This window comes from Pelobates fuscus, chromosome 1, assembly GCF_036172605.1.
Source record: "Pelobates fuscus isolate aPelFus1 chromosome 1, aPelFus1.pri, whole genome shotgun sequence".
In the NCBI taxonomy this organism is placed as follows: domain Eukaryota; kingdom Metazoa; phylum Chordata; class Amphibia; order Anura; family Pelobatidae; genus Pelobates; species Pelobates fuscus.
In genome coordinates this window covers 300,397,882-300,932,217 of record NC_086317.1, presented here as the reverse complement: position 1 = coordinate 300,932,217, position 534,336 = coordinate 300,397,882, and the positions used below count along the sequence as shown (strand labels likewise).

Genomic DNA, 534,336 nt, shown 5'->3' with positions numbered 1-534,336 from the left:
GGGCAAATGGGAATATGGTTGCGAAATCTGGATAGCCCACGTGACCGTGACGTTGAACGTCACGTCACGTGGGCGGGGGAGAGGGGGAGGACTCCGTCTCCATAGTTACATCCCCTCACTAGCAAGCCATGTGACTGAGGTGTCACTGGGTAGGCGGAGTTATTAGAGAACTCCGAAAATCTGCCATAGCGAGGGGATTTAGAAGACTGATCAGCCCTATAATAAAGTCTTAAGGGTGATCTGATCCTGACCCAGGATTGTCTAGTAATTTCCGGATAATGTGGCAACTCCATGTACAGTGGTAATGAACACACACACACATGGGGCCCACTAGGGAAATAAAAGTAATAAATTTACATTTATATTTGGGATTGGTCACACTCAAATTCAGAATGTGCCTCTTCCACATTATCTAACCATAACAGGTCAATGTAGAGCCCTCTTATATGTTATATAACAAGGGCAAATATAGATACCTCCAGACAATCAGGTGACTTAAGGATAACCAATATAGCATCACTGAAGTGTATAGGGAGATATACATGGTAGATGTATATAGATAAGCACCAAACCAACCAAAAAGTAAATCATAGCTTTAAGAATAAATATTGAATAAAAGTAATAATCATAACAAACAAAACCCTTGTAACGTTACTAAAAAGAGTATGTTCATTGAATGAAGGGGGTATATGAAAATCCCTCATTTAAACCTTGTGGGGATAGGGTTTGGAGTTTAAAAATCCAAAAAGCCTCCCTCTGACGAAGTTTAATATCCCACCCTCCTTTTCGTGGAGGTTGGGGGATATGTTCTAATCCAAGGAACCGTATTCCTGCTGAAGAGTGATTATGGCAGAGATGTAGATGTCTTGATATAGGTGTTTCAAGACGTCTCCTCACTGAGTTCACATGTTCCCTAATTCTGAGCTTGAATGGGCGAAAAGTTTTCCCCACATACATAAGACCGCACGAACAGGTAAGCAAATAGATCACCCCTGTGGTTCGGCAATTGATGAAAGAGCACAAATTAAATGTCCTGATGCTAAGAGCTGGTGCGCAGATGCAGAGTCAGTTTTCAGTAATGATCTCAATATACAGAATTCATTACCTCCTAATATCCATTCTCATTTTAATAAACTTAACAAACTGTTCAGACAACAAATCAGAATGAGTTGGGAGATATCTACACTACAGAAATATCTTTCCAAAAAAATCATACCTAGAGGTTTACGGGTACAGGTACCCCCGGCCAGACAAATGGCTCTGGATGAGTTTTATAAGGAGTGGGAGGAGGCAGCGACTAACTGTTCAAACACCTTTATGAACATAATTTGCAAATATGAATCTATGAGTCTTGAGAATGTACAACAAGAACTAGATAAACAAATAGATGAAGTCCAACAGGTGAAAGCTGACCCACAATTTGAACCATTGGAAGTCAAGTTACAAACTAATCTTGATAAATTCTCACATCAAATCAAGGTTAGAAAGCATCAGAAATATCTTCGTGATGTTTCAGATTTTGAGAGGGGTAGGGTGTATCATCCCTTCAAGAGAAGGAGCAAGGTGGATTCTGACTATGCAAGCACATCAGAATATGAATCCACTGACACAGAACCTGATAGACCCTCTACCTCTCATACACTGACACAGGCTAATCCACCAAAAAGCATCCTAAAGAAAGGGGTGGATTTTTTAGGCCTACGTCAGGCAGAGCTGTCTCAGGGTCCCCGTACAAGGAACAGAGGTCGAGGTCAGAGATACCGAAGATAGTATCTAAACCATCCTTACAGATCATTAACCTGTCCAAATTTACTCTTTCAAATGCCCAAATGAACGTATTATCAAAGGGTTTGTCTTATGTCCCCACACCGACTTTTAATAAAGTTATATGGACAAAGGATGTCCATTTATTCGTGCGGAAGTTAGCTTTGCATAAATATCATGAGCAACGCAAAGAAACCAAAGCACAGAGTCTGGGACTACTCCCCAAGGACCTAGATTGCCTCCAAATATTGGTTGAACTACTGGAATCCAGTGACTGATCGGTTAGGAACCTTGTTCCCCAAACTAATCTGAGATCCAAAAGTAGGTTCACCCCTCCGTTCAAAGATTATAGGAATTTGGAGGTTTTCCTGGACATGGTTTGTAGGGAAATTGTCTCTTTACCAAACGACGATTTCCAAGTACGTTCTGGGGGTAACCTCCCGAAACATGAGAGGTTGGCCATTAGTCAGCTCCAGGCCAATAAGGATTTGATCATTAAGCCATCAGATAAGGGGGGAAATGTGGTGGCCATGGACAGGGATAACTACATAAGGATGGCTGAACGCCTGTTACTCGATGAGAATACGTATCGTGTGATCAAAAAGGACCCAACTCCGGTCTTTTTGATTGAATTACGTACCTTACTGACTGAAGCTGTTGAAATGGAACTCATCTCGAAAGATGAGTTTGAGTTTATGTACCCTAAAGAGCCCGTCTTGTCAACTTTCTACTGCTTACCGAAAGTACACAAATCCATGTCAGACTTGACAGGTAGACCAATCGTATCTGGTTGCGGTAATCTTACCCAGAATGTAAGCGTATTCCTTGACAAGATCTTATCCCCTATGGTACAAGATTTACCCTCACACCTTCGGGATACCAAACAACTACTTGGGTTTCTTACTCAGACTGAGATTCCTCCTCATGCCAAACTATGTAGCCTTGACGTCGAGGCTCTGTATAGTTCAATTCCCCATGAACTTGGAATTGAACATTGCAGACTGTTTCTCTCACTCAATCCGAAATTACCTGAGATGTATATTGAATTCATATCTAACCTGTTGAAATTTGTGTTAACACACACAGACAAGGGGCACGGCCATGGGCACACCTTGTGCACCATCTTATGCAAACGTACATCTGGGCCGGTGGGAGCGAACAATCAGAGAAGACCCCAACCTCAAACAGTATATGGACCACGTCCTGTACTGGAAGAGGTACATTGACGACATTTTTGTCGTCTGGTTGGGGTCCTCTGAGCTTTTCACTGATTTTGTGGCTACCCTTAATGACAATTGCTATAACCTGCGCTTTACCAGCAAGATGGGGGGCTCGAAACTATGCTTTTTGGATGTTTCCCTTGAAATAGGGGAAGCAAACAAAATAAACACTACCCTTTTCAAGAAAAAAACAGCTACAAACAGCCTCTTGGATTGGTCAAGTCATCACCCTACCCCATTAAAAGCTGGGATCCCTATAGGACAGTACCTCAGGTTACGACGGAATTGTTCATCTCTAGATGACTTTAAATCTAAAGCACGGACCTTGAGATTATCCTTTAGGGAAAAAGGGTACCCCAACAGGGTGCTTAAGAGAGCGTATGTGAGGGCTCTCTCAACCGAACGACAAACTCTCATTGATGACAACCCCACTAAACAGGAGGGTCACTTGATAAGATGCATCGGAACTTTCGATGCCGGTTGGGCCCAAATGATGGGTATTTTTAAGAAATATTGGCCCATCATATCCTCGGACAAACACCTTAAAGATGTAGTGACAGCCTACCCCTCTATTACGGCACGTAGAGGTAGGAACCTAAGGGACCTACTTGTCCCTAGCCACTTGTCATCATTATCAACCCCAGGATCCCTTAAGAATTATCTACCCACTGGCACATACCGATGTGGTCACTGTCGTGCATGCCCATATATTCAGAAGAGCTCTAAAGTCTGTAACAACAGCTCTAACTCTGAGACATTTAATTTGCGCTCTTTCATCAATTGCCGAACCACAGGGGTGATCTATTTGCTTACCTGTTCGTGCGGTCTTATGTATGTGGGGAAAACTTTTCGCCCATTCAAGCTCAGAATTAGGGAACATGTGAACTCAGTGAGGAGACGTCTTGAAACACCTATATCAAGACATCTACATCTCTGCCATAATCACTCTTCAGCAGGAATACGGTTCCTTGGATTAGAACATATCCCCCAACCTCCACGAAAAGGAGGGTGGGATATTAAACTTCGTCAGAGGGAGGCTTTTTGGATTTTTAAGCTCCAAACCCTATCCCCACAAGGTTTAAATGAGGGATTTTCATATACCCCCTTCATTCAATGAACATACTCTTTTTAGTAACGTTACAAGGGTTTTGTTTGTTATGATTATTACTTTTATTCAATATTTATTCTTAAAGCTATGATTTACTTTTTGGTTGGTTTGGTGCTTATTTAGGGATCTCATCTACCATGTATATCTCCCTATACACTTCAGTGATGCTATATTGGTTATCCTTAAGTCACCTGATTGTCTGGAGGTATCTATATTTGCCCTTGTTATATAACATATAAGAGGGCTCTACATTGACCTGTTATGGTTAGATAATGTGGAAGAGGCACATTCTGAATTTGAGTGTGACCAATCCCAAATATAAATGTAAATTTATTACTTTTATTTCCCTAGTGGGCCCCATGTGTGTGTGTGTTCATTACCACTGTACATGGAGTTGCCACATTATCCGGAAATTACTAGACAATCCTGGGTCAGGATCCGATCACCCTTAAGACTTTATTATAGGGCTGATCAGTCTTCTAAATCCCCTCGCTATGGCAGATTTTCGGAGTTCTCTAATAACTCCGCCTACCCAGTGACACCTCAGTCACATGGCTTGCTAGTGAGGGGATGTAACTATGGAGACGGAGTCCTCCCCCTCTCCCCCGCCCACGTGACGTGACGTTCAACGTCACGGTCATGTGGGCTATCCAGATTTCGCAACCATATTCCCATTTGCCCACATGACGGAACGCGATGACGTCATCGTCACGTGGGAAACACGGAAGTAAGCTGTGCTGCGACGGACTCATTGGTCTAGGCCGGCAGGAGGAGTTTCGTCCGGACTAATGAACTGTGAGTCTGTATGATGGGGATCAGCTGCTAACGATGACCAATTAAGAATTAGGCCTTTTAAGGAAGTGGGAGAGACCGGTAGATTTCATAGCTGCCCCTGACAACGGCGTCTAGATACGCTGAAACGCGCGTTGGGCTTTGATCTTTTTTTATTTTAACTATGCACTTGGGGTGTGAGGGTTAGCACTTTTCTTTAACTTTGTTTAGTCACTCCACAGGACTATCGTCTTAGTAGGCATGAGCTCTATGCTATGCTGAGGTAATAGGGACAGTATTCAGGCAGCACTTAACTGGCAATTGATTAAGAGAAGCTACAGATGAACTTTAGCTGTGTAGCACAGACAGGAGTGATTTAATACCTGCTGGTTACTTATGATCAGTTTTTGCTAGGACTCTTGTTTAGAGTAAGCTACGGATTATCCCTGATTGTCACATTTACCTTTTTTTGCATAGAATATTTCTTTTTACCTACGACTATTAGTACTTAGTGGACTGGAGACTAAGGTTTTTAAGCTTTATTCAATAAATTACAATATTTTAATCATATAGACATATCTTAAGGGTTGTACATCTTTTTCCTGGCACACTACCGATTCGGGTATCTGTGCTGGTGAATTAGAATCTTTCTTTCTTCTGTTTAACAATTTTCAATGTGGGTTACCCCCTGTTATGTACAACCTGGTGGCTCCCTTTGATTTCAGGGTTCTGGGAGGGAAACCCGCCTATTCACCCCACTTTTCCGTTTGGGTTGAGGAAGGGGGTTCTCCCAACTGAACCTGGAATCTACCTTTAGATAGGAACTATGCCAGTAGTGTTAAAAAATATATATAAATACTTTATTTACATAAAAATATATAACATTATAAAACACTTTACTAGGCATTAAAAAAGTCCAATTCCATGAAGACAAGTGATCTCCAAGTTCCCAGGACGCGTTTCGCTCTGTCAGCTTCCTCAACTGGATATGTAAAAATGGAAAAGTCTTAGGATAGAGATTGATCCTACTATTTATCTTTTTAGGATGTTATTGACAATGGTTATAAGAAATTAGTCCCTTACTGTGTGAATGGGGTAATGTGAATGTATAATATACATTTGACTCTAGTCTCTAACATTTCAGTGACATTAACTCATAGGCTGTAGGGGTTCATGGAGCTAGTTTGCTCTCCTTGATTGTTCATGATGTGAAGCAATGAATAATCCTGATATTAAGGATGTGTGTATCCAGGAAATAATTTTCTTAAATGGAAGTGAAGCTAATATAATAGTAGCTTTGGCAAAAGGGCAGTGAGTACTCACTTTGTGTGCTTATGGAATCATTTTGACTCTGTGAGGTTTAATAATGCTCCTTGATATGCACAATACCATTTTTGTGATAACATTTATGTGGTCCTGTGAGACCTGTTGAAGACCTGTTGAAGTTCTTCTTATTTCTTTTTTCTCATTGGACGTAATATTATTGCTCTTATTCTTTGTCTATGCTCTTTTTCTTAAAATGTAATTAACAACTTGATTTACATTAGAATGTATACAAAAAATGTAGAAAAAAAGGAATATTTACAAAGAAAGAGATTTGATTATAAATTAAAGTGAAAGGGGAGAGTGAGTAAGCAATTGACAACACAGTCACCTGTGATTATCTGGCTGCGATGGAGGACCATGGCCGGTGTTGACACACTGCTGACGCAGTCAGAGGGGAGAAACAACAACCAGAATTAAGGGGTACAAAAATGGAAAGAATGAGAAGTACAGAGACTAGCTAAAAAATCAATAAGGGGGGTGGAAAACATTAGTTAGGACTACAAAAACTGCATTTGTTTTCTTTTGAAAAAATGTGTCTCAGAAGGTATATGATAACGCTATACAAATATATACAGGGTCAGTACAAACTGCTATGTGCTATACTGTTCATTAACAGGAATATACAACAGACAAGAGGTCACCTATTCAGACTAGACATAAGGTTTGCTTACAGCAGAATAAATGGTTCCTTACAGCAGGGGCGGACTGAGAACCCTCAGGGCCCCCGGGCAAAATAAATCAAGGGCCCCTTACAGGCCCCACCCATACTCCGCAGCAAGCGCCACCCATGTCCCGCCTCCAGCCACACCCTACACAATCTTTAGACACAAGGAACAAAAGTGCAATAATCCCTTCAAGGCCCCAGTAGAGACTACAATGGGCCATGGAGGGGGGTCTTTCTAGCAGAGGCTATCTCAGTGTCCTTTAGAGAGTGTGTTAGAAAGAATCCCCTCCAGGCCCTATTGGAGACTACAATAAAGTCTAATAGGCTTGGAAGGGGGTCTTTCTAACAGAGGCCATCTCAGTGTCCCTGCTGGAAACAGTCGCCTCCAGGCCCCAGTAGAGACTACAATTGAGGGCTAATGGGCCATGGAGGGGGGGAGCATTCTAGCAGAGGCTCAGTGTCCTTTAGAGAGTGTGTTAGAAAGAATTTCCTCCAGGTCCCATTAGAGACTACAATGGAGTCTAATGGGGCCTGGAGGGGGGTCTCTCCAACACTCTGGTTCCTATTCACAATATAGCAACACAACATAGCTGATACCTAGGCCAAGTTGGCTCCTCTTACCTTAATTACTGTTGCTGACTGGCAGTCTGTGGGCTTGCTGGAAGGCTGTGGGCTTACTGGCTGCGGCTGGCAGGCTGTGGGCTTGCTGGCAGGCTGTGGGCTTGCTGGCTACTGCCGGCAGGCTGTGGGCTTGCTGGCTGCGGCTGGCAGGCTGTGGCTTGCTGGCTGTGGCTTGCTGGCTGGCAGGCTGTGGCTTGCTGGCTGCGGTTGGCAGGCTGTGGGTTTGCTGGCTTTAAGCCTAACTGGTGGCCTGTAGGCTGGCTGGCTGTCTACTGGCCAGCCTGTGGGCTGGCTGGCCTGTGGGTTGGCTGGCTTGCTGGCTACTGGGGCACTCGTAGATTATTTAAAGAAATAATCCATGCAAAATAACCACTACTACTCTGTGTAGTCGTTATGGTGCCAGGAGGGCCGGGCCCCCCTCCCAGAGTAAGTAGTCAAACCGTTTAAGAACAGTTTGACAACTTACCTGGGGTCTGCTGGGATATGAGGCTGTAGTAGGGTATAGGAACAGTGGTGCAATGTGTAAGGGGTGCAGTGTGTGTGAAAGGTTCAGTGTGTGTGAGGGGGTGTAGTGTGTGAATGTGTAGGGTGTGTGGGGCAATGTGTGTACGAGGGGGCTGTGTATGTGTGTGGCAATGTTAGTATGGGGGGCTGTGTGTGTATGGGTGGGCAGTGTATGTGTGTGTGTGTGTGAGGCAATGTGTGTAAATGTGTATGGTGTGTGTGGGGGCAGTGTGTGTGTGTATGGGGGGCAGTGTGTGAATGTGTATGGTGTGTGGGGGCAGTGTGTTTATGGGGCTAAAGTTCACTCTCACCACTGCGACCACCAGGAATACCTGGTGGTCACAGTGTTGAGAGTGAACTCTAGCCCGTAGCTCCAGGGCTAGAGTTTACTCTCGCAAGAGCCGTAACGTTGCCGTGGTAACCGCGGCAACGATCTGTGCTCGCGCAAGAAGGACCCAGAGGAGCTGCAGGCTGAGCTCCTGGGTCCTCTCTTCCTCCCTCCCCTGCCGGCTGCCCGCACGGTGCCTGCGGACAGGGGAGGGGGCAATTGCCCTCCTCTTACTCCCCCCTCGCCCTCTTCTTACCCCCCTCCCCCTCTTCTTACCCCCTTCTTACTCCCACTCTCTTCTTACCCCCTTCTTACTCCCACTCTCCTTACTCTCCCCCTCTTCTTACCCCCCTCCCCCCTCTTCTTACTCCCCCTTCCTCTTTTTACTCCCCCCTCCCCTCTTCTTACCCCCTTTACTCCCCCCCTCTCTTCTTACTCTCCCCTCTTCTTACCCCCCTCCCCCCTCTTCTTACTCTCCCCTCCCCCTCTTCTTACCCCCTCTCTCTTCTTACCCCCTCTCTCTTCTTACCCCCTCCCTCTTCTTACCCCCCTCCCTCTTCTTACCCCCCTCCCTCTTCTTACCCCCCTCCCTCTTCTTACCCCCCTCCCTTCTTACCCCCTCCCTCTTCTTACCCCCCTCCCTTCTTACCCCCCTCCCTCTCTCTTTTTACCCCCCTCCCTCTCTTTTTACCCCCCTCCCTCTCTTTTAACCCCCCCTCTCTCTTTTAACCTCCCCTCCCTCTCTCTTTTAACAACCTCCCTCTCTCTTTTAACCCCCCCTCCCTCTTTTAACCCCCCCTCCCTCTTTTAACCCCCCTCCCTCTCTATTTTAACCCCCCTCCCTCTTTTAACCCCCCTCCCTCTCTCTTTTAACCCATCTCTTTTAACACCGCCCCCTCTCTCTTTTAACCCCCCTCCCTCTCTCTTTTAACCCCCCCTCTCTCTTTTAACCCCCCCTCTCCCTCTCTCTTTTAACTACCCCCCCCCCCTCCCTCCCTCTCTCTTTTTACCCCCTCCCCGTAGCGTGGCCGAGCTGCTCTGCGTCCGCGGTGCCGGCCGGAGTGATAGGAAGGTGCACACACACTGAGTGTGCACCTTCCTGTCAGTCCGGCCGGGTACAGGAAACAGAAACTCCTGTTCCGCGCGGAACAGGAGTTTCTGTTTCCTGTACCCGGCCGGACTGACAGGAAGGTGCACACTCAGTGTGTGTGCACCTTCCTATCACTCCGGCCGGCACCGCGGACGCAGAGCAGCTCGGCCACGCTACGGGGAGGGGAGGTGAGAAGCTGCAGCCGCCTGAGCGCTCTTAAGAGAGCGCTCAGGCGGCTGCAGCATTTAAAGGGGCGGCCGGGCCCCCTGAGGGCGGGCCCCCCTCCCGGCCGGGCCCTCGGACCATGTCCGAAGTGCCCGACCGGTCAGTCCGCCCCTGCCTTACAGTAAGAGCAATAAAGATGTGGAATTTTTCACCTAAAGAGGTTGTCATCAGATTCTACAGATATTTTGTGAAACGCATGGATTTAAAAAATATTTTTTGGCAAAAACAGAATATTTAGGATATAATTAATATCGATGTGACAGGTCATTGATCCAATGAGAAATCTGATTATTATAAAGTCAAAAATAGTGTTTTTCCCTGTAGCACAGGTGGGAATCATTACAATTGGTTTTTTTGCCTTCTTTTGGATTAGCACCATAAATAAATGGATTGTAAAGTTTGAACTTGTTATTATGTGACTATGTAAGAGACTACTTGGCATGCTCCAATCTACCTGGATCATTGGATGCCAGTATCAGTATCTCTAGGTTCTTCAACACCTACCCTGTCCTGCCTAACAGTGGTAGTAATGTTGGAGATACATGGTGATGATTCTACAGAGCCAGTAATGGTGATGATTCTACAGTAGCAGTAATAATAGCTCCAGCTGCCTGCCCTACTATTTTCTGCCTTTCTTCCCTCAATAAAACTGCCTTGTGGTGTGAAGGTTCATGTCAAATTTAGTGACATCACCCCAAACCTTCCTCCTATGTACTTCCTTCCTACACACAGTTTGCATTTTGCAAAGTGACGAATGCTTTCAAAGTGGTCCTAAACTTTGCTTCCACGTGACACATTGGCCTCTCCCGTTCGACCTGCTGTTGTTGATACTGTGGGTGGATAAGCTGAGAACTAGAAGCGTAAGCACTTAAAGCTGGCACAGCCCTAACCTTTTAAACTAGTATTAGCTAAAACACTTAAGCTGCTGCTGCTACTAGTACTATTGGTGGTGATGCTAATACACTTGTGGTGGTAACTGGTAGTGGGAAAGTTCGACTTGACTCCACAGAAAAAGGTGGTTCAGTACAGGCTATAATGTGGTACTAAAGGACAATGTGGAGACTGGAGAGCCAGGGGAAGAGTTCTTGCTAGCTGGCATGCATTGACTCTCCTCTGCTATTGCCTCCTCATCTGACTCATAGTTAAGCTCTTCGTGTGCCAGATAAAATGCAATTCCTGCATTGCTGGGAGTGAAATTGATATTACCTCCAGCAAGAACAGACAATGATGACACTTCTGAAGCACTTGCCTGCTCTACCTCAGTAGTGTCTGGCACAGACAATGTAAAAACTACTCTGGAAGACTCTTCAGTTCTACCTCGTCTCTCTTTGTTCCTTTCTAGAGTGCCTATAAGAACTAGGAGGAGATAGCATTAGCTATGGCAACAACTCCTGTGATTTCGCCAATAATACCTTCCTAGTACTGCTAGGAAACATAGGGATCGTGGTAGAATTACAGAAAAGTACCAATGCCGGTGATAGTTGCAGCATTGGTAGTACAAACTCCCAGGTAAAAAACCTTGCTGGTATACTAGTTTGTGCAAAACTTTCACAGTTTGGCACCTTCCATTCTCCTTTCATCACAGGGAAACTAATTGAGGGTGTTAGAAGTGGAAGTTGGAGGCAGAACTCACTTCCTCTTACTCACTGGGCGACTAGTCTTTGTAGTAACCTCGTGCTACTCTTGGAACCCTTTCTTTCAACACCGGAATGTGAGGATCCACTTCAAAGTTGAATTTTTTTAAAGGAATTTAAAGGAGCTGTGAAAGTGTAAAAAACTAAAGTATTAGTATATTTGGACTTGTTTGTGTTGTCATTTGGTGTTGACTTTTAATTTTGTGTTTGTGGTTTGAATTTATCTGTATTTCTTGGAGCTATTACATGGAACTATGTCTGCTAGAATAATTCTCTTGCAAACAAAGCTCAAAATAAAACAAAAACAAAATCAGAGCTTTATTCTCTGCACCGCCTTCTGAGACAGTACAAAACTGTGCAGCGCAGTCTGACAAGTGCACCCTGCACATACACAAGCAGAGACTTAGGCTACCCACAAAGAATTTGAATTACTAATAAACAAAATGGGTAATACTATTTCAAATTGACCCACTCCTAGCATAAAACTAAAGCAGTGTGAGAGTGTGCGTCTTTTAATTGTGGCTCTTTAAGAGAGATCAAGAGACAGATTTGTGAAATAGAAGTTACTCTGGGAGGCCATGAGCTTTTCTGAAGTTTTAAGGGACTTGTTAAATGATTGAAGACTATGGGAGAATTTGATGGTGGTAGGCAGGCTGTTCCAAAGAAACAGAGTGGCCCCAAGAAGTCCTGCAAGCGCAGGTTAGCAGTAAGGGTGCAAGCAGCCGACAGAACAAGAGCAGAGAGACCGGGAAGAGGCATACCTAGGAATTAGTGAAATAAAAAAATGTACTAGGAGCTATCCTGGAGCTGTTACATTCACACAGTCAGATTCTGAGCAAACTAATATGAAATCATGTGTAATAAAAACAATCAATCAATTTAGTTGCTGTTCTGTGAAAAATGAATTATAAATAAATTGATTCTACTAATCAAGCTCACAACTACAGTTTTTCACTGTTGATTGTGAGGGAAAACATAAATCACTTAGAAACATAGAATGTGACAGCAGATAAGAACCATTTGGCCCATCAAGTCTGCCTCATTTTTGTAAATACTTTCATTAGTCCCTGGTCGTATCCTTTAGCTAAGACTTTTGGAGACAATTACCGTATATACTCTAGTATAAGCCGAGTTTTTCGGCACATTTTTTTGTGCTGAAAAAGCCCCCCTCGGCTTATACTCGAGTCAAGGTCTGTATTATGGCAACTTACATTGCCATAATACAGACCAGGACCCCCGGGCTCATTTCAAGCCCGGCGGTCCTGTTGGGGGCCGGGAGCAAGCTGTTACTTACCTGTGCAGCAGCTCCGTTCAGCTTCGTTCACCTCCATTCCATTCAGCTCCCTGTGTAAATCTCGTGAAACCTGCGGCCGTCAGAGCATTGCCACGGGTAACCGTGGCAACACTCCGCACGGCACGCAGACCGCAGAGGTGAACGGAGGTGAACGGAGCTGCTGCAAAGGTAAGTAACAGCTTGCTCCCGGTCCCCCTCCTGCACAGCCCATGCCACTAGACCACCAGGGATTGAGATAGCCCCCCTCCCTGGCCAGGCAACAAGCAGGGAGGGGGGACGAAAAAAAAGAAACAAATAAATATTAAAATAATAAAAATAATAAAATAAAATATTAACAATATTGAAATACCGTGTATACTCGAGTATAAGCCGAGTTTTTCAGCACACTTTTTGTGCTGAAAAACCCCATCTCGACTTATACTCGAGTCAGTGTCTGTATTATGGCAATTTACATTGCCATAATACAGACTGGGGGCTGGCAGGGAGCACTTACCTCTCCTGCAGCTCCTGTCAGCTCCCTTCTCCTCCGCACCGGTCCGTGCAGCACCTCTGTCAGCTCCCAGTGTAAGTCTCGCGAGAGCCGCGGGGTCATAGTGCGGCTCTCGCGAGACTTACAGTGTGAGCTGACAGAAGAGCTGCACGGACCGGCGCGGAGGAGAAGGGAGCTGACAGGATGTGAGAATAGAGGAACCTTTGAAATGTGTCAGTGAAAAAGACAGAAAAATGAGAAAGAGAGAAGGAAGAAAGTAGAAAGGAGGTAGCCAATAAGAAAAATCATCCTAAATGGGGGTAAACCCTATAATTAACAACAAACAAAAGGAAAAGCAGGAGGATTACTCTGGTGACTAAGATTTTATAGTAGGACTAAAATCCTCATAGGACTAGATCGCTAGTACTGTGTCTAACTAACAACGCTTGCTAGAGCAGTGAACAGACTGAGGCTGTAAAATCAATGGGTCACTCCGTGTGTTCTAAGATGATACTGTTGCTAAATACTTTACATTTAAATAATAATTAATGAAATAAATAATAATAGAACAAAAAAAATGATTCAAATAATAATTAATAAAATAACAATAATCAAAATGCCCACTCCCCACCAACACATACACAAACACACACTGCATCACACACACTCACACTTCATTCATATACACACACTGCATTCATATACACACACTGCACTCATACACACTCACTGCACTCATACACACACACTGCACTCACACTGCACTCATACACACACACACTGCACTCATACACACACGCACTGCACTCATACACACACACTGCATTCATACACACACTGCACTCATACGCACACACTGCATTCATACACACACACTGCATTTATTATATGCACACACTGTAAATAAATATTCAATTAATATAATTTTTTTAGGATCTAATTTTATTTAGAAATTTACCTGTAGCTGCTGCATTTCCCACCCTAGTCTTATACTCGAGTCAATAAGTTTTCCCAGTTTTTTGGGGTAAAATTAGGGGCACACGGCTTATATTCGGGTCGGTTTATACTCTTATTAAAATAAAAATGCGCTCCCCCCACCCAGTTTACACACACTACACAAACACACACACTCTGCATCATATACACTCACACTGCATTCACACAAACACACACTCTGCATCATATACACACTGCATTATATACACACACACTGCATTCATACAAACACACACTCTGCATTATATACACACACTCTGCATTATATACACACACACACTGCATTACACACACACACACACACACACTGCATTCATGCACACACACATTGCATTCAAGGCCGGATTAACATAGGGGCTGATGGAGCTGCAGCTCCAGGCCCAGGCCCATGGAATAGGCCCATTTAAAAAAAATATATATATATATATATATTAATTTTTTTTGTGTTTTTTTTACACACTACTCTTAGGTTTGCCACCTGACTGGTATTTTACTGGCACAGCCGGTATTTGAGGCTGCCTGGCCGTGCTGGTATTGCAGTAATACCGGCAATACAAATGTAGGTATTTTTCTCAGAATAAATGGAGATTACACTGCAATACCAGCACCAGCCAGTAGGGAGTGTGTTTGGAGAGAGGCAAGGATAGGAAGTTACAGCATATCCCTGCCTCTCTCTACTACTTACTGATCCGTGGGGGAGCAGTGTAGCGGAGTGCAATATTATAATCCACGATCTCCGCTGGTATTAAGGGTAAATCCACAGTCAGCGCTGAAAAGTAAGGCAATATCCCAAATCCTCCCAATAACCGGACGAAACACAGTCTGGGAGTCAACTAGCAGCTTTATTCAGAACTTCCAGTATTTATGCAAGTCCCCATGCAAGGGGTTTCCTTACTGACAAAGTAGGGGTGATACAGTAAGGGACTACATGGGGGACTTAACATTTGGTACATTTCTCCCATCAGGCACCGCTGCACAAGAGGGATACTCCCACTGAAATATACTGTTAAGTGGATTATCCCCTCGTGCAGAAGAACCGCATTTCACATTTAAATCTATAACTTTAATAATATTCGTCTGATTTGCACAAACAGGCGTTCGGTAGATAGCTGGGGTCGGAGGGTACATTTCGTGTGAATACCGCTCAGATCCCAGCTAAACTAACCGAACGCCGCATGAAATACATTCATCTACTTAGTTTGTTTCAAAAATACCGAATACCAATGGGGAAACATAATAGGGGAATACCGGAGCTCCCGAACGGCCTGGAAGTGCAGCGGTGTTCGTGTCATCGAGCAGCCGTTTTTAGTTCCACGCGCTCGACGACAAAACACCGCTGGGGAACAAAGAATCCAAGATGGCCAACCGCCGCGTGGTCGGTAGCCGAACGACGGCCACCTAGGAATACACTTAATTACCGATTGCAACATTGTTGCAATCGGTTAACGAGCGCCACACGTCTCTTAATGTGTGGTCTATCAGGGGGGCCCATATTTGTTTCACGAACGGCCCAGATAGTCGCTGTTCGTGAAACAAAGTGACTGAATGCTAGCGGCTTACGACTGCTTGCATACGAATTACAATGGACACATAATACACAGCAGAATACATATATTACACAGCATACAATACAGACAACCTTTATGGCAAGTAAAATCCAGTGTTCCAGAAGTGGCTAGGTTTGCCACAAGCAGCAACACAGCACATAGTCCAGACAGCAGCTCTACAGCTCAGGTAAGTGAGGGACGGGGGGAAAGGCAGCAGGGACACATGGGGACACTGAGGCACTAGGGGACACATGTGGACACTTTGACACTAGGGGACATATGGGGACACTGAGACACTAGGGGACACAGACACTAGGGGACACATGGGGACACAGACACTAGGACACATGGGGACACAGACACTGGGAGACCTGGAAACACTGAGACACTTGGGGACACTGGAAAACATGGGGACACTGAGTCACTAGGGGACACTGAGACACTAGGGGACACTGGGAAACATGGGGATGCTGAGACACATGGGGACATTGGGAGACACTGAGACATTGGGACACGGAGACACTATGTCCCCATTTCTCTCAGTGTCCCCATGTCCCCCATCCAGTGTCGCTAGTGTCTCAGTGTCCCCAAGTCTCCCAGTGTCTGTGTCCCATGTCTCTCAGTGTGCCTAGTGTCCCCATGTGTCCCAGTGTCCCTATATGTCCTAGTGTCCCCATGTCTATATCCACAACTGTCCCCAAGTCTCCCAGTGTCTGTGTCCCATAGGCTTGGTAGCCCAGCGGTATTTGGTCGTCAAGGGCCTGGAACTAAAATCGGCTACTCGACGGCACAAATACCGCTGGACTTCCAAGCCTTTTGGGAGCCCCGGTCCTTCGGTAATGTGTTTCCCTAAGGTCAATCGGTAGTTTGAATATAACTTAGAAATAATGTGTGTTTCGTGCGGCGTTCGGTTATTTAAGCTGGGATCTGAGCGGTACTTTCACGAAATGTGCGCTCAGACCCCAGCTATCTACCGAACGTCCATTCGTTTAAATCTAACGAATATTATAACAGTTATGTGTTTTCATGTAGAATATTGGTTCTGCTGTACGGAGGGATAATCCACTTAACTGTATATTCTAGTGGGAGTATCCCTCCCGTACAGCAGTGCATGATGGGGGAAAGGTCCAGGTTGTTCAGTTCCCCATGTAGTCCCCTACTGTACAACCCCTGTAATGTCAGTAGGGAAACCACTTGCATGGGGAATCCCATAAATACTGTGACCTGTGATTAAAAGCTCAGTTGACTCCCAGCCTATGTGTCGTCTAGTTCTTGGGAGGGAAGGATTCTTATAACGCTACCTGGATTATTTCATGCTGTATCTGCCTACTTGGATTATTACCTGCTTTTCCTGTCTACCAGTGGAGACCCTGTGGATTATACTACCTTTCCGCTACACTGCTCCTCTCCAATAGTCCTTGTATTACACACAGTATATCTGTATTACACACTGTATCTCTGTATTACACACTGTATCCCTGTATTACACACTGTATCCCTGTATTACACTCAGTATCTCTGTATTACACACATTATCTCTAAATTACACACAGTATCCCTGTATTACACTCAGGATCTCTGTATTACACACAGTATCTCTATATCACACTCAGTATCCCTGTATTACACACAGTATCCCGGTATTACACTCAGTATCTCTATATTACACACAGTATCCCTGTATTACACTCAGTATCTCTATATTACACACAGTATCCCTGTATTACACTCAGTATCTCTATATTAGACACAGTATCCCTGTATTACACTCAGTATCTCTGTATTACACACTGTATCCCTGTATTACACACTGTATCCCTGTATTACACACAGTATCTCTGTATTACACACAGTATCTCTATATTACACACAGTATCCTTGTATTACACACAGTATCCCTGTATTACACTCAGTAACTCTGTATTACACACTGTATCCTTGTATTACACACTGTATCCCTGTATTACACTCAGTATCTCTGTATTACACACAGTATCTCTATATTACACACAGTATCCCTGTATTACACACAGTATCCCTGTATTGCACTCAGTATCTCTGTATTACACACAGTATCTCTATATTACACACAGTATCCCTGTATTACACTCAGTATCTCTGTATTACACACAGTATCTCTATATTACACTCAGCAGGGGCGGGCTGGGCTGGGGGGCAGGGAGGCAATTGCCCCCCAGGCCGCCCGAAATTCTTTTAGGACCGGCAGCGGCGGGCCGGCCCTTTAAATGCTGCAGCCGCCGAGCGCTCTGTAAAGAGCGCTCAGACGGCTGCAGCAGCTTTTCCCTCCCTCCCCTCCCCTGTAGCGTGGCCGAGCTGGTCTCCGGTCCGCGGTCCCGGCCGGAGTGATGGGAAGGTGCACACTGTTCCGCGCGGAGTTCCTGTTTCCTGTAACCGGCCGGACTGACAGGAAGGTGCACACTCAGTGTGCACCTTCCCATCACTCCGGCCCCGCACTGCGGACCGGAAAGCAGCTCGGCCACGCTACAGGGGAGGGGGTAAGAAGAAGGGAGGGGGTGGAGTAAGAAGAGGGGAGGGGGGGAGTAAGAAGAGGGGAGGGGGGGAGTAAGAAGAGGGGAGGGGGGGAATATGAGAGGGGAGGGGGGAATAAGAAGAGGGGAGGGGGAATAAGAAGAGGGGAGGGGGGAATAAGAAGAGGGGAGGGGGGAATAAGAAGAGGGAGGGAATAAGAAGAGGGGAGGGGGGATAAGAAGAGGGGAGGGGGGAATAAGAAGAGGGGGGAGTAAGAAGAGGGGGGGGGGGAGTAAGAAGAGGGGAGGTGGAGTAAGAAGAGGGGGGAGTAAGAAGAGGGGAGGGGGGAGTAAGAAGAAGAGAGGGAGGGGGAGTAAGAAGAGGGATAGGGGGAATAAGTAGAGGGAGAGGGGGAATAAGTAGAGGGGGAGGGGGGAGTAAGAAGAGGGGGCAGTAAGAAGGAGGGGAGATAAGAAAAAGGGGGGAAGAAGAGGGGGAGGTGGAGTAAGAAGAGGGAGAGGGGGAATAAGAAGAGGGGGAGGGAGGAGTAAGAGGGGGGTAAGAAGAAGAAGGGGAAGTAAGAAGAAGAGGGGGGAGTAAGAAGAAGAGGGGGAAGGGGAGTAAGAAGAGGGGGGAGTAAGAAGGAGGGGAGATAAGAAAAATAGGGGGTAAGAAGAAGGGGGGTAAGAAAAAGAGTGGGGAGTAAGAAGAGGGGGGAGTAAGAAGAAGGGGGGGTAAGAATAAGGGGGGATGTAAGAAGAAGAAGAAGAGGGGGTAAGAAGAAGAAGGGGGAGTAAGAAGAAGTATGAGGTATATCCCTGTATTACACACTGTATCCCTGTATTACACACAGTATCTCTGTATTACACACAGTATCTCTATATTACACACAGTATCCCTGTATTACACACAGTATCCCTGTATTACACTCAGTATCTCTGTATTACACACTGTATCCTTGTATTACACACTGTATCCCTGTATTACACTCAGTATCTCTGTATTACACACAGTATCTCTATATTACACACAGTATCCCTGTATTACACACAGTATCCCTGTATTACACTCAGTGTCTCTATATTACACACAGTATCCCTGTATTACACTCAGTCTCCCTGTATTACACACAGTATCCCTGTATTACACTCAGTATCTCTGTATTACACACTGTATCCCTGTATTACACACAGTATCCCTGTATTACACTCAGTATCTCTGTATTACACACAGTATCTCTATATTACACACAGTATCCCTGTATTACATTCAGTATCTCTGTATTACACACAGTGTATATATTACACTCAGGTTACTGGCTATGGGAGGATAATGTATAATAAACACAGGTTACTGGCTATGGGGGATAATGTATAATAAACACAGGTTACTGGCTATGGGGGATAATGTATAATAAACACAGGTTGCTGGCTATGTGGGGATAATGTATAAACACAGGTTACTGGCTATGGGGGATAATGTATAATAAACACAGGTTACTGGCTATGGAGGATAATGTATAATAAACACAAACACAAAAAAAATTTAAAAAAAATAATAATACAAAAAAAAAGAATGCAGCTTCATAATTAATCTAAATTGTATGCTGTCTAGGAGGTGGGAGGGTCTGGGAGGGAGGGTCTGCTGCTGATTGGCTGGAATGTGTCTGCTGACTGTGAGGTACAGGGTCAAAGTTTACTCAATGATGACGAATAGGGGGCGGACCGAACATCACATATGTTCGCCATCCGTGGCGAACGCGAACAAGCTATGTTCGCCAGGAACTATTCGCCAGCGAACCGTTCGGGACATCACTATTCTAAACATATTTATTGTAGTTTAAAGACACATTACTGGGAGTATTATTGCTGTGGAGCTCTGTTATCCCTGTATTAGACATTACTGGGAGTATTATTGCTGTGGAGTTCAGTTATACACGTAGACATATTACTTGGAGTATTATTGCTGTGGAGCTCTGTTATACACTCAGACACACCAACAATGTGGAGCTCCTAGAAAAGAGGGACATTAGGAGAGAAACTGGGAATGAGGGATTTGGAATTTTGCATTCTGACTACAATCCACATATCCCCACAGGTAATAAAATAACAGCTTGGAGTGGTAGAGGTATGTGTTTTGTAATTCCCTGCCCAAAAAAGGAGTTTTGGGAAAAACAGGTGCTGCCAAAAAAGGGGGCTCCAGAGACTGCAGCCAAAGGCATGGACCTCGGTGAGCGTGGTAAGGATGGTGCTGTGGTTCTTGTACTATTGTCGAGAGAGAGATTGTTAGAGAGAGATTAGCATAAGGCATGTATTTTTTTATAGCTGCATCCTATGAGTTTCCCTCCAGCACCATCTCCATCAGATACATGACGCTTGGGAGGTATGACTGTTTTAGTGTTTTTGGTCGATAAGATTCCGTAATTAGGCCCATCATATTTGTCAGCACCAGGCCCAGTGTACTCTTAATCCGGCCCTGACTGCATTATATACACACACTGCATTCATTATACACACACACACACACACACACACTGCATTCATACAAACACACTCTGCATTATACACACACACTGCATTCATACAAACACACACTCTGCATTATATACACACACACTGCATTCATTATATACACACATTCTGCATTCATTATATGCACACACTACACACAAACACACACACACTGCTTTCATTATATACACACACTACACAAACACACACTCTGCATTAATTATATACACACACTGTAAATAAATATTCAATCAATGTAATTTTATTGGGATCTAATTTTATTTAGACATTTACCAGTAGCTGCTGCATTTCCCACCCTAGGCTAATACTCAAGTCAATACGTTTTCCCAGTTTTTTGTGGTAAAATTAGGGGCCTCGGCTTATATTCGGGTCGGCTTATATTCCAGTATATACGGTACTACACTGGCTGTACTGTTCACAAACTAAAATCACTTTTTCTGACTGTCTGTGGGTACTGCAGAATGCAAACTAGAGCAGAACTAAAGTGTTTTACCCATAGTGGAATTTCTAAAGTATATAATCCAATTAATTTAAAAATAATTAATTAAAATCTGTTTAAATGTTTTGGAATATTACTAGCACTAATTTAAGTTTACACTGCAGTACACAGCCACACAATCACGTTTTTTGCACAAAACTACAGAAAATTGCAAACAGTTAAGGACTAAATATTTACAGTAGTACAGGCCCAGTGTAATGGTCCCTTTAAATAGTTTACGTCACTTTCCAATCTATCACTTTAAGAATCTAATTGAGACCTTTTTCTTGGATATTTCTATGGACTAATTTACTGTTGCTGAACCGGACTGGATTTGACCCTTCTCCTGGATATTCCTATGGACTGTTGTCAAACCGGATTGGACTTTAACAAACCTTCTGGATTTTCCCTATAATATTCAAAGTAACCAGATTATCACCTAAACATCGCTCTCAACAGTGCCGGTGCTAGGATTTTTGACTACACAGGCGAAGATGCATTTTGACGCACCCCCCCCCCAAAAAAAAATAAACAATGCATCTTCACCTCTGTGTCTCGTAGCCCCCTTTTGAATTTCTTACCCCCATTAGTGTTGCATATCCACTCTCTTGAATGTCTTACCCCTTTGGCCCCTTTGTGCCTTTCACCCCCCTTTAGTGTGTCTCCTACAACCCCTCTTATGTATTTCTTACTTCCCCGCCAGCCCCTTTCTGTCTCTTTCTTCCCCCCAGCGCCTATCTATCTCTTTTTCTCCCACATAGACACAGGCAAAAATACATACATGCACAAATACACAAACATACAGACACACAACCATACAAGCACACAGACATAATTATTCAGGCACACAGTCACAAAGATATACAGACACATACAGTCATAAAAGGCACACAATCAAACAAACACAGTCATACAATCTACACATACAGGTACATTGTCGTACAAACACAGACATACATTCATACACAGGCACAAAGAAATACAGACACATACATAAAGAAACATAGAGATAGGCATATAGAGACATACATACACAATGATACAGAGACATACATACACAGACAGTTATAAAGAGACATACAGACAAGGCATACAGAGACATACATACACAGACAAACAAAGAACCCTGCACACTGATACCGTGTAAATGCTACGGCCATCCACGGTGGTGGATGCTCCGTGTCAGGCGGACGTTGCTGGATCCACCAGTAAAGTCTTCAAAAGGAATAAACGCAGGCAACACTCCAATAGTAAGGATGGCATATTTACTGGTAGGTGAACCACCCCATAGAAAGTGTGACGTTTCAGCTCATGCAATAAGGCTCTGCTCAGCCAAAACGTTGCACTTTCTATGGGGTGGTTCACCTATCAATAAATATACCATCCTTACTATTGGAGTGTTGCCTGCGTTTATTCCTTTTGAATACATACACAGACAGCCATACAGAGACATACAGACTGTATGTCTCTGTATGACGGTCTGTGTATGTACACAGGATGGCTAAAAGATAGATCCCCATCTGTCGTGCAACTTCAACAATGCTTTGAAAGCTGGGGCTCTACCGATTCCCCATGCTTGCAGGATTGTATTTAGCACGGAGCAGTATTTGTGTGTTTGACTGTAAGCATGTGTTTGTATGGAGTATGTTTGTATGATTGTAGGGGTGTGTTTGTATGTTGTGTTTGCGTTTGAATGTAAGCATGCATTTATGTGTAGTGTTGGTTTTTGAACGCAGGTGTGTTTATATATAATTTCGGTGTCTGATACAGAGGTGTGTTAGTATGTAGTGTTGACATTTGAATGCAGGGGTGTGTTTGTATGTTGTGTTGACGTTTGCATGCAGGTGTTTATTTGTGTGTAGTGTTGGTGTTTGAATGCTGAGATATATGCACATATACACATACACTGCCACACACGCACACACTGTGATACACATACACAAAGATACACACACTGACACATTCAGATACACATATACACAAACTGATGCACATTCAGATAGACAGACGCACAGATACACACACATACACACAAACACACACACACACACACACACTGACAGACAGACATATACACAGAGACACACTGACAGACAGACATATACACAGAGACACACTGACAGACAGACATATACACAGAGACACACTGACAGACAGACATATACACACTGACACACTGACAGACAGACATATACACACTGACACACAGACATACATATACACACAGACATACATATACACACACACAGACATATACACACACACAGACAGACATATACACACATATACACACAGACATATACACACATATACACACACTGACACACAGACAGACATATACACACACTGACACACAGACAGACATATACACACACTGACACACAGACAGACATATATACACACACTGACACACAGACAGACATATACACACACTGACACACAGACAGACATATACACACACTGACACACAGACAGACATATACACACACTGACACACAGACAGACATATACACACACTGACACACAGACAGACATATACACACACTGACACACAGACAGACATATACACACACTGACACACATATACACACACTGACATACATATACACACACTGACATACATATACACACACTGACAGACAGATATACATATACACAGACACACACTGACAGACAGGTTCAGGAGGGTGGCTTACCTGGGATCCAAAGTGCTGCCTGAGGTAGTTGGGAGTTGGAGGAGCTGGTCCTGCCCAGCCCCCCTCCTCTCTGCCTTCTCTTGCTCTTGCTGCTCGAGTCTTCTTGGGAGGACTTCCTCCCATGCTGGCGAGAAGGTGGCCGGCGGCAGCTCCGCCCCTGCTGGGCGCCAGCCGCGCTGTGTGCTACAGAGGGAGCAGGGATATGACGTGTCATATCCCCGCCCCCTCCACACAGTCCGCGGCACTGCATTTGGCGCTCGGCCACGCTACAAGAAGTGACCGGCAGGAGAGGGGAGCTGTGCGCTTCCCTCCTGCCGGTCACCCGGACTTTTGCGCCCCCGGGCCGGTGCACCCTAAGGCGGCCGCCTGTGCCGCCTTATGGACGCACCGGCCCTGGCTCTCAATACTGGTGATTATCCTTTATTCTCCCACACCTACCTCTCATACTGGTCAGTAGTCTGTATTTTTAATTTGTTTCAAATATTACACCTGGACTGGGGGAAAAAAATCGACATGGTAATTTTGAATCACAGCAGTGGCATCATCACTGTCAAACTGAGCAGGTTGATTCAATGCTCTTCCAGGGCATACCATTCGCAGAGCCCTGCATTTGTTTTGCGCAATGCAAGCAAATTTAATGTCATGCTTGTGCTGTATTTGCTTGTCACTCCATAAGTCGGATAACAGAGGACAAAAAAAACAGGAAAGCATGTTGTACATGTGTTTTGAGGCTGCTAGTGAGATTTTGTGTGTAGAGTGAGCTGCTTGTGGTATGGTGGTTTGTGCAAATAGGATGATTTCAGTTGTGTGGTGTTTGTGTGTGTGTGTGTGTGTGTGGTGCAATATGTGTGGCTAGGGAGAGAGTGTGTGTATAGGCAGCATATTTTATATAGGGGATGTAACAAGTGTGTGCATAGGGGCTGTAGTGTATGTGTGAATAGATTATGTAGTGTGTCTAGGGAGTGCGTGTGTTTGTATACTGGGAAACTAGTGTGTGAATAGGGGATCCAGAATGTGTATGTGGTATAGTGTGTGTGTGTGTGTGTGTGTGTGTAGAGGATTCAGAGTATGTGTAGGGGATCTTGTGTGTGTGTGTGTGTAAGGGATCGCGAGTCTGTTTAAGGTATGCAGTGTGTGTATCTGGAATATAGTGTATGTAAGTGGTGCACTGTGTGAGAGGGGTGCAATGTATGTGTGAGGTGTGTGAGTGGTACAGTGTGGATAAGGAGTGCAATGTGTGTGAGTGGTGCAATGTAATGTATGTGCACTGGTTAATGGTGTAACGTATGTGCGAGGAGTGCACGGTTTGTGTGAGGGTTGCAATGTGTATGTGAAGAGTGTTGGGTGATGTAGACTTATATTGTGTGTAGGATGGGCAGATGTGGGAGAGGTAGATAGACGTGTGTGTGTGTGTGTGTGTATGTATATATATGTATATATAAGAAAATCAAAAACCCCGGCAGGGTCGAAACGTCGGTCGATTTTTGTATACACCTAATGGATTAATAAAGCACCATTTTTTCACTTATATGAAGACCTGTGAATGCATCCAGTTTTTTTTATTTTCTTATACATTTGACGACAGGGATACAGCATCCAGGCAAGATACCTTTATTTCTATTGTAAGGAGAGTGCCAAGCTTTCACTTTTTCACGTTTTCATTATATGTATATATATATATATATATATATATCCAACCTAATGCTGATGAGTTGCATTAACAACGAAACAGCTGTCCATGAGTGGTTCACTGGTTTTGCATCTTTTCCTAAATTGTGTTCCAAGCAGTTGTATACTGTACTCTTTTTGCTATTCTTGCTTAGCTTTCTTGGGTTTTTGGTTTTCTATTCTATGTCTGGTTTTCTTTATGCTGGGATTTCTGGGTTCATTCCTATAGTTCGTCCCTGGATTTCCCAGTCTCCAGGTTTCCTTTAAATGTTTGTTTTATGTTGCCACACCCGTTTGTTTTCCATCATTCCTTTCTGTTTCAGTGTTCCTGCAGGCAGCTGCTCAAAGCTTCTGCCCTTTCTTGCAGGTAAGATGTTTTAGTATACATTAGGCAGTGTAGGACCTGCCAGATATGGGGTACATTGGCGTTGTTGGCAGGCTTATGCAATGTATGATCATATAGTGTGACTAAATCCCCATGATTTTCATATGTAGTACTTAGTTATTTCTCCTCTTGTTTTGCCTATGTTATCTTGTCTTGTTTTAGTTTGTATACCCAGCCCATGTACAGTCCTGTCCAGTCATGCCCATGTTATGTTCATGTTTTCTTCATGTCTTGTGTATATGTTCTGGGTTTAGCTTACTATCTTTCTCTGGTTCTGGGTTCTATTAGTTCTGTCTTGTTTTCATGTTTGGTGTCTATATCTAGTCTTGCCTTGTTTCTAGTACTGGATACAATCTTGCTGCAGAGCCTCCCTATTCAGCTCCTGGGAGGTCTGCTTAATTTCCAAGCTCCTAGTTCCTGGTATTCGCTGAAGCTGATTCCGGGTCTTGGTATGTGGCTGCACAAACGCTTGTGCTCAACACCAGGGGGCGTGCGGTTACCCTGCACCGGACCCTGCTAATCCACCTCCATGCTGAAGACTCCCACTTAACATCAGGCATAAAGGGTCCCGGTCCTTGCTCCGCCGCCTGGACACTGTGTCTGGGTTCCGGGCACCGGACTACCACCCTGACACCACCACAGCCTTATTAACCATGTCTTGTAATCCAGAGTTAAAAATGTCTAGTCCCACACCTGATAAGTGAACTAAATACTTTTTAAACAAGCCTTCACAACCCCCTTTCTAATTCTTTATGTCTAAAAGAAAAATCACCCAATAACTACAAAAATTTTTAACCAGTCCTATTGAACTTTCTACTAGTCCTCTCCAATGCCTTAAGACCTGAACCCTCTAGCCCATAGTAATCTAGGTATAACCTCAGACCAAATTAACAAAACCTAAGGGAACCAGGTTTTAATTGAAACAAACAATCTTTTTAACAAAAATAAAAAACACAGATTTCACATAACCTAAATCATTACCCCCAATGTGAATTATAATCACATCTGGCTCTGCAATGTTTAATAGCATCCAATAATTGTTCACATCTCAAACCTCGAACTCCCCACCTACAAATCAAAACTTTTGAACAATCAAAATTCAGATTCTCTCCATGTGATCTCACCGCTGCTCTTTTCTGAGCCCAGCTTATCAAAGAATGTCCAGTAATCCAGACCACTTTTGACTTGACATCTGGAAATGAGAAAAAACATTAAAATCTCCATTTCAAAATTATAAAAACTGTGGTCTAATATAACTCTTGAATCTACCCGACTCCCATCTTCCAATTTTTTAAAATGATGTTCTCATCTAAACCTTTTTTAGCAGCTTCTGTAGCTGCACCTATTCTAAAGGAATATGAAGATAACTTAAATGGACTCTCCGGTGCCAGGAAAACAAACCGCAGGTCCACTCTCCCTCCCACCTCCCATCCCAAGTTGCTGAAGGGTCCGCCCACGCTCCTCCCCCGCCATCATTTGGTGGGGGAGACCTATTGAGCATGCGTGGCCGCCAGCACGCGCATTAGACCTCCCCATAGGAAAGCATTGAAAAATGCTTTCAATGCTTTCCTATGGGGATTTTAGCGACAATGGGCAGAAGTGGTCTGGGTGCCTCGAGTGTCCCTTTAAGATGTCTCAACCTTAGTTCCTTCATGCATAAACTGAAATTTTGTTAAAGGGATGCCAGATCTGTGTAAAAGAAAAGGAGCATTTACATTGGGTCTGATTTGTAAAAATCTTTTGATTGACCTCACTGGGCAGCATTCAGAACCCACTACCTTCTCAATGACATATATTTTTCTTTACCTTCTGTATCCGTTTTTGATCTAGAAATAAAATTTATTATCTTATTCACCTCAACGGTCAAATTTCCAATTTGCAACCCTGTAGGGTTATTCTTACTTTGTGACTCAGACATAAGGCAGCAAAGAAAGCTACGCTGAATACTGCTTTAAATAGAATAACTTCGTAGTCTGAGAGACATACCTTTGGAAGTACCTGAAACATTTTAAACAAAAGATCAAAATAAATTGGTCTACTTCGATCTGTAGTTCTCTTCCTCGTATCATATCCTTTCAGAATTTGATTAAAAATGAAATCCTTTGTAATGACAGGTCTGCCCAGTGATTTCAAGAAAAAAGAAATAGCATGAAAATATCTCTTACATAAATAACATTCCCCGAGAGACCATTATGAATAAGCTTTGCTAAGAAGTCTAGCGCTTCCTCTCTACTCAATAATTATTTTATTAGCCAGATCCTTTCTGCAAATATTTATTGTAGTCACTATAGTAAATAACTCCAAAAGAACAGTTTTTTGTCAAACCAATCTCCTGCCAATGAGTAGGCCAGGATTCAGCACCACATTTGTTTCCCCACACTATACCAAATCCTGCTGAACCGGCTACATCTGTAAGTTTACTCAAATCATCATTAGACCTGAAATCTTCCTGCCACAATGTTCTGCCATTGAAACCTTTCAAAAAAGATTTCTATACCCAAAGATCATCTTTCATCTTGTCTTTCATCTTGTTCACATGAATATGGCAATGTGGATTTTTTTTTCCTGAGAGCGCTAATGCTAGGTTACTACTAAACACTCTTCCCATAGGGATAACTCTTGTACTGAATGCCAATAAACCATCCAAGGATTGCAACATTTTAACTGTAACCTTTCTTGCTGACATAACTTTATCTAAAAATGTTAAACAACTTTGTAACCTTCTCTGAAAGTAAACAGAACTCCACTTGTACTGTATCAACCACGATACCAAGAAACTGCACCTCAGTTGTTGGACCCATTGTTTTTTCATCTGCAAGTGGAACCCTAAAATAGCTTGAAAAACCGATAAAGCAGTCTCTTGCAATCCTGTGTGTCCCTTGGGCCTATAAACAAAAATCATCTAAATAATGAATAACTGAATCAATGCCCGATACCTTTCTCAATGCCCAAAAAATAAGAAAAAGTTTCAAAATAAAAACATGAAGGAGAACAATCCATTGGTAAACATTTATCAAAATAAAATTTTCCATCAAATTGAAAATCTAATCAATTAAAAGATAATAGGTTCATTGTCAGTAGTCTGAATGCAGCTTCCACATCTTTTGCTAGCAGGGCACCTTTGCCACAAACGCTTACCCAGTTAATGGCGTCATCAAAAGAAGCATAACTCACAACAAAATTATCTTTATTGGTGTCGTCATTTAAAGAACAACCCAACGGACAGGACAAGTGGTGAATTAGGCGATATTTCCCTTTTTCTTTTTTAGGAACTAGACCCAATGGTGACCATCTAAATTTAGAGAAAGGGGAGGGGGGTCTGAATCAAATAGGCCTAAAATCCTACCCAGTTCTAGCTCTTTGTTAATCTTTTCCAAAGCAACTACAGGGCGATCTGTAACGTTTTTTTTAAATTCTCCACCCATTAAAAAGCAGGAGAATTTTTAACTGAAATCATGAAACCCTCACGAAAACCTACTTCAATGATTCTGGCCTTCTGCTTGTCTGGGTAAGCTTCTAGAAATGGAAGCGTTTTCCCATTTCACTGGGGTCAAAGCTTTTGTAAATTGACTCTCTAACTGGGATATGAGAATTGGACACTTTTCAGAAACAGCGAAGAAGTGGATGGGCCCCGCTGCAGTGGATGCATTTATGCCTATATTTAGTTATTTGCCATATGCATTGGGCCTCATTGAATGCCCAGCAGATGCCTCTTTTTTTGTTGAGTATTGGTATTAAATCTGTTAAAGGAAAAGGGGACCTTTGTGGCATCATAAGGCTCACCCACAAGCCTACGTCTTTTATAATCCATGACAAATTAGGCTGGACTGCCAATTTCTGACTAAACATCTCGTCATAGGTATACCATGCAGAGCCACCAACATTTTTGTATGCCCCCAGAACTGTGTCAACATATTTAAATAATTCACTGCATTTTTCTGGGTGTTTTTCAGCATAAACTGCAGAAAATATAATAAAGGATTGTAGCAAATTATTAAATGTTTTAGAAACCTGTCTCTTTTTTTCTTCATTTTCTTTTGAATCTTTCACGGTTGGTATTAGAGAAAATAAATCAATGTAATTTCCTTTCCAAATTTTTTTCTTTCACTGCCTTAGTCAGATGAGAGCCCAAAGGGGAGCTTTCACATGCCAAGGCTTCTTTCCTACAAACTTGACTAACACCTTGTTCTATATTAGTCTCCTCTGCTACCTCCCGTGGGATTCTGTTGGTATCAACCCCCCAAGCCTGAGCTAGATTTGCTCAGGGCTTAACTACATCAGCTAAATTAAAAAATAATTTCACCAAGTTTTTGTAGATTAAACTCGCCCTCCCGGAGGGTTACCTGCTCTACCTCTCTGCTCTTTCTGCGGCCGGGCTGCCTATGGGAGAAGCCTGCTCGGACTAGCTGAAGTACTTGGAGCCTCTTCCTCAGCCTCCTCTCTGTCTGCGTTTTTCTCTCCTTCTCACAGGGGAAGGGGGAAAAACCCTCCTGGGATTCTTTTGATGCTTGTCTTCATAGTGAGCATTCTTTTTGTTTTTGGCGATGAATTCTCCTCTGTCCTCCTGACTGGCCACTGTAGCAAGGAACTTCAGGTGAGAAATATCCTCTTCTTCATCAATTCGCTCTTCAAGATCTACAGACGGCCCAGGGTTCTCGGACAAAATTTCAAGCATCCTGGAAATACGCTTCTCACCACCAGGAATCAAAATTTTGCTTTTAGGCACTGTACCAGCTCTTCAAAAGCCCCAGACATGTTAATTAAAGCTAAAAACACCAACTAACAATTTGATGTGGAGCTGGCTCCTTTAACCCCTTAAGGACTTAGCCAGTTGTACACGTTGTGATCAAAACAAAACATAAACAAAAACCTGAATTTGCACAATGTCTGTTCAACCATAATTCAGCTTTTTCATATTAAGTGCACCCACACATATTATATATCATTTTGTTCAGGAGAAACAGGGCTTTAATTTCACTATTCATGTATGAAACATAATTCATTATGAATAAAATCTAAAGAAAGTGTGAGAAATTAAGATTTGTTTAGAAATGTTTAGTTCTGCATTGCATTTTAACTGCGAATGTCATAATACTTTTACTGCAATAAAATGCACATATTTGTATTCAGCAAAGTCACACGAGTTCAACAGTACTCCACATGTACAGGTTTTATGGTGTTTTGGAAAGTTACAGGGTCAAATATAGCGTGTTTCACTTTTCAGTTTATACACATTGAAATTTGCCAGACCGGTTATGTTGCTTTTGAGACTGTATCGTAGCCCTGGAATGAGAATAACCCCCATGATGGCATACCATTTGCAAAAGTAGAAAAACCCAGGGTATTCAATATGGGGCATGTCCAGTCTTTTTTAGTAGCAACTTAGTCACAAACACTGGCCAAAATTAGCGTTCATAATTGTTTTTTGAATTTTTCACACACAAATATAAATGCTAACTTTGGCCAGTGTTTGTGACTAAGTGGCTACTAAAAAAAGACTGAACATACTCCATTTGCAAAACCTTGGGTTGTCTTCTTTTGCAAATGATATGCCATCATGGGGCTAATTCTCATTCTCAAAGACAACATAACCAATCTGGCAAATTTCAATGTGAAAAAACAGAAAAGCAAGCCTTTATATTGGACCCTGTAACTTTTAACACTATAAAACCTGTACGTGGATGGTTCTGTTTTACTTGGGAGACTTTGTTGAACTTAAATATTAGTGTTTCAAAAGCGTAAAATGTATCACAATGATTACGTATATTGTCAGTGAAAGTGCAGTTTGTGTAAAAAAAAAAAAAAATTAGAAAAACTTCACTTTCACTGACAATATCATTGTTTTGATACTTTTTTACTGTTTTGAAACACTAATATTTGCATTCAGCGAAGTCTCCCGAGTAAAACAGTAACCCCAGTAAATTTTATTTTCTGGATTTTCTGCCTAGAGTCTACATGTATATGTATGTCATTATGTGTATGGGTATATATATGCTGTATATGTTCATTCTAACTGTATTTTGATATGAATAAATATCATATTAAAATACAGTTAAAAATTATATATAATTTCAATCTATTTTTTATTTATTTTTAATTAATTATTTATTCTCTCTCTCGTTAATATATGTGTAATTTTCTTCTAAGTGTATTTTTATATTAATATATGTATATATTTTTAAAAAATACACTTGGTATTATATATATATATATATATATATATATATATATATATATATATATACATAATTTTTTTATATATATATTTTTTTCAATTTTACAGCAGCAGAGAGACTGCCTGACAGCCCAGGCAGTCCCCCTGCAGGCAGATACAGACACCTTTCAAAGCGATCACATGACCCACAGGGGCCTTATTTGCTGAGGGGAGAATGTCTGGGCTGTCAGGCAGTCCCCCCAGACCGGGAGCAACACTGAATGACGGTGATCAGGAAAGTAATAAGGACGGCAGGGACATTCTATGCTGCCCGCCGGCGTTTAGAACCACCCTAAAATGACGGCATAGAACATCCGCTGTCCCTAAGGCGTTAAGTTATTCTGTCAAAGTGAGCTGAGCTGAGAATTGCCTCAGCTTTTTAAATCTTAACTGTCGTGTGCTATCCTAGAATGCTGCCCTCCAATCACAGCCCTGCACTACTAACACTGACTACTTTCCCGCTAAAACTAACTGAAAACTAAGCCCCTCCCTCCACAGTTACATGTCAGTGTGGGCCATTAGCCCCACCCATCAGTCTGTCTGTCTGCCCGGAGCTCCCTCCCCGCTGCGCTCAGCACACACAGAGCCAGCTCTGTGCTTCCTTATAAGGAGATCCCGTCAGGACGCAGGAAGTGCTTGTTGTCACCCAGAATAACTTCCCCAGTCCTGGTCTCCACTCCCTCGTGCTGTGCAGATAGCTGTCCCCGGGGGGATCGCCCGTACACCGTGACCGGAGCCAGCAGCGGGCGCCATGCAGGTGAGAGCGAGGCCGGACTGTTATTGTCATCCGGTGTCTGACAGCACAGCGCGCCCTCCGCCATGGGAACCGTGATTGCGGCTGCCTGGATAGAGCATATCGCACGGGGGAGGGGGGGTTCTGGGAGAACTGACATTGTGTTATTCTTTTATATAATGGGGGTCCTGTCACTGTACTGAAGACTTGGAAGTTAAAACCGTTCGGTAATGGTTAGGGATGGGGAATTCCTATTGCCCCAGGACAGGCAATTCTGGGTGCTGGGCAGGAAAATTTTCAATTTATTTTCCTATTATTTTCCCTAACACATGGACGGGCCAGGGAGTGTTCGGTTTGAACCTCCATTGGATGCAAGTACATTAATCGCATCCTAACTGTCCTGCACTTACTAATGAGTATCGGGCCTCTAGGAAGCAATTACTGTGCTTTGCACCCGAAAGAGCTGAAAAACACAGGCTGTTCGGGCTGCTCTACCTTCGACCCAGGCTGTCATACTGTCAGCTTGTGGGTGGGGGGTGGCATCGGGGTCAGCATCAGAATTTCAATCTACTTAATGCTGAGATGCCCTCCCCACATACAGACACCAGACAAACTACACACTGCAACTATACTATGAGTAAGGACAGAGGGATAGACATTCAACTTGTGGCCCCCATTATTTTTATTTAAAATTATTTTGTGGGCCTGAACAAGTAGTTTTTCGGGTGATTGGGTTACCACTCTAGTCTCGTGGACAAGTAGATTTCTACTACTCTGATGATTTAACTCCTAAAGGTAAACTTGCGCCAAGGACCTCCATGTACTATAACAAATTAAAGGTAATCGATAGTGTTACCCATACAAAGTTGTATTCCTAACTCCATAGTGCCCCCTGGGCCCAGCCCCTCCCTCGTGGCCGTTATGGCACTTAACTGGATAAAAACTCTTAAATTACTTACCTAATTCCAGCTTTGACATCACCCGATGCGGGTACCTAATGCGCATTCACAGCATGAGGATGTCCAGCATCGTTTAAGTTACTCAGACTCCGCTAGAATCCAGGAAGTGCTTCTCGTGGCTGTCTAGTAGACAACCACTAGACAGTATTAGTACTGCAATATAAACATTGCAGTTTATGAGATACTGCAATGTTTTACATTGCAGGACTAAAGGGGACTAAAGGGGACAGGGGCACGGCATCTAGACCACTTCAATGAGCTGAGAAGCTCTGGGTACCTATAGTGTTCCTTTAATTCTGATTAAGTTGCTATGGTGCCCGGAGTGTTACATTAATCAGTAGCCAAATATTCCTGGATTTACCTTATTTTTTATTTATTTTTACCAATATTGGCAATGGGTTATGTACAGTAAGACAGATGTAAATATTAAAAAGCACTAATGGTGTCATGCCTATTCGAACATTTGTATATTACTACAGTACCTTTTTGTTTATTATGTTATTATTTATATAGTGCCAACAAATTCTGCAGCGCTTTACAATGGGTGGACGAACAGACATGTAGTTGTAATCAGACAAGTTGGACACACAGGAACAGAGGGGTTGAGGGTCCTGCTCAATGAGCTTGCATGCTAGAGGGAGTGGGGTAAAATTACACAAAAGGTAAGGATAGTATTAGACTAATGACAGTTGCAAGAGAGAAAACAATCCGGAGCTATTAACAGTTTAATTGATACGCTTCTATGAAGAAGTGGGTTGAACCTGTTTAAATTTGTTCAGCATTAGCACAGCACAATGTTTAGCATACACTGATTTCTCCTGGTGTATCATGTGCCAATTAATTTTGCTTTAAAGCAGACCATTACCATGCATCTTATGGCTACACCAGTGCTGTTTCCAGCTGTTGTTGTATTGTATTTTAGCTTGCTTAGCACCACAAAGGTTGCCTAAAACAGCTGCATCTCTAAAGTGACCTAGCTCTAGATTGTAAGCAATAAGGTCCCACTCTGTTCTCGTGACTGTTGTAAACGTGCACATTGTCTCACATAATGGAACCTTTTAATGCTGTGATCCAATAAAGGACCACCATAGGCACCCAGACCACTTCAGCTCAGTTTAACCCTGCAGCAGTAAACATAGCAGTTTCAGAGAAACAGCCATGTTTACACTAGGGTTAATCCAGCCTCTAGTGGCTGTCTCATTGACAGCCGCTAGAGGAGCTTCTGCGCTTCTCACTGTAAAAATCAGTGAGAAGACGTTGACCTCCATAGGAAAGCATGTCCTATGCATGCGCATTCGGCAGAAGATGTCGGAAGAGGGAGGAGAGTTCCCAGCGCCGAGGGAGCCCGGCGCTGGCGAAAGGTAAGCATTTAACCCCTTCCTCCTCCTTCAGCCCGGCGAGAGTGGGACCCTGAGGGTGGGGTGGAACTAAAGACCCTATAGAGCCAGGAAAGTGAGTTTGTTTTCCTGGCACTATAGTGGTCCTTTAAGAGTATTTTTGTATTTCTGTCTGCCTGTATTTGGTTTTTAATTGAAGTGTCTTAATATCCCCATTTCTTGCATAGGATCCAAATGCCGACACAGAGTGGAATGATATTTTACGTAAACATGGCATTGTTCCTCCAAAAGAGACCCCAAAGGACGAGGAGGCAGAAGAAGATGATGTCCTTCAGCAACAGTCAGTAGGTGAGTGACAGACAAATGCAGGCTAGTTATGCTGTGCATTAGAGAAAATGAACTGTAAACATTATGTCTTTTGCAGGTTGCACAGTATGGGGGGGGGGGAGAAGGGAAGGGGGGGGGGGAAATATAAATATATGCAATAAGACTAATAAAAACAGATCTACCTAAACATAATAAAATAATGACCCATAGTCTAATAGCAAGTAAAATAATACAAAATAAACAGGGAATTTCCTGTTAGTAAAAGTATCTGCTCACATAAATAATAGACTCACACAAAAAAGAAAGTGGGAGAGAGATAAAAGGCAATGTAAAACATTTATGATAAAAAACAAGCTGTTTGTAAGCATAAAAACTTTTTAAAATTTTTGCTGTCATACTTTTATGCTGATTTAATTTAGTATAAAAGTGTAATGAAAATGCAGTACCCACAATGATGGATGCAATTCTTAAGACAAGAGGGAGCAGGGGAATATTTGATGGTAATCGACATAAAACCTTAGAGTACATGCACAGACTGCTAAGATGTGATGCAATTTCCATGGTAATTGGCATGATAAATTGAATAACCATTCTAAAAGTGAAGCAGGTTGACACAGCAATGCTTTAAAGGTATGTAGTGAGGTGAAAAGTATTTCACAGTATCAAATGCTTTTCAAGCATTATAGTCTGACAACATTGCATGCCCGGTACTGAAGGCAAATCAAACACGTTTGACGTGAACTAGCTACCAGAATGATATTCTTAAAGGTAAGAATATATTCCAACTGAGAATCACTTAAAATGGCAGCACTCCCAGAGGAGGTGAACAGAACGCCTCAGTATTTATTTATTTATTACTGGTATTTATAAAGCACCAACAAATTCCACAGTGCTGTACAATTAGAGGAGAACGTACAATATACACAGACAAATACAAGACGTAGAGAGAGGCCTGCCCATAATCGGATATCTAGCCATTGGAGCTCTTTTATACAAAGTGCTTAGCTAGATAGCCCATGAGCTTACAATCTAAAGGATACAATGGGGATGTGAGACAAGAGGTAGCAGGGGAAAAATAAAGTATGTCATTACGTTCTTTAAAAAAGCAAACTAGGTTGTGGAAGATAAAGTCAGTTTGCTTTTTATTGCCATTTGTTTGATATTTTTGCTTTTGTTATTAATCCCTACCTTGGAATTTTTTCTAAAATTCAAATACAGTTGCATTACAATTATAATTCAAGTGTTGCTTTAAATAAGGAGGCCACGAAGTCATATGAGTGACCTTAAAACTACCTTTATAAAGCTATGTTTCATATGTAAATTTGTCTTGTAGGCACATGTCATGAATAGAACTCCTGCTAAAAAAAAAACAAAAGTGAAGTGAAGTGAAAAGAAAGAAAAAATGGGGTGGGGTGGGGGGGGGGAGGGTCTATTGTATTATGTATTAAATATTAAGTCTCTGCACCGAGATACTCTGTTATTTAAATTATTTACATTTCTTTCCACCACTTTTAACTCCTCACTGAAAGGGGCTTGATAAGGGGGCTGTTTGAAGATACATCCGCCATTTGTCGGCTACTTTAGGGCTTAATTTCCCTATTTTTTTTTGGTTCCGCATGATAAGTTCATAATCTACTGTAGTAGACATTAATTTCTTGATTTCTTGTAAAGATGGCAAATTTGAAGATTTCCAGTTTCTGGCTATTAGTACTGCTGTTGATAGGAGTAGAAAAATTATTTTCCATGAATCTTTATCTATGGTTTCTGATAAAACTTTAAAGGACAACTCTAGGCACCCAGACCACTTCAGCTTAATGAAGTGGTCTGGGTGCCAGGTCCAGCTAGGGTTAACCCATTTTTTTTATAAACATAGCAGTTTCAGAGAAACTGCTATGTTTATTAATGGGTTAAGCCTTCCCCCTAATCCTCTAGTGGCTGTCTCATTGACAGCCGCTAGAGGCGCTTGCGTGAAAATCACAGTGAGAGCAAGCAAGCGTCCATAGGAAAGCATTGTAAATGCTTTCCTATGCGACCGGCTGAATGCGCGCGCAGCTCTTGCCGCGCGTGCGCATTAAGCCGACGGGGCGGAGAGGAGGCGGAGAGGAGGAGGAGAGCTCCCCGCCCAGCGCTGGAAAAAGGTAAGTTTTACCCCTTTTCCCCTTTCCAGAGCCGGGCGGGAGGGGGACCCTGAGGGTGGGGGCACCCTCAGGGCACTCTAGTGCCAGGAAAACTAGTATGTTTTCCTGGCACTAGAGTGGTCCTTTAAGAAGTATCATCTTAGGGGTATGTTCAATCTTGTGAGATGTAATTTCTTGAACCAGTGATACTATATCTTTCCAAAGAGTATTTACCTTCTCACATGACCACCACATATGCATCATAGTACCTTTATGCGAATGGCACCTCCAACCAACATCTTCTGTTTCCGGATAAATTGATCTAAGACCAGTTGGTACCGTATACCATCTATATAGAATCTTTCGAGATGTTTAAAAGTGGGATGCACATGTTGAAAGTCCTTCATGTGCTGTGAACATTTTTCTCCATTCCTCTTGTGTTGTTTCTTGAATATCAGTTTGCCATTCTGTCATAAATTTCCATTTCGTTATTTCTTGTGAGTTGTTGAAGCTATCATAGCAAATCGATAATGTTCTTTTTGGTGAGGATAAAGCTGCACATAGTTGTTCAAATTTTGTAATAGAGGATCGTAAAGTTTGTTGAATTGTGCATATGTTATTGTTGATCATAAGTGCTTTTATTTGAAGGTATGCAAAAATAAAATGTGAAGGAAGTTGAGCATAGGGATATGTGTTGTTGCAATTATATAAGATTTTAAGAGGAGCCGCTAATGACCAAGGGTATGATGAACATAATTTTCCTCTGTTGATATCCCATATATTAAGTAAGAGCTTCGTAGTAGATAGAATATCCGGGGGTGTCTTTTGTATTTGTTGAGGCAACCAGATCAAAGAAGGTAACTCAAGAGGTCCGCTATAGCTATTTTCTATAGCAACCCATTGGGGGGTATAGTTACTTAAAAGTGCGCTAACTAAATTTGTTAGAATTTCCGAGTAATAATATAATTTCAAGTTTGGGAAGCCCATGCCGCCACGTTTCACTTGTCTTAGAATTAATCCTTTTGGGACTCGAGAGTATTTCCCGCCCCAGCTAAAGCGTATAAGTATCGCCTGCAGGGTTGAAATATACCCTTGCGGAACTTTGATTTGTAATAATCTGAATAGATATAAAATTTTTGGTACTATGGTCATTTTAATTGCCACTATTTACATATGTGACCAAGATGTAATTTGAGCTTTTTGAATACAGATAATATTAGTGTCATATAGTAACTCACCAAAACTAATACATTATAAAATAACAAGTTAAAATCCCACGTATAACATAGGTTGATTGTTTTAATCTTAACATGGGTAATATGGGGAGGTGATTTGTATTCTATATGTCATGTATAGTGAGTGAAGGTAAACCTTATCCCCCTTCCTTTTTCTTTTTTTCTGTATCCTTTATATGTCAAAAATGAATAAAAACATTAAAACTGGAAAATAAAGCTATGTTTCCATCTTTTGCTCCAGTTAAGACATATGAAACGCTGGAAGACAATGAAGATGATTTTAATGAGGAAGATGAGCATGCCATAGAACTATACAGGTCTGTAACTTTTCATTGGAAGTGTATGGAAGTGTAGGTTTGTATTCCTAATGCTATAGGGTCCAGTTTGTGAGAAAATGTAGTAAAATAAAGGTTTAACTTAACTTTTCTCCAGCGCCGAGATTCCCTCTGTGCCACTGACACTCTGCCTCCTGCAACATCATCGTGGAGGCATTGCATCCCAGGCGTCATCTTATCCATTGTACCACATACAGGAGCATCAGGGACGTGATGCAAATATGTGGCGTCTGCGCATCCAATCAAATGCTTCTCATAGGAAAACATTGAATTCAATGCTTTCCTATGAGCTGCATTTGGTCACGTTTCAACACAAATGTAATGTTTTACATTGTAGGGTTAACAGGACGGGAACACTTCATTGAGGTGAAATAATCTTGGTAACTTTAGTAGTCATTTTAAATGTATTGTGGTGGCAGACAATTGCTGGGTATGTGCTTGATTTTATGTTTGTACTATACAATTTTCAGTATTATGCTTTTAGTCCTCTCTGAATGCAAACCAACAGTTTGTTTATAAAAATAATGGCTTTCAACTCTTTTTTTCAGACTGCAACGAATAGCTCAGTGGCAAGCAACTCAAGTGAAAAATAAATATGGCGAGGTGGGAGAAATATCAGGACAGGATTACGTCAGAGAAGTGACAGAAGCAGGCAAAGGCATTTGGGTAATTTTGCATCTTTATAAGCCAGGGTAAGCTATATTGTTCAGAGCAATTAGTTTTCAAAAGTCTTCTTGAATATTTCAATCTAACTATTAGTGAGATCCTAATCTACGCAGATTTCCTTCAATTAAGAACATTAGAAATCAGGTAGTTATCATTTGTACAGCAAGTTAAACACCAGTGTATTTCATGACCAAGTGCTATGCAATAGGGGTATATCCGTTAAACAATGTGAAAGATTCTGTCATAAGTTAATGCCAATGAATCCATGCAAGTGAGAGGCAAAGACAAGTATCTGTCCCATTCTAAAACCAGTGATAATGTGCCAGTAATTCATCCATTTCGGGGTTAATCCATAAGAGCGATAGTTAAGGCCATTGATGTGGTAACCAGTAAATCCTTCAGAATTAAGGGAGCATCTGATTTGGCACTGACCAAAGTATCCAATGATCTACTCGCTGCAAAATCTCATGGTCACTACTCTATCCTAATTCTCCTTGACCTGTCTGCGGCTTTTGACACTGTTGATCATCAACAGCTTCTTCTCATCCTCCGCATTTGGTCACGTTTCAACACAAGACAAGATATGGCTCTCTCCTGGTGCTCCTCCTACCTCTCCCAGCGCTCTTTCAGTGTTTCTTTCTCTGGCCCTGCTTCTTCTCCCCAACTCCTCTCTGTTGGTGTCCCCCAAGGTTCAGTCCCTGGTCCCCTACTGTTCTCCACTTATACTGCTTCCCTTTGTAAACTCATTAGCTCCTGTGGCTTCCAATATCATTTTTATGCAGATGACACGCAAATCTACCTGTCCTCTCCTGATCTCTTCCCGTCCCTCTTGACTAGTGTCTCTGACTGCCTCTCTGCTATTTCTAACTGGATGGCTGCCTACTCCCTTAAACTAAACTTGACCAAAACTGAAATTCTGGTCTTTCCTCCCTCAAGTGTTGTTACTCCTGTGTCTGTCTCCCTCCAAGTCAACGGTACTACCATCAGCTAATCCATGCAGGCTCGCTGCCTATGTGTTCTCTTTGACACCGACCTATCCTTCAAGCCTCATGTTCAGTCTGTCGACAAATCCTGTCGTTTCCACCTCAAAAACATTGCGCGCATCCGACCCTACTTAACGCCAGATGCGACTAGGTGCTGGTCCATTCCACTGTCCTTTCTCACCTTGACTACTGTAATCCGCTTCTCAGTGGTCTTACGTGCTCCCAACGTACGCTGTTACAGTCCATAATGAATACGGCGGCGAGGCTCATCTTCCTGTCCGCCTGCACCTCCCACGCCTCACCCTTCTGTCAGTCCCTACATTGGCTTCCAGTAAGATATAGGGCTCAATTTAAAATTCTGGTTCTAGCTTTCAAATCTCTACATAATGCTGCTCCCACCTATCTATCCTCCCTAATACACAAGTATGTCCCGTCTAGGCCCTTATGCTCTGCTGAAGACTTACGTCTATATTCTGTCTGTACTCCCACCTCTGATGCTCGCCTTCAAGACTTCTCGAGGGCTGCACCGTTCCCGTGGAACTCACTTCCCTCCTCCATTACTTCCCAGTCTCCATTCCGTCAAAAAATCATTTAAACCCAATTCTTCATAAAAGGGTATCAATTAAACTGTTAATAGCTCCCGACTGATTCCTCTATTGCAACTGTCATTAGTCAAATACTATCCTTACCTTTTGTGTCATTTTACCCCACTCCCTCTAGCATGTAAGCTCATTGAGCAGGGCCCTCAACCCCTCTGTTCCTGTTTGTCCAACTTATCTGGTTACAACTACATGTCTGTTCGTCCGCCCGTTGTAAACCGCTGCGGAATTTGTTGGCATAATAATAATAATAATAAACGAGCCTAGCAAAAAAACAATATTAATCCAAGAGTGCAAGGGTTATCCATAGTACTTAATCCATGATATTAATCAGGATCAGAAATGGAGTAATCTTGATATTTTGTAGCGCAACTTGGGTCAAGTAACAAATCTGCTTTTGATACCTATAATAAATTTGAGCTCTTGCAAAATATTTTGAGACCTAAATACACAAGGAGGTGTTCCTGTGAAGGTTTTATGCAAAATTGTCACCTTTTGGAGTGTTTCCATGTTTTATTATTGTCCGTTTCAACAAAATGGGCTTTTAACCCCTTAAGGACCAAACTTCTGGAATAAAAGGGAATCATGACATGTCACACACGTCATGTGTCCTTAAGGGGTTAATGGTGCAGCGGACCAGATTTGCAAATCCGCTATTTGGTTGTTGCCACACACTTTTATGGAATCAGAAATCTAAGCCTCTCTAAGCTTTATATAGATGAAAGATGATCCAAGTGGTGGTGAAGAAATAGAACAACACACCCTTCAGTCATCTTGTGACTTCCTGGTATTAATACTGCTTGTATCTGCATGAAGAAAAAAAAAGTTATGTCACTGTAACTTTCTTTTTCAAATAAGTTTTGCATGAATTATTGACTCTTTTCCTTCTGTGGAGATATTGGCTTTTCAGTATTTTCTAGTTGATGTTGGAGAAGCAAAGGTTATTTACTTACAAAAAATATATATATTTTAGATTGAGCTGGCTTCCTTCTAAGATGCATTCAAAAGCCATATTGTTATTACCATTAATAATATAAAAAATAAATAAATAAATACATTGAGTAAGCATATTTTTATATAAGTAGAAATAGGATGGTGGTGGCTCTGATTCAGAGGTCATAACATTGACCGGTGAATAAGTGCCAGAAGCCCAAAAATTACTCTCCCAAAATAGGGAACCCTCAAATATAGTATAAAGAAAAAAGAAGTAATAGGGCTAGAGAGAGTCCGTATTGGAGAGTAATACAAAAGAAGAATGGGATCTTCTTTTGGGGGGAAACAAATGGGAATAGGACAGGTAGACAGAGAGGTGGTAGTGTACCAGCCAGAAAGATATATATAGAAAATCAGATGCTTTCTAAAGATAAAGGAGCTATCTGACGATTATCCTAACTGGAGGTAAAGGCTCCCCTCAAACAAATCTCATAGAGAGGGATTCTATATAGTAGAGATAACTTATGAAGCCAATATGCAGAGGTAAAGAAAAAACATCTATAGGGAGACACTAAAGAGTCCCAGACCTTAAGCCTTAACAGGAACCCCTGTAGAGAGTAAACTGTCCCTAAGTACCTCGGCACAGTGAAAAACCCACTAGTGCCTACTATAACCAAGGTCCCTACCTGTCCTAATAACTTAAAACTAAATTAAGAAATTCAATCCATAAGTGCTACCAAAAAAGTGCAAAATAAATAAATAAATAGGACTAGCTCAACGCGCGTTTCAGCACGCCGTCGTCAGGAGCAATGAACTATTAGAGTTCCCTGTAGCGGTTTAAATACCTTTAGGTGTAATCAATGGTAACTGTTGCCGGCTGTGTAGACCACGTGGTCTGCCGTGCATGCTCGTTCCTCGTTGGTCTAACACTTCTCCAGCTCCGCCTCTTGCCGGCCGCGTCATCTGACGCGGTCCCGGCACAAGCAGGGAGGCGTGGTGCTGGAGTTAATTGGTGCCCACGTGAGGTCTGGCCTGTCCGATGTCTCTCAAACACACCCCCTTGCCGGCCGCGTCATATGACGCGGTCCTGACGTGGGTGGTGAGGTGTACTAAGGGCAGTGCCCTTAGATGATTTTAAAATCAAAGCATGGGAACTTAGGCGCGCCTTTAAGGACAAGGGCTACCCCAACAGAGTTTTACGGAGAGCCTATACCAGAGCAATTAGTACTGATTCTCTTTTGACTGATGCGAGTCTCTTTTGACTGATGATAAGACAAAAATTGATTTGTTGTATTGCCACATATGATGCAGGCTGGGACTTTATGATGGGTACCTTGAAGCGATACTGGCCAATTCTGACATCTGACCCACAAGTCAAACAGGTAGTTACCACGTTTCCCTCTGTGACGGCACAGAAAGGAAAAAACTTACGCGACACCTTGGTACAGAGCCACCTAGCCGCCCTAAAAAGAGGAGGTAAAAATGACCTACCGAAGGGAAAATATAGGTGTGGACACTGCAGCGCGTGTGAATTAATTGATCAAAAATCTAAGGAATTCACGGATAGTAATAACAGCGAAATTTTTCCGGTACGCTCATTCTTTAACTGCAGGACAGAGGGTGTCATCTATTTACTCACGTGCTCATGCGGCACAAAATATGTGGGGAAAACCTTTAGACCCTTTAAATTAAGGATTAGAGAACACGTCAATTCAGTCAGAAGACCCCTGGAAACCCCAATTTCACGTAATCTGAAAACTCATCATCAGAACTCTGCCAACAAATTAAAATTCATGGGGATAGAATATCCCACAAACTCAACGGAAGGGGGATTGGGATAAAAAATTAAGACAACGTGAATCCTATTGGATCTACAAACTCAAAACCCTCTCTCCCGCAGGCTTAAACGAGGGTTTCTCCTTCTCAGCCTTTCTTTAATTTGCCCTATTCATCTCTATCCTCCTCTCATTCTGGATGTAAATAATCTATATGGACATCCCTACCAGTCCTTTGATGTGGACACAATATATCACACTGTAAATAAATACACCACAATTTTTGTAAATATTCTCTTTATGTCACTTTGTTTCCTTATGTATGATTATGCCTTTAAATAATAGATCATATGGAATCTGACACATAACACTATTCACTGTTCCAGGTTTTTTATATATGGACTGTAAGATACATATTAATTAAGCCTTTTAGGTGTTTAAACTGATGGATGTATTATGCATCATAACAACTGTTAGTCATGCCCTAAAGTTTGATTTAAGCACTTAACTTATTGGTCATATTGCACAGCTATATATCGTCACCTTCTGACGATTACATTACATGTATGTGGGAAAATTCTGCCCATAGTATCCTTATGGGCTAATTTTTTCCAATTTGTCCGCATGTGGGCACTGCCCTTAGTACGCCTCACCGCCCACGTCAGGACCGCGTCATATGACGCGGCCGGTAAGGGGGCGTGTTTGAGAGACGTTGGACAGGCCAGACCTCACGTGGGCACCAATTAACTCCAGCACCATGCCTCCCTGCTTGTGCCGGCACCGCGTCAGATGTCGCGGCCGGCAAGAGGTGTAGCTGGAGAAGTGTTAGACCAACGAGGAACGAGCATGCACGGCAGACCACGTGGTCTACACAGCCGGCAACAGTTACCATTGATTACACCTAAAGGTATTTAAACCGCTACAGGGAACTCTAATAGTTCATTGCTCCTGACGACGGCGTGCTGAAACGCCGAGACGCGCGTCGAGCTAGTCCTATTTATTTATTTATTTTGCACTTTTTTGGTAGCACTTATAGATTGAATTTCTTAATTTAGTTTTAAGTTATTAGGACAGGTAGGGACCTTGGTTATAGTAGGCACTAGTGTTTTTTTCACTGTGCCGAGGTACTTAGGGACAGTTTACTCTCGACAGGGGTTCCTGTTAAGGCTTAAGGTCTGGGACTCTTTAGTGTCTCCTTATAGATGTTTTTTCTTTACCTCTGCATATTGGCTTCATAAGTTATCTCTACTATATAGAATCCCTCTCTATGAGATTTGTTTGAGGGGGGCCTTTACCTCCAGTTAGGATAATCGTCAGATAGCTCCTTTATCTTTAGTAAGCATCTGATTTTCTATATATATCTTTCTGGCTGGTACACTACCACCTCTCTGTCTACTCTCCTATTTCCATTTGTTTCCCCTTAGGATTATTAAAGGTAGGGACCTCCCCATTTTTCTTTCATATTTTTATATATTTTTCCCTTTTTAATTTTTTTTATTGTATTTGTTTTTCTTAAATTGTATGCCATTTATGAGATCTTTAAGCTTATGTTTTGAAGAAACATTCTAACAACATTGTGCCTGTTAGAAGACAAATCTGGTCATTTAGAATATTTCAAGTATTCAACTTCACTTAGGTTAAAATGTTTGAATTGTTTATTTATTACTGCAATTGTAAAAGTGTAGACTGTTTGTTTGTTTGATATTATAGATTCTTTCTGTACTAATTGCATCTCTCTGCTTCTCCTCTTGGCTTCTAGAATCCCAATATGTACTCTGCTCAATCAGCACCTAGCGGTACTCGCTAGAAAGTTTAAAGATGTGAAATTCCTAAAAGCCATTTCTACAACTTGTATTCCCAACTATCCTGACGAGAATCTGCCCACCATATTTGTATACCTTGATGGAAACATTCAAACTCAGTTCATCGGGCCACTTATGTTTGGTGGCATGAATCTTACCAAAGATGGTAAGGGAAAATATGCTAGTGTTTTAAGAAAGCAAATGTAAACAGAGGCCATTAAATAGTATCAACCTTCAGGAAATGTGTGTGTGTGTGTGTGTGTATATATATATATAAATATTTGATTTTCTCACCCCTCCTGGGTGGTATGTTTATTCTTCATTCTCGGGTCCTATACCTGCTAGACTCTCTGGAGTAGGAGAGGTCCACCCACTGGAAGATGGATCCTGGGCTTGGGTCCAGGGTGGCTGGAGGACAGACCCCCAGCCAAGCTACGGTGGGTAAGAGGCTACGGAGCTTATGGTGTCCGGTGCTGTGCATATAGTACTCCAGGCTACTAGGAAGCAGCAATTGGTGGAGGCATCCAGTCGAGGTGCCAGGCGGTCCTTCACACTGGGGCTGACCAACCTTTAATGTGTGCTGCTCTCTGTTGGATATCTTCAACTGTGATGGTGACTGGTTCCTGTTCTGGCAGCATGCAGTGGTCTGCTTTTAGGTCCAGTAGCAACTGGGCCTCGGTGGTATGAGATGCTTCTTTCTCCTAGATATTCTTCTGGTACTGTTCAGTCTCAGTTTTGGGTAGGTCTTGCGAGGAGATGTGGTGGTTACCCTGTAGCTGTGCATACACCTTGGATGGTTCTTTGTTAAAGAGGCCATTGATTCTCTTAGTCTCTGCTTCTCTGGTGTATCTGCTTAGTCTGGTTGCCAGTTCTGTCAGTCTTTGCTTAGCTGTTTCTGGTGCCTCTGGTATGGGCAGATCCTTGTTGTTCTGCAGCAGCTCAACTTAACAGAGGTGGAAAGATCTTTGATCTTTCCAACTCTGTTGAGTTGATCCAGCTTACTAACTTTCTTCCGTGTTGTCTTTATCTTGGCTTCCAGTCGTAGTCTCCATTGTGGGCATTGCTTCTCTTTGAGCCTGCTCTTGTAGTCAAGTACCTGGAGGACCACTAATTCTGTGGCATATATGAGCCTGTTGGTCTCTGTGATGGTGCAGGTTGGGATTGTGGACAATGCTTCATTAACTGAAGCCAGCATGCTGTCTGGTGGTAGCCTTCCAGTGATCTTCGGTAGTCTTGTCCGCTGGTCAATGACTGCTTGTTTTTCTAGGATCATTTCCCTTTTATCTGTTATGCCATCTTGGGGTATGAATTCAGGTTGACAATTCTCTGGTGCAGGTAAGAATGTGGGTATAGGAATTTCTTCCTCCTCATGGTTCATGATTGATTTCTTCTGTAGTTTATTTATTTCCAGTTGTGACACTAGATTTCTCTTGAAGATGTTCAAACGTTGTGTAACCAGATGTTTTGGTGTTAGGGTAGATGATGGTCTCTTGTTCATCTATAGCTCCCACATATGTTTCATGTAGCCTCTCTTGTTGGGTCTGCTGTTGTAGTAGCATTCAAGCAGGTCTAGGTTCTCGTTCAGTGTCCAGGAATGATTTGTTCCAGTAGCCCACTTGTCAGATTGCCCTGGTTCCCTAGCATCTGACGCGGACCTTGTTAATCCAGGTGACATCCAAGCCGGCATGACTCTATTGGTTCGTGTTGCTCTCATATGATTGAGATGGGATATAATATATACAGGCATACCCCACTTTTAAAGTGAAGCAATACCTTTTTTTTCACTTCCCAATGTATGTACTGCATTGCAATAGTCACTTACAGGCATAACGGATATAAATAATGCATTGATAGTGTTAGAATGCCAGGTTTTAAAGCATGGTTTATGAAGAACAATTGTTGAAGGGCATTTGTCTCCAATAGGTCAGATCTCTCATGAAAGCCATTGTGGAGAAGACATGTGAGGCATTGCAAGTCTTCTGGCATTTGAGGAGGGTTAAAAATGTTTGCGTGTGGAGATGTAATGATTTTGGCACTATGTAAGCTTTTTTTAGTGGTTATATCCATAGATTTAAAATTTGTAACAGTAATATAATACACTCACACTGTATAGAGTTTTATTTCAATAAAACATCAATTTGGTGTATTTTAAAATGCTTGAATTTGCATGGTTTCTCTTAAATCCGATCTATTAAGGCAAGTAATCTTAACATCTACCCCAACCCTTTTTTTTAATGCTTTCGTACACTTGAAATTGTTATTTTGTTTTTTTCTTAACTGGGCAAATCTTTTGCAGAGTTAAATGAGCAAGGGAAAAAGAAATGTACTTGTGACTTTAAAATATATTCAGGGAGTCACCCCTGTGTGTTGGTAGAGGCCTGCTCTGAAACTGCAGAGCTGCTCCGGGCGAGAATAGAACCTTCCATTTCCTGTTCCCTTGCTGACAGAAGAGGCGCAGGAATGTCCGTACTCGCAAATCTACTTTAAGTGAGGGTACGCAAAGCAGGGTATGCCTGTATATATATTTATTTTTCTCTGAGAACCAGCATAATTGCGAGAATGAATTTTAGTAGGTGATTTAAAATGTGAGGTCATTTCTAAAATGAATGTCAATATTACCCGTAATTGAGAAATCTGTTCAGATGTTTGGCTGCTTCACCACACTTACTGTTCTTCGTCTGTGTTTACATGCACACTAACTGTTTCTCTCAAACTATTCTTTACAGAATTAGAGTGGAAACTTGCTGAGTCTGGTGCGGTAAAAACAGATCTTGAGGAAAATCCACAAAAGCAGATTCAGGACCAGCTTATGACTTCCATTCATACTTGAATGCCCACCAGAAAAGACAGTGATTCCGACGACGATTGATTTATTTTGTGTAGTTTTCCATCCAGTGTAACTCTTACAAGAGATGGATTATTTGGTTAGGATTCATATTTTATAAAATATGTATAATTTATTTTTACTTTGGATTCGTCATGTAAGATTTTCTTACTGTAACACATATTGTTTTGTCTCATGTTAAAGCCTTCAAAACTTGCATGTATCTAGCAGCCTGACTAATGTAGGTAAAAGTCAATAAAAGACTGTTAGAACATGTCGTATTTGGAGATTTATGCACTGGATAATGTCAAACGGAGTGTTTAGATCCTGTAGATTTTGGTTGCCCCACTAATGTTAAGGCTTTGAGTTCTGCTGCCCCTCCCACTGGTTATTAATAAATAGTAAGACCAGGAACTTAATAATTAAATTAGCATTTTTAAATAGAAGATTTACTATAATTCTATTTTTTTAAATGAAAGGACATTTACATTTTATATTTAAAGCGGTACTGTTATTGCCGAATACAGTTTTTTAATTTTTTAATTTTTATTTTTTTGTCAATCTTTCTTTTATTAAGACACGTGTGAAGGGTACAGAATAAAGAAAGGGAAATGCAAGAATTTTCAGAGTAGGATTAATAAAGCGATAACACCGTTAGCTACATTTCCATATTATCAATGCCTTATTTTTTGTGTTATTTTGTAAGTCGCTTAACGTAAACTTGTCTTTACTGAAAATAAAGCAAGAATGAATAATATATCAGCAGGTATTCATATATTTGCGGTAGCTTTTTTTTTTTTTAATTCTTTATTTTTGAGTGCATATAGGTTAACATTTACACATGTGTGTGCCATGCCCCAACAGCAGGCACCCACTATATAGCAGTGAACATCATTGCCGTGTGGCATAGCAGAGAAATACAATGCACAATTTTTTTTTTTTTGTAAATGACTCATGAAAAAAAACCTCGCACAATTAATAAAGATGCAGAACAAAGTTAAGTATAAGCGTATATAAAGTGGTAATTCGAATTGTTATAATTGCAACATAAATTCGCCAGCAGTTATATAGTGAAGGCAGCGTCTAAAAATGCAACGTTTAAAGCTTTAACTAGACATTCATACACATGGGTTGAGCTGTGCTGTAAACGCCTCACGTAGTAGTGTACTGCAGTTCCCTCCTGTGGTTTATGGTTGAATGGAGTGAGTAGGCGGCCAACTCAATTTTCGTCTTTCCAACGTAAATGCATGGTTCAATGCCACGTAACGGCCTAAATAATGCACTAGGGCAGGTGGGGGGGTCTAATATTTAGTGCTTAATAAGTATAATTAAATGCAGTTTTGCAAAGGGCAGGTAATGTGGACTGGTTAATTGTGCCCCTTGCATTCGGTTTTAATAAAAGGTTAGGGCAATTGTCGCCGCCATCTAGCTGCCAAGAACGACATTGGGCCAGAAAGTGGGCTCAAAGTACACCGAGCAGTGTAACGCATCACTCATTATCGCAACAATTAAGAGCATTGTAGGCCAATATAGAGAGTGCAGGGAGAATCCAGCCCCATCAGAGAAGCTGCAGGAGGCTTAGCTTATCTTGAACAATAAAAAATACCAATACAATATATATACATGTACATAAACCCTTACTCTATAAGTAAGAGTGCAGCTTAAAACATTCGCATAGAGCTCCCACTGGCCCAGACTAATTAAAAAAAAAAAAAAAAAAACAGTAGAGCCCAGAAGCGATAGCCCCTTATGATATGAAGCAGTAGTAAGTGCCTCGTGAGATGAGATGTAGAAGGAGACGTTGGGAATATTCTGAGCTGTTAAGAAGCCACGAGATGTAGGCCTGAGAACTGGGTGTGAGTCTTATGGGGTGGTTAGGAGGACCACCGGGATCTGGAGGGTATGTTAGAGGGAGCATTAGGGTGTTTACGGTGAAGGCATGGGAGACCTTATTGGGTGTGGTTGCTTGCCGACCCGAAGTTATTCTACGAGGAAACCCTAGTCGATTGATGTGTCGTTAATTACTGGTGTATGCATGAGTCTTATTCTAGTTCCCTCCTTTTTCACTGGAATTAAGATTTAGCAAAAAATAACGTTATGGGGAAAAGTTACCATTACTATTGGCCTAGGAGTGCATACAAGTGATAAATACCAAATCGAACAATAAAAAACGTAGAATATTGCATTAGTGTTAGCAAAGATTAACGTTATGAGGAAAAGTTACCATTACTATCGGCCTAGAAGTGCATAAAAGTGATAAATACCAAATCGAACAATAAAAAACATAAAATATTGCATTAGTATATATTGCATTTGCCATTTAGGTGGACGCCAGATCAGAAAGGGTAATCTAAGGTCCACTCAGGCGACAAGCGCCTAGGCGGTATGCCACATTATACCTGTGAAGGTAAGATCGAAGGCGTCTAACGGCTTGAAAAACCAAAAATTGAAAAACTATAAAAAAAACTATAACTGTGGTTTCTAGTCCACTGCGCCTAAAAGCAGAGGTTAGTAGGTTACAGTCCTCTTATGGGTGTCCGTACGGGTTTAGGTGCCATGTTCCGGTGTGATCATCTTCCTGCCCGGGGTGTTCGAGTGAAGTTCAGGTGGTATTCGCCACGCTGGGTGCCAGCTGCTGTCCCCGGGGTATGAATGGTTTTGCGGTCGCCGGGTTCCAGCCGTGGGAGGTTCGCCCTGCCACGTCCTGTCCGATGGCAGCTAGTGAGTCCTGGGGTAAGCCAAGTTCAGTTAGTAGCCCGGCTGCTTCGTGGATATCGTGAATGTCCCGTGTTCTGTTGTCTTTTAGGATTTGGAGCTTGTGCGCCATCTGCCAGCGGTACTGTATCTTGTGTTGTCTAAGTAGGGCGGTAAGAGGTGCCAGCGTTCGTCTCCATGCCAGGGTATAGCCGGACAGATCCGAATAGAAAGTGAGGTGCGTACCTTCAAAATCATATGGCGTGTGATCTCTGGCTGCGGTCAGTATCGCGGCCCTGTCTTTTCCGTTCATCAAGCGAACCACCAGGTCCCTGGGGGTTTCCTTTGGGGCTTTGGGTGACTTGGGGATGCGGAAGGAGTCTTCCAGGCCCACCGCCTTTCCTTGTCTTGGGGGCAGGAGTCCCGTGAATAGTCGCCGCAAGAAGTGAGACATCTCCTCAGCGGGTACGTCCTCCGGAATGCCCCTTATTTTCACATTCAATCTGCGCCTCGTATCTTCCATTACAGCAAAGCGCTGGTCATAGATTTTATGCTGATGCTGTAAGCGGGCAATTTCACCTTGTAGTGAGGTGATTTGCGTGGCATGTTCCCTGGTGGTGCCCTCCAGGTTGCCCAGCCTACCCGACAAGCCTCGTATGTCTTCGCGGATCTTTGTCGTGTCCGCCAGTATAGTGTTCTGGAGGGTCGTTAAGAGTGTCGTGAGGACCTCGGTAGTGACCGGCGAGGTGTCGGGCCCCTTAGGGATCGGTTTAGCTGGTTTTGCCGCTTGTGTTACTTCTTCTTCATCCTCCTGGTAGAAGTCGTCAGATAGGTCCGAGTAGTTCTCAGGGAAGGCGGCCATCTTGGGCCCTACCACGCGGCCGGCCTGGCGTAGAAGGTCGCCGATATTCTGGCTCTGACAAGGCTTGTCTGACCTCAGTTTTTTGGTTTTCCGTCCCATTTGTGTGGTAAGGTGCCTGGAGGTTCCCTTGAGGCAGACGATAAGGGAATTTGTATCCTAAAAAGGGCGATATTTGCTTCGATGTTGAGGAGCTCATGTAAAACGTGTCTGCTCGGCTTGGTAGCTTGGCTCCGCCTGCGGTAGCTTTTAACATTAATACATATGCACATGTATATCTGCTTGCATTTATATTTTAATCGCTGTATCTAGTTAGCTCAGCATGTGTGCATTTTGGCAAGTCGGTACTATTAGTGTGGATTCACTCGGATGCATTGCTTGTTCAGTTTAAGTAGTCTAAAAGGTAATGCAAGTCTATATACGGTATCAGGCCTGCGTCTGGCATGTGAGTTGTAAGTCGGGTTGTGGTTCCAGTGTTAGATCATAGGTATAGCTATAGACTGGCTGGTCACGTTGTTTTCACTGTGTCGCTGCTGCTTGTCCATCGTTGTCAATTGCTCGTTGTGGCTCGGTTATGTGAGTACTGGGTGCTCGTGTGTGAGTTAGGCGGCGCAGCGCCATAGTGGTCATAGGGGCATGTGACGAAATGCCTTTTGTCACTGGGTTTATTGGCGACAAGCTGCCCTTTACCCCTCGCTGTTGGAGGAGCCTGATTGCCAGCCTCTTACCTGTTGACTATGGTCCCTGAGAGATTTGGCCCTTCAGGTGCAACATTTGGGCATATTGGATTTGTATGGTGCTGCTGCTGGCCCTTTAAAAACCATCCGTGGACATATTATGACTTTTAGGAACAATGTCCCTTTAAGACTGTGTAGCAGATTGCATTCAGGCTGTCTTCAATATTATGTATGCTATTATGTGTTCGGTAAATTGTAAATGTGTAGGTTCTATGTGATAAATGTAACAGTATGTATTTTTATGTCGTTTATTGTCCTTTGTCTGCCATGTGGCTAATGGAGTTTTGACTCTGTCCTTGGAGATAATTGGATTACTTCCCAATTATCTCCAGGATAGAGACTCTGTGGAACTTGTTTTGGGCAGAAAAGCCATGCTTCATTTGGTCACAAAGGACTTTCCCTTAACTTTTGAACCACTGGTCTGATTCGTGCCATTTTTTAATATGTTGTTCCCCTGAATGGATTGATTGTGAATATGTAATTTTTGTGGAGATTGGATGTATGGCTACTAAGATTAGTTTGGCATGATCTTCCTGAAGTAAACCCATGTTGTCTATGATCTTGAAATCCATGTGTTTTTAGATGTTCAACAATCCTACCCTTTAACATGGTTTCCATCACTTTCCCCACTACTGAAGTAAGGCTTACTGGCCTATAGTTGCCCGACTCCTCCCTATTGCCTTTCTTGTGAATGGGCACAACATTCGCTAACTTCCAATCTTCTGGGACTACTCCTGTTATCAATGATTGGTTAAATAAATCTGTTAATGGTTTTGCTAGTACACCACTAAGCTCTTTTAATAGCTTTGGGTGTATTCCATCAGGTCCCATTGACTTATTTGTCTTTACTTTTGACAGTTGAAATAGAGCCTCTTCCTCTGTAAACTCACGTGTAATAAATGACTCATTTATCCTTTTTCTTAACTGTGGTCCCTTTCCTTCATTTTCATCTGTAAATACCGAACAAAAATATTCACTGAGGCAGTCAGCTAGACCTTTATCCTCATCTACATACCTTCCTTCTTTTGTTTTTAATCTAACTAATCCTTGTTTTACTTTTCTTTTCTCATTTATGTATCTAAAAAAAGTTTTGTCCCCCTTTTTTACTGACTGTGCTATTTTCTCTTCTGTGTGTGATTTGGAAGCTCTTATAACTTGCTTAGCCTCTTTCTGCCTAATCTTATACGTCATAAGACGTAAATGCTAACTTTTTGTTTTTTACTATTTTGGCCACATCTGCGGAGTACCACAGTGGTTTCTTGAATTTTTTGCTTTTACTGACAAGCCTAATGCAATTTTCTGTTGCCTTCAGTAGTGCAACTTTTAAATAATCCCATTTCTTTTGGACTCCATTTAAATTGCTCCAGTCTGATAATGACTCCTTTACACATATTCTAATTTTAGAAAAGTCTCTTTTTCTAAAGTCTAAAACTTTTGTTTTTGTGTGGTGTGACTCAGTCACTGTTCTTATATTAAACCACACTGACTGATGATCACTGGATCCTAAACTTTCCCCTACAGTGATATCTGATACCAAATCTCCATTTGTTAACACTAAATCTAGTATGGCCTCTTTACGAGTTGGCTCCTCAACGACTTGTTTTAGAGACAATCCCAGTAGGGAGTTTAGAATATGTGTGCTCCTGACACAAGTAGCTATTTTTGTTTTCCAATTCACATCCGGAAGATTAAAGTCACCCATGATGATAACTTCCCCCTTCATTGTCATTTTAGCTATTTCTTCAACTAGTAGATAATCTAACTCTTCAATTTGTCCTGGGGGCCTTTAAATCACACCTACACGAGTTACTGTGTGATTACCAAATTCTAACGTAACCCAAACGGACTCTATGTTCGCCTCACTAACCTTTATTAGGCTAGATTTTATGCTATCCTTTACATACAGGGCCACCCCTCCCCCTTTCTTGCATTCCCTGTCTTTTCTATATAAAGAGTACCCTGGTATTGCTATGTCCCAGTCATTTTTCTCATTATACCATGTCTCAGTAACAGCGACTAAATCTACACTATCAGTTGCCATTATTGCCACAAGTTCATGGATCTTATTCCCTAAACTGCGAGCATTTGTAGACATGACTCTAAGCTTATCGTTTTTTAACACACTTGCTACAGGCACCTTCTGTCCTTGTTTTGGGGGACAATTGGATTGATGTTTTATCACCCTTTTGCCCCCCCCTCCTTCACCACCATCGAAGACTGGAAGCGGAAAAACAACCTCAAAATTCGAGGCATCTCTGAAGAGGTCCCAACCGCGGAGATCCCGCATTTCCTACTAGGCAACATACTCACCCCAAGACAAGGTAAAATGGTGGGAATCAATGGGTTCTCCCGAGTGCCAAAGTCCCCCAGAGCATCAGACAACGTACCTAGAGACTATGATCCCCTTCTCCCTGAGACAGAAGGCTAAAAGAGGATACACAACGGCCACCACATGAGGAGATTGCCAAGATGGACATTCAACACTTTACACAGCCTTACTCCACCACCCTGGGTGGTAAAGTTAACAAAGTTTATGTTTCCCCCGCTTACCCAGACAAGCTCAGCACACGACACACGAGAGCTCACTAACAACCTTGACCGACAGCCTGCATCGAGCAGGCCAGATCCCCCCCACGCACACGCCCTTTGGAACCATTACCCACGAACACTCATACCTCACTAGCACTGAGGGCGCCATTAAGATGAGTACCACGCCACCACAGAGCGCACTGCAGCCGCAACCTATATTTAAACCGCGACAGATTAACCGTACGCAAGACAGTAGGGTCTAAAGCACATTACACTGCCAGTACTCAACAGTACCCGGAGTCGGATACCCAGGCGAGATCCCATCACCACACATAGCTAGCTCTGCACGACATCTCACCTTAACGATTGCAACTAAAACCTAAAAATGTGCTGTTTCTATATATGCCATGTTTTGCTTCTTATTGAATGTTCATATTGTGATTGGTACAGCTATCGTGGTGCACCAATCGTTTATGTTATCACCAGCACAATAAAATAAAGAATAAAAAAAAAGGTATGCACAAACACCGTGATAGATCAAAGATGTTGTCACTATACTCCCTGGCTTGAAGGTGCGCCCAAAAGCCAGTGTTTAAGATTAAAAAGAAACTGCTCCAAACTAAAAGATTTTGATGAACAAACCACAATTATATATATTTTTTTTTGGAAGAAAACTATTCAGAAGATAAATTAGACTTAAATTAGACTTAATAATTACGAATGTTAATTTGAACGAAAGAGAGAGCCTTCTCAAATACAGAGATAAAAACATTTAAAAAAAGGTCACTCCGTCCATTCAATTATATTTGATTTTAATAATAAAGATTATAGAAAATGAAAAAAACATTAGCATATCCTACAACAAGACGATGTTTTAAATAAGATCATTCCTGTAAGACCAAATATTATTTTTAGAGATGCCCCTAATTTTAAATACCTTCTCAAAATTGTTTTTACCAGAAACAAATCAGCCAAATCTTCTACTTTATCTAACACACAAGGTTTTTTTTATTTTATATATCTTTATTTTTCCATCTTGACAAGGGTAGTTTCATAACATTGGCAACATGGCTTGTGCAAAAGCCTATTAATTTGCAACATATTTGAACACTGTTATATATAGATAGATAACATTAGTAGTAGGCTTGTCTAGCTACTCGTCAAGGTTTTTTCCCATTTATTTGACTTAACAAAAGATATAATAACATATTATACGCTAAACTATAATATGCAATCCGTCCTGTGTGTTTGTCTCATCGACAACATTTCACCATTGGTACAGTGCAGTAGGGGTGCCTAATGTAGCAAGGTTTTTCCCGTTGTTTCCCCCTTTAATAGGACGGGCTCTGTTTCCAACAGGACGGTGCACTTTTGGTGGTTATTGTTTATCACACTGTACATTAGCGGGTGGTGTCCTACATTATTTAGTTAATTTGAAGCTAAAGTTATGGTATGGTAAAGGTTTTGGTCGGGAGGGAACTCTGTCGCTCGTCCCTTATGCAATGTACTCGACACGGCCCGGGGTCGTCTAATTCACTGTTTATGTAAGGTTCGGTTCGGTTCTCAGGCTCCCTCCCGGAGGATTGAATCGAGAAAAAAAAAAATAGAACATAGAGCAGGCGAAAGTGTAGAGAGTTAGCTGGAAAAGAATGGGGAGGAAGGGGGGGGGAGAGGGGAGGGGTTGTACGTCAGTCCCGTGCAGTATGGCATTGTGTTCCCTAGTATATGTCCTAGTCCTCTGGGGGGTCCTCACGTAGCTCCTACCCCTATTTCACGGGGGTCGGGTGGAAGCCATTCGTCGGAGAGGTCACTGTTCTGCCAGGGGTCCCACAGTTTGTGAAAGTTGGTCATGGTCCCTCTTAGTCGGGCGGTCAAGTTGTCCATTAAATATACCTCTTTTATGTTGGATATGACCCTCCGAATTGGTGGCATTTGTATTTGTAGCCAAGTCTGCGCTATCGCTCTCCTGGCAGCTAGAGTGATCTTATGGATCAGTTTCTGTTCCCTCCTTGTCCAGTCATCTAAAGATCTGCTAAGCAGGTATGTCCAGGGGTTCAAGTTGGGCGCTCTATGGAAAATTCTTTTAACCAGGTTGTATATCTTTGTCCAATAGGATTGTGCTTGGGGGCATTCCCACCACATATGAATGTATGTGCCCCTCCAACAGGTATCAGTAGGTGTTTGTTTCATGCAATGCAGTTTGGCCGGTGTGGTGTACCATCTAAACATCGTTTTATATGCCTGTTCTTGAAGGGATACGCAAATGGACACTGAATTGTTAGCTTCCCAGATTTCTCTCCACTCTACTCCCTCTAGTACCTCCCGTAGATCTCTTTCCCATGCGTCTGTATGCTAGGGATCCCCATTCCTCAGTTTCTGAACTTAAGTGTGTGTATAGGCTGGTGATTAGGCCTCGTTGTGCTGTTTCTTTAATACACATCCTCTCAAAGAAGATCTGTGGTTTCCTAGCGGCCTGTTGCACTAATGGTTGCTGTACATAGTCTCTAATTTGCATATACCTGAAGAAATCGGCTGGGTTAAGATGCGCTAATTGTTTTAGTTGATCAAACGTGACCAACTGATCTTTGTCAAACATTTGACATATCCGTTGTAGTCCCACCCTTTCTATGTTCGTGAAATCCCTCGCTGACATACCCGGGGGAAATGCTCTGTTTCTCAAGAAGGGGGTCAGTGGGGATGGGGAGGAGGCCAATTTGTATTTAAGTGCAGAGGCATCCCATACTCTCAGTATAGCTGGGCAAGTCATTCTTAAGATAGGTCTATCTTCCCTGGGGACCCACATGTGTTGTGGGTCCGCTCTGGTTAGGAGGGACTCCAGGTCTACCCATCTCCTAACTTCCAGTGGTGCGTGCCACATAGCCAACTGCGCTAGTTGCGCCGCTAGATAATAATAATATAAATTTAGCAGACCCAGTCCTCCCCTTTGCTTATGCCTGTATAGGATATTTCTGGATATTCTATAGCGACAATTCTGCCATATGAAGTTTCCTATGGCTTTTTGTAAGTGGGCTAGGTCAGATTTTAGGATTTTTATTGGTAGTGCTTGGAAGAGGACAAGGTTTTTTTTAAATGTAGAAAATGTGTTGTGTGTAAAATTACACAGGGGTCAGTTCCTAATAAGACCACACAATTTATGTCAAACATTACAAATAAAACTTATATAATAAAATATTTCATTACCTGCAACACAAAGGATGTAATCTACATATTGGAATGCCCTTGTGGCCTCCAATACGAAGGTATGACATCTAGAAATCTCAAAACCAGAATTTCAGAACACTGTCGTAATATTAAAAATAGATATGAGACCCATACGGTTTCTAAACAGTTTTTAACACATTACCAAAAAAAAAAAACCCTGTGGTTTAAAATTTACGGGTACAAAAATATGTGTAAATAATAATTTTGGGGAGAACTGAGATGAAATGGGTTTTTAATTTAAAAACTTTAGTACCAGAGGGTCTTAATGCAGATTTCGACCTTTTACATTTTTTATAATAAATTCTTATGTGCAAACCACCATATATTATATATATTAGTTTCTTCATACACTTACGATTTATTTATGAGTGTTCTTAAAGGACCACTCTAGTGCCAGGAAAGCATACTCGTTTTCCTGGCACTAGAGTGCCCTGAGGGTGCCCCCACCCTCAGGGACCCACTCCCGCCCGGCTCTGGAAAGGGGAAAGGGGTAAAAACTTACCTTTTTCCAGCGCTGGGCGGGGAGCTCTCCTCCTCCTCTCCGCCTCCGTTCCTCCCCGTCGGCTGAATGCGCACGCGCGGCAAGAGCTGCGCGCGCATTCAGCTGGCCACATAGGAAAGCATTCATAATGCTTTCCTATGGACGCTTGCGTGCTCTCACTGTGATTTTCACAGTGAGAATCACGCAAGCGCCTCTAGCAGCTGTCGGTGAGACAGCCACTAGAGAATTAGGGGGAAGGCTTAACTAATTGATAAACATAGCAGTTAGGTCCCCCCCCCTTAATAGTATTTAGGGCCCCCACCCACCGCTGAGGGGTGGGGGCCAGGGGGGAGGACACTAGGCCCCCACCCTTATTACAATTTAGGGCCCCCACCCGCCGCTCAGGGGGCCCTACATTGAAATAAGAGGGGGGACCTAGTGTCCTCCCCCTGGCCCCCACCCCTCAGCGGTGGGAGGGGGCCCTTAATACTAATAAGGGGGGACCTAAGGTTCTATCCCCTGGCCCCCACCCCTGAGCGGTTCCCCCCCCTTATTTTACTGTAGGGCCCCCACCCACCACTCAGGGGTGGGGGCCAGGGGGGAGTACATTGGGTCCCCCCCTTATTATAATTTAGGGTCCCCACCCGCCGCTCAGGGGTGGGGGCCAGAGGGGAGGACATTAGATCCCCCCCTTATTCTGATTTAGGGCCCCCACCCACCGCTCAGGGGTGGGGGCTAGGGAGGAGGACAATAGGTCCCCCCCATCATTTTACGTTAGGGCCCCCACCCGCCGCTCAGGGGTGGGGGCCGTGGGGTGCTATTTTTTTTTTTAAAACAGTGAGCAGTCACAGGCTGCTCACTGTTTACTAGACATGCCCCTACTCGCGGTATAGCGAGTACGGGCAACATTTACTAATACTAAGTAATTTTTAAATTGGTCTTTCAGCCTTTTGGTAGATAACGCCCTAATACCGTGGGAATTAGGGAGTTATCTACCAAGCGGCTGCAAGAGAAGTCCCAAGGTGCCGAAGTCCCGAAATGCCGAAGTTCTGAAATTCCGAAGTGTCGAAGTTCCGAAGTGACGAAGTCGCCAAATTTCCGAAGTGTTGAAGTGCCGAAGTGCCGAAGTGCCGAAGTTCCGATGTCTTGAAGTGCCAAATTGCCGAAGTCCCGAAATGCGAAAATCCCGAATTTCAGAATGCCGAACCGAACCGAAAATGTTCCCCATGCACATGCCTAGTTCATTGAACATTATCAAATGGTGTCTGTGTCAGGGTACCTGAGGTCTCTACCTCCGAGAGAGGTAGAGACTTAGACGTTTATCCGTCCGGACGCCATGTTTCTCCTGTTCCTCGCGGTCGACCCGCCGGCCGCGAGGGAGTTACTTCCTTATGTAGCATGGTGCCCGGAGACCGACGTCATGACGCCAATCCGGAACGACCTGTCACTCAATCCGTTGGAGACCAATCAGGACTCGTCGGAGGCGTGTCTATCCTCTCTAGCCAGGGTATTTAAACATACTTCGCCCTGTTGCTCATTGCCCTGTCGTGGTTCTAGCTTGCTAGTCACTCAGTGCTCTTGTTTTCTAGTTATCCCTTTTGGTTTTGACCCGGCTTGTTTGCTCTACTCTGCTTATCTCTGTCTCCCTTGATTCGGCTTGTCTCTCGCTTACCTGTCTTCTGTTACCCTCGACCTCGGCTTGTCTTTGACCATTCTCTACGGTACTACTTACGTTAGTCCGGCCATTCTAAGGTCCGGTATACGTATCTGGCTACTGTTTGTACTCTGCGTGTTGGATCCCTGTCCCGATCCTGACATTACGACAGGGCCAATGGATCCTGCAAGTACAAACAGTCAGCTGGCTTCTCATGATCCTAGGTTTGAAGCCATGGATCACAGAATGGATCAGATGGCGCTAGCGCTTCAGGCGTTATTATCTCGTGCCAATAACCCACCAGAGGAGATACGTACTACTCCCATCTCTCCTGTAAGTTCAGGTCTAGAGGTAGCCACAGTAGGTGCTTCTTCTCGCATTACCCCACCAGTACGTTATGGTGGGGCTCCTGAGAAATGTCGTGTTTTTTTAAACCAAATTAGTATCCACTTTGAATTGCAACCTCGCTCCTATCCTACAGATAGGACAAAGGTAGGATTTATTATCACTTTACTCATTGAGAAGGCTCTGAGATGGGCCAACCCACTATGGGAGAACGATAACCCGTTAGTATATAACTATAACGCATTTGTAGCTGCTTTTAGAAGAACGTTTGACCCTCCAGGTAGAAAGGTTAATGCAGCCAGATCACTGTTGCGCCTGAGACAGGAGAACCGAACACTGGTGGATTATGCACTAGAGTTCAGGTCTCTGGCGTCAGAAGTCAAGTGGAATGGGCAGGCGTATATGGATGTATTTTTGAATGGGTTATCTGAGGTAATCCTTGACGAGGTTGCTACTAGAGAACTTCCTGAAGAGTTAGAGGATTTAATTTCCTTCATCTCTCGTATAGATGAACGTTTAAGAGAGAGACAGAACACTCGAGAGAGGAACCGGAGATCTTCCTTTAGGTTAGCCTACGCATTTCCAAGCCCTGACTCCACGGTCTCCCTGCTTCCTGAACCTATGCAGATAGGCTATACCCGCCTCTCTGAGGAGGAGAAACAGCACAGGAGAAGGGAGGGGTTATGTATGTATTGTGGAGCCAGAGGTCATTTACTCTTGAACTGTTCCAACCGCCCGGGAAACGCTCGCACCTAAGTTTCTCTAGAGGACAGGCCTTGGGTGTTTCTATTTTGTCCTCTACTCCTAATTATAAAGATCACAGGCTTCTGCTACCAGTTTCCTTAACGTGGGAGAGGGAAGTAGTAAAGGCTATGGCGTTGATAGATTCCGGAGCTGCTGAGAATTTTTTTTTACACAATTTCCCATCCCAGTTAAGGGAGACACCCTTGGCCGTTGAGGCCATAGATGGTAGACCACTACTGGATCCTGTTATCTTTCGAGAGACCATACCCATTAACTTAAATGTTGGTATCCTACATGTGGAGAATTTATCTCTTATGCTCATTTCATCCCCTTCTGTTCCCATAGTTCTGGGGTATCCATGGTTGAAGAAACATAACCCTATTATCGACTGGGAATTAGGGGAGATACTCTCGTGGGGTCAGAGCTGCCAGGAGAGGTGTTTACGCAAGGTTTCTCCATTGGCTAATATTAACACATCTGGTAGTCCTACTCAGTCCACAGAGAGACAGATACCGTTCCTGTACCAAGACTTAAAGGCAGTATTCGACAAGAAGAATGCCGATTCTTTACCTCCACACAGGTCATTTGATTGTAAGATTAAGCTTCTACCTGGGACTATGCCCCCGAGGGGCAATGTATATCCTTTATCTGTTCAGGAGAACTCTGTTCTAGAGGAATATATTCGTGAGAATTTAGAGAAAGGATTCATTAGGAGGTCTTCTTCTCCTGCCGGGGCTGGGTTCTTTTTTGTTAAGAAAAAGGATGGCACACTGAGACCTTGTATTGATTACCGAGGTTTGAATAAAATAACTATTCGAAATGCCTATCCTATTCCATTGATTACCGAGTTGTTTGATCGTCTTAAGGGCTCCAAGATCTTCACCAAGTTAGATCTCAGAGGGGCATATAATTTGGTGAGAATCCAGCATGGTCACGAGTGGATGACGGCGTTCAATACCCGGTATGGACACTATGAATACACAGTCATGCCGTTTGGACTTTGCAATGCTCCTGCAGTATTTCAAGATTTGATTAATGAGGTACTTAGGGAGTTTCAACATGATTGTGTTATTGTCTACCTGGACGACATACTGATACACTCTAAGGAGATTGAGACTCACCATAGACAAGTCAGAAGGGTATTACACAAACTCCTGCAACATGGCCTATACTGTAAATTGGAGAAATGCAGCTTTGACCAGTCTCAGATAGACTTCCTTGGTTACGTGATTTCTGGGGAAGGTTTTAAGATGGACCCTGACAAACTCCAATCTATTTTAGATTGGCCTTTACCCAAAGGACTCAAGGCTATTCAGAGGTTTATTGGTTTTTCCAACTACTATAGGCGCTTCATTAAGGGATACTCTTCTATCATTGCGCCTATTACCAATATGACCAAACAAGGGGCTGATACTAAGACCTGGTCTACGGAGGCTCTTGTTGCTTTCAAGACTCTCAAGCAACGGTTTGCTTCTGCCCCCATTCTAGTCCACCCTGATACAACTCTGCCGTTCTTACTCGAGGTCGATGCTTCTGAGACGGGAGTTGGGGCTGTTCTGTCTCTAAGGTTAGGGGTGGACAAACCGTTACACCCTTGTGGGTTCTTCTCTAAGAAATTATCTGGGCCAGAAAGCAGATATGACATCGGTGACAGGGAACTGTTAGCGGTCATTAAGGCTTTAAAGGAATGGAGACATTGACTAGAAGGGACATTACACCCTGTTACTATCTTAACAGATCATAAGAACTTGTCTTATATTGGGGAGGCTAAGCGCTTATCCGCCAGGCAGGCTCGTTGGTCCTTGTTCCTCACTCACTTTAATTATGTACTTACTTATAGACCTGGTTCTAAGAACTCTAAAGCCGATGCTTTGTCTCGTCAATATGAACCGGTCACTACTACTGAGCCAGTTCTTTCCTCCATAGTTCCTAAGGGTAATATCATCGCTAACACGAATATCAGGATTCCCTCTCCGTTGCTTGCAGAGATCATGAAATTTCAGCATCTTGCGCCCAAACAGGCTCCTGGGGATCGACACTTCGTTCCTTCTACTCTCCAACTAGAAGTGTTACGTTGTTTCCACAACAGCAAGGTGGCTGGACATCCTGGCATTCGCAAGACGTATGCTCTGATCTCTAAAGATTTCTGGTGGTCTGAGTTACGTAAGGATATTAAAGATTTCATCGGGGCATGTGAGGTTTGTACCAAGACCAAGCAACCCCATTCGCTTCCATGCGGATTTCTGCACCCTTTAGAGGTTCCTGAAAAGCCATGGTCCTGTTTGGCCATGGACTTCATTGTTGATTTGCCTATATCTAAAAAGCAGACTGTTATCCTCACTGTGGTGGACAGATTTACTAAGATGGCTCACTTCGTTCCCTTACCTAAACTCCCATCTTCGCCCAAATTAGCGGAGATATTCGCTAGGGAGATTTTCCGGTTGCATGGGATACCTTCCCAAATTGTATCTGACAGAGGTTCCCAATTTGTTTCCCGTTTCTGGAAATCCTTCTGCTCTCAACTAGGCATCAAATTGAATTTCTCTTCTGCCTACCATCCTCAGTCTAATGGAGCACCAACCAAAAGATTGAACAATATCTACGTTGTTTCGTTTCTGAACACCAGGACGATTGGGTCGGTTTGATTCCTTGGGCGGAGTTTGCACACAACAATCTCGTCTGCGATTCTACTCATTCAAGCCCCTTCTTCATGAATTATGGCTTTCATCCGTCTATTCTTCCTTCGGCTTCTCCTTCCCAGGGGGTGCCGTCGGTTGATGTTCATGTGGCCAATTTGAGGAAGTTGTGGGACCAAACTCGACAAATCCTTATGCACAACTCTATGCTGGTTAAGAAACACGCTGATAAACGTAGAAGGGCGGCTCCGGTCTTTGTTCCAGGTGATAGGGTATGGCTGAGCACAAGGAACATCCGTTTAAAAGTGCCCTCCATGAAGTTCGCTCCTCGTTATATTGGCCCTTACAGGGAACTGACTCGGATCAATCCAGTTGCGTACCGTCTAGCGCTTCCTGCTACCTTACGCATCCCTAACTCGTTTCATGTTTCATTGCTGAAACCACTTATATGCAACAGATTTTCCTCCACAATAGCCCCTCCTCGCTCTGTTCAGGTGGAGGGTCAGGAGGAGTATGAGGTTAACTCTATTATTGATTCTCGAATCTCACGGGGGAGGGTTCAATATCTGGTCGATTGGAAGGGTTATGGTCCTGAAGAGAGGAGTTGGGTACCTCAAGAGGATGTTCATGCTCCTCGTCTCCGCAGGGCTTATCACTCCCGCTTTCCATCTCGTCCCGGTTCCTTCCGCCCGGTGGGCGTATCTGAGAGGGGGGTACTGTCAGGGTACCTGAGGTCTCTACCTCCGAGAGAGGTAGAGACTTAGACGTTTATCCGTCCGGACGCCATGTTTCTCCTGTTCCTCGCGGTCGACCCGTTAACATAGACGCCGGCCGCGAGGGAGTTACTTCCTTATGTAGCATGGTGCCCGGAGACCGACGTCATGACGCCAATCCGGAACGACCTGTCACTCAATCCGTTGGAGACCAATCAGGACTCGTCGGAGGCGTGTCTATCCTCTCTAGCCAGGGTATTTAAACATACTTTGCCCTGTTGCTCATTGCCCTGTCGTGGTTCTAGCTTGCTAGTCACTCAGTGCTCTTGTTTTCTAGTTATCCCTTTTGGTTTTGACCCGGCTTGTTTGCTCTACTCTGCTTATCTCTGTCTCCCTTGATTCGGCTTGTCTCTTGCTTACCTGTCTTCTGTTACCCTCGACCTCGGCTTTCTACGGTACTACTTACGTTAGTCCGGCCATTCTAAGGTCCGGTATACGTATCTGGCTACTGTTTGTACTCTGCGTGTTGGATCCCTGTCCCGATCCTGACAGTCTGATGCTTTATTTCTATATCTGATTTACTGTGGCTATGACAGATTTAGTTTTGCTGCACCAGGATTAAGACCAGCGATTTCTGATATTAGATTCTCCTCTTGCATGTTTAGTTGTATAGGCCGCTTTTAAACCTTCGAAGAGCTTTGGTTAGCCAGTGAGCTAAGCCCTATTCTGACAGCTCCCAAGGAGAAAGTAATCAGTGCACAGAGAACTTCACGCAAGATGCCAAGGATCTCCTAGCACCATGAGGACTACAGCATGCAGTAGTTATAGTGCTTGGAGTGTGGTGGAATCTCGGTAAAAATAAATTTAGTAGGCCGAGATTACCACGTGGCATGTGTACGTGCATATGCTGACGTATCGATCAGTTCGTTGCACGAGGCAAGATACGATCAGTAGTGTACGGAGCATGTGCAAGAATACAGGATGTAGTATTCCCCTCCTCCATTGTGCTGGACAGGCCATGCGGTCAAGCAGGAAGTTAATTCTTATTTGTATTGATTGGTCAAGAGAATGTGCGGGTGGAGCTTAATATGGGAGGAGTTATGTGCCTATATAAGGAGCCTGCACTATTGTCCGGGGCTCAGAACTTGCTGTATTTTGGTGACATTAGTCCCTCTGAGTCCCGATCGGTGAACCGAATCAAGAATCTCTTCCTTCCTGAAGAAACCTGTGTCCATCTCTCTGTGCTCGGCTTCCGTCAGTTTCTCCGGTATCATTTGGTGCATTGGCCGGGAAGCTCATCGTTTAACGGTAGCTGAGAGGCAGAGGCGTGAGACCGTCTATCTTTGCCCACGTTCTCTACGGCTGCACCCCTGAACTTCTGCGTGGACCTCCCTTCATCTCGGCGCCACTGGTCTGTTGTCCAGGAGATCATCGGCCTCTATGTAAGAAGTGCTGGGGTGTCCCCGTCGATGAGTGTGAACTCAGGTTCAGGAACGAGGAGATAAGACGACCGCTGTTTTAGACGGCGGACCCACTAGGGGTATACCGATTGTGCGGTAGGCCCATAAGGGGTTTAAATCTGTGTATGGAATCTGCCCCCTCTGTCGGAGGGAAGGAGCGAAGGCGCACCGCTCAATCGAACGCTCTTTAGTAAGACCGTTTGATTTGGTTTGGAGTCAGGCGGGGTTCTGGTGTAAATAGCCCTAGCCGGACACCGGTGTCTTGTCTAGACTAGCGTTCTAGGGTGTACAATTCGTTCGCTAGGTCGGAGGGACCGGGAGACTAAGCAGACTCTGATGTACATTATCGTTTGCTAGATCTCAACCTATCTTGGCTAAGTGGGAAGGCGTGTAAATTTGGAACCCACTAGACTATTGATAGAGTAGAAAGACTAAACGGGTTCTGTTGTAAATTCCGCCCTCTAGTTCGCTATATGTGGTGCTTGGGCAGTGTGGCTAACCAAAACGGATGTAGATAGTTTTAGGTAGTCCATCAAGGTACTGGCCAATAGTTTAGTTGGGATTGTATATGTGTTAAAGATTGTTAGTAAAGTGTATATCTTGTTAGATAGCGCGAGCTCAGCCGTCTAGCGAGAGTGTTAATAGTGTGTTGCTGTATTATAGTGCACGGTACCATAACCCTGTATATTTACTGACACTGTATATAAGTACTAATCATTGTCGTTTATTGCATGTTTAACACCATAACCACTAATAATTGTATTGTGACCTTAAATTGTGCTTTGACCTATGCTAACCGTACTGTAACTACTATTTGTAAAAGACGATGTTACTGGGGTGTGTTATAGACGGGTAATTCATATATAGAGAATTATAGCGTGGGTGACTGTATAGTTTCGCCAAAGGGCATAATATTGATTATTTAGTGACTGGTGTAGCAGCTGTGTGTGTACGGGAATTCCCTGAGTGTTTATTGTGTTATTGTGTACGTTTCACTTGGTAACTGTACCACGTGGTGCTGTTGCCGGAAGAAACGGGTGTGACTGTTGAATAGAACGTGTGCATAGTATTCGTTGTCAACGACGCTCCATTGATAAGTATGGGCGCGTCGGAGTCGACGATTTTGGATCCCTTAGGTTGTATGGTAAAGAATTTTAAAAAGGGATTTACAACATGTGATTTTGGGGTTAAAATGTCCCCTGTACGTTTGGTCACTTTGTGCACTAGGGAGTGGCCTACTTTGGTTGCGGCATGACCGCCACGTGGCAGTTTGGATCCAACTCTGGTACAGCGTGTACACGTGGCTGTATCAGGCAGGCCTGAACTTTACGGACAGTTTCCATATATTGATTGTTGGAGACAGGCCGTAAACGACTCGCCAAGATGGATTCGGATATGCCACGAGGAGCAATGTCGCCTCATGGTGGCCAGGACTTGTTTGTCCTCTAGGACTATGGTTAGGCCAATTTTGGACACGCCCCCTGAGTCCGAGATCCCTTTGCCGCCCCCTTACTTCCCTGTAGAAGGAAGTGATACGAGTACAGGAAGTTCTACACCCCTTCCCCCATTGCCCCCATCTGCTTCCGCTTCCTCCTCCAGTGCAGAATCCACCCCCCGCCGTACTAAACCTCCCCTTCCGGAACCAACCCCCGTTAGATCCGATTATCCTGATTTGGCGCCACTTCAAACTTCCGGTCAAGCTTCTTCTAGCTCGGCTCGGAATATTCTATTCACCGACCTTCCCCAAAATCAAGCTTCTACATCCTCATGTCTTACTACCCCCGACCGGAACCTCTAACCGACGCCCCTCCACGTAGCCCTATACTAACCCGACAACTGACCGGTACCCAACGACCCAAACATTACCAGATGCCTCTTCGTCTGAATCCTGGGTGAGCCTATCTCGATGCCGCAGGTCAAATGGTATATGCTGACCCAGTCTTCGTATATGTCCCGTTCACGACTACCGATCTCTTGAATTGGAAAACCCACAATTCCTCGTACACTGAGAAACCACAAGCTATGACCGATCTGTTCACCTCGATAGTTCAGACACATAATCCGACATGGGCTGATTGCCAGCAGTTATTAATGACATTGTTCAATAATGAGGAAAGGACTAGGATTAACCAAGCGGCCATTAAAGCGCTAGAGGATGAAAGCCATTAATATGTCGAAGACAGTTGAGGTGATTCAGAAAAGTGATGAAGCGGCCAGTGTCTTTTATGACCGATTATTGGAGGCATACCGCTTGTATACCCCCTTTAATCCGGAAGACGCTGATAATTCCCGAATGGTAAACTCCGCCTTTGTCAGCCAAGCTTACGGAGATATTAAGCGCAAGCTACAAAAGTTAGAAGGGTTTGCAGGTATGTCCATCACCCAACTAATGGAGGTAGCAAATAAGGTGTACATGAATAGGGAGTCAGAAAGTAAGAAAGAGGAAGAGCGCAAGATGCGTAAAAAGGCTGATATGCTAGCGGTAGCGATCGCAGGCGTAGATAGACGGGGCCCAGATAGAGGCGATAGTAGGTGGAATAGGGAGCCCTTGAGTAGGAATCAGTGCGCGTATTGCAGAGAAGAAGGGCATTGGAGAAGCGAGTGTCCGCAAAGAGAGCAGTACGAGAGAGACCCACCCCGGGCAGGTTATGGAAACTTTAGAGGCAGAGCGAGAGGTAGAGGAGGCCCCGGAGGGAGTAATGGTAATAGAGGGAGTAATGGTAACAGAGGAAGTGTAAGAGAAGACAGGTATTATCCAGCAGCGCAAAGGTCCCGCGATAGAGAAGGTAGGGACTTCGTAGGATTGGCTGACACGGTCATGGAGGACTATTGATACCGACCGGGCTCCATCCCCCTTGGTCGAGCGGAGCCTATGGTCGATGTATCAATAGGGGGAAAAAGGAGTGCGTTCATGATCGACACTGGTGCTGAACATTCGGTGGTGACTAACCTAGTTGCTCCTCCATCTGGAAGAACTATTACCGTAATAGGAGCAACTGGAAGAAGTGCTGCAAAACCGGTTCTTAAAAGTCGACTCTGTACATTGGGAGGCCACGTAGTAAAACATCAATTCCTTTACATGCCTGAATGTCCAGTCCAATTGCTGGGACGTGATATGCTTTCCAAATTACAAGCGCAGATTACGTTCCTACCAAACGGAACAACATCCTTAAAGTTTAATGGACCTTCAGGTATTATGACATTATCCGTACCAAAGGAAGAAGAGTGGCGACTTTATACAGCGTTGACTAGCCAAAACCCTAGGAGTGATGAATCCTTATTCAACATACCAGGAGTTTGGGCAGAGAACAACCCACCAGGACTGGCCCGCAATATTCCACCTATTAAAATCGAACTAAAACTTGGGGTTTATCCAGTGAGCCTAAGACAATATCACATCCCGCAGAAGGCTAAGAAGAACATCCAATCTTATCTGGATAAGTTCATACGGTATGGTATCCTAAAATTCTGTACTTCCCCCTGGAACACCCCATTGCTGCCTGTTCAAAAGCCCGGTACAGATGAGTATCGACCTGTGCAGGACTTGAGAGCAGTCAATGATGCGGTTGTTAGTATACATCCAGTTGTACCCAATCCGTATAACCTGCTTGCTTTAATTCCGGGCGGGGCTACTTATTTTACAGTCTTAGACCTCAAAGATGCCTTCTTTTTCCTCCGAATTGCCGCAGAAAGCAAATGTATCTTCGCTTTCCAATGGGAAAACGCTGTAACGGGCTCAAAACGCCAAATGACCTGGACAAGACTGCCCCAAGGGTTTAAAAATTCACCTACCCTATTTGGTTCAGCTCTAAGTCAAGATCTACTGGATTTCGAGTCCATCCCAGGAGAGTGTGTATTGTTACAATATGTAGATGACTTGTTGATAGCAGCAGTTACAAAGGAAATATGTCAGCAAGCAACACACGATCTACTCCACATTCTCTGGAAGGCAGGATACAAGGTGTCTAGAAAGAAGGCTCAGTTGTGTTTGCCAACTGTCAAATATCTGGGATTCCATATCTCTGAAGGTCAAAGAATTATGGGGCCAGAGAGAAAAGAAGCTGTGTGCCAAATGCCGATACCCAAGAATAGAAGACAAGTGCGAGAATTCTTGGGGGCAGCAGGCTTCTGTAGGATATGGATTCCCAGTTACGCGATACTGGCAAAAACTCTGTATGCAGCTATCAAAGGTACAGAGCACGACCCCTTCTTATGGACTCAAGAACAACAAACGGCATTTGAAGATGTAAAGAAGGCTTTGATGAGTGCCCCAGCATTAGGTCTACCTGATCACACACGACCATTCTACCTGTATGTACACGAGCAAAGAAGAATGGCTGTGGGAGTATTGACACAGTACTTGGGATCATGGCAAAGACCTGTTGCCTACATGTCTAAGCAATTGGATGCAGTGGCCAGCGGACTTCCACCTTGTCTAAGAGCCGTAGCTGCAGCCGCCCTGCTAGTAGCTGAAGCCGATAAACTCACTCTGGGTCAAGAACTTTATGTACGAGTCCCACATGCAGTACAGACGTTGTTGGATTACAAAGGAAATCATTGGTTTAGTAACAGCCGTATGACCAAGTATCAAGCAATGTTGTGTGAAAACCCAAGAGTGCATTTAGAGACTGTTAATACCTTAAATCCAGCTACCCTTTTGCCACAACCTACTGAAAGTCAACATGATTGTTTGGAAGTGATGGATGAAGTATTTTCAAGTAGACCAGATCTTCGTGATTTTCCCATCCAGAACCCCGATGTTCAATATTACACAGACAGCAGTAGTTATGTGAAAGAAGGGATCCGCTATGCAGGATATGCAGTAACAACGATAGACAAGGTGATAGAAGCTCGGCCACTGGCAAAAGGAACATCAGCACAAAAAGCAGAATTGATAGCACTGACACGAGCGTTACAATTAGCTGAAAGTTTAAGAGTGAACATCTACACGGACTCCAAGTATGCGTTTTTAACCACTCATGCCCACGGAGCTTTGTATAAAGAAAGAGGACTATTGAATTCAGAGGGAAAAGAAATCAAGTACGCAGCTGAAATCCTACAACTATTGGAAGCAGTGTGGGAACCGAAAGAAGTCGGTATCATACATTGTCGAGCGCATCTGAGAGGAGATGGTGATGTAACTAAAGGAAATCGGATGGCAGATAATGCAGCTAAGCGTGCCGCTGAATCAGAAAGACAGGAATATGTGGAGCATATAGCTACTCTTGTACCAACTCCACTGTCTCAATGGACTCCAGTTTATACAGCTCAAGAAGAGGAGTGGTTAAAGACTGAACCTGGAAAGTATTTGGAGAACAAATGGTATCAGTTAGAAGATGGGAGAATAGTCATTCCAGCATCACTAGCGGTAGAAATTGTCCAAAACTATCACAACGGGACACATTCTGGGAGAGATAGTACAGAAGAATCTCTCAGAAAACATCTCTACATACCAAGATTGTCTAACTTGACTCAGGCCATTGTGCGGAGATGTGTAACGTGTGCTAAAAATAATGCAAAGCAAGGATCAGTAAAGCCACCAGGAGTCCAGTTTATGGGGGGACTCCCCATGTCCGATTTACAAATTGACTATACAGTAATGCCTAAATCTGGTGGACATCGCTACCTACTGGTAGTTGTGTGCACCTATTCAGGCTGGGTAGAAGCATGTCCTACTCGTACAGAGAAAGCAGGAGAAGTTGTGAGATTCCTGCTACGAGAAATAATACCTCGATATGGACTACCCTGCTCTATAGGATCGGACAATGGTCCAGCTTTTGTTCATCAGTGCCTACAACAACTGACTCATATGCTTGGTATAAAGTGGAGGCTTCATACGGCATATAGACCCCAGAGTTCTGGTAAGGTAGAGAGAATGAATAGAACTATTAAGAACCAGTTGGCAAAAATGTGTCAGGAAACCCAACTTAAGTGGAACGTTCTCTTGCCCATAGCTCTATTGCGAATCCGCAGTACACCTACCAGAAGGATGGGCCTCTCTCCTTTTGAAATCATGTATGGGCGACCACCTCCCGTACTTGGTAACTTAAGGGGGGATTTGAGTCAGTTGGGAGAAGGAATTACCCGGCAGCAGGTTGTAGAGTTGGGTAAGACTATGGAGGAGGTACAGAAATGGGTACAAGATAGATTACCTGTGAATATTTATCCCCCAGTTCATAGTTACCACCCAGGAGACCAAGTGTGGATTAAAGAGTGGAATAATGTACCGTTAGGGCCCAAGTGGAGAGGTCCTTATGTTGTTCTTTTGTCTACCCCTACAGCGATAAAAGTGGCCGAAGTGACTCCGTGGATACATCACTCCAGGGTTAAACCAGCAGCAGTCGATTCTTGGCAAGCTACAGCAGATCCAGAGAATCCCTGCAAGATCCGGTTAAAGCGCACGACTCAGTCGGAGTGACGAGGAACCTTGTGGATTACAAATTTTATTGTTTCAGGGATTGGTAAGTGAGTGAGAAGGCCATAATAAAGCCTGTCCGCTCACCGACGTGTAGTGTATAAGTCAGGAAAAGTCTCGAAGGTACCCCTGTGAAGACGAGCAGAACTCCATTCCCTGCAGCCCTTCCACCTGGAAGCTGAGGTGCCATCGCACGGACGAAGACTGAGGATGACGACGAAAGATGTGTTTCTGATAATGTTTTTATATGTGTATTTTTATATTCAGGAAGGTAGAGGTACCGACACTCCTAGCTGTGAGGTATGCATTAAGACTACAAGAACAGGTAACCATATTTCCCAGACCCTAATTTGGCATTCGCAATACGAGTGTAAAGGAGATGTATCAAGATGTAGATACTTAAATATAGAATATAGTGTGTGCCATTTAGGAGTAGGAGAACCTAAGTGCTTCAGTCCAGAGTACAATTTGGTTGACTCTCAGGAATGGAGATCCTCAGGGGACCCTAATTAACAAAACGGTATTAGAATCCGTATATTCTTCAGGTGTTCTGCTATTTGATGCGTGTAAGGCGATATCAAGTGGTAGAAAGCCATGGAATGTATGTGGGGTTCTTAGATTGGAGAGAACGTATGGGTCTAACGATAAATATATTTGTCCCAGTAGTAAAAATAAGTATGTGAGTCCTAGATGCCCAAATAGAGATTATAACTTTTGCCCATATTGGTCTTGTGTGGGGTGGGCAACTTGGGGACAGACAGCAGACAAGGACATGGTTGTGACTAAGTTGCCTACCAATCCATACTGTAAGTCTATGGAATGCAATCCAGTCCATATACTTATAAATAACCCCGACAAGTTCTTAGATAAATATGATAATTTATTTGGGTTTCAAATATATGGGATGGGTTTAGACCCTGGGACAGTATTGTTTATAGGGATAGAAACTGATACGGTTACCTCCCAAACTCATCAGGTATACCATTCCTTCTATGAAGAAATGAGTATAGATAATAAGATCCCCCATAATGCTAAAAACCTGTTCATTGATTTAGCTGAAAGTATTGCCGGTAGTCTTAATGTTACCAACTGCTATGTGTGTGGAGGTACTAACATGGGAGACCAATGGCCTTGGGAAGCAAAGGAGGTAATGTCCGGTTCTGAGGCAGTTGACCAATTAATATCTTCACAAGCCGATTATCATATGAGTGTTAGAGGTAAATCTGAGTGGAGATTAAAGACCTCCATCATAGGTTATGTTTGCATAGCGAGGAAAGGAATGATGTATAATACTTCTGTAGGAGAATTAACTTGTCTAGGTTAAAAAGCTTATGATGATGATACAAAGAATACAACTTGGTGGTCGGCTTCAAATGTCTCAGAACCATCTAACCCGTTTGCAAGATACGCCAATTTAAAGGATGTGTGGTTTGATCTATCCATCACATCTAGTTGGAGAGCCCCATCAAATTTGTACTGGATCTGTGGTAAGAAAGCCTATTCGGAGTTGCCACAGGACTGGGAAGGGGCATGTGTGTTGGGTATGCTCAAACCATCCTTCTTCTTGTTACCTATCGAAACAGGTGAGACTTTAGGTGTTAAAGTGTATGATGTGAATCATAGGAAGAAAAGGGGACCCATAGAGATAGGCGCCTGGGAAGATGATGAATGGCCTCCCCAGCGTATTATAGATTATTATGGGCCAGCCACGTGGGCAGAGGATGGTACCTTTGGTTATAGAACCCCAATTTATATGCTCAACCGCATTATAAGGTTACAGGCGGTGGTTGAGATTATTACTAATGAGACCTCACAAGCGCTCAATCTTCTAGCGAAGCATAATACCAGGATGAGGACAGCAGTATACCAAAATAGATTAGCCTTGGATTACCTATTGGCAGTAGAGGGAGGTGTATGTAGGAAGTTTAACCTGAGCAATTGCTGTCTTCAAATAGACGACGAAGGGCAAGCAATAGCTGAGCTTACTAGCCATATGGTTAAACTAGCACATGTGCCTACTCAGGTATGGAAAGGGTATAATCCAAGTAGTTGGTTTGGTAGCTGGTATGAGCAGTTTGGAGGGCTTAAGGCATTGGTAGGTGGAGTCCTACTGATTTTAATGTTGTGTCTACTCCTGCCATGTCTTATACCCTTAGTAGTTAGGTCTGTGCAAAGCCTGATAGAAAATATAGCAGAGAGGAAGGCTGCTGCACAGATAATGGCAATTTATAAATATAAGGCTCTAGATCAGGGAGAACCAATGCAGGAAGATGAGTGTTGAAAGATTCACATCATAGACAAGTCTGGTCTGGTTCATGGTAACTTGGGGTGTATGCAAACTAAGGTTAAGTGATGCCTCAAGTAATTGTGAAATATCAAGAGGCATCAAAGGGGGGAATGTGGTGGAATCTCGGTAAAAATAAATTTAGTAGGCCGAGATTACCACGTGGCATGTGTACGTGCATATGCTGACGTATCGATCAGTTGGTTGCACGAGGCAAGATACGATCAGTAGTGTACGGAGCATGTGCAAGAATACAGGATGTAGTATTCCCCTCCTCCATTGTGCTGGACAGGCCATGCGGTCAAGCAGGAAGTTAATTCTTATTTGTATTGATTGGTTAAGAGAATGTGCGGGTGGAGCTTAATATGGGAGGAGTTATGTGCCTATATAAGGAGCCTGCACTATTGTCCGGGGCTCAGAACTTGCTGTATTTTGGTGACATTAGTCCCTCTGAGTCCCGATCGGTGAACCGAATAAAGAATCTCTTCCTTCCTGAAGAAACCTGTGTCCATCTCTCTGTGCTTGGCTTCCGTCAGTTTCTCCGGTATCAGGAGTGTTCCTTTAATATCATGTCCTGACTTCATAATTCAGAGCCAGCGACCAAATATGTACAAAGTTGTCTGTGCAGTTGACCAGTGGGTAGGGGTGCAATGGGAGTGTGTTATAGTAAGTTTGAGTGTAAAGACAGTGAGGTGTTTGTGTATGATCAGAGAATTATGTATGTGATGAGGTCTGTCTTTATATCTTAACCTGTCTTTTTACTGATAGACCTATGCCAGTATAACAATAATTAGTGTTTGGCTGCAAGCAAATTGTTATGCTTTGAGATCACTCTTAAATATTGATGTTGATGTATTTCTGAGCATACTTTTCTAAAATATGCTGCATAATTCCATTAGCTGACATAGTCATACTACTTCACTCCCACGCATCTACTTTGTAATATTCTCAGAGGAGCCTTGATTTCTCTAATTATTGTGAGTTTATCATCAAACATCACAGACTTCCTGGAAGCTTTAAATATAGTGTATGTCTGTTTTATTGCAGGTAAAAAAAAAACAACTTTACAGTTTTACATTTTTTTCCGAAGCAATATCCATCTGTAGTTGAAATAGATGCTATTCCCTAGATGCCTAAAATTGACTTCTCTGCTGACACTCATGATGCATTTATTTTCTCACCAATCAACTACTGGTTGGAAAGTGGCAGCTGGTGAGGTTTTAAGATGGTGTGGTGCCAGACCCCTCCCCTGGAATTTGACTCTGACCCTTAATTCTGTTGCCATCATCTTCTGGTCTGTGTCATCTGTAACCTCATGGACTCAACCTCTCACAGTGGTCTCCATAGAATAAATAGATACCCTTACAATATTGAGTAATACTTTCCTATGGGCGGTTTAAATGCACTTGCTCTTGTCGCGCATGCACATTGGGAGCTGACGTCGATAGAGGGAGGAGAGTTCCGTAGTGCTGGAGAAAAGTGAGTGGTTGAAGGGGTTTTAACCAGTGCATCTGTGTGTCAAGGTGTGTGCATCAGTAAGTCAGTGTGTGTATCTAACATCCACATTTTACAAAGAGAAGGGGTGGCTCAAGATAGCTCTTGTGGGGCTTAAGAGGAAGTCAAGTAGCATGTCCCCCGGGAGTGGCTCTCCTTTAAAAAGTGTGTTGAAAAGCTTGGAAAGGTGTGGGATCAACCTGCTTAAAAATTTCTTATAGTAGAGTCCCAAAACTCCATCTGGGTCCAGCCATTTATTAGGTTTTAAGGATTTGAAAGTTGATGCAACTTCTTCTGGTGTAATTGGGGCTGCCAGTGTTTCTGCCACTTCCAAAGACAAGGATGGCAGGGAGATGCAGTTTAAATAGCTATCTCTGATACAGAGCATCAATTCAGAATTTTGATGTAACTGAGGATTCTGATCATATAGTGTTGGGAAGTGTTCTTGGAAGTTCCTGTTAGCCATTTGGAGCTCTGATTTGTATCATTTTGTTTGTTGGAGATTCTCTGTTTTAATCTACAGATCAAGAGTGTCTTTTTGTAAAATAACTGTCTAGTCGATTGCAGTGGTTTTCCAGAATCTTTGTCCATAAAGGTTGTAAGAGCTCTTTGATGAGTTGTGATTTGAGCAGTCAGGTCAGGGGAGGGGTTTTGTTTATGCCTTATTTCCGAGGATCGCAACTTAGTCAGTATATCTTCTAATTTTGCTAGGCATTTCCTCTAAATACAGTTTTATGAGCTGTCCAGAACACGCTTTTTGAGGACACTGAATCTTTGTTAAGGGTGAAGTACTCTGTGAGTTCTTCTTGTATTGCTTCCCTAGTCTGTGGGTTATGTAGGTAATTCGGGTTTAGGTGCCACATCCAAGATCTTGTAGTGTGTGGTATAGTGATGGTGATGGTAACTTCTGCATGGTAAGACCATGTTATTGATCCTATAGATGTAGATATTACCTGAGACAGGAGAGACAGCGAAATAAGAAAAAGTTCTATCCTTGAGCGGGATTGATGTGGATTAGAATAGAAAGGGTAGTCCAGCGTTGTGGGGTGTTGCCGGTATGCATCAATAAGTGGGTCATAGTATGGCATCTGTCTACTGACAACACAACATTGTAGTCTTCTCCTACTACAAAGTGATGTGATGTAAAAAGTACTAAATGTGCCTGTAATGCTTGCCAACAATAAGTGTTTGGAACATTAGGGGCATAAACTTAAGTGAAGGTGTATGTATGGGGACCAACATGGCCTGTAATAGTGATATATCTGACTTGTGGGTCTATTGTAGTCTGCATTTTGTCAGTGGGCATGATTTGTGCAACATTATTGTAGCGCCATTGTGTTTAACTGTAGGTGAAATGGCTAAATAGCACTTCTGAAAGTGTTGGCTCAGGAGAGGGAAGGGTCTAGACTGGGCATAGTGGGTCTCCTACAGCAGGAGGACATCAGCCTTAGATCTGTTTGCCAAGCGCAAACATTAATGATGTTTAGAAGGGTTATTAAGGCCATTGCAGTTGATGGATATACATGCCAGTGTAGGAGGCATTATTGCAAGACAGTCTGAGTGGAGTAGGAGAGTGCCAGTAAAATAGTAGCAATACATTGTGTTTCTTAAATTAGTTATAAAAGTGCCAGTTTCATATAGAAATCAGTACTTTTATAAACTGCAATTAAGAGATGTTCCTGACACAAAAAGCACTTCAGCAAGCAGAAGTGCTTTATGAAGCCCACAGAGAAAGCACAGCTTAAGGAATATGGCCCTGACAGGGCTAGGAGGCGGGCTAGGGGTGGGAGCAATAGTGGGATTGGTGGGCTAGTGTTTGGGGATTGGCCGATATAAATGGTCGGCCATCTTAGATCCCTCATTCTAATTCCTTACCTTGCAGCATTGGTTCCTCCCTTCTTGTAGCCTTTTTTCCCCGTTTGGTCACAGCGGCAGGGTGGGGTAAGGAACATTAAGGGACAAATGTGCCTTAGTTAATATAGGAGTAGTTAGTTGATTGGTTAAAAGGGTACACTGTTTGTACAAGTTTTGGTAGGTTTAAAGTCCGTTGGTGGCTAAGAACCTCGGTGGTGTAGGGGTATCTGGGTATACCCCTACCAGGTGAAAATGGATTAATGTTGCCACTTTACATGTTATATTTATGTGGTTTTTATATATTGTGAATTATGCTATGTTGTGGGTCATTGCCTTAATTTAAATATGGGAGAGCTGATATAATATTAGGGGTGTGGCAGGTAATGACTTTTATATCATTGTATATCATAAGTTATTATCTTTATTATTATTAAAGTTGTTGGCATGTTTGACCCATACCTAAGAGTGTCGGTGTCTTATTGGGTGGGTTTGGGTTCAGGTTCATGGAACCCTCCCCTGCCCTGGCGACAATGCACCTGTCATGTTTATGGCGCTTAAAGTATTTATGTTGAATACAGTAAATAAAATTTAGTCATCAATCGATAAGGGAATTGATAATATGTGCCACCATAGATAATATTGTTTGATATATCCTATAAAACATAAGTGACTTATTGATGAGACTTTCTGAGATTCTGAAAGCAAGAATGCAAGGGCATGCTCTCATATTTCAGTACAGTAAATCTAGTCTGCTTGTTCTCCGTATTCCATTCTAAAGCAAGCTTTTGCTAGGTTTAAATGACTGAGAACTCAAATTCCATTGATTGACATTATCAGTATGAAGAGATCTAGAATTAATCGCAATCATTTGTATTGACTCAACAATTTAATTCACCAAAGTTCTATTTTGATTCTGTGTTCAAAAAACTGTTTAAACCGATGGTTACTCGTACCATTTATCTGAGCATATTCTAGGTTGCAAATTTTGTCTACAACAAAACAGCCTTTGGACAACATTGTTTTTTTTTAAAATGAATACAGTGCTCGGTCTATTTATCACATATCATTGAATCCATTCATGTTTACTCAACCCTTCAATAACTGTTGCTACATTACAAGATAGTTCCTGGAACATTTAGTGGACTGATGAAAACAGCCCAAATGTTGCCTTTTGTTGAGTTTTTTCCATTGAGCAAATAAAATACAGGAAAATCTATGTTTACTAAAAGAAGGCTACTAAGCATAAATATCAAAGATAGCACTTCATGTCTTTGTGTATTTTGCGCTTTCATTAATACGAATCAGTTTTTCCATTCCGGGGGTTTATTAACCAAAATGTGAGTTAAATATTAGGTTGAGGTTTATACCTATGCTAGCAGTTCTCATTTGAACTACCTTGAAGTCTGACAGTGTGTGTGTATTGGAAGGCAGTGTGTGTGTGTATTCGGGTGCAGTGTGTGTGTATTAGGGGGCAGTGTGGGTATGAGGGGGGCAGAGTGTGTGTATTGGGGCAGTGTGTTTGTGTATGTATTGGGGGCAGTGCTGTGTGTGTATTGGGTGGCAGTGGTGTGAGAGTATTGGGGGGCAGTGTTGTGTGTGTATTAGGTAACAGTGTGTGTATTGGGGAGCAGTGTGTGTGTGTGTGTGTGTTCGGGCAGTGTGTGTGTGTGTATTGGAGGCAGTGTGTGTGTGCAGGGCCGATGCAAAGATTTTAAGCTTCACAGGAGAAGATGCATTTTTCCGCTCTGACTCCTCCTCCCACGCAAAACAAAAGTGCATCTTCACCTGTGTGTGTCTTGTAACCCCCGCTTTTTTAATTTCTTACTTTCTTACCCTCTTTTTTTTTTTTTGCAGTGCAGAGATATAACACAAACAGGCGAGAAGTGCCCCAAAGTCAGTCCTTTTTCCCACGCGTAACATGCGGGGCACAAGATTAACATGCAATTTTATGTTTTAATCAGGCTTAAGCATTCGGGTACCAGAGTCGATTGAAGATATGTTTTAAGAGTATAAGCTGTTTTAACATTATAGCTTCAACTGTACGTTTACAATTATGCTATATACATGCTTGGTCAGAGCTTGAGTTAGTTTCTCATGCTTAATACAGGTATATATTGTTAGTCAGGTAGACAGGCTATTGCAGTTGATTTGCATATCTGTAGCATGTCGGTGGGGCGCTTATGCGTCCCTCCACAGTTGTCCTACTTTGTATTACCACGTTTGTAAAAACAGCGGACTGTTCAGGTGTGTAACCTTAACTAATGAGTTATATGCTGCTTAATTGCCTATGTGGGTTCCTGAACTGTCTGTAGTGCGAGACATGCTAGGCTTACAGGTATTACATGACATTACTAACAGGTGTACTTAAAATGAGTATGATTTTTAGCATAGCGTTTTAGCAGGAAAATATACTGGGGTGTGAGTTTGTTCAGTTAAGTGTGCCATTTACAACTAGTTCAGGGAGACAATGCTGGATAGTAACATAGGACAAAGTCCTCTGTGGCTGCATGGTCTTAATGGTATGGCCACAGTTCGAGTCGCAGTGCAGCAGTGGAAGTCATCCGACTCCTGTAGTCGGTAATGGTACGGCACATACTGGAGAGTCTCCCGAGGTTCCTTCTCCCGCTGGCTGTGGTTGGGCTCTGCGCCGGTTTAGGCCGCCGGTCAACGGCCCCACTGCATCGTGGTCAGTGTCCCGGTTGGTTTTGTGGGTTGCGCTGTGCTGGTTGACGGTTGCCATTGTATGCTTGGGCGGTCTGGTCAGTGTATGCTTTGTCCCAGGTTGCATCTGTGCCGCCATCGCGGTAAGGCCCTGACGGTCCCGATTGAATGGGATTTTTGTCACTTCAGCTGTCAGCAATGTAGGGGTTATCGTCCCCAGCGAGGACCGGGATGTCCCCCACCGGTCCAGAGGGGGGAGGCGGGGGTAGCAGGGCTGCAGTGTGCTCTCGCTTATGGGTGCGACCAGTGTTGGGAGATCGGCCGCCTCCCCCGGACCTTTTGTGCTTTAGTGTATTTTATTCCCTCTTTAGTGTGTCTTGCAACCCCCTTTGTATGTCTCTTACTTACACCCAGCCCCTTCCTGTGTCTCTTACCCTCAGCCCCTTTCTTTGTCTCTTTCTCCACCACAGTCCCTCTGTGTGGCTCTTTCTCCTCTTAGTCCGTTTTGTGTGTCCCTCCCCTCCAGATCCCTTTGTGTGTCTTTCCTCCCAAGCCATGAAGACATAGATATGCAGGCAAAAAAACATACACACGGGGGGCAAAGCCAACTGAGCAACAGAGCAGACACATCTACTCAGGCTCTGTGGCGAGTTGGCTAAAATAAGCAATTCTGGTGGTAAAAAGGCGACAAACTTGAGCACACAGCCCCTCCTCAGTGGCAAGAGAGCAGCAGGAAAAGGTAAGGGCACGATAAGGGCCCAACGAGACATGATATTGGGGAACTCCTGCGGGGGTCCCAAAGGTCCACATAGGACAAGATGGCACTGAAAGGGGATGTGTCCTCCAACTCCTCGGAGGATACCCCCTTTGACCCAGGGGCAGCAACATCATTTGGTCCACTGTTGAGACCCCCTGGCAAGCAACCCAACGCTTGCGACCCGATTTCCGCACTCCAGCTATAATCTATGTTTGCAGAACAGAGAGCTAATATCGCAGCAGACATGGCCTACTTCAAGACCACAATTGGAAGTGCAACCTCTTGGATTACCCTTTTGGAGGCTATCTCGAGTACCCAAGATTCCAGGATAACCTGCATGGAACACAAAATCGCAGACATGCAAAAACAACAAACAGCCTTCACTAATAAAGTTGAGGCTATGGAAGACCAAAAGAGGTGATACAACCTGAAAATCCGTGGTATCCCAGACAAAGTGGGCCTGCCTGACTTGCCCCATTATATTCGAAGGCTGTTCAGGACAATGTTGCCGCCAAAACAGGCAAAGGCGGTGTAGATGGATGACCTGTTCTGCCTGCCAAAGCCCACTACAGCACCAGTGGCTGTTCACACAGATTTAATAATCCGCTTCCAGACCCTGCAGGATAAAGCTACTTGATAAAAAAATTCACTTGCATTTTAAGGGCTCATCTCTAACGCTGCTTCCGGATCTCACCCGCAGCACTATCACATAGCGCAGATCATTACAGCTGCTGTTGCAACTCCTCCGCTCTGAGGGGATCCAGTACTGTTGGGGATTGGGAATACATCAGCTGCTTCAATTCACCCATTTGGACAACTCTTACAGAGCACGGAACTATGCCAAACTGAAAACCCATCTGAGCAAATTTGGCCTCAATGGGTCCTGGAAGCCAACTGGCTCGGGACTGGCACAACTGGACCCCCCGACAATAGAGGAATTTTCCCCTCGTACAACTCAGCATCCAACGATTCCGAGGGAGGTGACCAGAAAGGCTCTGCTTCAGAAAGCAACCATTACTTTCCTCACCAGGACCACCAGAATGCTCCCAGCTCTACCAACGAGACCATTCCAGATATGATATGACTTTTTACATTTTGTGTTGCATATACACCTTCTTTTCTTTTTTATCTTTTCTTTTTTTTATTCCCTTTTTTTATATATATTTTGTTCTTTACCCTTTATGTTAGGACAGCCATTGTAATTGTGCTAGAGCTCCACTGCTTACTCATGGGGTAATCTACACCTCTCTTTTAGCCCTAAGGCTGTCAAGGAGCCAAACAGGCTTTCACATTTACTATACCCACTCCCTCTCCCCCCCTCCTATCCCTGGACACCCGATAGCACAGCATATGAACACCTCTAAATATGTTGGGATGGAGGTAACACTCTACATGAGCATATTACACTTCTGGCCTAATACTACAACCCCTCATTCATAGTCAGTTCTTCACCTTATACAGCCAAAGCTTTAGACACTTATTTTCCTAGTTTTTTACCCTATGTTTTATAGCCATATATACTGACGACAGGCCTAGCCTACTCTACTATACAGGATGCAGTTTCCTCGCGAGATGGGAATCACTAGGCCATACTGCATTCCGTATAATCTTTGCATATAAGGCAGAGAGGATCTCTACAACAAAAAGGTTTGTAGTTCTGTTGTTTGTTATACCTTGATTTTTATGCCCAATATCAATGCCATTTGTTCAAGAATACGTATGTTTTATTCAAAAATACAAATTAGTGCTGTTCTTAAAAAAAACAAAAACATACAAACAAACAAACAGCACTGCATGTGTCAAGATGCTGGCTTTGACTGAAAGGGGTATGAGTACCTAAACTTTGTTAAATTAATAATTCTGTTTTCTCTCTTGTTTTAATTGAGAAAGAACAGCTAAATGATTATGCAACAAAATCATAGCATAATATTAAGAGCTCCTCATTAAATATATTTAATAAGAGATAAAAAAAATACATACACACTTACACAATCATAGAGGCACCCAGCATTGTTTATCAGGCACACAATCATACAAACACAGACATCATACAGAGACATACAGACACAGAGACAAGCAGGCAGATACATACAGACATACAGATACAGTCACATAGAGACATACAGACACAGTTACATGGAGATATACAGGCAGAGACATACACACATACAGAGACATACACACAAACAGAGATATATATGCATACAGAGACATGCAGGCATACTGTCATACAGACATATGCATACATACAGGCATACAGAGAGGGAGGGGAAAGTAACACTAAGGGGCAGGGAAGGGAGGGAAGAGTAACATTAAAGGACAGGAAAGGGAGGGGAAAAGAGCACTAAGGGACATGGAGGGGAGAGGAACACTAAGGGACAGGTAGGAGGACCACTAATGGACAGGAAGGGGAGGGGAGGGGAGAGGACCATTAAGGAACGGGGAGGGGAGAGGACCACTAATGGACACGGAGGGGAGGAGAGAGGAACACAAAGGGGCATGGAAGGGAGAGTAGCCCACAAGGGGACCTAAAAGGGAAGAAATACACACTGAGGGATATGAGGGGGGAGAAAGACACACAGATCGGCCTGGGGGTTAGAAAGATGCACAGAGGGGCTGGGGAGGAAAGCGACACACAGAAGGGCCTGGGGTAGGAAATACAAAGGGGCTGGGGCTGAAAGAGACACAGAGGGGCTGGAGAAGAGAAGAAAGAGACACACAGGGGCTGGGGGGAGATAGACAGACTGGTGGTGGAATAGAAACACACAAAGGAGCTGGTAACAGTAAAGGACAACAAGGGGCTGGGAGAGAAGGAGACACAAAGGGGCTGGGGGGAGTAAGACACACAACGGGGGGTTGTAAGAGGACACACAATGGGGAATAATAGGGGATAAGATACACTAAAGGGGGTAAGACTGTAACAAATGCTGGTATTTCATATAACCATTCATTTGTCTCCTCCCGAACTGCTAGGTACTTAGTGATAGCCCGCAGTTCGGAGCGTTGATTTGTACGTTCCCGAGAATCACAGTGAAGAATAAACATAAATCCAGCGGTTCGTCAATCACATACCCAAACATGAGCCGAGACTAGATGAAGGGTACAACAGGAATGATTTATTCTGGCCAAATGGCCGGCTTTTATGCAATTCAGGAATACAGTATACAAGCCCACAAAAACTCCCACAACATGCACACAAATTTCTGAGTCACGACTCGGCATAAAATACAAAATATCAAAAATACATGAAAATACACATAAAACATATAGGAACCTCCATAAATATTTCATTCCCGGATAACTTGGATCTGAGTGCCCAAGTGGTCCAAATAGTGCTCAGATCTCACGAATACAGCTGAATCACCACCGAGGTAAAGTTTTGATCATTAGGCTCCTGTCCAACTCAGTTCCATAGTTTTAGTGGTAGAGGTCGGTCAATTTCGGGAGTTCCAAACCGAGTAAAAACCATGTTTCCCTGGCTCATAGGTAGCGTTTGTTCGTCTTGTTCGTACAAACAATCCTACTGAACAGCGCTCTCCTGGCTTGTCTTTGAAAAGAAGCAGGTGTTCGTGAAGTTGACTGGTGTTCGCTGGGTCGAGTGCCCGAGTTGGAGTTCCAGACACTCGACGATCAAGTCCCACTGCCTCTTTTCGTGCAACAAGATGGCCACCGTTTTCTCCAGCATGTGGTGTTCGGTTATACAAACGGCGCCACACAGGGACAGCACTTAAAGGATCACTATAGAACACAAACATGTATTCTTGACCCTATAGTGTTAAAACCACCATCTAGCCCCCCTGGGCCCCTCATGCCTCCATAAATATAGTAAAAATCTTACTGTATTCAGCCTTAAGCTGTAAATCTGCATGCTGTTAGACTCAGAAAAACAAGCAGTCTGCTGACATGTGGTAGCCTGATCCAATCACAGTGCTTCCCCATAGGAATTGGCTGAGACTGACAAAGAGGCAGATCAGGGGCAGAGCCAGCATGATTCAAACACAGCCCTGGACAATCAGCATCTCCTCATAGAGATGAATTGAATCAAAGAATCTCTATACGGAAAGTTCAGTGTCTGCATGCAGAGGGAGGAGATACTGAATCACAGGAAGCTGTGCACAGTGCTGCCCTGTGCTCTGCTGAAGTCCCTCTGGTTCACTCTGAGTGACTGCAACTGGAGGTGTTCCTAGCTTTCAATGTAAACAATGTATTTTCTCAGAAAATACAGTGTTTACATGAGAAAGGCAGCAGGGAGCTATAGTTCTCACCTGAACAACCTCATTAAGCTGAAGTTGTTCTGGTGACTAAAGTGTCCCTTTAAGTCTGGGGTTTTCTTTGAACTTAATGAGCCAGGCGGTGGTCGCAGAAAAGTAACTTTTGGGGAACAAAATATAAAAAAGTGGATAAGAAACAAAAGAAGGGTTAAGAGGCACACAGGTGAAGATGCTTGGAGAGGAGGTGGTGGGCACCAAAATCATCTTCGTCTGTGTACCCAAAAATCCTTGCACCGGCCTTGGGAGGATCCATAGACACAGCCAATTGTCACTTCTGATGGCTGTCGAGAGTGACTCTGCCTTGAGTCTAAGAAAGTGGTCCCTACTTTGTCTCAGTATATCTCTTGAATGGGTTGGAATTTCAGTGCATATAGGAGCTGTACAGCACATGTGTATAGGTGCAGTGATGTATGCATAGGTGGTGTAATGTGTACAGGGGGAATATGTATTTATAGGGGATATAAATTAGTGTGTTTGCATGCAGGAGGTGTAATGTGTGTGTTTAAAGGGGCATAACGCATGAAAGTGCAGGGAGTGTAATGTATGTTTAGGGGATATAGAGTGTGTATGTGAGTACCGGGGGTATAGTGTGTATATAAGGGGTATAGAGAGTGTGTGAAGTGTGTTTGTGTGTAAGTGCAGGAGGTGTAGTGTGGATATAGGGCTATAGAGTTTGTGCTGTGTGTTAATGCAGGGGCTGTAGTGTGTATATAGGGTTATAGAGTGTGTTTGTGTGTTAGTTCAGGGGATGCTGTGTGTGTAGTGTGTTCGTGCAGTTGAACAGCATGTTTGTGTGAGTGCAGGGGGTACAGTGTGTGTAGTGTGTGTGCTAGTGCAGGGGGTGCAGTGTGTGCAGTATGTTTGTGTGTTAGTGCAGGGGGTGCGGTGTGTGTAGTGTGTTAGTGCAGTGTGTGTAGTGTGTTTGCATGTTAGTGCAGGGGCTGCAGTGTGTTTGTTAGTGCAGGGGGTGCAGTGTGTTTGTTAGTGCAGGGGGTGCATTGTGTTTGTGTAGTGTGTAGTGTGTTTGTGTGTTAGTGCAGGGGGTGCAGTGTGTGTGTGTAGTGTGTTTGTAGTGTGTGTATGTGAGGGGGGTGTATATAGTGGATGATATGGCCATACATTATTAATTTAAGAATTAAACAAAAAAAGTTTAAAAAAAATAATGCCATTTACTCCTAACTTTTAACTTGGCAGGGGAGAGAGGAAGCATTCACATACCTGGTGGTCCAGTGAGGGGGGCACGCCACGCACCGATCCCAGGTGGTCCAGCGGCAGGTAATTCAGTCTGTACCCCACAGGGTACAGACCATGTTTCTCTCCCTCTCGCGAGCGCTGTTTTTTACCATGGCAACTCTCTGATAATCTCGGAGCTCGCAAGAGGAAGAGAAGGAAGCTGCTCGGCGTTCTTCCCTCTGGCCCATGATGGTAGACAGGACTCCACCTTGGGGCCGGTGCTGCCCTGCATGGGCCGGCAGGAGAGATCTCTTGATCTTTCCTGCCGGCCTCGGCCCATGGCCATCGCGGCCCACCGGGCATTTTCCCGGTTTGCCCGATGGCCAGTCCGGGCCTGCCTGACAGATGCCTGAATGATATTGATGCCAGTACAAAACCACAGTAGACTTGGGCAGGATAGGAAATTTTGGTTTGTCCGATTACATTCGGACGAAAATATATGTTAGCTTGTTCAAATCTGGTTTAGACTTTAGACACCCTTTATTTTTGAGCAAATGAAATTCTGTGATTTGCGAATGCCTCTTGCGACTGTACTTAGGAAGTTACGAGCTATCTATGCAGCTCAGAACTCTTTATATGAACAGCTGAAAGATCAAAGTTAGGCAAAGTCAAGTTTAGTATTTATGACTATTTACAAATTAAACTCTAATGTCGTGGATGTTATTGTTCTGTACAACCAGGGCCGGCGCTACCATAAGGCGGCCCAGGCGGCCGCCTTAGGGCGCACCGGCCCTGGGGGTGCAAAATCAGGCTGACCGGAAGGAGGGAAGCGCACTGCGCTCCCCTCCAACCGACGACCTATAGTAGTGTGGCCGAGCGCCCGGTTCTGCGGGCGCGAGGGAGCACTCTCCCATGTGTGCTCCCTCTTCAGCTCCCTTGCGCGCCGCATACTGATACTGGAGCCGGAAGATGACGTCATCTTCCGGCGCCGGCATCCCTACGCGGTGCGCGAGGGAGCTGAAGAGGAAGCACACATGGGAGAGTGCTCCCTCGCGCCCGCCCGGGAGACAGACAGCCAGACACCAAGGGAGCCAGCCAGCCAGGGAGCCAAGGAGCCCAGCAGCACCACTGGACCCCAGGGAATCCCTTCAGCACTCCAAAAAGGTAAGGAGGCTGGGGGATTAAATAAAAAAAAAAAAAAAACATGTGTTAGTGTGAGTGTGTGTGTGTGTCTGCTAGTGTGTGTGTGTGTGTGTGTGTGTGTCTGCTAGTGAGTGTCAGTGTGTGTGTCTGCTAGTGAGTGTCAGTGAGTGTGTCTGCTAGTGAGTGTCAGTGTGTGTGTCTGCTAGTGAGTGTCAGTGTGTGTGTCTGCTAGTGAGTGTCAGTGTGTGTGTCTGCTAGTGAGTGTCAGTGAGTGTGTCTGCTAGTGAGTGTCAGTGTGTGTGTCTGCTAGTGAGTGTCAGTGTGTGAGTCTGCTAGTGAGTGTTAGTGTGTGTGTGTCTGCTAGTGAGTGTCAGTGAGTGTGTCTGCTAGTGAGTGTCAGTGTGTGTGTCTGCTAGTGTCAGTGTGTGTGTCTGCTAGTGAGTGTCAATGAGTGTCTGCTAGTGAGTGTCAGTGTGTGTGTCTGCTAGTGAGTGTCAGTGTGTGTGTCTGCTAGTGAGTGTCAGTGTGTGTGTCTGCTAGTGAGTGTCAGTGAGTGTGTCTGCTAGTGAGTGTCAGTGTGTGTGTCTGCTAGTGAGTGTCAGTGTGTGTGTCTGCTAGTGTCAGTGAGTGTGTCTGCTAGTGTCAGTGAGTGTGTCTGCTAGTGTCAGTGAGTGTGTCTGCTAGTGAGTGTCAGTGTGTGTGTCTGCTAGTGAGTGTCAGTGTGTGTGTCTGCTAGTGAGTGTCAGTGTGTGTGTCTGCTAGTGAGTGTCAGTGTGTGTGTCTGCTAGTGAGTGTCAGTGAGTGTGTCTGCTAGTGAGTGTCAGTAAGACATCCACTAGAGGCTGGATTAACCCTCGGTGAAACATAGCAGTTTCTCTGAAACTGCTATGTTTTCAGCTGCAGGGTTAAAACTAGAGGGACCTGACACCAAGACCACTTCATTGAGCTGATGTGATCTGGGTGTCTGTAGTGGTCCTTTAATTGTGTGTGCATCTGCATGCACTGGCGTACATACCGCGGTCGCAGGGGTCACATCCCTGCACCCCTGCGACCAGGTGCCCGTCGCCATGAGTTGCGGCACCGGCCCGCGCAGAGTAAGCGCGAGGGGGGGGAGGGGCACGGATCAATTTGCGCACTGGGGCCCCATGGGTCATGTGTACGCCACTGCACCTACCCTGGTGTCTGCCGCAGGCTGTGTGGAGGGGGCGAGGATATGAATGACATCATATCCCTGCTCCCTGTGTACCACACAGCGCGGCTGGTGCCCTGTGATGGGGCTAGGCTGCAGGACAGGACTCCAAGGAGCCAGACAGCATGCATCCAGGGGACAAGATTGAACTGATGTAAGTATGTAATTGTGTATGTCTCTGTATGTATGTATGTATGTATGTATGTAGGTCTCTGTATGTCTTTGTATGTATGTTTCTGTATGCCTGTATGTGTCTGTATGTTTCTGTATGCCTGTATGTCTCTGTATGTACAAATGTATGTGTCCGTATGCCTGTATGTCTCTGTATGTACAAATGTATGTGTCTGTATGCCTGTATGTCTTTGTACGTATGTGTCTGTATGCCTGTATGTCTTTGTACGTATGTGTCTGTATGCCTGTATGTCTCTGTATACCTGTATATATGTATGTGTCTGTATGACGGTATGTCTCTGTATGCGTGTATGTCTTTGTATGCCTGTATGTGTCTGTATGCCTGGATGTCTCTGTATGTATGTTTCTGTATGTCTATGTATGTATGTATGTATGTATGTGTCTGTATGACGGTATGCCTCTGTATGTATGTCTATATGCCTGCATGTATGTCTCTGTCTGTGTCTGTATGTCTCTGTATGATTATTTCTGTGTTTGTATGAACCTTATTTTAAACGAGGGTGGGGGGCACCAAAATGCATCTTCGCCTGTGTAACTAAAAATCCTAGCACTGGTCCTGTGTACAACCCTCTAACTCTAATGTAGTGGATATTATTGTTCTGTGCAACCCTCTTATCTTAATAAACACTAATTTATAACAAAAGTAGAAGTGGTGGGGAGCTTATTAAAATCATCATATGTTTGAGTGCCCGTAAGATGCGCATACAGCTGTGCAATATGGCATGAACGACCAGAGAACATTGAAAAGTAGTATCTATACAATAACGCTAAATATGTACCTATTAGTGCAATTAGGAAATCTATGGGAATTTGAATATGAAAACCCGGAATGTTTCAGGATACCATATTGGTGTAACATAATAATTGGGAAAAGATAATATCTATAAGATCATGTAAATATTCATGTAATATCAAAACAAAAGAATTAAGAATGTGAAATTGAGGCTCTTCTGTGAGGTTGGTAGTGTGGTAACCGACATGACCATATAGCATATTGTGTCAGAGGAAAAAGAAAAAGAGAAGGAAAAAAAGAAGGGGATAATTGAGGTTATTTTCCCCTCTATGGTGTCATAATTTTTTGGCAAACCTGGTCAGACTGATGTGCAATATGGGATGTCCATAACCCTGCAGTAGCCCATACTTGGTAGCATGGGGACCCTCTGGGCGCCATGCCCCCCTTTGCACCCCCTAGTAAATGCCACTTGCTGAGGGAGCAGTAGGTCAGGCAGGAAGGTTTGCTATCAGTGAGCAATGATTTTAGAAAGGATCTTTAAATCTTTGTTCAATAACTTTATGGAGCAATAGGATTAAACCAATTCTGTGTGTATACCCTGTCATTTGGGAGAAGGACAATGTGTGCTTGTGATAATTACCCCAAGGATGCCTGATCCAGATAAATGGTGTTGAAAAGGGATTTTAAGGTAGGGAGGAGGTGTGTATTGAGCATTTTATAATATTCCAAGCTGAGGCCATCTGACCTGATGATGATATAGCACAACTTATTTCCAGTGCTGTGATTGGGGCATTAAAGCGGCACTATCATGGCCGAATCCAGGTTTTTTTTTTTAAACCCCCCTCCCGACTCCACTTCATCTAATTGTCCCCCTAGTCACATCCAAATGCCCCTAAGCCCCCATCTTACCTATTTTTTAATCTTTATTTTGTGTCCGGGCCTTGGTCCTGGGTGCCACCATCTTTGTGTGGGTAGATGAAGTCCCTGTGGGAAATGTCATCTGCCCACACTAGAAACCGCTGTGAAATTCCAGCACATGCCCAGTTAAACACTTGGGCATTCACTACGGGAATGTCGTCTATTCATTCATTCCTCAGAAAGACAAAGGAATGAATAGAAATGTCAGATAAACAAACACTGAATATCAGTGTTTGTTTGCTCGTTTAGTTTATTACAAGGAGGGAGCTACCGGCACACAGCTCCGCCCTTGTAAAATGTAAAAATAGAAGTGGCATGGAGCAGTGCTCCCCGTCACTTCCTAAGCCCCCCATGTCATCCCTCACTCCATGAGGGTCAATATGACCCCCCTATTAGCATAAGGGAGATTGAAATCTATCAAATGCCCCTACTTGTCTACTAAACAGTGAGCAGTCTGTGGCTGCTCACTGTTGTAAAAATAACCCCCCCCCCCCTTCCAACAAATGGCCCCATGGTGGGGCATCTATTAATTAGCAGTGGGGAGTGTGGGGCCTGGGGGGAGGACAAAAGGTCCCCCCTATTGTAATTTAGGGCCTCCACCCGACGCTCATGGGTTGGGGCCAGGGGGGAGGACAATAGATCCCCCCCATTTTAATTTAGCACCCCCAGCCACCGCTCATGGGTGGGGGTTGGGGGGAGGACAATAGGTCCCCCCTATTTATATTTAGGGCCACCACCCGCCGCTCATTGCTGGGGGCCGTGGGGGAGGACAATAGCTTGTCGATAGGCCCCATTGTCATTTAGGCCCCCCTTCAGTTTACTTAGTATTAGTAAATTTGGCTTTAAGACCAATTTAGGTCTTTCAGACTTTTGGTAGATAGCTCCCCAATACCGTGGGAATTAGGGAGCTATCTATTCGAAGCACGAATAGGATCGGAGTTTCATTAATTTGAATGAAATTCCGATCCGAACAAAGTCACGAATTGCGTCCTAACACTAATGGAGAAACTGTTCTCATTCTGTTAGGATGAAATTCGGTAGTTTCGCCGGCGTTCTGTCTAAGTGACAGGACTTTCGGCAATACTGACAGGAAGCATCGCGAGATCACAGAGCAAGGGTTAGAATTGAGGGAAAATTGCTTTGGAAATGGAGCACACTTTGTTCTTCCGCTGGTCAAAGCTGGTCAAGCGTCGGAAACCTCCATAAGAAAAATAGTCCCTACTTTTGTCTTAAGATTTAAAGCAAACTAGAGCAGACAGGGAGAAAAGAAGAACAGATCCTGACAGAGGGAGAGAAGATGAATTGATTGGGGAAAGGTAAGTTCAGCCGCTTTAAGGACATCTCTTTGATGATTTGTTAAATGGGGCAAGCTTGCTTCCCTTAGCATCTGCACTTTTCCCAGTGGGCCATCTAAATCCCTACCATATAGATCTGTGTAGTATTTGTAAAAAAATGGTGTGGATGTCATGAGTGTTTGTTAAGAGGTGGCCAAATGTATTAAATGAACCATATTTTTGTTATTGGTGGACATAAGATTTGGGGGAAGCTAATGCCATCGGTAGCTAACTTGTTTTATTACCCCATCTATAGAAATTATTTTTTGAGTATTCAATATTAGACTTTGCTTTTTATCGGAAGAGTGTGTCGAGAAGCCTTTCCCCCCTCGCCCCAGGTATTGGGTTTTTGTTTCTGGGAATGACGAGTCATGGTAGGCAGCATGGGCTGCATTGAGCATCTCATATTTAAAGTTGCAATCCAGTTTGATCTTAGCCAAATAGGAAATGATATGCCCCCTTATTACTGTCTTGGAGGATATCCATAAAAGAATTGGATAATCAATATGTTGAATATTATCATCTCAATATTTTGCCCATGTTACCTCATTTAAGCATTGCCTTGAATGAGTCTTTGGCACAAAGGTAAGCACAAAATCTCCAGTGAAAGTTATATTTTGAAATCTGCACATTAATCCACTGTTAGTGTGTCAGGATCGGGACAGGGATCCAACACGCAGAGTACAAACAGTAGCCAGATACGTATACCGGACCTTAGAATGGCCGGACTAACGTAAGTAGTACAGTAAAGAATGGTCAAAGACAAGCCGAGGTCGAGGGTAACAGAAGACAGGTAAGCGAGAGACAAGCCGAATCAAGGGTAACAGAGATAAGCAGAGTAAGGTAAACAAGCCGGGTCAAAACCAAAAGGGATAATAGAATACACAAGCACTGAGTGACTAGAACAAGCTAGAACCACGACAGGGCAATGAGCTAATGAAAGAAGCTCTGTTAAATACCCTGTTCAGAGCAGTAACCACGCCTCCAAGGTTCCTGATTGGTCCTGCAGCAATTGAGTGACAGGTAGTTCCGGAGGAGTGTCCTGATGACAACTTCCTGCCTAGATGCTGTAAAAGGCAGTCACTCCCTCGCGGCCGGCCTTGCATGACCGGATAGACCGTGGGGAAGGGAGCCATCAGGCCGTCTGGATGGAGGAACAGCTAAGTCTCTACCTCTTTCGGAGGTAGAGACCACAGGTACCCTGACAGTACCCCCCCTCTCAGATACGCCCACTGGGCGGAATACACCAGGGCGAGAAGGGCATCGAGAGTGAAACGCCCTGCGGAGACGGGGAGCATGCACCTCCTCCTGAGGTACCCAACTTCTCTCCTCAGGACCATAACCCTTCCAATCGACCAGATATTGCAGTTTCCCCCGGGAGATTCGAGAATCAACGATGGAATTGACCTCATACTCCTCCTGACCCTCCACCTGAACTGAGCGGGGAGGGGCGATCGTGGAGGAGAACCTGTTACATATTAATGGTTTTAGCAAGGAAACATGAAATGAATTAGGAATGCGTAAGGCATTAGGCAACGCTAAACGATACGCAACTGGGTTAATTTGAGACAGTACCCTGTAAGGTCCAATATATCGAGGAGCAAACTTCATGGACGGCACTTTTAACCGAATGTTTCTAGTACTTAACCATACTCTATCGCCTGGAACAAACACCGGTGCTGCCCTTCTACGTTTGTCAGCGTGTTTTTTAACCAGCGTAGAATTGTGCAGAAGGATTTGTCGAGTTTGATCCCACAACTCTCTTAAATTGGCAACATGAACATCCACCGACGGTATCCCTTGAGAAGAAGACTCCGAAGGAAGGATGGAAGGATGAAAGCCATAATTCAAGAAAAAAGGGCTAGAATGCGTAGAATCACAAATGAGATTGTTATGTGCAAACTCCGCCCAAGGAATCAAACCGACCCAATCGTCCTGGTGTTCTGAAACGAAACAACGTAAATATTGTTCAACTTTTTGGTTAGTGCGTTCAGCAGCTCCATTGGACTGAGGATGATAGGCAGAGGAGAAATTCAATTTGATGCCTAGTTGGGAGCAGAATGATCTCCAAAAACGGGAAACAAATTGGGAGCCTCTGTCAGAGACAATCTGGGAAGGTATCCCATGCAAACGGAAAATCTCCCTGGCGAATATCTCCGCTAATTCGGGCGAAGATGGGAGTTTAGGTAAGGGAATGAAGTGAGCCATTTTAGTAAATCTGTCTACCACAGTGAGGATGACAGTCTGCTTTTTAGAGATAGGCAAATCAACAATGAAGTCCATTGCCAGGCAGGACCAAGGCTTTTCAGGAACCTCTAAAGGGTGTAGAAATCCGCATGGAAGCGAATGGGGTAGCTTGGTCTTGGTACAAACTTCACATGCCCCGATGAATTCTTTAATATCCTTGCATAAGTCAGGCCACCAAAAATCTTTAGAGACCAGCGCATAAGTCTTGCGGATGCCAGGATGCCCAGCCACCTTACTGTTATGGAGACAGCGTAGCACCTCCAGTTGGAGAGCGGCAGGAACGAAGTGTCGATCCCCAGGGGTCTGTTTAGGTGCCAAATGCTGAAACTTCATGATCTCAGAAAGCAATGGAGAGTGAATCCTGAGATTCGTGTTCGCGATGATATTCCCCTTAGGAACTATGGAGGACAGAAGTGGTTCAGTTATAGTGGATGGTTCATATTGACGAGACAATGCATCGGCTTTAGAGTTCTTAGAACCAGGTCTATACGTAAGTACATAATTAAAGTGAGTGAGGAACAAGGCCCAGCGAGCCTGCCTGGCGGACAAGCGCTTCGCCTCCCCAATATAAGACAAGTTCTTATGATCCGTTAGAATAGTAACAGGGTGTAGTGTCCCTTCCAGTAAATGTCTCCACTCCTTTAAAGCCTTAATGACCGCTAACAATTCCCTCTCCCCGATGTCATATCTGCTCTCAGGCCCAGAAATTTTTTTCGAGAAGAAACCACAAGGGTGTAACGGTTTATCCACCCCTAACCTTTGAGACAGAACAGCCCCAACTCCTGTCTCAGAAGCATCGACCTCGAGCAAGAAAGGCAGAGTCGTATCAGGATGAACTAGAATGGGAGCTGAGGCAAAAAGTTCCTTGAGAGTCTTAAAAGCACCAAGAGCTTCCTCAGACCAGAACTTAGTATCAGCCCCTTGTTTGGTCATATTGGTAATAGGCGCAATGATAGAGGAGTAACCCTTAATGAAGCGCCTATAGTAGTTGGAAAACCCAATAAACCTTTGGATAGCCTTGAGTCCTTTGGGCAAAGGCCAGTCTAAAATAGATTGGAGTTTACCAGGATCCATTTTAAAACCTTCCCCAGAAATCACGTACCCCAGGAAGTCTACCTGAGCCTGATCAAAACTGCACTTCTCCAATTTGCAGTATAGACCATGTTGCAGAAGTTTGTGTAACACCTTTCTGACCTGTCTATGGTGAGTCTCAATCTCCTTAGAGTGTATTAGTATGTCGTCCAGGTAAACAATAACACAATCATGCTGAAACTCCCTAAGTACCTCATTAATCAAATCTTGAAATACTGCAGGAGCATTGCATAGTCCAAATGGCATAACAGTGTATTCGTAATGGCCATACCGGGTATTGAATGCCGTCATCCACTCGTGACCTTGCTGGATTCTCACCAAATTGTAAGCCCCTCTGAGATCTAACTTGGTGAAGATTTTGGAGCCCTTAAGACGATCAAATAACTCGGTAATCAGTGGGATAGGATAGGCATTTCTGACCGTTATTTTATTCAAGCCTCGGTAATCGATACAAGGTCTCAGCGTGCCATCCTTTTTCTTAATGAAAAAGAACCCAGCCCCGGCCGGAGAAGAAGACCTCCTAATGAATCCCTTTTCTAAATTCTCCCGAATATACTCCTCTAGAACCAAGTTTTCCTGAACAGACAAGGGATATACATGACCCCTCGGAGGCATAGTCCCGGGTAGAAGCTTAATTTTACAATCAAATGACCTGTGGGGCGGTAAAGAATCTGCATTCTTCTTGTCAAATACTGCCTTTAAGTCCAGGTAAAGGTCTGGTATCTGTCCTTCTGTGGACTGAGTAGGATTCTCCGGTATGTTAATGTTAGCTAATGGAGAAACCTTGCCTAAACACCTCTCCTGGCAGCCCTGGCCCCACGAGAGTATCTCCCCTAACTCCCAATCGATAATAGGGTTATGTTTCTTCAACCATGGGTACCCCAAAACTATGGGAACGGAAGGGGACGAAATCAGCAAAAGAGATAAATTCTCCACGTGTAGGATACCAACATTTAAATTAATGGGTACGGTCTCACGAAAGATAACAGGATCTAGTAGTGGTCTACCATCTATGGCCTCAACGGCCAAGGGTTTCTCCCTTAGCTGGGATGGGAAATTGTTTTTAATAGCAAAGGCTTGGTCTATAAAATTCTCAGCAGCACCGGAATCTATCAAAGCCATAGCCCTGACTACTTCCTTCTCCCAAGTTAAGGAAACTGGTAGCAGAAGCCTGTGATCTTTATAATTAGGAGTAGAGGACAAAATAGAAACACCCAAGGCCTGTCCTCTAGAGAGACTTAGGTGCGAGCGTTTCCCGGACGGTTAGAACGAGAGTAAATGCCCTTTGGCTCCACAATACATACACAGACCCTCTCTTCTCCTGTACTGTCTTTCCTCCTCAGAGAGGCGGGTATACCCTATCTGCATAGGTTCAGGAAACAAAGATACTGTGGAGTCAGGACTTGGAAAAGCGGGGGCTAACCTAAAAGAAGGTCTCCGATTCCTCTCTCGAGTGTTCTGTCTCTCTCTTAAACGTTCATCTATCCGAGAGATGAACGAAATTAAGTCCTCTAAATTCTCAGGGAGTTCTCTAGTAGCAACCTCATCAAGGATTACATCAGATAGGCCATTCAAAAATACATCCATATATGCCTGCTCATTCCACTTGACTTCTGACGCCAGAGACCTGAACTCTAGTGCATAATCCACAAGTGTTCGGTTCTCCTGTCTCAGGCGCAACAGTGATCTGGCTGCATTCACCTTTCTACCTGGAGGGTCAAATGTTCTTCTAAAAGCAGCTACAAATGCATTATAGTTATACACCAATGGGTTTTCGTTTTCCCATAATGGGTTGGCCCATCTCAGAGCCCTCTCAATAAGTAGGGTGATAATAAATCCTACCTTAGCCCTATCTGTAGGATAGAAGCGAGGTTGCAATTCAAAGTGGATACTAATTTGATTTAAAAAACCACGACACTTCTCAGGAGCCCCGCCATAGCGTACTGGGGGGGGTAATGCGAGAAGAAGCACCCACTGTGGCTACCTCTAGACCTGAACCGACAGGAGAAATAGGGGTATTATGTATCTCCTCTGGTGGGTTATTGGCACGAGATAAAAGTGCCTGTAGCGCAAGCGCCATCTGATCCATTCTATGATCCATGGCTTCAAACCTAGGATCAGGAGAAGCAAGCTGACTGTTTGTACTTGCAGGATCCATTGGCCCTGTCGTAATGTCAGGATCGGGACAGGGATCCAACACGCAGAGTACAAACAGTAGCCAGATACGTATACCGGACCTTAGAATGGCCGGACTAACGTAAGTAGTACAGTAAAGAATGGTCAAAGACAAGCCGAGGTCGAGGGTAACAGAAGACAGGTAAGCGAGAGACAAGCCGAATCAAGGGTAACAGAGATAAGCAGAGTAGGGTAAACAAGCCAGGTCAAAACCAAAATGGATAATAGAATACACAAGCACTGAGTGACTAGAACAAGCTAGAACCACGACAGGGCAATGAGCTAATGAAAGAAGCTCTGTTAAATACCCTGTTCAGAGCAGTAACCACGCCTCCGAGGCTTCCTGATTGGTCCTGCAGCAATTGAGTGACAGGTCGTTCCGGAGGAGTGTCCTGATGACAACTTCCTGCCTAGATGCTGTAAAAGGCAGTCACTCCCTCGCGGCCGGCCTTGCATGACCGGATAGACCGTGGGGAAGGGAGCCATCAGGCCGTCTGGATGGAGGAACAGCTAAGTCTCTACCTCTTTCGGAGGTAGAGACCACAGGTACCCTGACATAGTGTCACCTCAACTTTGACACTAAGAGTCTGCTCCTCATGGGAAGAAAAGTAATCCAAATAATGAAACCAGCGAGCTGCATACCTCTGTGTTTCTGCCTGCGTCCTGGAAGATATGCTTTCAAATTGCCTAATTTCCTTTACAATTAGCAGCCTTAGTCAAGCGTATTCATACTGAATGATGATGTTACTTAATTGGCAAAGCAATATGATATAAAGGTAGTGCAACTGGCATAAAAAGGGGCACATCCTCCATCCTCCAACTTTCTGCAAACTACTCTATAGACCTTTTTCAAGAATGTCCGAACTCCCGGGCATTCCCACTAAATGTACAGCAAGCTCCCCATGCAATGAGAACGCCAACATACATTTGGACACATGCGGCAATATGGCATGTAGAAATTGGGGTGTCTGATACCATCGTGTGAACAACTACTATTATACCTCCTGAAGATTAGTTGAAGCCATGCATTTAAATGTGAGAAGAATTATATTATCTCAGTCCTCCTCATCTATTTGGATTCCTAGCTCCTCCTTTTTTTTGCGGGCACATGGGGCAAAAGAGAATACCTATCTCCATCTACACTAAGTAGGGACCAAAGTGGTATGACTGCAGTGTAGTATGTAGTTAACAATATAGACAAAGTGCTCTGTGTGTTATAAGGCGCTTAATAAAAATACAACCTTATAACACACAGAGCCCTTTGTCTATATTGTGTAGCAGCTCAACACTCGTGTGAATACCCCCAAAATACACATCAATGATAGAACCAAGAAAGTGCAACAGGTGGAGAATACCACCAAAAGTAACTTAGTGGAGCGCTAGATATAAATACACTTACCCCTCAAAAATTGGGGGATGTAGTTAAGCCCAGTCTGCCATGTCAAATGCTATCACTACAACTAAGTCTAGGATAGCCTTATGCCTATCCCACACATGCTTAAACTCCCTCACTGTGTTAACCTCTACTGATACCGGAGAAACTGACGGAAGCGAAGCACAGAGAGATGGACACAGGTTTCTTCAGGAAGGAAGAGATTCTTTATTGGATCACCGATCGGGACTCAGAGGGACTAACGTCACCAAAATACAGCAAGTTCTGAGCCCCGGACAATAGTGCAGGCTCCTTATATAGGCACATAACTCCTCCCATATTAAGCTCCACCCGCACATTCTCTTGACCAATCAATACAAATAAGAATTAACTTCCTGCTTGACCGCATGGCCTGTCCAGCACAATGGAGGAGGGGAATACTACATCCTGTATTCTTGCACATGCTCCGTACACTACTGATCGTATCTTGCCTCGTGCAACCAACTGATCGATACGTCAGCATATGCACGTACACATGCCACGTGGTAATCTCGGCCTACTAAATTTATTTTTACCGAGATTCCACCACATTCCCCCCTTTGATGCCTCTTGATATTTCACAATTACTTGAGGCATCACTTAACCTTAGTTTGCATACACCGCAAGTTACCTTGAACCAGACCAGACTTATCTTATGATGTGAATCTTCAACACTCATCTTCCTGCATTGGTTCTCCCTGATCTAGAGCCTCATATTTATAAATTGCCATTATCTGTGCAGCAGCCTTCCTCTCTGCTATATTTTCTATCAGGCTTTGCACAGACCTAACTACTAAGGGTATAAGACATGGCAGGAGTAGACACAACATTAAAATCAGTAGGACTCCACCTACCACTGCCTTAAGCCCTCCAAACCACTCATACCAACTACCAAACCAACTACTCGGATTATACCCTTTCCATACCTGAGTAGGCACATGCGCTAGTTTAACCATATGGCTAGTAAGCTCAGCTATTGCTTGCCCTTCGTCATCTATTTGAAGACAGCAATTGCTCAGGTTAAACTTCCCACATACACCTCCCTCTACTGCCAAAAGGTAATCCAAGGCTAATCTATTTTGGTATACTGCTGTCCTCATCCTGGTATTATGCTTCGCTAGAAGATTGAGCGCTTGTGATGTCTCGTTAGTAATAATCTCAACCACCGCCTGTAATCTTATAATACGGTTGAGCATATAAATAGGGGTTCTATAACCAAAGGTACCATCTTCTGCCCACGTGGCTGGCCCATAATAATCTATAATACGCTGGGGAGGCCATTCATTATCTTCCCAGGCGCCTATCTCTATGGGTCCCCTTTTCTTCCTATGATTCACATCATACACTTTAACACCTAAAGTCTCACCTGTTTCAATAGGTAACAAGAAGAAGGATGGTTTGAGCATACCCAACACACATGCCCCTTCCCAGTCCTGTGGCAACTCCGAATAGGCTTTCTTACCACAGATCCAGTACAAATTTGCTGGGGCTTTCCAGGTAGATGTGATGGATAGATCAAACCACACATCCTTTAAGTTGGCGTATCTAGCAAACGGGTTAGATGGTTCTGAGACATTTGAAGCCGACCACCAAGTTGTATTCTTTGTATCATCATCATAAGCTTTTTGCCCTAGACAAGTTAATTCTCCTACAGAAGTATTATACATCATTCCTTTCCTTGCTATGCAAACATAACCTATGATGGAGGTCTTTAATCTCCACTCAGATTTACCTCTAACACTCATATGATAATCGGCTTGTGTAGATATTAATTGGTCAACTGCCTCAGAACCGGACATTACCTCCTTTGCTTCCCAAGGCCATTGGTCTCCCATGTTAGTACCTCCACACACATAGCAGTTGGTAACATTAAGACTACCGGCAATACTTTCAGCTAAATCAATGAACAGGTTTTTAGCATTATGGGGGATCTTATTATCTATACTCATCTCTTCATAAAAGGAATGGTATACTTGATGAGTTTGGGAGGATACCGTATCAGTCTCTATCCCTATAAACAATACTGTCCCAGGATCTAAACCCGTCCCATATATTTGAAACCCAAATAAATTACCATACTTGTCTAAGAACTTGTCGGGGTTATTTATAAGTATATGGACTGGATTGCATTCCATAGACTTACAATATGGTCTGGTAGGCAACTTAGTCACTATCATGTCCTTGTCTACTGTCTGTCCCCAAGTTGCCCACCCCACACAAGACCAATATGGACAAAAGTTATAATCTCTATTTGGGCATCTAGGACTCACATATTTATTTTTACTACTGGGACAAATATATTTATCGTTAGACCCATACGTCCTCTCCCATCTAAGATCCCCACATATATTCCACGGCTTTCTACCACTTGATATCGCCTTACACGCATCAAATAGCAGAACACCCGAAGAATGTACGGATTCTAATACTGTCTTGTTAATTAGGGTCCCCTGAGGATCTCCATTCCTGAGAGTCAACCAAATTGTACGAGGTTGATACTCCGGACTGAAGCACTTAGGTTCTCCTACTCCTAAATGGCACACACTATATTCTATATTTAGGTATCTACATCTTGATACATCTCCTTTACACTCGTATTGTGAATGCCAAATTAGGGTTTGGGAAATATGGTTACCTGTTCTTGTAGTCTTAATGCATACCTCACAGCTAGGAGTGTCGGTACCTCTACCTTCCTGAATATAAAAGTACACATAAATAAACATTATCAAGAACACATCTTTCGCCGTCATCCTCAGTCTTCGTCCGTGCGAAGGCACCTCAGCTTCCAGGATGTAAGGGCTGCAGGGAATGGAGTTCTGCTCGTCTTCACAGGAGTCCCTTCGAGACTTTCCCTGGCTTATATACTATACGTCGGTGGGCGGACAGGCTTTATTATGGCCTTCTCACTCACGTACCAAGTCTCTGAAACAATAAAATTTTGTAATCCACAAAGTTCCTCGTCACTCCGACTGAGTCGTGCGTTTTAACCGGATCTTGCAAGGATTCTCTGGATCTGCTGTAACTTGCCAAGAATCGACTGCTGCTGGTTTAACCCTGGAGTGATGTATCCACGGAGTCACTTCGGCTACTTTTATCGCGTATGAACTTATCCAGATAAGATTGGATGTTCTTCTTAGCCTTCTGCGGGATGTGATATTGTCTTAGGCTCACTGGATAAACCCCAAGTTTTAGTTCAATTTTAATAGGTGGAATATTGCGGGCCAGTCCTGGTGGGTTGTTCTCTGCCCAAACTCCTGGTATGTTGAATAAGGACTCATCACTCCTAGGGTTTTGGCTAGTCAACGCTGTATAAAGTCGCCACTCTTCTTCCTTTGGTACGGATAATGTCATAATACCTGAAGGTCCATTAAACTTTAAGGATGTTGTTCCATTTGGTAGGAACGTAATCTGTGCTTGTAATTTAGATAGCATATCACGTCCCAGCAATTGGACTGGACATTCAGGCATATAAAGGAATTGATGTTTTACTACGTGGCCTCCCAATGTACAGAGTCGACTTTTAAGAACCGTTTTTTCAGCACTTCTTCCAGTTGCTCCTATCACAGTAATAGTCCTTCCAGATGGAGGAGCAACTAGATTAGTCACCACTGAATGTTCAGCACCAGTGTCGATCATGAACGCACTCCTTTTTCCCCCTATTGATACATCGACCATAGGCTCCGCTCGACCAAGGGGGATGGAGCCCGGTCGGTATCAATAGTCCTCCATGACCGTGTCAGCCAATCCTACAAAGTCCCTACCTTCTCTATCGCGGGACCTTTGCGCTGCTGGAAAATACCTATCTTCCCTCTGTTCCCATTGCTCCCTCTATTACCATTACTCCCTCCGGGGCCTCCTCTACCTCTCGCTCTGCCTCTAAAGTTTCCATAACCTGTCCTAGGTCTGTCTCTCTCATACTGTTCTCTTCGCGGACACTCATTTCTCCAATGCCCTTCTTCTCTACAGTATGCGCACTGATTTCTACTTAGAGGTTCCTCATTCCACTTACTATTGCCTCTATCTGGGCCCCGTCTATCTACGCCTGCGATCGCTACCGCTAATATATCTGCCTTTCTACGCATCTTGCGCTCTTCCTCTTTCTTATTTTCTGTTTCCCTGTTCATGTATACTTTATTCGCTACCTCCATTAGTTGGGTAATAGACATACCTGCAAACCCTTCTAACTTCTGTAGCTTGCGCTTAATATCTCCGTAAGCTTGGCTGACAAAGGCGGAGTTCACCATTCGGGAATTATCTGCGTCTTCCGGATTAAAGGGGGTATACAAGCGGTATGCCTCCAATAATCGGTCATAAAAGACACTGGGCGCTTCATCACTTTTCTGAATCACCTCAACTGTCTTCGACATATTAATGGCTTTCTTTCCTCCAGCTTTCATGCCAGCAATTATAGCGTCTCTATAGGCTCTGAGTTGAACCATATCAGCACCATTTACATTCCAGTCGGGATCGGTGTTAGGATAATGTGTTGCGGCCCATGCTGATGGATTGGCTTGATTCAAAGCACGGGCTTTATCCTCTAGCGCTTTAATGGCCGCTTGATTAATTCTTGTCCTTTCCTCATTATTGAACAAAGTCATTAATAACTGCTGGCAATCAGCCCATGTCGGGTTATGTGTCTGAACTATTGAGGTGAACAGATCGGTCATAGCTTGTGGTTTCTCAGTATACGAGGAATTGTGGGTCTTCCAATTCAAGAGATCGGTAGTCGTGAACGGGACATATACGAAGACTGGGTCAGCATGTGCCATTTGACCTGCGGCATCGATATAGGCTGACCCCGGATTCAGACGAAGAGGCATCTGATAATGTTTTAATTGTTGGGTACCAGTCAGTTGTCGGGTTAGTATGGGGCTACGTGGAGGGGCGTCAGTTAGAGGTTCCGGTCGGGGGGTAATAAAACATGAGGATGTGGGAGCTTGGTTTTGGGAAAAAGTAGTAAATAAAACACTTCGAGCCGAGCTAGAAGAAGCTTGACCGGAAGTCTGAAGTGGCACCAAATCAGGATATTCAGATCTAATGGGGGTTGGCTCTGGTTCCGGAAGGGGAGATTTAGTACGAGAGGGGGTGGATTCTGTACTGGAGGAGGAAGCGGAAGTGGATGAGGGCAATGAGGGAAGGGGTGCAGGACTTCCTGCATTCGCATCACTTCCTCTTAAAGGAAAGTAAGGGGGCGGCAAAGGGATCTCGGACTCAGGGGGCGTGTCCAAAATGGGCCTAACACCAGTCCTAGTGGACAAACAAGTCCTAGCCACCATGAGGCGACATTGCTCCTCGTGGCATGTCTGAATCCATTTTGGCGAGTCATTTACGGCCTGTCTCCAACAATCAATATAAGGAAACTGCCCGTAAAGTTCAGGCCTACCTGATACAGCCACGTGTAAGCGCTGTACCAGAGTTGGATCCAAACTGCCACGGGGCGGCCATGCCGCAACCAAAGTAGGCCACTCCCTAGTACACAAAGTGACCAAACGTACAGGAGACATTTTAACCCCAAAATCACATGTTTTGAATCCCTTTTTAAAATTCTTCACCATACAACCTAAGGGATTCGGAATCGTTGACTGCGACGCGCCCATACTTATCAATGGAACGTCGTTGACAACGAATACTATGCACGCGTACTATTCAACAGTCACACCCGTTTCCTCTGGCAACAGCACCACGTGGTACAGTTACCAAGTGAAACGTACACAATAACACAATAAACACTCAGGGAATTCCCGTACACACACAGCTGTTACACCAGTCACTAGATAATCAATATTATGCCCTTTGGCGAAACTATACAGTCACCCACGCTATAATTCTCTATATACGAATTACCCGTCTATAACACACCCCAGTAACATCGTCTTTTACAAATAGCGGTTACAGTACGGTTAGCATAGGTCAAAGCACAATTTAAGGTCACAATACAATTATTAGTGGTTATGGTGTTAAACATGCAATAGACGACAATGATTAGTACTTATATACAGTGTCAGTAAATATACAGGGTTATGGTACCGTGCACTATGATACAGCAACACACTATTAACACTCTCGCTAGACGGCTGAGCTCGCGCTATCTAACAAGATATACACTTTACTAACAATCTTTAACACATTTACAATTCCCAACTAAACTATTGGCCAGTACCTTGAATGGATTACCTAAAACTATCTACATCCGTTTTGGTTAGCCACACTGCCCAAGCACCACATATAGCGAGCTAGAGGACCGAATTTACACAGACGCCTCTTAGTCGATTACTATCAAAAATCTAGTGGGTTCCAAATTTACACGCCTTCCCACTTAGCCAAGATAGGTTGAGAGCTAGCGAACCGAATTTACACAGACGCCGCTTAGTCTCCCGGTCCCTCCGACCTAGCGTACAAAATATACACCCTAGAACGCTAGTCTAGACAAGACACTGGTGTCCGGCTAGGGCTATTTACACCAGAACCCCGCCTGACTAACAAAATCAAACGGTCTGTCTAAAGAGCGTTCGATCGAGCGGTGCGCCTTCGCTCCTTCCCTCCGACAGAGGGGGCAGATTCCATACACAAATAACCCCTTATGGGCCTACCGCACAATCGGTATACCCCTAGTGGGTCTGCCGTCTAAAACAGCAGTTGTCTTACCTCCTCGTTCCTGAACCTGAGTTCACACTCATCGACGGGGACACCCCAGCACTTCTTACGTAGAGGCCGATGATCTCCTGGACAACAGACCAGTGGCGCCGAGACGAAGGGAGGTCCACGCAGAAGTTCAGGGGTGCAGCCGTAGAGAACGTGGGCAAAGATAGACCGTCTCACGCCTCTGCCTCTCAGCTACCGTTGAACGATGAGCTTCCCGGCCAATGCACCAAATGATACCGGAGAAACTGACGGAAGCGAAGCACAGAGAGATGGACACAGGTTTCTTCAGGAAGGAAGAGATTCTTTATTGGATCACCGATCGGGACTCAGAGGGACTAACGTCACCAAAATACAGCAAGTTCTGAGCCCCGGACAATAGTGCAGGCTCCTTATATAGGCACATAACTCCTCCCATATTAAGCTCCACCCGCACATTCTCTTGACCAATCAATACAAATAAGAATTAACTTCCTGCTTGACCGCATGGCCTGTCCAGCACAATGGAGGAGGGGAATACTACATCCTGTATTCTTGCACATGCTCCGTACACTACTGATCGTATCTTGCCTCGTGCAACCAACTGATCGATACGTCAGCATATGCACGTACACATGCCACGTGGTAATCTCGGCCTACTAAATTTATTTTTACCGAGATTCCACCACACTACCACTTCAGCTGGAAGGCTATTCCATGCATCCACTACCCTCTCAGTAAAGTAATACTTTCTGAAATTATTTTTAAATCTTTGCCCCTCTAATTTAGGGAGTAGGTGAGGAAGGAATCCTGTATTCTGATATATAAGATATATAACTACAGTCCTATTTAAACTATATAAAACAATTTAACTATTTATTTAACTATTTAAACAGGACACGGGTGGGTTTACTTTTACAGAGATATGTAATCAAACACACAGATACAAAAGAAGTAAGGAACTCTACCTAATGCTTGCCGCCCTACAACAAAGTGTTATGTAGCACTGCCCATGAGCTTACAGTATATAAGTCATAAAATATAAATGCATGCTTTGTGTTTTTTTTTTTTTTTGATTTGTGGTTCCCCTCCCCCTGATTTTACAGAAGTTCCACAAACAACAGCATAGGTGGATAAACAATTTTATTAAAAAAATATAAATGCAAAAACTTATACATGTCTCATGTTAAGCAGCATAGTTTGAAAATACCTTTCTCATAGCAATAAACATTAACATTTTTCAGTAGTTAGCTCCACACCAAACACTGCATGGGACTGATTGAGGCTCTAAGTGTTTTGTTTACAACACAGTTTAATACTGCCCTTGTGTTCCAGTTTCACTCTGTCCTCAATTATGTGGTGGACTTGAATAATGTATTGTCAGATCTTTGTAGTAATAGCCCTTCAAATATTCAGAAAACATAATAAATATCTAAAAATACGAAAACGTGAATGATATAGATGGATTGCATTGTATTTACAAAATTTTTTCCATTTTACCGTTTTGTAATATAAGTATATATTATTCATCTCTTAAGTAAATCTATTAATTTAAGAATGAATTTAAATTATTAGAATATATGTTGGAAGATAATATTTTCAATCTGCTTGTTTGTTGGTATATTTGGTTTTAGATTTTAGGCAAATAATAAAAATTACCGTATATACTCGAGTATAAGTTGACCCGAATATAAGTTGAGACCCCTAATTTTACCCCCAAAAACTGGGAAAACGTATTGACTCGAGTATAAGACTAGGGTGGGAAATGCAGCAGCTATCTGGTAAATTTCTAAATAAAATTAGATCCCCCAAAATTATATTAATTGAATATTTATTTACAGTGTGTGTATATAATGAATGCAGTGTGTGTATATGAATACAGTGTGTGTGTGTATGAATGCAGTGTGTGTGTGTATGAATGCAGTGTGTGTGTATGAGTGCAGTGTGTGTGTGTGTATGAATGCAGTGTGTGTGTGTATGAGTGCAGTGTGTGTGTGTTAGTATGAGTGCAGTGTGTGTATGTGATGCAGAGCCTTGGTGGGCGGGGGGGGCATTTTTATTATTTTTTATTATTATTATTATTATTTTATATATTATTAATATTTTCTTTATTTTAATATTATTACATTTTTCTTATTTTATTGTTATTTAATTTTTTATTTATATTTTTTTCGTTCCCCCCTCCCTGCTTTTTAGCTGGCCAGGGAGGGGGGCTCTCATTCCCTGGTGGTCCAGTGGATGGCTGTGTAGGATGGGGGCTGGCAGGAAGCTGTTACTTACCTTTGCTGCAGCTCCTGTCAGCTCCCTTCTCTCACCTCCGTTCCGGTCAGCTTCCTTCTCCTCCACACGCATGTCTCACAAGTACAACAGTCCCCTCCATGTACAGGTTTTATGGGGTTTTGGAAAGTTGCAATGTCAAAAACAGGGCTTTCCTGTTTTCAGTTTGTACACATTGAAATTTTCCAAATTGTTTTGCAGATCCATCATGGCATATCATTTGCATAAGCAGATGACCCAGGGTATTTAAAATGTCAACTTTGGCACAAACCCTGGCCAAAGTTAGTGTTCATATTTGCTTTTTTGCATTTTCCACACAAAAACTGCCCTTTCACTGATAAAATCATTGTCATTATACATTTGACTGCTCTAAAGCAAAATATTTGTGTTCAGTGATGTCTCATGAGTACAACAGTAACAGGTTTTGCAAGGTTTTGGAAAATTACTGGGTAAAATATAGGGCTTGCAAATTAAGTTTTCTGGACTTTCTGCCTGGGTTGTCAGACAGGTCCCTCAATACATAATCAATTAATAAAATCACATAATTATGTAAAAATAAAACATAAATATACACACAAAATGAAATTTTTATATATGATATATATATATATATATATATAGTCAAGTGTATTTTGATATTAAGATATATATAGATATATATAAATATATATAATTTAATTCTTAGTATGTATATTAGTGTATATTTATTATTTTTTACATAATTATATGCTTTTATTAATTATATGTTCGGGTATCTGCCTGACAACTAAACTAAGGCAGTAAGGGACTGCCTCGGTTGTCCGGCAGTCCCTCCGATTGGATACAGTGTGGAGGGTAACTATTTCAGCTGCAGGGAGGGTCCAATTGTTAAGGTGTTTTATGCTGCCCAAACAGCGTTAAAGCCCTCCTTTTGTAGGGTGGCACAGCACACCCTAACGTTGGGAAGGGGTTAATATATATATATATATATATTAAAAAAAACATTTTAATTTTTTTTTGACAAAATAAAAAGTGTGGGACAACAAAAGTGTATGCTATTTCTGCTTTAGTGCTTTATCAACTGAAAGAACTAGAATCCAGCTGCCATCTTGTGGCGATTAATATAACTACTGAGAATTGCAGGGAATTCAGTGAGTTTTACATTTAAGGACACAATAGTCAGACAGACTATGACTTTTTTTTTTTTGTTTTTTTTTTTTTTCGTTCTTTGGCCTACATTTTTAAATTTACTCTGGATTAACTTTGAACTTCTGACAACACTAATTTTAGTAAAGAGTGAGGTTTCACAAATGCATACAAAACAACTCAAAAGTGTGCTTATATTTCAGTTATCCTGAAATAATTGTATTTGTAAATATTCAAGCATGTCATTTTATTGATTGTTTCAGTCTTGTAAATTTAGCAAGATTTGTTAAAAAAAAAAAGATCAAAGCATAGCTCAAAACATCCATAGTATATTTGGTTTCTTTATGGTTCTCAGTTGTGCTTTCCTTAAACCTTTCAGCGCGATGTGAAGATCTTTGCTGTAAATTCATTACCTTCAAACAATCCACATCACCATCCAACTCTAGTCTCTAAAGATCAAGTACAGAAAATATGCTAGGGCAGCTAAATGCAATAATTTTAGTGAACTCAAAGGCCAGCCCCCTCCCCTGCTATTGTGAATCCCTTTATTTGTGCAGGGTTTCTATTAAATTAACAAAGGGCACTAGTGATAGAGCAAAAAGCAGGGGAGACAAGACCAGTTTGGATATTTTGAGCTTAATTTTGATATTCACTTTCAATTCACATTGAATTCTCACTGCAGTGAATAACCCTGAAAGACAGAGTGCTGCAAAGATTGAAACTTATTAAAGTGCAGTTGGTCCATCAATATCAATATGAATACCAGCAATATATTTAAACACAAAAAAGCAGCTACCATAGAATGCTCGTCCTACCTGAACAATGAGAAATCGTGAAGGGAAAACAGACCAGACAAGGGAGAGGACTTGCATCCTGCAGGATTGGCATCTGCATCCAGTCTGAACTCTTGTGGAAGACTCTGTTTGCCCACACTTATACACACTTATATAGTGTAAGGATCCATTTTTATTGTGTGCATATGTGCTAAATATTTTGATTGCTGTGCTACCTTATGGAATTTCTCTCTATGTTTTCTTGTCGTTTGTAGTCTGCATCATTGCCTTTTATATCAATCTGGATGGGTAACAGTGTAATACATTGTTGCAGTCACTTTAAAAAATGTGTGATTAAAGCAACACGAGAGTTACGAACACAGATTTGCAATTTGTATTCCTAATGCTATAGTGTTCATGTCCCTACTCTTTTTCAGCCCATCTCCACCTGGATTGCTCTAATGTAAAAAAATAAATGGGTAGGGGGGTAGTCAGGGTAGAAAAGAAAGTAGGGACAGGAACACTATGCTGATATCCAGTCCTCATAAAGCATTGGGGACATAATGTGCAACTGAACCACCTCTAGTGGCTGTCTCAAAAACCCGCGATGTTTTACAGAATTAAGAGGACAGGGACAATAGACTATGTCATAGCAAATAAGATAGCAAGATCATAATACATGCAGTATTGGGCCTATTTGCATAAGGTGAGGGTAAAGGGACATTATAGTCACAAAAAACAATTTAGCTTAATGAAGCAATGTTGGTGTATAGATCATACCCCTGCAGTCAATTCTCTGCCATTTAGAAGTTAAATCAACTTTGTTTATTTTTTTACAGTTCTAGCCACACCTCCCCTGGCTGTCACAGTCTACATGAAAAAGCAGGATTTTAGCTTCAATCAGATTTTAAACTGTTTTATAAGTTTCTCCTGCTCTCTAAACGGAACCTTAATCACCCACAGAAGGCTTATGTAGGGTCTAGAAGGCTAATAATGGAGCAGGCTATAAATAAATTCTATATTAAACAGAATGTGAAATACATGAAGTTTAAAGATTGGATCTCTCTTTACAGGAAGTGTTTAGGAAGGCTGTGTGAGTCATATACAGGGAGGTGTGACTAGGGCTGTATAAACTGTATAAACACAGTGATATAACTCCTAAATGGCAGAGAATTGAGCAGAGAGACTGCAGGTGCATGATCTGTACACCAAGGTTGTTTGGTGCTTATAGTCCCTTTAAACAAAGATATTGGATGTCATTGACAGTTCACATCTAAATGCAGATGGGACCATCTCATAATGGTGATCAAGCTAACATAAGCAGTGTGCAAAAAACAGTGATCTATGTTTTTCATCAAGATCTTGAATGACTAAAATGTCGATCACAGTTTTTGTTTGTAACTTTAAGTCCCAATAGTGTGCTACTCTTAAGTGTTTTTATTTAGGTAAGATAATGTGCACTGGAGACTTGGACAGTGGAGTGCAGAGTCCTAGTATATTTCAGAGTTTGGGAAGGCAGAAACAGTTTGTTTGTCCCTCACCATCTCCTTTTTCCTTATATATCACTGAAAGGAAAACACTAATAAAGCTGAAAACCCTAATCAATCATTTGTTTTAATGTATAAATAAGAATTCAAACTTTTGATTAAAGATTCAAAATTCTGTGACCAATAAATAGATGTGTTTTGTGTTTGTTATTTACAGTAAATGTTAAATAACAATAGCTATCTGACACATAGTACTAATAAGGTAAAAAATATATTCAACATTCAGAATGCTTTGCAATATTAGATCTCTGATTTATTGGTCTGTTGAGATCTGCAGATCGGGAGTGCTGATTACGATGGACTGCTTCTCACTGGCCAATCTCAATAAATAATTGAGGACCATATCTTTGGCCTTGTTGGTCTCCATATTTTGTTCCCGTGACAGCTGCATGCTGATCTGCTGAACATTGTTCATCACCAGTTCTGATGCTATAATACGCTCAGGTGGTGAACTGCAGTCCATGATGTACTGTTTGTAAAGTTCAATGACTTTTCGCTCCAAGTACTCATTGAGGATTGAATTGGAGAGTGGCTGTTCCTGGTGAATGATGCTTTTGTCCTTCATGCTACCACCTTTCCAACATTGTGCATCTCCTTTTGAAGGCTTTTTGGACAAGTCATCGCTCACCACACTTATGGACTCTAGAGTTGGGGGGATTTGTGATGACTCTAAAAATGGCCCTTCACAGAATTCAAAACTACTGTTGCAAGTGTAGTTGCTAGGCATTGAGTTCATAGCCATCACATGGTCTCCAGCTATATGCAAGTCATTATAATCTCTGCATATATTTTTACAAGAAGATGGAACCAGAAAGGTTTCTTTATTGGTAGATGAAGCATTGAAAATATCTAAAGAGGGTGATGTTTCCCTTTCGAATGAAACATTTTCAGTCTCATGGTGTATCAGATCTCTCAGCATTTTGTTTTGTGTGGTTTCCACAGACTGTACCCCAGATGCATGCTTTCCTCCAGAGCAAAAATTATGCAAGAATTTCCTGCTTCTTGAGTTTTGCACAGATGAGTAGTTCAGACCGCATACACCTGCTAGCTCGTTTGGTGACTCAGACAGTTTTCTCTCATGATACATATCATCTTCATACCAACTTTGGATCCTGTAAAGATGTCCTTCAGACAGCATTTCTACAGAAAAGAGAAAATAACATAAAATACTGACAATACCAAGACATTCATGTGACATCATTTGTTGAGCAACCCCGATATACCCCAGGACTTTGCGATCTAAGAGTGAAATTTGAATACACAGTAATGTAATACAACTACATTTACCGTTACATTAGTTAATTAAAGGGTTACTCTAACCCTTTTTGGAGGGGACCTATTCTGTGTAAATGCCCTATTGGGCACTATGCAGTAGGGTCTCCCTCAGTTTCCCTAAACCCTGCAGAAATAAACAATTTACTTATCAGGAATCCAGCACATGATGAAGCTCCCAGTTTTAACTTCCACGCCTCCATCTAACATCAGGCTTCTCATATACTAGCTTCTTAATTACAGTTGGTGTGGTGACATTCTGTCATCAAACTAACATGGTGACCAGGGGTCATGTGATCAAGTTCATGTAGATCTTTCTTACAGGGGGATAAGCTTTATCCTTTGATATGTTAAGTAGGTAACTCAATACCTTTAACACGTCAGGAGAGAGATAGCCACTCCCCCCTGTCCCTATTCATTCCTCTGTTCCTTCTTGGCTGTGCTACTAAGCAGACCCTTAAGCAGACATGGGAAAAAATAGAGATATCAGGTGTATTGAATAACAAATATTAGGGATTGGCAACTACATACATACACAAGCGTCTATAAATGAGTGGTAGCTCAAAAGGGTAAAAAAGTATGTGCGCTCAGGAATAAATATATCAATAAAGGACTAATGCATATACTATGATTTAGCACTTGTACAACAAATGTATGTATTTATTTAAAAATCAAACAGAATATTGAGTCAAATAAAAAGTCACAATGTGTGTAAATAGATATCACACAGTATTATGTGTGCATGGATCCACTTTGGTGAACGTTGTATCAATTAACTTACTCTATATAACACAAAACAAAGTGTAGTGCAGACGCTAATCTGTCACTTGACTCTGTGTAAAGAGTACAAAGTATCACATACGGTATCAGAAGCAGCTGCAAAATAAATCATAAAAATAAAAAACTAATCTAAAAAGAATATACAACAAAAAAATATATATACACAACAAAAAACTAAATACATAAACAGTAATGAAGAGTACCTGCCTCGGTGTGGGCCCCCCACCGAGGTGATGGAGGGAAAAAAACCCCAGAAACAAGGAAAGGGTATTGAAGAGAATTCTGTGCCGCCGGTATCTGTTTCACTTCAAACAAGGGGGGTCCGTCGAGAAACGGTGAGATGCACCGCGGTCGGGATCTTCGAAAAAGACCGCGGTGAACGCTGTAATGGACCACTCCCCCAGGCACCTGGTAAGTCACTAGTGATGTGACTAAAAGGAATGAATATACCGCGGTCGGGATCTTCTCAAAAGACCGCGGTATGGTTGAAATGAAGCAGCCTAGAATATAAAGTCCCCGGCTTCACTGTGTCCGGACTCTCCTTAACAAAATTGGTAGGTGGGAGGGAAAATTAATATAACCAAAAAATCTGGACATAAAAAAAAAAATAAAAAAATAATTTATACACCAAACAAAAAATAACAATAAGTCCATAAAATAAGATAAATAAAAATAAAAATAAAAATAAGGAAAAAATAAATAAATAAATCAAGGCAGCCGACAAGGATCCGGTGGAACCAGCAGACATGGGCTAATTTTTATCATGGTGAACTGTGAGTGGGATCTGGTGATTTTATAAGATTTAGTTGTTATTGTTAGTTAGGTTGTTGTTGCTGTTGTTGTTGTTGTTGTTGGTATAGTTAGTTAGATTGTGTATCATTATTTGCATGTTGTTGTTGTTTTGTCTCTGAATAAATATTTGTTAAAGTAGACGGACCAGAGTTTATATGTGTATGCGTACATAATAATTTATAGAGTTTGGTAATACACCACAGTTGGTACTATATGTCTCCATTATATTTATCATAGAGAAGCCTGTGATTGGACCATTTCGCTGGGGGTGCAACTAGCAACTAGAACACAATTAACAATAACTCTGCATGTGCATTGTATGAAGCTGAAACACTGCACATACATGCTCCTACCTTTATGACCACGTCAGATCACTGATGTGGTCATGGTGGTTAGAGTAACTTTTTAGTCGCACATCAGCTCAGTAAGGTTTATTTACTTAACTGAACATTGTGCAGGAAAAAATTAAATATTTCAGCTATTTTGATCTAAAATTTGCAATTGCCATGTCAATTATCCACAATTATGTTTTGGGGTTTCTTTTCTCCAGCAAATAAAGCCCAGTTAATATTTATTAGACTTGTGTATTCATACTCAAAGAAATCGCGATTCATCTGTATTTTGGCAATCAGAACTTTATGTTCCTTTCGTGATTCAGATTATCTGCCATAGACTACAGTGTCCCTTTAATATTTAGATTATGTATATATTTTTCCCGAAACAACTGCATGGGTGAAATCCATCCGAACCAAAACGCTACATGGATGAAACCTAAATCGCCTGAAACAAAAACTTTTTCCAGATGGATCAGTTCGGACAAACTGAATTTCTGTGCACAAGTTTAGTGCTGTGTCTATATATCTAATGCAATCCACTCAAATTTCCCCTCAAGGCAAAAAAGACAATTGTATCCTCGTTTTTAAAAGGCAAATATGCACTGCCATGTTTAATGCCACACATTTGTGTCCATGCCCTGCTTTACCTTGCATATACCTAACCGAATTTCATCTGTGTCAAAATCTCCCAGGAAAGCTTCATAGTATCTGGAGATTTTCCTTATACTAGCTTCTGCATTTAGGCTGGTACTGTATGTTCCCTACAAACATACAGTATGCATGCTGTCTTCCCCTTACCTAATGGAGCCAGGGTGGATTCTGCCAATGATACAATGTTCATTTTGAACAGGGGAGCAGGTAAAGTCTCACAGAAAACCCAATATAGAATAACAAAAACAATGCAAATGTAACAGAAGCATTGATTTCCCAGTGTCCCTAGTATCTTCGTGTCTCCCAGTGTCCCCATGTCTCCCCTGAGTGCTCCCTCTTCAGCTCCCTCGCGCACCGCACTGAAACCCGGAGCCGGAAGATGACGTCATCTTCCGGCTCCGGCATCAGTAAGCGGCGCGCGAGGGAGCTGAAGAGGAAGCACTCAGGGGAGAGTGCTCCCTCGCGCACCCGCCAGCCGGGTGACAGCAGGGCCAGCAACACCACTGGACCCCAGGGAATCCCCTCAGCTCTCCCACAGGTAAGGAGGCTGGGGGGATTAAATAAAAAAAAAAAAAAGTTTGAGTGTGTTAGTGTTAGAGTGTGTGTGTTAGTGTTAGAGTGTGTGTGTTAGTGTGAGTGTGTTAGTATTAGAGTGTGTGTGTTAGTATTAGAGTGTGTGTGTTAGTGTTAGAGTGTGTGTTAGTGAGTGTGTTAGTGAGTGTGTGTGTTAGTGTTAGAGTGTGTGTTAGTGAGTGTGTGTGTGTGTTAGTGTTAGAGTGTGTGTGTGTGTGTGTGTGTGTTAGAGTGTGTGTGTTAGTGTGTGTGTTAGTGTTAGAGTGTGTGCGTGTGTGTGTGTTAGTGTGTTAGTGTTAGATTGTGTGTGTTAGTGTTAGAGTGTGTGTTAGTGTTAGAGTATGTGTGTGTCTGTTACTGAGTATGTTTGTGTGCGTCTGTCACTGAGTGTGTGTCTGTCAGTAAATGTGTGCATTTGTTCATGAGTGTGTGTGTGTGTGTCTTAAGCACTTACCTTTCTCCAGCGCCGGACTCCCTTGGCGCTGGGAATCTCTCCGTCGCGATCCGCCTCTCAGCTCCGAATGCACATGCGTGGCAAGAGCCACGCGCGCATTCAAACCGCCCATAGGAAAGTATTACTCAATGCTTTCCTATGGACGTTCAGCGTCTTCTCACTGTGATTTTCACAGTGAGAATCGCAGAAAATCCTCTAGCGGCTGTCAATGAGACAGCCACTAGAGGCTGGATTAACCCTCAGTGAAACATAGCAGTTTCTCTGAAACTGCTATGTTTTCAGCTGCAGGGTTAAAACTAGAGAGACCTGGCACCCAGACCACTTCATTGAGCTGATGTGATCTGGGTGTCTGTAGTGGTCCTTTAAGTGTATGTCTTTACGCATGCACTGGCGTACATACCGCGGTCGCACGGGTCGCAGCCCTGCGACCAGGTTCCAGCCGCCATGTGTTGCGGCCCCAGCCTGCGCAGGGTAAGCGCTCGCGCGGGGGGGGGCCCCCGGATCAGTTTTCGCACCGGGGCCCCATGGGTTGTGTGTACGCCACTGTGTGACTCCTTACAATATCACTAACCAAATATACAAACAGAGAAAAAAAAGGAATGTAGCGCTTTTGTAGTGGATGAACAAATAATCACCTTTTGGTTTAAATAGGAGGTAAATTCTCACTTAGATCTCAGATAAATCGAAATCTATAAGAGATAATCAAACATATTGTAGACAGTAGATAGCAAAATATATACATATATATGATTTATACACACTCACAAACAGAGAGCTGTGGGCCCAGTTCTGGTTTGGATCGCTTCTGGGTCCCTGTAGGCGACCCACCCCTACTATAGGTGTATATATTGTCCTGGAGGGGGAGAAATACACAAAAGATAGGATTCCCAAGTGGGTACTTTCCCCTGAGCAGACAGCTCAGGGGAAAGTGCTCCCTCGCCAGCGCCGCCCGACATCCCAGCAGCCCCACTAGACCCCAGGTAGAGGGAGAACCCCCCCTGCATTCCCAAAGGTAAGGAGGCTGGGCGGGGGGGTGGGGTAAATTTTTTTTTAAAAGTGAGTGTGTTAATGTGAGTGAGTGTGTGTGTCTGTTAGTGTGTGTCAGTGTGTGTGTGTCTGTCTGTGTGTGTCTGTTAGTGAGTGAGTGTGTCTGTCTGTGTGTGTCTGTTAGTGAGTGTGTGTCTGTTAGTGAGTGTGTATGTGTCTGTTAGTGTGTGTGTCTGTGTGTGTCTGTTAGTGAGTGTGTGTCTGTTAGTGAGTGTGTGTCTGTTAGTTAGAGTGTGTGTCTGTTAGTGTGTGTGTCTGTTAGTGAGTGAGTGTGTGTCTGTTTGTCTGTTAGTGTGTGTGTGTGTGTCTGTTAGTGAGTGTGTGTGTGTCTGTTAGTGAGTGTGTGTGTCTGTTAGTGAGTGTGTGTTTGTCTATTAGTGTGTGTGTTTGTCTGTTAGTGTGTGTGTGTGTGTGTGTGTCTGTTAGTGCGTGTCTTTCTGTTAGTGAGTGAGTGTGTGTATGTTAGTGTGTGTCTGTTAGTGTGGGTGTGTGTGTGTCTGTTAGTGTGTGTGTGTGTCTGTTAGCTAGTGTATGCGTATCTGTCAGTGAATGTGTGTATGTATTTAGAAGGCGGGGCAGGGGGGAAGGGTGGGGTGGGTTGGCGGGGCAGGGGGAAGGGTGGGGTGGGGTGGGTTGGCGGGGGAGGGGGTCGTCTGAGTTTTGTCCTGCCTAGGGCAGCACAAAACCAGGATACACCACTGCATACATGCACTCACACACTACAGCCATGATGCAAACACACACTCTCAACAGACAGCTCAGAGGAAAGTGATCCAGCGCAGCCCGACAGCCCAGCAGCCCCACTAGACCCCAGCATTCCCAAAGGTAAGGAGGCTGGGGGGGGGGTTAATTTTTTTTTTTTAAAGTGAGTGTGTTAATGTGAGTGAGTGTGTGTGTCTGTTAGTGTGTGTCAGTGTGTGTGTGTGTGTCTGTCTGTGTGTCTGTTAGTGAGTGAGTGTGTCTGTCTGTGTGTGTCTGTTAGTGAGTGAGTGTGTCTGTTAGTGAGTGTGTATGTGTCTGTTAGTGTGTGTGTGTCTGTTAGTGAGTGTGTGTCTGTTAGTGAGTGTGTGTGTCTGTTAGTGTGTGTGTCTGTTAGTGAGTGAGTGTGTGTCTGTTTGTCTGTTAGTGTGTTTGTGTCTGTTAGTGAGTGTGTTTGTCTGTTAGTGCGTGTGTGGCTGTTAGTGAGTGAGTGTGTGTCAGTGTGTGTGTGTCTGTTAGTGAGTTTGTGTGTGTCTGTTAGTGTGAGTGTGTGTGTGTCTGTTAGTGTGTGTGTGTCTGTTAGTGTGTGTGTGTGTCTGTTAGCTAGTGTATGCGTATCTGTCAGTGAATGTGTGTGTGTGTATTTAGAAGGTGGGGCAGGGGGGAATGGTGGGGTGGATTGGCGGGGCAGGGGGGTTGGGTGGGTTGGCGGGGGGGGTCGCCTGAGTTTTGTCCTGCCTAGGGCAGCACAAAACCAGGATACACCACTGCATACATGCACTCACACACTACAGCCATGATGCAAACACACACTCTCTATATCTCCTATACACACCTACGCTTCAGACTTTATAAAAAAAAAACATATAGACTGGTTTGTTCCTTTAAGTGTGCATGCACTTAAATTTTATGTTTTGCCAAATAACTGTGGTTTAACATGGTCTACCACATGTTCAATTTCAATTCTTCTTCAGAAAAGGGGAATGGTTATTTTTGCCACCTGTAAAGTTATACATTATACATATATGTATGCATACCACCCAAAAAAGGAAATGGTGTTACTCAATGTTTCAGAAAATTACACAACAATAATGTGAGAAAGCTTATCAGTCAGTGATTATCAATAATAAAAGTGACATAATGAAATTGTGAAAATATATTACAGGCATTCAGGAAAGAACAGTTGTCATAAGCATTGCAAACAAGCTCACAGTAAGAGATCTTAAATAGATCTAATATGCCGAATAGATATAGGAAATAGTCCTGCATTAGTGTTTGACATGACAAGTTATTTTGTATATAAAAATAGTCTAACATTTAGAAGAAACCTGGGATGGGTTATTGTCAAATAACCATAAAATAGTGATTGTATTTAGATTCATTTTTAGTTATACCTAAAAAAAATAACCAAGAAGTTACACATGCCTGTGTGTGTGTGTGTGTGTGTGTGTATGTGTGTGACTGTCTGCCTGCATGTGTGACTGTCTGACTGATTGCCTGTGTGTGTGTGATTGTCTGCCCGCCTGCCTTTGTGTGACTGTCTGCCTGCCTGTGTGTATGTGACTGCCTGCCTGTGTGTCTGCATGCCTGTGTGTGTGTGAGACTGTCTGTCTGTGTGCCTGCCTGCCTGCCTGTATGTGTGACTGTCTGTGTAACTATCTGCCTTTGTGTGTGACTGTCTGACTGCCTGTGTGCCTGCCTGCCTGTTTGTGAGACTGTCTGCCCTCCTGCCTGCCTGTGTGTGACTGTCTTGACAGCTTGTGTGTGACTGTTTTCCTGTTTTTGTGACTGACTGCCTGCCTGTGTGTGTGTGTGTCTGACTGCCTGCCTGTGTGGGGTGTGTGTGTGTGTGACTGTCTACCTGCCTGTGTGTGTGTGACTGCCTCCCTGCATATGTGACTGCCTCCCTGCATGTGTGACTGTTCGTGATTGTGTGCCTGTAACTGTGTGTGACTGTATTCCTTTAACTGTGTGTTTGGCTCTGTGACTGTCTGCCTGTAACTGAGCATGTGTGACTGTCTGCCTGTAACTGTGTGTGTGTGTGTGTGTGTGACTGCTGCCTGTAACTGTGTGTGTGTGTGTGTGTGTGTGTGTGTGTGTGTGACTGTCTGCCTGTAACTGAGTGTGTCTGACTGTCTGCCTGTAACTGAGCGTGTCTGACTGTCTGCTTGTAACTGTTTGTGTGACTGTCTGCCTGTGCCTGTGTGTGTGACTGTATACAGGCAACATGGTGGGGGGAGAGGCAAGGGGGGGGGGGGGCGCCGTGAAGTCTTGTCGCACAGGGCGCCTAATGGCCTAAGGCCGGCCCTGGTGTCCATTCTTCTCTTCCTTTTATACTATCACATTTGGTTGCAGTTCCACCAACTTCCTGTCAGGATAATTTACTAAAAGTGAGAATTCAAAGTAAATTTCAAATTTAAGGTCAAACCTTATTCATCTACTGCAGTCTCTCTACTTCCATTAAAATGACAGAGAAAGTCAGTGCTGCCGCGAACCAACTTGAGAACAAGTAAATAGCACAATACTGCTGCCAGCAAATAACAAGATCTTACCCTTGGCCAGGCCTGACAGTATTTTTTCTATTCACTAAATCAGTGACTTTTCCAGATATCAGAGATATGTGACAAACCTGGAGTAAAGTCTCTTTACTGAAACACGAGAACTTTAGAAGAAACAGCACACCATGGGAAATATTAATATATGGAAGAAGGGCATATTCCACTAGGATTATATATATTTTTTCCAACTTTTATTTTATGGAATTATATGATTTTAAGAAACAGTATATGTTTCTAATTGGCAATTCAGGATATTTACACAATAGATTATTTCCGTGCTTCCTCTTTGAATTTTCTATGCATTCCGTTTGGTGAGTTTGCATGTAAGTATGGCAAGCCACAATAAAGACAAAACAGAGACAGTTATTTACAAATGTGGAAGTAGTCAGTAAAACTGTGCCACCCTCTGGCTAGAATGTGGGAAATCACTGCAAGGAAAGATGTTTAAAAATATTACATGCAACTTTTAGAATACTTTTTGATTTTACAAAATAAATTTCAAACTGAAGACACTTTGTTATTCTGAAGGCAGAAGGGGTGAGTGAGTCGTTGATTGCCCACTCACTTGTTGCCTCCCAAATTTCAGCCCAGTCGGTCGGTTCCTCCGGCGGCCCCAGGTCTCGTTCCCATGCGGCGATATAGGTGAGGTTAATGTGTGAGGTGTGCGTTGTCAGGGTAGAGTATAGGCTGGAGATTTGTCCTGAGTGTAAGGGTGCGTCAAAGCACCTTTTCTCAAATGGTGTCGGGGGCGAGGTCCCCGCTTGTTTGATCATTGGCTGTCTAGCTAGATCCCTGAGCTGGATGTAGCGAAAATGGTCTGCAGTTGTAAGTGTCTTGCTGTCCGGTAGGTCTTTGTAGTCTATGATTTCTCCTTGGTGATATAGGTGAAGGAGTCTGGAGATGTCCCTTTGGTCGAATGCGCGAAAGTGTTTTGCCACCATCCCTGGTGGGAAGAGTTTGTTGCGGTATATAGGTGTTACTGGGGAGATGAAAGAGGACAGATCGTACTTAGGGTTGGGTTTATCCCAAAGAGCTAGCGTGTGAGTGATTGCCGGGGAGGTGGGTGGTGGGAGCGGATGATGTGCGGGGGGCACCCACATATAAGATGATGGTAGATCCCATCGCATGACATCGTGCTCCAGGTCCACCCAAATCTAAATTATTAAATTAAAGTTGGTGTAAGTGGCACCTTTCAGGTGTAAGATAACCCAATACTCTTCCCCAACTCTCATCTTCATACTCTTCCTTGACACACAATTTGCAATTTGAAATCAACCTTCTCACAGTGATAGGGCACAACAGTAACCTAACTCATATTAGGATCAATGACATAGGCTATCTCCCACTCAAAGTTGGTGTAAGTGGCACTGACCGAAGCTCGGCACTTCACCTCACTGTGTTGTTACACTTTGCTGGAATCGGTGGCGTACACACAACCCATGGGGCCCCGGTGCGAAAACTGATCCGTGGGTCCGCCCCTCCCCCCCATGCGTGCTTACTCTGCGCGGGCTGGGGTCGCAACACATGGCAGCGGGCACCTGGTCGCAGGGCTGCGACCCCTGCGACCACGGTATGTACCCCAGTGCATGCATAAACACATACTCTTAAAGGACCACTACAGACACCCAGATCACATCAGCTCAATTAAGTGGTCTCGGTGCCAGGTCCCTCTAGTTTTAACCCTGCAGCTGGGGGTTAATCCAGCCTCATTGACAGCAGCTAAAGGAGCTTCTGTGATTCTCACTGTGAAAATCAGATCGGAGCTGAGAGGCGGATCTGGGCAGAGAGATCCCCAGCGCCAAGGGAGTCCGGTGCTGGAGAAAGGACACACACACACTCTCATGAACAGACGCATACACACTAGCTAACAGACACACATATTTACTGACACACACACTAAGTGACTGACATACATACAAACTCACTGACAGACACACATTCACTCACTTACAAAACACACACTCACTAACAGAGGCACACAAACACACTCAGTAACAGACACACAGTAACACACTCTAACATACACACACTAACACTAACACACACTCTAACACACACTAACATTAACACACACTCTAACACTAACACACACACACTCTAACACACACACACACACACACCCTAACACACACACACACACTAACACACACACCCTAACACACACACTCTAACTCTAACACACACACTAACACACAGACACACACACACACAGTAACACACACACACTCTAACACTAACACACTCTAACACACACACACTCACACACTGTAATGAAAATATACCCCAACACGCAGGATTCAGCTAAACAGAAGACAACACAGAGGGGAGATACGTCTACCGGACCTTAGAGTGGCCGGACTCGACGTATATAGGAGAATTACAGAGTCAGGAACGATCCGAGGTCAAGGGCACAAAGAGACAGCGTAAACTAGAACTAGCCGGGGTCAGGTACACAGAAAACAGCAAGCCGGCTAAGGATAAAAGCCGATAAGGATAAAGAGATAAAGTAGTCAGAAAACAAAGCCAAGGTCAAGTACGAAAGAACACAACTGAACACAACAAGCGCTAAAGGGAACTGAAACAGAAACCACGATAGGGCAAGGAACTAAGGGAAAAAGGTGAGTATAAATAACTAAACACCTATTTTGATTGGCCCCTGTCATGTCCACGCCCCCAAAAGGTAAGTGTATGGGGAGTGTGGTATGACAGGGACCAATGGGAGGCCTTTTCCAATTTAGGCTCCCACTGTCCCTTTAAGAGCGCGCCCGAGACCCGTGGCGCGCTCTTAGAGTCAGGCGGGACACGTGAACGCTTCTCGCGGTCACTGCCCGCCCTCCTGTTCCAGCCGTCGGATGAGCCGCGTGCGGCTTGTGCAGCAGCAGGACCGTGCGCGGCCCCTGGAAAGGGTAAGTACCGCTACACATACTAACATACACTCACACACTCTAACACACACACACTCACACACTAACACACACTCTAACACGCACACACATACTCTAACACACACACACACTCACACACTCTAACACACTTTAATCCCCCAGCCTCCTTACCTGTGGGAGTGCTGAGGGGATTCCCTGGGGTCCAGTGGTGTAACCCGGCGGGCAGGCTGGCGGGCGCGCCAGGGAGCACTCTCCCTGGCTGAGTGCTTCCTGTTCAGCTCCCTCGCATGCCGCGTACTGATGCCGGAACCGGAATATGACGTCATCTTCCAGCTCCGGTATCAGTGTGGTGCGCAAGGGAGCTGAAGAGGAAGCACTCAGGGCAGAGTGCTCCGTCGCGCGCCCGCCAGCCTGCCCACCCGGTGACACCGGGGCCAACCTCGGCCTCCCACAGTGGGTAGATACCGGGTCACAGGGCGGCCGGGCCCCCTGGTGGGCCGGGCCCGGTCGCAGGCGCTACCCCTGCAACCCGGTATGTACGCCACTGGCTGGAATTATGATTTTAGAGATTCCATTTTTTATTCTCTCTTTTTCCTTTTTCCTCCTTCGCCTGTCTAGTTAGATTCTAAGGGAGAGAGGATTTGTCTACATTCTTTGAATTTTCCTGGTTATACTTCTTTACGCTACTTAACCCCTTCAGGAATTTATGCCGGTATTTTCTGTCCTCTCTCCCATTGCTTCATAATATTTCCCAGGGCAAGATTTATGTTTTATAGTGTGTGATTTGGCTTATTGGAGCCTTTAGATACACACTTATAAATTAAGTTTATGGTATGTGATTTGTATGCCTACCATTTTGTCTCTGCCCTCTATCTAAGCCACATCAGACTAAGGCATAGGAGAAGCCTTCTAAGGCTTGTAACTATGTCCCAAGTGTGTATAATTTTTATAGATTAAAGTGTTATTCATTATAAGTTACTGCTTCTATTTTCCAGGCAGCATACCCTCACACCCTCACACTGCAGTAAAATAACCACCTCAACAGTCTCACACTAGGATTAATGACACAGGCTAATTAAAGTTAGTGTAAGTGGCATTGCCAGTGGCTATACAGTAACCTTAACACCTCACTAGGATCATCTCCCATTCCCTCCCAAAAATCAGCTTCTTCTCCATTCTGTCCACCATTTATAAATGACACCGCCATAACTCCAAATCATGAACCAAATGCAATGATTCACTCATTGTTTGTGTTATTTGTTTCAAGATTCTTCTGTTGCTCCTTTCACAACTCACCCCTCTGACAGTGGCTTCCTGTACCCTATAGGTGTCAATTCAAAATACTAAACCTTACCTATAAAGCTCTAACCACACTCTAGCCCCTCTTACATTTCTGCACTGATTTGAAGGTATGCCCCTTCTTGGTCTCACTGCTCTGCCGGTGACCTTCTCCTGTCTGCTGCTCGCACCCTTACTGCAAATTCACGCCAACAGGACTTCTCGTGGGCAGCTCCTTTACTTTGGAACAGCCTGCCTACCCCCATCAAACTCTCCCCTAGTCTTCAATCCTTTAAGAAGTCCCATCTTTCCAGAATAACTTCTATCTCACAAACCTGTCTCTTGCTCTCTCCTAAAGGGCCACACTCCACTCTCACCTCCAAGTCTGCTATTTTCCCACCATGTCTATTTGCTGACTCTCTCAATACCCTTCCTATTGTGTTTTTATACCCCACCTCCTCTAGACTGTAAGGTTGTTTGAGCAGGGTCCTCAACTACCTATTGTTCCTGTTACATTTTGTTATTGTCTCATTTGTTAAATTCCCCTTTTAATGTAAAGCGCTGCGGAATAAGCTGGCGCTATGTAAATACCAATAATAATAATATGGCCATTTGGTGTTCGAGATTTTAGATGTACCGCTGAACACCCAAAATTCAAATGAATTGCAATTGAAATATGAATATGAAAGAACCAAGAATCAATTTTGCCCTTAAATTCGAAATTCATTTTCAATTCTCACTTTAGTGAATAACTCTGACTTTCAACTTGAATTCTTAGACCAAACTAGCAGATTTAAAAACATAGCTTACAAAGATAATTTTTCCATTGCTGCTATTTTGCCCTTCAACTTTAACCCCTTAAGGACACATGACGTGTGTGACATGTCATGATTCCCTTTTATTACAGAAGTTTGGTCCTTAAGGGGTTAAATTAACTTTGAATTTACTAAGAGATCCAAAGAATTTATATATTCAGAAATATTTATTGAGTGGATGAGTTGTGCAGCACAAAATGTTCATAATAACAGCGGCATGTAATATACATTACAATCAAAACAGTATCAAATCAGTATCGTACTTGTGGCTACTAAAAAAGAATGGAAATACCCCATTTTGAATACCCTGGGTTGTCTACTTTGCAAATGGTATGCCATGATGGGGCTAATTTTCATACCTGGGGTGCCATACAGTCTCAAAGGCAACATTGGGCCAGCAAAGGAATCTGGCAAATTTCAATGTGTTTAAACTAAAAAGGGGAAAGCCCTACTGTATACTTGACCACTGTAACGTTCCAAAACCCTATGAAACCTGTGCATGGGGTGTACTGTTTCACTTGTGAGACATCGCTGAACTCAAGCATGTGTGTTTTATGACATTCACAGAATTAAGAAAAGAACACAATTTCTCACACTTTTGGATTTTATTCACAGTACAGTATGTTTAATATATATTTAATGTGAAATAAGAGCTGTGTTTCCCCTGAACAAAGTGATATATAATAAGTGTGGGTGCACTTAATATGAAAGAGGTGAATTATGGTTGGACATACAGCGCAAATTCCAGGTTCTGTCTTGATCAGAATTTGTACAATTACTTCTGTCCTTAAGTGCTTAACTGTGAATAAGCAACAAAATAAAACAAATATAAAAATAAGTAAATACCTTGACACAACCATATGATGAGGGAAGAGGTAAACACTTCATTCATGCAGATCTACTAAAATGATGTTATTACGTTCACAAATAAAGTGAATGCTCTTTCTTTTGAAAAATAAATCTACAGAAAGAAAAATATTATGCAACTGTAGTAGCTATACTCTGAATATCTTGCAAACCAATGCTTTTCATATAAAATATAATCCATGGTTTATTGCCTGTATCTTTGCTTATATTATGAAAACAAATCTAAATTATTATAGATTTGATGTATGAATGTATAACATTTTGTTTTTTCTTACCTGAGATCTAGTGGCAATGCAGGCAAAACAGTTTAGAGAATGCTTGCCCAAGCTGCTTCACTGATTCAACAAGCATTTAGGTTCGTAGTTTTCATACTGAAGAAGGAGGTGTCCAAAACTCATGGTTTATACTGATGTGCAGATTACATGAAACGAAAAATGCAAAAAATTGTCACTTCCTCATTTACGCCTCTGTCAAGCAGAGCAGTTTCATAGTAGTGTGGCCTTTTGTGTTCTAAAAGAATGCTTTGAGGAGAATAGTAGGTATAAAGATTAGATAGATATATAGGCATGCAGACAGACAGAGAAAGAAAGAAAGAAAATACGAAAGAAAGAAAGAAACAGACATACAGCAGGCATATGCTTTTTCTAACAGTAGGAAATGTCATAATTGAACACTAAGGCCTTAATTACAATCCAGCCGATAACATTTATCAGCCGTTTATTGGCTTCTGACAAGCCTTTTATCACAGAAACATAGAATGTGATGGCAGATAAGAACTATTCGGCCCATCTAGTCTGCCCAATTGTCTAAATACTTTCATTGGTGCCTGGCATTATCTTATAGTTAGGATAGCCTTATGCCTATCCCACGCATGCTTAAACTCCTTTACTGTGTTAACCTCTACCACTTCAGCTGGAAGGCTATTCCATGCATCCACTACCCTCTCAGTAAAGTAACTGTGTTAACCTCTACCACTTCAGCTGGAAGGCTATTCCATGCATCCACTACCCTCTCAGTAAAGTAATACTTCCTGATATTATTTTTAAACCTTTGCCCCTCTAATTTAAGACTATGTCCTCTTGTTGTGGTAGTTTTTCTTCTTTTAAATATAGTCTCCAAGACCCCTGGTAACAAGCCCATGCTTTGAATATACTCCATTGACTACAACCCTCTGTTTCCTGTCACTCAGCCACTGCCTTACCCATTCAACAATATTGGAATCCAAACGTAAAGATTGCAGTTTATTGATAAGCCTTCTTTGTGCAACAGTGTCAAAAGCCTTACTGAAATCTAGGTAAGCAATGTCTACTGCACCACCCTGATCTATAATTTTAGTTACCCAATCAAAAAAACCAATAAGATTAGTTTGCCATGATTTCCCTGAAGTAAACCCATGTTGCCTCTGATCTTGAAATCCATGTGTTTTTAGATGTTCAACAATCCTATCCTTTAACATGGTTTCCATCACTTTCCCCACTACTGAAGTAAGGCTTACTGGCCTATAGTTGCCCGACTCCTCCCCTGTCCACATCCCCTGTACCCCTGCCTACCCTGCGCTGATCCCGTCTCTCCCCTGACTCCCCTGTACTGATCCCCTTTCTCCCCTGCACAGATCCCATCTCAGCCCCCTTTCCTGCACAGATCCCCTCTCCCCCTCCCCTGCACTCATCCCCTCTCCCATTGCCTCCCCTGCACACATACCCTATTCCCTGCATAGATCCCCTCCCCCTACCTCCACTGCACAGTCCCCCTCCGTCCCCTGCACAGTACCCCCCTCCCTCCCCTGCACAGATCCCATCTCCCCTCTCCCTCCCCTGCACAGAACCCCCTCCCCTGCACAGATCCCCTCTCCCCCTGCCTCCCCAGCACCCTGACACCCTCCCTCCCTGCAAAGATCCAACTTTGTCCCTGCACCTTCCACAACCCCCCTCCACAAACCCATTCCCTCCACCACACACACCCTCCCTCCCTGCCAAAAAATAAAAGTATATATTTTTTAAATGTGGATATACAATTAAATTCAATGAGCGTGTTTCCTTTCACACCAATAAAAATGTTAAATATACCAAAGCGCTTCAGTAACAATAATTATTTAAAGAAACACTCTGCCCAAATCCCCCCTATCCCCAATAAAATCATTGTTTAGTAGATATGCCCCCAATTAATTACATTTTTCATGCATGTATTCATTGGGTGTATATCTTAAAAAAAGCTTGAAAAGTTTGTTTTGGGCTAGAGGCATTGAGTACTTAAAAGAGGTATGTCTGGTGCAGCCATGGATGTCTGCGACTGCACCGGACATGACGTGGGTCGAGATAGGGGCGACAACCTCAGGGGCAGCCCCGGGCGCCAAAAGCTCTAGCTACGCCACTGCCCCCATCCCTCATGGTCCGCAACTCTTTTTTTTTCCCCAGACTGATGATTAAAATGTACAACTAGTAAAGCATTCAAGCACACAGACATTACTGTCCACTAACACACACAGCTAGACAATCCACTGCATAGATATCTATTCATACATACACAAGCAAACACACATACATACAATTAACATACACCTATAATTACATTAATTCATACAGTAATGTATTTATGTTTTAGTTGCCCCAAGCTTAGCTAAATATGTTAACCATCCCTTCCCGCATTTAACTACAATCTCTATCTCACACACACATACACACACACACACATTAATTATTCACACAACTATTTACGCATTTTCATACAGACACACATAACCAAAGAAGTTACACACAAGCACTTATATGTAAGTCATATTGTTTTGAAAATACGTACACACACAATCAGCCAGGCATAGCTAAACATGCCTACGCACATAATCAAAAACACAAATGTACCCTCAGTTGTACTGCTCCTTCCTCTCATGTCCCACAATTTAATTGCCCCTTCCATCCATCTTCCTAACTCCATTTATTACCCCTCCTTCCCATCTCATTAACCTCATTTCATCAAGCCTACTTTTCATCTCCTTTAAGAAACGCCATAGTGTTAGGATTACTATCCTGTATTCCTAATGCTATAGTGTGCCTGTTTTTACCTATAGTAGACCCCTCCCAGTGGTCTGCTAAGTTCTATGTAGGAGTAGCATTAAGCTTGCAGCCTGTCTGCTTCCACTGCTCCCTTGCATCAGGAAAAATTGCACATTTATACTCGGGCCTTTTTAGAAGCCCATTAGAGGCACCAGCAAGGGTTATCCGCCTTCCGAGCAACCCCTCTTGTGTAGTGGTTGTTTCTATTTGATGAGAAAGATTCCAGCAATAAACAGAGTTGTTTCTCATTTCAAGTTGATTTATCTGTGAGTTTCATTAGAAAATTGCATGAATCTTTTAGACTTAAAAGTGTATGCCTTGCTCTTGTGACATCCCCCTATGTTAGAGATCACCTACTATATTTACAATCTTGGAGACTATGGCTCGCATCCTCGAGACTTGTTCATTTTGTTTCCTGTGGGTCGGGTGTGGGGCTCCTATAGCTCTTGATGAGCTTTATTCTATGGAGCCACTGGTCTCTGTAGCCCTGCAATGGATTCTCATAGTTTGTATTCAGAAGCCAGTTCCCATTAATGAAATTTCTCTACAAGGACTTCTTACTTTGCGTTCCAAAAGTTTTTTTGGTCGTCTATATGTTTGATTATTTTATATTGTCTTTTACTATGTGCTCTATACACTAGTGGTGATGTGAGATATATTATACTTTGGTATTTTTATGAAAAAGCTTAATCCATTGGGGTATACTTGCGCCTCCGATTTGTTCTTTGATAAATTAAAGGATTAATCCAAGCAAAAAAAAATCAATTAAATTCTTGTTTTAGTTAGAGTTACCCCTACTGGCATGGTTATTCCAAAAGTAAAAAAAGTAAATAATTAAGAAATAAAGAAAAATGTTCTCCCTCCTCCTTGATTTTCCTACATTGTCATCACTCCTCCTAAATGGTGTAGGAATGTTCCAAAGGACAGGTTGAGGGGAGGTATTCGGCGTTAAGGAAAGGAAACCGTGCCACCATTGCTTGTGTGTCACAAACATGCTTTGAGTACTGGCGACAGAGGACAAATATGCACAAAATTAACATTAGCATGCCGAGAACTCTTTCCAAGTTTGTCAAAGTAAGGTGTACTTTGATAAAGATGGCTTTCTATTTTAATTTCATTTATGTTAAATTGTAAAAATGCTAGGTAAGGTCCATTAAGAGCCAAATCTAGAAACGCTTTAAAAGTATTTGTTTAAATTGTTGTTGTTTTTTGGCTGGGATAACCTTTTAATATCCACTTGTCTAAATGTTGGTAGTAAGAGAGACTATAGAAAGCATCCACAAAATGTTGAGATTGTGCTGGGGCTCAATCTTTTTTCTATCATAAGTAAGAGCATGACAAGAGTGAAAAGGAGTCTCTACAACCTAAGAAAATGTGTCACCTTTTTGTCTTCCGTTAGACAACGTTAAGTCCCCTAACTGCTCATGACGACTAGTTTCTAATTCTCTTGATTTAGACATCTAAGAATCAACTATTTTCCATATTTCCCACCTTATTTTCTTTTTCTAATGCAAGGAAAACAAGAAAATGCGAATTGACATAGAAATGAAAGAGGAATGTGTGGTCTTTAAGAGGAAATAACCTTCTCTACTGTTTACTGTCTAAGTATGTACATAGTGCTATTTATGCTGCAACATCTGAAATAGTAACCGAGTTTATAAGAAATGAAAAATAGGACTCCTACTGAAACTAGACAACAACAAAAACATGTACAATTCCAATTACAAACCAGTATAAGATGATTATTAAAAATCAATTGCAAATATAGGAACGACTTTTGATAGTCAGCAATATCTGCAAAATCCAATTAATTAAATATTTCTCTCTTTAATTACTCTGACCTTGCAAGACAGACTTCATACCTCACACATTTAGAGCTGGATTCTCATAGCACAGTACAGGTTATCTCTGCTTACTGACTAACAGTTTTCTTACAGACAACAGTGGAGGAAGGGTTAGTCAATGAAAAAAGTAAACCCTTCCTCTGCTAGGAGAATCCAACCATTAGTCTTTAAGCAATTATGTTTTCCCTCATAGAAAATACACAGGTTTGGACACAACTATGCTATGGGGACCTCTGGCAATACTTGAGGAAAGTCTCAAATGGGGACTGAAACATCAACTATTTTAGGCACCAAATTTTGGGAAACTTTTTGACATGGAGAAATAAAATGCTATTTAATGGAGTCTGTGAGTGCAGATGCTCTTTCACCTTTTCTATGTAAGTGGCTATGGTCTGGCACCCGGCATTATACCAAGTTATACTTGTGGGCAAGAGTGCAAGCATCTTCTACACTTGTGTGTGTGTGTGTGTGTGTGTGTATATATATATATATATATATATATATATATATATATAATTGCATGCCATGAAATTGTTAATGGGGGTATAAACTGTTGGACAGGTGTGGCTGAATCCTGCCCAGCCAATTCATTGGCAAATTCACACCCTCGAAACCATGAGTGTAGGGGAGGAATGGGGAAAATGCCACATGAGGATGACATAAAATGTGAAAATTACATTATACCCAACAGTATGAAAGTGAAATTAAACTTTTGCTAACATCAATTTGATTCAAATCCAAGTACAGTGGAACATCGGTTCTGGAACACTCCCTTACTCGAACAATTCGGTATTCAAACAAAATATTTGAGGAAAAAAAATATCTCTGTACTTGAACTAAACTCGGTAATAGAACAAAATCAAACAGCATTAACCTCATTGGTACTGCTTTGGAACCTCGTTTGTATGACAAACAAGGAGCCCCTTGTATTGCTTGTTTCTCAAAAGGAGATTTGGATTCTATTTCCAGCATAGGCGTGCGCAGCCTATTGCATTAGGGTGTGCACCCTAAAGCACAAGCACACGCCACGTATATATATATATATATGTACACTGCTGTGTGTGTATGTGTGCTGTGTGAGGTTGCTGTTAGTGTGATGTGTGTGTGAGGGTGCTGGTAGTGTGCTATGTGGGTGAGGGTGTGTGTGTGTGTGTGTGTGTGTGTGTGTGCGCTTGTGAGGGTGCTGTTAATGTACTGTGTGTGAGGGTGCTGATTGTGTGTGAGCAGGGCCGGCCTTAGGCAGTTGGGCGCCCTGTGCAAAAAATCTTCACAGCGCCCCCCCCTCCCCCACTCCTTACCCCTTCCCACACACCCTGTCACACACACACACAGGCAGGCAGACAGCCATACACACACACACACACACACTCAGGCAGTCATACACAGACAGCCACACACAAACACACACACAGACATAGAATGTGACGGCAGATAAGAACCATTCGGCCCATCTAGTCTGCCCAGACAGTCACACATAGGCAGTCACACACAAACACACACACACACACAGGCAGACAGTCACACACACACACACAGGCAGACAGCCACACACACAGCCACACACAAACACACAGGCAGACAGCCAAACACACAGAGGCAAACAGCCACACACACACACACACACAGACAAACAGTCAAACACACACTGTCAGACAGCCACACACACTGGCAGACAGTCACACACACACACACACGCGCAGACAGTCACACACACACACGCGCAGACAGTCTCACACACACACACACAAACATAGGCAAACAGTCACACACACACAGTCAGACACACACACTCACTAACAGACAAACACACTCACAGACACACACTAACAGACACAGACACACACTAACATACACAGACACACACACACTAACAGACACAGACACACACTAACATACACACACACACACACACACTAACAGACACACACACTCACCCACCCACCCACATTAACAAAATTGTATTAATTTATTTAGACACCCCCCCCCAGCCTCCTTACCTTTGGGAATGCTGGGGGGGGGTCTCTTCCTCCCTGGTGGTCCAGTGGCTGCTCTGCTGGGCTGGGCGGGCGGCTGGCGAGGGAGCACTTCCTCTGAGCTGTTTGCTCAGCTCCCTCACGCCAGAGTGAGGCTGGGAGCGGGAATATGACGTCATATTCCGGCTCCCAGCCTCACTCTGCGGCGCGCGAGGGAGCTGAGCATACAGCTCAGAGGACGTGCTCCCTCGCCAGCCGCCCGCCAGCGCCGCCCGACCGCCCAGCAGCCCGGCATGTCTGTGAGCCGCAAGGCTAACAAGACATTTGCCTTGGGCATTTGGGGGGCGGCTTTTTTTGCCGCCCCCTGGAAAATGCCGCCTAAGGCAAATGCCTTGTTAGCATTGCGGCTAACAGACATGCCGTGTGAGCTATGCGGCCGCAGGGCGCCCCCTGCACCATGGCGCCCTGTGCGGCCGCACAGCTCGCACACCCCTAAGGCCGGCCCTGTGTGTGAGGGTGCTGTTTGTGTGCTGTGTGTGAGGGTACTGGCTTTGTGTTTTGGGAGCATCTTAATTGTCTGTAATACTTAATCTTGCGTAAATGGCTTGTCAAGGACCTGCACTTGCCTGGTGAAAGGATAGGGAGAGTGATTTTGTCTAAGTATGAGTCTATCAAGCGGAATGCTTGGTTGTATAGGGAGAGGTATTAGCAGTAGAAAGAGGGAAGTGCTCATGCCATTGTACAGAACACTGGTGAGACCTTGTAGTATTGTACGCAGTATTGGAGACCATATAATCACAAGGATATTGATACTTTAGAGAGAGTTCAGAGAAGGGCTACTAAGCTGGTTCATGGATTGCAGGATAAAACTTACCAGGAAAGGTTAAAGGATCTTAATATGTATATCTTAGAGGAAAGACGAGACAGGGGGGATATGATAGAAATTTAAATACATAAAGGGAATCAACACAGTAAAGGAGGAGACTATATTTAAAAGAAGAAAAACTACCACAACAAGAGGACATAGTCTTAAATTAGAGGGGGAAAGGTTTAAAAATAATATCAGGAAGTATTACTTCACTGTGAGGGTAGTGGATGCATGGAATAACCTTCCAGCTGAAGTGGTAGAGGTTAACACAGTAAAAGAGTTTAAGCATGCGTGGGATAGGCATAAGGCTATCCTAGACTTTAGATAAGGCCAGGGACTAATTAAAAGTATTTCAAATTATTGGGCACTGAAAGACTAGATGGGTCGAACGGTTCTTATCTGCCGTCAGATAAGTATGTGATGTTATCAGCTGCTGCACCATGTCGCAGGATAAAAGGATCTTGCTGACAGCACTACAGGGCAAGTTGCTCTATCCTTACTTTCTATCAGGACCTCACCCGGTCCACTTTACAGTAGCGAAGGTCTCTAAATCTTGTTACCAGTCAAATGAGAGTGGCTGAAATGTAGTATTGCTGGATGTCGTCTAGGTTCCTAGTGGTCACACACAACGAGACTGTGCACAAGATTTCCACACCTGCAGAATCTTCTACCTTCATAACGTCTTTGAGCTTACCTGTCCTGGCAAATGACCCCAAAAGGCAGCCAAGCACGCACATCAAGTACCCCTGACAAGCTGTCCTATTTATACCTATGGGTTTGTTCGGCCCCACAAACAGGGACTTGATGACGCTATGGGTCATAATATATATACGCAATTATAATTCTTATAATAGCATTTGCATTTCATTTCTAATTATATTTGTAACCTCTTTAGCGTTATCGCAGTACTTACCACTATAAACTCTAGTTCCCTAAAGTGTTTTGGGACTAGCCCTTTATCGAAGGTGTGTAGCTTAACACCTTTCACACACAACCTGAAATCGCCTTAGTTAGAGGTAATATTTGAAGACAGCCTGATTTTCCCTCATAGCTGTAACGCCCAGCGGTACATCCAGATACTAAGGCTGATCTTCCTTCGCAGTTAAACTTTATTCGATAAAATTACTAATACTTGTTTTTTTTCATGCTTCATGCTTGTAACTCTGGCTTCTGATATCTACTGTAACGATATACATATTTGCATATGCCATTGATGTTCTGATTTCTACTAAATTCTGATAAGAAAACAATAAAAATGATTGACAAGAAAAAACAACTCCTAAGCAATAAACAGAAGTATATACACTGTAAAAAAAAAAATATAAAACAGGCTAAGTGCAGGCTTTAAAGATATTGCTTATAAGGTAGCATATTTAGCCTCGGAAAAGGACTGCTGCCCAATGTTGTTTTGGCAACCGTTATGGGCCTTGAGCATAAATATATAAAATTTAGTTATTATTTATTTCTTCTTTTTTTGGTGGGGAGGGGGGTGGGTTTTTTTTGTTAGCTTTTTTTTAAATTTATTTTTTGTATACATTTACAGGCCTAAATATATTCAGCCTAGAGCAGTCTTCTAGGTCTGCCAGGTTCCAACAAAAATTATTTTATCCTCCTCAATTTTTTGAAGTTTGGCCACCAGCTTTTTGTGTGCAATATACATTCATATGTCTTAGCAGTGGCGTACATACCGGGGTCGCAGGGGACCCAGGTATGTATCCACTGTGGCCAGCCTCTTCTCCTGGGGGGCCCAGGAGCCGGCCACCTCAGGGCCCCCCGAGGCTGGCCCTGGTGGCACCCGGCTGGCGGGCGCGCGGGGGAGCACCCCCCCCCCGAGTGCTTCCTCTTCAGCTCCCTCGCGCACCGCGTACTGATACCGGAGCCGGAAGATGACGCCAGCCAGCCTGCCTGCCTGCCTGCCCGCCGGGTGACCAGGAGCCCAGGGAATGACCTCAGCGCTCCCATAGGTAAGAAGGCTGGGGGGATTATTTTTTTTTTTTAAACGTGTGAGTGTGTGTGTTAGAGTGTGTGTGAGTGTGTGTGTGTTAGAGTGTGTGAGTGTGTGTGTTAGTGTTAGAGTGTGTGTGTGTGTGTGTGTTAGTGTGTGTGTGTTAGAGTGTGTGTGTGTGAGTGTGTGTGTGTTAGAGTGTGTTAGTGTGTGTGTTAGTGTTAGAGTGTGTGTGTTAGTGTTAGAGTGCGCAAGCTCCGAATGCGCATGCGTGGCAAGAGCCACGCGCTCATTCAAACCGCCCATAGGAAAGCATTACTCAATGCTTTTCTATGGACGTTCAGCGTCTTCTCACTGTGATTTTCAGGTGATAACTGCATTCCAATTGAGCAGCATTGGAAAGTCTTTGGTTAGACAGCTACAGAAAGTCTGGGCTGGGAAAAAAGGGGAGGGCTTGTCAAGCCTTCAGACAAGAGCTCGTTTGCATGCTGTTGTTAGAAATAACCCTAATGAAAAATTGCTTAAAGGAACACTTTAGTTATCAAAACAACCTTAGCTCAATTCTCTGCCATTTAGGAGTTAAATCTCTTTGTTAATGCAGCCTAGTCACATCTCCCTGCATGTAACATGCACAGCATACCTTAACAATTCATGTAAAGTGAGCTCTAAAGTTCATACTTCCTTTATTGAACAGCCTGTTTAATTTAGAATTTCTTATTTACATATGAAGCATGCATTTGATGTTTTGTATTGCTTGATTACATAAAAAAAAAAACACTTAGCAGCATCTAGTGGTCAGAATGGTACATTGCACTGCACTAGTTGTTCTACAGAAAGGAATACTTCCACCGCCATAATATCTTGATCTCAATTAAATTTGGACTGCATGGGCACTGTTTTACCTTAAGGGATTAAACGGTTTTGAAACAGTTCAAGAAAAACAAAAGAAAAGAGAAGGGCTGCGCCACAGGTAAACACTAATAGTACAACTTATTGACACAAAAGCAGAAATAGGCCTGATGCAAATGTCTCACAAAGAAAGTCCTTATAATCCAAAGATGAAAAGTCAGTGCTTAATAGGATGTACTGTCCTCAATTCAACTTAAATATCCCTGATGAAGTCCATAGGATGAAGCGTGTAGGATACAGACGGATACAGACGTTGGGGACTTACATCCACTTGTTATTATCAGGTCCACTAGGGTGGAGATATATCTTTTTGACCTTTTTAACTTGTAAGTGCATTTGTAATAAATCTTTTGTATTTATATTTCCATCTGCACTATCTTTGGATCTTTTTTGCTTTTAAGTGTAAGAAGACTTATATTCTGAAGACTTCAGATTACATATCTGATTTAGGATGATGTGCTTGATATTATTTCACCTCTTTCCTCAGAAACTGCAATAATTACTTGAGGGGTTAACTCCACCTCTAGTGACTGTCTACCAGACAGACACTAGAGGGACTTCAGGGTGGTTAGGTGACCAAAAGTCGTCTAACTGATGCTGGACATCCTCACGCTGTGCATGAGGACATCAGGCGTCTGTTAAATCCCAATAGGAAAGAATTGATACAATGCTTTCCTATAGGGAAGCCTAATGCAAGCGCAGAGGAGGAGCTTGACATCGGCGCTGGATTCAGGTTTGTGACCAAAGGGGTTTTAACTCCTTCAGTGCTGAGGGGGGCACTATAGGGAACTATAGTGCCAGGAAAACAGCTTTGTTTCCGGGGCACTATAGTTTCCTTTTAAAAAGTAGTAGGAAAAGGTGTAGTTTAAAGAGGAAGAGGTGTGGTCTTGACAGGAAGGGGTGGGGCAAATTTAGATTAAGGGGGTGCCCAGGTTTAGTCATGCCTAGGGCAGCGCAAAACTAAAATACATCACTGGCTTTATGGCATATATCTCCACTTTGGTCTCGACTGTTCAAATGACATTGTTCCAGAAGTCTTGTGGTTTGTTCAGATGCAACTTTGCAAACCTAAGCCGTGCTGCCATGTTCTTTTTAGAAAAAGAGGCTGTCTCCTGGCAACCCTTCCAAACAAAGAACACTTGTTCAGTCTTTTTCTAATTTGCTGTCATTATTGTTCATCTGAGGTAGTTGTAGCGGAGCTGCAATATGAAATCCCAATATCTCCGCTGGTTAAGAAAGTAATCCAAAGTAAGTGCTGGAAATGAAGGCAATATCCCAAATCCCCCAGTAACCGGACGAAACACAGTTCTGGGAGTCAGCTGAGGTCTTTATTTACATGCTTCAGTATTTATGCAATTCCCCATGCAAGGGGTTTCCTGAGTCACATTACAGGGGTATTACAGTAGTGGACTACATGGGAAACTTAAATTACAGAGCATTTCTCCCACCATGCACTGCTGTACGAGAGGGATACTCCCACTGGAATATCCTGTGAAGTGGATTATCCCTCCGTACAGCAGAACCGGGTTTTAACATAAAAATATGTAACTTTTGTTATATTCGTGTGATTAATATGAATGACCGTTCGGTAGATAGCTGGGGTCTGAGCGCATACTTCGTGCGAGTACTGCTCAGATCCCAGCTTAAATAACCGAACGGCGCACGAAAACATACTTTATATTGCATTCACCTAAAAGTACTGAATACCGATTGGGGAACCTAACACTAAAAGACCGGAGCTCCCGAACGGCCTGGAAGTCCAGTGGTGTTCGCGCCGCCGAGTAGCCGATTTTTAGTTCCAGGTACTCGACGACCAAACACCACTGGGCTAACAAAGGATCCAAGATGGCCGACCGCCGCGTGGTCGGTAGTTGAACGATGGCCACCCAGGAAAGCACTTAACTACCGATTGCAACAATGTTGCAATCCGTTAATTGGAGCCACACGACCCTCTGTGTGTGGGCTCTTGTTCGGTACTTGGTTCGTTTACTTGGTTCGGTACTAGCCGGTAAAGTTGCTGTTCGTGAAACGACCATGTGAATGATAGCGGCTTTCGGCTGCTAGCATATGAATGCTCTATATTACACAGACCAGCATATATTTAAACATAGCAAGCAGCATACATTTAAACATTTAAACAAGGTATTACAGCGGTTTTTCAGACAACCTTTAAAGTCACAGCCATATAGTCTGAAGTGGCTAGGTTTGCCACAATGCTCACCCAGAACCAAGCCGGCATACACAGTCTGATCGGCTTGGGGATGTCCGGAGGAGTACTCACAGATCATTTTTCAAGTTCAGTTTGTCTGGACAACCCGTCGGTGTTACCATTCTGCTTCCCTGGGCGGTAATGAATAGTAAAGTCAAAAGGCTGCAGCGCCAAACTCCAGCGCAGCAGCCTGGCATTGTCCCCAGCCACACGGTTCAGCTACACCAACGGGTTGTGATCTGTGAGTAAGGAAAAAGGTTGTCCATACAAATACGGCTGTAACTTTTTGAGGGCCCACACCACGCCCAAGCATTCCTTCTCAATGACGGCGTAGCTTACTTCACGGGGCAATAAATTTCGGCTTAAGTAAGCTACTGGATGCTCTCCGCCATCTGCTCCAACTTGGCTCAGCACTGCTCCCAATCCAAACATTGAAGCGTCTGTGTGAACAAGAAATCTTTTAGTTGGATCGGGAGCAGCAAGTACAGGTGCATTAGTTAAAGCAGTCTTTAGTTGCTGGAATGCCTGATCAGACTTTGGGGCCCCGATGACCTGTCGAGGAAGGTTTTTGCGTGTCAAGTCAGTCAGGGGTTTGGCCAGGGTACTATAATTGGGTACAAATCTTCGGTAGAACCCTGCATTACCAAGGAAGGCTAGCACTTGGGTTTTGGTCCGGGGGGTAGGCCATTTAGCCACTGCCTTGATTTTTGCTGGTTCGGGCTTTTGCTGTCCACTCCCTACCTGGTGCCCAAGGTACTGTACCTCTGCCATCCCGATATGACACTTGCTGGGTTTAAGTGTCAACCCTGCCTCTCCAATATGGTCAATGACCGCCCCAATGTGTTGCAGGTGGTCTGACCACGTCTGGCTATATATGGCGATATCATCCAGGTATGCACATGCATACTCCTGGAACCTGTCCAGTAGCCGATCTACCATCCTTTGAAAGCTAGCCAGAGCGTTTTTCATCCCGAATGGCATGACTTGAAATTGGTACAGGCCAAACGGGGTGACAAACGCCGACTTAGGAATGGCATCCTCGGCTACTGGAATTTGCCAGTACCCTTTGCATAAATCTATTGTAGTGAGGTACTGGCCTCGTGCCATCTTGTCTAGCAGCTCGTCTATCCGGGGCATCAGGTAGGCATCAGACACTGTTTTGTAATTTAGCCTCCGGTAGTCTACACAAAATCGTGTGGTGCCATCCTTCTTGGGTACCAGCACTACCGCAATGCCCAGGGGCTATCGGAATGTTCAATAACCCCTAGCTGCAACATTTCCTCAATTTCCTTTCTCATATGTTCCCTGACTGCTTCAGGGATACGATATGGGGTCTGCCGCATAGGTAGCAGTCCTGGGGTCTCAACTCGGTGAGTGGCCAGCGGAATGTACCCTGGTAAATTGGAGAAAGTGGCTCCCTTAGCCGCAATTAACTCCTGTACCTGGGCACTCTCCTGAGGGCTTAGCCGCACCCCCAGCTGAACACCTGTGGAGGGCTCTGCCTGATCTTCCCGCTCCAATAAGTCATATCGCCACCACGTCCTCTATCCTCTCATGGTAGGGTTTAAGCATATTCACATGGAGCATGCGTCTCTTCCCTGTCCCTGAGCAGGGGTCAATGACATAGGTGGTGTCACATCTCTGTTCCACCACCTGGTATGGGCCTTGCCAGATGGCCTGCAGCTTGTCATTGCGGACAGGTTTTAAAATCAAAACTTTCTGTCCTACTTGAAAGCTGCTGTCCCTGGCTCCCCTATCATACCATCTGCGCTGGCGTTGTTGAGCCGCCTGGAGGTTGACCCGTACGGTCTGGGTTAATGCCTCCAAGCTATCCCTGAACTCCAGCACATATGGTACAATGGGTGTCCCATCCGTACTACTCTCCCTCTCCCAGTGCTCTCTAATTAAATCTAAAGGCCCTCGCACCCTTCTCCCAAACAGTAGTTCAAAGGGGGAAAATCCCATAGATTCCGGGGGTACCTCTCGGTAGGCAAATAGCAGATGGGGAAGGAATCGCTCCCAGTCCTTATGGGCCTCTCCAAGGGTACGGAGCATCTGTTTTAAAGTACCGTTAAATCTCTTACATAATCAGTTAGACTGAGGGTGGTATGCGGAGTTCACGATAGGCTTAATGCCACATATTCTCCATAGTTGGTGAGTTACTTCGGCCGTGAATTGCGTACCCCTATCCGATATGATCTCCTGGGGAAATCCTACCCGTGAAAATACTTTCATTAAGGCCTCGGCCACAGTCTCGGCTTGAATATTGGATAGGGCTACTGCTTCGGGGTACCGAGTGGCGTAGTCTACTATGGTCAAGATATATCTCTTGCCTGAGGGACTGGGTTTCGGTAAGGGTCCTACTATATCCACGGCCACTCTACTAAATGGTTCTTCAATGATGGGCAGGGGGCATAATTTGGCCTTGTGGCGGTCACCCCTCTTGCCTACTCGCTGAGAGATGTCGCATGTCTGGCAGTAATGGCGCACATCTTTGGATATACCTGGCCAGAAAAAGGCGTGGGTCAGGCGGCATCGAATGCGCGTCATCCCCAGATGCCCAGACAAGGGGATGTCATGAGCGATCCGAAGCAGTTCTGGTTTATATTTCTGGGGTACTACCAGCTGTCTCGTAGTCACATTTACAGACCCCCCCCATTACCCTTTCTGCAATCCAGTATAACAACCCCTTTTCCCAGACATACCGCTCCCCCTCTAATCCGGACTGGTCAGCTATCACCCTATCTCTGTATACTTTTAACGTGGGATCTATCTTAACCTCGGCCTCAAACTCAGTCGGGGTATCCCAGGTAACATGTGTCGCAGGAATGTCACTGTCTCTTACCTGAGCCTCAGAGTGCGCGGACGGAGCCGTGGTGCGAGCCTGTTGCCGGGTGGTCACTGGGTGGGCCTCTTGTAGGGGAGCCTGGGGTATAAAAGCGGAAGTCATTCGGCACAGGTGATTCGCCAATACGACATCTGCCGGCAGTTTCTGCATCATGCCCACCTCTACCATCCCCTCCCCAACACTCCAATTCAAACGTACTTTTGCAGTGGGTAATATGTATACCGCTCCCCCTTGTGACGAGAGCAATCTCGCCACATTGCATTGGAGAAGCCTGGTTGCCCGCCTGCTGCCTTTGGACTATGGCCCTGGAAGATTTGGCCCTTTAAAAACAGTATTCGGCCATACCAGAGTGTATGTCACTCATTCTGGCCCTTTAACCCCTTAAGGACACATGACATGTGTGACATGTCATGATTCCTTTTTATTCCAGAAGTTTGGTCCTTAAGGGGTTAAATACTGTGGGGAGGGATTGACACTTTTTATATGGTACTTCGGATGCAGCCGAAGTGCCGAAGTTCCCGAAGTTGTCGAAGTGGCCGCCATTCGACAAAGGAACACGTGGCGGCGGCCATTTAAATTTATGCGAACGCGGTCAGCGGTGTGTGCAGCCAAATTTATGGAACTGTTTGCGGCTACCCAGTTGCATGAACACCGCTGACCCATACCTTCTTCGACACAGCGACTGGAGACTAAGTCCCGTTCGAAGATTCGGTGCAAAATAGACCGACCGCACAGCCCAAATCCATGGAACTGTTTTGGGCATGAAAATGTGCTAGCGGTCGGTCATAAAGGACTTCCGGCTATCTTTGTTTTGTAAATCTTTCTTTTATTATGGCATATGCGTTATGGGGTACAGAATAGAAAGAGGAGGCATTGTGGGGTAACACGAGTTGATGATAACAAGGTGGTGAGCAATACACCTCTAAGAAAGACTGCCATATTTTTTGTTTTTTAAAATGTCATGTAAACAGATTGATACAAGCTTGGTTAATAAAATAAAAATCAGAATAATTATAAAAGTAATTGTTGCTTAACAGTGCTAGATCAGCTACATCGATGTAGTCCTAACGTACCAACATGTCTTACAAAGTAGTAGTAGCTAGCTAGTCAGTATATGATTCAGAGAGAGGTCATTATTATGAAAAGAACATGCTAGTAATCATTGCTTACGGAACATAACATGCTAGAGTAGTTAGATAGAGCAAATACAGTAGTATTACGTTTTCTCCCATGCTGGACTGCTTTATTGTATGTTGAAGTAAGTCGCTTTATCCAAATAGCTGTGTAAGGCAACACAGGAGTTAAAATAGATGCAGGTATAAGACTAGTAACGATAATGACCTTGCTTGGCATGCGGTAGCATGGCCGCAGGATCGATAGGCAAGCTTTAAGTTTATGAGGCACATACAGAGCATGTTCATTTCGGATAGTTACAATCAGCAGGAAATCGTATGTTTGCAATAGCTTTGAACATTAATACGTATGCACAGGTACATCTGCTTGCATTCATATGTCTATCGCTGTATCTAGATCGCTCGGCATGTGTAAGGTTTGGTAAAAAACAGTAGTTAGTAACATATTAAAGGTACATGTACCGTGTATGTAGGTGGTTGATCGTTGTGTTGGGGCATACATTCACACATAGTGTAGTAAGACAAGCAGGTATATTGCAAGCTTCTAATCTCATCTATGCATGTGAAGGTGTATGACATTATGCGTTGCCTAGCCGTTGTATATGTATGTATGACATATTTAAACATGGAAACTAACAGTTAACTTGGAGGTGAAGTTACAAACAGAAGTCCAGCAAAGAGAGGTCGTGTAGCTGAGCAGGTAATGTCCCAACAGTCCGTTGCCAAGTGTGGTGGTAGTGAGATTGTCTGCTAGGGGGGTTAGTTCAGCCTATACCGCTGCTGGGTGGTGCACGTCTGAGGAGTGGGAAAAATGGCCCCGGCAGCCTGTAAGATCCACAGGGGTATGACTTGGTGTGGACCGGTAGCAGCCGACTGCCAGCCCCAGGCCTCCGTGAAGGCCCTCACCTGTGTTCCACTGACACGGTTGCTCAAAGAGGCCGGGTCGTCCCTTTCTGCGGGCGCCATGTGGGGCTCGGATGTTCTGCCGCCGCCAGCGGCGGGTGAGCCTCTGACGGTGTGGTTGGTGTTTTGGAGTCTGACTCCATGTGGTCTTCAGCCTGGGAAGGCATTGTGGGCGGCCTTCAGTGCCGCGTCCCTGTCGTTGGATGAGCTTTGGGCCTTGAGGCACATCTTTGGGCCTGGTAGAGACTCCGCCGCCGAAGTGAGGTGGTTTGGAGTGCGTGTTGGGCTTCACCCGTCTTCTCCGCCACTTGTCGGTGTGTGACTCAGGAGCTGTCCGGTAGAACAAGCTTGGTGCGTAGTGGGGAGGGTGCGGTGGGTCAGGCGGCGATTGCACGTTTCGTGGTTTGCTCTCAAGCCTCTTCCAGAAGGCTGTGAATAGCTTGTCAATGCGGACCTCCAGCGGCTCCATTAGGTCCCATGTGGTGAGGGGCCGTGCGGAGTCCGCCATCTTGTCTGCAGCTGCACAGAGTGGCTGTCATTTTCGGGTTACCCCGTCGTCGTTTGGCAGCAGGTAATGGTTAGCTGGGACCGGGATAACCCCCGCCGGTCCATAGGGGGGGGAACGTGGGCCTAGTCTCTGTCTGGAAGCCGTCGCTGGCGACGGAGGAGCGGCCGCCTCCTCCACGCCGGCCATGCTTGTAGGCCTCGGGTCGCTTTGCCGGGTGTTCTGCAATCGGTGCCTGGTGTGTGGTACCAATGCGTAGCCCTCATCAGCAGCCTTCTGTAGGTGGCCCATTTGTCGGGTTTTGATATAGATTTGTGGCATTTTATCCGACAGATTCGTTGTGTGGAGCGGCAGCAGCTTTGTCCTGCACCCGCTCGGCTCTGCGTCCAGGCCACACACAACCCCCCCCCCCCTCCCCCCGGCTATCTTTTTATCTACTGGGGGGATTTGTATGGTTTTTGAGAGTGTTTATGTTTAAAGTATGCTGAGTTTAAATATGTAATTTATGAAGATTGGATGTATGGTTTTAAAGTTACAGGATATGTGGAAAAACTGTATTTTTACTGTCTGTGATAATTATGTTAAACCATTGTGTAACATAATTGTATCACAGACAGAGGGGAGGATTTTGTGTGTAAATGGGAGTGTCTTCTGTAATGTACGTGTATGATTGGTTATTTTGTAACACCCTGTGGGTGATCCTACCTAAGGGTAACTGTCATAAAGAAGGTTCTTTTGGTGCCATTAAACAGACCACTGCTTGACCCTCAACACGGAGCTCTGTCTCGTTCTTGGGGGGATTCACTGTATGCTGTTAGAGACTGATTGCCAGGAGTGTAAGCTGATTGTTTGTTTTTCCTGTTCGTCTGCTAGCAGCTATAAGTGAGGTTCCAGTTCGGGAGTTGGAGTGCTATTTTGTATCCATTTCGGGAGTTTGGTGTTCTGCAGTAGCTGTGCCTGTATCTCTGGAAGGGGAAGATCAACTAAACGGCTGTTAACCCCTTTTATGACTGGGGGTGCCGTTACACCCCTGCTACTCGCACTGCTACGGATCCTCCGGTGTGTGCTGAGCCTGGAACCAAATGAGGGGCTACCAAAGTCAGAGTGGCCCCCGAATCCCAGAGCCCTTGTACCTCTTTCCCTTCCAGAGTTACCAGCTGGCGGTGATGTTGCCTGTTGTCTGTGGCTTGTACCGACATCACCTCGTGTAGTATTCCCAGGGGCTTTTCTGTCTGATTAAAGAGCATTTCCTGGGTGGGTGGCTCCGCTTGGTAGTGATGGGCGGCTGCTCTGGGTGCTGGGTTCGGCCGCACTTGGTTCCATGCTTGTCGGCTCCGATTCTGGGTGCACTCTCTCGCCATGTTACATAGTTACATAGTTACATAGTTAGATAGCTGAAAAGAGACTTGCGTCCATCAAGTTCAGCCTTCCTCACACCTGTTTTTTGCTGTTGATCCAAAAGAGAAAAAAAAAAAAAAAAACCCAGTTTGAAGCACAATTTTGCAACAAGCTAGGACAAAAAATTCCTTATTGACCCCAGAATGGCAGTCAGATTTATCCTTGAATCAAGCAGTTATTACCCTACATTGAAAGATTATATCCTTGAATATTCTGTCTTTGCAAGTATGCATCTAGTAGCTGTTTGAACATCTGTATGGACTCTGATAAAACCACTTCTTCAGGCAGAGAATTCCACATCCTGATTGTTCTTACAGTAAAAAAACCTTTCCTTTGCCTTAGACGAAATCTTCTTTCTTCCAGTCTAAACGCATGGCCTCGTGTCCTATGTAAAGTCCGGTTTGTGAATAGATTTCCACACAATGGTTTGTATTGGCCCCGAATATATTTGTATAATGTTATCATATCCCCTCTCAGGCGACGTTTTTCTAAACTAAATAGGTTTAAATTTGTTAACCTTTCTTCATAGCTGATATGTTCCATTCCTTTTATTAATTTTGTAGCCCGCCTCTGCACTTTTTCTAGTGCCATGATATCCTTCTTTAGAACAGGTGCCCAAAATTGCACAGCATATTCAATATGTGGTCTTACCAGTGATTTATAGAGAGGCAAAATGATATTCTCGTCCCGAGAATGAATGCCCTTTTTCATGCATGACAATACCTTACTGGCCTTGGCCACTGCTGATTGACATTGCACATTGTTGCATAGTTTGTTGTCTATAACAATTCCCAAGTCCTTTTCGTGTGTTGTTATCCCTAATTCACTTCCATTAAGGGTATACGTTGCTTGTGTATTCTTTACGCCGAAGTGCATAACTTTGCATTTTTCAACATTAAATTGTGTGGCCCCATTGCTTGCACGTATGGCACTGGATATTAGCTCTGCCATTATATCTTGATGGTGGTGTGTGGGCCACAGGGTTTGGTCGGAATGGGGTCGCTGTGTGTGCAGTAGGGGTAGTTGTATGAGGTGAAGCGGTGGGTCGAGGGTATCCCCGGGTCCAGGTTACCGTGAGGCCTTCTGGCATCATAATTTTGGTCAGCTAGTCATGCCGCTTCTGTTAGGGAGAGGGGTTTTCTGTCTCTCACCCATTCCTGTGCCTCTGGGGACAGACCATTAGAAAATTGTTCCAGCAGCATCAATTGTCGCAACTCCTCCATAGTGGTCGCTTGACTGGCCTGTATCCACCCCTGGGAGGCTTGGTCTAGTTTGTGTTCCCACTTAGCATGGCAGTCTTTCTCGGGTTTGCGCAATCTGCGAAACTTGCGCCAGTATGCCTCCGGGGTAATGGCATATCGTTCCAGTATAGCCTGTTTTACCCTGGCATAATCTTTGCTGTCCTCCCAGGGTACAGCCCGATAGGCTTCTGCTGCCCGACCTGACAGTTTGCCTGCTAGCAACGGCACCCATACTGCCTGCTCCAAATCATGTAAGTCGCATAGTCTCTCAAAGTCTTGTAAATACCCATCAATTTCATCCTCATTCTCGCAAAACATTTTAAAAGCATGGTATGGGATCTTAGGCTTTACCTGGTTGCTGACCGAAGCAGAAAACGAGTATGTTTTCCTGTCACTATAGTGGTCCTTTAAGGCTGCAATTCACAAAGTCAATACAAAGTGCAAACCATACTTGTCATTGCAGAAGGATTTCTGGGCATTTCCTCTGTAGGGTGAGGTCTAGACCAGAGATAGGCAACCTTTGGCACCCTAGATGTTGTGGACTACAACTCCCTTGATGCTTTGCCAGCGTAATGGCTGAAAGAGCATTATGGGAGATGCAGGGCCGTCTTTAACGTGAGAAAACAGGGCCAGTTACTACTGGGGGGCCCAAAGCAGCTGCCCTGTTTGCCCTCTACCCACAACAATTTCCTTTGGGATCGCTGATCCTAAAATAAAGTGCTTTGGGTAGCGGACCCGCCCATTTAGTGCCACCTGGTGGACATGTTTCAGCAGGGGCCCCGGTCTGGCGCTGTGGCCTTTTAACAGCGCGACTGGACCACGCTGGAGGGAGTAGGACCCGAAGGAAGCAGTGAATAGAAGGCCAGGGCTTAACTCCGAGCCACCCCAGCCAGCACACTGGACCCCAGGGAAGTCACCCAGCATTAGGTTAGAAACTGGAGGGTGGCTTTCAAACTGTACACTTTGCATGTGTGTCAGTCTGTCTGTATGTATGTGTGTTTCAGTATGTATGTCTGCATGTCAGTATGTCTGTCAGTGTGTATGTGTTTTCAGTGTGTGTGAATCAGTACATCTGTCAGTGTGTCAGTCTGTGTTTGTCAGTATGTCTGCCTCTGTGTATGTCAGTTTCTGTGTATGTCAGTATGTTTGTGTGTCAGTATGTCTGTCTATGTCTGAGTGTATGTGTGTTTCAGTATGTCTGTGTGTGTGTGTGTGTGTGTGTCAGTCAGTGTGTGCTTCAGTGTATATGTCTGTATATGTCAGTGTAGCGGAGAGGTAGTATAATCCACAAGGTCTCCGCTGGTAGACAGGAAAAGCAGGCAATAATCAACATAGGCAGGTACAGCATACAATAATCCAGGTAGAGTTATAAGAATCCTTCCCTCCCAAGAACTAGACGAAACATAGGCTGGGAGTCAACTGAGTTCTTTATTCACAGGTCACAGTATTTATGGGATTCCCCGTGCAAGGGGTTTCCCTACAGACATTCCAGGGGTTGTACAGTAGGGGACTACATGGGGGACTGAGTAACCTGGGCATTTCTCCCATCAAGCACCGCTGCACGAGAGGGATACTCCTACTAGAATATACAGTTAAGTGGATTATCCCCTCGTGCAGCAGAACCAATATTTTACATGAAAATACATAACTTTAACAATATTCGTTAGATTGAAACAAATGGACGTTCGGTAGATAGCTGGGGTCTGAGCGCACATTTCGTGAAAGTACCGCTCTGATCCCAGCTTAAATAACCGAACGCCGCACAAAACACACATTATTTCTAAGTTACATTCAAACTACCGATTGACCGTAGAGAAACACATTACGAAGGACCGGGGCTCCCGAACGGCTTGGAAGTCCAGCGGTATTCGTGCCGCCGAGTAGCCGATTTTAGTTCAAGGCGCTTGACGACCAAATACCGCTGGGCTAACAAAGGATCCAAGATGACCGACCGCCGCGTGGTCGGTAGTCGAAAAACGGCCACCCTGAATCCTCTTAACTACCGATTGCAACAATGTTGCAATCCTTAATGGGAGCCACACGACCTCCTGTGTGTGGTCTCCATTCGGTAGTTTGTTCGTTTCACGAACAGTGTTGAAATTCACTGTTCGTGAAACAATTGCATGAATGCTGGCGGTTTTCATGCCGTCAGCATACGAACGCTATAGATCACCAGAACCATGTTATACATAACACACATACGCTTGGTTCTTTAAAGTGGTATACACATATGCAATAACATGATACATACAGGAATAACAGTATACATTGGCGGTGTTTGCCACAGTCAGTATGTGTCTGTGTATTTATATGTTGTCAGTGTGTGTATGTGTCAGTGTGTATATATTTGTGTATATGTATATAGTCAGTGTGTGTATCTGTATATGTGTCAGTGTGTGTATCTTTATGTTTTCATTGTGTGTATCTGCAAGTGTGTCAGTATTTGTATATGTGTGTCTGTATGTGTATCAGTGTGTGTATCTGTATGTTCTCATTGTGTGTATCTGTGTGTCTCTATGTAGTCAGTGTGTGTGTATTTTTGTATCTGCTTGTGTGTCTTTGTGTGTATCTGTATGTTCTCATTGTGTGTAAGTGTATAAACATATGCAGTCAGTGTGTGTATCTGTGTATCTGCATGTGTCAGTGTGTGTATCTGTGTGTCTGTGTATCTGCATGTGTGTCATTGTTTTATCTGTGTATCTCTATGTGTGTCAGTGATGACATCTGTGTGTCTGCATGTGTGTCAGTGTGTGTATCTGTAAGTTCTCATTGTGTGTGTCTGTACATACAAACACACCTCTGTAATAAAACACCAAAATTATATATAAACACACATCAGCATACACATAAATGCATGCTTGAGTTTAAACACCAGCACCACATTCCAACACACCACTACATTCACAAAAACATACTCCATACAACAACATGCTAACATTCAAACACACAAACACTGCTCAGTGCTAAATACAACCCTGCAAGCATGTGACAATGGTAAGGCTCCATTTGCCAAAACATTGTGGGAGGTGTATGACAGATGGGCATCTACCTTTTTGCACCACTTGCGATAGAGGGCATGATTGCATGCCAGAGAGTGGGGGAGGTCCATGGGCCCAAGCAAATGCTTGCTCAGGGTTCAAACGATATTAAAGACAGGTTATAGCTACTATGCAAGATAGTAACCGTTTATCCAGGAGCTTACTTAGTAGAATGAATGAGATAAAATAAATGAAAATGAATAATAAATTATTTAAATTGAACTGAAGAATGAAAAAAGTAATCTAAAGTGTAGGTTACGTGACGTCCTTTAGTATGCTTAGTATGGATTAACCCTTAGCTGTCTAATTTAACTGTATGATTAGACACAATTATGTGGGACCCAAATAAGTAGAAAAAGTATATAAAGAAAAGGAGATAAATTGTAACCTTACTCCTCAATTACAGAAAAAATAGGAATAGGTATCAATTTAGAGGATACAATAACCAGATGGTTATATGTGTTCACAAAGTATCCCCTATCTTCTATTCAAACAAATAGTTTATAGAATAGGCTCAGTACAACAAAGCTGGTTTGTATTGGGGAATATAAATATATATCGCTGGAAACAACTGTAGGTATCAGAGTATTATTTATTAAAAATTATTATTAAAAATCGAAAGTTCAAAAAAATGAAGTTAATAACACATCCACAATGTTAGTGCCAGTCAATTATGGGTAAAAAATGCAAGACCACCTTATTATTAAGTATGGATGGATCCGGATGCTGTGAGTGATCCTCTTGCCCAGATCCTAATCGCCAGTGAGGACGATTCTGCAGAGGTTCCCTGGCTGGATAAAGCTCGTGTGGATGTTCCTTCTGGCTGTTCTAGCTGTCTAAGTAGGGATATTAAAGACAGACCTGGGGAGATGTAGTCCAAAATATCTGGAGTGCCAAAGGTTGCCTACCCCTGGTCTAGACAACTCTTCAGGCAGGAGCTAGAAAAAAATGACAGGTTATCAACACATGCAGGAAAGAATTATAGAGCAGCCGTGTGCTGTCCATTATTCAGTCTTACCACCACTCCATTGGTGCTGACACCCCACTGAGGCGTGATGAAGGGACAATAATAGAGAAGTTAATGTCAATTCTTATTTCATTTAGAGACTTGACAGAATGTGCCGCTGAACCCCTTTGTACCTGTCCATGGCAGAACTAATGTAAAGAGGGCCCTCATGCAAGAAGTTATTTTTTACTCTCTCTAGTCCAAGGGTGGCCAAAAGGTAGAACCCCATCTGTACAACTCCCAGGATGCTTTGCCAGTTGAGGATCAACTATTTGCCCATCCTTGCAGGGTTCAATTTGTGAGGAGTGTTTGTGTGTTAGAATGTAAGCATTTTTGTATAGAGTATGTGTGGAGTATATACAGTATCTCACAAAAGTGAGTACACCCCTCACATTTTTACAAGTATTTTATTATATCTTTCCATGTGACAAAACTAAAGAAACAGCCTGTATAACAGTGTAAATTTGCTGTCCCCTCAAAATAACTCAACACACAGCCATTAATGTCTAAACCATTGGCAACAAATGTGAGTATACCCCAAAGTGGAAATGACCAAATTGGGCCCAAATCTTACTGTGTAACAGAGATGGTTGAAAAACAGGGTATGATACAACAGTGTTTCCCAGACACTAAATCAGAATGAAAGATAAGTAAAAGATGTGTATCACAAACCACATAGGGAGGGGAAATCCCTAAGCCAGGTGTAATAATAAGCAATAATAATAACCAAAAAGATACGACCTGAGCACAGGCGAATGGCAGAGTATTATCTATAAAATAAGAATAAAAAACATAACATAGTGTGTACTGTATGTTAAAAATCTGTAAATAATATAAGAATGGACTACCACTCACATTTACCAGAGCCGTACCAGGCTCTGTATAGCAGGCTCAAAGGTGCCAATTCAGGCTAACGAAACTCCAAGGCAGAAATATGCAGGATTCCGTAGTAGAAAAAGAATTTATTTGTTGAATAAAAATATAAATATAAAATAACAGACTCCCGGTTACAGGGGGGTGGAACCCAAACAACAAATGTTCTAAAATGAAGGTATCCACTTACCCCAAACAAAGTAAACCGTCGGAGTACATGTACAGAACAAATAAAATACAATCAAGTGATCAAAGGACAGCAGACGCGTTTCGGCTCGGTGGCCTTCTTCCAGTGCTGATTTTCGGATCCTCGTGGCTTGTTTAAATGCGCCCGGCATTGTAGATCACCTGTGCGTGTTTTTCTTCCGCATACGTCATTTCCGGTAATTGCGGACGATGTCATTTCCGGTATCGTCAGTTGGAACGCACGGTGGAACGCATGCAGCGTTCAGTAGTTTCCGGTCTCGGAAAAATTATATTTAAAAAAGAATTGATTATATATAGGAACAGAAGTACATACAAAGACCTAAAAAAACCTTTATAAAGTAAATAAAGATCCATAAAGGTGGATCTTAAACTGTCATCTTTTTAAACTCTCATATTACTTAACCACTTCAGTAAACAAAGCTTATAATGAAGCATACACATAAGTGGAGTGTAGAAGCCGGCTAAACATAGGCAAAAAGGAATTATGTGAAAAAGAGTTATGTAAAAAAAGGGGAATGAATAATGGAAATATCTAAAGTAAAAATATTACAAAAAAATGAGAAAACTCAAAATCTAAATTTAAACCCTTAGGGAATAAACAGTCCATATCAAAAATCCATTTGCTCTCTATCTTTGCCAGCTCCTTTACATTGTTTTCACCCCTCCAATTTTTTACTTTTTTGAAAATAGCCATAAATGATAGTACAGATGGATCACTTCTATGTTTTTTGGCAAAGTGTGCTGAAACACTAGGTTTCATAAACCCCCTCTGGATATTGCACACGTGTTCCGCAATCCTAGTTTTTAGGGTCCTGGTGGTCATCCCTATGTACTGCAGACCACATGGGCACCAGAGGAGGTATATGACATTAGTAGAGTGACATGTCAGAACCTGGCGGATAGGAAAAGTATGATGATTAAAGTGAGAAACAAAGGAGGTGATTTTTTGTTTGTTAAATAAAGTTTTCTTACACGTAACACATGTTTTGCAGGGATAAAAACCCGGCTCAATGTTAAAGAGGTTTTTTTTAATATCTTTTTTCTCCTTAATAAAGCTTGTCGTTAAATGTTGTTTTAAATTTTTTGCTCCTCTATAAACAATAACTGGTTTTTCTCCTATAATTTTCCCAAGAGTTGGTTCTGATTTGAGAATGTACCAATATTTCTTAATAATGTGTTTTATCTGTTTAGCATTTTCATTATAATTTAAGACAATTGGAACATTTGAGAAACCTTCCTTCTTTTTTACATTATCTGTTTTTTTCTTTAGAATTTCCTTTCGTTCTTTTTCTTTAGTTTTATTTATAAAATTGTCTAAAGATTTTTCATCATAGTTTTTCTCAACCAATCTAGTTTTTAAAAATTGTGCCTGTTCATCGAATGATTTTGGATCGCTACAATTTCTGTATAGACGTAAGAATTGGCTGTTAGGCATATTATGCAGCCATGGGCCGTAGTGGCAGCTTGAAGTATCTATATACCCATTGACGTCGACTTTCTTAAAGAAGGTCTTGGTCTGAATGGTTTGGTTTTCAATGTAGATGTATAGATCAAGAAAACGAATGCCTACAGTGCTATGTTCACTGGTAATGTGTATATCTGAGTGATTACAATTCAGAAAATGAATAAAAAGTCCAAGTGTGTCCACATCTCCTCGCCAAATAAAAAAAATGTCATCGATGTACCTGCGATAGAGAACCAGATTCTCCGCCCAGCGCGCCTCTGAGAGAAAAGAATTCTCCCAATAGGCCATAAAAAGGTTGGCGTAGCTGGGCGCGAATCTGGTTCCCATCGCGGAACCCTTAAGCTGCAAAAAAAAATTTTCATCGAACCAAAAATAATTGTTATGGAGAATAAGTTTGATACTCTCCATGACAAATGCAGTCTGATCCTCCTTCATATTACTTTGATGTTTTAAAAAATATTCCACCGCTTCACAACCTAGAGCGTGCGATATGCAAGTATATAAACTTGTAACATCGCATGTTACTAGGAGGTAGTCATTCTCCCACCGTATATCCATCAGAAGCGTTAATAAAGATGTAGAGTCTTTCAGGTATGATGGTTGTGATGTTACCAAGGGCTGGAGTTGTTTATCTACATACTCAGAAAGGTTACTTAGGAGTGACCCAACCCCGGACACTATGGGTCTCCCTGGTGGATTTTTTTGATCTTTATGAATTTTGGGGAGTATGTACAGTACTGGAATCCTGCATGTAGAGACATCAAGATAGGAGAACTCATGCTTGTTTAGGATGTCAAGCACTTTACCCCTATCCAAAAGCTCTGAGTATGCCTTTCTGATTTGACTAGTGGGATCACCCTTTAGTTCTTTGTAAGTGGTAACATCATTGAGTTGTCTATATATTTCTAGGTAATATTGATCTTTATTGAGGATCACTATACCCCCGCCTTTGTCGGCGGGTTTAATGACTATACTAGTGTCTGATTGTAGTTCTTTCATAGCTTTCCTTTGTTGGTGGTTAATATTATCATGTTTGGGTCTGTTAATTTTCTTTACCTCGCCCATAACCAGTTTTTCAAAGACTTTCATCTCACTATTGACACAATGTCGGGGGAAGAAAGTTGACTTCTTTTTTAAAGAGGTATGTATGGACTCTTGGGATATGGTTGTTTCTTCTATATAAGGTGATTTCTCAAAAAACATTTTTATACTTAAATTGCGTATAAATTTTGTTATGTCTATAAATGTATTAAACGGTTGATTATATTCTGATGGCACAAACTTTAAACCTTTTTTTTTAAATTTCCATTTGGGGTTTAGTGAGAGTTTTATCGGATAAATTAAAAATTCCTAGTGTTCCGCAATCTTGCCTCTTTTCTTCTCTCTCCAAAAGTCTTCCTGCTCTAATTCCTCTCTTCCTCCCTGCCAATTTCTTTTTTGGGGAAAATTTCTGAGATCTCTCCTTAGTGGTTTCTGCCCTAAAAAAAGTGGGGATTGTTGGGAGGGAGACTGTTTTGGGGAATTTTCTGATAGGGCTCTGAATTTAGGTCTTTGAAATCTACCATAGTTATTTTCCACCTTATTATATGGCCTTCTTTGATAAGGGACTTTTTTTGGTGTATTTTTATTTTCTCTGTTTTGGGCATGAACAGATGTCTCATTTTCTCGTATTTGGAATTGCCTATAGGGTTGTCTACGTTCATAATTATGTCTATTAATTGGAGCTTGATAGGGATAATTCCCTCTATGTAAATAGGATTTGTTACGAGACTGTGATCTCTCTCGTTGTTGGAATTTCTTTGAAAAAGAACGTACTTTGTTAAAAGCATAATCGTTTTTATCTCTCAAAAACTTTTTCTTTTTAATGGCTACTGTTTCCTGTTCAATTTTTTCCACGTAATCTTTAACTGTTTCTAAAGATTTTTCTACTTCTTCACAGCCTGCTAGAGGTCTTAATTTTTCTTGAATCTGGTTAATTTCAACATCTAATTTTAATAGATTTCTTTTTCTTTGTTGTATACAGATTTTCATCATTCGTATAGAGAAAGACTCGAGGGCGGCATCCCAGATCTCAATAAATTCTGAGTCGTCTCTATCGAATGTCGGGGTTTTGAAAAACCGTAAACCTCTCGGTGTAATATTATTTTCTAAGTATTTAGTCATGGTAAAAATTTCCCACTTTATTTTAGTTTCCTTTGTCAAAAGTTTTTGTAAATTCTGACAGGTAAGGTCTAAATTATCATTGTCAAAATTAATGTTATCTTTTTCGCATTCAAAACGATTGGCCAATTTATCTTGCCAATTATCTCTATTTGCAAATAGATCCATAACGTATTTTTAGTTTATAAGGAGCAGCCCTCACTAACAAAAGGGAAAGACACAATTAAAGAATACAAGATAGTGAGTAGGCGCTTCCAAATATGTAACAGAGATGGTTGAAAAACAGGGTATGATACAACAGTGTTTCCCAGACACTAAATCAGAATGAAAGATAAGTAAAAGATGTGTATCACAAACCACATAGGGAGGGGAAATCCCTAAGCCAGGTGTAATAATAAGCAATAATAATAACCAAAAAGATACGACCTGAGCACAGGCGAATGGCAGAGTATTATCTATAAAATACACATCTTTTACTTATCTTTCATTCTGATTTAGTGTCTGGGAAACACTGTTGTATCATACCCTGTTTTTCAACCATCTCTGTTACATATTTGGAAGCGCCTACTCACTATCTTGTATTCTTTAATTGTGTCTTTCCCTTTTGTTAGTGAGGGCTGCTCCTTATAAACTAAAAATACGTTATGGATCTATTTGCAAATAGAGATAATTGGCAAGATAAATTGGCCAATCGTTTTGAATGCGAAAAAGATAACATTAATTTTGACAATGATAATTTAGACCTTACCTGTCAGAATTTACAAAAACTTTTGACAAAGGAAACTAAAATAAAGTGGGAAATTTTTACCATGACTAAATACTTAGAAAATAATATTACACCGAGAGGTTTACGGTTTTTCAAAACCCCGACATTCGATAGAGACGACTCAGAATTTATTGAGATCTGGGATGCCGCCCTCGAGTCTTTCTCTATACGAATGATGAAAATCTGTATACAACAAAGAAAAAGAAATCTATTAAAATTAGATGTTGAAATTAACCAGATTCAAGAAAAATTAAGACCTCTAGCAGGCTGTGAAGAAGTAGAAAAATCTTTAGAAACAGTTAAAGATTACGTGGAAAAAATTGAACAGGAAACAGTAGCCATTAAAAAGAAAAAGTTTTTGAGAGATAAAAACGATTATGCTTTTAACAAAGTACGTTCTTTTTCAAAGAAATTCCAACAACGAGAGAGATCACAGTCTCGTAACAAATCCTATTTACATAGAGGGAATTATCCCTATCAAGCTCCAATTAATAGACATAATTATGAACGTAGACAACCCTATAGGCAATTCCAAATACGAGAAAATGAGACATCTGTTCATGCCCAAAACAGAGAAAATAAAAATACACCAAAAAAAGTCCCTTATCAAAGAAGGCCATATAATAAGGTGGAAAATAACTATGGTAGATTTCAAAGACCTAAATTCAGAGCCCTATCAGAAAATTCCCCAAAACAGTCTCCCTCCCAACAATCCCCACTTTTTTTAGGGCAGAAACCACTAAGGAGAGATCTCAGAAATTTTCCCCAAAAAAGAAATTGGCAGGGAGGAAGAGAGGAATTAGAGCAGGAAGACTTTTGGAGAGAGAAGAAAAGAGGCAAGATTGCGGAACACTAGGAATTTTTAATTTATCCGATAAAACTCTCACTAAACCCCAAATGGAAATTTTAAAAAAAGGTTTAAAGTTTGTGCCATCAGAATATAATCAACCGTTTAATACATTTATAGACATAACAAAATTTATACGCAATTTAAGTATAAAAATGTTTTTTGAGAAATCACCTTATATAGAAGAAACAACCATATCCCAAGAGTCCATACATACCTCTTTAAAAAAGAAGTCAACTTTCTTCCCCCGACATTGTGTCAATAGTGAGATGAAAGTCTTTGAAAAACTGGTTATGGGCGAGGTAAAGAAAATTAACAGACCCAAACATGATAATATTAACCACCAACAAAGGAAAGCTATGAAAGAACTACAATCAGACACTAGTATAGTCATTAAACCCGCCGACAAAGGCGGGGGTATAGTGATCCTCAATAAAGATCAATATTACCTAGAAATATATAGACAACTCAATGATGTTACCACTTACAAAGAACTAAAGGGTGATCCCACTAGTCAAATCAGAAAGGCATACTCAGAGCTTTTGGATAGGGGTAAAGTGCTTGACATCCTAAACAAGCATGAGTTCTCCTATCTTGATGTCTCTACATGCAGGATTCCAGTACTGTACATACTCCCCAAAATTCATAAAGATCAAAAAAATCCACCAGGGAGACCCATAGTGTCCGGGGTTGGGTCACTCCTAAGTAACCTTTCTGAGTATGTAGATAAACAACTCCAGCCCTTGGTAACATCAAAACCATCATACCTGAAAGACTCTACATCTTTATTAACGCTTCTGATGGATATACAGTGGGAGAATGACTACCTCCTAGTAACATGCGATGTTACAAGTTTATATACTTGCATATCGCACACTCTAGGTTGTGAAGCGGTGGAATATTTTTTAAAACATCAAAGTAATATGAAGGAGGATCAGACTGCATTTGTCATGGAGAGTATCAAACTTATTCTCCATAACAATTATTTTTGGTTCGATGAAAATTTTTTTTTGCAGCTTAAGGGTTCCGCGATGGGAACCAGATTCGCGCCCAGCTACGCCAACCTTTTTATGGCCTATTGGGAGAATTCTTTTCTCTCAGAGGCGCGCTGGGCGGAGAATCTGGTTCTCTATCGCAGGTACATCGATGACATTTTTTTTATTTGGCGAGGAGATGTGGACACACTTGGACTTTTTATTCATTTTCTGAATTGTAATCACTCAGATATACACATTACCAGTGAACATAGCACTGTAGGCATTCGTTTTCTTGATCTATACATCTACATTGAAAACCAAACCATTCAGACCAAGACCTTCTTTAAGAAAGTCGACGTCAATGGGTATATAGATACTTCAAGCTGCCACTACGGCCCATGGCTGCATAATATGCCTAACAGCCAATTCTTACGTCTATACAGAAATTGTAGCGATCCAAAATCATTCGATGAACAGGCACAATTTTTAAAAACTAGATTGGTTGAGAAAAACTATGATGAAAAATCTTTAGACAATTTTATAAATAAAACTAAAGAAAAAGAACGAAAGGAAATTCTAAAGAAAAAAACAGATAATGTAAAAAAGAAGGAAGGTTTCTCAAATGTTCCAATTGTCTTAAATTATAATGAAAATGCTAAACAGATAAAACACATTATTAAGAAATATTGGTACATTCTCAAATCAGAACCAACTCTTGGGAAAATTATAGGAGAAAAACCAGTTATTGTTTATAGAGGAGCAAAAAATTTAAAACAACATTTAACGACAAGCTTTATTAAGGAGAAAAAAGATATTAAAAAAAACCTCTTTAACATTGAGCCGGGTTTTTATCCCTGCAAAACTTGTGTTACGTGTAAGAAAACTTTATTTAACAAACAAAAAATCACCTCCTTTGTTTCTCACTTTAATCATCATACTTTTCCTATCCGCCAGGTTCTGACATGTCACTCTACTAATGTCATATACCTCCTCTGGTGCCCATGTGGTCTGCAGTACATAGGGATGACCACCAGGACCCTAAAAACTAGGATTGCGGAACACGTGTGCAATATCCAGAGGGGGTATATGAAACATAGTGTTTCAGCACACTTTGCCAAAAAACATAGAAGTGATCCATCTGTACTATCATTTATGGCTATTTTCAAAAAAGTAAAAAATTGGAGGGGTGAAAACAATGTAAAGGAGCTGGCAAAGATAGAGAGCAAATGGATTTTTGATATGGACTGTTTATTCCCTAAGGGTTTAAATTTAGATTTTGAGTTTTCTCATTTTTTTGTAATATTTTTACTTTAGATATTTCCATTATTCATTCCCCTTTTTTTACATAACTCTTTTTCACATAATTCCTTTTTGCCTATGTTTAGCCGGCTTCTACACTCCACTTATGTGTATGCTTCATTATAAGCTTTGTTTACTGAAGTGGTTAAGTAATATGAGAGTTTAAAAAGATGACAGTTTAAGATCCACCTTTATGGATCTCTATTTACTTTATAAAGGTTTTTTTAGGTCTTTGTATGTACTTCTGTTCCTATATATAATCAATTCTTTTTTAAATATAATTTTTCTGAGACCGGAAACTACTGAACGCTGCATGCGTTCCACCGTGCGTTCCAACTGACGATACCGGAAATGACATCGTCCGCAATTACCGGAAATGACGTATGCGGAAGAAAAACACGCACAGGTGATCTACAATGCCGGGCGCATTTAAACAAGCCACGAGGATCCGAAAATCAGCACTGGAAGAAGGCCACCGAGCCGAAACGCGTCTGCTGTCCTTTGATCACTTGATTGTATTTTATTTGTTCTGTACATGTACTCCGACGGTTTACTTTGTTTGGGGTAAGTGGATACCTTCATTTTAGAACATTTGTTGTTTGGGTTCCACCCCCCTGTAACCGGGAGTCTGTTATTTTATATTTATATTTTTATTCAACAAATAAATTCTTTTTCTACTACGGAATCCTGCATATTTCTGCCTTGGAGTTTCGTTAGCCTGAATTGGCACCTTTGAGCCTGCTATACAGAGCCTGGTACGGCTCTGGTAAATGTGAGTGGTAGTCCATTCTTATATTATTTACAGATTTTTAACATACAGTACACACTATGTTATGTTTTTTATTCTTATTTTATAGATAATACTCTGCCATTCGCCTGTGCTCAGGTCGTATCTTTTTGGTTATTATTATTGCTTATTATTACACCTGGCTTAGGGATTTCCCCTCCCTATGTGGTTTGTGATACACATCTTTTACTTATCTTCCAAATCTTACTGTGCCCAACATTATTTTCCAGCATTGCCTTAACCTTCATGGCATAGAGTTCACCAGAGCTTCATAGGTTGCCACTGGGGTCCTCTTCCACTCCTCCATGATGACATCACAGAGCTGGTGGATGTTAGAGACCTTGTGCTCCCCCACCTTCTGTTTGAGGATGCCCCACAGATGCTCAATAGGGTTCAGGTCTGGAGACATGCTTGGCCAGTCCATCACCTTTACCTTCAGCTTCTTTAGCAAGGCAGTGGTCCTCTTAGAGGTGTGTTTGGGCTGTTATCATGTTGGAAAACTGACCTGCGGCACAGTCTCCGAAGGGAGGGGATCATGCTCTGCTTCAGTATGTCACAGTACATGTTGGCATTCATGGTTCCCTCAATGAACTGTAGTTCCCCAGTGCCGGCAGCACTTATGCAGGCCCAGACCATGACACTCCCACCACCATGCTTGACTGTAGGCCCAGACCATGACACTCCCACCACCATGCTTGCCTGTACTCCTCACCTGGTTGCCGCCACACACTTGACATCATCTGAACCAAATAAGTTTATCTTGGTCTCATTGGACCACAGGACATGGTTCCAGTAATCCATGTCCTTAGTTTGCTTGTCTTCAGCAAACTGTTTGCAGGCTTTCTTGTGCATTATCTTTAGAAGAGGCTTTCTTCTGGGATGACAGCCAGGCAGACCAATTTGATGCAGTGTGCGACGTATAGTCTGAGCACTGACAGGCTGACTCCCCACCCCTTAAACCTCTGCAGCAATGCTGGCAGCACTCATACGTCTATTTCCTAAAGACAACTTCTGGATTTACGCTGAGCACATGCACTCAACTTATTTGGTCGACCATGGCGAGGCCTGTTCTGAGTGGAACCTGTCCTGTGAAACCGCTGTATGGTCTTGCCCACCGTGCTGCAGCTCAGTTTCAGGGTCTTGGCAATCTTCTTATAGCCTAGGCAGGGGCGGACTGACCGGCCCTTTAAATGCTGCAGCCGCCTGAGCGCTCTCTTAAGAGCCTCAGGCGGCTGCAGCTTCTCACCTCCCCTCCTCTGTAGCGTGGCCGAGCTGCTCTGCGGTCCGCGGTGCACGGCCGGAGTGATAGGAAGGTGCACACTGAGTGTGCACCTTCCTGTCAGTCCGGCCGGGTACAAAGAGGGGGGGTGAGAACAAAGAGGGGGGGTGAGAACAAAGAGGGGGAGTGAGAACAAAGAGGGGGGTGAGAACAAAGAGGGGGGGTGAGAACAAAGAGGGGGGTGAGAACAAAGAGGGGGGTGAGAACAAAGAGGGGGGGTGAGAACAAAGGGGGGTGAGAACAAAGGGGGGGTAAGAACAAAGAGGGAGGGAGGGGGTGGTGGTAAGAACAAAGAGGGAGGGGGGTAAGAACAAAGAGAGAGGGAGGGGGTAAGAACAAAGAGGGAGGGAGGGGGTGGGTAATAACAAAGAGGGGTGGAGGTGTAAGAACAAAGAGGGGAGGGGGTAAGAACAAAGAGGGAGGGAGGGGGAGAACAGAGAGGGCTGGGGGAGTAAGAAGAAGGAGGGAGGGGGGTAAGAAGAGGGAGGGGGTAAGAAGAAAGAGGGGTGTAAGAAGAAAGAGGGGGGTAAGAAGAGAAAGGGAGGGGGTAAGAAGAAAGAGGGAGGGGGTAAGAAGAAAGAGGGAGGGGGGTAAGAAGAAAGACGGAGGGGGTAAGAAGAGAAAGGGAGGGGGTAAGAAGAGAGAGGGAGGGGGTAAGAAGAGAGGGAGGGGGTAAGAAGAGAGGGAGGGGGTAAGATGAGAGGGAGAGGGGTAAGAAGAGAGAGGGAGGGGGTAAGAAGAGAGGAGGGGGGAGTAAGAAGAGAGGAGGAGGTTAGAAGAGGGGGAGGGGGAGTAAGAAGGGAGGGGGAGTAAAGAGGGGGAGGGGGAGGAAGAAGAGGGGGGAGGGGGAGTAAGAAGAGGGAGTAAGAAGAGGGGGGAGGGGGTAAGAAGAGGGGGAAGGGGGGAGTAAGAAGAGGGGGTAGGGGGTAAGAAGAGGGGGGAGTAAGAAGAGGGAGGAGTAAGAAGTGGGGGAGGGGGGAGTAAGAAGAGGGGAAGAGTAAGAAGGGGGAGTAAGAAGAGGGGGAGAGTAAGAAGGGGGGTAAGAAGATGGGGAGGGGGGAGTAAGAAGAGGGGAAGAGTAAGAAGGGGGGTAAGAAGAGGGGGAGGGGGGAGTAAGAAGAGGGGAAGAGTAAGAAGGGGGAGTAAGAAGAGGGGGAGGGGGGAGTAAGAAGAGGGGGAGAGTAAGAAGGGGGGTAAGAAGAGAGTGAGGGGGGAGTAAGAAGGGGGGTATGAAGAGGGGGAGGGGGGAGTAAGAGGAGGGCAATTGCCCCCTCCCCTGTCCGCAGGCACTGTGCGGGCAGGGGAGGGAGGAAGAGAGGACCCGGGAGCTCACCCTTCAGCTCCTCTGGGTCCTTCTTGCGCGAGCACAGATCGTTGCCGCGGTTACCACGGCAGCGTTACGGCTCTTGCGAGAGTAAACTCTAGCCCTGGAGCAACGGGCTAGAGTTCACTCTCAACACTGTGACCACCATGGATTCCTGGTGGTCGCAGTGGTGAGAGTGAACTCTAGCCCCATAAACACACTGCCCCCACATACCATACACATTCACACACTGCCCCCATACACCCACACACACCATACACATTTACACACATTGCCTCACACACACACACACTGCCCACCCATACACACACAGCCCCCCATACTAACATTGCCACACACATATACAGCCCCCTCATACACACATTGCCCCACACACCCTACACATTCACACACTACACCCCCTCACACACACTGAACCTTTCACACACACTGCACCCCTTACACATTGCACCACTGCTCCTATACCCTACTTCAGCCTCATATCCCAGCAGACTGTATGCAGATACTGTATGTGTGTATGTAGGGATGTGTTTGTGTATAGTGTGGGCATTTGAATGCAATTGTGTGTCTGTTTATATCTGATGCCATTTGAAAGCAGTGGTGTAGTTGTGTGCAGTGTTTGCGTTTGAATGCAGGGGTATATTTGTATGAAGTGTTTGCTTTCAGGGGTGTGTGTTTTAATGTAGTGTTTTCATCTGAATGCTGGGATCTATACACATGTACACATACACTCCAACAGACATACACACACATACATTCATACTGACACACATAGTTACATAGTTACATAGCTGAAAAGACTTGTGTCCAATCAAGTTCAGCCTTCCTCACATTTGTTTTTTGCTGTTGATCCAAAAGAAGGCAAAAAAAACCCAGTTTGAAGCATTTCCAATTTTGCAACAATCTAGAAAAAAAATCCTTCTTGACCCCAGAATGGCAGTCAGATTTATCCTTGGATCAAGAAGTTATTACCCTACATTGAAAGATTATATCCTTGAATATTCTGTTTTTGCAAGTATGCATCGAGTAGCTGTTTGAACATCTGTATGGACTCTGATAAAACCACTTCTTCAGGCAGAGAATTCCACATCCTTATTGTTCTTACAGTGAAATAAACCTTTCCTTTGCTTCTTTCTTCCAGTCTAAACGCATGACCGCGTGTCCTATGTAAAGTCCGGGTTGTGAATAGATTTCCACACAATGGTTTGTATTGGCCCCGAATATATTTGTATAATGTTATCATATCCACTCTCAAGTGACGTTTTTCTAAACTAAATAGGTTTAAATTTGTTAACCTTTCTTCATAGCTGATATGTTCCATTCCTTTTATTAATTTTGTAGCCCACCTCTGCACTTTTTCTAGTGCCATAATATCCTTCTTTAGAACAGGTGCCCAAAATTGCACAGCATATTCAGTATGTGGTCTTACCAGTGATTTATAAAGAAGCAACATGATATTCTCATCCCGAGAATGAATGCCCTTTTTCATGCATGACAATACCTTACTGGCCTTAGCCACTGCTGATTGACATTGCACATTGTTGCATAGTTTGTTGTCTATAACAATTCCCAACTCCTTTTCGTGTGTTGTTATCCCTAATTCACTTCCATTAAGGGTATACGTTGCTTGTGTATTCTTTACGACGAAGTGCATAACTTTGCATTTTTCAACATTAAATTTAATCTGCCATTTGAGTGCCCAGGTGCCCAATCCCCCAGTCTATCTAAATCCCTCTGCAGCAAAGTAATATCTTGCTCACATTGTATTATTTTACATAGTTTTGTGTCATCTGCAAACACTGAAACATGACTTTCAATGCTTTTTTCAAGATCATTTATAAACATGTTAGATAGAAGGGGTCCCAGAACAGAACCTTGAGTTTGAACACTATTCTATTGTGTGGAACTGTATCAAATGCCTTGGCAAAATCCAAATAGATCACATCCACTGCAACACCCTGATCTATACTTCTACTTACTTCTTCGTAGACCGCAATCAAGTTAGTTTGACATGACCTGTGCTTCATAAAACCATGCTGATTTTTGGTGATAACCATGTTCTTCTCAAGGAATTCTTGAATATTATCCCTTAATAACCACATACACATTGACACCAACATACACACACACTGACAAATGTACACAGATATACACACTAACAAACACACACACAGATACACACACACATACAAGTAATAATTCCCATATTGTTAACCACCATTCTATATCTGGGGACAAAGTCTGAGAGTGGGACAGGACCGATCGGGGAGATTCTTTGATTTACCCTGCAAGCCCAGGCTTGTAGCCAGGGCCGACACTACCATTAAGGCGAATAAGGCATTCGCCTGGGGCGCCGACCACTGGGGGGCGCCCACCGGGAGGTTTTCTGGTGGGCTGCCCTGCTGCTGCTGTGTGGGGCTGCTGTGCTGGGCGAGCGGCTTCTTAGCCACCGCCCAGCGCAGCCATTCAGCTGCTTGCCTGCTCGGGAGAGGGGTATGCTGTAACCCCAGCACCCGAGCAGAGCTCTGTGCTTCCAGCAGGCAGGGGAAGCCGGAACATGACTTAGTATCCTGGCTGCCCCCTGCCTGTGAACACACAAAGCACTCTGAGGGGAACAGGAAGTAGCCTGTGCTCACAGTGCACGGCTCTCCTGCTCCCCCCACCAGGAACAGAAACCAGCTACCTGCAGGCTGGACCCCTCTGCTCCATTCACAGCACTTATGAATGATCCATCTGAAGGTAAGTGGAACTGATTATGAGTATGAGTGTATGATGGTAAATTGGTATGTGTGTATTGAATTGCTGTGTTTGTGGGTATAAATACATTGTGACTATATGTAAAGGGGTATGAGTTTGTGCTTGAGTGACAGTGTGTGTGTGTGATACTGTGTGTGTTAGTGACTGTGTAAATGACACTGTGCATGTCAGTGAGAATGTGTGAGTGACACTGTATGTCAGTGTGTGTGTGTAAGTGAAGCTGTGTGTATGTCAGTGATAGTGTGTGAGTGTCATTGTGTGTGTGTAAGTGAAGCTGTGTGTATGTCAGTGATAGTGTGTGAGTGTCATTGTGTGTGTGTAAGTGAAGCTGTGTGTATGTCAGTGATAGTGTGTGAGTGTCATTGTGTGTGTGTAAGTGAAGCTGTGTGTATGTCAGTGATAGTGTGTGAGTGTCATTGTGTGTGTGTTAGTGACACTGTATGTCAGTGAGAGTGTGTGTTAGTGAAAGTGTGTGAGTGACACTGTGTATGTTAGTGTTTGTGTTAGTGAAAGTGTGTAACTGGCACTGTATGTCAGTGAGTGTGTAAGCGACACTATGTATGTCAGTGAGAGTGTGTGTTAGTGAGAATGTATATGTGACATTGCATGTCAGTGAAAGTGTTAGTGAAAATGTGTATGTATGTCAGAGTGACCATGTAATTAGATACTTATATATTAAATTATATTTAAAATATATAGTAATAGAATTCTATATTAAACCGAAAAAATGTTTGTAGTAGCATAAATTAAATCTCAATATTATTACAAATTAAACAGCACCAAATACATTGAAAAAGAGTGTGTGGATATATTTATTAGGCAGTATGTGTCTATTGATGTATGCATTAGGCAGTACATGTGTATTGATCTATGCATTCGGCAGTATGAGTGTATGAATGTATTTATTAGGCGGTGTGTGTGTGTGAGGATTTATGTAATGTGCATATGGTTGATTGTATGTAATAGGCAGTCTGTGTGGATGGATGTATTAGGCAGTGTGTTTATATGGATGCATATACTAGATGAGTGTTTCTATGCAGTGTGTTCATTGCAATTCAGAATTTAGTGAATAAGCATGTGAGAGAATGTAGTTGCCTTTATGAGGGGGCAGCAAAATGGATTGCTGCCTAGGGCGGCAAGAATCCTTGCACCGGCCCTGCTTGTAGCCCACAAGGCATTTGCCCAGTTTGTGCAAGGAACAGCTGCCGTGGGCCCCTGTACATTATGGTGCCTAGGGCAGTTTCTCCTTTTGCCCTGCGGTTAAGTCGTCTCTGACAGTATTGCCAGTTTGGGACAGGTCATCCTCTTGTTCTCCCACCTCATTTCAAAATAAATAAATAATTGACTCATGCTGCTACCAATTTTTACAGGTGCCTTTCACTTTAGTTGATTTGCCCTGCCTCGGCAAACACCTGCTACCTCTGCAGAAACAGTTGATTGAAGCTTATTGGGCACTGTGTTTTTCCCACAAGATCACCCAAGCTGCAGACTGCATGTTTGAGAAAACTCTGCTCTTCTCATGATGGAACAGGGATGGATTTTCCATTAGGCAGTGTAGGCACCTGCCTAAAGGTGCCTGTCCAGTAGGGGGTGCCTGTTTTCAGCACTTATAATGATAAAGATAAATACCAGATGTGAGTAAAGGCACCCATTTCCTACTATGGACGTCTAAATTTAAACAGTGTTATGAGAAAAATGAGGTTACTCATAATGAGAAAGTAAGAATGTGTGTGTTCATTTTTTAAGAGGCAGTCCACTGTTGAACAGTTAAACAGACCTAATTTCATGCAATGCATGAACAATGAATTTAAAAAAAAAATATCAATAACCTGTCATAATCGTTTTATTAGGAAAGCTGTGAAATGCAAAATAAAACAAAACAACTCATTGTATTGCAATGAAAAATACCATACTCTGGTGCTATTATTGATGGTGATGGAAATTAATCAAAAAAAATGATAAGCTTAGAGTCATGTCTACAAATGCTCGCAGTTTAGGGAATAAGATCCATGAACTTGTGGCAATAATGGCAACTGATAGTGTAGATTTAGTCGCTGTTACTGAGACATGGTATAATGAGAAAAATGACTGGGACATAGCAATACCAGGGTACTCTTTATATAGAAAAGACAGGGAAGGCAAGAAAGGGGGAGGGGTGGCCCTGTATGTAAAGAATAGCATAAAATCTAGCCTAATAAAGGTTAGTGAGGCGAACATAGAGTCAGTTTGGGTTACGTTAGAATTTGGTAATCACACAGTAACTCGTGTAGGTGTGATTTATAGGCCCCCAGGACAAATTGAAGAGTTAGATAATCTACTAGTTGAAGAAATAGCTAAAATGACAATGAAGGGGGAAGTTATCATCATGGGTGACTTTAATCTTCCTGATATAAATTGGAAAACAAAAATAGCTACTTGTGCCAGGAGCACACATATTCTAAACTCCCTACTGGGATTGTCTCTAAAACAAGTCGTTGAGGAGCCAACTCGTAAAGAGGCCATACTAGATTTAGTGTTAACAAATGGAGATTTGGTATCAGATATTACTGTAGGTGAAAGTTTAGGATCCAGTGATCATCAGTCAGTGTGGTTTAATATAAGAACAGTGACTGAGTCACACCACACAAAAACAAAAGTTTTAGACTTTAGAAAAACAGACTTTTCCAAAATTAGAATATGTGTAAAGGAGTCATTATCAGACTGGAGCAATTTAAATGGAGTCCAAAAGAAATGGGATTATTTAAAAGTTGCACTACTGAAGGCAACAGAAAATTGCATTAGGCTTGTCAGTAAAAGCAAAAAATTCAAGAAACCACTGTGGTACTCCACAGATGTAGCCAAAATAGTAAAAAACAAAAAGTTAGCATTTAGTAATTATAAAAAAACCCAGAGTGAGGAAGACAGAATGACCTATAAGATTAGGCAGAAAGAGGCTAAGCAAGTTATAAGAGCTTCCAAATCACACACAGAAGAGAAAATAGCACAGTCAGTAAAAAAGGGGGACAAAACCTTTTTTAGATACATAAATGAGAAAAGAAAAGTAAAACAAGGATTAGTTAGATTAAAAACAAAAGAAGGAAGGTATGTAGATGAGGATAAACATAGAAACATAGAAACATAGAATGTGACGGCAGATAAGAACCATTCGGCCCATCTAGTCTGCCCAGTTTTCTAAATACTTTCATTAGTCCCTGGCCTTATCTTATAGTTAGGATAGCCTTATGCCTATCCCACGCATGCTTAAACTCCTTTACTGTGTTAACCTCTACCACTTCAGCTGGAAGGCTATTCCATGCATCCACTACCCTCTCAGTAAAGTAATACTTCCTGATATTATTTTTAAACCTTTGTCCCTCTAATTTAAGACTATGTCCTCTTGTTGTGGTAGTTTTTCTTCTTTTAAATATAGTCTCCTCCTTTACTGTGTTGATTCCCTTTATGTATTTAAATGTTTCTATCATATCCCCCCTGTCTCGTCTTTCCTCCATGCTATACATGTTAAGATCCTTTAACCTTTCCTGGTAAGTTTTATCCTGCAATCCATGAACCAGTTTAGTAGCCCTTCTTTGAACTCTCTCTAAGGTATCAATATCCTTCTGAAGATAGGGTCTCCAGTACTGTGTACAGTACTCCAAGTGAGGTCTCACCAGTGTTCTGTACAATGGCATGAGCACTTCCCTCTTTCTACTGCTAATACCTCTCCCTATACAACCAAGCATTCTGCTAGCATTTCCTGCTGCTCTATTACATTGTCTGCCTACCTTTAAGTCATCAGAAATAATCACCCCTAAATCCCTTTCCTCAGATGTTGAGGTTAGGACTCTATCAAATATTGTGTACTCAGCCCTTGGGTTTTTACGTCCAAGATGCATTATCTTGCACTTATCCACATTAAATGTCAGTTGCCACAACTCTGACCATTTTTCTAGTCTACCTAAAGGTCTAGCTGACTGCCTCAATGAATATTTTTGTTCGGTATTTACAGATGAAAATGAAGGAAAGGGACCTCAGTTAAGAAAAAGGATAAATGAGTCATTTATTACACGTGAGTTTACAGAGGAAGAGGTTCTATTTCAACTGTCAAAAGTAAAGACAAATAAGTCAATGGGACCTGATGAAATACACCCAAAGCTATTAAAAGAGCTTAGTGGTGTACTAGCAAAACCATTAACAGATTTATTTAACCAATCATTGATAACAGGAGTAGTCCCAGAAGATTGGAAGTTAGCGAATGTTGTGCCCATTCACAAGAAAGGTAATAGGGAGGAGTCGGGCAACTATAGGCCAGTAAGCCTAACTTCAGTAGTGGGGAAAGTGATGAAAACCATGTTAAAGGATAGGATTGTTGAACATCTAAAAACACATGGATTTCAAGATCAGAGACAACATGGGTTTACTTCAGGGAGATCATGCCAAACTAATCTTATTGATTTTTTTGATTGGGTAACTAAAATTATAGATCAGGGTGGTGCAGTAGACATTGCTTACCTCGATTTCAGTAAGGCTTTTGACACTGTTGCACATAGAAGGCTTATCAACAAACTACAATCTTTGAGTTTGGATTCCAATATTGTTGAATGGGTAAGGCAGTGGCTGAGTGACAGGCAACAGAGGGTTGTAGTCAATGGAGTATATTCGAAGCTTGGGCTTGTCACCAGTGGGGTACCTCAGGGATCTGTACTTGGACCCATTCTCTTTAATATTTTTATTAGTGATATTGCAGAAGGTCTTGATGGTAAGGTGTGTCTTTTTGCGGATGATACTAAGATATGTAACAGGGTTGATGTTCCAGGAGGGATAAGCCAAATGGAAAATGATTTAGGTAGACTAGAAAAATGGTCAGAGTTGTGGCAACTGACATTTAATGTGGATAAGTGCAAGATAATGCATCTTGGACGTAAAAACCCAAGGGCAGAGTACAGAATATTTGATAGAGTCCTAACCTCAACATCTGAGGAAAGGGATTTAGGGGTGATTATTTCTGATGACTTAAAGGTAGGCAGACAATGTAATAGAGCAGCAGGAAATGCTAGCAGAATGCTTGGTTGTATAGGGAGAGGTATTAGCAGTAGAAAGAGGGAAGTGCTCATGCCATTGTACAGAACACTGGTGAGACCTCACTTGGAGTACTGTACACAGTACTGGAGACCCTATCTTCAGAAGGATATTGATACCTTAGAGAGAGTTCAAAGAAGGGCTACTAAACTGGTTCATGGATTGCAGGATAAAACTTACCAGGAAAGGTTAAAGGATCTTAACATGTATAGCATGGAGGAAAGACGAGACAGGGGGGATATGATAGAAACATTCAAATACATAAAGGGAATCAACACAGTAAAGGAGGAGACTATATTTAAAAGAAGAAAAACTACCACAACAAGAGGACATAGTCTTAAATTAGAGGGACAAAGGTTTAAAAATAATATCAGGAAGTATTACTTTACTGAGAGGGTAGTGGATGCATGGAATAGCCTTCCAGCTGAAGTGGTAGAGGTTAACACTGTAAAGGAGTTTAAGCATGCGTGGGATAGGCATAAGGCTATCCTAACTATAAGATAAGGCCAGGGACTAATGAAAGTATTTAGAAAACTGGGCAGACTAGATGGGCCGAATGGTTCTTATCTGCCGTCACATTCTATGTTTCTATGTTTCTATTGGAGGCTTGTTTGTAAATCTCATCGTATAAAAAGTCATATGTCATCACATCCTTCACTATAGTATGTCCTCATGCTCAATGGCACCAGATCAGAATGCAAACACATCATGAAGTGAGTTCCACAGGGCTCCTGTATTCTGACTGAGTACCTGCGCCAGGTCTGCTTCCTTGCTGCCACAAGGGGACTCTGGAGTACTTCCAGGCCAGCCACCAAAGCTTGACTGGAGTCTCTCAAGAATTATTCTACCCGACCAGGCAGGTATCGTGCCCTCTACTTTTGCTTCTTCTCTTCCTCTGAACTGTGATCAGCTATTGCCTTTACAAAAGGACTTGTGTCTCTCAAGCCAAGCTCTTTTTACTTGTCCTGGACAACAGGGACAAAGCAACCAGCAGGTCCAAAAAATCTGTTACTGATATCCCTGAACATCGGCCAATACACACAGTTCCAAAAGGAACTAACATACACAGCTTTATTTTAACTCAGGACTAGCCCATATATGCAATTGTTTTTGTGCTTTGAGTGTCTCTTTAAAATGACACTTGGACTAATATAGCCTTAAAGTATGTTTTTTTGTTTGTTTTTTAATACTAGTCCCTAAATCTTAAGAAAACCACCCATCCTAAAGATAACCTTTCTCCTTGAGATATATCCTTAACCCCTTAAGGACCAAACTTCTGTAATAAAAGGGAATCGTGACATGTGACACATGTCATGTGTCCTTATTGGGTTAATGCTTTTCTGAGAGAGTTTCCATGTTTAAGAAATGCCTTTTCTATTCTATGGAGGACAGCTAGAGCCTAGGCCGGTGCAAGGATTTTTGCCGCCCTAGGCAAACAAAAATTTGCCACCCTCCCATATGCTCTGCCCACCATGTGACATCACAATACCCCACCCATATGATCTGCCTTATAAGCCAATGCCAGTGCTGCATCTGAAAAGACACTGTGTGTACATTAAAATGCATGCAGGGATAGGCCATAGACACCAGAACCACTACATTAAGCTATAGTGGTTCTGGTGACTATAGTGTCCCTTTAATGTGAGGTAAATTAGAGATTAGTGCCATTAATAATATACTGGATTGCCTACTTACCACCAGATGAGGACAAGAGGATGATGATGGGCTCAGGCTGCAGTCTGGCTCCACTGGTCTGGTGTTAAAACAGGCTCTCTGGAGGCAGTGCTCACAAAAATCAATGAACAGGAAGCAGCTCTATATTTTGGGGACCCGTACACAGATCACGGTGTGGGCCCCCAGGGCCCGCCCATAAGCCTTATGCCTACAAGGCCCACCCATGAGTTCGCTCACAGGGACTAGTGTGTATGTGTGTAGGGGATGTGGTATCTGTTATTGTAGAGGATGTAATGTGTGTGTGTTCTTATGGAATGTAGTAGTAGTGTATAAGGATACCAGTTTGTGTAAGGGATATAGTGTGTGTGTGTGTGTGTGTAAGGGATGCATTGTGTGAATCTGTGTTTGTATGTGTAAGGGATAGGATGTGTAAGGTGTGTTTCTATGACCAAGAAAAAAACTAAAATTGAGCATTGAACACAAAGCCACGCTAGAGTTACCCGGCTTCAAAACATTTCTACCATCTGAAAAACTCCAAGGTCAACCAGCGTCACATGCTCTCATATGGGAAATGCTTCAAATGATAGGGCAAGATATCAGGGATGATTTAAGGCAGAATTTAGCGTTTAGCACAATAAAATAACAGTATTGTAAACCAAATTGGAGCAAATTGAATCTACTCTTCTGAAACATGCAGATATACACGACGACCTCATTGACAGAATGAAAGAAATGGAATTACACTTCAAAACACAGAATCAAAAAATGAGTTTGTAAGATTGCATGTATGAAGGGTCATAGTAGAAGAAATAATTTAATAAGTAGAGGCATACCTAATACTATTCTACAAAAAAAAGTAGAGGACTATCTAAAGGCTCTGATGCGTTCTATTAAACCATAATTTACAGACTTGGAATTACAGATTGATAGAATACACAGACTTCCGAAACCAAATTCAGCTCCTAAAGAAGCACCTAAAGACGTATTGCTAGGAAAAGATTTCCTTTGGGCGCTAAGATCTACAAACTTCCCAAGTAAATTCAAAAACATTAAAGGACCACTATAGGCACCCAGACCACTTCAGCTTAATGAAGTGGTCTGGGTGCCAGGTCCACCTAGGGTTAACCCTGCCTGCTGTAAACATAGCAGTTTCAGAGAAACTGCTATGTTTACCTATTGGTTAATCCAGCCTGTAGTGGCTGTCTCATTGACAGCCGCTAGAGGCGCTTCCCACTGTGATTTTCACAGTGAGAAGACGCCAGCGTCCATAGGAAAGCATTGAGAATGCTTTCCTATGAGACTGGCTGAATGCGCACACGGCACTTGCCGCACATGCGCATTCAGCCGATGACGGGGAAAGGAGGAGGGGAGTCTCCAGCACCGAGGGAGCCCGTCGCTGGAGAAAGGTAAGTGTTTAACCCCTTCCTCTCCATCCAGCCCGGTAGGAGTGGGACCCTGAGGGTGGGGGCACCCTCAGGGCACTATAGTGCCAGGAAAACAAGTTTTCCTGGCACTATAGTGGTCCTTTAAGATTTTTCAGGACTCCTTCCCTGCCACGATCCAAAGGAGAAAGGAATTCGGGCAATTTACATCAGAACTCAGGAAAAGAAACATTAAATATAGATGGTGGTTCCCTGTCAAAATTATACTCCGCCTTGACGGACAACAATATACTATGACAGGCATATGACAGGCATAGGCAACCTTCGGCTCTGCAGATGTTTTGGACTACACCTCCCATGATAGGTGTTTTTGGACTACACCCTTCCATGATGCTTTGCCAGCATTATAGGTGTAAGAGCATTATGGGGGATGTTGTCCACAACATCTAGAGTGCCGTAGGTTGCCTATGCCTGTACTATAACATCGTTGGAGGAAGGAATGTAAATTATTCTGAATCGACAAGATCCAATACCTGCTTCTCCCGAAACACCTGATCAACATACTCCAAAACCTCAGAGAAATAATAGGAGAGATAATTATTTAATGTTTTAATTTTTGTTCTTTCTAGATAAATGTTTAAATCACTCTGGTTCTTTTTTTTCCCACTTTTTTTTATTTTTTTATTTCTGATCTCTTTATGGTTTCTTTATTCTTACTATGTTAATTTTTATAGAACAATGCTTAAACAACTACGTGGTGGAAATATGGACACTAAGGTATCTTTTTCATTATACTCTTTTATTTTATGATGTATAATTTCTGTTCTTCATTGTGATCTGTTCACTACCCTGCAACTACTTTACCTTTAATTTCAAATCATCTCTTCCTTCACAGTCTTTGCTTTCTTCTCTAAATTCTTTATATTTTTCACACATCTCTTTTTGTTTACTGTTTTATCATTAAATTTGTTTGTTTTTCATGTATTCTCTTTTTAAATGTTTAATAATTGCTGTTGTCCCTAGCCCTTTACTCACCCCAAAATACGGGCTTGTATATATTGATTGAGAGGGAATCTTTTGTTTCTTTCCTCTCTTTGGCCCTTTTTTATTTTTTGTAAATCTGTTTTTGTCTATCTGTTTTATTTTTATTTTTTGTTTGTCTTTTGTTTATTTTCTAAGTTTCCCTCCAAGTTATTTTTCCTTTTACTTCTCATATTTTAATTGCATTCCTTTATTGTCAATGTTGTAAATATAGTCAATTTTAATATACCGTACATATACGTGGTACGGATTGGTTTTCAGTCGGGTGGGACATGGGGTCCTTTGCAATTTCCTTTGGCTTCATAGGCTTCCTGGTTTTGTGTGGTGCGTTTCTGGTCCCTCAGAATTTTTTTTTTCTTTTTGCACTTTTTAAGCTTTTTTTCCCTGAATGTGAGGGGCCTGAATACGCCGCACAAGAGACGGTTGCTATTTAAGGAGACAAAGAAACATAGGACCGAAATTGTATTTATTCAAGATTCCCATTTCAAGTTAAATAATAGCCCAAAGGTTTTGGTAAAAGATTATCCCACTCAGTTTCATTCTACATTTCGCACCAAGACTAGAGGTGTCTATGTTTTTATTCAGAAAAATGTAGCATGTCACACTACTGACATTTTGGTTGATCGAGAAGGTAAAATATGTGATTTGGAAAAGACTATTGAATAGTGTGGAATACACTCTGGCAAACGTATATTTTCCTAATTCTAATCAATTGAAACTTTTGAAATTGTTTTTAATAAAGTGTCCAAGAATGTTAAGGGCAGACTGATTATCGGTGGAGACACTAATTTTGTGTTACACCACAATATTGATATAGTTAGAGAATCTAACCGCGCAGTTAAAAATTATTGCACAGAAAAACTGTTGAATCATTGTTCCAAATTTTGCTTTTCACAAGGCATTTTTGATTGTTGGCGCATTCTACATGAAGGAGAGAGAGACTTCACCTTCCATTCGCCTATCTACAATATGTATTCTCAGATTGACAGATTCTTGATGGGAGAAAATGTTGTTCCTCTTATTATACGTTCGGACATCTTGAATGTTAATTGGTTTGACCATGCCCCCATAGTCTTATATCTAGAAGAATCCTTCCAATCGAACCCACATTCTGCACTTACTCTCAAAAAATTAATGCAGTAAGGAAAATTTGCACTTTAAAATTTAGCACACTTATTTTGTTTGTCTGCATTGTGATTTGTGTGTTTTTGAGCTAAGTACACTTTTAAGTGCTGCTATATTTTATTAAGGTTATCACATTTGGGTATAAGCGCCACTTTGTCACTTGTATATTAGATTTCAATAATGGAGATTAAGTGACTATTTAGTCACTGATCTTGAAAATAAGTCCCTTGCCAAAACAGAGCTTATTAATTATTTTAAGGGAAATTCGGACCCAAATCTAGATATAACATGATTATGGAACACTCGTAAAGATGTTTTAAGAGGTCATTTTCTTCAGCGAGCTTCCTTTTTGAAGAAAACTAGATCAAAGAACTTAAAAGACTTAGAAACTAAATTAAACAATTTATATCTGGCAAATACATTTGATCCTTCTTCATTCTTCTTCATACTTGATGTCAAATCCAAAATAAATATATTTCAGCTGGATCGCACAGCCCTGATGCTAAAGAGACTAAAACAAACCTTTTAAGCTGAAGGCAATAAAGCTTCTTCATTACTAGCTTTCAAGTTACGACACAGGATCTCCCAGTCCAGAATTGAGCATTTAAAAAATGAGGTTATAAAAATTACTCATCCTAAAACAATTAGCAACATGTTTGCAAATTATTATAAAAAAACTGTACAATTTGGCATCCGATCCCAATATTACACAACCAACGTTTGATAGAATATGCTCTTTTCTGGATAGGGTCCCTCTGAAACAAATATCTAGAGACAAATTAGACGTACTAAATTTTCCAATATCATCAGAGGAAATTGCTAATGTCATCAATAAGATCCCAATAGGCAAGCCCCGGGTCCTGACGGATTTACCATGTTTTATTATAGATCCTTCTCTGGCATTTTGATCCCATATTTGACTGAACTATTTAATCAATATTGGAAAACAGGTGAAATGCCGGAAGAGAATTTGAATGCTCAAATAATTACGTTACCTAAGACTAGCAAAGCACCTATTGCGTGTTCACATTTTCGTCCTATATCATTGATAAATAATGACACAAAGTTATTCTCAAAAATATTAGCAAATAGATTATCCCCAGTTTTACCGTCATTGGTTAGCAATGATCAAGTGGGATTTATTATGAACCGTCAGGCACTGGATAGCACACCGGGTTACCTTAGGGAGGAACTGTTGCGTTTTAATTTGCCTTTTCCTTTCATTAGGGCTGCATTCACACTTTATTGCAGACCTACGGCTAAAGTTTCAGCGGCTGGATTCAGAAAAATTGATTAATCAAACAGCACGAGACAGGACTGTCAATTGTCGCCACTTTTCAGAGCAGCTCCCCTCTTCTTAGTTCCGCGTGCGGCTTGCCAGTGCCGCGGCACATATAGAAACGCTGCGCGCAGCGGTGCAGTCAGGCGGCCGCGGCACCCCTTCCAAATGTGCACCCAAGGCCGGTACCTACTTCGCCTATAGGTGGCGCTGGCCCTGGATATACACAGTAGAGGAGTGGAATAATTTCTTATTATCATTATCATTTGGAATCCAACTACAAATTAATTTATAGATGGTACTTAACCCCTTCCAAACCTTTTCACTTAAATCTTAGAGAAAACAATAAATGTTGGAGAAACGGCAGTCTTACTGTTACATTGTTCCTCATCTTCTATTCATGTCCCAAAATCAAATCATTTAGGCTGAAAAATCTCAAATTAATTAATCAAATATTAGAATTTGATGTAGTTTTATCCCGTGTCTTTGTCTTTAAGTAAATCCTTTTAACCTGCCTAGATATGAACAAATTATACTAGGTCATCTTTTAATCTCAGCAAATTCCACCGTCTCCTGACTCTGGAAATCACCCACTATACCAACTGTGGGTGAATTTTTTTTGCAGTATTTGAAAATAAAAGATGTGAATTAGCTTTCCGAGAACCATCTACCTTCGCATCTATACTACAGCATGAATGGTCCTTGTGGGAAGACGGTGTGAAAAAAGAATACAGACTTTAACCATGTTCCCACCTGACTGAATACTTGTTCTGCTTACTGACTTTTTGTTTGTTATAACTTATTCTTTGAATTTATTTTCACTTCTGTACATACTTTATCTAATTTATATAGGAAACTATAATGTTTATGTGTATTTCACCTATGTATCTGTTTTATTTGACAACAGTTCATACATTATTGTATTTATATCATTATTATATTATCTGTTGTACTATTTACAAAAAAATGTTTATAAATATATTAGACGAGACACATACACTGACAAATACAGACATGCAGTCACAATATGTATCTAGCTGTTATTTCTGAGTGTATCTGGCATTATCTAACTGTGTATGTGCCCAGTGGTGTATCCTGGTTTTGTGCTGCCCTAGGCAGGACAAAACTCAGGCGCCCCCCCTCCCCCCCCCTCCTCCCGCGCCACCCCCACCCAACCTTTCCCCCCGCCCCGCATACTAAATACACACACACACATTCACTGACAGATACGCATACACTAGCTAACAGAAACACACACACACTAACAGACACACTCACACTCAGTAACAGACAAACACACTCACTAACAGACACACACTCACTCACTAGCAGACACACACACTCACTAACATACACACTCACTAACATACACACACAGTCAGACACAGACACACACACTAACAGACACAGACACAAACACTAACAGACAGAAACACTAACATACACACACACTCACTAACATACACACACAGTCAGACACACACACTAACAGACACACACACTAACAGACACACACACACACACTAACAGACACAGACACTAACAGACACACACTCACGCACACACATTAACACATTTTTTTTTAAATTTATTTTTAACACATTTTTTTTTATTTTTTTTTAACACTTTTGTTTTATTTATTTGTAACACTTTTTTTTATTTTTTTTTAACATTTTTTTTTTAAATTTATTTTTAACACATTTTTTGTATATTTATTTTTAACACGTTTTTTTTTTTTTTTATTAACCCCCCCCCCAGCCTCCTTACCTTTGGGAATGCTGGGGAGGGGGGTGTCTCTTTCTCCCTGGTGGTCCAGTGGCTGCTGGGCGATCGGGCGGCACTGCCTGGCGGGCAGGCAGGCTGGGTGGCCGGCGAGGGAGCACTTCCCCTGAGCTGTCTGCTCAGCTCCCTCTTGCGCCTCAGAGTGAGGCTGGGAGCCGGAATATGACGTCATATTCCGGCTCCGCCTCCCAGCCTCACTCTGCGGCTGGCGAGGGAGCCGAGCAGACAGCTCAGGGGAAGTGCTCCCTCGCCGGCCGGCCGCCCGCCCGCCCGCCAGCGCCGCCCGACCGCCGGCATGTCTGTTAGCCGCAAGGCTAACAAGACATTTGCCTTGGGCATTTGGGGGCGGCTTTTTTTGCCGCCCCCTGGAAAATGCCGCCCAAGGCAAATGCCTTGTTTGCCTCGCGGCTAATACGCCCCTGTATGTGCCTGAGAGTCTGTGTCTGACGGTGAGTATCCTTGTGTGTGAATGTATGTCTCTATGAGCATGTATATGTTAGTTTCTGGGATCGTATGTGTGTGGGGTAGGTGCTTGCAGTGTGCTGTGTGTATAGGGGGCTGCCTGTTACCTATGTGCAGTGTGTTTATGGTGAAGCTAAATTTCATGACTGTGTGTATGATTAATGTATTCAGGGTGTGACTGTGATAGGGTGCGTAAAGGGGTAACTGTGGCAGGGTGAGGTTTAATGAGACAGGGTTGGAGGGTGAGTGTGACAGAGTGAGGAGAGTAAAGTGTTACAGGATTAGGAGGCTTAATGTGATGTTGAGTGTGCATTGGTTGGGGGGGTGAATGTTGCATGGTTGGAGGAGGGAGTGTGACAGGGCGAGTGGAGGTGAGTGTGAAAGGATTAGAGTGATTAATGTGACAGGGTAAGTGTGGAAGGGATGGGGAGGAGAAAGTGACAGGGTTGGGGGTGAGTGTGGCATGGTTGGACATAGCAGTGTAACAAGGCGAGGTGAGGTGAGCGCAGGGCCGGACTGAGGATACAAAGCAGCCCTGGAAAAAATATCTATGCCAGCCCCATAAGTCATTGCGCCATATATTGCCGTATGTGATATGTAAGGCAATGTCTTGCCACCCCAGATGATTGAGTATATATATATATATCGAATATATAAACTTTTAAAACTTTTAATTATACAGTAAGCATACTCACCTGCAGACACAGAAAATCTCACTGACACACACAAGCTCATTGATACACAGCCTCATAGACAAACAATGTCACTGATATACATACGCTCATTGGTATAAAAACACAAGCTCACTCAATCATTAGCAGGCACACACACACACACATGCAAGCAAGCAAGCTCACTCACTAGCAGGCGCACACACACACACAGCTTAATGTAGTGGTTCTGGTGTCTATGGCCTGTCCCTGCAGGCTTTTCAATGTAAACACTGACTTTTCCGAGAAATGGCAGTGTTTACATTGATTCCTAGTGACACCTCTAGTGACAGTCACTAAGACAGTCACTAAGAGGTGCTTCCTGTGTCAGTGCTGCACAGTGTGATTGCACAGTGTGCAGCACCTACATTCAGGGCCTTTGCAGCCAATCCTATGGCAGAGCATTGGATTGGCTGAGATCATCAAGTTTGATGATCTCAGCTATAGAGGCAGGGCCAGTCAAGGGGAGACCAGCAGGGCGTGGGGAAAAAAAAAGTGAGTAAAAACATTTTTTAAATACACACAGACACATACATACACCATGAGAGACACACATATACACCATGACAGACACAGACACATACACACACCCCATGACACAGACACACCATGACACAGACACAGACACACCATGACACAGACACACACACATCATGACACAGACACACACACTATGACACAGACACACACACCATGACAGACAGACACACACACATACACTCACACTGACAGAATGACACATCTAACCTGTGGGTGACTGGCTGGGTGTGCTAGTGGCCGCTGAGGAGGTCTGATGGTAGCGGCTGAGGAGATTTGATGGGCGGCCGCTGAGGAGGTCTGATGGGCAGCCGCTGAGGAGGTCTGATGGCTGCAGAGGGAGGTCTGATGGCGGCCGCAGGGAGGAGCTGCTCTGTCTCTGCTCCCCAGCGCACAACTTAATGAGACCAGTGTCGGAATATGATGTCAGACAGAACAGATACCCCCTGCGGCCGCCATCAGACCTCCCCCTGCAGCCGCCAGCACACCCAGGTGTCTGCCCGGCCCCAGGTGCCGACGGCCCACAGGGAAATTTCCCGGTATCCCGGCCCTGGGTGAGCGTGACAGAATTGGGGGGTTATGTAATAGTGTCAGTGTGGCATGGTTGGGCAGGATGAGTGGCAGGATAGGATGTGCTAATGTGTTAAGGTGTGTGTGACTGGGTAAAGGGGGATGAGTATGGCAGGGTTGGGGTTGAGTGTGGCATGGTTGAAGGAGGGAGTGTGACAAGGAAGGTGAGCATGACAGGATTAGGGATTTATGTGACAGTGTGAGTATAACATGGTTAGGCAGGATGAGTGGCAGGATTGGAGGTGTTAATGTGATAGAGGATGAGTGTAACAGGGTTGGGGGAAAGTGTCATACTATGAGGGAAGATGAGTATGATAGGATTAGGGGTTAATGTGATAGGGTGAGTATAGAAAAGCGAGGGCAGGTAACTGTGATATGATTGGAGGGGATGAGGGCAACAGGAGAGGTTAATATGAGTGTGGCTGGGTTAAGGGAGGATGACAGTGTGTCACGACTGCTAGTGAGGTCCAGCACGCAGAACTATGTAACATCTCTATAGGCAGAATAGAAAATGATAGAACATAAATTGGTCCTTAGAATGGCCGGACTTATACGTTAAAGACAGAGAATGGTCAAGGGATAGCCGAGGTCAAGAAAGCCAGAAAATATACAATACCATTTAACAAGCCAAGTCAGGGAAACCAGAAATCAGAATAGTTAGGAATAGCCAAGGTCAAAATACCGGGAATATCAAAAACAGGACAAGAAAACGCGTTCTCGGGAACCAGGAACGAAAACCACGACAGGGCAAAGAACTAGGGAACTTCAGGGATTTAAATATCCCTCCTTAGACTGTGATTGGCCCCAGAATGTGTGTGTGCGTCAACGTTGTGACCCGACCCCGGGGGCGGAGCTATTTATGGCTGCGAAATATGGTTGGCACCATCTTTAATCTGGGCAGGCCGGAGGCCGTGAAACAGTGTGTGTGTGTGTGTGTGTGTAAGGGAGGGTGACCGTGTGGCGTGTGACTGTACGTGTGTGGGATGGTGACAGTGGATAGGGGGCATTGTGTGGGAGGGTGACTGTGTGGGGGGTATGTGTGGGAGTCTGCCAGTATGGGCGAGGGTGACAGTGTGGGCGGAGGCAATGTGTGGGAGGGTGACTATGGGTAAGGAAGTTTGTTGGGGCAGTGTGTGGGAGGGGTGACAGTGTGCGTGTTTCTGAAAGTGTGGGAAAGGAGTGTTTGGGAGGGGTGACTGTGTGTATTAGTGTCAGGGTACCTGAGGTCTCTACCTTTGAAAAGGGTAGAGACTTAGTTGTTTATCCCTCTAGACACGCCATATCTGCCGTTCCTCGCGGTCCTTCCAGTCATTCTAACGCTGGCCGCAAGGGATCCGCTTCCTTTTCTAACACGACGCTCGATACTTGACGTCTTCACGCTATCCCGAGCGACCTGCCACTCTATTGGCTTTATCCTATCAGCACCCAGCTGAGGCGTGTCTACTCTCCGGACTCAGGGTATTTAAGCTTGCTTCTCTCGTCAGCTCATTGCCCTGTCGTGGTTCTAGCTTGTCTAGTCACTCAGTGCTCTTGTATTCTAGTATTCTCTTTGGTTTTGACCCGGCTTGTTGTACTATTCTGTTTATCTCTGTTATCCCTCTGACCCGGCTTGTCTCTCGCTTACCTGTCTTCTCGTTCCCTCGACCTCGGCTTGTCTCTGACTATTCTCTGTTTCTCTATGTACGTTAGTCCGGCCATTCTAAGGCCCGGTATACGTACCTTTCTACTGTTTGTACTCTGCGTGTTGGATCCCTGTCCCGATCCTGACTTTACGACAGGGCCAATGGATCCTGCAGGTACAAACAGTCAGCTTGGTTCTTCCGACCCCAGGTTTGACGCCATGGAACACAGGATGGATCAGATGGCCCTAGCACTACAGGCGCTATTGTCTCGTGCTAGTAACCCACCAGAGGAGACACGTACTCCTTCGATCCCTCCTGTAAGTTCAGGTCTAGAAGTAGCTACTGTTGGTGCTTCTTCCCGTATTACTCCACCAGTACGTTATGGCGGTTCTCCTGAGAAGTGTCGTGGCTTTTTGAACCAGATCAGCATCCATTTCGAATTACAACCCCGTTCCTATCCTACAGATAGAGCGAAGGTTGGATTTATTGTTACGTTACTCATTGAGAAGGCTCTGCGATGGGCTAATCCTTTATGGGAGAATGATAACCCGTTAGTCTACAACTATAATGCCTTTGTAGCTGCTTTTAAAAGAACTTTTGACCCCCCTGGTAGGAAGGTCAATGCAGCTAGGTTACTGTTGCGCCTTAGACAGGAAAATCGAACACTTGTGGATTATGCACTAGAGTTCAGATCCTTGGCGGCAGAGGTTAAGTGGAACGAACAGGCTTATATAGATGTATTTTTAAATGGGTTATCAGATGTAATCCTTGACGAGGTCGCTACTAGAGAGCTCCCTGAGTATTTGGAGGATCTAATTTCTTTTATCTCTCGCACTGATGAACGCTTAAGAGAGAGGCAGAACACTCGAGATAGAACTCGTAGACCCTCCTTTAAACTAGCTCCTGCATTTCGAAATTCTGAGATCGAAACCTCACGTTTTCCTGAGCCTATGCAGATAGGTAATACTCACCTCACAGAGGAGGAGAGACAGTACAGGAGAAGGGAGGGTTTATGTATGTACTGTGGAGACAGAGGTCATCTACGCCTAAATTGTCCCAATCGTTCGTGAAACGCTCGCACCTAAGTTTCTCTAGAGGACAGGCCTTGGGTGTATCTATTTTGTCCTCTGTTCACAATTATAAAGATCACAGGCTTCTGCTACCCGTTTCTTTGACTTGGGAGAAGGGAGTAGTAAAAACTATGGCTTTGATTGATTCTGGAGCTGCTGAGAGCTTTATCGATCAAGTTTTTGTTAACAAGCATACTATCCCATCCCAGTTAAGGGAGACACCTCTGGCCGTTGAGGCCATAGATGGTAGACCTTTACTTGAGCCTGTTATTTTCCGTGAGACCATACCTGTTAATTTAACTGTTGGTATCTTGCATGAGGAAGACCTATCCCTCTTGATCATTTCCTCTCCTTCTATTCCCATAGTCCTGGGGTACTCCTGGTTAAAGAGACACAACCCTATCATTAATTGGGAGTTAGGGGAGATAATTTCATGGGGTCAGAATTGTCAAGAGAAATGTTTGCGGAAGGTCTCGCCCCTTTGCCTGGCGAACACGTCGGCTAACTCCTCTAATCTTACAGAGACTCAAATACCGCCTCAGTACCTGGATTTAAAGGCAGTATTTGATAAAAGGAGAGCCGATACCTTACCTCCACACAGATCCTTTGATTGCAAGATTAACCTACTCCCTGGTACCATGCCTCCCAGGGGACATGTATACCCGTTATCTACTAAAGAGAATTCAGTTCTAGAGGAGTATATTCACGAGAATTTAGACAAGGGATTCATTAGGAGATCCTCCTCCCCTGCCGGGGCTGGATTTTTTTTTGTTAAAAAGAAGGATGGTTCGCTTAGGCCTTGTATTGATTATCGAGGTTTAAACAAGATAACCATTAGGAATGCTTATCCCATTCCTTTGATTACCGAACTCTTTGATCGTTTAAAGGGTTCTACCATTTTCACCAAGTTAGATCTCAGAGGGGCATATAACTTGGTGAGAGTCCAGCAGGGACACGAGTGGATGACGGCATTCAATACTCGCTACGGTCACTATGAATATACAGTTATGCCTTTTGGGTTATGTAATGCACCGGCTGTATTCCAGGATCTGATAAATGAGGTTCTTAGGGAATTTCAGCAGGAGTGTGTTATTGTTTACCTGGACGATATACTCATACATTCCAAAGAGATTGAGACTCACCACGAACAGGTCAGAAGGGTTTTGCACAAACTTCTTCAACATGGTCTGTACTGCAAATTGGAGAAATGTAGTTTCGATCAATCCCAAGTAAATTTCCTCGGTTATGTGATCTCTGGGGAGGGATTTAAGATGGACCCGGATAAACTCCAGTCCATTCTGGATTGGCCTCTACCCAAGGGTCTCAAGGCCGTTCAGAGATTTATTGGGTTCTCCAATTACTATAGGCGCTTTATTAAGGGTTATTCTTCTATTATTGCGCCCATCACCAATATGACCAAACAGGGGGCTGATACTAAGAATTGGTCTACGGAAGCTCTCCTTGCTTTCAAAACTCTCAAGGAGCTTTTTGCTTCCGCCCCAATTTTAGTTCACCCTAATACCACTCTTCCTTTCCTACTTGAGGTAGACGCCTCGGAGACTGGCGTAGGTGCTATCCTATCCCAAAGGTTAGGTGTGGATAAACCATTACATCCATGTGGATTTTTCTCTAAAAAATTGTCTGGTGCTGAGAGCAGATATGACATTGGTGACAGAGAACTACTAGCTGTTATCAAGGCTTTAAAAGAATGGAGACATTTATTGGAAGGGACATTACATCCTGTTACTATTTTAACGGATCACAAGAACTTGTCCTATATTGGTGAGGCCAAGCGATTGTCTTCTAGGCAAGCTCGTTGGTCGTTATTCCTCACCCATTTCAATTACGTTCTTACTTATAGGCCTGGTTCAAAGAATTCTAAAGCCGATGCTCTATCTCGCCAATATGAACCTTTGGCTTCTTCTGAACCGGTTCTGTCCTCTATAGTACCCCAATGCAATATTATTGCTAACACTACTCTCAAAATCCATTCTCCGTTGCTTGCCCAGATCTTGAACCTACAGCATCCGGCACCTGGACAGACCCCTGAGGGTAGAAAATTTGTCCCTTCTGAACTCCAACTGGAGCTCTTACAGTGTTTCCACGAAAGCAAGGTGGCTGGTCATCCTGGCATTCGCAAGACTTATTCCCTGATCTCCAAGGATTTCTGGTGGCCTTCCTTACGGAAGGATATTAAGGAGTTCGTCGGAGCTTGCGAGACTTGTACCAGGACTAAACAGCCTCACGCATCTCCTTGTGGTTTATTGCTCCCCTTGGACATTCCTGAGAAACCATGGTCCTGTTTGGCCATGGACTTTATTGTGGATTTACCTGCTTCCAAGAGACAGACTGTTATTCTCACGGTGGTGGATAGATTTACTAAGATGGCTCATTTTGTGCCGTTGCCTAAACTCCCCACGTCTCCTGAATTGGCGGAGGTTTTTGCGAGAGAAGTTTTTCGCCTACATGGGATACCTTCGGAAATCGTTTCTGATAGAGGCTCTCAATTTGTCTCACGATTCTGGAGATCCTTCTGTTCTCAATTAGGTATCAAGTTGAACTTTTCCTCTGCATATCACCCTCAGTCTAACGGAGCCGCTGAGCGTACTAATCAAAAGATTGAACAATATCTGCGCTGCTTTGTTTCCGAACACCAGGATGATTGGGTCGGTTTTATTCCTTGGGCAGAGTTCGCACACAATAATCTCGTTTGTGATTCTACTCGTTCCAGCCCCTTCTTCATGAACTATGGCTTTCATCCCTCCATTTTTCCTTCGGTCTCTTCTTCCCAAGGAGTACCGTCGGTTGATGATCATGTCGCCAATCTGAAGAAGTTGTGGGATCAGACTCGTCAAATTCTCCTGCATAATTCGATGTTGTTCAAAAAACACGCTGATAAACACAGAAGGGCGGCTCCAGTTTTTATTCCTGGGGATAGAGTATGGCTGAGTACTAAGAACATTCGTTTAAAAGTTCCCTCTATGAAATTTGCACCTCGGTACATAGGCCCTTACAGGGTTTTGTCTCGTATCAACCCGGTTGCGTATCGCCTAGCTCTGCCATCGGCCTTACGCATTCCCAACTCCTTTCATGTGTCCTTGCTGAAACCACTGATTTGCAACAGATTCCCCTCTACGGTTTCCTCACCTCGTTCGGTTCAGGTGGACGGTCAGGAGGAGTACGAGGTCAACTCCATTATCAATTCCCGATTTTCCCGGGGTAGATTACAGTATCTGGTCAACTGGAAGGGATATGGTCCCGAGGAGAGGAGTTGGGTACCTCAGGAAGACGTTCATGCTCCTCGTCTCCGCAGGGCGTTTCACTCCCGCTTCCCATCTCGTCCCGGTTCCTTCCGCCCGGTGGGCGTATCTGAGAGGGGGGGTACTGTCAGGGTACCTGAGGTCTCTACCTTTGAAAAGGGTAGAGACTTAGTTGTTTATCCCTCTAGACACGCCATATCTGCCGTTCCTCGCGGTCCTTCCAGTCATTCTAACGCTGGCCGCAAGGGATCCGCTTCCTTTTCTAACACGACGCTCGATACTTGACGTCTTCACGCTATCCCGAGCGACCTGCCACTCTATTGGCTTTATCCTATCAGCACCCAGCTGAGGCGTGTCTACTCTCCGGACTCAGGGTATTTAAGCTTGCTTCTCTCGTCAGCTCATTGCCCTGTCGTGGTTCTAGCTTGTCTAGTCACTCAGTGCTCTTGTATTCTAGTATTCTCTTTGGTTTTGACGCGGCTTGTTGTACTATTCTGTTTATCTCTGTTATCCCTCTGACCCGGCTTGTCTCTCGCTTACCTGTCTTCTCGTTCCCTCGACCTCGGCTTGTCTCTGACTATTCTCTGTTTCTCTATGTACGTTAGTCCGGCCATTCTAAGGCCCGGTATACGTACCTTTCTACTGTTTGTACTCTGCGTGTTGGATCCCTGTCCCGATCCTGACAATTAGTGACAATGTTGATGACTGACAATATGTTGGGGCAGTATGTAGATGAGTGACAGTGTGGGGTGCAGTGTGTAGGAGGGTGACAGTGGGAGGTTAACAGTGAGTGGGGGGCAGTGTGTAGGAAGGTGACTGTGTGGGGGCAGTGTGTGGGAGGCTGACAGTGTGGGTGGGGGCAGTGTGTGGGAGGCTGACAGTATTGGGGAGGTTGACAGTGTGTGTGGGGCAGTGTGTAGGAGGGTGACAGCAGGGGGGGCTGACAGTGTGTAGGGGCAGTGTGTAAGAGGGTGACAGTGTGTGGGGGCAGTGTGTAGGAATGTGACTGTGTCACAAGGTGTGGAGGTTGACTGTGGGGGAGCAGTGTGTAGAAAGGTGATAGTGTAGAGGGGCAGTGTGTAGGATGCAGGATGCAGGATGTGGAGGGGTCATAGTGTGGGGGGGGCAGTGTGTAGGAAGGTGACAGTGTTTTAAACATAATCCATTCCCTGGTGGTTCAGTGGTCTTGTGGTCTCGTTCCCTGGTGGTCCAGTAGGATAACTATTCTGACTGTAGCTCCGCTGTGTGCAGAGCTGCAGATTGAGTTGTCGCAAGCTCCAGTCAGAGCGTTCCCATGGTAACCCACGGCAATGCTCTGATGGGCGAAGTTCACGAGAACTCTATCACATGTCACACCCAGCGGTGCTGCAGCCAGGATGTGCTTGCTCTCTCCCTCTATGGGCAGACCGTGTGGAGGCGGCATTGTAGCATTACTTACCTCTGTCGAGACGCGCAGACCTCCTCCTTCCGCATGGTCAGACCCCTCCACGCGACCGCGCTGCACAGTAAGGGAGACTCACTTCCCTCAATCCATGCAGACCTCCTCCTGCCGTGCGGTCTGACCAAACTACGCAGCCCTGCAGCAGGACGTCTATAATTAGATGTGGAAATGACGCCACGCTCACTCTTAAATTGTCACGGTAATATACCCCAACACGCAAGAATAGTCCAGATAGTCTAGAGGCAAGAAAACAGATACGTCTTACCGGACCTTAGAATGGCCGGACTTAGACGAGTACATGAAAAGACAGAGTCCAGAACAAGCCGAGGTCAAGGGAACAGAGAGACAGCGTAAAGTAGAACAAGCAAGGACTGGTACACAGGAGAGCAAACCGGCGGACTAGACAAGCAAGGATAAAGAGAAAGCGGAGTCAGGAACAAAGCCAAGGTCAAGCACCAAAAAACCAACTGAACGATACAAGCACTAAAGGGAACTGAACAGAAACCACGATAGGGCAAGGTGCTAAGGAACAGGTGAGTATAAATACCCTAGAGTTCACTTTGATTGGCCCCTGTCATTTCCACGCCCCCAAAACGTGAGTGTATGGGGAATGTGGCATGACAGGGGCCAATGGGAGACCGTTTAAAATTTCGGCTCCCACTGTCCCTTTAAGAGCGCGTCCGAGACACGCGGCGCGCTCTTCGAGTCAGGCGGGACACGTGACCACTTCTTGCGGTCACTACCCGCCTTCCTGATTTCGCCGCCGGATGAGCCGCGCACGGCTCGTGCAGAAGCAGGACCGTGCGCGGCGAGAACAGAGGACCCCGGACGGCCTCTGGAGAGGGTAAGTACCGCTACAGTACTCCTCCTGAAGACATGCCCACCGGGCGGGGAGGACCAGGCCTGGCAGGAAAACGAGAATGGAAAGAACGCACAAGGCGAGGAGCGTGAACAGCGTCAGCGGAAATCCAACTGCGTTCCTCAGGCCCATAGCCCTTCCAATGTACCAGATATTGGAGGCGACCCCGAAGAAAACGAGAGTCGAGTACAGCAGCCACTTCAAATTCCTCATGACCCTCCACAGAAACTGGAGGGGAAGGAGGAACATGCCGGGTATAACGGTTGCACAGGAGGGGTTTTAACAAGGAGGTGTGAAAGACGTTAGGAATACGTAGATTCCTAGGAAGATCCGAGGCATACGAAACAGGATTAACCACATGTAAGATACGAAAAGGACCAATAAAACGAGGAGCCAACTTCATAGAAGGCACACGAAGGCGAATATTGCGAGTGGAAAGCAAAACCCGGTCCCCCACGGCATAGGATGGAGCCGCCCTGCGATGCTTGTCTGCCTGAACCTTCTGGAGAGCAGCGGAATCCAACAAAGAACGCTGAACCTGCTCCTAAGTAGTACGTAAACCAGCCAAATGTTCATCCAGAACTGGCATGCCCTGTAAGGAGAATGCAGCCGGAAGAACAACGGGATGCCGGCCATAAATAACGTAAAAAGGGCTCTTACCAGAGGATTCATGAGCAGCGTTATTACGAGCAAACTCAGCCCAAGGAAGAAGGTCAGCCCAATTGTTTGGCACGTTCAGCAGCTCCATTAGACTGGGGGTGGTAAGCAGAAGAAAACGAGAGAGAAATACCCATCTCTGAACAAAAGGCTTTCCAGAATCTGGAAATAAACTGGCTACCCCTATCAGACACGATCGAAGTGGGAATACCATGCAACCGAAACACCTCCCTGGCGAAGACAGAGGCAAGTTCCTTGAATGAGGGCAACTTGACAAGAGACACAAAATGAGCCATCTTAGAAAAACGATACACTATCATCAGGATGACAGTTTTACCATTCGAAGGGGGCAATTCAACAATAAAATCCATGGATAGATTGGACCAAGGCCTCTCGGGTATGGGCAATGGATGCAACAACCCACAAGGAACTCTGTGGGAGGACTTCATACTGGCACAAGTAGTACAAGCATGTACGTAATCGGTGACGTCCTTGCGTAAGGAAGCCCACCAGAAATATCTAGAAACTGCTGATAATGTTTTAGAAATACCAGGGTGTCCAGCAGTTTTTGTGTCATGATACAATGACATAATGTCCCGTCTCTCGGGAACATCATGAACAAAACCCAGAATGGCTTTCAAACCCTGAGGTAGAGGCCATTCCATGATAGCAGAAAGTTTCTTGGGATCCATTCGAAAACCCTTTGCAGAGATTATATAACCCAAGAATTGGACTTCTGATTGATCAAATGAACATTTTTCGAGTTTACAATATAGACCGTTAACAAGAAGAGTCCTCAAAACTAATTTAACATGCATGTGATGAGTATGTAAATCAGGTGAATATATTAATATGTTGTCCAAGTACACTATTACGAATGTGTGTATGTACTCACGTAGGACATCATTAATACATTCTTGAAAAACTGTTGGAGCGTTACAAAGACCAAAGGGCATCACAGTATATTCGTAGTGACCACTCCTGGTATTGAATGCGGTCTTCCATTCATGATCCTTTTTGATACGTATGAGATCGTAAGCACCCCTATGGTCCAATTTAGTAAACACCGGGGCATGTTTAAGCCTATAAAATAGTTTCGTGATCAAAGGTATGGGGTATGCATTTTTTACGGTGATTTTATTAAGGCCCCTATAGTCGATACAAGGTCTTAAATCGCCATCTTTCTTGGATACAAAGAAGAAACCAGCCCCTGCCGGGGAAGAGGATCTTCTTATAAATCCCTTTTGTAATGATTCTTTAATATATTCCTCCATAACAAGATTCTCTTGAGGAGACAAAGGATACACTCTCCCTTTGGGAGGCATAGCACCAGGTAGTAGATTAATAGCACAGTCGTAAGGTCTGTGAGGTGGCAACTTTTCAGCCTCCCTTTTATCAAAAACAGATTTAAGAGACAAGTACTGAGGGGGTATAACAGTAGACACAGGATGAATATTAGTAGAAATCAAAGGGGTGATTTTAACAATACATGACTCTTGGCAAGCATCACTCCAAGATACTATTTGTCCTGACTCCCAGTCAATAGTGGGATTATGAGTATGCAACCAAGGATACCCTAACACGAGTTGAGAGGAAGGAGAAGTAATGATCTGAAACCGAATGGTTTCAGAGTGTAACACCCCTGTAGACATATGCAATGGTACAGTTTCATGTGTGATAACTGGAGAGCATAATGGTCTACCATCTATGGCCTCAACGGCCAAGGGTGTCTTCTTCTCTCTAGTATGTTATTTTCCTTAACAAAACCGGAATCTATAAAGTTTTCGGCCGCACCGGAATCAACCAGGGCTAGTATATTCCCTGCTATGCAGTTTCTTCCAAGGTGCAGGGAAACAGGGAGAAGCAATTTATTAAGAGGCAAATGTGAGGACTCTGATGTCACACCCAAGGCCTGTCCTCTATACGGTCTTAGGTGCGATAGTTTTCCGGACGCACTGGACATTCTTGTCTCATATGGCCCCTCCTACCACAATAAAGGCAAAGTCCCTCTTTTCTCCTATAAAGTTTTTCGGCGTCAGTAAGTTTAGCAACCCCTAACTGCATGGGTTCCTCCTCTGACCCTTTAGATCCCTCGGGAGTTTCAGCTCTAGGTGAAATAAAGGAAACAAAGCGTCTATTTCTAGACTTGGTATATAGCCTGTCACGAATCCTGTTATCTATATCGATGAGATAGTCGATAAGGTCCTCTAAGGGTACAGGAAGATCCTTAGCTGCTACCTCATCCAACATAGTTTCAGATAGGCCTTCCATGAACGGAGTAGTAAGCCCATTGTTTTTGTTTTTTTAAATTCTTTATTTTTGCACTCGACAGGAAAGGCAGAAGCAATACGACATGTAAGCTTGCGCAGAAGCCAAAATATACAGGAACATATAATCAAAGACAAATATATAACACCTTTGGCACCCACAACAATTCACTGTATGCAGTCTGTAATACCTGCCCCCTATCGAGGGATTTTTTTTTTTTTTGTAGCAACATCAATTAAGTTCCTTACTGTTACACAGGAGAGGCATAGCGAGAAATAGCGGTAAGGCAAATCCTGTGCAATAGTATACATTGTTAGATAACCCCTACCAGAGCTCTTATCGTAACACATACCAGTCCTATAGATAATCCCCTCCGACTTCTACTCCATGAATGTTCGGGTGCCTGCGAATCGCCTGTAGAAGAGGCTCGAGGGCCAGCACAAAGAGGAGGGGAGAGAGAGGGCACCCCTGCCTGGTTCCATTATGTAGGTGAAAAGGAGTAAGCGGGGCCCCTGAGATCTGTATCTGAGCCCTTACATCATGGTACATTGCCCTCGTGATGTGCACGAACTCGTCCGGAAATCCCAGGTGTGACAATATAGCGAATAGGAAATTCCATTTGACCCTGTCGAAGGCCTTCTCGGCATCGATAGATATTACCAGGGAGGGCGTATTCGTCGCCACCTGTTTCCAGATCAGATCAACCGTTCGCCTTGTATTTTCGAACAATTGTCGGCCTTGTATGAACCCCACCTGATCGGCATGTATAAGAGTAGTCAGAAGTGGGTTCAGCCTGTCTGCCTGTATTTTGGCCAAGATCTTCACATCATGGTTAATCAATGATATAGGCCTGTAGTTTTCAGGTAGGTGTGCATCCTTATCCGGTTTGGGTAGTAATATGATCGTAGCCAATGACATGTCAGGGCCCAGGCTTCCTCCCTGTCTTAAGGAATTAAACAGCGTAGCCAGGTGAGGTGCTAGCTCCTCCCTGAAGGCCTTGTAGTATGATCCATCATATCCATCAGGGCCAGGTGCCTTGTTCCCTTTAAGGCTCGATATGGCCTTGTCTACCTCCTCAGTACTGATCTCCGCCGCCAGGTTCCCGGCAGCGTCCCCTGACAATTTGGGCAAGTCTAGTCCCTCGAGAAATCGTTTTATGCTTCGGTCCTCTTGGCCTCCCATCAAGTGACCGTTCGGGGAGTGATTATACAATTGTTTATAATATTCTTCAAATACCTTTGCGATGTCTGTCGGTTTTGTTTTTGTCGTGCCATCTGGGTGTCTGATGGCCGTGATGTGGGGCCGTTGTTGCCTGGGCCTAAGCGTCCTGGCCAATAGCGTATCCATTTTATTGGCTTTATCGAAATAGGTCCGTCTGGACCATGTCATGGCCTTAGCCGTGTCATCTAGCAGAAGTGTGCGTATGTCCCGTCTGACTGCCTCCAGTCTACCGTGTATTTCAGCGTCCGGGGTAGCCTGGTGTTGCTGCTCAAGGTTCCTCAGCCGTTTAAGCAGAGTTTCCAGGTGAAGGTGTTTTAGTCGTTTCTTTCTTGTGGCCAGTTTAATCAATTCCCCTCTTATGACCGCCTTGTGTGCAGCCCAAATCGTGCTGTTGCTTACGTCAGGTGTGGTGTTGACCTGAAAGTAATCCGTAATAGCCTTCCGAATGCTGTCTAGAATCGACTCATCTCTCAGCAGCGATGAATTCAGTCTCCAGGACCATGGGCTCGCCGTGCAAAGATTACCTAAGACTATAGATGCGTCAGCGTGGTCAGACCAGGATATACTTCCCACCTCTGAGCTCGAGAGCCTGGAAAGGCTAGCTGCATTTATTAAAAATAGGTCTATTCTAGAATAGGTGCCATGGGGAGCAGAGTAAAAAGTATAATCTCTGTCCATAGGGTGTTGCGCCCTCCAAGCATCCACCAGTCCTGTTTCCGCAATAAAGGTCTTAAGCTGGCGGTCCTGTCCCCCGCGTCCCTGCGATCTCGGACCTCCAGCCCTGGAGCTCCTATCCATCGCCGGACAGGGTGTAGCATTAAAATCTCCCCCCATAAGGACCATTCCGTGTGGCAATGCGGCAACCTTATCACGCAGTGTAGACCAAAACCCAGCATCTGGCTGATTCGGGGCGTAAATGTTGATCAGGTGTACAACGTGGGAGTGGAGAGTCCCGGTAACTATAATGTATCGTCCCTCCGGATCCGCATCCTGGGCAGACAGCTGGAAGGGGCAAGAGCGTTTGATAACTATAGCGACACCGTTCCGTTTGCGATGCGACCTGGCTTCAAAGGAGCCCGTGTAGACATGGTCTCGTAATTGAAAAGTAGCCTGTTTAGGTAGGTGAGTTTCCTGAAGGTATACAACGTCTGAGTTCATCCTTTTCAGGGCCCTAAACATTAGACGTCTTTTTTTGGGGGCGTTCAGACCCTTGACGTTTAGAGTGGTAATCTTAATCGCCATCGTGTGATAGATTACTCACCGCTAACGCTCTGCTGCCACTGTTTGTATTAGAGAGGATCTCCTGAGCAGTCGGGATCCAGGTCGGGATGGTCCACTCGTCCGCCCCCCCCCCAGGAGCGAAGAAGGGTGGTAAGGGTCAGGATGGGAAAAGAAAAGAGAAAGACAGAAGAAAGGATATGACAGAAAGAAAGGCATCCGGACAAAATCCGATGCGGTGAAAATTCTGGTCTTACAACTCGCCAGAACATTTTGGGTAGCGAGGGCCCTCGTTCCCTGCACGATCAACGCGTGGAGGATACTGAGGATCCCTAAAGCCCCGCCCACCCGCGCCCTAAGCATGCTATAGAGACCTTACCGGCATAGTGGTATCCCGCCCCCAACCATCCCGGATCCCACCCGATGGACATAAATTACGGTAACCCCCTTACCGGACTGTCCCCAACCGCCAGTTAATCTCTCACCCCTGAAAATACCCCGCAGCTAATGAGGGGCCGCTGCTCCCTGCCTCCGGTTAAGCCACCACTACCATTCCAACACATGTCGCGTTTACAGTATCTACATTAGGTTTTTACACATTGGCTGATCATATTCTCTCCCCCTGTTTGTTTTGGATTTCGATAGGATAAATGCGACTCGGCTACCAGCATGCATCAGGCCCTCAAACAACTAAATGTAGCGATAACCAATTTTTAAACATGCATAACACGCAATAAAACGTAGATTAGTAGAGATACACATGCTTTGAAATGTTCCATACCGGAGGAAGGGCAAAGGGTGCTCTTTGTCCCCATTGCCCCCGTGTCATCATACAATTTTACCCTGAACATATATACATTCATTTTTGTTTTTTAAAATATTTTGCTGTTTTTCGTTGTTTTTTATATTTTCTGTAGTGCAGCAAAATGCAGCTAGGCCGAGAGCACGTAGCAGGCTATCAACCTACATCGCTCCATGTCCTCTGTGCTCCAGCTGCATCCCACAATTTTACCATAAGCATATATACAGGTAGTGACAGAAAGTGCAATGTAACTTGGCGAGTGGTATACATCAAGCTATTGAGACTACTTAGCATTTCGCCCCCTCTGCTCTAATTTTACCGTTTGAATTGAACATATAACATATATACAATTATATATATTTTTTTTTTGTTTGTCGTTTTGTTTTTAATATTATGGGGATAAGCAAAATAGCACTAAGCTAACAGCTTACTTCAGGTTCTAAAGACTGTCCCGGTCCCTGTCCCCCATGCTCCGGTGTCTAAATGGAGAAGCAAAGTGTAACTAGACTAGTCGTACAGACCGGGCTATCAAACTGCTGTGCCCCTCGTCATCTTTGCTCCAGTTTCGTCAAACAATTCCGCCCTAAACAGATATACATTTTACATATTTTGTTATTTATTTTTCATCATTTTTTTTTTCCCCTTTTTTTTCTGTTTTTTAAATTTTAACTTATTTTTTTTTTTTTTTTTTTTTAAGTTTTAGGTAACGGTGAGCAATACAGAGCCTGGTAAACCGGTCACCTCAGGCTATCAAAGTGTTCCGCTCTGTATTCTCTCCGCTCTGGTGTTTACCACACCATTTTAACAAATACAAATTAACATTTTAAATTTTAAACAATTTCGTTAAGTGTATAGCCGCCACACCCCAGACTCAGCAAGGGTGTAGCCACCATCACCCACAGAACCCCGACCCCCTCCACTCCCCCCCGGGGGCGCAGGGCCTCAGCCGAGGAAAAAAGGACCAGGCCGGAGACCAGGCCCGGACAGACGGGGAGAGGACCGAAGCCCCTACAGCCCCAACCAGGAAAATGGCGCCCCCCGGGGGGAGGAAGCAGAGAGGTCGAGTGAGCATTATTAGGGAACAGGGGCAGGGGAAAAGGACCAACAAGCAAACCAACCCGGAGAAGTCCAGTCCGATCCTCTCTCGTTGGAAGATTCTTCCCTAGGTAAGTAACACCCCGTGTTGCAGGAAAGGACTACAGGTAGAAGCAGCATAGCCCGAAACCCCTCCCAAACCAACGGCAAGCCCTCCCAGACCCTAACGGGCAAAAAAGAAAAAATACAGCCCGGTGACAGAGGAGGAGAAGGGCAGTCCGCAGCACTCCTGCAACTCGAGGTAGGCAAGTCCGCAGGCCCAAAGGACATGGCTGGGCAGCGTCCACGGGGGGGGGGGGGTACCAGGCTATAAAAATAGAAAAACAAACCCACAACTTTGGGCTCCATCCCGTACCCCACCCCAATTAAACTTTACTGAAAAAACCTCCAGCCTTCCGCAAGGCACTGGCTAGCATAGGCCTGGGAGACCAGGGAAACCAGCTAGAAGGGAAAAAACGATGCAGGCTACCTTCAACTGCGGCCCCGCGATCCTGCCTCCTTCCACTCCGACACCAAACAAGGGAGATCCTCCGGGTATATCGCCAAATCGGGTAGGTCAGCAGGTGGATGTATGCCCAGGCCGTTGAGCATGCGGCGGGGGTCCCCTCCCGGTGCGAGTACGTGCACTCGATCTCCCCGGAACACCATCAGCTTGAAGGGGAACCCCCATGCATACCTGATGCCGGCTGCCCGCAAGGCCTCGGTGATGGGCCGCCAATCCCTTCTCCGTTGCAGCGTGGAGGGAGCTAGATCTTGAAAGAGGGTAATCTCGTTACCGGCATATCTAATGGGCCCCTCTCGGCTCTTTTTCATCAACGCCTCCTTGGTGCGGTAGTATAGGAAGCGGACGACGACATCCTTCGGGGAGTTGGCGTCGTTCCTCTGGCCCCTAAAGGCCCTGTGAGCCCTCTCCATGTGCCACTGATCGTCTGGCAATTGTGGAAGGAGCGGTTTCAAGACGGTGAACAGGAGCCCCTGTAAATCCTCACCAGCGCTCTCAGGTAGGCCCCGCAGGCGGACATTATTTCTCCGGGACCGGTTGGCTAGATCTTCAAAGGCAAGGTCCATCGCCACCAGCTGGGTCGCCATGCCATTGAGCCTGTCGACAACTGCGTTGTGGGCCTGAGTCGAGGCCTCCATGCGGTCTTCCAGTTTCGCGGTACGCTCTCCCAAGGCCCCAATCTCGGCCTGGAGGACCGCTGTGGATTTGGCGATTTCGCCTGCCAGGAACGTTTTCACCTCGGCCAGTGTAGCCAGTATAGTGTCCCGGTCGTCGGGGGAGGCCTCCCTGTCCGCACGAGGTGATGCCTGAGGGGTCGCTCCGGCGCCATCTTGGGGCCCCGACCTGCTCTGTTTCTGTGCCGACATGAGGTCTAGGACTGATCCGCCCGATTCCGTGCCCCGTCTTTGCTGTCTTTTAGGGGGGGGCCTCTTCTCCATGTCAGCAGGTATCTTGGGGTAACCAAAAGTCGGGTAAGGTCGCTGATTTTAGCTATTTTGGGCGCGTTTCGCCGGGAGCTCTAGTGAGACACGTCTAGTCTCATCGACGGTCAGACCACGCCCCAGTAAGCCCATTGTTAGTCCAATCTACCTGTGAAGCAAGGGTACGGAACTGAATAGCATAATCGGCTACAGACCTAGATCCTTGCTTAATTCTCATTAACTCCCTGGCGGCATTCTTTGACCTTTTAGTCGTGTCAAATGTTCTACGAAAAGTCGTGAGGAAGCTATTGAAATCATGTACCATAGGTCCATTAGCCTCCCAAATAGGATTTGTCCACTCAAGTGCTTTATCAGTAAGCTGGTGCATAAGAAAACCCACCTTAGATCTATCAGTGGGAAATGAACGTGGATACGTTTCAAAGTGGAATTCCACTTGATTAAGGAATCCCCTGCATGTCTTAGCATCCCCTCCATACCTAGGTGGAGGGGTTAGATGTGCTGAAGCATATTAGCTGTGTCTGGTACAGGGGTTACAGGAGGCGCTGGTACAGGTACCGGAGCTGTTCTGGATAAAAGTGTCTGGATGGCTTGAGCCATCTGATCCATACAGTGATCCTGTTCTGAAAATCTAGCCTCATGAGTAGCCATCTGTTGTCCTAAACCTGCGGGGTCCATGGCCCTATCGTAATGTCACGGTAATAGACCCCAACACGCAAGAATAGTCCAGATAGTCTAGAGGCAAGAAAACAGATACGTCTTACCGGACCTTAGAATGGCCAGACTTAGACGAGTACAAGAAAAGACAGAGTCCAGAACAAGCCGAGGTCAAGGGAACAGAGAGACAGCATAAAGTAGAACAAGCCAAGGACTGGTACACAGGAGAGCAAACAGGCGGACTAGACAAGCAAGGATAAAGAGAAAGCGGAGTCAGGAACAAAGCCCAGGTCAAGCACCAAAAAACAACTGAACGATGCAAGCACTAAAGGGAACTGAACAGAAACCATGATAGGACAAGGTACTAAGGAACAGGTGAGTATAAATACCCTAGAGTTCACTTTGATTGGCCCCTGTCATATCCACGCCCCCAAAACGTGAGTGTATGGGGAATGTGGCATGACAGGGGCCAATGGGAGACCGTTTCAAATTTCGGCTCCCACTGTCCCTTTAAGAGCGCGTCCGAGACACGCGGCACGCTCTTAGAGTCAGGCGGGACACGTGACCGCTTCTCGCGGTCACTGCCCGCCTTCCTGATTTCGCCGTCGGATGAGCCGCGCGCGGCTCGTGCAGAAGCAGGACCGCGCGCGGCGAGAACAGAGGACCCCGGCCGGCACCTGGATAAGTACCGCTACATAAAGTAACCACGTCATTATTGTGATCCTAATCTGTTTTGGATGACAGTGATAACGTGGACCTATCAGAACATAGGTAAGCCTATTTAAGGCTTGTTTTAGCCTCCATTTATTTCCCTATTGTGTTTTCTGTTAGATCCTCATTCAGTGCTCCTAGAGATTCCCTTGTGTTTAACCTCGGCTTTGTATTTGATTCGTGATTTCTGGTATCCTGACCTCGGCTTCATATTTGACTCGTGATTTCTGGTATCTTGACCCAGCTTTTTCCTGACACTGAGTATTTCTGTTATTCCTGTCCTTGATTTATCTTGACCCTGTTCTTGTTGTTTATATGTTAAGTCAGACCATTCTAACACTAGGTATTACGTATTTCAGATCCACCTTTTGTGGGTTTCCTCTTTCCTGCGTATTGGGGTACGACTCCTGTGACAGGCATACAGAGCAAGCTGCTGGGCCCCCCTTGTGTCAGGCCCTCGGTCAGGGACTTAGGACCTGACAGATCAATGTGCCTTAAGGCGATTTAAGTTGCTGTGAGGCCTCAGTCAGAGTGAGGCAATAAACGGCTGCCTAAATCACCTAATTAGAGAGCCGCCTCTGTCCTCATGCTCTGCATGAGGACATCTAGCATTAGTAAAATCCCTATAGGAATGTATTGATGCAATGCTTTCCTATGTAGAGAACCTAATGCCCTCACGTAAAGGAGGAGGCGGAGCGCCAACCCAACGCATAGGGACATCAGAGCTGGAATCAGGTAAGTGACTAAAGGGTTTTTTAACTGCCGAGGGAGGGGGCGACCAGAGGGCTCTATAGTGTAAGGAATACAGATTTGTATGTCTTACACTGTGGAATCCCTTTAAATGTTAAACAGAGTTTAGTATTGTGTTCATATAGGGTTGTTCATATAGGGTGCACATAAAGAGAAATTGTGTAGAATGAATGCATGGCAAAAGTGCCAAAAAGACCTTGGTCACAAATACTTCGAACATCAAAAAAGCCTTGTTCTTTAAGGGGTTAAAATTATGTCTCCTAAATAAGTAGTTATGTAACCCCCTTCTTTATTAATGGCTGTCTGACGGATAGAAAGTACACTCAACAGAATAAGCCAGATATCAAGAACAAAAAAAATTAAAAATAAAATAAAAACTCCAAAAACTTTGACTTCTTCCCCACCAGAATATCAATGTATGTGAAGAAGCAAATAATATAGTCCAGTCTTGCAGTTATTTTGGGATGTACTTAAATTTATGTTAGCTGTAAGTAATTGTTCACTATTTCCAAATGCTTACATTAGGAAAAACAAGACATTCCATTGTCATTCTTTTATGGAGGGCATCTGACACAAATGAGTTTCAAGTAAACTAAAAAATGACTGTGGATACCTTATTTTGGCATTGCTTTTCTGTCAAGAGACTCACATACAGTACATATCTGAGTTCTATCCAAATCACCATGTGATTCAAACATGTGCATCTGTATTAATGGAACATGAACTTCAGCTTCATCTTAACACAGGACCAGTCACACATTAGCTGGAACAATCAGAACAGGACATATGTGTAATGAGCATTATAAGGTAGTGTGCTAAATGTGGAACAATCACCACAGAAACAAAAATAAATATCCCTTCTGATTGCCCCATGGTTAAAATTACCAACAATGTCTCTTTGGTCATATTCTTCAACTTACAATAATAATATAAGGCTAATTATCCAATAGAAAAATGCTGCTTTCATAACCAACGTTTAATGTATCTAACAGGGCTGCTATCAGAATTTGTGGGACCCCTTAAACTGCTCAAAGTCTGTTTGAAGAGAGGATGCAGTGTGTGTAGAGCGGATGCAGTGTGTGTAGAGCGGATGCAGTGTGTGTGTGTGTGTGTTTGTGTGATGGATTCAGTGTGTGCAAATATATGGGTAGGATAGGGGGGTTCCAATCTCTGGACTAAAAGCTTTTTTTTTAATTAAAAAAACAATTTTATTCCACACATTTTACCTGTGACCAGGGAGGGGGGAAATTACACTCCCTGGTGGTCCGGTTTGTTCAGGCTGCCAGCCACCTGGGTAATGAAAAAGGGGGCCGCAGCAACACTCTGACGGCCAGTTACTCATGAGAGTTGAAGAGATAAGCTGCCAGAAACGGAAGATCTTGTGTATGCACCTGCAAGCCCCCAGACCTATATGCAATATATATTGAGAATATTTGGCCCAGGCACGCTAGCCCCCCTCCTGGCGACCCATGTCACATACAGTTGTACCCTTCTGATGGTGGCCCATGTCTTTAATACTTTGCTGATATAAATTTACAATGACACTATCTTTTATTTACTGACCAGCAATAGTCTAAAGGCCAACATATACTATGCATTGACGCATGTACTGGCCACAGAGTCTCTGAAAAGTAATAATCTCCCCAAATGAGCTATTTGTTGAGCACCTCCTTAAAAAGGGTCCAGTCATTACTCAGGAATCAAGGTAAAACAGGTGCTGCTCTTGGTGCAAAGTGTTATATCCTGAGAGACATTCTATTGGTTTCCATTGATAATGGTCTTTATTTTGAACTTTGCCACATAACAGCGCCTATTTTTGCTTAGCTAAATCTATCCCATGACTTATCTTCTCTGTTTAACAAATGTGTATTGTGAGGTTTGAATATCATTTTTCACGTGCCTGGCTTTCCCAAAACAAGACAGGTGATGTTTATAACATAGATTTGTATCCTATTTAGACTGTATCTGGACGGCCTATAGTCTTTGGAATTCTGATAGTGTAGATACGGCCAGATTTGTCTATCTAGCTAGAAGAATCCATTAAGACCCACAAGTCTGCGGTCAGAAGAATGTATTTACTAAATAGGGAATACTCAGGGGAAACTGAATAGCAGAAAGTAGGCCAAAAAAGTTACGAACACTACAAGTCACTGATTAGTGATTAAACCCTACAAAGTCTATTGGCATGGTCTGTATACTATGGAATTGTTTCGGAGACAATGAGGAGTGCGGCTGGCATAAGGAATCTTGTGCAGATACTGAGGAAGTTTTTGTGCAGTGCTCTTGTGGTGGAATCTCGGTAAAAATAAATTTAGTAGGCCGAGATTACCACGTGGCTTGTGTACGTGCATATGCTGACGTATCGATCAGTTGGTTGCACGAGGCAAGATACGATCAGTAGTGTACGGAGCATGTGCAAGAATACAGGATGTAGTATTCCCCTCCTCCATTGTGCTGGTCAAGCCATGCGGTCAAGCAGGAAGTTAATTCTTATTTGTATTGATTGGTCAAGAGAATGTGCGGGTGGAGCTTAATATGGGAGGAGTTATGTGCCTATATAAGGAGCCTGCACTATTGTCCGGGGCTCAGAACTTGCTGTATTTTGGTGACATTAGTCCCTCTGAGTCCCGATCGGTGATCCAATAAAGAATCTCTTCCTTCCTGAAGAAACCTGTGTCCATCTCTCTGTGCTTCGCTTCCGTCAGTTTCTCCGGTATCATTTGGTGCATTGGCCGGGAAGCTCATCGTTCAACGGTAGCTGAGAGGCAGAGGCGTGAGACGGTCTATCTTTGCCCACGTTCTCTACGGCTGCACCCCTGAACTTCTGCGTGGACCTCCCTTCGTCTCGGCGCCACTGGTCTGTTGTCCAGGAGATCATCGGCCTCTACGTAAGAAGTGCTGGGGTGTCCCCGTCGATGAGTGTGAACTCAGGTTCAGGAACGAGGAGGTAAGACAACTGCTGTTTTAGACGGCAGACCCACTAGGGGTATACCGATTGTGCGGTAGGCCCATCAGGGGTTTGAATTGTGTATGGAATCTGCCCCCTCTGTCGGAGGGAAGGAGCGAAGGCGCACCGCTCGATCGAACGCTCTTTAGTCAGACCGTTTGATTTTGTTAGTCAGGCGGGGCTCTGGTGTAAATAGCCCTAGCCGGACACCGGTGTCTTGTCTAGACTAGCGTTCTAGGGTGTATATTTTGTTCGCTAGGTCGGAGGGACCGGGAGACTAAGCGGCGTCTGTGTAAATTCGGTTCGCTAGCTCTCAACCTATCTTGGCTAAGTGGGAAGGCGTGTAAATTTGGAACCCACTAGATTTTTGATAGTAATCGACTAAGAGGCGTCTGTGTAAATTCGGTCCTCTAGCTCGCTATATGTGGTGCTTGGGCAGTGTGGCTAACCAAAACGTATGTAGATAGTTTTTGGTAGTCCATTCAAGGTACTGGCCAATAGTTTAGTTGGGAATTGTAAATGTGATAAAGATTGTTTAGTAAAGTGTATATCTTGTTAGATAGCGCGAGCTCAGCCGTCTAGCGAGAGTGTTAATAGTGTGTTGCTGTATTATAGTGCACGGTACCATAACCCTGTATATTTACTGACACTGTATATAAGTACTAATCATTGTCATCTATTGCATGTTTAACACCATAACCACTAATAATTGTATTGTGACCTTAAATTGTGCTTTGACCTATGCTAACCGTACTGTAACCGCTATTTGTAAAAGACGATGTTACTGGGGTGTGTTATAGACGGGTAATTCGTATATAGAGAATTATAGCGTGGGTGACTGTATAGTTTCGCCAAAGGATTATCTAGTGACTGGTGTAACAGCTGTGTGTGTACGGGAATTCCCTGAGTGTTTATTGTGTTATTGTGTACGCTTCACTTGGTAACTGTACCACGTGGTGCTGTTGCCAGAGGAAACGGGTGTGACTGTTGAATAGTACGCGTGCATAGTATTCGTTGTCAACGACGTTCCATTGATAAGTATGGGCGCGTCGCAGTCAACGATTCCGGATCCCTTAGGTTGTATGGTGAAGAATTTTAAAAAGGGATTCAAGACATGTGATTTTGGGGTTAAAATGTCTCCTGTACGTTTGGTCACTTTGTGTACTAGGGAGTGGCCTACTTTGGTTGCGGCATGGCCGCCACGTGGCAGTTTGGATCCAACTCTGGTACAGCGCTTACACGTGGCTGTATCGGGTAGGCCTGAACTTTACGGGCAGTTTCCTTATATTGATTGTTGGAGACAGGCCGTAAATGACTCGCCAAAATGGATTCAGACATGCCACGAGGAGCAATGTCGCCTCATGGTGGCTAGGACTTGTTTGTCCACTAGGACTGGTGTTAGGCCCATTTTGGACACGCCCCCTGAGTCCGAGATCCCTTTGCCGCCCCCTTACTTTCCGTTAAGAGGAAGTGACGCAAATGCAGGAAGTCCTGCACCCCTTCCCCCATTGCCCTCATCTACTTCCGCTTCCTCCTCCAGTACAGAATCCACCCCCTCTCGTACTAAATCTCCCCTTCCGGAACCAGAGCCAACCCCCATTAGATCCGAATATCCTGATTTGGCGCCACTTCAGACTTCCGGTCAAGCTTCTTCTAGCTCGGCTCGAAGTGTTTTATTTACTACTTTTTCCCAAAACCAAGCTCCCACATCCTCATGTTTTATTACCCCCCGACCGGAACCTCTAACTGACGCCCCTCCACGTAGCCCCATACTAACCCGACAACTGACTGGTACCCAACAATTAAAACATTATCAGATGCCTCTTCGTCTGAATCCCGGGTCAGCCTATATCGATGCCGCAGGTCAAATGGCACATGCTGACCCAGTCTTCGTATATGTCCCGTTCACGACAACCGATCTCTTGAATTGGAAGACCCACAATTCCTGGTATACTGAGAAACCACAAGCTATGACTGATCTGTTCACCTCGATAGTTCAGACACATAACCCGACATGGGCTGATTGCCAGCAGTTATTAATGACTTTGTTCAATAATGAGGAAAGGACAAGAATTAATCAAGCGGCCATTAAAGCGCTAGAGGATAAAGCCCGTGCTTTGAATCAAGCCAATCCATCAGCATGGGCCGCAACACATTATCCTAACACCGATCCCGACTGGAATGTAAATGGTGCTGATATGGTTCAACTCAGAGCCTATAGAGACGCTATAATTGCTGGCATGAAAGCTGGAGGAAAGAAAGCCATTAATATGTCGAAGACAGTTGAGGTGATTCAGAAAAGTGATGAAGCGCCCAGTGTCTTTTATGACCGATTATTGGAGGCATACCGCTTGTATACCCCCTTTAATCCGGAAGACGCAGATAATTCCCGAATGGTGAACTCCGCCTTTGTCAGCCAAGCTTACGGAGATATTAAGCGCAAGCTACAGAAGTTAGAAGGGTTTGCAGGTATGTCCATCACCCAACTAATGGAGGTAGCGAATAAGGTGTATATGAACAGGGAAACAGAAAGTAAGAAAGAGGAAGAGCGCAAGATGCGTAGAAAGGCAGATATGCTAGCGGTAGCGATCGCAGGCGTAGATAGACGGGGCCCAGATAGAGGCGATAGTAAGTGGAATGAGGAACCTCTAAGTAGAAATCAGTGCGCATACTGTAGGGAAGAAGGGCATTGGAGAAATGAGTGTCCGCGAAGAGAACAGTGTGAGAGAGACAGACCTAGGACAGGTTATGGAAACTTTAGAGGCAGAGCGAGAGGTAGAGGAGGCCCCAGAGGGAGCAATGGGAACAGAGGAAGTGTTAGGGAAGATAGGTATTTCCCAGCAGCGCAAAGGTCCTGCGATAGAGAAGGCAGGGACTTTGTAGGATTGGCTGACACGGTCATGGAGGACTATTGATACCGACCGGGCTCCATCCCCCTTGGTCGAGCGGAGCCTATGGTCGATGTATCAATAGGGGGAAAAAGGAGTGCGTTCATGATCGACACTGGTGCTGAACATTCAGTGGTGACTAATCTAGTTGCTCCTCCATCTGGAAGGACTATTACTGTAATAGGAGCAACTGGAAGAAGTGCTGAAAAACCGGTTCTTAAAAGTCGACTCTGTACATTGGGAGGCCACGTAGTAAAACATCAATTCCTTTATATGCCTGAATGTCCAGTCCAATTGCTGGGACGTGATATGCTATCTAAATTACAAGCACAGATTACGTTCCTACCAAATGGAACAACATCCTTAAAGTTTAATGGACCTTCAGGTATTATGACATTATCCGTACCAAAGGAAGAAGAGTGGCGACTTTATACAGCGTTGACTAGCCAAAACCCTAGGAGTGATGAGTCCCTATTCAACATACCAGGAGTTTGGGCAGAGAACAACCCACCAGGACTGGCCCGCAATATTCCACCTATTAAAATTGAACTAAAACTTGGGGTTTATCCAGTGAGCCTAAGACAATATCACATCCCGCAGAAGGCTAAGAAGAACATCCAATCTTATCTGGATAAGTTCATACGGTATGGTATCCTAAAATTCTGTACTTCCCCCTGGAACACCCCATTGCTGCCTGTTCAAAAGCCCGGTACAGATGAGTATCGACCTGTGCAGGACTTGAGAGCAGTCAATGATGCGGTTGTTAGTATACATCCAGTTGTGCCCAATCCATATAACCTGCTTGCTTTAATTCCGGGCGGGGCTACTTACTTTACAGTCTTAGACCTCAAAGATGCCTTCTTTTGCCTCCGAATTGCCGCAGAAAGTCAATGTATTTTCGCTTTCCAATGGGAGAACGCTGTAACGGGCTCAAAACGCCAAATGACCTGGACAAGACTGCCCCAAGGGTTTAAAAATTCACCTACCCTATTTGGTTCAGCTCTAAGTCAAGATCTACTGGATTTCGAGTCCATCCCAGGAGAGTGTGTATTGTTACAATATGTAGATGACTTGTTGATAGCAGCAGTTACAAAAGAAATATGTCAGCAAGCAACGCACGATCTACTACACATTCTCTGGAAGGCAGGATACAAGGTGTCTAGAAAGAAGGCTCAGTTGTGTTTGCCAACTGTCAAATATCTGGGATTCCATATCTCTGAAGGTCAAAGAATTATGGGGCCAGAGAGAAAAGAAGCTGTGTGCCAAATACCGATACCCAAGAATAGAAGACAAGTGCGAGAATTCTTGGGGGCAGCAGGCTTCTGTAGGATATGGATTCCCAGCTACGCGATACTGGCAAAACCTCTGTATGCAGCTATCAAAGGTACAGAGCACGACCCCTTCTTATGGACTCAAGAACAGCAAACGGCATTTGAAGATGTGAAGAAGGCTTTGATGAGTGCCCCAGCATTAGGTCTACCTGATCACACATGACCATTCTACCTGTATGTACATGAGCAAAGAAGAATGGCTGTGGGAGTATTGACACAGTACTTGGGATCATGGCAAAGACCTGTTGCCTACATGTCTAAGCAATTGGATGTAGTGGCCAGCGGACTTCCACCTTGTCTAAGAGCCGTAACTGCAGCCGCCCTGCTAGTAGCTGAAGCCGATAAACTCACTCTGGGTCAAGAACTTTATGTACGAGTTCCACATGCAGTACAGACATTGTTGGATTATAAAGGAAATCATTGGTTTAGTAACAGCCGTATGACCAAGTATCAAGCAATGTTGTGTGAAAACCCAAGAGTGCATTTAGAGACTGTAAACACCTTAACCCCTTAAGGACACATGACATGTGTGACATGTCATGATTCCCTTTTATTTCAGAAGTGTGGTCCTTAAGGGGTTAAATCCAGCTACCCTTTTGCCACAACCTACTGAAAGTCAACATGATTGTTTGGAAGTAATGGATGAAGTATTCTCAAGTAGACCAGATCTTTGTGATTTTCCCATCCAGAACCCCGATGTTCAATATTATACCGACGGCAGTAGTTATGTGAAAGAAGGGATCCGCTATGCAGGATATGCAGTAACAACAATAGACAAGGTGATAGAAGCTCGGCCACTGGCGAAAGGAACATCAGCACAAAAGGCAGAATTGATAGCACTGACACGAGCGTTACAATTGGCTGAAGGTTTAAGAGTGAACATCCACACGGACTCCAAATATGCGTTTTTAACCACTCATGCCCACGGAGCTTTGTATAAAGAAAGAGGACTATTGAATTCAGAAGGCAAAGAAATCAAGTACGCAGCTGAAATCCTACAACTATTGGAAGCAGTGTGGGAGCCGAAAGAAGTCGGTATCATACATTGTCGAGCGCATCTGAGAGGAGATGGTGATGTAACCAAGGGAAATCGGATGGCAGATAGTGCAGCTAAGCGTGCCGCTGAATCGGGAAGACAGGAATATGTGGGGCATATAGCTGCTCTTATACCAACTCCACTGTCTCAATGGACTCCAGTTTATACAGCTCAAGAAGAGGAGTGGTTAAAGACTGAACCTGGAAAGTATTTGGAGAATAAATGGTATCAGCTAGAAGATGGAAGAATAGTCATTCCAGCCTCACTAGCGGTAGAAATTGTCCAAAATTATCACAACGGGACACATTCTGGGAGAGACAGCACAGAAGAATCTCTCAGAAAACATTTCTACATACCAAGATTGTCCAACTTGACTCAGGCCATTGTACAAAGATGTGTAACGTGTGCTAAAAATAATGCAAGACAAGGACCAGTAAAGCCACCAGGAGTCCAGTTTATGGGGGGACTCCCCATGTCCGATTTACAAATTGACTATACAGTGATGCCTAACATCGTTGGACATCGTTACCTGTTGGTAATTGTGTGCACCTATTCAGGCTGGGTAGAAGCATGTCCTACTCGTACAGAGAAAGCAGGAGAAGTTGTGAGATTCCTGCTACGAGAAATAATACCCCGATATGGACTACCCTGCTCTATAGGATCGGACAATGGTCCAGCTTTTGTTCATCAGTGCCTACAACAACTGACTCATATGCTTGGTATAAAGTGGAGGCTTCATACGGCATATAGACCCCAGAGTTCTGGTAAGGTAGAGAGAATGAATAGAACTATTAAGAATCAGTTGGCTAAAATGTGTCAGGAAACCCAACTTAAGTGGAACGTTCTCTTACCCATAGCTTTATTGCGAATCCGCAGTACCCCTACCAGAAGGATGGGCCTCTCTCCTTTTGAAATCATGTATGGGCGACCACCTCCCGTACTTGGTAACTTAAGGGGGGATTTGAGTCAGTTGGGAGAAGGAATTACCCGGCAGCAGGTTGTAGAGTTGGGTAAGACTATGGAGGAGGTACAGAAATGGGTACAAGATAGATTACCTGTGAATATTTATCCCCCAGTTCATAGTTACCATCCAGGAGACCAAGTGTGGATTAAAGAGTGGAATAATGTACCGTTAGGGCCCAAGTGGAGAGGTCCTTATGTTGTTCTTTTGTCTACCCCTACAGCGATAAAAGTAGCCGAAGTGACTCCGTGGATACATCACTCCAGGGTTAAACCAGCAGCAGTCGATTCTTGGCAAGTTACAGCAGATCCAGAGAATCCCTGCAAGATCCGGTTGAAACGCACGACTCAGTCGGAGTAACGAGGAACTTTGTGGATTACAAAATTTTATTGTTTCAGAGATTTGGTGCGTGAGTGAGAAGGCCATAATAAAGCCTGTCCGCCCACCGACGTATAGTATATAAGCCAGGGAAAGTCTCGAAGGGACTCCTGTGAAGACGAGCAGAACTCCATTCCCTGCAGCCCTTACATCCTGGAAGCTGAGGTGCCTTCGCACGGACGAAGACTGAGGATGACGACGAAAGATGTGTTCTTGATAATGTTTGTTTATGTGTATTTTTATATTCAGGAAGGTAGAGGTACCGACACTCCTAGCTGTGAGGTATGCATTAAGACTACAAGAACAGGTAACCATATTTCCCAAACCCTAATTTGGCATTCACAATACGAGTGTAAAGGAGATGAAATCAGAGACTCAACCGCTGGAGTGATCCAGGCTGGTCGAGTGTACAACTGGATATAGCAAACAAATTGATAATAAATCGACCAATAAAGTAAGGTAAATATAATCTAGTGAAAACACCAGTAAATAGTAGTGAAGAACTAGCCTAAATGGCTCACCTCTATGTACATAATAAGTATAAAACCTATGTGCCTACCGAGCTCCCAAATGCTACCTGGCTAGTGACTTTATTTAGTATAAACAAATGGTCAAGTCCAGAGCTAGGGGCCCATAAAGTAGGTATAAATCAAATGACTAGCATAGGTCTCTGGGGTGCAGTCATGTGCAGATATCCACGGTACTACGCCGTTAAACTGCAAGGGGGTCCAAACTACTTAGTAGACTATAAGTATGCAGTATTGGTTCTGCAGAGTACTAAGTGATAGTCCAACTGGCATAGGGGGTGTCATGTATGGGTAGAAGGATACCTAACATAAATGACATTAGTAATCTAAAGTATAGGGGATAGGCATATCCCTACTATCGTCCCCCTAAATGATACAGAGATGCCAGATAAACTGTAACGCTAAACAAATAATGGTTACAGTAGGGACTTAAAGGAACCCCAGAGTGTAAAGGAGATGTATCAAGATGTAGATACCTTAATATAGAATATAGTGTGTGCCATTTAGGAGTAGGAGAACCTAAGTGCTTCAGTCCGGAGTATCAACCTCGTACAATCTGGTTGACTCTCAGGAATGGAGATCCTCAGGGGACCTTAATTAACAAGACAGTATTAGAATCCGTACATTCTTCGGGTGTTCTGCTATTTGATGCGTGTAAGGCGATATCAAGTGGTAGAAAGCCGTGGAATGTATGTGGGGATCTTAGATGGGAGAGGGCGTATGGGTCTAATGATAAATATATTTGTCCCAGTAGTAAAAATAAATATGTGAGTCCTAGATGCCCAAATAGAGATTATAACTTTTGCCCATATTGGTCTTGTGTGGGGTGGGCAACTTGGGGACAGACAGTAGACAAGGACATGATAGTGACTAAGTTGCCTACCAGCCCATATTGTAAGTCTATGGAATGCAATCCAGTCCATATACTTATAAATAACCCCGACAAGTTCTTAGACAAATATGGTAATTTATTTGGGTTTCAAATATATGGGACGGGATTAGATCCTGGGACAGTATTGTTTATAGGGATAGAGACTGATACGGTATCCTCCCAAACTCATCAAGTATACCATTCCTTTTATGAAGAGATGAGTATAGATAATAAGATCCCCCATAATGCTAAAAACCTGTTCATTGATTTAGCCGAAAGTATTGCCGGTAGTCTTAATGTTACCAACTGCTATGTGTGTGGAGGTACTAACATGGGAGACCAATGGCCTTGGGAAGCAAAGGAGGTAATGTCCGGTTCTGAGGCAGTTGACCAATTAATATCTACACAAGCCGATTATCATATGAGTGTTAGAGGTAAATCTGAGTGGAGATTAAAGACCTCCATCATAGGTTATGTTTGCATAGCAAGGAAAGGAATGATGTATAATACTTCTGTAGGAGAATTAACTTGTCTAGGGCAAAAAGCTTATGATGATGATACAAAGAATACAACTTGGTGGTCGGCTTCAAATGTCTCAGAACCATCTAACCCGTTTGCTAGATACGCCAATTTAAAGGATGTGTGATTTGATCTATCCATCACATCTACCTGGAGAGCCCCAGCAAATTTGTACTGGATCTGTGGTAAGAAAGCCTATTCGGAGTTGCCACAGGACTGGGAAGGGGCATGTGTGTTGGGTATGCTCAAACCATCCTTCTTCTTGTTACCTATTGAAACAGGTGAGACTTTAGGTGTTAAAGTGTATGATGTGAATCATAAGAAGAAAAGGGGACCCATAGAGATAGGCGCCTGGGAAGATAATGAATGGCCTCCCCAGCGTATTATAGATTATTATGGGCCAGCCACGTGGGCAGAAGATGGTACCTTTGGTTATAGAACCCCTATTTATATGCTCAACCGTATTATAAGATTACAGGCGGTGGTTGAGATTATTACTAACGAGACATCACAAGCGCTCAATCTTCTAGCGAAGCATAATACCAGGATGAGAACAGCAGTATACCAAAATAGATTAGCCTTGGATTACCTTTTAGCAGTAGAGGGAGGTGTATGTGGGAAGTTTAACCTGAGCAATTGCTGTCTTCAAATAGATGACGAAGGGCAAGCAATAGCTGAGCTTACTAGCCATATGGTTAAACTAGCGCATGTGCCTACTCAGGTATGGAAAGGGTACAATCCAAGTAGTTGGTTTGGTAGCTGGTATGAGTGGTTTGGAGGGCTTAAGGCAGTGGTAGGTGGAGTCCTACTGATTTTAATGTTGTGTCTACTCCTGCCGTGTCTTATACCCTTAGTAGTTAGGTCTGTGCAAAGCCTGATAGAAAATATAGCAGAGAGGAAGGCTGCTGCACAGATAATGGCAATTTATAAATATGAGGCTCTAGATCAGGGAGAACCAATGCAGGAAGATGAGTGTTGAAGATTCACATCATAAGATAAGTCTGGTTTGGTTCAAGGTAACTTGCGGTGTATGCAAACCAAGGTTAAGTGATGCCTCAAGTAATTGTGAAATATCAAGAGGCATCAAAGGGGGGAATGTGGTGGAATCTCGGTAAAAATAAATTTAGTAGGCCGAGATTACCACGTGGCTTGTGTACGTGCATATGCTGACGTATCGATCAGTTGGTTGCACGAGGCAAGATACGATCAGTAGAGTACGGAGCATGTGCAAGAATACAGGATGTAGTATTCCCCTCCTCCATTGTGCTGGTCAAGCCATGCGGTCAAGCAGGAAGTTAATTCTTATTTGTATTGATTGGTCAAGAGAATGTGCGGGTGGAGCTTAATATGGGAGGAGTTATGTGCCTATATAAGGAGCCTGCACTATTGTCCGGGGCTCAGAGCTTGCTGTATTTTGGTGACATTAGTCCCTCTGAGTCCCGATCGGTGATCCAATAAAGAATCTCTTCCTTCCTGAAGAAACCTGTGTCCATCTCTCTGTGCTTCGCTTCCGTCAGTTTCTCCGGTATCACTCTGAATAAAGTTGTGCATATGCTAGATAGAACATGCTCTTGCACGTGTAGCTTAATGTAGTTGTTCTAATGTCTACAACCGGTCCCTGAAGGCCTTTTAATGTAAACACTACCTTTTCAAAGAAAAGGTAGTGTTTACATTACTACCTAGTAACCTAGTAAAAACTCTAGGGGCAATCCTTCAGTGCATCTACTCTCTGCATAGAGACACTGAACGCTCCCCATAGAGATGCATTGATTCAATGCATCTCTATAAGGACATGATAATGATTAGAGCAGTGTGGCATTTTTTTTTCCTATGAGAAAGCATTGGATTGGCTGAGATGATAAAATGTAATAATCTAAGCCATGAAGGAGGAGTGAGGCGCGAAGCAGGGCCAGGTGCAGTGAGACCAGCTTTGTGCTGGGAAAATGGTACATTTAAACAACTTTTTAATGTAAAGGGCGTCTGGTGTCCTAAATAGTGCTTTTAAAACTATAGTGTCAGGAATATGTTTGTGTTCCTCACACTATAGTAAGCAGTGAGTTATGCAAGATTAGTTGTCTTTTATCAAGTGTACAGATAGGCAGGATAACCCATATTTCAGGGCTTAGTAAAGACCATGTCTATTGCATAACCCTCTAAATTTTGCAGCTATTTTAGCCAAAATGTTGCAATTAGGTTTTCAGTACAGGTTCCGGCTTAGCAAATACATCTATGATTACCAAATGTCAGGAACTCCAAATGAATAATACATTTTAGTCCACAATAGCCTCCTATATGGAAAAAATCATCTGACTTTCCATACTTTCAAACATTTGTCTCTGGCAGGACAGTAAGGCAAAACCCCGAATTTAGTAAAATGCTGCTGAAGCCAGAACATTTAGTAGGTATGTGTACTGAGCTTGGCTACATGGTGTAAGTGTCCTTTTGAATTCCAGACTCTGACTAATACTATTACTCTCATAGCCTTTTCATATATTGCTATACATTAGACAGGCACTGGTTTTCAGCCTAGTCTGTCAGCATATATGTCTGCATGCAGCTCATCTGTCTGGGAGTTATCAGACTGGCGGTGCCCCTGGCATTGCCCAATAGGTTCCAATGCGCATGGAACACGGAACTAGCCCTGTCACGTTCTAGAATCCTGCCCAGATTTCCCCTTCACCGCGTGACGTCACCGGATTCTGAGGGGGCTGGTTTGGAGATTCGATGAGTGGGACGGAAGATCAATGACGTCCCTGCAGGACACACCCCCGGCCTGGGATTGGCTTCCAGGGAGCAGCGCCCTCCCGCGTCACGGCCTGTGTGGCATGGCTAGGTGTAAGCCGGGCTAATCAGACAGCGTGCATTGGAGAGCTCAGTACTGCTAACACTACAACCAGCATGGCCGCGTCCAATAGGCTGGTCCTGGGACCCCTGGTGGGGGCTATAGATCAAGGCACATCATCCACTCGCTTTCTGGTGAGAGGGCATGGGGAAGGCAGGCAGGTCATTTAAAGGGCAGCATGCCCTGGGAAAGGGCACCAGAGACAATGCAAGAGCCCACTGTTTATGTTATGTATGGGATCATGTGAGAGCCATGACTGTATGTTAATGTAGAGATCATCCCTCTCCCATACTTGTGTGTGATTTCCCACCTGCAGTGACACTGATTTTGTATAACATTATACATGTCTGTTAGGGCAGTTGAGCCTGTTCTAGTCCCAAACACTGTTGTCTGGTTAGACTGTAGATTGAGATCCCTATTACACTGACTAATGGGAGAGTGACAGCAAGGATCATAGAATTTCACAACATGGGCACATTGGTTTAATGGAGTGAGCTCATATGTAGTAATAAAATAAGGTGTATGTGTTGCAATGTGTTTAACTTGGCATTTGCTTTGATGCATCTATCCTCAACATGCCTGGCATTTCACTGTAATTTTCCTAATAATGGCATGTAAGCTTGGTTATTTAAAATCACAAATGAGAACATGTAAAGAACAAATGTGTTCCCCACTTTCTTTTATCTGTGATTAAGCTGCTGCCCCATATTTTAAGGTAGTTCGATCAGTGGTACTAGGTTTGCCATTATGACCCTTCAAGATCTCGCTTATGAAAGTACCACATTTGTTCAATTTTAGGGATACAGTTAAATTCTCAGCTGAACCACTTTACTGTCTTAAGCGATTGATGTAGATTTATAATGAATACGATTGATTAGGACAAACACCTCTGCTTCTAAGAAATAATTGGAAGAATAAGATACCTCTCCATAGTCACAGATTTGCAGCCCTTGAAATCAAGTGTTTGATGAAAAGCATTTAGTTGGAGAAGAACACATTGTGTGGTGCCAGTAAGTATTGTTCTGTGTATTTAACAGAACCTCACATTGAATGTCATTGAGAGAAGCACTGCACATGGTGTATTACATTGAATGGGAAGTCAGGAATTGACTGTAATTTCCCACCCTCTGTCAGCTGAACACTTTCTCCCGAAGACCTTTTAGTTTTCAAATGTCTTGATGTTTGTCGTCATCTCGCATAGCATGATGACACCAAACAGGGCTAATGTTTCTCTTGGAGATGCAATGGATCCAGTGCTTCTGATAGTGAAGCACATGGTTAGTGGAGCTTGGGGGTTGCTGTGCTTGTACCATCGGTCTGTTTGAAAAGCACTGGATTAGATAAGAGATCTTAAGTCCTGATGGTCTCACTGTGGTAGGAGTGGCTCCTGTGAGAATTTTAAAGGGGAAAAACATCACCGGACACGTGCTCTTTGTATCATGGATTCATGCGTCATCTGCCAGAAAATGTTTGCATTAAAATGCTGGCAATTGCAGCAAAATAGTTGAAGGAACACTATAGGCACAATAACAACATCTTCTTATTGAAGTTGTTATAGTGCCATAAATATGCTTGTTTGTCCAAGCCTCCAATTCACTTTACTTCTTTTATTCTACGGCTTGGAAGTTTGGTGTATAGCAACACTCTCAAGTGCTCTGATTCAGAGAGGCAGTAATTATACTTCCCAGCTCATACCAGAGTTGTTGACATCAGTATGTCTAGCGTACTGACTATGTAGGACTTGCATTCATTGCTTATCAAGAATGAGCAGCTGTAAGTGTAATGTATAGTGCAAGAATTGAGTGGCGAGCTGAGCTGTCCTCTCGCCACTCGTGAACATGCATGCTGTGTGTATTCACTGCTTCTTCTTATACGGAAGCATTGTGTTCTGTGCTTCTCTATAAGAAGCACTGACTTGGCGGATTACCACACATACACTTTTGGTACTCAGTGCTTCTGTATGAGAAGTATTGTATTGCACTAATCTCATCACACTTGATGACTTCAAAGGTGCGGAATGCTGTAATTGGACTGCTGCAAGTTCTGGAATAAAGGTAAGTAAATGTTTAGATTATGCAAAAAATATAATTAATAAAAATGACATCTAACAGTTGGTTAAAAAAAAAGTCGATATTGTGTTCATTTAATGATCACTATTGAGCAGATACCTGTAAATGTTTTAGAATTAGTGCATTTCCCAAATATCCAGACCCTCCTCTCCTAGATACAAATTCATTGTTTGTTTATATAAGCAGCTGTTTATTGATTTTTATGGCTAATACGTATATTGCTAATGATTGTTCCTGTTTGCGGTGTTAGGCAGTTTCAAGGTTGCTACCCAATTCTAAAGATCAACTTGCACAAATGGCTATGCAAACAAGTTATCTTGAAAACAAAACATACTATCTGTTTTATGTGCTGCAATACTGTATTTTTCTTGGTTCAATGATTTTTCTTCAATACAGTATTGTGTAGTCTGTTGTGATCATACCAGTACATCAGAGAACTAGAAACGTATAGTTTAAATTTACTAAACTAGGAATTGCAGAGAATCGACAAGGGAATTCCAAAATGGTCAGATTGCAAAAGTTATCCATCTATTTCTCTAGCTAAGATATTTTGAACTTACATTTCAAATTCCCTTCCATTTCTCTGCAGTGCTCTGCTTTATGAATAAACTGCCTGTCTGTCTCTGTGTGTCTCCTTTCAATTTCTCTTTACCTGTAATATGCCCTTACTGGTCTCTATCAGTAGACTTCAAGAGCATGTGTATTAAAACAGTACAGAATTTGCAACCTTGATCTGGATTCTAGAATGTCTGGTATGTCACATTACAATATCAACCAGTATGTCTTACTTTAGGTTTTGGTATGTAAAAACCCTCATTGTTCGGAACTGGCATTGCCATAATAAGGAATAGATGGGTATGATGACCTTTAATTTTTCTAGTAGCTTGTGGTAAAACTATAGTACAAACTCCTTCCACACTGGTAAACATTAAAGGGAGACTAGGGTTAACTGAGAGGTTTTTGTTTTTTCCTGATCCCTGAAGATACCCAACCAGGAATATTCAGAGATGGGTATCGTGTTTGTATTCTATCTGCCTATGTCTATTTAATGATTACTGTTAAAAGGAAGGGGCCATCTGCATTCCAGAGTGACCCTTTTAATTAAGTACACAGGTGTGATGCTTGCAGTCACTGTGCCTTTTTTAAGTTGATTACTTATATGGATTGACCTGAATACTTTGTCCCTTTTTGTTTTCAAAACTAAGATTATTTGTTCTGTAAGCATTTCTGCAGGCGAACTTTGACCCTCTGGTAAATATTAGATAGTGTCTTGACTGCAGGTTAAAGTTCCATGTTAAATGTTAGCTTCATGTGCACACTATATTCAGATATGTTCTTGCTAAGGATACAGGTGTTTTTTTTTTTTTTACATAGTCCTACATATCCTTCAAAATGTATACTGCACCTGTATATTTTAATAATATTGAATCAGGTGGATGCCATGTAATGGAACACTAGATGCATCTCTGTGTTAGACTTTGTCCCATTGGGTCATAGTTATTAACGATTGAGGAAAAATAAATTCCAGGAACATTTTGAGAATGGACAGTCCAGTAAACTGATTGTAAAAGCTTTTCATACCCATTATTCAGTACATTCATTTAGCCCATACATCCCAATTGTAACTCTTTTCTAGGAGTTCCATATTGTTGCTGTGTCTGAGTCTATAACAGATCTCCACAGCACTAATACATGCAGCAATGTGTCTTTAAACTACAATACCTGTGTTTAGAAATCAGTCTGTGTAAATAAGATGCATTGGTCTTGTTCTAAATGACATTTTAGTCGTGTACGTTATTAGGAAGTCACCTAAATTTCTCAGAATGACCCTGTCCCTGACCACCCCCCTAATCACACCTTAGATTTAAAGTGTCCCTATTTGGCTATTTTAAATGTTGGGAGGTATGATTAGCACCTCACATGAGACAGAGACAATGTTGGGAGCACTATCTGAGATTCTCCACTACAGTTTAAAAAAAAAAAAATTATAAGAACCTCTTGCTTTCTCCCTTATTTTTAGTTTTTGTTGGGGAAGTCAGACCACCTCACACAGGATTACTACTTTTAAAAACATTGGTTTTGGTTGAAGTAACCCTTTAATATTCAAATGGCAAAATTCAGGCTAAAGAAGCCAGGCTGTGACTCTAGCTGAGTTGGCGTTTTTTTTTTCTTCTTCTTTTTCAAAATCCATTACTGTTCCATTACTACAATCTTTTGACTTATACAAAGTGAACATTGAGGTTTTTAGAGGTCACTTACCTCTACCATACCCCAAAGCAGGTATTGACACCATGAAGGGACTAACATGCCAATATAAGGGGTGTGTTAGCCTGGTGGGAATGTATAGAAATATAACGGGAAGATGAGATTGATCGAGCCATTAAAGGGACACTATAGTCACCAGAACAACTACAGCTTATTGAATTTGTTCTGGTGAGTAGAATAATTACCTTCATGCTTTTTGCTCTAAACACTGTCTTTTCAGAGAAAATGCAGTGTTTACATTACAGCCTAGTGATAACTTCACTGGCCACTCCTTAGATGGCTGTTAGAGATCCTTCCTGGGTCATGGCTGCCTAAAATGCATCGAAACATTCAGTGTCTCCTCCCTCTGCATGCAGACACTGAACTTTCCTCATAGAGATTCATTGATTCAATTCATCTCTATGAGGAGATGCTGATTGGCCAGGGCTGTGTTTGAATCCTGCTGGCTCTGCCCCTGGTCTGCCTCCTTGTCAGTCTCAGCCAATCCTATGGGGAAGCATTGTGATTGGATCAGGCTACCACTTCTGATGATGTCAGCACACTGCTTGTTTTTCTGAGTCTAACAGCATTCAGAGTTACAGCTTCAAGCTTGTATACAGTCATTTTTTTTTATTTTTTTACTATATTTATCAAGGCATGAGGGGCCTATGGGCTTGATGGTGGTTTTAACACTATAGGGTCAGGAGTACGTTTGTGTTCCTGACTCTATAGTGATCCTTTAAGGACTGCCCATCTGCAGAGCATTTCTAAAGTGTTCTGCCCATGAGTTTATTACCCTAAGAGCGCTGTGTGCAGTTTCAGCTCAACTAATGATCTGCTTGCACTGAGCTTGCCAGGATTAGTTCGATGCAAGACACTTGGGAACTAACTCAGGATGCCTGGGAAACCAAGACTCTTCCACGGTACTTCATAAACTTGGGAGGAATGCTATACATATATAAACTGGTCAGTGAGGAATTTCTAAAACCATATATCGTGCATATATAAACTGCACATATGTTTTATAAATAAAGACAATTCCCTGTGCATTACATATACAATATCGCTCATATTGTGATCTACTAAATCCATGTATACTGGATCCTCAGAACCTCAGTGACATAAATGGAAAGCAACTTTTAGAACTTATTAATTACCAAAATACAAAAATTAGACCGAGGGGGCAAATATGGGACGGTCTTTGGAAATGTGGAACAGTTGTGTAGTATGTTTTTTATTTATTAATGTGCGAATGTATATATTTTTACATCACTGTGCGTAATGCTATTTGTCAATACCCAGTTCTGACATCTGATATGAATGAAACCTATTTCCTTTAATATCTTGGCAATGTTTACAGCAATCATTTCCTTAGTAGTTGGAGATCATGAGACAATGGCTATGTAAACTTGAATCCACACCCTCCCGATTGACAACTGCATATGTCACCAGTCTCCGATGATAATTACAGGGATTCTAAAATACGAACTCTCATCTTATGTCCAACATTCTACACACTGTTATAGCCAAGACTTTGGTTTAGATTTATTTTGTTCTAATTTATGAAATGTTCCCTTTGTGAACATTGCTGCAGTATTTCAAGTAACAGTTTATGGATTTCCAGAGCTGCATGACAGTATTAAATGGCACACATTGAACAAATAGTACAAGCATTCACAAAGTACATAAGATGGAAATATTCTGTATAGAGTTTACTCCGTAAACAAGAAATTTAGAATTCTGACTTTCATAGAATACCTAATTAAAGGAGCATTCTGAGCATCATAACACTACATCGCTCTGTAGTGGTTATGGTACCTGGAGTTTCCTTACACCCCACCCCTTTATGTATAGTCAAACTGTTTTAGAATGATTTGACTTCTTTATTGGGGTGTGCCAGGCACTACTACTCGCCTATCCAGGGAGCCAGAAGCTCCTCAAAAAAGCTAAGAATTCTCTTGGCTTTCTTGAGCAGGGCCAGCTCATTGGTGGAGAGTGTCAGCTGATCACTACCAGCCAACGAGATAAGCAGTGCAACATCAGGCTTCTGGCTGGTCTGGAGGCTGTAGGGGAGACGGACTGGCTTGACTACTTAAGTTGGGGTGGTGGGTACCAGATCATGCCTAGCACCATAACCACTACAGAGAATAAACTCATATTTTTCTTTATTATATAAATTTCTATTAAAATCTGGATTTTTTTTATTTATTTTTTTTAAATGGAAAATTATTGATGCACTCTTCACCCACAAAATTTCAGCAAATTGAATTTTCCAAGAATCTGGAGTGTTCCTTTAAGCCCTAAAATATACATAGAGGCCAGCACAGTAGCTACTGAAGATCCATTGCCTTTTTGTCCTGCAATTATTTACTTGTTAGTATTTTGCATTGTCTAATGTAGCCCTAGCAGCCCATCCAAGAAAAGAAAGGAAACACGTTTTTAAAGGAAAGCTCTCTTTGAGAAGCATTGAGGGCAAATCACAAGGCCAAGATTTTTAAAGAGATGGGTGGTTTTATTGAGGTTTAGATATGCTTATTAAAGGCACACTACAGCAATCATGAATACAAATGTGTATTCCTAATGCTGGTGCCCTAGTTGTAGTACAGGTACAGGGATAAAAAGGCAGCACTGGTCTCCAGCATTCCGCTCCACCTCTTTGGCTGAGATCGATTTTATCTTGACCAATCCAATGCCTTCCCATAGGAAAGCATTGGGAGGCTTGTGTGAATGCATACAATATGATAGTCACTAGAGGCAAGTTAACCCTGCAATGAAAACTTTGCAGTTCCTGCAGAATGGAATTGTTTTCAACTGCGTGGTTAAATTGTGTGGGGGGAGGGGGAGCAATGCACCCAGACCACTTAATTGAAATTAAGTGGTTTGGGTGCCTTTTTGAGTCCCTTTAAATATATACTTTACCGCTGTATTTGTTTATGCTATGTTATTGGGTAATTTTTGTCCATTGAAAAGGAACTTGCTAAACAAAGTTATTGTTGACCAAAGTTCTTATCAGGCGTAGCCAGCCACTGGATAAGGTTTACTGGACTTAGTGAGTTGCCTCCCACCAACCTCAGCCAGAATTGCAATGAGCTTGGTAGGAGTTGTTTCACAGTTTGAGACATATAATCCCAAAATAATAATTTGGGTGTATTAAAGGAGCACTATAGGGTCAGGAACACAAACATGTATTCCTGACCCTATAGGGTTAAAACCACCATCTAGCCACCCTGTCCCCCTCATGCCTCCCGAAACAAAAGTATAATCTTACTTGTATTCATGCCTGAAGCTGCTGGCTCTGCCCTGTCTGCCTCAGACCAGCGAGCAGTCTGCCGACATCATCAGAAGTGGCAGCCTGATCCAATCACAGTGCTTCCACATAGGACTGGCTGAGGCAGATCAGGGGCAGCGCCAGCACAGTTCAAACACAGCCCTGGCCAATCAGCATCTCCTCATAGAGATGAATTGAATCAATTAATCTCTATAAGGAAAGTTCAGTGTCTGCATGCAGAGGGAGGACACACGGAATGTTTGGATGCATTTTAGGCAGCCATGACCCAGGAAGGATCTCTAACAGCTATCTGAGGAGTGGCCAGTGAAGTTATCACTAGGCTGTAATGTAAACACTGCATTTTCTCTGAAAATACTGTGTTTACAGCAAAAAGCCTGAAGGTAATGATTCTACTCACCAGAACAAATCCAATAAGCTGTAGTTGTTCTGGTGATTACAGTGTCCCTTTAACTTTTTTTTTCTTTGACCTCCATTAGGAGGTTTGACGGCATTCCCCCAGTCAAGGTTAGCCTGTCTGCTATGTCTATAGGTTTTACCCATTCGGAACATGGCCATTTAGACTTTAGAGGATAACTCCAGAAGTGTTAATAGTGCTTTATTGCCCTTTAACACCTCAGAATTTATGTAAACTTGATTTTTTTTTCAACACACAATTTCCCTTCGCTTTCCAGCAATATTGTCCAACTATATCAATTTCTAAATGATGTGCCTGCTATCAAAGCAGTCTAAAATAGCCTTTTTGGAGCAATTCCATAGGCCTATCTGAACATTTCCAGTGAGTATCCACCTTGTTTTGCTTTATTTAATCATATATTTTTCCTACATACAACAATCCGGGCTTAATGCCAGTGATCGCTTCTAATTACTGTTCCACACCAACCAGAGCAAACATTTAGACCTTTTAATGGTACCATAATGACGTTTCAGAATTTGATATCCTTAATGGCAAAGGTCCTGTGTAAATAAAGATTCTCTCCCCCCCCTTCAAAAAAAAATAAATAACTAAAAAACAAACAAGATTTGTGTTACAATATAGATTAATGTCATGTCAAGGTAGATTTGATAAGGCCTTTATTCAGTATTAAAAGTATTGTTTACTGAGTGCATTTATTATTGAAGCTTAATGTCCTATATGGTATAAGAGCTTGCATCTGCATGTTTCTTTAAACAAATGGTACAATTTGTATGTCCTTATAGTGCCTCTCTTCCTTTTGCTTAGTGATGAACTTAAAAGGTGATTGTCACTTTACAAGATATTTAAAGGCCTAATGCAGGCACTGTGACTGCTTTAACCATTGCTGGGATAAAGAGGTCACCTAATCATTGACAAATTCTATTCCTAACGCTTTTAATGTTTAATGCTAAAGGAGAATCCCCTCTGGTGCATCCTTTCAGTGCTGCTTATGCTAATGAGGAAGCGGCAACGAGCAGCTGTGATTGGCAGAGCGTTTCAGCGTATCCTATAAAGGCACTTATTCCTGGTATGAATTGGAATGAGCAGAAGGAAGTGGGTAATTTCTGCCTTTGCCATACGTCCAGTGGGAGCCAAGCAATCGGAAGCATTGGGCCCTTATTTATTGTTAAACTGCTCAAAAATGGTTTACCACATTGGGGAGAGTGCCAGAAGACTCCAGGCACTATATCCAATTATTATTTTATTATTTATATAGCGCCATCACATTCTGTAGCGCTGTACAATGGGTGGACTAACAGACATGAATTTTAACCAGACAATTGGACGTACAGGAACAGAGAGGTGAAGGGCCCTGCTCAATGATCTTACATTCTAGAGGGAGTGGGGTAAAGAGACACAAAGGGTAAAAGTAGGGTACAAATAGGTTGTTAGAAAAGTATTTATTGAGGGCTTAGTAAGTCATTTTTGACAGTTGCAGGAGAGGAGTCATGAAGGGTTGGGATAAAAACCTGCTAACAGTTTAATTGATATGCTTTCTTGAAGAAGTGAGTTTCAATGGTTTATTTGAATGAGTGGAGACTGGGTGAAATTCTTGCGGAAAAGGGAAGGGAGCTCCACAGAAGAGGTGCAGCCCTGGAAAAGTCTTGGAGGCGAGCATTAGAGGTGGGAGTATGGACAGAGGATATACGTAGGTCTTTGGCAGAGAGTAGGGGCCTTGACAGAACATACTTGTGTATTAGGGAGGATAGGTAGGTTGGAGCAGCATTATGTAGGGACTTGTAAGCAAGGGACTTGTGAGCCCTATATCTAACTGGAAGCCAATGCAGGGACTGACAGAGCGGGGAGGCGTGGGAGGTGCAAGCGGACAGGAAAATGAGCCTTGCCGCCGCATTCATTATAGATTGCAGCGGTGCAATCTGGGAACATATAAGACCACTGAGAAGGGTATTGCAGTAGTCAAGGCGAGAGAGAACAAGAGCATGGACCAGCACCTTAGCCTTAGTTAAATAGGGGCGGATGCTCGCTTTGTTTTAGAGATGGAAGCGACAGGATTTGCCGATTGATTGGACATGAGGGGTGAAGGAAAGGTTGGAGTCAAAAAGAACACCCAGGAAGCGAGCCTTCGAGGTAGAGGTGATGGTAGCGCCGTTGACTTGGAGGGAGGGAGACACGAGAGTAGTAACACTTGAGGGAGGAAAGACCAGAAGTTCTGTTTTGGACAGGTTGAGTTTAAGGAAGTGAGCAGCCATCCAGTTGGAAATCGAAGAGAGGCAGTCAAGCTTCTGGCTTGAATACAGTAAGATTTTGCTATATTTATAGAGGCATTAGGGGCACCCAAGGGGGGCTAGATGGTGGTTTTAACACTATAGGGTCAGGAATACGTTTGTGTTCCTGACCCTATAGTGATCCTTTAAATTGCGATGTCTGTCAAAAAAAAATCATTCAAAATCAATTTTTTTTTAATTTGGCATAGATTGGTGGTAAAATGCTTGCATGAAAAGAGTCAAAATACCCCAAGTTTAATACCTTAGGTTGTCTTCTTTTAAAAAATATATACATGAGAAGCTTTATTCAGGGATTCCTGACAGATATCAGTGTTACAATGTAACTCGTTAATTTTGGAGAGAAAAAAAATGGTTTGGAAATAGCAAAGTGCTACTTGTACTTGTTGCCCTATAACTTGCAACAACAACAAAAAAGCTAAGAACTTGTTAACATTGGGTATTTCTAAACTAGGACAAAATTTAGAAAGTATTTAGCATGGGTGTTTTTTGGCGGCTGTAGATGCGTAACAGATTTTGGGGGTCAAAGTCCAAAAAAATGTGTTTTTAAAATAGTTTCAAAAACGGTATATAAATATGTGTGGGTGCAGAAAATGAGTAAGAGGAAAATTACAGCTAAACACAGCAGAAATATAAAAACGTTCTGGTCACTAAGGGATTAACAACATCTTCAGAGGTGTAACTAGAAATCACAGGGCACTGGTGCAAGAATCAAAGCAGAGCCCACCTTGCACTCTCACTGATACACATTTACTGACACACTTACTACCAGACATGCTGCCATTGATGTGCACACACACACACGCTGTTTAACCACCACACATTCCCACTGACAGACACACTCACAAATAAACACATTCCCACTGACAGATGCACACACTCACTGATTTGACACTCACTGACAGACACACATGCAATGACACATACACACTGATTTGAAACACACATGCTCAGTCTTTTCACACACACTTACACTTACACATATACATTCTCTCACACACACTCACAAACTAATTTCATCTATAGTTGTGTATTTTTGGGAGAGCTGGTGTGGGTCCTCCTTTCCCTTTAGTCCTGGTGTTCTTTAACTGATTTAATCTTCTTGATCTACTTCACTGCTCCCTCGAGCGCTGTTTAGTAATGTCGGAGTGACGTCATCCGGAGCGTTGCCATGGTTAGAGCTTCTGGGTTCTCTCTACCTCCCCTGTCGGTTGCTGCTTTACAGTGCCAGTGGGTGTGTTGATCTCTGATCTCCCCTCCGGTCCATAAAGGCATATTCCGACACACCAACAATATGAAGCTACTAGAAAAGATGGACATTAGGTTACAAAAGAGAGACAATGGGATTTGTGCCCACAATAGGGACTATCCCTCCTAAATAGGGAAGGTATGCATTTGAATACATATGTGACATTTCTAATTATTCACTACTACTTACTGATTTGATATTGAAGATATGGCCAACTTTTTCTAGTTCTGGTTATATGCTATCATTTGACAAATTTAAAAGCAATCTACCTTTTTGTAAAACCTCAAGCAATAACTAACTTTTTTTTATTTCCCTTTGTTTTTGTTTTTTTTGTAGGTATTCAATGCAAAAACAGCAGAACTTCTTAGTCATCATCAAGTTGAGATAAAACAGAAGTTCCCTAAAGAAGGGTAAGAAATAAAGAATTAAACTTTTAACGAAGCACATTATTTGGCAAATAAACAAATTTTAAAAACTTCAACTGTCTTATGCTCATATTGTATCCTTGTATATACAAGTTAAAGCTTTCAGTTACTGTTAACAAGCACTGTTTTTAAATATATCTGTTTTCTCTGGTTAAAAAAAGTTTTTTTTATTCTGCAAAGGGCTCTCAATAAAATTACTTAATATAAATTTGCAAATTCCAAGAATAATTCAGCTCCTGTTCTTTTTTCCAAAGTAATATTTTATTGTATTTTAAAACAAGTTATTGGGGTAGAGAAACGAGAAATGGTGGAGATGAGATGAAGGTGTAAAGGTACATATTAAGCATCTGTGGCCACAGCTTTTCCTACAGCATAGTATTAAACATGCACAAGGACATCCGTAGCACAACATTAGGCCATTCTCCCTGAAGCCGATTTCTGACTATTCAAAAAGCCTACTCAAAAGCCTGCCATCCATGGATTCTGTAAGTGTTTTGATCTGTTCACCATCAACATTGCGTGCAGCAGCAACCACAGCCTCCCAGACACTGTGGAGAGGTGTACTGTTTTCCCTCCTTGTAAATCTCACATTTAATGATGGACCACAGGTTCTCAATGGGGTTCAGATCAGGTGAACAAGGAGGCCATGTCATTAGATTTTCTTCTTTTATACCCTTTCTTGCCAGCCACGCTGTGGAGTACTTGGACGCGTGTGATGGAGCATTGTCCTGCATGAAAATCATGTTTTTCTTGAAGGATGCAGACTTCTTCCTGTACCACTGCTTGAAGAAGGTGTCTTCCAGAAACTGGCAGTAGGACTGGGAGTTGAGCTTGACTCCATCCTCAACCCGAAAAGGCCCCACAAGCTCATCTTTGATGATACCAGCCCAAACCAGTACTCCACCTCCACCTTGCTGGCGTCTGAGTCGGACTGGAGCTCTCTGCCCTTTACCAATCCAGCCACGGGCCCATCCATCTGGCCCATCAAGACTCGCTCTCATTTCATCAGTCCATAAAACCTTAGAAAAATCAGTCTTGAGATATTTCTTGGCCCAGTCTTGACGTTTCAGCTTGTGTGTCTTGTTCAGTGGTGGTCGTCTTTCAGCCTTTCTTACCTTGGCCATGTCTCTGAGTATTGCACACCTTGTGCTTTTGGGCACTCCAGTGATGTTGCAGCTCTGAAATATGGCCAAACTGGTGGCAAGTGGCATCTTGGCAGCTGCGCGCTTGACTTTTCTCAGTTCATGGGCAGTTATTTTGCGCCTTGGTTTTTCCACACGCTTCTTGCGACCCTGTTGACTATTTTGAATGAAACGCTTGATTGTTCGATGATCACGCTTCAGAAGCTTTGCAATTTTAAGAGTGCTGCATCCCTCTGCAAGATATCTCACTATTTTTGACTTTTCTGAGCCTGTCAAGTCCTTCTTTTGACCCATTTTGCCAAAGGAAAGGAAGTTGCCTAATAATTATGCACACCTGATATAGGGTGTTGATGTCATTAGACCACACCCCTTCTCATTACAGAGATGCACATCACCTAATATGCTTAATTGGTAGTAGGCTTTCGAGCCTATACAGCTTGGAGTAAGACAACATGCATAAAGAGGATGATGTGGTCAAAATACTCATTTGCCTAATAATTCTGCACTCCCTGTATAGATTACTTTCCCCGGAAATAAAGCCAACCGCGAGATAGTCTCACCAATTAAATGAGTCTCCTATAGATGCACTGGAAGCAGTACTGTGCTAGCATTGCTTTCCTCTTCATACCAGGCACAAAGCAATCCAGAAGAGGACAGGGAGTGTACAAATTAGAACTAGTATATAAACCTATAAAGTGACATAGAGGGCCAATCTGTTAATGCTGACGTTCTTTAGGGGAGTGCAGTTTCATTTACGTTTAAATGGAATCTCCAGTGCCAGGAAAACAATCAATTTTCCTGGCACTGAAGGTTCCCTCTCCCTCCCACCCCCAATCCCCAGTTGCTGAAGGGGTGAAACCCCTTCAGTCATTTACCTGAGGCATCGACGATGTCCCTCGTCGCTGCCTCCTCCTCCGCGCTGCTCTACTGTCTCCGTCGGCCAGTGGGCGAGACTGATTCCGCCCACCGGCCGAGGAGACCGCATGTGCGGCAATGGCGCAAATGCGCATTAGCGCTCCCCATAGGAAAGCATTGAAAAAGATTTTCAATGCTTTCCTATGAGGAAATGAGTGACGCTGGAGGTCCTCACACTACGTGAGGACGTCCAGCGACGCTCTAGCAAAGGAAATCTTTGCTATAATCCAGGAAGTTCCCTCTAGTGGCTGTCTAGTAGACGGCCACTAGAGTTGGAGTTAACCCTGCAAGGTAATTATTGCAGTTTATAGAAAACTGCAATAATTACATTTGCAGGGTAAGGAGGTATGGGAGTTGGCACCCAGACCACTCCAATTGGCAGAAGTGGTCTGGGTGCCTGGAGTGTCCTTTTTAAGTTCCCTGGCTGTGCTTTTTCAGAGGGCAGCTGTGATGTTGAAGACATTCTAGGAATTTAAATGAATATAAAAAGTGGAAAGTGTTTATATTCTTCTATATATTTTATATAGTTCTTGAAGTCTCTTTTTTAATTTGAAGACTGCAAAAATACTAAAATTTCAAAGATGCTGGATCTACTATACAGAACAGTGACTGAAATGCTGGCCTTGAATCATACTAGAAGAATGATTGATTGTCCAGTAAACTGTGAACTAATGGCACACTGACGTTCATGCAGGCCCTGTCTAGCAGGTTTATTTATAAAACCAGTTCTTATTAAGGCAAAGGTCTAGACTGACAATTGATTGCAGTGTGAACGGTAGAGATAGAGCTCAACATATGCCTTCAGGAAAGAATGTAATTGTGTGCCAGAATCCCTGTCAAATTTCATGACAATGCATGTGCTATTTACACTGATATTAATTGTTGTTTGCTCAAGTGATGCATTGCCTCAGATGAGAATACATTTTTCTGAGCCTGTATAGGGAACAACAAAAGTGATTTCTGTGAACCACATCAAGATTGTTGCTTTAGCAAAAGAAGAACAGGAAAAATCAAAGCTGTTTCTCTTGTTTGTCTGAAATGGTTTATTATGACTCTGTACATGAGCACGCTTGTCAGTCACATAACATTGTACCTGAAGGAAAACTCTAGGGCTTTAAGTATATGTATAACAGGGTGTCCAAAGGACAAATGTCAGTCTTGGAGTGTCTACCTGTAATTTCATGGATTAGAACTACAACATAATTACAATGGACTAAATTCATCATTGAAATGGAGCAAGTACCCTGGCCTTATTCCCTGGTAATGGGGCATATCGTTTAGCAAGTGTGCCCTCTTACCTGAGTCTTGCCAGGCTCCTTGTATTCTCTGAAGCAGCACTTATGACATCCGGCTTCTGCCGAGCTGCAGAAACAGGATTCCGATCCTGCCAGCTATTTAATGGCCGAGAGTCAGCTGGCTGCTTTCCTTCAGTGATTGCAATTCTTTGTTCAGAATTGACATTAGCCACCCCGAAACTAGAGTGACACTACCAGAGGTGGAGTTGCACCCCTGGCAGCAGAGGGGTTATCTCCATATGAGCAGCATTTCATTGTAAATGTTTGCACATACATACTTCAGGTACCATGACCACTTCAAGTCACTGTAGTAATGGTGGAGTAACCTTTTTAAGTTTTTCACTAACAAGGGTCCCAAGTTTCCATAAGAAACCATTATTCTTATTATTTTTTTTATTTTTTTATTTATTTCAGTCTGTACAGAGTTTAGTATTAAAATATCCCATAAACTTGTTCTGCAAATGGAGAACCATAGGAGAGAACTAAGAAGGGTGTTTTGCTCCAAATAAGAGTCAAATGTACCGTATTTTATTCATATCTCTGCAGATTCTTTTATCCAAATCATGTGTTCTAATTTATCTACTTTGTCCTTTTGATCAGGTGGGTGGAACAAGATCCAAAGGAAATTTTGCAGTCTGTTTATGAATGTGTAGAAAAGACATGTGAGAAGCTAAATGAGCTTACCATTGATATCACCAATATTAAAGGTATTTACTCTGATCCCTAATTGTATTTTGTGTCTCCTTCCCTTCCCTCCGTCCTACAGCCGCTCTTTTTTTCTTCTTCTTTTTTTTTTTTTTTTCTCTTTCAGCAAATGGCTAGACTCAGATGTTTTGCATGTAATGTCCTCTTAAACTAGGGAATGGTTGAGAATTTTTCCTACTAGATGTTTCTGATATAGTGGAAGAGGTTTTTTTTTTTGTACACACTAAAAGCCTATATTTCTGCTCTTGGCAGTGCTAGTCTAATAATGCTTTCCTTATAATATGAGCATCCTCCCTATAACCGGGACTGGAATGGATGGTCCCTCTGCTGACATAGGAGAAGGGCTTGCTTAAATTGAGTAAGAAGAGTTTGCTTTGTGGTGGAGCCTGGCCTGCCTCTGGAATTTTTTTTTTTCTTCAGTGTAGGAGATCAAAAATAAATGGTGGCGCCCTGAAGAACAATTTACCTGTTACAGTTGTTCCTCAAGGTCTATAAAATAAGAGAAGAAAAAAAAAAATGTTGCAGTACATTTTAATACACCCAAGGAATGTGTATAATATGTAATCACACACTCACATTTACTCAAGGCAATAAAGACCTCTGATACTTGAAGAATTAACACCTAACCTCACTAGACCAGCATTAATAGAATATTACAAAATCTCTATCCAAAATCCTATATAAGCAGAAGGAGAATTCTATAAATAGAGTAATACTGTAACATTATTATATATTCTTATTAATCTTTGTTTCATATGTTTAATTTATAAATTGTATGTAATAATCTGAATACAAGGAAAAAGTAGAGAATGGTGTTCGCTGTGCTGTAAGTTTGGAGATAGAAAAAGATCTGTTGAAAAGTCTTATCAAAGTGCCATAAATCTATTATTGGCAAGTTAACCCCTTAAGGACCAAACTTCTTGAATAAAAGGGAATCATGACATATCACACATGTCATGTGTCCTTAAGGGGTTAATCGTACCCAAAAAAGTGCCTTGGCTTCCAGACAATGTTTTCCAACTTTAAATCTTCACTGGTCTGCAAGAGGATCATGAATTAAGGTATAAAAAAAATAAAATAAAAAAAAGTTAAAATTAATTAATGATGTTACTTGTTTTATTAGCAATTGGAGTCAGTAATCAAAGAGAAACCACAGTTGTGTGGGACAGGACGACAGGAGAGCCTTTATACAATGCTATCGGTAAGTTTAGTTGCTTTTTATCATTACCATGCTATTGAACGTATGGGAAATATATAGGATTGGTTACATTTGCAGAATGATTATTGTTTAAATAAAATGTTAACAGAATATATAGGCTTGTTCTTATACCATATAGATCAATGTGATGCTAAAACTAAAGATACATCAGTGTACTAAATTGAAGATTATGCTAGCGTTAGTGTACTTATAATCTTAATTTTAGTAATGACAGGAGGCGAGTATTTTGCATTAACTCTCTTTACTAACTCACATAGCAGTAAAGAAAAAAGGTGAAAACATTAACCAATCAAAAGAAAGTAGGAGGTATAGTATTCACAGTAATGAGGCTCCTCCCCCTCTTTCGAGAGCGACATCAAATACAAATACATTTTTTAGAACGGATAAAGTCTTGCAACATGCACCAACGGGTGACTTTAAGTACGAAGTCCTAGGGTGATCCAAACATGCACCAACAGATGACTTTTCCAATTCTGAAGTCCTGGTTTCTGAAGGAAGGTCCAAACATGTCCTGAGTGTAAGCTGTAATGTCTTGAAGTTATGCTGAAAGAGAGCGTGGAACAGGTTAGGAACCGGTCTGGCAACTGTTTGCAGTAACGAAGCTGTAGTTAAACAAGGTACAAGTCTGATATATACCAGGTAGAAAATATGAAGGAATATATAGAGTATAGGTATACTTACATGAGATTTCATCCCTCGAGGGTGCGGAGGGTGGGAAAATACTCGCCTCCTGTCATTACTAAAATTAAGATTATAAGTACACTAACGCTAGCATAATCTTCAATTTTACCACATGACAGGAGGCTTCATATTTTGCATTTTTTAACGCTGATGAAGGAGAGACGCGGCTGCCCCCGAGTTTGGGCGGAAATAGAAGGTCCGAAAGGTCGCTTCGCGTGACCAATCCGCGGCTCGTAGGATGTCTGCCAGTGATGCTCCCGCGGAGAAAGCCGACGAGGCCGCCGCTCCGCGAACGGAGTGGGCACCGAAGGTGTCTTCCACACCTGCTAGAGACAGGATCCAACGTACCCATCTGGCAAGGGTGGTAGTAGAGACGGGAACGTGAGGTCTAACATAAGACACCAATAGTTGTCCCGAAGATGAGACCCGAAGGAGGGAAGTGACCTGAACATATCGACGCAGAGCAGAAACCACGCAAAGCAGCGGTTCCGTAGGAAAAAGGGGTAGAAGACCGACGAGGAATCCGATTTGGTACGACGTGACACTTGGAAGGTAACTCCCTCGGGGGAGACCGAGAAGGCGTCAATGTCGAAAGCCTGCACGTCCGAAACTCTGCGGAACGAGACCAGTAAAAGTAGGAGTGTTAGTTTGGCCGACAGTTGTCGAAGTGAGAGTCTGTCGTTATCTGGCCAGTCTCGCAGAAACTGTAGGACGACTTCCACGTCCCATAACCGAGTGTACTTGGGCCTTTGAAGTCTGATGCCCCTGAGGAGGCGGCATACCAGAGGGTTTTTCCCGACGGGTGTACCCAGGACCGGAACGTGAGCCGCTGAAATCGCGGAGCGCACAACGTTGAGGGATCGGTAAGACCTGCCCGCGGAGTATAGGTGGGAGAGAAAATTCAAGATGGCCGTTACAGGTGCCGTAAAGGGATCAAAGTTCCGTTCACTGCACCAAGCGGACCAGGAATTCCATGCTGCAAGATAGCATCGTCTGGTTCCTGGTGCCCACGAATCCCATAAGAGGTCTCTAGCTGTCTGCGATAAGTCCTCGGTCCGCCAAGCGCCCCTGAAAGAGTCCAGGCTGCTAGAGTGAGGCGGTCTTCCAGAATGAGAGGATGGGGGTTCCCTCTCGGGTCTGTGAGGAGTGTCGGGTAGGACGGTATGAGGAGAGGATCCCTGTAGGATGACGCTAGAAGGTCCGGGAACCATGGTTGGCTCTGCCATAGGGGAGTGATGAGGAGCAGAGACCCGCGTTGCGTCTTTAAGTATTGTATCGTCCTTGCCACCATGGCAAATGGGGAAAAGGCGTAAGCGCCCCTGGGTGGCCATGGTTGGAGAAAGGCGTCTACTGCTTTTGCTCTCCGGATCTGGTAGCCAGCTGAAGTACTCGTCCGTCTGCCTGTTGTTGCGAGATGCGAAGAGGTCTAGGTGGAGGGGGCCTCTCCTGACCGAGAGGCGGTGGAAGATCGTTGGGTCCAGTCTCCAGTCGCTGCTGTCCCGCCAATGGCGAGAGAACCAGTCCGCTGTCAGGTTCGTTTCGCCCGGGAGATATTCTGCCATGAGGGAGATTTTTCGGGGAAGGCAAAACTCGAATATTTCTTTCGTAATCTCTGAGAGGAGTCTGGACCGGGCCCCTCCCAGTCTGTTGATGTAACGGACCGCTGACACATTGTCCATCCGGAGGAGGATGCAGCAGTTGGTCCGGTTTCTCGCTAGGCTGCGAATTGCAAATGACCCCGCTAGAAGTTCTAGGCAGTTGATGTGGAGTTTGAGTTCCTGGGAAGTCCAAGTGCCTCCCGTCGAACTGCCTTCGCAGGTGGCGCCCCATCCCCAGAGGCTGGCATCTGATTCCAGGACCATGTCGGGCGTATTCCCGAAGATTGCTCGGCCATTCCACGCTTCCATGCTGTCCAACCACCATCCAAGTTCTTCTTTGACTTCCTCCGTCACCGGAACCGTTTGGTCGTACGAAGGGTTCTGGCGGAGGAAGGAAGCCTTCAAGCGCTGCATCGCTCTGTAGTGGAGTGGACCCGGGAATATCGCCTGGATAGATGCGGATAGCAAGCCCACGATCCGAGCCAGGTTGCGGAGTGGAATGGAGTGGCTGCGAATGGCTCTGCGTATTTCCTTCTTGATGGCTGTGATCTTTGAGGTCGGGAGCCGTAGTGTGCTGGTCTTGGAATCTATCTCGAAGCCCAGGAATTGTATCTTCTGGGCTGGGGATACTTCCGACTTTTGAAAGTTCACCACGAAACCTAGGGATGTGAGGAGTCGGGTGGTATATTGTGTGTGTGTTGCGTTAGACTGTACCTGTCTGAGGAAAACAGTAGCAGGTCGTCCAGGTAAATAATGCACCGAATTCCTTGAGTGCGTAGTCGAGACACTACTGGCTTCAGTACTTTGGTGAAGCACCACGGTGCTGAGCTGAGGCCGAAGGGGAGGCATGTAAACTGCCAGGGGCGGCCTTGCCATCGGAATCTGAGGAACTGTCGGCAGGAGGTATGGACGGGTACCGATAGGTAGGCGTCCTTGAGGTCCAGTCTTGTGAACCAGTCCCCTTCTTGGAGCAGATCTCTTAGGAGATGGATGCCTTCCATCTTGAAATGTCTGTATGTTACGAAAGCATTGAGCTTCCTTAGGTTTATAACCGGCCGTAAGTCTCCGGATTTCTTTTTCACTAGAAAAATGTTGCTGAAGAAGCCGTTTTGGTCGTGAGCGGGTTCTATCGCTCCTTTGGCCCTGAGTTCCCGTAGTTCGCCATCGATTAGAAGGCGATCTTCCTTGGAGCACTAAATGGGGTACGGAGGGGCGGTCTGGGACGGGGTTTCCACAAAATCTATGATGTAGCCTTGGACCGTCTGGAGGATCCATGCGTCCGTGGAGATGGCTGTCCAGTTCTGAAAAGACAGAGTGATACGACCTGCAGTATACGGGGTTAGTGGACATTGAGGCATTATGATGCTTACCTGTGGGGAAGCGTGCTCTGCCACGGCTACGAGGTCCTCTGCCTCTGCCTCTGTCTGCTCCACGGGTGTAGGAGAAGGGCTGCCTGAAACCCACTTCCGGGTAGAAGGGTTGGGGTCTGTGTGAGCGGGGGCCAGAGGGCCAAAAACGGCTGGCTGCTCGGCCCCTGTAGCGGCCAGCCCGTCCAAAAACACCCCGACTGGGGTAGCCCCTGAATACTCGCTTCATTGAAGTTTGAGCCTTATTGAGCGAGGTGAAAATGTTTACGTGCTTATTAAGCTCTTTGAGGAAGGCTTCCCCAAACAATTTGCCCTGTGCAAGCGGTCCCAACTCCTTGGTGCCCAATTCCACCAGCTTTCCGTCAATACGGAGCAGCGCTGCTTTACGCCTCTCAGAGGAGAGGGCTACCTTGGTGTTACCAACAAAACAAAAGCACCTCTGTGCCCATTCTCTTATATTCTCTTATATCTCTTATATATTAACCATGCTGGTATCAAATTCGTCAGCCCTTGTAAAAGCATCGTCCACCAAAAACATGATGCGGGAAAGTGGGCCAATAGAGTCTAGGAGTTTGTCTTGAACTCCGTGGAAGCCCTTTTCCACTCCTCTCCTGGGGTCGCGGCCACCCCGAGACATGAATGTGTTCATGACCTGGTCGAATTCGGGGGTTTGGGCCACGTGGTCGGGAAGGGAAGGCGAGGGCATTCCGAACGTAGTCGGTTGCGCACCGTTTTGTCCAGGGGTTTGCGGAGCCAACGGTGCATAAATTTGGAGAGATGGTCGGGGGGGGGGGGGTCCAGTCCCCCGAACGCGGGTGCCGTATATTGCGGGGGTCGAATAGACGTTGCCCCGTGGGGTCCAGAATGGCTTCCCCTTCTTGGACCGGTGTGGGGTCGTCCGGCAGTTGGATGTCGTCCAAGAAGGTGCCTTTTAGGAGACCCGTATGGGATCCCGTGTCCGAACCCCAGTCATTGTCTTGATCGGAATCTGCGGCCTGCCACTCATCTAACACAGCCATGGAGCGTGTTTGTTCTTCCCCCTCATCCGAGGAGTAATGGGCGGGGGTGGGTGGGGCTGGCCTGTGGCGTTTGGCAGGTGCCTTGCCTTTGCCCGGGTTGTCATTCCTTTCCTTGCCCTTCCAGTGGCGTTTGCTGGGCCGTGAGTCGGCCTGGGCATGGGATTCTGAAGCCTCAGAGTCATAGTCATGGGCTTGGGCTGTTGTGACTTTTTTAGTCTGATCGGCAGTTGCCGTCATAACCCTGGATAATGCTTTCTCCATAGAGGCGGAGATGGCTTCCGCAATCATGGTTTGGAAGTCTGCAGGGTTTTGAGGTGTATCCATGATAATAGGAGTTGGGCCGCTGTAATAGCTTGAAGCACAGAAAAGGTTGGGCTAGGGGTCTGTCCCAGTTAGTGAGAAAAAAGGGGGGGGGGTACCTGCAGTACCCAGTTAACCCCAGCAGGGTAGGTATAGGTATATATATAAAACACAGTGAAGTGTAAAAAGGCAAACCCCAGCAGGGTGAATATGATAAATCTGGTAGTAAAAAAAGCACCAGTTTCCCCAGCAGGGAATATTGGGATTTTTCTTCTGGGCCACACCCAGGTATAAATGCTCAAATATATATAGGTGGCACGAAATCCACCTGATAGCAGCGGTATTAACTATAGGGCTTCACCCTGTAAGTGTGCAAAAGCACCAGTAGGCAGTAAAATAGTTTTTAATTATGGGGCCACACCCCAAGCACAGGTAAATAACTTTATAGATGACTGACCTGGGGACCCCTGCCTGGTTGTGTCCGGTTTCTGTGTGTACGGGCGCCGGAATGAGGAGACCGCAATGCTCCCAAGATGGCGGCCGTGGATCTCGCGAGACGCGAGATCCAAGATGGCCGCCGGAGGAGCGGGAAAAAACGGTTTCCCGCCGTGCGGCTACAGTGAAAGCGGCTGTGAAGCCGTGTGGAGGAAAAAGGGGGGTGGAGGGTGAGCGTTACCCTCAGGGAAAGTGTGAGACAGTCGGTCCGACGGCGGAGAAAGCCGGCGGACCGAGAGGGTGAAGAAAAGGAGAGAGACCCTGTGAAGAAAACAGGGAGGGGGAAAAAGACTCCCCCCAAGAGCGAAACCCCAAGGGGGCAGATGAAATAAAGGTAGAAAACAATAGAGCATATATAAGTTAAAATCCAGTATTATATTAAAATTACATATAGTATACAATAGTGAAAAGGGAAGAGCCAAAAACTCTGACCTGTCTGCTGATGGAGCAGTAAAGAAAGAGGGGGAGGAGCCTCATTACTGTGAATACTATACCTCCTACTTTCTTTTGATTGGTTAATGTTTTCACCTTTTTTCTTTACTGCTGTGTGAGTTAGTAAAGAGAGTTAATGCAAAATATGAAGCCTCCTGTCATGTGGTAAAATTATGATTAAACCCCCATAATTTGGTTCCCCATTCATTACAAAGAGAAACTGGAATTATTGCAAAGGTGAATTGACCACAGAACATAACAGCTGCTAACAAGGGTATTCTCAATGACGTATTTGTATATCACCTTAAATATGGCCGTAAGTTAATACTTGAGTATCCTTTTTAAGCTTGGTTATTCACTGAATTCATGATATTATAAGAAATGCTACATAACATGTGGAGGAGGAGGAGAGTCAAGCAAATCTTGGTTTAACAACATAACAATGTGGTTTATGGCTCTTTAAGTGTAAGCAAGCCAAACTTTGAATTGCACCTTCAACGAAGGTCATGGCATAGGTAAGCCATTTCTACAGAAAGCAAAGCACAAAGGTTTTTGTTGGTTTAAGTAAATTATCAACTCAATGTTTGCTTTTACAACCTTCAGCTGGGAAGTTAATAAACATGTGGTCCTTCCATCGGTACCATCAACAGGTTGTTTACTATAGTTTGAATTATTAGGAATCCAAAGGGAATTTCACATTTAAATTTGCCATGTCCGCTATGTTAACCGTTCACATTATTGTTTACAATAAACATAATTAGATCTCTTGTAAATTAACCCCTTAACGCCGTTACGGCGTGCTATGCCGTCACGGGTTAAGTGGGCTTTAAAGCCGTTATGACGGCATAGCACGCCGTAACGGCTTGCAGCCCCAGGAGGTAAGTTATACTTACCTCCGCCGCGATCCGCTTCGGGAGGACTGCCTCACAGCCCAGGCAGCCCTCCCACGGCAAATGAGGCCCCCGGGGGCCATGTGATCGCTCTCAAAGAGCGATCACATGGCCCCCTATAGCTGGCTGTGGATCTGCCAGCAGGGGGACTGTTTGAAATATCAGACAGTCCCCCTGCTGGTGGGAAGTATAAAAAATAAATAAAAGACAAGTGTAAAAATAAATTAAATATATTTTTATATATATATAATATGTATATATATTATATATATACATATTATATATATGTAACGTCATACAAAGTGTATTTTAATATTAATATAAGTATATATATTAATATTAAAATACACTTAGAATGACGTTACATATATATAATTTGTATATATATATATTATATATATATATAATAGATGTACATATATATATTATATATAAATACGTATAATTAAAATAATAAATAAATTAAATAATAAAATAAATAAAATATTGAAACAAAATTTTATATAAATTATATATGCATATGTAATTTCATTCTAACTGTATTTTGTTATTAATATATATATATCGGTAACAAAATACACTTAGAATGTCATTCTATATATATAAAATACAAATAACCGCAAATATATATATATATATATATATATATATATATATATATATATATATATATATATAGATAAATACATATAATTACATAAAAGATTACATTAGTATACACGTAGAATTTAAATACCTATAAATGCATATATATTAAAATTCTACATGTATATTTAAATAATCTTTTAACGTAATTATGTGATTTGATTAATTAAAATTTGATTGACATGCATGACAACACAGGGAGAAAGTGCAGAGAATTTAATTCGCAAGCACTATATTTGACCCTGTAACTCTCCAAGACACCATAAAACCTGTACATAGGGGGTACTGTTTTACTCGGGAGACTTCGCTGAACTCAAATATATGTTTCAAACTGGTAAATTGTATTACAACGATGATATTTTAAGTAAAAGTGACGTTTTTTGCATTTTTTTACAAGCGAACTGCACTTTTATGGTCTATATTATTGTTGTAATATGTTTTACTGTTTTAAAACACTAATATTTGTGTTTAGTGAAGTCTCCCGAGAATAACAGTACCCCCCATGTACAGGTTTTATGGTGTTTTGGAACGTTAGAGAGTCACATATAAGGCTTGCATTTCATTTTTTTCACATTGAAATTTGCCAGATTGGTTATGTTGCCTTTGAGAGCGTATGGCAGCCCAGGAATGAGAATTACCCCCATGATGGCATACCATTTGCAAAAGTAGACAACCCGAGGTATTGCAAGTGGGGTATGTCCAGTCTTTCTTAGTAGCCACTTAGTCACAAACACTGGCCAAATATTCGTTTTTTGCTTTTTTCACACAAAAACAAATATGAACGCTAACTTTGGCCAGTGTTTGTGACTAAGTGGCTACTAAAAAAGACTAAACATACCCCACTTTCAATACCTTGGCTTGTCTACTTTTTCAAATGGTATGCCATTATGGGGGTAATTCTCATTCCTGGGCTACCACACCGTCTCAAAGGTAACATTACCAATCTGGCAAATTTCAATTTGAAAATGTAATGTTCTATATTTGACCCTGTAACTTTCCAAAACAACATAAAACCTGTTAATGGGGGGTACTGTTGTACTCGTGAGACATCGCTGATTACAAATATGTGCATTTTTTTTGCAGTAAAACCTAACAGTATTATGACATTCACAGTTAAAATGTCAGACGGAAATGCAAATTTAAAAACAAATCTTATTTTCTCACATTTTTTTTACTTTTATTCATAATAAATGATGTTCCATATATGAATAGTTAATGATAGATTAAAGCCCTGTTTCTCCTGAACAAAATGATATATAATAAGTGTGGGTGCATATAATTTGAAAGAGGGGAACTACGGGTGAACAGACACACAGCGCAAATTCCAGTTTTTGTTTACGTTTTGTTTTGATCAGAACGTGCACTATTGACTCCGTCCTGAAGGGGTTAAAGCTAAAATCCTAGACAAGGTTTTTGTGGCAAAACAATTTTCTTTTTTTTTCTTTGTATTTTTTTTATATATGAGTACTTTGGCACACAACAACTTTTCATATGCATTGCCCCTGTTTGTCATTACAGTTAATCTTGAAACTGCGTGCTCATTAATAGGCTCACATTGGCCGTTTATTGCTAGCTAATTACCCCATATGGGATTATTTATGATTGATTGTTCCCAAGTGTTTGTTTCCATCCAAAGGCTACACTTGTGTGCGACTATCTGTAACAGCTCCCTGAAACAGACTTCCATGTGGCAGCTACAAAGCCATTACTTGAATTTAAAGATACCTGAAATAAAAAAAAGAAATGGTTTAAGTGAAGAACCGGAAAGTGATGTATGTAATTAAACAAAAAAAACAATAGTTTGTGAGAGCTGTGAGAATGAACCACAGCTCAGGCAGTTTATCCTTCGTAGGGTCCATGCTGAGGACTCCTATACATATTATCTCACTTGTGCCATTGTATATACCCAAAACTCATGGTTTGCTCTCAAGTGTCCTCATGTTTTACAAACCCAGACAGTGGCTTTCGCCATTTACAGTTTCCTTCCCAGCCTGTGCAAGAGGAATACAGTTTTAGGGCTATCAGGTCAGGCATCTGCAACTGTCCTATTGTGTTTTTGTTCTTTTCTTTTTTTTTTTTAGTAGGAGTGTTGACTCTTAACTATAAGTGTGTTGGACCCATACACTAGCCATTTAGATATGGCGAAATTGAGCCACTCTGTAGCTGTCAGGCTTAGCTTCTGTGAGATTAATGTCTGGAATGTTGGGAGGATGTTTTATATAGTTGTCAGCTGTTGTATTACATGATACTACAAAATAGACTATCTGATTATGTTTTCACGTGGTAAATAAGATATTGCTTTCTATGTGAATATAGCAGATTATTGTTCCACTCCCTTGCTACTCCTTTCTGGTTTTATATAAGTACATAACCGTTCCCCTTTTTTTCTCTACAATTTATAGTCTGGCTTGACTTACGGACACAATCAACTGTTGAGAGGCTGTTAAAGAGAATTCCAGGAAAAAACAAGAACATCTTTAAGGTACGTTAAGTTAAAATACTCTTTCTGGATCTAATACAATTTTATTGTATGCTACAGGATATTAATTGCGTCTTATTAGCACACGGTGGTACAAAAATCCTAAAATGAGGATGTGGATGGATTCCATACAGAGATAGCCCTTTAGCCTGCTTTGATGTCACGGTAGTGGAGAATAACCTCCTTATAAATTGCAGCAATTCTGCTGGATCTGTGGTATCGGGAATCCCCCTCGCCTTCAAATTGTGTTGTCTCACATTATCCTCCAGTTGCCCAATCTTAGCACTCAATAGTGCACATGTGGTATTGACCTAAAGTTGTTGTGTTGCAGGCGAATCTTGTTTGATTCTTAGGCCATAGAGATCCTTCTCAGTGGCCCGTATCCATAGAGACCGCACATTCAAATGTTCCTTCAGCGCTGCCAGTTCGGAAGCGAAGAAGGCCTTGAGATCAAGCACTATTGTAGTTAGATTTGATTTTGTAGCCAAAGTAGGTTTAGACTACGTCAGAGTCCAAACCCTGCCCTGTGTGGTAAAGTCGATGCCACCACGAACCTCTGGTCCTCAATCCTCCGAGGCCCATATCAAGTCGTGAGTTGGGTAGTAATCCATCATCATAGGTCTGCGTGATTGGGCGAGAAGCTGGCCGATATCATGGGTATGTTCCTCACTTAGCCCTCATGATTTTCTGGAGTGCTTCACCATAGTGATCCAATGCTGATGGTATCCTCCTGTACCACTGTATGCAGTCAAAGTATTCTCAGCAGTGTTGGATAATTAGTTTTTAGCTGAAGCTTACAGTATGGGAAAGTATATGTATTAATAGACGGCTACATATAGTATGTAAGCCAATTTCCATGTGTTCTCGCCTACTTCTGTAATATTTACCATTCTCAGAAGCTGTCCCAGCAAAACACTGGGCTAGGGACCTAATGGGTGAAATTACGTGGAAATAATGGAACGTAATATTACCTTCCGACCTCCCCCCTTTTTAGTACTATTTTAAAGTTGGAAAAAAACAATAAAAATGATCAAATTAAAAAAAGAAATTGTGTTTCCGAAATATTCTACACCTCTGCTATACATGTTGGCTTTATTACCTGACTGATAAGCCTGGGAGGGGCCTAAATGCAGAGTTTGGACCTAACAAGTATATCTCCTCATTTGGAAGCCGTTATATGACTCACTCCTTGTTAGGGTTTCTGCTGAATTTATCTAACTGATGTAATTGCAGTGCAACACAGTTGGTCAGCATTTGTTGAGCTCTATAAGTGTATGGGAGCAGATTGGCCTGGCCACCGTGTGTTTTTAATAGTATGATCGCAATTGAACCCTTTTAGTACCACCTATCCGTACATGTGCAGTTGCGGTAGTGAGTCTGTATGATGGGAAAATAATCAAACTGTGATCGGGCGACCTTAAGGGACACCTATGTAAATTACAAACTCCAGTGCTGCAGTGGTGTATTGATTTGCTAAGTTTAGTTGCTTGGTATTTTAGGTTTTGTATTCTATCAAGAAGTAAAAATAAAGTCTTCTGCTTCTATTAAATGTGTGGTGTGTTTGTTTTTGTGTTGTTGTTTTTTTTGGTTTTTTTTTATTGTGCTCTTTAATATCCTTTCTAAACCTTTTATGCCCCTACATTTTTATCCCTGTCATCACGTATAAGTTGTACTATTTATAGAGAAGGTGAAAGAGAAGAAGAAAAGTAATTTTTGAGCATTACAAACTGTGTGGCTAATCCAAATATATGTTTCATCAGGATGGCTGATTAGATTATTTTTTTTTTTTTTACTTCTGTAAATAGATGGTGTACAGGGAATGTCAAGTAAACATCTCCCGCCTATCTCCCCCCCCCCCCCAAAAAAAAAGGTATATACCAAGGTAACATAAACATTGACTTCCCTACTGAGTCGTAAGGTGGGTAATTGCCAATACGTTCTCAGAATTAACCTTCTATGTGTTTATAGAATCCAGAACGGGACACTTGCGTAGGTGCTTCCTGGAATTGTGAACCACTCATTTCAAACTATTATCTCCTTTTTTGTTTTTCTAGTCCTCAGTTTTCTCAGAGTATTTCATAATTTGCCCTTCCCTGCTCCACAACAGTAAACAGTTTTAATACCTCTCAGCCAAATGTATTCATTTTAGTTTAGTCAATGCAGGTAATGTTTAGTAGCGCTGTATGCAGGAAAAGGCTTTGACTCCTTCTTGAACATTTATCTTTTATACAGAAATTTACTCTTCATTAGATTATTTGATAAAGAAGCTAAATCTCTAATTTTCAAAAGAAATGATCAAAGAAAACCTCTTTGTTTTACAGCTTTTCACATTTATTTAAGAATTCATTGTTTGTATAATTTCTGATTTGAAAAATCTATGAAACTTGTTCTTTATTGTTCTGTCTTGGTGTAACTGAATGTTTGATTATTTTCAGAGCCGAACTGGTCTCCCCATTAGCACCTATTTCAGTGCCGTGAAAATGCGGTGGTTGCTGGACAATGTGGAAGAGATTAGAGAGGCAGTCGCAGAAGGACGAGCAATGTTTGGAACCGTAGACTCCTGGATTATTTGGGTTTGTATGCTTCACTAGACATTTGTGGTAGTTGCTTTTACATTCATGTTTAGATTCATGCCACATTCCTTCTAGCATGTGGGTTTTAAGGACAGTGGCTTTTTGTTTCTGGACGGGGGTATGTATATACAGTTCTATGCAAGAGTCTCAGGCCACTCAGAAAAATTCAGATGTGAGAACATTTATCTTATAGACTGACCTTGTGGTGTGTTTGCTTTCTTTCTTTCTTTCTTTTAATTTAATTTAATTTAATTTATTTATTATATATTCATAGAGTCTGACAGGAGGCAAGAATGGAGGCGTTCACTGTACAGATGTGACCAATGCTAGTAGGACTATGCTATTCAACATTTATACTCTGGAATGGGATGCTGAACTCTGCCAGTAAGGTTATCTCCTCACTCATCGATAACATGTTGGATGGAATACTAAGTTTTGCCAGCTTATATGAGCAGACCATGCTCTGGGTGGAATTCTGAGCCATTTCAGTAAGGCCAGTTCCACTCATAGACATATAATGTGAGGGATGGAATATGGAGCTCTTCCAGTAATTACACCTTACATAAACATGAACTGTGCTAGCTGGACACATAGACAGATAATGCATGAAACACAATACTGAACTCTTCCAGTAAGGTCATTTCGACTGACAAAGACAGATAATGCAACTTCCTGTTATAATATGCAAACAGAGGAAGTACATGGTTTGCTACGTGGACATCGTCGGCAACACAATTCTTCCTATAGTTGGTGATTGCATCTTTTTCTCAGAATGGATTAATCACGCAACCACCACTAAACGTATCAATAGTTATGTTGCTTCACGTGAATCCTTTAATTTATATATGCACCGTGTATATAATTTATGTGAAGCAACATAACAATTCATACTTCTAGTTGAATTGTTATATATACAGTATTTGAACACTTAAATACAGTTTTCTCTCTCTTTTTTTCAGGTTTTTTGATATACCTATGGATTTGCTTCCAAAAGTAAGGAGCTCTTCTGAGATCTATGGACTCATGGTAAGAGTTCTTCGGTTTATAAACCTTTGTATTATAGACCTTTCTCCTCCTCATACATAAAAATGGGTGTGTTTGCTCATAATTATCAGTTGTATAAAAATACATTTTCAGCCAAAGGGTTTGGTTTAGTGTTATATTATATATTTAATAAACTTGTACGTATAACAATGTTAACGAACACTCCAAAATTCTAAATAAATATACCTGTAAAAAAACAAAACCAAAAACACGTTAGTTAAATTATCCCCCACCCTCACCGATACATCCTCTCTGTGCAGCTCTGCTTCCCCTCCAGGGGGATTACCAGTACTGATGATATCCAGGCCAGTAGAAAGTTTCCTGCAAAGAGACATCGGGAGGTGGGGTGCATGTGAGCCACTTATCACATGGTGCTGTCAGTGTTTCTTATAGAGATGCATTGAATATAATGCTTCTCTATGTGAAGCTCTGCTTATGTTCTTGGTCACAGCAATCAGGAAAAGCTCCCACCCGGCTGTCAGACAGCTGAGAATAAGCCAACTTTAAAAGTGCAGTTGTCTCTAAAATTGGCACTTCTATAAAGCAAAAAGGAGAGAACACTTGGCAGGAAAAAGTGCTTTAGGGGTTTGGAATGTTCTTATAATGCACTTTAACACCACAACATGTGCAGCAACAACACTGTGCTGGATATTTCCTACTCTATGTGCAGTGTGTGAAAATTTCAGGGATCGTAAAATTGTATAATTTGATTATGCCAAGATACAGATCACAGGGTTCCACCATACATTCAGTCAGAGAGTGAATGTGAAGAAGCTCATCAGAAACTGCTTAATTGTAGTGGTGAGAATCTCGACAACATGGATGCTAGTTTACACTATATTCTTCTTTCTTCTATACTCTATGTACTCTAAAACCTGATCATTGCTCTCTATTTTGCTCTGATACCGTGACTTTGTGTCCATCTCTGGCAGTTACACGTTATTAGAATTCCAACGTGCCACCTGTCACTTTCTGAGTATCCTGAGCTTCAATCCACTAAAAAAAAAATATCCATGTAGCTTTTGAAGGAATTGCATGTATTGACCTAAGATGGAATAATAACTTTTGGTCATTTCTGCTCAATTTGCGATAGTAGTTTGGTGGGATTTTTCACAGTTCAATACAAGTGACAAGGCCCATTGAAATCGCACTGGGTTGCAAGATCTACAAACTTCCATTCCACACTTCTTTGTGGGGGCTAGGCCACTCACTCTGCATTCTATTGCTGCTTTTAGGAACCGAAGGCTTGTGTCCCATACTTTCCTGCTTGGGACCAAAGGCTGCAATCTTTGCCCCATACTGCACTGCTGAACATCAAGGGTTGTAATGTTTCAGCCCATGACCTCTACATCCCATAGTCGTCTTTGGAGGACAAAAAGCCACATCTTTACATCTCATAGCGTTTTTCAGGAGTGCAATGTCTTATGCTACTCAGCTAGGGAACAAGGATTATTACCTCATATTTAATTCTTTAATGACTGGTTTCCAGCTCTCCTTCTATATATCCCACTTTCTCAGTGAGACTCGGGCACAGTTGCCAAGTCTCCTTGCTCTGTTAACTACCACTGGAGGGGATAAGGCATCTTTGCTGTGCATCTGAAATCCTTGGGAGCTTGGCTGTGGGGTTCAGATTTGACTGTAATCCTCTGTTGCTCTGGGTACTACTGCTGGAGATGTAACATCTATGGGGATACCTTGGTGCAAGAAATTACACAACCAGTCCAGTACATCTTTCTTTGAACACCCACCATGACTAGTAACAATCCACATCATCCAGTAGATCCATGTATGGCAATCCATTGTCCATTTACACTCTGCATTACTCATACATTTGAGTGACATTTTCTGCTAAATAGGATCTTCTTCACATTCAACACTTTCTCAGACTTGTAGATTTATACATTGATTTTAACAATAGAACAAAATTAGAAGGCATGGTGTCTACCCAGAGAGAAGGTTGAGATGGTACTTTTTTCCATTTCTCAAAAACTAGGGGGGGCAGGAGACTCAAATATATATGACTGGTAATAACATCTATTGTAAAACGGAATCTTGGATACAGTGCAAGTGTAAACATGTTCTGTGGTTCACAAATTGAACTCCGGAGATGAAGGTTTAGGATGTAATCCCAGGCATTGTGTCTTAATCTGTACTGGTTAACAATAAAGTGAAAAAATAATTATCCATTTAAACATAAAAAATATTCAAATTCATGAGCATGGGCCCGAACAAATGGTAAATCGATTCATAAATGATTAATAGAACAGTTCATTGCATGTATTATGATGGAAAAACTTGTCTGAAAACAAGAGAAGCGGTTTCTTAAATTGAAATCATTACAATTGCATATGTTAAATGGATAAGTTTAATGAGGATCTGCCAAACTCTGTTAGTGTTGTTATCTATAGCATTCTAATGCAATCACAGTATATGTTCCAAAGCCTCATTCCAACCAATAGGTTTCTTATCTGTGTCTTGCGGTACAGTCTGTGTTTACTTGGCGGTTGACACAAACCATTTGAATTTGAATTTTGTCTCTACCCTCTTGTGTTTTTTGCATACCATAGAAAATCAATGTAAGCCTGGTGAGTAAAGGCTTTTATTGGGCTTTTTGCCAGTCACCTATTCCATGCACTTGAATTATATATTCTATCATTTCCAGTTATTAAAAAAAATATATATTTTTTTTTTCTTATTTTTTTTTTCTTAATTTTGCAAAGTTTTATCAAATGTGATTATAGCACATCTAGCTTCTAGTTTATTTTTGCATTTGTTAAAGATGACAACTGGAAATGTGCTAATTTGCTTTACTTGTGGCCTCACAATGGGTTTGTTTCTTCACACACTCACAAGGTGTGTCTGTCACACGAGCACTGTGGGTTTTTGGGTTCAGTCCCTGTTTGTTGGCTTTCTGCTATGACACTTTGTCAACTGCTTTTTTTATTTTATTTTTTTAAATGGCTTCTATGCTATGTAAATCTAGTTAATTCGAAATGTATGTAAATCCATGTCTTTTATTACTCCTTGTATTTCTCTTTCATTTTCAGAAATCTGGAGCATTGACTGGAGTGCCAATATCCGGGGTGAGTTTTATGCTTTGAAAATCTTTTTTAAAGAATGCTGAGGTGTGTGTGTGTGTGTGTGTGTGTGTGTGTGTGTGTGTGTGTATATATATATATATATATATATACACACACACAGTCACAAATCATATGGCTGCAACTCCGTATGGAAACCTGCAGAAAAAGTCTAGAGTACTGAAAATTCTCTGGTAATGTGAGTAGATGCACTGTGTGCAAAAAATGAAAGCTTTTGTGGGCATATAATCTGCATAACTGGCTGGTTGAAAAGTCAGAATTAAAATATCATCTGTTATGACATATTCTATTTGTACTGCACCGTGCAACTATGATGACACCAGCTGGCATCAATCATTTATCCTTATCCGACAAAATACCACATTTTCCTTCTCTTGTCAACTATGTCTCCCAATTATTATCATAACATTTCAGCTGAATATTTCACTACTACCATGTTATAGCAGGGCTAAAATGCTAGAAATATTAATTCACAGAGCCTGCGATGCTTAATTGGTCTAAAGTTTAGTTCTAATAACATGCATTGCTGGTCTTTGATTGGCGTATATACTTGATCTTCTCTCGCAAGCTTTAAAAAAAGCTGGGCTCTATAATTATTTGAGTAGGCTTAAGCTGGCCAGATGAGGCTGTGAGGAAGTGTGATGTACATGGATCTGTATGCACACCCACAGAAGGTCAGTGAAGTGAGTTGCACATGGGAAAACCGTAAAGATATGTATCCCTGGTAAGTGTAGGAGTATAATAACTTGGTTGCTGGAGACATAGGGGGGACCATCATTGGTGTTTTAAAGATGGCTTCCTCTATAGAGCAGAGGTACACAAGGGGAGAGACTGAAAACAGTGGGGAGAAATTTATTATGGGTACATTGTGCTAAATCTTGGGAGACATTGTTTTGTTTCTATAGTGGCTGCACCTTATTTAGCACTTTTCTTTATAATGGCACCTCCTTTGTTTTGATGGATATGCCTTACACTTTTTTTTTTACAACCATTTTTAAAAATCATGACAGTTTTCCATGAATTTGTGGCCAAAAAAATCCTGTCAGAGATAACAGAGGCAATCCCATAAAGATCGAGATTTATGGGAATGTGAGGAAAAGGATGGTGGAGAATCTCTGATGCTTCCTGCTGGAGCTACAGATTTGTAGCAAGTAAGGCACATTTAACGAGTTACTCCAACCAAAACCAGTGTTTTCTTAAAACACTAGTTTTGTTTTTTAGAGCAAGCTTTTTCTGAAGAAAAAAAAAAGAAACCTTATAAAAAATATAACGCAAAATGCTAAATCCTTTTATAGGGTTGTCTATCCACTACAAAGACAAAAAGCCGAATATATAACATATTAAAGATTTCTTATTGCTTTTATATCTACATCGGGGGCCATCTAAACTAATAATGTTAATAAAGTACCAGAGAGATTCCCAAAGTCATTACAGACATTTTGAGAAAAGAACATTATCTAAACCAAGTAAAATGGTTTAAGCAGTTTGCAACATAATTTTGTGTTGCTAGGTAATACTCCTGCCTGTATTTTTTACATGAAAATATATGTGTTTTTTCATTATGTGTAGTTATCATATGCAGCATTACAGATAGTAATGACTAATTATGTGAAGTAATCTTTGTTTGCAGTGTTTGGGGGACCAGTCTGCTGCATTGGTTGGGCAAATGTGTTTTCAGGTTGGACAAGCTAAAAATACGTGAGTAACCTTTTAAAAAAAAATTTAAAAAAAAATATTTCTTTTCTTTTAAGGGTACACCATAACAACTGCAAAGCCCAGAATCCAACAACATTTAGCTCTGCCACCTGTCCTTCTGCTGATTAGATTCTTCAAGGAGGAAGCCTTGCACAGTCTTAGGACAGGGACACCGCTGATTAGCTAAGAGCATCACCTGATGCTGTAAGCCAGTGATTCCCTCAAATACCCCCTACTCGTCCAGAATTTAGGAATTACCAAGTTGTGTCTAAGGTGTTTTTAGAAAGGGGGGGGAAACACTTTAGACTCAACAGGGTAACACCTAAATCCTGGACTGGTAGGGGGTACTTGAGGACTGGGTTGGGAACCCCCGCTCTAAGCCAACTGACATACATTTCTCAGGCTGTTGTGTGAATGGGGAGCCTCTGACACTCTAGTCAGCAGCGCCCCTGTCCAAGTTGTGAGGCTTTCTCTTTCAATAATCTGTGCAGCAGAAAGACAGAAGGCAGGGTTAAACCATTCATAAGAGGTAAACCCCTAAAGATAAGCCTGTGCCAGGGACCTACTAGCACCATATCAACTTAATTCCAATAAAGTTGTTATGGTTTCCAGAGTGTTCCTTTTAAGCTAGTCCTTTCTCACGGTTAGGTATGTTGGGGTTGGGAGAATGAGAGGTGATATTATAGCAAAATCACAGGATTTATAGTTGGATCTATGAGTTTAAGTATGGAGAAATACAAAGATGTAAAAACTACCAGTGCATAAACATTTATTATCAGACAGTGTGTAGGTGATGCATATGGTCCATTAAAGTCTATTTGCAAACCAAATTTTGGGACAGGTTGTATGGAGCAAACACAAAATCGTGTAATGATTGCACGTGTACCAATTTGCCCCATAATTGATTGTTGTAGATATGAATATTTCAAATTTTGATTTACCACTGATGCTCCAATCTGTTATGGCACTAGTATTTGACTTTTCAAAAGCTTTGTTCTGCATTCTGGGCAAGGTGAGTGTTGTTTTGCCATAACAACAAAATAGTGTTGGCAATTGCAAATGTATAGACCATTCTGCCCACCTACCAGTTGTACCTTGCTCTATGCAGCTGAGTTTGTTCATATCCTCTGTCTTGGTAAGAAGAGGAATGTGATGACTCAGATCTGTTGATTTGCTAGAGTAACAGTAAACATGTATATGCCTTTTTACTCAAGCTTGATACCAAGCAGATAGCTTATCAGTTTTCATCAGGAAATTCTCATACATTGGCTGTTTTTTTTAAATATATTAATACCAGTTATCTTGTTGTAGCTATGGTACTGGCTGTTTCTTGCTGTGCAATACTGGTTCAAAGGTAGGTGTCTAGAAGAAGAATGCATGGCTTAAAGCATGGGCTTACTCTATCATGTTTAAGTGCTTTTATGTCCCTTATAATGCTTGATATTCCTTGACCTCTCATTAAAACGTAGCTCCCAAGGACATTTATATTTATCAGTACAGCTGATAATCTACATATATTGCTTTCAACATACATTAACTGATAACCTGAACTAGCTAACATCCAGAATGCACCATATTAGTTCTCAAATATATCTCCTCAAATGACACACCTAGAGAAATGCATATTTGTCTTGTTTGGTTTCGTCATGTTTATCCTTGGGTTGTGAACCCATATTTAATAGAATTTGACATGCTGTTCTTGTGAACATACAATTGTATGCAAATGTTTTGGGCACCCGTGGCCATGTAACATGTTTTGTTGATGTACTAAGTGAGAAGAAGTTAACACAACGTTTGCAATGAAAACTTGACATATTTCTGCATATTTTAATGTATGGTTATTATTTGAATTGGTTAATTTAACTCGTGGAAAAACAAAAATAAAACCGTAAATTTGACACATACAAATGTATGAGCACCCTTTTAGATGATATGCAAGTGATATAGTTGTAGTGTATCAGAACTTTAACCCCTTAAGGACCAAACTTCTGGAATAAAAGGTAATCATGACATGTCACACATGTCATGTGTCCTTAAGGGGTTAAATTAACTTGTTAGGCCTTCATATTGGTCTACGGTTAAAAGTTCCACGGCTGAGTCCATCCTCTGACTTCTAGAACCTCTCTGGTATGTGCAATAAGCAGCTGACTGAGGGACACATAAGAAACATAAGTAACTTTTACTAAGTGGAGAAGCTTATGAAAATATATCTAATCACTACCTGCTTCCAGTTTCCACTGTCTTTAAGGGGAACAGTTGAAATCAAGAAAAGAGTTTTGAGACCAAGTACACAGAACTGCTCGTAGACTGATCAGAAATTTAAAACCTGAAAAATAAAACCAAAGGTTATGGTCAGTCCACTGAGCAGCCACTCTTTTCCAAAGGCCCCAAAGAAGAGGGGGGAAATTCAGGACACAGATCAAAAATTGGAGCTATCCAACTGCAAACGGGAAACTTTGTAGTATGTAACCGCCTGAAGACAGGGAGCAGCATGAGTTGGCAAAATGGCATTTTACAGACATGCATCTTCTCTTCATGTGGAGTGTAGGAAATGCTAGAATATGGAAACATTACATAACCTTGCACATTTTACACAAGTCCAACATAGAAGAATTTGTGTTTTAATATCTGTGAATCATTTATTCACTGTGTGTATACTAATTCAGCTTGGTCTGTAATTCGCAATACGTAGGTTCCTCTCCAATCCTGCCTATAAATGAATCATTCAGTACAGCATCATTTCTTATTTTATGGTTGCATTTTCCATTGTTTTGATAATGTTTGTGTTTGTGATTTAGCCCGTCATGTCTGAACATGGTCTTCTGACAACAGTTGGCTACAAGCTTGGTAGAGACCAACCCGCTTGTTATGCACTTGAAGTGAGTTCTCTAAACAAGTTTTATGTTCTTCATAAAGTCAAACATCTAGCATCTTGTGGGCATGTACATTAAAGATAAGTTGTTTCATGCGGCTGTAATGCGTAATTATGTAGATATGTCTATTGCCATCTCTTTCTCCCTCTTTCTTGGTCACATTTTCTTTGTTTAATTCTTTACCTTCTGTGCCCCTCTTTTTTTATCTCTATGTAAAACAATTCATAAGGAATACATTATTCATTATTTAAAATGTTCATTATGGTAATTATATATATATATATATATATATATATATATATATATATATATTTTAGTGTTTTCATAATCTTGCTCAATTACCCCATAGGAAAAAATAATAATAACTCCTACTTTGCAGTCTCATTGGAGTTTTGTTTTCTTTAGGGATCTGTTGCTATAGCCGGGGCAGTTGTACGCTGGTTAAGAGACAACCTTGGCATTGTGAAGTCAACAGAGGAAGTGGGTAGGTTGTAATAGCAGCTCTAAATCCTATACTTCCTGAAAACGTGGTGTTGCTGTATACAAGTCAAATGAACTATCTTTGTCATTTATTTTAGAAAAACTTGCTGCTGAAGTTGGTACATCCTATGGCTGCTACTTTGTTCCTGCATTTTCAGGCTTATATGCACCTTACTGGGAGCCCAGTGCCAGAGGGTAAGAAAGAGCTTACCAGTTGATATGTGTCCATTTATTTGAGTCACAAGATTGTGTTGTGTGTGTTGTGTGTTTTGCCATCTAGAAGCAGATTAGATTCATGATGTCACAATATGACCGGTAGCGTTACAAGAACAAGAGAAGGGAAGTTTGGGAGGCTAGTACGGACAAAGACAAGACAAGACAAGACAAAGATGGGTGGAGAGAGACAATGGATAAGAGTGACCGGGAGAGCATATAAGATACAGACCATAAAATGCAATGTTTAGAATGTACTAATTGAACAGATACTTAAATGCAGAATACACCAAAGAAAGTGTGTATATGTGTGTATGTGTATATGTATATATATATATATATATATATTTGTGTAAGGGGCAATAGCCGTATATGGAGTAAGGTTCCAGCATAAGCGTAGGATAGTATAAAGTGAGCAAGTCGGTTGTGGTGTGCCGAGACCGACGATACGGTAGGCCTGTAAATAAAGAGGGCCCACCAAGGAGTAAGAAAGTAAAGTAAATGGAAAGAAAAGAGAAAGTGTTGAAATGAGGAGTGGGTGGGAGGGTCATTCTGATGCTGACCTCAAGCGATATGAGTCAGGTAAGGGGTGTCCCTTATATAGGGGAGTGAATTAATTTAAGCCCCTCCCACAAATACAGGCCAAACGGCCTTAATACTTGTGTAAGGGGCAATAGCCGTATATGGAGTAAGGATCCAGCATAAGCGTAGGATAGTATAAAGTGAGCAAGTCGGTTGTGGTGTGCCGAGACCGACGATACGGTAGGCCTGTAAATAAAGAGGGCAAAAATGAATAATCAAAGGAATGTGGAATGTGGAATGTGTTTACACAAATAAATAAGAAAACCTTATTACTTTAAATGAAAGTAATGAAATATATATATACATCAATGTAATTTATATTAGTGTAATGAAATTTTATAAACCTTTTGAAGTGTATATAAGAAAACCAAACATTAAAGTGTATGTAGAAGTAGATAAATGTGAATGTCACTGATCCCATAACGTATGTTTCTACAGTAAACAGATGGACTGCTAGTGTGGTTATACACAGATATATGTCCACCTTTGTTTACTCCAAACATGATAATCCACATAGTAGAAATAATGGCAGATAAGAAAAGTTATTGGCAAAGAGATAAGTGAGGAGCGTGGCCTTGGACCTAGAGTTGGCGCTATTCGGGAGTCTACTAATAAGCTGGTTTTGGGAAAGCCAAATGATTTACCAAGTGTAATAACTACATAGTAACCTAGACAGTATGAATTACTGTGCAAACTAGAAAAAATATTATTGATCATGGTTCCTGGATCTAAATAATGCAATGACTAAGTAACCTTCCTATTCTAAATACATTGCTAGAAATACTTACATGACGTCAAGGGGGGTTAGCATCTTTTATGAGTAGACTTCCTTCCATCTTAATAGTAGGAGTGGCAGACTTATGTAATTTGTATTTTTCTCTTCTGCTCTACTGGGTGCTCTAACTGTCCTTTTTTTTTATGTTTTTATTTTCCTCTTAGCATCATCTGTGGCCTTACCCAGTTTACAAACAGGAATCATATTGCCTTCGCTGCTCTTGAAGCAGTTTGTTTCCAGACCAGAGAGGTATGCTGCAAGAAGAACCACTCCTAAATAAATGTGTAGCCGTTTACATAAGCCAACAAACTGCTGTATGCGAAACCTTATCAGGGTAATATCTACTAACTCAGTGAAACGTGGAAAAGACGCTTCAGTAGTGGCTGAAAGAGAATAGTATCCGTATGTGATAAAGGATAAAGCTTGCAGTAATGACCTTTCTGCTCCCTACACTTTATTTTACTCCTACTTCATTAAAGGGACACTATAGTCACCAAAACAACTTAATCTTAACCCCTTCAGGACCGGCCTGTTTTTGCGATGTTTGTACGTTAAGGACCAGAGCAGTTTTAACACTTTTGTGGTGTTTGTGTTTAGCTGTAATTTTCCGCTCTCTCATTTACGGTTCCCATACAAGTTATATATTGTTTTTTTCACGACAAGAAGGGCTTTCTTTACATACCAGTATTTATATTATGTCATATATTGTATTTAAAAAAAATAATGAAATATGGTGAAAAATAAAAAAAAAACATGTTTTTGGACTTTTACTTGAAAAATCTTTTACTTATCTACAAAAGCTAATGAAAAAAACTGCTAAATAGATTCAAAATTTTGTCCCGAGTTTAAAAACACCCAGTGTTTACATGCTTTATTGCTTTTTTTTGCAAGTTATAGGCCTATAAATACAAGTAGGAAATTGCTGTTTCAATATATATATATTTTAAATGTATCAATAGTGACATTGTTACACCGTTATCTGTCATAAATCCCCGAAACACACCTAACATGTACATATTTTTTAAAGTAGACAACCCAGGGTATTTAAAATGGGGTATGTCCAGTCTTTTTTAGTAGCCACCTAGTCACAAACACTGGCCAAAGTTAGCATTTATATTTGTTTGTGTGTTAAAAATGCAAAAAACGCTAACTTTGGCCGGTGTTTGTGACTAAGTGGCTACTAAAAAAGGCTGAACATACCCCATTTGCAATACCTTGGGTTGTCTTCTTTTGTAAATGGTATGCCATCATGGGGCTAATTCTCATTCCTTGGCTACCATACGCTGTCAAAGGCAACCTAACCAATCTGACAAATTTCAATAAAAAAAAAAAAAGTAAAATCAAGCCTTATATTTGACCCTGTAACTTTCACAAACACTATAAAACCTCTACATGTGGGGTACTGTTATACTCAGGAGACTTCGCTGAACACAAATATTAGTGTATCAGAACAGTAAAATATATCACAGCAATAATATCCTCAGTGAAAGAGCTGTTTGTGTGTGAAAAATGCAAAAAACTTCACTTTCACTGACAATATCATCGCTGTGATATGTTTTACTGTTTTGAAACACTAATATTTGTGTTCAGCGAAGTCTCCCGAGTAAAACAGTACCCCCATGTACAGGATTTAGGGTGTCATAGAAAGTTACAGGGTTAAGCACAGTGCTAGCAAATTAAATTATCTGGACTTTTGGCCTGGGTTGGCAGGCAGGTCCCTCAAATTGCAATCATTAAAATTACTTAATTAGGTAAAAATATTACATAAATATGCACGTAGAATTTTAATATATATACATATTTATATATTTGACGTCTACGTGTATATTTATGAAATTATTAATGTAATTTTGTATGTGGACATATGTATATTTCGTATTATTTTTATTTATTTATTTATACATAGATATATATATCATTACATTCTAAGTGTATTTTGATATAAATATATATATATCAATATCAAAATACTGTTAGAATAAAATTGAATATATATATATAATTTTTTTTTAATTATTAAAAATTATTTTTATTTTTTGTTATTTATTTTTATTAACATATTATTTGTATTTTATAATAATATATATATACCATATATATAGTTATTATATATATTGTATATATTCGTGTGTAATTTAAATATAAGTGTATTTTTATATTAATATACGTATATATAAATATAAAAATACACTTAGTGTGACATTATATATATGATACATATACATATATTATATATATAGATATAATACATGTATATATATCATATATATATACACATATTATAATTTTTTTTACACTGATTGTTTTTTTTTTTTACTTTATTTTATGATTTTACACTTGCAGGGAGACTGCCTGTCAGCACAGACAGTCCCCCTGCAGGCAGATACAAAGACCCCTATTGCGGTCATGTGATCGAGTGATCACATGGCCGTGGGGTCCTGATCTGCTGAGGGGGGGCTGCCCGGGCAGACAGGCAACCCCCTTGGACCGGGAGGAGAGCTGATCGCCGCCGTGGGACCGACGGCGATCAGGTAAGTAGCCCAAAACCGTTATGACGGTTCAGGACCGTCAGCGGTCCAAACGCACGTTTTACCGCTGACGGTCCTGAACCGTCAGCGGTCCTGAAGGGGTTAATGAAGCAGTTTTGGTGTATAGATCATGCCTCAGAGTATCACTGCTCAATTCTCTGCCATTTAGGAGGTAAATACATTTTTATGCAGCCCTAGTCACACTTCTCTGCTTGTGACTTACATAGCCTTTCTAAACACTTCCTATAAAGAGTCATCTATTTACACTTCCTTTATTGCACATTATGTTTAATTTAGAATTTCTTATCGCCTGCTCTGCTTTTTTTTTTTTTGACATACAAAATGGGTACAGGAAAGAGAAGTGCACAACAGAAAAAATATCCATGTGACACTGTTGCTGTTGGCACAAACAAGTTCCAATACAATTACGTGAAAAATGTTCATTTATTGCAGTTGTGAAGTGAATGAAACATTTTCTTTGACGTGTAGCATAAGACACATCTTGAAACTAATGTGTATACTAATATATCCGATAGGTGTAGAAGGTATAATGCCCAAATATTCGAATGATGAGTTTGAAACCTTTAGATTGGTCAATACATATAAACAGGAGAGGTGTGTCTAGGGCTGCATAAACAGAAACAAACTGTTTTTCTCCAAAGTGGCAGAGAATTGAGCAATGAGACTGCAGGAGCATGATCGAAACACACACTGCTTCATTAAGATAACGTTTCTTTGGTGCCTATAGTGTCCCTTTAATAATAGAATCTGAGACGTGACAAAGGCATTGTCTGTTTTTTTGTGCTCCTGCAATAAAGACTGCCTTATGAAGAAACCACTGGTGTGCCCAGACATTCTGTACTTTGAAGATGTAATACAAAATCAGAGATGCCAGCAATAGGTGTCTATATCTGCGATCACACAGCAGACGGATTGTTGCATCTTTTAATACTATGTAACTTTTTTTGTTTCTTGCCAGATTCTAGATGCCATGAATAAAGACTGTGGCATTCCTCTCAGCCAGCTGCAAGTTGATGGGGGCATGACCAATAATAAAATTCTTATGCAACTGCAAGCTGATATACTATGCATTCCAGTAGGTAAGGCGGTACACCTTTCATTTTCCAAAATTATTCATTCTTTCTTACTACATTTCAAATTATGTTATGGCACAGAAATAAAGGAAGTTTCCTCTTAATGATCTTTTTGTAACTAATGACAGTAAGTTCGTACTGTAAAGGAATACGATGGCGTTAGGAATATCAACACAGAGGAAGAATTAGGCAGCAGTTTTCCATTGATTGCATTATACAATGTTCTGCTGTCCAAACAAAGAGTATATTTGTGATATTTATTTCCACTAGTGAAACCTTCTATGCCTGAAACAACTGCACTAGGAGCTGCAATGGCTGCAGGGGCAGCGGAAGGTGTTGGTGTTTGGAGCCTGAACCCCGGAGATATGACTGCTGTCACTTGCGAACGGTTTGAGCCACAAATTAATCCTGAGGGTAAAGAGTAAATCAGTCTCTTTAAAAAAAATTAACAATTTACATGTTTACAAAATAGAATGGAACACTAAGATAGTCTGATATGATAAAAGAAAAATAAATTAAACTTTATTGTGCATTAAACATTCTTTATCTCTCCATCTAGAAAGTGAATTTCGTTATGCTCGATGGAAAAAAGCTGTGATGAAGTCAATGGGCTGGGAGACCTCTGAGCCTTCCTCCAACGGAAATGGTACATTTAATTTAAGTTAAATATGTTCTAATGAAGTACTTCATATATGGGCCTCAATATAATATTTTTGGATAAGCTTTTTAAATTTAAAATTTGTTGATGATGTTTTTTTTTTAGTATTTAATTTTTTTCGGAATATTCTAATATTTTGTTATTTTTGGTATATTTATATATACTTTTAAATAGTATATATTTTTAATATTTGAATATTTAAAAATAATCATTGTAAAGCTTTATCCAAAAATATTAAACCATTTGAAAGGTTTATCCCAACATTTTTAAATTGAGGCTGTGTTTTGCTATTGAAACTATTGGATATATATATATTTTATTTTTTGTATTTGTGTGTATATAAATAGTTTTTATGTCTGCAATTTTCTGTGCAGTGCCAGTACTTGGCCACATAATATGAACATTTATTTTAACTTATACTTTTACTACTACTTCTATTTTACACTGTAGTAGATGTCCGGACCATGCATGCACCATGGTCCTTTTTTTTTTTTCTTTCTTTGACTCTGATGTGGAATGGATGGAAAATGGCTCTCAAACACAGCAAGGCAGCCAGAAACTCCAGAAGCTTGTTTAAGTCAAAAGGCATTAAGCATTTATTTCTCTCCGCCTTGCTGTCATTATGTTCCAATATTTTGATTACTGTCCTGTGCATTTTGTATTTTTAATGTAGGTCAATACAGTTGCTGGCTGCCTTGCTGAGTTTGATAGTTGTTCCTGTCCTTGCCACTCTATCCATGTTATACTCTGCTGAAGCACAGTATATCTGACCACACGGCTGGTGCCGTCCATCATTCACCATGCATGATTCACTAATGATTGATCATTACCTAATGTACCATACGTTCTGCATGAGTCACCTTGAAGTCGAGGTGGTGGGATTGCTAAAACTGTTGAAGCACGAGTACACTGTTACATTTGCTAACCAACTATTATATTGTGAATTGCAAACATCAGAGAGTCCTGGATGAGAGAAAGAGATCTATGTTCTAATGCAGAGATTCCAAATAACCAGCACTCCATATGTGTCACAGAGCAAGTTTAATGAAATCGCTTAATTAGCATGGATTTCATAATTAAGCATGTGATATAACTAAATGGTTGGCATGCAAATAGTGTTTGGGCCCGCACTATATTGGGGTGTGTAAATCTCGAGTCCTTCATGGTCTATTCTGTGAATGGGTGACCTTTGCCTTGGAGGCATTATTTTCTTTGTGACCTCCTGTTGTTTTCCAGTATGCTACAGCAGGCCATAGCGGGTATTGTAATGCCCACTGAGGAAAAGCCAGCAAAAAAGTTACACTCCCTGACCACAGATCACCTTTTACCCTGCTAGACCAGCAGTGAAAAGAGGATATGAGTCCAGTTGGGCCTCCTAAGACTCTGGGACCCAGTCACAACTTATTACCCACAATCCCTATTAAACTAGGGAAACACCTGCAGTATCGTTGCCAGTGAGGACTTGTGTTTAATTGGCATTTTTTTATTTTATTTTTCTATCTTCAGTAGGTGAAAAATTTAAATAGCAGCTCTAAGTGCACAAGTCACCTAGTTAAGAACAGCAACATGCAAAAACAAGTCTACTAGTAGTAAAGGGTTTATAAACATACTTCTCATACAGGGCCGGCCTTGGGGATGTGCGAGCTGTGCACCCGCACAGCGCACAATGGACCAGGGGGCACCATGTGGCCGACACAGTTCACACATGGCCGGGTGACAGGAGGGCAGGGGAGCTAAAACAGGTACCCGGGTGGAGGATTCCATTATTCTCCACCCGGGTCTATAAATTATTATTTTTTTTTAAATCGAGGGGGCGGGGCTTTCTGAGCAGTGTGGGCGGGGGTAATACCTACCCAAAGCCCCTGGTAACTGCTGCACAGGAAGAGGGAAGAAGAAAGGAGTCCCTGCTTCCCCAACAACCAACAACACTCCCCCTTCCAGCCATAATTCAAAGAGGTAAGTGTATGTGTGACTGTTTGCCTGTGTGCATGTGTGTGTGTGTGACTGTTTGTGTGCGTGTGTGTGACTGTCTGACTGCATGTGTGTGTGCGTGTATGTCTGTGTGACTGCCTGTGTGCGTGCGTGTGTGTGACTGTCTGACTGCCTGTATGTGTGCGTGTATGTCTGTGTGACTGCCTGCCTGTGTGTGTGACTGCCTGCCTGTGTGTGTAGCTGTGCCGTTGTGTGTGACTGCCTGCCTTTAACTGTGTGTGTGTGCCTAACAGCGTGCGTGAGTGTCTGCATGCCTGTAATAGAGTGTGTATGATTATTTGCTTGTAATGGAGTATTTGTGACTGTGTGCATATAACTGTGTGTGTGACTGTAACTGTTTGTGATTGTGTGCCTGTAACTGTGTGTGTGACTGTGTGTTTGTCTCTGTGACTGTCTACCTGTAACTGAGCATGTCTGACTGTCTGCCTGTAAGTGTGTGTGTGTGACTGCCTGTGCCTGTGTGTGTGACTTGTAGCAGGCTGGCTGGGTCTTGGGTCGTAAATACCAGAAACCGTTCTTTCTTCAAATATAAGGAAAGCTTTATTTAGCAAGCTGGCCCCAATTGAGCCACCGCAAAACATGAAACCAAAATAACTCCTACTCCACACTGGAGACTGACTAACATAGAGTACCCTTTCTGTGCTACTGGGCAGCTAACCTGACCCCAGTAGTTTAACAAATAAAAATAAAGGCTTGCAAAATATATATTTTTTTTTTCACACAGTTTCAGCATTCTCTTTGACTCACAGTCTCTCTGTCTCCACCCCAGCTCTTCACAGGAGAGATTGATTTCCCTCTGCATAGGGTTTATGTAGCTCCCTAATTGATGTACTAGAGCAGGGGTTGCACAGGGGTTCTCAACACAGTCCTCAGGATCCCCTACCAGTCCAGGGTTTAGGGATTACCTGGGTGTGTCTAAGGTGTTTAGAAAAAGGGGGAAAAAACACCTTAGACTCTAAGGTGTTTTTTTTTCTTTTTCTAAACACCTTAGACACACCCAGGTAATCCCTAAACCCTGGACTGGTAGGGGATCCTTGAGGACAAGGTTGAGAACCCCTGTACTAGAGCAACCTGAGTTTTAACCCCCTCTAGTCAGGGAACACTGAAAGTGCCATTCTGAGGCTAATGTAGCAGTGTTCCCTCACACTGCCACAGACTGTTCTCATATATCATAAAAACCTCCCTTTATTGCAAAATAATATTAGCATCCTAACTTCTGCCATAAACCTTAATATTTTGCAGAAAAAATGAAATAGTTGGTTTAAACAGACAGTACATTTTTAATCGGCAGTTGAGACATATTCGAATTGGAAGCAGTTGCTTATGTTAGTGTCAAGAATTACAAAATACAGATTAAGGAACAGCACACACAAAAAAAAAAAAAAATTACATTTTATAACACTACTCAAAATCACCTATATTGGCAAACAAATATGGTGATACAGTTGATTTTCCCAGTAATATGGCCATATTGTGTTAAGCCCACCACTATGTCTCAGTACCTCAATATCGGTGTGTCCTACACTACTAATATTAACATGCTTCCAGAGACTCTCCTCAATTTATATTTATCTGTGGACACGTCCATTGTTACATCCTCCGATGGTCAGATTTGTGCTACTGTAGTAAAAAAAAAAATCACAAAAAGTTTGTTTGAAAATTTTTTTTAATTTAGGTGAAAACAGCATCTTTTAGTTACTCTGCCCCAATGTCAGCTTGCCCAAATGCAATTCCGTTTCATATATGTGTGTGTATATACGGTGAAATAAAAATGACTGCATGTTTCTGTTTTGGTCCTGTCTGTGTGATGTATTGGGCAGTTGACTGTTCTTTACAATGTGTGTGTTATAGTACCAAACATGCCAGGGTACTTGGATATAATATCCTACCTCCCAACATTTCAAATGGACAAAGAGGGGACATTTTAATTTTTGGAGTGTGAGTTGGGATGTGGTCACGGGCGGGGCAGTTCTGAGAAATTTTAGATGACTTGGTAATAACAATTTATGTAGCTAAAACTTAATGTAGAACAAGAACAATGTATCTTATAAACATAGACTGATTTCTAAAATGATTTATTGTAGTTAAAGGAAACATTACTGCGAGTATTATTGCTGTGAAGCTGTAATTTACTCAGACACACCAACAATATAGAGCGCTTAGAAAAGATGGACTGAGAAATTTTGCCCAAAATAGGGATTGTCCCTCCTAAATAAGAACACTTGGGATGCATGGAATAGCCAGGTTCAGACAGTCAGCCATTCTAATGCAGTGTGAATTCAAGGTTAAATACCATGATGATGAAGATGATGATGTATATAACTGGCAACGCATCAAATACAAAATAAGTATTTTACTTCTATTGATGGTCTACTGAATAATTGAAAACCATTGATTTTTATTGACATTGTAATCACTAAAGTAAGTTAGCAGCAGTAATCTGTTCTTTTCGAATATCCTTTTATTTTATCTAACAAATGTCCTTCCTGTATTCAGACTAAAGCATTTTCTGCACATAACACGTGCAATTCACACCTGTGTTGTGGTACAGGAGTTAAAGCAAAACCAAGACCAGATCAAATTTAAAAGTAAAACCAAAATTAGAAAGTAATACATTAAAAATGGTGTTCTCCAGGTAGTAAATATTCCAATTAAAGTAAGTTGGTAGAGGAGATACAAAGCAAGTGTTAACACCAGTGATGGCTATTGAATGGCTATTGAAGTGGGAGTGTAAATAAATGACGTTGTATATCTGCAGTCACTATACTGACATTGTGTCTGTGACAACTACTCTCCCTAGTTATGTGGGTTGCTGACCTCACCTGCCGCACAGCTCCAACACATGAACTCTGTGATGCTGGTATTTGATATTTGGATATGTCCAGGGCTGCCTTATCGAGGGCATTTACTAAGATCCATGAACAACAAAATTGCATTCATGGTGGTAGGAAATAGTGCGGCAGGTTGGGTGCAGACTGGACTAGCAATGTATAAATATTACTTACATGCCACTCAGATAATCATTGGGTATGAGTGGAGAGTGGGCACAATTTAAAAAAAAAAAAATGCCTTGGGCCAACTAGTGCATTAAACGGGTCTTGAATATACCGGAGTCTTTATATATGCATATGGACAGAAGTAGTACAATTAGTTTTATTTTTTTCATTTTATGAAAGATGTTCTTTTCAGGATCTTGTGATGTAACAGATCCTGTTTATAATAGCCTTGTAGTACTCTTCAGAGGGCGAGTTTCTTAATCCCTGATTAGAAATAAAGGCCTAGGTGTCATCTGAGTTCAGAAACGAACTGGAACAGAATGACTGGATTCTCAATCCCAGAAAACCGTAACCATCTGGTACCCGCATGTCAGCTAACTGGGAGTATGAGACGCAAGGCACCTTGTTTCTCTGTTCAAATGATTCTATACTATGAATAAACTCTGTCTGTGTGTCTGCATGCTCTGCTCACTAAACACATTGGAGTTTCCCTCTGGTTGTTACACCTTCTTCATGTTTTTTGTTTGTTTTTCTGGAACTAATCTCAATATTTATATGTACCATCTTTGTTTGTAGATAATTTAATTTTAATAGCCAATTATATCTTTCCGATATCCAGTTTATTGGCCAAATCATTTACTGTACTCAAGCATGTATTGAAAAGAACTCAATATTACTGTGTGATGAATTACTTTATAATTGTTTATGGAATCAAAGAAAAAAAAATGATAGAAAATCAGATCAATTGTTTTAATAGAAGTTCATAAGTTCACATGAAAAAAACATCTGTACAACAAACATCTACTGCAAATTAAACCGCTTTTTCTTTTCCAGCCATTTTTTTTTTTTTTTTTGTAATAATAGTAATTGAGAAATATATGTACAATATATAGATAGATACATATTCTAAAAATCAAGTCCCATATTACTAGCCAGGCCTTAAAATGCATTAACCAATGCAAGCCTGGAGGTTCCACGACACGCTTGAAAGAAGTGAATTTTTGTGAGTCATCGCAAGTGAATATATCTATTATACAGATCTAAATCTTGAAGAAAGCCCAGCATTAGGACTGAAACACCAACATATTAGATTGCACTATTCCTGCCCAGTTGAGCAGACTTTAAAATGTGAAAAATGCCCTTTTTTAAATGTCACTTTTTATTTTGTTTGTAATTTTATTTTTCTTACATAGATTACTTACAGGAGTTATAGAGAATTGACAAAGGAATTTAAAATTCTAATTCACAATAGGAAAACCTGTCCAACTCTTGCTATTTTGGAGTAGAATTTGCTATTCCCTTGTCTGTTCCCAGTTTAGTGAGCCGCTTAATTTTCATGTCAAAAGTCATCAATGATGTGTCAACCAGTAAATATATACTTGGCACAAAATATCACATTTTAATAAATGCCATCAGCTGTTTATTTTTTATTTTTTTATTTTTTTACTTTTTTTTTTTTTTTGTGACATGAACAGTCATGTCCCAGTTGTCCCTAGCTGTTGTACAAAATGGCAAGTAGGGATCATTGCAATCATATTTAGGGCATGATGAGTTTTAATATTTTGCCATCATCCGGAATGACAAATTATTCATGAAAATGGCAGAAGGAGAAAAAGCACTGATGGCATTTTTTTGCCAAATGAAATCCAATGTACCATCCCCATTGCTGAAATCTATGCCAGCTTGGACGTTTCAATTTGTTGCTTGTTACTTTTGTTGTATATTTGCCAAATTCTGTAATTTGAACTTTTCAGTATCCTTTGTTTTGCTTGCGTTCACTGTTATTGCGTGTAATAATTTTTTCCTGCTGTTCATATGGTTGATTCTTAACCCACATATTCCAATTTTTTATTTTATTTTTTTTTTTGTATATATTTTTCTCGCCCCCTGTCTTGCTTTCCTGGAATCCTCTCCCGCTGGATGACTGCAGGTGACTGGAGTATCTTCTCTAGTCTGCCTCTGGGGCTTTATATAGTGAGTAGCATGGTAATGTTAATCGGCGCAAAGTACATTGCAGGTCAGTTAATTATTTTATTTAGCATTTATGACAAAGTCTCTCTCTGCTTTTACATAAATGTGTTTTTAATGGCAATTTATATAATTAGACTTTTTTTTTTTCTCAAATTATTTTAACTGTATGAAACTAGCATTTCATTCTGAGAACATTTGTGGTTGCATTTTGCACTTGGCAATTTTTGGGTGTGTGTGTGTGTATATGTATATGTATATATATATATATATATATATATATATATATATATATATATATATATATATATATATATATATATATATATATTATTTTTCTAATTATTATGAATATAAGGAACAAAGCTTGGTAGGACAATTTTTCTGATCTTATCTGTAAAAACAGTTGCATACTATATTTTTCACATGTGAAGAAAGATGTTTGGTTGAAGTACCAAATTTGTGTCACTTGAGGGTGCTGTTCTACAGAGTACTGTCTGATCTAAAATGCATTCAAATGGTGATGTCATTAAGTACAACATTCTGTGGTGCAGAAATACAATTTAGGTCTTTTATGGCAGTCAGGTGCTGGGTAATGCTATAATCAGGTTTGCAAGTTGTCCTTCACATTCAATTTACTTCTAATGGAAAATCCAAGTTCTCTGTGGGCAAACAGGGCATATTAATTACTATTATCTTTACAAATGTTGGGATGGATAATTGCTAATTAAGCCAAACCAAAATTCTTAATTGAATTGTTTTTTCTTTCTAAAGTGACCTCAGGGCTTTCTGGTCCAGTTGCCATTGTCTGCCCCTTTATAGTAGTGGTAGCGGTACTGGAAGACCCGTGCATCGGTTTGCGCGCAGTTTTTCCTGTCCAGTTTGATGCATTTTAGATAGTAAGCAAGTTCAGAGTTTCTCAAAAAATGGAATCTGTCTGACCATATAGGGGCTGGCTTGTAATGCTTTCCCATTGCAGCATTACATTACAAGGAAATTGCCTCAGAAAGTCTATTTGGGACTCAAGGCCCTAAAGTACGAAGGTGAACTATATGGATGGTTGCATTTCTATATAATCTACTTATTTTTCAGAATATTAGTGGGTTTTTTTAATGCACCATAACAGTATCACCAATAACACTGCAAATGGCTCTACAGAGGCAGTTACTTTAAAAGCATGAGCACTGTCAGTAATCAAGACTTATTGATGTCTGGTTTTGTAATTAATTCAGAATAAGACTACCTAACGTTACTCTATCTATCCATCTACATCTCATACTCTCCTACAAGATCCAGCGCACACACACTCACTAAACACCCACTTTAAAGCTCACATAATTTAAGTTTGTTTTTTTATTTTATTTTTATTTTTTAAACCCCTAACTTAAGCAAAAATAATCGGGTTTAGTTACATTATGTGATCATTATTATGTTATTATTTATATAGCGCCAACAAATTCCGCAGCGCTTTACAATGGGTGGACGAACAGACACGTATTTGTAAGCAGACAAGTTGGACACACAGGAACAGAGGGGTTGAGGGCCCTGCTCAATGAGCTTACATGCTAGAGGGAGTGGGGTAAAATGACACAAAAGGTAAGGATAGTATTAGACTAGTGACAGTTGCAGAAGAGGAATCAGTCGGGAGCTATTAACAGTTTAATTGATACGCTTTTATGAAGAATTGGGTTTTTAATGATTTTTTTGAAGGAGTGGAGACTGGGTGAGCATCTAACGGAGGAGGGAAGCAAGTTCCACAGGAACGGTGCAGCCCTCGAGAAATCTTGAAGGCGAGCATCAGAGGTGGGAGTACGGACAGAAGATGGACGTAAGTCTTCAGCAGAGCGTAAGGGCCTAGACGGGACATACTTGTGTATTAGGGAGGATAGATAGGTGGGAGCAGCATCATGTAGAGATTGGAAAACAAGAACCAGAATTTTAAATTGAGCCCTTTATCTTACAGGAAGCCAATGTAGGAACTGGCAGAAGGGTGAGGTGTGGGATGTGCATACATTGCATAAGCCTGCCATGTCAATGTAGACCCATTCTTAGCAGGTCCTACTCTAACAATCTAATGCCTGCTCTTATGAGATCAATCCACTTACTTGGGAACTGCTTCCTCCTGGGACTCTATCCAGTGCAAGGTTAAATAGGGTCCTTGAATGAGGCACTTGTGACAGGGAGAGGTGCAAAACCGGGGAGTTGGCTTTGACTCCCAAATATAAATATGAAACCAGGGGGCTGCACTCACCTGAACATGTAGACATTATAAGGGTGCTGCTGGGCCCAGTAAATACAACATACAAGATCAGCACACTCACTCAACACTAACATCAAAGCTCACGAAATTGAATTTTTATTTTTGTAATGCACGACTTGTGCAAAAATATAAATACAATCAATTATACACTTTACTGTTAAAAATCCATAAGTCAAAGAAACATTCACACACAAAAATCAGTGCTTTAGTTGTTTTGAAGAGCGTGTTCTCAATGGCCAAGAGCACCTGCCTTGCAAAGACTTCTCATCGAGCTGCCTTAAGAAGTCTGTAATTGGACAGACACAGAATGTTTGGACTGGGGAAGAAGGAGTGGGATTGCAAAGGCTGCAAACAAGAAATCTGCAACTTTTGCAAACAATTTAAAATATACCCCAAATTAAAACAAAATCATAATTTAATGGATGCTTGTTTTCATTTGGAGATATATCTAATAAATAGTATTTAAAAAAAAAATAAAAAATTATTATTTATTTTAAGAATACACAAGTCTAAAGTGTGGTTTTACACAAGGGTGACACTTACTAGGCATGGAATCAGTTCTTCAACTGGCGTAAATTACTGTTATATCATGTGAAATATTTGATAATGTGGCATTTTTAGAAATAAACCTGTTTTGCCAAGTAATTATGTAACAAAACTTTTATGGAAAATCAAAAAAAGTTGCCTTAATTAACATGGTTAAAAATAAATATGATGTCTTGATGTAACTTATTATTATTAAATCAGTTGCAATGGTAGGTTTCTCCGTTTATACCACAGGCAAGAGACTCATCGATGTAACCGCTAACATGGAAATGCTGTACACCATATAGGGCCAGTTATGCATGACCACAACCACTTTTGTCATTTTTTTTTGTAATACCTTTTTCCAGTTTATGTTCAGTTTTATTACAATATAGATTTCTGTCTGTCTCTCATATCTACTCTGGATGGACTCCTTATAAGGTTTTGATTAGAAAACCATATCATCTTACATAAATGTATGTCTGACATAATTATGATAGAAGTTAGAAAAAATTAGGCGTGAGGACCCAGTCACAACCCCTGGTGCAAGACCACAGCCAGGCCTGATTATGAGATGCTACCTCTTCCTAGGTGCTGCATGCACCTCTCCGGCTCCGTGCTGTCCCAGCTTCTTCAGTGTCTGTGTGTGAAGCTGGACAGGAAGTGGTACGGATCACTATCCATCTGCCCCCTAGCAGCCTCTCACACAGGAAATACCTTGCAGGAGGAGCAGGGACGTTACTGAATACTGTATATAGTTATTTTGCAAATAACTTTTCTAACTCAACATGCCCAAAACTTAAGCAAACCTTTTACCATCTCCAAATGTAAGCACTCAAAGCCTAAATCTCGAAAAAAAAATATGCCTCAATCCTAGGTTTAAATCCTCTTAAAGGACCACTCTAGGCACCCAGACCACTTCAGCTTAATGAGGTGGTCTGGGTGCCAGGTCCTTCTAGGGTTAACCCATTTTTTCATAAACATAGCAGTTTCAGAGAAACTGCTATGTTTATGAATGGGTTAAGCCTTCCCCCTATGTCCTCTAGTGGCTGTCTCATTGACAGCCGCTAGAGGCGCTTGCGTGCTTCTCACTGTGATTTTCACAGTGAGAGCACGCCAGCGTCCATAGGAAAGCATTGTGAATGCTTTCCTATGTGACCGGCTGAATGCGCGCGCAGCTATTGCCGCGCGTGCGCATTCAGCCGACGGGGAGGAGAAGAGGAGGATCGGAGGAGGAGAGCAGGAGGAGATCTCTCCGCCCAGCGCTGGAAAAAGGTAAGTTTTTACCCCTTTCCCCTTTCCAGAGCCGGGCGGGAGGGGGTCCCTGAGGGTGGGGGCACCCTCAGGGCACTCTAGTGCCAGGAAAACGAGTATGCTTTCCTGGCACTAGAGTGGTCCTTTAACTATTAATGTTATTTACTAAAGTGCGAGTTTAGAGTGAATTAAAATATAAGACCAGAGAAGCTGAAATGAGAGCATATATGCCTTTGAGATGTTTCCAGTTTGGCTATTTTGACTTTAAACTTGAAATGTAATTTAAATTTTCACTTTAGAGAATAACCATGTGTTCCCCAATACTGAAATTATCCCTAATCCCAATAACCCTAAGCACCCCTTATACCACAAGTGCAATCCATCCCAAGCTTTTTTAATAATCTTGACACTCAATATGTTATGTAATGGAAAAATAGGATGTTTAGCCCTCTCAAAGTTTAACTCCACCCCCTTCACCCTAACCACTAAAATTAATTAAAGGGATCCTAAAGTGCCAGGAAACAAAGCCTTTTTCCTGGCACTATGGGTTTAAAAGATCCCCCTCCCTTGCACCCCCTCAGCCACCCCTTCTTCAGGTAAAATCCCTTCAGCCACTTACCTGAAGCACTTGGTCAGGCTCCACCCACACTCCTCCCCTGCTGACATCAGCCGGCAGGGAGACCTAATGCGCATGCACCGCAATGGCCGCGTGAGGACGTCCAGCATCAGATAATGGTTCCGGAATCACCCTGGTAGACAGCCACTGTGGGCAGACTTAGAGCTGCAATGTTTACATTGCAGTTCTCTGGAACCTCAATGTTTACATTGCAGCACTAAATGCAATAGGGACACAGCACCCAGACCACTTCAATGAGCTGAAGTGGTCGGGATGCCTACAGTGTCCCTTTAATATCATCTTTACACTAAATGCAGTTACACAGCTGCATATGCACAGACTGAAACCTAATTCATTACCAGCAGACACATGCACATACATTTTAAGTTGTTGTATATGTTTATATTGTGTTTTGTTTTGTGTTTAGATGTTTTCATGTCTGCAATGTCTGGTTAAAGGAACACTATAATGTTAAAACTGTCTTTACTTATTTTTTAGGCCTACGTGTGTGTTGGTTCATTTAAATTTCAGGGCCATCTTTTTTATATTTAAAAAAAAAAAAGCCACCTGTAAAATAACTTTTTACTCACCTGTAATCCAGTACAGTCTTTTTATGGCATGCTGATCCTCCTATGCTAATTTCATCCGACTTGATTACATTTTTCCAATAAAATGCTTCTAACAGAGAAGCGCTGAATGTTCAACATCCTTATGCAAGGTATTGATAGCATTGTATGTCAAGAATGTGTTTCAGCTGGTTCTGGACACTGATGCACCATCTAATGGGTGTTAGGGTGAAAGTCACTAGAAGTGTGTTTAGCCCTGCAACGTAAACATTGCTGCATCCTTGATTTTTACATTGTGGGAGTGAATCGGCAGGATCACTGCACCAAAATCATTTCATCAAGATTTTAACGCATTTATCAAAGTAACACAATGTCTTTTTTGGGGGGGGGGGGGGGAGAACCAGGGACCCTTAGAAGTTTCTGCGTACAGTCACCTAACATGAACATCCAGGGCTGCCTAGAACCAAATTGTTTCAGAGGGCTTTCCATGAGGTCCATACTGCCATGTTTGTCCACAGATAATGTCATTGCTATCAGTCATTTATGTGACATTTCCTCATGAGTTGGGGTTTTTTTTTTGTTTTTTTTTTATTTTTTGTTTTTTTTAATGGAAATGTTCTCACTTAGTATATTCAAGATGGAAGCTGCTGAATTTTTCAACTTACATCTTTTTACTGCTTGCTAGCATGAGAGAACCTGCACACGTTATTCACAAGGTGTATAGCTTTGCATCTCTCTCAGATGTGTTGTGGAGAGTCAAATTATGTTTGCAAATAATTGTTCTTATGATGAGCATCTAAAACCTTTATTAAAATCAATATTTTTCACTAGACATATGTTAATTTTCTCTTAGATTAGAACCTTTCTTTAGAAGATAAATGGAAAATTCTTCTTAGGTTCTTCATATTCACTCAAAGGAACGCTATAGGGTCAGGAACACAAACCTGTATTCCTGACCCTATAGTGTTAAAAACCCTATTGGGGCTCCCCTTGACCTCCTAAATATAGTAAAATATTACCTTTTATTCCTCTGGCTCTGCCCCTAACTGCCTCATTGCTTGGCATCATCAGAAGTTAGATTATCAGCCAATCACAATACTTTCCCATAGGTAAGCATTGGATTGGCTGAGCTTGTCAATTTTGATGCTCTCCACCAAGGAGGGAGGCTGGAGAGGGTAACATCGAATCAATACATCTCTATGAGTAAAGTTCAGTGTTTCCATGCAGCACTGTCCCAGGAAGCACCTCCTGTGGCCATCTAATGAGTGTAATGAGTTGAGTTGTAATGTAAACACTGCCTTTTCTCTGAAAAGTGTTGACTGGAAAATGCCTGCAGGGACAGTCTATACTCACCAGAAGAGCTACATTAAGCTATAGTTGTTCTGGCGACTATATTATCCCTTTAAGATATGTCTTGCATTTGAATATTACATTGTCTACTTGTGATCTATATAAATGTATACCATTGAGAATATTCTTTGAAACTAACTTAATATTTTTTCTTTTCTTTTTTTATATACATTTTCTTTTAGGTGGGAAATAGCTATTCCATTGTCTTCTCTTTCCTATTGGTTAATGGTTGTTTGGGGATTCTTCGTTTGCCAGTATGAAAATGGGATTTTGTGCTACTGAGTAAAATTGCCAAACTTGAAACATAGGACTATAGGAATCTAGTCCTCCAATTACAGCTGCTATATCTGTGTTTGCAGTTAGAGGAACGTTCAACTTGTTTCTTAACGTTGTTATGGACACAGTATTGCAGCCAGTCACAGGATAATTCTAAATCACTCTGTTGATGAAAATGTAGAGAATTCTAACTGCAGTGATTTTTCACTAGCTGTCTTATGAGGATTCATTTGCACTTGAAGGTTCTTAATCAAATCCTCAGGGTCATTGACCTTTTTGGACATTAGACTAGGAAAATAATTGTACAGATATTTTTGAAGATACTGTAATATTTTGAATGTTAATTTAAATTAACTCGTTAGACTAAACTAATTATAATTGGAATTTAAGAAATGGGAAATCGGTGATTTATTCTTTTAAATCATTCATTTTAAATTTATATTGTGTTTTTTTTTATGACAAAAGGTGGTATGTGTGTGTCTAAGTGCTTGTATGTATAATACATTGTGTGTATGTGTATATAAATAATATGCATACATATGTGCCCACATTTTCTAACATATAATTAGGCCAAATGGAGTTAAGTGATTATTGCCAGGGTAGTAGCAGTTCCTAACATTTTAGATCAGTGGTTCCCAAACCATCTCCACAACCCACCAACAGTCCAGGTTTTGTCATTATCTCCATTGGAATAAAAAAAGGGAAATAAATAAATCCTTGATTGTTGGTGGGACAAAGAGTACTGGTTTGAGAACCACCGTTTTAGATAATTTCATAACCTGTACATAGACATCACATACCATTGTATTTTATTTACACACACTAATTTTTGAATGCCTTTAAATTAAATTGTTGAGCTTTATGATTTAATTATACACATCAAAATTCCTGAGCTCTGGAGAAAGGAGGACACTAAGGTGGCAAACAGGAACACTAGGATAGATAAGTAGGACAGAAGGATGATATGTCCACCTACTCCCTAAAGGTAAACTTGGTAGTTATACATGCCTGAATCATACACATGTTTAATTGTACAAATGTATGAAGGGGGCATAATTTTATTGCTTTTGTAAAATGCAATAAAAATACCTTCATAATATAAATGTTACTGTTTTCTGCGCACAGGTGATTTAAAAACATTCACTCAGGTATTTATGGTATTGTATCTGATCTGTGCTAATGCACTTAGACACCACTAGTTTAACTATAGAGCTGCATTAGAGATTCTATGGTGGGGGTATCACAAGTGCTCTTGGCACTTCCTTAGCAAATGTCAATGGTGGGAACTAGAGTTTAACGTGTTTAAGATTCTTGTTTGTACAGCCTATAGACTGTTGGGTCTTTTATAAATAATATATTTCTTCAAAGTGTGTCTGCCCTCCTATTAATGTTGTTGAGTGGATGTCACAATGTTCTGGTTGCATGTTTACCATAAGGTACTAAAAATAATGAAATGGTTTGGTCACACGATTTTCTGTAATGAAGGCATACATGACCAACACAAAGTAACGGTTTAAAGTATTGTGGTTAGGGGCCTTGTTGTATTGTTTTGGAGCTGTATTCTATGTGCTTACCAAGTGACACAGAAAATGGTAAAGCCAGAGCTGTTGCTTGTTAAAATAAAATGGGTAAAGTAAGGTCTCGGACTAAGCTCTGATCAGAGTTATCTAAAGAATTTACAAGTAGAGCATGTCTGAAAAGAGGACGCACTGGAATATTTATTATATGGATATGGAGAAAAGAGTGGATGTAGTGCCCATACAGATTGTAAATTGGATGGACTGAAATGAAGATCTTTATGGGCCCTTTCTAAATCTCAAGTTTGGAGGACCCAACCCTCTTTGTAATAATACAGGTTGGAAATCATTACAGTGACACAATTGTCTGTATTGGCATTTAAAATAAGTTTGCTCTTATAGCATTGTTTATGATGACAGGCACCACTACAGACCAGGGTCCACTTCTGCATCCAGTGCTGCAAGAAAGCTCAGGTACAGCAATTCACCTTATGGAGTAGGCTAAAGGTTAATGAGGACTTGGTGACAGGCAGTACCTGCCTTCAAGATCCTGTGCACTGTTAACGTTCATCAGTCTCATTCAAGCATTTGCTGGTTCTTAGGACGACCTAGCCACAAAATAATTCTCTCAGAAACACATCTTTACTTACCTGGGAAGCTGCTTTGAAAGATGGCTGTCTTTAAAAATATTCTGCAACTATTATTTATCTGTTATGTCTTTTGGATTAATGGCAATAAATATTTTTGTTAAAGATGTTTAGTTTGTCATTCATTTAGTCTAAGTGAATCTAATATGTAAATAAAAAGGACACACTCACTAGTACTTTTTGTCATTTTATTTTTAAAACCGCTTTTAATTTTGTACACACCTAGAAATCAGATAGGCATCTTAATAGACTGTCTTCGTGAAAGATTTTCTTTACAAACTTTTATTTTTTTTGATCCAACTAATGCAGAATAACAAACATGTCTCTTTACTTTCCAAAAATGTAAAATTCCAAAAATCACTACTCCAATTTACAACTATAGATGTTTGTTTTTGTCAGGAAAAGTAAGTTTTTATAGAAATCTCATTTTCAATGCATGGCTGCCATGGTTTCCATTAAGAAAAGGGTTGGTAACTCTTTTTATTTTTTTTTCCTCTTTTTTTACCTAGGAACAGTTAGGAGGGCGCCTTACAATGGTATTCCCAAAACATGTTCCCCATAAGTAACATTGACATATTATAAATCTCTGGATAGGGCCAGTCCCAATGTCCAAAAAGTGCCAGATTAGGAGGCACCCACCCTGAGCAATTACCTAGTAAAGTTTGACTGGGCTGCGGCTAACTTATGGTTCAACACAGGGTTCCAGGCTGCCGTTGGGTAGGTGCCGGTCAAGAGTAGCAAGTACCCGGGGCTGTTTGGAAGGAAAGTCCCCAGGGTTCTTGGCGTTGTTTGATAGCTCATCGCCTTTTCTACTTCTTAAATTAGTGCTTTGCTGAGTTGGTAGCCAAGCATTGTTTAATTGAAGTTGTACCGTCTGAAACAACCTATAGTTCCAGATGGTCGGCTATGATTCCCGCTGGTGGGCTGAGGCTTTCCCGGGCAGGCATGCGATATCTCTGGTTTAAAATCAGAGTGCTTGCCTGTGTTAAATGTGCTGCTTCTGGAGGGGAAGAAAATAGTGTAATTGTGAACTCTTTTGGGGGAATTTTTTTTAAGAGTTCTGCATCGTTGTCAGTGTGACCAGACCAGACTTTGTCACAAAGAAACTGTATAGGCACCCTTGACTACTACATCTCAATGAAGTGGTTTGAGTCCCCTCCTTTTTTAACTATATGTAGCTGAAAGCCATCCTATGGGAAAGAATTGGACTAGCTAAGACCATTGATCTCGATAATTTCAGTCAAAGAGGTGGGGCTTCACAGAGGAGACTGACACAGGGAGAGGGAACGGGTAAAAACACAATTTTAACACTGGCAGCGCGGACTCTGTCATCAGAATACAATCCTACCCCTCTGTGTCTGTGACTCGTCACTTTTACTGCATAAGTGTCCACTCTGCCCATTTGTTCTCCCAGGTCGATAAAAACCCTGCTCACAAACCAAGGAGAGAGAGAGAGCTTGGAGAACAGGTCTCCTCTGCCAGGGTGCCGAGCAGGTCCTTAACGTCACTCTGTCCTGTTATTTTTTTGTTTTCTTCAGTGTACCTTTCCTTCAGTGTGCTCTATGTCTTATGATTATACTCCACCCTTGCCACTTGCCTTTATTTATATTTATCTTTTCTTCTTTGTCTAGATATCAATAATCTGTTGTTGCAATTTTGTTTACCTCTGTCAATTAAGTCTGAAGTTTGGTCTTCCGTGGGATTATTTGGACTCGTGAATTGTGGGATTATTAGGTTGTTAATGGGATTTTGCTTGACAACTGTCACCTCAAATATGTATTTTTACTATAATCACCCTTTCACCAAGTTTTGAAACAAAATAGATCTAAAAAAAATTATGGGGTCGGAGCTAGCTTTCAGCCCAAATAGACACCGGTCCATTGCAGCACCAAAGTGTTAGATTCTGAGCTCCACAAGGGGATCTCTTACATAGTTACATAGTTACATAGCTGAAAAGAGACTTGCGTCCATCAAGTTAAGCCTTCCTCACATTTGTTTTTTGCTGTTGATCCAAAAGAAGGCAAGAAACCCAGTTTGAAGCACGATTTTGCAACAAGCTAGGAAAAAAAATTCCTTCTTGACCCCAGAATGGCAGTCAGATTTATCCTTGGATCAAGTAGTTATTGCCCTAACTACTGAAAGATTATATCCTTGAATATTCTGTTTTTGCAAGTATGCATCTAGTAGCGGTTTTAACATCTGTATGGACTCTGATAAAACCACTTCTTCAGGCAGAGAATTCCACATCCTTGTTCTTACAGTAAAAAAAAACCTTTCCTTTGCTTTAGACGAAATCTTCTTTCTTCCAGTCTAAACACATTGCAGAGCCGAAGGTGGGAACATGCTCCTAACACGATGGGGCGAAAATGAAAAAGCTGCAGCCTGGTTGGCATTGGTTTACCGCTGATATTGGAGACTTACTGCAGAGGCCACATGGCGAGCTTAGGCCTGATATGGCGGCCAACATAGATAATTTCTCTGATCTCTCTGAGGACCTTCCCCTCCACAACACAGAAAATCTTGACTACAGGGGACTACCCAAGCCCCCACAGCCAACTGCGAGACCATTTCCTCCAGTTAACAAAGAGATACTCACTAATCTCTTGATGGAATTCTGTCAGAATCAATAAGCTGAAATCTCCCAAGTCGGGGAGGAGTGTAGGGAGTTTACCACGCGCCTCACAGATGTGGACCTCTGAAACATATATTGCTCAAGTCGCAGAGCTCCAGAAACGGGTACTTGATCTTCCTTTGGCCCAAGCCACCATAACACACCAGCCCTGGAGGACAAGATACAATTGAAGCTTGTGAAAATCAGTTGTCTGTATGAGGTTACCTCGACAGAACTGCTAAATTTTCTCCGCAGGCTGTTTGCGGCCTTACTGCCCCCAAAACAACCAAAAGATACATTTCTGGATGGGATGTTCCACAGCTGACCACAGCTACAGCCACAAGTGAGCTGACTACATTTCAAAATGGGCAGGACAAAACTGCTTTCATGAACGCAGGGAAGACCCCTTACCGTTTTGAGGACATGGAACTCTCCTCCTTCACAGATATCTCCCAAAAAACCCTGCAGTGGAGGAAGACTCTGCGACCCCTGACGTCTACTCTGGCAACTAAGGGATTGAAATACAGATGGCGTTCACCGCGATTGCTTCTTATCCAGCACCATGCTGCAGAGCATAGGGCATACTGTGGATGCTGTCCTGGCTGCCATAGGCTTAAGCCTCACCTCTCCACCCACAACCACAGTTTGGGACCCAGCTCCTGTCGTCCCATTCATTCCAGCATCCAGTGGAGTATCTAGGGTGGCAGTCACTTGACTTTTTTTGTATTTTTTGTTTCCATTTAATTTTTACTCTACCTACCACACACCATGATTTTGAGGCCAATAAAGGCATACACCGAAATATCCCCAGCTATTGGGGCGCCCACATGTAAAATGTAGTTAAGTAAACATAATAGTAAAAATACTGGGAGCTGACGGTTCTTTTTAGGAAAGAGTGAAACAATCCCCAAATTCAGTAAATTAGCTACATATTTCAGAGAATTAAAAATAGACTTGTGCACAAGTCACATGTTGCAGACAGCCACTAGAGGCTCTTTCCTGTAAAAAAGGTTAATGCAGTGGCGGAACTACTCGCAGTGTGGTCACTGTAGATTCACCGGGGCCCACACACTTGGGTGGCCTATGTGTTCCCAGAAGGCAAGGTGCACTGTGACCCTTTAATAGCACAAGCATGGTCCTACATGCTTGGAAACCTGCACTGACCGTCACTTCTTCCCAGATGACAGACACAAGGGAGGATTGCCGAGAGGAGGCTGAGCAGAGTGGGGGATCATCAGACTCCCAACAGCCTAAGACATTCGTCTGGATCCCAGGGATGCCAACCTCCTGCACCCAAAAGGTAGGAAACTTGAGGGTGGCTTAAAATATGTATATATTTTGCCTGTATGTGTGTCTATGTATGTGTCTGAGTGCATGTGTGTCTGTATATCTTTCTATGTGTCTGTGTGTGCATATGTCTGTATATCTGTGTGTGTGTATCTGTATGTGTGTCAGAATTTGTATGAGTTTCGTGTAAATCTGTGTGTCTCTGTATCTGCATCTGTGTCAGAGTATTTGTGTGTGTGTGTTAGTGTGTATTTCTAATGTGTGTGTCTGTGTATCTGTATGTCAGTATTATCTGCATGTAGTAGTGAAAAAGTGGTCTAGGCCCACCTGGAGGTTTCTTTGATAGGCAGTTATATTTGGAGTGCAGAATAAAATACATTTGAGCTCCCTTGAGCCTTTGTCAAGTTATTAGTGCAATGAACCCATATACATATCCATTTCTATTAAGCAATTAACCAATCAATGCAGTGACAGATAATGAAAGTGTAATCGGCAAAAACATTTCACATGTGTAAAAGCAAACCTCATATACACTCACAGAATTCCTGTGGGAATGTGGGAGATTCTAAGATTAACTTAAAAACACCGCCTTAATTGCATTGGTGGATCAGTGGTTGTAATACAAGTCCTCCCTGCAAAAAAAATCCAGTTTTGTGGGCGGTCCTGGTTACATGCTGTGTATCTGTGTAATCAGATGTGTGTGTGTGTGGGTGTGTTTGTGTATATGTATATGTGCATTCATCTCCGCATTTAAACATCAACACTGCATTCAAAAACACCCCTACATTCAAAGGCAAACACTACACACACAAAAAACACTAGTTTTAAAAGGCAACAGTTCATAACACTCAACACAATACTACAAATAAATGTACCCCTGCATTCACACACATATACTCCATACAGAAGCAGGTTTACCTAAAAACCATGCTCAATGTTAAATATAACCCTGCAAGGATGGGAAAATAGTAGATCCCCTGCTGGCTAAGCATTGTGGGAGTTGTGCAACAAATGGAAATCTACCTATTTTTTTCCATCCTTGCGCTAGGGGGGCTAAAAACATCTTGTACCAGGGTCCTCTCTAGTGTAGTTCTGCCACTGATCTAATGTGCATGCGACACTGCAAACAAATGGGAGAGGGGAGTATTTTTTTTTTAACCCTTTAATCACCAGGTGAGAGGCTGCGGACAGAGAGGAACATATAACGTGAGGAATACATTTTTGTCTATCCCACAATTAACAGGCATTTGATTCGTTCACCACAGCTGAATAGTATTTGAGCACGAGTCTAGAAAACAGGGGAGGAGTGGACCCCCTTGCTTGGTGTAATAAACATCACAAGGCATGATTTGGTATGAAAAGTTGTTGCAAGGGAGGAACCCAGTGTTCTTCACTCCTGTCCTCATCCAGTAACTATCAACAGGCCAGAATTTCATGAAACCTCTGCTTTAAAACATGTCACATATTCAGCACCAGTAACTGAGACAACGGTGCATCACATTTTTCTATCTTAAATATAACCCATTCCTAATCATATACATTTTATTCTATGCATTCCAGTAGTATTTTTAAATACAGTAATATTTTCTTCAAAATTTGGATTAACAAAACCATTTTTAAAAAAAAAAATTTTTAAAGTGTAAATTCCACGTTAATAAATTGCAAATGATAAAAATTAATGTTTTTCCCTTTTTGTTTTTGAAGCCCGGACCAAGAGTAAGTGAACAAAATCCCTTTTCATCTATTTTCTCCAACCTTGCTGTTTAAATGTTAAGCTCTCCAGGGCAGGGATTCAGCTCCTGACAGCTTTTCGCTTGTTTCTTTAGCATTTGTCCTTTCACTGACCTTGCGTTTTCTTGCTGCATTGATGTTTGTGTTTTGTATTTCAATTGATTCAGCATCAGCACCATATAAGAATAATGAATAATAATTCCGTAACATGAGCAATCTACTTGCTTCTGAGGTGCATGTCTTCAGAAAGAATTTGGGTAATTAACAATGTCAAATAATCTTTCAAAAGAGTAGATAAAGCAAGTGGTAAATTACTCTCTACAACGTCTTTGTCCACTCCATTAAAAGAAGAACCGTCAGGAATAATATGTAGACGAGAAATATGTTTGCTAGACTTCTCAGTATCAAGGATTTATTATGTTGTTGTTTTAATGGGTTAAGTCCACTTCATTAATCCCTTCGGTACAACAACATGTAGACAGAGCATTTCTTTTGTTGGGTTTTTTTATATTTAATTTTTATTGAGATATATCACATTCTTACATCAACTTCAATATAAAAACTGGTTCCGCATCCCTTAACAACATTGCACAATATTACAATATGGTACAATAACTCGTGTTTTTTGAGTTACATAAATCACAAAAAAGCTTTCAGTGTGACGAAAAAATGAAACTTCAATACTTTTAAACCAAAGATTTCCGGGTAAAATCATCTAGTAAACAGAGACAGGTAAACACCTAGTGGCACGTGTCATATATGTAAAGGGGGAAAAACATCTGCTTGCAGAACCAGATTTGAAAGAAACTAAAAAACATTTTTTCACTGTAAATTAAGACAAAAATATAGCTGTAATAAAGCTAGTGCCATTTATGCTGGTATTTTGCTAGCTCTCAGGGAGGCCGTTTTTGGTATGAATGGTGTGGCCCTGTCCATGGACCAGGTCAGTTCACTGCTAGTATTTACCCTGTAGGTTTTTCCAGCTCCTGAATCATAGAAGATGCTTCCGATGGGTGAGTAATAAGATAAGTCTTGCTGCTTTTTTCCTCTAAGAACAATAATTCAGCATTAGCAATTTAGCTTGTTTTGGTGGCAGCAAAGTAGAGATGAGTCTAGTTAGTGATGGCTTCAGTGATCCACCTGAACTGTATATCTCTGGCCTTGGTCTTGTCCTCCAGAGTGGCCATGGTTTTGTACGGAGTTGATGGCTGTATCAGTTACCATCTGTGCCACCTTTGACTTCCCCAAGTCTTTTTCCACAGCCAGTATTTGGCTAGTAAGAGTGGCCACCTCTTCCTGCACCACTGCCATGTTCTCCTGATACCTACATAGTTGTTTAGGTTAAAAACAAAGTCCATTACGTTCAACCGTGAATCCCAATCTTTAATACTGTTGATCCAAAAGAAGACAAAACTCCACAATAGCAATCAGATTTGTCCTTGGATCAATAACCTGCTTACATACATAACAATTATATCCTTGAATATTATCTTTATGCAAAAAATATCCAAGCCTTTTTTTAAATTTTCTATATAATCTGAAACAACCTCTTTAGACAGACAATTCCACATCTTTATTGTTCTTACTGTTAAGAACCCTACCCTATGCTTTAAGCAAATACACCTTTCATCTGGTGTCAATGGATGACCTCTTGTCTGTTGTATATTCCGGCAGATGAAAAACATGGGTTGCATAGCACACACTAATAAGGACCCCATCTCTGATGGCTTTACCATAATGGCTCCCCATCATTCGAGACACTGTTCTAGCATAGCTGGAAGAGGTTCCACAATGTTAGTGGAGGTGTGTTGCTAATCCATAACCTCAGCATGTAGCAGAAAATATTTATACTGTCACAGCTTGAGACATCTGATGTGCACTGCTGCCCTACCCTAAACTGACACAACATTCCTTGCATCTTCTACTACACATTTTTTTTTTTTTTTATTCAATGAAAATATTAATTCCTTCTTAATAACCAGGTGTTTGGGTCACTAGCAAGCTTCATTTTTCTCAGCATATGAGCATATTTAAAGAGTTTTAATGCCTTCCCTTTACATTTCAAGATTGGTCTAATTTTGCAAGAAGCTGACATTTATTGGCCTATAAAACTCTCAATATTCATATCCGGTAGCACAGCATGATAATTGGTCTGTGATTGTGGACAAGGATTGGTCAGAAAACGCTTCCAAGAAATAGTTGCTGAAATGTAAATGGCTGCAGCGTTACGCTACAAACCAATGATCGAATAATTCTGAACAAAACTAATTCAGTGACCCATTCACTTATTGGGCCATTTATTCATATAGTGATCATTATTCAACTTCGGACAAAATGGATGAAAAATAAAATTTCCTTTCATTTTGCAATTAGTTAAAAAAAAAAAAATGATTGCACATGTCTAATTATTCGTTAATACTTTTTCACCCAGACCACTTCAGCTCAATGCCAGGTCCCCCAGGTTTTAGCCCTTCACATGTAAACATAACAGTTTCAGAGAAACTGCTATGTTTACATTTGGGGTTAATCCAGCCTGTAGTGGCTGTCTTCTGGACAGCCACTAGAGGTGCATCTGCGACGCTGGAGGCGAATTTCTCCTCCATCGCGCAGAGCTTCCATAGGAAAGCATTGAGAAATGCTTTCCTATGGACACTTTGAATGCGCGTTCGGCTCCAGTGACGTCGGACAGGGGAGCTGACGTCGGACGAGGAGGAGAGGTCACCAGCGCCGAGGGAGCCCGGCGCTGGATTAAGGTAAGTGGCTGAAGGGGTTTCAACTCCTTCAGCGCCACAGTAGGAGGACCCTGAGGGTGGGGGCACCCTCAGGGCACTATAGTGTCTGGAAAACCATTTTGTTTTCCTGACACTATAGTGATCCTTTAAGTGGAATAATTTATTATAAAAAAATGTGTTTTTGTTTTTAAATAAGTTCAGCCTTCCTTACATATGTGGAGGGAGGCTGAACTTGATGGACGCAAGTCTCGTTTCAGCTATGTAATTATGTTGTTGTTTTACAGTATACAATAGGCACATGTTTGTATGTTCAGCATTTACAATAATTTCAGTGGTATTTGTGTCCTTTCTCTTTTTAAAGGACGGTGTTGGTTTGCATGGTCTGTGTTTTCCTTTTATAGCAGATGCCAAAGAAATACAATCTTAGCTGTAGAACTGAAATGTTTATTTGGTCATCTGGCACATAGAATTACACAGAGCGACTTGGCGGGTCTGTAGATTTGAGCAAATAGTATCATGCCCTTAATCCCAATGATACATAGACATTTGCACAGATGGACTTTTCAAGAGAGAATGTTGCAAAAATCAGTCCTTTTTTTTTTTTTTTTCCTTTTTTTTTTTTACAAGCACAGATTGACAATCTAATGGATGTTGTGATAAAGAAAATACCAACCTACTTTGGGTAACATTTTTAAATTGAAATTATCTAGAATATTATGCTGTGCTTCGATTTTTCTGTTAAATAGAACAATATACAGCTTCCCTTTAACAACGTCCCCTCTCCAAAATGAGTAAATAAAAGACTGAAGCAATGTAAAATATAATTTAGTCCATAGAATACAACTCTTACTTTACTTGATTTTTACTGAGCAAGTAATATAGTTTGAACACTTTGGATCCAAATCTCAAATTTACATTTACAAGTGATAGGGGCATGGTACCGCTCTTGGATGTTCAGGTTACTGGAGTGAATAACAAACTCTGTAGCCACATTTATTCTAAACCAACAGATAGAAACAACCTACTTCAATACGATTGTTTTCATCCAGAACACTTTAAAAATGGTTTGACATATAGTCGACTCCTACTTGTTAAGAGGATAGTATCAAAAAAGACAGAAGTAGACACTGGTTTGGACTACATGTGTAAAAACAAATTTTGGAGAGAGGATATCCACCATCTCTATTAGAGAAACATAAGGATAAGGTGCAGGGACTTTCAAGGGAACAAATGTAACATACTACTATTACCATTTACTAATACCATGTATTCTCCCTTATAACCCCTTAAGCTCAGACATTAAGAAGATAGTACTCAAACACTGGAATGTCTTCCGAGGAGATATGAATTTACCATCGGAATTCAATAGTCTCCCTTTTTTTTCCTATCAGAGAGTGAAAAGCCTGAAAGACATTCTAGTTAAGTATGATAAAGGTAGTTCTAAAAAACATTTTTTTTTTTTAGAACCTAAGAAAAGGCACTTTCCCGTGCTTAGGGTGTTCGAACTGCACCAGCATAATCAAAGGGGGAACATTTTATGCTCCCACATACATGTAAAAAGTACCCTATTAATGATTATTACACGAGTAATTCGGATTTCGTAATCTATATCCTGAAATGTCCATGTGGATTGGTCTATGTGGGAGAGCCCACCAGACGAAGGTTAGTATTGCCGAAAACAAGAGGAGTATCAGGGCGGCACTGCAGACTGGGAATTGTATGGCACCGGTACCGCAGCATTTTAAGCAATGCGTACATAATGTAAATCAATTAAGATATCAAGTTATTGATGGGGTCCACCCACTCAGGAGGGGTGGCAATAGGCAGAGGCTCCTTATGCAGAGAGAATCCAAATGGATTAGCACTCTTAAGACCCTATATCCTATGGGCCTCAATAAAGACTATGATTTCAAACATTTTATAAGCTTTATGTGATAAGGGTTCTCAGGAAAGACTGGGTGACAATGTTGTCTGACGGACTAATATGTTCTTGATTGCATATGTGCTTTGTCTTAGGAATATAATGGTAAATGTTCCCAAAGGGAACCAAAGTATTGGAATGACACTCCTGTATAGAGTTGTAAATAAATCAGATCAAGTTCCACAATAGATAAAATGTGCATGATTAAAGTGTTATAAAGAAAGTTAACACTTCATAATACTATTCCACAGCTAATCCAATTGCTTAATCATGAAAAATGCCTTTATTATTGCTAGGATTGCGTGGTATGTCTACTAATTGTTAAAAAGTAATGACAGCGAAAGTGGGGAAGTAATTTAGACAGTGCTAGCGGAGGAGGATGAAACCAATCCTCAAAGCCACTTATGTAAAGATTGAGGGTAAATCCTCCCTAGAATATCTCATAGTGACCTCAACTCCAAATCATATGAGGGTCTAGAGTATATTTATCTCTACTGAATATGGGGATTAGAATAACCTTTATAAACAGGCTTGAAAAGAGGCCAACTTCTAGGACATCTAATCATAGTCTCTACTAGAAGTTATTGTATGGAGAGCTGTGTCCCAGGGTTTCCAAAAATGCCATTGGCTTAAGCCCCATGAGTACTCATATAAAGAAAAAACATGTGCAGTTCTCTTCATAAACAACACAGAATATGCGATCTACGGTATAAAGGGAAAAGATGAAATCTGTGAGGGAGGTAGCAATCGTTAAATGACCACTATAGTGCCAGAAAAACATACTAGTTTTCCTGGCACTATAGTGCCCTGAGGGTGCCCCCACCCTCAGGGACCCCCTCCCGCCGGGCTGGATGGAGAGTAAAGGGTTAAAACTTACCTTTATTCCAGCGCTGGGCGGGGAGCTCTCCTCCTCCGATCCTCCTCCTCTCCTCCCATTCGGCTGAATGCGCACGCGCGGCATGCTTTCCTATGGACGCTTGCGTGCTCACACTGTGATTTTTCACAGTGAGAATCACGCAAGCGCCTCTAGCGGCTGTCAGTGAGACAGCCACTAGAGGATTTGGAGGCTGGATTAACCCATTTATAAACATAGCAGTTTCTCTGAAACTGCTATGTTTATAAAAAAAAATGGGTTAACCCTAGCTGGACCTGGCACCCAGACCACTAAAAGTGACATACTTATGAGCACACTAAAATCCCATCACCTAAAGCCCTAAAGATAAGTGAAAATAAAGAGATAAGCATATAAAAACGTCCGGCGCGCATTTTGGTGCTACAGTATTGCGCCTTCGTCCGGGGCTAGTAAGAGTGTCTTCCCCATAGACATAGAATGCATAGACGCCGCACGTCTATGGCATTCTGTGCTGAGCGGCGAGAAATGCGGCAGCCATCTTGGACCGGTCGCCGCTCTACTGAAGCTATTGAAGAACACTTAGAAAGTTCATCTCACTAAAGGTAAGTGAAGGACTGGGGGGCACTTATAGCCCTTAATGCCCCTACTCCTTAATACCCCTACCCCTACCCCATGTCATTAATGCCCCTACTCCTAATCCTTAATACCCCTACACACACAGTGTTAATACCCCTATCCCAGCGCACACAGTCCTTAATACCCCTACCCCAGCACAGGGGTATTAACACTGTAGGGGTAGGGGTATTAACACCATAGGGGTAGGGTATTAAAGACTAGGGATAGGGGTATTAACACTGTGTGTGTAGGGGTAGGGGCATTAATGACATGGGGTAGGGGTATTAAGGGCTATGAGTGCCCCCAAGTCCTTCACTTACCTTTAGTGAGATGGGCTTTCCAAGTGTTCTTCAATAGCTTCAGTAGAGCGGCGACCGGTCCAAGATGGCTGCCGCATTCCTCGACGCTCAGCACAGAATGTGGCGTCTAGGTATTCTATGTCTATGGGCTTCCCTAGTTTCTGGTTTTAAAGGATTCGCACCAAATAATAAGACCCGCCCCGTCTCAATACGGGATATGTGTCAGAAGGAGAAGAGAGCCTCCTCTATCAGCGTACGGTAAATATGTGCCGCTGATCTAGATAGCTGTACTGTAAAACTACTGCCCACAAAAGCCCAAAGTAGATTCATGAAAGAAAAGTTAATACTCTAACCTATACACATTATGGCAATCTTCTGCTTCACGCAATTATGATGATTGAATATTTATGTACTTTTAGTCATACATTTGTAGAAGACTGAAACCAGCCTTCTTGGACTGAATGTGTCTGTCTTATAAAAACTTTTCAGGGAAGTATATTCCCATGTTTCATTGTTAATATCGAATTAACCTTCACACTAGAGTGTAAAGGCCCCTTTATCCCTCTAATGTAAACCCAATTCTTCTATATCAAGACACACCCTGCTACAGTGTTTAGACAGCTGGCATATAGATAGATCAAGGTGACTATAGTATTAATATAAATAGCATATAATCGTCTGCCTTAAAAAGGGGAGGGGGGAGGGGGAGCGGGCATCAGCCCACTAATAGATTAAGATACTTTCTTTCAGAACTATTTATTTAAATATCTTAGAAAATAGAGATAATACTATATCAATAGGTTAATGCATAGGCTAATAACTATTGGAAAACTACTCATTAATAAATGTTGTGATCCTCTTCCAGTGTCTATTTTCTTAAAGAATAGAAATAAGAGTATTACTGTATCAATGGGTTACTTCATAGGATAATATGAACTTGAGTGGACATTTAGCTAATCTTAGAATCCTAAAGGGGTATGGAGTTTACCCTCCACCATCTAAACAGGGAAGCAACTATTACAAAAAAAATAATAATATATATTTTTAAATTGATAGAAAAAAATAAACTTAGCAATTTAACTAAATAAAAGATTATTCTATACATATAAGTTGTAAAGATGATGTCATAATAGACTAATTGGATATAGTAAATATATGTCTTAGGAATATAACTTTCACACACGGTTTTCTATATACTGTATTCCCATTTGCAGTGTATAACCCAATGACCAGTCTTGGTCCGCCCCACTTGTTCAGTTCCACGGCATACAACATAAATGACCAACTTCTGGTCCGCTACTTGAACTTCTTCAAGGTCTTCCCACATTGGAACCCCACACGAACACGTATATGAAATACTATGTAGGTAAGCATGAAATGTGCCCTATGGGATGTAATTGTTTATAACCATATCTGCCTCCTGTCATGTTATTTCTGTAGATTTCCTCTTTTTTATAAATATTTTTTTATAATTTGTTTTATTTTTTTATTCTTCTCTCTTAATATTTTTCTACTATTAAAATTCCGTGACAGGTAGCTCATTTATTGATTTATTGCAGTTCTCCCTCTTAGTTTGTAGGTGTTATAGGTGTGGTTTGTCAATTGCAGTACTAACAAGCTACATTTATTGTGCATCTGTATTCTTTTGTTTATTAGAGGCTTGTATCCTTAATTCAGAGCACTTGGAAGTAGCCTTGTGTAATATTAAATTAAGGGATCTAATAATTGTATTTCAATGCCTATGTGTATATTTGTTGCATTATCAAGTTTGTCCACCATTAGCCACTGGCACCATTAGACGCAAGAGATATACAGCCTAGTATTGTACTCTAACGGCTGCCGTAGACTTACTGACGTCATCTAGGAATTCTGTTTAACCCCTTAAGGACCAAACTTCTGGAGTAAAAGGGAATCATGACATGTCACACACGTCATGTGTCCTTAAGGGGTTAAAGGACCACTCTAGGCACCCAGACCACTTCAGCTTAATGAAGTGGTCTGGGTGCCAGGTCCAGCTAGGGTTAACTAATTGTTTTATAAACATAGCAGTTTCAGAGAAACTGCTATGTTTATCAATTAGTTAAGCCTTCCCCTTTTTCCTCTAGTGGCTGTCTCACTGACAGCCGCTAGAGGCGCTTGCGTGATTCTCACTGTGAAAATCACAGTGAGAGCACGCAAGCGTCCATAGGAAAGCATTATGAATGCTTTCCTATGTGACCGGCTGAATGCGCGCGCAGCTCTTGCCGCGCGTGCGCATTCAGCCGACGGGGAGGAGAAGAGGAGGATCGGAGGAGGAGTGCAGCAGGAGAGCTCTCCGCCCAGCGCTGGAAAAAGGTAAGATTTAACCCCTTTCCCCTTTCCAGATCCGGGCGGGAGGGGGTCCCTGAGGGTGGGGGCACCCTCAGGGCACTCTAGTGCCAGGAAAACGAGTATGCTTTCCTGGCACTAGAGTGGTCCTTTAATAGATTCCTTATCTCTTTGTGTCCTCAGAATATTAGCACATTTAACTAATTGCCAAAAAATTGACAGGCAGTATTTTATATTGTATACGTATTGTTTGCACTTTATATTATGTCTATAGGTTTACAGGTATTATCGCAGTGGGTGACCTAGGGAAGCATCATGTGATGCCACTTACGTCACTGTTGATGGCCAAAATATGCAGTTTTTTATATAAAGGAGGCATGGTTTTCCAAAGAGGGGGTGCACGCCAAGCTGGTTGACAGGCTCCCTGGCGGGCCCTAATGAGTGGACCATGTACAAAATGCATAGAAATAGGATTCAATAATGTTAATTTAATTATAATAAAATGTAATCTAATTGTAGAAAAACATGCTAAAATGCAGTCACAATTTAATATTCTAAACAGAAAATGCATTTTTCTTTTCTTTTTTTGTGTGTTCTAAACCTGAGATAGTCTAGTATACTCTACGAGCTAAATTTACTTTTATGGAAAATGTTACTGAATCTTATTATTGTTAGATGGGGGGGGGGGGACGGGGGACGGGGGACTGACAAACTCATTTTTATTATTGCAAATAAGCCAGTGACATTGTCGAATAACCCAGTGTCAGCCAGCAAACATACATATGTTTCATTTATGCTGCAGGATTCTTCTAAGCAGGAAGGATGAAAGTTAGGATTTTCGAAAGCCAGCGTCTGCAGTTTTAGATTTCTGTAATTTATTGAAATTCCAAACGTTTAGAAATGAAGCCTGAAAAGTTAAAATGTATTTGCATTTGAAATATAAAATAATTATTCAGCTCTTCAAGAGAAAAAAAAAAAAAAAAGCTTTTAAAGTTTTAGATAAAAAAATAAATATACGTTTAACAGACGTATGAAAGGCCTATAAAGCAGAAAGGTTACGTTTTGTAAAACCACATACAGCATTGTTAGAAACTTTTAGAAACTTATTTTTTTCATGATAGCATCTAAATATGAAGAAAGAGGTGTACACAATTATTTTGTATTAGCGAAAACAATATAATGGAATTCTTATATTTAACTAGGAAAATGTTTATAAAACAACAACAATAAAAAAGAAAACATAATAAATGTAAATTGTATTTTTTGGGGTCAATAATCAAACAATGTGGTAATAAAAAATAATTAAGTATAATGCAATCTTTCTGTTTTATTGTCAAATAAAGGTAGTTAAGTACAACTGCAGCTTCTATTGTATTTGTTCTCTACTTGTAATTTATGGAAAATATCAATAAAGTCACTAAACTAGACTACACTGCAGCTCATGCCTGATGTGGATGTCCAGAGGCGTAACTCTGTTACATGGCACCAGGGGCAGATATGTATTTTGGCAAACAGCACCCCGAGCTATAAATAGTTTTTTATTTTGTGTCTTTATCCACCCACCTCTCCCCAATCCTCTTTTTTTAGGGGAATTACATGCACATACTCACATTCATATTCACCTAAACTTATATACTGTGACAGATCCCCTGTCCATGGATTATCGTTTTCTTTTACTTGGTTCGGTATACAAACACCTTGGTTTGTATACCGAACTATCTACCGAATGGATTGACCACCCAGAACAGTTGTGTGCCACTCATAAACCTGGCTGACCTCTTTTCACACTTTCGAAAACTGCAATTACCAATGTTCTAAGTGGTCGGCTGAGTGTCTGTCGTTCATATGGTTGAACACGAGGCGGCGGCCATCTTTACTTCACGAACTTGGCCAGCGCTGTTTGGTTGTCGAGTTTATGGAACTAAAATCGGCCACTCGGCGGCGTGAACACCGCTGGGACTTCAAGCCCCACACATGTTCTGTTTAATTGGATTCACTAGAGCTGCGTTCGGTAGAAATAAACTCCCAAATGAGGGGCACATGACTGACCCTCATACGAACATATACTTTCTGTATTTTGTTTTATTTTGGTATTCTTGAAAGAGACCGACCACACAGACTGAATCCATGGAACTCTTTTGGGCAGGCGCCTTGTGTGCGGTCGGTCAAAACTGTACCTCAGTGGCGTTTCGACTATATTGGTGGGATCTAAGAGCATTTCAGATTTGTTGGGCGTTCAGATCCAAGCTATCCGGGGATATAGTATTTAAGGGGGTACCACACTGTTAATTATGTGTTTTGGGGTGTTTGAATAATATTATGTATGTACTTTTCTGCAGTCTACTCTCAGGTCCAGTGGGGAATGCCCCTGGAATATGTAAGTAGAAACCCCTTGCATGGGAACTTGTATATAAAGCCAGCTGTGGCTCCCATTAAACCAGTTCAACTTCACCCTCAACACAGAGCCTCGTCTCATGTTTGTAGGGAACTGCTATACCTGCTTCTTTACCGCTTGGATTTCTGCTTGGGGATATTTAGGCACTGCTCATACTAGGGGGAAAGGACCTCTCTGGCTGCAGAAACCCCTGCTCTCACGGGGTTGCCGCCACATATACATACTCATTCATATACACATAGACTCATACAGAGATATAGACACACACATAGACTCACACTCAAATACACATTCATATATACACTTACTTTAAAAAAAAAAATTGGGTGGGGGGGGTCACAGTGAGGACCACCCAGCCTCCCTTTTCATACCTTGACAGGGAAAACTGGAGTGAAACTTAATCTCTCTGGTCCAGTAGAGTGCAACTGAGATCTCTCTTCATTGCAACTAGACTTGTGCACATATTCTTTTCAGCTGGTATGAACTAATGACATGCCTTTTAAACTATGCCAGAACTCATTCAATGAATGGGACTCGACGAGTAAAGGATCAATTCTATTAGGTGAAGAATAAAAAGCATTTGATTAATTCGTACAACACCCACAGTGATGCAGACATGCTGCATTTTCCACCGAACCACCATGGTTCAGAATTCCCCCTTCCCTGGGCTAAGGGAAGGGAAGGGGGAAGAAACATTATATATGTTTACTTTTATATAGCCCATAACCACCACTTCAGCATCTATCCCTCACTACTGCCTTTAACACCTCAGTACAATACCAAACCCCCCACTAGTCATATTGGGCTGAGGGGCAGCTAACTTGAATCTCCTTTCCCATCTTGTACTAAATGGAAATTCCATGTGTATTTCCCACACATTGCCACACACAACACTCAGTGGCCCACACATATCAATCCGAGCTACTCACACAGCTACATATACCACTCGCAGCCAGGGGTGTATTTACCCCGAGGCAAACAAGGCATTTGCCTTGGGTGGCACTTTCTGGGGGGCGGCAAAAAAAGCCGTCTGGCAGCACTCTCCGGGCAAGCGGCGAGGGAGCATTAATCCCCCTGTACAGCTCCCTCGCGCGCACTGCAGTGATGCCGGAACCGGAATATGACGTCATGTTCCGACTACGGCATCACTACATGGCGCGCAAGGGAGCTGAGCAGAGAGCGCTGGGGAAAGTGATCCCTCGCTGACAGCACTGACTGACCGCCTGCCCGCCCTGCAGCCCCACTGGACCCAAGAGAAAGTGTTAATCCACCCCAGCCTTCCCAAAGGTAAGGAGGCTGGGGGGATTGCATTTTTTATTTTTTTTAAAGTGTGTGTGTGTGTGTGTGTGTGTTAGTGAGTGTGTGTGTGTCTGTTAGTGAGTGTGTGTGTGTCTGTTAGTGAGTGTGTGTGTGTCTGTTAGTGAGTGAGTGTGTGTGTGTCTGTTAGTGAGTGTGTAACGATGTGTGTGTCTGTTAGTTTTGGTGTGTCTGTTAGTGAGAGTGTATGTGTGTCTGTTAGTGAATGTGTGTGTCTGCTAGTGACTGTATGTGTCGGTTAGTGAGTGTGTATGTCTGTTAACTAGTGTATGTCTGCCTGTCTGTCTGTCAGTGAATGTGTGTGTCTGACACTGAGTGTGTATGTGTATTTTGAAGGCGGGGCCGGGGGGGGGGCATGGAGGGGGTACGCGTGGGTGCAGGGGGGCGCCTGAGTTTTGTCATGCCTAGGGCAGCACAAAACCAGGATACACCACTGCTCGCAGCTAGCCACACACAGCCGCACACATCACCCACAGCTATGCAGAGGCGGCTATCTAATCAGGCGGCCGCCTAAGGCCTCGTGCTGTTGGGGGCCTTGCGGCTATCTTGGGGCAGAAGGGGTCCGGCAGCTCGCTCAGTATTCCAATCGCAGACACAGGTCTGCACCTCCGCAGTGTGCAGAGCTGCAGACCATGTGTTTCGCGAGTTATGGTCAATCAGAGCATTGCCGCGGGTTACCACGGCAATGCTCTGACCAGGTCTTGCGAGATACATGGTCTGCAGCTCTGCACACTGCGGAGCTGCAGACCGGATATCCTGAACACCGGACCACCAGGAAGCCCACCGGACCACCAGGGAGAGAAACAAGGTATTTCTCCCAATATCCCCCCTATTTTACTCTAGCGCCCCTCTCCCTCCCAGTATCCCCCCTTTCACTCTATCATCCCATCCCAGTATCCCCCTCTTTCATACGATTACCTCCCTCCCAATATCCCCCTCCTTAATACTATCACCACCCTCCCTCCCAGTATCACCCACCTAATACTGTCACACTCACCTTCTCTCACTCTGTCACTCTCCCCCAACCCTGCCACACATATCTTGTCACATTATTGCCTCTATCCCTGTCACACTCTGCCTCACTCACCCCCCCCTTAATCCTGTCATACTCCCTCCTCTAACCATGCTGCATTCACCCTTCACACCAATCCTGTGTTACTCACACTCCCCCAACTATGCCACACTTACCATGATATATTAACCACTCCAATCCTGACACACTCAGCCCTCCTACCATGCCACTATTGCTCTGACACACTTACCTCCACTCGCCCTGTCACACTCCCTCAAACCTCCGTCAAACACGTCATACTCACCCTCCCTCATTCTCTCTCACAACTCCCCCCACCCTGTCACATTTGCCTCCTTCGTCCTGTCACAATCTCCCTGCCACTGGTAATCTTTACTCACTCTGTCACAGTCACCAGCTGAAGACATACATCATACACACTTTAATATTTGGTAAATGATTTTTTAAAAGCTTTTTTGCTCAAATTTCTTTTTTTTTTGTTTCAATAACCCATTCACATCAGTTCTTATGTATATACCACTAGCAGGCTATGCAACCATACCCCACAATTGTGTATAAACGATTGGAATACTTGCAAATTAAATGTATTTATTTTGTTTGCTAATTTTTTTTGTGTGCAAATTATGCAACAACTTCAGCCAGAGAGCTCACAATGCAGGGGCACAGGAAGTAGCGAGACTGCAAGCTTTGACTGCTCCTTATACACACAAAATGCAACACTATTATTTTTTCACTTTGAGTGTTAATGGGGCCTCATGTTTGAGTTTCGCCTAAGGCCTCATAAAGTCTAGAGCCGCCTCTGCAGCTATGCACATATTACACACAGAAATCTACAACGCACACCTCTCAAAAAGCTGCAACACTTAAAGCCATGTTTTGGGATTTGGGCTTGCTACTTTAGTCCTCGTTTTTTTTGTTCTTTTTCCCCCCTCCTTATTCCTTAACCCCTTAAGGACACATGACATGTGTGACATGTCACGATTCCCTTTTATTCCAGAAGTTTGGTCCTTAAGGGGTTAAACGTAGCAGCTATTGCTACTGTATCAATTACATTGGTTGATACAATTGTTGCAATATCAATACCCTCTAATATTGGAGGCCACTAGCTTGCTAAATTTCTGCACTCATATTTTTTAAAAGCAGGCACTATTGGACATAGGGTTCAGTAGCTCATAATATATCACTGTGCTAGTGTGAAGTGTTTTAATTGTTAAATTTTTTGCACTGGAAACCGACAAGAAACCGACAGTAATTTTCACATTTTTGTGTTAAAACAAGTGCCTTATTAAGGTGTCAGTCTACAACCTTCACGAGTGGGCTATTACAGCCTTCATATCACTACTAATTTTATACGTAATGTGTATTTCTATTATTTTTCTTATTTAATAATAGTACTATTTTTTCTTTTCTTTTTTTTATAATTAGTCCCTGTTAATTTGAGTCCGTAAGTGTCAGGATTACTAGTTGATCCATCACGCAGAACTGTATCACACCTAGGACTAAAGATAACGTCTTACCGGACCTTACAATGGCCAAACTTACCAGAGAATAGTCAGAATACTTGCCGAGGTCGGGGACACAGAATGAGACACAACGATGAGGGAAAGCCAAAAGTCAATAACCAGAAATAAACGCTGGTCTGAGTTAAAGCCCATCTCCTTTTCATCCTATCTCAATTTTCTAGATTGCTTTGACACTCCCCCCATACCACTAGTTTAAAATCTCCTCCAACCTTCTAGCCATCCTCTTTTAAACCTTCGTTTTTGTGTTTAAATGAATGTACCTATATTATATGCTCTATATGTACAATCATTTATATTTCATTGTTATTTGATTTGTATTTCAGTTATGCTACTGATGACGTCATTTTGGCGGGATTTTCAAAATTCCAAACATTACTGTATCTTATATAAACCATTGTCATGTCAGGTGTGTCCCTCTTTTTACTATTATCTACTTGAAGAAGCCCTTGCGGCGAAACGCGTTTATATATTAATTTTATTACTTTACAATAAAGAAAATATTTTGGCATAAAACATTTTATAGCCATTTTCATTTCTTTTTCACCGGACTATACATATACTGTCTACCTGACGAGAAGCCTAAAGAATCCTTAGGTGGGGATAATACCACCCAAGCGCCTACATTGAGCAGTACAAGCCTGCTCTATATACTGTGAGTAGTATACTTATTCTCTTTTTACACCTTTTAATTACTATACAGAGAGCACTATATACTTTATTTTTCCTCCCTGGGTTGAATAATACCAACTTGGACGTTGAATCTGAGCCAGATACTCGCCAATCAATATTACTCCGCATATCCTTGAGTGGGGATTATTCCACTTCACGTGCGTTATATCAGAGCTAGGTTCTAGCTCTGAAAAGTGTGAGTAAGACTACTTTTATTTTCTTTACCATTTTATTCATCTATATACTGTGCCATTGGAGTTCCTCTTGTCTTTTTCTCCACATATTACTTCACTAGATTCCAGGACACCTTTGTGAAGACACACCCCATTTTACGCCTCAGAATCCCTGTCCTTATACATGGCATCTACCATTATGGACTTATGATAAGTGTTTTGGACTATTGCCAATTATCCATTTATATTTCATTTAATATTTAATATTAAATTGTACTATTTTATATTATTTATTATATACACCCTTATATGTTTTACTGTATATTTTAGGCGCAACCTTTTTTTGTTCTATATTGCAGTTGTATAGATTGCAGTTGCCTTTTAGGCGGCCGCCAGATCAAAAAGGGTAATCTAGTATCCTCTTAGGCGGCAAGTGCCTTGGCGGAATGCCTCACTATACCTGTTAAAGGAAAAGTAAAGGTAGCTAACGGCCTGAAAGAAACCATAACGTAAACTGTGCCTGTAGGCAGTGGTTAATGGGTAACAGTCCTCATATGGGTGTCCGTGTGGGTTTAAGTCCTTCGCTCCGGTCTGGTCATCCTTCTACCCGGAGTGCTCAGGTAAAGTCCAGGTAGTGGCCGCCGCGCCGGGAGCCAGCCGCTGTCCCCGGGGTATGAAGGGTTTTGCGGTAGCAGGGTTCCAGCTATGGGAGGCTCGCCCTGCCATGTCCTCTCCGTTGGCAGCTAGTGAGTCCTGAGGCAGGCCAAGTTCAGCTAGTAGCCCAGCTGCTTCTTGGAGATCATGAATGTCCTATGTGACATTGTCCTTTAGGACTTGGAGCTTGTGCGCCATCCGCCAGCGGTACTGTATCTTGTGTTGTCTGAGCAGGGCGGTAAGAGGTGCCAGCGATCGTCGCCATGCTAGGGTATAGCCGGACAGATCTGTGTAGAAAGTGAGGTGCATGCCTTCAAAGTCGTATGGCGTGCGATCTCTGGCTGCGGTCAGTATTGCGGCTCTGTCTTTTCCGGTCATTAGGCGAACCACCAGGTCCCTGGGGGTCTCCTTTGGGGCTTTGGGTGACTTGGGGATGCGGAAGGATTCTTCCAGGCCCACTGCCCTTCCCTGTCTTGGGGGCAGGAGTCCTGTGAATAGTCGCCGCAAGAGGTGAGGCATTTCCTCGGCGGGTATGTCCTCCGGGACGCCCCTTATTTTCACGTTCAGTCTGCGCCTCGTATCTTCCATTATGGCTAAACGTTGGTCATAGACTTTATGTTGTTGCTGTAAGTGGGCAATTTCACGTTGTAGTGAGGTAAGTTGCGTGGCATGTTCCATAGGTGGTTCCCTCCAAGTTGCCCAGCCTGCCCGACAGGCCTCGTATGTCCTCGCGGATCTTTGCCGTGTCCACCAGTATAGTGTTCTGGAGGGTCGTCAAGAGTGTCGTGAGGACCTCGGTGGTGACCGGTGAGGTGTCGGGCCCCGTAGGGATCGGTTTAGTGGGTTGCACCGCGGGCATTACTTCTTCTTCATCCTCCTGGTAGAAGTCGTCGCATAGGTCCGAGTAATTCTCGGGGTAGGCGGCCATCTTGGGCCCTGCCGTGCGGCTGGCCTGGCGTAGGAGGTCGCCGATATACAGGCTCTGACATGGCTTGTCTGGCCTTAGTTTTTTTGTTTTCCGACCCATCTCTGTAGTAGAGTGTCAGGGTATTGAGGGGCGTTGTATCCCAAAAAGGGTGATATTTGCCTCGATAGTTAGGAGCTCTCATAAAGCGTGTCTGCTCGGCTTGATAGCTTGGCTCCGCCCCCTTCACTTCATTTCTAGTCAGTTTTATAAACCCGAATCTGCTGGTATGAAGCAAACATTGTTTACAATAAACATTTTTTTGTTTTTTTTAAAGTGTTCCTTATTCATTGACTGTAGTCCTGGTTTGAACTCTCTAAGAAGCATAAAAAAGTCAGCATGCTAATTGCCTCCATAATAATCATTAGATGTGGTAACAAAGGTCATGACTGCTAATGAACGGTTCCTTCAATGCGTGCTCATTGTATTTTTTCATAACTCATTTTTAATCCTTTAAATTTTTGAAACACATTAGTATATCAGCAATGTTAATACAGTCCTCTCTTAAATCCTTAACCCAGAAAATTGCTAAATATATTGCTTATAAGCATTCAAAAATCTATTAAGCAATTGTGTATAAGTATCTGTACTGCATAGTTTTAATTAAAATTAATCCACCGAAAAAGTTAGTCAAAGAAACTGATAATTAAACAATGACAGATGGAAGCTTAATAGCAAGATGCCGGAATCTAATATATATAAATTATGGAATTCCGCACAACAAGTCAGCAAACAGCGTTTTAGTGGGATGGGTAAAGAATACAAAGTCTCAAGTAGTCAAAATATATGACAGCTGTACTTTCTCGCAAGAACAGCTTTTATTGAATGCAATTTAAAGTGCAAAGACATTAATGAAATATATTAATATCAAAGAGAAGTTGAAAACTGCAGAGCACAGTATAGTTAGTACTGGGTTATTAACCAAGAACACCTGTTATGTAGGACATTTAGGAGGCATTCATTGAACAGTGATGATTTTATAAAACTTAAAGGCACACAGGAACCAATATTACAACCGATTCTCTTTGGATTCTCTTTGGAAATAACTCCCTTGTCCCTGTCTCACTTTACTCCACGGTTTCAAAACTGAAAATACAACCCTTGCCTACTGCAATATTGAAGTAGGTCTTACCGGGAGGCTGTGCATCCTCATAGCTTACCTTAGCAGCACATGTTTTATTTATGTGGTCACCCATAGTACTTGTGGTCCTCTGGCAAAAAAAAGTCTTGGGCCAGTCATAGCAACCCTGAATATCACAGGTATTCTCCATGTGACTACATTTTACAAAGAGAAGGGACTTTGGTCCCTAGGAGTCTGGTGGCTGCCGATAGCTCGTTAACAGGTCGAGGGAGAGACCATGTGATTTTGAAAAAATTTACATTAATTGCAAAATCTGCACATTAGCTAATAATTCTGTGAGCAAAATGTATACATTTTGTTTTTGCATTTAGGGAATAAATCTGATATAATTTAACAAATAATCTCAGCTGTATAGCAGGACAATTCGTGAATAACCTAAACACATAGAAAGTTTGAGTGTTACACGATTATTCACAAACGAAAATTCTTATGAAATCAAGATGAATTTCAATTTCACATTTAAGACCAGAGTAGCCAAACTGGAAACATTCTCCAAGTCGACTGCATTCAGTTTGATCCGAATTGTGACTTGTCTGAAATTTGGGTAGTTTGGCGGATCGTCCAAATTCTGTGAGTTTGAAGCACCATAAGTACATTAAACAAAACAAACAAACTGGACATGGTCAGTTTCATTGGATTTGTGATTTGGGTTTCCATCTGTGGCACCGAACAATAGATAATAATTGGGAATAAAGGTGATTGATAGTTAGAGGGCTGTCACTAAATCTTGACTTTATTCACAGATCAAATGAGAGTGAGAAGTGACTATTAGAGGGGAAAAAAGGAGAAGTAAAATATATAGATTTATATAAATATTTAAATAAAGATTTTTATTTACTGCTCTTTTTTTTTGTCAGAGCAACTGCTATGTTTCCAATAGGGTTAATCCAGCCTCTCGTGGCTGTCTCATTGACCACCGCTAGAGGCGCTTCCGTGCTTCTCACTGTGATTTTCACAGTGAGAAGACGCCAGCGTCCATAGGAAAGCATTGAGAAATGCTTTCCTATGGACTTATTGAGGGAGCCCGGCGCTGGAGAAAGGTAAGCCTTTAACCCCTTCCTCCCCCTAGAGCCCGGCGGGAGTGGGACCCACAGGGTGGGGGGGACCCAAAGACCCTATAGAGCCAGGAAAACGAGTTTGTTTTAGTGGCACTATAGTGGTCCTTTAAGTCTATTCTTTCTTAAGCCCTCTTTCAGGAAAGCAATTTGCCTGTGTGAATTTGACGGAATGAAAGTCGCTTGTTTGAATTAACCTGTTTGAATTGGCCTGTGTGAATTAACCTGTGTGAATTCCCCTGTTTGAATTCGCCAGTATGCAATTCATTGGAAAATTTCAAATTTTGCCCCGAATGTAATTGAACCTAATGAGCATTCAAATTTTGGAAATTTTATATTCCAAAAAAGGTGAGCATTAGATTCAAGTAAATATGGTATTTATATTATGCATATTTTCAGTACACTGATTGGCCTATTTCTCTCCCTTATTTGTTCATCCAAATTTTTTTTCCAAAATTGCATGGTTGAAATTCATCCAAACTGAAATGCCACATGAATTTTGGACCACTTGCAGAAAAAGTGTTTTTTTGACAAATCAATTCAGTTGAACTAAATTTGTTTTTGTCATGCGCAAATCTAGCTACAAGTAATTTTCTTTGTTTCCATATCCTGTACTATATGGGGAGGCAAGTTAAGTAATTGCTGTAAGTCTTATTTTTGTTGCACGTTCAAATTGCTTATACAGTGACAGCTTGACATAAATTGTAATCATTTTTTCTTTGGAGCTTTCTCAACATTCTACGTGGAAGAAAGTGTTTTTCTTTTTTTAAGTGCTCAGTAATAAAAGGGTTAATGGGGGACATGTATAAAAAGATGCATTCAATCAGTCCAGCAGTATGTATTTTGTGTATATACGTTTAAAAAAAGATATAAAATATAGTTTGTCGGTATACATGCCCAGCATACATCCTATTTCTAAATCATGTCTGTTGTACACACCCTATGAATTAACAGCTTGGAAAGAAACGTAAGCAAATAATGGATACGATATCAGCTGTGCAGTAGGTTACAATAAGCTTGTGGCCTGAGGCTGTTTGCTTACAGTAGTACACTGTTACCTAGCTCTTTGTTTATATACGCTGTAACAAAAGACGTTTAAACCTGCGTTACCACTTTAAAGGCCAACTCTTCCCTCTCTTTTTTTACATTTCGTTGTTTTTATATGGACAGCATCCTTCTATAACAGACACCTCTACCTGTTTTTATAGAAGTTGTCAGTTACGTAGGAGGTGCTTCAGTATCCCTGTCTTACAGAACATCCAGAGCTTCACTAAGGATCAGCCTGCAGACCTCTTATGATTGGAATTTATCATATTAATTAACATTTCCCTTCTTAGAAGACACGTCTCCAAGTAGGTATGTTGGCGTGTATATTTTTACCGTTTACTATAAGTTATTATTATAAAGCTGCAGTATAGAGTCATGTGGGTAAAGTAAGAGAGCCCTTGGCAACAGGCAATCCTTGAAAAGGATTTATTCATTTATTTATTCATTTGTTAATATTTTTAAGCTACTAAATAGTTTTTGTGCAGCTTTAAGCTAGTTGTAAAACGAGTGCCAGTTTACGGTGTAAAGTCACAGAATATTGTACAGTATGTAAAACAGTTACATTACAAAAACTTCTGATCTCTATCCCTTCTGAGTGAAGGGGTAAGTATAGAATGTATTTATTACATAACAACCTGCCCAAAGAGTCCAATACTCAGTCATTATGATGATATATAAAAATATTTTTTATAGTTTTTTTTATTTATTTATTCCACCAAAAAATCACTATAGTGCTCGGTGCTTGTCCAGCCAAGAATACAAAAATTGCAAAAAGTTATATTTTATATAAGTCTTTGGAGTGCTATCCTTTGCAATTTTTTTTTTGTGTGTGTGTGTGTGTGTGTATGTGTATATATATGTGTGTGTGTGTGTGTATGTATATATATATATATATATATATATTGTAGATTGGATTAGCCATATAAGTCCAGTAGACAAGATGTGATTTTACTGCAATACTCCAAATACTTGGCATCCTATATATAAAAGCATATTTAATAAAAACTTCACTCCTCTATATTCATGATTCTCTCAGCCTCATTCCATTTCTCATGTTCATTCACTCACCCCTTCTTATTTCATCTCTCCTCCATGTGTTATTCCATCTCAATTCCTACTCTCGTTTCTCCTTATTCTATTTCTCATTTTCACCACTACCTCCTTTCTCCTTAGTCCTCTTCTCTTGTCTCTCCCAATTCAGTCTCCACCAACACCCTTTCAATTTCTCATACTGTCTTGTCCTCATTTTCTCTGCTGCAGTACCAATATTATCCAGTATGTGGTTTTACTAAATCCTTTAACCAGATTTTCACTACAGAGTACTTTTTTGTAGGTTGTTCAAGTTCACATTAAAGGGGTTATTTACTAACGTTAGAATTCAAAGGACATTTAAGGTGAATTTAAAATTTAAGTTATAAATATTTGACCTGAAAAAGCCCCCTAAGGTAGCTATGCTTTCAGTGCAGCCACTGTGGCCTTAAATCTGGAGAATTTTCAAAGTTTGGATACTTTGGCATTAAATGTTTACTCCAACTTAAAACCAGTGTTTTCATGAAACACACTGGTTTTAGTTAAAGTAACCCTTTCTGAAATTGTCTGGGCAAAAAGGAAATAAATGAAAAACTAGCAGGGTCATTCACTGAAGTGAGAATTCAAAGTAAATTTGAAATTTAACCCCTTAAGGACCAAACATCTGGAATAAAAGGGAATCGTGACATGTCACACATGCCACGTGTCCTTAAGGGGTTAAGGTAAAAATAGCTGAGCTTCAAAAATACTCTAAGTCAACTATGCTCTAAGTTTGGCTACCCTGAACTTAAATTTGAAATTCACATTGAATTCTTACTTTGTAAATAACTATGTAAGTGTTTTAATAAAAGAGCGCTGCTAAAATTCTGTTGCAACGTTTTCCATTAATACTTCAAATGGTCTTGTTTTGCTTGAATTAATTATCCCTTCTGTGTATAATGTATGTAATCGATGAATTATGTATTATGTGTTTTGTTCTGTGTATTCAGTACACTAGTGATATTCCTCTGTGTGTTTTGTATCTGTGGTGTATTTGTGTATCATTATTTAGAATGTGTGGATTAGGGCTACAGGATCCACAATAGCGTCTGTGGTATTGCCAGATATTACTAAAGCATGAATACTTCTGCCTTCTTGGCCAAAGTGTTCAATTTTCATTTTAACACATTTCAGCCAATGGTTTTATAGATGGTTGTTTAATAGCACAATGTATGAAATTATAGTGAAAATGTGGATGAATGAATGAAAATCCTGCAGCTGGTCATTTGTGATAGAATGTTGGTAATAAATCTGTGAGGGCTGCAGTCAGTAACATGTAGATGGTAGTCATCAACGCTTTTGTAGTACACATTATAACATGCAATTACAATAACAACATTGTCTCTCTAGTGTGTGATTAACATTTGGTGAGTGATAGAGATAATATAGAGCTGGACATCTTGATAAGTGCCATACTGCACCCATCACTGCTCAAAACTGAATCTCTGCATCATACATTATAAAGTCAGAGGTAGAATTTATTGGGTCAGCGATTATATTGCTAGCACTAAACATGATATATATATATATATATATATAGAGTCAGTGTAAGTTATGTGTGCCTGCATAAACATCTGTTAGTATACCTTCCAAGGGTCCTTATTTAGAGTCCCAATCTCCCTGCCCCTCTTTTATATCCTAATCTCCCTCTTTTCTAGGAGCTCCATATTGTTGGTGTGTCCGAGTGTATAACAGCGCTCCACAGCAATAATACGCACAGTAATGTGTCTTAAAACTACAATGAATGTGTTTAAATAAAGATACATTGTTCTTGTTAATTTCACATTACTTGCATAAATTGTTATTCATCAGTTACATAAAATTTCAAAACAGCCCCGCCTTTGGTCACACACCCCACTCACACCCCTAAAATTAAAGTGTGTCTATTTGAAATGTAGAGAGGTATGTGTCGACATACAGTAATTGTAATGCAATCCTCATAGTCTGTACTTGGTCCAAAGTCTTTGTGGCTCCTGTGATGAAAGTTTACCCTCCAGCTTTAAATGACTGAACAGACAAAAGACAAATTAGACTTATAAAGGGTCAGTTAAAATAACATTGCCCAGTGCATTTGTGTGCACATAAATGGTTAACCTATATGGACTCTTTAAAAACAGGAACTGTAGATTGGGACTTTTAAGGTTAATCCTTGCTGGCATCTAAAGGGTTAAAAGAGAATCACAAAGGGTGAATGTAGTGGGTGAAATGTTTATTTCATTTGAGATATTGCATTTGGAGTGGAAGGATTGGAGGAGTTAATTCTGTGCATGTCCTACTGTTTGAATTGCGATACCCTGTCTCATGTTTCTATGATCAGGAAATGTTGGCACATGTGGCTTTTATAACATACACAAGTACCTTTCCCAGAGAATTACAGTGGCAACAATGTCATGTATGCCCACTGACTTTTTGAGGCATGTCTCTTAAGCCTCTGGTGCATAGAATATATGTCCTTTATATGGTGGATGGCTTAGAGGGTACCTTCTTCATTACAGTGAGAGCTTCTTTCTTATATTACCCTCTCGCAGTATACTCAAAGAATTCACTTCCAACGCTCTTAACTGTTTGCTCAAAATAGCACAGGCATCTTGGCCAGTGTGGCACTGCAGTTTCCCATTACACATAGTTTTACTTGTCTGCCATTTTTGACACAATGAACTGTATAAATATTCTTACTGTTCAATGACTGAGTTGTCATCACCCATTTCTAAGAGTTGTCTATTCATTGGTTATGAGGTTGGCAGAGCGATTTATCACTCCATCCAATGGTCGTGGGGTTCCTCTGAAGAAACCTTGTCCACCAGACAAGTAGTGCTGATGTCCCTTCCCCATGCCCTACAGTAGCTCCTGGAGAGCATGGGGAAGGGACAGATGCAGTGGCAGGATCATGTTTGGATCCAAAGTTGGAGTTAAAATATACATACAATATAATATAATGAAGCATACCACCTGCACATCTAATTATGCACACACAAAAAAATGATCATCTATATGTGCACCATATGAATGAACAATATCACATCTAATTTAGTTTTTTTACATTCGTCATTTGCTATATATGCAACATAATAAATAAGAGACCCCACAATAACTGGAATTCACAGTGTCCAATAAATGGACAACATCATCCCAGAACAACCCCATACTACCCTTCTCAAGTGCCGAAAATAAAAAATTCCCAAAGTAGGCATGAAGCTAGATAAAGTAAGATTTCTCTACTTTTGCACTCTGTCTAATGCTTTAAGTTGGTGCCATTTTTTTCAAAGTTTATTGATTCAAAAGCTGTATACAACAAAGTCAAAAAGACTTTGAGGCAATCATTCCGATCACCATGTTCCCGGGTGTTTCCTTTCCTCATACTCCCTCGCTCCCTTACACTCAACTACATCGGACACTGTCCATGCATTGACGGGCATGATTATCCGTTGCTATCACCATGCTCTTCCACTCTCTCGTAAACCCCAGCATCTGAGGTCAGCTATTAAAGTTAGTGGAACCAGGTCTCCTGGTATTTCTGCGAAGTTGGTGCAATTTTAACCACTTCAAAGGTGGTACAATTTCTGACCACATCAGAATTGTTTTTGGAAACTTTTAATTGAGAAAGATTAAAAAAATAAAAAAATTCAGACATCTTATCAGATGGATTGATTTGACACATCCTACATCATTGCCACTAACATGGATTATCGATATGTCCAGTGAAGGCCAAACCAATTGACATTTTCGGACCAAGTCCAAAATTTCATGTAGCCTCAAGCCCCTGACTCCTTTCCAAAATTAAAAATTCAGTTCATTAGCTTTAGATTCGGCTCTTCATTGCCAATCCTATACAGAATGAATGACTTGTGAATTTACATTTTTGAAAACCCAAATGATGGAGGCAAGTTTGCAAAATTCACAAAATATTGAAATCATGTTCATGGAGTAGTCAATACGTGAATGAGTAAAGGCTCCTCAAGCTTTGGTGTAATGGCCATAAATTCCATAGTAATCGCCACAGGGAAAACCTCATTTCCAGGAGTGTTATACAGGTTAATTAATTTTCCCTTTCCCAGCTGATCTACCTTAGATAATCTCAATAAAGTAAATAAACTATCCTTTTCCAAAACAATATCTTTTATCTTAAGGCCTGGTATTCAATCTTTACCCCGGGAAACTACTCACTAACCCGCAATGCTACAAACATGCTAAAACACATGCTTCTTTAAACAAAAGCAGACCATCTGCAATTGCTAATTGGCAAAGTAACGTATAAGTAATTGGACTTCTGCATTTTGGAGCGGCTACTAAAAGTAGCCGCGTAGTAGATGTTTAATGAAAAATGCTTTAACTACGACAGTTTTTCTCAGCAATATAATAAATTACAGCAATCTTTCTATCTATTACTGACCTGCTTCATCCCTTATTCAACAAATGCACTATAAACTAAAATGTTAATTCCAAAGACCTATGAAATGGATCTTGTAGAACTTCATTGCAAAGATGATACCATTCATTCCAGGCAATACATTCTTTGTACCATCTGCTAACACTCTCATCAACATTGACCTGGATGCTCGGAAATTAATTTCCACAGGTAGTCTGGCAGTTCCACCCTGTAATGCTCTGCCTCTGGTACCAACGTCTGGAAACTATGAAACTGGAAATGAGAGAGCATCTGCTATGCTATTATCCACACCAGCAATATGCTGTGCTCCAACCAGTTGTTTTGCTTTTAAGCAAAGAAAAACAAGATTCCACAACAAGTTATTCACAAGGTTACATTTGGAATGCATAGAGTTGATGACGTTTCCTACAGACAAATTGTCACAATGAAATAAAAGTATTTTATTCTTAGTCATCACCCCCAAACTACCAACCTAACCACAGTTGGAAACCACTCAAGGAGTTCCAAGTTATTTGTTAAACCTTGAGAAATTCATAGTTCAGGACATCTTTTGGCACCACACTTATTCCAAAAGATACCAAAATCCACCTTACAAGCCACATCTACAAAAGAACTTCAGAACCTCATTCAATTCAAAATATTCTTATAAAACTGGAATTCCATTCTGTCTCAAAAACATATGCCATACCTATAAATCTCTCTTAATCTCTTTAGCCATCCTGCATGCCAGTGTAGCTACTATTTTTCTGCACAAGTAAGTACTATTCTTCAAAAATCAAGCCCACAGGAGCACTGAAGGTTCTGGATATGCTGGGCTCTGGATTTTCATTGCATAAAGCATTGGACACAGGGCCGGCGCAACCGTAAGGTGACCTAGGCATTCACCTAGAGCCGCCCCCCTCAGCGCCAGGCAGATCCTCCAGGTGTCCGAAACTGTCCTAAAATCGCTATGGCAGAGCAGGCACCTGCTTACCCTGATGGCAGGTGCCTGCTCTGCCAATGAATGCTGGAGCAGAAGAGGCAGGCAAGCGGCGAGGGAAGCTCTTCTTGCAGCTTCCCACTCCTCAATCGCGCGACCTCTGTGATGCTGGGAGACGGAATATGACGTTATTCCAGCCCAGCATACTAAACAGCATGCTGGAGGAGTGAGGAGCAGCCCCCCACTGGACCCCAGGTAGGTAAGGAGGCTGGATGTCTGAGTCTGTGTGTCAGTGAGTGTTTGACTGTCAGTGAGTGTGTTTGTGTGTGCGTGCGTGTCTGTCAGTTATTGAGTGTCAGTGAGTGTTTGACTGTCAGTGAGTGTGTTTGTGTGTGTGTGTGTGTGTGTGTGTATCTGTCAGTTATTGAGTGTCTGTCAGTGAGTGTCTACCTGTGTGTGTGTGCCTGTCAGTGAGTGAGTGTCTGCCTGTGTGTGTGTCTGTCAGTGAGTGAGTGTTTGACTGTCAGTGTGTGTGTGTCTGTCAGTGAGTGAGTGTGTGTTTGTGTGTCTGTCAGTGAGTGAGTGTGTGTTTGTGTGTCTGTCAGTGAGTGAGTGTATGTAAGTGTGTGTCTGTCTGTCTGTCAGTGTGTGTGTGTCAGTGAGTGTATGTATGTCAGTGAGTGTATGTATGTCAGTGAGTGTCTGCCTGTGTGTATGTCTGTCAGTGAGTGAGTATATGTATGTCAGTGAGTGTCTGTGTGTGTTTCTGTCTGTCAGTGAGTGACTGCACATCTGTCAGTGAGTGAGTGTGTGTCTGTGTGTGACATGAGGGAGCGGCAAAATGGATCTTTGCCTAGGGTGGCAGAAATCCTTACACCGGACCTGATTGGACCCCTCTCTATCTTCTCTGCCATCTGGAAAATATCACAAACAGCGTAGCCACTCTTCTCCTCCTGGCGTCTTCACTCGATCCAGCAGCTGGCTCAGAAGCTGATCCATCACTTTGCTCTAATTTGGTGCCTTCTCTCTATATTGCACCTATTTCCCTCCCCTACTTTTACCCTGTCAGGTAACAACTTGCCTGGCTACCTCACTGCTCACCTAACTAGATACTTGCAAAACTGCCCAGAGATGGCTAATCTGCCCAGCTACCTGATTTGTCACTAACGTTTGTCAATCAGCTGCAACTCCTGCACGTGATGTCACAAGGTTAAGTGCCTGTGTCGTTTCATTCTCACTGAGCATTTGTCTGACTAATGAAAATGGCTGACCAGTGACCACCAGTGGTTTTATGACCACAGATAGCCCATCCTTGCGATCGACGTTTCTTTGACCTTTTAGGCATTTAATCTGCTTGAGGTTCATAAGGGTTAAGCGAACAGAAAATTGAGAGCTAAAGAATGTGAAAACAGCAACTAGCCTTCTTACTGTTTTGGTCTACAAAATGAATGTTAAAACACTTCATATTTCTATCGTGAATGTTTATGAAAACTGATAACCCATCATTTAGACCAAGATTAGCTAGGGATAGACAATGGAAAACTTGCTGCTTTAGAGCAGAATACTATACTAATTGTGCATGGATTCAGAGCATGTCTTCTACCTAGTTTCTTTTCTCGTAGTGTGAAACACATAATACTCACGCATTGTATTTCCATCTCATTCACATTGCTGCATATTTCAGAAATGAAGAATAGTAATGGCACTTATCCCAGCAGTAAGTGCTAATTATGCCACATTTTCTACACTTTTTGTGTTTATGGCTGAAAATATGTGGAATTCACTTAAAACATATTCATTAGCCCTTATGCTAAAGCTATTCTACATGGTAGCAATGAATACAAATTGCTGGATCCTGCTGTTTATGGAATACAGTGAAATAGTAGTGGCCATTTTCTGTTTACAACAAATATTTCTCTATAGCTTTTTATTCTTTATCTTTGGCTGGCTTAGCCCGGCATGGGAGCTTCATATTTACTTTCTTTTATGTTTTTCTTCGATCATTCCTGTTTAATATCCCATGTGTTCGTTTTAAATCTAATTAGCCAACTGCCCCCACAGAGCTTATGCCTGCATGTATTATAATACAATTGCACCTTCATATTTGTTGACATAAAATTAGGACAACTACAAATATGGTCGTTTGCCCTGAATTCATTTGCATCTATAAGGATGAAGTAAGCAACAGGCCAAGTCTGTTATCAAAACCCTTTCTTATGGATTAAACTGTTTCAATAAACTTTATATAAAATGTTTAATGATTATTATGCACAAAGCTATCTTGGTCTGATGTCTTTTTGCCTGCTAAATTAAATTTGCAATGCTTAACAACACCGGGTACCTATTTATCAAATAGCTGTTCTCCATAAAATGAAATAGCTTTTTTTTTATTAATACAACATAAATTATAGCTATTCATTTGAATACAGTGGTATTATATGCACTACTGCATGACAGATTGTATATCAGTGCACTCACTGTATCCACACACTGTGACCAATGGCAATTGCTTGTTATAGTAACATTATGCAAGGGCCGAAACAATCCGTAAGTCACACTTCTGCCAAGGTTAAGAAGCTAATGAAACTCTACGTAGTTTGTCTTATTTCAGGGGAACTGGGGCATGCTAAATTATGCCTCATCAAATTTAATGTAGTCCTCTGAAGCTTTTCAATTTAGGGGTGTAACAGCCTAAGGGATGCATTTCATTAATAGCACCATAAAAATTCAACAACTTTCTCACATCGATTAGAAAGTGCTGTTCGGCTGCGGCCAAGCTGGTTGAAACCCCTCCTTGATGTTGTAGTGTGACATTATAACAGGAGCTGGATTTTTGTTTTTATTCCACACCTCCTTTTGGAGCATAGCATTACTCAGATTGGAATGATGACAGTTAAATAGTTGCTTGACTTGATGGGCTTAAGTCAGGCTATATTCCTATGCATCTATGTAACTCTGTATCATCCCTTTCTTACCATTGGTAATAGCTCTGCAAAACTGAGAAATACTCTGAGCCAGTAAATAGTTTGAGGAGAAGGAGCCAAGGCTTTTTAGGGAATACCAAGAAGTAGAGTTCCTCAATATTTCACATCAGCTTGGTTACATTATATATTAAAATGAAATATTTGTAAACAATATCTACATCAATTAAAAGGGGCTACTTTCAGTTAAACATTAGGGTTACACCTTAAAGAATAAAATAAGAAAATGACATATTAAGACAAATAATCAATTGTAGAACACACAACAGTATTTGTGTATTTTTCACATTCTTCTTAATTAAACTTACAGATTCTGTCATTGCTACATTAAAGTATAAGGAGTCAATAAAATGAGCATGGAATATTTCGATTTTTTTTCTATATTTGGATGTTTTTGTTTTTCAGTTCTTTTCCAGTTCTTGCTGACGTCATCCATTTTATAGATCGCCATTGGCACTAACGAATAATTAGGGCCCAGAACATTTGGAATCCACACTTGACAATGGAAAACAATCCAGGATTGAGCAGGACTAATGAGAACCCTGATGTAACTCAGCGAAAATCTGGATTTACAGATTCAAATTGGCTGCACAACTCTGGATATGACCAATCAATCAACTCAGATCGTACTTGGTATCCTGAGATCACTAATATTGAATACCATTTAGGTGATCTGCATGGAATCGATGAAATACCTAGAGAAGAAAATAAAGTGAATGCCCTAACATATTATAAATATGGAATAGGAGGTTCCGTTGAAAGCATATTTTCTCAGACCTCTGGTCAGACTAGTGAATGGCCAATGTTGAGGCCGAGCAAGTCTCAAGATGCACTTAGTTTTACACACCAGGGCTGTGCAGATAATAAGCCTAATGAGTCCAAATGTCCAGATATTGTTGATGATGTAGTGGGAGATGAACTTATCTTACCTTATCAAAACCAGAACATAACAGCCTGTAGATCCAAACATTTAGCAACACATCCTTCACCACCCTTCACACAATTTCACACTACTTTAGCAGCTGAAAGGAAGTCAAATCCCAAATTCATAGCAGAAAATATTTCCAAAGATAAGGAGACACAAGACTGTGAAAGTCAAACAGTCCTCCAACCAGTACAAAGAGTAGGGCAGGAACCCAACGCAATTGAAAAAGAAACATCGTCTTCCTCATTTACCAGGATGAAAGAGAAAAACTTCACAGTTTTGAAATCAGCTTCTGCACAGCCAAAGAAAATACATTTTATACATTCTTCTGAAGAATTGGATTCAAGTAATTTGCAGGTAACATCACTCATATTTCAAGGTTCCATTGCAGATACATGAACTTTTGCACAACTGATATAGAAAATAACTTCAGGAGAATTTAAGATTCTGTTCCGCCTAGACAAAATAGCACTTACTAAGCATATTTTTTTTACTCTAGTTTTGTAAATACATAACAGCAGTTTTTGTAAACATATCCCTGGCTCCTCCTGGAGCCAAATGACTGCAAGCAGGTATTGACCATACTTGAGAAAATACTATTGGAGTGATAATCTGTATTGACATGATAGTGAAACATGTTTGGCCCAACATTTTTCAACAATAATAGTGATTATACTTAGAGGGGAAGTCGCATAGTAGTTATATTGCATAAAGCCTCAGCGTCCTTCTGCAATCAACAGACTGTCCACATCCCTGCTACATTTATAATGTTGAAGTTTTAATTCTGCATTATCAATGCAGTTAAGATGGAACTGGTCCCAGAGGCGGCTCTCTAAATAGGTGGTTTAGGCGGCCGCCTAAGACCTTGAGCTGGCTGGGGCCTCGGGGCCTCGCGGCCTCCTAAACCGCCTTAGGGCAGACTGTGTCTGGTCGACCCGACACGAGGAAGGGGCCGGCGGCTTGCTCAGTATGCCGCCGGGTGCAAGGCCCCTCCTGTCTGCCCAGCCAGCAATCGCAGACACCTGTCTGCAGCTTCGCAGTGTGCAGAGCTGCATACCATGTGTGTCGCGAGAACTGGATAATCAGAGCGTTGCCGCGGGTTACCAAAGCAATGCTCTGACGGGTCTCGCGAGATACATGGTCTGCAGCTCTGCGGAGCTGCAGACCAGATATAATGGCCATCGGCCCACCAGGGAGCCCACACTGGACCACCAGGGAATAAAAAAGGTATTTAGTCTCCCCATCACCCCCCTCTCCCTCTCACCATTACCCCTTGTCCCTCTTACCATCACCCCCCACACCATCACCCTAATCTCCCTCCATGGGCGTAGGAACCCCCAAAAATCTGGGGGGATAGCATTTTTACTCGCCGGGTATATTCTTATTCCGTAAAGTAGGAGTTGTTTATCCCATTGTACAGCGCTACGGAATTTGCAGTCGCTATATAAATGATTAAATAATAACATTAAAGGGTCACTACAGGGAAGGGGTTTTACTTACCCGGATACAGCGCCGGGATCCTCCTGATTAGAACCACCCCTACCCTTCCCATGAATATTAGAACCACCCCTACCCCTTCCATGCACAAAATAACCCCACCTACCCCTTCCACGCATATTAACGCCCTCCCCTTTCCATGCATATTAGTACCCCCTAAACCCTTCCATGCATATTAGAACCCACCCTACCCCTTCCATTCATATTAGTACTCCCCTAATCCCTTCCAATAAATTTTCTACCTCCCCCTCCTCCCATCCATATTAGTAGCCCCCCAAACCCTTCCAATTATTTTTCAACCTACCCCTCTCCCTCCCTCCCCACTCTCGTTCTCCCCCTCCCTCCCTCCCTTGTCACTTTCTTTCTCCCCCTCCCTCCCTTGTCACTCTCTTTCTCCCCCTCCCCCTCCCTCTCCCCCTCCCTTGTCACTCTTTCTCCCCCCTAACTCCCTTGTCACTCTCTTCCCCCTCCCTCCCTTGTCACTCTCTTCCCCCCTCCCTCCCTTGTCACTCTTCCCCCCTCCCTCCCTTGTCACTCTCTACCCCCCTCCCTCCCTTGTCACTCTCTACCCCCCTCCCTCCCTTGTCACTCTCTACCCCCCTCCCTCCCTTGTCACTCTCTACCCCCCTCCCTCCCTTGTCACTCTCTTTTTTCTCCCCCTCCCTCCCTTGTCACTCTTTTTTCTCCCCCTCCCTCCCTCCCTTGTCACTCTCTTTTTTCTCCCCCCCTTGTCACTCTCTTTTTTCTCCCCCTCCCTCCCTCCCTTGTCACTCTTTTTTCTCCCCCTCCCTCCCTTGTCACTCTCTTTTTTCTCCCCCTCCCTCCCTCCCTTGTCACTCTTTTTTCTCCCTCCCCCCTCCCTCCCTCCCTCCCTACTCTCTTCCTCCCCCCTACTCTCTTCCTCCCCCCTCCCCTACCTCTATTGTAGCGTGACAGAGCCCTGTATGATCCGCGGGTACAGGGAGATTTGAGTGTGCACTTCCTTTTAGTCCGGCCGGGTACAGGAGACAGATGCTCCCTGTACCCGCGGACCATACAGGGCTCGGCCACGCTACAGTGAGGGAGTGACAGGAGGGAGCGCTGAGCGCTTCCCTCCTGTCAGCCCCTCTCCTCATGCTGCACCCGGGCGGTGCGCCCTCATGGACGCACCAGCCTGGGCAAAGCTGCAGCCGCCTGAGGCTCTCTACAGAGCGCTCGGGCGGCTGCAGCATGAGGGGGGCCGGCGGAGCTGGGGGGGATTTCCCCATAACCTGTCCCCCCGCATGATTTGCTGGGGGGATGCGTCCCCCTCATCCCCCCGGTTCCTACGCCCATGTCTCTCTCTCACCATCACCCCCCTCCCTCTCACCATCACCCCTCCCTCTCACATCACCCCTCCCTCTCACATCACCCCTCTCCCTTTCACCATTACCTCCCTCTCACCATCACCCCCTCCCTCTCACCATCACCACCTCTCCCTCTCACCATCACCACCTCTCCCTCTCACCACCTCTCACCACCACCCCCCCACCATCACAACCCTCTGCCCCCCACCATCACCACCCTCTCTTGAGTTTCGCCTAAGGCCTCATAAAGTCTAGAACCACCTCTGACAGGTCCCTTGGTGGCAAGTGTATTCTACCCAATGTAGCCACTACTGTGAGCTTTAGTAGATATGTTGCTTAGCGTTACCTTTAAAGTATAATAGCAGAATTGGAGGTTGGACAATTTTCATTTGTCCTTAAGTTGAATAGAAAATTATGTTCTAGTACAGTGATGGCGAACCTATGGCATGCGTGCCACAGGTGGCACACCGTGCCTTCTCTGTCGGCACGCGGCCATAGGTTCGCCATCAATGCAGAGTAGGCACCTGCCTGCCCGAAACGGCAGGCGCCTACTCTTCTTCTGTGTCGGGAGGCAGGGGGAGGGATCTATGAAACAGCTCCCCTGTCCTCCCGCGCGATGCTGTGTAGAGTGTTGCCGCTCGTTACCATGGCAACGCTACACACAGCATCGTGTGGGAGGACAGGGGAGCTGCTTCACAGATCCCTCCCCCTGTCTCCCGACCCGGAAGCAGTGCTTACCACCACCGGACCACCTTAAAGGTAAGAAGGAGGGGGAGGGAGAAGATACTGTTTTAATATACTTTTTTTTTTTAAACACGTTTCCCCCCAGCAGTACTCTTAACCCCCCACACGGTACCCCTACCTCCCCCACACACTGTACCCCTACCCCCCCACACAGTACCCCTACCCCCCACACACCACACACAGTACTCCTACCCCCCACACACCGCACACAGTACCCTTACCCCACACACACCACACACAGTACACCTACCCCCCCACACACAGTACCCCTACCCCCCACACACCACACACAGTCATAGGCGTGCGCAGCCTGTTGCATTAGGGTGTGCACCCTAAAGCACAAACACACACGCCGCGTGTATATGTATTTTTATATACACACACACACACATATATATATATATATATATATATATATACATACACACACACAAATACAAGTATACGTAGGTGCAGTGTATGTGTGATTGTGAGCTGAGCTGTGCAGTGTGTGTGATTGTGAGCGGTGCAGCGTGTAAGGGGTGCAGTGTGTGTGATTGTGAGGGGTACAGTGTATGTAATTGTAAGGGGTACAGTTTGTGTAATTGTGAGGGATTCAGTGTGTGTGGGGTACAGTGTGTATGATTGTGAGGGGTGCACTGTGTGGGCGACAGGGGTTAGGAGGGTGGAGGGGCAGCAACAGGGGTTGAGGGGGTAGAGGGACAGGAGGTGGGGGGTGGAGGGGCAGTGACAGGAGGTAGCGGGGGTAGACGGTTAGTGACAGAGGTTAGGGGGTAGTAACAGGGGTTAGGGGTGGTAGAGGGGTAGTGACGGGCTAGGGGGATAGAGGGGTAATGACAGGGGTTGGGGATAGAGGGGTAATGACAGGGGTTGGGGATAGAGGGGTAATGACAGGGGTTGGGGATAGAAGGGCAGTGACAGGGGGTGGGGGAGTGGATGGGCAGTAACAGGGGTTAAGGGGGTTGGAGAGGCAGTGACATGGGTTAGGGGGGTAAAGGGGCAGTGACAGGGGTTAGGGGGGTAGAGTGGTGTGACAGGGGTTGGGGGGTAGAGGGGTAGTGACAGGGGTTGGGGTAGTGACAGGGGTTAGGGGGTAGAGGGGCAGTGAACGGGGTTGGGGTAGAGGGGTAGTGACAGGTGTTGGGGGGGTAGAGACAGGAGTTAGGGGGGTAGAGGGGCAGTGACAGGGGTTGGGGGGTGGAGAGGCAGTGACATGGGTTAGGGGGGTAGAGGGAAAGTGACAGGGGTTAGGGGGTAGTGACAGGAGTTAGGGGGGGTAGTGACAGGAGTTAGGGGGTAGTGACAGGAGTTAGGGGGTAGTGACAGGAGTTAGGGGGTAGTGAGAGGAGTTAGGGGGGTAGTGACAGGAGTTAGGGGGGTAGTGACAGGAGTTAGGGGGGTAGTGACAGGGGTTAGGGGGGTAGTGACAAGGGTTAGGGGTTAGAGGGGTAGTGACAGGGGTTGGGGGGGTAGTGACAGGGGTTAGGGGGGTAGTGACAGGGGTTAGGGGGGTAGTGACAGGGGTTAAGGGGGGTAGTGACAGGGGTTAATGGGGGGTAGTGACAGGGATTAAGGGGGGTAGTGACAGGGGTTAGAGGGGGTAGTGACAGGGGTTAGAGGGGGTAGTGACGGGGTTAGGGGGGTAGTGACGGGGGTTAGGGGGTAGTGACGGGGGTTGGGGTAGAGGGGTAGTGACAGGTGTTGGGGGGGTAGAGACAGGAGTTAGGGGGGTAGAGGGGCAGTGACAGGGGTTGGGGGGTGGAGAGGCAGTGACATGGGTTAAGGGGGTAGAGGGAAAGTGACAGGGGTTAGGGGGTAGTGACAGGAGTTAGGGGGGGTAGTGACAGGAGTTAGGGGGTAGTGACAGGAGTTAGGGGGTAGTGACAGGAGTTAGGGGGTAGTGACAGGAGTTAGGGGGTAGTGACAGGAGTTGGGGGTAGTGACAGGAGTTAGGGGGGTAGTGACAGGGGTTAGTGACAAGGGTTAGGGGTTAGAGGGGTAGTGACAGGGGTTGGGGGGGTAGTGACAGGGGTTGGGGGGGTAGTGACAGGGGTTGGGGGGGTAGTGACAGGGGTTAAGGGGGGTAGTGACAGGGGTTAATGGGGGGTAGTGACAGGGGTTAATGGGGGGTAGTGACAGGGGTTAGAGGGGGTAGTGACAGGGGTTAGAGGGGGTAGTGACGGGGTTAGGGGGGTAGTGACGGGGTTAGGGGGGTAGTGACAGGGGTTAGGGGGGTAGTGACAGGGGTTAGGGGGGTAGTGACAGGGGTTAGGGGGGTAGTGACAGGGGTTAGGGGGTAGTGACAGGGGTTAGGGGGGTAGTGACAGGGGTTAGGGGGGTAGTGAAATGGGTTAGAGGGGTAGTGAAAAAGGTTAGAGGGGTAGTGAAAGGGGTTAGAGGGGTAGTGACAGGGGTTAAGGGGGTAGTGACAGGGGTTAGGGGGTTAGAGGGGTAGTGACAGGGGTTGGGGGGTAGTGACAGGGGTTAGGGACAGGGGTTAGAGGGGTAGTGGCAGGGGTTAGTGACAGGGGTTAGAGGGGTAGGGACAGGGGTTAGGGGGGGTGGGGGCAGTGAGTGACAGGGGTTAGAGGGCTAGGGACAGGGGTTAGGGGGGGTATGGGTGCAGAGGCAGGGTGGGGGGGCAGTGAGTGACAGGGGGCAGAGGGGGGTTTAAATACCTGCCCTGGTGGTCCAGTGGGCGCCCTCTCTCTTCAGTCTGCAGCTCCGCCGGGAGTGAGCTGCAGACCACATGGTGAGTCTCGCGATCTCCAGGCAGAGCGTTGCCGTGGCAACGCTCTGACAGGCTGGAGATCGCGAGATACTTCAGTCTGCAGCTCACTCCCGGCGGAGCTGCAGACTGAGGATCAGGGCAGACGGACAGGAGGGGCCTCTCACCCGGCAGCATTGTGTGCATGCCGCCGGCCCCCTCCTGTGTCGGGTCCTCGGTCATAGACCGAGGACCCGACATGCTAGTCTGCCCAAAGGTAGTGCAGCACGGAGGCCTATGCACACAGTACCCCTACCCCACACACACACAGTACCCCTACCCCCCACACAGCCCCCCTCCTCTCCCCAGCACCCCTCCCCACACACAGCACCCCTCCCCTTCCCCACACCTAGCATCCCTCCCCTACACCCAGCATCCCTCCCCTCCCCTACCCCCCCACACAGCAGCCCTACCCCCCCACACAGCACCCCTACCCCCCACAGCAAAGCACCCTTAACCCCGCCCAGCACCCCTATCCCCGCCCAGCACCCCTACCACCCACACAGCAAAGCACCCCTACCTCCCAACACAACACAGCACCCCTCTTACACACACAGCACCCCTCTTACACACACAGCACCCCTCATACACACACAGCACCCCTCATACACACACAGCACCCCTCATACACACACACATACAGCACCCCTCATACACACATACACACACAAACAACACCCCTCACACACATAGTTACATAGTTACATAGTTAGATAGCTGAAAAGAGACTTGCGTCCATCAAGTTCAGCCTTCCTCACACCTGTTTTTTGCTGTTGATCCAAAAGGCAAAAAAAACAAAAAAAAAACCCAGTTTGAAGCACAATTTTGCAACAAGCTAGGACAAAAAATTCCTTCTTGACCCCAGAATGGCAGTCAGATTTATCCTTGAATCAAGCAGTTATTACCCTACATTGAAAGATTATATCCTTGAATATTCTGTCTTTGCAAGTATGCATCTAGTAGCTGTTTGAACATCTGTATGGACTCTGATAAAACCACTTCTTCAGGCAGAGAATTCCACATCCTGATTGTTCTTACAGTAAAAAAAACCTTTCCTTTGCCTTAGACGAAATCTTCTTTCTTCCAGTCTAAACGCATGGCCTCGTGTCCTATGTAAAGTCCGGTTTGTGAATAGATTTCCACACAATGGTTTGTATTGGCCCCGAATATATTTGTATAATGTTATCATATCCCCTCTCAGGCGACGTTTTTCTAAACTAAATAGGTTTAAATTTGTTAACCTTTCTTCATAGCTGATATGTTCCATTCCTTTTATTAATTTTGTAGCCCGCCTCTGCACTTTTTCTAGTGCCATGATATCCTTCTTTAGAACAGGTGACCAAAATTGCACAGCATATTCAATATGTGGTCTTACCAGTGATTTATAGAGAGGCAAAATGATATTCTCGTCCCGAGAATGAATGCCCTTTTTCATGCATGACAATACCTTACTGGCCTTGGCCACTGCTGATTGACATTGCACATTGTTGCATAGTTTGTTGTCTATAACAATTCCCAAGTCCTTTTCGTGTGTTGTTATCCCTAATTCACTTCCATTAAGGGTATACGTTGCTTGTGTATTCTTTACGCCGAAGTGCATAACTTTGCATTTTTCAACATTAAATTTCATCTGCCATTTGAGTGCCCAGTCCTCCAGTCTATCTAAATCCTTCTGCAGCAAAGTAATATCTTGCTCACATTGTATTATTTTACAAAGTTTTGTGTCATCTGCAAACACTGAAACATGACTTTCAATGCTGTCTTCAAGATCATTTATAAAAATGTTAAATAGAAGGGGTCCCAGAACAGACCCCTGAGGGACACCACTTGCCACCTCTGTCCAGCTTGAAAATTTACCATTAACGACAACTCTTTGTATTCTGTTTTTAAGCCAATGTTCTACCCAAGAACAAGCATTTTCATCGAGACCGATTTCCTTGAGTTTGAACACTAATCTTTTGTGTGGAACTGTATCAAATGCCTTGGCAAAATCCAAATAGATCACATCCACTGCAACACCCTGATCTATACTTCTACTTACTTCTTCGTAGAACGCAATCAAGTTAGTTTGACATGACCTGTGCTTCATAAAACCATGCTGGTTTTTGCTGATAACCATATTCTTCTCAAGGAATTCTTGAATATTATCCCTTAATAACCTTTCAAATATTTTACCAGCCACAGAAGTTAAGCTCACAGGTCTATAATTTCCAGGCAAGGATTTTGAACCCTTTTTGAATATAGGAACCACATCTGCCTTCCTCCAATCCTCCGGAACACTTCCTGAAAGAAAAGAATCTTGAAAGATTAAAAACAGAGGTTCACTTATTTCTACACTTAGTTCCTTAAGTACACGTGGATGGATACCGTCAGGCCCTGGAGCTTTGTTTATATTAACTTTCTTTAGTTGCTGCAGCACATTGTCTTGAGTTAACCAATTACAATTATTCTGCAAGTTTTTAGTAGCAATCATTTGCACATCTATTGCCATGGGTTCTTCTTTAATATATACGGAGGAGAAATTGTTATTTAGAATTCCTGCCTTTTCTTGGTCTTCATTAACTAACACCCCCGTTTCAGTTTTAAGTGTACCTATACTTTCATTTTTGGGTTTTTTGGAATTTATGTACTTAAAAAATGCTTTGGGGATTGTTTTGCTCTCTTTAGCTATCATTTTTTCATTTTGAAGTTTAGCAAGTTTAATTGCCTTTTTGCACGCATTATTTGCTTTCTTATATCTTTTATAAGATGCATCTGATTTGTCTGATTTAAATGCTTTAAATGCCCTTTTCTTATTTTTAATCTCTTGTTTTACTTCTCTACTAAGCCACATTGGTTTTAATTTGTTTCTTTTATACTTATTTCCCAATGGTACATACTGAGAAATGTACCTTTCTAATATTTGTTGGAAGATGATCCATTTATCCTCAGTGTTCTTTTCACTAAAGAGTTTATGCCAGTCAATATATTGTAAAGCTTCCCTTATCTTATTGAAATTGGCCTTTTTAAAATTATATGTTTTAGTATACCCCATGTGCTTTTGTTTTTTTGAGTTTATTTCAAAGGACACTATATTGTGATCACTATTTCCCAAGTGCTCACCTACTTGAATGTTGGTCAAAAGATCAACGTTGTTTGTTAAAACCAGGTCCAGACAAGCGTCCATTCTAGTTGGTGCTTGTACAAGTTGTGACATGAAGTTGTCATTTAACAAGTTTAAAAACCTAATTCCCTTTGCTGAGCTACTAGTCCCTATGTCCCAATTTATGTCTGGGTAATTAAAATCTCCAATAATTAAAGTGTTACCAAGATTTGCAGCTTTCTCAATTTGCTCAAACAGCTGTTGTTCCTCGTCAATATTAACATTAGGTGGTTTATAACATATCCCAACCAATAGTTGGTTTCCCTTCTTTTCCCCCAAGCAGATATTTACCCATAAAGCTTCCACATTTTCCTCATCGCATTCAATTTGCTTAAGATTTGGCTTTAAATCATGGTTGACATACAAACATACCCCACCACCCTTCTTGTTTTTCCTATCCTTCCTAAATAATGTGTACCCATTTAAGTTAACTGCCCAGTCATGTGTCTCATCCCACCATGTTTCAGTTATGCCTATTATATCATATTGTTTAGTGTATGCTAATGCCTCTAGTTCCCCCATTTTGTTATTTAGGCTCCTTGCATTAGTAAGCATACATTTAATATCATGCGTCTCTTGTTTATTTTGTGAATTACCAACATTACATAGCTTCTCTGTTCTGAGCTTGCCCCTCCCCCCGTCTCCACCCTCCTTATACTGTTCTAAAGCCCATCTCCTTTCTGTCCTATCTCCATTTTGTAGATTGCTATGACCCTCCCCCCCCTACTACTAGTTTAAAATCTCCTTCAACCTTCTAGCCATCCTATCCCCCAGCACTGCAGACCCCCTTCCGTTTAGGTGCAATCCATCACTACTATATAGGTTGTACCCAATCGCAAAGTCGGCCCAGTGCTCTAAAAACCCAAAACCCTCCTTCCTGCACCAAGACTTCAGCCACGCATTAACCTCTCTAATCTCCCGCTGCCTTTCCACTGTAGCACGTGGCACAGGTAATATCTCAGAAAATACCACCTTGGAGGTCCTTTTCTTGAGTTTGCTACCTAATTCCCTGAAATCATTCTTTAGGGCCTTCCATCTTCCTCTTACTTTGTCATTGGTACCAACATGGACCATGACCGCTGGGTCATCCCCAGCCCCTCCCAATAATCCATCCACTCTGTCAGCAACATGCCGGACCCGAGCACCCGGGAGACAGCAAACTGTCCGGTTGAGCCGATCAGAGTGGCAGATTGCCCTATCTGCTCTCCTAATGATAGAGTCCCCTACCACCACAACCTGTCTTGCCTTCCTTACATTTTGATCCCCACCCGTACTAGAGGGGCTGTCACCTCGGCTGTTAGAAGTAACAGCTTCCTCTAATACAGCTACTCCTGAGCTGATGCTCCCAACATCTTCCCTCAAACGGGCAAATCTGCTAGGTTGCACCAAATCAGGACTAGCTAGCCCTTTCCTCTTCCCTCCCCCCCTGCCACCCAGCTACATGCCTGTTCCCCATCTGTCATATCTCCTCCCTCTCCACTACCTGTCCCCACTAAACTCTGCTCAGTCAGCAGCAGACTCCTCTCAAGATTGTCGATCTCCCTCAAAGTTGCGATTTGCTTCTCAAGATCTCCAATCTGAGCTTCCAGAGAAGCCACTCGCACACAACCATCACAGAGGTATGGACGGGTACATCCAGGCATCCATACATGCAACAAGATGTGCATTGAGTTAAACTAACAATCTTACTAACACTCATTTCCCCAGATACAGATAAAAATTAAAATAAATAAAAATAAAATATATATATAAAAAAAAAATTACCTTGATAGTTTAAACCCCTAGTTAGTTTGAACTTCTGGTTTTCTAACTCCTACTTGAAAGAGTCTACTTGATAGAGTCTGCTTCCAAATAATGTGAGCAAGCTCAGTGAGTTAGGGGTGTGCCTTTATAGGGATACAAATCCCACACAGGTGCAATTAATAAACACTCCCCCCAATCAATCAAGCAGCAGCAGCAGCACAAAAGAGGGGGAAAAACCAGAACACCAGGAAAAAAAACTAAAAAAAAAAATCTTTTTTTTTTTAAACTTTACAGACTGAACCAATTAAACAAAAATAAAATACAAACCACTCTCCACAGTATACAAACCACTCCAAGCAACTCCTAGTTTTCTAACTCCTACTTGAAAGAGTCTACTTAATAGAGTCTGCTTCCACAGCACCCCACAACAAAAATAGCACCCTTACCCCCCACAGCACAGCACCCCTACCCCCGCCCAGCACCCCTACCCCCGGCCAGCACCCCCACCCCCTACACAGCACAGCACCCCTACCTCCCAACACAGCACAGCACCCCTCTCTCTCACACACACACACACACATACAGCACCCCTCACACACACATAGAGCACCCATCATACACACACACACACAACATCCCTCACACACAGCACCCCTCACACACACACACACACAGCACCCACACACACACACAAAGCACCCCCCCACACACACAAAGCACCCCCCCCCCACACACACACACAGCAACCCTCAGACACACACACAGCAATTAATTGAACTCTCTGTTGTTGTGTTCTTTTAAAACAAAAGTTGTTAATTAGTTCGGACAACAGTACGAGTTGTTTTTTCTAAACTTAAACCTCAGTATTCAGGTTTAATTGCCGTGTTGGCACTTTAAGGAAAAAAAAGTTGGCATGTATTGCGGTTTGGGCACTCGGGCTCAAAAAGGTTCGCCATCACTGTTCTAGTATGAAGTTAAGTAACTAAACAATGAGTTGTGGTACGTTCGTTTTAATTTAAAGCATAATGGATAACACTTTGGGAAGAAACTAGATGTATTATGAGAACAGCTTAACCCCTTAAGGACCAAACTTCTGGAATAAAAGGGAATCATGACATGTCACACATGTCATGTGTCCTCAAGTGGTTAAAGGGGGTGGGGGTGGGGGTAGCACTGATCACCATCTGTGCAATGTGTAATTCTAAAACATGATCTTACCATAAAAATATACATATTATATAACATTCTGGATACATTAACAGTGATCCGAAGGTCTAATGGCTTGAAAATGTTGACTGGACCTGAACATGGCATTATTTTCCCCTATTATGTTCTTTAAAATGTGTAACTTTTATATTATATTATATGAGAAGAATTCAGTGTCTCCATGCAGAGGTGAGAGTGTGCAGCACTGCCCCAGTAGCCATCAGATGAGTGGCCAATGGAGGTATCCCTAGACTGTAATGTAAACACTGCATTTTCTCTGAAAAGACAATGTTTACTACAAAGAGCCTGAAGGGAATGATTATACTCATCAGAACAAATACAAAAAGCTGTAGTTTTTCTAGTGACTATAGTGTCCCTTTTATACAAAACACAAGGCATTTTCCATCAAAGTGAATAGTTATTCACCAAAATAAAAACAAAAGTTTACCTAACGTGATTAAAATGCTTTTCTAATAGGTGCCATGAAATAATATAATCAGTGAAATATTCCATCAATCTTCCCTTTGATATGTATGCCTTCACTGTATGTATGTTCAATTATTTTTCCTACTGAGTTAATGCCATTAATCAGCAAATTGTTTCAATTTCACAGCTTTTGTTCTATCTATAGAATGCCAATGCTAATAAGTTCTAATTTTAATTACTATACACCATAATTACAATTAGCTAACATAGTAATAATTGTAATTAATCAAAGGTAATTAATAACAACAATAATAATAACAGGAACAATATGTTCGAAATTACATGCCCAGGTAGCATTTCAGATGTTATGTCACTACATAACATTTTTATTTTTCTAAATATGATAAGACATAACAGCATGCCAAAACCTATAAATTTTAGAAAAATCATTTAAATTAGCACTGTCAACTGTGACAGTCTTTGCGTATTTTGCAAACGCCCTAAAGTGACGCTCCACCTTGGTATATGAAGGTCCAGGGGTGAAGTGGAAATTTAACTAACCTGACACTGTACCCTGCAGTTGCAGCCATCACCTCCTTTCTTCAGCGTGTTGCTATGTAGAACCTCATGGGACCAGACAACCTGCAACAAACAGACTTGACAAGTTCAGGTTTTTAAGTGTGAATTTTCATGGAGGGTTTTGATGCGTCCGTGTCCCACTTTGGAGTATTTTTGCAGGCTATATATTCCAACTACCCCATAAAGGCATACCATTTCTTAAAGAACACATCCCAGGGTATTTCAAAAGGCATATTTTCAACCTTGGTATGGGATCATTTTTCCGCTAGTTGCACCATGTGTAGTGGTAATAAGCATTTTTTCTGCCTTTTTTACACACAAAGTGAGTTTGCACAGTATATTTAGCAAATCTTATGTGTGCTACGGCTGTATAATATTTCATATGTTGCTCAGCTATGTAGTCTGAGTACAACAATACCCCTGTATTTACCTTTGCCAGGTATTTGTGGATGTTGAAGGGGCACATTTGAGACGGAGCCATACAGTTTTTTTCTAACTTTGAAGTTTTACTCTGTGTCCATGTTCCATTGTGGAGTAGTTTAGCTATTGGTTATTTAACCCCTTAAGACCGCAGGACGTACTATGCCGTCCTTATTTTGGTGGCTCTAAACGCCGCAGGACGGCATAGTACGTCCTGGGCGGTCTTCAGCCCCACGTGGCCGGCGGAACATGGCCGCTGCAGATCGCGGTCGGGGGGCATGCCTGGCCCCCCAGGCAGCCCCCCTGTGCCTGGGGACCGCGGTCTGCAGCTTCCGATCGCAGTGACAGGCTGTCACTGCGATCGGTATTTACCATGTGTCAGCCGATTTTAAAATCGGCTGACACATGGAGCTGGCGGAATTCTCTGCAGCAGATCGCGGTCGGGGGACATGCCTGGCCCCCCAGGCAGTCCCCCTGCGGTCAGTGACCGCGATCTGCAGAGTATGATCGCAGGGAGAGGCTGTCTCTGCGATCTGAATGCAGAGACAGCCTCTCCCTGCGATCTGATCGCAGTGACAGCCTGTCACTGCGATCAGAGTTACTATGTGTCAGCCTATTGGCTGACACATAGTAACTGCAGGCAGGATCCCCCTGCAGATCGCGGTGGGGGGCATGCCTGGCCACCCAGGCACTCCCCCTGTGGCCAATTACCGCGATCTGCAGGAGGTGATCACAGTGACAGCCTGTCACTGTGATCACTGATCCTGTGTGTCAGCCAGTGATGTAAAATCACTGGCTGACACTCTCTGCCCCTCTCCTCCCCTATTAACCCCTTAATGTAAAAAAAAATAAAAATTAGAGTTAAAAATAAAATACACTTACATCATTTATATATATATTATATATATGATCTATATATAATATATATATATATATATATACGCACACATTTACACATACACTAAGTGTATTTTAATATTTATATATATAATTATATATATATATATATTAATATCAAAATACACGTAGAAGGATATTGATTAAATATATACATAATTAATTTATATATATATATATATATATATATATATATATATATATATATATATATATTATAATAAAAAAATATGTAAATACGTAAAAAAAATTAAAATAAAAAAATAAATAATTAAAAATATATATGTGTGTAATTTCGTTCTAACTGTATTTTGATAATATATATATATATATATATATATCTATATATATATATAGATCAAAATACACGTAGAACGAAATAATATACCCAAGTATATACGTATACATCACTATATGTATACCTATATATAAATAAAAATAATAGTAAAAAAATTATATACATATATATACATATATATATATATACACACACGTGTATATATAATAATTTTACATATATATTTATGTAATAATTTTACATAATTAGGTATCCTAATTAATTACAATTAGCGGGACCTGCCTAACAACCCAGGCCGAAAGTATAGGGAATTTAATTTGCTAGCACTATATTTAACCCTATAACTTTCCAAGACACTATAAAACCTGTACATGGGGGGTACTGTTTTACTCGGGAGACATCGCTGAATACAAATATTTGTGTTTCAAAACCGTAAAATTTATTACAACAATGATATCGTCAGGGAAAGTGAAATTTATTGCCTTTTTCGCACACAAACGGCACTTACACTGACGATATTTTTGCTGTCATACTTTTTACTGTTTTGAAACACAAATATTTGTGTTCAGCAAAGTCTCCTGAGTATAACAGTACCCCTCATGTACAGGTTTTATGGTGTTTTCAAAAGTTACAGAGTCAAATATAAGGCTTGCGTTTCAGTTTTTTCACAATGAAATTCGCCAGATTGGTTACGTTGGCTTTGAGACCGTATAGTAGCCCAGAAATAAGAATTACCTCCATAATGGCATACCATTTGCAAAAGTAGACAACCCAAGGTATTGCAAATGGGGTATGTTCAGTCTTTTTTAGTAGCCACTTAGTCACAAACACTGGCCAAAATTGGCTTTCAAATTAGTTTTTTGCATTTTTCACACACAAACAAATATTAACGTTAACTTTGGCTAGTGTTTGTGACCAAGTGGCTACTAAAAAAGACTGGACATACCCCATTTGCAATACCTTGGGTTGTCTACTTTTGCAAATGGTATGCCATCATGGGGGTAATTTTCATTCCTGGGCTACCATACAGTCTCAAAGGCAACATAACCAAACTGGCAAATTTCAATGTGAAAAAACTGAAAAGTGTAACATGCTATATTTGACCCTGTAACTTCCCAAAACACCATAAAACCTGTACATAGGGGGTACTGTTTTACACGTGAGACATCGCTGAATACAAATATGTGTATTTTATTGCAGTAAAAGCAAACAGTATTATGACATTCACAGTTAGAATGTCACATAGAACTAAGAAAATTTAAAAAAAATCATATTTTCTCTCATTTTTTTATATTTTATTCATATTACGTTATGTTCCATACCTAAATATTGGATGTTAAATGAAAGCCCTGTTTCCCCTGAACAAAATGATATATAATAAGTGTGGGTGCATTTAATATGAAAGAGGTAAATTATTGTTGAACAGACATATAGTCAAAATCTGTGGTTTGTTTACATTTTTTTTGGTTCACAACTTGTACATTTGGCTGCGGTCTTAAGGGGTTAAATGACCCCACAAACGCATACCATTTTTTAAAGAATACACCCTGGGTATTTCTAAATGCATGTTTTGAACCTTAACGTGGGATCATTTTTTTTTTTGCTAGTTTGTTCTAGGTGTAGTGGTAATGAGCATTTTTTTATGTATTTGTTTAGTCTTTTAAACCTTTTTTACTTTTTAAAACTTTTTTTTAACCCCTTAAGGACACATGACATGTGTGACATGTCATGATTCCCTTTTATTATAGAAGCTTGGTCCTTAAGGGGTTAAACTTTTTTTTTTTTACTTATTAAATTTTTTTACTTTTTTACACTTGTTAAATTTTTTTACCCTTAAAACCCTAATTTTGTTATTTTTATTTTTTATTATTTGTGTTTTGTGTTTTGTTTCATCTACACACCTCATACCACTAACATGAATCCAAATATGACTATACTGTTATTCTTAATAACCCTTTTCTCACTCCAATTTTGTTCACATCACTACCACCATCAGTACACATCAGCCCCAATATATAGTAAAAACCAAAGAAAGAAAAAGTTACCCGTGCTCTCTCCTTAATCCCTATGTATATTTAGACAAATGGAGGTCATTGGGTTACTCCAATGGCCATTGGAGGTAATGCCCGCCTGCCAACATCAAGGCAGACCCCCCCTAAGCGGTTCCTACACTGACCCTTCACCTTGCTTCCTTGAGCTTCTGGCAAAGATATCTCTAATGAGACAGAGAGGGGTATTTTTTTTTAAATACACCCCTATATACTTATTAACCCTTAATAGGGAACACATGGGATGGGCGGCAGCCATGTAACAAAGCTGTGTGATACAAAAAGTGAATACAAAACAAAAAGACAAGTTCTGCGCTCACTCCCATCACTCCTGGGCGGCAGCAACAACCACAGTACACATCAGCCCCTATGTATATTTAGACAATGCACCCATACCACAAACCCATCTTAATAAACTTAATGCATTATATAATTAATTCTGCTGCTTTGTACTAGAATGTAATTACCCACCACTGTGACATGTTAAAAGAGCGAAACTGGCTATCGCTGGAATCCCAACGCACTCTTCATCTTTCCAGCCTTGTGCATAAGAGCGATCACAGCTGCATGGACAGTGTGATCGGGTGCTCCTGGCATGCCTCGGATACCGAGGCAGACCAGAAGAGCGTTAACCCTGTGATCACCGCGATCGCCGCAATTGCGGCGATCTGGGGTTAACTTTTTAGTAAATGACAGAAATTTTCTGTCATGCGTCCTTAACAGTAGGACAAGCATGACAAACATTTCCATCTAGCACTGCAAAGGGGTTACTAGTACCTCCTCTGTCCCTCCCTCTAACATTCTAAAATGATCTACAATCATCATGTACAACCACCCCACAGCTGAGCAGCACCATTCTATAACCTGAAATATTTAGTCTAATTCACAAAAACTGTAGGAGCATCACAATTTTCTTTTAAACCTGGTTAGTAATAACATTGTTTAACATTGTCAATCTTGCGCAGGGGGATACCAGTTTACCACGTTACACAATATGTTACAGAATATTTCACAATCCCTTTACAGTCTTCCTATTGGCCTGTTAATGATTGTTGCTTGTTGAGCGTCATTTGTCTTCTACAGTATACCTGCTTGTAGAGTTGCGCGGGTGGTGGGTGTTGTTGTTGCAATGTTGATGTCAGTGGCTTGGATGGGTGCTGTCTTGTGGCATATGGTTGCCCCGATTGTGCCCTGTCTCTTCTCATTCTCATGTGCGTTATGTGTGGTGTTGGGGAAGGGGGGGAGGTGAGGTTGTGTTTTCCTTTGGGGCCAATTTGTGATCGAATTGTGTTGCCTCTAGTCGATGAGGTTTATGTTACTAGCGGTGGTTCTATTTTGTTTATGTCTGTGTGGGTTTTTGCGTATCCCATGTTTCCCATGCTTTGGTCCAGTGAGGATTTGTTCGTCTATTTTTTCTTGCCATCACTTCGTAGCTCCTGTTTGTTTCTACTACTGTGATGCATTGGGCGAGTGTAGGGGGAGTGTTTTTTTTCCATTGTCTGCTTATGACAGTTAGGGTGGCTATGATGATGTGGTACGCTAGATATTTTTGGTATTTATGTGGTGTGTGTGGTAAAAGGAGAAGCATGAATGTTTCGGGCACATGTGGTAATCTAGTGTCGGTGCATTTGACTACCAGATCTGCTACTTGTTTCCAGTATTGTCGGAGTGCTGGGCAATTCCACCATATGTGAATCATTGTGCCTCGTTCTTTTTGACATCTCCAGCAGACATCTGATGTGTTGGGAAAGCTGTGTTTAAGGCGCGTGGGAACCAGGTACCATCTGTACAACAATTTACGGGATAGTTCAATGTGAGTTGTGCATAGGGTTAGTGATTTGTGTGCCTGAAAGATATTTAGCCACTGGGAACAGGTTGTTAATTTGAGGAGAAATCTGATTGCCATTATAAAGACAAGAAGGATCCCCCCCCCCTTTTTGTGGCATAATTATTTGGGGTGTGGGATTTGCCTCCTTTTGGATCAATGGCATAAAAGAATGTGTTTGAAGGTTGAATTTGAGAGACGTCAGTCTTTTTTTAACCTACACACCTTTGCAACTATGTAACTGCCCGGGAAAAATAAACTAGGAAATCTACACATTTACAGACGCACATAATTGCCAGGTTTAAGACACGTACATGTGCTACCTGCCAGCAATCCACCCAGACAAAAAATATAAAAGCACTCAATAGTTTTACAAAACACAAGCTAAATAATATACCTCTCAAGAACGTCAAATTGATCCTGTAAAAGTACCATTAGCACTGCTAAATGTGCCACGTGTCTAATGTTGAGGGTGCAGCCCAGCATTGGGGATTTCTGTGGTTTGCAGGACTTAATAATATTCTAATATTGATTCAGCTATATTGCTTATAACATAAATGAGTTGTTTTGCAGTTTGCAGGTGTAACATGTATCGATCTGTTGAACGAAAGTATTGATGTAGGCTGCTAGGCAATAGAGAGGCAGCCTTTCAAGCATTTTTTGGTGTAAGCTATGACATCTGGAGCTTAAAATAGCAAGTTTAATGGTCTGTTCGTGTGACTCCTATCTCTTCATTGCCTTAAAGTATTTGCGTGCACACATAACACAACACTGATTACAATATCAATTCTCTTTGATTGTAGGCCATAGAACCCAATACATCACAGGATATCTTTGTGTCACTGCTGAAATCCATTCTCACAGAAAAGGAAGTTAAAATAAATGATCTTGACGAAGAACTCAAGAGAGTAGAAACTGAGAATCTACAATTGCTGGAAGAAAAGGATCTACTTCTCTCTGAAATCGAAACACTTAGAAGAGAATTTGAGGTATTGATTAATTATAATTATACTTAAAGGGAGACCATTAATTCTTTAGAATTTACACCATTAGATTAAATATTGAAAATCATGTATTAGCTGTGTGAACCTTTATTTTCATGTGATGTTCTGTTTCCTTTTAAATATATATTAAAGATTCAACAAATGATATCACAGTCCAGTCCAGGTCAGGCACAGCCAGGGCACAAAATAAATATGAGGAGATGAAAGAGAAACATTGTTTCAGTTCTAATATTCTATCTGTTGACTGAGAGGTGCAAAGGACAGAGCTTGTACAATGATTAACGAGAGCTATGATATACAGAGATGTGGAATTCTACATTTTTGTATTTTTTCCCCACCTTAAAAATATATATTTGTATAATATATAGATGAGACAACATAATGTTAAAAATAGTAGGAAGTGACAGTGCCCCCTTATTACTTTGTGATATTACTAGTAAACTGTTTTTAAAGTGACACTAGTCACCAAGGTAACTTGAGCTTAATGATGCTGTTTTGGTGTATAGATCATTCCTCTGCAGTCTCACTGCTCAATTCTCTGCCATTTAGGAGTTAAATCACTTTGTTTATGCAGCCCTAGTCACACCTCCTTGCATGTGACTTGAACAGCGAGTTAGAAGAGTTAGAAATAGAATTTCTTATCTCCAGCTATGTTAACCCCTTTAGGACACCGCTTCAGAAGCTTGTCTTACGCTTAATGACACAAGCAATTTTTTCATTTTCTTGCTGTATGCGTTCAACTGCAATTTGCATCTCTCTCGTTTATTGCACCGACGCATATTATATACTGTTTTTTTAAAGGAGAGAGAGGAGGGCTTTAATTTTATGTAACATATATATATATATATATATATATATATATATATATATATATAGTTACATAAAATTAAAGCCCTTTCTCTCCTTTAAAAAAAACAGTATATAATATGCGTGGAGGTGGGCAGAAGTGGTCTGGGTGCCTGGAGTGTCCCTTTAAGCTTACAAGACAAACATACCAAACTCTAAAATCGCTCCACATTAAAAGTTTATTTTACTCTTTGTGCTTTGTGACCTGTAACTACCAAAAAAAACAACCTTAAAATCCCAGACACATTATATATTCTGTAAATCAGAACAACTAAATGAATTTATTTGTAATTACTTTCTTTAACCTGCACTAATTAGGCACACATTATTATTGCAAAAACTGTACAAACAACACAAAATTGTTCTTTTTTTTTTTAAATAATTAAAATTAAAAAAAAAAATTCTTTTAAGAAGAGGCTGGCCCAGTGGGTACATACAGGATCGCAGGGGCGGCCTGCGACCCTGGTATGTACGCCACTGAGAGACGTGACAAGTTAAGGTTTTTAAGTGTGAATTTTCATGGAGGGTTTTGATGCGTCTGTGTCCCACTTTGGAGCACTTGAGCAGGCTAAAGTGACACTCCATCTTGGTATGTGAAGGTCCAGGGGCGAAGTGGAAATTTAACTAACCTGACACTGTACCCTGCAGTTGCAGCCATCACCTTTCTTCAGCTTGTTGCTATGTAGAACCTCATGGGACCAGAAAACCTGCAACAAACAGACTTGACAAGTTCAGGTTTTTAAGTGTGAATTTTCATGGAGGGTTTTGATGCGTTCGTGTCCCACTCTGGAGCACTTGAGCAGGCTATGTATTACAACTACACCATAGGCATACCATTTCTTAAAGAAGACATCCCAGGGTATTTCAAAAGGCATATTTTGAACCTTAGCATGGGATAATTTTTCCACAAGCTTGTACCAAGTGTAGTGGTGGTAAGCATTTTTTCTGCCTTTTTGACACACAAAGTGAGTTTGCGCAGTATATTTTGCAAACCTTATGTGTACTACGACTGTATACTACTTCATATGTTGCTCAGCTGTGTCGGCTGAGTACAGCAATACCCCCGTATGTACCTTTGCCAGGTATATGTGGACAATGAAGGGGTACATTTGAGACACAGCCATTCCAGTTTTTTTCAAACTTTGAATGTTTACGCTGTGTCCATGTCCCATTTTAGAGTATTTTACAAGGCAATATAATCCAATTACCCCATAAAGGTATACCATTTCTTAAAGAAGACATCCCAGGGGGCGGAGCTAGCAGCGCAACGGAGCGGTCGCATCTCCTGGAGCTCCGGCTCGCACTAACCGAGATTACACCTATACCGGGGAATCAGATCTTCTAAAACCCACATACGACACTGTTAACAACAGGCTGACTATGGGCCGAAAAAATAAGAAAGTGAAAGCGGATAAAGGCCCCCCTGGAAGGGATATTGGAGACATGCTGCGGAACGCGCAACATGGCCCAAAATGGCGCCGCCAGATGACTTCTCCTCCTATTCCTCGGAGGACTACACCGCAGAACTAATGGAAGGTGCAGCCTTCAGACCCGAGCCGGACCGCACAAAAAGGCCAACCGGGGACCCGGTCACCGCGGATCAACTAAAAATAATGCTGGCGGAGCTACGCAAGGACCTGGTGGCGGACATGGCCTACTTTAAAGAGGCCATAGAAGGAGCCGCGGCTAAAATTGCCCAACTTGAAACCCGCTCGAGTGCACAAGACTCCAGGCTCTCACAGCTCGAACAAAAGGTGCTGGACCTAGAAAAGCGACAAACCACCACTACTGACCGGCTGGACGCCTTAGAAGACCTGAGCAGGAGATACGTCAAAATCAGGGGAATACCGGACACGGTAACTCTTCCGGAACTACCCCATTATATCAGACGCTTCCTCGAGACCTTGATACCCCTTAAACAGGTCAAGTCTATAAAGCTGGATGGACTCTTCCGCATTCCGAAGCCAGCAAGGGCTCCGGTAAACGCAACAGCGGATTTAATAATCCGCTTCCAGTCGCTGACTGATAAAATTACCCTTCTGACCGCTACAAAGGGGAAGACTCCCTTGATGTTCGAGGGAACAGAACTAAAACTCTTCCCGGACCTCACCAGGAGTACACTTACCTGGAGGAAATCACTGCAGCCACTTCTACAGCACCTCCGGGCCAAAGAGACACCCTACCGCTGGGGAACACCGCGAGCAGTGTCCTTCACACATGACGGGACCACCCACAAGGCTCAAAGCTACGAAGAATTGGAATCCATCCTGGCGGCAGCAGGACTCACACACACAGCACCGACACCCAGAGCAGGACTGTCCAGGCTGAACCCTGCAACCATACCGGAATTCATTCCGAGGGAGTCTCCGGGAACACCATCTGCCAAGGGCACGACCTGAAGCGAGACGGGGCACCCGACTCGGGAGAACAACCTGCTCCGTTGCCCAGGAAGAACGTAGCCAACACACCTTGGGACTTATATACCTTATACTGAGACTGATGTTTCTTACTCGTTTTTTTTTTTTTTTACCTCGTTGATGCAAACCAGACTGAATGTCTACACCACTTAGCTTAATCCTCTAAAGGACGATGACCTCCCCCCAAAAGGGGCCCTACTGACATCTATATGGACACACCATACATGTTCTGACAACCGCACGCACAAGTTACGAAGACTACTACTGCAAAGATAGGGGCCTCCACATTACATTACGAGACCAACGCTAGACTGTAACTAACCTTGCATACTTATTATACATACAACCTCCCCCCATGCCACTATACAGACGGCCTTACTACCACGCTTACACATCATCTGCCTGACTGGAAGGGGGTGACACCCTAGGTGACTAAAGCACGCGAAGAACATAGCCGAGACCACACATTCACATAGGGTAGAAGCGTTGACCGTCACGACTGTTTAACTGAATATAAATATAAAATGTGCACTGTTTACTGATGCTACCTGTGTTATTGATTGTTGACATTTCGGCGGGCAAGAGCTGCCGTGGCATTGCCTGCTACCTTGTTTAATATGTGCACACAAAAAAAAAGAATAAAAAAAAAAAAAAAAAGAAGACATCCCAGGGTAATTCAAAAGGCATACTTTGAACCTTAGCATGGGATCATTTTTCCGCTAGCTTGTATCAAGTGTAGTGGTAATGAGCATTTTTTTATGTATTTTTTTTACACTTTTTTAACTTTTTCTACACTTTTACATTTTTTTCTAAACTTTTCTTTTACCGTTAACCCCTAACTAGCAGTAAGCAGAACTAACAGTGAATTCCCCCCTTTCCATTGGTGGATCCAGAGCCTGATCTCACGAGGGGCACTTGTAGATTATTTAAATATATAATCCAGACACAATAACCACTACAGCTCAGTGTAGTGGTTATGGTGCCAATAGTGCCGAGACCCCCTCCCAGAGTAAGTAGTCAAACCGTTTAAGAACAGTTTGACAACTTACCTGAGGTCTGCTGGGGAATGGGGCTGTCATAGGGCATAGGAGTAGTGGTGTGTGTGAGTGGTGCAATGTGTCAGGGGTGCAGTGTGTGAGTGAGGGCGGCAGTGTATGTCAGGGGTGCAGTGTGTGTGTTAGGGGGGCAGTGTATGTGTGGGTCAGTATGTGTTTGTGACAGTTGCAGTGTATGTGTGTATGGGGGGCAGTGTATGTGTAGGGCAATGTGTGTATGGGGGGCAGTGTATGTGTGTCTGGGGCAGTGTGTGTGTATGGAGGGCAGTGTATGTGTGTCTGGGGGGCAGTGTGTGTGTATGGGGGCAGTGTGTGTGTATGGGGGCAGTGTATGTGTGCCTGGGGCAGTGTGTGTGAATAGGGTAGTGTATGTGTACGGGGGGCAGTGTGTGTATGGGGGCACTGTGTGTGTGTATGGGGCAGTGTGTGTGTATGGAGGCAGTATGTGTGTGGGGGGGCAGTGTGTGTGTGTGGGGAGCAGTGTGTGTGTATGGGGGGCAGTATATATGTGTGTGAGGGGGGAGGGGCAATGTGTGTGTAGGGTGTGAGAGTGTGTTATAAGGCATGGGGGGGGGCTTTTTTTATAATATGCTTTTTTTTTACATTTATTTAATTAAAATAAATATTAATTATGTCCCCCCTCCCTTCTTACCTTTACTGGGAGGAGGGGGGACATTTCCCTGGTGGTCCCAGTGGTTACAGTGAACTCTAGCCAGCGCTCCAGGGCTAGAGTTCACTCTCGCAAGATTTGGAGCTTTGCCATGGTAACCGCGGCAACGCTCCATGCTCGCGAGAGGAGGACCCGGAGGAACTGCAGGTAAGAGCTACCGGGTCCTCTCTCTCTCCCTCCCTGCTGCCAGCATTGTGCCTGCGGACCGTGGAGGGAAATCTCTGATTTCCCTCCCCGGTCCGCAGGCACATTGCAGGGCTATCACCTGCATGTGCTGGCAGGGGAGAGGGAGACCGTTGGTTTTCTAAGGGGGGGCAATTGCCCGTTGCCCCCCCCTGGATCCGCCACTGCCCCTTTCCCATAACTCCCACCCACTCTAGATAGTAAAATATATAATTATAAAATATTTAAATTAATTAATTAAATAAATTGAACCTCTGAGGGTTAAAAAATAAATACAAGTTAATCCTCAGTGGTTAAAAGAATTTAGATTACAGTATAATACTGTGATCTGTATTTTGATCACTGTAGGCAGTGATCAACCGGCAGAGGAGGGGTTAATTTTTATTTAGACTGGGTAAAGGGGGGTGGTATTTTTATTTTTTTACTTAAACGTTACTAAAACATTTTTTTTAAACTTTTTTTTACCTTTTCTTGAAGCTTATTTTAAAACTTTTTTTTAACGTTAATCCCTAGTTAGCCTAACACCAAATTCCCCAATTCCCCACTAACTTCCACCCACCCCAGCTAGCTAAATATATAATTTTAAAATACTTAAATTAATTAATAAAATAAATTTAACCCCTGAGGGTTAAAAAACAAAAATTAACCCTCAGGGGTTAAAAAACAAAAATTAACCCTCAGGGGTTAAAAAAAAAAATCAGATGACATTAAAATGTATACACTGCCAATTGATCACTGTAGTCAGTGATCAATTGGCTGGAGAGGGGTTAATTTTATTAAAGCAGGGGAAAGGGGGGGGGGGGTGGGATTTAACTTTATTAAAAAAAAAATCTACAGGGGTCGGATGTGTAAATGTATTTATCTTAGTTTATATTTATAGCTGCCCTCACTCAGCAACCACTAGTTTTAAGTTACGTACTGACACAAAACCCATTTCTCTGCATGGCTTTCTTTTCATTTTAGATATACCATGTTTTAATACTGCACCTGCTTTACATGGTATCAATGTTAGGGATGACTCAAAGCAAAGCACTTATAGGCAATCCATAGATATCAGTGCCCTCAAGTGAATATCTTTTATTATTGGTCTCCTAGGTAATGACATTTGACAAAGAGAGAAAAAAAGAGGATGTATTGAATTTATTTGACCCTAACTCTCCTGCAGTACTTCAACAACAAATAGGTAACGTTTCAGAATATTTCTTCTTCTGTGTTTTTTCACCATGCAAATTATGGAGGTGCAAAAACATAATATTCATATATGTAATTTTAATATGTGGGGTAACAGCTTCTTGATTCAAGAAAAGATCTGACTGACATTCTGGGGTCAAGAAGGATTTTTTTCCTAATTTGTTCCAAAACTGGAACGCGTTTACATACTGGATTTTCCCTTCTTTTAGATCAACAGCAATAGCAGACATAAGAAAGGCTGAACTTGATGGACCCATGTCTCTTTTCAGCCTCTGTAACTATGTTTAATATAATCGTTATTTGTGATGATTGTATTGACATGAAAAGTCAAACAAAGTGCCTTAGCATGTAAAGAACAGGTATGTCAAATCAAAGTATGTGAGCATGGGCAGGGCCGGACTGGGGATACAAAGCAGCCCTGGAAAAAAAAAATCTATGCCAGCCCCATAAGTCATTGCCCCATATATTGCCGTATGTAATATGTAAGGCAATGTCTTGCCACCCCAGATGGTTGAGTAATATATATATATATTTCTTTTTCTAATATATAATATTGGTCCTTTTAATTTAATAATACATTACGCATACTCACATGCAGTGTTTACATTGCTTCCTAGTGACACCTCTAGTGACAGTCACTCAGACAGTCACTAGAGGTGCTTCCTGTGTCAGTGCTGCACAGCGTGATTGCACAGTGTGCAGCACCTTTGCAGCCAATCCTATGGCAGAGCATTGGATTGGCTCAGATCATCATGCTTGATGATCTCAGCCATAGAGGCAGGGCCAGTCGAGGGGAGACCAGCACGGCGTGGAGAGAAAAAAAAAAGGTGAGTAAAAACACTTTTTAAATACACACAGACACACAGATACACCATGACACAGACACACAATGACACAGACACACACAATGACACAGACACACACAATGACACAGACACACACAATGACACAGACACACACACACGATACAGACACACACACACACACACGATACAGACACACACACACACAATGACAGACACACACACACCATGACACAGACACACACACCATGACACAGACACACACACACACACCATGACACAGACACACAGACACACACAATGACACAGACACACACATAATGACACACACACACAATGACACAGACACACACATAATGACACACACACACACACCATGACACAGAAACACACACCATGACACAGACACACACACACACACAATGACACAGACACACACACACACAATGACACAGACACACACATAATGACACACACACACACACATAATGACACAGACACACACATAATGACACACACACACATAATGACACACACACACATAATGACACAGACACACACATAATGACACACACACATAATGACACACACACATAATGACACACACACTGACACGGACACACACACAAATTGACACAGACACACACAATGACACAGACACACACACAATATGACACAGACACACACACAATATGACACAGACACACACACAATGACAGAGACACACACACAATGACACAGACACACACACCATGACACAGACACACACACACACAATGACACAGACACACACACACAATGACACAGACACACACACCATGACACAGACACACACACCATGACACAGACACACACACACACACCATGACACAGACACACACACACACACCATGACACAGACACACACACACACATACACTCACACTGACAGAATTACATATTTTACCTGTTGGTGACCGGCTGGGTGGGTTAGTGGACGCAGGGGGAGGTCTTCTGCTGGCCGCTGGCTGGGGGAGGTCTGCTGGCCTTCCTTCTCCCCCCCTCCAATTTCCTTCCTTCTCCCTCTCCAATTTCCTTCCTTCTCCCCCCCTCCAATTTCCTTCCTCTCCCCCCTCCAATTTCCTTCCTCTCCCCCCTCCAATTTCCTTCCTCCCTCCCCCCTCAAATTTCCTTCCTCCCTCCCCCCTCAAATTTCCTTCCTCCCTCCCCCCTCAAATTTCCTTCCTCCCTCCCCCCTCAAATTTCCTTCCTCTCCCCCCTCCCTCAAATTTCCTTCCTCTCCCCCCTCCCTCAAACTTCCTTCCTCTCCCCCTCCCTCAAATTTCCTCCCTCAAATTTCCTCCCTTCCTCTCCCCCCTCCCTCAAATTTCCTCCCTTCCTCTCCCCCCTCAAATTCCTACCTCTCCCTCCCCTCCCTCAAATTTCCTTCCTCTCCCCCCTAAATTTCCTTCCTCTCCCCCCAAAATTTCCTACCTTCCTCTCCCCCCCCAAATTTCCTTCCTCTCCCCCCAAATTTCCTACCTTCCTCTCCCCCCCTCTCCCCCCACTCCTCAAATTTCCTCCCTTCCCTCCCTCTCCCCCCACTCATTCAAATTTCCTCCCTCTCCCCCGACTCCCTCAAATTTCCTCCCTTCCCTCCCTCTCCCCCCACTCATTCATATTTCCTCCCTCCCCCCTCCCTCTCCCCCCCACTCATTCAAATTTCCTCCCTCCCCCCCACTCCCTCAAATTTCCTCCCTCCCTTCCCTCCCTCTCCCCCCACTCATTCATATTTCCTCCCTCCCCCCCTCCCTCTCCCCCCCCACTTATTCAAATTTCCTCCCTCTCCCCCCCACTCCCTCAAATTTCCTCCCTTCCCTCCCTCTCCCCCCACTCATTCATATTTCCTCCCTCCCCCCCTCCCCTCCCCCCTCTCCCCCCACTCATTCATATTTCCTCCCTCCCCCCTCCCTCAAATTTCCTGCCTTCCCTATCCCCCCCACCCACCACCCCCACCCACTCAAATTTCCTGACACCCGGTGACCCGGGTGACCTCTGAGTGCTTCCTCTTCAGCTCCCTCGCGCGCCGCGTACTGATGCCGGAGCCGGAAGATGACGTCATCTTCCGGCTCCGGCATCAGTACGGTGCGCGAGGGAGCTTCAGAGGAGAGTGCACCCGCGCGCCCGCCGGGTGTCAGCAGGGCCAGCCCCTGGGGGGCCCTGAGGTGACCAGCTGCTGGGCCCCCCAGGAGAAGAGGCTGGCCCAGTGGGAACATACCGGGGTCGCAGGGCCCCCTGCGACCCGGTATGTTCCCACTGAATGTGGGGCCCGGACGACCTGAGCAGTCCGGGCCCCCCAGGACCGCCGGGCCCATGACAACCGTTGCGGTTGTCATGCCCTGATGGCGGCCCTGGTCAGTGACATAATACAGCAGATGGGGAGAAAGATCAGGAGAGGAGAGGTAGATCTGGGATCATCAGAGTACAGGTGATTCTGAAACCCATAACGTCATCAAGAGGCAGTGTATATTGAAATAAGAAGAGATTACAGTATAGAGTCTTCAAGAACTCAAACTAAGAAAGGTTCAGAAAGGGTGGAGGTACCAGAGAAGGAAATACTGAAGGAGCAGTAAGAGAGGTAGGAAGAAAACCAAGACCCAGGTTGCGAAAGGGGAAGAAGAGAATCAAGTGGATAACTATGTCAAAAGAACCAGAAGATAAAGAATAAATAGGAAATAATGGTGTTTGGATTTTGCCATCACTAAGTTATTAGTCATTATTTTCGGGGTAGTCTCTGTGGAATGTTGTGAGCGGAAGCCAGACTGAAGCAGGACAAGTAGGGGTTGGGGTTCAGATAGTCTGCAAGTTTAGTATAGCTTGGAGGTGAAGGGAAGCAAAGCATCCAGGTCATGAGAAGGCTTTTATAGTATGGGCGTGATCAGGGCAGCCATCAAGGGATTACAACCATAATGGTTGTCAAGGGCCCGGCAGTCCCCCACCCTCCAACATGCATGTAGAGGGGTGGCACTGGTCTGGGTGCTGAAGGGGCATGTGTGAGCTGTGGGGCCGCATAGTGCCCCATGGCAGCTAGGGTGCCGGCTGAGACCAGCTGAACTGGCCGTACCGTACAGAATTAAAGTGGAGGCGGAGCTAAGAAAAGATCAGAGCTTAACACAGCCCTTACACGCTGCTGTTACTGCTGCACATGTGAAGCAAGAAGGAATCCCTGCTTCTCCAACTAACAGGCTCCAGGGAAGGACTTAAGTGAATCCACTCCTCATCTAGCCCAAACTGTCTGAAAGTAAGAGTGTGTGTGTGTGTGTGTGTGTACCTGCCTGTAACTGTGTGTGTGTGCCTGCCTGCCTGCCTGCCTGTAACTGTGTGTGTGTGACTGCATGTAACTGTGTGTGTGTGTGTGTATGACTGCCTGTGGCTATGTGTATGTGTTTGTGTCTGTGTTTCTGTATGACTGTCTGCCTGTGGCTGTGTGTGTGTGTGTATGTGTGTATGTGAGAGACTGTCTTCCTGCCTGTAACTCTGTGTGTGTGTGTGTAACTGTCTGCCTGTGACTGTGTGATGCTGCCTGTAAGTGTGTATGTGTGTGACTGTCTGCCTGTGACTGTGTGTGTGTGTGACTGTGTATGTGACTGTCTGTAACTGGGTGTGTGACTGTCTGGCTACGACTGTGTGTGACTGTATGCCTGTAACTGTGTGTGTGGAAAGCAGGGATTTTGTTGAAGGGTGTAGAGAAGGGGAGGGGTTGCCAAACACAGGATCTGCCCTGGGTGCCAAATGCTCTAGGTACGCCCCTGCATGCCGGGCTTGCGTCAGAAGTAGAGGCTTTACTGCAAGAGCCTCTGGGCCCCTTTTTCATCTACAACAAGCCTAGCTACTGGACCACCAGGGAATCCAGAGTCCCCCTTCCCTGACTACAGGTAAGAGGCAGGGAGGGGGGGGGGGGGAGTAAAAAAAATAAACACCCCCCACAGCATTTGTCCAACATAAAGACACACACAGCATCCACTGAACAAACACACACATACAGCATCCACTGCATTCACTATACACACATCATCCACTACAGAAACACACAAACTGCATTCACTACACACACAAAAAAATGCCATAGAAAAATTAGCAGATAATCTTGTTAATTCTTAACTGAGGTAAATTCGAAAATCTGCTTCTGTTTAATGTATGACACAGGTCCTTCTCTAAAAAACAATCACTGGAATTATACTATGAATATATTGCATGTAAAACGAACAAAGTTACAAATGTAACTTTTTGGCAAAATTTGTCCCTGCTTTTCACCTCTTTGTATGGCTTTAGGGTTACTCCAAGCACCGTGACCACTTAAATTGGTACAAGAACAGACATATATTTTTTTTTATATTGCTCCGACAGCATCATTAGCGAGCCCGGAAAGAGAGTTCTGGCTAATGTCTGCTGGCTAATGTAATTTCTGTGGATATTCTGTGCACAGAGGTTAATTCATTGACTGAAAGTGCTCAGTTGACACTCTCAGCCAATGATTGACCAGCAGGATCATCAACCGGCTTCTGCAGCTCAGCAGAAGCCAGATGTCATTCACCTGCAATTAGAGGAGGAAAGGCACTGGTAAGACTCAGGTAACAGGAAAACGAGGAACGGCGCCAGGTTACTCGTAGGATCATCACCACTATCTTTAGCCTTTTTTTGAGGTTCAAAACAGTTTTCTAAAATACCATATTACAGTAATTATACCCCACACTATTTACATAAGTGATTGTCCTTGAGGATGAGTTGACAACCACTGCCTTAGTTTATGTGCCCATTTGAGTAGGACCCCCATCAACTAATTTGTTTATACACTTTCTTGTTTGTTTCTTAACATACATTGCAGTACTATGGAATCAGCAGACACCATAGAGGTTATTTTAATACAAACAGGAATTAAATCTGGTAGGTTAAAGGTTACGATTAAATTTATCTCAAAACTGTGGAACTGTTTTTTTTTTTTTCCCAAATGTTATTCATACATTCCTAAAAAGGAATCATAGATTAATAAAGAACAATTGAATGCAAAGAAACTCAGCATGTAGTCAAATGTATCCTATCACAGCTCTTATTGTTAAATAAAGTTTTTTTTATTTTTTTTTTTACTAATTGTATATTCTCAATCTGTGTCTCAGTCAATCTCAAAAACCAGATTAGTGACCTACAAGAAGCCAATGAAAGTGTAGTTTTGGAACTAGCCAAAGCTGACGAGGAAATTTCACAACAAAAGAAGGACATGGCAATGCTTAAAGACGAATACAACCAGAAATTAGAAGATTCGCAAGAAGAAATAAAACTGCTTACTGAAAAGGTAGTTTTATACATTAATAGTGTATGACTCGGATATTTGCATTTATTTTAATAGGTTTATACATAATCTTGATTTTTATTTTTATAAATTCTTTAGTTTTGGACAGTCAAATAATAGTACATATTTGTGGGGAGACATTTGTAACATGTTTCATAAGTATACATTAACAATGCCAGGTTTCAAAAATGTTAGACAAAAGCAGTTACATAAGTTTGCAAATAGGCAGGATGTCAAGATCATAGTATACATTTGCGGTAGAAAGTTCCCCTGGTGGAAGTGTAATCCTTGACCGAATATTTTATAAAACACTGAGTAAAAAAATAACTGCATAAAGTGTATTTAAGTTGACTGTGTTGTTACCCTGGTTACTAAATGCTATTTGGTCAATGCACAAATCTCTAGACTCAGGATGTATATTTTCCAAAGTGAAGACAAATTGTAAACAACGAGTGCCATTAGCTCGTCTGAGCAAAGTAAAACAAAAACAGAAAAAAAAAAAAAAAACAAGGTCAACTGTGACCCTTTAGACTTTACTCAATTCGTAGCCACAATGCTTTACTGGAAGCGCCCTAATAGTATGCAAATGATCCACCTCAGGACCACTGACCACCAAGCAACGCAGCGCATATTTTTTTGAAAGATTGTGTGGCAGTTAGCTCTTGTCCCAAGCAAGTGTGTCTTACCTGAGTCCCCAGCATTCTCTGCGATGCTGCACACTTGCTCACCTCGGGTTTAGTGGGAAGCCGAAATAGGGTCTGAATGGCAAATTCACCGGACCAGATTCGGTTCCGAATGACAAATTAGCCAGACCATATTTGGCGCATAATTATGGCGTGTCTAATTATGCAAATAAGGATTTCTACCATCCACGAATTCACTTATGACGTGGACCAATACAAATTAAGTTATGCCTATATATACTTACTTACCTCTCCTACTCCATGTTGCCCTATTGTGGTTTTAGAAGCCGCAGAGTGTGTTGCTTGTGTATACTTTTCCTGGTTTCTGACTTGTTTGTTTAATCGTTTCTCCTGATCTCTGTAATTCTTCGACCTTGGCTTATTATATCGTTTATCCATATCGCTCCTGTCCTTGACTTTGGCACTCTCTCTGACTTCTCTACCATTAGTCCGGCCACTCTAAGAACTGGTACACGTCTAGTCTATTTATTGTTTTACACTCTGCATGTTTAGGTTCTTGCCACAATGACTGTAATTTTATGAAGTCCCACCACCCATCTGGAGCCCCTCTACCCATTCTGTATATCTTGGTTGGGGTAGTGTATCAACGCATCATCATTTTTACTGTGTGTTGTTGTAACCCAGACAAACAGATACCATACTTGCGGCCTCCCAGATCTCTCGCTACACCTGCTCTTCTGCTCCCACTCCCCAGCTCTGCCTGCCATTACTTTACATGTGCCCGATCCCCCCCATCTCATGGATTCTGATCTGATGGAATTATAGATGATTGTGATCAATCCCTACCATCCTGCTCCATCCTCAAACAAATTTTTGAAAAAGGTTAGGGGTTTGCTCCGCTGCCCACTTAACTCTATGTCTAGAAGCAAAATCTTTATTCTGAATGTATCAAAATAAATCACATAGGAGTCACAGGTGTACCTTGGCTTGGACAGTATCTCAAAAGTGACTGCAGTATGGTTTTTGTACAAATGTTTCACTCTTTGAAGCCCTATTCTTTCCATCCCTGAGAAGTCCCTAGATAACTGGGAGGAAAGTTCTATGTTCAGTAGGATCATGGGTGAAGGTACTGAGACAGGTGCCAAATTCCTTTTTGCTCTCTCCCATAATCTAATATTATCTGTCCTGGGGAGGGTCCTGTATTGTTGGTCTAGCCAGATATAAAATTGGGGAAGATCTGATCCCACCAACCCTGACTCCAGATCCATCCACCATCTCTCCTCCGGCGGAGCATGCCACATGATAGTAGAACAGGATATGAGGCAGTACATAATTTTTATTGCATGCCCCCCACCTATCCACAATATGGGTTTAGAAGTCCAATTGTACAGGTTCGCTCTGAGTGTGCATATGAGCTGTTGTTTTGGTGGTCTGGTTATGCCATGTCTAATGTCAACTGGATACCTAGGAGAAGTGATTCTGGATATGAGCTCATACTTGGACTGAGGCACGTCCTGGGCATACATATGGAATGGCATGGCACAGGATTTTTTAAGGTTAACAATGCACCCCGACAGGAAACCAAACTTCTCAAGCAGTTGAATAAGTGGGCGAATCGACCTCCATAGATCCGCATACGCGGAGACGGTGTAGAATGAGTTTTCTGTAGGAATTCCTTGGGTCACACATTTAACAAACGAAAAAAGGAGGAGCAGTAAAAGTTAATAAATATATATTATATAGATTTTTTCTGCTCCTCCTCTTTTTCACTCTATTGCCCAATTCTTCTCACCTGATCTGTAAACCAAATGGTGTAAAAATTCACCAATCAATGTACTGCAAAATATATACATAATATTTGTATTTTGCTGTACACTGATTGGCCAATATTTACTCCCTTTGGTTGTCCAAAATGATCGGCCAGACAAAAGTCATCCAAACTGGATAAAATTCATATCGTCTGAAACAACTTTTCTTTTGAAAAGTGATTTTGAAAGTAGCAACCATTCATACACTTGTAATCAAAAGTATTACAAATCAGGTTTATTTTTACAATTTTTGTCTGTTTGCAATGAACAAATCAAACAAAAGCAATTTACATAGCTCAACCCTATTAATGCTTCAAGTGGTTTCCCCAAGTTCTCCAGTTTCAAAATTATTCAACCCCCTGAATAGAATCCATCACAACAGCACAAATATGCAAAACAGGTGTTATCTCAAACACACCTGATGCAACTAATCAAGCATTAATTGCACAAGGTGTGCTTGAGCTGAAACACTTGAAATACCTGAAATGATTTGTTGAGTGTCACGTTTGACTGCATGTTAGAAATACAGCTAAATCAAAAGAATGGTCCATAAAGTTAACAGAAGGCCTTTCAGAAACAAGGAACAGGATAAAAAAAGATAGTGAAGGCATTGAATGAAAGTTGCATTTTCAGTTGAATTTATGGAAACCACTTGAAGCATTCATTGTGTTGATCTATTTTAATTTCTTTTGTTTGATTTGTTCATTGCAAACAGCTGAAATAAACCTGATTTTGAATATGGGTTTAATGATTTTAAATACAACTGTATATAGAGGTTAAGCTCGATCAAACTCAGGGTAGATGAACCGGACCTGGAACAATGCAATCATTTATTTGATGTACGATGCTCTGGTCTAATACATTACCAACTAAAATACATCAGAAACATGCATATTTTGTGAAATGCATTCCAACTGATTAACGCTATAACTCTTTCCTTTGCAGCAATGTAGCAAGAATAGTGTTTAGTTAATGACCAGAAGGTTAGAGAATGATCTTAGTTTAAGTGACTTAATACTTAGAAATGCATACACTCTCATTATAATTAAAATGCAATTTTAAATTATTAGAAAAAATTACGCGCTTAGAATATTCAGTTAGATAAGTTCCCTTAGTTTCTAAATGGCCATCATAAAATGAATAATACAAACAATAGGACTGCAAATATACAGTTCTTTGTTCAGCAGTGGGAATTTACTGTACCGTGAATAAAAGTCAGATTATAATAGTGAGGGAGTATCGTTTTGAGTTGGAGTGAAAGCCTTCTTCACCTCTGGTCACTGTTGTATTATGTTTGTCAAGTACTTGTTGTCTAATATCACCATTTGATAATTGTAGAGCACTGATGATTATGTTTGCACTCTATAAATGCTGATAATAACAATAATTAACTCAAGTGATGTAACCAGGGTCACTGTCCTACATATAAGATTGGTTCTACAATGTTAGAGCAACAGCTGTGACATAGGACATCACGTAGTGATCTAAGGATCATAGGCTGGGCTAGAAGTTAGAGAAAGAGGAAATGTTAAGCAAAGATGATGTGGGAAGGGTTTGAAATGGTTGGTGTTTCCTTAACTAATTTTCTACAGTTTTCAGAAATGTGTGGTGGAGTGGTGTTAGAGAGCTTAACCATATTCCCTTTCATTAAAGCTGCTTTTAAAAAAAAAATAAAAAAATAAAAAAATGTAATCTAGGGGAGGATAGGGAGAGAAGTCGTCCATGTCTGAGCAATGTCCAATCCTGAAGCATTAGAAATATGGTGCACCAATAATTTGATCAGTGAAGGCTAGGTACACTTAGATATCTGTTGAAAAGCTTTTGTCTATGGGTTGAGGCTAATAATTCCCTCAAGATGGAAATAAGGTGAGTGCACTTACCCTCTTGCCTAAACCCCTAAGTTATTTTTGAGAGCTATCTAGATATATGTAGTGGGGCCTGTCCAGGGTTATATACCTTCTGATCATTGTTTTGTAACACCATTCTCTAACAGTTATTCCAGTTCACTTAAGTCAGTTTCCTCTTATGTCTATTAATTATTTAGTCTGAAAAAGTATATACTTGTTATACTTCACAGCATCTCAAACCTAGTGTCCTATCCCTATGAATGTATGGATAGATGTGAATATATAAAGTGCAAAAGCTGTGAGCAATGAAGATATTTGGATTGACATAGGCTCAGGGTTCTTGGACCTTGTGAAAGCCCTTGTTAATCCACCATGAGAGTAAATATTAATTGCGCCTGGGAAGAGCGTGATGTCCAAATGTTAAAGTACTATCGACTGATACAGGTGATACTCGAAAAATTAGAATATCGTGCAGAAGTTCATTTATTTCAGTAATGCAACGTAAAAGGGGAAACTAATATATGAAATAGACGCATTACATGCAAAGCAAGATAGTTCAAGCCGTGATTTGTCATAAGTGCGATGATTATGACTTACAGCTCGTGATGTCCAAATGTTAAAGTACTATTGACTGATACAGGTGATACTCGAAAAATTAGAATATCGTGCAGAAGTTCATTTATTTCAGTAATGCAATGTAAAAGGGGAAACTAATATATGAAATAGACGCATTACATGCAAAGCAAGATAGTTCAAGCCGTGATTTGTCATAAGTGCGATGATTATGGCTTACAGCTCATGAAAACCCTAAATCCACAATCACAGTAAATTAGAATATTACATGCAATCAATAAAACAAGGAGTGTACATAGCACAATATCGGACCTCTGAAAAGTATAAGCATGAATATGGACTCAGTACTTGGTTTGGGCACCTTTTGCAGCAATTACTGCCTCAATGCGGCGTGGCATGGAAGCTATCAGCCTGTGGCACTGCTGAGGTGTTATGGAAGACCAGGATGCTTCAATAGCGGCCTTCAGCTCTTCTGCATTGTTCGGTCTTATGTCTCTCATCTTTTTCTTGGCAATGCCCCATATATTCTCTATGGGGTTCAGGTCAGGCGAGTTTGCTGGCCAATCAAGTACAGTAATCCCACGGTCATTGAACTAGGCTTTGGTGCTTTTGTCAGTGTGGGCAGGTGCCAAGTCCTGCTGGAAAATTAAGTCAGCATCCCCATAAAGCTCGTCTGCGGAAGGAAGCATGAAATGCTCCAAAATCACCTGGTAGACAGCTGTGTTGACCCTGGACTTAATGAAGCACAGTGGACCAACACCAGCAGATGACATGGCTCCCCAAATCAACACAGACTGTGGAAATTTCACACTGGACTTCAAGCATCTTGCAGTGTGTGCCTCTCCATTCTTCCTCCAGACTCTGGTTTCTTGGTTTCCAAACGAGATGCAAAAGTTGCTCTCATCAGAAAAGAGGACCATTGAGCAACAAACCAGGTCTGTTTTTCTTTAGCTCAGGTAAGACGCTTATGACGTTGTTTGTTTAGGAGTGGCTTGACAAGAGGAATACGACATCTGAAGCCCATGTCCAGGATCAGTCTGAGTGTGGTGGCTCTTGATGCACTGACTCCAGCCTCAGTCCACTCCTTGTGAAAGTCCCCAAGACATTGGAATGGCCTTTTCCTGACAATCCTCTCCAGTCTGCGGTCATCCCTGCTGCTTGTGCACCTTTTTCCCACACTTTTCCCTTCCACATACATAACTTTCTATTAATGTGCTTTGATACAGCACTTTGGGAACATCCAATTTCCTTCGTAATTACCTTTTGAGGCTCTCCCTCCTTATGGAGGGTGTCAATGATGGTTTTCTGCACAACTATCAGGTCAGCAGTCTTCCCCATGATTGTTATTCCTACTGAACCAGACTGAGAGACCATTTAAAGGCTCAGAAACCCTTTGCATGTGTTATGGCTTACTTAACTGATTAGAGTGGGACACTGTGAGCCTACAATATTGCACCTTTTCACAATATTCTAATTTACTGAGATTGTGGATTTGGGGTTTTCATGAGCTGTAAACCATAATCATCGCACTTATGACAAATCACGACTTGAACTATGCATGTAATGTGTCTATCTCTTATATTAGTTTCCCCTTTTACGTTGCATTACTGAAATAAATTAACTTTTGCACGATATTCTAATTTTTTGTATGTTTGCTCCATCCTTTCCCCCCCATAATAGTCTATATCAATGCTCCATTAATTTCCCACCTTTATACTTACTTTTAGCCAATCTGGTCTCTCACATAGGCTCCCTCTTTCACATCAGTATCTTCTTTTCCACCGCATCTGTACTGTACTGATACTGACAGAATTTAAGGTGTAACAGTTTCCTGTTCATAGCCTTTTTTTGCCTGTATGAAAAAACAACAAAAACCATGAGTTCCACTGCAACACATGATATATTTTACATATTAGTACATGCCCTATCAATTTATAGAGGTAATTGGAAATAATAAAAAGCTTTGATTGAAGGTGTATTTATTAGAGTTAGTTTGTATAACTACCATCTGTTAATCGGCAATATTTCTATTTATGACCCCAACATTTTTGTACACATAGTGAAAACCGTTAACACAGATGTCGTCCACACAACATTTTCTGACAGGCTTCATTTATTTCAGCTCAGTCACATGCCAAGCAGGTTCATTGAAAGAAAGAATTACGAAGAGGACCTACACAAGGAAATCTCCCAATTGAGGGGCGAGTGCAGAAGATTGAGAATCCACAATCACCAGCTTAGTGAGCAAAATCACCATCTGCAGGAAGAGCTGCGGGATGTTAAAAGGCAATATGAATGTCTAATAAAAAGTAAAACATGCTCTTCAACTGCAGAAGGTGAAGTCAACCTAGATAATGTTCCTTGTATAATAGAATTAACCTATTTCTAACACTATTTTCTAAACATCTGACATTGATCGTATCCAGAAGAGGACAGGTTGATTTCTTGACCATATGTTGAAGCCTGAAGAAAGTGATGTGACTGAAACATTGCTCAATCTGTTTATGTGCTAAAAGATTCCTGACACATCTTAAAGGGAAACTATAGTGCCAGGAAACCAACTACTTTTCATGGCACTATAGCTTTCCTTTTTGTCAAGCCTTCCCTCCCTCCCCCTCATGGAGCCAAAGGGGTTAAAAACAGCTTCAGTCCGTTACCTGGGCAATAGCCTCAGTTACACTAGGATTTTCCTATAAGAAAGCATAACAGCCTAAAAGCCCGGAAGTCCCTCTAGTGGCTGTCGGGTATATAGCCACTAGAGGTGGAGTTAACCCCAACAAGTAATTATTGCAGTTTAATTAAAACTGCAATAATGACCTGCTCAGGTTTAAGGGACCCAACACTGTGAACCCAGACCACTTCAATGAGAGGATGTGGTCTGGGTGTCTATAGTGTCCCTTTAAGAGAAGAAGCTTCAGTTACACGGAAGTGTTTTTATCTTATTTTTCTGGCCTAGGTCCTTATATAGTGGCCCGGTGATGTAGAAATCCATTAATTCTATGGAGTGGTTCTTGAAGGATCATTATATTATTAATTATCTGATTTTCATGCAGCATATGAATTTTACTTACTACCATGGATCAATACCTTTATACATGTGACTGAATATATATATGGCTATTGAAAGCAATTCTAAATATGACTCTCTCCCTGTAGTGTGACGTAGGAATGGCACAATATATCTATCACAATGGCTTATTGTAACCATTTCCATGCTGGTGGGCTATTCATAGTCAACACTGGTATTATCTAGAAATACATTTACATCTATTCGTGGTTTTGATTTGTTTTTTTGTCTTGTTTTTATAGAGAATGTTTTGCTAAATTGCCAGTGCAATTGAATCCAAAATCTGATTGACTTTGTTAGGCTGAAACACAATGTTCAAAGTAGTCTAATTTTTTTGCAGATGAAGTAGAAACAGAACGGCTAAAGAATGAATCTTTTACAAAATATTTCTACTCAAGTAACTGGAATCCCGAAGAGGACAGGTGATTCTAATATTACATTACCATGTTGTATGATACATAGTACAAATCATTAGACTAGGGTATCCTAGGTGCTTTGGCATGGGCAACCATGAGTTGAATCAATAGTGGCTGGAAATAGTAACAGCTACATGAGTATAACTCCAAACAATCTTGTGTACATTTTGTGTATGCTACCCTAACACAAAAGGAACAGTAACACAAGCCACAACTCTAGCACTATGTAAGATAATGTACTCTATAGATGGTACATCATGCTAAAGTATATATTAGAGGAATATAGTTCAAGGTTCTAAATCATACCTCCATTACGTTCTTATGACTTATTAGGTCTCCAAAACCCCTCAATTACATTATTTTCTTTTAATATATGGTTCACTGCTATCTATTCTCTAAATATGTATAGTCAAAAAAATGTATTATAATATTTCATATTTTAAATATTCAGAACTTATGTTAGCAATGTAAATATTAAATGAAATATCATTCTGTATGCATTCTTGTGGTTATACTCCTTCATTAATATATTTACATTCCAAATGAGAATGCACAATATAAATCCCATTAAAATGTCTCATTTTTCTACATCTTAATTCTGGATGCATATCTGATAAGATGACCCACATACAAGCTGATGCTTTATGGGTTTCCTTTTATTGACCGTAATCTTTTCAAGTTTTAATACTTATGAGAAGAACTGATTAAAATGCAAATGTACCTTACTGTGACCATTCTAAACGTAACAAATGAGCCTTTACTGAGTCCTGATAACAAAGTACCACTTTGACTCCCATCTCTCAACTTTTAGTCTTTATAGGAATGATGCTTTTAAAGTTGATGGAACATTTTCAAAATGCAAAACAGCTGTAGGTTCTTTCAACATAAAAGGATCCTGGGAAAGTAAGTATTGAGAGCAATTTCCGTTTACATGCAACAGTGATTAAAGATGGGGTTGGGGTCTCACATTGTTGAATTTCTAATTATTTTTCTCTACCTATGCAAAGTAAACTCATTACTGATATGACCTAAGAAATGTTAACCTTTGCATATACTATAATACACATGAATATCTGATTCTCTGATTCCTTAAACTCAGCCAGTCATGGAGATACACAATACATTATCTACATACATGTTGCCCTCTATAGTGCCATTATACTTTTTTATAATTCTCATTTGTTTTGTCTGACAGCTCTTGTATAAAGTGTGTGTTTGTCTATATATATATATATATATATATATATATATATATATATATATATATATAGACAAACACACACTTTATACAAGAGGAATATATATATTATATATATCATAGAATTTCTCAGAAGAAAATGGAGCTGTACTAAATTTGATGTCGCATAAAGCATTAGATGTCGCATAAAGCATTAAGTCTTGGATTTATTACCACTTTCCTTAGGCCAATTAATCCTAATTACTATTTATTCCAGCTTTACTTAGCTTGTCTACATCAATTTTTCTTTCTCTTCCAGTGCTGAGTCTTAAATAAATTAGTGTCTCATTTTTCTTTTTCTCGACTTGGCATCCATTTATTATTTACACATTTTTAGAGTTGGCCTTTTTTCGAAATTCCTTTTAATTGTAAATCAACAAAGCCTGATGTGCTGCATATAAAATATATATCGGTGCTATGCTAAAGATCTGAATTAATCCATGTATTTCCAGGGGCTCTATTCAGAAGAGATGTCCTAAGTAGATCAAGCCCACAAACTAATGATAGGTATATTAACAAGTAATTCATGAAAGGGAAGCAATTATGCACTCAAACCGCCTTTGCCACCACCTTCCCTGAGGGTACCAATACCCTCCATCTCATGCATTCAAGGTTGAGGACACTCTTGTGCTCAATCAGGAGTACAATCTAGCAAGAGATCCAGCTCTTAACCCCATGAAAACCAATGATGGTTTTAAAAAAAGCAGGATATCCCTGGTTTAAGAACTAGATTGTAATGAGAGCAAGGAACAGCATTGTTTCCTAAGAAGACTTTTAAATGCCAAGTCTGTGTGGAAGGCTGTTATCTTTATTGAGTTATAAACCTCAAATCAAAAAGAATCAAGAAAGAAAAGGGTTCTGGGAATGTGTCCAATATTATCTTTGGGTGCATGTTCAGATATTCCTATTTATTCAAAATTGTTTTTGCTACAGGAAACCATGAAGAACGATTTAAAAGCAGTCCATCCCCACTATCCATGGCAAGTGAAAATACGGATGTTCTAGTCACAGCATTTAATGAGGACAGCCCTGAAAAACCTTCTCAGTCAGTCAATACCAGTAAGTCTGGAAACACTTGATCACCACTGTTTATAACGTATATGTTAATTCCCATATAAACATGGTTATTCACTGAGTTGTCAATCTCCTGGAATATTAATTTTTTAGTCACAATAATCATATTTAAATCTCCAACTCCGTTAAGTATGGTCATGATGAGAGATAAAAGAAGTTGACAAGACTGTGAAATGAGTGGTTAATATGAGGGGTAATGTAATTACAATAATTCCCAGGGTGGGAATAACACATTCATTTAATTAATTAATTCATTAATATATATATTGTAGATTCGATGTATTAGTCCAGTAGACAAGATGCCAAAATAGCAGAGTATTGCAGTATGCAATGATACCTTTTTTATTGGACTAACATAATATTTCAAAGACAAGCTGTCAAGAGTTTTCCTCTCTTCTTCAGGTCTGAAGCAATACTGATCATTGTGATAGAATTTAACACTTAAAACAACTGATGTTAGAGAAGTGGGGTGTCATAAAAAGCAGAAGATGTGCCTGAAAGTGAAAGGTGCAAGTTGGCTGAGAATAGCCAGAAAAAGTCACCCCACTATGCTAATCTTTTCATGGCTGACCTAGAAAACAGATGTTTATGTACACAGCCCCACAAACCATATACATATTATCGTTACATCGATGATATTTTCATAATATGGACAGTAGGATAAGAAAGCCTTATAGACTTCCATAAATCATTCAATTCATTCCACCCGTCCATAAACCTTAAAATGAACTTTTCAAATCATAGTGTGAGTTTCTTGGACTGCACAATAACTTACACCAATGGCATTCTTCATTCGTCTGTATATAGAAAACCCACAGACAGGTACAGCTACCTCCACAATTCCAGCTTCCATCCCAATCACACCAAACAAGGTATCATCTACAGCCAGGCTATTAGATATCACCGCATTTGCTCTAAAACGAAAGACAAAGATCAGCACCTGAGTTCACTGTTACAGTCATTTAGGCAAAAGGTCTACAAGGAAAGGACAATATCTAAAAAAAATAAAATCAGCCCTAAAAACACCACGGGAAAGGCTCCTACAATATAAAGAAAAGGAAAAAAACAAGAATCCATCTAGTAGTTACATACAACCTAACTGTAGAAGGAGTACGTAAAATTATTAAAGAATTACAACCATTAATTTCAGAGGACCCCACACTCAAAGAAATATTTTCTGAACCCCCCCATACGAGCATTCAAACAACCACCCAACCTGAGACAGAGATTGGTCCGCAGCAAATTAACCACAGAACAGGAGCTCACACAGGATGGCAACAAATCACTCTGCAAACTGTGTCAACATTTATGTGGCAAAACCACAGCCAGACACAAAAACAAATTATACAACATTTAGGGATCATATTCGTGCACATCTGCAAATGTGGTGTACATGATACAGTGTACAGTGTGTGACAAAGGTTACTACATTGGAGAAACTGTCCTTAAGCTGCATCTCAGAATGAATCTACACAGACACTAAATCAATAACCACAAGGAAAACGGATATTGTACCCCTGTTGGTCATCACTTCACCCAGCCTGGTCACTCCATCCAAAACCTCAGGATTACAACTCTTAAAGGGAATTTCAAAGACTCTCATTAACGAAAGACATTTTAACACCAGAAAAGAAGGACTTAATGTAGACTCTGGCTTTCTCACACTACCAAAACGTTTTATAAACATACATCTTAATGTCTTATATAGTTCTTTTCAATATTCTCGCTTCACCTTTATTGGATCAATTTATATACATACATATATGCAGCTATATACTTGCATTCCCTTCTCTGCTGTTTTCTTGTTTTTTTTTTTCTCTGGTTTTTTTTTAAATTTTTTTTTTTCTTTTCAACTAGCTCATTGACTCTCCTCTGTTTACTAACTTTGTCTGGCTATTCTCTGCCAACCTGCACCTTTCACTTTCAGGCACATCTTCTGCTATTTATGACACCCCACTCACCCTCCCTCCTCTTGTCTAACATCAGTTGTTTTAAGTGTTAAACTCTATCAGATTGATTAGTATTGCTTCAGACCTGAAGAAGAGAGGAAAACTCTTGAAAGCTTGTCTTTGAAATATTATGTTAGTCCAATAAAAAAGGTATCATTGTATACTGTAATACCCTGCTATTTTGGCATTTTGAGTACTGGACTAATACGCCAATCCAACCTACACTATTATTATATGTATATATGTGGGGAGGGAGAGAGAAAGATAGATTTGAAGCTCCTGCATTTGCTGCAAATGTTCAAGTTGTGCATCTTCTGAAATGAACGCTCACCAAATCAGCAAGTAACTCTGTTTAGTTTAGATTTTAGCATTACTAAGGATGTCGTGGGGCAGACCAGAGGTGGGTAACACTCAGCTCTGTAAGAAGATCGCAGTGGGCGAGCAGAGGGACAGTTAAATGGTGACAGTTTCTCTTTATTGCTAAATTGTAATCATTGCACCTAACCTGTACTGTTCTCTTGAATGCACCTTGAAAGGTTTCACCACTACAAATACGTGTAGACGTTTCTCCTACTTTCTCCTATAGTGACCTTTGCCAACAACATCGGTGGATATGCTGAGGATTGCTCGAAAGATGTATTTACACAAAGTTAATATAAAATATATATTTTTGCTGGGAAATCTAATTTAATATAGAAAATAAAGCACGTAAAATACAATTTATATAACTGTGTATATACCGTAAAAGTTACAGACATAAATAATACAACTATCAGTAAATGTTTAAAATTGTATGCTTTCTTTGAAAAAAATAAAAAACGAGCACAGAGCAACCTAGTACTTTAAAGCAGTAAATGGGTTAAGATGCACCACGCATGAATATGTATTGAGATTGATTTTTTTTTTATTAAAGGCAGCTCTTTTGAGGAGTTGGGTAGTGATAACATCTATGCTAGTCCAAGTAAAGACAGCAATCTTTGGAATTCACTCCACAAGAGCCCAAAGTCTGGACCTGTTAGAGCTTTCTCAAGCACAGCCATTCAGGACCCCAGGTAACTAACTGAATAGCTACGGGTGGCATTGTTAAAATGTGTTGCACAGTCTTGAGATCTACAATAAACAGACCTTAAGCACTATGTCATTGTAATCTAATATGTACAATTGTTTGGAAAATTGTAAAACAGACATCTCCTGTAATTTTTATGTTTTTTTTTTTTTCAATATATGATTTTGGATAAATGAAAAGTAATATACATAATATAGACACCCATATGATAGTTTGTAAAATTGTAGTAATAAATAGAAAATGGACAGAAAGCAAGTCCCAGTACCTCAACAGAAGTTCTCAAATACCTGATCTCAGATATGCAGCCCATTCTGTCTCCAGAGTTTGCCTAATAGAGCTTATAAGGGCAGATTTCTCAAAGTGAAATCATCACCTTGAAAACTAGTGGGACCTTCAGGTGACATTGGTGACACCATGCTTTTACATTTTTGCACCACTTCTTACAACAGAACATAAATCTCCCCGATGGCATTGCCATGTAATCAGGTCACCAAGTGCACTGCTGCATCCTTTTCAGTTCTCCTAACACATCCTAGAATTATCTGCCTGTCGAAAGCTTTTATAGAGTTTTGGATGGAACTCTTCGGTCAACAACAATGGGAGCTGGCCAAGGTTTGAGTGAAAGTGTTGGCGTTTCTATGCATCATTTGGAAATATTTATATTTTCCTCCCACAGTGAGATTGGAATATATATTTAGAGCAAAGAGGCAAGTTAAAAATAATCAAAATAATGTTATTTTATTTAAAAGTGCATTTTTAGAAATGGATGCTGCTTGCAGTGATGACAAGTAATTGTAGTTCATCTGTTTTAATAGCATTCCATGTTTCAACAAAAGGTAATCAAGGTATAGAGTGGCTGCATTTGAAAATCTGGCCAATTTACTGTAGAACAATTCTTTTTGTCCATTAATCATTGTTTTCATTTCAACAGACCCTATTTGTCCAGTTTACCTCGACGCCCATTTGCTCCAAAAAGTATTGCAGACCTGAAAGTTGGACATTTAGTGAAATTCTCAAGACCAGGAGGTAAAATAAGCAAGGGAACAATACAATACAAGGGCCACCTTTGCGGGAGAGAAGATGCCTACCTGGGAGTCGAGTTGGAAGGCAGTGAAGTTGGAAAGCACGATGGTATTTTTCAGGGAGCTCGTTATTTTTTATGGTATGATGGCTTACTTAATAATAAATAAATAGTTAAAATACATTTACTTCAACTACATATGGTATATGGAATATCTAGCATTTGTTACTAGGCTTCAGTTTTGTTTGTAATAACTTGGGTATCATTTATTGTTTATGTCCATTCCATCCAGTCTTATGAATTGACCTTATCTGCCTCGCTTACGTTTTGTCTCACACATGTCCATCATCTCTCTTAGGTTATATGCTTGTTTGTTTGTTTGTAATTTACTGTACCTCTGTATAGAGATGCAAATTTTCTTGGCACTCTGTAGGAGTAACTATAGCTTGTATCTCTATACTGAGGTACAGTAAATTAAGTGTAACCTTATATGTAAAATATTTCATGTCTAAGTGAAACTGTGGTCCAATATAGCTGAAAACAAAATCCGCCATCCTGCTTTTCATTCTATTCTATTATCTATATTTGTGACAAGATTATTTATAACACACTAGATTAATAGGGATAACAGCAACACTAACTAACTGTCTTTTGCATACATAAACAAACAAAGGTGTTCCTTTACTATTTTTGTAACATTTCTAATAGTCTGACACACACAACCCCTCCTCCCCCATTGCCTTAAATAGAACTGCTTCTCTAAGCCGTGGTCTGTAAGGCTGTGTGTATTGCATCCAAAAATGTATAAGAGTACATAAGTACATTTCTCTAGCCAGAAACATTTGCTAACAATTTTATCAATACATTAGCTATTTTATTCTAGTATCAGATTGTGAAGCCTAGCCAAATGAAACCTTTTCATACTCCACTTAAAAATGGCTGCAAAACATATCCACATATTTTAGGTATTAATTCCATATATTTTTTTTATAAATTCCTCTTAGAGGAACACTCCAAGCAGCATAACCACTACAGTCTACTATTTGTACAGTCTACTATTTGACTCTTCCTCTGCAGCTTGGAAGCTCCAGCAAGGAGCTAAGTCCAGCAGTGCTCATCTGCCGCGGTCAACAAATGAGCTAGACCCTTGCTGTAGCTTTTTGGCTGCACAGGTACGGGTGACTGGTTCCTGACCTACCATGGGTAAGCTCTCAAGTCATTCACAAACAAAGGGCTCCAGGGCAATCCTGGCACCATAACCACTACAGTATGTTGTAGTGACTATGGTGCTTGGAATGTTTCTTTAACAATATCTCTTATTTAGACACTGAACTGGACAGCTTAGATGTATAATCTTCAGATAAACTAGACTGAGTGTTTCGCTATTGTTTATGTTGAGCAATAAACACCTACAGCAAATAGGAAATAAAACTAGAAGAAACACATAGTATGGAATATGCATGGTATTAGAAGTAAACACTGAATATCAAATCTCCTGTGATCGTTTACGTTACCAGAAGGAATTTGTAAAATCAATGCTAGTCTTCTCCTTACACAACGTGTATAAGGAGATGCTATTTTCAATTCTCCATAGATTTGGAGTAAAAGCATGCTTCAGAAAAAGGCTTGTAGTCACAAGCTGTAGTTAAAGGACCACTATAGGCACCCAGACCACTTCAGCTTAATGAAGTGGTCTGGGTGCCTGGTCCAGCTAGGATTAACCCTTTTTTCTATAAACATAGTAGTTTCAGAGAAACTGCTATGTTTATATTAGGGTTAATCCAGCCTCTAGTGGCTGTCTCATTAACAGCCGCTAGAGGCGATTGCGTGCTTCTCACTGTGATTTTCACGGTGAAAAGACGCCAGCGTCCATAGGAAAGCATTGAGAATGCTTTCCTATGGACTGGCTGAATGCGCGGGCGGCTCTTGAGGAGGAGGAGAGCTCCCTGCCCGGCGCTGGAGAAAGAGGTAAGTTTAACCCCTTCCTCCCCCTAGAGCCCGGCGAGAGGGGGACCCTGAGGGTGGAGGCACCCTCAGGGCACTATAGTGCCAGGAAAACGAGTATGTTTTCCTGGCACTATAGTGGTCCTTTAAGTTCTTGTTTATTATTTCCTCAAGAAATGCCTATACATTAAAATAGATGCAGTACTTCTATTGTCTTTTACTTTGACTTGCTATTATTTATGTATTAATGATCTATTTTATTCCAACAGCAAACCGAACAAAGGGGTTTTTGTCAGTTTTAATAAAATTATCATGGCGTGGGAATAAATATGGAGAAAACACCACAAGAAGTTGAGAACACAATATGTCCAGACATACATGGTTTGCAGAAAAGCCGTACTCTACTGGACATATTTACTTTTTTTTGAAAATGGACACAAAATTAAAGCAAAACATGCCAACACATATGCCATCGTGAAGTGTTTTTTGTAAAGAGCTAAGAAACCATGGTGCTATATAGATAGATCCATTGCTATAAAGTATAATATATTTATTTTTATATATATGTGTGTATATATTGATTTGTGTTCGGGGCAACCATTGTAATGTTAATGTATACTGTGTATTGATGTAACCTGTATTTAGGACAAAGTCGGTTGATGTGTGCCGAAACCGACGTAAGCGGTAGTCCAGTAATAAAGTGGGCAGAAATAGAAGTGCCTTGCCAAAGAATATTTTTTCATACATGGAAACATAATACAAAGAATATATCTCAAGATGACAATTTAACAAAAGCTGACCATTTCTAGCACAGGTTGAGGTATGTACAGAAAGAAAGCGGATGACTTCCAACGCCCTAGTGACTTGACATGAACTGGCATGTCCTGACAAGATGCGGTTGAAGCTGCCCCTATCCTGAAAGAGTGTCCTGAAAACTTACTAGCGTTCAAACCTAGTCTAGTCAGTAACACCCGTACATACTGCATGAACTTTGAGGTGGTCAGGACGGCCCGTGGAGGACCAGCAGAGGGATATCTGACTGAGGTGGTAGTGTTTGCAGATATGAATCCAGAACCTTAACCAGGCACCATTTATTTAGAGTGGGATAATAAGTGATCTGAACGGATTGACCGACATACTCGTTTTTGTAATGGGCAAGGATAGGACATAGTATTTTGATGTTTAACTAGAAAAGATTGTTTAAGGCATTCTCATGAGATTCTGTTACTATGTATGGTGAATTCGTGTGGCCTAAGAAATCCATAATAGGCCAAGTATATAGCTGTCTTGATGACTGAATTTGTAACGTTCGAAAGGGGCTGTGTCTAACAAGTCTGACATATCCTTAAAGAGACTCTCTAGTGCCAGAAAAACAATCAGTTTTCCTGGCACTGCAGTTCCCCTCTCCCTCCCACCTCCTATCCCCGGTTGCTGAAGGGGTGAAATCCCCTTCAGTGACTTACCAGAGGCAGCGACATGTCCCACGTCGCTGCTTCTTCCTCCGCTCACGCTCCTCCCCTTCATCACGTCAGCTGGTGGGGGAGACTGATCACGCCCACCGGCGGGGGAGACCTAATGCGCATGCGCGGCAATGTCGTGCAGGTGCATTAGACCTCTCCATAGGAAAGCATTGAAAATGCTTTTCAATGCTTTCCTATGGGGATTTTAGTGACGCTGGAGTTCCTCACAGCGTGAGGACGTCCAGCGACACTATAGCACAGAAAACCTGTGCTATAGACCAGGAAGACAGCCACTAGAGGAGGAGTTAACCCTGCAAGGTACTTATTGCAGTTTATAAAAACTGCAATAATTACACTTGCAGGGTTAAAGGTAGTGGGAGTTGGCACCCAGACCACTCCAGTGGGCAGAAGTAGTCTGGGTGTCTGGAGTGTCCCTTTAAATATTTATTTGTGAATGGGTAACTTTTGAAGTGGAGTAGTGTTACTGGCTTTATGTATGCCTTTCAGTATGGTCTTGATTGGGTATGAAGACTGAAAACAAGGGTTGTTTGGAAATAATGTATATATATGGTTCTGAATGCCGGTTAAATACAGCTTGATAGCGTTATGTGACAATTTGAGTCTAAGGTGCCAAAAAATTGTGAAAGCTACCAGAGATGAGATGTCAAACAACTGAACAAGGCTATGTTGCAACATGAATTTTTTTTACAATGAGAAAGCTCTATTATAAGACAGCTGCATGTTTTACGAAAGGGCCAAGTTGGTCAAGAGGAGACTATGATCCAATAACTCTTCTAATTCATTACTAGCTCCTGCAATGGAGGGGCGGCAGTGGCTATCAGTGAGGCCATGGGTAGTGTTTCTCTGAAGGCCTGGAAGTCAAAGCCAGACAACTTGTCAGCTGCAGTATTAAAAACCCAGGGAGAATGACCACAAACCAGATAAAAGTGATTAGCCAACCATTAGCCAACCATGTCAGTGTCCTAATGAACCTCATTATAGTTAGTGAGGAGGAACGCCCTTTGTTAACAATACGGCAGGTAGCTAGCTTGCCGGAAAAGAAACGCACCAAGCAACCCGCCCATGAATGACCACAGCTGCTGCTACAGTAGGGTATACCTCAAATAAGGCTGAGGTGTGGGAGAACCCTTCAATAAGCTGCACCTCCTCTGGCCAACTACTCCAGAGCCACTTGTCGCCAAATATGGCCGCAAAACCTGTGGATGCTGCAGTATGTGACCAGATGACTGGAGTGTGTATAGATAGCTGTGGGAGAAACATGCTCCTCCCATTCCATTGGACCAGGAATTTGCGCCAAATAAGTAGGTCAGCCGTAGCCTGGGAATCCAAGGAAATACGACTAAAATAGTCGGACAATTTGGGTAGTACGCAAAGGAGTCTCGAAATAAAAAATTTTGCGAACCCAACAGAGATTGCAATTCCTTGCGATTGCAGGTCCCCACTTGTAAGAATTTGTCAATAGCCTGCAGGATGCCTTCTGTTTTCTTGGGAGAGACCGGCACCCCCAAGTTATGAAAAAATGAAATGGCCTTGGTTAAATCACTAGGTGGAGAGGAATTATTTTCGACAAACAGAAAATCATCCAAATAGTGTACCACTGTATGGCACCTGCATTTGTTCAATAGAAGCCAATACAAGTTCTCAGCGAATGTGCCGAAAATTTTAGGGCAGCTTTTCGACCCTAAAGTGAGTCTTGTAAAAAAAAATAGTACAGACCTTTCCAATTAAGACCATGCAGATGCCATAGAGACGGACGTATGGGTAGCAAATTGAAGGCGTTAATAATGTCCGTCTTACTCAGCCAGGCTCCAACCCCTGCAGTAATAATCGGGTTTATGGCATTGTCTATTGTGGCATACCAAAGAGAAAACTCTTTTCCGATTGAAATTAAAGAGTTAAGGCTAGGTATAGCCATGGAGTGAGATGCAGAGAGATCTAAAATCAATCTGTGTTTCCCAGAACACTCCCCAGTGACCAATCCTATAGGGTTAGTCCTCCAATTGGAGAATGGGGGCACCTTAAAAGGTCCCATTAAAAACCCATCCTCCAATTCTAGTTGTAACAGTGTATCGACCGTGTCCGTATCAGCTAAAGCTGACTGGAGATTATTGCATTTGAAAATGCCAGCAGGAATGTGAATAAGACCTGTATGGAACCCTTCAGTAAAACCATCTATCAAGAAATCAACTAGGTGTTTGGAAGGGTGAGTAGCTAAAGCACAAGCCAGCGAACTAATATTCACTGAGATCAGGTAAGGTTTAGCATGAGTTTTATTTGGACACATAGACTTTGCATGAGCCCTAAAGCAGTGAGAACACACGTGCAACAAGCGGAAGGCATTATAACCACAAGTACCTACATTGAAATTATTAAACAACTGTGATTTACCCAAATTAACAATAGGACGGCCAAACTTGTCCTAGCCTGATTTGTCAGAGCTTGTATGTGCCCCTGGGAAAGTCATATGGATGGAGTTGGGTAAGATGGGACAATAGTCCGAGGCATGTGAGGTGGATGCACAGATTGCACTAGCTGGTGTCTTTAGTCCGGCAAAGTGCCTGCAAAATTAGCTCAGTGTCCATCAGGCTCCAGTCAGTTTTGACGTTGAACTGAGCCAGAATTGCAGACGCCTTAGCCGAAAAGGACCAGTGGTAATCATAAAATGACGAGCCACCGTATTGATTACCAAAGTCCACCAGCTTATGCAAGTACAGATCCAGTTCCTCTCATCTATGTGGGTGTACAGAGCATATGACATCCCTATAAATCTCAAAAGCAATAACAAAATCAGGGATAGACAATGTCTTACTTAGTCTAGGGTCCCTAGCCTGCAACACAACAGAAATATCACCGTGAGCATATGTGCGATTCGCCGCTATATCATGAGAGGCAATCCGTAGTGATACAAGATTAACATCCTTGCCTTCCAGGATATCTTTCATGAGATTTGCAGGAACCATGAGGACTGGGTTTATGATATGGGATTCTGAACTTGACAGTATATTACCAGTTTGCAACAGTAGCGAACCGGGTAGACCAGTAACTAAGGGCACAGAATATAATATAGGGAGGTTCCAAGCCTCGATCCTATCCAGTCTATCATTGACCCTCTCTATGGAAGCCACAAGTGAGGCCACCATGACGTGAAGATCTGAATTGCCGGGACCACTTGTCCCTTCTCCAAACCCTGAGATGTTGGTACTTGTCAGAATGAGTTTAAATAGTTCTGCTTTCCTGGCTGTGGCAGGGAAAGGGATACTGTGTCTTTGAAGTTCCCGCAGTGATACTGTTGTAGAATTATTAAATTACCTATTATTGATTGACTATTATTCTATTTCCTAATAGTATTTAGAATATTAGAAGGAAATGCTTTTCTAGAAGGTTATGAGCAGCACCGGAACAGTCAAGTTCCTGTAGTATGAAACATTGTATGCCATAGTTAGATCATGAGAACTGTACTAATAAAATGTCTATTCACTAAAGCTTGAGAAACTAACCTTGAAGCTAAATGGTGCCAAGTACTCAAAATGGCTGGCTGCCAGCTCCCCCCTCCCATCGAGCGAGCCTCGTGCTAAACAACAATGGCGCTTGTATCTTATGTCCACTCCCGTGTCAAAGATGACGACATCCCATGATGGGAGGATGCCCAACTAGCCACTTAACAGCTAAACCAATTAATAATATTGATGGGAGGGTATTGACTTAACCACTTAACACCTAATCCAATTAATAATGTTTATTTGTTGTTATCTTGATATTCTATGATGATGTAATATTGCTTTTATAAGGGTCTGCGAGACCGCTTTTTATTCAGATGCCATTAAATTTTCTCGAAGTTCTTTTAACCTGAACTCCGTGTGTCAGTGTGAATTTACTTCTGCGTATACGCAATTTAATCATCTCTAATTTGGACAGGAACAGATAGTCATTCAAACTTATTTGTTTACTTAAAAGAATCTATATCAATACGGAGAATGGTCCAGGACCTGACAGAAGTTGGGCTACCGGTGTCGCCCTTCCGAGAAGGTGACATGGACCTAAAGGAGTAATGGGGAGGGATACATTGTCTGCTTCTTCAGGAATCTGAGACATACTAAAAGAAATATCAAACATAAATCAGTAACCGAAAAGCTTGGATTACTGGCTGGCTAGCTAGTAGACATGTGCAATTCGTTTCGGTCCGAATATGAATTCGGACGAATTTCGGGCAATTCGGACATTCGGGTACTTCCGAATGTCCGAATTGCCGAGGTCCCGAAATTACCGAATCTCCAAAGTGCCGAAGTACAGTATTGCCTAAGTACTAATATACTTACCCAGTGAAAGAAGAAGAATGTTACATTGTATACAATTTTTTTTAAATTTGCATTTTATTACAGTTATACACATGTATACTTCTGTACCATTATATATGAGGTATAAACATTTAGAGAATCTTGTAGATCTCAATATAGATCAGCAAACACTGTTACAGCAGGTTGCGATAAAGATTAAAGACATACAAAAACAAGAGACAAAAGACAGGGGGAAGGCCCTGAGCAAAAGCAATAGTGTTTGTCCAGTAGTTAGGTATAGCTATAGGTCACATGGGTGGCCGGCAACTGCGTATATGACGCCTAAAGCAACGAAGATAGCATATAGTCTGATTAACAGTAACAGCTACGGCATGTCCGTACTGTCCCTGGTGTTAGATGTGTGTTTCTTGGCCAGGCCGCTTCGTGGTTTCACCCCTCCCGAGGTCCCTTTCTCGTGTGGTGGATCTGCTTGGTTTGCCTCTTCCGATGCGCTGGCAGCTGGTAGCCCCAATTTATGAAAGAGTGTCTCTGGGTTGTCCGAGGAAGTCAGAGTGAGCATTTCCGTGCCTTGTGTAACGGCCAGCGAGCCCTCTGCGTTCCAGCGGTATTTAACTGAGCAGTCTCGCAGCCTCTTGGCCACCGGTGCCAGCTGCCTTCGTTCTGCCAGGACAGGGAATGGGAGGTCGCTGTATATGGAGATGACATGGCCTTCAAAATGCACCTGACCCACAGTCCTAGATTTGTTTAGGATGGCGGACCGCACCGCAATGTCTCTAGTTGTTACGATAACGTCTCTTGGTGCGTCCACTGGTGCCGCTGCAGCCCTGCGTACCCGAAAGGCGGACTGGATGCATGAGGTGTCTGCGGCTGTTTGAACACCCATCGAGACAATCAGCCTTTGGACATATGGCATTACGTCCCCCCCATCTACCTGTTCAGGTATGCCCCTCAGGCGTACGTTTCGTCTCCGTTGTCGGGACTCCAGTGTAGTCACCATTTTGTGTAGTTGCTTGACCTGTGAAACTAGACCCTCCACCTGTTGTACAGTTGTCTGGAGTTGTGTGTCTCGTCCCTGCTCTCTGACCTCAACCCCTGACACTTTGTGCTGCAGGGCCTTTATGTCGGCTTATGTTTCTTGGAGGTCTGACTTCCACACTTTTCTCAGGTCCACCAGTAGCCTCTTTATGTCTCCCTTAGTGGATGGGGATGAATCTTCATCGGAGTCAGCTCTTAGGTATAATCCAGCTGGGTGAGGTGGATTACTTGATTCCTCCTCTTCAAGGGAGTCATCAGAGGCCCCTTGCTCGCTGTAGTGGTCGGGTGCCAGTGCTGGAGGGGGTGTTCTCTCAAAGGACAGTCTTATATCCTGTAGTGCATTCCTCTCCATCTGCACTAGTCTCCTGTGCTTGCGCCCCATGTTTGCTGTGGGTTGTTTAGGGTTCCAGGATTACCCTCGCGCTACGGAATCTGTTGGCGCTATATAAATGGCAATAATAATAATAATAATAGGGGGGGTAGTCTCTGGTGGGATCTACACTGTGCGTTGAGCCTCCAGGTACCTGAGCAGCGGGGTCGGCCGCCTCCCGTCTGCGCACGTGTGGTAGGCCGCGGTCGCGGCTCGTGCCGTCACCGATGTCGGAGTTTCACTTTTTTTTTTTTTTCGGCTCAGGATACTCTCCGGGTGCTTCTCCAGACTCTGGTAAGTGTCCCGGTTGTGAATGGGTTCGGGTCGAGTAGCACGAGTCCCAGTGTAGGTGCTCTTTTGCCGGAGCTCTGGCGAGTTGCGTCTGCCTGGTTCGGCAGTTAGGCTCCGCCCCCCATTGTATACAATTTTAAATAAAAAGTATACAAAACATAGCCAGGATTCACATGTAAGCATTTGCAACACTTACATTTTAAATGAATGTATGTTACTTGATTGTTGTAAGTTACTTGGCCAGTCAGTGTAATGACAGGAATGAATAAGTAGATAACTCCTTAATTCCCACGGTATTAGGGAGCTATCTACTAAAAGGCTGAAAGATCTGAATTGGTCTTTCAGCCAAATGTACTAATACTAAGTAAAGATTGCTATACCGCGAGTAGGGGCATGTCTATTAAACAGTGAGCAGTCTGTGGCTGCTCACTGTTTAAAAAATAAATAAAAAAAAGGTCCCCCTTCCCGAGCCCCCACCCTAAGCGGCGGGTGGGGGCCCTAAATCAGAATGGGGGGGACCTAATGTCCTCCCCCATGGCCCCCACCCTTGAGCGGTGGGTAGGGGGCCCAAAATTATTATAGGGACCTAATGTCCTCCCCCCTGAGCGGTGGGTGGGGGCCCTAAATACTAATAAGGGGGGGGGACCTAATGTCCTCCCACCTGGCCCCCACCCCTGAGCGGTGGGTGGGGGCCCTAAATACTAATGCGGGGGACCTAATGTCCTCCCCCCGGCCCCCACCCCTGAGCAGTGGGTGGGGGCCCACAGTAAAATAAGGGGGGGACACCTAATGCTCTCCCCCTGAGTGGTGGGTGGGGGCCCTAAATACTAATAGGGGGGGGACCTAGTGTCCTCCCCCTGGCCCCCACCCCTGAGCGGTGGGTGGGGGCCCTAAATACAAATGGGGGGGCGGTATAGCGAGTAGGGGCAAAATTTACTAATACAAAGTCATTTTTACTTAGGATTAGGTAACCAATCAGAGTTATGAGTCAAATTACACAGCGTGGGAAAATTCCAAAGAACTTTCCCACGCTGTGTAAAATGACAGAGCACTCTGATTGGTTGGTTTGAAATCCACCAATCAGAGTGCTGTGACAGGTAAATGTAGAGACCGGGTGGGGAGGACAATAGGTCCCCCCCACTATTGGTATTTAGGGCCCTCACCTGCCGCTCAGGGGTGGGGGCCAGGGGGGAGGACCTTAGGTCCCCACCTTTTTTAGTATTTAGGGCCCCTACCCGCCGCTCAGGGGTGAGGACCTTAGGTCCCCCCCTTTTTAGTATTTAGGGCCCCCACCCACCGCTCAGGGGTGGGGGCCAGGGGGGAGTACATTAGGTCCCCCCCTTATTCCAATTTAGGGCCCCCACTCGCCACTCAGGGGTAAGGGCCAGGGGGGAGGACAATAGGTCCCCCTCATCATTTTACTTTAGGGCCCCCACCCGCCAGGGGCCTATTTTTTATTTTAAAAACAGTGAGCAGCCACAGGCTGCTCACTTTTTACTAGACATGCCCCTACTCGTGGTATAGCGAGTAGGGGCAAAATGTACTAATACGAAGTCATTTCTACTTAGTATTAGTAAATTTGTCTGAAAGACAAATAGAAGTCCCAAAGTGCCGAAGTCCAGAAATTCCGAAGTTGCCGAATTTCCGAAGTGTCAAACTGCCGAAGTGGCCAAGTTGCCGAAATGTTGAAGTGCCGAATTCCCGAATTGCGAAAATCCTGAATTTCGGAATGCCGAACCGAAAATTTTCCCCATGCACATGCCTACTATCTAGTGCCAAGTGGCGAAGCCATTTACTATGTATGGTGATAGGTGAGGCTCTGCTAGATGCCAACTGGCTTGAGAGGCTCTATGCGTTGGCGCAATGGGAATTTTTTAGCCACCGAACGTTGTGGCGGGATGTTGGCTTCTCGGTGAAAATTAAAGCATAAGACAGAAAGGGAGTGACATGGGAGACCCTCTCTATGCATCCGTGCGAGACGGCTTTCTATGATTTGGCCCAAGAGGCGAATATACCTCAAGCATGGAGGAAGGGTGTTGATCTCGCAGGACCACTGTGACCGAGGCAAAGACGCAAGAAATGTCTACCACTAGTGGTTGACCAGATCCTGAATAAGCCAGTAACAACTAGCCGAAAGCATGGGGGGGGGGGGGGGAGATGTTGTGGGGAAATAGGCAAAACTTACCTGCAACCCACTTGCCTTTCAGTTAGGTCAGAAATTGGTCACAACCCAACACAGAAACAGAGACTTCCACCCAAGTGGAAGGAGAGGCCTATACTTAATGATAATAAAAGGAGTGTATGTCATAATCTGTACAAAATGAGGCACTCCCCACTAGGTGCTATGAGTAAACCCCTCCTCTCATCCCCTTAGTCACTGGAAAGCGATAATGAGATCTGAAGAGCATACACTGTTCTATACGACCAGGATTGTGTCATACTTGAGTTGACACTTGAATAGGATAGAATTTAAATATGGAACAGGACACCTAAATATATACCCTGTATGTTATAGATCTATATAGCTCTGTATGGTACAGATATACATTGCTCTGCATGTTACAGATGTATATAGCTCTGTATGTATATATTTCTCTGCATGTTACCGATATATATATATATATATATATATATATATATAGCTCAGCATGTTACATATATATAGCCCTGGAAACAAAATAGAGTATACCTAGACCTATAGGAATAAAAGAAAGCGCTCATAGGGGATTAACTTAAAAACACGGATGCCCCTTGTGTTTATGTCACACTCACAGAATTTATGTCATTTTCAGGCACATCAAATTGATGGATTTTCCCAGATTCCTCAGAGTTAGGATGGTAGGTTTAACATGTAAAAAATAAAAAGTAGCATAGTATAGCACTGTTGTAAAATAGAATAACAGCTTTAATGGTTACACTTACAATATAGTAGTGGTAAAAAAGCCCATTAAGACAATTCTGTTTCTCCCATCAATGTGGAGCCAAGACATTCTTGTGGAAATGTCAGGCAGGCGAAACAGATACACACAATAAAAATAATAAAAATGGCAATCAATGAAAGTCTCAAATCTCTACGCGTTTCGTCTGGATCACCCTTCCTCAGGAATAATGCTTTTGAAGCATTACTCCTGAGGAAGTTTGGTGATCCAGACGAAACGCCGTAGAGATTTGAGACTTTCATTGATTGGCATTTTTATTATTTTTATTGTGTGTATCTGTTTCGCCTGCCTGACATTTCCACAAGAATGTCTTGGCTCCACATTGATGGGAGAAACAGAATTGTCTTAATGGGCTTTTTTACCACTACTATATTGTAAGTGTAACCATTAAAGCTGTTATTCTATTTTACAACAGTGCTATACTATGCTACTTTTTATTTTTTACATGTTAAACCTACCATCCTAACTCTGAGGAATCTGGGAAAATCCATCAATTTGATGTGCCTGAAAACTACATAAATTCTGTGAGTGTGACATAAACACAAGGGGCATCCGTGTTTTTACGTTAATCCCCTATAAGCGCTTTCTTTTATTCCTATAGGTCTAGGTATACTCTATTTTGTTTCCATGTATTGTGAGGACTAAGAGGAGTCCTTTTGTTTTACCTGACCAAAAAGGAAGTAATTATCCTTTTTTTAATTTGATTTACTGCACCTGGGTGGTCTGAATTTGTATTTATATATATAGCCCTGCATGTTATAGATATATATTGCTTTGTATGTTACATATATATATGGCTCTGCATATAACGGATATATATGGCTGTGCAAGTTTACAGATATTTAGCTCTGCATGTTACAGACACATATAGCTCTGCATGGTGCAGATATATATTGCTTTGCATATTACAGATAGATATTTCTCTGCATGTTCTATATATATATATATATATATATATATATATATATACACACACACATATATATGTATAGCTCAGCATGTTTACAGATATATATTGCTCTGTATGTTAAGGATATATATTGCTCTGCATGTAACATATCATACTCAGCATATTACAGATATGTAGCTCTGCATTGCTCTATTTGGTGTAAGTGCCTCTCTCCCCCCCCCCCCCCCCCCCCCCCCGTTCACCTGCCGGAATGCCGAGAGAGAGAAAAAAGTGGCAATGTAAATAAAACGCTCCCTGAGGTGTCATAGCGTGGAGACCATGGGTGGTCTTAGTTGAAAGTTACAGTGAGTCTACATGCATTCTGGGCCCCAGATAAGACCCCAAATGGCGTGGGAGGGGAGGGGGGGACATGACCGGAATGTAGATGTAGGTATGACTCATGGTTTAGCATCAAACAGACCGTGAACCGCCAAAAGACTGCGAACAGGAACATCAGGAAACGTGACCTGGAAGTCTCGACAGGTCTGAACTGGAAGTAATCCTATGCAGAACGTCAGACCACTAAGGTAATGTAGGTAAGAGGGGGGTCCCTTAAGTAGGTCCCACAACTCCAGGCAAAGCCTTCACACACATATATATGCTTAAAATCTACACTAGTTCTATGCTACTTGCTATTGCAAACCTGGACAGTCCATGAATTACTACTCGCTAATTACTAAAGAAAATTTAGGAGCTACAGTTTGCATATCCTGGCAGAAATTGTGAAATTTTGGCATTGATTTAGGAAATTTGACTGATCATGCAATAAATAAATAAATACATTATTACATTGAAGGATAGTGATCATATGAAGCCATTCATATCACATTGTTGTTTGGCTCCTTTTTAAATCATCCCAAATGGCCTTGATCAATAGTTTACATACCCTTGAATGTTTAGCCTTGTTACAGACACACAAGGTAAAATGGGGATTAAAGGTTAATTTTCCACACCTGTGGCTTTTTAAATTGCAATTAGTGTCTGTGTATAACTATTCAATGAGTTTGTTAGCTCTCATGTGGATGCACTGAGTAGGCTAGATACCGAGCCATAGAAAAGCAGAAAAGAACTGTCAAAATACCTGCGTAACAAGGTAATGGAGCTTTATAAAGATGGAAAAGAATATAAAAAGATATCCAAATCCTTTAAAAAGCCAGTCAGTACTGAATAATCATTTATTAAGAAGTGGAAAATTCAGGGATCTCTTGATACCAAGAAAAGGTCAGATAGACCAAGAAAGATTTCAGCCACAACTGCCAGAAGAATTGTTCGATATACAAAAATAAATAAAGTGTGGTTGTTTCAAGGAGCACAATACGATACTTGAACAAAACACCTTGACATACCTCACAGCTTCTGGTACACTGCAATTTGGAGTGACAAGACTAAAATAGAGCTGTTGGGGATTAAATCAGCCCGGACCCTTTATGGATGATGGATATTTGCCAACTCATTCAGAGCTCTGGAAATTGGAAATGAATAGCAGAGACTTGTTCAATAACCAATTCAAATTTTAATTATACGTCAGTAGCATTTCTACCCCATTTTCATGTCGGTGGGGGTCATGAGCATTAATTCCGTAATTTGTTTTTCACAAGTTATAAACAGCTGTTTCTAGTTATAATCTTTCGTTATATAACGCATTACACATTTGATTAAAACCAGATATTTACAAATACCGATATTTTGGACAATTAACAAGTTATTTCGAAATCAGTACTTTTCCTGTAACTAGGATTTTATATAAATCCTATTTCCGAGAATAGGAGATAAAATGATAAATGTATTCTTGGTTCAAATTAACCCTTATATGAACAGCTAGGATAGATAGCAACATGGATATTTGTATCTACAAGAGCTTTATGGTCACAGCCATAAGCGCTAAGTTTAGAGAGGGGTCAACAAGACCTACAGTGAAAAAAATACCATCCCCACTGTGGCTCACTGATGTTTTGGTGATGTTATTAACTCTAAAGGCACGGGAAATCTTGTGAAAATTGATGGCAAGATGAATGCAGCAAGTTATCAGCAAATACTGGCAGACAGTTTGCATTCTTCTGCACGAAGGCTATGCATGGGACGCTCTTCGACTTTCCAGCATGACAATGACCCTAAGCCAATGGGTCTAACATGACAATGACCCTTAGTCAATGGGTCATGATAATGACCCTAAGACAATGCCAAGTCAGCTCTCCAGCGGTTACAGCAGAAAATGTGAAGGTTCTGGAGTGCCCATAACAGTTTCCTTACCTTATTATCATCGAGCCACTCTGGTGAGATCTCAAACGTGCGTTTCATGCAAGACCACCAAAGACTTTGCATGACCTGGAAGCATATGCCAAGATGAATGGGCAGCTACACCACCTGCAAGAATTACGGGTCTCATAGACAACTATTACAAAAGACTACACGCTGTCATTGATGCTATAGGTGACAATACACAGTATTAAGAACGAAGGGTATGCAGACTTTTGAATAGCGATCATTTCAATTTTTTCTTTGTTGCCATGTTTTCTTTTATGATTGTGCCATTTTGTTATTACCTACAAATGGTACATATATTACCAGTTCTCCAAGGGTATGCAAAATTTTTAACACAACTGTATATCCTTTTTCTGGACGGACCTCTTCTGCTCCTGTTTCCTTATCTGCCAGGTGCTTGTACCATGCGAATATCCTTAGACCGACCTAGTTTCCTGGGAAAAATGACACTGCTTCACCATTGTAGTTCTGCCCAGTGTCAGGCATAGGTGAAATTCTGAGACAAAGTTGTCCCCGATTTAATGAAAAAGATACAAAAATTGTGTTGAACACATACAGAGCACAAATACTTCAGATCTCTTAAGAAATTCAAATAATCAATACATTTGCAAGAAAGTTTGTGGGTTGTAAATCAGTAAAGCACATTTTACACCAGTAGCTTGTAACCTCTAGGTCAAAACTCTCACTAATTTTGGTGGCCTTTCACTGCTTAACACTGGCACATCATATTTGTCAGGCCCCATATTACAGCCTTCAATAAATGGTTTAGCGTTTGTTTTTCAGCCTTCCTTTGTGAATTATAGACTTGTTATGAATGTATTGGACATAATTTCAACATGCATTATGTTACAATCAAATAATGGGCCATTGAGCTCATGACCGAAAGTGTGCTGACCAGCTAATTACATTTCCAAAACTTGAGTTCCTAAACAAACAAACAATAAAAACAAACAAACAAAAAAAAGACATTGCTTTATACACATTACAGTGTTTTAGTGCACTGGTTATCAACAGTGTTTTCAAGGAACAAAATCAAAAGATGAATGAATATGGCTCTAATAAATACTATCCTAGTCAACAAGTTACTTTTTTATACAATAAAGTGCATTCTGTTAAAAAATCCCTCGCCCCCCCCCCCCCAAAAAAAACAAAAAATAATATTAAATAGCTCAAATACAAATATTGTGATTTCACAAAACATTTGAGTGCTTTATTATTTTAGCAACTTGCAGGATGCAAACCAATAACCTTCACAATACAGGAATTTAGATGCATTAGAAGTACCAGTATGATTTAAAATCCATATATTCTTTAATTCTCTGTGTATTTTGTTCAAACGGAGAAAGAAAATATTAAAAATAGTTATCTTAAAAAAAATGAAAAGGAAAAAAGAAACAGTGCACAATATTTCTAATTCTGCCATCACTTTTTTTTTGAGCAGGCTTATAAACAATGTGTAAATAACACAGCTATATTGGATTTCTTGCGTTTTATATTAATTGATGTCAAGTGGGTCCACCGGGGGCACAAAGTACCTTATGTGCTGTAAACATCAAGCATCATTCACAAAATGGGAAGCTCTAAAGAAGAATTAATTTCTGAATGTGTGTTTATACATACACACACCGATACGGGACTAGAAATACCTATTAATAAGTCAAAGATTCAGTAGATCAGGAACACGTAACACAGATTAACATGAAAAGAGTGTGGGGGAGTAGTCCTATTTTGACACTTTTCTAATTTGATGTAAGCATTCATATTAGTGTTTATTTTCTGTTTCAAATACTTCTGCATTTGGCATAGGTAGCCTGGGCTGTAAATTAGCATTCATACTGGATGGTCACATATAATGTCCCTATAAGCTATAGGAATCACTTATCTAGGAGAGATAGAGGACTAAACACATGCAGCAATATTTCCATCTTCAGCTCTTGTTATATACCAAGATTGTGAACATAACCAGTAGTTTGATGATACAGCTTGCTGGACACAGCACAAACAAAGGAGACTGCAATATCACACCAGATAATGTGCTCTATGACAGTAAGGCTAAAACCTTGATTTCTCACCCGCAACTTTAACAGCTTTTTTTTTTTTTTCTTTAAATAATTCATTCATTTCATATGGGACTTAATTACCCTGAAGAAAGCAGCAATTACTTCTCTCTTTATAAGCTTCATAAAATATCATTATACTACAACTGCTCCCAACCAAAGTCTTCATTCAGCAGGATACATGTGGGAAGCAGAAAAGGAAATTCTTTTTTTTGTTTATCTTTTCCGCTTAACAAGTCCAAAATAATTGGTCTGCAAATCTGTAACCCTTCATTCCCCTATGCAGAATGTTTCTGGAGAACAAATGATGTCAACCTAATGACCAGCATCTTAAGACCTCCATCATTTGCATGCACACGACTGCAAAGAGACCTTTGGTAGATCACCAACAAGGTTGTCCTGCCACAGATTTTAAATGCCTAAATCGCATTTGTTGCCATTATCTTTCCATTGGAACCACTGCAGTTGGGCTCAGCTTGTGGGTACATTTTGAGTACAGTAAGGTCCCTTACTTTCTCTTGCATGCTAGATAGTATCTGTAGAAAAACCTCAAGCAAAGTGAAGCTGTTTATAGTGAGCTCAGGTGAATCGTGGCATCTCGCACTGCTCACAGCGGTTTAGTGCTGGGTGATTGAGGAAAGTACAACTATTGCAATTCCATGGAGATCCTTCAAAATCTTCATCTCTTGCAGGTCTTGGGCTGGGTTTCTGTCGAACTGAAAAATAAACATTTCTCATTAGAACGTTTTGATAAAAAAAAAAAAAAAGTTTAGGTCTGGTTTTTGATGAAAATTTATATTTAACCCCCTTAATGATGTTCTGCTGTTCCATGCCACACTCAACAGAGTAGGCTTTAAAAGACCACTAAAGTCACCCAGACAATTTCATCTCACTTAGGGTGCAAAAGCCCTGAAGTTTTAACTCTGCAATGTTTACATTGCATGTTTAAAACCACCTATAGTGGCTGTCTTCCTGAATATCATCCTCTGGAACCTAGTGAAAGTCCTGTAATCAAATAGGCAGTGGGAATGTCTTAACAGACATTTCTGGAATCCGTGTAATATCCAAACCAGTCATATCCCTAATAAATGCTTTCCAAAAATCTTTGCAAAGTTCCTGGGTAGCTAGACAGTGTTTAAAAAGTGAATAATTGTGATAATTAAAGGGATTCTCTAATGCCAGGAAAATAAATCCGTTTTCCTGGCACTGTAGAATCCTGGAGTGCCCCCCTTCCTCCTGCCCCCCCATCTGATGTTGCAAAAGGGGTTAAAATCCCCCTTAAGACCCTTACCTGAATCCAGCACCTGATGTCCCTCGGCGCTGGGTCAGGCTCTGCCCATGCTCCTCCCCTGCCGACGTCCACCGGCGGGAAAGACCTAATGTGCATGCGTGGCAATGGTCGCGGCGCATTAGGATTTCCCCATAGGAAAGCATTTTTCAATGCTTTCCTACGGGGATTCCATCGACGCTGGAGGTCCTCATGCATAGAGTCAGGATATCCAGCGTAGTTAAGACGACTAAAAGTCGTCTAAGAACACAGAAGGACTTAACCCTACAAGGCGATTATTGCAGTTTATAAAAGGGTGATGGGAGTTGGCACCCAGACCACTTCAATAGGCTGAAGTGGACTGGGTGCCTATAGAGTCCCTTTAAGAGCATTTTAATAATCGGTACTTCAGTAATATAGTTACGAGCTCCTTTAAAGGCCAACTATTACTTCTCTGGAAATTAGATAATTGAAAAAGATATTGAAAATCGCCTATAACTTGTGTTAATCTTTTTTATGTGATGCTCTGTTTTCTTTTTAATTTCTATTAAAGACTTGGCAAATTACATCACAATCCAGTTTAGTTCAGGCATTTCAATGGCACACAAAGCAAGTTAGGGAGACAAATAGAAAACATTGGTTCAAACATCTGTCAGTATGTGCAGTATTTCTGCTTGAGTTATTGGAACTTGTGTGCTGGGGGCTAGTGCACACGTGACATGGGCAGCCCTGAACTCTGTACCGGGCTGCTTAATGTCAATTCTGTGGAAATTTTACATCTGTCGTCATTGCGCATAGAGCCTGCAAGCGGAAGCTCGTTCTCAACTCCCACTCGCTCCTCATTTATCCTCCATGGACTTCTATGCTTGTTGTTGTATGCATCCTTTAGGATCACTATGATGGGTGGATGGTACGACCAGGAGATGCTACCCTTGTAGCACTCAAAGATCTGATCTATGTATGTGCTTTGCAATTTAATCCTATTAACACTGGAGTAGGATTTATGAACATGCAAAATGTATGTCAAGTCCCTCTCTCCTGGGTTCAGTACTCTCCACAAATCATACAAATTGTGTTCAAATATCAGCTTAGCATAGGTTTTACAATTGTGGAACAGTAGTGAATGTCTGAAGTGTAGTGTATGGTGGAGTACATTTGTGGATCCACTATGTAGTTAAAGTACCCGCAGAGGAAGGTCCTTCTCCTATGGACTGGAGCAGTTTTAGATAACACCTTATGTAAGAAGTTCTTCTGGTTGGAATTTAGGGCATGTAGATTTACTGTTGTGTATAAAAAGTGTTATTAATCTTGCATACCACTATGACACATCTGCCTTCCTTGTCCAACTCCACCTCATATGGTGTAATGGACACATTTCTGTTAATAAGCAAAGATACCCCTCTGGATTTAGATCTGGATGTGACGTGGTATTGAAATGGCTAGTCTGTTGGTTTAAGGTTTGTAGGGGCTTTAAGGTGGCTTTCTTGAAGGCAAACCACGTCAGGGCGGACCTGACCTCTAAATAAGCAGTATCTCTTTGCTGAGGTATTAAATCTCCTTACATTGTGACAATAGATTTCATTTCTAGGTAACAATTCCTTGGTTCTTGCACCTTGCTCACGATCAGAATCCCAAGCTCTCAATTTGGTAGATACCCATGCTGTCAAGAACTAAATACCTCCCTTTGCCTCCACCTATGCTACGTGTGAGTTATCCACATTTTGTAGTGTCAAGGACCAGTGTTGTCGTGCGTGAATAATCAAAGTGAATTCGGTCAATATAATGGCCATCACTAGGGAGGGGGAAACAATCCAAGAGTAGGAAAGAAAAGAGCATTGTGGGAAATAAAATAGTGTCAAGAAAATAATAAACGTAAAGCAAATATCAAATAGTTGTCATACTGTAAATCCTGTACCATAACTATGATACATAGTAGGAACATGCTATTAGTAACCAGAACTTTTGATTCCATTTGAGCCAACATCCTGGCCCAACTACAAAAGGAAACGGAAACATAACAAAACAATAACAACATTGCCTGTTCTATTGCCTAGTCTAAAGACCTGAACTTAGCAACTATGCCTTGACGCTTCCCAGTGCTCTCTGTTGTATGATTAACAAATTGTACCCCATCGGTACATCGGTACAAAATGTTTCTCCGTAGTTCATCAGTAATCGCTCTAAACTCTCGCCGCTTCTGGAAGGTAAGTGCTGATAAATCTGTACATATTTGTATTGATGCATATGTAGATGGTAGGTCTTTCTTTTGTCTGGAGGCCTTCAGGATCACCGCCTTGGCATGGAAATAGAGATGTGCCAATGTGTAGCTCAGTGCATTCGGCAGTAAAAATCTCAGCTTGGCAGCCCTATGTGTTCTATGAGAAGGATATTAACTGGCAGATCCTGGGCCCAGTACCTGAAATACCCAATTCCGAACTCATCTAGCTCTTGCGTTTTCACTTATTCAAATACTTGACTGAGGCGTATATTATGTCTTCTAGACCAATCTTCAAGATCCATCAGTTTAACTTGCTGTGCCTCAATCCTCCATGTTGTTGTGTGCGTCGAATTTGCCCATCTGTGTTTCGACTCTAGCGGTTCTTTCTCCTATGTCATGTAGATCACTCTTAAGCTCCGAAAGAGACTTACTTGTGTTTTGCAGTATCTTGTCAAACAGCCATTTGAGGCAGGACCTCAGGTAAGCTCTAGGGGCCACTAACTTGACTCCCCTCGTCCGGGCTGGCATTTCTGGGTCGCGATTTTCTGGCCGAGGAAAAGCTTGAGCGGTCACTCTTGTCTGTTTGTCTTTTGCACTTGTTGTGTGCCACCAAAAGTGCTGCTTTTTGGAGCAGCAGTTGCGGTGGCACACATCCAGTTTTGTTTTTTTAATGTGACGATTAAATTTGCAGCTTTACAAGGGACAGTAAAACGAGGAGCTCACTCGGTGTGCTGCATCCGCGTCGCTCCCCAAGCCAAGCCCCTCTCATTTAAAGTGACTCCAGACTGAAAAGCTTTATGTGTGAAGTTGTTTGCCAACTGGTTTTAGATATATCCCAATGAAGAAATAAATTGTTAAATGTATGCTTTCATTTGGGTTGTATCAACTAAACAGTAATTTTTATTTATTTTGTATTTGTAATTTATTTATTTTTAAATGTATAATTGCCCTCCACTGTCTACCACCCAACTGGCTCCCTGGCCCAGAGCATGTGCTCTGAGCTAGAAAAACTGTCCAATTACAAGCATGGAAGGCAACCCGATGAACGAGATGGCGGACCCACTCACCAACAGCCAAACACAGCGGCTAGACGCCGAAAGCAGACCAAAGCCCCAGAGGAGCCTAACGGCAAAGCTGGATGCTGTTCTGGAGGCCTTCTGGGCGAAGCTGGCTGCAAGAGTGGTGAGCACCAAATGGGAACCCCAGGCGCAAGACCAGAGGCGGAATGCACAAAATGGCCGCGTACCGCGCGGAGGCGTCCAGGGGCGCCCAACACCAGTCCCAAGCAACAAACACCCCTCCGGGCTGAGAGTCAGTCTCCCAAGAGAATGGCCCGCCGGCGGCGACCAAACAAGAGGAGCAAACTACCCACACCTGCATGCTGTCACATAGAGCGATCAGCGCTGAAGGAGGGGAGACCCCTGCAGGGGCGACTATACAGAAGGCGAAGTGCAGCAACACACAAACTGATTCAGAGAAAGTTGCCGATACAGACCAAACCTGGAGTCCCTTTGACCACTCAGCAATACTGGCCTCTACATTTGTTTAAGCCCCTGAGGGACTGCCTTGCAGATTTCCAGCGCTTCCCAATATTAGGAGTCGGCTGAACGTGGACTTAACATGTCCTGCTGTGCCCAAGTTACCAGACCCTCCTATGCAAACTGTTAAGTGCTATAACTCATGATTTACCTTGTCTCCTCAGCCTTTGCTCTATGTCACTCCACCACACTCACCTTACTCGCCTGATATACTCCTGTCTGTCACACTTATATGTCTCACTAGTCTTAACCTCCTTCTGACAGAATAATCCTGCACACAGTAGGATCTCTCACGGTTACACAAATTTATGTTTATTTTAGTCTGCATAGCTTGTATAATGTCTGAACACACAACTATCACTTAAACATGCTTCCATAGACCAGATACTCTAACTGTGGCTTACTACTATATCCCTAGCCTGTTATCTCTCATAAATATATAAAATGTGCTGTTTTACTTGCCATGACAATGTTTGCTGTTATGCTGCTTGTCACTGCTGTCGTGGCGTTACAATCATTTATGTTATTCAATGCACGTGAAAAATAAAGAATTTAAAAAAACTGTTCAATTGTGTCAGACAGAGGTCTGCACTGAGATATTCGTCAGGTGCAGGATGCCAGGTAATCTTGGTGTTATATATTACAGGACAAGTTCAGATGTCATGCCTTAACGCATCAGAACTGTTTTAGCAATATCTGGCACCAAGACATTATAGAGAGATAGATTTTTACCAGATACTGTGAAAACCGCTCCGATGAACGGAGGCATAAGGTATATGGCACCAAGACATTAGCAGCAGATCCTATTAAAGTCCTGCAAGTTCCAGCACATCTCACAGATGCTCAATCGGATGCTCTTTGTCATGTTCCTCAAACTATTTCTGAAGAATGTTTGCAATTTGAAATCTGAAAGAAGCCACTGCCATCAGGGAAAACCATTGCCATAAAGGGGTGTACTTGGCCTGCAATGCCAGGAACCCAGTTTCCCAGTAAAACATTGCCCACAACATAACACTGCCTTCCCTGGCCTGCCTTCTTCCCATAGTCCATACTGCTGCCATCGCTTCCCCAAGTAAACTATGCACACACAGCCAGTCATCGATCTGATCTAAAAGTGAATGGGATTCATCAGACCAGGCAACATTCTGACATTGCTCCGTGGTCCAGTTCGTATGCATGTCTCCATTGCAGGTGTAATTGTGGGCACTCTGTGACTATGCAGCCCCACACCCAGCAAACTGCAATGAACTGTATGTTTTGACACATTTCTATCATGGCCAGCATTACATTTTTCAGCAATTTGAGCTACAGTAGCTCTTCTGTGTGATTAAACCTAAAACCCTAGCCTTCGCTCACCTCGTATATCAATGAGCCTTGGGCACCCATGACTCTAATGCTGGATCACTGGTTGTGCTTCCTTGCACCACTTTTGGTAGGTACCAACCACTCCATACTGGACACACTCCAAAACACTTGCTGTTTTGGAGATCCTAGGATAAAGTTGTCTAGCTAGCACTATTAGACACTTGTCAAAGTCACTCAGATCTTTTGGCTTGCCTATTTTTCCTGCTTTCAATATATGTAATTTAAGAACTGACTGTTTACTTGCTTCCCAAAATCACACCCCTTGTCAAGTACCATTGTAACCATATAGTCATTGTTATTCACTTCACCGGTCAGTGTTTTGACTAATCGGTGTGTGCGCGTATGTATATGAGAGAGAGAGAGAGAGAGAGAGAGAGAGAGAGAGAGAAAATTAATAAGTCCTTTGAGTGAACTGTATCAGGGTTCCTTTAACCCCTTAAGGACACGTGACGTGTGTGACATGTCATGATTCCCTTTTATACCAGAAGTTTGGTCCTTAAGGGGTTAAATTTCCGGCTGGAGTTCATAAGCACCAAAGTAAAAAATACTGTGAGACTACGAGTGCTGAAAATCCTCAAAAGAGTTGCTGAAATCATCACATTAAGTGTCAGTTATCAGTTCATATATAGCTGGTTCATGTTTTAGTGAACTAGGATGTGTATTAGAGCTGGTACTCTGCATGCCAGTCCACAGTTCATCTGTCTCTTCACCGGGGAGATAGAACCTTCACTATCATGCAGGCAGCATGTGCACATCACATGCACAATGAAGCCTATACTGATACTTGACTACGTGAAACCAAAAGTTCTCGGTTGCTAATTTACAAACCACTGCTTTTGAATACACAAACAGTGGCATTTAGATACTGTAGCTTGGCAAGCTCAAAAGGAAAACTGTACCCTTCATCTCCATTGAATTTCCAAAATCACAGTATTACAAATACTTTTTGTATGTATATAAATTATTTAAGACATTTACCGATTTCCATAGAAACAGCAGTTTGTGAATCAGGAGGGTCGGCCTTCACTTTTGATGTCACGCTTATTCTTCTAGCGACTCGTTCACCAGAGGAGGAATCTGAGGCCTCTAAATGAGAGAAATAAAAATCTGTTAACAAGTTACGTGCGTTTTGTTAAAAGAACACAAACATGTATTACAAATGTTAGAATGTTTCCTTTCTAGTTAGACGCAGGGCCTCCTCCCACTTAACAAGTTAAATAAAGCATTTTATATAACTCTTAATTCCACCCCACCGTGTGCTGGTATAGCTGCGACCCCCACTCCTCCCCTGGCTGAGAACGTCATTACATATGATCTCAGGAAATCCAAAGCGTCACCATAGGGAAGCATGGAGGTGCAATCACCTTGTGGTCCAATCCGCATATCCTCATAGAGAAACATTGATCACCATCTTTATGGGGAGTGTTCAGCACACCTTCATGCACCCTATGCAGGACCACACCATAAAGAGCTTCAAATTGCCTCAGGGATAAAGTGTAAACACTGCCTTTCCTCAAGGACCAGAAACTTAAATGACAATATTGTTTAAAAACAATAAATAATGTGCAGTTCATTAGCACACATGATCTTACAAATACTGTCAGCCTTTTTCACTAAGCCTAGAACCAGACAGGTCCATGCAGTAGGTCTAGAATATAACTGACTTTTCAAGACTTTTTCCAGTAATTATCCTTGCCAATTCTACCCTAATTATTGTTTAGTGTATATTGCAACTAATGTTGAAGAAAAAATAAATAAATAAAGAAATACGGAAATATTAATAGATTTATTCTGCCCCAACATTGTAGCACAATTGTTTTTTTAGCACAGTAATACTGTAATCTATTAAGATAAAGAGTAAAAACTCCAGTTATAATACATATCCTATTCGTCAGCTGCAATAAAGCTCCACAGACTTGGATGATGTCAGAGATTACTTTGTTAGGACAGATGAGTGCTGTGCGGGATTGGGGATTCAGTTACTGGTTTGAGAGATTTGCTGAGAGTCGTTACAATGCTTGAATTACAGACATTTTTTACAGTTCATTACACATCTATTTTGTACTAGAGCTTATTTTAACTGTTACTAGACTTTGTTACATATGTTTGCAACATTGTTTTAGCTGCCTTGCCTGATACTAGTATTATGGTTGCTACCATACTCTCTAATGTGTTTTTTTTTTTTATTTCATTATAATCATAACATTGCTATTACTAAGTTTTTTTTTTTTGGTGATACAGATTATGGCATGTTAGGAATGATTTATTTGATTTAAAAAAAAAAAATTGTACCTCTTGCTAGTATTGTATTAGTTTCATCAGCTTCAAAAGCAACATCCACAAAACAATAAACCGTGATATCTAACAATACCAACAGCTCTCAAAAAACAAATAATTACCGTTTTTGCACGTGTTAGAGGGCACAGCAGGACCGGGAGCAATGTTTTCATAAAAGTTACTCATTGCCTTAACATCAAGCTTTCCCATTCCTAGGAATTACAAAAAAAATTGAAAAAAACAAAACAAAATATTAAATTAAACGGGCTGTCACCTGTGTTTGTAAATATACATTTGAGTTTTCTAGAAATCTTTTATTTTTCTAATAACATCACACGCATGATGGTTAGAAAGATTTAAAACTGATAAAATAAACAAAGCAAACAACATTTCTGATAACAGAGCAAATACATCAGTATGAAATGAACATTCATCTGTGTCTTTATAGGATTCTTATGTTCATCTTTGAATATAAACAAACAGAAGCATCATGTGTGTTTATATTTAAATGTGTATATATTGTGTGGTTTTGGAGAAGTCACACAAAGTGTGGAATATTATTTGATATACGTATAGGACAGAGTATACACGCGTACTGTATATTGTATTTGTTTACAGTGCTGAGGCACAATAATTTTTTTGTCATTAAGTAAATGATTTAACATGCTTTTTTTGCTTACTTAACTTAACTTACATAAATACAAAGCATTTTACTGCCCTCTGAAAATTTTAAGTTTAAAGGTAAACTTGACAGGACTGAAAAAGGGTTATATATTTTGCTATACTTATTTGACTTGCAAAGCAGAACAGACATTAAATAAATCAAGGTTATGAAAATGTATGTATGTTTGTGGCGATTCGGTACATTTTCCAGAATAGCATTAGCATTCAATGTGAGAACAACCTGCATGCTTCAACTAAAAGAGTTAAATTACCTAGCCAGGCAATGTGCAAGTGGACAATTCAAATGTATTATCTTTAAAATTGCAGACTTTTTCACTGAAGGGCTTTAGAGACCATTACCTGCTGCGTACCAAATAGAGACTGTGTGTTTAATGTAGGATGCTATGAGATTTAATGAGAGGCCAGTTAATCTTAATGAATACTTAAGATTAGGAATTTGCCATTTCCTTGCAAATTAATTTCCTTTGCCTCAAGTTAATAAAAACAGTTTTGTAATCATTCACTAAGCTGTGCCTAGTTAAAAAAAACCAAAAAACATCCACTTGTATAAAATTATCTATTTATACAGTGTGGCCATAAAAAGTGAATATTGATTCTGCTTTTAAATCTTCCTATTTCTATAGTCTACCCCCACACTAAAATGTGATTATGTAAAATATGTTCAATAGTCATAGATACTCTAATGTCAGTGAGCCACAGCATTCATTTTTCTCGCTGCAAGTTGTTTGAGGTGACCATCATTAAGCCCCTTACTTAACAGTCTAACAGAGAGACTATCTGTACATTCTGAGACTCAAAAGAACACGGTGTTCACATAATTGTGTTCATGGCTGACACTTAAAGAGCAGTAGATACAATATGGCTGCTATCAGTTTACAGTAGTTCACCTCATCACTGTTAATGGTTGGAACGGAGGTTAGGTTCTTCCGGGGACAAGGGCTTATGGGAAGAAATAAGACTCCACATAATAGATATGTGAGGCTCCTGATTGAAAGAGTCTCTTTTTGGTCTAAGAGTGAGATGTTTGCAAAGCAGCTGCACTTTTACAAGCAAGCTTCTGCAGCAAACATTTTTCAGTTTGTTTTTTTAATTTATACACACCAGCCTGGAGTGTCCGTTTAAAAGGTACATTGTCAGAAGACAAAGTAATTGTGGGATGTAAAATTACATATGCATCATGGCAGACCAAGCCTGAAAAATATATATCTTATCAAATCACAATAAAGTAATAAAGCCCAAATACATTCAGATCTGTACCTCTTGACTGAAGTAGGTCAACTTCTTTCAGTGTACAGTCTACATTTATTTGGAGCTGCCTGTTCAGTCCTCTCAATCTTGTCATTTCTTCTGGCTGCCAAGAGAAAAGAAAAAAAAAAATACTTCAGAAATCAGAAAGTTCAAGAAAAAAAAAGAAGAGGTAATTTTTATTTAATACAAGTAAAATCCTTCCAAAAGCACACTTCAAATAAATAGTGGTAAATTATTCAGTTGTGAAAATAAGAAGGAAACTATTTATTCTTAAAGGCATAAAACATAGCTACACTAGAAAGCCCCAGAAAACAAAAAAAGTCCTAAATGGTTGTTTAGAATGTGTTCACTATATTTCACTGTTTTTCGTAAATAAAAGTGGCACGATTGTCTACTTTAAAAGTTAAAAGTAAACCCATATTATTTTCTTCATACATATTTCATTTTTTGTTGATTCCACCTGCACCCTGACCTCTAGAAGTGTTAATACTAGGTTGGTGGAACTGTTCTATACTACAAACATCAAAATTGACACTCGCCCTCTAGCCACTGGCGAGTGAATATTCAGCCCTTGAGAGTAGAAATTCATCCCTCCAGTGTGTGCAGCGCCAGTAACTTTTCAGCCTGCCTAGACTTAAATGTTGGACTTAAATGTTGACCACTTCATAGATATACTTCTTTAAATCTTACAATACTTTTTTAAATCACATTTTACTTTTGTTATTAGGGACATAAAGCACAATAGAGACACTAGTCTAAAAGAGAAAGGTCTCCTTGCACTTGAAAAACAAATAAACAACACCTTATCTTTAAACAGAACAGAACAGACTTCCCTTTAGTTTTAACCAGAAAAGAGCTGCTAAATACCTAATCTTTTCTCAATCCATATGTGAAAGAAGTGAATACAAATGGAATGCGTAATAAGAACAATTTTGGAATGCAAGATCCAACAAAGTAAGAAAGGCAGATTTTTTTTTAATAACTTGTCTTTAATATCTTCAAGCCATGTTAAAGCTATTAAAAAGGCTCTATCTAGGGGAAACACTAATGATGCTTGTATATTTTTTGATTACAATGTAAAGAAATCATGCAAGTGGATGAAAAAGTTAATGATGTGTAGAGAACTTACAGTTGGAATTGCAGTTGTACAGCTCACTCTTCTAAGACGCCGTTGCATGAGATCGTACTCCATTCCATTCACTTCTGCTTTTAGGGTTTCCAGCTCCTCTTTCTCCATTTTGAGCTCTTTGGCCAGTCTTTCCATTCTTGCTCTTTGATGTAGTAATAAGGCTAGGATTAGAGAAAATGTATACACGTGTCACTATTATATTTAATTTTTAGCTAGGGTCTTATTTAATTTTAGCACCACTAAACATTATTCTGCTTTGCATATGGAAAAATAAAGAAATAAAACAAGACAAGGAAGCAAGCTATCCAATAATATGTAGATGGCAAGGTCAGGATAGTTTTACAAGATTATAGTCATAAGATTAAATGTATACTTTGTGTTTACAAAATGGTCAGAACAGCTCAATCCATAGTAGTAATAAAATGCTAGGAATTTTTTTCCCCTCACAAATTTGATTCAAGGTGTGAAGTGAACCAATTTTTTATTGTAACACAATGTATAGATACGTTAATAAAATAACACTTCAGGTACACTCTGGATACCAACACATTAAAGAAATATCTGCATGCACCATAACCACTACAGCATAAGTCAATGGTTATGATATCAGTGGTTCCTTCATGCACTCCAAGTCAAGCAGGTAAACTATTTGTTAACAGTTTGTCAACTAACCTAAGGTCCCCTGGGTGCCCTTTACCTCCTTCCCTGATAGCAAGGAGCTCCTGCACAGACCAGCTCATTGCTTGAGAGCATCAGCTGATCACCAGGCTAGCTCAGAGGAATGCTTCCAGCTATCAATGGGAGAGGTGACCAAGCAGACTCCAGGTAAATTGTCAAACAATTTGCAAACATGCTGCACTGTTAATGGTGCTTGGAGTGTTTCTTTAACTGCATTTGACTGTTGTTAATCTTATGCTACGGCATTTCATATGCACATTCAAATCGAATTTGTTAGGTTTAAAAAAACAAAACAAAACAAAAAAAAAAAAAACGTTTTGCAGCTTTCTGCTGTGTAATTCTGTCTATTTAGCAGAGCTATAAAACTGTATGCCTAGGAAAGTCATGACAATGTCTGCACAAGTCAGTTACTTAGGGTGCATAATGCAATAATTTATACACAGCCAGATGAGAACCTCCCTCTCTCTTCAAATTTATATGTATTCACTAAACACCAGATTATGGTTAACTGCAAGCCAAAGAGCAAAATCTGATCAAACCCAAAGCAGATTAGGAACAATTTTCCAATTCAACACTTTGTGCCTAAATCTTGCAATTTGGTTTAGATTTGAAAAAAACCCTGACGTATCGTAACAAATATATACACTTGGCATGAAACAAAGTCTCTGTAGTAAGAAAACAAAACATAGTTGTCATTCTGACTCTAAGTGCCTTATTAACCCCTTAAGGACACATGACATGTGTGACATGTCTTGATTCCCTTTTATTCCAGAAGTTTGGTCCTTAAGGGGTTAAATGTGCCTTACTTTATTCAAAACATGATATAAAAATGTCTGCACCGTGCTGCAAATCTTAACCTACTTTTTAAAAAAAGTTTACGATGTAATAAGGTTTAAAATTATGTTCAAATTTCTTTAAAACCTACCTGTAACATGTAATATATTCACTCTTTCGTCCATGTATGCAGTGTTTCTATTTTGCTCTATTATCTGCATACTTCAAAGTGTATTACAGGTATAATCCTACATGGATTATGGATTAAGCAGGGCACACACTAGCACTCACTGTAAACATTTCCTAATACGATGCATTTGATGTGATCGTTAATAAATACGTATTAAACAGATAAAATGTGTCTGTAGAACAGACCAGTTACTAAATGCAAACGGTTGTGTTTTACGGCTTATAGCATTTCCAATAACCTAGTTATAAATGGAGTCTAAACTTGAAATCATGGCTTCCAAAACATGCAGAACAATAATAAAAAAAAAATAATATATGAATAAACTAACTTTGGCTTTCAACACATCTCAGCTATTTTAAAGGATCACTATAGTGTCAGAAAAACTAAGCGGTTTTCCTGACACTATAGTGCCCTGAGGGTGCCCCTACCCTCAGGGTCCCCCTCTGTGGCGCTGAAGGGGTTAAAACCCCTTCAGCAGCTTACCTTAATCCAGCGCCGGGCTCCCTCGGCGCTGGTGACCTCTCCTGCCGACGTCAGTGGAGCCGAATGCGCGCGCATTCAAAGTGTCCATAGCATTTTTCAATGCTTTCCTCTGGACGGTCTGCGTGATGGAGGCATTAAATGCCTCCAGCGTCGCAGATGCGCCTCTAGTGGCTGTCTCTGAAACTGCTAGGTTTTCAGCTGCAGGGTTCAAACTAGGGGGACCTGGCACCCAGACCACTTCATTGAGCTGAAGTGGTCTGGATGACTATAGTGTCTCTTTAAAATTGCATACATTGGTAATAATCTTATAGCAAATATAAATCTATTGCCAAAAACCTGCGCACAGACACAAACAGCTTGCATATTTAAAAAAAAAAAAAAAAAAAAAAATTCACAAAAATCGTACCTTGAGTATATGCATAATCATCTGAGCCAGAACTGGAACTCCTGTGATATTTATGGACTCCTTTCTCTACACCTGGAGTTGTGATCAGGGAAATTGGCTGTATTGGTTCTGGTGCCCCGGGGTGCTGCTCTTGGTCCACAATATTTAAAAGATTTTCAGTAGGAGCACGTCCAACTTTAATTTTAAACACTGTTGGGTTTGAAGGAGACATCAAAACATGTGGAGAAGGGGATGGAGATCCAGAGGTTGCAGGCGGCTGAGAGTAAGTAATGTACAATGGGTTAACGCCATATGGAGACTTTGGCTGGCCAGACATTCCCCCAGAAGGTGAGCTTGACCGTGTATTTGGCGCATAAGCAGGATGTGGACTCCTCTGGGATGATTGATTATTTATAGGTGAAGGACTTCTATTAATTGCAGTTCCTGGTCTCTGCGGTGATTCAACTGTGATTTCTATCTTGTTCATAGATCCCTTATTTATACCAGAACCATAGGGAAGATAGGATACTGAATGGCTACTTTGCTTGCTGCTATAGGCAGGAGGTGGTTGATAAGGAAGTGGAGAAACAGTTGATGGACTTGGTGGCACAAAGACATGTGAGGATTGGTGGCTCAATTGGTTTGGCTGCATATGATGCTGTGGGGAATTGAAAGGAGAAGTGCACTGAGATGTAGGTGGGGAACAATAAGCAGATTGGGACATTTGAGTCTGTTTGGAGGAATATTGAGAAGGTTGATAACTAGGATGATAAACTGGAAGAGGACACGGGTTGTAATGAGAATGAGAAACTTGTGGAGAGGAAGGCCAGGGCGAGTTCGGCTGAGTTTGCCTGCCAGGAGAATTTTGTGATTGCTGTCTAATGTAAATAGAATTAGGAGTTCCATAAACATTGTTTTGAACTTGAGGAATTATCTGTAAAGCCCTAGGCACATTGTGACCAGACGGTATATTTTGTGACACAGTTACAGTTATTGGATTTGTACTGTAGCGAGGTAAGTGCATAAAGGTGGGCAGAGGAGTTTGCATAGCAGGTGTATTGACACCTGGTTGCTGCAGAGACTGTGGTGGAGGGGTTGGTGAATTTCGACTCTGGTCTTGCAAGAAAAATGGGTTGTAATTTTGTGCCACAATAGCTGGTGCAGAATGGGGCTCCTGGTGCAAACAGAAAAGCTTGCCTGAAGTGCATTGTGGGTCAATGTGTCCATCACTTGAGCTGTGAACCAGTGGACGACCATTGACCTGCTTCCCATCTCCTGCGTGGAAATTTTGACTTGGATGGATTCCAAGGTTAATGTGCAAAAGATTACTATTTACCCTTGCTTCATCCAAATTTTGACACTCCATATACAGGTACTTGCTGCTTTCTTGTTTCAGGACTCTGCAACACGCATCAATGTTGCTGTTGTTCTTTAAAGTAAAAAGAAGAAAACCAAACATATTTTACATGGCACATATTACAAATAACTGCAATAACAAGTTAGAACTGTATTATTACAGCTGCTGTAGCCAGGCAATCCTGAAATACGTGCATTACAAACATAATCCTGTATGGCTTAAATTACACAAACACATGTGATTTATAATGCTAGCACTCAGTGATTAGGAGTCTGAATGACAAAACATTAGCTATGGTGAACTGGAATCTTTAAAAGAATTGATTAAAATACACATAACACATCAAAACTGACAGATTTGAAATAAATGTATCATTTTAAGACTATGGTGAGAAACGAGTAGAATGTGCCATATGAAAATGAACTTAAATTATATTCAAAATATACATTTTAGACAAATGGGTACACTCTCTAACAAGGTAAAGCAACGTACTCTACTTCGACCTAGGAAAATATAACTATAGTGGTTCTCAAACCAGTCCTCAAGGCCCACCAACATTCTAGGTTTTGTCAGTATCTTCATTGACTTAAAAAAGAAAATACCGTATATACTCTAGTATAAATCGAGTTGTTCAGCACATTTTTTGTGCTGAAAACTCCCACTCGACTTATACTCGAGTTAATGTCTGTATTGTGGCAATTTACATTGCCATAATACAGACAAGGACCGCCAGGCTCATTACAAGCCCGGCGGTCCTGTTGGGGGCTGGCAGAGAGCTGTAACTTACCTTTCCTGCAGCTCCTGTCAGCTCTCTCCTTCTCTCTCCTCCGGTCCGGTCAGCTCCCCCTGTAAATCTTGCGAGAGCCGCGGGGAACGCTCCACGCGGCCGCGAGACTTACAGTGGAGGAGAAGGGAGCTGACTGGAACAGAGGAGAGAGAAGGGAGCTGACAGGAGCTGCAGGAAAGGTAAGTAACAGCTCTGCCAGACCCCCTCCTACACAGCCCATTCACTGGACCACCAGGGAATGAGAGCTCCCCTCCCTGGCCAGCTAAGAAGCAGGGAGGTGGGAAGAAAATAAATATAAATAATAAATTAAATAATAACATAAGAAAAAAAATATTAATAATATATATAAAGAAATAATAATAATAACATAATAAAAATGCCCCCCCCCCCCACCAAGGCTGTGCATCACATACACACACTGCATTCATATACACACACACTGTATTCATTATATACACACACACTGTAAATAAATATCCAATTAATATAATTTTTTGGGGATCTAATTTTATTTAGAAATTTACCAGTAGCTGCTGAATTTTCCACCCTAATCTTATACTCGAGTCAATACGTTTTCCCAGTTTTTTAGGGTAAAATTAGGGGTCTCGACTTATATTCGAGTATATACGGTACATAAATCTAAACTATTGGTGGGCCCTGAGGACTAGTTTATGAACCACTGCTGTAGACTGTAGGTTTGTTTGAGCATGGCCCCTCGCCCCATGCATATATCTCAACATTTTATCTGTAGATTATGATATATATATATATATATATATAAAACAGAATATTTAAAAATGTTTTTTTTAAATCAACCTTGGACTTTTTTTCACACTTATTTTGCATTTACATTGATTACAGAATACATCGTTCCAGTAATTGCACACTAACTATAAATTCTCTCCATGGTGTATGGGGTTCAGTTATATTAAATAACGCTGCAATCACTAGGGCATGAAGTTTAAAATATGAGCCCTGCAGTTAACAGTGTGTGTTGAGCAACAGGGTACATTCATGACAACATAGAAACTGTTACCATTTAGATTTACACAAAATCTAAGTCTGTGTTTCAACATAGTGATGCCTAATATAATGTAAGATGTTGACACCAATATGTGTAAGCTTGCAGACAAACAGTTTTATGACGAGTGTATGCCCCTGCAGTCTCACTGCTCAATTCTCTGCCATTTATGAGTTAAATCACTTTTTTTATGCATCCCTAGTCACACTTCCCTGTGTGTGACTTACACAACATTTCTAAACACTTCCTTAGAGAGAAATCTAATGCTTACACTTCCTTTTTTTGCATATTTTGTTTCATTTAGAATTTCTTATCTCCTGCTCTGTTAATAGCTTGCTATATCCTGCAGGAGCCTCCTGTGTGTGATTAAAGTTCAATTTACAGGGCAGGAGATTTAAAACTTTTAAAATACATTACATCTGATTGAAAATGAAACAATTTTGTTCTCATGTGCAGGCTGTCAGTCACAGCCAGGGGACTTGTGGTTTATGGCGGCATACACAGAAACAAAAGTAATTTAACTCCTAAATGGCAGTGAAACATCAGTGGCATGATCTATACACCAAAACTGCTTCATCAACCTAAAGTTTTTTGAGGACTATAATGTCCCTTTAATATATATAAAATTACACAAACACATGTGATTTATAATGCTATAAAAAAAAAAAAAAATATATATATATATATATATATTTTTTTTTTATTTATTATTATTATTATTATTATTATTTTTTTTTTTTAAAGAGCGTTTCTAAGTTCAATTTCTTTCCACGTTCCTTTGGAAAGAGTCTACTGAACTTCTTTTGTTGAATATATTTTGTTATTAACCACATTACAAAGTAAGAATGGATCACTGAACTAATTTTACAACCGAAGAATGAATCACAAAGCAGTCATGTACATAATTTGGGCCATTGACATGTAAAACTGCCAAATAATTTTGGAGACATCCATCATAGCACCCAATAGTCCCTCTTGGTGTAACATTGTGAACTTGAATGTGGATATAAAGGACTGGTCAAAGAACTGCCAGAATAGCAGTGTAGCCTGAAAAAATCTTATATCATTTATGTAATGTCAGAAGAGCACAGTTTATATCTGACCCATAAAAATCATGGGAGCTTTGAAAAGCTTTATTCATGATAAAATATAGGTGAAGCTACTTGGCAAGGTAATGAAAGCATGTTTCTCCAATGCATGTGTTCACACAGAAACATGGAAACAATGTTGAACTATATGTATCATAAACCATTAATGTGTGGGATTTATCTAAGTACAACCATCCAAGAAGCTGTGAATTCTTAAAGGAACACTATAGTCACCTAAATTACTTTAGCTAAATAAAGCAGTTTTAGTGTATAGATCATTCCCCTGCAATTTCACTGCTCAATTCACTGTCATTTAGGAGTTAAATCACTTTGTTTCTGTTTATACAGCCCTAGCCACACCTCTCCTGGCTATGATTGACAGAGCCTGCATGAAAAAAAACTGGTTTCACTTTCAAACAGATGTAATTTACCTTAAATAATTGTATCTGAATCTCTAAATTGAACCTTAATCACATACAGGAGGCTCTTGCAGGGTCTAGCAAGCTATTAACATAGCAGGGGATAAGAAAATCTTAATTAAACAGAACCTGCAATAAAGAAAGCCTAAATAGGGCTCTCTTTACAGGAAGTGTTTATGGAAAGCTGTGCAAGTCACATGCAGGGAGGTGTGACTAGGGTTCATAAACAAAGGGAGGTAACTCCTAAATGGCAGAGGATTGAGCAGTGAGGCTGCAGGGGCATGTTCTATACACCAAAACTGCTTCATTATGCTAAAGTTGTTCAGGTGACTATAGTGTCCCTTTAACTATTTCCGGATCACTACATTTAGATGTTTTTTAATATAGATATATATATATATTTTTAATACTTAATTTATCAATTTATCATCTCTATTAAAGCAGGGCTCCACTGCAGTTTGGATTGTCCCTTTAGGTTATTTATTTAGACGCTTTACAGTACTCCACTTTGAAGGACTTCTTGACTTCAATCAATTTTTATGCTGTGTTTTTTTTATAGTACTATGACATACCCATCAGACTCCTGATTTAGACTGTCCGAGGGAATGATACTACTAGCACAAAGTGGAGGGAAGGGCGAGAGATATTATATCAATTGATGGTTTTGCCATATTACAATGTGCTTTAAATATATCAATTGCTACACACAATTCCAAGATTAACATCATAATTTTTAGAAAATGTCTAGCAAGAAATTTCTTGGCATTCTTATTCTTAAAGCACAACAAAAAAAACAAGACTTTCAGTGACATCTCATGCATGGAATTATTTAAGCAAGATGATTAAATTAGATATCTTTTTATTTACATATCTAAAACATAATAAGTGTATTAAAGCAACCATAACCTGTTGAATACAGCATAAATGTGTGGCTAACTTTACCCCTTAAGGACCAAAGGCATGATGTCTGTCACAATAGTAAGAGCTTTGTCAAGCCTTTTTGAAGCATAGTAATCAAACAATGTATATAATGTGGGTCCCTGGCAGAGTCATATTGTGACAATCTGCCAAATATGGAGTTTAAACACACATCATGGCAGAGACACTCCCTAATCCATCCTATCCTCCCCACCACTTAGTGTTTGACAAAATCCCCTCTGAAAATGAGTGGGTGCCAGGGCACTCCTGCCACCATACCACTAGAGTGCGCTGTAGTCATGGCGCTTTAACTAACAATGTTCAAGGCACTTCATGTGTAGCATGGTGGAGGAAGCAATACACTCTAGGTATGCTAGTTATCAGCAAACCCTATGCATCTCGGTAAAATGGGGAAAATAGACACGTTGTTTGGTTTTGTTTTCTTTGGTGTATATTTACTAAATTATAAAAAAATGCAATTGAGTGTTCCTTTAAAATAATCTTAGATCATTAGAAATATGAAAAATGCATCTGTGTCCAAATATGATATATTATAACAACCAGCAAGAACGAGTATTTGTTTAGAAATCAATCATTTAAACCAGGTCTTACGGACTAGTGATTTAGATTATTAAATCTACATGATTTAAATTAAATACACCCTGTGGTTCTCAGAATCGTTTGTTCCTGTACATCCAACTTGTCTAGTTGTACAGTGACAGGATATGTTGGTGGTGATTTTTTTTTTCTTAAATACATTTTCTAATATAAAACCAATGTCACCACAAAATGGATTTCGGTGTACCATTTTAATTCAGTGATATGAAACGATTTGTCAGAGATCTGAATAGTTTTGAAAGGTACCACTCAACCATCTATCAATTTAAAGTAGTGCAATTACATCATGTGCATCTCCACATGTCAAACACAGAACAGAAAACCTATATACTGGAATAAAATGTAATGCAATGTAACACCTGCTATTTTCAAGGCGGTTTAAAGTATTTAGATTGTGATGCACACTGATGAACAATTCTTTGGACATATTCAAATGCAACGGCCGATCACTGTTAAGGGCAGGGCTTGAAAAATTTGCTGGGAATTTATGAGTCCGCTAAAAAAGTTAGGAACCAGGTTGTTTTTTTTTTTTAAACTAACAAAACTTAATATTCAATGACAAAATCACAATTCTTACAAGGACACTATTGTCACCAGAACCACTACAGGTTAATGTAGTAGTTCTGCTGTCTGTAGCCTGTCCCTGCAGGCTTTCCTATGGGAAAGCATTGGCTTGGCTGAGATCATCAAGATTGATTGAGAGGTGTTACTAAACAGCAATGTAAACACTGCCTTTTCAGAAACAGTCACTGCCACTAGAGGTGATTCCTAGTCTACGTTAAGCATCTCCACTCTGCAATGAGACACTGAATGTTCCCAATAGAAATGCATTGATTCAATGCATCTTTATGAGGAGATATGGATTAGTGCATGCGCAATAGCCTCCCAATGCGTTCCTATGATTGATTATTTGAACTATGGAGGTGGGGCCAGCCACGGCGAGAGTGTCACAGTGTGGGGAAAAAAGGAAAGTAAAAACATATTTTCCATGCAATTGGAGGGGGACCAGTCACCAAAATATACACTCACTGACCGATATATATATATATATATATATATATATACATACACACACACACACACCTTCTTGACTCCATTTAATTTGCAAACAGCTCATTCTGATTTATTTGAATGACTCTGCAGCCAAGCTGTGACACATTAACACATGTGCAAGGCTTTTCGTTTGTTTATTAGCCTGGGCACCAGAGGATCTGAGCCCAGGGATTTTCTGCAAAGAGAGGAACTTTCAGGTGTACCTTTCCATTCTTTTTTAAAACTTTTTTTTTTTTTTTTTTTTTTAAATTCTTTATTTTTATTGTGCATAAGTGAACAAGTTGTCCTACACCGTCACGATAACGAGTGCAAGAACATGCATAAAACATAATGAAACAGGTTACATACGGTATTAATCTTAATGAGTCATCGCTGGCTTCATTTTGCTGCTTCAGCACATTTGTATATTTAAAGGTATTACTGCTTATCTCGTATGAAATGGCGTTTATGCTAGGCATGGTTATAAGAAACAGAACAGAATAAAGAACGTCTTTTTACCTTAAAGACAGAGGCTATGGTCCTATATATGCTTAATCACTTATCAAGACATGTTTTAAACAAAGTTATAACAAGTACTTATGTTCGTTGCAAACAAGCTATATATATCTTAGTCAGCCTCAGTGGTATGCATTGTTAATAAATGTTTAAATACAGAGTATAAGATTTACGAAATAAGAACCTGCTTGATATTAAAGATTGCATGCTTTAAGTTCTATGATACACCTAGTCTAATGTGTGGCTAAACAAGATAAAATCTGCACGTTTTTTAAACGGAAATACTGGACAATAAAACGCATTTACAGTGAGTAAACATCGGCTAAATGATCTGTAATTAACAAGCTAATTGCCTGTGGTTATTATATTATATTAAGATCTACTGAGAGCACATCATGCTAGAGCTGCGAAAATTTTAAACAAACAAGAGTCCTGCACTATAAAGCATGGAGGTGTGCTTGTTTTAGTCGGCCAGGAGTCATCCAATACCGCATGCTGGTCTCGGGCAGTCAGTCTCCCTTCCTGAAATACAGGGTACTTGCAGCTGAGTATTCAGGACCGTGAGCTGTGTCAGTGTCTGGTGTCTGGTACTATGGTGTTGCGGGTCAGCTTGCCGGGAGTGGCTGCGCTGTTCATATCTCATACCCCTTAGAGAAGCAAGAGGCCATCCACGGTCTCGAAGTATGGTAAGTCTCCGTTGGGCAGTAAATTTGCGGGCTTGGCGACTCTGCCATTCCGAGGACTTGTAACTGCTTGATAGAGAGCCTCTCTCCGTGAAGTACTTGTGTCCCCGGCTGGGAGCAGCCCCCCGATTGCGTGGGCAATGCGTGGTGGACTGTTCCTGCTTAGGCCGTGCCCTAGTATGGCGTACCTTAACGGCGCCAGGCTTTTTGCGGCGTGGCCCTCTCCGGGGCACTAGCTTCCTCTGCTTGACCTCTAATGTTAGTGCCATGTCTTGTGGGCATTTTACCGGTGAATTAGCCTCAGAGATGCGTTCTCTGCTGGCAAGTTTGTCCCAGAAGTCTTGCAGTATACGGTCGATCCTTTCCGCTAACGGGGGCAGTCGGATGCTGGTCTCGAGGCTGCATGCGGTGTCCGCCATGTTTTTCTCAGGGTGTTTCCCTGGCGCTTGGTCGTCGCTTGTGTTTGCCGGGATATCCCCCGCCGGCATGGGGGGGGGGGAAGGTAGAGTCCTCCGGGGAGACCCTAGTCCAAGAAAGCTGCAGTTGCGGGGGGATCGGCCGCCTCCCTCGTGTCGCCTGCTGCTGCCCTCCGTAGGCCTCGGGTCGATCTCCGGTTAGATACTGTCGCTGGCAGTTGGGATTTTTGGCTGGTAATGCTGCTGTGGTGTGCCCCTTAGTTTGGGGCTGTTGTGCAAGCAGATTTAAGGGCTTTATCTCGTTTAATTCTGTGTCGTTTAGGTTTTTGCCTTGGAGCCCACGTTGCATGCGACTGCTCGGCATGGCTGCCAGGCTCCGCCCCTTTTAAAACTTTTTTTAAACATCTCTATGAAGTAAAATTACTAGTAAACCCACACTGACATATGCATTCAGGACTGCAATCAGAAATGTGGGCGGCTCTAACACAGCTCAAGATCTAGGCCACCAGGGGCTGCCTCCAAGCCCACCTCCAAGGATGCAGTGTGTGTAGAATTTATACAGAGTGTTTGTGTATTGGATGCAGTATGTAAGTGCACAAGTAGTGGGTAGTGGATGCAATCCCTGTGTGTGTGTGTGTGTGTGTGTATATATATATATATATATATATATATATATATATATATATATATATATATATATATATATATATAGATATCTATATCTAGCTATATATATCTCACACACAAACACACATACACATGGTCTTTGAATGTAAGCATGTTTTGTATGGAGTATGTGTGTGAATGTTGGTGTTTTAATACAGGTGTGCATGTGTGTATACTTCCACACACACTGATACACAAACACACACAGACATATAGACACACACTGACAAACATGCAAATAGACATACACTGATACACACAGATATACAGACACACTGACATGTTAAACACACATATACCCAATGACACAGAATATACACAGACACAAAAGGACAGTCTGATAAACAGATACACACAGACATACATACATACTGACAGACACACAGTCATACAGTCACACATATGTACGCACATACCGACACACAGACAGACACATATATAGACACACTGACATACATACGGACACACAGAAATACATACTGACACTGATACACACATACACAGACAGGTTATTTTTTTTAACCACCCTCCTGTTTCTTACCTTGTGGGTGCATGAGGATGGCTCGGGCTGATGGGAGTCGGTCTGGCAGCTAGCTCTCCCTCCTGCGTGGAGGAAGCTGGGAGGAAGTGACCGGCTGTCCTTTCCTCCATGCACGGGCTGTGGCTGCCATTTTTAAAGAGGCCCAGTTGTGCTATTAAAGGGCTGCAGGGCTGACCAGGTCCCTAAAGATATATACCCATCAGCTGGCCCTAAGTGTATGGGCCCCGATGCTGCTGCACCAGCGGCATTTCTGCTGCTACAGATATGGTTGTCACTACCTGATGGCGGCCCTGTGTACATTTAATTGTTTTTCTTTGGTGATTTAACTGACTACAAAAGTTTGGCAGCAGTCCCACAAGCCAATACAGATAAGAGTGCATTGCCAGCTTTTTGTTACGTGGAAGAAAACAGATGTAGGGGAGAAGTAGCTTTTAAAATGATTTCAAAATTTACAATCAGATTTCTTAACCAACTGTAAAGCTGCACAACACTGTAAATGCTAGCAGTAACAAAAAGTAAAATAAATGAAATAAATTCCATTAGGTGGAAAGGTTGCGAGTTCAACTTTACAATAGTAAAACAATCCTTACAGTAATTTAGTGCAGTGAACTTCTCCATTTACAGAAACTACTGATGTCTTTGTGACTATATATGGTTTACATAAAAACATACCTGCAACATGCACTGAGAAACCACATCCCGTGGAATCTCAGGGAAGCGCTGTTGGAGATCATTTAATACCTGGATGTCCAGCTGCGGACTGCTCTGCGCCATCACATGGATTGGTGTTTGGCCAAAACTAGAGGGTATGGGACTCAGAAAGCCCTCCAATGGTTACGATCTTCTGACCCATCCTGCATTTTCTAAAGAAACAAACAAAATATATCAATACTGGATAACTAAATCTTAATAATAATCAGCAACAGAAGACAAACGGTTTGTTAGTTATAGTAGCACTGTCACTTTGCATTTTTTTATATTTAGTCCTATTTTCGCCTCGATTATATTTTAATTCTGAAATTAACATTCATTCTATTTTTACACATAAGAAATCAATGGGTGATACTAAAGTTGCATCTGGATACCGAGATCCGGAGCAGGGGAAAAAGGGCATGTGGAAATCAAAAGTGGCATATGGTTTGGAAAACAAGAAGAACAGGACACTGCCACTTCAATGCCTTAATATGATATGCTCTTTGGCATTAGGCCTGCATCTACTCAAAATATTAAAACAATTTGCAAATAACTATATATGTTAGCTATGTGGCTTAGACTAATGAAAAATGACCATTAAGCTCAGGACTTGTGCAGTGGCGAATGAATGATACTTTGCATTATTCAGCTTAATTGCTTGCACTAAGCATGTCTGAACACTGCCATGTTTGAATACATTAACCATGAAGATCAATATAAATTTGAGAATGGGCGTTTAGCAAGTGCTTATAAAGTGCTGAGATAAACATGCAAGTTGCTTGCAATTCTCAAATCAACGACAGCCACATCCCATTACACTGTAAAGAGACATCTGAAATATAAGATGCAGGCCAGAGCAAACAGGAAGATTACAAAGTCAGTGTGGATTAGGTTTGTGTTGCAAGTGAATATATATTGGAAGGCATAGCCTGAAGTTGTGGGAGGGGTTACCCGGCTATTTAAACTCAGGCCCCCTACACCACAGGACTGATGCTGCCTGGTTCATTTCTACTTCCGGTTCAAAGGTCATCAACACAGACTGCCTAAAACTCCAAACAAGCTGGTCTGGGCCTACTGTGGCTCCCACGCCAATCGGACCAAGTTTTTCCCTGCTCCAACAACTCCCATCACGCTGTTCCAGCCACATGCGGTCAAAGACTCCCAACCAAGTTCTCCCTGCTCCAACAACTCCCATCATGCTGTTCCAGCCACATGCGGTCAAAGACTCCCAACCAAGTTCTCCCTGCTCCAACAACTCCCATCATGCTGTTCCAGCCAGATGAGGTCAGAGACTCCCACGCCGATCGGACCAAGTTCTCCCTGCTCCAACAGCTCCCATCATGCTGTTCCAGCCACATGCGGTCAAAGACTCCCAACCAAGTTCTCCCTGCTCCAACAACTCCCATCACGCTGTTCCAGCCAGATGAGGTCAGAGACTCCCACGCCGATCGGACCAAGTTCTCCCTGCTCCAACAGCTCCCATCATGCTGTTCCAGCCACATGCGGTCAAAGACTCCCAACCAAGTTCTCCCTGCTCCAACAACTCCCACGCCGATTGGACCAAGTTCTCCCTGCTCCAACAACTCCCATGACGCTGTTCCAGCCACATGTAGTCAGAGACTACTCACCTCCTCTCCAGAACTGGCCGTTCGTTCCCGCCGGAGCTATGAGACCCCTTACCGGCTTCCCGGGCCTTTTCCTGGACCAAACCTCCGTGTCCACCAAGTCTGGGTACTTTCCAGCCGCATAACTGACCTCTCACCTCACCGCAAGCTTCCGGGTCAAGTTGTTTCCTGTACCAGTCAAATCCACGAACCGTGAGTCTGCCTGTACGGGCCAAATCCATGAACACACAATTGTTCATGTTCTTACATACCGTCCATTCTGGACTTTTTCCCATTCAGGACTTAAGTCAGTTCACCTACTCCTGCCTGCTCTTTGTTCCATTCCTATTCGCTAGTTTCTTTTCGTCAAATTTCTACCAAACTAGTCTCCAGTCTATCTCAGTTACATGCTTCCATCTAGCGGCCACCAGAATCATAGTACCAATTCGTTAGTTTTACACTGTTCCCTGATACATGAAATGTCCAGGTTCTTTTTTTTAAAAGTATTTAGCCTGCTACTAGTTATCCTTACATGCCCCCTGTAGTTCGGTTATGTTTGCTATATTTCTTATTATTTACGATTGTGCACGGATATGGTCAGTTTCCCATTACTAATTCAGCTCTGGTAAGCGTTTAATATTCACTACGTATATTGCATTACCATCATATATCGCATATGTCTTATTTTATCACTCATGGACTTGGTACTGTTCTGAGGCAGTCATCACGATCACATTTGTTACCATATGTTATGGCCAATCTGTATACTTTCTCCCATTACAGGTATATTACTTATTTGGCGGACGACCACCTATTCGCTAAACCTTTTTTGTAACACGCCACACTCCTATGTTCAGTATATGTATAGTCATGTTCCCTGGGGCAAACCCTAGTGTACCAGGCTTTACCATACCATCATATGTTCCCCCTGACTCTACGTCAAAATAATCACGTATTATGCAAAAGGTTATTTACTCATCGTGGCTTTATTCTACTCAAACAAGTTCATCATCCTAACCGACCCTTGCTATTCAGGCATAGTATCACCAAACCTACAGCAAATCCACTCTAACTGTTCTATGTTACATCAGCCAACGCTGGCACGCAATTCCTCCACCAGGCCGTACACAGGCCCACGCTCGGGGATCCTTAATTCCCCACACATACACCCCCCTTCCCATGCTGGCACGACCATAATTAAATATTCTAAGTCCTACCGGGATAGCTCAAAACTGCCCTCATAGCTTGGTATTCCATATCCCCCTATATGTATTTCAGCTACAGAAGTCACAGGACCAATTAGTGGTCACTCATGACTCTGCCTATCCCCCATTATTGTCGCAGTATTGGTTAAACACTCCCCATGGTCTCTGGTAGTGGCCTAGGATCCTCACCCTACTCACTTATAGGGATATTTGATTTATGTCCTATGAATCTTGTACCCACCATCGTAGGGTCAGGATTCTAATAACTATGTCCTCAGGTTACCTATTCATATACCAGCCTCAAGAACAACCACCCCGATTATGTGTATTTCGTTCACAGTAAGTCAAGCCCAATTCCAGTTCCAACTTGCCTCCCATCATCATTTCCCTTTAAGTTCTCCAATATCTCATTCCTTTGGCAAGGAAACCACATTCTACCCCGAGCAAGGTATGTTTACCCACCTCGCTACTACCCATCACCCGTCCCATTCTCGGATCCGGTATGTCAACTGGCGGCCTGGTTCCCAGCTATGCCAGTAACTAGCCTCATCATTATCAATTCCTTGAGGCCAACACCCATCTTCATCCGCATATGGAGGTATACGCCCCTCGGCCCAACACATAGCTAACGCCTCACATCAACCTCTCCAGGTTACGAGTTAGGGCCTCACCCAGCATGGCCTTTTATATGGACTCTTTTTACAGTCCCTGAGAGGCCAACGTTCTTGCCACACCTTTCAGTGGCCCCTGCCCACTAGGCCAAATCACATGAAGTCAAACAGTTGATATCCACTCTACTTGCCTCCATACATAACATCAACGATGGAATACAGAGACTGGAATCTCCACAGGCACTGAAGCACATCCCAGCTACAGGACTCCCAAATCCCTCTCATGGTTATGTTATCCTTTCAAATCCCGCCCCTAGCACATCGGTTTACATTATTACTCCCTCGTACTTTGTGTCCCTGACCATACGCAAAGAGATCTGGAAAGGTTAATTTAGTCTCCTTACTGATTGCCTCCCACGATGTCTTAGAGTACAAGTCTTACTACTACGATGATCTGTAAGTCGTTCGATACACCAGAATCCCAGACTAAATCAGAAATTCACTATCCCAGAATTCATCCTAGCCGTCAGACTTTCGTGACGTAAGTGGCTCTACTTCTCCTCACCATAGAGAAGGTTTGCATCGACAACCTGGAGTTTTACCTCTAAGCACACCCTTTCTGTCACTCAGTCGACTTCTACATCAAGGTTTCCACACAGGTCTGGTCACACTCCTGTCCGCATTAATAGACCCCGCAACACAATCACGTTGCTTAAGAAGGTATTCAACCATATTAATTACCCACCCCTAGCCTCAACTCATTGATTTCCTCTAAGGAATTCTCCCAGCACTATGCCAAAGGGGTTGACCAGAGCTTGGGTGGGCAAAACAGACATTTCCTATGCCTCCAAACTTCTACCTAGTCAGCCATCCCAAGGGCATGTTCATGGCATTTTATGGAGGGGTTGTCATGACTTTCCCACACGTGTAACTTTTAGAGCGAAGAGTAACCCCAAGCTGTTTGTCTTATTTGCTAAGACACTATGTTGACTAACACTCAATATTAGCGAATGTCCTGCAGTGACCCGTTATCGTAGATAACTTCCTCGTGATAGAACGCCCTCACTCTGCTCTGGTTAGTATTCACAAAACGATGGCACTTTTCCTCACTATGGGTTCCACTTTCACAAACTGACCTTCTTAGGCATTCATCTTGACACTAATAAGCTACAGAACATGTCCACCTACAGAAAAGGTACAGTGCATCAGAGTCCTGGGAACCGTTCCTTCTGAAGAACAAGTGGGGGGGGGGGAATAGGAGGCCAGGTTATTCCCGTCATTTCTCATCATTTCCCAGTTACATGGACCGATGTGTCCGCACACACTGATTTCACAGCCAATTTGGTGACTTTTGGTTCTGAGATGCCTGGCCAGTTGAGACTCTTGAAAAAAGAAAAAAAAAAAAAAAACTTTCCTCGTCAACATTTCTTTGTAATCTACCCCATAGTGGCCGCCTACAAGGCCTGGGGAGGTATGAGTGGATAGGGGAACCTGTCAAGTGCTTCTCTGACAATAAAGCAGCTGGCTATATCCAAATTCCATGGCTTGATACTGCACTAACTCGCCTCATGGCATTTGACAGATTTCTGGGTTGAGCTGCCCTCTCTGATTTATATATCACGAGCATACAATTGAGATTTCACCTTTACAACAAGTTTACCACCGATTACCATAATACCGATATTCGTTCACTAGTTGCTATTGCAACACTCCTCTCCTTTTTGCCCATACAATTTATAAAATCTCTCTTAACACTACAAACTTACCTGGCTGGAATACACCATATCTTAAGTGCTCATCCTAGTACCAAACAGTTCACATCCTCTTACCATATGTAATACGTAGGGACATAAGGACTATCCTACGGACAATAAGGTGCCGGTCAAAATGTCAGACCTTTACAGGTTATCACTCACTGGACCAAATTTCAATATGCCCCTAATTAACTGCAGGGCAAACCACTCACTACAGCTAAATTCATAATGTACCTCAGAATCCTCTTAACTAGGCGGGGACTCAACCCCAATGCCTTTTTGGGGACATTCCTCCAGAATCAGGGCAGCATCAGCTGCTTCCAGACAAATGTCCCTGCTCACACCATAAACATTAGGATGCTGGAAATGCACAGTATATTACTAGATACATACCACAACCAGAGCTAGAGTTGAGTAGGACAAGCCTTTATGAATCTTGCAACGTAAAGATGTGTAATAAGGTATCTTATTCAACTTTTTGCCCTCTTTTATTACAGGCCTACCCGATACATCGGTTTTGGCACACCACAACCGACTTGCTCATATATCTAAGTTATCATGTATATGGCTTTTGTCCCTGACTACAAATATATATATACACACATACACACACACACACATTCGATATTGAGTCTTTCAGATCTTAAAGCAGAAATTTTTTTTTAAATTACTATATCCAGCGGTTTTTAAAAATGTTTGGACCATTCTGAATTCACTGAGGAGATCTTTGCAGAAAAATAACAAAGGCAGTTATTTGTGTAAGAGTGTTCCTTTTTCAACCACTCCCTTACCTTTAGATAGCAGTACAATATGTGGAATTACATTTAGATCATAGTTACATAGCTGAAAAGAGACTTGCGTCCATCAAGTTCAGCCTTCCTCACATATGTTTTTGCTGTTGATCCAAAAGAAGACAAAAAAACCCAGTCTGAAGCGCTTCCAATTTTGCAACAAACTAGGAAAAAAATCATTCTTGACCCCAAAATAGCAGTCAGATGTCTCCTTGGATCAAGCAGCTATTACCCCAGTAATTAGAAATTGTATCCCTGTATGTTATGCTTTAAGTATTTATCCAATTGCAGTTTAAATATCTGTATAGACTCTGACAAAACCACCTCTTCAGGCAAAGAATTCCATATCCTTATTGCTCTTACAGTAAAAAAAACTTTCCTTTGCCTTAGATGAAATCTCCTTTCTTCCAGCATAAATGTGTGTGACCTTGTGTAATATGTATAGCCCTGGTTATGAATAGATTTCCAGATAATGGTTTGTACTGTTCCCGAATACATTTGTATAATGTTATCATATCCCCTCTCAGGCGCCGTTTTTCCAAACTAAAGAGATTTACATTTTTTTAACCTTTCTTCATAACTAAAATGCTCTATTCCTTTGTTCAATTTTGTAGCACGTCTCTGCACTTTTTCTAGTGCCATGATATCTTTCTTTAGAACAGGTGCCCAAAATTGCACAGCATATTCAAGGTGTGATCTTATGAGTGATTTATAAAGAGGCAAAATTATATTTTCATCTCGAGAATGTATGCCCCTATCTATACATTACAAAACCTTACTGACCTTAGCAACGGCAGATTGACATTGCATATTGCTGCCTAATTTGTTGTCTATAACAATTCCCAAATCCTTCTTGTATGTGGTTATCCCTAGTTCACTACCATTTAGGGTGTAAATTGCTTGTACATTCTTAACCCCAAAGTGCATAACTTTGCATTTCTCTACGTTAAATTGAATCTGCCATTTTAGTGCCCAGTCCCCCAATCTATCCAAATCCCTCTGCAGCAAAGCAATATCCTGCTCACATTTTATTACTTTACAAAGTTTTGTGTCATCTGCAAACACTGATACATGGCTTTCAATGCCAATTTCAAGATCATTTATAAATATGTTAAATAGAAGAGGTCCCAAAACAGAAACCTGAGGGACACCACTTACCACTTTTGTCCAGCTTGAAAATTTACCATTAATGGCAACTCGTTGTACTCTATCCTTAAGCCAATGTTCTACCCAAGAACAAGAATATTCATCTAGACCAATTTCTTTGTGACAATCTATTCTCCAGCACCTTAATAAGCCAGAAAAGGACATTAAACTTATTTAAAAACCTAGACCTCAGCAGGGCAATTCAGAACCGAATATTTTGATATAAAATACAGAGAAATGCTATAATATTTCAATAACCTTTGAATATCATTTATCCCTAATCCAGGTACTGTCAGCCAGGGTACAGAAGATTTGTTCAATCTTAACATCTAGTTGCGGGTTGACAGGAATATTTAGACATCGAGTGGCACTAGCTTAGGAGCAGTGAGATTCCTGAAACTTCCTTCCAATGCTCCTGGGACATATGACAGGTCATCTGAATATTTCTGTTCTAATATTAGAAATCATAGGACATACTTGGCATTTTAATTAAGCCCTTTTTAATTCAATCCGAATTCCTTGAAAAAATAAACTCACTAAAGCGTTGCTATGAGTAAGTACATGCAGAGTTCATTTTCGGATAATAACATCACTTTGGCTAGGAGAATTATGAAATTAAAGCAGCATTGACATCCCCCTACTCCTCCAAAAAAAAAATTGTATTTCATAAAAATATGATCTTAATGAAATATTAATTTTGACAGTGTTGGAATTTTTACTGAAATTCCAACCCAGTCAAGAGATATACGGTCTCTGTATATTTCCTATGCTTGACACTTCTAGACACTGGGTGGAGCTACCGCCGACTACATTTGTAAGTCACCAATGACAGCTGCAGGGCATTGGCTCAGTCTATGGACTGCAGAATCCTCCGAAGTCCTCAACGCTGTACTCTTGCACATGCGCATGAGTACAGCAGTAACATCGGTTACAGGAATAAGCTGAAGTGGACCTGCCGGAGAAATACGGCACCACCCGCAAGGGACAATATCAGGTAAATTGATACAACCCCATATGCGATGGACAATGAACAGCTATAATTAAAATAATTGAAATGACATATTTGAACAGTGCCCTATTTATAGAAGTATAACATATTAAATTTCATAATATTCTAAAAAGTATAAAATCGTACAAGTCAAATGTCAAATGTTATGATCTGTAGGGTAAATGCATGTGGCTCTCAGGGAACCATGCGTTAAACCTAGCGCTGCATGCACAATCAGCCAGGGGACAGGCTTCTCCAACAAGGTGAGTCTCTTTTCGTGGGAGTCTGACAGCTGCTTAACTCACCCTTGCACTCCAACGATATCTTCCCTGAAAGTTTGCTATATCTGCGACCAGTTTTTTTTTTTTTTATGTAGGTCTACTAGGAGCTCTGGTTATACTTGATTAAGAAGGCACTTTCTGACTATCCTCCACAGACTTCAATGCTGTACTCTTGTGCATGCACTGGCCTGAGATAGATGGTAGGGCACATGAGAGACAGTTTCAAGTAAGTAAATAACACCTTTACCTGCCCCCTAGCCACCAGACCACAAGCTGTGATGTTACCGTCTTGGTTCTCTGCAAGGTCCCCAGACAGTTACAGTGCCACTTCAAGTCACTGGTTTAGAAGAAACACAATGTTGTGCCAGGCTCATTAGGGGACTTGTGTTATGTCATCTGCATGAAAGGATAAATCCTCTAAGGAGTTGTGCAATCCTTATAGGCGCCATGCAAGGCTGAGGAGATTGCCTATGAGAGCATTTCTCTGGCTTTTTTTTTTTTTTTACCAAAAATTAAATTTTTCTTTGCAATTTACTAGTTACACCACCAAGAAAATATGCATGCATTTTGGAAGGGGTATATAAAAAAACAACAGCTTGCAAAAGCTGCAGACCTGCAAGCCATCCCCTCTTTCTCCAGCACAGACTTTCCCTATGTACCAGGGAATCAGAGGCTTCTCAATGAACTTACAGAAATGGGCACTTTCATAAAACTGTCACAAAAAAGACTGTCTCCAGACAAATAAAACATTTCTGCAAGCGAAAGGGCTTTATGTGTAAAATAATAATAAAGAATATTAATTAATTGAAATAAACACTTTCAATAAGGGATTTCTTAACATGACACTCATGTTCTATATTCACTGACTAGAAAAGTAGGTTTTGTAATTACACACCCTTCCACCCTTTGTGTGTCAAGCCAACAAATCCAGGAAGTTTTAATTTGCAAATACAATATGCTAGGAATGTAGGAAAGAATCTGCACAGTTTGATCAAATAATGAAGATATTCCATTTATTAAAAGAAAAGCACAAAAATTGTTTTGTTTTTTTTAAATTGTACTCTTTCTCCGACAAGTTGACTGGCAAAAGTTATAGAATATGTGAACTTTATCATCCTGCACGTGATTCAGAAAGGCCTAAAAAGCAGGGCTCTACAAATCCTAGGAGCCAGGTTGCCATGGTGATTAAGAATTTAGTCGTGGAGCCTGGAATTTTTGAGCCCGTTCCCTCCGAGGTGGGTGGTCTGCTTTATCTCCCTCACTCGCCACTTAGTGATGCCAAAACCAGCATATGACGTCACACCGGCCCTGGCATTATTAAGCGGCGAGCAAGGGAGCAGAGAAGGGAGATCACAGCTCCCTCGCTGCCCGCAATTCCAGCAGTCGGCCGCCCGCCTCCACAGGACACCAGGGAAAAAATTCACTCAAGCACTCCCAAAGGTGTCTGTCTTGGTATGTGTGTGTGTATGTGTCTGTGCGCACGTCTGTCAGAGAGCGAGAGTGTGTGAGAGAGTGTCTGTCTGGCCTATAGTTTCCATGTCAGAAACATCATTTAGCTTACAGGAGGTTTAATATTATGTTAGCTCATCACCTATATTTAGGAAATATTTATTTGTAAGTCTAAAAATGAATTGGACAAATCAACAATGTAGTTACCTATATCTTGGAACTAAGAACAGCCTTGGCTCCCTGTCAACCATTGTTATTGTTTTTCTGTCCCCTCACAGTCAGCATAAAGAAATAAGAAAAAAGAAACAATAGAGACGATTTAATAAAGTGTTGCAAAAATGGAATAGGGAGGAGCAATTTGGAATGTGTCTGCTGGTTCCATGGCGATTGCCCTGTTTTTAGTATTTTAGACCACTTTTTTTTTTTTTTAATTCTTTATTTTTCTTGTGCATAGAATAACAGATAAGCTTGTGGCGCCACAACAGCGGTCACAAGCAGTTCAACAGCAAACAATGTCATGGCATAGAAGACAGCATACTTTATATTTCTGAGATATAGCAGGCTATGGGTACAAGAGTAAACTACAGTAGTGTAGCCAGTCTACGCATGCATGCTTAAGTAATAACCGTGTGATCATAGAGTATGTGAGCTAGGCAGATTAACATCAGACTATTCAAGCATGTATATGATTTTGCACTAACATTCGCTAACAACGTGTGAAACCACTGGGAACAAGTGGTAATTATAGTAATAACCATCGTAAAGGAAAATGGTGGACATTAAAATAAGGGAGCTGCTGCCTCGCTTGATGCTATTTGTAGAGGCTTGCATGCAGTTTGCCTGTTAAAGGGGTGTTTTTTTTTTTTTAACTAAATGTATGGGCAATCATTAGTTACTTGGTGAATATAGTCCATACAGCGACAGGTGAGCATGAGCTCTCAGGATGCAAGTGTGGCATATCCGCTGAGAGGAATAGTAGTGGGTGCTTCCCTGGGCCCAGCCCAGGGAAGCCTCTCTTGTTTTGGTATGTCTCTTTTATGGTGCCCCTGGGCTAGGAGTCAGCTCCAGCAGTGATAAGTGAAGTGTGTATCTGCACAGCTACTTGGTTTGCAGCGTTGACTGTAAAGGGTAGGGTCTTGCTGTGCTGGACGCATGTTTTCGGGTCGAGTGAAGTGTGTGCGTGTAGGGCTTGCTTGGTAGTCCAGCTCCTGTGTATCTGGGAGCGAGTGTGTGCACCCGAGTAACATGGCGCCATTTCCCGCCTCGAGGATCGTTGGTGTCTGCGTAGCCGGATGGCCGCTTTGGAGGCTTGTGGTAAGTGCCTGTAGTGGCGACATCGGGCTGCAGGGCGGATCCATGAAGCCACTGTTTTTACCGCTAGGTCGGAGGTCACTCAGCGGTTGCACAGCGTGGTCCAAAAGCTTGTACAGAGCCGGTCGAAAGTCCCCTGGGGATGCGTGGGTGGCTGGGTGTATGTGCTCCGCGTTTTAGGCCTGCACCGGGCGGCCATCTTAGCTGTGGCTTGGTGGTTTGGTGCCCCTGTATGCTGTGTAGCCAGTAAGTCCGCCATCTGTCCTGGTCAACTGGTCCAGTGGGGACCGGGATCTCCCCCACCGGGCCAAAGGGGGGCAGGGGGGTAGGATGTTTTTGAGGTCGCTTGAGGGCTCCGGAGTCGGGGTGAGCGGGTGTCTCTTCCCGGCTCCAACCCCAGTAGGCAGCACTTGGATTTCCGCGCCCCTGCCCCAACGGGCTCCTGGGTGGTATCAGTCGGTTCAATGGTGCACCCCTGACGTAGGTAGTGCACCCTGGGAGGTCCTTGGGCTATGTAGCCGCCGCTTTCGCCCCAAGTTCTGCCTGCCAGACAGGAGCTCGTGTTATCCACGTCTGCACGGCTAGGTGATCAGGCTCCGCACCCAGACCACTATTTGTAATTCGCAATTTTATTAGGATTAAAAGTAGTTATCATAAATCAAATTGTGTTATAACAGCACATAGAAGATTAAGATTACAATGCATGTTAGGTATAGACATGAATGAAAGGGTCATATAAACGGATAAACCTCACTACATAAAATTTATCTTATTTTTATGCTCCTTTAAAGGGATACTGTAGTGCCAGGAATACAAAGCTGTATTCCTGGCACTAATCACTCTCCCTGCCTCCACGCTCCCTTGCACCTACCCGCCTGGGTAAATAAAAGGTTAAAAACCCTTTAGTTACCTTATCCCATTGCCGATGTCCCTCGGCGCTGGGCTAACGCTCCGCACCCCCTAACGTCCCGCGACAAGTGGGCACTAATGCGCATTTTCCGCGCATGCATTAGACATCCCCAGAGGAAAGCATTGAATCATGAGGAAAAATCTGATACTGGGTGTCCTCATGCAGAGTATGAGGACGTCCAGCGTCAGATACCGGACCAAAGGTCCATTTCAATCCAGGAAGCCCTCTAGTGTCTGTCTGGTAGACAGCCACTAGCGGCTGACTTAAAACTGCAGTGTTTAACATTGCAGCACTAGGTGTAAAAGGGACACTGCACCCAGACCACTTCAATGAACTGAAGTGGTCCGGACGCCTACAGCAGTGATGGCTAACCTTGACACCATGAATAGTTTCTGACTACATTTCCATTGATGCTCAGTAAGCTCTTAGAGTCTAAAAGCTAGCTGAGCATCATGGGAAATGTAGTCCAGAAACAATTAATGGTGTCAAGGTTAGACAACACTGGCCTACAGCGTTGTTCCTTCCCCTCCCCCCCTCCCCCCCCAGCCCCCCTCCCCCCACTATAATTATATGTAAAATCAGTATTTGGCAAAAAGGTACAGAAGGTATTCTTTCTTACAGACATCCACACAGTAGACTTGACAGCAATGTTTGGCTAATTTGTCTTTATATTTGAAATTCTCCTTGAATTCAAACTTTAGTGAATAACCCTGTGTGAAGTCAAGTGCTAATACTTTAAAAATAGATTTAAAAGAAAACAGAGCATTGCATGTTAAAATGGCTGACACAAGTTATGTGATTTTTAAATAGTGGAATACACAGAACCTTTTCAATTCAATGCAGTTTGCTGTTGAATAAATCTTTATTCTTCAGGCACCGTAGAAGTGATGCTTTTGTTTTAAGGGGCTGACTTGATGACTAAAATGATTTAACCCTTTGGGTACCACAGTTGTAAGGCAAAAACAATACATAAAATGTTCCAGTCCTCACACTGGTTATGCCTCCTGCTCTTGCACCACACAGCAGAAATCCAGAATAATTTATCAGACGTGCCTCAGTAGGGATGATATGTGGCTAAGAATAATAAATAATGATCTATTACTTCTAAGAGGAATTGTAACAAAAAAATGACTGGACGGGAGGTCACATGCCCCTATCTAAATCTCTGATGGTTGTGAGACATGTCCCTTTTGCAGTCATTTTAAACAATTTGACGACTTTCTTAACCCCTTAAGGACCAAACTTCTGGAATAAAAGGGAATCATGACATGTCAGACATGTCATGTGTCCTTAAGGGGTTAATGGCAGTTAAGTTAGAAATTGGATCATCCCGTTTTTTGACCATTCCATTATACCTGCTATTTAAAAAAAAAAAAAAAATGTATTCAGCGATGTTGCTTTTCTGTAGCTAAACTAATTTACCCCCAATCCATCAGGTAAAAGAATCCAACAGAAGGGAAAACTGCAGACATCATGGAGAGAGGAGAGTAAAATGGAGGTGTCCAGATTTTGAGATCCAGTCAAAGAAGAAAGGAAATTAGCACAGGTATTAATGGGGTGGGGAGGTATAATCATTAAGAGATAATGGGCATAAGGAATATAAATGGAAAGCATAAAATACATGATCTTTTTTTGTTTGTTTGTTTTTTAAATAATATATTATAGGACATATATCAGCAGGCCTAAAGCACTTCACCAGATCAGTATGACAGAGCAATCAGTACGAAGAATTACACTTGAGATGGGGAAGTGTGGAACATCCATATGATTATTCTCTATAGCAGGGGTAGGCAACCTTTTAGCAGCACTGTGCCAAAATTAGATTGTGATGTCCTATTCTATTAAATTGAGGTGTGTATGTTGCTGTATTCTGTTATTGATACTGCAGTTGCTTTTGTATCATTGTATTTGTGCGTATATGAGCTGTTATATTGTATATGTTCATTAGTAGTTTGTGGTATCGTGTATGATACCTATTAATGTGGGCTGTGTATGGGGGCTGCTTGTGTAATTATGTGTGTGGATGGATATGTCACATTGTGTGTTTGGGAGTTTGTGTATGTGTGGGGCTGCTTGGGGTATTGCATGTGAGATGCTGCTTGTGGGGGCGTGTGTGTGTGTATGTGGATTGTTAGTGATATTGTGTTTGTGCGTGGGCTGTTCGTATTATTTGTATGAGGGGAGGGTTATTCTGCAGCTCTGTGTTATCTAGCAGTGTGGGTGACTTCCCTGGGTTCAGGGCTGGCCAGGTACAGGTCAAGGGTAGGAGCTGCAACAGCTATGGGCTGCTCTACTCCTGTGCGGATTTCCGTTCACAAGTGCTAGGAGGAAGTTATCTGAGATCACTTCCTCTACCTGCTACAATGCATAAATTGAGGATTGTCCCTCACCACCTGCAATCACTGCTCAGGTTGCACTAGCAGATATCTGAAGTTCCACTTGGACTCATGATAGGCCAGAGTCTGTTTGGCTCTAGCAGTCTTGAGTGCCGTGCAAAGACACCTCAAGTGCCATAGATTGCCTACCCCTGCTCTACAGTATGAATTGTGAGTAATTTTTTAGCCCATAATTCACAAATGTTCTATTTCTAACCATTTCTCTGTGCTCCTCCCTAGTGTGAAACCCCCTCTAGTCATTATGCCAGTCTGCAGAGTATTTAAAAGTACGCTATTGTCTCAAGAACAACTACAGGTTAATGTAGTTGTTCTGGTGAGTATAGTCAGTCCCTGCAGACATTTTCATGTAAACACTACCTACTGCCTACATTACAGTCTAGGGACACCTCCAGTGGCAGTTACTCCGACAGCCACTAGAGGTACTTCCTGGTGCATTGTGACAACGTGCTGCCACTGACATTCAGCGTCTCTATGCTCTGCATATAGACTCTGAGCTTTCCCCACATAGATGCATTGATTTACCCTACCTCCTTGGCTGAGATCATCAGAATTGATAATCTCAGGAAATCCAATGTTTTCCTATGGGATCTCTAATAGTGGCCATACTCACTTGGGTAAGCGCTGGCGGATTTGCACCATGCTGGAATTTTTACTATATTTAAGGGGGAAAGTGGAGGCCAGGAAACTAAATAGTGGTTTTAACACTATAGTGTCAAGAGTACACATTTGTGGTCCTGACCCTATAGTGTTCCTCTAACAGAATATGGGATAACGTATCTCTGGTGGAAGCAGAATTGGGCACAGCCGGAGTTAAAGGATCACTATAGGGTCAGGAACACAAACATGTATTCCTGACCATATAGTGTTTAACCCACCATGTAGGTGGCTTGCCTCCCCCCTCAGCCCCACTATAAAAGTATAAAACTCACCTTATTTCCAGTGCTGTGTGGGTCGGCTGGCGCTGGCTCCGCACCCTTTGTGTCATCTTCGAAATGACCGATTTTTAACCAATCCAATGCTTTCACATAGGGAAAGCATTGGATTGGCTATAATCATCACGGGGCAGGGCCAAATGCCGTTTTGGCCAATCAGGACCTCCTCATAGAGATGCATTGAATCAATGCATCTCTATTAGGAAAATTCAGCGTCTTCTTGCAGAGTGTGGGGACGCTGAACAGCTGGGCTGCTTACTGTGCAGCACTGAGCAAGGAAGCACCTCCAGTGGCCATCTAAGGAGTGGCCACATGGAGGTGTCCCTAGGGGCAATCTAAACACTGCCTTTTCTCTGAAAACGCAGTGTTTACATGAAAATGCCTGAAGGGAGCTATTATACTCATCAGAACAACTACATTAAGCTGTAGTTGTTCTGGTGACTATAGTGTCCTTTTAATGACAATACAGTTCACAGTTTTGTCAGTGCGGCTATAGAAAGCATTACGGTCTTCATGATCTTAATCAGAAATACAGAAATAAAATAGTACGTATTTTATTACTGATAACTTTCTGTTTTACCATTTTATTTTCCAGTTTTAGTATGCAAATTCTGCTAAATAAAGAATGAGATGTTTAAAAAAAAAAAAAAACAAGAGTTTAAAAATTAAACCAGAGGAGGTGTTAAAGGAATATGGAAAACTTTTTTTTTCTAAACTCATCTCTACCTTTAAAATAAGTCCGGATCCTTCATCCATGTATATACGCCTTGGGTCAGACCGTGTTTGAATTTGGCATTTGGTCTGATTTGTCACTGTACTCTGCACCCAAAGTGTATGTATATGGCTGAAGAACCCTATCATATACTGCTAGGGACAAGGTTTTTTTTCTTTTGTTTTTATACATATTTTTTTTTTTGTGTCAATCAATTTTTATTGAGGAAACGTTTACCAGAAATTCCGTAAGCATACGGTGTGTAAAACAATACAAGGGTACAATACATACGTGAGTAACAATACTTTTTCAGAGGTAGACATTGCCTGAGAAGAGTGAGTTCCGTCTGGTTGCTAGTTAACACCCGAGGGGGTGGAAATTTGGTAGTCATGTGGATTAGTAAGAATGGGCCGTTGTGACCGGACGGCTTTCCCCTTTAGAGTCAGCGGTCCGTCTGGTGCGGTTATGGATGAGTGTTGGCCTTCCTTGTGTCACTACATAGTGCCCTGGTGTACTCTCCATGTGTTCTACCGTTATCCGTTAGGGTCTGTCTATAGTAGGAGTTGTGTCGGGCTCCTGTGCCCTCTTAGTAAGTTTTGGGTCAGTTCCCTTAGCTAGGTGTGGGTAAGTATAGATGTCCAGCCGCTAGGTGGCTTCGTTTCGTCGCGTATTTGTACGCCGTCCCTCTGCTTGTGTGCCGGGGAGGGCGGAGGTCTGCTCTGCTGAGCTAAGTCTGTCTGTTTAGGTCGTTGTGGGTTTAGATTTATGTTGTGTGTGTGTGTGTGCGTCTGAGTGGTGTGGCTGTCTATATGTAGTTCGGCAAAAGCCGGTTTATCTTAGGCATCCCGTTCTTTTCCGGGAGAGAAAAGAAAGAAGAGAAAAAAAAAAAAAAAAAGGGATAAGGAGGGGGGGGGGGGGGGGGTGGGGAGGAACTGTGGGGTGGGGAGGACATGGTGTGTAAGCTGCGTGGCTCATCCTCCCCACAGTAGCGTGGGGTCTGTATGGTCATCACGCCTCGGAGTGGGTCAGCTTCCTCGGGCGGGGGTTCAGATCTCTGGTATCTCAGGCTACGCCTCTGGAGATGTATAGTCTCCACGGGTACCAAGTCAAGGCGCACTTACCCGAGCGCTCTCGCAGGGAGGCAGTCAGCGATTCCATGTCGTAGATACTCTCAACCTTATCTATCCATTGCCTAAGCGAGGGTACCGAAGGGCCCTTCCAGTGTAGGGGCATGAGCGTTTTCGCAGCGTTAAGCAAATGGATGGTCAGGGAGTTTTTGTATGCCTGCGTGGGAATAGGTGTATGGTGCAGGAGCATTGGTAGAGGTTGTAGGGGGACGTCATCGCTCGTGACCTCTTTGATCTTTGCCCTGATGTTTGGCATAATACGTCCTAACTTGGTGGTAGTGGAATTTGTCCAGTTGAGTAGGTTGTCGGTCCGTCATCAGGGTTTCGAGCGGTAGGAGCGTTCCCCCCGGACTCCACTGGCGCACATAGAACCAGTCTGTCTTCTGGAAGTTGTGTAGGGCGGCCGGCTGTAGGCCCCCCGCCAGTCCTGGGTTGTGAGTAATGGGTGTAAGCGGACTTGGGGAAGTGGTGAGTTGATGGGCATACCGCTTTCCGCACCAAACCCTGAGAGTGGCGTCTATCATCGGGTTCTTAGTTTGGAGATCCGAGAAGGTGGAGCCCCCGAGCCAAAGCCTAGATGGGATGGTGCCCTGTGACTGTTGTAGTTCCATGGTTACCCAACGTTTGGTGGTGGGACGCGTGTGCCAGTCCACTATTCGGTGCAGGTGCGTGGCCATGTAGTACGTGATCACTGATGGTAGCCCCACCCCTCCGGCCGTCTTCGGTCTCTCCAGGATCGACCTGCGAATGTGCGACTGCCCCTGGTTCCAGACAAACCTGCGGATAGCTGTGGATACTGATTTGAAAAACGTCTGGGGGATCCTGGAAGGCAGCGTTGCAAAGAGATACAGCAGCCTGGGTAGGACATTCATTTTACCCGCAATAAGTGCTCCCTCTCGGAGCCCCCCGGGGCGCGGACGTCCAACCCCTCACCAGCCCCCTCCCAAGCCAAGGTCGGGGAAAGGGTATAGGACCCCTTAGCCGTGAGGGGTGTGACAGGCGCGCAGCCGTCTCTCTCTCCACCCCCCTCCCCTGCCATCCTGGCGGGCCAGGGGCCTCCCCTCCATCAACCTCCTGGTCTTCAAGGTTACCCGCCGGCAAGCAACCAGTGACCCCTCCTACCCCCCCGTAGGCCCTCGACCCCCAGGGGTCAGTCCATCTTCAGCTAGCTGTAAACACTAGGGGCAGTCCGGTTGATCCCTGCAAGTTCCCAAAATCTTCTCCACAGGGCGGCCCTCCCCCCGGACTCTCCGAGATTGACCCCTTCTGCGGTATGAGCCCAGGCCCCCGGTTAGTGGTCACCTCCTACCCCATCTGGGGACAAGCCCCCCCCTCGGGATCCATCGGGCTGCTGTGAGCTGGGGAGTAAGGGCCTGACATTGAGGGAACCCGATCCTTCCTGGTAGTGAGCCCTCCCTCCCCCCCTCTCAAACAAGCTCAAACCCCCCTGGGGCTGCTTGGGGCCGTGGTAGCCTACCCTTCCTTGCCTCCCTTTGTAGGCTTCTCCTTCTCGGCCCGTACCCCTCCCAATTTGTGACTTCCAGGGAGTAAGGGATTTTTCGTGCAGTGTTGGGGACCCTTGGCCTGGGGGGAGTACAGTACATACCCAGGTCGATCAGTCTCAGTGTCTCTGTGTACAAACGCATTCCCTGGGTTGTTGGGTCACTTGCGGTGATCCGGTGTGGTGGTCACAGGGACCCCGGAGCCACCGATCCGGCAGGAGCACCCAGAGGGGACCCGCGCCCGGGGGAACCCCGACTTTCTACTCCTCTGAAGCATTGGGGCCACCTCGGCGTGTGGAAGAGCTAGGCGGAGCCCCCTCCGCAAGGTTTTCAGTCGGGACAGTGGGGCCCGTGGGCCTAGCTGGCGGGTTGTCAAGTATCCAGTTAGGTATAGGAATCTCTGGGAGGCCCGCAGCGCGCAGGAATCGGGGAATGTCATTAGGCCATCTTACAGTGAGCCAGTGGTTGTCTATTCTTGCCTGCAGACTGAGAGGGAATCCCCATTTGTATGGGATCCGCTTCTGCTGCAGGAGGCCAGTGAGTGGCCGTAGCGCCCTTCGGGCATCGAGGGTCAGAGTGGAGAGGTCGTGGAACAGGGATACTTGAGAGTCCATGAATCTAATGGTGCGTCTAGCCCTGGCAGCTCTCATAATTGCCTCCTTTAGCTGGAAAGATTGCAGGCAGCAGATCAGGTCTCTGGGTAATCCGTCCCTCCTCGGTGCTCTGAGTGCTCTATGGGCCCTTTCCAGGCAAAAGTCTGACGGTGCTTCTTCCCCCAGGAGTTGTGTGAACAGGCCCTCTAAAAGTTCCTTTGGAGATTCCCCATCAGATTCCGGCAGGCCTCTAACGCGGATGTTGTTGCGCCGGCCGCGGTTTTCGAGGTCTTCCACCTGGCGTCTTAGTTCTAGGAGGAGGTTGCCCTGCCATGAGGTTGCCATGTCGGTGGCCTGTTGGTGCTGGTCTGCTTGCATGCGTTGAACCTCCAGGTCATCCACCCTGTGTTCCAGTGTGGCCAGGTCTCTCCGAACCGCCGTTATTTCTTCCCTAATAGCCGTGCGGAGTTCGGCTACTAGCTCCTTCTTGTCCTGTCTGGTAAGCATATTTGCCGATATTGATGCCAGTTCCGCGGACATTCGAGTGAAGGCGTCTCTCTGTGGGGAGTCTTGTATGGGGCTTGTCCGGCTGCTCGATCCTGGGGACGTGGGCGCCATTTTGTCAGGGCCTCGTGCTCAGGTTATGCATTGTGGGGTGGAGAGAAATTCATCCATCGGCCCGGATTGCTGGCTCGTGGTGGTCTGTCGTGGACCAGGGGTAGCCCCCCTTTTCGGTTTGCCCATATAGACGAGGACAACTGCTATGTTTAATGTGCTTTGGCGGGTTGGGGCCTAGGAGCTCTCACTGCCTGCGTCCTACTCCATCGGCAGCCTAGCCACGCCCCCCCATATTTTTTTTATTTAACACAATCTGTTCCTTTCAAAACTTGAAAACCTCATAAAAAAAAAAAAAATATGAGGTGACAGTTCTCCTTTAAATCACTTTGAAAGTCCTTGAAATCCTTGACAATTCTCACTTTAGTGAATAGCTCTGTGGGTCTATCAGGAATAAGCAGGCAACAACACTTACAGTTGTAAATGCTTTATGTTGCTTGCTCGTAGGATTTGTAATATATTAATCTAAACCTAAACAATATTCAGTTTCAAATTAGTACAAACTGCAGACTACAATTCACATCTACAAAGTGCTATCGTCGCCAGAGATAGAGGAAATATGTCCATGTATTTATTGATATAAACAAATTACATACCGGATACTGCATACCAGAGTACAGAGTCAGTGTTATGTTAGACGACTAAAATCAAGGCACACCCAAATATAGTACTTATAAAAAAATAATAGGTCACACTGAATATTTAAGTCTCTTGGGGTATTCATATCGCATACAAAGAAAAATGTAATATTTTACAATAATTTTGAAGTGATTTAAAGTCTTGCTTTTGTTCAACCATATGCACAACCGTCCCAAGTTGAAAGACGTCGGAGAAGACTTTTGATGCCTGGGGGAGCGCAAGGGATGGGGGGACCATAGGGCACTATAGTATTAAGAATACAGATTTGTATGAATAAAACAATAGTGTTTAAAGGGACACTATAGTCACCAAAATTACTTTGGCTTAATAAAGCAGTTTTAGATGTATAGATCATGCCCCTACAGTCTCGCTACTCAATCCTTTGCCATTTAGGAGTTTCTTTTGTTTTTGTCCATGCAGCCCTGGCCGTGACTCTCACAGCATGCATAATAAAAATGATTTCGTTCTCAGACAAACTTGATCTAGAATTTTAATCATCTGCTCTTAAATTTAACTTTATAATAACATACAGGCAGCTCCTGTAAGGTCTAGCAAGCTATTCACAATGCATGAGAATTCTAAATTAAACAGGTTGTGCAATTAAGGAAGTGTAAACAATAGATCTCATTCTCAAGTGTTTAGGAGGGCTGTGCAAGTCAGACGCAGGACGTTTGATTCGGACTGTGTAAACAAAGTCATTTAAATCCTAAATGGAAGAGAACAGAGCTGTAAAACAGCTTCTGTAAGATAACTTTGTATTGATGACTGTAGTGTCCCTATAACATGAAATAGGTCAATTGTGGCTGAACAGACATGTAAGTTCAAATTCCAGGTTTTGTTTTAGTCAGAAATTCCAATTTAAAAGGTAAAATAGTCAACAATCTAAAAGTGTGTGATATCTGTGATACAAACATATACCGGTACTCCCAAATGTAATAGGAAAAATGTGTAGCTATACTAACCATGTAAGGAGACAGAAAGAAGAGGTGAGGGCTGCCCCAGTTAAAAATGCATTTACATGGGTAATAGGTGGAATGTTTCTTTATTTAATTTTTTTTGTTGTGGAGCAGAAGAAAGTCATGCAATATGCATAACATATCCACATTTACAATTTAAGTAAGAACAGTCACATTAGCACAATGCAATGAAAGAAAAGATATAAAATCGGGCATTAGTGGATGTGCCTATTTGAAAACATTTGCTTAAACATTGTTATAAGAACTGGACAATGCACTGGTGTTTTATAGCTATACACTAGGGGAGTCAGACCCTTAAAGGACCAGTCTAGGCACCCAGACCACTTCAGCTTAATGAAGTGGTCTGGGTGCCAGGTCCCTCTAGGATTAACCCTTTTTTTTTATAAACATAGCAGTTTCAGAGAAACTGCTATGTTTATAATAGGGTTAATCCAGCCTCCAAATCCTCTAGTGGCTGTCTCACTGACAGCCGCTAGAGGCGCTTGCGTGATTCTCACTGTGATTTCCACGCAAGCGTCCATAGGAAAGCATTATAAATGCTTATCTATGAGATCGGCTGAATGTGCGCGCAGCTCTTGCCGCGCATGCACCTTCAGCCGAAAGGGAGGATCGGAGGCGGAGAGGAGGAGGAGAGCTCCCCGCCCGGTGCTGGAATAAAGGTAAGTTTTAACCCTTTACTCTCCATCCAGCCCGGCGGGAGGGGGTCCCTGAGGGTGGGGGCACCCTCAGGGCACTATAGTGCCAGGAAAACAAGTGTTTTTCTGGCACTATAGTGGTCCTTTAAAATGACCACTATAGGGTCTTTAGGTCCCCCCCACCCCCAACTTCAGGGTCCCACTCCCGCTGGGCTGAAGGTGTTAAAAGCCCTTCAGCCACTTACCTTTCTCCAGTGCTGGGCGGAATCGCGGAAGAGCCTCTAGCGGCTGTCCGGGAGACAGCCACTAGAAGCTGGATTAACCCTCAGTGAGACATAGCAGTTTCTCTAAAACTGCTATGTTTACAGCTGCAGGGTTAACACTAGAGGGACCTGGCACCCAGACCACTTCATTGAGCTGAAGTGGCCTGGGTGCCTATAGTGGTCCTTTAAGTTGTGCATCAGAGTTCTCAAACCGTGTACCAATTTCAGCGGGAATAACCCGTTCTATCTTAGGTGGGGAACGATTTAAAATGGAGGGTATATGCAGAATTATTAACAGGTGCAGTGCCATTCTGGATGCTACCAGTAAGGTAGCTCAACTGGGTGTAAGCCCTTATATGATTGTGTGCTTCGGTATCGCTGGTCAAACTCTGAAGGATAAATGTAGAAAATTGATGGAAGTGCACTCCACCCCTTTGCCAAGGAATCCAGGGTGCTTAACTGGATATGTCCCAGTACCAAAATGGACAAAATATAGTAGTATAAATAGAAAATGAATCCAGGCACTCCAAATGAATTCCAAGAAAAAGACAATTTATTGGAGCCAGCAGCTACAAAGCGACGTTTCAACTCCTAAGGGTCTTTATCAAGCTCTGAAGGAAAGGCATATCTATACTGATTGTCTGGCTTGCTAGCCTCTCAGCAACTGCTCCCATTTGGGTGCAAATCTCTTAGTGTCTGAGTATATGGTAGCGGTTTTGCCTTACTCTGATACTAAAATGTAATTCTAATTCAAAGGCGTTACAAACTTAAAAACAACTATGACAACTTCTCCGGGTAAATAACCTGCTCAGTTTGTGGCATAGGGAAAATCAGAACGCTCTTAACTTGTGGTTGCCCTACTGATCAGTATGTCTAGTTGTTCTCCCTCCGCAGAGGACAGGGGTGCCCAGCGGCAGTTTAGGAGGCTTTACATAGCACAGTAATCACTACTAAACTGACAGTGTAAGGGTCAAGAGACTTATGGTCGGTTGGTTGTAGGATGCTCGTTTCATAGCCAGATTGGCAGTCACATTGGTCATTGGGTGGGTATATGGAAGAATATCCCAGAGGACAGCAACAAAACTTGGTGAAGTGCTGTTAAAATGAGGAAATAATAAATTATTATAAGGTGCCAAAAGAAACATATAACCAAGTGTACCTATAATACTTATTTGAATCATGCAAGATTATTTCACATGGAGAGCGAGTCTCGCAGCAGCAATGTACTGTGGGGACAGTTCTGGTTCAATTGACAGGGCTCGTTGTTGAGGTGGTTCAAAGGGGATTGTGTTTACAATGTTCCAGGAATGTCTCTGATGCCAGTCAGGTGTCGGGTCGTCCTGTGTGGCAATACCCAGGGTGGCAAGAAAGCTCTGACATTCTGCTCTTGAATAGAGCTTGTGGACTGTGCAATCCTTTATTACTTGAAGGGCTCATGGTGTTCCCCAGCAGAAAGGAATATTTTTTATCCCGCAGGGTGCTTGTAATAGGACATAGCGATTGTCTCCACAGCATGGTAGGTCTAGACAGGTCTGAGTAGAATGCAAACGAGTTTTGTTCAAAGACCAGAGTAGGTGAATTTCAGGCCGCCGCCATAACTGCCAATTTGGTCTAGGTGCGTGACGAATTATACAATTCGATCTCTTGAGGCCTGTTGGTGTGGCGGCTGGGATTGGATGCGTCTGTTGTAAAAATTATCTATTATTAGGCTTTTGGCCTGCTTGTGCGGTAGTAGGTGTTGAATGAGACGTCTCGGGAACTGTAGTACCTCCGTCTGGACCACCGTATCAGGAATATCCTGGATTTTTATATTCTTGCTTCGGCTGCGATCTTCCTGATCTGCTAACTTTTGTGCCATTGCTGCATGAGTTTGCGCTTGCTGCTTCTGTTCCGTGATAGTTGAGGCCTGGCTGGCTTTGAGGTATTTTGCCTCTTCCTCTGTGGCCTTGATGTTTTGCAGTTAGTGCATTATCCTGCTGAAAGGGGCAGCTGCCATCAGGGACCACAATTGCCATGACAGCCTGCTTTCTTAATAATGCATCCTCCTGCCAACAATTCCCCAGCTAAATGATGCACACGCATCATTTTGATATAAAATAAAATGTTATTCATCAAACCAGGCAACTTTCTTCCATTGCTCCATGGTTCCGTTTTGACGCTCACATCCTCATTGAAGGCACATTTTTCGGTAAACAGGAGTGATCATGGGCACTCTGAAAAGTCTCAGTATACGCATCAAATGGAGATGCACTGTGTGTTCTGACACCTTTCTTTCATGGTCAGTGTTATGTTTTTCAACAATCAGCTACTGTAGCTCTTCTATATGGCCCGTGTCAAAGTCACTTAAGTGAACCTGACTATTCACTGGCTGTCTGATATTTCCTACCCCTTGACAAGTGCCACTGTAACGATATATAATCAAGTTATTCACTTTTCTTTAGCAGTAAGGCAGACAGTAGTCTATCTATGGGTGCTTTACTATTGAAAAGTAAGACCGATTTGGTGCCGGTTTTTACAGTAATCTATTGTGCTAGCCAAGATGCACACTGCACATGTGCAACTACTGTTTGGCAAATTGTGGTGTCAGTGCTGGATGGAAGTGTGTGGTAGATCGAGAGCATGCATGCAGGCAGGCATATATATCCACTTTTAACCATCATGTTGGTGTTTGCAGTACGCCACAAACTTATATTATGATTACTAAGGTATTAAGGATAATTGTGGTAATTACTGTATACATACATCTACAAACGTTAAAGGAACACTTCCCTTTTATCCCACTACTCACTGCTCTCTCCACTTCTGGCCCCACCTCCTTGGCTAAAAATCAGTCTTTATTATCTCAGCCAATCCTACGCTTTCCCACGAGACCATCTGACTGAAATAGCAGTTTCACTCTGCTATTTCTGTGGAAGCGACTCTAGTGGCTGTCAGTATGACAGGTACTATAGGCATTTAAACCATGCAATGTAAACATTGCAGAAATGTATTTAAACATATTGTAGGGTTAAAACAAGAGAGACATGGCACCCAGAGCACTTCAATGAGTTGCCTAGTGTCCATTTAATAGGTGAACCTGTGACCAGTCATTAAAAAAAAAAAAAAAAAAAAAGTTGATAATACAGGTTTGTGTACTAAAAGAGTAAGAGGGAAATTACTGCTGAACAAAGCTATAGCAAAAGTGTATAAATTGTTCATCCTCTAGGTTCAAAACAGTTCTAGTCATGAAAAAGTTAACAGAAGGAAATCCGGTTTTCTCTTTTGTTGTCTGTTAATTATACACTTGGCTCAAATTCCTTTTTTGGTCATCAAGCAAATCCAAAGCAGGTACACAATAAGGGCAGCTATTTATCAGCCATGCAGCTTTAAAGACTAAGATAAGATTGAAAAAAAAAATAAATAAATAAATAAATACATTTCAAAGTATTTAATTTTCTCTATGTTAGATACTATGGAAATAACCAAGTAAATTTGTATCCGTATTTGAAATGGAACATTTTATTCTGGGATATATTACACACACAAGGATCTAGTCTAGATCAAAGAAAAATAATTCCTCTAACTTGAAATTTCTGTTTAGCTATGTCACAGAATGAAAAAAATATATAACACTATTGGTACTGCTTGTCAAGTGTTTTTCCCCCAGAAAATATCACAAAGTATAATATCAAGTTTCACATATAGGCTAAACAGGACACAAAAAATCTTAAAGCTGGGGCTGACTCCAATTTTAATGCATTTTTAATAATGTATTTAAATACAAAATGAATAGCAAAACAGGTTAAGAGGAAAAAAAGTTCAGTTTCTGCCTTTAGAAATTCCTAGGATTTGCATCTTCTGCTGTGGACTCTTCATATCAAGAAATAGTTGAAACTGCTATGACTAAGTTATAGCATAAGCAAATGTGACATTCAACATTCTAAAACAACTTCATCCAAACACAAATGAAACGGCTTTTAAGTTCATACCATGCTTGAAAAATTAATATAATATATATACACACACACACATATATATATATATATATATATATATATATATATATATAGGCAATATACTTATTGAACATATTTCATTTTGTCTTATAAAATCAAACTAAATTGAAGGTATGGAACAATATAAAACAGGATGTTTCCATCATTATGTAAAATAAAAGGGGGAAGGGTTAATGCTAGTGTACCTTTTAATGGTGAAAAAAATTGTTGTGTAACAATTTTCGAATAGACAATTTGAAAAAAAAATTTTAATACAGTTTCAAAGCTTATCCATTAAACGTGAAGTACACTATATGGGAGTCTTTCAGTCTATGTCTGAAGAGAAGCAATATAATTAGAACTGAGTCAGGCTAATAAATCTACTTTTGCACAGTTGGGTGAAACTGACCCCAGCATTTAAATGTCTAGAATAAATCATGCAAGAACAGCAAATAACAATGGACTCCTTTAGATTTACCTCGCACTTTACATACCATCCAGCAACAGAAGTAGCCTTTGAAGCACCCAAAAATACCAAGAAGTACACATTTATGCTTCCTCAAAATAACATAAGCATTTATCACGAGCTGTCACTTTCTAGAACACTCACTCATGACTCAATACCATTTATAGTTAACATGGCCACATTTGTAGACTGCAGGAGATAATCGTATAGAAAAACTGAATTCCCTGCATTGTTTGGAGCAGGCACATGTATATCAATATCTAGGATATTTCTAAGAATTATGAAATCAGGTTAGACTTCAGTATTACGGTACTGAATAATTATTTGGTTCATTGTCATGTAATCAAAACTATTTTCCCTCAAAACCCATCTTTTCAGGAATGCTTATGGCCTCAACGAGTAACTTCTATCTCCCAAACCTTCCTCTCGCTCTCTACTATAGGGTTACACTCCACTCTCACCTCCAGCTCTGTTACTTTCCCACCATGTCTTTTTGCTGACTATCTCAATACCCTTCCTATTGTGTTTTTATACCCCACCTCCTCTAGACTGTAAGCTCGTTTGAGGGTCCTCAACTACCTATTGTTCCTGTTACATTTTGTTATTGTCTCATTTGGTAATTCCCCTTTTATTGTAAAGCGCTGCGGAATAAGCTGGCGCCATATGAATACCAATAATAATTACATTTCCTTAAATCGTATGGCATTCTTCTTTAATATAAACTACTGAATTGAAATGTAGCTCTTCTTCTGCTAATAAACACTCACAGTGCATTGTAACATTGGCTTTGACAATGTCTTAGTACATTGTTTTGATGTAATTTCAAACTCTTAAAAGGGTGGTCTACCACCCACAAGGATTATTGTCTATTGCAACTTCCATGTTTGCAAATGTAATATAAAGATTAAACGTTAACATTTTATATCGTATTGCATCAATGCTTTGTATCCACCACAAAAGACTCACAGAGAACTTGATATCAAAGTTTCAAAAGTTACATGGGAACAAAGCTCTTTTCCCACTGTGACAATATTTTAGTAATATCACAAAAAAAGTGAGGGTTTTAAAAATTAAATCAATAGGGAGAGAAATAGAAGCATGCACTACTTTATTCATTATAATAAAAGGACAGCTCACAATACAGGCATTCGGCAAGTGGGTAGTTTGAAGCTATAGACTTCAAACTGATTCAACAGTCACTCTCACACAAACTGACAGAATAGCCTCATGAGACTAGTGAGCACATTATGGTGCCTACATGCACCATCACCGCAACCATGAAAGAGTTAAAAAAAAAAAAAAAAAACACACCTTTAAACACTTACTGGATTCCAGGTCCCTCGATGCAGAATCCGTCTCCATCTCCTCTGCGCAACTCAGGAACCTAATACGAATGCACGCCAAGCGCATTTAGCCTTCAACATAGTCAGGCATTGATGCACAGTGTGAGGACATTCAGCGTCATTTCATGGAGTTGAACTCTGTGAAACTGCAATTAGCGCCTCTAGTGGCTGTCTGGGAGACAGCCACTATAGGCAGTCTTAATCCTGCAATGTAAACATTGCAGTTTCTCTAAAACTGCAATGTTTTCAGCTGCAGGATTAAAAGGGACTCTCTAGTCACCCAAACCACTTCATCACATTGAGGTGTTCTGGGTGCAGTGCCCCTGTCCCTTAGTCCTGCTATGTAAAACATTGCAGTTTTAGAGAAACTGCAATAATTCCTTTGCAGGATTAAGACTTAAATCCATGAGATTCAAAGGAGGGAGGAAAGATAGACAATGCAGCCTACACTTAGTTATGATACTGAAACAGATAATATTTTTCAAATTCAGACTGAATGATCCAAATATTTGGAGGATTAATTTTCTTGAACACAACAATCTAAGACCCATAACATCTTGGTGGAAAATTAAGCGATCTCCTGGACTGTTAAATGACAAAACCACTCAGTATGTGCCTTATAGGGTAACAGTCAAAAATGCTGCTCCTTTCCAACAGATGTCATCTTGTAAGCAATTTGACAGACTAATAGTTATTTCATAAACTTTCAGAAAAAAAATAAACTATAAGCAAACTATCAACATTGACACATTAAAAATTATACTCTAGAAACATACAAAAAATGTAGGTGACATGAAAATAAAACAAATTCAATTTACTGGAACACTGACCACCATAACTACTACAACATCCTGCCACCCCACCCTCATTGTAAGTAGTCAACTCATTTTTAAATGGTTTAACTTCTTATCTGGGAACTGCCAACTATCACGTACTGCCTCCACTACTAAAAAATGCTGGAAAGCCATGGAAAGGTCAATGGCTAAACCCCTACAATATTTCACCATTTTTGAAGAGTAATAGTAGTGTGAACATAAACTCTCAGAGTGGCACTGTCAACCCCCCTCCCCCCATCCAAAATGAGTATTTCACAAAAAGTCAAAAGATATACCAAGACAAAATAGGTTCTACTTTGTCTCTGTATTTTTTCCTATGCCTGACACAGCTTTACACTACGTGGAACTACCGCCATCAAGCTTTGTCATTTCCTCCAGTTGTCACTAGTGACAGCCGTAGGGAAATTAAGCTCTTTCTATGTAGGATCAAGCGGTCTCACTGGATCCTCCATAAATCTCAATGCTGTACCATACGTGATAGTAAAGCGCTGACGTGAGATCCTAGCAGCAATAGCTGGAAGTGTATGGCAGTGCCTGCAAGGGATGTTTCAGGTAAGTATATCTCTTCTTTGCCTGCCCTCAGACCCCGAGCAGAGAAGTCACAGTTGGGGGGTCTTTGCAAATTATGCACACAGTGACAGTCACTCTAAGTTGGACACCAAGCAGGTTATTTTGTTACTAATTCAAATGTTTCCAAGCTCCAAATAAATCCACAGATTTAACCATTATTTTTAGTGAATCAGAAGAATTCCATAGTATAAACCAATATATAATACTGTAACAATTTTCTGCAAACCTCTTAATTTCTTGTACTTTGCCATTTTCAAAGAGGTATGCTCACAAAATATTTGGCTTTGTAGCCAACTTAAAAGATCAGGTTTTTAACAACATTCACTGTAAATAGGAGGCAATATTATGACTGTTTGGAAAGTTATGTAGTACAAAGAACTGTTAACACAGCATTCCAACATGAACAAGGGTGCAACAAAGAAGAAAAGGCCTTGTTTTGAACGTCCCTTTTGTAGGATATTGTAAAAAAAAATTTATGCTGGTAAAGAAATGTCTGCATTTACGAAACATTCCTTAAAAACAGAAAAGAAACATAATTTACCTATATAGAGATTTAGAAACATTGACTACATTCCCATTAATACCACTCACTGTCATTGTCACTAGCCTGAGCCCTGTCAAATACTCATTCTCTCTAGGCATAACCCTTTTACTCACTAATATTCAGGTCAGACACCATTTTTCTTAGTGTGCTCTATTATCATATTATCTTCCCCCTTACGATCAATAGGAAAAGTAGTTGTTCACTTGCTTAATCACTAGACCAAGACAGGCCCAATCTCTCTCGGCCTCTCTTTTTAGGTTCCAATCAGGCAAAGTTTCTTCTGAAAACCAGCAACCTCTCTCTTTCCTGCCGTTGCCAGTCGGCCCAGTCTCTCTCTACAGCCGTTGCCAGTTGAGCCTGGTTCCACTCTCTTGCTTTCTTCTGCCTGCCTATACACACACTCCTGCTCTCTTCTGCCTGCCTACACACACACACACACTCCTGCTCTCTTCTGCCTACACACACACACACACTCCTGCTCTCGTCTGCCTACACACACACACACTCCTGCTCTCGTCTGCCTACACACACACACACACTCCTGCTCTCGTCTGCCTACACACACACACACACACACACACTCCTGCTCTCACCTGCCTACACACACACACACACACACTCACACACTCCTGCTCTCGCCTGCCTACACACACACACACACACACACACACACTCCTGCTCTCGCCTGCCTACATACATACACACACACACTCCTGCTCTCTTCTGCCTGCCTACACACTCTTCTGCCTGCCTACACACACTCCTGCTCTCTTCTGCCTACCTACACACACACACACACACACTCCTGCTCTCGCCTGCCTACACACACACACTCCTGCTCTCGCCTGCCCACACACACACACTCCTGCTCTCGCCTGCCTACCCACACTCCTGCTCTCGCCTGCCTACCCACACACCTGCTCTCTTCTGCCTGCCTACACACACACACTTCTGCTCTCGCCTGCCTGCCTACACACACACACTTCTGCTCTCGCCTGCCTGCCTACACACACACACACACTTCTGCTCTCGCCTGCCTGCCTACACACACACACTTCTGCTCTCGCCTGCCTGCCTACACACACACACTTCTGCTCTCGCCTGCCTGCCTACACACACACACACACTATGCTCTCGCCTGCCTGTCAGCACTGTCTCCCTCTCTCTCCTGCCTGTCAGCACTGTCTCCCTCTCTCTCCCGTCAGCACTGTCTCCCTCTCTCTCCTGTCAGCACTGTCACTTAACTGTCTCTCTCTCCTGTCAGCACTGTCACTTAACTGTCTCTCTCTCCTGTCAGCACTGTCACTTAACTGTCTCTCTCTCCTGTCAGCACTGTCACTTAACTGTCTCTCTCTCCTGTCAGCACTGTCACTGTCTCTCTCTCCTGTCAGCACTGTCACTGTCTCTCTCTCCTGTCAGCACTGTCACTGTCTCTCTCTCCTGTCAGCACTGTCACTGTCTCTCTCCTGTCAGCACTGTCACTGTCTCTCTCCTGTCAGCACTGTCTCTCTCTCTCTCCTGTCAGCACTGTCACTGTCTCTCTCTCTCTCCTGTCAGCACTGTCACTGTCTCTCTCTCTCTCCTGTCAGCACTGTCACTGTCTCTCTCTCTCTCCTGTCAGCACTGTCACTGTCTCTCTCTCTCCTGTCAGCACTGTCACTTAACTGTCTCTCTCTCCTGTCAGCACTGTCACTGTCTCTCTCTCTCCTGTCAGCACTGTCACTGTCTCTCTCTCTCCTGTCAGCACTGTCACTGTCTCTCTCTCTCTCTCTCTCTCCTGTCAGCACTGTCACTTAACTGTCTCTCTCTCCTGTCAGCACTGTCACTGTCTCTCTCTCCTGTCAGCACTGTCACTGTCTCTCTCTCCTGTCAGCACTGTCACTGTCTCTCTCTCCTGTCAGCACTGTCACTGTCTCTCTCCTGTCAGCACTGTCTCTCTCTCTCTCCTGTCAGCACTGTCACTGTCTCTCTCTCTCTCTCTCCTGTCAGCACTGTCACTGTCTCTCTCTCTCTCCTGTCAGCACTGTCACTGTCTCTCTCTCTCCTGTCAGCACTGTCACTTAACTGTCTCTCTCTCCTGTCAGCACTGTCACTGTCTCTCTCTCTCCTGTCAGCACTGTCACTGTCTCTCTCTCTCCTGTCAGCACTGTCACTGTCTCTCTCTCTCTCTCTCTCCTGTCAGCACTGTCACTTAACTGTCTCTCTCTCCTGTCAGCACTGTCACTTAACTGTCTCTCTCTCCTGTCAGCACTGTCACTGTCTCTCTCTCCTGTCAGCACTGTCACTGTCTCTCTCTCTCCTGTCAGCACTGTCACTGTCTCTCTCTCTCCTGTCAGCACTGTCACTGTCTCTCTCTCTCTCTCTCTCCTGTCAGCACTGTCACTTAACTGTCTCTCTCTCCTGTCAGCACTGTCACTTAACTGTCTCTCTCTCCTGTCAGCACTGTCACTGTCTCTCTCTCTCCTGTCAGCACTGTCACTGTCTCTCTCTCTCCTGTCAGCACTGTCACTGTCTCTCTCTCTCCTGTCAGCACTGTCACTGTCTCTCTCTCTCCTGTCAGCACTGTCACTGTCTCTCTCTCTCCTGTCAGCACTGTCACTGTCTCTCTCTCTCCTGTCAGCACTGTCACTGTCTCTCTCTCTCTCCTGTCAGCACTGTCACTGTCTCTCTCTCTCTCTCCTGTCAGCACTGTCTCTCTCTCTCTCTCCTGTCAGCACTGTCACTGTCTCTCTCTCTCTCTCCTGTCAGCACTGTCACTGTCTCTCTCTCTCTCTCTCTCCTGTCAGCACTGTCACTGTCTCTCTCTCTCTCTCTCCTGTCAGCACTGTCACTGTCTCTCTCTCTCTCTCCTGTCAGCACTGTCACTGTCTCTCTCTCTCTCTCTCTCCTGTCAGCACTGTCACTGTCTCTCTCTCTCTCCTGTCAGCACTGTCACTGTCTCTCTCTCTCTCCTGTCAGCACTGTCACTGTCTCTCTCTCTCTCCTGTCAGCACTGTCACTGTCTCTCTCTCTCTCCTGTCAGCACTGTCACTGTCTCTCTCTCTCTCCTGTCAGCACTGTCACTGTCTCTCTCTCTCTCCTGTCAGCACTGTCACTGTCTCTCTCTCTCTCCTGTCAGCACTGTCACTGTCTCTCTCTCTCTCCTGTCAGCACTGTCACTGTCTCTCTCCTGTCAGCACTGTCACTGTCTCTCTCCTGTCAGCACTGTCACTGTCTCTCTCCTGTCAGCACTGTCACTGTCTCTCTCCTGTCAGCACTGTCTCTCTCTCTCTCTCCTGTCAGCACTGTCACTGTCTCTCTCTCTCTCCTGTCAGCACTGTCACTGTCTCTCTCTCTCTCTCTCTCCTGTCAGCACTGTCACTGTCTCTCTCTCTCTCTCCTGTCAGCACTGTCACTGTCTCTCTCTCTCTCGTCAGCACTGTCACTGTCTCTCTCTCTCCTGTCAGCACTGTCACTGTCTCTCTCTCTCTCCTGTCAGCACTGTCATTGTCTCTCTCTCTCTCCTGTCAGCACTGTCACTGTCTCTCTCTCTCCTGTCAGCACTGTCACTGTCTCTCTCTCTCCTGTCAGCACTGTCACTGTCTCTCTCTCTCCTGTCAGCACTGTCACTGTCTCTCTCTCTCCTGTCAGCACTGTCACTGTCTCTCTCTCTCCTGTCAGCACTGTCACTGTCTCTCTCTCTCCTGTCAGCACTGTCACTGTCTCTCTCTCTCCTGTCAGCACTGTCACTGTCTCTCTCTCTCCTGTCAGCACTGTCACTGTCTCTCTCTCCTGTCAGCACTGTCACTGTCTCTCTCTCCTGTCAGCACTGTCACTGTCTCTCTCTCCTGTCAGCACAGTGTCTCCACCCTGCCTCTCCCAGCTGCCCTTACCATTGATCAGGCTAAGCCTCCCCCATGGTCCGCTGTGCCAGCACTATGTCCGCCTGGTTCCGTGTGCTGCAGGTTGTCACTGCTCCATGCTGGACAGGAAGCTGCTTCCTCTCACACACCGACCCGGGCCCACCCAACCCCGGCCCGCGGGGCTATTCCAGCAATGGACAGTGGTGATGGTGACTGGTCAGGGGAGGGCACGGTACCGGCTGGCAGACTGCGCGCGGCCCCGGTTCGGATCGCGGACCGGGTAGCAATCCCTGTATTGTTCCGCTTCACAGCTCACTTCCGGGATCCGGTTCCGTGACGTCATGACGTTGCCGAGCTGGGCGTGGCCTGCGGGGGTGCCAGGTCTCGCGGGAGCCGCCTAGCTAGTGACAGACTGGTAGTAACATAGTGACAGTGCGCTGCTCCGTGAATAGGGCCCGGGGTGGCATGCAGTGACTGCAGGCGGGAAGCCAGCCAATAATGGATCCTGCTAAACATGGCCTGCTCATACTGGGGGGCCCATCTACCAGCACAGCATTATTAATGAGGAAGGGGAGCCCAGCTAGAGAGAGGGTCTGGCAGGACATCCCTCTGGCACACATGGAAACACCACAACAACATCCAGCGCCACTCCTAGTGGTGTGGGGTTTAAACAAAAAAAATGTAAAGACTCCCCCCCCTTTACAAGTGAGGACAAGTCCATGAGAAAAGGCTAGTGGTACATAACTGGAGAGCATTAATGAGACTAAAAGAATAAATTCCACCCATTGTATTTCATATTAAATCCCCTTCTATAAGGCTGCCTCGTCAGGACTCCATTCAGGATTAGGATTTAGGTTCCCCCAAGATGGGGGAAAAGGAGGCAGTGGGTAACTGCATGTGCACTGCTAGGTACCATTAATTCTAACATTGCTCTGAAAAGGTGGCTGCAGATATCTCTTTTGCAAACACCCATCTAGGTATCACTCCCATTAGTTTGTTTTGCCCGGAGAAAGGGAGGTGAAATCATCTCAGGTTGCTTCCTCCATGTCCTTTCTTTCTCTGTCCTTGCATACCAGGCGCCCTGTCACCTATGTACTCAGAATGTCAGTATTAGGCAGGAGAGGAGCGAGAGCTTAACCTAAGAAGGGGCACTAGTAGATTGTTTTTTAAAGAAACAATCCAGGCACAATAACCATTACAGTTCTCTTTAGTGCAAGCATGTCAAACTCAAAGGCTAGCACTGGCCACATAAACAAGGTTTACGTTTATGTGGGCCGCCAAAAAAAACAAAAAAACTTAAATTTTCATATAAACGTAGGTTTGTTTTGAAAAGTTCAGTATAAAAAATCCAGCATCCCCCTTACTAAACCGCAGCCCCCCCCTTCTATACTAAATTCCAGCATCCTCCCTTCTATACTAAATCCCAGCACCCCCATTTACTAAACCCCAGTCCTTGTTAAAAAAAAAACCCAAACAATATTAGCCAACAAGCAGACTCCACTCACATTGCCGCTGCTAGTATGCGACTCCGGAGTACAGCCTCTGGTATAGAAGTCCAGCCCCCAATGGCACGGTCCACACACTGTGCTACTCCTTGAAAACCTGTGAAGGTGGAGTACGTTGGCGTAACATCAGAATATGACGTGGCGTGCCTCCGTGCAACTCCAGGTCCTCCACTGTCCAGCCGCGGCCATCACAACACTGACCAATACACACTAACAGCCACACACGCACACACACACACACATTCTTGCACACACTCACATCATTTTATTTATTGCTCCTTATATTTGGGAGCTGGTGTGGGGCCTCTCCCTGAACTTCTCTCAGGAGCTCCCTCACGCGCGCAGTTTAGTGATGCCGGAATGACGTCATATTCCAGCACACGGCATCACTGCAGAGGGCGCGTGCGAGGGAGGAGTGAGGAGCAGGAAAACTGAGCTCCCTTGCTGCCACCAGGGACCTCTCCAGCCGGGTAATTTTGGCAGAGTAGGCACCTGCAATGTGGGGCGAGCAGGTGCCTACTCTGCTTTAGTAAGCATGGCAAACTCGCGGCTCGCCGGGCCGCAAAAATATTAATTGTGGGCCGCATGTAGTTTGGTTATGGTGCCAAAAGTGCCATGGCGCCCTCCATTTAAGAACAGTTTGACAACTTACCTGGGGTTTGCCGGGATAGGGGCAGTAGTAGTAAGTGTGTGAAGGGTGCGGTCCGGAGTGTAAGAGGGGTGCCGAGGGGGGGAGGGGGGAGATTAAAGCAATTTTTTTTTTATTTTTTTAAACTAAATATACTTTCTATCACCCTCCCCTTTTTACCTTAGTCCAGGGAGGGGGGATATCGCTGTGGTGCTAGTGGGGAGTGAACTCTAGCCTGCCACTAGAGCAGTGGCATAGCTAGAGCTTTTGCCGTCCAGAGCTGCTTCCGAGTTTGCCGCCCCTATCTGGCTGCACCAGACATATCTCTTAAGTACTCAATGCCTCTAGCCCTACACAGTTTACAATCTTTTTTAACATATACACCCAATGAATACATGCATGAAAAACACGTGCATGTAATTCATTGGGAGCATATCTACTAAACAATGATTTTTTTTTGCCCATTAGGGCAGAGTGTTCCTTTAATAATTACCAGATTTTATTATTTACATGACGTAGGGACACGGAGGCAAATATTATGCTTTATCTCTTTATTCCTCAACAGCAAAGAAAGGATATTAAGATATTCATAGGAAAACAAAACAAGTACCCTCAGAGGGTTAACCATATAACATCTTAGCCAATGAGAGCAGTCCACATTCAATATACTCTCATGTGACCCTAAGCCACTGTTCTTTCTTGGTGATGCCGAAGCCAATAGTCAACGAAAAGAACCGAAAACGAAATAACTGAAGCAACACAACCAGACAACCGAACAGATGTCTGTGAGGCGACACATCCATTGGAACTGTGGAAGAAATCGGTCCTGATGAGAGCCATCGTAAAAGTTTCAAGCTGGAATGAACAGAGAGAAAAAAATGGTAAAATATGTTCCAATAGAATATCACCCATGTTACCATAGTAGTGACTAAACTGAATAATATAACTTGTTATGTTTAAGTTAAACATATTCCTGGTAAGTAGGAAACAAATAACCAACTTGTAAGGCAATCCAGACACTAGACGTACCTTTATCGGGTGGCCTAAGATTCGCCTCCGTGTCCTTAATAAAATCATGACTTTACATCATATAAATAGTAAAATCTGGTAATTTTATTAAAGGACACAGAGGCTCATATTACGCTGGTTCTAAACTGTGAAATAACCATAGAGGAGACATATTCTGTAGGACAAAAGTAATACTGTGTAAACGTTGATTCACAAGACCAATCAGCAGAATGTGCGCCATAGACTGATGTATCTATGTGAGCAGAAAACATTATCCATTTTACCCAGCGGGCTAGCGTCACTGTAGATATGGGCTGATGAGGTAGTCTAATAGCCAAGAACAACTTGTTATACGCTGGATCCCTGAACTCATATTCCTGGAGACAAGCCACTGGGCAGAGGTTAAAAGTGTGAGGAAACGAAGGGTAGAAAACTGAAGTAATCGATGATTTGGTACGTCTGGAAATATTGAAAGGAGCAAAGGAACGTGCGTCAATGTCCAGTGCTCGGACATCTGAGACTCGTTTGCAGGATATCAAACAGAGGAGCATGGACAATTTTGCAGACAGCTGTTTAAGCGTGGGTTTTTCATTCCGTGACCAGGTTTCCAACAGGTTAAGAACCAGATTCACATCCCATAATGAAGTGTATAGAGTTTGAGGTGGTCGTGCAATTCTAATGCCCCGTAGGAGTCGACAAACCAATAGATGTTCACCAGCTGGAGAACCGTCCAGTCCACGATTACTTGCAGAGTTTGCTGATCTATAGACATTAATAGTATGACCATAGGCCAAACCTTGGTCATACAGGACGGTAAGGAATTGCAACAAGTAATTTACAGGAGCACGTATGGGATCCAACTGTTCCACGCACCAACAACTCCATGTGTTCCAGGCATGGCCGTAGGATTGTCTTGTTCCTGGGGCCCAAGCTCCCACCAGTAAATCAAGAGTTGTGGAACGTCTGGCATGACCCAGGGTCCCCGGAGAGGAGCCACTCTAATAGCCTGAGGTGTACCTGAACCACAAGGGGATGTGGGTTCCCACCGGGGTCCAGTAAGGGGTGTGTTGAGTCTGGAAGTAGTCTGGGAAGATCTATGGACATCTCCATGAGCAAAGGGAATCAAGGTTGTGCAGTCCAGAATGGGGTTATGAGAACCAAAGACGTCCGAGAATGTGAGGTGTAATAGTGTCCGAGCCATTAAGGAGAAAGGAGGAAATGCATAAAGCCATCTGCTCGACCATGGTTGGAGGAAGGCATCCGCTGCTAGGGTGTCCAGGTCCAGCCTCCAACTGAAGAACACCTGGGAGTTGGGAGTTCAATCGAGATGCATAAAGGTCGATATGCATCGGCCCCAGAGCATTTGTAGTTGCAGGACAATTTTGCGGTCCAGGCGCCAATCACTGGTGTCTCACAGATGTCAGGAATTCCAATCCGCTACTGTATTGGACAAACCTGGAATGTATTCTGCTTGTACTAATGTATTGCGATCCAGACAGTATTGCCAAAACACCTTTGCCAGGTCTGTCAGTATCTTGGATCTCGTGCCGCCCAGGTGGTTGATGTAGCGGACTGCAGATATATTGTCCATTTGCAGTATGATGGAGCAGTTGGCCGTGACTCCGAGGAGGCTCTTTAAGGCAAACGGCCCTGCCATGAGTTCCAGGCCGTTGATGTGAAGCTCTTTTTCTGCTTGGGACCAATTTTTCCTCCTGTTGAGATAGGACAACAATGCGCTCCCCATGAGCGGCATGGGGGGTGCCTAATGTCCCCCCCAGGTCCCCACCATGCAGGAGGATCTAACCTCCCTTTTATCAATATGGGGGTCATAGTGACCCCGATAGGTTTTAATGCTAGGGGTTATTTATTACAAGCAGGGAGCTGGCTCCCTCCTTGTTTTTTTGTTGCGCGCTTGCGCACTGTTATTTCTCCGTGGTGGGTTAATTCCCCTGCAGCACGGAGTCTATGAAACAAAACGGTAATGCATTCGGCATTTGCCGTTTTGTTTGTATGGCTTTCGTTTCCGTTTTAGTAAATGGATACGGAAAATAAAAAAAAATTTAATTTTTGGACGAAATCGTATTTGTACAAAAACAAATGCACATGTCTAGAACCTCGTAAATCTGGTGTGGCACGGAGATTTGGACTGGGTGCTGTATTAACTCGATGTGATAACCTAGAATGGTGTTTAGGATCCAAACATCTGTGGTTAGTCTGTGGCAAGCATTGAAAAAAATGGAACAGTCTGCCCCCTACATATCACATACAAGGGAGAGGGGATGGTAGAACACTCACCATAAGGCAGTCAGCCAAAGGAGGTACCTCTGGTCCCTCGGGACTGCCACAATCTGCCTCTGACCTTAAGAAAGGCAAAGAGGACTTGGTCTTCATATGCTCGAATCTAGGCTTGGCGGTGCCTCGGTAACCCCACTAGAAACCCCGGGAGGAACGGCCGGGCAGACGGCCCCTATGTCTGCCGGCCCTACCAAAAACCTTGGGAGAGAACGGTCTCTTCATCTCTATTTGTGCCTTGTCCAGTGCCCTGAAGGTATTAACCTAGTTACCCAGTTCTTTAACAAAGTTGTCCCCGAATAGGTGACCTTTTGCCTGTGGTCCAGGCTCAGATATTGCCAGATTGATGAGCTTAGGCTCGATTTTCATGAGAATGGGCGCCTCTGAGTGGCCAATGCGGTGTTAGTGTTGCCTGTCAGACAAATGGATTGCTGGATCCGGCCCCTAATGGCCAATAGATCTACTGGTGCACCTTCGGTTAAGGCATCTTCGATCATAGCGAAGATTCTGGCGCTAGGTCCTGATACGTCTAGCACTTTGTCTTGGCTGTGACGTAGGGAATAGTCGAACCCCTTTTTAGCTTTCCAGCCTGATTAGCCCAGGAACTGGGTGACCTTGGGGTCTACGACCGATGTGGCACAGGCCATATCGGGGACTGTCTGGTGTGGGCACCCTGCCTTAAGCTTATTTCTTGTGGCCTTAACTAGGGGTTTCCTAATCCTAGCTTCAATGTACTGGCACACGTGGTCAGTGGGGTACCATTCAGCAGACCTTTTGCAGGGCATTGGGGTTAAACAGGAGTTTCCCCTGCGGGTCGAGGGAGACCCAGAAACGTCGGGGTCGCCGAGGCCGGGTCAAAAAACTGGCAATAAACTACCCGAAGAGGGAAACCATGAAGGAAACAGAAAAACAAAAAGAGGGCCAGACACAGGGCCCTGCTCTAAATATAGGGAAATGAACTATATTGAAAAATACAAGCAATTAACAAATAAGTAATTACAAAATACAGAAAAAGCATGACAGAGCAAAATGCAATGGTACTCAGCTGAGGCAGCAGCAAAGAAAGATGAGTGGATTAGGGTCACATGGGAGTATATGGAATGTGGACGTCTCTCATTGGCTAAGATGTTATATCGTTAGCCTTCTGAGGGTTTTGTTTTTCCTATGAATATCTTAATATCATTTCTTTGCTGTTGAGGAATAAAGAAAGAGATAAAACATAATATGAGCCTCTGTGTCCTTAAATCAAAAATATTGTTACTGAAGCGCTTCATTATATTTAAACTTTTTATTGGTGTGAAAGGAAACACTTAGGAGTGAAACACAGCTTAATTACTTTCATTTTTTTATACACATTTTTAAAAATATATACTTTTATTTTTTGGCAGGGAGGGAGGGGGTGTCTGGACAGTGGGCTGTAGAGGGTGCAGGCGAGAGGGGATCTGTACAGGGAAGAAGATGGATGGAGTATAGAGAGGGGTGGCTTGCAGGGAGAGAGGCGGACTGTCGGGGTGCAGGGGAAGAGGGGATCTGTACAGGAGAGTGAGGGGGACTGTCAGGCTGCAGGGAGAGAGTGGATCTGTGAGGGGGCTGGCAGGGAAGAGCATACCTGGTGTCTGTCATGCTGCTCTTCCTATTCACTCCGCAGGACAGGAGGGCAAAGGAAGTGACCTAATTTCCCATCTTCTGGCTTTTCCTCTTCCCCTTACTCACTCATGGAGGAGACCTGGCAAGCAGAGCAGCATCACTGCCAGGTCTCAATCAGAAGGTGGGAGGAGGGTCACTGGCAGTATGGGAGGGAGCAAGGACTCCCCTTGCTACACCACTGCGCTAAAGTTCCCTCTTGCAAGATCCGGAGCATTTCAGTGCAAGCGAGCCGGTGTGGGAGATCTCTGATCTTCCCTCCGGTCCATGAAGGCACACAGCAGGGCCGGCGACAGTTAATCCCCCCTGGATCTGCCACTGACACCAGGTATTCGGAAGCTAGGAACACCCAAGCAGCATAACCACCATCTACAATGGTACTTGTGGCAGTAGTACTATGGTACACCCACACATGCAGAGGCGGCTCTCTATTTAGGCGGTCGCCTAAGGTCTTGCGCTGGTGGGTGCTTCGCGGCTGCCTTATATCGCCTCAGAGCAGACTACCATGTCGGTTCCTCGTTCATTCCATAATGCCACCGGGTGTGAGGCCCCTCCAGTCAGTCTGCCCGGGAGAGAGCCAACCTCCTGTCTGTAGCTCCGTCGGGAGTGAGCTGCAGGCTAAATGTCTCACGATCTCCCGCCTGTCAGAGCGTTGCTGCGGGTTACCACGGCAACGCTCTGGAGATCGCAAGATTTACCACATGGTCTGCAGCCACTCCAACCCCAGCCTGTCGCAGCCCCCCTACCATGTCACAGCCCCACCCACCCCTCCACACACACACCCTGTCACAGCCCTCCTCCATACACCCTGTCACCCCCACATTGTCACCCCATACACATGCACTATCACCATTCCCAAACACTTTCAGCCCCCACACTGTCTCCCCCTTCACCCAGACACACTCACATTAAACCCTCCTTATCCTGTCACTCTCACTCCCTCCAACCATACCAAACTCACCTGCCCTTGCTTTAACACAATTACCCTATTACATTAACTCCCCTCAATCCTGTCAGACTCTCCTTCTCTTGTACTGTCGCACACAGCCCGAACCCTGTCACACTCATCCTCTATCAGTCTGTTCCACTCACCCCCTTTACCCTGCCACACTCACCCTCTCACATAAGCTCCTCCAACTGTGCCACACTCACCCAAACACTGCCACACTCACCCTTCCACATTAACCCCCTTAATCTTGTCACACTCACCTCCCCTCATTCTGTTACACTGCCTCCTCCAAACATGGCACATTCACCCCAATCCTTTGATACACCACCTAATTGTGCCACATGCAGCCTGTCACAATTACTTTCCTATGCCCTGTCAGACTCCCTCCTACAACCATGTCACAATCGCCCCCCTATTATTCTCACCCTCCCTCATTATGTTACACTCACCCCCCAACTGTGTCTCATTTACCCCCTCACCCTGCCACAGTTACCCCATGACTCACTTTGTCACAGTCACAAACTGAAGACATTCATCATACACACATGCACAAAGGTCACATGCAGCCCCCCAAAACACCACACACTGCAAGCACTACCCCACACACATAAGGTCCCAGACACATACTTATGAAGACAAACATTCACACACAAGGATACTCTGTCAGACACACACTTTCATGCACATACACAGGTAGACAATGCCAGACACACTCAGAAATACACACGTAACTGCAAGGCTATGTAATCATAAACCCGCAGTCGTGTATAAATTATTAGCATAATTGCCAATTAAATTTGTTTATTGCAAATTAATTTAGTTTGCAAATTATACCATAACTATAGTCGGACAGCTCAAAAAAGCGGCACAGGGAGCCGCGACACTGCAAGCATCTGAACAATGAATACAGAGACAGGCTCTCTGTATCCAGCGCTGCAAGCTTGTCCAATACAGCTACATCACCTTATACACACAATGCAACCCCTATTTTTTTTTTCCCCACTTTGTTAGTGAGGGCCTCATGTTTGAGTTTCGCCTAAGGCCTCACAAAGTCTAGAGCCGCCACTGCACACATGTAAGTAGTCAAACTGGTTTTGAATGATTTGATTTCTTAACCCCTTAAGGACACATGACATGTGTGACATGTCATGATTCCCTTTTATTCCAGAAGTTTGGTCCTTAAGGGGTTAACCGAGGTCTGCTGGGCACCTCTCCCTGCTTCCCCTGCAGCCAGAAGCGCACAGCTAAGACAGGGCCAAACGTAGGCCAAATATATAAATATTTGATCCCTTTTGTAGGTTTTATAGCCCCAATAGCACACTATTTATCTCTTCTACAGTTTTTTCTGGTATTTTGACCAGCCCTCTCCTAAAGTGCTACTTTGGGGATCACGGTCTCCCTTTGACCCAGTTTTGTCTATCGTTATTGCGTTTATTGTCCTTGACCACTGTTAAACCTGACCAGTGGTGTTTTTTGTGTTAAGTATGGCCATTTCTAAGGACCAGTAATACACTTGTTAACTTATATTTATATAGTTGATGGTTCAAACATTTTGTGTTGGGTTATCATTCATAATTGTGACAGGCAGTGGGTGGGGGGCTACTAATAAAATGTAGAAGAGGAGATAGACATAACATTGTCCCACCCCCAAACCTCTGTGGTCACCAAACACCTGTTGACCCACCCATAAAAAAAAAATAATGCTTCTTCCTTACCATAATAACAGTGGGGAGGGGGCACAAATTCTGTGGGAATAAAAAAAAAAAATGTTGACTTACCATTAGATAGCTTTTCTTTTAAGCCTTCTTTTCTTTAGCCACACAAAAGTCCCCAAAAATCCCATTGCTATTAAAAAAAAATAATAATAAAACTGCAGCAAACAAAATAAATCAATGTGAGCCCCATGAGGGCTCCTCTCAGAATGAGCTTTCAAGGTGGTAAGATCATTTATAAAGGCTTTCTCCAGGCTTTAAAATTCCGGACTCTTGCGCTGCACAATCTTTATATTGTTAAATAATGTGAACAATGTTCAGAGTTTGTAGTCCGAATGGCCTTCTACAGTAGTGCAGTGGCGTAGCTAGAGCTTTTGCCGCCCGATGCAGTCTGAGTTTGCCTCCACACTCAGCCCGGTCTCTTCACTAAGGTGCCGCCCCACTGTGAGGGATACAGGGACGTGATTTATATCTGCACCCCCTCTACATAGTCTGCAGCATGTTCCAGACCAAGTGAGCTCGGCCATACTACAGCCATGTGCACTTCCCTACTGCCTGTCACTTGGAAATTGCGCCCCTTGGGTGCTGATAAGGGCTAAGTGTTTTTTATCCCCCCTGTGCCAATCCACACTATATGAAAGGAACCCATTTACCCTGTAATTCAGGCAGCATGGAGTTTATGATTAAAGTTTAGTGTGGAAAAGGTTTGAAATTACTGGAATCACAATTGGATGGTGGGACACCTATCTCATATTTATTTCCTCTACCTTCTCTTCTTCTCCATCATCCATCATTCCCTTCCTCCTTTCTGCTCCACCTTTGCTTTCTCTCCTTCCCAGTGGCAAAACGTAAGTAGAGTGCCCTGGTGCAAGACGTTTTTTGGGACCCCGTATTGCAAGGATGGACAAAAGGTAGATCCTCATTTGTGGTACAACTCCCACAATGATTTGCCAGCTGGTGATCTACCATTTGCCCATCCTTGCATGGTTGTATTTAGCACGGAGTAGCGTTTGTTGCTTGAATGTAAGCATGTTTTTGTATGAAGGGCACGCCTCCAACCGTGGTCTACACGCTGGCTGCAAAGATGCTTCCTCCAGCAGCGTTCAGCTGACAGAAGTCCCACACCTTGTCAGACTTCCATTATAAATTCATGTTGTCTTCATATAGCACAGCCCTCACCCTTGCTAAAAATCCTACTTTTCATCTCATTCGTTCATGCTCACGCAACACGCTCGCTGCAGAGATGCTTCTTCCAGCAGCATTCAGCTGACAGAAGTCCCGCACCTTGTTAGACTTCCTCCATTATAAATTAATTTTGTCTTCATATAGCACAGCCCTCACCCTTGCTAAAAAATCCTACTTTTCATCTTGTTAGTTCATGCTCACGCAATCCCAGGCATCTCTTCGCCCACCTCAAGCCATCCTTCAAACTGACCTTTCAGCAGATAGCCTTGCATGCTACTTTACCAACAAGGTTGAACAGTTAAAGAAAGAATTCTCCCTTTCACAACCACACATCGATCGTACCTTCCCTTCCCTACCCTACAGGCCCTTTCCCCAGCTAAAGAACAGGAGGTGGCTTTGTTTCTCCTCTTGTCCCACCACCTGTCCGCTTGATCCAGTACATTTCTACCTTATCAGATATATCTCCCCTTGTCTTGTACCATCCTTAACACACATCCTAAACTGCTCTTTCATCTGGTGTTGTCCCTGCTCCCTTTAAGCATGCTACTGTGGTACCCATCCTAAAAAAGCCATCCCTAGACCAGTCTTCCCCTTCCAACTATCGTCCCATATCCCGGCTTCCTTTTTCCTCAAAACTTCTAGAAAGACTTGTCTTTACTGAGATGACTCACTTCCTAAATTCCAACTCCCTCCTCAATCCTCTTCAATCTGGCTTTCACCCCCTCCACTCTACTGAGACTGCTCTTATTAAAGTTAAAAATGACCTAATCGCAGCTAAATCCAAAGGCCACTACTCCATACTAATTCTTCTTGACCTCTCTGCTGCCTTTGAAGAGTTAGGAAAAGGAGGCCATGATCAACTGTGTCAATCTCTTGGTCTCTGACACAGCCCTCTCATGGTTCTCCTCCTATCTCTCCCAATGCTCCTTCAGTGTCTCCTTTTCCAATGACACTTCCTCTCCTTGTTCTGGCTCAGCCAGAGTCCCTCAAGGTTCAGTTCTTGGTCCCCTTTTTTTCTCTCTCTATACTGCCTCTCTTGGCAAATTAATTAATTTGGATTCCACTACCACCTGTAGGCTGACAACACCCAGATATATCTCTCCTCCCCTGACCTCTCCCCTGCTGTCCTACAACGTGTCACCAATTGCCTCTCTTCTATCTCTGGTTGGATGTCCTCCCGCTTTCTGAAACTCAATCTCTCTAAGACTGAGTTTCTTATTTTTCCTACTCATAACACTGATCCTCCTACACTCTCCCTGCAGGTTGACGGTACATGGCGGTGTGTGTGTGTGTGTGTGTGCGCCTGCTAGTGAGTGAGCTTGTGTTTTTATGTCAATAAGCTTGTGTGTGTCAGTGAGATTGTCTGTGTCTGCATGTGAGTATGCTTAATGTATAATTAAACGTTTTACTCTGAAAGGACCAATATTTTATATTAGGAAAAGCAATATATATTTGATATATATTACTCAATCATCTGGGGTGGCAAGACATAGCCTTATCATGCGACAATATATGGCTCAATGGCTTATGGGGCTGGCATAGATTTTTTTTTTTTTTTTCTAGGGCTGCTTTGTATCCTTAGTCTGGCCCTGCTTTGTTTTTCACATTTTTGTTTGTACACAGCACACACTACATTTGCCAGTGGGCAATTTTAAATATATCTTTTCATCAATAACGTTTTGTTTTTTTTTCATACCATTACATTGATCATATATCTTTATCTGTATTGATCAGGTATACCTGTACATTTGTTTGTACATCCCAGCCTCCCCTTTTGTGTTTTGATACAGTGGTGTGTTTTTAATGTTTTAATTTGATTGAAGGGATGTGTTTGTTTGTCGGCTTGTCTTTTAAATTTGCAGTAACACACAATGACATATATAAAAACACCCTGCAACATAGACCCAGACATACAAATACCCACAATGAAACATACATGCACACTCAGATATATACACATAAATGTCATACTTTTTATATTTGTAGCCCACCTCCTGTTAACATACCTTTTTATGTTCCTTGGGGTCCTGCTGATGCTGGCTGAGACTGATGGGAGTGTGGGCTGGAGATGTTCCTCTCCCTGCTCCTCCCCACTTCGGTGTCTTCTCTCCCTCCCACGCGGCTCCCTCTGTATGTGGGATGAAGTAACCTGCTGTCACTATGTACCAACATAGCCAATACTACAGGGGCCTGGTCGCACTGTTTAAGGGCCACATCACCCAACCCGGCTCCTGTTCAGCAATAACTATTGGGTAGCCCTAAGTGCACGGGGTACCCGATGGCCCCACTGAGGGTGGTTCCACCACTAATATGCAATAATAATGGTTATTAAATATAAATGTTTTTTACAACAGGGTAAACATAAAAATACCTTTTTTTTTTTTTTTATAGCCAAACATTGACAGTGTTGCGCTTATTTAACAGTGTGAAGCAGTGTTATTACAGAATATAAAATTAAAGAAAATTATTTGAAACTCAAAAAAATGGGAATCAAAAACTGGTTTTATAATGTATTACAAAGAACTCAACAGTATAAATATGACCCCTGACCCAACCATCAGCACTGGATGTACATAATTGGGGGGAGGCAATAAATCCCCAATATTGGCATACAGGGATACAATATCAAATTATACTCTCTAATTGATGTCTCCCAGGGAATTAAAACAAAAAAAGTTTATTATAGTTAATATAAAATAACATGGAGACAACAAAACTTGGAGCTAAGAAAAAAGAGTAAGCCTATATATATAGTATACCAAATAATAGGAAAGAAAGGAGTCTATGGGTGCCAAACACCACTCTACCAGGTCTGGCTATGATAAATCCCCAGGTCAGATTGGGTGGATGAATATGATGCCGATCAATATACAGGTATATAGGGGGTTAATTTAAAGCAAGAAAAACGTGAATGTCTCAATGACAATATATCCACCCTATAACTAATATTTTAGACACGTTGGTGATCATAGGTTAAGCTATTTCTCCTGAGCATCGATATGAGAAGAACTCCCACTAATTAGGATAATATAGCAGTTCTATGCTGCCCCTATTATGGAGGAAAGGGTAGCAGGCAACAATTGCCTAAATGTGTATCTGCAGCATATACGGAGATTCATACACCGGGGTGTAACCCCTATCACTCCCGAGATAGACACCTTCAAGGGTGTTCTGTTCTATCCCTATAGGGAGAATTGAAGTAGCAGGCAAAGGTTATCTGTGGCATAGATGAAAGTCCAGTAGAATTAGAAATATATACCCTGCAAATCCTAAAAAACACCTTCAAGGGTGTTCTATGCTGTCCCTATCGACAGGAAAGAAAAAGCAAGTAGAGACAGCTAGCTGGCTATAAGAAAGACTCCTTCAGTGCTGATAGTTAAAGTAAATTTAAATCAAACAAATAGTGCTACCATAGTGACAAACTGTGCCAAAATAAATTAAAACAAAGCTGGAACCCGACGCGCGTTTCGGTGCGTCTAATGCACCTTCGTCAGGGGTTAAACGATACCTGGTCCCGCCAGTGGCTTTTAAATCTTTAGCTGCCAATCGGAGTCCTCCGATCCAGCCCACTGATTCTCCTCCGGTGTGTGTATGGGGCGTGGGGTAGGTTGAAGCCCGGAAGTGAAACCCGGTCCAACCACTATTCAGGTGGGCGGTGACATTTCGTCATCCGTCCGTCCCCACGTGGGACAAGTCGACAGGAGGGGAGGGGGTTGGAGGAGGGGAGGAAGAGAAATGCTCCTCCCTCGCTCTCAATTGTCCCGATAGAGGGACATACTTTGCGCGTGAAAAAGTGCCGTTTAATCGGCTAAGTATAAACAATTAATAAATAAAAAATAATAATAATAAATGCAAAGTACGAGTTATTTCTTGGGAATTATTGCACAATGAAAGTAGCAAGGACTCTGGGTCCTTGCAGATAATAGGTTGGTATTAACCCTCCATTATGTTACATTTAAATGTAGCTTAGAAGTTCTACATTTATAAACCGATTCAAATAGAAAGGGGGAGGGGAGAAGGAGATACAGCTCATCTTCATTTATTTTTATTTTTATAATTCCAATGTACATATTGCTTAACATCATAAGGTACATAGTTCGAAAGATGTACATACTTCAAATGTACATATTTCTAAGCATCATATGGTGCTTAGATATCATCAACTGTACACAGGAAAATCCATATGAATATATCTTTTTATCTTGTTCCAATCATGATCTTACTATAGTGTGCAAAGAAAGGCATATAGCATATCAATGTGCCGTTGTCTCAAAGGAAACATATCTCACTGTAATTCAAAAAAAGCACTTATCTAGTAGGAGTGAAGATTATTCAGTGAAGAGCCTAGATCTTGTTATAATTCAAAGATATTCTAAGTGCACATATATAATGAGAATGCAAATTATTCAATGGGATACCTTAATCTTGCTATAAAAGAGGTATACCAACAGGACAGTACCTGCGCCTAAGGCGTAATTGCTCTGACGAACTAGACTTCAAAATAAAAGCTAGAGAGTTGCGCACAATGTTCAGAGCTAAGGGATACCCACATAAATGTCTGAAACGAGCCTATCATCGAGCGCTCCTAACAGATAGGGAAGATTTGATTAAAGATGTACCATCATCTTTACCTAAAAAGGATCCAGATTCCAAACTCTTGAGAGTCATTGCAACGTATGACGCCGGCTGGGAACCAGTTAAATCTATTTTAAATAGATACTGGCCCCTACTTAAACAAGATGTGCATCTAAAACAAATTCTCCCTCCAAATGCGGCACTTATAGCACGGAGGGGAAAGAACATCAAAGATGCCCTGGTTCATAGCCACTTTAAACAATCAAAGACAATTACAACTCATTGGCTCTCCAATAAACTTCAGGGGACATATAAATGCGGTCGATGTAAAGCGTGTGATTCCATCTGCAGAGATTCAAAAACCTTTCACAATAGTGATCAAACGGAGACTTTCCATTCAAACTCCTTTTTCAATTGCAATTCTAAAGGACTGGTATACCTGATTAAATGTCAATGTAATCTACTATATGTAGGGAAAACTTTTAGGCCCTTCAAAAGACGGATCCTGGAACATTTAAATTCCATCAAAACTAGTAGACACATTGAAACCACGGTTTCTAGACATGTAAAAAACTTTCATCAAGGTGATCACACAGTACTCAAATTTTTGGGCATTGAGTTGATTAAACTTGACCAAAGAAGGGGGAATTTGGATAAGCTCCTCAGGAGAAGAGAGTGTTTTTGGATCTATCGCCTGAACACTCTATCTCCTGTGGGCCTCAATGAAGGCTTCTCATATTCTCCCTTTATCAATGATTCTTGACAATTCATAATATTGTTCTTACACTATATTAGCGATCTCTGATAACTAACAATGCCATCTATGTAATATAAGAACTTTTTACAGTAAGATTGACCTCCTGACCTAGAAACATCTTAAGTTTCATTTATTAATCTTTTCCCGAGTGAATATCACCAACTTTATCATTATTATTATTTTTTTCCGGTCGATACCCCTAAGACCCCTAGTGGCACTTCCCCCTCCTCTCCCCCGTCAAATACCAACCTCTCCTTGGAATTTATGCACAATTGTAAGATTTAGAAGTTATCTGTATATACAATATAAGCTACATTCTATCATATAAAGATTATTCCCTATGAACTCTGCTTGTTCCTTTAAATACACAGTATACACAGTAGTTTACATGTATACGTAGACTTTGGAATTATAGCAAGATTAAGGTATCCCATTGAATAATTTGCATTCTCATTATATATGTGCACTTAGAATATCTTTGAATTATAACAAGATCTAGGCTCTTCACTGAATAATCTTCACTCCTACTAGATAAGTGCTTTTTTTGAATTACAGTGAGATATGTTTCCTTTGAGACAACGGCACATTGATATGCTATATGCCTTTCTTTGCACACTATAGTAAGATCATGATTGGAACAAGATAAAAAGATATATTCATATGGATTTTCCTGTGTACAGTTGATGATATCTAAGCACCATATGATGCTTAGAAATATGTACATTTGAAGTATGTACATCTTTCGAACTATGTACCTTATGATGTTAAGCAATATGTACATTGGAATTATAAAAATAAAAATAAATGAAGATGAGCTGTATCTCCTTCTCCCCTCCCCCTTTCTATTTGAATCGGTTTATAAATGTAGAACTTCTAAGCTACATTTAAATGTAACATAATGGAGGGTTAATGCCAACCTATTATCTGCAAGGACCCAGAGTCCTTGCTACTTTCATTGTGCAATAATTCCCAAGAAATAACTCGTACTTTGCATTTATTATTATTATTTTTTATTTATTAATTGTTTATACTTAGCCGATTAAACGGCACTTTTTCACGCGCAAAGTATGTCCCTCTATCGGGACAATTGAGAGCGAGGGAGGAGCATTTCTCTTCCTCCCCTCCTCCAACCCCCTCCCCTCCTGTCGACTTGTCCCACGTGGGGACGGACGGATGACGAAATGTCACCGCCCACCTGAATAGTGGTTGGACCGGGTTTCACTTCCGGGCTTCAACCTACCCCACGCCCCATACACACACCGGAGGAGAATCAGTGGGCTGGATCGGAGGACTCCGATTGGCAGCTAAAGATTTAAAAGCCACTGGCGGGACCAGGTATCGTTTAACCCCTGACGAAGGTGCATTAGACGCACCGAAACGCGCGTCGGGTTCCAGCTTTGTTTTAATTTATTTTGGCACAGTTTGTCACTATGGTAGCACTATTTGTTTGATTTAAATTTACTTTAACTATCAGCACTGAAGGAGTCTTTCTTATAGCCAGCTAGCTGTCTCTACTTGCTTTTTCTTTCCTGTCGATAGGGACAGCATAGAACACCCTTGAAGGTGTTTTTTAGGATTTGCAGGGTATATATTTCTAATTCTACTGGACTTTCATCTATGCCACAGATAACCTTTGCCTGCTACTTCAATTCTCCCTATAGGGATAGAACAGAACACCCTTGAAGGTGTCTATCTCGGGAGTGATAGGGGTTACACCCCGGTGTATGAATCTCCGTATATGCTGCAGATACACATTTAGGCAATTGTTGCCTGCTACCCTTTCCTCCATAATAGGGGCAGCATAGAACTGCTATATTATCCTCATTAGTGGGAGTTCTTCTCATATCGATGCTCAGGAGAAATAGCTTAACCTATGATCACCAACGTGTCTAAAATATTAGTTATAGGGTGGATATATTGTCATTGAGACATTCACGTTTTTCTTGCTTTAAATTAACCCCCTATATACCTGTATATTGATCGGCATCATATTCATCCACCCAATCTGACCTGGGGATTTATCATAGCCAGACCTGGTAGAGTGGTGTTTGGCACCCATAGACTCCTTTCTTTCCTATTATTTGGTATACTATATATATAGGCTTACTCTTTTTTCTTAGCTCCAAGTTTTGTTGTCTCCATGTTATTTTATATTAACTATAATAAACTTTTTTTGTTTTAATTCCCTGGGAGACATCAATTAGAGAGTATAATTTGATATTGTATCCCTGTATGCCAATATTGGGGATTTATTGCCTCCCCCCAATTATGTACATCCAGTGCTGATGGTTGGGTCAGGGGTCATATTTATACTGTTGAGTTCTTTGTAATACATTATAAAACCAGTTTTTGATTCCCATTTTTTTGAGTTTCAAATAATTTTCTTTAATTTTATAACCTCTTTCGGGTACAAGCCCTTTGGTGGATCTGGAACCACCTTCCTGACCTCAGTGCTCCCTGCACCTTTTCTAGTAGAAGGTGTAGATGCACTCTTTTTATCTTATTTAATTTGATTCATAGGGTTTAAGACCCACTATATTGGTCAGATTACTTCAGAGATCGCTAATTTAATTTCCTGTCAATATGGCAGGTTTCCTTTCAAATAAAAAGGATTTCTCCACTTGGTGTCTAGATGCAGATCAGGTGTTTTCCGAATCTAATTTACCCCTAGAACAATCTAATTATACATTAACTGCTGGGTTCAACACACTTTCCAACCTCTATAAGCAACAGATTAGAACGAGTTGGGAAATTTCCTCATTAGAGAACTATCTTAAAAAGGGACTTATACCAAGAGGCTTAAGGGTACCCACAACTCCATCTAATCATATCGATGAGGAGGACTTTGTAAAAGAATGGGAAGAGGCAGCAGGCCAATGCTCTAATCGTTTTATGGAGATTATCTGTAAATATGAAAAAAAGAAATTACAAGACATTGGGACAAAGGTGGATACCGAAATAGACAAAATTGATCAATTTAAAACGGATCCGACCTTTGCCTCCAATGAAAGCAAATTGCAGAGTAACCTAGAGAGATATCAGTCAACCATTAAACAGAGGAAACACCAAAAATTCCTTAGAGATCACAGGGATTTTAAAACTGGCAATATATATAATAAAAAATCTCAACAAAGGAGAAGGGTTGTTAGAGATCAAATCTCCACTTCCGAATACGAGACAAGTGGTTCAGATACTGACTCTCAATCAACCCTATCTACCTCCAGTGAATCCAATAGAAGTATCATTAAAAAGGGAGTAACTTTTTTAGAGAAGACACAGAACGAAGAACGCCCCTTCTTAAGGCCGAGACCAAGGAGACAATCCTATCGGAGAGATCGATATTAGAGAGAGAACAAATAATAAATTTATCTAAATATACCTTGACTCAGACTGAACATAACTTACTGGAAAGAGGACTTTCCTTTGTTCCAGTTCCTCAATTCAACAAGTTCACTTGGGTCAAGGATATCAATCTCTTCGTTCGAAAACTATTACTCCACAAAACACATGCCCTAAATGAGGAAAAAAAGGCCAAAGAATTGGGCCTGAACCTCAAGGATTACCAGCTCACTCTATTGTTAGCAGAACTATTAGAAGAAAGCGACCCAATGGAAAGAAAACTTTGTCCCCTTACAGACCTGTGCCGCAAAAGTGAGTTTTGTCCAAGATTAGGTGATTCCAAATACATACAAACCTTCTTGGAAATGGTCTGTAAGGAGATCGATGCTTTATCTCCTTCGAAATTTCTGCTTAAACCGAATGCCAACCTTACATATGGTGAACAAAAAGCACTAAAAAAGTTACAATCCAGAGATGAAATAACGATTAAACCCTCCGATAAGGGGGGCAATATTGTGATTTTAGACACCTCACACTATGTCACCATCACTAAGAAAATTCTCTCTGACAATACCACATATAAAGTCCTAAAAACAGACCCAACAAAAACCTTCTTGGGTAACCTGAAACAGATTTTACAAAGGGGTCTTGATGATAATCTAATCTCTAAAAAAGAATATGATTTCATGTTGAATTTGAATCCACGCATACCTACATTTTACAGTCTGCCTAAAATTCATAAAAAATATCAAGATTTAACAGGCAGACCTATAGTGTCAGGCAACAATAACCTGACACAAAATGTAAGTGTATACCTGGATCACATCCTACGACCCCTAGTTGCGAAACTTCCCTCTTTTCTAAGGGACACTAAACAAACTTTGGCACACCTTAAAACACTCAATATACCTCCAGACTCCAAACTTTGCAGTTTAGACGTGGAAGCGCTTTATAGTTCAATCCCTCACACGATTGGACTCAGGCACGTACAATACTTTCTATCACAGAGAGGTCAACATCTACAACAACATAGTGAATTTGCAATTGAATTACTGCACTTTGTATTAACACATAATTTCTTTCTCTTTGACGACACCTACTACCACCAGGTGCAGGGTACGGCGATGGGGACGTCTTGTGCGCCCTCATATGCCAACCTGCACCTGGGTTGGTGGGAAGAGAAAATAGTGTTTACAACCGACTCCAATCAGTTCACCCGATATATCCTTTCTTGGAAAAGGTATATCGACGATATAATGATAGTATGGAGCGGCACTACAGCTGACTTCTCTCTATTTGTACAATCACTTAATGAGAATTCTCTCAATTTGAAATTCACGTCTGAAATAGGTACCCCGAATCTAAATTTTCTCGATTTAACGGTAATCCCCTTAGAAGGTACTGTCAAAACTGACCTCTTTAGAAAGAATACGGCTACCAATAGCCTGCTTAACTGGGGAAGTTACCATCCAGTCCCCCTAAAAAGAGGTATACCAACAGGACAGTACCTGCGCCTAAGGCGTAATTGCTCTGACGAACTAGACTTCAAAATAAAAGCTAGAGAGTTGCGCACAATGTTCAGAGCTAAGGGATACCCACATAAATGTCTGAAACGAGCCTATCATCGAGCGCTCCTAACAGATAGGGAAGATTTGATTAAAGATGTACCATCATCTTTACCTAAAAAGGATCCAGATTCCAAACTCTTGAGAGTCATTGCAACGTATGACGCCGGCTGGGAACCAGTTAAATCTATTTTAAATAGATACTGGCCCCTACTTAAACAAGATGTGCATCTAAAACAAATTCTCCCTCCAAATGCGGCACTTATAGCACGGAGGGGAAAGAACATCAAAGATGCCCTGGTTCATAGCCACTTTAAACAATCAAAGACAATTACAACTCATTGGCTCTCCAATAAACTTCAGGGGACATATAAATGCGGTCGATGTAAAGCGTGTGATTCCATCTGCAGAGATTCAAAAACCTTTCACAATAGTGATCAAACGGAGACTTTCCATTCAAACTCCTTTTTCAATTGCAATTCTAAAGGACTGGTATACCTGATTAAATGTCAATGTAATCTACTATATGTAGGGAAAACTTTTAGGCCCTTCAAAAGACGGATCCTGGAACATTTAAATTCCATCAAAACTAGTAGACACATTGAAACCACGGTTTCTAGACATGTAAAAAACTTTCATCAAGGTGATCACACAGTACTCAAATTTTTGGGCATTGAGTTGATTAAACTTGACCAAAGAAGGGGGAATTTGGATAAGCTCCTCAGGAGAAGAGAGTGTTTTTGGATCTATCGCCTGAACACTCTATCTCCTGTGGGCCTCAATGAAGGCTTCTCATATTCTCCCTTTATCAATGATTCTTGACAATTCATAATATTGTTCTTACACTATATTAGCGATCTCTGATAACTAACAATGCCATCTATGTAATATAAGAACTTTTTACAGTAAGATTGACCTCCTGACCTAGAAACATCTTAAGTTTCATTTATTAATCTTTTCCCGAGTGAATATCACCAACTTTATCATTATTATTATTTTTTTCCGGTCGATACCCCTAAGACCCCTAGTGGCACTTCCCCCTCCTCTCCCCCGTCAAATACCAACCTCTCCTTGGAATTTATGCACAATTGTAAGATTTAGAAGTTATCTGTATATACAATATAAGCTACATTCTATCATATAAAGATTATTCCCTATGAACTCTGCTTGTTCCTTTAAATACACAGTATACACAGTAGTTTACATGTATACGTAGACTTTGGAATTATAGCAAGATTAAGGTATCCCATTGAATAATTTGCATTCTCATTATATATGTGCACTTAGAATATCTTTGAATTATAACAAGATCTAGGCTCTTCACTGAATAATCTTCACTCCTACTAGATAAGTGCTTTTTTTGAATTACAGTGAGATATGTTTCCTTTGAGACAACGGCACATTGATATGCTATATGCCTTTCTTTGCACACTATAGTAAGATCATGATTGGAACAAGATAAAAAGATATATTCATATGGATTTTCCTGTGTACAGTTGATGATATCTAAGCACCATATGATGCTTAGAAATATGTACATTTGAAGTATGTACATCTTTCGAACTATGTACCTTATGATGTTAAGCAATATGTACATTGGAATTATAAAAATAAAAATAAATGAAGATGAGCTGTATCTCCTTCTCCCCTCCCCCTTTCTATTTGAATCGGTTTATAAATGTAGAACTTCTAAGCTACATTTAAATGTAACATAATGGAGGGTTAATACCAACCTATTATCTGCAAGGACCCAGAGTCCTTGCTACTTTCATTGTGCAATAATTCCCAAGAAATAACTCGTACTTTGCATTTATTATTATTATTTTTTATTTATTAATTGTTTATACTTAGCCGATTAAACGGCACTTTTTCACGCGCAAAGTATGTCCCTCTATCGGGACAATTGAGAGCGAGGGAGGAGCATTTCTCTTCCTCCCCTCCTCCAACCCCCTCCCCTCCTGTCGACTTGTCCCACGTGGGGACGGACGGATGACGAAATGTCACCGCCCACCTGAATAGTGGTTGGACCGGGTTTCACTTCCGGGCTTCAACCTACCCCACGCCCCATACACACACCGGAGGAGAATCAGTGGGCTGGATCGGAGGACTCCGATTGGCAGCTAAAGATTTAAAAGCCACTGGCGGGACCAGGTATCGTTTAACCCCTGACGAAGGTGCATTAGACGCACCGAAACGCGCGTCGGGTTCCAGCTTTGTTTTAATTTATTTTGGCACAGTTTGTCACTATGGTAGCACTATTTGTTTGATTTAAATTTACTTTAACTATCAGCACTGAAGGAGTCTTTCTTATAGCCAGCTAGCTGTCTCTACTTGCTTTTTCTTTCCTGTCGATAGGGACAGCATAGAACACCCTTGAAGGTGTTTTTTAGGATTTGCAGGGTATATATTTCTAATTCTACTGGACTTTCATCTATGCCACAGATAACCTTTGCCTGCTACTTCAATTCTCCCTATAGGGATAGAACAGAACACCCTTGAAGGTGTCTATCTCGGGAGTGATAGGGGTTACACCCCGGTGTATGAATCTCCGTATATGCTGCAGATACACATTTAGGCAATTGTTGCCTGCTACCCTTTCCTCCATAATAGGGGCAGCATAGAACTGCTATATTATCCTCATTAGTGGGAGTTCTTCTCATATCGATGCTCAGGAGAAATAGCTTAACCTATGATCACCAACGTGTCTAAAATATTAGTTATAGGGTGGATATATTGTCATTGAGACATTCACGTTTTTCTTGCTTTAAATTAACCCCCTATATACCTGTATATTGATCGGCATCATATTCATCCACCCAATCTGACCTGGGGATTTATCATAGCCAGACCTGGTAGAGTGGTGTTTGGCACCCATAGACTCCTTTCTTTCCTATTATTTGGTATACTATATATATAGGCTTACTCTTTTTTCTTAGCTCCAAGTTTTGTTGTCTCCATGTTATTTTATATTAACTATAATAAACTTTTTTTGTTTTAATTCCCTGGGAGACATCAATTAGAGAGTATAATTTGATATTGTATCCCTGTATGCCAATATTGGGGATTTATTGCCTCCCCCCAATTATGTACATCCAGTGCTGATGGTTGGGTCAGGGGTCATATTTATACTGTTGAGTTCTTTGTAATACATTATAAAACCAGTTTTTGATTCCCATTTTTTTGAGTTTCAAATAATTTTCTTTAATTTTATAACCTCTTTCGGGTACAAGCCCTTTGGTGGATCTGGAACCACCTTCCTGACCTCAGTGCTCCCTGCACCTTTTCTAGTAGAAGGTGTAGATGCACTCTTTTTATCTTATTTAATTTTATTACAGAATATGCATTTTGTGTTCTACCTATTAAAGATAACAGTTCTATGTTAGGAGTTCAAATCAAAATGAATCATAAAAGTGTAAAATAATTTAAAAAGCGGCTTATCACCATGTATATAATGTGTAATATTGCATTCTACCTTTTAACCAGAGTATATTTTGTATAAGCCATTTCAGAGAAAAAAATTACAGTGTGTTGCTGCTAGTTTTATATATTATATTTGGTGGCATGAACTGTAAATTGTAAGGGTTATAATTGATATATTGAGAAAAACAGCAATGATTATCCATAAAAAATTTAAAGGAAATCCCTTCTCTATAGTCACAGTACTATAAGTAGAGCTTTGCTTTCAAGGCAAGCCACCAAACCGTTTTTTCTTAAAGCATCTGTGGCGGACCGCCTGGTACTCCGACTGGGTACCTCTGCCAAACACACTTCCTAGTGATCACCGAGTTACAATGAGCACTTCACCTGGACACCATAAGGACTTCCATTTCCTAGCTGCCGCAGCTTGGCTGGGGTCTCGATGTCCCTTTCCAACCTGGACCAACATCTGGATCCAGCTCCCAGTGGGTAGACCTCTCCTCCAGGAGGGTATAGCAAGTGATTATAGCCAGTATAGCAGTCCCCACACACTAGCAGAGACTTAATGCTGGGAATAGTTCTGTTTATTAGAGGCCACACACTGCCTTTTATGCAAACCCCATGCAAGGGGTTTCCTACACAAAATAACAGGGTAATCCCTCCCCTGTACCTGGGAAATAATGGAGTCAGGAACTGTACAAACTCAATTATCTCCAGGCACAGAAAACACACATTTTGCAAACACCTCCAAAGTACCCCCAAAATACACAAAAACACCACAAAAGTCACAGGCCCTGATAGCTCCGATCTGGGTGACCAACATATCCAAAAATCACCCAGATCAGTTCAGGGATTCGGGTTTTCTGCATACGAGGCTCCTGCCCAAAAAGGTTCCAGGGGAAAAGTGGTAGCAGTCAGTCAAGTTCGGTAGTTTAAAAATGAACAAACTAGGGTCGGAGCCTAGCATCTAACCTGAACGGTCGCATCTCAACAGAGCTCCCGGAAAATCAGCCTGACAAGCATAAAATTCAGCAAAAACCAACTCTGCGGGACCCCCGGTCACCCACACCAATATGGGGCGAAAAACAAAAAAACTGAGGGCTGACAAACCGAACCTAGGCATGAACATAGGGGACTTATGGCGGCAAGCACATGGCGCCTCGCAAGCCAAGATGGCGTCTTACCCCGACGAAAGCTCTGACTTCTCGGACGATCACACCTTGGGGTCGGAGGACCTCCTACGCCGGACCCTCAAAGACCAAAAGTGACCACGGCACCACTCTCCACCCACAAGGACTCATCTCCCATAACCAAGGCCGACATGCAAGAGCTGCTGCCTCCCTGCTGCCTCTCACATCACTGCTCCGTGCACACACTATCACCTACCGGTGGAGGGCAGCCCAAATCCTGATGATCACACACGGGGGGAACTCCTACCCGATACACCAGTTGGAAGAAGCGACTGCGATCCTCGGAAACCTTGGTCTCCCGTCTGACTCAATCTCCAAAGCCATGTATAATCCGGCAGACACACCGCACAACTGGGACCCGGCAAACATCACCACCTTCGACCCCAGGAGACCGCCTACGCAACGGTCACTACATGAAGGTGCAGCGCAAAGGACAAGCTGCTCTCCAAGTGTCACCCAGACGCGATCAGGACAGTCAATACAAAGTTTAATAATTGCTGACCGAACTGTGTTTTAACATTTACTATTTACAAATGTTGATGATAAGCCTAATCACTATTACCCTTATTGCTAGGTGACTACTGTTGCTACCTACTCTTTACTATTACTTTAACTTGACGCCCTTAATTTAATTTGCATAATTGTATCTTATCAATGATGACCTCTACTACTGTATGCCATGCAGAATCTACTACTACCATACACCTTGCTGGTCAGACTTGACTGTAGCTCCCTAATCTAACCATACACACAACAGGCACTCCCTTCAACCGGACCTCACACACACACTCACTAACCACAAGACTAAGACCTGACGATAATCCCAGGACCTTGCACCACAGAAACACACTCACACACGCGACTACACAACCTCAACTGCACATCTCTCACATGTTGCGACTCTCACACTGACCACCAGCCAGAGACAATACTTATGCCTGAGTCACTGGCTACCGGAACCAATCTCTTACCTACAAACATCAAATGTGCAGGTACATATAGTGCCACAGTTTTTGCTGTTTTGTTTTTCCCCTCTTATGCACACAAAAACAAACGAATATGGGAAACAAAAAGGGGAAAGGGAAAAAAAGAAAACTTAAGCAGACATAACTAGGAGAAAATCTCCTGTACTCTAACACTTAACCCAATATCTAGACGACTACCCATACATTGACTATTGTTACCATAATCTCGATCTAGTTAGATTTAAAAAGCATTTTCAAATCCTGTTAAACCTACAAAAAAAATGGTGCATCTTAAACGTACTGCCTTATTGCATGTAAACTGTGTATCCTGACACTCTTGTCAATTGCTGACGGGGCATGACAAGCTGTTTGTTCTTATCTGCACTACAAAAATAATGAATTGAAAAAAAAAAATGAACAAACTACCGAATGTAGTCAATAGTCATACCGTGGAGCCTGTTCACCTTGTTCGTGGGAACGATTCCATCGAACAGTGCCCTTCTAAGTTGCATAGAACCGAACGCGAGTCATGATTGAAGTCCAGTGGTGTTCGGGAGTTTCAGTGTCCAATTTCAGTTCCATGAACCAAACACCGTTGCCTGCGCTCATGCGAACAAGATGGCCTCCACCTCGTGGTCATTCATACGAATTGTGGCCAGCCAGACGAACAATTAGAACACTGTGGTGGAACTCGTTACAAGGTGTCAACTGGGCTTAACAAGCACACATGTGGTCTCTGTTTTTTTGCAGTTCGGTTCTCCAACAATATAATCCCAAATCACACGAACAGAGCCTTTTAAAGTGTATTTTACAGGGTATCTTGTAGGTTTCATAGTCCTGAGGCAGGAGGCTGGCAAGCAGGCTTCTCCAGGAGCCTATGGCGAGATTATGTTTGCCACAAGATCCCACACCCAAAAGTGGGGTTATTTCACTAAAGAAGGAATTACAGTGAATTTAAAAATTTGAGGGCCACAATAGCGGAATTGTAAAAGCTGACAATGTGCTGCAAGTTTGAGTGCCAAATTAGTTGAATTTTAAAATTGAATAAGCTGCCAGACATACTAACAAACACGCAGACATACTGACACATTTACACTTTTAAACCCACCCTCCAGTTTCCTACCTTGGAGGGTGGTTTCCCCGGTGACCAGACTAGAGTCTGAGGCTGTTGGGAGTTAGTTCTGCCATACCCAGCCCCCCTCCTCTATCTCCCACTCGGCTCCTTTCCTTAATGGGAGGAAGTTACCCAGCACTGCCAAAAAACATGGGGCCCAATCACACTGCTAAAGTGACACAGCGTTTGACCGGTCGGCTGCTTACAAATGCCCACTGGTTGGTCCTTAGTGTGGGGGCCAATGGTTGCGTTGGCAGGCCTATAGGGGGAAAAAAATAGTTGAGGGCAGCTGCTTTGGGCCCCTCAAGAGTAACTGGGGTCCATGTGTATTAGAGACGACCGTGTGTATTATACCCATTACCAGGAAAGATTGAGTAGGTGCTACTCCCTGGGGGGGGGGGGGGTTGACAACCATAATGCATAACCCAAGTATTTAGCCCTATATTTTCAGGAACCCGTTCAGGGCTGTGGCAGAGTTATAGCGCGCCCGGACCCCTTTAAAAAAAAAAAAAAAAAAAGCAGCTGAAAGTGCTGATGGGAGGAAGTGATTTCCTCCCAGCTCCCTCCACACTTCCCTAAACGAAAGTGCAGATGGGAGGAAGTGATTTCCTCCCAGCTCCCTCCACACAGCTCCCTCCACACTTCCTCCCAGCTCCCTCCACACGGGAAGGAGACACAGCCAGGCTGCGAGGAAGGGAGAGTCCGAGCCCACACTAACTCCCATCAGCCCCAGCCACCTCCTGGAAAGAAAAGATAAGAAACAGGAGGATGGCTGAAAAATTAGCTCTGTGTATGTATGTGTTCGTATGTACGTTTGCCTGTCTGCTAGTATATATGTATGTATGTTTGTCTGTCAGTATGTATGTATGGATGTGTGTGTATGTATGTTAGTATGTGTCTGTATGTTTCATTAGGTGTCTGTCAGTGTGTGTGTGTATCTGTGTCCTTTTTGTATAAATGCGTGTGTGTGTGTATTCCTGTGAGCGGGATTTGGAGGCGGGCCCAGACCTTAAACGGTGTGAGAAGCCCCATATTTTCAGAGGCCCGTAGCAAGTGTTCTACTCTGCAACATATGCAAGATGTTCTGCCCTATTACTCTGCAGCAGGAAGAGAAACTTCTTGCAGGTGTCACCAAGTAGGCCTTAACCATGTTTAGAGTATGCCTTTCACTGCTAGGAAAAGGTTGAAAAAGTGGTCTTGTACAGCCTTTCTATGGATCTAATGTTCTATGACCATGGCCAAATTTACCTTCCTTGCTGTCCCAATAGCAAGGGGATAGGGTTATAGTGTGTGTTTGGGAGAAAGTTAGTGACATTCCAGTAGGACAGGTAAGAGAAAGGGGAATAAAGATGTAGCAAAGGAGGCAGTATGTAGAGTGGCGTTTCCCAATTGGTGGAGAACAAACTTGGGGTTTTGCTTCATTCTGCCACATCCAAAATGGCCGCCGCTACCTGCTGTTCCCGGAAGGTTGGAAACAGCAGAGATCGTAGGAGCACTATCTTAAAGAACCACTATAGGCACCCAGACCACTTCAGCTCAAGTGCCAGGTCCACCTAATATTAACCCTGACTGCTGTAAACATAGTTTCAGAGAAACTGCTATGTTTACCTATGGGTTAATCCAGCCTCTAGTGGCTGTCTCATTGACAGCCACTAGAGGCGCTTCTCACGGATTTTCAGTGAGAAGACGCCAGCGTCCATAGGAAAGCATTGAGAATGCTTTCCTATGAGACTGGCTGAATGTGCGCGCGGCTCTTGCCGCGCATGCGCATTCAGCCGATGGCGGGGAAAGGAGGAGGAGAGTTCCCCGCGCCAAGGGAGCCCGGCAGGGGAAAACAGGTAAAATGTAACCCCTTTCTCTCCATCCAAAAGAGTATGTTTTCCTGGCACTATAGTGGTCCTTTAACCCCTTTTATTCCAGAAGTTTGGTCCTTAAGGGGTTAAGCCCGCCCATCAGCAAGCCACTTAGAGACTTAGCTTGTCCGTGAAAGAGCCCGCCCAGCCGTCAGCCAGCCCTGCCGTCAGCTATTTTCTATCACTCGTGATAGAGAGTGGAGCTGATAGTTAAAGCTCTGTTAGGTAGGGAAACAGAAAGCTCTGTTAGGTAGGGAAACAGAAAGCTCTGTTAGGTAGGGAAACAGAAGGCTCTGTTAGGTAGGGGCATCGAAAGGCTCTGTCAGGGGCATAAAACTGTTAACTGTATTTTTGAGTTGCTCCGGTCTGTGAAAAGCTTTTAAGGAAGCGTGTGACTTTCCAAGAGTGTTATCAAAATCAGCATCCTTTTCAGTCAGGTTGTGAGATCTGTATTTTTTCAAACCAATAAACAACCATGATTTTGGAAAGCTGGTTAAAGCAGGGAACTCTTCAGAAAAGAATTACTACGTCTTCTTGATCGGCACTCATAGAAACTGAGAAAGAAGATACAACTAAAAATCCTGAAAACATCCCCGAAATAGTTGTATCTACTGTTCCTCAAATAGAGACAAGTGACAAGTCAAAAAAAAAAAAAGACGCACACAATGTTAGCCAATCTTCTTCAAAAACAAAGAAAAGAAAATATGATGATAGCTACTTGTCATTTGGATTCAAAAGTGCCAGAAATAAAGATTGTCCTGAATCACAATGCGTACTTTGCAATCAGAAGAGTAAACAATTTATGAGCAAAAAATGTCAAGATGCTAATGAAAAAGCCACAGAGGCTTCTTACAGAGTGAGTTACCGCATAGCACTTGCAGGAGAAGCACACACAATTGGGGAATCGCTAATAAAACCATGTCCAAAAGAAATAGTGTCATGTATTTTAAGTGAGAAGTGGAGTAAAAAAAATTTAAGCTGTGCCACTTTCCAACAACACAGTTTTGCGCCGTATTCATGATGTTACTGATGACATCCATACTGAATTAATTTTTCAACTGCATCAATGTGATGGGTACTCACTGCAATTAGACAAGTCCACAGATGTTGCAGGACTTTCAATTTTGTTGGTTTTTGTTAGATATCATTTTGTCAGATTGAAGAAGGCTTGCTTCTGTGTGAAACTTTGATACCACTCATACCACTGGTGAGAACATCTTTAACTGTATCCAGAAGTTCATGAACACACACAGTATAAATTGGAACAAATGTGTAGATGTGTGTGTGATGGTGCCAAATCAATAGTTGGGAAAGTGGCAGGGGCTGTGACACAAATAAGAATTGTAGCAAAAAACAGCACCAGTTTTCACAGTGTTCTTCACAGACATGCACTGGAAGCTAAAAGTATTCAATCTCACTTAAAATTGTTCTAGACAAAAATCGGTCCAGATTATTAATTTTATAAAAAGTCAACCATTACAGTCACTACTATTTAAAGTAATATGTAAAGATATGGGTAGCCACCACTCTGCTCTGCTTTTGCATTCAGAAGTCCTTTGGCTATCACAAGGTAAAGTCCTTGTTCGAATGTTTGAATTGCATCAAGAGTTGTTTGCATATTTCTAGGATCATAAATTATCTGATCGATAACAAGCACTCTGTGGTTATCCAAAATAGCATATCTTGCAGACATATTCACAAAATAAAATGACGGATGTTTATCACTCCAAGGAAAAAAAACACTAATATTTTTAATGAAAAGTAACAAGGGTGGTGAACCGCGCCAAAAAGTGCTTAGAAGTGCAAAATAAATATATTATACATACATATCGATCTTGTTCAATGATAAAAAAATCCTCAGAGGAAACAGAAAACAGTAGGATAATAGTGCAGTATGCTCTAATTAATAGATACAAATTACTATAAGAATTCTGGGTAAAAGGCAAACTCACACTTTACAGAGCTGCTAAGAGCTCTGCTGTATCACGCCTGGACGGTATAATCCCTGTCTAGGGATATATAGCTGTTGGTGGTGTGGAATATCCAGACTCAGCAACCATATGTAGGAGAGAAACAAAATACAATGGTACAGTAAAAAAGCCACAATAGAATAATAAAAATGGAGATGATCCTACTTACAGTATCCAGAGCAATGACTTGCTCTGGTATTAGCAGCTTATGGTGGTATAATCCCCACCAAGGGATAAATGGGTAAAACAGGTCACACACTTTTGATAAAGCCCAAACTCGGGCGAAACGCGTTAAGTGAAGGACTGGAAGCATTTCTCCATTTTATATTGTTTTCTACAATAAAGTTTAGTTTCTTATTTATACTCTTCTGGCTTCCATATCCTTGCTGGTGCTGCTGGATTCCTGTTTTACCCACTATGTACTATGTACAGCTGTGTTTGTTTCTATGTTATTTATTGTGTTTCTACCTTATTCTTGGTTTCTGCCCTCTCCCCGGTTTCTGCCCTCTCCCCTCCTTGCTCTCATGCCTCTGGGCCTTGAGGGGCTTCTGGGTATTACTGGGGTTGCATGTTTATGTTGAATTAGGCCATTTATATAAGCAGTTTAAAAGGGATTTCACCCATAACCTTGTATTAACTATTAGAGCATGGATTAGTGCTTTCTGTCAGGACCATGGTCTGCAGTCAAGGGATAAGCCCCCTACTGTATTTTTACTGCACTGTGCTACTGAATGGAGACCTGCTGTTACAGTCTCTGTAACTGCTGTACAGGATTTCCATACTGCTTAACCCCTTAAGGACACATGACGTGTGACATGTCATGATTCCATTTTATTCCAGAAGTTTGGTCCTTAAGGGGTTAAAGATATATCTCCCATTCTCCCATAACCTTGAATTAACTGTTTGAACACGGGTTGGTGCTCCCTGTCAGGGCTGTGGCCAGCACTCAAGAGTTCATACCCTGTGCACCTGGGGTGAGGCCCTACTATATCTGTGCTGCTGTATTGAGACATGCTGCTACAGCTTTTGTTAACTGCTGGACAGGATTTCCAGGACATACTGCTTAAAGGAATATCTCCCATAACCTTGAATTAACCATTTGAGCACAGATGAGTGCTTTGTCAGGGCAGTGACAGCACTGAAAGGACCACTATAGGCACCCAGACTACTTCAGCTCAATGAAGTGGTCTGGGCGCCAGGTCCATCTGGGGTAAACCCTGCAGCTGTAAACAGTTTCAGAGAAATTGCTATGTTTACACTAAGGTTAATCCAGCCTCTAGTGAGCAGCGGGTGGGGGCCCTAAAAGAGAATGAGGGGGGTACGACCTATTGTCCTCCCCTCAGCCCCACCCCTGAGCGATGGGTGGGGGCCCTAGATTAAAATGTATTCCACCCCCAAGGTGACTAGGGGTCCCAAAGCCCCTAGTCACCACCCCAAACAACAATTAATAATCCCCTACCAACCCCCCTCACCCTAAAAATAGTGAGGGGGCAATGAAAGAACCTGTAAAAAATAAATAAATAAAACTTACTGTAAATGTAGCGGAGAGCTGGTCTTTCACAGGTTAACTCCACTAAAGATCCCAGTGAGGCTCAGGAACAAGTTATAAAATACCATAGAATAATAATCACAGCAAGCAAGGTAATCTACTAATATCCCCATACAGATCCCAATGACTGGACGACACACAGCATCAGGTGCAGAACTGAACTTTTAATCACTCAACCTTCTTTTAAAGCACTCTCCCATGCAAGGGAGGGATTTACAATAATTATTACAGTAGCCAATCATACATGAGTTGCCACCCACACATTCCCTCCCCTTAGCCTGACTCATAATCCTATTATGCAGGACACAAATTCCATGGGTTTCTGGATGTACCTCTAAACATAGGGGTACCCCTTTAAATATTATATCCCGTGGTAGTCCTGATCTGGGTGAGTGACATATCCAAAAATCACCCAGATCGGACCAGGGGTTTGGGAGATTTGTGGAAGTAGTAAAAAGACCGACCGCACTGGAGGTAACAGCCAAAATTGGTTCCATGCATTTTGGCCCTGCGGTCGGTCACAGAAAAAGGGAATAAACTGCACGAATGACTTGGGCTATGGAGACTGGAGAGGATTCGAATAGATCCCCTTGTTCGTGTGTTTCTTTCTACCGATATTCTATTCGGTAGTTTCTACACGAATTTACGGGCAGTGTTGAGGTCTCAGCTGTGTTTGCCTAGCCGAGTGTCCGATTTGGGTTCCAGACACTCGACGGCAAAACACCGCTGTTCGGGAGTTTAAAATGGCCGCCGCGACGTGTTCATTTCCCGAATGGCGGCCACCCAGAGGACAAAACACACATTACACGAATCACCAATTACCCGTTTGCAACATTGTTGCGAACGGTAATTGGAGGCACACTTATTCCTGGGTGGTCTGGTTGTTCGGTAGTTTCACTCAATATAATGAATGATTTTACCGAACAGACGAATGCTGCATACACATATATACATAAGGCAAAATTTTACAGAAAGCTTATGAACATACAGAATTTTGAGGACAGCCCAATGCCATCCGCTACACTTACCATTTGATGTTTTTTTTTTCTAAAATCTTAATTTTTCAGCCCCAAAAAAGGCCAAATAAAAATACCTGTCGAACTTGTAAAAAATAAAATAAAACACCCGAGCGCCAAAAAAGAAAAGAAAAAAACCAGACAATAAAAAAAAAAAAAATCCATCTTCACCCAGTGAGGGCACGGCACAGACTGAGCTCCGCAGGGTGGGGAAAGGCTTATAAAGCCTTGCCCCGCAATTATGCTCAGAGTACTCCGATTGGTTGACTTGGAGTCCAGCCAATCAGAGGGCTTTGTCATTTTAGACAGCGTGGGAAAGTTCCAAATAACTTTCCCATGCTGTGTAAAATGACACAGAGCACTCTGGTTGGTTGGATTTCAAGCCAGCCAATCAGAGTGTTATGAGTAATTTTACACAGCGTGGGAAAGTTCTTTGGAATTTTCCCATGCTCTGTAAAATGACAGACATTTTTACAACAATGGAAAAAGGCCATAACCAAAATTGTTAAAAGAAGCATTGATAGTTTTAAAAAAAAAATGTTCAGGCATAAAAGAGAATGGAGCTGTCCTCATGAGGTGGTGGGATAATGCAGATTTTTCTAGGGTGGCAATAACTTGGCACTGACCCTTACACAGCTATAATCACAGCTTTGTTATTTTAGCCTACATTTTGTGATTCAGTTTAGTTCACTAGAATTCAGAATTTAATGAATAAGTCCCCAACTGTTCCTATGATTTATTATGTACAAAAATAAATACTATGAGGTATATCACTAAGCAGTGTATTCTGCTGAACCAGCAACCAGGTTGCAAAAATTAGATTCAAATAGCATAGTTTGAAAAATTATCTTACTCCGCTAATTTTTCAATTCAATATGACCTAAATTTTGCAGTTTGTCAGTTCACTACAATTTACTTTAAGTGAAAAATGTATAATTTTATACAGACTATCACATACTGCTCTGTGCAGTTATAAGTCCTTCCATACTCTTTCATTTCGGATTTGTTTATTTATTTTTAATATAATTTATCATTTATTTCAAAATGTGTAACTTATTTCACAAAGAAACTATATTAACAAACAATATAAATATAAGCAATAAGTGTCTGGGGATGCTTTGTAAATAGTAGCCCAAAGACTGTTAATTGGCAACAGTATAGAACGGGATAATGTAAGACAATACTGTTGGGATTTGGAGGGATTTTATCATAGGCTCGGATGCCAGCCTTTACAGTTAGGTGGCATAGTGCAAGGCTGGTTTGACGGTGGTTGTTGGTCAAAGGATAAGGCTCATCTTCACATCAACAAGCTGCAGCTGCTGGCTGGGTCCTTTGTGATTCAGAGTTTATTGCAGGGCATGGCCAATACTTGTATCAGTCTGCGCATGGACAACGCCTCTGCTGTTTGTTACGGCAACCATACAGGTGGCACACAATCTCCAGTTGGACGTTTTCTCCAATATTTTTTTTCTGGATCCATTTGATCTTTTCGCGTCACAGCTCAATGCCCAACTGCGTTGTTCCTTCAGTTGCCATCCATATCAAGAAGCGGTGGACACTTTCTTGCAGGATTGTAGCATGGATCTTCTTTATATGTTCTTGCCATGATTCCTCAGTTCCTTTCCCAGTTGAGGCGACAGGTGGCCAAACTGGTTCTTCTACACCATTTTTGGGGACCCGTGGTTCCGTCCTGGTTCCTGCAACTGTTGGAGTTTATGGCGGACTATCTTTGGCATCTACCATAATTTCAGGGTCTCCTCCGTAATCCGGATGGAGGCTCCTATCCACTGATCCTGGAAATGTTCCGGGAAGTAGGAAATCCTATACGAATGGGCTCCATGGCATAGCTATCTGGGGTATCACTGTTCAAATAGGACAAGTACTGAATTACCCGGCTTTCGTGTCTTTGCAGGGGAAAATCAAGCATTTCAACATGGGGTCATAGTCACAGGGCAGGAGGCTGGCAGTCTTCTCCAATGCCCAGTGGCGAGGCTGGTTCCGCCACAATACTTCTATATTTATATTGCTTTTTTTAACAATTGGGTTGCTGTTCTTTTGTGTTTTCACAGTGTGACTTTGCTACGATCTCTGATTTGTCCCGTGTTCAGCATTGTTTGGTGCATCTTGAGTTTGGCGTTTCTCCTGTATCCTGGAGGTTTTGTTTCCTGTTCCTCCATCATTTGGTAGACTTGGTTGCAACTTGATTCGCCTTTGCCGAATAATGAGTTATAAACTGTTCCTTTTGTCCATTTTTGTGTTTGCTCATCTGTTTTGTTGCATCACCAAATAAGGGCCTGCCTTTCTTTGGCAGGCACTGCATTGACAGGGGTGCTTGCCACTTGGTCCCCCAATTTCCCCTTGCACACTAATGTAAGGCAGGCACCTAGTTCTTGGAGTGTTGCCTGTCTTACTTCAGTGTACAATGCCCCTCAGTCCCTGCCCTGAATCCAGCACCCCAGTCACAGCCACGGGACAAGCTGTTTTTTTTTTATTTATTTTTTTATTATAAAATGTTCTACTGAGGAATCTATATTTTATAACTAAAAATCTATAATTGTGTTTGCTGGAGAAAATCTATCTAGCACTTTACTGTAAAATATGATTTTTAAAGTAATCCTTAAAAACACCATTCTGTATTACACTTTGACTTTAGCCTCAAAACTTGTTCATCTTATTGCAGGAATCTGTCTATATGGTTTATTCCTTATATATGGGATTGCCCTCATATTTTGGAGGTAATAAAGCCACATAGACATTCCTATTCATGTTTAAATATGTTTTTTTTTGTGGTTTTTTTTACACAATCTTATTTTATGTTTTCCAAGACAAAGGAAATACAGTAAGAGAAACAAGGTATTAACAATGTCATTCACACATGGCCAACAAAATGTACATTAAGGTCAAGTGTACATCTTAGCCTATTGGTGTAGTAGCGTAATGCATTTTTCGTGGCTGCCCATTCTTCGTGGAGGACAGCCAAGTTCCCCCTGCCCTGGATCATCGCTGTCCACGTTACAATCTTTAGACTAGCCCAGTTCCTATGAACCACAGGGCATACAGTGGTATAGTGTGCAAGTTATGTGTCAGCAGGCGTGCTCTTCAGGGTAAGGGAAATGTTTTTGCGGTGTTTCGTAGTTGAACTGCTGTATCCTTGACAGACAAGTCCAGGCTTCCCCCTGTAGGGTGGGCTTCGGGTCTCACCTAGTGTAAAGTCGGTCGTGCGCCAGTTTTTCTACCTGGGTCGGGGATTCTGTCACCCTACACTATTATTCTGTCAGCTTTTGGCTACTGTGTTTGGCGTTGCATCCAGCGTCTGTGATCTGTGAAGTGTGTTGGTATGATGGGAAGTGTCTGCGTAGCCCTGTCAGCCTCTTAAGTGACAGCACTGTATACCCTGCGGCCCGATCCTCCCCCAAACAGCCCGCTCAGCCACCTCCACCTGCCTCAGGGCCCGCCGCATGATCTGCAGGTACTCGCGAGGTGCAGGGACATGGCATTTAGCAGGACGTGTAGGGTAGGCAGAGAATCAGGCGGGTGTGGGAGTGTGTTGACATGTTTAAATATGTTAAGTCAAATCTGATGCCTGAAGTCTAGTCTGATGCCCCACCAACTTGAAATGTAACCAGCCGCCACTGCATAGAAGAGTTCTGAAAGGTAAAAGTAAACTCAAAAGAAAAAGTGAGACAGAACTTTAAATCTCTATGCAACTGTTGCACCACAAACTACTAGAGAGTTGGGACACATTTAACAGTTTATCCAAGATGTAGTGAGCTGTGACAGCAGCAAAATCATCATGGAAATCAGAGATGCAGGTCCTAGCCTCACTGCTGTCCAGTGACGCTAGAGCACTAAGAAGTCTAGCGATACATCAGTACTATGATTTAAATATGGATGAGCATGAAGACTCCGCAACCCAATTTTGTCAATGAATACATTTATTCCAAAGTTCAATAAATTAAACCAAGTCTAGTTTGGTAGTTGAGGCAGTGCAATGAAGCAAAAGTCCATTTATTTATACTTGAAATCTGGTCAAAGCAATACTCTTCCACAGGAAATTATACTAATGTTTATACAGTTATAATATTGCTTGAAAAAGAAAGGTCTCGTTGTCCATCTCCACCGTAGTCATCCAATAAGGGGGGAATTAAATGTGCAAGCACCATGTGCACTTTAGGCATTCTCCTTAGCAAATGATTGCCTTTATTGAATGGTTTTCTTGGATGTTGGACATCCTAATACAAAGCATGTTTATGTCCAACATCATTTCACAGAGTCAAACGTCGTGAAACTCCAGAAAGTGCCTCTAGTGGTTGCCTGGTAGACCGCCACGAGAGGCAGTCTTAGTACTGCCATGTTTTACAATGAAAAACTAAAGGGAACAGGGATAGTGCACTCAGACCACTTCAATGAGATGAAGAGGTCTGGGTGCTTAAGTGTCCCATCAAAACAACTGAGTGGACAATTGCCCATGATCCTAATGTGAGATTGACGATTTACAGTTTTTTGTCGTCAAGTGTTTTTTTGTTAAGAATATCCATTTTATTTAATCAAGTGTACAAACACTGTGCAGTGAACGGTGTGCTGTGTAGTGTCAAACACAATGACGTTACAGTAGTAAATTTACAATGCACCAATCCAAACATCTATTTTTGCTGAATATAGTTGTGTTTGTTTACACCAATAGTAAAAAGCCAGGTCCCTACTGCCCATTAGTGGGTGGTTTGGGATTTCAGGTGGGCGTTGGTGGGTTGTGCAGAAAATGCCGAGTGGACCTCTATGGCAGTGGAGCAAGGCTAGCAGAGGCGATCCTTTCATCTTCCCTGACGGTGCATGCAGAGCGAGCCTTGCTGTAAGCCCTCCAGGGATGAAAGGTAGGAAGAAGGGAAAGACATTAAAGGACCACTCTAGGCACCCAGACCACTTCAGCTTAATTAAGTGGTCTGGGTGCCAGGTCCAGCTAGGGTTAACCCATTTTTTTTATAAACATAGCAGTTTCAGACTGCTGAATGACCGGCTGAATGAGCGCACAGCTCTTGCCGCGCGTGCGCATTCAGCCGACGGGGCGGAGAGGAGGAGGAGGAGAGCTCTCCGCCCAGCGCTGGAAAAAGGTAAGTTTTACCCCTTTTCCCCTTTCCAGAGCCGGGCGGGAGGGGGACCCTGAGGGTGGGGGCACCCTCAGGGCACTCTAGTGCCAGGAAAACGAGTATGTTTTCCTGGCACTAGAGTGGTCCTTTAAGGTAGATTTTAACATCTCACCCACCTACACACAGCAAAGACCCTATGCACCTTTCACACACAAACACGCACTGCCCTCCCTCACACAGACTGCCCACACGCACACACACACAGTGTTTTTACTCACTTTTTTTTCCCCCGCGCCGTACTGGTCTCCCCTCAACTGGCTCTGCCTCTATGGCTGAGATCATCAAGCTTGATGATCTCAGCCAATCCAGTGCTCTGCCATAGGATTGACAGAAAACACTACACCAATCAGCATCTCCTCATAGAGATGCATTGAATCAATGTATCTCTATGGGGAACGTTCAGCGCCTCCAGAGTGTGGAGGCCCCGAATGTAGGTGCTGCACACTATGCAGCACTGACACAGGAAGCACCTGTAGTGACTGTCTGAGTTACTGTCACTAGAGGTGTCACTAGGAAGCCATGTAAACACTGCCATTTCTCTGAAAAGTCTATGTTTACATTGAAAAGCCTGCAGGGACAGGCTATAGACACTAGAACCAATACATTAAGCTGTGTGTGTGTGCGCCTGCTAGTGAGTGAGCTTGCTTGCATGTGTGTGTGTGTGTGTGTGTGCCTGCTAGTGTGTGAGCTTGTGTTTTTATGACAATGAGCTTATGTATATCAGTGAGATTGTTTGTCTCTGAGGCTGTGTATTAATGAGCTTGTGTGTGTCAGTGAGATTGTCTGTGTCTGCATGTGAGTATGCTTACTGTATAATTAAACGTTTTACTCTGAAAGGACCAATATTTTATATTAGAAAAATCAATATATATTTGAGATATATATATATATATATATATATATATTACTCAATCATCTGGGGTGGCAAGACATAGCCCTACATATTACATGCAACAATATATGGCTCAATGACTTATGGGGCTGGCATAGATATTTTTTTCAGGGCTGCTTTGTATCCCCAGTTCGGCCCTGCCCCCTATGACCTTCATGTGTCTCAATCACTCCACCCCCATCCCCCCTGGCCCCCCCACTCCCCCCCCCCGCTTATTCTCCATCACCTCCTGTACTTCATTGTAGTGTGCAGACTGCAGTAGAGGAGCTTCTGTTCCAGTCCCAGGTCTGACAGGAAGCAGTTAATTGATTTTATTGAGCACTCCAGTCAGATTGGATAAGGAAGCAGATGCTAAGGATGTAATTTTGAGTGAGAGAGAGACAGTGTATACATATATAAGTCTGTCTGTATGTATTTTATGTATGTGTATTTATGTGTGTGTGTGTGTGTGTATGAATGTGAGTCAGGTTTTGTTTTTTAAACCACTTGTAAACAATTTGACATTAAACATGTACACAGCACCCAAAGACTCTATGCAACATAACCTCAAGTTTCCCATTTAAAGAATGGTGACATCCCATTACAGTCAGTTCAATACTTGTACGAAAGCATTCCAAGAAGGAATAAAATTGTTCTAAATATTCAGAAGTGAAAAGGTGTGCATACTCCTTATTGGGCTCTTGTTTCTAAGATATTGTTATTATATTGTCCAACAGTTTTGCAAATATTAATATAGCTTATAGATAACAGGAGAGAAGCAAACGGTTGTATTATGGATTATTTTTTTTCTTTTCAACGCTTGAAATATACCTCTGCGAGTATATAGTCTTTAGACTTTGAAAAGACTTTGTAGATACAGTCAGTTGCAAAGATTTAAGTTGCTTAACAATAAAAAAGACACACATACAGAAACATTAGAAGTGTACTTTGACCCAGCACATTTGTATGCTACACGCTACAACGTCATTTATTGATCCCCTTGTAAGAAAGGCAAACAAAGGTATGTACTCATGTTAGGAGAAATTAATTTAAGGTCCACCACCATTCATTTGCAGCATTCTTTAAAGGGACACTGTAGGCACCCAGACCACTTTAACTCATTAACGTGGTCTGGGTGCAAACTCCTATCACCTTTAACCCTGTAATTATTGCAGTTATTATAAATTGCAATAAATACCTGCTAGGATTAACTCCTCCTGTCTGGTAGACAACCACTAGAGGGACTTCCAGCGTCATTCATGAGGTCTTCCAGCGTCACCAGAATCTCTATAGGAAAGTATTGAATAATGCTTTCCTATGTGGAAATCCTAATGCAAGCTGGGCCATTGCCGCGCATACTCAGTAGGCCTCCTCTGACGGCTTATGTCCGCGAGGGAGGAGAATGGGCAGAGCTGATCGAGGATATTCACAAAGCACTGGTTCTAATATAATTTGGGACCGAATGCATCTGGCAGGATGCACATTCGCAAATAAGCAATAAATTGCTTTTATGCAGGCGAACAATAATTTTAAGTACTGTTTGAGCAACTAGCGGGCAAATAGTAAGAATCCCTTGGCAGTGCAAAGGCCCGGCTTCTCCACCTCAATATGATTAAATTGTGCTGCTCGGCCGCGGCTCGATGCTACCCCTTAACGAGTGGCACTCAAGGGGTACCGCCTCCCCTTCTCCCGCTTAGTACGCCACTGCCATAGACTGCTCCTTCTCATCCTCCCACTGCTCCTTCTATCTTCCACTTCTCATTCTCATCCCTTTACTGCTCCTTTTCATGCTCCCACTGCTTCTTCTTATCCCGCGACTGCTCCTTCTTACCATAGACTGCTTCTTCCCATCCTACAACTGCTCCTTCTTACCATAGAACGCTGTTTGTCACTCTCACTCCTCCTTATCCTCACAGCACTCCTTATAACCCCCCACTTACGATAGACTGCTCCTTTTTATCCTTCCATTGATCCTTTTTGCTGCTCCCCGACTCCTTCCTCTCTAGTTAATCTTGTCCCTGCTGCCCCTTTTCAGTGACACAATGGCCTCTGCTCCCTATTTATTAGTGGGTGTGTTGGGAAGTCAAAAGTAAGGTGGCATGAGGAAGGGGACCTAATATTACTTATCTTCCTTAGGGATGAAAGGCACAGGATGGCCCTCTTCCTTCACATGTCAGTACTTCTTTTCCAAACTATCACATACATACAGAAGACATATGTATGTATGTGATAGTTCTGTGATTGGCTTGTTGCTTGGCCAGCAGACGATTTTGGAGATGCTGACAATCAGAATATTTTACCTATTAAAGGACCACTCTAGGCACCCAGACCACTTCAGCTTAATGAAGTGGTCTGGGTGCCAGGTCCAGCTAGGGTTAACCCACTTTTTTTTATAAACATAGCAGTTTTACCCCTTTTCCCCTTTCCAGAGCCGGGTGGGAGGGGGTCCCTGAGTGTGGGGGGGGGGTGGCCAACAGGGCACAACCCCGACCACCAGGGATTCCCCACCGGACCACCAGGAATCGAGAAATGTCCCCCCTCCTCCCTCAGTAAAGGTAAGAAGGGAGGGGGGACAGAAAGTATCTTTCTTTTTATTAAAAAAAAAAAAAAAAAAAAAAAAAAAAAATATATATATATATATAAAGCCTCCCTACTCTCCTCACCACACATTCACACACTGCCCCACACACACATAAACAGCCCCCATACACTCACTGCCCCATACACATACTGCCCCCACATACACCATACACATTCACACACTGCCCCCCATACACACACTGCCCCCACACACCATACACATTCATACACTGCTTTCCATACACACGTTGCCCCACACACACATACACTGCCCCCACATACACTGCCCCCCATACACACACTGCCCCCACACACACCATACACATTCACACACTGCCCCCATACACACATTGCTGCACACTCACATACACTGCCCCCCATACTCACACTGACCCCACACACTGCCCACACACACATACACTGCCCACCCATACACACACTGCCCCACACACATCCCCCATACACACATTGCCCTGCACACACATACAGAGCCACCCATACACACATTGCCCCACACACACATACACAGCCCCAATACACACATTGCCCCTCACACACACACTGTCCCCCCCATACACACATTGCCCCACACACCCTACACATTTACACACTACACACCCCACAAACACACACTGAACCTTTCACACACACTGCACCCCTCACACATTGCACCACTCACACACCCCTCTGCTCCTATGCTCTACTACAGCCCCATTTCACAGCAAACCCCAGGTAAATTGTTAAACTGTTCTTAAACGGTTTGACTACTTACTCTGGGAGGGGGGCCAAGCACACCTGGCACCATAACCACTACACAGAGCTGTAGTGGTTATTGTGCATGGATTATTTCTTTAAATAATCTACAAGTGCCCCTCTCAAGATCAGGCTCTGGATCCACCACTGGTTAAGCAGCATTGTATAATTGTCATGCCTACCTGTTTTGGTGCTCGTTCTCCCCACAGCTTGTGTGTCTCTTTTTGTGAACAGTCAGGCCAACATCAGAAATGCTCCAATTCGGTCAATTCAAACGATTTCGAAAAGGACCCAAATTCAACCTTCTGGCGCTCCACAGTTACACCAACCAATTGTTTAAGTTTTCTGACTATATAAAGTCAGGTATTTCTGCAGTAAGTTGCCCTGTTGTGGTTCTTGTATAACCTTTAGTGCATTTATATTGTATTGGACTCTTTGTTTATGACCTTGGCTTGTTTAACCGTTTCTCTACTCTCTTTGTTCCTGACCTTTTGGCTTGTTTATCGTTGTCCTGTTTTCTCCTACTCTCGACCTCTGCTTTCTCTCGGACTATTCTATATATTAAATCCATCCAGTCTAAGACCCGGTAACACGCTGTTATTTGTTCTAAGGAAGATTAGGGTTTGTGGGTGTTGGGTTCCCTTATGCAATTGTGACAATCATGTGCACATAGTGTGTGGATGCTTAACAGTGCTGTAGATATACTGGGCAAATAATTACAATACCTCAATAAAAGATTTGGGGCTGTAGTCCCTGTTTCTCCCCCCACCAGCCCCCTGTCAACAACCCTGCAGTGCTATCTGTAAGCACACTATACTGTGTGATTGCAGCATGAGGTGGAGACCTGTCAGGTTTGGGGTAGGAACCAAAACACACAAACCCACAACTGGTCCTTACAATAACTGTGCTAACGGAGTGACTGCCACTAGAAGTGCTACTAGACGGTAATGTAAACACTGCTTTTTCTCTGAAAAGGCTGCAGGGAAAAGCTATGGGTACCAGAAACATTAAAGGACCACTATTGTCTCCCAGACCACTTCAGCTCAATGAAGTGGTGTGGGTGCCAGGTCCCCCAGGTTTTAACCCTGCAGCTGTAAACATAGCAGTTTCAGAGAAACTGCTATGTTTCACTGAGGGTTAATCCAGCCTCTAGTGGCTGTCTGTCAGGGTTTCTTTGCTGTTTTAAACAGCAACCCTTTCTATTTCAGTGAATGAGTTTTCAGCTGCAATTACTATGAGCTCCTTCTCCTTGTTGCCACGGTTACTCACCTGAGAGTAGTAATCAACCGTGCTGCTAATCAGTTCTGCCTATTTAAGCAGCAAATCCCAGAACCTCCTTGCCCTTGCGTGGTTTCCTGTTTCCCAGAAGTCTCCTTGTTCCTGTGTTTCCTGTTTGTTCTGGTGCATTGGCCGGGAAGCTCATCGTTCAACGGTAGCTGAGAGGCAGAGGCGTGAGACGGTCTATCTTTGCCCACGTTCTCTACGGCTGCACCCCTGAACTTCTGCGTGGACCTCCCTTCGTCTCGGCGCCACTGGTCTGTTGTCCAGGAGATCATCGGCCTCTACGTGAGAAGTGCTGGGGTGTCCCCGTCGATGAGTGTGAACTCAGGTTCAGGAACGAGGAGGTAAGATAACTGCTGTTTTAGACGGCAGGACCCACTAGGGGTATACCGATTGTGCGGTAGGCCCAAAGGGGTTTTGAATCTGTGTATCTGCCCCCTCTGTCGGAGGGAAGGAGCGAAGGCGCACCGCTCGATCGAACGCTCTTTAGTCAGACCGTTTGATTTGGTTAGTCAGGCGGGGTCCTGGTGTAAATAGCCCTAGCCGGACACCGGTGTCTTGTCTAGACTAGCGTTCTAGGGTGTATATTACGTTCGCTAGGTCGGAGGGACCGGGAGACTAAGCGGCGCCTGTGTAAATTCGGTTCGCTAGTTCTCATCCTATCTGGGCTAAGTGGGAAGGCGTGTAAATTTGGAACCCACTAGACTTTTGATAGTGCGACTAAGAGGCGCCTGTGTAAATTCGGTTCTCTAGCTCGCTATATATGTGGTGATTGAGCAGTGTGGCTAACCAAAACGGGTGTATATAGTTTTAGGTAGTCCATTCAAGGTACTGGCCAATAGTTTAGTTGGGAATTGTAAATGTGTTAACGATTGTTTTAGTAAAGTGTATATCTTGTTAGATAGCGCGAGCTCAGCCGTCTAGCGAGAGTGTTAATAGTGTGTTGCTGTATTATAGTGCACGGTACCATAACCCTGTATATTTACTGACATTATATAATAAGTACTAATCATTGTCGTCCATTGCATGTTTAACACCATAACCACTAATAATTGTATTGTGACCTTAACTTGTGCTTTGACCTATGCTAACCGTACTGTAACCGCTATTTGTAAAAGACGATGTTACTGGGGTGTGTTATAGACGGGTAATTCGTATATAGAGAATTATAGCGTGGGTGACTGTATAGTTACGCCAAAGGGCATAATATTGATTATATAGTGACTGGTGTAACAGCTGTGTGTGTACGGGAATTCCCTGAGTGTTTATTGTTATTGTGTACGTTTCACTTGGTAACCGTACCACGTGGTGCTGTTGCCAGAGGAAACGGGTGTGACTGTTGAATAGTACGCGTGTATAGTATTCGTTGTCGACGACGTTCCATTGTTAAGTATGGGTGCGTCGCAGTCAACGATTCCGGATCCCTTAGGATGTATGGTTAAGAATTTTAAAAAGGGATTCAAAGTTTGTGATTTTGGGGTAAAGATGTCTCCTGTACGTTTGGTCACTTTGTGTACTAGGGAGTGGCCTACTTTGGTTGCGGCATGGCCGCCACGTGGCAGTTTGGATCCAACTCTGGTACAGCGCTTACACGTGGCTGTATCGGGTAGGCCTGAACTTTACGGCCAGTTTCCTTATATTGACTGTTGGAGACAGGCCGTAAATGACTCGCCAAAATGGCTCCAGACATGCCACGAGGAGCAGTGTCGCCTCATGGTAGCTAGGACTTGCTCGTCCACTAGGACTGGTGTTAGGCCCATTTTGGACACGCCCCCTGAGTCCGAGATCCCTTTGCCGCCCCCTTACTTTCCGTTAAGAAGAAGTGACGCAAACGCAGGAAGTCCTGCACCCCTCCCCTCATTACCCTCATCCACTTCCGCTTCCTCCTCCAGTACAGGATCCACCCCCCCTCGTACTAAATCTCCCCTTCCGGAACCAGAATCCACCCCCATTAGAAACGAATATCCTGATTTGGCGCCACTTCAGACTTCCGGTCAAGCTTCATCTAGCTCGGCTCGAAGTGTTTTATTTACGACCTTTTCCCAAAACCGACCTCCCACATCCCCATACCCTATCTCTCCCCGACCGGAACCCATGACTGACGCCTCTCTACGTAGCCCCATCCAAACCCGACAGTTGACTGGTGCCCAACAATTAAAGCACTATCAGATGCCTCTTCGTCTGAATCCCGGGTCAGCTTATATCGATGCCGCAGGTCAAATGGCACACGCTGACCCAGTCTTCGTATATGTCCCATTTACCACAACCGATCTTTTAAACTGGAAGACCCATAATTCCTCGTATACTGAGAAACCACAAGCTATGACTGATCTGTTCACCTCAATAGTACAGACGCATAATCCGACATGGGCTGATTGCCAGCAGTTACTAATGACTTTATTTAACAATGAGGAAAGGACAAGAATAAATCAAGCAGCCATTAAAGCATTAGAGGATAGAGCCCGTGCTTTGAACCAAGCCAATCCAGCAGCATGGGCCGCGACACACTATCCCAACACCGATCCCGATTGGAACGTAAATGGTGCTGATATGGTTCAACTCAGAGCCTATAGAGACGCTATAATTGCTGGCATGAAAGCCGGAGGAAAGAAAGCCATTAACATGTCGAAGACAGTTGAGGTGATCCAGAAAAGCGATGAAGCGCCCAGTGTCTTTTATGACCGATTATTGGAGGCATACCGCTTGTATACCCCCTTTAATCCGGAAGACGCAGACAATTCCCGAATGGTTAACTCCGCCTTTGTCAGCCAAGCATACGGAGATATTAAGCGCAAGCTACAAAAGTTAGAAGGGTTTGCAGGTATGTCCATCACCCAACTAATGGAGGTAGCAAATAAGGTCTATATGAACAGGGATACAGAAAGTAAGAAAGAGGAAGAGCGCAAGATGCGTAAAAAGGCTGATATGCTAGCGGTAGCGATCGCAGGCGTAGATAAACGGGGCCCAGATAGAGGCAATAATAGATGGAGTAGGGAGCCTTTGAGTAGGGATCAATGCGCGTATTGCAAGGAAGAAGGGCATTGGAGGAACGAATGTCCGCAAAGAGAGCAGTACGAGAGAGACCAACCCAGGGCAGGCTACGGAAACTTTAGAGGTAGAGCGAGAGGTAGAGGAGGCCCCGGAGGGAGTAATGGTTATAGAGGGAGTAATGGGAACAGAGGAAGTGTTAGGGAAGACAGGTATATTCCAGCAGCGCAAAGGTCCCGCGATAGAGAAGGTAGGGACTTTGTAGGATTGGCTGACACTGTCATGGAGGACTATTGATACCGACCGGGCTCCTTCCCCCTTGGTCGAGCGGAGCCTATGGTCGATGTATCAATAGGGGGGAAAAGGAGTGCGTTCATGATCGACACTGGTGCTGAACATTCAGTGGTGACTAATCTAGTTGCTCCTCCATCTGGAAGGACTATTACTGTGATAGGAGCAACTGGAAGAAGTGCTGAAAAACCGGTTCTTAAAAGTCGACTCTGTACATTGGGAGGCCACGTAGTAAAACACCAATTCCTTTATATGCCTGAATGTCCAGTCCAATTGCTGGGACGTGATATGCTATCAAAATTACAAGCGCAGATTACGTTCCTACCAAATGGAACAACATCCTTAAAGTTTAATGGACCTTCAGGTATTATGACTTTATCCGTACCAAAGGAAGAAGAGTGGCGACTTTATACAGTGTTGACTAGCCAAAACCCTAGGAGTGATGAGACATTGTTTAACATACCAGGAGTTTGGGCAGAGAACAACCCACCAGGACTGGCCCGCAATATTCCACCAATAAAAATTGAACTGAAACATGGGGTTTATCCAGTGAGCCTAAGACAATATCACATTCCGCAGAAGGCTAAGAAGAACATCCAATCCTATCTGGATAAGTTCATACGGTATGGTATCCTAAAATTCTGTACTTCCCCCTGGAACACCCCATTGCTGCCTGTTCAAAAGCCCGGTACAGATGAGTATCGACCTGTACAGGACTTAAGAGCAGTCAATGATGCGGTTGTTAGCATACATCCAGTTGTACCCAATCCATATAACCTGCTTGCTTTAATTCCGGGCGGGGCTACTTACTTCACAGTCTTAGATCTCAAAGATGCCTTCTTTTGCCTCCGAATTGCCGCAGAAAGCCAATGTATTTTCGCTTTCCAATGGGAGAACGCTGTAACGGGCTCAAAACGCCAAATGACTTGGACAAGACTGCCCCAAGGGTTTAAAAATTCACCTACCCTATTTGGTTCAGCTCTAAGTCAAGATCTACTGGATTTCGAGTCTATCCCAGGAGAATGTGTATTGTTACAATATGTAGATGACTTGTTGATAGCAGCAGTTACAAAAGAAAAATGTCAGCAAGCAACGCACGATCTACTACATATTCTCTGGAAGGCAGGATACAAGGTGTCCAGGAAGAAGGCTCAGTTGTGTTTGCCAACTGTCAAGTATCTGGGATTCCATATCTCTGAAGGTCAAAGGATTATGGGGCCAGAGAGAAAAGAAGCTGTCTGCCAAATACCAATACCCAAGAATAGAAGACAAGTGCGAGAATTCTTGGGGGCAGCAGGCTTCTGTAGGATATGGATTCCCAGCTATGCGATACTGGCAAAACCTCTGTACGCAGCCATCAAAGGTACAGAGCACGACCCCTTCTTATGGACCCAAGAACAGCAAACGGCATTTGAAGATGTGAAGAAGGCTTTGATGAGTGCCCCAGCATTAGGTCTACCTGATCACACACGACCATTCTACTTATATGTACACGAGCAAAGAAGAATGGCTGTGGGAGTATTGACACAGTACTTGGGATCATGGCAAAGACCTGTTGCCTACATGTCTAAGCAACTGGATGCAGTGGCCAGCGGACTTCCACCTTGTCTAAGAGCCGTAGCTGCAGCCGCCCTGCTAGTAGCTGAAGCCGATAAACTCACTCTGGGTCAAGAACTTTATGTACGAGTCCCACATGCAGTACAGACGTTGTTGGATTACAAAGGAAATCATTGGTTTAGTAACAGCCGTATGACCAAGTATCAAGCAATGTTGTGTGAAAACCCAAGAGTGCATTTAGAGACTGTAAACACCTTAAATCCAGCTACCCTTTTGCCGCAACCTACTGAAAGTCAACATGATTGTTTGGAAGTAATGGATGAAGTATTTTCAAGTAGACCAGATCTTCGTGATTTTCCCATCCAGAACCCCGATGTTCAATATTACACCGACGGCAGTAGTTATGTGAAAGAAGGGATCCGCTATGCAGGATATGCAGTGACAACAATAGACAAGGTGATAGAAGCTCGGCCACTGGCGAAAGGAACATCAGCACAAAAGGCAGAATTGATAGCACTAACACGAGCGTTACAATTGGCTGAAGGTTTAAGAGTAAATATCTATACGGACTCTAAGTATGCGTTTTTAACCACTCATGCCCACGGAGCTTTGTATAAAGAAAGAGGACTACTGAATTCAGAAGGCAAAGAAATCAAATACGCAGCTGAAATCCTACAACTATTGGAAGCAGTGTGGGAGCCGAAAGAAGTCGGTATCATACATTGTCGAGCGCATCTGAGAGGAGATGGTGATGTAACCAAGGGAAATCGGATGGCAGATAGTGCAGCTAAGCGTGCTGCTGAATCAGGAAGACAGGAGTATGTGGGGCATATAGCTGCTCTTATACCAACTCCACTGTCCCAATGGACTCCAGTTTATACAGCTCAAGAAGAGGAGTGGTTAAAGACTGAACCGGGAAAGTATTTGGAGAACAAGTGGTATCAGCTAGAAGATGGAAGAATAGTCATACCAGCATCACTAGCGGTAGAAATTGTCCAAAATTATCACAACGGGACACATTCTGGGAGAGACAGTACTGAAGAATCTCTCAGGAAACATTTCTACATACCAAGATTGTCCAACTTGACTCAGGCCATTGTACGCAGATGTGTAACGTGTGCTAAGAATAATGCAAGACAAGGACCAGTAAAGCCACCAGGAGTCCAGTTTATGGGGGGACTCCCCATGTCCGATCTACAAATAGACTTTACAGTAATGCCTAAATCGGGTGGACATCGTTACCTGTTGGTAATTGTGTGCACCTATTCAGGCTGGGTAGAAGCATGTCCTACTCGTACAGAGAAAGCAGGAGAAGTTGTAAGATTCCTGCTACGAGAAATAATACCCCGATATGGACTACCCTGTTCTATAGGATCGGACAATGGTCCAGCTTTTGTTCATCAGTGCCTACAACAACTGACTCATATGCTTGGTATAAAGTGGAGGCTTCATACTGCATATAGACCCCAGAGTTCTGGTAAGGTAGAGAGAATGAATAGAACTATAAAGAACCAGTTGGCTAAAATGTGTCAGGAAACCCAACTTAAGTGGAACGTTCTCTTACCCATAGCTTTATTGCGAATCCGCAGTACCCCTACCAGAAGGATGGGCCTCTCTCCTTTTGAAATCATGTATGGGCGACCACCTCCCGTACTTGGTAACTTAAGGGGGGACTTGAGTCAGTTGGGAGAAGGAATTACCCGGCAGCAGGTTGTAGAGTTGGGTAAGACTATGGAGGAGGTACAGAAATGGGTACAAGATAGATTACCTGTGAATATTTATCCCCCTGTTCATAGTTATCATCCAGGAGATCAAGTGTGGATTAAAGAGTGGAATAATGTACCGTTAGGGCCCAAGTGGAGAGGTCCTTATGTTGTTCTTTTGTCTACCCCTACAGCGATAAAAGTAGCCGAAGTGACTCCGTGGATACATCACTCCAGGGTTAAGCCAGCAGCAGTTGATTCTTGGCAAGTTACAGCAGATCCAGAGAATCCCTGCAGGATCCGGTTGAAACGCACTACTCAGTCGGAGTAACGAGGAATTATTGTGGATTACAAATTTTATTGTTACAGGTGTGAGTGAGAAGGCCATAATAAAGCCTGTCCGCTTACCAACACATAGTGTATAAGCCAGGAAAGTCTCGAAGGGACACCTGTGAAGACGAGCAGAACTCCATTCCCTGCAGCCCTCACATCCTGGAAGCTGAGGTTCCATCGCACGGACGAAGACTGAGGATGACGGCGAAAGATGTGCTTTTGATTGTGTTTATTTACATGTGTTTTTATATTCAGGAAGGTAGAGGTACCGACACTCCTAGCTGTGAGGTATGCATTAAGACTACGAGAACAGGTAACCATATTTCCCAAACCCTAATTTGGCATTCACAATACGAATGTAAAGGAGAGGTATCAAGATGTAGATACCTAAATATAGACTATAGTGTGTGCCATTTAGGAGTAGGAGAACCTAAGTGCTTCAGTCCAGAGTATCAACCTCGTACAATTTGGTTGACTCTCAGGAATGGAGATCCTCAGGGGACCCTAATTAATAAGACGGTGTTAGAATCCGTACATTCTTCGGGTGTTCTGCTATTTGATGCATGTAAGGCGATATCAAGTGGTAGAAAACCGTGGAATGTATGTGGGGATCTTAGATGGGAGAGGACGTATGGGTCTAATGATAAATATATTTGTCCCAGTAGTAAAAATAAATATGTGAGTCCTAGATGCCCAAATAAAGACTATAACTTTTGTCCATATTGGTCTTGTGTGGGGTGGGCGACTTGGGGACAGACAGTAGATAAAGACATGATAGTGACTAAGTTGCCGACTAGCCCATATTGTAAGTCTATGGAATGCAACCCAGTCCATATACTTATTAATAACCCCGACAAGTTCTTAGATAAGTATGGAAATTTATTTGGGTTTCAGATATACGGGACGGGTTTAGATCCTGGGACATTATTGTTTATAGGAATAGAGACTGATACGGTATCCTCCCAGACTCATCAAGTATACCATTCCTTTTATGAAGAGATGAGTATAGATAATAAGATCCCCCATAACGCTAAAAACCTGTTCATTGACCTAGCTGAAAGTATTGCCGGTAGTCTTAATGTTACCAACTGCTATGTGTGTGGAGGTACTAACATGGGAGACCAATGGCCTTGGGAAGCAAAGGAGGTAATGTCCGGTTCTGAGGCAGTTGACCAACTAATATCTACACAAGCCGATTATCATTTGAGTGTTAGAGGTAAATCTGAGTGGAGATTAAAGACCTCCATCATAGGTTATGTTTGCATAGCAAGGAAAGGAATAATGTATAATACTTCTGTAGGAGAATTAACTTGTCTAGGGCAAAAAGCTTATGATGATGATACTAAAAATACAACTTGGTGGTCGGCTTCAAATGTCTCAGAACCATCTAACCCGTTTGCTAGATATGCCAGTTTAAAGGATGTGTGGTTTGATTTATCCATCACATCTACCTGGAGAGCCCCAGCAAATTTGTACTGGATCTGTGGTAAGAAAGCCTATTCGGAGTTGCCACAGGACTGGGAAGGGGCATGTGTGTTGGGTATGCTCAAACCATCCTTCTTCTTGTTACCGATTGAAACAGGTGAGACTTTAGGTGTTAAAGTGTATGATGTGAATCATAGGAAGAAAAGGGGACCCTTAGAGATAGGCACCTGGGAAGATAATGAATGGCCTCCCCAGCGTATCATAGATTATTATGGGCCAGCCACGTGGGCAGAAGATGGTACCTTTGGTTATAGAACCCCAATTTATATGCTCAACCGTATTATAAGATTACAGGCGGTGGTTGAGATTATTACTAATGAGACCTCACAAGCACTCAATCTTCTAGCGAAGCATAATACCAGGATGAGGACAGCAGTGTACCAAAATAGATTAGCCTTGGATTACCTTTTGGCAGTAGAGGGAGGTGTATGTGGGAAGTTTAACCTGAGCAATTGCTGTCTTCAAATAGATGACGAAGGGCAAGCAATAGCTGAGCTTACTAGCCATATGGTTAAACTAGTGCATGTGCCTACTCAGGTATCGAAAGGGTACAATCCAAGTAGTTGGTTTGGTAGCTGGTATGAGTGGTTTGGAGGGCTTAAGGCAGTGGTAGGTGGAGTCCTACTGATTTTACTGTTGTGTCTACTCCTACCGTGTCTTATACCCTTAGTAGTTAGGTCTGTGCAAAGCCTGATAGGAAGTATAGCAGAGAGGAAGGCTGCTGCACAGATAATGGCGATATATAAGTATAAGGCTCTAGATCAAGGAGAACCAATGCAGGAAGATGAGTGTTAAAAGATTCACATCATAAGATAAGTCTGGTCTGGTTCATGGTAACCTGAGGTATATGCAAACCAAGGTTAAGTGATGCCTCAAGTAATTGTGAAATATCAGAGGCATCAAAGGGGGGAATGTGATGTAATTCCAGTAAAATACAAGTTTAGCAGGCTAAGATTGCCACAAGGCATATGTATGTATATGTGTTTGTAGTATCAGTTAGTTAATTACACGTAGCTAAGATACTGTTATCACTGTACTGACCAGGTGCAGGAATGTAAGAACTGGAATTACGCGTCCCTCTCCTTTGTATCAGATGAGCCACGTGGTTAGACCGGATGGATGAGTTTAGACTCTATTTATTAAATAGGTTAAGGGTATGTGTGGGTGTAGTTAATTGTGGGAGGAGCTACAGTGCTATATAAGGAATGTACTCTATGTATTCAGTACTCAGACTTTGCTGTATTTTGGTGACGCTAGTCCCTCTGAGTCCCGATCGGTGATCCAATAAAGAATCTCTTCCTTCCTGAAGAAACCTGTGTCCATCTCTCTGTGCTTGGCTTCCGTCAGTTTCTCCGGTATCAGTTCCTTGTTCCTGACTCCGCTGCTCTCATTGCTCCTGATCCCTGGCTTGTCTGACTACCCGCTCTGGTGACTGACCCCTGCTTGATTCCTGGACATTGCTTTTGTTATTTATTTATTTGTTATTTATTAATAAAGATGTGTTTGCATCTAGTTCTGTCTCTGTCTGGTCCCTGACATTACGCAAGGGCCATGAATACAGATGGTACAGGCAAGACACCTATACCTAACCTACTTACCCGGTGGGACCAGCAGAACCACGACCAGTATGCCCATCTGGATCCAGTACCCGGCCAGCCTGCGATTGCGGCCGCCTCTGCCTCACTTCCTTTTCTAGCACCGGTTGTAGCCTCCAAACCTGTAGCGGCTAGAGGAATGACTGGGTCGCTCCCTCAGTATTTTGGGGGCAACCCAGCTCAGTGCAGAGAATTTATAAATCAGGTTAAAGGATACCTTGAAATCCTGCCCCAGGCATTTCCTACAGACAGTGACAAAGTTCACTTCATGATTTCTTTGCTGTCTGAAAAGGCCCTAGCTTGGGCAAAACCTCTCTGGGAGGCAGAGAAGCCTATTATTTACAATTACCCTGAATTTGTTGCGTCCTTTAAAAGGGTTTTTGATATTCCAGCTCGCTCCATCCCTACTGCCGAACTACTCATGTCTAATGCTCAGGGCACAAAAACTATTGTCGAGTATGCCAGTGAATTCCGTACCATGGCAGCAGAGGGTGGCTGGAACAACGAGACTCTCGTGGCTGCCTTTGCACAGGGTCTCTCCGATGTGTTTAAAAATGAGATTGCAGCCAGAGAATTACCTAAAGATCTTGAGGAACTGATATCATTTGTCACCCTCATTAACATCAGACTCCGAGAGAGATCCTCATCCAGGGAGCGCCTGCGGAGGCCTCTTGTAGATTTGGCACCGAGCTTTTCTTGCCCACCCAAACCTCCCTCACCTCCCATGCCTCCTGGTCCTGAGTCCTCTGTCTGTGTGGAGCCAAGGCGGTTAGGATTCTCACGCCTCTCGGTCGAGGAGAGAGCCTTTAGGAGGAGGGAGGGTCTGTGCCTATACTGCGGACACCACGGTCACATGTTACAGTTTTGCCCGATTCGTCCGGCAATGGGCCCGCACCCAAGATACTGTCAGGGGCAGATCTTGGGTGGTCTTTCTGCAGACCCAGAGATATGTGTGAGCAAACCCTTGGTGCCTATTATCCTCTCCTGGCCTGATTCATCCATTAAAACCCGGGCATTTCTTGATTCTGGGGCCGCAGGCTTGTTTATAGATTGTGCATTTGCATCAAAGCACTCTATACCCTTACAGTCTCGCAACTTTCCACTAGCCTTCGAAGCCATCGATGGCAGACCAATACAGCCAACCCAAGAAACCGTGCCCATATCTCTGGCTGTAGGGGCTCTACATCATGAGACGATCCAATTCCAGGTCATTTCCTCTCCATATTACCAGGTTGTTTTGGGATACCCTTGGTTACAGAAGCATAACCCCACAATTGATTGGCGCAAAGCTGAGATATTATCATGGTCCCAGCAATGCACATTTTCCTGTCTCCAGAAACCGGTCAAAGTTTTGGGCACATGTTTTGCCTCTTCCTTACCCGCTGAGTACCAAGAATTCCAAGATGTATTTGACAAAGGTCAAGCCAGCGTTCTGCCACCACACCGTCCGTATGACTGTGGTATCGAAATCCAACCTGGTGCCAATCCTCCCCGTGGCCGGATTTACCCACTGTCTGTAGCAGAGAATCGAGCCATGGAGGAGTATGTTACCGATGCACTATCTAAGGGTTTTATTCGGAAGTCATCTTCTCCTGCCGGGGCCGGCTTTTTCTTCGTAAAAAAAAAAGATGGCGAGTTGAGACCCTGTATCGACTATAGGGGTCTCAATCACATTACTATTAAGAATGCCTACCCCATTCCATTAATCACGGAGTTATTTGACCGCCTCAAGGGAGCAACGGTCTTCACCAAACTTGATCTGAGAGGGGCATATAATCTCGTCCGGATAAAAGAGGACCACGAATGGAAAACCGCATTTAACACCAGGAGCGGCCATTACGAATACCTAGTAATGCCCTTTGGTCTTTGCAATGCTCCGGCGGTTTTCCAAGAATTTATAAATGACGTCCTGCAAGATATGCTGCAGCAATTTGTGGTGGTTTATCTTGATGATATTCTTATCCATTCCACATCTCTAGAGAACCATCACGCAGACGTTTCTCGTGTTCTACAGAGACTTAGAGAAAATAATCTGTTCTGCAAATTGGAGAAATGTGAATTTAACTGCAAACAGGTCACATTCTTGGGATATGTTATCTCAGATGCTGGATTCTCTATGGATCCTGAGAAACTTTTGGCTGTACTAAAATGGCCTCGACCTACGGGTCTTCGCTCTATACAACGTTTTCTGGGCTTCGCCAATTATCGGAAGTTCATACGCAACTTTTCTTCCTTGGTTAAACCTCTCACGGACATGACCAGGAGAGATGCTGATCCACAGCATTGGTCACAAGAAGCCATTACTGCCTTTGAGTCTCTCAAAGTCGCCTTTGCTGCTGCTCCTATACTGGCACACCCTAACCCTGCCTTACCATTCATTCTTGAAGTCGATGCGTCTGAGACAGGAGTAGGCGCCCCCCTGTCTCAACGTCCTAACCCTGAGAGCTCCAGGCATCCGTGCGGGTATTTCTCGAGGAAATTGAACCCGGCAGAATGCAATTACCAGATTGGTGATAGAGAACTTCTAGCCATAATTTTAGCTCTCAAAGAATAGAGGCACCTTCTTGAGGGTACTTCAGTGCCAATCCTCATTCTCACAGACCACAAGAATCTTGCATATCTTTCCAAAGCTAAGCGGCTTTCCCCCCGGCAAGCTAGATGGGCTCTCTTCCTATCAAGATTCAATTATGTGGTTTCTTACTTGCCGGGTACTAAAAACATTCGGGCTGATGCCTTGTCTCGACAGTTCTCCCCTCCATCTAGAGAGGAGATAAACCCCCCTACTCCTGTGATTCCTCCGGACCATATACTGGCAACTATCCGTACTAACCTCACCTTACCCCTAGGCGAGGAGATTCTGGCTGCACAAAATAATGCTCCTCCAGAGAAACCTAATGGCCATTGTTTTGTACCTATTAACCTCCGTACGAAACTATTGAGTACATACCACGACCCCAAAGCAGCTGGACATCCAGTTAATCTGGTCTATCTCCCGGCAATTTTGGTGGCCTAGTCTCCGTTCGGATGTCACTGCTTTTGTAGCTGCCTGTCCTGTGTGCGCTCAAAATAAAACCCCACGACGCCTTCCAGTGGGTCTCCTGCAAACCATACCTAATGGTGAACGACCCTGGACCCACTTGTCCATGGATTTTATCGTAGATCTTCCGGTCTCCCGTGGCAATACAGTCGTTCTCATGGTTGTTGACCGATTCTCGAAGATGTTGCATTGCATTCCCTTGAAAAAACTACCAACTTCCCAGGAACTTGCAACAATTTTTGCTCGGGAGGTCTTTCGTTTGCATGGGTTACCCAAAGTGATAGTCTCAGATAGGGGTAGCCAGTTCGTGTCCAGATTTTGGAGAGCCTTTTGTACACAAATGGGAATTCAGCTTTCCTTCTCCTCGGCCTACCACCCGCAATCCAATGGTGCAGCGGAACGAGCTAACCAAACACTGGAACAGTTTCTGCGTTGCTACATTTCTGACCACCAGAACAACTGGTCTGATCTGCTACCCTGGGCGGAGTTTGCCCATAATAGTGCGATTAATGCCTCCTCCCGGCTATCGCCATTCTTGGCAAACTATGGGTTTCAACCGTCCATGTTGCCTGATACGTTCTTGCCACAGGGGATACCGGCATTGGAGGAACATCTCAGGGAACTCCGTTCCACTTGGGTGCAGGTTCAGAATTCTTTGCAACGCGCAATGCAGAACTACAAACTCAAGGCCGACCGCAGACGCCTTCCTGCCCCCACCTATCAGGTCGGAGAGAGGGTCTGGCTGTCTTCCCGCAACCTACGCCTCCATGTTCCCTCACAAAAACTGGCACCCCGATACGTTGGGCCATTTCGTATACTTCGAAGGGTTAACCCTGTAGCTTACGCACTTGACCTTCCTGCTAACATGCGCATCTCAAATGTTTTCCATGTTTCCCTCTTGAAACCGTTGGTTTGTAATCGCTACACCACCTCAGTGCCACGTCCACGTCCTGTTCTGGTTGACAATCATGAGGAATATGAAATATGCAGCATCATTGACTCACGGGTCTTCAGAGGACAGATCCAATACTTGGTGCACTGGAAAGGATACGGTCCAGAGGAACGCTCCTGGGTTCCAGCCTCTGATGTCCATGCACCATCCCTCCTTCGTTCCTATCACGCCCGCTTCCCCATGAAGCCCGGACCCACCAGCAGAGATGGGGGGAGTCGTTGAGGGGGAGGTACTGTCAGGGTTTCTTTTCTGTTTTAAACAGCAACCCTTTCTATTTCAGTGAATGAGTTTTCAGCTGCAATTACTATGAGCTCCTTCTGCTTGTTGCCACGGTTACTCACCTGTGAGTAGTAATCAACCCTGCTGCTAATCAGTTCTGCCTATTTAAGCAGCAAATACCAGAAGTCTCCTTGTTCCTGTGTTTCCTGTTTGTTCCTGACTCCGGCCTTGTTCCTGACTCCGCTGCTCTCCGTGCTCCTGATCCTGGCTTGTCTGACTACCCGCTCTGGTGACTGGCCCCTGCTTGATTCCTGGACTTTGCTTTTGTTATTTATTTGTTATTTATTAATAAAGGTGTGTTTGCATCTAGTTCTGTCTCTGTCTGGTTCCTGGTCCCTGACACTGTCTCACTGACAGCCGCTAGAGGCGCTTCCACGATTCTCACTGTGACAATCACAGTGAGAAAACGCTGACGTCCATAGGAAAGCATTGAGTAATGCTTTCCTATGGGCGGTTTAAATGCGCGCGGCGGCTCTGGCCACGCATGCACATTCGGCTCCACTCTGGAGCTGACGCCGGAGGGGGAGGAGAGGACACCAGCGCAGAGGGAGCACGGCGCTGGATTAAGGTAAGTGGTTGAAGGGGTTTTAACCCCTTCAGCCCAGCGGGAGGTGGGCCCTGAGGGTGGGGGGACGTAAGGACTATATAGTGCCAGGAAAACAAGTTTATTTTTTTGGCACTATAATTGTCCTTTAAGCTGTAGTTGTGCTGATGACTATGGTGTCCCTTTTTAAATACATTTTCAAGCAACTCACAGTATTTACTGGATTGCAACTGCACTGTCTCCTCTGGAAAATATCTGCTAGATCGAGCAATGAACTGTTGCAAATGTAACCAGTCAGAATTCCCTGTATATGGGGAACATTTTTGTATTGCACTATAATGTGAGAAATAAAGGTAAGGTGATGCTGTATACCTTGATGTAGTGGGTTTTGCCCAAAGCAATAATTACAGCCCTAATCTGGTGAATCTTGTGAAACTATCTTACATGGAAATTGGGGCTTGTAACTTGGAGCTGGATGATAACTCTCCATGTGTTTCTCAGGTTTTTGCAAGTATGAAATATGTAGTTTAGACTCCTGTTAGCTCTCCTGAATGGCTCTCCTGAATGTATGATGTGCTGTCCCGGGAGAGTTATCTGGTGTTGTCAGATGCAAGACACAAGGGAACAAAATAGGGATGGTGGGACAGGACCCGAAAATCAGTGGTTTTTCTACTATATCAGGTCACTTGGGAGGACCTCATTTCAGTTATGGTGTCCTCCATTGCTTGCCTACACTACTCTATAATTAAGAATTGTGCTGTTTCTAGTTACTGTTGTTACCACTCTACATAGAGAGACATAACTCTATTATTTCTGTGTCTGGTTTTTGTTAGGTGATGAAGGTAGATATTGGTTTATGGTCATAACTCTCATATTTGCTTAGTCCTTAATGTTATTCTTTCAGAACTGTGCTTGTTTTTTTCTGCCTTTCTTTTTCAGATTAATAATTACTTGTGACCTTTTCGCTAGACCTGGATCAATGTGTACAGTACTGTAAAAGAGAAAAGGGTTGCTTTTCAACCCTGTGCATTTGTTTTCTCTGAGCTTCACTACACATTTGTCCAAACTGGTGGTTTAATTAGTTATTGATTACAAGTTTGAAGCTTTAAAACCGACTATTTTCTTGAGTTCTTAGTTAAAGAATGAACCTGAAAAACTCAAAAATAAATAACAATAAAACCCAGCCAGCAACCATTTGTTTAACCCCTTAAGGACCAAACTTCTGGAATAAAAGGGAATCATGACGTGTCACACACGTCGTGTGTCCTTAAGGGGTTAAATGTAAGATGTTATTTGCATTGAATGGCCTTTTGTTTATACACTGAACAGTATGGCTAAAAATAAGAATCTTTAAAACTATGTAGATTTACTGCTATTATTTATGTTAGAACACAATATTGGTGGCCATTGTGCTGTAAAAGAAATGACTTTGCCCTGATGAATAATTGCTTTAATTAGCTTTCTCTTTGCCAATATTGTATATATTCCATAAAACAATAGATGTTAAGAGAATTACATTATTGCAGTTAATTTTAGATATGACAGTCTGACTTGTAATATCTGTTATTCATTAACAGACGTAAATGCCAGTGTCCAATTTTAAGCTATTGATTGTGACGAGTTAACAGCCAAGCTGCAGAATTAGGACTTCAAAGGGACACTCTAAGCACCAAAACAACTTTAGCTTCATGGACTAGTTTTGGTGTACAAGTCATGCCTGTGCCGTCTCTCTGTTAATTTCTCTGTCATTTAAAAGTTAAATAGCTTTTTATGCAGCAATACTCACACCTCACCTGCATATGACTCCTTACTCATTTCGTTCAAAAAATCACTATTTATTTTTTACTTTTGTTATTGTGCATTGTGTTTAATGTAAAAGTTTTTATCTCTGCTATGTTAATTGCATGTTAGAGCCTCTGTGTGATTAAACTTTAAATAACAGAGCTTGAGGTAAGAAATTCTTAAGCAAACACAGTGTGCAGTAAAAATTAAACCTTTTTTTCATGGAGGCATTGTGCATTACAGCCAAGGGAGTTGTAGCTGGAGCTGTGTAAACAAAGGTATTTATTTAACTCTCAAATGGCAGATAATTGTCTAGTTAGATTGCAGGGGATAACCTATTTACCAATCCAAAGGAGAGTTCTGACCCGGAGCATACTTGGATCAGACTAAATTATTGTTAGTAATAATCCTGAGTGCATAGCAGGGGTGTATTTACCCCGAGGCAAACAAGGCATTTGCCTTGGGCGGCACATTTTGGGGAGCGGGTGGTCACCTCAGGGCTCCCCAGGCTGGCAGCGGCAGAGCTTTCCGGGCGGTTGGCGAGGGAGCACTTTCCCCTGAGCTCTCTGCTCAGCTCCCTCGCGCGCACTGCAGTGATTCCGGAGCCGGAATATGACGTCACTCCAGCCCCGGCATCACTACGAGGTGCGTGAGGGAACTGAGCAGAGGGCTCAGGGGAAAGTGCTCCCTCGCTGACAGCACTGATCGGCCGCCCGCCCGCCCGCCCGCCCAGCAGCACCACTGTACCCCAGTTTTGTCATACCTAGGGCAGCACAAAACCAGGATACACCACTGGTGCATAGTCTGAATGTGTTGGAGGACTTATTGTTACTGGTAAATTTTGGTTGTCTGTCCTCTATGGTCTCTGTGGTGTTGGAGTTAAACTATGTTGTCTTTCTTCCCTTTATTTCTCTCACTTGCTATGCAGCCATTTTTACTTGTGAAATCTTAATATGTGTGCTCTGCCCTGACTTCTACATATTATGTAGTGCTTTACGGTCGCACAGGTCCACAGGCAGTGGCGTACATACCAGGGTCGCAGGGGTCGCGGCTGCGACCGGGCCCGGCCCACCAGGGGGCCCGGCCGCCCCTGCGACCCGGTATGTAGCCACTGGGCCAGCTTCTTCTCCTGGAGGGCCCAAGAGCCGGCCACCTCCGGGCCCCCCGAGGCTGGCCCTGCTGTCACCCGGCTGGCCGGTCCTGCGGGCGCGCGAGGGAGCACTCTCCCCTAAGTGCTTCCTTTTCAGCTCCCTCGCGCACCGCACTGATACCGGAGCCGGAAGATGACGTCATCTTCCGGCGCTGGTATCAGTACGCGGCGCGCGAGGGAGCTGAAGAGGAAGCACTCAGGGGAGAGTGCTCCCTCGCGCGCGCGCCAGCCTCACTGCCCGCCGGGTGACCGGCCCCCCAGGAGCCCAGCAGCACCACTGGACCCCAGGGAATCCCCTCAGCACTCCAAAAGGTAAGGAGGCTGGGGGGATTAAATAAAAAAAACGTTAGTGTGAGTGTGTGTTAGTGTTAGTGTGTGTGTGTGTGTGTGTGTGTAAGTGTTAGTGTGTGAGTGAGTGTGTCTGCTAGTGAGTGTCAGTGAGTGTGTTACTGTGTGTGTCTGTTACTGAGTGTTTGTGTGTGTGTTAGTGAGTCTGTTTGATGTCTGTTAGTGAGTGTGTGTTTGTCAGTGAGAGTGTATGTTTTGTAAGTGTGTATGTATGTCTGTCGCTGAGTGTGTCTCTGTCAGTAAATGTGTGTGTCTGTTAGCTAGTGTGTATGCGTCTGTTCGTGAGAGTGTGTGTGTCTTCAGCACTTACCTTTCTCCAGCGCCGGACTCCCTTGGCGCAGGGGATTCCTCCGCCTCTCAGCTCCGAATGTGCACGCATTCAAACCGCCCATAGGAAAGCATTACTCAATTCTTTTCTATGGACGTTCAGTGTCTTAGAATCGCGGAAGCGCCTCTAGCGGCTGTCAGTGAGACAGCCACTAGAGGCTGGATTAACCCTCAGTGAAACATAGCAGTTTCTCTGAATCTGCTATGTTTTCAGCTGCAGGGTTAAAACTAGAGGGACTTGACACCCAGACCACTGCATTGAGCTGATGTGATCTGGGTGTCTGTAGTGGTCCTTTAAGTGTGTGTGCATCTGTATGCACTGGCGTACATACCGCGGTCGCAGGGTTCGCAGCCCTGCGACCAGGTGCCCGCCGCAATGTGTTGCGGCCCCGGTCCGCCAGAGTAAGCGTGGGGGCTTGGGGGCGGGGGCCCACGGATCAATTTTCGCACCGGGGCCCCATGGGTCATGTGTACGCCACTGTCCACAGGGCAGCTGGACCCCATGGAGTGATGGGCCCCGTCGAAGTTGCGACCCCTGCGACTACAGTAGGTTCGCCACTGTGCACAGCACAAGCACAGCATGAAGTCAGGGCATTTTTCCCATACCAGAGTGCTTTAAACATGTTTTGTGCACAGGCAACAATGTCAAATTGACACACCTCTTAATATTTATTAGGCTTGGCATGTCCCCCCCCCCCCTTCACTTTGTCACCAGTAAAACTTAATGCATCACTGGAACTCCACTCCAGCCACATGCACTCTCGCTCTGATACTTAACGGGATACTCTAATCAACAAAACAACTTTAGCTTAATGAAGAAATTTAAATGTATAGTTTATGTCCCAGCCATCTCTCTGCTCAATTCTCTGATGATAGCTGAGAAAGTGCAGGGGCATGATCCGTACACCAAAACTACTTCATTAAGCAGAAGTGGTTAGAGTGTTGCTTTAATGCTACCCAATATTGTGAAATATGCCTGCACATGCTTGGTTCCTCTTAAACACCCAGGAACCTAGGATCTGAAGATATGACCCAGAATAAGCTCCTGAATCTTCATTTATTCATCAGCTTGATTAAAGAATACCTAATGAGCTTTAAACAAATTAGTTACTTTTCTTTTTTTTATCCTTATATCTGTCTTAAATTGTTATTTAAATGGAGCCATTCCACCTTATATTTCTACCTTCCTTCATTCATTGATCAACTTTAAAAAAAAAAAAAACAGACAGTGTCTTAATATAATCTTTAATTTAAGAAGGTAAATTGTGATTACCGTCCCTTTAATAATCTGTTGTCCATCAAGCTGCACAAAATACTCACTCATTCATTGTAGACACGGCATTGTTTGATTTCTATATAATTTTTTAAATACTACTTTACTACTGGGGAAAACTGTAGTATTTTTGTAGAAGTATAAATCATCTCCATGGTCTAATACCTGCCTCTGCTTATCACAGTAGATAATTGTTGGTTAAAGTGAAAGTGGTTGGTATCTCAGGACATTGTTCTAATGCTTTTTTCCCTTGCTATATTATTTTCAACAAAACATTATAAAAAAAAGTCCTACATTTAGCAGTGTATTCGGGATCCAAAAACAAAAAAGACAGAATAGGGTAATGATGAAGCAGATTATTTACTGTAACAAATTGCATGTTGGTCACAGTGACAACATTTCATCCTTAGTACCGTGAGTCATGTTCAACAGAAATAATCTATGGAACTAAAATTGGTAGTGTCTGTGCAAAAGTTAGCATTACCAGGAAAAGGATAGAATCATGGACAGCAATTAATAGAATGTTTCCACAAATATCTCTTTGATATCTCTGGATATATTTATATCAATGATGGGTAACCTTGGCAAGTTTAGTCATCCTTGGTCTATAACCATACAGTCATTTGCAGGAGAGGGTAGATGTCTTGGTGTCTATTAGTATAGAAATGTAATTAACACCACGGATCAGTTTGGTTCTTGATCTAATTGTTCAGATCCGTGATATTAACCCTTCAGAAGTGACACAGTTCAGAAGTAAAAGGCCAGCATGAACTTCTTTGGCTGTGGAAAGTATTTGAAGAGTTAAGAGACACTGTAGGCACCCAGTGAACTTCAGCTCATTGAGGTGGTGTGGGTACTTTGTCCCTTTTGCATCTAGTGCTGCAATGTAAAATATTGCAGTTCCAGACAACTGCAATGTTTTACATTGCAGCACTACGTCTGCCTGTAACAGAGCTCCCTGTACCACGACTGGGTACCTCCGCCAAAGGACCGCTTCCTAGCTGGAACAGTGGACGAACCGCAGCACTTCTGCCCACAGTCGCCATGGCTTGACTGGGGCCCTGGAACTGCTCCTTCCTGGTGCCGAATGGGGAATTCACTCTAGACCACCCCAGGCACTGGACGACACTCAGTCCTGGAAGCTCTAGTCCTTACAAGGACTTTCCCCGTTGAATCCTCTGCAAGCTGGAACAGCAGACACAGGAGTAAATCTTCTTTCACTCCAATAACAGGACAACATGCAGTTTTGGAGTGCAAGCTGGAACTAGAAAAAGCTACAATTTCTGGGGAAATTGTGTGAAGTGTTCTTGCCTCCACCAATAGTCTACAACTGGAATGGGCGTAGTAACTGTTATTATTTATTTATATAGCACATTTAATTGCAACGTTGTTGCCCAAAGTGCTTCACAGTTACATTAAAACATACAGTTATAAAAACATTAGCAGGTGTAAAAGGCTTTGTCTATGACATCACTTGCTGCTGCAGCCTGGCACAGGTCAGAGTATTTTGGCAGTTGCCATCTTCAAACGGTCGTATTTTAAAAACTATAAATCCTACAGTGAATTGTGAGAATCACAAGACCCAGACCTACATTTTGATGTATAGTATGTCTCTGAGATATTAACAATGAAGGCACAGTCGCAGTTTAGAAATTGCCCTTCAAATGTGAGCTTTGCAGAGTGGAGTTTCAATGAATGTCAATGGACTGCGTGAGTTGCAAACAAATGGTCATATTGTGAAAACTATAAGGACTATGGCTTAGCTGTGAACATTTTTAGTGGCAGCAGGGATAGCTGAACGTTTTGATATAAGATTTGTGTAGGTGAGCCTGAAAATGAGTGAGTGGTGGCAGTTTAGAAATCATGTCCTGATTTTTCAGCTTTTGCCAGCTCCCACTCTAGCTTTGCCATTCATACCTATGGGACAAATTTCGCCACAAGAACGACGCTATTCCGAGAACCATTCGCCGAAACATTCCACAAAGTAATAGCAATCCGATCGGGAACAATCTGCACGTTTTGGTATATTTTTGTCTATGTAGTGTAAAAACTGTGGGAGGAGTTAGGGTGGCAAATTTGGCTATAATAATAATAATATATGTGAGATAACAGTAAGTGGTCTTGCTATGCAAGAACACTTAATTAATTTAATGGCAGCCACAACTGGCCTTATATGCATGTCCCCATTCAATGGTCACTCCCCCCTGGACCTTGTGGGGGACTGCATCAGAAAGTCACAGACAATGGTGTTTAAATACATGACACTCCCATATACAAGCATACAATCCCTCCCCTCTGCCTGGGAGATAATTGGATCAGTAACTGTATTAATTATAATCCAATTATTTCCAAGAACAGAAAAAACATACTATTTCTAAACACCCCAAAAGTACCCTAAAAATACATAAAACCCCACAAATGTTACATCTCCTGATCTGTGTGACCAACATTTCCAAAAATCACCCAAATCAGTTCAGGGGTTAAGGAATTTCCTGGAAGTCTTATTTTTGACCGACCGTGCACATGGTCCTACGCCCAAAACAGTTCCAGGGAATCAGGGCTAATGGTCAGTCTCTCTGTCTGGAGTACAAAAGTACATAACTCGCATGAACAGAGCCTTTTCAAGTGCATTGGGCAAGTTATATTGCAGGGCCCATAGTCCTGAGGCAGGAGGCTGTCAGGCAGTTTCCTCCAGGAACTCATGGCAAACTTATGTGAAAAGAGGAGTTTGTCACACTGCCCTCTGACAGCCACTGGGGGCGCCTGGAATCCTGACAGACTTTTGGTCCGTTAATGTCAGGGTACCTGAAGCCTCTACCTCCGAAAGAGGTAGTAGTTTACTTAGTAGTTTACTCCTCCAGCAGGTCGGCTTCCTCCATCCCTCGCGGCTCTCCTAGACACTCTCACGCCGGCCGCGAGGGATCCGTCTCATCTTATGACGTCACGCACGCTGCCCGACGTCATGACGTCAGTCCGGACCGATCTGTCACTCAAGTGACTGGAAGCCACTCAGGACTCGTCGGAGGCGGGTATACTCACTGTAACCAGGGTATTTAAACCTGTTTCTCCCATTCACTCATTGCCCTGTCGTGGTTCTAGCCTGTCTAGTCACACAGTGCTCTGGCGATTTCAGTTATTCCTTTGGTTCCGACCCGGCTAGTTTGACTTACTCTGTTTCCCTCTGGTATCCTTGATCCGGCTTGTTCCTCGCTCACCTGTCCTCTCGTTCCCTCGACCTCGGCTTGTTTCTGACCATTCTCTTTACTCTCCGTACGTTAGTCCGGCCATTCTAAGGTCCGGTATACGTACCCTGTCCTGTTTGTACTTTGCGTGTTGGATCCCTGTCCCGATCCTGACATTACGACAGGGCCAATGGATCCTGCAGGTACAAACAGTCAGGTTGGTCCCTCTGATTCCAGGTTTGACGCCATGGAACACAGAATGGACCAGATGGCACTAGCACTACAGGCGCTATTATCTCGTGCCAATAACCCACCTGAGGAGATCCGTACTACTTCCATCTCTCCTGTAAGTTCTGGTCTAGAGGTAGCCACTGTAGGTGCCTCTTCCCGTATTACCCCACCTGTACGTTATGGTGGTTCACCGGAGAAGTGTCGTGGTTTTTTGAACCAGATTAGTATCCACTTCGAACTACAACCTCGCTCCTATCCCACAGATAGGGCGAAAGTTGGATTTATTATCACCCTACTCATTGAGAAAGCTCTGAGAAGGGCCAACCCACTATGGGAGAATGATAACCCATTGGTATATAATTATAATGCCTTTGTAGCTGCATTTAGAAGAACTTTTGACCCTCCTGGTAGGAAGGTTAATGCAGCCAGATTACTGTTGCGCCTGAGACAGGAGAACCGAACACTTGTGGATTATGCACTAGAGTTCAGGTCTCTGGCGGCAGAAGTCAAGTGGAATGAGCAGGCTTATATAGATGTATTTTTGAACGGGCTATCAGATATTATCCTTGATGAGGTTGCTACTAGGGAGCTTCCTGAGAATTTAGAGGACTTAATTTCGTTCATTTCTCGTATTGATGAGCGTTTAAGAGAGAGACAGAATACTAGAGAGAGGAACTTCAGACCTGCCTTTAAATTAGCCCCTACATTTCAAAGTCCTGATTCCAATACCTCACTGTATCCTGAACCTATGCAGATAGGCAATACTCGCCTCTCTGAAGAGGAGAGGCAGTACAGGAGAAGGGAGGGTTTATGTATGTATTGTGGAGCCAGAGGTCATTTGCGTCTGAATTGTCCTACTCGCTCGGGAAACGCCCGCACCTAAGTTTCTCTAGAGGACAGGCCTTGGGTGTTTCTATTTTGTCCTCTACGCATAATTATAAAGATCACAGGCTTCTGCTACCAATTTCTTTAACGTGGGAGAAGGGAATGCTAAAGACCATGGCCTTGATAGATTCCGGAGCTGCTGAGAATTTTATCGACCAAGTCTTTGCTACTAAACACACTATCCCATCCCAGTTAAGGGATACACCCTTGGCCGTTGTGGCCATAGATGGTAGACCTTTACTTGAGCCTGTTATCTCTCGTGAGACTATACCCATTAACTTAACTATTGGTATCTTACACGAGGAGAACTTATCACTTATGCTCATTTCATCTCCTTCTGTTCCCATAGTCCTGGGCTACCCATGGTTAAAGAGACATAACCCTATTATCGATTGGGAATTAGGGGAGATAATCTCATGGGGCCAGGGTTGTCAGGAGAGGTGTTTACGCAGGGTGTCTCCATTGGCTATGATTAACACACCAGATAGTTCTACCCAGTCTACAGGGAGACAGATACCTCCTCTGTACATAGACTTGAAAGCAGTGTTCGATAAGAAGAACGCTGATACACTACCCCCACACAGGACCTTTGATTGTAAAATTAATCTTTTGCCCGGCACCATGCCCCCCAGGGGTAATGTATATCCTCTATCCATTAAAGAGAATTCTGTTTTAGAGGAATATATTCAGGAGAATTTAGACAAGGGATTCATTAGGAGATCCTCTTCTCCCGCCGGGGCTGGATTTTTTTTTGTTAAAGAGAAGGATGGCTCACTCAGACCATGTATTGATTACCGAGGTTTGAATAAAATAACCATTAGGAATGCCTATCCGATCCCCTTGATTACCGAGCTCTTTGATCGGCTAAAAGGTTCTAAGATTTTCACCAAGTTGGACCTCAGAGGGGCATATAACTTGGTGAGAATTCAACAAGGTCACGAGTGGAAGACGGCGTTTAATACCCGCTACGGGCATTATGAGTACACGGTCATGCCTTTTGGCCTTTGTAACGCACCGGCAGTATTCCAGGATCTAATTAACGAAGTTCTTAGGGAATTTCAACAGGATTGTGTTATTGTATACCTGGATGACATTCTCATACACTCTAGAGAGATTGAGACCCACCATAGACAAGTCAGAAAGGTATTACACAAACTTCTACAACACGGCTTATACTGCAAATTGGAGAAATGCAGCTTTGACCAGACCCAGATAGATTTTCTTGGATACGTGATTTCTGGGGAAGGCTTTAAGATGGATCCTGACAAACTCCAGTCTATTCTAGATTGGCCATTGCCTAAGGGACTCAAGGCTATCCAGAGGTTTATTGGGTTCTCCAATTATTATAGGCGCTTCATTAAGGGTTACTCTTCTATTATTGCACCTATTACCAATATGACCAAACAAGGGGCTGATACTAAGACTTGGTCTACTGAAGCTCTCGTTGCTTTCAAAAATCTCAAAGAACTTTTTGCTTTTGCTCCAATATTAGTCCATCCTGATACATCCTTGCCGTTCCTACTTGAGGTCGATGCCTCTGAGACAGGAGTAGGTGCCGTTCTCTCACAAAGGTTGGGGGTGGATAAACCGTTACATCCTTGTGGTTTTTTTTTCCAAGAAACTTTCGGGGCCTGAGAGCAGGTATGACATCGGAGACAGGGAATTGTTAGCAGTCATTAAAGCCTTGAAAGAGTGGAGACATCTATTGGAGGGCACCTTACATCCGGTTACTATTTTGACGAACCACAAGAACTTGTCCTAAATTGGGGAGGCTAAGCGTTTGTCCTCTAGGCAAGCTCGTTGGTCCTTATTCCTGACTCATTTCAATTATGTACTTACTTACAGACCTGGCTCTAAGAACTCTAAGGCCGATGCTTTGTCTCGACAATATGAACCTTTCACTGTATCTGAACCGATTCTTTCTTCTATAGTTCCTAAATGCAAGATTGTTGCTAATACGAATCTCAGGATTCATTCCCCGTTACTGGCCGAGATCATTAAGCTGCAACATCTAGCACCTAAACAGACTCCTGAGGGTTGACATTTCGTTCCTCCTACTCTTCAACTGGAGCTGTTGCAATGTTTCCATAACAGCAAGATGGCGGGACATCCTGGTATCCGCAAGACGTATGCTTTGATTTCTAAAGACTTCTGGTGGCCTGCTTTACGTAAAGATTCATCGCTGCGTGTGAAGTGTGTACGAAGACCAAACAACCTCATACGCTCCCAAGTGGATTCCTGCATCCCTTAGAGGTACCAGAGAAACCATGGTCTTGTTTGGCCATGGACTTTATTGTCGATCTACCTATCTCTAAAAAACAGACTGTTATCCTCACCGTGGTTGACAGATTCACCAAGATGGCCCACTTCATTCCCTTGCCTAAACTTCCATCCTCCCAAGAGTTGGCAGAGATATTCGCGAGGGAGATTTTTCGCTTACATGGGATACCTTCCCAAATCGTATCTGACAGAGGGTCCCAATTTGTTTCCCGTTTTTGGAGATCCTTTTGTTCTCAACTAGGTATTAAATTAAATTTCTCTTCTGCCTATCATCCCCAGTCTAACGGACCTGCTGAACGTACTAACCAAAAGATTGAGCAATATCTATGTTGTTTTGTTTCCGAACACCAGGACGATTGGGTCGGTTTGATTCCTTGGGCGGAGTTTGCGCACAACAATCTCGTTTGTGACTCTACTCATTCAAGCCCCTTCTTCATGAACTATGGCTTTCATCCATCTATTCTTCCCTCGGTTTCTCCTTCCCAAGGTGTACCGTCGGTTGATGTACATGTTGCCAATTTGAGGAAGTTGTGGGATCAGACTCGACAAATTCTTCTACACAATTCTATGCTGGTTAAGAAACACGCCGATAAACGTAGAAGGGCGGCTCCGATTTTCGTTCCAGGCGATAGAGTATGGTTAAGCACTAGGAATATTCGGCTTAAAGTTCCTTCCATGAAATTCGCTCCTCGATATATTGGCCCTTACAGGATCTTGACTCGAATTAACCCAGTGGCGTATCGTCTAGCTCTCCCAGCTGCCTTACGCATCCCTAACTCCTTTCACGTTTCATTGTTGAAACCCCTAGTTTGTAACAGATTCTCCTCCACGATCGCCCCTCCTCGCTCTGTTCAGGTGGAGGGTCAGGAGGAGTATGAGGTTAACTCCATCATTGATTCTCGTATCTCTCGGGGGAGAGTACAATATTTGGTCGACTGGAAGGGATATGGTCCTGAGGAGAGAAGTTGGGTACCACAAGAGGATGTTCATGCTCCTCGCCTTCGCAGGGCGTTTCACTCACGCTTTCCGTCTCGTCCCGGTTCCTTCCGCCCGGTGGGCGTATCTGAGAGGGGGGGTACTGTCAGGGTACCTGAAGCCTCTACCTCCGAAAGAGGTAGAGACTTAGTAGTTTACTCCTCCAGCAGGTCGGCTTCCTCCATCCCTCGCGGCTCTCCTAGACACTCTCACGCCGGCCGCGAGGGATCCGTCTCATTTTATGACGTCACGCACGCTGCCCGACGTCATGACGTCAGTCCGGACCGATCTGTCACTCAAGTGACTGGAAGCCACTCAGGACTCGTCGGAGGCGGGTATACTCACTGTAACCAGGGTATTTAAACCTGTTTCTCCCATTCACTCATTGCCCTGTCGTGGTTCTAGCCTGTCTAGTCACACAGTGCTCTGGCGATTTCAGTTATTCCTTTGGTTCCGACCCGGCTAGTTTGACTTACTCTGTTTCCCTCTGGTATCCTTGACCCGGCTTGTTCCTCGCTCACCTGTCCTCTCGTTCCCTCGACCTCGGCTTGTTTCTGACCATTCTCTTTACTCTCCGTACGTTAGTCCGGCCATTCTAAGGTCCGGTATACGTACCCTGTCCTGTTTGTACTTTGCGTGTTGGATCCCTGTCCCGATCCTGACAGTTAACTGATGCTGGACGTCTTCACGTTCTGCATGAGGACCTCCAGCGTCAGATTTTTCCCCACAGGAAAGCATTGATTCTATGTTTTCCTATATGGAGGTCGAATGCGTGGGCGGCATTATACCCTGCTCGTCGCGGGATGGAGGGGGTGGAGCTTCAACCCAGTGCTGAGGGACATCAGCGCTGGGACAAGGTAAGTAAAATAAAGGGGTTTTAACTCTTTATTTACCGGAGAGGAGGGCGTGAGGGAGGAGGGAGGCAGAGATATCAGTAGTGCCAGGAATACAGCTTTGTATTCCTGGAACTACAGTATCCCTTTATTGAGGGATAATATTAAAAAATCCATTGGGAAGAACAATATCAGAGCAAAAATCAGCATGCTTTTCTGAAACATAAAACATGTCAAACTTACTTAATTCTACGAAGAAGTAAGTAAAAATATAGATCAGGGTGTTGCAGTGGGTGTGATCTATTTGGATTCTGCTAAAGCATTCAATACGGCGCACACAATAGTTAGTGTTCAAACTATAAGCAATTGGTCTAGATGAAAATTTTTGTTCTTCGGTAGAAAATTGGCTTAGAGAGCGTTGTCATTAATGGTAAATTTTCAAGCTGGGCAAGAAGGGTCAGTGGTGTCCCTCAGGGTTCTGCTCTGGAACCACTTCTATTCAACCTACTTATAAATTACCATGAAACAGGTATTGAAAATCATGTGTTTGCAGATGACACAAAACTAGGTAAGGCAATACAATATGCGCAGGATATTGCTTTGCTGCAGAGGGATTCAGATAGATTAGGGGGCATGGCTCTTAAATGGACGATGAAATGTAATGTAGATAGGATTATCACTACAGACACTGCTGAATTTCAGGCACTCCCTACTGGACAACAGACACTCCTTTGGTTTTGGCAGGAGGACTTAGGCTGTCATGGGAGACAATTTGGATGTAAAAGAGTTCTACACCATTTCCCCTCTCTTTTCCTGTCTTTCTCCCCCTATCTAACTTTTTCCTCTCAATTTTCTCTGTATCCCTTCTATACATTATCTACTATTGCTCTTCTTTGATACTTCATTCGGCAATTACCTGGTGATTGGGATAGTACACAACTTAGATTTCTTCTGTATTTTTCTTTTCCTTTGGCAAGCCTCTAAATATTTGATGTTTGAAGCCTTATAATGCAATTTTTAAATTAAATGATTAAAATGAGACCCGTGAGTCTCACTATGTTTAAATCTATGCATAATGGCTTGTATTTGAGTAAGGAGCCTGCAAGATCTAGTGTGTGCATCATATATCCTTTATGAAAAAATTATAATTACAAAAAAAAATAATGTAGATACATGCAAAGTTATGCACTTCAGGGTAAAGAATATGTGAATGTTATAGACAACAAACTATGCAACAATGTGTAATATTAATCAGCTTTAATTCTCAGGATGAAAATATAATTGTGCCTCTTTATAAATCAATAGTAAGACTACACCTTGAATATGCTGTGCAGTTTTGGGCCCATGTTCTAAAGAAGTATGTTATGGTACTTTAAAAAGTGTAATTGTGAGGGTGAAATCGCCATGGAACTGTCAGACTTCAGCTTTGAACCCAAGAAACCACTTGCCTATACCTCTTATTACACCGTGCTAACAACGGCGGATGCTATTTTTATTTGGTCAGACGGGCAGAAAGGCTTGCAGCAGATCCGGGGCCTGTCACAGCCTTTTTCGCTCCTGACTTCTTCTCACAATGCTCAGCTTGCCTTCCTGAAACACCGGCTACTCATCAATCATCTGGACTCTACCAGGCCAGTGACACTACTACTATGGGCCAGAAAACACAGAAGGTGTCTACAGGTACGAGACATAAACCTCACAACATAGGCACCATACTGCAGCGTCCCCTGGCACACAAAATGGCTGCTGGGTCAGACCCTGAGCCGGACTACACATGCTCAGACACAAATATAGAGGAGCCCATGGATTACCAAGCTCACAGAACCACTGCGGGGGTGCTGACAAGCACTGAGGCATGGCCTCTGGCTACAAAGCAGGACATTAAAGACCTTTTGCAAGACATTAAACAGATGTTCACAGCTGACATTTACATAGTCAAGACTGAGATACAAGCACTGACTACTCGTGTACAAGCCTTTGAAGAGGACATAATAGACTCATAACGTGATGTATCTGGTCTAAGGGAAACCATACGGTACAAGTACAGTCTTTACAAGCCACCATGCAATTAAGACTGGACCAACTTGACGATCGCAGCAGACTGGCCAACTTCAAAATCGGAGGTATTTCCGACAATGTTGACTCATCTGAGCTGCCACATTATGTTCGATGCCTTCTTGCTGGGTTACTACCCCCTGCCGGCCCCCTCCCCCCCAAAAAAATCCAGATAGGTGTTTTTTTCAGGATCAATACATCTATATGGGCTCCCACCTGTGCTTCCCAAGACATGATCGTTCGGTGCCAATCACTCACTGATAAAACATGCATACTAACTGCCGTACGGGGCAAGACCCCCTATGACTTTGAGTCTGCTCAACTTACCATCTTTCAAGATCTGTCCATATGTTTACCACCACTCCGTCTCTTGTCATGTGTTAGCACACACTAAAAACAAAAAGTGAGGTATGCTCTTTCTAATGACTGTATGCCATATTTCTACATGCTGTTTATCGATTGCTACTGTCGTACTTTTATCTATGCATGTCATTTACCACCTCAATAAAAAAGAGAAATAATAAGAGGTATTGAAAATTTAAATCTCCTTCGTTTAAAAGAAAATAAAACGGCACCTCAAAAGGGAGATAATAGCATTATACAAAAATATATAACCATTGTCTTGAAATCTATTCAGATATTGTTTTAGCCGAGTCTTTGCAGATGTTTAAAGAGCAACTGGATGAATTCCTGCAAAAACTTTATCTTCGGGCCATATTTTTTAATATATGGTGTAACCGCTTCTTGATCCAAGGAGTGATCTGACTGCCATTCTGAGTTTGAGAAGATTTTTCCCCCCTAGTTTTTTGGAAAATTGGAAAGTTTTTAAAACTGTATTTTATTTATTTCTTTTAGATCAACAGTCAAAACAGATGTGAGAAAATGTGAACTTGATGGACACAAGTATTTTTCAACCTATATAAATATGTAACTATGTAACTATGTAGAATGCAAACTCGAATCACCATATTCAGGTCATGTTCTATATGACAATGCATTTTCTATAAATAATTGCAGGAAATTAGAAGCAGAACTAGAAAAATATATATTATAAGCAAAAAATATTTTAAAAAATGTAATATGTAAACATTACCAGAGCTGTTGTTTGAATGTATGATTAGTTTATTTGCAAAATAGTGTATTCTTAAGAATTGACAACTGTTACATTTTGGCCAAAAAAGTCTAAATATATAGGAAACAATTGTTAAACTTAGTCATGTGGCCTACGTTTTAAATTGTTATTTTCATTTAAAAACATTTCATTTGTTCCTAAATAAAACCCAAATATTTGTTCACCTTACACAGTTTTAATATTCACTCACATGCACAGTAGGGATACAATTAAAACTAGGAACCAAGAATTATGTGTTCTAGGCTGCTGGATTTATAACTATGTAGGCTGTGTTATAGTTGCAGCGATTATTTTTTTTTCAAATTAGTGCCGCCAAAGGTCACTCTTAGAAATGAAAGTGGGCTCAGGATGTTTTAAGCACTATGCACTTTACAATAATGGAAAGACCATATGCTGCTCAGGTGACGCTTTTAACATGTTTTCAAGATTGTTCAAGATCTTGCTAATTAAAAACAACTTCAAAAACCCACTAATCTGTAAAACTACCCAAAAACAAAACCCCACAATTACATTTAGCAAAAAGGAAAAAAAAAGGGACTTTAGCGTTTCAACATTCAACAGTCCCCTTCCCCTACTTAGAAGCATGTTTTTATTAGTAATAATTCTCTTACCCCTATTATATGCATTTGAACAATCACCATTATTTTCCACACTCTCGCCGTTCATTATAAACAAATAAAAAGGCACATTGGTAAAGCTCCAAAAGATAAAGAGCGCACAAACAATCTCCTAATCTTATAAACTACCATTTCGTTTTATATTTTCCCTTGTTTGCTTTCCAGTACATTTAACTAAGCACCAAGATGATGCTTCAGTTAAACATCTATGCATTAAGAATGTTTTCTTTCTCATTCCCGGTAACCTTGATGGTTATTTAATGGGTCATTCTTATGAGACTATGAGTGCTTGATTTATGGATTAAGTATTTAGCTATTGTAGAACAAACTGTTATATCTCTGATTAGGAGCCCTACCGATTTGAGGATCTTATTTGAAAAGTGTCCGTAATAAATCATCTCGATATCATAATAACTCAAATTGCTACTTGATGCTTTAGGGCACCTGCTTACAGCAGTTTGTCCATTTTGGAAAATATCCTATGAAGATCATCATGCATTTTGTTCGTGTCTTTAAATTGTGGCTTCAATTTTGTGCAATCAATTTACAAATAAAGTGCTTAAACAGCAAAAAGTGTTTTTGCAATACTGTGCAAACACATTAACTAGTGTTTAAATTAAGAGCAAAACCAATATGTGCAAACAAGCAAAAAAACATTTTTTTAAAATGCTTATTGTGTCGGTGCACTTGAAATATCAAAAAAAGAGGAAATATTATACTTGCAATATGCAGAGTTCAACATGAAAGAGAGAAAACAACAACAAAAACATGGCATAATATCACCTGGATACTAGATAGTATTTAAGAACCAGTTATGTTTTAAACACTCACAAACATGGAGCAGGTACAAGACTGCTCAGGCTATATGCGTTCTCAATATATCTCCTCCCTTGTTTGTAGGGAAACGATGGATAGCCGGGATCAAAACGTAAACAAACTTTATTTTCTTAAAAGCAGAGACACACGTCTTAATGATCTCCGTCTCATCAGTCCCGTAAGGAGCTTTAAACAGTCCCCGGTAGTCTCAGTTGCCGGCACCCCTGGATTCCTGGGCTAAAATGGTCGTATCAGTGGGCAGAGTCTGACTACGTCTTCAATGTAATGTAATTGCGGCATAGCGAGTAGAGGCATTCGGGAGATTTCAATCTCCCTTAAGCTAATATGGGGGTCATATTGACCCCCATAGAGTGAGGGAGGATATGGGGGGCTTAGGAAGTGTCGGAGAGCATAGCTCCCTGCCGCATCTATCTTTACATATTACAAGGAGGGAGCTGCGCGTCGGTAACTACCTCCTTGTAATAAACTAAACCAACGAACAAACGAACACCGATATTCAATGTTTGTTCGTCTGACATTTTTATTAATTAATTTGTCTTTCTGAATTCCCGTCAGAATTTCGGACAATAGCCCCAGTGTTTAACTGGGTATGCGCGGGAATGTTACAGCGCTATCTAGTGTGGGCATTTGACGTGTCCCACAGGGCCTTCATCTTCATCTTCACACAAAGATTATGGCGACGCCGAAGACCTAGGTCCGGGCACAAAATAAAGATTTTTAAAAAGGTAATATGGGGGCCTAGAGGCATATGGGAGTTGACTAGGGGGGAAATTAGATGTAGTGGAGTCGGGAGGGGGAGTTTAAAAAAGAAAAAACTGATGCGGCCATGACAGTTCCGCTTTAAATACTATAATGTTTAATTTCAATATTTTGTTTTGATTCATGCAACTATGGAGAAAATAGAATGGACTGCATATTCACAGTGTAACATACATTTTGCAACAGGCAATATAGCCAGTGCCAGGTGACAATGCTGATCCTGTAAGACTGGAAGAAATACTTTTTTGTTCAATCAGTGATATATTAAATCATCTACCTATAGAAGATAGTAAATACAGTGGAAGCTCGGTTTACAAATGCCTCGGTAAACATAATTTTCAGTTTACAAATGAAAATCCATTGAAAATAATGCCTCGGTTTACAAATTTCTTTCGCAATACAAAGCAAGTTTTCCCAATATGCTTTGTATTGGGAATGAAAGGAGGTATATAGCACCGCCCCCTGCATGCTGGAGCCTGTGGGTAGCACGTGGCGTTGAGTGTGGAGGTGTTGGAGCGGCTTTTGCAATGAGTTTTGGAGCCATTCTGGAAATTGTTTGTGTTGTTTTGGGACTTTTTGGTGCATTTCTCAAGCTGTGGAAAGGTATGGAGCTAAGCTTCGTCGTTTGCATGCCTTTTATTGTGTGTTCTGCATTGTGGGTTGGTTTCCATGCCAGCTCATTTTGACGGATTAATTGGTTTTCAATGCATTCCTATGGGAAACCACATTTTGGTTTACAAATGTTTCGCAATAAGAAACGTCCTGGAGATCACATTAAAGTCGTAAACCGAGGTCCCCCTGTATAGTATAGTATAGTACAAAATAGCATCAAGTGAAACAGTGAAGGCCTAGAACCAGGGCCGGCGCGTCCATAAGGCGGCACAGGCAGCCGCCTTAGGGCGCCAGAGGAGGGGGGGCGCAAAAATCAGAATCCCCTGCCTCTGGCTGTCGACTCGGATTTTTAATCTCACCTCTCTCCCTGCAGCCAGCACACAGGAGCAGGGCAGTGAAGTCAGCCGTCCTCCTCTGATGATGTCAGAAGGGGGCGGGACTTCTACTGCTCCCAGACTCCCCAGCGGTCCTGACTGCAGCTCCAGCCTCCAGTGCAGCCTGTCCCAGCCGACCAGGCTCTCCCCTCCCTGGCCCAAGGTAAGCCTCTGGGAGGGGAAGGGGGTGGGGGAAGAACTTTTTTTTTTTTTTTTAATCAAAACGGTTTTTTTTTCAGCCCCTTTCTACAGCCCCTGCCCCCACCATATTCCCCCTGCCCCACTATACTCCCACTGCCCCCACTATACTCCCCCTGCCCCACCATACTCCCCCTGCCCCCACTATACTCCCCCTGCCCCCACTATACTCCCCCTGCCCCACCATACTCCCCCTGCCCCACCATACTCCCCCTGCCCCCACCATACTCCCCCTGCCCCCACCATACTCCCCCTGCCCCCACTATACTCCCCCTGCCCCACTATACTCCCCCTGCCCCCACTATACTCCCCCTGCCCCCACTATACTCCCCCTGCCCCACCATACTCCCCCTGCCCCCACTATACTCCCCCTGCCCCCACTATACTCCCCCTGCCCCACCATACTCCCCCTGCCCCACCATACTCCCCCTGCCCCCACCATACTCCCCCTGCCCCCACTATACTCCCCCTGCCCCCACTATACTCCCCCTGCCCCACCATACTCCCCCTGCCCCCACCATACTCCCCCTGCCCCCACTATACTCCCCCTGCCCCACTATACTCCCCCTGCCCCACCATACTCCCCCTGCCCCCACCATACTCCCCCTGCCCCCACCATACTCCCCCTGCCCCACTATACTCCTACTGCCCCACTTTACTCCTCCTGCCCCACCATACTCCCCCTGCCCCCACTATACTCCCCCTGCCCCCACCATACTATCCCTGCCCCCACTATACTATCCCTGCCCCCACTATGCTCCCCCTGCCCCCACTATGCTCCCCCTGCCCCCACTATACGGCCCCTGCCCCCACTATACGGCCCCTGCCCCCACTATACTATCCCTGCCCCCACTATACTATCCCTGCCCCCACTATACGGCCCCAGCTCCACTATACTATCCCTGCCCCCACCATACTATCCCTGCCCCCACCATACTCCCCCTGCCCCCACTATATGGCCCGGCCCTCACTATACTATCCCTGCCCCCACTATACTATCCCTGCCCCCACTATACTCCCCCTGCCCCCACCATACTCCCCCCTGCCCCCACTATACTATCCCTGCCCCCACCATACTCCCCCTGCCCCACCATACTCCCCTGCCCCCACCATGCTACCCCTGCCCCCTCTATAGCCCCTGCCCCCTCTATAGCCCCTGCCCCTCCAAACTGCCCCACCATACTACCCCTGCCCCCTTTAAAGCCCCTCTATAGCCCCTGCCCCACCATAGTGCCCCTGCCCCCTCTACTGCCCCATGTGCCCCTCTACAGCACTTCTATTTCCCTCTATAGCCCCTGCCCCCTTTACAGCCCCTGCCCCACTATGCTGCCCCTGCCCCCACTATACTGCCCCTGCCCCCACCATACTCCCCCTGCCCCCACCATACTCCCCCTGCCCCACCATACTCCCCCTGCCCCCACCATACTATCCCTGCCCCCACCATACTATCCCTGCCCCTCTATACTATCCCTGCCCCCACTATACTATCCCTGCCCCCACTATACTATCCCTGCCCCCACTATACTATCCATGCCCCCACTATACGGCCCCTGCCCCCACCATACTATCCCTGCCCCCACCATACTATCCCTGCCCCCACCATACTATCCCTGCCCCCACCATACTATCCCTGCCCCCACCATACGGCCCCTGCCCCCACCATACGGCCCCTGCCCCCACTATACGGCCCCTGCCCCCACTATACGGCCCCTGCCCCCACTATACGTCCGCTGCCCCACTATACGGCCCCTGCCCCCACCATCCTGCCCCCACCATACTCCCCCCTGCCCCCACCATCTTGCCCCCACCATACTCCCCCCTGCCCCCACCATACTACCCCCACCATACTCCCTGTGCCCCACCATACTCTCCCTGCCCCCACCATACTACCCCTGCCACCTCTAAAGCCCCTGCCCCAACATACTACCCCTGCCACCTCTATAGCCCCTGCCCCCACCATACTGCCCCTGCCCCCTTTACAGCCCCTCAATAGCCCCTGCCCCACCATAGTGCCCCTGCCCCCTCTACTGCCCCATGTGCCCCTCTACAGCACTTCTATTTCCCTCTATAGCCCCTGCCCCCACCATACTGCCCCCTTTACAGCCCCCACCATACTCCCCCCTGCCCCACCATACTCCCCCCTGCCCCCACCATACTACCCCCACCATACTCCCTCTGCCGCACCATAGTGCCCCTGCCCCCACCATACTCCCCCTGCCCCCACCATACGGCCCCTGCCCCCACTATACGGCCCCTGCCCCCACTATACGGCCCCTGCCCCCACTATACGTCCGCTGCCCCACTATACGGCCCCTGCCCCCACCATCCTGCCCCCACCATACTCCCCCCTGCCCCCACCATCCTGCCCCCACCATACTCCCCCCTGCCCCCACCATACTATCCATGCCCCCACTATACGGCCCCTGCCCCCACCATACTATCCCTGCCCCCACCATACTATCCCTGCCCCCACCATACTATCCCTGCCCCCACCATACTATCCCTGCCCCCACCATACGGCCCCTGCCCCCACTATACGGCCCCTGCCCCCACTATACGGCCCCTGCCCCCACTATACGTCCGCTGCCCCACTATACGGCCCCTGCCCCCACCATCCTGCCCCCACCATACTCCCCCCTGCCCCCACCATCCTGCCCCCACCATACTCCCCCCTGCCCCCACCATACTACCCCCACCATACTCCCTGTGCCCCACCATACTCTCCCTGCCCCCACCATACTACCCCTGCCACCTCTAAAGCCCCTGCCCCAACATACTACCCCTGCCACCTCTATAGCCCCTGCCCCCACCATACTGCCCCTGCCCCCTTTACAGCCCCTCAATAGCCCCTGCCCCACCATAGTGCCCCTGCCCCCTCTACTGCCCCATGTGCCCCTCTACAGCACTTCTATTTCCCTCTATAGCCCCTGCCCCCACCATACTGCCCCCTTTACAGCCCCCACCATACTCCCCCCTGCCCCACCATACTCCCCCCTGCCCCCACCATACTACCCCCACCATACTCCCTCTGCCGCACCATAGTGCCCCTGCCCCCACCATACTCCCCCTGCCCCCACCATACTCCCCCTGCCCCCACCATACTCTCCCTGCCCCACCATACTCTCCCTGCCCCCACCATACTCTCCCTGCCCCCACCATACTCTCCCTGCCCCCACTATACTCCCCTGCCACCTCTATAGCCCCTGCCCCCACCATACCACCCCTGCCACCTCTACAGCCCCTGCCCCACCAAACTGCCCCACCATACTACCCCTGCCCCTTAACAGCCCCTCTATAGCCCCTGCCCCTTAACAGCCCCCCTATAGCCTCTGTCCCCACTCTACTGCCCCATGTGCCCCTCTCCAGCACTTCTATTTCCCTCTATAGACTCTGCCCCACCATACTGTCCATGTCCCCTCTACGTCCCTCTATAGCCCCTGCCCCACCATACTGCCCCATGTGCCCCTCTACAGCACCTCTATAGCCCCTGCCCCCACCATATTGACCCTGTCCTCCTCTACTGCCCCCTGTGCCACTCTACAGCACCTCTATTTCCCTCCATAACCCCTGCCCCACCATACTGCCCCTCTACAGCGCCTCTATTTCCCTCTACAGCCCCTGCCCTGTCTACAGCCCTCTTTCCCTCTAAAGCCTCTGCCCCACCATACTGCCTATGCGCCCCCTATACAGCCCATGCCCCCTCTACAGCACCTGTCCCCACTATACTGCCCATGCCCCCCCTATTGCTTTTGTGCCCCCCTCTTTATCCCCTGTGCCTCCTCTATTTCCCTCTACAGCCCCTGCCCCCTGCCTCTGCCCCCCTTTCACACGCCTCTACTGCCCCTGTCTCCCCCCTCTACTTCCTCTACCCGCCTCAACAGCCCCTGTCCCCCCTCTACTTCCCATTTATCCCCTACCATACTGTTCCTGTGACACCACTTTATTGCCTCAGTGTCCCTCGTTACAGCCTGTGCCCACACCATACTGCCCCTGTGTCCCCCTCTACTGCCCCTGTTTCCCACCATACTGCCCGTTTCCAACCATATTGCCCCTTTGCTCCCACCACAGCCCCTATACTCCCTTCTACAGCCTCTAACTCCCTTACTTCACATCCCTTCCACTCAGGGCCGGATTAACATAGGGGCTGATGGAGCTGCAGCTCCAGGCCCAGGCCCATGGAATAGGCCCATTTAAAAAAAAAAAATAATAATATTTTTTTTTTTTTTTTACACACACTACTCTTAGGTTTGCCACCTGACTGGTATTTTACTGGTTTTCCACCTGACTAGTATTTGAGGCTGTCTGGCCGTGCCAGTATTGCAGTAATACCGGCAATACAAATGCAGGTATTTTTCTCAGAATAAATGGAGATTACTCTGCAATACAAGCACCGGCCAGTAGGGGTCACTGTGTGTGGAGAGAGGCAGGGATAGGAAGTTACAGCATATCCCTGCCTCTCTCTACTACTTGCTGATCCGTGGGGGAGCAGCAACACAGCACAGAGTCCAAACAGCAGCTCTACAACTCAGGTAAGAGAGGGATGTGGGGGTGGGGGGGGGGGGGGGGGAAGGCAGCAGGGACACATGGGGACACTGAAACACTAGGGGACACACGGGGACACTGAGACACTAGGGGACATATGGGACACTGAGACACTAGGGGACACAGACACTAGGGGACAAATGGGGACACAGACACTAGGGGACACTGAGACACTAGGACACATGGGGACACAGACACTGGGAGACCTGGAAACACTGAGACACTTGGGGACACTGGAAAACATGGGGACACTGAGACACTAGGGGACACTGAGACACTAGGGGACACTGGGACACATGGGGATGCTGAGACACATGGGGATGCTGAGACACATGGGGATGCTGTGAGACATAGGGACATTGGGAGACACTGAGACATTGGGACACAGAGACACTATATCCCCATTTCTCCCAGTGTCCTCATGTCCCCCATCCAGTGTCGCTAGTGTCTGTGTCCCCAAGTCTCCCAGTGTCTGTGTCCCATGTCTCTCAGTGTGCCTAGTGTCCCCATGTGTCCCAGTGTCCTTATGTCTCAGTGTCCCCATGTCTATGTCCACAACTGTCCCCATGTCTCCCAGTGTCCCCAAGTGTCCGTCTCCCAGCCATTGTCCCTAGTCTCCCAGTGTCTGTGTTCCCATGTCTCTGTGTCCCTAGTGTCTTAGTGTCCCCAAATGTTTCAGTGTCCCCATGTCTCCCAGTGTCTGTGTCCCTAGTGTCTCAGTGTCCCCATTTCTCCCAGTTTCCCTAAATGTTTCAGTGTCCCCATGTCTCTGTGTCCCCATGTCTCTGTGTCCCCAGTATCCTAGTGACATGGGGACACACTGAGACATTGGGACACTGGGAGAAATGGGGACACTGAGACACTGGGAGACTAGGGGACTGGGCGACATGGGGACACTGACACTGTGATACATAGGGACACTGAGACACTGGGTGGCTTGCGAGACTGAGACACTGGGAGCAATCCATCTATACAGCAGAATCAAACTGTGAGTAGTTTGTTGGTGATTTTACAGAATTTTCTCTGATGTCACTCCTTGTGATTATGCAAATGATTAACGCTGGTATTTTTTTCAAAGAAAAGTGGCAACCCTAACTACTCTTCACATACTCTTGCTTAAAGGAGCACTATAGGGTCAGGAACACAATCATGTATTTCTGACCCTATTATGTTAAAACCACCACTCTGGCCCCTTCTTGCCTCCCTAAGTATAGTAAAATATAACTTGTGTTCAAGTCTGCAGCTCCTGGCTCTGCCTCTGAACTGACTGTCTGCTGACATCATCAGAAGTGGTGGTCTGAGCAAATTACAATACTTACCCATTGGATTGGCTGAGACTGTCAACTAGGCAGATCAGGGGCAGAGCCAGCACAAGTCCAACATAGCCCTGGCCAATCAGCATCTCCTCATAAAGATAAATTGAATCAATGCATCTGTATGAGGAAAGTTCAGTGTCTGCATGCAGAGGGTGGAGACACTGAATGGCAGTGCTGCACACTAGGCAGTACTGCCCCAGGAAGCACCTCTAGCAGCCATCTAAGGAGTGGCCAGTTGAGTTATTTTCTCTGAAAAGGCAGTGTTTACTGCAAAAGGCCTGAATGGAATGATTCTACTTACCAGAACAAATACAATAAGCTGTAGTTGTTATGGTGACTATAGTGTCCCTTTAAATCTGGAAGCTTAAGAGAGATGTATGGGAACAAAACTTGTGTGGACTGGCTGACAATGAAATTAGTTTAGGTAATGCAGACGTTGGTCTCTCTAACATTGTGGCATGTTCCCTTTTTTCTACACTCACTACAAACACCTTTTCTCTGTCTCAGACTATATACCAAGAACTTCTGCCTGCTAGTAAGAAGGTAAGGAGACAAGTGGACATGTGAGTGCTAGGGGACAGTCCTTAGAAAGCATGGAGTGAGCGCATCATTAGAAGCATTTATGTCAAGCTCAGGGTGCTGCCTGCATAGTATGCCGTTAGTTGGACAGCCTGCAGGATTGGCGGGCAGCCTGACATGCATTCATTCCAGGCTGACCTTCCAATTCTTTGGACAGATATGCCTCCTTTTTGGGCATGTTCTCCCCTTTTGGCAGGTCTGGTCACGTGATTCGCACCAGTGGCCCACCCTTTTACCCCGCCCATTGACTTCCTGCTTCACTGGACACTGCTGTTAGGGGTTATGGATTTACTTGAAAGATGAAAGCATAAATTAGAGAGATTAGCATAGAGTATGGGTTTTCTTATATCCTCATCCTATGAGTTTCCCTCCAGCACCATCTCCATCAGATACATGACGCTTGAGAGGCATGAGTGTTTTAGTGTTTTTGGTCAATAAGATTCCGTAATTAGTCATAATTGTCAGCACCAGGCCCAGTGTGCTCTTAATCCGGCCCTGCTTCCACTCCCTTTTACCCCATAACTCCAGTACAGCCCCTATTCCCTTACTACAGTCCTAACCCCCACTACAGCCCCTCTCCCCCAATTGCTGCCCATATCCCCCAAACTACAGCCCCTGTTCCCACTTCCCAGCCATCAACCTACTTCAGTCCCTAAAACCCTACAACAGCCCCAATTCCCCACTACATTTCCTAAACCCCCAATTACGGCCCCTAACTCTCAACTACAGCCCCTGTCCCCCTAATACAGCCCTTAACTCCTTAATTAGAGCCGCTATTACCCCACTAAAACTCACTAACCCCCCACCCAAGATTAGGTTCTGGATCTGCCCCTGCTCTGTATGACTATGTCTGTCTGTGTCTGTATGTCTCTATATGACTGTGTCCGTGTGTTTCTGAATGTCACTGTATGCCTGTCTCTGTATGGCCGTATCCATATGTCTCTGTATGCCTTGTTCTGTATATCTTTGTGTGACTGTCTGTGTATATATTTCCCTGCGTGCCTGTGTAAGTATGTCTCTGCATGCCTGTATGCCTTGTTCTGTATGTCTCTGTATGCCTGCATCTTCATGTCTCTGTATGTCTGTGTTTGTATAACTGTGTCTTTATTTATCTATATGCCAGTGTCTGCATGTCTCTGTGTGTGTGTCTGTATGACTGTATGTCTGTGTACCTTTATGTGTTGATTGTGTGCCTGTATGGCTGTGTTTGTTTGATTGTGTGCCTGCATATTTCTGTGACTATGTGCCTGTATGTGTGTGTAGCTATATATCTATGTCTATATGCTTGGGAGGGAAAAGTTACACAAAGGAGCCTGAGGGGAAGAGGGACACACAAAAAACAGGCTGAGGGGAGAGACCCACAGAAAAGGGCTGTGGGAAAGAAAGACACACAAAGGGGCTGGGGGGAGGGGGGAAGGAGATACACATGGGGGTTGTAAGAGACATACAAGGGGGTGTAAGACACACTAAAGGGGGGTACAATACACTACATGGGGATTTCAAAAGGCTGGATATGAGACACCGCTAAAGATACATCTTATTCGTGTGTGGGGGGGCGGCAAAATTAATCTTCGCCTGTGTAGCCAAAAATCCTGGCACCGGCCCTGCCTAGAACCTAGTAAGTATTGTCCTTCGGCTTAGGGAAAATGAGCACATACCTACCTTACCTACCTTAGTACCACCATCGAACCCTATACCTACAGGCATTCTAGTTTGTTTACAGTCTCTCTTCCTAGTAACTGCAATAGAACATCCAATAAACGAAAATATGTCAGAAATTGGCTTTGGGTGATCACTTGCCACTGGTGTTCCGTAGAACCATGCAGGAAGCTGTGCAAGATAAGCAGAGGGCGCACTGGTACCATCACAGTTACTCATGAACTTCACAAACAATTACATCTCTGTTAACATCTCCTTTCACCTTCAGAAATGATGCTTCTACCTGCATAATTTTACTATTTTAGCTACCTAAGTCTAAATATAGTTATGTTTTTATTTGCATTTTATAGTATGCATTGTATTTCTGTTGTACTGATGAATATGTAGTACTTGCACTAAAATACTGTGACCTTGTGGTTTTGCTCCAGAAAGGTGTGAATTCCTATGACAGTTTATTGGCATTTTTGCCGAGGACAGTTGTATTGTTAAAAAGGACAGCCAAGAATGCTGTGACCTAAATTATTTTAATATGGCTACAGAAAAAAATGACAACAGTTATACTTTTTGCTGTCATGTGCTCCCAGTTCCTGTTTAACTAACCTATTCATAAATGCTTCAGTAATTTGTTTTTTTAAGATCAGCTATATTTTCTCTCATCAATCCTTAATTTGGACTCCTGTCATTCCATTCTGGTTTTTTTTCACACCACAGAAATAGCAACATAAAGCACCATGTGATTAGGCTTTCCCAAAAGATAAAGCGCATATGGGTTTCCTGATTACACAACAGTGCTTTAGTACTGCTTTTCATATTGGCTTGATTGCTGCCCTTTAAGTCTGGAGTCCTCCTGGAGTGCATTTGCTCTCATAAGGCACTACCCTTTAACAGGCATTGATGTCAATAGCTATGAAAATTACACTGAAGAAGTATCTTTCTAAAGATACCATTATTTCCATCATATCATATAATTTACTATAAACAAACTTATAAAATATGATGAAAGAATTTTAAAAAAACACACTTTTTCCAAATTTGACGCCCAATATCTGTCCTGAGTTAAGAAATATCCAGTGTTATAACAGTCCTGAGTTAAGAAATATCCAGTGTTAACATGTTCTTAGCTTTTTTTTGTGCAAGTTATAGGACTATGAGTACAAGCAGGGGCGGACTGACTGGTCGGGCACTTCGGACATGGTCCGTGGGCCCGGCCGGGTGTGGGGCCCGCCATCAGGGGGCCCGGCGGCACACTTTGAGGGGGCCGGCCACCCCTTTAAATGCTGCAGCCGCCTGAGCGCTCTCTTAAGAGCCTCAGGCGGCTGCAGCTTCTCACCTCCCCTCCCCTGTAGCGTGGCCAAGCTGCTCTTCGATCCGCGGTGCCTGGCCGGAGTGATAGGAAGGTGCACACTGAGTGTGCACCTTCCTGTCAGTCCGGCCGGGTACAGGAAACAGAAACTCCTGTTCCGCGCGGAACAGGAGTTTCTGTTTCCTGTACCCGGCCGGACTGACAGGAAGGTGCACACTCAGTGTGCACCTTCCTATCACTCCGGCTGGGCACCGCGGACCGGAGAGCAGCTCGGCCACTCTACAGGGGAGGGGGTAAGAAGAAAGAGGGGGGAGGGGGTAAGAAGAAAGAGGGAGGGGGTAAGAAGAAAGAGGGAGGGGGTAAGAAGAAAGAGGGAGGGGGGTAAGAAGAAAGAGGGAGGGGGGGTAAGAAGAAAGAGGGGGGGTAAGACGAAAGAGGGAGGGGGGTAAGAAGAAAGAGGGAGGGGTGTAAGAAGAAAGAGGGAGGGGAGGGGTAAGAAGAAAGAGGGAGGGGAGGGGTAAGAAGAAAGAGGGAGGGGGAGTAAGAAGAGAGAGGGGGGAGTAAGAAGAGAGGGGGGAGTAAGAAGGGGGTAAGAAGAGGGGGAGGGGGGAGTAAGAAGGGGGTAAGAAGAGGGGGAGGGGGGAGTAAGAAGAGGGGGGAGGGAAGAGTAAGAAGGGGGTAAGAAGAGGGGGAGGGGGGAGTAAGAAGGGGGTAAGAAGAGGGGGAGGGGGGAGTAAGAAGGGGGTAAGAAGAGGGGGAGGGGGGAGTAAGAAGAGGGGGGAGGGAAGAGTAAGAAGGGGGTAAGAAGGGGGGGGGAGTAAGAAGGGAGGGGGGAGTAAGAAGGGGGTAAGAAGAGGGGGAGGGGGGAGGGAAGAGTAAGAAGAGGGGGGAGTAAGAAGAGGGGGGAGGGGGGTAAGAAGAGGGGGGGAGTAAGAAGGGGGTAAGAAGAGGGGGGAGGGGGGTAAGAAGAGGGGGGAGTAAGAAGGGGGTAAGAAGAGGGGGAGGGGGGAGTAAAAAGAGGAAGGGGGGAGTACGAAGAGGGGGGAGGGGGGTAAGAAGAGGGGGGGAGTAAGAAGGGGGTAAGAAGAGGGGAGAGGGGGGTAAGAAGAGGGGGGGGAGTAATAAGGGGGTAAGAAGAGGGGGAGGGGGGAGTAAAAAGAGGAAGGGGGGAGTACGAAGAGGGGGGAGGGGGTAAGAAGAGGGGGGAGTAAGAAGAGGGAGGAGTAAGAAGAGGTGGGAGTAAGAAGAGGGGGAGGGGGAGAGTAAGAAGGGGGAGTAAGAAGAGGGGGAGGAGGGAGTAAGAAGAGGGGGAGAGTAAGAAGGGGGAGTAAGAAGAGGGGGAGAGTAAGAAGGGGGTAAGAAGAGGGGGAGGGGGGTAAGAAGAGGGGGAGGGGGGAGTAAGAGGAAGGCAATTGCCCCCTCCCCTGTCCGCAGGCACAGTGCGGGCAGCCGGCAGGGGAGGGAGGAAGAGAGGACCCGGGAGCTCAGGCTTCAGCTCCTCTGGGTCCTTCTTGCGCGAGCACAGATCGTTGCCGCGGTTACCACAGCAACGTTACGGCTCTTGCGAGAGTAAACTCTAGCCCTGAAGCTACGGGCTAGAGTTCACTCTCAACACTGTGACCACCAGGGATTCCCGGTGGTCGCAGTGGTGAGAGTGAACTCTAGCCCCATAAACACACTGCCCCCACACACCATACACATTCACACACTGCCCCCCATACACCCACACACACCATACACATTTACACACATTGCCTCACCCACCCATACACACACACAGCCCCCCATACTAACATTGCCACACACATACACAGCCCCCTTATACACACATTGCCCCACACACCCTACACATTCACACACTACACCCCCTCACACACACTGAACCTTTCACACACACTGCACCCCTTACACATTGCACCACTGCTCCTATACCCTACTACAGCTTCATATCCCAGCAGACCCCAGGTAAGTTGTCAAACTGTTCTTAAACGGTTTGACTACTTACTCTGAAAGGGAGGCCCGGCCCTCCTGGCACCATAATGACTACACAGAGTAGTAGTGGTTATTGTGCATGGATTATTTCTTAAAATAATATACAAGTGCCCCAGTAGCCAGCAAGCCAGCCAGCCCACAGGCCGGCTAGCCAGCCAGCCCACAGGCTGGCCAGTAGCCAACCAGCCATCCCACAGGCCACCAGTTAGGCTTACATCCAGCAAGCCCACAGCCTGCCAACCGCAGCCAGCAAGCCACAGCCTGCCAGCCAGCAAGCCACAGCCTGCCAGCCAACAGCCTGCCAGCCGCAGCCAGCAAGCCCACAGCCTTCCGGCAGTAGCCAGCAAGCCCACAGCCTGCCAGCAAGCCCACAGCCTGCCAGCCACAGCCAGTAAGCCCACAGCCTTCCAACAAGCCCACAGACTGCCAGCCAGCAACAGTAATTAAGGTAAGAGGAGCCAACTTGGCCTAGGTATCAGCGAGCTATGTTGTGTTGCTATATTGTGAATAGGAACCATAGTGTTGGAGAGACCCCCCTCCAGGCCCCATTAGACTCTATTGTAGTCTCTAATGGGACCTGGAGGAAATTCGTTCTAACACACTCTCTAAAGGACACTGAGATAGCCTCTGCTAGAATGCTCCCCCCCTCCATGGCCCATTAGCCCTCAATTGTAGTCTCTACTGGGGCCTGGAGGCGACTGTTTCCAGCAGGGACACTGAGATGGCCTCTGTTAGAAAGACCCCCTTCCAAGCCTATTAGACTCCATTGTAGTCTCTAATAGGGCCTGGAGGGGATTCTTTCTAACACACTCTCTAAAGGACACTGAGATAGCCTCTGCTAGAAAGACCCCTCCTCCATGGCCCATTAGCCCTCAATTGTAGTCTCTACTGCGGCCTTGAAGGGATTATTGCACTTTTGTTCCTTGTGTCTAAAGATTGTGTAGGGTGTGGCTGGAGGCGGTGCATGGAGGCGGGACATGGGTGGCACTTGCTGCGGAGTATGGGTGGGGCCTGTAAGGGGGCCCTTGATTTATTTTGCCCAGGGGCCCTGAGGGTTCTCAGTCCGCCCCTGGTTAATGATCAAATTTAAGAAAAAAGCCTCACACACAATCACAGACATACACACAAATAACTACAGACATACACTTAATAAATACATAAGTACAGACATACACAGAATTACAGGCATACGCACACATAATCACAGACACATACACAATCACTGACCTACACACACAAATCACACTCATACACACACATTTATTTAGAGGTCCACCCAGCCTCCCTCCCTTTCTCTGGGAGAGCTGGAGTGGATCCTCCCCCTGGTGAACAGTGGTTGGCTTTTGGATCACTGCAGGTTCCATGTGCGCCCTCTAGTGATGCTGATGCCGGGAATCAGGATGATGTCATATCCTGGCTGCTGACTCACTGCAGGGCGCACTAGGTATCTGTGCAGGATAGAGCTCCCTGCCTCACTGGCTATTTGGGTAGAGAAGACACCTGCCCTGGGGATATTCAGTTTATTAGCAGCATCTGACCCACCCAGCACTAGTGCTCTAGGTGGAGGGGCACACCGCGAGGCGATAATTAGTCAAGGCGAGGGTAAGACTTGTGCAGCGAACCTGCAGGGACATCATACATGCACCCAAACTTCTTCTTTAAGTTGTTTTAATGCCTTTAGTGTCCATTTAAATAAACAATAATAAAAAATAAAAAAAAGGCTGCAATGCACAAAACGTGATATGGCCTTTGCTAATCTCCCCCCTAAAAAATATGAGTAAATGCCACTTTTACAGCATCCCTTGGTTTGCCATTGCTCCTCTAGGATAGACATCTTTAAGCCCTTTTTGGTCAGAATCACCACTTACCGACCAAAAAGTAGGCGTAGTTTGAACTACTGAAACCATCTCAGAGTGGTAAGCATGACAATTGGATTTGTGAACACGTATTAGCTCTTTCTGAGCTAATTGATCATTGGTCAAATAAATAGTGCAAAATATTAAACACAGAGGCTGCAATCTTTTATTTTTACTAATAAAAAAAGATGAATGTTTTACTTTAAGTGTAACACAGATGTCAAGATTGAGGTATAGGTGAATTACATTGGTAAGCGAGAGCCTATGATTAGTAATTTTAATGGCTTTTAGTATGTTTCAAGTATTAATCTGGATAAAGAACCGACGTGCATTTGAATGAGCTGAATTGAAATCTTTTATGGCATTTTGAAAAAGAGCACAAATCAAATCCCCTGTCAAAAGAAATCCTTTAATTCTTCACAGATCTGCATTTCGTTTTATCACAAATAAAATAATTTAGAATTTCATTAAAATGTATTTTTAGAAATGGATGTAAATCAAAGCTCATGAAATGACTTATAATGTAATATGTAACAATATCGGATTTATAAAAGTTAATGCATGCAAACAGGCCGCCTGTTTGGCAAAATCATTAGCTGTGCTCTTCTGCTTCATTTTACACTCATTAATACACCATTTTGCCGCAGCACTAACAAATTACTCTGTGAAGTTGTGTTGATAAGTATATGCCCAAAGGAAGAGAAACAATATTTGTGGGGTTTAAAGGACCACTATAGTGCCAGGAAAACAAACTTGTTTTCTTTGCAATATAGGGTCATTAGGTCCCCCCCACCCTCAGGGGTTAAAACCCCTTCAGCCACTTACCTTTCTCCAGTGCCGGGCTCCCTCTGTGCTGGGGAACTCTCTTCCCCCTGCCGACGTCAGATCTGAATGCGCATGTGCGGCAATAGCCGCGCGCGCATGCAAACCGCCCATAGGAAAGCATTACTCAATGCTTTCCTATGGACGTCCAGCGTCTGAAAATCACAGTGAGAATCGCGGAAGCGCCTCTAGCAGCTGTCGGATGAGACAGCCACTAGAGGCTGGATTAACCCTCAGTGAAAAAAATTGATGTTTTCAATTGCAGGGTTAAAACTAGAGGGACATGGCACCCAGACCACTTCATTGAGCTGAAGGGGTCTGGGTGCCTATAGTGGTCCTTTAATAGCGCAGAAATTATCTTTTAAAAGATCCGTCAAGTCCATCAGTCAGTACTCTGAGTCATGGTTTGTCTATATAAGTTTCCCAGGGTTCCCATGTCCTGGTGAATGTTTTTGTGGTGCCTCTGATTTGTGCTGTCTAAGTGTATTTTAATATATATAATTCTATATATATATTAATATCAAAATACACGTACAATGATATTGATTAATTATATATATATATATATATAATTGTCACTATATATATATTTATATATAATATAAAATAAATAGATATGTAAATACGTTAACAAATAAAATGTAAAAATATATATATATATATATGTGTAAATTCATTCTAACTGTATTTTCAAATATATATATTGATATCAAAATACATGTAGAACGAAGTAATTATGTTTTCGTGACATGAAACAATGTGAACTAATGTGAACTTATTATGAGAGTATTGCCATTGTGTCTTGGTGGCTGTATTGTGTTGCACCTTAGGTCGGTGTACCGGTTGTCCCTGCCCAGGTGCCGCACTGAAGAGAGAGGAGGGGGGGAGGGACAGGGGGGGGAGGGAGGGGGGGGAGGGGGGGAAGGCGGGAGAGGGGAGGGGGGGGAAGGCGGGAGAGGGGAGGGGAGGGGAGGGGAGAGGGGGGGGGGAGGGGAGGGGAGAGGGGGTGGGGAGGGGGTCCGTCAAGTCCGTCAGTCAGTACTCTGAGTCATGGTTTGTCTATATAAGTTTCCCAGGGTTCCCATGTCCTGGTGAATGTTTTTGTGGTGCCTCTGATTTGTGCTGTCTAAGTGTATTTTAATATATATAATTATATATATATATTAATATCAAAATACACGTACAATGATATTGATTAATTATATATATATATATATATATATATATAAATGGAAAATAATCTTGCACTCCATATAGTAAAAAATACTTGCCCGGTGCTTGTCAAGCAAAATGTAGAAAAATTTGAAGATGATAGCACTCTCAGGACTCCAATTTAAGATTTAACTTTTAATAGCTTACAGAGTAAAAAATCGACGTTTCAGTCTGCTATTCACAGACTTTCATCAGGACTGATGAAAGTCTGTGAATAGCAGACTGAAACGTCGATTTTTTACTCTGTAAGCTATTAAAAGTTAAATCTTAAATTGGAGTCCTGAGAGCGCTATCATCTTCAAATTTTTATATATATATATATAATTGTCACTATATATATATTTATATATAATATAAAATAAATAGATATGTAAATACGTTAACAAATAAAATGTAAAAAAAAAATATATATATATATATATGTGTGTAAATTCATTCTAACTGTATTTTCAAATATATATATTGATATCAAAATACATGTAGAACAAAATAATATATATATATCTATACACCTAAGTATATATCACTATATATATATATACACCTAATATATAAATAAAAATAATTTTACATAATTAGGTCATTTTATTAATTACAATTTGCAGGACCTGCCTGACAACCCAGGCCAAATGTCCAGGGAATTTAATTTGCTAGCACTATATATATATTCAAAACAGTAAAATGTATTACAACACACAAATGGCACTTACACGGACGATATCATTGTTGTGATACGTTTTACTGTTTTGAAACACTAATATTTGTGTTCAGCGAAGTCTCCGAAGTATAACAGTACCCCCATGTACAGGATTTATGGTGTTTTCAAAAGTTACAGAGTCAAATATAAGGCTTGCGTTTCAGTTTTTTCACATTGAAATTCGCCACTGTTGCCTTTGAGACCGTATGATAGCCCAGGAATTTAAATTACCCCCATGATGGCATACCATTTGCAATAGTAGACAACCCAAGGTATTGCAAATGGGGTATGTCCAGTCTTTTTAGTAGCCACTTGGTCACAAACACTGGCCAAAATTGGCATTCAAGTTTGTTTTTTGCATTTTTCATACACAAACAAATATTAACGCTAACTTTGGCTACTAAAAAAGACTGGACATACCCCATTTGCAATACCTTGGGTTGTCTACTATTGCAAATGATATGGGGTAATTCTCATTCCTGGGCTACCATACGGTCTCAAAGGCAACGTAACCAGTCTGGCGAATTTCAATGTGAAAAAACTAAAAAATTTAACATGCTATATTTGACCCTGTAACTTCCCAAAACACCATAAAACCTGTACATAGGGGGTACTGTTTTATACGGGAGACATCGCTGAATACAAATATGTGTATTTTATTGCAGTGAAAGCAAACAGTATTATGACATTCACAGTTAGAATGTCACGTGGAACTAAAAAATGTTTTAAAATTCTTATGTTCTCCCATTTTTTTATGTTTTATTCATATTAAATTATGTTTCATACCTAAATATTTGATGTTAAATGAAAGCCCTGTTTCCCCTGACTACAATGATATATAATAAGTGTGGGTGCACTTAATATGAAAGAGGCGAATTACGCCTGAACAGACATATAGCGCAAATTCAAGTTTTTGTTTACGTTTTGTGTTGATCACAACGTGTACATTTGGCTCAGTCACTAAGGGGTTAATGTTTTGCATTGCAAAGCTAAAGGGACAGGGACACTTCACCCAGACCACTTCAATGAGATTAGGTGGTCTGGGTGCCTATAGTGTTCCTTTAAGTACGGTTGAGCACCCAAGAACATGCAGTCAGACTGGGTGAGTGATTGGATACAGTACCTTAATAATGTAAGAGGCCAAATTAATTGATACAAATTGTGTAGAATAACAGATGGCTAAAGCTAGTCAACACATGGTCTAGAAAAACATTGGCACAGAAAAACCTATGAAAAATATGCAGTTTATCATGCTCTGCCTTCAGCACAACACAACAAACTGAGTTTACCGTTGGCTACGGAACCAAAGCATTGGTTGGTCAAAGAATGCCAGGTCTTGCTGTATCCTACTGGATTGGTAGTTACTGAGAAATTGTAAAGATATGCACTCATCAAGCTCGTGGAACATATTGAGTCTCTTGAAGGGACACTTCTTGCCTGGTCTTATTAATGCATTACAAAAATATTTTGAAAAATTCTAACTAAAAAATTAATGTTCCTTCATTTCCTGCAAATCCCAAGTGTCTGTGTGGGCCATGATATTGCTAAGATGTCTCTGATAACAGCTTTTCCATTGGTTTCCATTGTTTTCAACTCGATCTCTGTACATATCCCATATACCTCTGCACTTCATTTGTTTATGCTTACGGAGGAGTTCTAATAGAAGCTGTGCGGTGCATGGGAGGTCTGGCTGTTTATAGTTCGTGTGTTTTTTGTATGAAAGAAAGTACTTACAGCAGCACATGGTGAAACAGACTATAGTGGGATCGTATCAATGCAACAAGATTTG

The 534,336-nt window shown here is 42.7% G+C and overlaps 5 protein-coding genes across 9 annotated transcripts; 3 read left to right on the top strand and 2 right to left on the bottom strand.

Annotated features, from left to right (window-relative positions):
* Positions 1-32,572: 32,572 nt before the first annotated feature.
* On the top strand, positions 32,573-48,765 carry LOC134594082 (phosducin-like protein 3). The gene is made up of 6 exons (XM_063444618.1): positions 32,573-32,780; positions 35,280-35,400; positions 38,973-39,050; positions 39,617-39,758; positions 45,782-45,990; positions 48,551-48,765. Exons 1-6 carry the CDS (start codon positions 32,775-32,777, stop codon positions 48,652-48,654), a joined length of 660 nt encoding a protein of 219 aa, XP_063300688.1. The 5' UTR covers positions 32,573-32,774; the 3' UTR covers positions 48,655-48,765.
* Positions 48,766-112,658: 63,893 nt separating this feature from the next.
* On the bottom strand, positions 112,659-471,344 carry TASL (TLR adaptor interacting with endolysosomal SLC15A4). Of its 2 annotated transcripts, none has more exons than XM_063457983.1 (2): positions 471,339-471,344; positions 112,659-113,545 (listed from the first exon to the last, which is right to left on the bottom strand). In XM_063457983.1, the coding sequence occupies exon 2, from the start codon at positions 113,541-113,543 to the stop codon at positions 112,659-112,661; it is 885 nt and encodes a 294-aa protein (XP_063314053.1). In that variant the 5' UTR covers positions 113,544-113,545; positions 471,339-471,344. The 2 variants fall into 2 exon arrangements, with proteins under 2 accessions (XP_063314053.1, XP_063314046.1); XM_063457976.1 differs by lacking the exon at positions 471,339-471,344 and adding an exon at positions 127,687-127,767.
* Positions 215,980-276,850, top strand: GK (glycerol kinase). Of its 3 annotated transcripts, XM_063457918.1 has the most exons (21): positions 215,980-216,144; positions 227,895-227,968; positions 231,936-232,042; positions 233,164-233,241; positions 243,089-243,168; positions 245,601-245,738; positions 246,013-246,122; positions 246,698-246,764; positions 249,350-249,367; positions 249,830-249,865; positions 251,511-251,578; positions 252,887-252,929; positions 254,374-254,454; positions 254,854-254,932; positions 255,027-255,123; positions 256,663-256,747; positions 260,006-260,126; positions 260,391-260,534; positions 260,680-260,766; positions 267,697-267,783; positions 274,488-276,850. In XM_063457918.1, the coding sequence occupies exons 1-21, from the start codon at positions 216,067-216,069 to the stop codon at positions 274,496-274,498; spliced, it is 1,689 nt and encodes a 562-aa protein (XP_063313988.1). In that variant the 5' UTR covers positions 215,980-216,066; the 3' UTR covers positions 274,499-276,850. The 3 variants fall into 3 exon arrangements, with proteins under 3 accessions (XP_063313988.1, XP_063313997.1, XP_063314006.1); XM_063457927.1 differs by lacking the exon at positions 249,350-249,367; XM_063457936.1 differs by lacking the exon at positions 267,697-267,783.
* LOC134569496 (repetitive organellar protein-like) lies at positions 303,171-355,322 on the top strand. The gene is made up of 9 exons (XM_063428440.1): positions 303,171-303,378; positions 312,830-313,706; positions 333,070-333,255; positions 339,537-339,624; positions 345,589-345,764; positions 352,756-352,969; positions 354,041-354,122; positions 354,928-355,019; positions 355,312-355,322. Exons 2-9 carry the CDS (start codon positions 312,927-312,929, stop codon positions 355,320-355,322), a joined length of 1,629 nt encoding a protein of 542 aa, XP_063284510.1. The 5' UTR covers positions 303,171-303,378; positions 312,830-312,926.
* Positions 377,212-437,416, bottom strand: TAB3 (TGF-beta activated kinase 1 (MAP3K7) binding protein 3). 2 transcript variants are annotated; one of them, XM_063457896.1, is made up of 8 exons: positions 437,124-437,416; positions 403,057-403,247; positions 392,344-393,751; positions 389,813-389,973; positions 388,693-388,786; positions 386,874-386,963; positions 385,453-385,560; positions 377,212-378,802 (listed from the first exon to the last, which is right to left on the bottom strand). In XM_063457896.1, exons 2-8 carry the CDS (start codon positions 403,156-403,158, stop codon positions 378,666-378,668), a joined length of 2,100 nt encoding a protein of 699 aa, XP_063313966.1. In that variant the 5' UTR covers positions 403,159-403,247; positions 437,124-437,416; the 3' UTR covers positions 377,212-378,665. The 2 variants fall into 2 exon arrangements, with proteins under 2 accessions (XP_063313966.1, XP_063313975.1); XM_063457905.1 differs by having other exon boundaries at positions 403,126-403,247.
* Positions 471,345-534,336: the final 62,992 nt, after the last annotated feature.

Bases quoted from the DNA above. Each gene is read 5' to 3' on its own strand.
- TAB3 (XM_063457896.1), bottom strand. From the start codon at position 403,158: ATGGCGCAGAGCAGTCCGCAGCTGGACATCCAGGTATTAAATGATCTC. The intron at 385,561-386,873 runs GTAATTATTTGT...TCTCTCATTTAG, and splicing joins CTCTAACACGTGCAAAAACG to AGGCCTCAGATTCCTCCTCT. The intron at 378,803-385,452 runs GTAAATGTCTTA...TTTATTTTTCAG, and splicing joins TGCTGTTTCTATGGAAATCG to TTCGACAGAAACCCAGCCCA.
- TASL (XM_063457983.1), bottom strand. From the start codon at position 113,543: ATGCTGTCTGAAGGACATCTTTACAGGATCCAAAGTTGGTATGAAGAT.
- GK (XM_063457918.1), top strand. From the start codon at position 216,067: ATGGCCGCGTCCAATAGGCTGGTCCTGGGACCCCTGGTGGGGGCTATA. The intron at 232,043-233,163 runs GTATTTACTCTG...TTGTTTTATTAG, and splicing joins TGATATCACCAATATTAAAG to CAATTGGAGTCAGTAATCAA. The intron at 255,124-256,662 runs GTAAGAAAGAGC...TTTTCCTCTTAG, and splicing joins TGGGAGCCCAGTGCCAGAGG to CATCATCTGTGGCCTTACCC.
- LOC134569496 (XM_063428440.1), top strand. From the start codon at position 312,927: ATGGAAAACAATCCAGGATTGAGCAGGACTAATGAGAACCCTGATGTA. The intron at 333,256-339,536 runs GTATTGATTAAT...TTGGTCTCCTAG, and splicing joins CACTTAGAAGAGAATTTGAG to GTAATGACATTTGACAAAGA. The intron at 354,123-354,927 runs GTGATTCTAATA...CTCAACTTTTAG, and splicing joins TGGAATCCCGAAGAGGACAG to TCTTTATAGGAATGATGCTT.
- LOC134594082 (XM_063444618.1), top strand. The intron at 35,401-38,972 runs GTGAGTGACAGA...CTTTTGCTCCAG, and splicing joins CCTTCAGCAACAGTCAGTAG to TTAAGACATATGAAACGCTG. The intron at 45,991-48,550 runs GTAAGGGAAAAT...TATTCTTTACAG, and splicing joins CATGAATCTTACCAAAGATG to AATTAGAGTGGAAACTTGCT.